General features: G+C 43.3%; 10 protein-coding genes and 6 long non-coding RNA genes across 34 annotated transcripts; 6 read left to right on the plus strand and 10 right to left on the minus strand.

The window, feature by feature from the left end:
• Positions 1 to 11,611: 11,611 nt before the first annotated feature.
• SKAP1 (src kinase associated phosphoprotein 1) lies at positions 11,612 to 326,344 on the minus strand. Of its 8 annotated transcripts, none has more exons than XM_081838162.1 (15): positions 326,202 to 326,344; positions 325,026 to 325,109; positions 322,561 to 322,625; positions 307,880 to 307,943; positions 300,916 to 301,021; positions 288,568 to 288,593; positions 92,348 to 92,425; positions 91,428 to 91,511; positions 89,596 to 89,720; positions 86,497 to 86,560; positions 82,610 to 82,801; positions 64,657 to 64,719; positions 56,772 to 56,881; positions 16,150 to 16,255; positions 11,612 to 11,980 (listed from the first exon to the last, which is right to left on the minus strand). In XM_081838162.1, the coding sequence occupies exons 4-14, from the start codon at positions 307,929 to 307,931 to the stop codon at positions 16,157 to 16,159; spliced, it is 999 nt and encodes a 332-aa protein (XP_081694288.1). In that variant the 5' UTR covers positions 307,932 to 307,943; positions 322,561 to 322,625; positions 325,026 to 325,109; positions 326,202 to 326,344; the 3' UTR covers positions 11,612 to 11,980; positions 16,150 to 16,156. The 8 variants fall into 8 exon arrangements, with proteins under 8 accessions (XP_081694288.1, XP_081694287.1, XP_081694289.1 ...); XM_081838161.1 differs by lacking the exon at positions 326,202 to 326,344 and adding an exon at positions 326,088 to 326,162; XM_081838163.1 differs by lacking the exons at positions 307,880 to 307,943; positions 326,202 to 326,344 and adding an exon at positions 326,088 to 326,162.
• On the plus strand, positions 38,119 to 42,857 carry LOC309328329. The gene is made up of 3 exons (XR_014150782.1): positions 38,119 to 39,690; positions 40,185 to 40,344; positions 41,568 to 42,857. It is a non-coding gene; the product is annotated as an uncharacterized lncRNA (long non-coding RNA).
• LOC309328318 lies at positions 74,989 to 77,974 on the plus strand. Its single transcript, XR_014150769.1, has 3 exons — positions 74,989 to 75,125; positions 75,339 to 75,472; positions 77,856 to 77,974. It is a non-coding gene; the product is annotated as an uncharacterized lncRNA (long non-coding RNA).
• Positions 119,941 to 137,208, plus strand: LOC309328339. Of its 2 annotated transcripts, none has more exons than XR_014150792.1 (4): positions 119,941 to 120,208; positions 126,941 to 127,478; positions 128,854 to 128,923; positions 136,808 to 137,208. It is a non-coding gene; the product is annotated as an uncharacterized lncRNA (long non-coding RNA). The 2 variants fall into 2 exon arrangements; XR_014150793.1 differs by lacking the exon at positions 119,941 to 120,208 and adding an exon at positions 123,036 to 123,232.
• A 44,932-nt stretch (positions 326,345 to 371,276) lies between the features above and the next one.
• On the minus strand, positions 371,277 to 376,067 carry HOXB1 (homeobox B1). Its single transcript, XM_081838160.1, has 2 exons — positions 375,267 to 376,067; positions 371,277 to 371,879 (listed from the first exon to the last, which is right to left on the minus strand). Exons 1-2 carry the CDS (start codon positions 375,943 to 375,945, stop codon positions 371,542 to 371,544), a joined length of 1,017 nt encoding a protein of 338 aa, XP_081694286.1. The 5' UTR covers positions 375,946 to 376,067; the 3' UTR covers positions 371,277 to 371,541.
• Positions 376,068 to 382,277: 6,210 nt separating this feature from the next.
• Positions 382,278 to 399,579, plus strand: LOC309328313. The gene is made up of 2 exons (XR_014150764.1): positions 382,278 to 382,496; positions 399,357 to 399,579. It is a non-coding gene; the product is annotated as an uncharacterized lncRNA (long non-coding RNA).
• On the minus strand, positions 398,181 to 401,694 carry HOXB2 (homeobox B2). Its single transcript, XM_081838157.1, has 2 exons — positions 401,095 to 401,694; positions 398,181 to 399,508 (listed from the first exon to the last, which is right to left on the minus strand). The coding sequence occupies exons 1-2, from the start codon at positions 401,480 to 401,482 to the stop codon at positions 398,847 to 398,849; spliced, it is 1,050 nt and encodes a 349-aa protein (XP_081694283.1). The 5' UTR covers positions 401,483 to 401,694; the 3' UTR covers positions 398,181 to 398,846.
• Positions 401,695 to 411,650: 9,956 nt separating this feature from the next.
• Positions 411,651 to 496,819, minus strand: HOXB3 (homeobox B3). 6 transcript variants are annotated; one of them, XM_081838082.1, is made up of 6 exons: positions 493,722 to 496,819; positions 450,744 to 451,017; positions 430,741 to 430,791; positions 425,249 to 425,311; positions 418,234 to 418,843; positions 411,651 to 412,459 (listed from the first exon to the last, which is right to left on the minus strand). In XM_081838082.1, exons 5-6 carry the CDS (start codon positions 418,715 to 418,717, stop codon positions 411,687 to 411,689), a joined length of 1,257 nt encoding a protein of 418 aa, XP_081694208.1. In that variant the 5' UTR covers positions 418,718 to 418,843; positions 425,249 to 425,311; positions 430,741 to 430,791; positions 450,744 to 451,017; positions 493,722 to 496,819; the 3' UTR covers positions 411,651 to 411,686. The 6 variants fall into 6 exon arrangements, with proteins under 6 accessions (XP_081694208.1, XP_081694205.1, XP_081694207.1 ...); XM_081838079.1 differs by lacking the exon at positions 425,249 to 425,311; XM_081838081.1 differs by lacking the exons at positions 425,249 to 425,311; positions 493,722 to 496,819 and adding an exon at positions 475,629 to 475,742.
• On the minus strand, positions 454,386 to 457,243 carry HOXB4 (homeobox B4). Its single transcript, XM_081838244.1, has 2 exons — positions 456,699 to 457,243; positions 454,386 to 454,898 (listed from the first exon to the last, which is right to left on the minus strand). Exons 1-2 carry the CDS (start codon positions 457,117 to 457,119, stop codon positions 454,555 to 454,557), a joined length of 765 nt encoding a protein of 254 aa, XP_081694370.1. The 5' UTR covers positions 457,120 to 457,243; the 3' UTR covers positions 454,386 to 454,554.
• LOC309328310 lies at positions 475,954 to 498,093 on the plus strand. Its single transcript, XR_014150762.1, has 4 exons — positions 475,954 to 476,125; positions 493,137 to 493,327; positions 496,813 to 497,008; positions 497,973 to 498,093. It is a non-coding gene; the product is annotated as an uncharacterized lncRNA (long non-coding RNA).
• On the minus strand, positions 476,950 to 480,485 carry HOXB5 (homeobox B5). Its single transcript, XM_081838196.1, has 2 exons — positions 479,599 to 480,485; positions 476,950 to 478,189 (listed from the first exon to the last, which is right to left on the minus strand). Exons 1-2 carry the CDS (start codon positions 480,230 to 480,232, stop codon positions 477,942 to 477,944), a joined length of 882 nt encoding a protein of 293 aa, XP_081694322.1. The 5' UTR covers positions 480,233 to 480,485; the 3' UTR covers positions 476,950 to 477,941.
• Positions 482,914 to 488,299, minus strand: HOXB6 (homeobox B6). Its single transcript, XM_081838261.1, has 2 exons — positions 486,021 to 488,299; positions 482,914 to 483,872 (listed from the first exon to the last, which is right to left on the minus strand). Exons 1-2 carry the CDS (start codon positions 486,439 to 486,441, stop codon positions 483,613 to 483,615), a joined length of 681 nt encoding a protein of 226 aa, XP_081694387.1. The 5' UTR covers positions 486,442 to 488,299; the 3' UTR covers positions 482,914 to 483,612.
• Positions 497,001 to 503,314, minus strand: HOXB7 (homeobox B7). The gene is made up of 2 exons (XM_081838281.1): positions 502,793 to 503,314; positions 497,001 to 498,203 (listed from the first exon to the last, which is right to left on the minus strand). Exons 1-2 carry the CDS (start codon positions 503,190 to 503,192, stop codon positions 497,950 to 497,952), a joined length of 654 nt encoding a protein of 217 aa, XP_081694407.1. The 5' UTR covers positions 503,193 to 503,314; the 3' UTR covers positions 497,001 to 497,949.
• A 2,035-nt stretch (positions 503,315 to 505,349) lies between these two features.
• HOXB8 (homeobox B8) lies at positions 505,350 to 508,915 on the minus strand. Of its 2 annotated transcripts, none has more exons than XM_081836485.1 (3): positions 507,866 to 508,915; positions 506,523 to 506,922; positions 505,350 to 505,397 (listed from the first exon to the last, which is right to left on the minus strand). In XM_081836485.1, the coding sequence occupies exons 1-2, from the start codon at positions 508,290 to 508,292 to the stop codon at positions 506,618 to 506,620; spliced, it is 732 nt and encodes a 243-aa protein (XP_081692611.1). In that variant the 5' UTR covers positions 508,293 to 508,915; the 3' UTR covers positions 505,350 to 505,397; positions 506,523 to 506,617. The 2 variants fall into 2 exon arrangements, with proteins under 2 accessions (XP_081692611.1, XP_081692610.1); XM_081836484.1 differs by having other exon boundaries at positions 506,523 to 506,925.
• Positions 508,916 to 517,983: 9,068 nt separating this feature from the next.
• Positions 517,984 to 555,617, minus strand: HOXB9 (homeobox B9). Of its 4 annotated transcripts, none has more exons than XM_081836184.1 (3): positions 554,138 to 555,617; positions 520,351 to 520,449; positions 517,984 to 518,467 (listed from the first exon to the last, which is right to left on the minus strand). In XM_081836184.1, exons 1-3 carry the CDS (start codon positions 554,706 to 554,708, stop codon positions 518,232 to 518,234), a joined length of 906 nt encoding a protein of 301 aa, XP_081692310.1. In that variant the 5' UTR covers positions 554,709 to 555,617; the 3' UTR covers positions 517,984 to 518,231. The 4 variants fall into 4 exon arrangements, with proteins under 4 accessions (XP_081692310.1, XP_081692311.1, XP_081692312.1 ...); XM_081836185.1 differs by lacking the exon at positions 554,138 to 555,617 and adding an exon at positions 522,081 to 523,022; XM_081836186.1 differs by lacking the exon at positions 520,351 to 520,449.
• Positions 549,428 to 554,421, plus strand: LOC309327108. Of its 2 annotated transcripts, XR_014150413.1 has the most exons (4): positions 549,428 to 550,818; positions 550,979 to 551,883; positions 552,790 to 553,022; positions 554,296 to 554,421. It is a non-coding gene; the product is annotated as an uncharacterized lncRNA (long non-coding RNA). The 2 variants fall into 2 exon arrangements; XR_014150412.1 differs by having other exon boundaries at positions 549,428 to 551,883.
• Positions 555,618 to 576,716: the final 21,099 nt, after the last annotated feature.

Below are 576,716 nucleotides of genomic sequence, written 5' to 3' on the forward strand. Positions count from 1 at the left end.
GGTGATCTCTTCTGCATCCTGCTTGAGAGTTTCCAAAGGCAGCTGGCTCGCCATTGTTTAGAGACAGCCAGCCAGGCTATGTAGATCTTGATTTGATCTAGCAATGTAACATTTATCTTGGCATTCGCTGGATTCTCATTCTCTGATACTTTCCCTCTCCAACTGTGAGCTGGCTAGAGAGTCCTAGGTATGCAGAACACCTTTTCCTTCCCCATGGTGAAATGGCAGCCAGTCCCTAACAAACCTTGGACAAGGTAAAAGTGAGCCCTGGTGCCTGTTGCTTCACAAACCAAGAATTTAAATGAGACCTTGAGGGGAGATTCAGCAGCGCTGAGCCTCTGGCATGTTTGCAACAGGAGGGCCAAAGCTAGGAATGTAACACTAAAACACTGAACAAGAAACCCTCTGAGCATACTGAGTGCCTTTTAAGTCTGCATAGTAGGTGTGGGGAACCTGTGGTACTCCAACCGTTTGACTACAACTCCCATCATCCCTGATCACTGGCCATGCTGGCTGGGGCTGATGAGAGTTGGGATGAATTCCATTTAATGTGTCTAGTCTCAATACAGCCGGGATTAAAAGGCAGGGATTGTAGATCTAGGCAGTAATAAGTGCAGCCGCCCTTTGCCTGTAGAAATGGTGTAGTACAAATGTGCAGGGTTGAATGTGTTAAAGGAAATGGTTCTCTGCAAGGAGTGCCACAGCAATATCAACATCTGCAGGCTTTATTTTTAGGTTAAAGCTGGTTTAGCCTCCCTGCTGTGCAGAGATCTATTTAGTTCCTGTAAGGGACTAACTTGGCCTGGAGGTTCCTTGCTTCTTAACGAGATCTTAGCTCAAGTGCTGGCTTTCCCTTCTCCTTCTCAAGGCTCCCTGGATAACTTCAGCACAGATTGTGTTTATCGCACTTTCAACGTGGGCTTATTCCAAGTCCAACCATGCTGCTTGGCTATTTAGGGAGGCAAAAAATATATCCTGCACATACTCAAAGCTATTCTCTCTCAGTTCAGTGGGGTTTGCACTGGAGAAGTTGCTGGTCAGACTGCTCTACCTTCCACCTTTAATGGGAGCCCCAAAATTTGCCCCCAGAGGAGAGTGCCTCCCTCTGTTTTGTTGCAGGGTTGTCTCTGGCTTTCTGGCTCCTCCAAACTCTTGCTATTTCCACCCTTGGAGCTGCAAGCTGTTAGCCAGGTCAAGGCTTGGAGTTGCAAACATCTCTCTTGGCTTGTTTCTTTTCTTTCTTTCCCTGCTGCTGGCAGGATTTCTGGCGGAGCATCATTAAGGCTCCCCAAGTCTCCCTGCCTTCTGCTCCATTCCGAGTTTCTCTTGGCAGGCGCCTGCCCCCCTTTTTTTTAAATGGAGAAAGTAATTTTTGCTGTGCCTGCCAGCAGCCTGGAATTTCAGGGTGGTGATTAGGGGGAAAGGAAAAAAAAAGGGGGGGAGAGAGGTTGAGTGCTGTGCCTACTGCAGGCTCATTAAGCTCAGGGTTGCGGGGCGGCAGCTGCGGATCGAGATGTGGGCAGCCATCTGAGACGCGGGAGAGATGCTTCTTTCTATCAAGGCCTGGACACGAATCCTGCACCCCTATTCTCCACGCGCCACCTCTTGCCAAAAGTAAAAACGGCAAGAAAAAACACCAGGCTCTATTTGAACTGGGCTGACTGCAGATCGTCCTTTCAGCACTGGATTTGCAGCCGCACAAGCATGTGAATTAGAATATGCAGGGGAACCCTGCTACTATTACCCCCTCCCCATCAAGTCACTGCAATTTGGGTCCAATATTCTAAAATAAAGGGGAAGTTCAAGATGACCTTGAAGTAGAGCTTTATTTGAGACAGTTTTGAATAGGAATCTTGACCCTGCAACATATGAGTCAGGGATAGCCAACACGCAGCCCTCCAGATGTTGAACTATAACTCCCATCGTTCCTGACCATTAGCCATGCTGGCTGGGGCAGATGGAAGTTGGAGTTTAGTATCAGCTGGATAGCACTACATTTGCCATCCATGATACAAATTAATAATGAAGATGAATGCCACTCTGGATATGCTTCAAGCGCCTTTTCTTCACAACCAAGAACCTACAATCTGCTCCTTCTAATCTTGGTATTAGAAGGGAAGGCTTCCAGGCCAATGAACATAGAAACGTGGAACTGTAGAGTTGGAAGGGATCCCAAGGGTTATCTACTACAACATTAATTTGAGCCTTAGCCCACCCTTTTTAAAACAACAACAACAACAAAAAAGAAGTGCTACCTTGGTTTTACTGCTTGGGATACTAGCTGTAGATAGATGGGGACCTCCTTGGGCCCAGGGCTTGGTTCCTAAAAGGGAGATGAAGGATTCAGACCTTACTGGGATTTATCTCCTGTGACCTGCTTCCAGAGGCTTATCTTACAAATGTGCAGGAGGGAGCTGGCTGCCTTTACTCATTTGAGCCACAGCGCCTTGCTAATTGCTACAATGCTGTGGAAACACCAAGAGACGCCTAGTTCCAAAATGAGAAATTCACATTTATGATTTCAAAGTTAATTAACTAGCTATGGGCAACCCTCTGCATTATCGGACTAACAGCAGTGACCAATCCTACTAGGGTGTTGCAAGGATCACGTGAGGTCCTTGAAACACTCTATAGATGTGAAGTTGTGTTACTGAGATGAGAAGAGAGCCACATTGGAGTCAGCTTGCCAGTTTGGCATAGCTAATCATTTTATATGGTGCCATAGGAGCCAACTCGGGGGCTGTAGGGGCTTCAGACCCCACAATAAAACATTTGAGGGGGCTGGGCCCCCATAAAGTTGATAGGCATTCCCACTCAATTGGTGTGTGTGTGTGTGTGTGTGTGTGTGTGTGCGCGCGCGCATGCACTGCATCATGTAATTATGTGGGGCGGGGCTTACCTGGGCCTGCACAATATTTTATTCAAGTTGGCACTCCTGCATGGTGCCATTCCACATGCAAAGTACTTTGTAAACTATACGGTATTGCTGTTCTTTTAGGATTTTTGTGAGCAAGGTCAACATGAGTCTTATATTACAGAGCAGGGATCTGGGCTTTGCCGAAGCTCACACCATAGCTTTGGTGCAGAGGATAAAATCTATGCATGAAGAACAGCAGACCCCACATTGCAAAGGGATAAGGCATGCAGAACTCCCCGGCTCAGCTCTTTGAGATGTCCATGTAATGGGGGCTGGCAGGGCAGAAGACAAGGGAGATCAGAGGCAGGCGGAGCCAAAGTGAGTGACAAGTGTATCTATTCTGTTTCTTAGTAAGAAGGCAGGCAGGTGGGGGCTGGCTAATGATAGACTGGAGATTAGTGGAGCAGTGCTCTGCTTGCCCTTATGGTCCAGCCTTCACTGTGCCCATATATGCCAAGCTTGTGCCCGAAGTGTGAAGTAGCCCAGGCACTAGGCACACAGCCTTCTCTAGAGTGGGGTGACTGGGTGCAGGACATGATCTGTTCCCATGAGATGATAGGAAAGTTTTAAGAAAAGATTCTTACAATTACTTTGGATGATGGGAGGCAGTACTGCTCAAGTCAGTGGATCTTCAGAGCAGGGGTGGCTAATCCCCAGTTTGGGGTGTGTGGTCTGGCTTCGTAAAAAAAAATAAAAATCATTTCACTCTCTAAGAACCAACCAAGTTTAGGAGCAGTGGCAAAAAGGGAAACAAAAATAAGCAGAAACAATGTTGTGCAGGGCACAGTGCCTACGTAATCATATCTGCCATTTCGTGAGGGAGAGGGGGTGATTACCCTTCTCAGCTGATCTGCGCTGGCCAAGTGTAAATGTGACCCATGCCAAAAAGGTTAGTTACCCTCACTATAAAGATTTCCTATGTAGTAGATTTTTAATTTCATTTTTATTTTTAACAAGGTGGAAAACTAACAGCTTCCATCCAAAAAGCTCCTGGCTTATTATCTGTCCTCCCCTATTCATATTATCACTAGGAGCTACTGTAGCAAAGTGCCTTAGAGACTTGAGTTGCAAATAGGAAGACCTTAGTTTAAATTTCACTGCAGCAATAAACTCTGTGGAAACACACTCTCAGCTCCCCACACCTGAACTATGGGGATTAATAGTACTAACCTACCTAACAAGGCTGATTCATGTGGACACAAAAGTGCCGTGTGCATGCTAAATATTGTTGAGAGCTAGTAAGCCTTGATGGGCAGAGGGAGGAGACGGATGCCAGTCATTTTGCCAATTCCCCGCCTTAGCCACTGCTGAGGCTGCAGACCTCAATGGGAACCACAGAGAATAAAGGCAGCCCTGTGTTCTGAGTCTTGGTCATGCTAGAATATGACAGCATGTTGGGAGTGTGAGATGGAATACTGGGAGCTGATTTACAAGAAGATCAGACTGGACACAATCCACACTGAAATGAAGCAAATGTGCTCCCATTTATTTCAATAGAGATTTTGCGGGAGAACTTCTCGGTGAATTGTGCCCTTTATTTTTCCTCTGCTGGGCAACACAGTTGTGGAGAAGAGCAAACCATTTGCGGTAGGCAGCGATCCCTGCCTCCTGTGAGTTGAGAGGTTCAAATATGTCTTCCCAATTAAAGCACAGCTGTTCAGAAAGAAATGGAGAGGGAGAGGGCTGCCGGTGGTGGAGCTGCTGTCTCTTTAAAGAGCCCTTCTAGTGACTGATGAGGGTTGGAGAGATAGAGCCAGGCAGGCCCTGATGAAACACTCATCGCACAGCTAGAAAATGACTGTAATTATGAACCAGTCCCTGCAGAAGGATGAACTCCAAGTTTGCTAATAACCCCGCCAGGTGCCTCTCTCATCTCTCTCCATGCCCAAGTGGTCTCTGTGCAGCAAAGTTGGACTTACAGAAGCTGTAGGCAAATATTTCCTAATGAGAGGTAAATTCCTTCCTTCCTGCAACTGGACCATCCTTGTCAGCAGGATTGTGTCTGTTTATGTCCTGCACCAAAGTAAGAACTGAATTGTTATCTTAAAATGTCCGACCACAAGGACCATCAAGCCTAGCACCGCCTTCAAATAACAGGCAGCCAGATGCCTTAGGGAAGCTCACACACTGAGTATGCTGAAGAAGACAGCCTCCCCCCTGACTTGCTTTTTGCCTCCGGATCTGATAATTAAAAGTACAAGTGGGACTTATGCCAAAGATTCCAGCCATGCCCTTGTCAAGGATACTTCATTCCATTCCTCCTCCAACAGTGGTCAGTCAACATCCTAAAGATGGTGTGTGCTTCTGCCATCCTTTGGGTTTCTCCAAGTGTGTAGATAAGAACATAGGAAGAGCTTGCTGGATCAGGCCAATGGCCCATCTGGTCTAGCCAACCAGATGCCTGTGGGAAATCCCACAAGCTGGATTTGAGCACAAGAGCACTCGTCCCTCCTGTGGTTTCCTGCAACTGGGATGCCAAAGCATTGCTGCCTTCAAATTCTGCTGTCCTGACTACATCAGTGTTTGCTGTCAGGTGTATGTAGAAGGGATAGGGGACCTCTCTATCTGGTTCTCAGGAACTGCCCCCAAGCCATAACCCCTGTCCCCAAGCTACACCCTGCTTCAGCCCTACGTCATACCCTCCTTGAGTGTCATTGCCTGGCTCGTATGTGTTCTTGAATTTTTATAATGCCTGTCAGTTATTTCACAAAACTCCAGTTTCCAGAATATGTTGAAGCTATAACAGTTACTCAAGTTTGAAATAATTTTTTTGTAAATGTGGAGTTGTGGACACAGCTTATTACCACAGTAAAGCTAAGGATAACAGCAAATCAGAACACATCTTGGCACAGTGCAATGTTTACTGGAGTATTATTTTTTAAAAAATAATATTTATTACTTTTAAACACTACAAAAAAGAAAGAAAAAAAAAGAAAAAAAGACAATACAATACAATATAAAAAAATTACACAACACTAACACAATAAACTAAACAAAACAAAACAAAAACAGTTTAGCACACATCATACAATTTCAGTATCTTATCTTTCATTCACTTGTTTCAACGACCTCCTCGCACCTCCCTTTTTGTATTCCACTTCTATTAATTCTTTCAGCAATTCCTTTCCATCTTCCTCTATTTTCTGTCCTATAATTATCTTAACATATTCTAACCTTATTTTTCCTTTAATACTCTAATCATCTATTTATACCTAATTCCTTATAACATTTCTACTAAAGCCATATAACTTCATTCCAACATTTTTCTAACATTCATTAATTTTACAATATTTCTATAAATAGTCTTTCAACTTTTTTCCAATCTTCTTCCACCGACTCTTCTCCCTGGTCTCGGATTCTGCCAGTCATTTCCGCCAATTCCATATAGTCCATCAACCTGGTGATCTTCTGTCCGATGCTCTTAGCTCTTTTCCAAGCCCCTTCTGCGAATCTTCTTCGTATTTATACAAAAACTTTACTTTGTCTTCTACTGATCTTATTTTTATTTTCCTTCCTTTAAAGCTGAAGAATAGACCTTGAGGAAACTCCCACCTAAAGATGATTTTATTCCTTCTCAGCAGGGCAACCAAATCTCTGTAGTTAGACCTAAGATCCAAAAGGTATTTTGGGACATCTTTAAAAATTTCCACTCTTGGCTGTTGTACTTCTAGGTTCTTCTGGTAGTGCCAACAGTCTCTTATTCTGTTCTTCTCTTTTCCCCCTCCTCTTCCAAATCTGAAGGCCCTCACAGTTTTAAACTCTTCTTGACCCAGATCTAAGTCCCAAAAATCAGCAAATTCCTGTGTGAAGAAGTCTATCAAACTTTCCTTCTCCAATTCAGGTAGGGCTCTGATCCTCAAATTCATCTGTTTTTCTTTAAATTGAATCATAGCAAGCATCAACTTATGGTCATCAAGTTGCCTCTGTAAGGCTGGGACTCTCTCTCTCACCAATTGTGTTACTTTACATTCAGCAGCAACGGCTTTCTCCCTAGCTTCCTCCGCAGTCTGCCGTATCAAAGTAGATTCCTGTATCAATTTCTTGATTGTTTCTGTGTTGATATTCACCTTTTGTCCCAGATTATTTATACTTTCTGTATTTAAGTCAATTTTAATAGTTGCAGCGTCCACTTTCGCATTTGTCACATCTATTTTCTTGTTAAGCTGTTCCAGTGAATCACTTATCTTACTTAATGCAACCGCTAAGGCCTCTTCTGTCGACATTCCTCTTGATTTTAAATATACTGTTACAAAAGCAATAGCGGAAGAAGCAGGGGGGCCTGATATTGAGGCTCTCCTAGATTGCTGCCAAGTCCTCCCAGACCTTAATGTTTTTTCAGGAATTGACTAGTCCGTTTTTTCCTTTCCATTTGCCATAACACTTAACCGATTCAAGGTCAGTCCCAGAGTCTCACAGCTTTTTATCTTGTAGCTGGAAATTCCCCAGCCCAGCTCTTGTAACAGTTTCAAAAGCTTCCTCTAGGGGGGAACAGTTTCTGTTTATATTAGTCAATAATGTCCTCTTTTAAACATAGCTCAAACAATGAAGTTAGTTTCAATTTTCAGTTACTTTTACTCCTTTTTAAAAGCAGATGGAGAAAGTAGAAACAATGTATTTCTCTTATTAGCTAGCTGTCAACGAACGTTCTAATCGCTGTCAGTGAGCCTTCCAAAGAACGTCAGTCCTGCTAGCAGCCCGTTTCCAGGGTCTGAGTGGCGGTATTTTAACTCTCTTCACTCTCTCCCGCAGGCATATTCAGTTCACAACTTCCCCCCCTCTTCTCCTGCCTCCAAGGGGGGGGGGGGTTATGTTCTTTACTGATGGAAATTTAGTCCTTTACAATAGGCTTTCCAAGGCTTCAGCTTGCAGCCTCAATGCTTCAGTCTATTTACAAAAGGGGAAGGCGGACTTCCTGTATTGAACCTCCCCGTTACGATACCAAATTAAACTTTTAGAAATCCAATTCTCCCGCTTCAGCTCTACTCACGGGTAATTACTTTAAAATCAAATTGTCCACAGGAAAAAGTCAGCGCTCTCCGGCAACAGCTATGCGGCTTCGCTCCGTGGAAGAAGCAGACGATTCGAGCACCGTGCCGCTCACCCCACGTCGCTCCGGACCCCCGAAACCGGGTTTCCCCGCGAGTAGGGGAGGCGCAAAAGGTGCCCGCCGAATCCCACGCTCCCAGGCTTCTCCCACCTGTGATTTTTTGCAGGTCTCCGCCTTCGCCGTGACGGCCAGACCCAATTTCCCCGGGGCAAATTCCTCCCGATCAGAGGAATTCCGCCATTACCGGAGGCACCAACCTGGAAGTCCGGAGTATTAAACATAAACACTAAACATCTGCTGCGACTCTAAAAATGAATTCAGTACATAACAAAATAGATGACATGGGAAACAAACTGACCTTTTATATTGAATCACTCATAACCCTTTATTGAAATACTGAAAAAAAGGAAATGTGTTAATGAATTTTTGTTCATTGTTACTTATTCTTTCTCTCTAATTGCTATCTGAAATAGTTGCATTCACATGTAGCTAGCCTGAGCTCAGAAGATGTAATGTTCAAATAGGTTGAACATTCTTCACATTCTGGTTTCTGAATGTTCCCATTCTTAATGCCCAATCTGTATCCATGTTATGGAAACCCTCTAAAAGCTTGACTACATTTCAATTTAAATCAATTGTTACGATTTCCCTCTCTCAAGGAACTCTGGGAAATGTAGTTCTGGGAGATCTTAAGGCTCTAAAAGAGAATTATCAGTATCTTTCCAAAGTGGTAAATTTCCCAGGCTACGTTGGCTAAGATCTTATAAGCCATTTAGTCCCCCTGCTTGATGCAAATAATCTAAAGCATTGCCAAGAGAGTGCTTGTGTTTATGTGAAATAAATGTACATTAAATTTCATATGTTGCAGTATACATGCCATCTTTGATGTGGATGTTATTGCACATCATATGAAGAGACTTTAAAGTCTGGGTAAGAACAGGAATCTATTTTCATGAATAGGATAGTGGGTTATTTTATGCATGTTTCAGCACCCTGGAGAGTTCCTGTTTCCTCCAGTTTCTCTACCAAACACTTGTCAAGAAGACCATGCTGTAATAACAACATGTAGCCCAGCCAAGGGCCCATGTAGCCTAGCATTCTGTCTGCAAAGTGGACAAGTAGATGTCTTGGGGAAATTAAATGGGACATGATGGCAAAATGCACCACTTGTTTGTCCAAAGCAAGTTGTAATCAATTGTATACTATCAGGAGAAAGGTGGGATATAAATGCAATCAATCAATCAATAAATAAGTGAACATATTTTACTTTATTTACTTTATTTTATTTACTTTTATTTACTTATTTTATTTTATTTATATCCCATCTTTCCTCCAAGGAGCTCAAGATGGTGTACAGCTTTCCTCCACCTCATTTTATCCTCACAACAACCCTGTGAGGTAGGCTAGGCTAGGACTGGCCCAAGGACATCCGGTGAGCTCCATGGCTGAGTGGGGATTTGAACCCAGACCTCCCAGGTCCTAGACCAACACACTAATCACTACACCACACTGACATGAAGGTAGTCTAGTTCACATTACTCAAAGAATTGCGTTCTGCATTTTCTAAAACTGAAATTTGGTAAAATGTCAGAATTTCTGAAAACTTGCAATTTTGCTTTCAAATATGACTTAGAAGGATTATTTTAAAATCTTCAACCTCACGTCCCATTGGTAGATTCTGGGAGGAATGTGAAGCTTGCCAGATTTATACCAAGGCAATCTGGTGAATGGTAGCTCTGTGTGTGCATCTCATATCCCTATCTCCCTTTCCCTTACGCTACTAGCAAGTTACCCAGGCAGAGTTGGAGGACTGAAAGGGAATGTGGGAGGTGTACTCAACACACTTATTTTGTGCCATGTCACTTCCGCACATGTCCACATGTACAGACAATGATACAGGTGAAAAGGCATCCAAGCTCCTTTTAGCCCTATGTGTGTTGGCCGTGATCAAATGGGACTAGATTGCTCTCCTTGTTTCTGCCTCAGCCCACGAAAGCCAAGTGAAATTCAGTAACAGCGAATGTTGAAACAAAATCATTTGCAAAGTCCTACATGCAAATTCAAGTTAGAGGAATTTGCTTAAGGCGTTCCCCAGTTAGTTTCAGTTGAGCCATTTTGAAACCAAATGTAAAGGCTGCAATTTTGCACACAGTTGACCTACTGAGAATCTTACTTATTTCAGTGGATTTTAAGTAAGCTGTGTGCAGGTCACAGCATAGGTTTTCATCCACGAAGCAAGTCCATTGGATTTGTCAACATGAAACACTATCTTTTCACATGTCATCCCTGGGGAGTGTGGGAGGGGAAGAACTCCAGGTTTGCTACCACTGGGAATTTAGATGTACCAGGTGAGCAGTTAACTACCGCCATCTTGTGGCTTCAATGACCTCTACACCTGAAATATGATGAGAAACAGCTTTCCACTGGCTGGCATCACGGTGTGGCAGATGGTTTGCAGTCTCATAGCTCAGCTATATCACACCCTGGAGGTGTAGTTTAATAAAACTCACACAACTAGATCCATTGTGTCAGAGAGTGAGGGCTCTGCCACCTTTATCCCAGAGATCCAGGTGTAGGCAGGCAACCTTCCATGCACTTGTCCTGGATGTGTTAGTTGCAACATTTATTCTGAGCCAGCAGCTCTCAAGGGTTTCAGATTGAGGTGTCTCCCAGCCCTATTGAGGGATGCCAGGAATTGACCCTGGAACCTTCAGCATGCAAAGCAGCACAAAGAATTTTTTCCCACTAAGATCTGCAAGACACTCTCCATAGGCAAAGGGTTCCCGTGCACATCAAGTTTGAAGTCCAACACTTATCACTCTAGAAAATAGGAATCGCCTGCAGTGGCATTTTACATTGCATTATTAAAGCTGAAGCAGATCAGTTTTGGGTTTCCATCAGGTTTTGGAGCAAAAAGCTAGATCTTGAACAAGATGGGGGCTAGGAGTTTGGTCTAAATACCTATCCATGAGTTGTAAGTCAGATGGATTTTTTTTCCTTTATATAGTATTGCTATATTTATAGCTAGCCTGTCCAACTTGTGGCCTATCCAGGTAGACAGCTAGCAGCCATGTATGACAGCCAAACAGGGGCTCAATAAACCTTTTGTCTTTGCTGCCTGCCTGGGACTTGAAGAAAGCAGGTCAGTCAAGCAGCTTGCTGACAAGGCTGTGAGGTGTGTTCACCTGGAATATACAGGCCTGTTCTATAGGACTGTGTGTGTGTGTGTGTGTGTGTGTCTGCGTGTCTGCCAGATTTCTTATTAAAACGCATTCCCACCTCTGATGCTGCAATAAATGAATAGCAACAAAAATGAAACATTTATTTCTTTTTTACCCAGTTGTCTTTCAATCTTTATGTTTCTCTTAATGTAAGTAGCGTATATTTATTATAAGCATACTTAATATTTTAAGCATGAATAAAATCCAAATTACTCTGTTCTAAATGGAATCTCTTCAGCCTCCCTCATAACTTTTATCTGGGATTTGGGAGTTTTATTCTAATTATACTGTATTCTGTACTGGATGTTTTGGCCTTTGGCTAAAGCAATAAAACTTGACTAGCTGATAAACACACACACACACACAGAGAGAGAGAGAGAGAGAGAGAGAGAGAGAGAGAGAGAGAAACTTCAGCACAATAAACACTTTCTAATCAGCAAATGACAGAAGTATTTATTCTGAAATATTGTCAACGTTGAGTGTTCTGCAAAAGCAAGTACTGCCCCCACCATCATGTATGTGGAATGTTTGGCCACCTTCTGCTGAACAAGAGCATGTGCCAAGTGGGGGAAAAGTACTACAGCAAAAGTCTCTAGAGTATGAAGAACTCTATCTTAGAATGGAAAAGGCTGAAGGAACAACAGGAGAGGAGACTGTCTTCTGCAGCAGATTTAATGTGGGTTGAGGACATCTCGTGTGCACATATTTTTCTTAGGAATAGCAAAGAGGGGTTCTAGGAAGTGTTTCGGTTGTGTCAACAATGCAAGGGACGGGAAGAGATGAGACCCAGGTTATCTAGGAGGGAACATAAAATAAATGTGAAGATGGTCATTTGGGAGGATAAACTATGAAAATAGAATGATCAATAAGGTGGCCAACCCACAGCCCACATTCAGCCCAGGTTTTTTGTTGCTCCGCAAGACCCTCCCACTCCATTTTTTTTTAAATTGACAATATTTCATCAGTCCTGATGTGGACCCCTCCGTTTGTGATGTCTGGCGACTGTTGTGCTCATTGTAAATCAATCAATCTCCACAAAAACGGTCCTGGACTTGCTGTTATGTATGTCTGAAACACAAACTTCAAAAATGGGTTTTCACTCTAGGTAACTAACCCACTACATCCAGCCTTAGGGTACTGCATGCCCCTCTGCTCTTGGTTCACAAAATAAGCCCTGCTTGGAAATTTCAAGTTATATGAAGAAAGCCTCCAATTTCCTTTTGGAAATGAAAAACCTACAGTGAATACAGGCAATCACTTGCCACAAGGCATCAGCACAAGGAATGCTGAGCAGTTTGCCCAGGGCTCATAAACGTTTAAAGGGCCTATGAATCCAGTCCCAGACCTGGCATAATTTCCAACTCACCACTCTTGGCTTTTGGGAAACCAGCAGGGAGGGTAAATTAATGAGTGTGCAAGTGACCTGAGTGGATCTGGCACAAAGCCTGCTCACCTGCTTGCTGTAATCTCAGGACTCTGGATATCAGAGGAAAGTGTTACAGGTTTGAAGGTGCTAGAGTTTAAGGCTTGCAGTATTAAAACCAGGAAACAGCCACACTCATACACATTTAGGACAGATCCATATGTGCATTTGAACTGTGTACTAGACACTTCCAATCCTTTAAATAGCATGTGTGAGAGACCAATTAAGTTAACTTCCTAAACTGTGTATTAGACACCTCGTGAATCGGTTGAAATTAACATGTGTTAGAAAGTAATTGAGTCAGGCAAATTTCCCTTTGAGGTGTTAGCCTAGGGTAATGAGTCATCCACACAACATGAGGATCAAAGGCAGTGGGACTTCTGCCTGTATTAAAAGAGACCAGTGTGAAGCTGGGTGTGACTTGAGGGAGCAAGGCAAGCTGCAGGGCAAGGATGCTGATGTGCCTATGGAGGAAGCAGGACCCACGTCTATATATGTTGTATATAAACCATGTATCATAAACCTTATACCATATACCATAAAAGCAAAACGCAGACTCAGGGTAAAGAGCACCAGGAGCTACCTGGAATCTCACACTGCTGTAGAGATTGGGGGTGGCATGTAAGCAGAGGCTTGACAACCATATGTCAGGAGTGCTCTGATGGTGTTTCCTGCTTGGCAGGGGGTTGGACTCGATGGCCCTTGTGGTCTCTTCCAACTCTATGATTCTATGATATTTATCATATCGCAGACTCATATGAATGTTCTTAAAATGTAACACTGGATCAAGGATCCAGCTTGTGACAGAGTAGTGGGCTTTTGCTTGAGCAAATCTGGTACCCAGGTCCAAGCAAACATGGAGCTAGTCTTGCAGTTAATTAAACAGTGGTGGCCAATTTATTGGACTAGGGCACCCAAGCAAAGTCCAAAGTATTTCTTAATTCCACTGCAGCATACACTGCACCCCACTCACATGCCTTGAGGTGGCCTTGCCTCTAAGTGTGGGGAGCAGGCAGGAAATCAGACCTAACTCCATGCTACAGTCAAGCCAATGAGACTCTACTGCCTGTGCCACTTGTGGCACCCAGGCTAAAGACTGGTCACTCATTCTGTAAAATTTAAAATTGTATTTTGACATACCGTATTTTTTGCACCATAACACTCACTTTTTTCCTCCTAGAAAGTAAGGGGAAATGTCTGTGCGTGTTATGGAGCGAATACCTGCGGGTGGCGGGGGGGATCTGCTGCAGTCATGAGCAGAGGATCCATGTTTCCCCTTCCTTTCCTCCTCCATGGTTACAAAGCATGGATCCACATGGATCCTCAGGATTTTTGCATTGGGCTACTCCAAACTCAGTGTCAGATCACATGTCTGTGGCCACAGCATGAACCACAAAAATCATATATCCACTATTTTGTTTAGAATATTTTTTTTCTTGTTTTCCTCCTCTAAAAACTGTGTGCGTGTTATGGTCTGGTGCGTGTTATAGAGCGAAAAATACGGTAGTTTGTTCTTCTACCTTGACTCCTACATCTTTTAGCACCTTTGTCTAACCAGCTATTCCTCCCCTAGCCTTGCCTTGTATAAATGTGCTCCCTGACAACACAGTATCACCTTACTGAATTCCACTTCACTCTTAACTCAAAATTCACCTAATGAATCTTAATGCTTTCTCCTAATGTGGAGACTTCCTGGCTTGCTCCGGCAGAAAGGAGAGGCCAGAAGATGGAGCCAGAGACAATATTCCTCCAGGTTTAATCCAGGCTTATGTAAAAAGACAATCAAGAAACATTGCGTGCAGTGCCTTTTTAACAAACGCTCTGTTAATGTTTCAGATACCCAGCCTGCTCTTGGGCTGGAGAATATCATCCACAATAATGAAAGGATATGAATCTCCCCACTCACTGTTCAATTTAAGCCACATCTCACCATAACACAGCCTCAGAATTTGTTTTTGCCAGGGTTCAGAGACCTGGAATATGTCACATATAATAGAGACAGGAGTGTCGCTGAGCATGGTTGAGATTTCTTTCCTTTGCTATCTGGTATCCGGGGCTGTGCTTCTAGATCAGTGGGCAGCACTGCCAGACAGGGATAACCCTCAACAACCAACAACTGTATGATCATCCTTGTAGTCCCATCCTAAAAACAACTGTTCCAAGACAAACCAGTGGTTCACAGAGCCACTTTCCCATTAGTCAACAGCAGATAAGACCTGAGTCATTACCAAGGTTCAACAAAGATAGAAAGCAGTTTATATATTATGACAATTATATTGGACCAGCTTATATGGCTGTGAGAATATGCTATCTTTTGGAGTTGCTCAATAGTTTTCATCAGGCAGAACAGAAAGGTGGCTGATTCTCAGTTAATTACCCAACAGTTCATCTCTGCCTAGACAAAACAATTATTTGCAAAGGGAAGTAAAATTGCTTTCTCTCTATAGTTGAGAATAAGCCATATAATACCTCTGCCTCTCATCAATGACTAGATCTTTAGGGATCTTCAGAACCAGATACGTTATAGAATACAAATGAGCAATTGCTGAGCTTCCCTCCATTTTCTCTTTGCCAACTGTCCACCATTTTGGAGCATCCCTTCTTTCACCTTTCCCCCCCAGCTGGTGCATTCCCTTCAACACAAGTAACAGCACCACCTCCTGGTGGTTGATTAAAATCACACTATGTGTTTCATTTATCTTAAGTGCAGTTCAGTTAACTCCAAGGCACTTCTGAGGGAAGACTTATCAGCCGATGAAAGAGTAATGGGTTTGGCAAGCAGCTGAGGAATGCAAAAGGAAAGTTCCTTCAAAGTTTTTGACTTGCCATGAGAAAAGGCAGCCACTTCAGGTGATGAATTTCAGGTGCCATTAAGAGCAACGGAGTGAGGGCCAAACTACATGCTAAGTGCATATTTGAATTTGTCAGTGTCTTTAAATAGCAGCTGCAGGTTTCCCTAATCACAGTACTATGGCAGGAGTGATAGGTATTGTGGGGTGGGGGTGGGGGGTGACAGCATTTTTCTTTTCGGAACAAATAGTAGTTTGTGAGGCGTGAAGAATTTTAATTGGAACTGCACTGCAGTGGAAAGGGTTAATCCACTCCTCAGCCTGTGCTGAGGCCCCGATTCAAATTGATCGAGGATGGGAGCTTAGCTGCTATTTAAAAACACATGCCACACATTTATTATAATGTGTAGCTTGGTTCTGAGAGACAGACATATCTGAGAACAGTTCTCTGGCAAGTTCTAGTGCAGGCATAGGCAAACATGGCCCTCCAGGTGTTTTGGGACTACAACTCCCATGATCCCTAGCTAACAGGACCAGTGGTCAGGGATGATGGGAACTGTAGTCCCAAAATATATGGAGGGCTAGGTTTGGCCATGCCTGTTCTAGTGCATCAGCCCCACTGAAGTGAGTAGCAACTATTCAAGAGCATCGTATGGAGACTGTAAAGGAGAACTGTCCCATGGCAGGCGATTAAACCTGAAGGAGATCCGCCACAATCGTTGCCCAATGATATGAACTCAGTCTTGTCTTACCTGCCATTCATCTTTCCACATCGTAGGCGGGCATAAGATATTCCTTTGGCACAATCCCCACCATGCTGTCCAGCTCTCCGACCCACCAGCCATACATGTTGTACTCCTGGAATTGAAGTAAGAACAGCATTAAGTGAAATAGCTGGATGAAGGGCCTTGATGTCATGGGCTTAGACTCCTGCCACTGTCACAGAAGATGAGTTTGGATTTGATATCCCGCTTTATCACTACCCTAAGGAGTCTCAAAGCGGCCAACAATCTCCTTTCCCTTCCTTCCCCACAACAAACACTCTGTGAGGTGAGTGGGGCTGAGAGACTTCAGAGAAGTGTGACTAGCCCAAGGTCACCCAGCAGCTGCATGTGGAGGAGCAGAGACGCGAACCTGGTTCCCCAGATTACGAGTCCACCGCTCTTAACCACTACACCACACTGTCACAGAACTTGTAAGAACATAAGGGCCTCCTGGATCAGCCCAATGGCCCATCTAATCCAACATGGGAGCCACACACACAAGCAGCCTGAAAGGTTACAGCAAGACTGCACTGATTGTCATTGTAAAACATACACGTGCCCATCATTCTGGGTAGTGGCGGGATAAATTGCAACATACTCAGCATTAGGTGCCACTTGGTGTTGATAGAAAAGTTAAAGTGTTTAATGGATTGTGTCCAATGAGCATAGGATCACAGAATTGTAGAGTTGGAAGAGGGTCATCTGGTTTCCTCTTTACCAGGTTAGACATAACGATTTCCCTCAACCCTTCCTCATAAGGCTTGGTTTCCAGACCCCTGATAATCTTGGCCGCCTTCCTCTGCACACACTGTAGCTTGTTAATATCTTTCTTAAATTGTGGTGACCACAACTGAGTGCAGTACTCCAGGTGTGGTCTGAAAAGAGCAGGACTATTCCTTCCCATGATTGGGACACTATACTTCTGTACATGCATTTAAAATAGCAATATGAATTATTATTTCTCATTTATTTATTTTTTGAACTTTTAATTTGATGTAATTTTGGGTTAGCTGCCTTGGACACTGTAGAAAGACAGGATATAATCAATTGCATTAAAACAATAAAAATACAACTGTCAAGGGCCTAACATATAAAATAAACCTGTTGGAATAAAGCAGCATTAAAGCAAGAGTCCCAAATGCTTTGTATTTCTCCCTTCACAAATGCTGCACCAAATAAAACTACTTTTAACTTACCATAACACTTAAGAATACAGTATTAATATTCGTAGATAAGATTCTCTGTACATATAAAGGTTTGGACTAGGCTTCTGCCTGATGCACCAGTTTTCTAATGGGAAAGGGTTGTGTTTGTTTTTGCATATTCTTCTAACTGTATTCTTCCGCCTGCAGCTTGAAGTGGAAGAGTTCATAAAAATATCTACCACTTAACCCTGTTGATTGTGCAAACTTGTCCATACAGAGCCTTTTGCTGCAGCACCCAGAAGAACTGAAAGTTCTGGCAGAAGTTCTGTTTTGGCTGTGGAGAACCCAGGACTGTCAGCTCTCTGGCCAGTGAGTGGGGCCATAGAGTCTTTGCCCTTCCCTTAGCGGTGGAAAACATGATTCTAGCAGCTGTTGGCCCACCGGACACTGGGTGAGGCAGAATGTCCTACATTTTGCTCCTTAAATAGCTCCAGGGATATGTGAAGTAATAGTAAAGTAGAGTTCCTCTGAGCACATTCAGAGTGCTTTCTTCTCTAGAATAACCTCTCTCATGGACATGTTAGGAGCAAGACGCTGCAAGCTGAAGGGTTTCCAGACAAGTGTCGCAGCATTCAGTATAAAGGCTATGGGTTGTTTCACACAAGTATGTTAATCACTTGTTGACTACGCAGCATCTAATGGCGACATGCATGGCGAATGAGCCATTATAGATTAATCACCACAAACATCTTTCATATCACCTGATGTCAGTTCACGCACAATGCTTTTCAGCCCAGAGTCAGTTCACACATTCTGCTAAAATAGCCAAGTACAGAGTAATGAAGTGATGTAGATGTGTGTGTGAACAAGCCCAAGGCACCAGGAAAAAAACAGAGAAAGGGATACTATGCCAGATGGATGTAAAAGGCGAAGACAGAGACCGGACCCACCTTCTTCCAAGCACTGCTTTGGCCTGAGCACTGTGAGGTATTTTAAAACAATTTCGGCTTTGATGGATTGCTGGGGAGCCAGCGATTGTTCATAATCAAAAAAGGAAGAATGGAATGCAAATGAGCACAAGCCGAGAACCATCGGCGCCGGGCGCTTTATTTCCCTGTGCTGTGCCAAAAAGAATTAAAACAACATTAAACTCCCAGCAATAATGTTTAAGCTCTCGTTTCCAAGTGCCAAATTGCACCGCTCTGGATCATACAGATGTTCGTTAATTATGCTAATTTTTATTAAACTATTAAAATGGAGGAAGTTGCACTGGCAGAGCCCCGGCCCGAGGTGAACCCTGCCTTGCGTCTGGAGGTGCTAATTTGCCAGCTTCCCTCCATAAGCTGCTGATGCCGGAGGTTTGGGCTTTGCTTAGCGAGGGGGAATTTTTTTGTATGGGGTGATGGAGAGGATGACTTCTTCAGCAGAAAATGTTGAAACAAATTCCAGTGAGTGCTAGATGCTAGACCATTTGGACCTGCACACATCCATTGATCCAGAGCAGGCTTGACCATGAGGACAGAGGAGGTAGCTGTCTGTGGTGGCTCAGTTCAAGAGAGGCTCCCCATGCCACACCAGCAATCCTGAGTCCAGGCTCTTAACCCTCCTTTTGTGGTAGCTGGCTCCCCATGGAGAGTGTGCTCCAGGACCTGTGCACTGTAGCTTAGAGTTAGCAGGGGACACCCCTGACTCATGCCAACAAGGGCAGCAAGAATGCCGAGTTTGTCCTACAGCAATCCAGCATTAACAAGGGCTTTATTATTATTATTTTGCAGGAATGTTTCAGCCCTGTTGTAACATGTCTAAGCACTGTAACTTTGAGGTCAGCATCCCAAGCAGATTTCAGTTTCAAAAATGATAGTGGATTTTGGGGAATATACAGAGTTAATTCCCAGCCCCTCTCCTGGGCCCAGGGTAAAAGGCCTCAACAAAAGGATATCCTTGGCTAAAAATTTACATCCTTCAGGTGTCCTGCACCCTCTGATTCATAGGAGTACTGGTATGAAAGACAGGTACACTGAAAGACTGTCTAAAATTGGTGTGCTGATTAGTGAAATCAACTGGAGGCATGTAGTATCAAAAATTAGGAAAATCTGTAATGTTCTTGGCTTGAAGTCCGAACTGTGGCCTAGGAAATGGGATCACAGGATTTCACCTTACCTGCGCTGACTGCATGAACTGAAAGAGGTGTGTGTGTTACCCAAGATGTGTAAAAGGATCTCAAGAACAGAACAGAAGCTTAGCGCAGGGGTGGCATCCCTGCCGATTAAAAAAGATGAAGCAAAAATATGCAAAGGAAGTAAAAATGAAATGCAAAATTTCTCTCCCCATCCCTTGGCTCCCAAATTTCTTGTCAGCAGCAAAGCTGAAACAGCTGCATGCGGATCAATCTTTCCTGGGCGTGGGGGTCCGTGGAGGGATTGCACATGCACAGACATAGAAGAATTTATGTTGCTGATGTACACCAACTAATAGGAAAACAATATCTAAACCTATGGGAAAGGACATATAAACCAAAATAGGATGCCGACAAGCGACAAGGGGGACATTTCTTGGCTACTCTCAGCCTTCTCATGCAGCTGTTTTACTGCTTTTCGACAGCGTCACGGGTGTCCTTTGCATGCCTCCTGTCTCGATGTCTGGACTCTCTCTACCGTGCCACAAGAAAATGCCTTAGCAAGCAGGTAGCAGCAGGGGGTAGGGGGAGTAAGACTGGGAGGAAACAGCAGGCAGCTCTCGTAAGCTGGAAAAGAGAATGAAGACCCCTGCTACAGAGCCGCTCGCTTTTAATTTCCATCTGCCCCCATCCCCACTGTTTCACTATTTGTAGAGCGTTCTGCATGACAGCTCAGCAACTACCCAAGATGACCACTGATACGTCTTTGAGGGGCAAGGCAGAAACAGCCTCAGGGCTGCAGCGCTCTTTCGCTTTCTGTATAAAATATGTGTGCATGTATATTACTGGGGTGCAAATCTAATGGGAAGTTATCACCCACTGAGTTCTTTCTCGGTAAGCCCAGATGCAGCGGCTGGTTGCAGTTACTCAGTGGTCATAGGAATATAATGAATGTGCTTTATACTAAATCAGACCTTTGGTCTATTAAACCCAGTGCAATGTACTCTGACTGGTGACGGCTCTCTAGCAAAGGTCCTTCCCAGTCCTACTCTGTGAGGTTTTGTAACTGGAGATGCCTATGCCTTGGAACAAACTTGTTACTTTCTGCATGCACATGACATGTTCACCTGCTGAGCTAAACCAAGGTAAGACCTGCTGCTTGTTAAAAGCTAGTTTTAGATGTTATATATACCCCACATGCAGACAAGGAGAAGCCCCTTTATGTGTCGCAAATGCTTTATGCAGGAAGAGTGATGTTTAAAAGATCCTTACCAAATGCGTATCCCTAACCACAAATAGCAGGAGCATGCTTCTGATTCTGGCAGCAGCTTTCACAACTGCTACTCATGATGGGTGAAGTGCATTTAGTGAGTATTTTTTAATATTACTGCTCAGGATCTCATGTGCATTACATGTGCAGCATCTCTGTAAGTAAGCATTTCCTGCAGGCTGCCTGTCAGCGAGGCAACACTGAAACAGGCTGTCATTTGCAAATAATTAAGAGCAAAAATGAATTTGACTCTGTGTGTGTGTGTGTGTGTGTGTGTGTGTTCAAGCAAGTTCTCCTTGCTACAATTTATTTCCAAAAATGTGAATCTATATTCTCCTAATTATGGTTGCACTGGGATTTAGAGCTAAGCTCTTGCAAAATTCATCCCACTTGCATGAGCTGCCAACAGCACTGACAGTGGAATAAGTGAGACAATTTGCAGAACTCTGAACTAAGCTGTTGACGGGAACAGCAAACTACAATATGGCCACAGATAAGATTGACAGGGAGGAGGAAGGCTGGGCTGAATTCCTGGTCAATCAAGAGGTTGGTTAATTTTTAGGAGCAAGAGGTGTCTGGAATAAACACTCAAAGGAATTCCTTCCTTCGGTCCCAGAAGTGTATGCATTGGATATCCTGTGGTAACTCAAAATATATAGTAACTACATGTTATGAGAGACATAGTGTTGCTATCCAAAACAGCAGTCTGGTTTTGAGCTCTCCCCTTCCTCCTCCATAACATGTAGTAAAACTAACAGCATGTTCTGATACCATCATCATGTTGCATTTTTCCTTGGCACTGACAACCAGTGATTTATCTCTATTGATTTATTGCAATTATTTATATCCTGCCTTCCAGGATGTGGCAAATCCTTCCATGATGTGAGGAATTTGATGTGAAGCAATGACGAGGAAACACGCAGCACGACATCAAGAAATTGGCTACGTTTTACTACATGTTACAGAGCAGGGAGAACTCAATACAGAACTTCTGCTTTTGCTGGTAGCCCCGTATTTCTCATCATGTACAGCTCTGCCCTCACTATGAATGGAAAGAATCACTGCACATGCTCAGAGGCACTCTTTTTCATCTACTTAGTTTTCTCCAGAGCAGAGCCCTGGCACCAGGGCCGGCCCACACATGAGGCAAGGTGAGGTGACGGCCCACTGGGGCAGCAGATCCCAATGTTGATCTCTCCCCCCCCCCCTTTGTTCCTGATGTAGATCTTCCCTTGTCCCTTCTTCCCTAGTGGGAAAGGGGTGCTATTTTGGGGTCTGCCTCAGGTGCCAAAATGTCATGGGCTGGCCCTGCTTGGCACAGAAAATAGATTCCGGGGCTAATACATCCTATCTCCCAATTAAGCCTCGGGGTTTGGAGGCAAACTCTTTTCTCTATAGTGAGACATTACCTGTTCTAAAACAAAAGGCTGGCTCCACACCCCACCTTGCCAACGCTGATCTAGCAATATTTACTCCTCAACCCCAACTTAGCTCTAGTTACAGTCCAAGCGCCTCATAAACAACCCCGATCCTACTTTGGCGATGTAGTTAATCAGCCCCAGTCGCTCACAGAAGATCAATGGCGGGATGATGGATGCCCGAGGAGAAAAGCCAAAATCAATCACAGGCTTATCGGTATATGATTGCTTGGCCCCATTATTAGTGCCGGAGCATCATACATTATTGTTAGTAAAATGGAGGCCTCTAATTCATAGGTGAGCTGTGTCACGCATTATTGGAGGGTCGCTTGACATGGGAGGGTTTTATATTGGGTTGCTGCAGACATCTGTTTACCTCAAAAACTGGCCCAGGGCTGAAAGCTGGCTCAGAACAAAATTTAGGGCTTAACACTGGAAAGGAAGAAACCTGAGCACAGTGGCTAGTTTTTGAGAATGAAAGAGAGGTGCTAGGGTCTGAATGCCCCCCAGGAAGCTGCAGTGACAGCTCAAGACGTTTCTCCTGTGCTCATGTGCAGCTCCCGTCCCCCCCCCCCCGTCATTTCAAAAGGGCTTGCATAGAGAAACTTCCCTGTAGGTAGTGCTCTATGAATGAGACCTCTCTCTCTTTCTGTCTCTTTATTGCCCCAAACCTATTTTCTGAGATGACAGCCTTACGTTGCCTCATGGTCAGGCAGAAAGTCATGACGTGGCCTCTGCCATGGAAGTCTAGCTTTCTTAATCCTAGATATCGGGGTCAGGAAGAGGCCCCATCTCTTCAAAGGAGCTTGTACTTTCCTTCCATTTCCTCTGGGATATCAGGAACTCCTGCAACTAGGGAAGGACTTGCTTTTGTCTTCTCCCAAGAGGAGAAGAGTGTGGAACCTCACAGTGTGGAGATGGGGAGCGGAAGGGAGAGAGAAGATCTGGGAAATTACAGAGTGGCCAGTCTGACTTTGATACCTTGGAACACACTAGAACAGAGGAAAAAGGAGTCAGTTTATAATCATCTGTGTAACAATGTAGTGATAAGTGATTTTAATTGGGTTATAAACTTAGTGGATTGTGGGAATGTAGTGGACATAATTTATCTTTATTTCAGCAAAGCATTTGATAAAGTTCCCCATTATATTTGGTTAGCAAACTGGTTAAATGCAGGATATACAATAATACCATCAGGTGGATCCAGAGCAGGAAAAATTGAGCATGTTCATCAGTGGTTTCTCATCAACCTGGGTCATGTTTTTGAGCATGGTACCACAAGGATCCGAGCACAAGCACACTATTCCTTCCTGTAGTTTCCAGCAACTGATATTCAGAAGCATTGCTGCCTCTGACTGTGAAGGCAGAGGCTAGTAATCACCTTTACAGAATAACTGGGCACAGTACTGCAGATAAGGTCTGACCAGTGCAGAATAAAATGATTTTTTTAAAAGACTTGGAAACTATGGTGCTACTAATGCAGCCTAGAATTGTATTATCTTTTTTTTTTGGCAGCATCATACTGCTGATCCATGTTCAGCTTGTGATTGATTATAATTCTGAGATCGAATCAAATCTTTATTATTATGGTCAATGACCAGATCCTGAGATCCTTTTTGTATGCCTGCGAAGCCAGATGTCCCCCATACTATCCTTGTGCATTTGATTTTTTAAAAAATCGTCTATATTGAATTTCATTTTGTTAGTTTCAGCCCAGTTTTCCATTGGCACCACACTTTTTAAAAGAATGCAGACAAATTGGAACAGGTTCAGAAGAGGGCAAAAGTTGTACAATGAAAGGTTGAGGGAACCGGGTGTGATTAGCCAGGTGAAGAGAAGACTGAAGGCAGATACGAGAGTAAACTTCAAATCTCTGAAGGGTTCTCTTATAGAACAGGGTACTTATTTTCCGCTGCCCCAGTGGGCAGGACTAGTTCTAATGGGCTTACATTACAGATGGTAGATTTCAGTTAAACATTAGGAGAAACCTCTCAACAATAAGCACAGATAAATGAAGACCGGGAATCCAAGGGACCTAATGAGACCCTCCAGACTTTTCTATCTGTTCCTTGGGACTTTTCCTAGGTCACACCTCTTAAAGGCTCTGCGTGTGTTTTCCCTTCAGACCAGTGTGCCTGATAGACTACAATATGGATATGCAGCAGCTCTGAGAGCTTTAATGGAGGTAGAGGGACATGATTGGTTTTCTGGCATTACCTGATTCCATGGACCAGGAATGTGTTATTTGCATCTTGTGTGGAATTGTCTGAAGTTCCTCCCTCTGAACAGCTGTATGGGTGATGCATTCCTGTTATAATTGGTGCTTGAACGAGTGCTTAATTTCTGACTATATGTGATTATTTCTCACAAACACCTGTATCTCAGAGTAAACTCAGTTGTTTTAACTTCTAAGTGCTGAAGACCGGTTGTGAAGTGCTGGCGGACAAAACACGTTCTATAAACTAACACTGGACATATCTGGAGAGTGCTTAGTTCAATATGGGCACTTCACATCAGAGTTGTGATTAGACAGTTGGCAGACACAAGTGTCACTGATCATACCTTTTCCTATGGATACAAAAACAATTCAATGGCATATTCCCCCAATGATTCATATCATTAATGTTATATCAAGTCATAACATTAATGTCATAACAGGAGTGTATGGAGTGTTAGGGGAGGGTATTGCTTCTGGTGGGGAACATGTTGTGCTCCTTCTGGGGTAATTTATCCACCTTTGGTCCCCACCCTGCACTCAGCTCCCACCTGTGGCTCCTAGAAGCTGTCAGCATGTGACAGAGCCAGGGAATGGCTTTGACTAGCCAGCTAAACCAGGGGAGGGTAGCTGAAGGGACTCAAACCCTCGGTGGTTAGGGACTTGCATGCGAAGCCAGGCTCTGGGGAATTGAGTGGATAAGACCAATAGTGGGTCTAAGAGTCAAGAAAGTGGCTTCCGCACATGCTGTAGAGGGAAGTGAGGGGCAGATGGACCTCGTCAATCTGGGAAGGTAGCCCATCTAGGAGAAGGAAAACTCTGATCCTAAAACTTTGTTGCCTTGCAGGACATCTTTGGGAGAAGAACAGGCTAAGGAGTAAACCCTACACAAATCCAGAGTGGAGTCCCTAAGACAGTTGGGTGGCACTTTGTATGACTCCTTCTGGCAACTCCTCCAGCCAACCTGGTGCCAAACATATTGCTATGCTTTCCTTTGGACCACATCAGCGAGGCTGAGAGGAGGGTCTTGTCATCTTGGCAGCTCAGGACCACCATACACACTGCCCAGGCTTGCACCCTGGGGAGCTCACTTCAGTACTGCTAACACAGCAATTTCACCCCTGGAGGCACACTCCATTGTCTCTTGGGACTGATGGATACCAACAGCCAAGTCACAAGCTGAACGGTAGACATACGTCACAATAGTATTACTACTACTACTACTACTACAATTTATATACCACCCTTTATCAAAAAATCCAAGGGCAGTGTACAACATTAAAAACACCTTGCCACTCTGGGAACCTCAGTAGCTGAAGGCATGGGATATAAATTTATTAAATAAATAAGCAACAAATTCATAAGAAAGCTCAGTGATCAGCAATACAAGATGCTTTAAAGAATGGCAGAAAGCTATTACTAGATTTATCTGGCAGGGGAAGAAACAAGAATAAAGTATAAATTATGGACAAATGCCAAGGAAAGAGGTGGATTCTCCTCACCAGATCTGAGATTATATTTCGAGGCGTCTTATCTTTGCTGGTTAAAGGAATGGATATCGCTGGAAAACTGTTCCATATTAGATCTTGAAAGTCATGATAACAGATATGGCTGGCATGCCTATTTGTGGCATGACATAAAGCTTTTCTGAATCCCGTTATAAGGAAACCAGTGTATGAAGTATGGGACAAATATAAAAAAAAACATTGGAACACAAAACACCATGGTGGCTCTCCCCACTTGAAACAATATTGGTGAAAAAAAGGAATATGAGAAATGATTGGGCAACATATTAAGAATTATTAATAGAAGTAGATCAAGATTTAAAATTAAGGAGGTTCAAAGATATGAGAATTAGTAACTGACTGGTTGCAATCAGTGGTGTAGCTAGCCACTCGCGTGCCTGGTGCGGTGGTGTGTGTGTCCTGCAGCCAGGGGCAGCACGATCTGCGCTGATGGGAGCAGTGTGACCCACGCTGATGGGGGTGGGGCCAGCCTCTCCGATGCTTGGAGCCTCTCTGCCGCCTTCCCCTCAGCTGTAGGGCAGCTGAGGGAGAGGCAGTAGGCAGACGCAAGTCCCACGTTGCCATTTCAGGCAGTGCAGAACCTGCAGGCGCCTAAGCCACCATGTCACTCCTAAAAAGTTTTGTGAGCCCATTTTTTTTTTTAAAAAAAACTCATTTTATCAAACCCCCCCCCTCAGTGATGACACCCAGGGAGGACTGCACCCCCTTCCTCCGCCACTGGTTGCAATATCACCAGCTTAATGAACTGTTTAAGTTGGACAAAAAGAAGGGTTTTCTAAAAATAAAAATAAAAAAATCACATGTGGTGGTCATGTAAGATGTAAAACACTTCTGGGAAATGATATGTAATGAATTGAAAAAAAATGTTGAAAATAACTTTTCCTAAGAAACCTGAAGCTTTTCTCTTAGGTATTATAGGTCCAGAGATTCCGAAGGACCAGATGAAACTATTCATGTACATGGCCACAGCTGCCTGGACTCTGTTAGCCCAGAAATGGAAAGATGGTACAACTCTGAGCAAGGAAGTGCCAGATAAAACTGATGAACTATGGCGAGATGGCAAAACTTACAGGAAGAATTAGAAACCAGGAAGAAGTGGACTTTAATAAAGGATGGGGAAAGTCTATAATCTACTTGAAAAACTATTGTAAACAATTACACACTTTGGTAGGATTGACAGAAAAGTTGTGGTAAAAATTTGAACTATGGAATGATAAAGGATTTATAAGAATGGATTTATGAAAGAGATGCAGAGGGAGAAATCATAATATTAAGATTGACAATGGGGCGGGGAGGGAAGTCAAAGGGGATTTCATGTTTATGTTCTTATTTTGCTTATATATGTAAAATAGAAAATGCAAAATTAAAATAAATAAATAAATAAATAAATAAATACAAAAGCTCAGGCGAGTAGCCTTCTCTCTCTTGGTAAAGGTGGCATACTGCCCACGCCTTTAAACACATTCCAGTTTGCTGCCTTTCTTTCTTTCCATGTGTTTACATTCACCACTCCGCCTCCTAGGCTGGTTCTTTACGTATTCAAACGTTTCTTCCCATAAATCACAATTAGTATGAATTATTAAATCTACACAACATGCACAACCATCCCATATTACTTCTTTGCTATTAATGTAATCAGAACACTGCAAAACTCCCACAAGGAACTTCATGGGATAGAGGCAAAAAAAAGTGTGCAGTTAATTTCCAGGAGGAGGCAGGACAATTTGGGGATGAACACTGGAAGCAGAGATGTCTTCTAATAAGGTAAGCCTTCCTCAGATGCCTGGTTTTGGCAGCTCCCATTCATTTCAATCAGGCATGTACAGGACAGCTTCCCAACGGGTTATGCCCTTGTTTATTATGAGTGCAAGGGCATGCCAGTTAGATTTTCCACATCAGGCATCAAAAGATAGTGGACTCATTCATGAGAAGGAAGACAAAGAGTACACAATAATGTCTGACTTTGATTGTTTTCTTAAGTTATCAAAAGCCCCTGACCGTTAGGTCCAGTCGCGGATGACTCTGGCGTTGCGGCGCTCATCTTGGATTTGGATTTGATATCCCACTTTATCACTACCCAAAGGAGTCTCAAAGCGGCTAACATTCTCCTTTCCCTTCCTCCCCCACAACAAACACTCTGTGAAGTGAGTGGGGCTGAGAGACTTCAAAGAAGTATGACTAGCCCAAGGTCACCCAGCAGCTGCATGTGGAAGAGAGGAGACGCGAACCCGGTTCCCCAGATTACGAGTCTACTGCTCTTAACCACTACACCACACTGGCTCCTTGCTTTACTGGCCGAGGGATCCGGGGTACAGCTTCCGGGTCATGTGGCCAGCATAACTAAGCCACTTCTGACGAACCAGAGCAGTGCACGGAAATGCCGTTTACGCCACCCACGTCCCTAGGTACCTAAATACGGTTACCCTAATGCCTCAATATGCTCTTGATAGGGGCTTGTGGCACTTAGTTGTAAACTCAAAGGTGAGAGAGGTGAGATACACCAATGCAAGAAGAATTGTGTTTTGCAGGGAATGCATCCTAATGTTGAGGGGGAAATTTAACATAATACAATTTAAGACTTAAATCTTGATGAACTTTAAGGTAAAAATGTTTGGTATCAACTTGTCAAGTCTACCACTTTTTTATCAACTTGTTCGGCTTTTCACAAAATTCCTTAAAGCCAACCGCATGAACAAATAAAATAAAAATTTAAAAAATCATTTGTTTTTGTAATGATGCTTGAATTAAGAGAATTCTGCTCCCCTACCAAAGTGTAAAAGTGCTAGTATATTTACCTTTGTTTCCTGCAGACAAGTGCATTATTTAAAAACAAGGAGGTTCCCCTGCTCTTTTTCCTTTTCCTTGAACTTCTATTTGGGGGAAGAACCTTGTGCAACTGAAAAAAACTTGTATGCTGGATTGGGATCAGTGGTTTGTCCTAGCACTTTGTATTATTTTACTTACCTTGGAAATTTTTAAAAAATAACAATGGGTGTCCAGCTTAGATGCCCCCCCTGTTTTTTATTATGTTGAAGACAGTGTGCACCCCCATATCTAAGCTGGCGGGGTTGGGGCACTCCTGATGTAAGATCTTGCCCCCCCCCTTTGGGAGAGTGACAGACTTGATGACCTTCTGGTCCTTCCCAGTTAAAAGAATTCCATGATTACATATTAGTTCTTCTTATGTTTGCAAAGTGCTTTACAATCCTAATACCATTTATCCTCCACCCACCCCATTAAAAAAAAGAAAAGCATCCAAGTTCAGAGACAATAGCTTGGTTACAGCATTTCTCACCCTCTTCCTCCCCCCTCCACAATCACCCCAAGCCAATGGGATCGCAAAAATCACGTGGTGCTGCCATATTAATATTTATTCCATAAAAGCGTGGCGGCTCCTTACCACTCCGCTGCGCCGCTCTGACCGCAGTGCCAACCCTCAGGCACCGCAACACAATTTGGAAACAATGTGACGGAAATGTTTAATCTGTGCAGCCCATCTGTGCTGCGTATTTCTCCACATCTCCCCGAGAGAGGCGCCTTTGAATCTCCACACTGCCTTTAATATTCTCCTAAATCATTCCCCCCACTGCACTTCAAGGGCCATTGCTACAATTTCACAGGTTCATCGAAAGTGCACCAGGGAGGGAGGGGGGATGTTCCAGGGGGTGTGTGTGTGTGGAGGGAGGGGGGGAAGCAGGGGTAACAGGGCATTTGTTACTTGAGATCTTTTTATTTCATTTTATACCAGTTTCCAGGGATTATTCTTGCTCGTGCCCTTTGCAAAGAGGCAGGGGGTGGGGGGAAACACACCCCAAATAAAGACATCAGGCAGCTGGCATGAGTAAGGTTGCTTTTAAAGAAAGCTGGTTGAAACAGAGGGAAACATTATTCCCTAAGAGTCCAGCTCTAATCAGCTTTCCAATTTCAGGCCATGGGGCAACTGTCTGTCCTATGAGCTTCAATGGGGATGCCTATGATGATCTGATTTGGCAGGTCCCATTAAGTATATGAAGAAAATCACTTTGTTTGTCATTCTGAGATTTGGAGATCCGTGGCCCCATAGCTGTCTAGGGCAGCCACTACTGGAGCAACTTGCTCATGTAAGCCACCAGACCAATACAAGCCTCATAGGCGCCCATGTGCCAAACCAGCACAGAGGTCTGCTACACTGGGTATGCATAGGCCGATTGTTTAGGACACAACAGCATTCGTCCAGCAGCACAGTACAGTGGTACCTTGGTTTACGAACTTAATCCGTTCCAGAAGTCTGTTCTTAAGCCGAAGTGTTCTTAAACCAAGGCGTGCTTTCCCATAGCAGCGGGGGACTCAACTTACAAATGGAACACACTCAACAGGAAATGAAACATGTTCTTATTCCAAGGCAAAGTTCACAAACCAAAACACCTACTTCTGGGTTTGCAGAGTTCTTAATCCAAGTTGTTCATAAACTAAGCTGTTCTTAAACCAAGGTACCACTGTAATGCATGTGAGGCTCAGAGCTTGCACACTGTCTACTTTTCAACCTCAGATCCAGTAGAACATCCACAGTCACCTGCTATTCCATACTTCCATGAACTGGGTTCAGGGGCGCCGACTTATAAAAAATATTGGGGGGGCGGGGGCCCATACCGACTTATAAAAAATATTGGGGGGGCCCAAGACCTCCAAACCGCTGCTGCTGGGGGAACGAAAGGGGCGAGCCCCGGGCTGCCCCAACCTTAAGTGAACCTGTGAGGGCCTGCTCTTTGCGGCAGCCGATTGGCTGCCGCCGTGGGCGGTGAATATTAATGAGCTAGGGGGAATCCCCGCTTGTTGATGGGTCGAGAGCCCGCAACCCCACCCCCTCTCTAGATCGGGAGTGGCTTTGTTTTAACTCATTACTGAATGTATTTTAAAAGGTAACTATCGTCAAACAAGGAAAATAAAAAATACCAACATAATTTTGTGATTTTACAAAGCATAATATAACTAATAATGTTCTTAAATTATTGGGGGGGCAGAGCCCCCCCAAACGAATTTTTGAGGGGGCTCGGGCCCCCTCAGGCCCCATGGAGTCGGCGCCTATGACTGGGTTACTAAAGTACAAAAGCAGCTGGTTGGTGTGTCACCTTAGATCTGCTGCGCATGCCACTTAGATGGTCCTGGTTGCTGCCACCTCTTTGGTTGCTCCCATGCCACATCAGGAGTATTTAGAGCTTCTCATCTGATTAGGATTTCTTTGTGTGTTTATACAACACACCAGATAGGAGTGCTCTCCAGAATAAAACACAGATCAGAATGCAGCTATCCTTCAGTTTCGGCACTTCTCCGAATTTTGTAAGGTAGTTTTTGGCTCAAAAAACCCCCTAACACAATGCATATAGAAAAATGCATGTTGCAGTTAAAAGTTTGTACAAAAACGCATGCGTTAGGGTAGAATACACACAATAATATACATTATGCAGTAAAACGCATACAAAAATGTGTTTAAAATAATGCAATTTTCATGCATTTAAAAAAACCCAGCTGATTGATGCAGAATACTTATGTATTGACATACTAAATTGATATGGACTGGAAATATACTGAACGGCATTTCCTACAACCCAGTAACAAACTTCAGTAAAAAGATGGATTTCCTCCACCTTTCAGAGACATGAGTATGGTCATGGAAAAAAGCAGAGAACATGTATGTACAATGTGGGCATCTCCTGTGTATCTCTTTGGCATATGCAGGAAAAAATCAAGATGACTTTCAGAAATCATGCTGAAATTCACAGAATAGACAGAACAATCTTTTAGGGTGCAGGCCAGTATATTTTTAGTCCATTGCGAGGATGTGAACTCTTGAGTGGGAATTTTTTATGGACCGATCTTGTAGAAGTTATCCAGTCTCCTAACAAGAGTGGAAAAGCAATCAGTTTTATTTGTCTTGTTTTCAGTGCATGTGTATTTATTTCTAGACCAAGGGAATGGTCAAATACAATAAAGACCCAACTCTCAAGCCACACGGATCTGGGCCTGGACAGTAACTAGGTGGAAGACCATGCGGGATTCCTTCCTACGCTACTCTGAACTCCTTGGAGGAAATGTGGACCCCAAGTGATAATAAAAATAATAAATTTCTATATATAACTGCCCTCACCTAACCTTTAGAAGCAGAGAATATTGCAACATATAAAGTGTAGACATAATAATATTATATTAAATTATAGCTTTGGAAGTAGTATTGTATAATATATCAATAAAAGCACACCTTTGGAATGTACTGCTAAAATAAACCTTACTATTTTTTTGCCCAACTTTCATTACTGTCAGACGTTTCACAGGCTTTGGTGAATTTGGTGTAGTATTTAGCTGAAAGTTTTACTGATGGGAATGAATGTATATATAGAGAGAGCGCTTGTCCAAATTTCAGCTTCCCAGATTATAAAATTTGGATTTGCATTTTTGCTTCTGTGGTGAGACGCTAAATAGTTTTGACATCCTGAAATCCAGATTTCATCCACGAGATGCTGTCTGCTGTCTTTATAAGTCTTGCTTGGTTGGAATCAATTTTTCTAAGCTCAAGTTCAAATTGGACAGTTTCTCATTGCTTGAAGTTGTCTGCACTTTCAGTTTCTACCAATATCTGTGTCAGAGCTGATCAAAAAGTATGTGCACAGCAACCCAGAATTAGACAATATATGAATCTATGAGCAGCCATGCACCTCAAAACTCCTGTGGTGTCCAGGATGCCCTTGATTTGAACATAAAATTTAGCTTGTCCTTTGCAATCTTCCTATTTTTACTAGGTGCTCACTTTCAGCTGGATTTTGCCCACACCTATATCTGATGGCTGCTGAGAAACAATGTATGGACTATTAAACACTGGAAGACGTGGCTACCCTCTTCTTTTAGGGAAGTGCACATTTGTTAGGAAGTACTCATTTCCCTGGAACATTCCTGCTGTATAGAGTGACCATCCTGAGGTTCTCAACGCCCCATAGAATAGACACTCCTACAAACTGCAAAGATCAGGACTCCCCAATCCTACACCAAGACCCACAACATCCCACAAAACAATTGCTAATTTATGTCACATTGTCTGTGCAATGCATTGTATTCCTTATTTAACGATCTGTACTTGACATGGAGGATCAGATGCACGATTTCCTAGTTGAATTTATGTGTTTCTCTCTCTCTCATTCATACACATACATTCATACACTTAACCATCCCTGCCTTGCCATTCATGGGCCATTCAGGTGGAGAATTGTGGGGGTACTATGAGCAGTATAGCTTTTATTAATGGCAGTGCTGCTCCCGGGTTTGTGTGGGCACAAGGCTTTCCTCACCTTGAGCTAAAGCTTTCTGCACCTATCCCTCCCTCCTGCAAGCTTTAATCCAGTCCCCACTGCCCTCCTGCACACCAGCAGGGCAGCAAGGATTCGGATTCGAAATTGTGCCCTGCCCGAGTCTCTTCTTGAAGATACGTTCAAATATCCATGAGAACCCCAGGCAGCTGTCTGATCTCTGTAGATACAGGCTAAGACAACTAGCTTTCCTGCTTTTGGGGTGGTGGTGAGGTCCCGGGGGCGGGGGGGGGGGAACATGCTGGGGTAAATGCACTTTGAGAGCTTTTGATCCCTCATTTTGAATCCAATGGGGTCAAAAAAGGTACACTGTATACCTTCAAAAGGAACAAATGAATCATGGTAAGAGCTGTGATTGTTTCAGCAAACCCTGTTCATGTCTGTCTGTGTGTGTGTGTGTGTTGAGGGAAGGAGGAGGGGAGCTGGACGCATTCTGGTTTGCCAAGATTTTCAGGCCGGTGCTGTTCGTTACATCATCTGTTCAACAGAGGTGTTGCTATAGCAGCTGCTTATAGCTTCATTTCCTGGATACCCCCCCAGGGGGGTGTCACAGCCGGATCCACCTGCTCTTTTACCCTACCCTCGGCGGGGTCATCTTAAGGTCGCCAAAATAAATGAACGCCGTTGCTAATGATCTGTTTGCTGGCTGTTTATGCTCCGTGAGTGTCAGGGGCGCTCACATTTAGTAAACTCATTATGGGTCCAATTAGACTTCACCATTGCTAGATATTTAACTCTTTTTTTCCTTTTAAATTAGCATTTTAATAACATTCTATCCAGCAAGGATTGGGGTGGGGGGTGGGGATGGAGAACAAAATGACCATTTTTCACGGACAAAAACTTCTTTAGCCGTAGGTGGAACTTTAATAGCAGATCTGTGAGGGCGGCAAAAGGGAGCAGGTCCACCTTCCATTCACCCCCAGCCCCATGCCAGAGAGGAAACGATAGAAGGGGAAAAGGGGGGGGGGAGGAGATAAAGGAAACATTTCTATTTGCTTTATCACACACTCAATTTCCTAAATTTGTTCAGCAGCCAATTATTTTCAGCGTTAACGTCTTGAGCCGCTCGCATCTGATGAAAATGAGCAGCCATCAGAGTTAAACTTTGGAAGTGACCTGTGAAGGGGTTTGGAATAATTACGTAAAGGAGTCAATTTATTTCAGATTCCCCTGGCTGGAAGAACAATCCAGAGGAAAGAGGAAAAGTAAGAAGGGGGGGGGGAGAGAGAGATTAAAAGAAACAAGTGCTGATTAGATGATTAGAATTATCAAAATATCTCTTGACTGGAACCCCCCTGGAGGGCCACTTCTCTTAAAAAGGTCACTCCAATTATTCTAGTGGTCCCCCCCCCATTCCCTTAGATGACTGTGCGGAGAAATTCTTCCGCCCTCCCCGCCCTCAGCAACCTGTAATGACCAATTCTGCAATAGAAAGGGTGATGGAAAGCGGAAAACGAGTCATCGCATGCACTAGTTTTTACCAAGGAGCAGTGGCTGGTTTAAAGAAATAAGAATGGCTTTACTTTGGTCCATTTGCAGCACAACCTTGCTTGTGTTCAATGGAGTTTACTCACATCCTAGGTAAGTATTCATAGGATTGCAGCCTTAGTCCAGCACCCTCTCTAAGAGTTGCATTAGAGGCCCCTGAAAAATCCCCAAGCAGGGCACAATGGAGAGAGCCGTTCTGTTTGGCCCTGGCATCTGGTAGACAGTGATATAGCATCTTTGAACAAGGAGGCTCTCTTTCAAGCTAGCACAGCTACTAGCCATTGTTAGATCTTCTCATAGGCATCTGGCTGGCCACTGTGGGAACAGCAAGCTGGACTTTGAGCTGATTCATCTTATCTGTTTACTAAGAATGTGTTCTGATTATTTTAAAAGGCCATTTACTTTCCATGAAATCAAGCGGTTCATGATTTTGTGAGCTTATGTCATGCCCTTCCTCCGCTGTTCTTTGCATGCTTAAAGGCCCCAATTATTTAAGCTTTTCTTCAGGAGTGGGTGGGCTGATACACCACTCTTCATCAACACAGATTCTCTTCCACACTTGCTCATATCCATATTAAGGTCAGGCATGCATCTTAAAAATGTCATCTGCACCAGCCTTACGAATATTAACTTTGAGACTGTGAATGAAGCCTGTTCTCAAGATCCAAATCCATCCTGGCACCTGCAGTAAATGCTGAATCCCAAGCTAGTTAGAAGTGCCGTGTGTGGAGCCTGCTTTGTGATGGCTAAGGTCACTTGCAGAGATCTGCACACACCAGGTTTTTGCACCCTGCATCAAACAGCGGAAGAAGCATGCCAAAAAGCTGATATGTATAATGAAAACAAAACAGTGGATTTCTATGGGTGCTTTCCCTAACTGTTTAAAGCACATTGGGTATGGGACATGATCTCAGTCCTGGTCTACACATGCAACAGAATGAGATGGTATATGCCATTTGCAAATGTGCTACTGTGCTCATGTCCTCCTGGTGGGCTTCTCATAGGCATCTATAGGAACAAAATGCCGGGTAAGATGGTCCTTTAGCCTGATCCAGCAGGACTCTTCATAAATTCTTACTGAATGTTTGCTCCCAAAGGAGAAAGATTCTCACCTAAGCCACCTGCTAGACTCTTTTCCTACGTGTAGTGTGTTGTGTGTATATATATGTATGTGCTTGTGTATGCATGTGTTTGGAGGGGAATATTAAAAAATGTGCCCCATTTCATTCTGATGCGATGTCTAGCAACTAGTCTCAGTTATCCTGACAACAGTCCCATCACCTAGGTCAGTATTATTTCCATATTATAGATAAGAGATTGTTGTCAATATGGTGTGAGAACTGCTAAGGAATAGCTTCCAGGTGGTCAAGCTTTATATCACACGAGAAGCCCCAAAAGTATGGATGGCCCAGATCCTGTGGTCATGTCTCATCCCTGCGCTGAACTATCCTCAGAGCCACTGACATTGGCATAGGAAGTCACCATGAGACCTGGCAGGTCCATGCAATTGGAGTTTCTGTACATTACTAATTTAGCATGAAATGTGACTAACCACTGGGAAGCATTTTCTTTGAGATGAACATGCTGCATCAACATCTAGCTGGGTAGCTATGCTTGTAGGTTATAGCAAAAATGAATACAGTGGCACAAGCCTCTTTGGAACAGTACTAAGTTCATTCAGTAACATATAAATACATATTGAAAAAGAATGTGCTGCTAAAGACCACTACGGCTTCCAGTTTGCAGCTCACACACTTAGCCACTACGCTTAGCAGCCCACCAGAGTTACAGACACATTGACAAGCTTCACATAATTGCTCCACCATGTAAGCTCTGTGTTTAGAAGCTTATGCTTTCAGCAGCTAGCATGACCCAAGTCCAGCACAAGTCCTGGGATGGTGAAAAATAATGTCAGAAGCCACAATGAAATTCAAAACCAGACTTCACCCAAGTATTTTACTGCTTTCTGTAATTCTACATTGGCTGGAATCTATAATTGCATTATCTTCTACATTTAGAAATGGTCTTCCTATGGAAGAAGAAGATAGATTTGTAGGGCAATGGAGTTTGGAAACATCCTCATTTTGTTCAGTACAAATATATCTCCAAGGTTGAGCTTGTGGGGCTGGGAGAGGTCTGCTTGCAGAAAAAGGCATGAATGAATGGTGTAAATTGGGTAAAGCCTGCAATGTTGCCAATACATCTTTTGTGAGGAAAATAAATATATATGTGCTTTATAAAAGTAAAGCAGTAAGCCCACCTGAAGTATGAGAGAAAGGTGAAAAATAGGTAGGTGACCCAAGGCTGTATTCAACTCAGTTTTACTCAGTGTAGAAACATTGCAATTAATGGACCCAACTTGTCCCACTGAGTTTAGTGGGTCTGTTCTGAGTAAAATATAGTTGAATGCCACCCCTAGTGTTTTATCTTGCTGGACAGTACATTCGTCATTGAAAGCTTGGCTCACACTGCTGGTGAATATTCCACTGTGTCTTCTCTCCAAAAACTAGTTGAACTAGGGGATAGTTGAATGCTATTGAGGGCAAGTAAATAGATCTACTCCATGAGCCACAATATATAAAGGAAAGCTGTCCTGTGCTGCTCTCTCACTGTTCCCATCCATTTCAATGAGGCTTGCGCTGGAGAACTTCCCCATGGATTGTGCTCCATGTCAATGTGTGCTGAGTATGGGTACCATTTGAGTTTTCCATGCAGGCATCCAACTGACTCTAGCCAATCCTGCCTGCATCCAGTCTCATATTAATAATCATCACCTCTGACAAATGCTGCTCAAAAGGCTCAAACTCTTGAAGGTGAAAACATTCAGAACAAATGCAAAGAACGCTTCTCTTCTGGAACTTCATAATGTTTTGCCAATACTCTTCCACACTTCCCTATTCCTACTGCTGTGTATATTGCAACCTGTAACAATCTGGAAAATAGCTGAGAAGAAGTTTCAGCTGTGACATGTGGGCGATGGATTCAGGCAATAGTCATCTAAAAGCTTGCTATGTGGGCCCGACTGAATTTACTCATTTAGTCTGTAAGCCTTGAGGGAAGGGCCTTTGTCTCATCTTTTTGGTAGATGTGAGCTGCTTTTGAAGAAGATCTGTTTGAAAAATGGTATAAAAATATACCAACAAATAAAAATAAATACACATACAGAAGCCCGAGGTGGTTAAGTCCCGGAATATAAAGATGTAGGAAATAGGAAGCTGCCTTGCACTAAGCCATCCTTTCCAGGGTTTTAGACAGAGGACTCTTTTAGCCCTACTCAGAGATGCTGGAGGTTGAAGCAGGGACCTTCTGAATGCAAAACACATGCTCTACCACTAAGTTGCAAGCCTTCTGCCTTTTTTCAAATGTTTCAGCACATTAAAAACAATGCCACAAGTAGAAAACTAGCATATCAGAGACATTGTTTGGAGGTATTTTGTAGTTTTTGTTTTACACAGGGGAGCATTCAGATTTCCCCCCATGAAGCCTGAAATGGTACAGTCCATTCTTTCAGTTCAGATCTCAACAATCTTCATTCTGTTGCATCTACAGCTCCAGCTATGGAGAAATCACCATGCACTGATATCACCATAATCCAGTCAGGGTGTGAGAATTCTGGAAAAGCGAGCTGGGATAATGCTGGGCTTTTAACAGCAAGGTTGGAGGTGAGTCTTCCTTCTCACAATGTGGTTAAAGTCACCACGGAGTAGGATTCTAAGTTATTTCTGTGTTTGTTCCTGAATATCTGAATGTCAACATGAATACCTGAATACCTGAATATCAACATGGCAAGATGCAATCTGCATCATCAATGAATGCAGATACCATACCGAACTCGTATGGAACTTAGCTTGTGGTAGCCACTATATAGAAAACAGTGTGAATTAATATTTACTCTGTAGTAAGTTGGCGGGGGGAACCTGGGCTCTCCCACCAAGACAAGTAGTAATAAAGGTATTAGAGCTGGTAGGGGGGAGGAGAAGGAAGAGCCATGGCCCCATATCCTTCAATATTTTCTATTTTATATGCTTGTATCAGCCCGATTTTCATACCAATGGTTATTGCCCATGTTCTCCTTTCCCTGCTTATTATTACACATTAATGCTCTTTTCTGCCATTGTTACACTGCATTCAATTACTCTGCAATAGTCTGCTGTCCACCATTTCAAAAGCCAGCATGATGCCTGTTGTTTAGGTTAAGAAGGCTAAGAAGCAAAAAGGTGCTTCCAGATTGGCAGCCTCTATCACTACCCAATCACTGCTTTTTCACTGTAGAATTGCAGTGGACTTTCCACACTTGTGGGGTGAGAGTAGCCCTTTTGTGCGCATCCGTCACACTATCTTCCATCCACACTAGCGGATAACAACTGGGGCAGAAAAGAAGCCATTCATCTGAGCAGGTAATTTCATTAATAATTTTCCCCCTATTGTTTTTAATTTGCTCTAAAGGACTTTGAAATAAAATTTAAAAATCAATAACTTGTTTAAAATACTTGAAAGTGTTTAGGTTAAATTGTAAGAATGGGGGAACAGAGACCACACTGGTAAAATAACAGCAACTGAAAAGACCAGGATAGATAGTGTGAGATTTTCCACAGCAAAATTTTAATTGTGCTAAACCCCCCTTTTTATTTAAGCGCTATTGTACAAATATTTCAGCGTTTGGTTATTTATTTATATGTAGGCAAAAAGGCATTTTATTGCAATTTAAGAGCTCAGTTAAAGAAACCAAACACATGCTGATAAAATGGTGCTGCCAGAAAAGATAATAGCTAAATTGTACGGAAATTGATGTGTGGCATTAGGCTCTCCCACTCAGCATGTCACTGCACACGTTAAAACAGCACCTCTTGAAAAGATGGAAGAGTAAGAGCTAAGGCGATCTACACCTGGAGACTGCGTTACTGTTGCATTCTTTTTCTTTTCAAGTCAATTTTTCTGCAAACTGCAGAAAGAAGCAGCATGGCGAAAACAGAAGAGAACAACTGGACGCTGACATTATACTGACACCCCAGACAAAGTGAGTGAACGGAGCATAGCTATTCCATAGCAAGTAGCTAGTGTGGAAGCACCCTGAAAAAACAGAATTGCCCTACGACAGGTTATCAGTAGCTCAAACCACACGGCAGCTGCTGCGGCAAGTGTCATATAGCAAGATGTGCACTGCACCGTGGCTTCACATTCACGCACGTGCACCAGAAGCAAAGATGTGTATGCTCCACCCCCATACCTTCAGAGATTTAATTCCAGAGAAATGGGTGAGAAGTTGAATTGTGAAGAAGGACAACTCTACCAACTCATAATAACACAATTCAACAAAGCATCCCCCAAGGACAAAAAAAGAAAGACAAAAATAGTGGCAATGATGTAACAGGGGACAGGAACCACATGTGATCTTACATTTGAGATTCCCCATTATGGAAATAGTTGCTCATCATGCCCCTGTTTTTAGCACAAGTTCTTGTACAGTAGGGGGGCATGTTTATATCTTAGTGAGCCCTTGACTTTTCCCAGGTGTTGTTGAGTATCCTGCAGAAGAACACAAGAGTGGTGAGGTCCACTGCCCTGATAGTTTGCAACCCCAGCCCAGGGCAAAGCCATCTATCCCATCTCCAACACCCTAGAGAAGGCATCAATGTCAAAATCTGAGTATCTCCCTCACTGAACCTTTCTGGTGAGCCTCATACAGATTTCTCCATATTGCTCTAGTGCAGTGTTTCCCAACCTTGGGTCTCCAGCTGTTTTTGGACTACAACTCCCATCATACTTAGCGAGCAAGACCAGTGGTCAGGGATGATGGGAAGTGTAGTCCAAAAACAGCTAGAGACCAAAGGTTGGGAAACACTGCTCTAGTGACTTCTACCACAAGTATTCCTCTACAGATGTTCTGTTGGAAATGACCTGAACCTTGCAGGCCAAAATGTAGGTGGGGTGGGTTTGGGGTTTTTTCTGGCAACAGGAAGTTTGAGCAGAGACACCTGCACTTGGGTACAGTAAGAAACAGCTCTAAGAAGCCTGCTTTTCTCTCATTCAGCTACAAATAGAGCCTTAGAGAAATCCAGATGGTCCTAATTTTGGGGAGCAGGTGCATCGACTCAGTGCTTTTGATCCCTGAGGCTCAGACATGTGGGATGCTTCCACTGGTGCTTGTCCCCACCAGTCCACACGTCTGATGGGGACCACGGGGACAGTGCCATTCACATGGCTGGTTCACCATGATGAGTGCAGGGGAAGGTGCGTCTCTGGGAGAACGTTATTTGCCTTTCTCTAGGGCACCCCCTGCCTGTTCAGCTGTGCATGAGATCCTGTCATTTGGAGGTACCCTGAGATGCTATTTTCTTACGCTTAGGCGTGTGACAAAATTTTCCACGGCAAGAAGGGGTAGTAGTATTACCCCATTTCCCAGGATTCTGTAGGTCAAATGAAGGAAAGAGAAATTCCCCACAGCTTCTCCCTTGTGAAAATCAAGATGCTTCTGCTGCACAAGGGAGAACTGAAGGAGAATTTGGGGAGTGGAGGGAGGAAACAGAGCAAGGGGAAAAGAAAAGAAAAGCATCACCTTTTCTTTTCTTTTTGACAGCTATGGTTTAAATGTTTACTTTCTGTATCAGCTCAGCTGCACCTTCGAAACTGCCGTTTCATAAATACAACCGGGACGGCATAAGCTATAATTTGGAGATAGCAACCGCAGGACATATCTAGATCCGTTTGCGCTACTTTAATTAAATACTGCATTATGGCTTGTGACAACTTCATCGCTAAAGCGTAAATGAATGTGGAATTAAAGTGTTACTTAGGCTTTCAATATCATCATCTTTTGGGGTCTTTTTTTGTTTTGTTTTGTCTGCTCATGTCTTTCTTTCTTTTTCTTTTTGCTCCTCACCCTCCATTTCTCAGTTTAACAAAGAAAAGAGCCATAAAATCAAGATGCTTGTTCATTTACAGATGGAGCAGGCGTGGAAAAAGAAAAAGAAAAAAGAAAAGGCAAAGAAAGGAAGAAAAGAAAAAGATGGGCCACCGTTACACAAGTCTATAGCACTCCCTCTTCTGAGGTTTCTCTGATAGCAGAAAGAATTCCTTTGATGGGAAATGCTTGAATATTAATTGTGTGTGTGACTCTTATCTTTCAAACCCGGCTCCTTATGAATGATAGTTCTCATGGCTGTGGGATTTTGCCTCTTTTGTGTAGCATTTAATAGCCTGCTTTTAATTTAATTTAATTTTTTTTTATAAAAAAACCAAAACTGTTGATTCGTTAGTACTCTGGTACAATAGCAGGCTCTGGAAGTTCATACCATTTCATTTTTGATCTCCACAAATGAAGCAAGAGCAGTTTCCCCAGTCTCTGCTGCCCCTTCCAGCCCCCCCCCCCCTTTGACCACATCGGTAAACTTGAAAGGAGTTATGGGGCTAAAGCAAACTTATTTTATTCCCAGAAATGTAAGCCCCGATCCCATCAATCTATCTGCTTCTCCTCTAATGAAAAGCCAGACTGTATGTGACATTTCGTGGCACCAACCACTTTAAATGTTACCAACATCAATCGGGTTTTTAAATGTTACTCACGTCTCGCACGGATTGGGAAATGGTTTTATAATTATCTCCTGCTCTCTAAACGAACTGAGAGATTTCCACTGTTGTTCTTTCTTTCTTTTTTTTAATTCTTTATCACAGCCAAATTAAATGACAATGCATATTTATATTCCAAAGCTCCAGGAGATAAAAAATAAAAATAAAAATTTTAAAGCCTAACAAGTTTTTTGCAAATGTGTAGTTGCCTTCTCACCAAGCTCTGGCACAGTAAAGGAAGTTCTAAAGAATTTGATGGGTTCTTTTTTTCTTTTCTTTTTTACGGACAATAATTGGATTTACAAAAATTCCTTTTCTCCAAATCACTGCGAAGTCGGAAGGAAGGAAGAAGTTGTGATGTTGTTTGAGCTAAATATTGTGCTGACAAAACCTTTTGCAGTTCCTATTTTTGAACTCTGCAACCTAAACAGAAATGTTTGCCTCCTTTCATCTTCCTAAGAAATAACCAGCATCCTTCAATAATTAGTAATGTTAAGAGGAAAAGCTTTCCTATGCCAATTTTAAATAGGGTGCCACATTGAAGCATCGCCCCCTTTCTCCCCATCACCAATGTGAGCAGATTAGCAAAGTGTTTAGAACTAAATCTTTGTCTAATAAAGGCAGAGTTGGTTTTCACCAAGAGCTGCTTGTTATAAACCTGCCTTTGGAAAATGGAAGGAACGTCGCATTTAAAGAAACAAATTTCCCCGATAATATATTCGAATGGAAACGCACCGAATCCACTACGACACGGGCATAACTAATAAATTTGCAATATTTCAGCCTCAACAGCCTACAACGGTTCGTTTTAAAGATTTATGTGGTAAAAAATTACTCGGCGATGAATGGAGTTTATTCTGTGCCGGATTGGAAGGTATAAGGAATTAAACTACTGTCTTTAGCAGTGTATTTATTATTACCTCTGTCAAAGAACGAAGACTTTAACAGCATCCATGATAAATTTCAGCACAGAATAAACGGGGTGAGGGAACGGCACACATGCAAACACAAGCACATATATATTATATAAAAATATTACACACAACACTCCGGAAAATCCTGCACATGTCTGCCTAGTTCTTTTTGCGTACTGGATCATTCGCGTTTCCAGACCAAAAGAAAAATAAAATTTGGAACTCGTATAAGGGCCGTTTATTATATCATATAAGGGACTGTAATATTCTGGAATACAGGATGTCTCTTTAAATCAAATTATGCTTCTAAAAATAACAAGCAGCTCAACGCCCAGAAAACATGCCTATGTGGAAATGTCCACGTGGAAGATAGAGAGGAATGCAAGCTAGCCTTAATGATACCTGTCAAGATAATGGGCACAGTCTTATCCAGGTGAGATCAGCTATTGAATGACAATTCTATTTTTCTACTCTGAAGACAAGAGCAAAACTTGAACAGGTTACTTTGCTGAATTCGAATCCTAAATTCCAGCTCAGCTTTTCCATTTAGGAAGATGAAAACAGGATTGGATCAAGATAGAAAATCCAAATGGCACTTCTTTCCCAACAATTAACCCGGTGAATAATCCACTAGGAAGATTCCCTATGCAAGCATCGCTGAAGTGAAGGACTGCATTTTAGCAGGGCTTGCGCAGCAGAACTTCCCAGTAGGTCAGATCTGTCCATCTCCAACTCCGCCACTCTTAATGGCAACCCAAACCTGCTACCTGGCTGCCTCATGATTCGGCCATATTCCAAGATAATTGAATGCAGATTAAATTTAGCAGCATTCAAGTCACAAACAGGGTCCTGAGGGTGGATTCCCTACCCTCCAGCCATTCAATGACTGCTTATGGGTATAGTGGGGATTCCAAACTGCATTAGTTGTTGAGTTACAGAACCAGGTGGTGGTAGTTCTTCCACACTGATTAACACAGAGTATAAAAGCGGACGTGTGTGTGTGTGTGTGTGTGTGTGTGTGTAACTGAACCTCCTTTGCTCACACTATGAATGCCTGTCAGTTGTATACTCCAAAGCAGTTGAGAATGAGAGATGTTAACATTACCTATGGATTAAAGAGCAGAAGCTCTGTGTGACTTGACACCTTTTAAACAACCTGACATATTCACAGTCAAGGGAGTAACAGTGATTTAAAAAAAGGATTTTCCACCCATCGCTTCCTTCAGTATACACTTATGGGTGACAGGGGAGATCACAGTTCAGATCAAAAAGAGTGTGTGGGCATGATGTAAGCAACCGAGACTGTTTTCGCAGACAGTGGGACAGCCTGAGAATGTGGAAAGGGGAAATGATGGGCAATTGCAAGTTCGGAAAGGAGTTCACGTATTTTAGAAGAGCACCCAACTCGCCATCACACAACCTGCCATAGGCAAGGTAGCATTTAGGATGGGAGGGAGAAGAGTGAAAAACACCTGGAGTTTATATGATTATAACCAGATTAATTTTAGAATGGCACAGCTACTGGGCAGCGATTGATTATTCGAGGGGTAGGATCACATGATTCCAGCTCCAGCTCCTACCCTACCCTGCCCTGTAACCTTTCTGTCTTTTTACAGAACGATGTATAGAAAATTACATGGGAGGAATAAATTGTCCTGGGGTTTGTTTCTGGATGGCTGCTTCTTGTCTGAGGGTGGAGATGGAGGGGGGTTGTGTTAGGGGAAGCTTTTCGAAGTGGGGATATGAGGTGGGGAAATAGCCTTAAGCCTGAATTTGACCGGTGCATGACCGTTGCCTTCTGGCTGACCTCAGATTCTATTCCCAGGCCTTTTCCGATTCTATAGTCTCCTGTCCCCGTGGGGGTTATTAATGGAAGCAAAAATACCCCCCTCCCAGCCAACGACTACGTCTTTCGTCATTGCAATGCAGCTTGTTAAGAATGGCAAGATGCTGGGGGGGGGGAATGATATGTGGGTTTAAGTGCTACTTGCAAAAAATGGTCTTAGTTGAAATCAAGGTTCATCACAGCGTCATCTGACTATTCTTACGTCCCCCCCCCCCTTCTGCCAGCTCTAACGCCATACTTCTCCCCTCTCTGCACTCCCTCAGAAAGACCACTAGATGTCACCAGCCTCCTCCTTTCACTCAAGGGCCTGCGGAAATAAAATGACGCTTAAAGCAACAGAGAGAATTAGAAATGCTGGAATTTATTTATTTATTTATTTGGTTGCTTGTCATTCACAATGAAAAGGAAATCCTGGTGTATTAAAATCATCATCCAGCTATAGAATGTATATAAGCTACGCTAAGTTGGTTGTGGGTGGGGTGGGGTGGGGTGGGGAAGAGATGCTCTATAGTGACTGAACAGTGGGTTTTTTTGTAATATTATTCTAGAAACAAATAGTTAAGGAAAGAAGCAAAAGCATAACAGTGCTCTGGCTGACTGATCTGAACCCAATGAATATTGCTGGACCTGCAGAGAATTGCGCACATATTGCTGCACTCACTGAGAATGAATGTCCAAGATAGAATTTTTGGGATTCAGAGAAATCCTGGAGGAGTTTGTAGTTCTGTGTAGCCTTGCAGTCTGTCTCCCATGAACAACATTTCGAGAAAATATAGATTGTGTTTGCTGAATCAGGATGCTTATGGAAGCTGCTGACTGCATTCTTAAAGTGTTAGGTGGGTCGAGGTAAAGATCCTAGGACTTAAAAAATGAGTGGCATTTGGAGCCATAGAGTCTCAATCAATGGCCATTCAGTGTGCTCTTAACTGAATCATAGGAAGCGAAGAGTGCTGAAGATCAAGGCCATCTGCTTGCCAAAAAGCAACATTTCCCATACTTTAGTCCCTATTCCTGCCACAAGTCACCCAGCAAAACCCAGGACACATTATTATTATTACCTGTAATAGTAGTAGTAGTAGCAGTAGTAGTATACAACTGTTCATCCATAGATCACAGGGTGGTTCACATCATGCCACAATTAAAGCAAATGAACAATTAGCCTGCCACACTAAAAAGCATCTGCAGATCAGAAAGCTCTGGATGACTCAAGCGAACAGGCCTAGTACACAACATAGACAGTTCAAAATACAGCCTCTAAAATCATCGGCTAATCTGAGCTGGGGATAAAAAATTCCTCCCTGATTGCTAATATGATAATCACACAATTCTGAGCATGGGCAAAACTCCTAACAGAAATCTATTCCACACATTACATGGCGCAAACCAAACTATGTGACTAAGTGTACACTTGGAAAGGAACTACAGACTATTCTGGTCTCTGAAGAGCACACTTTCATCTTGTATATGTTTCCAAACATTTGTCTGCTTCACACATAACATTTTTAGTTGTATTTTAAAAAGCCCAACAGGTGTGTATACATGCTTGGAACACGTCAGCCGGTGTCCCCTTCCCTTCCCCTGCCACATCTCTGGTCTAAAGTATCCTCTGTTTAAAAATGTTGGAGTTTGACTGTACTCATTTGCATGGAATATTTAGTTAGTCTCTTATTTGTGAGGCTCCTCAGATGGCTTCAGGCAAGCCATTGTTGTCTGGCTCACAACTTTCATATGGATAATGCTGGTGAAGGTTGGGTAGATGGGTTCTCCGTCTCATTCAGAATCCTTGTTATGAGGCTCTGATATTTAAATCACACCAAAGCACTTTTCGCACACATACACATGGTTCTATGGAAACGAACACATAAAAGTAACATATCTAGCAGTTCTTCCATAGGAGTGTGGGAGTTTTGTAGAATGCAAGCCCTCTGGGGGCAGAGACAACGTCACACTGGTGCTCTGTACAGCACCATTTAGCTGGTGCTAAATGTTAAGGGGAAGTTGTTTTTTAAAAAATGAGGGACATCTGGCAACACTAGTGCCAAGCCGGACCGCTAACACTAGTAAGGTTTGCTACAAGCCCCGAGTGTCGCTTAAAAGCACCTGAGGCTGCAAGTCGGCTAAGGTTGCTGAGCGTATCCACTGACTGCTCTGTTAATGGTGCTAGTGAGGAGCTCCAGAACAGCTTTATCAGTTGTGCCAGAGGTGCGTTTTTAGCTCAAATTCTCCAGCTTTGCTGTGTTCAAAAAGATTGCCTAGGTTTTAATGTCGGAGCCACAGCAGTAAAAAAGATGAACCACTTAAAAAAAAGGAGGGGGGCTTGAAGCTTACAAAGCACATGACATCCTGTCACAGACCTCATGGCGCCAGTCAAACACCTGCAGGCTACACCTATCCTGCGGCTGGCAATGTCAGCCAGGGATCCTGGAGGCTGTGCCAGGCAGTAGTGCCAGAAGTTGAAAGATCAAGGCTGGAATTTTTGAGACATGCTGGTTATGCACAAATGAGAAACCCACCTTTCATCTCACACAGACAAGAGGGGTGAGTTAGCAGATGTTAGAAGATTTAATAGACAATGTTTTTATCTAGTGTAGACAGGGAAAGCAAGCGCAATGGTAGGCTTACCTATGTCTGGCCAGGGGTATTGTTAGGAGGTAGCCCATGTGGACCCTGCGTCTTTCATGCCAAGCCCACCCCCACCCCCTTTTAAAAAACCTTAGTTTTTAAAACTTTGCTTAGCTGGAGTCTTATTATGGTCAGAGCCTTTGCTTACAGGGTGGGTGGGTATGATGCAAAATGCAGGGCAGGTGAGATCTCAGCTACATATCTATCTTCTTAATTTGCCCAGGGGCACTCTATGCATTTATGCTCTGAACCCTTTAATAACCTAGCAATGCCTGTGGGGGGGGGGACAGTATAAAACAGGTGTGAAATTTGGTCACGGGTGCTGAATTCAGCATCCTGGAAATTCCTGTTTTCATTTATTTATTTTTAATGATTCAGGTTTCTAGCAGAGACCCACTTGAAAATATGTAGAAATTCTGCCCCTTCCTTTAAATGTAAAAAAATAAAATAAAAAAACAAAAAAACTATGCTTACGGAGCAGCTTTCCCTCTGAAAGTCAGTCTATAATCTGCAACTGTAAATTAGTGCATGCAATTTTTATACAAATTTGTGCTGTGGGTCTGTGCCCTAAGTCTTTTAGTGATCCACCAATGTACCAGGGCAGAGGCTTTCCCCAGTCCAACAATGCCAGAAACTGAAGCTGGGCCTCTAGAGGTGCAAAATGTGTGCTCCAATACATGTTCATGGCCATTTGTCCTTGGAGTTCCCTCCCTACAGTCACTGGCGGAGGAAGAGGAATGCGGGGGGAGCGCACCTCCCCTGGCAGCACGATCCCGGCGGGGTGCCATCGCGGCTGCCCCCCCTGCCTGCGCTGGGCGCCACACCCATACGGGCGGCACACCACGCCCCCGGGATGCACGCCAGCCTCGCCCCTGCCTGCTCTCCGCCCCCCGGTGCCAGAGCATGAAGCTCCGCCACTGCCTACAGTATGTAATTTTGCCTTGTTCCACCTTTTTAAAGGCCAAAGCCTCCTAAAATCTAACTAAAGAACTGAAATATAACAAGCATTAAAACTGAGCTTAGTTGGTTAGAGCGTGGTGCTAATAACACCAAGGTTGTGGGTGTGATCCCAATACGGGACAGCTGCAGATTGCAGGGGGTTGGAATAGATGACTCTCAGGGTCCCTAGTCTCCCAACGCTACAGTTCTATGATTCTAGCCTGATGGGTCTCTAACAGCCAGCCCAAATGGAAAGGTCATATATGCATTTATTTATCTATACTGCTTTTGGGAATGTGCTCATTCCCTAGTGGAAGGAGTTTCAAAGTATCGTGAAAAGAATGATCATTTTTAGCAGGACATTATAAGGCTCCTTGGTTGTTGCCAGACCAAAAGTGAAAGAGAAATCAAACGGGTTTCTATCCAACCTGATGTTCTGATGATAGTTAGATTTTAGTACAGTGGTACCTCTGGTTGCGAATGCGATCTGTTCCGGGAGGCCTGTTTGCAACATGAAAAGAGCGCAACCCGCAGCGGCGCGTCTGCACACGTACAGGTTGCAATTTGCCACTTCTGCACATGCAAGTCATTTTGCACGTCTGTGCATGCGCGGGCAACGAAACCTGGAAGTAACCCTTTCCGGTACTTCCGGGTCGCCGCGGGATGTAACCTGAAAGAACGTAACATGAAGCGGACGTAACCAGAGGTGTCACTGTACAATCCAACTTAACACAGAAACAGGACATAGCAGTAGAAGACAGTCTCACATCTTAAGTTTGTCAGCCCCAAACTGTTTTAAGATGCCACTCTCTACTCCAGTTCATTACAACTAACCACTCTATAAGACGCATAAGACAATAAGATGCACCTAGTTTTTGGAAGAGGAAAACAAGAACAAAAATATTCTGAATCCCAGAAGCCAGGACAGCTAGCGGGATCGCTGCGCAGCGATCCCGCTGGCTGTCCTGGCTTCTGGCTTAGCTGTGCGTAGCCTCTCCTAGGCAGGGGGAGCCTTCATTCCCCTGCCTGGGAGAGGCTGCGTGCGGCTAAGGCTCCCCCAAGAGCCACACTCCCTTTAAAGAGCGTGCGGAGTATATATGTGGCTCTTGGGGGCTTTTCCCCGAGGAGGGAGAAGAGCAGCCCTTCTCCGTCCTCGGAGAAAAGCCCCCAAGAGCTGCACACACGCTCCACAAGGCTCTTTAAAGGGAGCGCTGAGCAAAGCCTCCCACCTGCATTCGCTCTATAAGACGCACACACATTTCCCCTTACTTTTTAGGAGGGGAAAAGTGCATCTTATAGAGCGAAAAATACGGTAATTGCTAGGATTTCCAGTGTTCTCTTTCTCTCCTTAATCCCTCATATTTATATTTGTTGCATAATTTAATGCAAGGGCTCAGGTATGTCACATTCATGTTTTTATGTGAACTCAGAAAACATCTTACATGTGCATCCAAAAATGCAAAGGATGCAGTTGCCCTGAGCAACCCCACCCAAACATCTGACTTCCATAAAGGCTTAAGCCTCAGCACTTGTAACTTCACAAAACAATGGATTGTCTCAGTGTGAAGACTATTCAGCTTTCAAGTACAGGTTCTTGTATTTCACTCTGCTGAACAGTTTAATACTGCCATGCTGGTAGAAGCTCTGGGGCAGTTTGAATGCTCCCCCCCCGCCCCCACTTTTCTCTTACATGACTCTGAGGGCTAGTTCACATAATTCTTTTCCCTAGGTTGAAATCAACATGAATGGATTTACAGTTGTTGAACTAGTCTTGTGAATAGCCCAATATGGATGTCTCTGAGCCATGAATCAACACATCCTGATTCATATCACTCTCTTGAGTTATCAAGATTTAAATGCTGGAACTGCAGAAGCTCACTTTTCATTCCCACAACTTGAATTCCAACACAATATTTAGAAACTATTTCTGGCTCTAGTGAAGACAAAAACTTGAGACGGAAAAACCACCAAAGTCTAGGGCACATTTACAAGTGATGCTTAAATCCCCATATTTGTAGATCAAAGGAAAAATTCAGGGACCAGAACATGCCCTGGAAATAATAAGTATTTTGCTTTCTTACTTTCCTTAATAATATTGGCAAAATGGCACATTCAAAACAGAGATGAAACAAAATAAGATTTGACAAACTTTCAGAATTTGAATATTTGAATCGAATCAAATGTTTTAAAAAACTGACTTTGAGGATATTAAAAAAAAACCCTCTAAATAATCTGCTGATTTATTATTCTGATGATCTATTTCAAATAAAAAATGTGAGGTAACTCCTTGCTAAATTCAATTTATACTATCTTTTACACCATTTTATTCTCACAAAAATCCTTCATTTGGCATACTGATTTTAGTCCAGTTAGCAGACTTTAATCACAATTTTATAGCCAAAATAAAAACTTGAGAATTCCCGTATCAAAAAAATAAAAAATAAAAATCAGACTTGCACTATAGACTTTTAATACTGCTTTGTATACACATTGTTTTTAGGTCACACCCAGAAGTGGCTTGTCATGCGGAGTAAAAACTATCTGGCAGGTTAACAGCTCTTGCTTACTGGGAGGGAGACAAAGAGGGCTGAGATAGAAGGGAGGTCGATGTGGTCAAACACACCAGTGAAGTAAATCTGGCACTCCTGTCAGTGAGTTTGCACCATGCTGACCTCCCCAGTACTTTACCCTCCCCCTCCTGGTAAGTAACACACCTGCACAGAAGCTAGTGTTGCAGTTCCATTCCACCCGGTCAGCTGCTTCTGGTCACACCTAAAGTGTTTGTAAACATTTTAAATGAAGACCAAACTACACATTACATGCAAAGTTAGGCCAGAGGCCCCTTTTCAATAGGAAAAGTCAATTGGGGTATGTTTTGGAATGGAGAAAAAGAGGCCAATTGCCCACTCCCCATGTGGCTTTCACGTGTTAGAAGTGGCCATTGGGCTACTAGTGTATGCTTTTGTGTATACTGTTTGGCTCCGAGACTCACTGTGACGTGTTCACTTGGTGGCAAATCTGGATTTTTGGTTGTGTTATGTGTGATGCAGCCCACTGGGTGTCACTGGTGAAAAGAGCTCATTATGCAAACAGAATAATAAAAAAATTCCTACAGATTCTGAGCCTTTACAGGATTTCAGGATGTTTACTGCTGTTTGCACTTGACAACACTGAACACAGTACTGCATTTCAGTGCTACTTGAGACCTCGGTTACATTCCTGAATGGAACTATCTAAAATGCTGAAGAGGAAAAAACCCAGCTTCCATTAAAATTAATTTTAGAGAAAATGTATGGGGTTCATGCTGTGGGTTCCTCTTGCCCCAGTTGCAAGATCAGATAGATTTTGCCTACTTACTGTTGAATCTCAGCCAACTAACCCCCCAGCCCCAAAATCACATCTCCCCACGGCTGATGCGCGAAAATGTCAGACAGGACCTTAGCAGCAGACGGCATGCATTCCAAACAACACCAGATGGATTTTTATATTAGCTACTATTTCATGTTCAAGGCACAGCGACCGCAATGCTTTAAAAGGAAAAAAAAAGAAAAAAGCCAGCCAGCCTCTGCACTGCTGCCACGCTTGCTTCGGCGAGATTAATTCTGCAAAATTAATTGGGACAAGATTGAAAAGGAAATTAAAATGCAGCTGAGTGAACAGGCTTTTCAAACACCTTTTCCCCCTCTCTCCCTCCCCCTCCCTTGCTCTCTAACTATCCCCACCCCCACACCATCAAGCTTTATTAAGCCTCGGTTTCTTGGATGGCCATAGGTGAGTTCTGTTGTCATGCAAAATAATTTATGAAAGGAAGACACTCAGGACCAATTGGTTACACGTGAAGAAGTTGTGCTGGAGCTCCAAACCGGAGCCACTGAAGGGAGTTAAAACCAGGTCATAGTCTCATGTCAAAGGGAGGGAGGGACGGAGGGAGGGAAATAAGTCAGACACTATTGAACTGCATGCATGTTCCTTCACATATAGATGTTTGATATATCTTAATTTTTGGCGGTATTAATGTGGAAGGCCTTTAACAAACAAATACTTTAGGATTCGGGAATGGTATATTCTAGAAAATGTAACATTCTGGCATACATATGGTTAATAAAAAATGGATATAGAATTGCCAAGAACTGCCGTGGTGACATTACTAAATTTTTTTGAAGGGGTAGTCCCAGGTAGACTCACAGAAGTGATTACAAATATTAATTACTGCACAAATAGGGATGGGCAGATTATTCTATTTACTGTTTGTGTCAATATCCCATGTGGTCATTCATAAGCCTCTTCTGTCCAATTTCTACATTAATCTGTGAATCTCTGAAATTAAAAAAAAACCTGTGCAGAGTTTGTATTTAAATATGTATTTTATCACAAAATGTGTATCTAAATATGCATTTGATTTATATTTTATCCTAAAATATGTATATTGGCATGTTTGTTGAGAAGTGTATTGCAAAATTTAGTGAGAAATCCAAAGAACAACCATGCTCCAAATCATGCCTTAGTCCAAGAGTTGTGAATTAGATTAGTCTGCTTAAAAATGTGGACCGAACAAAATTCTCCTCTACCTCTATTCAAGCTAAATACTGGCAATGGAATGAACATCTATGAACTGAATGGATGACTGAAAACTGGAAAACCGTTAAATGTTCATAATGTCTAGTTGGATAGAACCAAGAGGTAGCAATAGTCTTGAAAACGAAGAAACTGAATTATCATCATTATTTGACATATAATGTTCTAAGTATGTAAATGTATATAACATTAATGTTAGTAAAAACCCTCTTAATTAGGATGGCCATGTCTTCTACTGTCCAAAGGTCAGCCATGTACCGGTATTTGAAGGGCTGTCCAGTCTAAGTCTGATTCCTCATCCCTTTTCTATTTCAAACTTAACAAGTCAACTATCTTCTAGGTTGGCATGACATTAGCTGGGACATGGTATTGGTTGTGTTGGCTGGTTCTGTTCTGAAAATAATACATAGACCTATCATAATGTGTGTCCCCAAATACAATTTGCAACACAAATTTATTTGGTAGTGAAAATCGTTTAAAATTGCGTATGTGTATTAGGGATGGTTCGTAGATATAGGGAAACTAGCAATGGGGAACCTCTGGCCTGCGGGCTTAATTACATCCCAAGATAACATCAGATATGGAGCAGCTAAAGACACAACTGCAAAGGAACAACTGGATGCTTAAAATGCACGTCCAATGACTTCTTGGCAAGTGGAGTTTGATGATAGTGCCAATCAGCAAACTAGCACGGACAATAAGCCCCTCCAAAGTTGTCACCTGATGACCTACCCACCCACAAAGTGGCTGGTGGAGGAGGCCAGGATATGATTCACCAGTTGGATCCAATCCACCACCACTTATGTAAACATTTTATTTCTCACTGCTTGATGAAAATGAATGTCTGGACTGATTTGAATAGAAAAGCCTGTGTGAGAATATTTAATAATTTTGTTTATTTATTTTTCATACTTAAAGCCAACTCTTTGTCCCAAGATCTCAGGGTAGGTTATAACAAGATGCAAGGTGATGTGAATATTCTATCTGTGGTATGTTTTCTATGCTGGCCCATCAGACCCAGCATCTCCACTCAATACTCTCAGAAAACTGGGAGCTATGGAAAACAGTGATGGACTCTGGGGTCTCAAATTCTAGTGGCGCCTTGTGCGACACCAAAATTCAGCACCCTGCTGTCCGCTCTCCCTCACACTGCATTTCAAATCACAGTTGTGGCATCCCCAAGGCTCTGTGCCCTGTGCGACTGAACCAGTCACGCTCCAAAGTGCTTTGTAGTTCCAAAGTGCATGTCTTTTCTGTAATGCTAGAGTTCCCTGCTACATTATCATGCCAGCATCTCCCTTTAAAACATGTCAGAAAAGATTTGGTTGATTTGGTACAAAGAAACATGTCTGAAGTTGCCATAAAACTAAAATGTAATGTGTGCATTACTTCCAGGAAATTATCCTGCACAAACTTTATTGTAAGAAAAGGGAAATGTGCAAGAGCATTACCATGCTGTTGTCCATGTCCTGTTAATTGCAATGCACACAAGAGCTTCTCAAAAGAATAAGCCCTGTGGCCTAGAATCAAAGAATCATACAGTTGGAAGGGGCTCTTCAGAAGGCCAAGTTCTGGTGCCTTACCCTCCTGTACCACCAGTTCTTTGTATCTAATGTAAGACTGAGGATGTCATTTATCCTGTAGCACCAGCATGTCTGAGCATCTGATCAGCTAATCCCTACTGACCAATCTAATGCCACCAGAACCTACAAACCTAGCCACAGCCCTTAGTCCAAGCAACTCATCTGTAGTATGAAAAGACTGTTTAAGCTCCTGCTCCCTTTCCCTGATTGCTCCCTTAAATCCTGATTCTTGCCTGGTTTTGATTACACCCATGTCTCTGGATCACTTGGCCTAACACTGGACCACTGCTTATGCCAATTTATTCATCTGCACATTTATAAATCAGCCGATGTATCCACTTGCACATTTGTGGCAAAGAAAGTACTTCACATCCCCACACTCTCCCCGCCTTCCTTCCTTTGCTCCCCTCACCCCTACATCACACCTGACCAAGCAACTCAATTACCCTTGCAATTCTTGAGTGATTACACACATGCTCAAGCTATTTTCTAGACAAACTTTGCTGTGAGGCAAGTAAACATAAAAGGATGGAAGAATTTCCAAAAGCAGCTCTCTGGGCTAGGGAGGGAGATGGCGTTGGGAGGTCAGGGTGAAGAGAAAGAAGGCGGAATGATTACTTAGATCCGTGGTTTTCACATTTTTCCAGCTTCAGGGGACCTTTCCAGATTGACTTGTCTGTCAAGAAAACCCTTTGTGTCTGCAACAGAACCCGTGTAAGTTGTCGAGGGTTTGTGTTGGGTGGGGGGAATTTAGCACACTGAAAGAGGATGGTCATGCACATTAGCAAATTCACTACTTGTCTACGTGAACTGAGAATGCACCCTTGAAGACAAGCTTCTTCCTCAGCATCCCTACTACACCTACCAATCACACCATTAATGAATTTACTGATCTGTAATCCTCATGGCAGATAAAAGAATCTCACCACACACTCCCCAACACTATACAACTTCAGTTCAGTAATGTTTATTTAAAAAGGTAAAGGTAAACGACCCCTGACTGTTAAGTCCAGTCGATACGACTCTGGGGTTGCGGCGCTCATCTTGCTTTACTGACCGAGGGAGCCGACGTTTGTCCGCAGACAGTTTTGACGGGTCATGTGACCAGCATGACTAAGCCGCTTCTTGCGAAACCACAGCAGCATTTAGTGACTTTCAAATAAAAAGTTGTCATGAACCTGGAGTCCAACAGCAATCCATACACAGAGCTGGAGGCTGCAGGTGCATCACCTAAAAAGCCAGACCAGGTTCAGGGCTCTAAGCCTGCTGCTGAACAGAGGACCACTGGGCCAGGGGCTGACAGACCTAGAGAACAACCACCCATAGAGCCAGGCAGAGCTTGCAGGGCCAGAGGGACCCAATGCCTCCCACAGTACCCAACTGATCCAATGGTGCAGGAAGCACAACAGGCAGGAAGCTAGGAGCATATGAGGATGGCCACAGGATTGACCCTTTAGGGACCCTAGTTCTCCACAAGGGAGTGGAGCCTGGGAGAGGCAGGTTAGGGGAAGAAGTTCAGTTTGCTTTTAGTCTCTGTATGTGTGGGTTGCTTACTGAGCATCTTGTCAGCCAATCCCTACTGCAACTCTTCAGTTGCCTTGCCCCATTTGATCTGGGACCAGACCTGGTAAGACCAGCAAGGCTTCTTGCCACAGCAAAGATGTGTGCGTTCCTGTAGCCTTTCAGAGGCTGAGCCTTTCCCCCTCCTGCACTGGCGTGCACATCTACTCAGAAATTAAACTAGTAGCAGCACAGCATCTCTTACGCTGCAAGATAACTTCCGCCTTAGCAAATCTAATAAAGGGGGTGGTGGAATTATGTGCAAGCAGGGTATCACGCTACTGGTATCAAGAAAGTACTGAAGAAGTATCACAGAGACACTAAAATGAGGTTAAATCACAGTTTGACTGATCATGTGGAGAAAGCGAGTCTGAACCTCTCTCCCCACAGCTTTGAGATGTACCCTTTATGTTAGAGAAGTTGATTTCTTTTCCTTGGAGGGATAGAACTCATTGGCTGGAGGCTGTGGAGGTAAAGCTGTTTCTACACATACCTTGCTGAGGATGTATATCAAATCTCCTCGCTGGAATGACAGCTCATCTGGATGGCCACCAGCACAATCCCACAGACCTTGATAGTAATTCACATACTTTCTTCTGAGTCCTTGTACAGAGAGAGAGAAGAGTGTGTTAAGAACAGATTATAGTATTCAGATCAATAGCTGCAAGGCAGACTTGATTTCTCCTTTGGCAGTAATTTACGGGGAAGTTAGATTTTGGTAATTTATCCCAAAAATGCTACACCTGGGCCTTAAGTTCACTTATGTTCACCTCTAGTGGCAGTGGTGTTTTTTTTTTGGTTTTTTTTATAATAATTTTTATTGGGTTTTTACATTTTATAACAACAAACACACACACAAAGACAAAAACACACAAATACAATTACATACCCTAATTTTCTTTACCCACTTTCATTGACTTCCCCCCACCCCCTCCTCTTACATCCCAGTTCCAATAATTAATTCAGCAAATTCTTACCTAACCTCTTAAGCATATTCATATTGCTTTTAAAAATTTAATTCTTTTTGTTTATCTATATTCAACTTATCCAATTCTCTTATTATCATTAATTTCTTTTTTTTTTAAGGTCGATCTAACTTCCCTTCCACAAATTTTCCCTTTATTATATTAATTATAGGTCACATTGACCAAATAAAACAAATCATAACATTTTATAGTTCTATTCTCTCTCCCCCCCCTGCCCCGGTTTCTGTCCCTTCCCAAACAAATGTCCAAAAAACAAACAAAAAATAGTTCTTAGCCCGGATTCCTCACGTCCGAGGCGTCTGATTCTCTGTCAGTCCCTCTCTGCCAACTATATTGGTAGTCCTCTTTGTTGGTCCTAAGACCCCGAAGGAATTCAGTCAGAGTCACATCATATTTTCTTTCATCCAGAATGTTAAAAAGTGTTTGCTGCGAAGGGTCATCTACTTTTCCATACTCAAGAGGAAAGTCCCAATCATGTTGCTTTATTCTTTTTAGTTTTAATGTTCCAAGTACTCCAGGGACTTCCCTCTTCTTCTTTCTCATCTTTCGCAGGTTTGTAATCCAAAGGTCTTCTTGCTCATACTCTAACAATGTAGATTCCTGGTTGATATTTTCCACTTGTAGTGTCTGCACTCCTTCTTTCTTCTCTGTCAATTCCAAAGGCATCTCTTCCTGCTCAGCTGCAGAGTTTTTGTCATACATCTCCTTTGTGCATTCAGCAGAGTTGTTTGTTTCAGAATTCAAGGTCATAAATACTTTACTCAGAGCCATACTCTGCTCTTGCAGGATTCCCACGAGAAAGAACATTTTTTCTATCTCCGCCAGTAATTTTCCCTCTGCAGCCATTGTAATGTCACTAATTCCCCCTAGGGGGCTTTCAGTTATTTAGTAGTCCTTTTCCAATAATCTGTTACTTTGTTATTATCAGTACTTTGTTTCCAATCGCCTCAGTTCAAATGTATCACCTTTAATTCAGAGAGTTGTTAAATAACAAAATTCTTTACTTTGTCCGCCCGTTTGACAGCTTCTTTGACAGCTGTCAAACTCCTTTCACTTCTTCCTCCGGCACCCAAACAGGACACTCCCGGGTTTTGGGGAGGGTTACACACAAAGTTCCAAAGTTCCTCCCTTTCTCTCCAGCACAAAATCTTCTTCTATCAAATTTGTGAAAAACTTTTAAATCATCAAAACAGTATTCATTCCGCCTTAATTCTCCGTTCCTTGCTTTAAATCGTCTATAAGTAGAGGGGGTGCGGACTTCCCTTTAACACATCCCCCGGTCGTGCCGAATTCAAAGGATAAAAATTTTTTAATGTCCAAATTCCACTACTCACGGGTCCTTTGTTATCCAGTCCAAATTTTGGGAAGAAAGTCAGCGCTCTCCGGCCATGGCTTGCGGCTTCGCTCCACTGAAGTAGCGGTCTACTCTCAGCACCACGCCACTCTCCGTACCCTCTCCGTAGCCTTTAAAAAGGCTCTTCGTGGGTCGGGGAGGGCGCTTAAGGTGCCCACCGAGTCACCAAGTCCGCAGGCTTCCGCGCCTGCGGTTTCTGAGGGTCCCCGTGTCGCCGGCACGGCAAGACCCGTCTTCAGCAGAGCCGATTCCCTCCGGAGCTCGGAGGGAATCCGCCATTAGCCGTTCGCGCTAACCCGGAAGTCCCCTAGTGGCAGTGGTTGGAGGGTGCTTGTGAGTCTCTCCAAGTTGACTGTATATATCTGTTGCAGCCAAGCTTCCTACAGCAGCAAGGACGCTTATGGATGCGTGTTCCCATCGTAGGTTCCCTAAATAAGCAAAAGGGCATTTTGGGAAATTGGGGAGATGCCTTTGCATCATGCTGACTTACTGATTCTTTTCCTATTTGATAAGGGTGGTGTGGCATGGGGCAATGGGAAGGTTTGGCTAAGACAATGCTGCAACTCAACGCTCTTGGGCAGGCTGGCTGTCAGCATTCTCTCATACCGTAACCAAATTCTGTATCAAGATACGGTAACTGCAATTCTGCAACCAGAATAAACCTAGAGCAGTGATAAGGAACCCATGGCCCTCCAGATGTTGTGAACTCCCAACTCCCATCAGCCTCGCCAGAATGGCCAGTGGGCACAGTGATGGTTGGCACTGCAGCCCATCCACAGGTTTCGTACAGGTTTCCACGTACAGTATATGTGCATTCTGAACAATTGATTCCATTTCTGCTATGCTAAGAGAGGATGGACAAGTTTTCAGGGTTATCACTGAACCCATTAGCAGGAGGAACTTGGTTTCAAAAATCAGATGTCTCGGGAAAATTAAGAGTGCATCTGATACTCAAAGGGGAGGGGGGCTGGCTCTGTAGGCAAGAATTCATCCAGCCCTCTAAGTTCCCTCTTTCCCATCAGCTGTTCAGTGGGGAGCTACACTTTCTTTACCCCTGCACAGCTGTTTTTACTCAACAGCAGACAGGTGGGCAACAGTTCAACAGGGGCAATAGGGTGAAGGGACCAGAAAGGAGAGAGGCAGAGGAAGCAGAGCCTTCATTACCATTACAATGCAGGGGACAACTCCCTCTTTGTAGTTTGCTTTGTAAGGTGTGCAATTATAGCTCCTTCTTCTGCAAGGAGATCTGCCTTAGGAAGTAAGAAAAACTCCAGTTGCATGATGACTCCAGTCTCCAGTTTACAGACAGGCAAAAAAAAAATCATCCATGCATGTTGGAGATTACACACATGTAATCTTCAGGATGCAATGGCATTTTGCAGTTTGGGGCTTTGAATAGCTATAAGGCAGAGTTTGTAGTTAAGCTGTGCGTTCATGTCTACCTTCTTCTCCTTGGATTGCTGAGCTCTTTTTGCACAGTTGGGAGAGATGCTTTTGTTTTTAAAAATGTCTATGGAGAAAATGGAGGATGAAACTTCAGTTACTAAGAATTACAGGACCTTTTCAGCAGTGACTCCTACCCCACTTATCAAATTTGATTTCAAATCAGAGACACCTCATTCCTCGTTACTTTTAAACAGTGTCTTAGAAGCTTAATTTTTATCATGGCCATTGATGGCTAATTAAGATATGCAAATCATTTTTTGTCTTTTAAAGCTACCTGTGTTATTTTCCTTTTATTGTATGGTCTGTGCATTATGGATGGAAATGATAGCCGTGTGTGTGTGTGTGTGTGAGAGAGAGAGAGAGAGAGAGAGAGAGGGAGGGAGAGGGAGAGAGAGAGATTTTGTGTGTGTGTGTGTGCATTAAAAGTGTGTGATTGTCTGCAAGTCTGCTCCCACTCACTATTTGAATGCAGCCTTCAAGAGTTTTTCATTAGGGTGCTAATGAAAAGAAAAGGTGCCTGTCTCTGCCTAAAGGTAAAGGTAAAGGTACCCCTGCCCGTACGGGCCAGTCGTGTCCAACTCTGGGGTTGCGTGCCCATCTCGCTTAAGAGGCTGGGGGCCAGCGCTGTCCAAAGACACTTCCGGGTCACGTGGCCAGTGTGACAAGCTGCATCTGGCGAGCCAGCGCAGCACACGGAAATGCCGTTTACCTTCCCGCTAGTAAGCGGTCCCTATTTATCTACTTGCACCCGGGGGTGCTTTTTAACTGTTAGGTTGGCAGGCGCTGGGACCGAGCAACGGGAGTGCACCCCGCCGCGGGGATTCGAACCGCCGACCTGACGATTGGCAAGTCCTAGGCGCTGAGGTTTTACCCACAGCGCCACCCGCGTCCCGTCTCTGCCTAAATGCATGCATTAATAGTCTGATAGTTTTTCAAGGAGGTTTCACCTTCCATTTCAGTGACAGGATTTCCACAGCTAAACTCTTGTGCTTTTGTGGCTCAGGAGCTTATGCCAGCCCCCTTCCCCAGTTGCTTTCTCTTGCTCAAAATTTAGGGTGTACCATATTCCACCAATGGAGTCCTGGCTGTGATACAGAATAGTAGGCCCTACGAGGAGGAGGGCAGAAAAGCATTATTATTTGGATGTAAGGGACATCATGATAAGAAACCCTCTAAATTTGTGTGGTCAATTTTAGATTACCTAAATTTGTTGAAATGAGTAATGGCAGAGCAGGGAGAACACAAATCTCAGTACATGCAAAAAAGTAGGTCTACTTCTTTTGTGTGAGATATTGAAAAGGGAACAGGGGGTAAGGCACAAAACAGGGAAGAGAGTAAAGGAGATCATGTAGAAAATTAAAAAATTGCTCAGGGCTCAGAGCTTCTCATCTAAAGAGAGAAGCAAGCATGGGGCTTATCACTAGGCAACCATAGATGGGAAGATTCAATAGTCAAACTAGTTTTTCTCCCTCTTGTTTTGAATTTTAATCTTTCTCCCACCCCCACCACATTTGTGTATGTCTTAGTCAGCTTCATATTATTTCAGGCGAGGAAAGAGGCTGACGTTGATTCCTGGTGCCCACTTCTTTATATAACACAGAGCTATGTAAGCAGCCTGAATAAGGAGTCTGCACATCTCTGCACCCCAAAATGCATTTAGCACTACCCCGAATCATTTGCCCTAACGTCCTCTGCAGGATGCCCTAGCATTGTCTCCAGTCTAAAGCATCATCTCTGCCTAAATCATTCCCAAGTGTGACACATCCATGCCAACGACTGCCACACCATGAATATTCCTTAAGCCCATTAAGCAAAAGTCTCCTGCAACTTTAATTAACAGCTTCCTCCTCCTTTTTAAATTGTCTTCTGTTTAGTGTGGCCATGGAATTAACAATAAATTGCCTTTTATATTAGCTCCTGTTTCCGTAAGGAGGAGGCTTTAATTACTGGTTGCAATTGCACACACAACAGCTAGTGTGGAATTAATATGAAAGCAAACTCCCACCATCCCTAACTATACACCATATTGGCTGCGGTTGATAGTATGTGGAGTCTAACAGCATCTGGATAACCCTGCTTTAGGTAACATTCATTAGCAAGCTAGTTGAAAAGCACCGTCCACAGAAACTCCTTCACAAGTTAAAAAAAGAGAGCTGCTAAATAGCTAAGATCTGTATATTAAGAAAGCCATTGTTGGTACAAAAAGAAATAAAATGATTATAATAATTTACTTATATAGTGCTCCTCCCTTCACTTAATAGTGATTTACATGAATATAATAAAGTAACAATAAAAGCATATTAGTTAGAAATCATTAAAATCATTTTTAAAATGGATGGAGGGGAGTGTGTGAGAGTGTGTGTGTGTGTGTGTGTGTGTGTGTGTGTGTGTGTAACCAAGCATTTTTAGCTGAATTCAATAGTGCAGGTTTTATTTTAAGGAAGAGCTGAGCTCCAAGAACTGTTTTCAGTGCCAGCATTCAGCTATGAAAAATATAAAGCAATCATACAGAGCATCCACGACTGAGCATGTGAAGAGTGAATCTGCTCTTTTATGGAGGAAACCACAGCTAATCTTCATCACACATCTCAGCTAAAGGGTCAGAATTTCTTGCTCACATGCCATAGCTTCTAATAGCTTCTGGGGGATGTGAACCCCAGTATTTCCTTTGGAAATACGGTAAGTGATGCAATAATGCTTCTTCCAAGATGCTTCTAAAATGTTGGAAATGGGAATACCATCTTAGTGGCCTTGACAAAATACAGTTTACTAGAACACTGCTGTTTCCTGAGCTGCAGACAAAAAGACAACACCCAGAACTGCAGGAAGCTCAAAGCAGCTCTGCCTAAGTGCTTCTTTCCTGAACTGGGTCCATACATTCCAACAGAGAGAGAAGCAAGTGGGCTGGTGGGTAGGTGGGACAGGACTGATCCAGGAAACAGGTTTTCTGCTCAGATCCTGCATGGCTTCAATTCTCAAGGAAAAAGCAAGGGTGGGAATGAAGGTGCTTGAGTACTCTGGAAGAGCAGGCTGCCTGTGGTGGCTGGGTGTAATGATTGAGAAGGCAAACTTTCCAGTCTACAGAACTTCCCCGCTCTCCTTTCCTCTTGGCGCTGGTAACTGTGACTCTCCTTTCACCCTGCCTTTGTTTTCTTACTGGGTCTGTATCCATCTCCTCCTTTGTTTTTTTCCCCGTAAGCTTTTCCTCTTTTGCTTTCCTCACTCCTGACAATTCTCTTTCCCCTCCGCCCATCTGTTGCCTAAGTTTTACGAGCCTGGCTCCTTCTCAAAGACTTTTTGGTACCTGTTTCCTGAACAAGGAGGGGTGAGGGAAGTAGGAATATTCAAAGCATTTGCACTTGGGAGGGGGGGGGACAACAGCCAAGAACTAGATGCTAAATTAGGCAGCCTGATAGAAGTAAACATCCTTGATATGTCAATCTTAACCCACTATAGATTTAAGGTTGGAGGAGTGGTGCGCAGTATGCCTCTTTCATCTTTTGTATTTAAATTTTACACTATGAAGGGCCTATTTCCTATCTTGGGATTAAGAAATTCTACATCTGTTCAATTTGCTTAATTTGGACTGATGGCCAGGGAAAGGTGTGTTTCCCCCTCACCATCAGGTTATCTGCTTTGCTTTGAAGGGATGGTGAAGCATAAATTTTAGACTGCTTGATGATGATCAGTATAAAGAGTACAATTCCCACAACTGCATTCCCCTGGAAGGCGTGGAGGTGTCCCATTGGACTTGCCTTCTCTGAGATTCCTTTAGATTCTTTTCCTGCAAGGACTCCACTCCAGCAGAGCTACAAGACAGGAGTGTCAACTGATGCATGTGGTGTGACACACACATACACAATTAATGATCCAGGTTTTAATTGATTGATTAAATGTCAGCATGTCTATATGTTGTCCCCGAACATTGGTGCACTATTAAGGATGCTAGGGGAAGGGTGTATACTAAGTGTATACTAAGGATGTTAGGGGAAGAGAATTTACACTTTAGCTAACAAACTTGGTTGGTCTCTAAGGTGCTACTGGACATTTTTTTATTTATTTCAACTGCGTCAGACCAACACAGCTACCTACCTGAATCTAACAAAGGCTAGTAATTGTTAGAAAGAAATGGCACTCTAAATGTTTCTCTCTTTTTTTAGATTTGAGAGAAAGATATGGTGCCTAGCTGAGTAACACATTGTAGCCTCCCAAACCCCTAGAAAATTAACAAGCTCAAAGGCCACCAGTATTGAATATGATTCATGTTTGAAAGTTGTACTGTATCTATGGCAATTTCAGTCAAGCACTGTCAGCTTGGGTTGCCTGTCGTTCTTACTGCAAGGAAGAAAGTAAAAGAAGGCTGACTCAGGGCCGTTTTATATATAATGTGGCAGCAGACCCAGGTTTGTTATCAGGTATACAATTGACAAGGAGCTTCAGCCAAATTTTGTGTGTGGACCTGTATAATATATGTGTGTCCAAACATGGTTTTGTTTCTTTAGTGTACACCTTGCAATTATGGTGGTGATGATGACGATGATGTAATGCATGCTGATTTGAAAGCAGTTCCAAACTGATATTTTATCTTTTACCTGTCTTCTCCATGCTTCCAGCATCTTCTCTGCCATCTGAAGTGGACAAACCAAGTTCATCATCTACAATGAGATAAGAAGTGAAGTAAATCTAGCTGTTTCTGCCAGAAAACTAATTTTGCAAAATTATACTCTAATCTGGATTTTAGAGCCAAGAAAGCTTTAAAAATAACCACAAAACAAATATAAACATCTGTGACTGCCCATCACTATTTGCACTATTTGCATGTTTCTAAAAAAACAATGGAACAAAGCACTTGGTATCTGACTTATGTGCTCCAGAGCATTAGGGCATAATTTGTGCCATGACTCTGCCTTGGCATCTAGTTCTACAAAAAAAAGGGGCAAGATTAGGATAGCAAAATTCTACCTAGTGCTACATCTTTTCCTTTTCCTTTGCTATCAGAATGTCCATCACTGCTGCATTTTTTATCCTCAAGAACTTCTTAAGTATGTTGCCATCCATTTGCAGAGACTCTTTCCATTTTATCAATAAAATATAAAATAAAATAAAATATTTAAAACTCTGCTGCCATAGCAGTGATGGTACAAGGCAGCAACAGAATATAGGGTTGGCCCTACCATTAAGCAGTCAGGTCACATGATGCTTATGAGGTGTTGAAAGGCAGAATTGTGTGGGCCACATGACATGCCCCACATCCCCTAAACTAGCCTGCTTCCCTCAGGTACAGTAGAGGGTCTCTCCCACTGCCATTGTCAAGGTAAAATTCGATTGACAGAAAGTCTGTCAGCTTCTGTACACAGAATGGGAGTGGATACAACTCTGTTCTTTCCTCTGGGCAGCAAAATGTCTTTGAATGGGCCTGCAGAGGTATTTTATGTGGACAGCATCAGGGGACAAAACACAATCTGATTATGGCTTTAAAGCCACATGCTCCTTATGTGATGAGGTACAGAAATTCAGACCTGGAACCTGAAGAGACTAAGAGGATTCTGCTCAGATCATAACCAATCCCGTAAATACAACCTTAGTAAGCCTATGATGGTACACACAGAGGAGCCTAGAAACAGCGGGTAAAGTTTTCAACCATTCCCGCCCCTCCGCTCCCCCCCCCCATTCAAACAACACTTGTAAAGCTACCAGATTGAATGGTTTGCCTCAGTTCCAGGCATGTGGCTAAAATTATTTGCTGCTCTTTTTAGAAAGTGGTACCTGTCTCCCTCCCTCCATGCTCTACAGAGCTAACAGCAGTTTCAGTGTAAAGGAATTTGAATCAGGGAAATGGGATGGGAGGATGTGGTTAAACCAATCCTCCTGCAGTGCTAGTTCCCTCAACTTCAAAGCAACAGTGTGAGGCTGTTAATTAGTAACTCGCCCCCCCCTCCAGTCCACCACAGACCTCCTGCATCATGTCTAGTTTAGCCCTCACACAGATGACTATGTGACTCTCACTGGCTTCCCCACTTCTGAGAGATGTTTTATAATGCAAAATTCTTATATGGGAAGAATTCTCATGTAGGCATTACCACGCACCCTCTGTAGATGGCAACATCTAGCAAATACACATACAGTGGTACCTCAGGTTAAGTACTTAATTTGTTCCAGAGGTCCGTTCTTAACCTGAAACTGTTCTTAACCTGAAGCACCACTTTAGCTAATGGGGCCTCCTGCTGCTGCCGTGCTGCCGGAGCACGATTTCTGTTCTCATCCTGAAGCAAAGTTCTTAACCTGAAGCATTATTTCTGGGTTAGTGGAGTCTGTAACCTGAAGCGGATGTAACCCGAGGTACCACTGTAAATGTATTTTCCAACTGAAGAGACACTGTGGTCAGCAATACGCCCCATGTTTGTTCATTATCTACAAGCAGCAATAAACCCAAGTGTGAGATCACTATACAGAATACACCAGTTGCAGCCTTGTTTTCCTGTTTTAGGAGTTTTGCAACATTTGAAGTGGTCCTAAAGCCGGCATGGGACATGCATCCTTCCTGTTTACTACCACAGCCCACTGGCTGCTTATTTATGACTAGGGCTACATGCTAAAAAGTCATCTATGATGACTTCATAGAATTAAAGCAGGGCAATGGTTAATAGACTGACTTGTAAAAAGGATGAGTCCTTGGCTCAAATTGTTCTTCTGCTATGAGCTTAATAGAGACTATGACAGACAATAATCTCTAAGAAAGTTCACTTCTCATGGTGTGTGAACACATTTATTTTGCCCCACAGTTATCCCTGGTCAAACAGGTTATGTGTGGTTTTGAAATAATGCAAACCCCTGAAAAGCCTCTTCTGATCTCTTTTCAACTATCTCACTAAACTGTTTCTAACCTTGGCTGGCTTACAGCTATAACAGAAGTAACATCTTAGGTGTGGTGCTGGTAGTTTGAGCGTAGATTCACTGCATTGGAAATCACAAGTATCTTCTGCCCTAAAGCAAGTTTTGGAGAAAACAGCTCTCCTACCTCACTCCTACCAAAGCCACATATTAACATACATTATATTAATGCCAACACTACATACAAATATTAAGAGTGAAGCGATCCAATGGTCTAATTCAGGTGTCACTACTGCCAAAACTCACTTCTGCATACTCGAGTTCCCCATTTGACTGTGACATTGTCTGCATTTGTACTTGGCTTGGCGTGGTTAAGAACCCATTTAAGTGCCATACTTCCTGATCACATGACCACCTGGCTATTTATCAGGCAGTTTGGGCAAGCCACATGGGAAGCTGATTTCAGATGTTTCCACAGCCACGTGGAACCCTGACCATACAGAATAAAATTTCAGTGGCAGCATGTCAGTACAGCAACGTTAGAAACAGCTCTCATCCCTATGCTGTTCGGGAACAACAACCTACATGCGAAAGCTTAACATATAGAACAGGAAAATGGGTTATCACCTGCTAGCAGAGGGAGGTAGTATTTTAAAATATGCCCCATAAACCTATCAATTGTTATTTAAGGCAGTAATAGCAATCACTTGTTATAGCGTCATAAATTTACATGGCACTTTATAAGCATAACACAAGCGGGAAAGCTTCCTTAGCTTTGACAAGTATCTCCGGTCTCACTAAAGAGAAGACAATGAATGAAACACACTGTCAGGAGATGATGGAGGCCATGGGAAGAGGAAAAGGGAGGAGGGCTGAATGCGTGTGGATGCGGAAGGACGGACTTAGCACAAGGGGGGAATGCATTCCAGAAGGCAGTATTAGGCATTCTTAGACTAACAGGAAAACAGAGGCCAAACACAGATCATTTGCCATGATAATTTAACACAGGATGAATTTAACCACTTGGTAAGCTGGTTGTCTGTATCATCCCACCAAGGACAGTAAGCAGAATTATCATACTGCCTCTTTCCTAGATTGCTGATCAAGTGCAGATGTGTGGCAAAAAAATTTCCTCATCACATGGGAAGACAAGCTGGTATTTTATCACTTAGCAAATAGACATCTGTATTCACAAGATAAAAGCTGTGTTGGCATGAAAAAATGGTTCTTCCCCAGCAGTAACTGAAGGTGTGTATGTTACTGTGCACAAACATTATTCCGCTTTACTTGTGTGATGCCCAACATTAAGGTATCACTTTCATGAGCTACTTAAGACCAAGAGCAACTCCATTCAGTCCCATCAAAATGTTACCAGCCTGTGTTTGAAGTCTCAAGGCCTGGAAGCCTGCTTCTAAAAATGAAAACTGAAACACTTGGGATGCCAAATTCTGGTTCTCATTTATTTCTTTGTTTAACATAAGGAAATTTAAACCCAGAAGACAATTCTGGTTCTAGTATGAAATCCAGCGCCTCTGGGGCACAGAGCTCTAGTTTTCAGTAAACAAAACAAGATATCTGACAGAAGGTCAGATGCAAAGCTGGTCAGACTCAAACAGATCTTTTGCTAATATCATAGAATTAGTGCAAAGTGTGCTGGACAACCTGCCATGCTGCACTTTCTGGAAGCCAAAGCTTCTCCCCACCACCACTTTGTCTAGGGCACAGCTGTCTCTTACTCTCCATTCAAATCAATGCAAACCTGGTCAGTTCATCCCTCTGTGAATTTAGAATTGGATCTGAAGTTGGAGGGTCACAGAAACAGCTCTCCCTGCCCTGTTCCACCCCCACCGTTAGATGGGAAAGTGGCACCAAAGATCTTTTCTAAATAAATCAGGCTTGATTGTAAAACTCAGGCCAATGACGAGACACAACCTCATTAGCATTGATTTTAAAATAAATTATTGAGAGTGCCTTTCCCACCCACCCCACCCCACCCCTTGCCTGCTCTGTGGATCTGTGAAGGAGAACCGTAAATGTTAACTTATTACAATGACTTAAAAAAAATGCGCACACACAGAAAAGTAGATGAAAAAAACTAACAATAATTGAAGAATCAAAGCTTGATTAATATCCTTCCAGGCAATGCTATGATGTGATAAAGAGAGTAAATGGAAAATACAGGGTTGCTCATCCTTCGCTGAACAGTGGAAGGGTTAGGCCAGTTTTTTCAGGCTTCGTGCTGACCAAACTAAAAGAGTGCTGCTGCCAGCCCTCAACCATCTCTTGAACCTGGCAGACCTTTTCCTACTTGTGGCAGAGCCAGCAGGAATCACCTCTAAAATGGCACAGGCCATGCATATTACATTCAAGCTTGCTCTGGTAGATCTAAGCCAAGGGACATCATTTAGAGACTGTTTCGGACCTCACATGATTGTTCTTCAGGAGCACCCATATCTACAATCAGCACACAGAGCGACTACAATACAAAAAATACAGTGGTACCTCTGGATGTGAACGGGATCCGTTCTGGAGCCTCATTCGCATCCAGAAGCGAACGCAACCCATGTCCGCGCGGGTGGCAATTCGCCACTTCTGCGCATGACGTCATTTTGACCATCTGTGCATGTGCGAGAGGTGAAACCCGGAAGTAACGCGCTTCGTTACTTCCAGGTTGCCACAGCGCACAACCCGAAAATACTTACCCCGAAGCTACTTCAACCTGAGGTATGACTGTAGTTTGTTTTAAAAACAATACCACCAAACACCAACTGCTTCTCTGCAGTTTCTAAATATATCAAGAACTCCTTCCTCCAACTTTGAACTGTGTGCTATGTGCATGCCACAGTACCCCCTTGCAGCCATGAGGACACTATTTAGAGTGTAGCAGGTCTCTAGAAATAGCACATGTGTTTAGGGTGAAACCTGAAGGACAATATGTACAATAATGCAATGGTTCTAGGGGTTGCTCGTGCGTAAACCGGTGCAACACCTGGCTGGGTTGCCTGTGTGAACCTTTTCTGTCCGGACAGCCACTCGCCCGTGGCTGTCTCAATCGCTGGAAGAATCCGTCAGTGGGCGTTTCTTGGCCTTCTTCCAGCAAAGAAGCTCTTTGATGCCTAGTCTCCTCCTACTCTCCCTGCGCGGAAGCCTTCTGCGCAAGGAGGGTGTAGGCAGCGGAGGACCCTTACTCTCCCCGCTGGTCCCTGGCAAGGAGTTATGGGACCGCCTCACCAATTCCCCCATCTGCCCCCCTTCTCCACTGGTGCTACGCTGATTCTCTTCCCCAGAAGATGGGCTGCCTCTCCCCATCCCGGGACGCTCTCTGGGACCCCTCCGGAGCCCACTCCCTCCCTCCAGCCCTGATGGCAGTTCCCTGACAAATAAGTACACATTCAATGTGAGGGAGACTAGAAAGGGGCTACAATTTAGCAGAAAATTCAGCAAATCTCACACACATTTCAATGGAGCTTACGCAAGAGAACTTCCCGCTGCATTTTTCTTTTGAGTTTCTCAATATTGTTCATTTATTTGCTAGGTCTGCATCATGATCATCCTCTAAGGAGCCCTTGGCAGTACATAGAGGGGTTTCTGGGAGGCCTCCCATCTAGGCAACTGACCAAGTATAGATGAGAACTTCATCATAACTATTAAGCAATTCTTTTAACAGCTTTCCTCAACCTGGTGCCCTCTATATGTTTTGAACTTCAACTCCCATCAGCCCCAGCCAGAACCATGTCAAAATGAATCCACATATGACCAACCCTTGTGGCTTTACCATTTGATTTACAGACACTACAAAAATCCAAACATTGGTTGTGAAAACGACCAAAGCAATAAACAGCAAAACAGGGAGGAAGAGAGCAAACAATATGTTAGATGGATTCACATGGTTGGGAATTGAGCAGCAGCCTCTAAAAGCTTCTTGTGGGCAATAACTGGCTCTTGGTTTGAGGGGGTTCTCTGGTGCCCCCCCCCATTGGTGGATCCTCTGGCTCATCCCTACCTATCTGTTTCCATGTTTATTGGCTCTTCTCTGATGTACCCTGAAGTATGCCACTGTAATTGCCCACAATGCTCTGGAGTGATGTAGTGTCAGTTCAGAATGCTATGAGCAAATATAATGGCAGATGCAGTCTTTATTGAAAGATTGATGGGAAATGAGCCTAGGACAATGGCTGCATTGGAAGCGTGCCATTAGCAGCTCCCAAAGATGCCAGCTGTTGGTCCTAGGCCTGGTTGTGGGAAACCTGCAGGGCTAGGTTGGGTATCAGGAGCCAGAGTCACGAGCAGGTCAGCAATAAAAAATAACAGTGTCAGTGAAGTTAACTCTTTATTCAAAGAAACCAAAACAGCACATGCTTAATGGTCACAGCAACTCTTCTCAGTAGGTTTTGCCCCAATGAGGCAGTTCTGAGGACTAAAGGTCCCCGCCTTCCCACCACTCTCTAAGGCTCCTACCCCGGTTCCTTCTTTAGAAGCCTAAAGCTCTGCCATCTTGCCTCTCTTTGCTCTGCCCTCTTAATTTTTCTGTGTTCTGGGAGACCATGGTGAGAGGAGCTGGTCACAGCAGGAAGGGAAAAATCCCTGGATTCTTACACAGCCTGCCCCATCTTTGTCTCCTGGCCCCACCTCCTCTCTTGCCTCTGAGTCTGAACCACTCTCTGCTAGTTACCACCCTTCTGAGTAATACCCCTCCCCACCTTCTCACTATATAGAAGGGTCTGGTGACTTCTGTTTCAGTGTATCTGAAGAAGTGTGCATGCACACGAAAGCTCATACCTAGAACTAACTTAGTTGGTCTTTAAGGTGCTACTGGAAGGAATTTTTTCACTCTCTGCTACCGCCTCTTCCTGCTCACTAAACCCTGTTGCCTCTTCAGCTTCCAATGCCTCCTTCTCCCATTCTGCTCCTACTTCTCCCTCTGACCACTCATCATTGCCCCACCACCAGTCCCCTGGCTCTGAGCCTTCTTTCCTGGGGGGTTCTCCTGGGGATTTGCTAGCTGGTGCCTCTGACCATTCCTCTGCATCCAGCCAGTCAATGACTTCGGGGTCTTGAACAACCAGACACAAATTCAGTACTGGAATCCTCCCTTCCAGGGTCCCTGAGGACAGTTATCCAACACAGAAGAACAGCAGGCATTGTGTTCTATCAACCAAGCAAGGGCAAAAGGCTGTAGCCCTTAGACTAACTACCAATTGCTGGGCCCATGGTGAACATCCCTTATGTTTTCTTTGCCTGAAGAGGGTCCAAGATCTGAGCACACATAGACCTTCAAAGGTGGTGCTTACTTCATCTTTTATTTTTTACACTCTGGTCATTTTCACAAGAGAGTCTCAGGAAAAGGCACTTGAATTTCCCATGACTATAAAACGTAATGGAAAAACTTGGTGAATCTAGAGGCTTCATACAACCAGTAGCAGGGTCCAAGTTCCACAGATAGTATCAAAGAGATCACTAGGTTATGTCAGGTTATGAGGTTCCAGGTTTAAGTTTTAGAATCCTTAACATGCTAGAAAACACTGCCCATCAAATTCCTTGCCTCCTTGAACAAGGTTAGTGAGCATTTGGCCCTCCCTTGCCAACCGCTCAAATTGCTCAGCAAAGCTGTTTAGCTGAGTGAACCCCAGACATTCCCCCAAGGAGATTCTTCTGTCTCGCCTTCTCTCTGCTTTACTGGAAACTCCACTCTTCTTTTCATCTCAGGCTGCTTTGCAAACTGCATTAGCAGAGCTTTCTTAATGGGTTCAGGGCAGTTTGCTGGGTCTAAGTCCTTGGTCCCAAACAGAGCCAAATTTCACCAGAAACGTCTCCTTAGCTGCCTCCATGTATTCTCTGCATCGTTTTGAAATCAAAGAAGGTAAAGAAAAGGAAGTGTGACACCAAAAAGAACTTGGAAAATTATCCAAGAGTTTTCTAGTCCAACCTGTCTTCCCAGAAGAAGTATGCAGGACTTAATTTCAGCTGGACTTCCCCAAATCTAGCTCGAGAAACTCTTTTTCATGCAAAAGGGCTCAGCTGTTGGATGTGATGCATAGTAAGAAATGCCTAGCCTAGCACATGTACCAAGTACCTTTACCTTAGCATTGTGAACCACCACAAATGGCCAACAAACACCTGAGGTGAGAGCTAAAATTTCTGGACTAAAGACTGCAATTTTGAGAAAAGCCAGAGGCCAAGCTCCAGGCTAAGTGTTGAAGAACCCTGATTCAAATGAGCCCTAGTGATGCATAACTTGATAATAGTGATATTTATGAGCAATGGGCTGTTTCACAGATGAGAAGTCATCATTCAAAGACTGCAACACCGAAGCAACAGTTTGCATAGGTGAATGCACCAACAAATAATATACACTATAGCCAGAACCTCCATGTTGCCATAAATACAGTGCTTTTCAATCATTTCTATTGCTACAATCAGCTGCAAGGCATCAAGCGATGAGCAATCCAAACCACCAGACACCAAGCCATGGGTGTAGTCTATGTCTGAGCCATCCCTACTTAGGGTATGCATCCACCAATGTAGTCATTGTATGCTGTTCTGGGAAGAGACAATGCTCAATGGCAGGGTGCATGTTTTGCATGCAGAAGGTTCCCAGATTCACTTGCCAGCATCTGTAGAAGGCAGCTGCCCACTCTGGCAGAGAACAGCCCTCCAGGAGTTAAGACAGAGACTCTTTCATCTGCTACCTGATCTTTTCTACTTGGATATGCTTTTTATGCAAAGACTTCCAGGGATTTTACCTGGAACCTTCTGCATACAAAGTATGTGTGCTAGGATCCTCCCACAAGGAAGGATAAGGAGGTAAGATTCTTCTTCTTTGCTAAACTATACACTGAGCAGGTTGTCCTGTACAATGCAGGGGTGCAAGTTTTAAGTTGCCTCAGTCAGGGCTTTGGCTGCAGGCTGAAAGAGTGGGATCTAAGGCAGACAACTTGAAGGATTGCAGTTGAAACATTAATATCATAATTAAATGCCAGGCTTTCCCAGTTGCACAGTGCCCCTAAAAGCTTTTGATGGATGGAAGCTTTCAGGAAAGAAGCCATTCACGTTTTAACTCAGGAAGGTGCTGCCAGCAAACTGCTCACTGGTCCGGCTTCCACACTAAGGCTGAAAAACAGACTCAATATGCCCTCCAACCTGACTTCCTTCACTCTTGCCCACCCATAATATGTGTGTGTGCGTATCACAGAGGACTGTTCCTGTGTAAGGTACCAGTTTAAGACTGCAAAACAAGCATGCACTGCATTTAATTATAGTATTGGTGCTGCAATCATGCTACTTGTTTAACTTGTATTCCACAAGTTCAGCCTATTGCCCAAGCATCTGTTAAAAATCTGTTTAAAAAATCCACCTCTACATTGTACTGGGAAACCTGCTCAAAGAGGAATGGAGTCCAGATATAAACCCCTATTTGCTAAAGACAGATCCATACTTAGACTACAAGCAAACACCAGAAGACTGTATGGCATAGAAGTTTATTTGATAATAAATGTCCAAGTTCTTAAGGTCCACAGGGCTCTTTTTCGATATTCTCCTACAACAGTCCAAACCATGGGTTGGGAATCACTGGCCATGGAACAAATTATACTTCCCAGGTCTCCTAATTTGACATGAGATGTCATTTCCCACTGGCCACACACCCCTGTCAATCACCTGATGTCAGGGTCAGGTAAATACGCAGCCGCAAAGAAACAATGGGGAGCTTTCACTTGCAACTGATCCTTTCCAAATACAGCTTGCATTTGGTGCTGTTTAAATTTGGCATCAAATGTAAGCCATGCTGCTGAGGTTGGGTCTACTCAGGAGCTCCCAAGAGAATCCAATGCCTACTGAAAGTAGATTGCATCTTTGCAAGTGTGGCTGTTTGCATTTGGCACTGTTTGCAGCTATAGCTGGGCCGGGATCCCTACTGGGCATCCTGTGTTGTCAGGTGATTGAAAAGTGGGCAGCCACCAACAACATCCCTGTATATTCCGTGTACCAAAGCAGCCAATCAAGGCGCAGTGATGGCTAGAATGCCACAATGGCATCACAATGACATTCAGGAATAGGGAACCTATGGATCTCCAAATCCCAAGCAGCATGGCTAATGCTCAGGGGTGATGGAAATTATGGTCCAACAGCATTTAGAGGACCATAAGTTCCCCATTCCTGAATTACCAGGTGCAGAACACCAACACAAGGTCCTGGAAATTACCATCATGCCCTTCTTGTGAATTTCCTTTGGGTAACTAAAATACCACACCATCAGGGGATAGGAAATTGTGGAGAATAAACCACTGATCTGAACCAATGTGGCAATTCTGAAAATTCAGCAGAGGTTTTGTTTGTTTGTTTTTTTCTGTCTGTCTGTGTGAAGTATGGGCTGTTGTTGTTCTTTTTTATTATGGAAATAAAAATCTCAGTTGTGGTTGAGTGTTTCTTTCATTCTTTTTTTAAGAATGAAAGGAAGTGAGACTGGGATAGAGGAAGGAGAGAGACAGAGAGAGAGAAAGATAATTTCCTCAGCAAGTCATCGTCGCTAATGAAGTTTTACAAAAACAGATACAACCAAGGAAAAATAAAATTTCACAGGTGATAAATTTTTCCAATTTCCGAGGCAGAATTCGATAGGATTGTTAAATTAAGAGTGAAGGTGTCTGTTAGGAGGCAACGAACAATGATGGGTAATTTTATAGAGTGGAAAATTGAATCAAATTGCAACATTAAAACACAGCTCCTTGGAGGATCTGCCCCGTATGCAGGCCTGCTCCACTACATCGGTGGGAGACTTGGGGGAAGGGAAGGAAAAATGGCTTGAATGTCTAGCTGCAAGCTACACAGAGACTTGGCTTCAGAAGCTTTCAAAATCACTGAACTTGAAGATGGAGGTGGACAGGATGCTGGAGGGAAGAAACAGAGAATCTCCCCCTGCCAAGTCGCTGCGCTAGCTACTGGGGGTTTTCCAGACCTAGATCTGTACCACTTCTCAAAACTATGTGAGGCAACAAGGAAGTCACTGCCTTGAGGCAGGTTCAGAGTGCCTTGTCTTTCTCTCATTTTAGAAATTATATGGTGACACTCTTTTGCCCTAATCTAACAAATGCTGAGACTGTTTGATATAGTACAGGACACACCTTCCCCCACTTAAGCATGTTCTACTTACATGCAGTTCTGGGAAATAGACAGACAGACAGACTCATACCAAAAAGTGGCAGCAGAGAGCCTGAGTCCTTGTGGCTCATGGGGAGACCTTCCCTGGAGCCTGAAGAGGATGTCAGTGAGGGCAGAGGAAGCCCCATAGAGACCTGAGGGCACAGCAGGGCTTTGCTTAGGCTGCTCAGCCTCCTCACCTAGCAGCTGATGTTGGAGGTAGCACAGCAGCAGCAGCCACTTTCCTGTGCTTCCTCCAGCCTCCAGCAGAGCTTCAACTCTAGTTGAAGAGAGAGTTGTGCAGAGAGAGAGCAGGAAAGCAAGGAATTCTGATGTGATCTGGCCTGATCTGCATCCTCCTGGACTAATGTGCAAATCAGAACTAATTACTTTTCGCACTACTCCAAATTTTGCAGTACAAAATTCTCCAAATACATTTTCTCGCCTCAAAAACTGTGCTTAAAAACATGGATTTGGAAATAAAATAGATTTTTTTTTGAAGATATTTAAATATGTATATAAATGCAAATTCTTATGCAATTTTTTGTAATAATAGTTTAACGTAGAAAAAGGACAAAACTGACCGAATTAACATTTTATGATGGAACACTTAAAAATGGGCATTGAATACAAGTAGACTGATCTCTCCCTCTCTAACTTCAGCACATACCTAAGTGGACCATTTTGCATCAATATTAGCGCAAAGCTACTAAAACACATGCAGCCGCAAATTGCTCTGTATTTGGCAATCTTTCTCTACCCGTACCTTGTACGCTGTAATACCTTGTATTCCTGCAAAGGTGCAACTATCACCGCCTAGGGTCAGAATCAGAAAGGATAACCAGACCTCTTGCATCATGAAATCAACTCAAGAACTCCTTTGAGGAAGGCCAATCCACAGAACAAGTTGAAGACAGGGAAACATTTATGCCTACACTATTCCTTTTAGTACAGAACACCCCAAAGTCACCTCCACAACCTGAAGAATAGGGACCTCAAAGGAACCAGCTAGAAGCTGCCACCATAATGCAAAGAGCTCTCACTGCAGAACAGGGTATTATGACCCACAGACCTTGCATTACTCAATGAAGGACTCTGATGAGAATGACATTCAGACTGTGTGCTCAAGGGAGAACCATCCAAATGTAATTTGGGGCCCTCCCAGTTGGAAGACACAGCTCTGTTACCATTCTTTGACTCATGAGACCCCTGCAGTATCTCTGTCTCCTCTTTCTCACAAAAGGTAAAGACTACAAAATAAGGTGAGGGCACTTTAACCAGCTGGCTAGTCCCTCCAGCGAGGTGGAGCATTCCATACTTCGGGTCTTGTCAACCTACATAAGGTTTCAGTTAGTTCTAGCTCCCTGCACAGAAAACAATTTCTATAGCTGTCTCAGGAGCTGGCTGTGTTCACACTCCTATTTACTGTGCACTCCTTGTGTTTCCAGTGCTTGGTTTTTAATCTGTGTTCACACATTATCCAAATGCATAATATCCTTTTCTTTGTTCTAAGATACTACTGCTTGATATGTTGATTCTAAAACCAGCTTCAAAATGATTGAAGACCTTAAGCTGTTCCTAATTTTTCTCTAGTCAAGGTATGAACACCTTTGCATAAATTAAAATATTTCCGCCCTTTTTAATATTCCCTGGTGTGTACACAGCAGCAACCAGAGCTGTGAAGCACATCAAAAAAGCACAAGTTCAATGTTCTCTAAGGCGACAATGTGAACACAATCCATGCCAACCAGTAGGGCTCCCCCACCTGGAGCTGTTCAACATCCTGTTCTTGCCTTGGACCTGATACTGCCTGCTTATCCCATAGGCCTCATGCTCCCATGGAACTGCCTCATCCTAGTCCTGCTTCCTCATGAAGATATTTGCATGGAAGTACTTCCCATACCAACTAAGACTCCAGGAAGGTTGGGGCCGCAAGGACCAGGTATATGTGCCACGGTATCAGCCACAATTTTGCTGGTGTATCTATTTTATTGCCTATTCCTTTGTTCAAGCTCTAGTGATGTAGCTGATTCAGCAGTCTTGCCCATGAATCTTGTCCTCTGATGAGTCATGGCCTTGCCAGTGAACTACAGTGATGGGACTGTGTTTAGATAGGTGGGAACTAGGGCTGGGCAATATATCAACATATCGTCCAAAACTGGTTTAAAGTTCACATCGTGATAATGTTTCATAATATTTGAGCTGGCAATATATCACAAATCACAATGTGTGTAAGGGCTAAGCAATATCTGGTTTTCAACATCGCGATAAATCACCAGCTAAACACAGCAGTGTTATCAACAGCTAAACCTCACAATATCACCAGCTAAACATTGCAATCTACCACAATGTCTGAAATAAGGATGGAGCTATACAGAGGTGAACAGGACAATGTCCTTGCAACTGCTAGGGGTCTAAAACAGATAAATGACAATATTATAAATCATCACACACTCAGTTTCATCACCAGGCAAGCCAAAATGCATCCCAACAGGACTTTTGGTTTTGGGCTTGGCTACCAAATGGTGGTATTTAGGACAATCCAGACTACAGCGATGAGTCATAGTGGATAAAAATAATCTGGGACTGCCAGACCACCAGCAGGCCTGCTAGGAGGCAGAAGCAGAAGCAGCAGTGGCAGAAACAGCTTGCCATAACCACGGTACATGTCGGTAGTAGCGGTGACAACCTGCAAGGCCTAGCAGTGGCGGCACAATCATGGTGGCCTGCAAGTCCTTGTGAAGGCAGTGGGAGGGGGCAGCAGTAGCAACAGCAGCCTGCAAGGCCTCACGGTGGCGGAACAAGCAGTGGCAACTTGTGAGACCTCATGGTGGTGACGGGAGCTGGTGGCAGTAGCAGTGGCAGCCTGCAAGTAGTGGTAGCAGTTGCCAGGACATCGTCCTATTCGCCTCTGTGTAGTTCTTTCCTTATTTCAGATATCGTGATATATCAATATATCACAATGTTTAGCTGTGATATATCGCGATATTGAAAAACCAGTGATTGCTCAACCCTAGTGGGAACAGGATAAAAGATCAGATGATGAAGTTGCCTTCTCATCCAATTATCAGAGAGCAAATGCCACTATACAACCCCCACCCATCAGAACATAATGCTTTGCTGTGCACAACTATCTTTGGGTTGGATTTGTAGCCCATTCCATCCATGTCAATGTGAAAGCTTGCCACTCATTATCAATTCTCTTGACAGGATTTCCTCTGCAATCTGGGGAGGGATCAGTTTGCATGCAGAGGAAATGCCAGGACTCAAACTTATCTGCAACTCAAGCTTTCCAACCAGAAGGTCACTGTGTATGGAGGCTGACTGTAATGACCCCAGTAGCAAGGAAAAGACACGCTGCACCATCCAGAGACACTCTTGCCAGCAGAGAAACATTAATCTCTTTCTCCTGCATAACATTGGGGACTTCCTCCTATTCCAGGAGTGGTCTAGAACTAGGAACAGGATGCTGGGTGGAGTTGATCCCCCCACGCCCCACCTCAGTCTTTGTCAGGGATCTTGTTGGATGGGTTTTGCTCACACTCAGGATCTGAGTGATCAACATATTTAAGGTCAAGAAGAAATTTCCCTTCATGTCAGGCCCTTTTGTTTTTAATTTTGGCCTCTTATTTAAGTCATTTGCAGCAGTTTGCTCTGTGGGTACCTTTCTGTAATACAGCTGTGGGCAAACAAGGATTGTGCATTCTAGTGTATTTGTATAGAAAAAAATGTGGCTATTTCAACTGTTTGAACACTGTTCACTCTCTCTCTTTCGTTGTTGTTTAGTTGTTTAGTCGTGTCCGACAGAAAAACAAGGCTGCAACGAAAAGAAGCATCAAAATTTCATTCTGATCTGGCAGTCAGCTTCTGTGTGCTGTAGGAATGTTTCAAATGTAAAAAGCTGTTGAAAATATGCAACCTCCAATGGGATCCTGCTGTACACAAGCAAGTATAGTAGATCCACTGTTCTCAGTGTCCATCTGCAGAGACTCGTATGCTGATTTTGCATGAAGGTAGCAAAAGCCAGATTGGTAGAGCAGATCTGCTGCTCTGCTCTGTGTACATTACGCACAATGGAAAGGCAATGTGAAAAGCTAGGCTGTTTTCCCAGATTAGCCATCCACACCTGAACAGAAGGGTGAATGGGTATACTATTCACATCAAAATGGTGTTATGAGTTTTGCTGTCTTGATTAGCATGAATGGGCCCTATCACTATGGTTTCACCTGACAGACTAATGGGTAATCAGGGGCTTGACAAAAGATGGCTAATGTTTTTTAATGACCAGGGATGTTTTTCTTAATACCCTGGTAATCTCTCGCCCCTGCCTTTAGAATACAATGCCCATCCAGAGCTAGTAGGAGGGGTAAATAAGCAATTTGTAAGGTTTCAACCTAGAGAGAAACAAAGTGCTCTCTGTTTATTATTATTATTATTTATTAAATTTGTATACTACCCTATACCCACAGGTCTCTAGCTGGACTGGAATGAGCTGGGGAGTTGCAGATGCTTAGGATGTTGCTTTGTTTGCTAATGTGATGCAGGATTAGTAGTTTTGCTGCCTTTTGTGGATGTCTAATATTTCCAATGAATCCCGCTTGTAAATAAAATAAAAGTATTGCCCTTTTTGTAATGGTATGTCTCAGATTGAACTCAAAGGGATGTTTGACATCCAAAGCTGTTTATTTTTTGAGTCAACGGGTTTTCTGTGCAAGCATAGCATTTGGTATTGTGACACAAAATTCACCATCACATTAATCTCAGATTTCAAACAAACAAAACAATTCAATTCTACCATCCCACACTCCTGCTCTTAAACCTAATCTCCACAGCCAGGCCTCAAAAGTAACTGAATCTGCACGGTAAGGAACCTGCCTTCCCCTTATGAAATGACAAAAACAAAATGAGCAGAGTCCATGCCGGTTCCTCAACTACAGCTCTGATTCATTTCCTGCCCGCTACTTGTGTGCTGCAGATGACACAAAAGTAGGAGGGCCTGCAAAAGGTAGAGAGAGCAGAACATGTATCTCAGAAAACTGGAGAGCTGAGCAGATAGAATCCAAACCAGGTACTTGTTACCATTGTGCCCATGGTGGCTGATCCCTGCTCATGGTGGTTTGGGTGGCCTGTGAGAGCAGGAGTTGCAGTTTTCACAGCACTTAGAAAAGCACTGCATGGTGAGTGCAGAACATGTGAAATTTGCAGATTTTGCTATTCTTTCTTCCCAGGTGATCTAATATTTTCCGGTTAATTGTGGCAAATTGTTGAGTTTTCTATTCTAACCAGGGGCGCCAACTGTAGTGGTGGAAGGGGCTTCAGCCCCCTCAATATTTGTGGGGAGGGGGCCAAGCCCTCCCAATATTGAGGGGGCTGCCATGCCTGCCACCGCCTGGCAAGCACTTGTGTGCTTGGCAGATGTGCGGAGGGTGATTCGCATCCCCTGCCGCTGCTGGGCAAGCGCTCATGCTGGTGGGATATATCACATGACGATGGACCCCCTCAATGTGGGGTGCAAGTCGGCGCCCCTGATTCTACCTGTTCTACTGGCTTTCACTTGCAAACTGACATGGGAATTCATCTGCATAGTAATATATTCTAGGCAGATGTTATGTTCTAGACAAAAGAACTCTCGACAAATGGGCACTCTTGTACAGTACTCTGAAATACAAGGGTAGGAAGAGATTGTTACAGATAGCATGAGCACTATTGGCTCATCCACACTTCCCCTTGTCCTGTGTCTAGAAAGCACAGGTCCAAGCCTATTTTTTGGAAGTCTGTAAGAACGGGCAATACAGGGTATGTGTATGAATCCTTCCCTCCCTAGGCCCTCAGCCCAGCTTTTTAGGCTCATTCTCTAACCAATGCATCTCAGGGGTGCATGTTTTCTGGTGTTGTTCACACAACGCTGTCCTCATCCAAGTGGCAGCTGACACTCCACAGCCCCGCCCTGTCCCACCCTAATTTAATTCAATTTTTTCTGATCTGTGGATAATGCAGTAAGAAAAAAAAAATCACAATGTAAAATTGCCTGTTACCCAACTGTGGACATACTGAAGGGCAATGTGTGGGTTGTTGTCACTTTTAAAGCATGCAATGATACTGTCCTGGGTGCCATCTATCACCCATCTATTCTTTACTTTTATTAGCCCTGGTGCTACTAAGTGGGCTGCCAATGAGGCTGTGTGTAACACATGCTTTAAAAAAAAGCAAAACCCATTGTTTTGGGCAGGTCTGGTATATCAGAAATCTTGAGTCTATTTTTTATTTTTATGGTTGCACGCATAGGTAAACAAATACCTGCTCATATGCCTACAGTGGCCTTTAGGTTTCCGAAACTCGGGTGTGTGAAAAAGTACTAATTGGCAAGTAGTGGGGGACAACATTACATAGTGGGAATACATCACATCAAGCACCACCCACCACTGTGGATGGGGAACATTGAGAAAGAGTTCAGCTGAAGGAGCTCATGTGCGGCCCACATACACATTAACACTGTGGTGTGCACACAGCCTCAGATAGATGGACCAATGGTTTGAATTGCCATACAATGCAGCTTTATATGAATGAAAGCCTGCTAACCTGGAAGAACTTCATAAATGCAGTCATCGCTCTGTCTGTCATCCCCATCTTCCTCCAGGTCCAAAGAGGTATCCTGATGATGTGTCACACTGGGGGAATCAAAACTGTCTATGTCATCATAGGCCTCTTCTTTGATATTGTCGTCGTCGTCGTCCTCGACTTCCTCACAGGGGATAACTGAGGACTTAATATCTGGGAGAAGAAGATAAGAAGGAAAATACATGGCACACAAAGGAAGAGGAAAATAAAGAGAAAAAGGGAAATGGACAGCACAATTAGACGCTGATGTTCCTTAGGGTAAACAGTATTATTTTCAGCTGGCAAGATGTGGTCTGAGCGAATGTCGATGGAGGTTTGTTAAGAGTGATTATTAAATTCGTCACATGTCCCGAGTGACGGAAGAACCAACTTCTGCTCTTAATTTGAGCTAACAGGTGCCATAACAAGAAAACTCTGAATATGCCTGAGTTATCCTCTTCCATGAAGCTGTAGATCTGGACCTGGCAAGTACAGCTCTTGTCTCAGTGAAGCATGGTTTGACTGTATCCCTCCCCGCCCCACAATATCCTAGTGTCAGAAACTCAGGGAGGCTGACAAAACATTTAAAGAGTATTGAAACGGGCAAATTTAAAAACAAAACCAGAACAAAACCCCCTGAACATTAAAGCCCCAGTTTCTCCACTAGCTTAATCTCTGCCATAACAACAACAACAACCACCACCACCACAACAACTTGTGGCAGCCCAGAGGAAACAAGATTTGCAATACTTCTGAAGAATGCAAAACAATGCAGCAAGTTGTCAAGGAAAAAGAGTTGCGAAGCCATGGGGAAGTGACTGGAATGCTTCTTAGAGTGAGTCCATATCAACACCCTATGAGCAAAGTGAAGTATGTGTGTTTCCCAGCTCTTTCCCCCCCATAGCGATTCACATCAACATGGCTTTATTAGTATCAAGTTAGTTTCTGTTTGCGCACACACTAGGGAGTGTTGAGAGGGTGGGAACCTCTTTACCCTATTAGAGCAGTTGCGTGAACCTATCCATTGAAACTGGGAGTATCATCACTGCTTTTCTAGAATGAGAGGTGGTAGGTTTAAAGCTGTAAAAAGTAGCACACCCTATATAGCCTGAAAGTCCTAACACTGGTCAGCAGAGCTGTGGTGCTAGCTGGCTGAGGTTTATCAGAGGTGAATGAGAAGCATTGTACATATGACCATAGGCATTAGTTTTCTTTTGTGATTACTACTTTATATGCTCCAGGACGGGATCTTTGCTTAGTTCAGGGATGAGGAACTTCTGGCTTTCCAGATGTTGTTGGACTCCAGCTCCCATTATCTATGACAACTGACTATTTTGGTTGGGGCTGATGGGAGCTGGAATCCAACAATATCTGGAGAGCCAGAATTTCCCCATCCATTGTCTAGTGAACCATGGAACAAAATAAAACAAACATCTTTACCATTACCATACTTGCAACTGATCAGAGTTCAAGTCAATTGGAGAAAGATGTTTTTTGGGGGGAGAACCTTGTGCCCTCCTCTCCAACTATACCAAACTTTTCTGTGGTATTGGAGCTTCTCTCCTCAAACAACAATACTTCCTGGGTCATCCCCCCCCCCCCAGGAGATCTCTGCTTAGCAGGTTGCTTGCTGTGGTTTGCTCTTTCCCCCTCCCCTATTGTGGTATGAATTATTTTGGCTAATTGGAATGTGTGGGCAGATATGATTTGCAGATTATGTATCCTTGGAGTTGAGAAGGGACAGCTTTCTGGTGACTCCTAGCTTCATGAGTTTACGTAAGCTGACAAAACGTTAGTCATAGCATCTTTTTTTTAAAAAAACCAGTATCAATACTGCTTTCACACACTGACCAGAAGAGGGTGCTTTGAGAGCACACATCCTTTGCAACTCAGAAAGTGGCTTCAGCAAAGCAAGTGTGAGTTTAATTTTTAATTAACCCATCACACACACATACATGCACACACAGTTCATTATTAGGGGATTATTCTGGTACACAAAACAAGCAACAATAAATAAATAAGTATGGAATAGCAAATAGCACTAGCACCTTATAGACAACAACATCAAAAGGCAATGGGGAGAAGAAGGCATCCTTTGGATTTGAGTCTCAGGACACTTTCACTTTGTTTTATGTAACATCTATGAGATCACACACATGGATTTTTGAGTTAATTAACATGAAAGAACTAGCAGCCCCTAGATTTATATTCATATAAACACTGATGTGGATTAGGACTCACATTTCTCTCACAAACAAGGATAGAGGTGGAAAATGTTCGCTTGTTCAACATTCCCATTGTGAGCATGGCGTTGTGGTTAAAGGGTGTTAAGGGGTAACCAGCCAGTGATTTTCAGTAGGTGCCTTTAGAACAAGATTGCTTCTTCTCCCAGTCCTTTTCTCATAGCTTCTGGGGAAAGGACTTGGAGAATATTCCCCTTCTTTGTCAAACTTTCCTCAAGTCCCGTGTTACACACTACACACTTCCTCAGCAAAACCTGAAATGGCCCTAGCCCCATGTTGTTTGCACCTCTTCACCAAGTCACCTGGCCCTCCCCCATTTTTATCTAGATTGTAGGACCTCTAGGCAGGAACTATCATATCTGGGTTGTGCATCGTACATGACCTAGGATCCTGTCAGGGAGGTTAGTAAATTTCAAGTGTGGTTTAATGGAGGAAGTAGAAGAAAAGAATGTGTGAAGGGGTTGTGAGGCCCCAAGGGGCTAGCCCTGCTTCCTGGTGATGTGTGCAGTGCATACACACCTATTTTATCCATACATTTAGTGTCTAAAGGGGCTCTATAAGCATACAAAGAAGTGCATGTAGAGATTCTCCACACAAAGGGGGCAACTCTGACTGGGCCAGTTTCCCCACTTTTGTGGAAGAGCTTTATTTACATACATTGTTATACATGGCAAGCCCTCTATGTGCTGGCCTAAAATATGGACAGCAGGTGGCAGTATGGCCACCCCATGCATCAGCAGTAGGGATGGGGCAAGCCCATGTAGCTTGTGTCAAATGTTCTTTCAGTGTGTCAGTGTGTGTGCATGCCTCTGAACTCCCCAGGATTTATAAAGCATTGGACTTCAACCTAGAAGAGGTGCAAATTGTCACATGACCACGGAAGTGGTCAGGTAGATTTGGGCCAATCACTATGTCTCTTCCTAATCCAGCTGACATATTTGCTGCAAGGATAAAATCGGATAACCTTGATGGAAATTGCTTTTTGCCAGGAAAGGAGGACACAAATGTGAATATTAGCAATTAAATAAGTAGAAGAACTGTTGCCTTCTCGCTTCTCCCTTTCAAAACAATATTAAAGGTTTCAGAAACATCACTTTGGGATCTTCTTTAAATTAAATATTGCCTTTTGTTTTGCGAGCTTTTTAGACAATCTTACCACTATGCTTATGTGATTTTCTGCGTGAGGGTAAGAAATCAACAGAAAAGCACAGGCACAAAAGCTAAGATTCTTGTAAGTAATACAGAAGGAGGGTGATCGGAAGGCTGGAGTTTATACACTGTTTGGCCCTTTGTAGTCAATTCCTGTCTAATTAATAGACATAGTCTAAATAACAGTTAGGCTCATAAATATATGCTCATCAGTTGAAGAATATACAACTTTTGAAGACTGCATTGCTACACTGGAACATCACAGGAGCCAGGTCTTCCTCTGACGTCTTGCATGTGTGAATGGGCCAGCAACCACTACAGACAGAACTTCCTATCAGTTCATATTCCCTCAAAATACAGTGTTTGTCAGTGACAGCAGTACATGCCCTCAGCTGCAAGTCAACAAGTCTCAAGTTTTATAGGTGGGAATCACTCTCACCTATATCATATGGATTTGTTCCCTCTTAAGCTACTCACCCTTAAGCAGGAACTGGATCTGATCCACCCAGTCCATGGCTTCTGCAGAGCTAACAGCTGTAAACTGCAAAGGAAGAATTCAATACAGTCACTGCAAGATTTCTGCCATAAGGTCTGTAGCAACTACTAATTTACAGGTGATTGTACTCCATGTGCAAGCCACACTTAAAGAAGCATGCTACAGATTTCAGGGTTTGCCCCTGTCAAGTACTTCATTAAGCATGAATACAGAAAAGCATGCATCACAGACAGAGGTTCCATATTACCCACTAACATCATTTAAAACACATCACTTTTTAGATCTGGCAGTTTACGCATTCGGCTGCTGAATCACTAAGTGATGAAAAAAATCATAAGCATGCACCTGTAAATTAGCTATATATTGTAATGTTTTGGTCTTGTGATGCCCCTCATCTCTACTATTGTCCCATCTCTCTTCTACATAAAATAAAGCGGAGTTCTACTGACAAGTACATGGTTATTTTGGAATCCCACAAAGACACACGGAGAATTCTCCTGCCCCATTTGTTTTGCAAACCTCAGACAAAGCATTGCAGTAAGTTGGGGTGCACAACTTGTCACTGCTCATATTCAACGTGGTTATTACTGTATTTTAAAAGCAGAATCAAACAACAGGACACAGTCCTAAGATCCATTACAGACCCATTTTATCTATAAGCCACCTTGAATCCCTGTCAGGGAAAAAGGTGAATGAATGAATGGCAAAAATATATTGAAAGCATGTCATATGTTCTTATGACAACTGGACAAACCTCTCCTGATCAACTCGTGAACAACTACAGCAGGGGAGTCCTCATGTAGGCATGGCCAGGAATAGACACTGAAGCCCCAAACACATGCAATGCAAAAACATACATGTGCTCAGTACCAGTTCACGTAGGCATGTGCTCAGTACCAGTTAACCACTGGTCCTGTTAGCTAGGGATGATGGGAGTTGTAGTCCCAAAACATCTGGAGGGCCGAGTTTACCTATGCCTGAGTTAACGGTTAAGAGACCAAAGCAAAGCTGGCCATACCACGAGGGACCTGCAGGTGGCAACCTATGGCAGCGCTTTGAAGGGGGAGATACTTCACTCCTGCAGTGTATGTGTGTGGACTTATAGCTGAGTGAGCTAAGGATCAACGAAGGAAGGAGGGACCAGGATACTAAGGGATGACCAGGTGGCAAGCAGATAGTCTTTCTAGCAATGGGTAGCTGCTAGGTAGCAGGCTGTGCAGGAAGGGTGAGGAGATAAATAGCAACAAACTCGAAGTACCAAAGGGTAGCATCTGATTCACTTAAAACTGTTTTTTCCTGGGCTGAAGTCAACCTGAGCCATCTTTCCACATGTCAATCGGCTGTTAACATAAATTGATATACAAGTTAGCCCTAAAACCAGAACTCTTGGGTTCTCTTTCCAGTTTTGGAAAGGAATTGGGGAGCGGAGATGAATCGAGCTTGCTAGCTTAGAGTGGGAGGAGGAAAGTGTGAAGGTGTTTTCAAATGAAGTCCACAGTGGTTCTTGCTTTGATTGGATTTGTTATGCAAATGTCAAATGCACACTGGCCTGAGGAGAGAGGAAGGTCTCTCCTCTCCTTTCTCTTCCAGGTTTTAACAGTGATCAGAGTGAATGGTGTGGAAGAGGCTCAAAGGCAGTCTAAGTTTTATATATAAAAAGTACTCTCCAGGTCAGATTGATAAGATTTTGTAGCCAAGTAAGGAAGAGACAATGGCTTGGGTACTGCAGGAGGAGGCTCAAACCCAGTCCTGATACATCTCTACTGGGAGTTGCCCTGACTCCCACCCAACACATGCAGACAGAAGATCTTACTTGTAAGTAAGAAAGAGATATTTATTCAGGCAAGTTAACAGTACAGGCTTGGCAGCTGATACAATGCTCTGGAGTCATGATTTAGGAGTTCAGGAGCAGTGCAAGATGATCAGAACTAACAGGAAGGGATGAAAATGTCCCAACAAATTTCCCAGCCCTTCTCAATAAGCTTTTAAAGACAAGGCATGGCGCCAGAGCCATCTTTCCCATAGGGCTTAGTGGTGCGTTGTGCCAGGCCGCCGGCCTCTCAGGGGCGCCCCAGTGAGTGGGGGAGCCCCAGCGGCTTTGCCGGCGGCCTCCCCTTTCCCTGCACGCGCACCAGCTGCGCCCCGCCAACCATATGGCTGGCGGGCGTGCAGCATGCCTGCCAAGTCTTCTTGGGAGGAGGGCGATCCCTGCAGAGGCTTAGGATGGAAGCTGTGCCCTGCCAACTATATGGCTGGCGGGCACACAGCTTCCCTCCCAAGCCTCTGCGGGGATTGCTCTCCTCCCAAGGAGGCTTTGGAGGGAAGCTGCACTCTCCTCCCATGGAGGCTTGGGAGAGAAGCTGCGTACCTGCCAGCCATATGGTTGGAGGGGTGCAGCTTCCCTCCCAAGCCTCTGCAGGGATTGCTCTCCTGCAGCGGCATGTGAGAGAGTCGTCCCCCCCCCCCGATGGCTGGCAGTGTGCAGCTTCACAGCCCCCCCCATCTGTAGTAATTTGGGGGCGCTGGGTAGATATTTGCACCCCGGCACCGCATCTGCTAAAGATGGCCTGGCATGACATGTTCACTTGCTAGACTCTCTTGTCTTGTAGGAATGACGAGATTTCAAGTGCATGCTCCATCAGGGAAGTTGGGTCTGCTTTCATCTACAAAGCCAATGCCTGATTCTAGGCAACAAGACTATACCCTTCTGTTCAGTTGCTGACTCATCCCCTTGGCTGATCAAAACTCTCCCCAGCCTCCACTAAGTTCCTCAGGAATATTAGAAGGAAGAGCTGGCATCCCTCTTGCCCTTCCAAAGTGTCTGAAGTCAGGGTGGAAAGGGGAGTTCCCCCCTCCTCGAACCCAAGTTCCCATAACTCAGTCCCTGTACCCAGCTCTGTTTCTCCCTCCTCTTCTGTCAGAGCCTGCCAATCCCAATCCTGACAGCACTGTGGGGTTCATGACAGGAGTCTTCAGAGGCCAAGAGGTCAGGGTTCCATTGTCCCCACTCTCTCCTTTCAACTAGCACTAAGCAGAATTCCTTGGCTGGAAACTCTGGCCATTTGGGCGGACACACCTACCTCATAGGTACGTTTACCAGGAGAGGTCAGCTCGAAGCAGCAATCTCTTCGAGAATCCTTGCGCAAGTGGAAAGCCATCTGGGCATGGTAGTTCTTAATGGCAAACATGCCTTTTGGTTGCTTGCCTGCATAATACAGTAATGATGATTCAGCAAACTTCAAGTTGCTAGCTTGCTTACAGATATCACTTTCACAATACAAGACCCAACCTGTGTCTTCCAGATTCTCTCTAAAGTGGGTGGGAAGAAAGAGCCATGTGGGCAGAAAGGAGAGGGGCCCTGAACTGTTTCACTGTCTGTATTTTCCTTCCCAAAACTGCTTTTTAAAAAAGCCATTATTTTCTACAGTGGATATTACTTCTAGTCATTGAGCCTCATTGGAAGAAGGGAACATGTTCCCCTTGGTGCTGTGTTGGGGTTTAGCAGTAAACTCAATTCTGCACAGGGATCTGCCACCATTATGTCAAGTGTGGCAAGCCATTATATATTGACCTCAGTCCTTCCACTTGTAATATAGTGATATTATTGGCCTAACTTACACAGTTGTTGCAAGGATGTCTTTGATGACAGTACTGCTGTATGATGCTGATGTTGGTGACTGAAAATCCCCTTTACCACTGGCAAAATTTACAGACAAAATGGAACTCTGCCTAAGTCCCAGCGTGTATGCTACAACTTGCAACTGCCACGTCGAGGCTGCTTTAAATTGTATATGTATAGATAATACTGCAAAACATAATTGCTTGCTTAGCCCCAGTGTCCATTATCCCTTGAATTGTGCTGGGAAAAAATCCTGTTATTGAGTCCTCCTCCAGCTCTGAATACTCCTAATGCTGTCCCCTCTATCGTCTATTTCTTCTTGTATATTTTTTTTACCTGCTCTGCATTCAATCTCCCTGGATGGGAGGCACAGTATAATCGTAGCCCATCTATCTAGGCATGCCAAATTTGGTTGGAAGTATTAGCTTCCTGTTTATATGCATCTGATGGAGCATAACTGAAAAATATTTATACATGCTGACACATAGATTATATATGGTCACTTAGGGGAGGGTTAAAGCCCGCCTGACAACTAATGGGGGGAAAATGGGCAGTACTTTATTTACACAGGGCCTTGTGTCCGTATTTCTCCTTTCCCTCATTCTTTACTGACAAGGGTGTTGGAATACAACCAGACTCTGTTCTCCGTTCGTAAGGCTGCATCTAAATGGCAGATTCCCACACTGCCTGGTGGGCAATTTATCATCCAGTTGGAAGAGCCACTGTGATGTACTGCTTAGAAGGTTACATGTGGATGAGAGAGACCCAGGTTTAAATCCCTGATTGGTTGAAGCTCATTGGTAAGCAATTATCCTAGCCTAACCTACCTCACAATAAGAATGCAAGAAGAGCCAGTAGCCCATCTAGTCCACTATTCTGTAGCCAAGCAGATGCCAAGCAGGACCCATTGGCAGTGTTGCAACAATGCTGCTGCAATGATAAAATGAGCTTAGCCCTCTGTATGTGCCTCAGAGCTTTGTGGAGGAAGACTGAGGACAATATCTAAATTAAGTTTAGAAAGCAATACTGAGGAACAAAGGAGCTTCAGAGATGCACCAGAGTTCAGGCAACTTTCACCTGCTGTCCCTCCATTCTGCGGACCAATGAACATGAAATCAGGATTGAGGGAAAGCTTAACAGAACCAACCTTCCTTCCTTCCTTCCTTCCTTCCTTCCTTCCTTCCTTCCTTCCTTCCCTCCCTCCCTCTCTCCCTCCCTCCCAATGTATCTGGATAGTGAAGTGAAAATACTGAAGGGATATGGCTGTGTACATGTGTCAAGAGTACCACATACTTTTTTCATTTGCAAAGTAGTAGAAGGCCATATTGTCAAGGACACACCATCGCTTCTGCCACTCAGAGCCAAATATTTTAGAGTCTGTGAAGAAGAAAGAAGAAGGTGCTAGGTGACAGGAGAAGAATAGGAAAAGAAGGAGTGTCTCTTCATCCACAAAAGGTATCCCAAGATGTGCTTTCTACATCAATCAGAGGGCATTACTACTACTAATACTACTAGTACTTAGGGCTAGTAGCAAATATGAGCAAATTCACAATAAAAAACACAATAAAAAATTGGGATCAACTTCAAAATGCACATGTCAACTGTGAAGAGCACACTAGTATATATGCTACTTTTGTTTTCAAAATGTTTGTAGGTGACCTCCGAGGAAGAATAAGGCACACTCTCTACTTGTGAGAGATATTCTAGGGGCAGAGCAGCATGACTAATTCTGTCCCCTCTGCCTTTATCTGTTACAAAATCTCTTCTCACATGTCCCCTCCATTTAGCAGGAGAAGGCAACACCTTCTCCAGACTGATGGCTTTCTTCATTAAGACTATTCCAGAAAAATCTCAAACTATTTCCTAATCACTGGCATCCATTAAGAGGCATCTCATTGATCCTTCTGGGCCAATAGTAGTAATCTGCTTAACGAAAGTATAATCAGATATATGTTCCTAACAGTATTTCAGAGGCAAGTAAGAGGCAACTAATACATATATACATACAGTACATGTACCTTCCGTAGTTGATACAACACATCTGCATTTTTCACTTGGACACTTTTCCTAACATCTAAATCGGTGAATGAGAAGCTGCCCACAGTGTCTGCCCAGAGGGCTTTAAATTTTCAACAGATGGACAGCATAGGGATGGATTATGAATGGATAAATCAACAGCAGGTGCTGTGAAGATTAGTTTGGCAGATTTTTACCTCTGGATCTCTTTTCCAAGTAACCTTGTTTTAGAATGCCTCCTTGCTCTTGAGTGGCCTTCTGCAAGTTGCTCTCGGCTTAAAAAAACAAAAACAAAATCTCAATAAGCATGGAAAATTATGCTTGGGGAATCTTGCAAGACAACAAAATCAAGGAAATCAGTAGTATTTTAATCAAACTATACCCACAATTATCATCAATTTCCATTATATATGTGATGGAAAAGGCAGTCACTGCCAAACAGCTTTCATGTGGCTGGGCTCTGTATCATGTCAGTAAGGGAGGCATGGGCCAATCAAATTAATCATATTGGTTGGTACTATGCCAATGTTACATCTCTGGCTGTATACACACTCTTGTTTATTCTGCATCCAGCGCTGTCCCATGGCTGGTTTGGGAAGCAGTATGCACATATTAGCCCTAGTCTATATCTATCCTGTATATATCCTCTCATTCCTTTTGAAATATCGAACTTTTCTCCAAACTAGCTTCAATTAAATTGAAAAAAAGAATGTCCAAGCTGTGTTTTAAGCCGGTGATGTTCACACAATCCCCAGCTATGTGAGATACAAAATTTGGATTCCAGCATAGGGAGATGACCTACCACTTCCATTTGGTCTTGAACATTGTGTGTGTGTGTGTGTGTGTGTGTGTGTGCATGTTTGTGTATGTGGTAAAATCCCAGTCCAGGCTGAACTTGCTTAGAAAGCCTGTTTAGACAAGCTTATTCATTTACTGAAAAGCATTTGTATACCACTTAATACTTTAAACATACCTAAGCGGAGTTAAACAATATATCATCAAAACATTAAACCTAAAACCAGTAAACAGAAATATAAAAACACATGAAGGCATATAAAAGCAAACCAGAAATAAACAGAGGATTCAAACCCATAAAAGTTGCCACTGTGGGATAGCTGCACAATCCCATACATGTAGTCTCAGAAGTAAATCCCAGTGAATTTAGTGGAGCTCACTCTCAGGTATGCGGGTATAAGATTGCAGACATAAACAACCAAATGGAGACATTCATTGTGATGGGATAATATGTGTTGATATAACTTTGTCATTGCTTCAGTGTGCATCCAGTTCCAAATGCAATCCACGTCTGAGGGGCTCCACAAAACCTCTACCCTTGGGGGTGTCCAGCTGTAACTATGTATAAGTTGCTAGAGCTGCAACCTACATGGCAGTTGCACCCTTTGCTCTGGAGAATCTTTCTCATCCCATGTGTGTGCCTGCAGTTTTTCAGTGGTTTAGGAAAATGTGCTCTGTAAATCTTCAGAGATGTTCTCTTTGTTGTTATTATTTCACATTTTCCAAGATTTGGTAATAAAAATTGAATTTGAGTGAATCTTGGCTCTGGCAGCAGCCCCGTGTTGGGTTTTGGACGTATTATGAAGTGAAAACACTCTCACTTCACAATACAGCCCACTTCACACTGTGAATGCATTTAATACACATCTTGGCACATCAAGCCTGGACCTGTGAATCGATCCGCAGTCTGCCTCAGCCAGAGATTTACACCCTTTCTCAGACATTTACATAACCTTTTGCCTAGGCTGCTTATATTTCTTGTTAATTAGCTGAAAGCTGGAAATGTAGAGTCAATTAATTCTTCCAATTTCTCAGTGTCCAAACTAGGAAACCAGGGGGCCCAACCTAGAGAGCTGTGGTGACAGCAGCAAAGCTTATCCAAGGCATCTTGCTGCTGCAAGTGACTGCACTGCATGATCTAAGTGAGGCACCCCTGGAAGTATCCACCGCTGTAATGTAAATAATGCTGTCACCCAACTCTCAGATTGTGCACAGCAGCCACTTGGGATGCCAGTGCAGTTGGACCATGTCTCATCAACAGGAAGGTGTTGCAGAAATGCAGCACAAATAGATAAGCCATGCCTAGTACACGAGCTAGTGGTACACAAGATTCCGCAGTCTATGTACATATTGTCCAATCAACAGATGATCAACACCAACATACAGCAAGCTTTTATGCACCTAAGCACAGCAAATCTTCATGTGAAAACTATTGTAGCTTGTGCTTTTTAGAAGAGGGCAAAAGGCAATCTATGGGAGAAATGTGCAATTCAAAATTTATGTATCAATGTGCAAATCAAACACATACATACACCAGGATGTTCTGCTCTCTAGCACTCAAAAGGATGGCCATTCTGTTTCTGAAAATATCAGCTTTTATTTTTTAATGTATACAATAATGTACTATGAGATGTTGTAGTGAAGATGATTAAGCTTCTAGAGGTGTTTGGCTCAGCTACTTGCCTGGCCATTTATTGGCTTAGCTGCTCTCATCATCCAAATTTCTGAGTGATGCGTTTTGAAGCAAAAGTTGAGTTTGCATTCAGAACGTGACTTTAAAAACTCAAAATTGGAACGCTTTAAATTCTTGATTGTTTTAATCTTGGAAGGCTTCAGATATAAGAACTCAATGTGCCTATTGTCAACTTACTGCCTGTTATCTAACAAATGCCACTTATCAAATTCTACTATCTAATATTGAGTGCCAATTACAATATAAATATAGATGAAAATATTGAGAGATTATGTTTTAGGAATGTTCCTGCAATTAGAGAAAACCCAGCAAATATTTTCCATTAAAATTCAGAAAGAGTGCAACCACAAAATACATTTAAAGCACTTTTAGCCACTGTAACAGTCCACAGAATTTTACATGTATGAATGACAAAAATGATAGCTTGCACTTAAATGCAACATCTCTTCTTTTGAATATATAGTAAATGTATGCATGTGCATGTAATGCTATAGGAGTGGTCAATGCTGTTGGATTATAACTCCCACCATCCCTGCCCATTAAACATGCCGGTTGGGGCTCTTGAGTCCCAGAACATTCAACATTGATGGCATGAACCTTTTATGAGAAACTTGGCCACATGGGAGGGGCTCAGTGTGGCAAACTACTCTTTCAAATTCTGACCAATCTAGCAGACAGAGTATTCTTCAAAGACTAAGAAGTTAGTCTGGCGATAGATGTTCTGCAGTGGTAACTGGTGGTTTGTTTATGTTCTAGAGCAAGAAATAAAAGTGGAATCTAACTGCAGAGTAGGGGCTGAAACTTGTTTCTATCTAGGTGTGCATTTCTTCATGCTTTTGTGTTCTTTTTTAGATATAGAAAGGTGTGTCATATACACAAGGCCCTTTCAGGGGGGCAGGTGTCCAGGGCCCCACTCAGCAGCATGAGAAAGACAGCCTCCTGAACACAGCAGGGCTGTCTTATCACATTTTGAAGTAAGTAAACTAATACACATTACCATCTAAAGAGCAACCCCTCCATAAGACCATTAAGGCCAGAGTCTAAAATTACCTAACTGCACCACTGGGCGTTGTAAAAAAAGAAAAAGAAAAACACAAGTCCTTGCTTGCAGCTCACAATAAAAACAAGAGGGAGAGAAATAGAAAACATTTACATTACCTGGTATGGAGAGTGAAAGAAGGAATGAAGGAAGGAAGAGTATAATAATCAAGAAGTAGGAAAGAATAAGAAAAAAAATGGACATCAAGAGGGAAATGCAAGAGAACTTTTTTTTAAAAAAAGTTTTTAATAAAGTCTTCAAGTGAAACAAAAGAGGCCAGCTGAATATTGAGAGGGAGAGAGTTCCATCCGCAAGGAGCCAAGAGAGAAGGCATAGAGACAAGCACAAGGGAATGGAGGTTTAATCAGAGTATTAGTATTTGATGAACTGAAAGATCAAAGAAGAGAACAGAAAGAAAGAAAGCAATGCAGATGAATAAAGAAAGTACAAGAACATGAGGGGATTTAAAAGTTTAAAAGAATAAATTTAAAATGTTATACAAAACAATAAAGGAAACCAGTGCAGGGAAATCTAGAAGAAGAAGAAGAAGAAGAAGAAGAAGAAGAAGAAGAAGAAGAAGAAGAAGAAGAAGAAGAAGAGTAGTAGTAGTAGTAGTAGTAGTTTGGATTTGATATCCCGCTTTATCACTACCAGAAGGAGTCTCAAAGCGGCTCACAATCTCCTTTCCCTTCCTCCCCCACAACAAACACTCTGTGAGGTGAGTGAGGCTGAGAGACTTCAGAGAAGTGTGACTAGCCCAAGGTCACCCAGCAGTTGCATGTGGAGGAGCAGGGACGCGAACCCGGTTCACCAGATTACGAGACTACCGCTCTTAACCACTACACCACGCTGGCTCTATAGTGGTATAGCCATGATTACAGAATGAAAAAAGAAAAACCAAATGAACAAAAAATGAAAAAAGACCAAATGAAACAGAAAGACCGATAAATAAAACATGCAGAAGAGACACAAGATAGAGTGAGAGTTTCTCTGTGCCTCTTTGCTGCCCCATGCTCAATTTACTTATTCTTAAATATCACAAAAAGCTACACTACAAACATTACATGATGCAAAACACTACAAGCACCTGGTGTTTTGTCTTCACAAGGAAACAAGCCTTTGGGGTTGGTTTTAGAATTTCTCACTATGCAGGGAAGCGGGATGCCAAAATAACTTCATGTCTAGCTATCCCCACATTTCACATTTGGCCATGTCTCTGTAATAGGTTTGCTTCTGTTTATTTCATGACGAATGAACACATGGTGAGCAGGAAAAGAAACCCTGGACCTAGATGCGTTAATAAAGCAAACACATGATGCTTCCAAAATCTGTCTAACACACACCAGCTTGGCCACAAGGATCAGCATCTTCTTCCCAAACTCCTGGGAGGTCAAGAATTCCACCCTCTGGAGCATGCTGCCAATCTGCTAGTGAGCGCACCAGACTCCCGTGGAAGCTTGGCACTGTTCCATGCAGTAGTTAATTTATATTGAATCTCTCCCCCACCCGCCTATCTAAAAGTGCTACTGATCATCTCCCCAGGGGCCATGTTCAGCAGCTTTTTAAGTATGAATCCCTTACCAGAAGGGGGTTCCTTCTTGTTTTGCTAAGCGGCTCTCTCTTAACATGCCAATTCATCCATGTTGTCAAATTTCCCCTCCCCTACTCCTCTCTTCCTTCACAGAACTATTTTCATTTTGGAGTTTTATGACTCTGCAAAACTCTGGGGGTGGACATAAATCCTTTCAAATGTGTCTCGAGGTGAGGTGAGACACAACTGCAGCAGCCAAACATAAGAGTTCATTTGTGCAGAATTCCACCCCACCCTGTCCCGTTCTAAGCTTTTTTATTAGGGGAGAGAATAAGCTATTATTTTCTTCTTCCCTAAGTGAGAAATTCAGTGTTTAACCCTATCTTAAGGACCAAGGTTCCCCCCAGATGTGCAAGCAGCAGTCCACATTCAGGATTGGGTACCAAAGTACAAAGGAAAAGGCTGAAAAGTATCTCTTCTCCCAGAAAGCTAGGCATATTATAGTCAATGTGTTTGGAAGATTCTCTTACAAGGGGATGGAATGGCTAGTGACCACTGCTATCTGCTTAGGGTTGTTATTGTGGATTTCTCTGCAGTGTTCAGTGTGGTTTACCTGCTCCTTATTGAACAGGCTAAAAAAGTCATATTGCCCATAAACATGCTCACTAGCATTCTCACCTTTTGGGATGTCAGCAAATAGAATGCTGACAACTAATGCATGTTTTCTAAAGAAAAGAAAATATCAGCTTGGTTAAGAAAAAGATCACATGAGGATATGGCATAGCAAAGATTATGTTCTCTTGGCAGGAAGGTAGGGAAAGAGGTAGGAGTGATGAGCAGGCACAGAAGCTGAATCCTAGGAAAGTCACTGGAAAAGCACCCAGATTAGTAGCAGTGGGTTAAAAACCAAGGATTTTAGCCAGATGAAGATGGCAGAGGCCTAAGCGGTGAGGCCTAAGCCCCACCACTGCTATTACTGCTTTTGATTCCAATGAAGCAAATGCCCCAAACCAATGGGATTGAGTGAAAAAAGTAAGTGCTTGGGTCTGGGAAATCCAGATTCAAATTCTATCTTTGTCATTGGAATCCAAAAAATTGCAACAGCAACATTAGACAATGTGAATGCTGATGCATACAATGGATAAACACAGCCTCCGCTAGGGCTACCTTATGTAGATATCCCTGTAGCTTACAACAGCACCAATACATTATTAGGTGTGCTCAGTCCCCCATCCCCCAAGTAAGCTGTAGAGGATATGAACATGAAAGCTTGCATTGCACTTGGTGGAGTGGGGCTGACTATCTAGTCTTGTGTATTTCAATATTTTTAAGCTTAAATTTCCCATCAGTACAGTTCTTAACCTGAAACTGTTCTTAACCTGAAGCACCACTTTAGCTAATGGGGCCTCCTGCTGCTGCCACGCAGCCAGAGCACGATTTCTGTTCTCATCCTGAAGCAAAGTTCTTAACCCAAGGTACTATTTCTGGGTTAGCGGAGTCTGTAACCTGAAGCGTCTGTAATCTGAAGCATATGTAACACGAGGTACCACTGTAAAACTAGAACTGGGGCCTATAAGATCATTAAGAGGGCCATAGAGATTGTACTGAAATGTGTACTCAGTTTTCCTACTATCACCTGAGTCTAACTGCCACCCTCTTCTGGCGGAAGTGTGGGAAACAGAAATAGAACTGGGCTAAAAGGGGACTCTTCCTCTTCCTGGCAACCAAGTACTTGCAGAAAATTTCACAGTTGCCTCCAGTAATCAGCAGTCAGAGTGGTGCCTGAACTGGTCACAACAGTCCCCTGCACAAGACCTGCCACTCTCAAGGTGAAGGAGACACCCTACCACCACCACTCCATTTCAAATTTAAGGCAGAGCAGATTTTGATAGCTGTGTACAGTTCATCCCTTTTCAGAGTATGCCTCTATCTCCTGCCTAAGGCAGCGTCTTTGGCCTGCCTCACGGTAAGGCCAGCTTTGCATAAATGACAAATACTAAAGTGTGCCTCTTTATTGAAACCCATCCCCCTCTCCCCTTGTGTTAAAGCCCGCAAATCTAAATGTCATCTTGCAGCGCACATTTATAATTACCAACACAGGCCTGGTACACGGGGAGAAATCTGCCAGTATGAATATTAACATTAATGTGCCCAACGCCAGCTCGCCGATCCCGCTGGCAGGAGCATAAAAAATGCTTGAGTGAAACTTTTATTTAGACGTTAAAAGATTCCAAACCTCAGCGGGGGTGACAGAGGCAGCCCGTGTGAGTTCCCATCACCGCTCGCGCTTGAATTGAATTACACCGGGGGGAAGGCGGGGAGACGACAGTGAGCTGCCGCGCTTATTTAATCTCATTTGCTATCAGTACATTGCCAGCATGGGGCTTCCCCTCAACCCCATTCCTCAAGAAATAAGGCTGCAGGAAAACTCACTTGCTCCTTTTGCAGAAGCCAGCAACAGGATCTAGTCCAACCAGAATCATGATAGCAACTGATCATGTAACGTAATCCAAGGTTGTAGAAAAAGAAGAAAAATATATGGGCTAATTCTTGTCCTGGTTCCATAGAATGGTTTCAGGTAAAGGTACATGTTCCTTTGTTTCTGAGGAATGCATAGCTCACTAAAGTTACTGCAGGTCTGACAGACAAGTGCACTTGGATGTGCATTTCACCTCCACTTCATACCCCTACTGCTGCCAGCCCAGATTGCACAAGACTTTGCACATGAAAATTCAGTCGGGCAGAATGTAACATAAGGAAAACTAACAAGGAGTCACATCTTATGGATTTATTACGGTGCAAGCTTTTGTGAACTGGAGTCTACTTCATCAAACCGATGCCTCTTTTATAAAGCCCTTCTGTATGGAGCTGCTGGAATCAATATATGGCTGCCCCCTGTGGTGGCATCACTGAAATTCAGGTTGCAGTATTTTCCGTGAATAACCCAGAGCTTTCTCTGCGAAAACCCACTCTTTAAAGCTGAAGTGCAACAAATGGCAATTCAGGCTAGTAATAATAATAATAATTTTATTATTTATACCCCGCCCATCCGGCTGGGTTTCCCTAGCCATTCTGGGTGGCTTACAGCATATATAAAACATAGTAAAATATCAAACATTAAAAACTTCCAGATACAGGGCTGCCTTCAGATGTCTTCTAAAAGTTATGTAGTTCTTTATCTCCTTAACATTTGAAGGGAGGGCATTCCATAGTAAGGCCGCCACTCAGGGCCGGATTTAGATGAAGAGAGGCCCTAGGCTACTCCCCACACCCCCACACCCTCACAAATAGAAGAAAATGGAAGAGTGTTATAAACAAAATTGAGTGAAGCCAAGGATGATGACGGGTATTTAAAATTCTGCAATTCACAATTTCTCCTCTAAAGGACATAAGATATTATTGTTAAATACCATGGTGATTTTTAAAAATGCATAAAATTAACACTAATGTTGTAATGTTATTCTTAAAAATAACGGGTGAAGGCATCTGACCCTCACCTGAATCTCACAACTCTCCTGACAGGTGATTTGGTCTGCAGCCACAGTGTGGAAATAAAGGATGAGATGGCCCACCAGATACCAGGCACTCTACTATTCAAATTAGGCCCCAGTATTTTTGTTACAATCCCCTTCTCAATGAAGCAATCAATTTTAATCTAGAATTTAAATTCTCAAAACTTTCTTATTTGTTAATTCGAGCCAGTAAACTACTGCTCTCACTTCATTACAAACAGTATTTCTACCTGGAACACACTTGAGCAAACCTGCTCCTCTTCCTTTCACATATATTTTGTTGCCATTTGCAACTATAGCTGCCTCTGATTAGTTATCATTTATCTCTTTGGGGAAATAATTAGCATCACACATCATGTGCATGGAAGTTGCTGAACCAATTAACCAGCTAGAAGGATTACTGTTAATAGCACCAGTTTTCCTTTAACTTGATATTGCTGGATAGTTTTGAAGGACTGCAAAAGGATTTTTAGTTTGCTTTCTGTTGCCACCCTGGAACTTTTCTTTATTAATGTCACTTTGTTTTGTATGATTCCTTGCAAATGAAGGAAAACAACTTTTCTGCTTGTATATGTTGATAATATAATTTTGGTTACTAAGAACAAACAAGATTGTACAAAAACAGTCTTGACTGTGACAAAGGTGACCTGTGTGCTTGCTTGCTTGCTTAACAGCTGTTGGGAACTTCAAGGTCCCTGCTCTCCCTTCTTATGGTCTTTGTACTGGACCTGGAGACTCCAATAGAGAGTGTTCCATGTCAAGAAGGAGGGCAAGTGGGCACCCTATCAAATGACATGGAAGGAGCTACACGGAGCAGGGCCTTTTGACTGGTTGTGCCCATTGTATGGCTCGCTTCTCCCAGACTTGCTCTCTTTTGGCCTATATTTTGGAGCTTTATAATTTAGGAAGACTTTGGAAGAACTGGTTGGCAAATCTTTTCAGTTGCTGACGTATGAACAGATTTTATTTGCTGCTATTCTGTGCTTCTGGTGCATCAGGGTTTACACCAGCGTAATACGGTTGGCCAGGATGCCAGAAGGGATACAATTTACGAGCTTTCTCCATTATCTGCACAGCAGGGTTGTTCAGTCAACAGTGCAAAGGCTGAGCTGAAGTGTTCCCTGCTAGTTACCTGCTTTCAGCAATAGGGGTCGCTGTTTGGTAGTACCCAATTGGTTAGCTGTCAGATTCTACAGCTCCCTATTGGTGTCTCTTAGGTAATTCACAAAATACAGAGTCCATTCATAAAACACAATGTTCATTCATAAAGCAGTAACATAAATCTCCATTGCTACATATTGGGTATATATTTCAGCGGTTGAACGTACAGGTTTATGGCCATGCTGTAGTGCAGTGCTTATGCAACTGTGAATAAAAGGTGGCTGGGCTCATTGTCTTGGGGTTTGGGGGGGGGAGAGGTGACAAAACTGATTTCCAATAAGTGCCCCCCCTTATTTGCATAACAAGTCCTTGAGTCTGTACTCTGAACAGTGACACCAGGGACGTAGAAGGTGCAGGGCTTGTCAGTCCCACCCCTGCACAGTCTCATCAGGGCTGACCTTAAGGCAACTGGAGCAATTGGGCCAAATTGGGGCCCCCGCACCAGGGCAATCTAGATGGATTTTATTTATATCTCTAAGATTTTGCAGACATTGGCTGTGAACTGGGGCCCTACAAAAAAAAAATTTCAAGTTACGCCCCACTGCTTCAAATTGGCCTCCATTGGCTAGCCCTGAGTCTCATAGTTGCTGGGCCTGAGTTGCCCTGCCCTTGCATGAAGTCTTGGGTTTGCAATTTTGGGAGGGGGAGGTCGCCTGCTGGGGAGCGGGCAGGCTGGCAAGGCCCCCTAGATTTAGAGGCCCTAGGCTTCAGCCTACTTAGCCTATACATAAATCCGGCACTGGCGCCACTACCAAGGATATCTGCCTTTTTCCCTGTAACTTCACTTCTCGCAGTGAGGGAACCAGCAAAAGACCCTTGGAGGACCTCAGTGTTCAGGCTGAGCTATGGTGCTGGACAAGCTCATTCAGGTATTCTGAGCCAAGGCTGTTTAGAGCTTCAAAAGGTCAGCACCAACACTTTGCATTATGCTTGGAAATGAACTGGGAGACACTGAAGATCCTTTAGGACCAGTGTTATATGGTCCTGGCAGCCACTCCCAGTCACCAATCTAGCTGCCGCATTCTGGATTAATCAATGGTATCTAATGCCGCTGAGAGATCCAGTAGAACTAGGAAGTAGCTTTCATCTTTGTCCCTAGCCTGCCAGACTTTCTAGCATATAACTAGTTCTATTCAGTGTTAGTTTCACAGGTTTTCAGTCATAAATCTATTCCCCATTTTTTTGTGAGGGCATAAAATTTACATTTATATTTTACACATTTTGGTATGCACTCTCTCTTAAAATACATATTTTGTACACATTTTCCTTTTAAAATGTACATATTTGTACACTTTTCTATGGATTTTCTTATAAAATAACATTTAATGAATTTTTGAAACAAAACTGCATCACAAAATTCAAAGAAGTGTGCAGTCTGTTGTTAGCTGCATACTGATCCAACCATAAGTCAGAAACAGCAAATTAGATACAGCAAAAAGAGAAGCAAGATTACTTACACAAAGGACAGGTGTGAGATACCTCTGTCATCTCCTACCCATTCTCTCAGCTCTCACAGAACAATTAAGATGAAATCTAGAGAGGAGTGCAGCATGTTTTCAAACCAGCTCTTTGTTTTTAAGGCCTCTCTGTGCCACCTCAAAGGAGAGATGAACCATTAAGCAGCAAATACACACCAGAATATCCTATTGCTGTCTGGTTGCCCTAAAGTCTAATGTTTAGGTCTGGAATTCAGACAAATGGAAGCAGGTTTACCTCCCTCAGCACCTTTGGGAAGTGAAGAAAGCAGCCCTTGCCCAGCCATGGCACAATAGTTCTGGAATGTCATGCTCTCTCCCTTCAATTGCGCAAATCGCTATAAGCCCCTATAAACAGAAGGTGCTTTAAAAGTACAGGCTGTTTATGACCTTGCAGATTAAAACCAGCACTTTAAACTGGCCCCACAAACCAACTAACAGAGATTTATAAAATTGGAAACCAGATGAGGTTTCTGAACGCCATTCAAAGACGGCTCCACATAGAATATTTGCACTAACTTAATCTCGATGTCAGCAGAGCATAAATATTTGTAGCACCATCCTTTTTTAGGAAAGGGCACAGTAGGAGTACTTCCTAAAGCTGGTAAGAATCACTATTGATCAACACAGCTACCTGGATAAAAAGGTAAAGGTAAAGGGACCCCTGACCATTAGGTCCAGTAGTGACTGACTCTGGGGTTGCAGTGCTCATCTCGCTTTATTGGCCGAGGGAGCCAGCATACAGCTTCCAGGTCATGTGGCCAGCATGACTGAGCAGTGCACAGAAACACCATTTACCTTCCCGCCGGAGCGGTACCTATTTATCTACTTGCACTTTGACATGCTTTCGAACTGCTAGGTTGGCAGGAGCAGGGACCAAGCAAGCTCACCCCGTTGCGGGGATTCGAACCGCTGACCTTCTGATTGGCAAGTCCTAGGCTCTGTAGTTTAACTCTGGATCCAAGAACTCACCACCTAAAGCTCCCAAATATCTCATACGTCTTGTATCAAGTCAGCTTGGAAAAATAATTTTGGAGTTCTTCAGAGTATGACAATGATACAACATCTCAACATCTCATCTCTGTACAAAGCAGAACATTGTGTATGTGTTTTTTTTTTAAAGTACAGCATGTTGGGGGTTACTTCCAGTCCCAAAGCCATGGAAGAAAACCAGTTTAACAAGTAACCTAGTGTTACCATTAAATTGACTATTCACTCTTGTCCTGACTCCAGATATCCTTTGAATAAGTCATTCCCAATAAAGATTCCTGAAGGATTCCACTGTTAGCTTTCTTTCACTATGAAAGCTGTCCATTCATTATTATTCTTGTTTGAATCAGTTACTGATAAATAAGAGCCCCCATTCTCTTGTCCCATGATCCTTAAGTCAAAAGCTTAACAATTTCTTATCTATCTTATCTGTTACTTTGTCAATCTGTTAAAAAAAGAGTCCTGCTTGTCACCTGTATTTAACATTATTATTGTGGTATGCCTTGTGGGAGGGAAGTTTCAGGGGTTCTTACTGCTCCTTACTACTGTAACTTTCAACACCTAGAGATTATGGACAAGATAAGGGAATATTTCAAAGAAAAAAACAGTGGAAGGCAGGAGAGAAATGTAATACAATTGTCAGCAAATGGATCACCTCAAATTGATCCTGTATAAAGTTAATTTTATTGCATTGCTCACTGGAGTAAATAAGAAAAGTGTATGAGAAGAAATCAGTCAGAAATATTTTATGTGGACATTTTTGTAAGAAGCTAGTAAGCAGAAATTCAGAAAGTGTGGGCATCAACAGGAAGATAACAACCCAGAGTCAATGCTGTGGGGTGGCAATCAATGGCAGCAAATCATATGGGAAACAGTTATTCAAGTGATGGATTTATTGCCAGAATTTGGTCTTTTGCATTTTTGGGGGCCTGTTCAAATGGAGCTTTTACTCTTTTGTTTTAAATGTATATACCACTGTCAAAGCCGGACAGAGTCTCTCACACCATTTCCCAATCAACTTAAAAAATATAAAGTTATTTTCCTTTTTTAAAAAAATGATATTTATTAGAAGTTTCAAAAATTACAGAGAAAGAAAAAAGAAGAACGCAACAACAACAAAAGAAAATTTTCAAAGCATATATAACAATACTTAAAAGAGGGGAAAAAGAGAAAAAAAACATAAAAATCAATACAACAATAACAATAAAAACACAATATTCCATATCTTTATCTTTCATTAACTTGTTTCATCGACCTCCTCACACCTCCCTTTTTGTATTCTAGTTTAGTTATTTATTTCAGCAAATTCTTTCCATCCTTCTCAATTTTTTTTAAATAGTTTGTCTTAACAGTCTAACCTATTAATTAACTCAGCAAATCCTTTCCATCTTTCACTATATTCTGTCATTCAGTTTACCTTAGTTTATTTTAACCTTATCTTCCCAAAAATACCTTAAGACTTAAAACTTAATATTTATTTATACATAATTCCTTATAACATTTCTGCTAAAGCCAAATATTTTCATTCCAACATTTTTCCTAATACTCATTAATTTTACACTAATTCCCAAAATAAATTTTTAAAAGTTTTCTTCCAATCTTCCTCCAGCGTCTCTTCTTCCTGGTCTCGGGTTACGTCAGTCCTTACTGTCCATTCCATCTAGCCCATCAACCTGGTAATCTTATATCCGAGGCTCTTAAGTCTTTTCCATGTCCCTTCTGCAGGTCTTCTTCTTGTTTGTACTTGCACTTTACCTTGTCTTTTGTAGATCTCTTTCTTAATTTCTTTCCTTTCTCATTGAGGAGTAGGTCTCGGGGATGTTCCAACTCAAAAATATCTCCATCTGTCCTCAGCAGATCGGCCCATTCCCCACAGTCCCATTCCCCACAGTCAACAGTGTAGTCCAGAAAATATTTGAAAGCATGTTTCAAAGTCCCTCCAAACTTAAGGGGCCCCACAACTCCAGACCCCCCCGGCCCACTTCAAATTCAGCCTTCAACAACAATAGCTTATGCTCCTGTAGGGCCTCAGGCCTCTCCATTTGTGTTGCTTGAGGTTCAACAGCAGCCTCCTACATTATCTTCTGCGTTTGCACTTGCTCTATCAAAACAGATTCCTGAGTTGGCTCCTGGATGGTTTCTGTATACATATTCACTGTTTGTCCAAAGTTTCTGACTACAACAGCCATCAAATCCATCTTCTCATGCATCTGCTCCAACAAAGCGCTTGTCTTGCAAAAAGCAAGCACCAAAACTTCTTCCAAACACATTTTTGTTCAAGGTCACAGTCTGATCCCACGATCCTAATCTCCACAGCTGTAAAATCCCCAGAACGACTCCAGCAACAATTTAACAAGCTCCCTCTAGAGGAGGCAATTTCTATTTGTATCCATCTTTTAAAAGCAGATCCAACAAAGAAAAATTTCTTTCATTTTTTGGATTTTTTGTTTCTTTTAAATGCAAAAGGCAACATTGGAATCAATTTGTTTCTCTTCTTCAACTAACTGTCAAAAGATGTTCCATTCACAGTCAATGAACTTCACCAAAAATCTCCGTCTCTGACACCCCGTTCCCAGGTTTGAGACAGTGGAAATTTATCATTCTTTACTCTCTCTCCTGCAGGCTTAAACAGTCAAATTTCCCCTCTTTACTCCTGCTTCCAAGAGGGGTTTAGATGATCAAAACAGGAGGAATTTAAAACCTTTATGTACAACTTTCCAGACTTTGGCTTGCACGATTTTTGCTTCAGACTATTTACAAAAGCGGAAGGCGGACTTTCTGTTTAGGACCTTCCCGCTGAGTGCCAAATTAAAGTGTTTCTTAGCCCAATTTTCCGTTCTACTCACGGGTACTTGTTTAGAGTCCAATTGTCCCCAGGAAAAAGTCAGCACTCTCCGGCAACAGCTGTGCGGCTTCACTCCGTAAAAATAGCAGTCGACTCAAAACACTGCGCCGCTCACCCCACGTCGCTTCAGGTCCCCAAAAAAGGGGTTTCCTTGCGTGTAGGGGGCGCTCCTGGTGTCAGCCAAATCCCACGTTCCCAGGCTTCCTCTGCCTGGGATTTTTAAAGGGTCTCCGCCTTCGCCGTGGCGGCAAGACCCAATTTTCGTGGAGCGGGTTCCTCTGGATCAGAGGAATTCCGTCACTGCCGATGGCGCTAACCCGGAAGTCCCAATATAAAGTTATTTTCCAGGGCTTTGCTGTGCTGATTCAATGAATCTGAGCTTAATCAGTTGCATATCAGCCTGCACCAGTTATCTGGTGACCCATATGGCAGGGTCAGGCAGATTCAGTCCACAATATTCTGCACCATAGACTCAAACTGGTTTATTCATTCCCTCTCTCTAAGGAACTCTGGAACCTGTAGTTCTTTGGAGAAGACTACAGATCTGTGGTGAGTCTTTAGGATGGGCAGGCAATCAATGTAAATAAGCAAACCATAACAATATATACTCCTAGGATATCACTTCCTGCACTTCTGGTTTTGCAGCTGCATACATAACTGACAACTCAAGAAGTGACAGTACAGTGGTACCTCGGGTTACATACGCTTCAGGTTACAGACTCCGCTAACCCAGAAATATTACCTCAGATTAAGAACTTTGCTTCAGGATGAGAACAGAAATCATGCTCTGGCGGTGCAGCGGCAGCAGGAGGCCCCATTAGCTAAAGTGGTGCTTCAGGTTAAGAACAGTTTCAGGTTAAGAACAGACCTCCGGAACGAATTAAGTACTTAACCCGAGGTACCACTGTATGCACAAATGTCCCAAAAAGGGAGAGCTAAACTGGAATAGTGGCTAACAAACTAAGGTCCCCTCCAGTTGTTCTTTCTATTGTGCAGTCATAGTGATTTGTGTTCAGGTCACATGCAATCCCATTTTCAATACTGTTTTCATTCCCAATTGGTGCATATTCCATAGCTTTTTGCTGAAATCCCACAACTTTTTATACTACCAACCTTCTGGGGTTTTTTGTTCCAGTTTAGCTGTGCTACAGCCCCTCCAGACAGCTATAATGTGGTTACATTGCAGTAATTGGAGAAGCACCGAAGAATATACTAAAGCAGAATAAATGTACCAACAATGCATTCTTCTTGCATCTATAAAGGGCAGTATATAAATTCAATAAATTAATAATAATAATAATGATGATGATGATGTTGCAGAATTTACTTGCAATAAAACTACCAGTTTGGAGGGACCCACAGGCTTCATTTGTTGCTGCCAAACAGCAGCAAAATGGGAGAGGTGGAATGATTTCCAGTAGGTGGGATGAAGTGCTGATCTCTTATTGTGCTTACCACTTTCTCCCTGCGGCTGCAGTCCCCTCCCATGTTCCATCCCCTTCCAGCTAGGCCCAGTACTGCAGTATTATCAAAGCCTGGCTATATTGGTTGCACCAGGGCAGGATTCAGCACCAGTGGCTGATGTCCAGGGTCCCACAAAGCTGAATGGGAAGTAAGCCCCCACAAAACAGCCTATTTTGAAGGAAGTGAAGCTCCTTTGTGAGAATACTGACTGAAATATAAAATTGCCTAACAGCATCAATGCAGAGAAAGGCAGCAGGGGAAAAACTTTGTAGGTAGCAGTGGGTTCAACACATACCTCTACCTGCCCTTCTCTTCTCTGCTGGAAAGGGTAATGGAAATGTGATCAGCTGTCAAAGAAAAAGGTCTGCTGTCATCATGTGAAATAATGATTTGCCCAATTTTTTTCAGTGGAGCAGACACTTGAATATGGGTTTTTGTTATCCATATCCAACTCTCTCTCTCTCTCTCTCTCTCTCTCTCTCTCACACACACACACACACACAGAGAGAGAGAGAGAGAGAGAGAAAGAGAGAGAGAGAGAGAGAGAGAGATCTGTCCCATCAGATTTCTGCCTGGCAGCAACAAACAGCTCACTGAAGCAGATTAGGAGTTGTTCAGATCTATCCAATGTCTTATTCAAGAAGGCTCGTGAGTGATTAGAGGAAGAATGATACTAGTTTCTTCTGCATTGTTAGTATTTTATGGAGCTGGCTTGATGTTTTATTACTTTCTCATTGCTAATTTTTATTGTGGTTTTATTGTAGTGTTTATGTTTTTATAAGTGGTAAGAAACTTTGAGAGTCCATTTGAGCTGGTGGTGCAGTGTATAATTTTTGCAGTTAAGTAAATAAAGTTATTTCCCCCATAGTTGGGGAAATTATTCGGCACTGTGACAAATTATGATCGACGTGGGGGAGAGCTGTGTTCCCTATCACAATTCATGTCACAGGGAAAACATAACATGAGCCTCTAGTTTTGTTCAATTACATCCCACATGACAATAGTAGCAATGACAGCTTTATCAGAGTATAAAACCCCAAAATACCGCACTTCAACTGCCAAGGTATCTCTACAACAGAAGTGCTATTCCTGAGGGAAAACTTCTAGATTCCATGCAAAAATTTCAAAGTGCAGAGTTATAACCTTAAGCAACACATACACTGCCCAGACTTACGAAGACATGAGGTCAGATAGAACAGGGCTGCAAATAATAAAGTTATCATTGTCACTCAGTCTGATGAAGAAGTAAACTAGTAGTAGCAACAGGTGCCCATCCAAAATTGATGATATACACAATAATTTCATACACCAAAACTGTATTAGACATGCTTCTTTCAGGATCTCTCTACCAAATTTTGCCCACACAGGCAAAAATCTACTAGTTTATGGAACAATTTTCTGATATAATTTTAGCATATAGAATGAATGCAATTTAGGAAGTTAAACATGCAGAAGGTATTAATTCACAAGGAAAAGAATAGATAACAATCCACCACAAAACAAGATGCAGCCTCCCTGAAATGAATGCAGGACCATTACTGAGTTCTGGAACAGGTCCCATGAGAATGTCTTGGTAGGGTGTGTCCAATGAGGGGCACAATGTGAATTTATTTATAATTCAATTGTTTTAAAAAAGAATTTTGACTTTGAAAGCAAGGGGTGAGAAATCAAGAATTCATCAGCAACAACTATAGCAGACTGCCATGTCACTTCTCTGCATTTCTTACCATACCATGACTCTAGCAACCAGGTCTGACAGGCCACAATCTTGTTTACACAAAGTCCATGTCAACTAGTTTAAGAACCATGGAAAAAGTGAAGGATTTGTTGGCTGGCTTTACCAGTGGCCTGTGCAAGGAAAACACAGTGGGGGACAGCTTCCAATCCATGACCATTCAGGCCAGGCTCAATGAAGGCTAGTGCTCATCAGCGATTCCCTGGCCAACTGAGTGACCTGTCTCCAACTAGACCATTCACAACTACACACAACTTTGGGCACAAGTGACATTGGGCCCTCTAACCTGAGTAACCTCAGATACGCAAAAGCCTTGGGAGCTTTCCATCTTGAGTTTTCCTACTCACATGGTGTCAGCAGAACACAAACACCTTTTACTGATATATAACTAGATGTGCTTTATTTTTAAAATTGTACTATTTTCTGTTTGTGCTTGAGAAAATTTGGTGCATGCTTGAAAGTAAAATAACTGTGACACAAAATAAGGGTAAGGGGTGGAGGTGAGAGGAAGGCACAGAGGGTACAGAGCATTCGATGAGAAGGTGGCTGGTTGCCCCTGGTTCTGAAAATTTCCTCCAAGCTGCTAAGATGGTAATTGCAAAACTAAAAAACTGTAAATCTCAATATCTATTTGCACAGCTCATTAGCTAAAGGCCGCAGACTCTACCAAAGAAGAAGGCGGGAAAAATAGAAGAAAGAGGAGCTTTAGCACCAAGAACAGTTCGGAAGTTGCTATGGAAACCAGGCCTTCACAAGAGGCTCAGCAACTCCAGCTTAAAGTCCTGCTCTAAACTGTTTGCCCTGTTGGCATGTCTGCTTATACTGCCAAAAAGGTTAAGACTACATTTGGGGAGGTGGGATCAAAATATTTTTAGATGATCTATATACCTCATTCTCTTGTTTCTTCTCTTCTCCCCCTAAACATAACATTATGTCAGCCGCTCAACCCACTATGCTATCAGGACAGCATGATTTACTATGTTAAAAGGCAAGCCCTATATCACCCCGTAATGAAAACATTAAAGTTAATGCGTCATAAGTGAGGAATTTATTACCATTAACTCCAATAAACAGTTATAAAACACCCGTCCTTTCCTGTCCAGAAGACGCAGGACTTCATTAAGCTCAACTTACTTTGCTCAATCTTCACTAGACCGGTCATGTGTGCTTTCGAACTGGTCACCATTTATTGTTAAAGCAGACTAGCTCATTTTCCAGGGGAGTGAGGAAGGCTCAAAGCGCCTCCCCCCTGCCTCCTGTATTCTCCATTCATTTTGTTCCACAGGCAGCTCTGAGCAGACGGATGGGAGAGAAAAGTTCACGCGACGCGCGTCTCGATGGGCTTATTTAAACACTGCTGAAATATATGCTCGACGAAAGCTGGCTTTGCCTCAACCTGCAGGCCATTACTCAGAAAGGGTTGATGTATAAGTAATAACATATGGGCAAGCTGTGTGGTGACACAGTCAGCGCACTGGCTCACTTCAGGGTGTCTTGTGGTCTAATATTTGCTGCCAGCACCTGCAAGCCCAAGACACAGGAGTCCTTGGGGTCCAGGGATATAGCTCTCAGTCACTGTAGGAGGTCCGTGAATAAGAAGACCCATTCTCACACTTCCATCAAGGACTTCTCAGCTCTTGTTTGGTCCACACCATGTTCTATTATCATCCCACAGTTTGGGAGCCATATAAAAAGACCTAGACGCACACTTCAGCTTCTGTCATAAACGATCTGCTGGTTACTTACAACCAAAGTCCATTTTACACCATATCCTTGTTTTCCAATTCAAGTCCAGACAATATGAAATTATTTTTTTTTAAAAAAATTAATTTTTATTAAAGTTTCCACAAAATTTTTATCAACACAAACAAAACATGAATACATAACAACAAAAAACATAAAACACATATAATTTCGAGTCTTAAATTCTTATACCTTACTTTCCCGACCTCCTCATACCTCCCCTTCCTGCATTCTCATGTCTATAATTATTTAACAAATCCCTCCCTTATTTCCAACTTAATTTTAATAACACTCATTTTCTTTTAACTTATCCATTACCGCTGTTAACCCCTAATTTTCTCATCCAGCATCAACCTAACATTCACTAATTTTTGCATATTTCCTTAGATAGTCCTTAATTTTTTTCCAATCCTCCTCCGCCGTCTGATCAATTATGATCAATTGGGAGCTCCATACAGGTGGACACATATCCTTAAAAACTCAGATTAAGAACTATACCAAGAAGTACTTGCTAAAACATAATGTGTGAAAAGCAAGAAAGTGTTGTGTAGCACCTTAAAGACTAACACATTTGGACGAGAGTCCACTTCATCAGATGCATGAAGTGCAATCGTCAGCTAAATGAGGCATATATAGAAGATGTATAAGTTGGAGTTAAATGGCAATTAAATGCAAATAGTACAGTCTGGACAGTCAGATTTGCACAAAACTGGAAAACTGCAAAAGTGTGTGCTGATAATTTCCAATTGTCCGACTGTATTTGTTGTAACACTTCCAGGGCAGAAAATTTAACAACAACAACAACATGTGCATGTGCAACGTATTATGCACTGTCACTTAAGGATGGGGAAAGGGAAGATAAGAGTGTGATTTGGGAAGATAAAATCAGAAATACCAAAGACTGTGGCCAACAAGTGTTTCATGCATGATTTGTTGCAGGTAACTTCCAGACTCCTGCTTCCCTGCAACAAATCACACCCTCTCCCTGCTGCTATGCAACTGTTCAGCATCTCATCAATGAAGAGAACTCCCAAAACTTAGAATCAGTTTCATTCTCTGTGTTGTTCCCTATTAAGGTTATGCTAGCATGAAACACTTGTTGGTCACAGACTTTGGTATTTCTGATTTTATCTTCCTTTCCCCCATCCTTAAGTTACAAAATATAAATAATTCCAGATGATTTTGGTGGAAGTCCAAGGTAATTTAGGGTGAGGGGGTGGGGCAGGGTTAAAGTCAAAAGCTACCACAACCAATGTGCCATTTTTCAAGTGGAAACAATAGTAACATGGAGATATATAGGTGTCATCTGGCCCATAGGAGGTGGGGGCTCTGCTCCTTTAACCTCCAGTCATGTCACTCAGGTGACTTCTGCCATCTGAGATATTTTGACTCTACCTTGCCCAAGGGATAAGGCAGACTACTGAAGAGAGGATGAAGGATGCCTGCATCTGACCTCACCTCTGCATTGTCTCATGACCAGAGACATAAATCAGACATTTACCCCTCCCTCCACAGACCTGAGTGTCAATATTCGTGAGAAGGTGGAAAATATTAAAAGATTTTGCCAACAGATTTCCCTCCTCTCCTTCCTCTTTTTTAGTACTTTTCTCTCTCCTTTAACTGTAGACCTACATTTTACATAAAAGATAGTTCTTCCCCAACACCTCCATTTGTGCATAAAATGTACAAGACAAGAAGTCCAACAACCTGCTTCCACTTTGGAGAATTTTAGAGCCATTGAGCTGGAAAAACTGCTTCCTTTCTGAAATATGAGCAGTGCTGGGGTGCAAGTCTGATGGGAATTCACACCCTCTGACCTGGAAGACATTTCCTCTAATGACACATCTGTTTGGGGCTAGCTGATGTTACTCACTAAAGAAGGAAAGGAACTTCATATAATCCAGAGCTGAGTGCTGTCACTGAAAACAGGTGCCGGGACTCAGCCGGTGAGCGAGCCCGGGCTCAGATTAAGTGTTAGCTAACTGCTGAACTCCTTGTAAGTGCTCAAATCCTTTGCAAGTTTGAGAGGGTGAACAGGCACAAATCCATTGTGGGACTTCCTTTTCCTGTGGTGGCTGGTAGCCCCTGGACCGGGTAAGGCAGTGTGGCCAAGGAGGTGGCTGAGCTATTACATCCCAGCTAGTATGGCCAATAAGCAGGAATTATCGGAGCTGTAGTTCAACTCTGTTGAACTCTGTAGTTCAACCTCTGTTTTGAAGTCTGATTGGTTTCAGTAGAATTAGGTGCACAGCAATCTTTATAATCATAATCATAATCATTTATTATTTATAGCCCACCCATCTGGCTGGGTTTCCCCAGCCACTCTGGGCGGCTCCCAACCGAATATTAAAAACACAATACAGCATTAAACATTAAAAACTTCCCTAAACAGAGCTGCCTTCAAACATCTTTAAAAAGTAAGATAGTTGCAGATAAAACTTCCTGTATTGCTACCCTGAATTCCTTCTGGGAAGGGCAACATATGAATCTGATAAGCTATGTTTTTGAGGGTCTATTATGGGAATAGGAACTGGGCTCTAATCTTTGTACAGCCATGAGGCTGATGAGCCAGGCATTATTTGGTCCGGCATTTTATCTCCTTCTAGCCTACTTCAAATGGTTGGTGTTATTGTTATTGTTGTTGTTGTTGTTGTTGCTGCTGCTGCTGCTGCTGCTGCTGCTGCTGTTGTGAGGAACTGTCTAAAGCTCCTTGTAACTAAGGTGGAATTTAATGCAAGAATAGAGCCACCAAGTATGTGTAAAAGGCAACATTTTCATTACTGTGGACTAAACTTAGTAAATCCTGTGCAAGGAATCCTTACACAATGCTTTGAAAAAAATTAACATATTTATATTCTTCCTGGAAGAGGTAGACAATACTCTTTAAATAAACATCGGAGTGTGTGCAAAAGAAAACAGGAAGGAGATGAGGAAGGGATAAAAGAATGTTAGGCTAAACATAGGTTCCACATCTTAAAAAACTTGGTCCTGATTTTTCTTAACCCTCACCCAGCAGTTCTTTACAGTTAAGGCTGCAATCCTAATGTAACTAACCTAGGAGCATTCAATTGAATTCAGTAGCACCTACCCTATGTTTGACATTGCAATCTATGGTACTTTAAACTGTTTTTAATGCAGTATTTTAAATTGTTAAATTTAACGCTACGGGAAAAAACCTCTTCTCTTCTAAAAGCCTGGAGATAGAGGTACATCTTCATCCTCACTTCCCTCCTAAAAATGTGTATCACTGAAGAAAGACAGATCTCACTGATGAGACTGTTCCAGAGTTTTGGAACTGACAGTGAATAAACCCTACTTTGGCCCCCGTCATGTTAATATTGTCTCTCATTGGGACTACCAGGACGGCCTCATAGGTTGATCTTAAAACATAGGTTGATCTTAAAGCTAAATATTGTGGACCCCCTACTTTTGAAAATTTTGATATCTCTCTTTTTAGTTTTTGTTATGTCAGTGGTGACATGGACCCCCCAGTGGGTTACGTGGACCCCCTGGGGTCTGCGGATCACCAGTTGGGAACCACTGCCTTAATGTGTCTCTCTAAAGTTGTTGTTTTCAAGTCCATTAACATGCTAATGATTTAGCTCATTAGAGCTGAAGATGGTGAAAGTTTCTGGCTGATGTGATCATATAAAGAGATCTGGAGTTGAGCTATGCTTCAGGAAAAGGGAAAGTGCATTTTAAATACACATTTCCTAGGAGAAGGGTCATAGCTCAGTGGCAGAGAATCTGCTTTGAATAAAGTAGGTCCAGGTTCAATCCCTGGCATCTTCAGGTAGGACTGGGAATGCCACCAGTCTGGAACCCTGGAAACCCATGGCCAGTCAGAGTAGAAAACACTGAGCTAAATGGACCAATAGTCTGACCTAGGATAAGGCAGCTTCCTATGTTCATTTGGTACTTCCAGCCTCATCCTCTTACCATGACAGCTTGGTCATGTGACTAAGTCATCTACTGGTTTTGCACTTGGCTTCACCCTTGACCCCATGTTAACCATTATATTATTTCTCAACCTACTTTCAAAAACCTTGTGATGGCACAGTGAAGAAACGTAACAATAGTGAGCATGTATATAGAGCTTACAATGATCAAACTTCTGTATATATAATATGTTGTAGTGATCTTTATAATAAACACCTAAGGTAGATTGATATTATCCTCATATTATAGATGGAAGGCTGAGGTTAAGAGCCAAGCCTCATGGCTATAATAGATGTGATCTGGTGCACAATTGTTTTAAAAAACAAGATTAGTCAGTAGGGGAGTAAAATGGATCGGGGCCAAGGTGTGAAGTGGTGAGGGGTGTTACTCCTTTGTCCCAACCATGGTCATGACTGGAATAGCACTCCTCCATGCCTGCTATTCACAATGGGAGGAAGACTCCCATTGGAGTCATGCCTAGTGCTTGTGTGAATAGCATCTTATTGTAGTTGAAACTCTCATTTGCCCACCACAGTGGTGGGTCTTTCTAAGAGCATGAGATCCACCAGCTGGGATGACAGGAAGCTTGAAGGGTGTTGTGTGTGTGTTTTTTAAAGCAATATTTCACTATACTTTCCTTTCTACACCTGCTTCTTTCTTGGGCTTTGTAGAGTCTGGCATAAAGCCACACCACAGCTGTGAAGTTAGGAAGCCTTCTTGTGAATCATATCTCACTCTAGCAAAGGAAGAAGGAGCAGTAATCTTTGTGTGGGAGAGAAGGGGAGGAGGTTACTAAAAGCCCCTGGTGTTGGGCGATATGTGGCTATTAGATAAAAGTGCTTTCCATTAGCAGAGAGTGAGAGTTTTGCTAAGTGCAGTTTATCTGTTAAGGACAGAATCATAACAAACCCTTTGCAGATAAATGAAGTAACTATTTCTGCTCACTTCCCTGCTGCTCCATGATCCATGGCATCCTATTGGAATTATGGAACAAAGAAGAGGAATGGGGGGAGCAGCATCTTGAATCGCAAAATAGAAAATTCTAAGAGGATCTATTGAATAATAGAAATTCTATTGATAAGACATCCAATAGTCTTCTAGAACTATTTATAAAAACATTTATTTATAATAACGAAGATGACTATGATAAGAACCAGTCATGCAATCACATTAATTCAATTCTTGCTGTGTCAGAATCTTGGAGCCCTTTATGAATGACAAGCTCAGTTCTAACTGTTGATGGGGAGCTGTTTCAGAACAAGTCTTAATCACAAAATTCTACTCAACTAATAATTGCCATCTGTCCATCTCAGGAGACCATGGAGGAGTGAGCCTTTGGGAGTGAAGTCAAACTGTTGAAAGGTGACAGTACCTGCTGTGGCTGTAGAGACTGATACAGGAGAGACATGTTTTGTTGTAGCTGTGACAGATGAAGGTGTCTTGTGCTGCTGCAGAGGCATCATGACATTTCTGGTCAACTAAGTAGAGGTCATCCATAAAACTCAAATGACTTGATTTTGTGAAGCAGTTTTCTAACTCTAAAGGTTTTTTAAAGATCAAAGTAAGATTAAGGGTACAATCCTATGGTGTCTGGCATGTCATCCTATGGCCACGAAGAATATTGTGGAACACCTTCTCAACAGGAGGAGTAGGAGATCCATCTTTGGAAGTTCCCACCCCAGGCAGAGTGGAGAAAAGGTACCATTACTGGTGCTTCCCTGTCATTGAAGCTCTGGAAATTGAGAGGGCAGAAAGGGAGCACGCAGTGGAGGTTTTGTATCCACTAGATCCAAAGCCCTTCTGTTCCCAGAAGCATGTCCTCAGAATGAGGGTAGGAGAGCACATCAGCCCTGGGACTGGAATACTGACAAGAAAAAAATCCTCTCTTCATCTTCCACTCAGCTGGTGAGAGCCTGGTAGGGCTTAGGATTTGATGCTTCACCTTCCTCACCAACTCTCTCTCTCAACATGGCAATACGTTGTGTGTGCTCGTATGTGTATTTGGTGGGCATGATTTAGCAAAAAATTAGGGGGTCTGTGGGGCTTGCAAATTTCATTAAGGACCCTTCTGGCCACTTCTCCCATCTTGTGAGCACTGCTAGCATCCAGTTGACAGACCTGGACCTGAATTAGTCATTTATAAGTACATGAAATCAGCCCTGAGGGCTCACTGGAAAGACAGATCCTGAAGCTAAGACTCCAATACTTTGGCCACCTCATGAGAAGAGAAGACTCCCTGGAAAAAAACCCTGATGTGGGAAAGATTGAGGGCGCAAGGAGAAGGGGACAACAGAGGACGAGGTGGTTGGACAGTGTTCTCAAAGCTACTAAGATGAGTTTGACCAAATTGCGGAAGGCAGTGGAAGACAGGAGTGCCTGGTGTGCTCTGGTCCATGGGGTCATGAAGAGTCGGACACAACTAAACGACTAAACAAGTACATGAGAATTCAGGATTGTTGCAGAGCAAGAGCTAAATTCGATGGCTGCTGCTGGATTTGTCTTTGGTATTATAAACGTACAAATTTATCAACAATTCTAGAAGTATACTGTACCATCTTCATTTCATCCCTGTTTTGAAGGTTGATATCATTCCCAGCCTTGATTTCTCAGATCATGACCCAGACTGCTCAATGACTGAAGAGTTGGAGGAGTTCACAAGCCCTGAAATTTCAGGAGGAACCCTGTATGGAGTGCTTCCAGAGTATTCTCTTGAGTGGCCCTTGGGTGGGTTCCAGTCCAATTTCCAGCCTGGTTTTGAGGATTTGTGTATTGTCCTTGAATCCAGGTATTTGATTTGAGCCAGAAGTCATATTTCCCACACCTCAACATCAATGTTTAGCCAAACTAAATGAGAGCTGAAGTCATCCTCAAGAGCAGTGTACTTCCTTGTGAATACCCTATTCATGAAATATGCATACCTGGAAGGGGAAAAGATGCATAACTTCTAGGCTTCTGCCCCTGCATAACTCAAACCTGAGAAATCAAGTACTGCCTGAAAACGGCTTTAGAATTATAGCCAAGCACTGACAAGTAGCTGTACTTTGTGTATTTCTATGATACTATCAAAAAATAAAACTGGGAGGCTCAAACCTTACATATACCTTTTGTTTGTACATTGTCTCTGTTATCCTTCAAATGTTACAGCAAAGGCACAACCCAGACCCTGAGATTTTTCTTTCAAAGAACCAGTGTGGGTTGTGGGAGAGCTGGATCAGGACAGTGATGCTGGGGGAAGGGGACTTTAACTTCCCCCCTCACAAAGTTCTATTCCAAATGGGGGGGAGACAGGCATGTCATGTGCATGAGATGAAATGCTCTCATTGGGGACCCCAATTCTGACCACAGCAGGACACAGAAGGTTAAAGCACCACATACCATGGTTCCTAACTGGCTGAACCTGCATATCTCAATGCCGGCTCTTTTGAGAGAAAAAAGACATGCACTTAAGGAGGGCAAACCATGAGATTCATGTCATGTGTTGTTTGGTCCTCACCTATGGATCTACTTGTTAGTTCTTGCTATAATGCTGAGAAGCAGTCTTCCGTGGGCACTGAACATGAATCTATCATTCTAAGACCTGGATAATGCTGACTCTCACAGCTAAGAAATGCCCAGTGCCCAGAGTAGGGAGCAAGTTCCCAGTTGGCCCATGAATAGCAGAAGACACAGGCAACCTGATTCAAATTCTTCTGAAACTTGTCATTGACAGCCAGAGTAGTATTCTAGCTAAGAGAGTGAGCTTTGAAACATGAGGTCTCTGCATCCTAGCTCTGCCAAGGCCCCACTAAATGGCACAATGCAACTACAATTTCACAGCCTCTAAACCAGCTGCAAAATGGAGAAAATACTATCTGTTGTAAGGATTACGGATGTAATGTACGTCAAGCACTTTGACTACTCAAAAAGTGTTGTATTAATTGCTTATTTTCATCCTCCTCAGATGGCTGCAAGCAACCCCCTTTTCTCATCTTTTTGCTGACAAGGACATCATTCATCACGGTATTTCTAAAGGATTATCAAGAGACTCACAGCCTGCTTACATGACTCTGGAGAAAAAGTGTACCTCTTATCTTCCAGTAACAAAAAAAAAAAAGGGCAGCAGGGCTTGAGGAAAGGGCAGCCAACACCTGCAGGAGGTGTGTCTCTTGCCAGCTCTCATTTCTATCCCCCAACACCTCTGTCTGAACCATTTCTGCCTCTTCTGGGTGAGTAGATCGGGGAGGGGAGAGAGAGAGAGACAAAAAGTCACACATGATGGATTTGACCACCTTAATTAATGTAAACAAGGCAAAGTGGAACATCAAATAATGTCTTCAGCTGCTTGAAAGACAAGAGGAGTGGTGAAGGCAACACTGAATGAAAAGAGGAGGGCTTTTGATGTGTGGGCCAGCAGGTCCCCAGTTTGTAAATAAAGATGGCCTCATATCGCAGCTTATCCAAATATTTTCATTTACCATTACAAGCTGAGAGAAAAGGTTGATGGGCTTGGACTCTTCAACTTTCAGCCTTCACCATGCAGCCCTCAAGGGAGGAGAGAAGGGAAATAGAGGAGAGAGACAGAGATGCACACAGGTTGCTTCGGTTCCCCATTTGCACATTGTAATTGCTTCATATATAACCATTTCAACATGGCTGCCCAAGAGCATAAATTGCCCAGAGTATTTCCCAGTTTAGCATAGGTTCTGGCCCTTCAGCAGCCAAGTCTATTGTCATTCTTCTTCCTCTTATTTGGCGATCACTTGTAGCAGAGTAAGATTGTCTTCCATAAACATGGTTTTAGCAATGAGTCCGTAAGTGACTGTGGAGGCCAATTCTGGATCCACACGTCCTTCTACAGTGGGGACATCGGGAGTTGATCATGGTGTGGATTTGCCAAGCGTGCCTTCTTCTTAGCACATTTCTCCCTTGCGTTTCTCTCTTGTCATAGCATCCCCTAAGCCTGGTATGGCAAAGACTGAAAGAGTTCAAGCCTGTCACCCCTTCTGACTGCTGTTAAAGAGAACTGCTATAAATAAGGCATGTTGTCCAAATCTGCTCACCTAAAAGCTAACGGGAGCTGTGGGGGGTGGTGAGACATCTTAAATAGGCTGCTAACTAAGGAAGATTGCTGCCACACAATTTGGCCATGAGCCAAGCCAGTTACAAAACTGCAAGAACCATCATGCTCATGCACGCTCCACATTCTCCCTGCTGATCAGAATTAAGAATACCAGCCAAAGGGCAAGGCATTATACAACAGTCTATGATAAACTTTGACAATACTTCTCCTGAGGTAGTTAATAAATTATGTTACCTTGGATTCATGGTGACTGACAATTTATCACTTAATTTGTCACTTGCATCAGGAAAGAAACTATCACTTTAGGCAGATTTACAAAGTGGGCCTGAAATAATACTAAACTAACCATCAGAACAAAGATACTGACCTAACAGTCCTGTATCTGTGGCACCTTGCTTATATATGGCAGCATGCCCCAGACCACCATTGGTTGCCAAGAGAAGGAAACATCTTCCATCTTGGATGTTTATGTCATATCCTTGGCATTTCCTGCCAAGATAAGATCACCAGTGCAGACAGCCTCACCAACGTTAACCTGCCAAACACTCGTTTTCTCTTCTGAAGCTGGCTGTGTTTGGTCTGGGAACTTGCATCACTTGCAACAAGAAAAGGAGGTTGCCCCATTGTCTTGATAGAAATAATATTGCAAATGTGATCTCAGAGGCCTTGAGACAAATATCAAATTGTAGAAACGTCTTACAAATAACAGGAACACTGTGTGTCACAGGCTCTGGTTGGCACACAAAAGCTGTGACATGAAATGACTCCTACCACATGAGAACAAGGGCAGATATATGAAGAAGAGTGGCAGTCATGATTTACTCGCTGAGGGTTAACTGTGACAGGTCTTCCTAATCTAGATTGGCCTCTTTGCTTCAGCTACCAAAAGAAATGTATTCTGATGTAATCCAAGTCATTCAGAAGAATATTTCAAATATTGTCTTCCCAAGGTAGACAGGTGCCAACAACATGCCACAGAACTCTTAGTAATTTCTAATATAGGCAAGTAATGTCTTGGCAAGGAGTAAAATGTGTCTCCTCTATAACACCTACCATGCTCTTGGCACTAAATAAATCAATACAGAGTTGGTAGCTTCTTTACTAATGTTGAATGCTCATGCTTTGATTGAATCTCTTGCAGGAGAATTGGGATGGGGTGTGTGTGTGTGTGTGTGTGTGTGTGTGTGTGTGTGTTTCATTCTCTCTCTCTCTTTATGCTTTTCCAGTTTTCTGATTACACATCAACTTTTCCTATCATACAATATTTCTGTGCAGACTTCCCAACCCAACACTCTGACGCATTCTAGATAAACTTTGTTCTTGCTGTATATCAATTACTTTGTCCACTCTATTTTTCCTCTTGCATTCATTCATTGCAATTAGCTGTTGCTCATAAAGTTACCCCTACTTGAAAACTGATTTTTAGTATCATATATTTTTAAATACTCCCCAAAGCATTCCCACTCGTCCCTCGTTTGTCTGTCATTCTGGTTCCATATTTTGGCTGTCACATTTGTTAATTCTGCAAAAAGTTCATGCAGCCATTGTTCTTTTGTAGGAATCAGGTTGATTTTTAATGGCTCCAGCAAGGCTGGCACTGGGTGGATTTCCTCTGGGTTTTAATTATGTTGTGATCTTATTGCCATGCTAATTTTGCATTTATTTTTGCTACTGCCAAGATTCTTAAAGAGTAGAATTCAGTTTGACTATAGAGGTCCTTTCACCTCAAATATTATTCTGAATATGGCTAGCCTTAACGAAATCCATGCGCTTTAGAAAAATGCTTGGGTTTGACTAATTCTTCAGGGAAGGGAGTTCCAGAAACGTTAATCCTGAAGGTAGGTAGGAGTAAATGCTACATTTCTTTTCTCTTTTTTGCCCAGAAGATGTACTCGAATTCAATTAGAGCCAAAGGGGGAGAGCTGTTGTATCATAAATATCCTGCGCCTTCCCAACCTGACACCAGGGCTGCGTTTCAGGTCTTTAAAAACACATCTGTAGGAAATCAAGTACTTCCATTGGCTCCTTTGGCATATTTACGGTTGTTGGGAAGGGGCTCCCGGGCAAAAACCTGACTGACTTATAAGGAGACTAGCACAAGGTCAGTACATGGATGGACAAAGCTACAATCTCTCTCTCTCATTTCCCTTGCTCTGGTCTAGTTCTTGTTGAATGGACGGGACCATTTCAGGCTGTAACTTGGGGATCACATGCCAAAATGTTTCCGGGGGGGCGGGGGCAGCGGTGCTTTCCTACCCATAGAAAACTTGCTTGCTAGGAAGAAGGGGAAGTAAGAAACCCTCTTTCTAGCATCCTAGTTTTTTCTAATGGAATAGACTTCAATTATGTGAACCTCCATCTGCAGTCTGAAGTGGTACACCTAAGAGACAGGTTTACCACACTGGCAAGAAACACTGGTGTATCCAATCAGCTCATGGTGCTGTTGGAAGTTAAGGGCACTGCCTCACTGAGGCCTCGCTAGTCTGCTCAAAGCAGCCTTCTTTGCCAGGAGCCTCTCAATGGATTGAAAATGAGGCAATTCCAGAGCTGAAGGATGCAGTTCCAAAGTGTTGCCACAGGGAAGCACTATAAGATTAGGATAGTTCCCTTCCCTCTGCTCACTATTAACTCCTGGAAGGTACCAAAATATCTAAGGCAATATCTTGTGTCAGATCAGTTTCTGTTGGTGTAAGAAAAGTTCCACAGAAATCTCTTATAAAATCAATGGCAGTGAAAGATCTCTAAAATGAGAAGTACTAAGGCTGAGTCTTGACAGATGTCATGCATTTTGTAATGGGAGATCCCTTACCACTAACTAATCACAGCCAGTCTCCATGTGCCTCAGACTGGAGCCTTCATTTCGGATGTGTCTGAAAAAATCTCAGTAATATGGAGTATGGGTCTCATCCAGACTACAGTTTTATTGTGGATGTATGAAGCAACATGTTGTTGGTTTATTAATACATTAATAGTGTATCGGAAATAAATTTATACTGGACCGTTGACACACCATCCCACAGTATCAGTTGCTCTACAGGGCTTCCCCAGTGCTCCTGCATTATTTCATCCACACTTTAACTCCACCTTTGAACTCCACCTATTCCACTGCCTGTATTCCTGCCACTCCCAGCTTCTCCCCCATCCCCCTCAAGAACAAGGCACTAGTAAGTTGTGCTCTGCTGCCATATTGTTACACACCACTCCAAGCTCCAAGTGGTGCAAGATTCTAGGGATTCCATGCACTTACCCAGGATTCATGTTTCTTTTTGGAAATAAGGCACAATGGAGACTCTGGTGTCTTTATGATATATGGCTTATTTGCACATGTATACAACCCGAGCCTATGATGGAGGGGTTCACAGCATTAACACCTCAAAAGGGTCATGTTTCTCCCATAGCTGCAGTCTTAGATTTAGACAGAAATCAAATATCATGTTCTGACTCTTTCTGCAGCTTGTTGCTTTTCTTCTGGTTCACATCTCACTCCTCTTTCAACTCTAAACTACGGCTTTGTCCTTCTAGCTATCTAAGAGTTGAATGAGCGGCTCCGTTCATTTGCCAGCTGGTTCAGAGCCTCCTTTCATTTCTTCTCTTAGTGGCCCACCTCCCAGGCAATCACCTCAAGAGGAAGCAAGTCTGCCTTATATATTGCCAGGGACTGGGCAGATGAGGAGGAGTGGTGGAGACCACCACCCCAAGAGCCTTCCAGAGAGAAGGAAGGGGGAGAGAGTATGGACCTGGAATCATGGTGGTTTGAGATGGAACATACCCCAGAAGAAGAAAGGAGCTGGGAAATAATGGGTGATGAAGAACAGGAGCAAGATAGCAGGTGCACCAGCCCTGAACAGAGACAGGAGTCAGATGTGTTAGAAACAGTTCTGAACCAAGTGATATGCTGTCTCTGGAGAGTATGTTAGAGCCACCTCCTTCCACTAGGACCAGACGTGGCCTTCGTGACTCAGAGCAGAAAGCCAAACAGAGACAGAGGGATTCCCTTAGCAGCTGCTGTAGGCAGCAAGAGGGGTCTGAGGGCTAAGAAGTAACTGCAAGGGGGTTGGAGCAGCACTCTGAGCAACTTTGGCTCAAGCTTGAGGGTGTACATTTCATGTTTTCCTGTGTTTCTGTGGATTAAAATAAAAGAACTGAAAGAAGCTCTCTGCATCTCTGATTTCACTAGGCAGTTAGCCAGCAAGCTGTTGACAGCACCCCTGACATATATTAACACTTGCTGGATCCAGGGGTTCAGTAAACTAGCCTGGTTTGATTAGCTCTTAACAGTTGCTGGATCTAGGGACCAGAAGGTTGATTAGATTTTAACACTTCCTGAATCCAGGGATTAAAAGAGTCTGGCTTCCACAAGCTCATAACACTGTTTTCATTAGTACAATTGTTACTTTTTATATTTAGGCTGCAATTGCTTGGCGAAACCATGCTTATACAGGAATGCCAGTATATGACATCAACAAGAAGTATGTGCAAAGGCAAAACAGTAGAGGCTACTCCTCTGTGTGTAAGCTATTTGCACTATGGCATTTTGCCACCATATTTTCATTTTTACACTTCTAAGGATTTTTATGTTCAGACTGTGATTGCTGCATTAAACCTTTGCTCACTTCCACACAAAAACCCACAAGGATGGTGATACCATCAACAGGAAGTATGAGGGACTGGCTACATCATAAAGAAGTGAATTTAATTTGGCACATTTCCAAGGCACCTTAACACTATAATGCAACAGAGGAGGACCCCCCCTCCCCAATCAGAACATTAGTAGTGCAAAAAGCTGCAGGGTTTCAGCAGGAAACTACAGCCCATTCACCGACTATTCATGAAGCATTACAACCACCCGGATAATTTTGTGGGTGCAAATAGTATTGAACATGGGGTCACGTATAACTACCCCAATACCATCAAGAGCACAGATTATAATGAATTAACAATAAAAAGGACATCTGAAGGGGCTCATGGCTGTGTATACAGAGATCACTCTTAACATTTTAAATTAATGTAGCCCACACAATACAAACATTGAGTACTAGTCAACCCAACAGAACAGGCTTACAGCAAGTAGGTGGTACTACTCTATTGATCAGTCAAAACCAGAAATCCTGACTCCTAGTATTTATTCCAGTTTTGGTAAATTCAGCTGTAGGAACTGATTTGCATAACTCCATTCCTTCCTATGTATAAAGAAGGCTCTGTGGTGTGAGTATTCAGACAAATAGAACTCACTGAGTGAGATTCTTGTCTGATAATAGGGGTGCTAGCAGTATTCATTCTTTGCAAATTCCATTATAAAGTGGCTTGATCCAAAACTCTCAGACGAATTATCCTTCCTCCCTTCCTATGTTGCACTTCTCCCAAGTTTCTGATGTAGTTCTTTTCTCAAAACAATATCAAAATGCATATTTTTGGATAGAATCAGGTTTATAAATGTGTATTTTGACAGAAAATATGTTTAAAATTATGTATTTGAATATCCAAAAGCATATTTTGGTGCTGATTTAAAAACAAAAAAACATGAACAGGATAGAATAAAAATATTCAAAACAGACATGGAGCAGAAATAGAATGATCCATTCATTTGAGGTTCTTAGTGGAAATCTCAAGTCCCTGGGAAGACACTTGTGTCCCTTTCCTCAAGGAAATTGTTGTAGCACTTTTCAAACCAAATTCTACACACTAATGCCAGAATCATTTGTTAAATCAGGGAGTTTCCAGCAGAATGAAATGCTACGGAGTTCTTAATAACCTATAAAATATAAAAACCCTTTCAGGACTTAATCCCAAAACTTATTTTCAATTCCAGGACTTGGCCATTGAACACATGGAGTTCTAATAAAGATGACAGCCCCGTGGAGCATGTGAGGAGTACCTTTACTCACCTCTAAGTAGCTAGCCAAGCATTTGGAATCAGGAAGTAATATTTCCTAGGCAATTCACATTTAAGAAGTACTAGAGATTATGTTCCCACTCTAGGAGAGCTGCTCAATTTCCTTAAATTAGCAGAATATTCTCTAGCTGTGAAATTTCAGGTCTCAACTCACTGAAATTGATTTTTACCCTGATGAAGGGTTTAGTATGTTTTATCCAAGAAGGGTGAGCTAGAGAGAGATCCTGCCTCTCTTTTTCTAACAATAACTTTTCTCTGTTGACAACACTTTTTTGCCTTTTTGTAGACTTTCTGAAAACTGCTGAATTCAGCTACCTTTTCAATACCTACTTTTCCAAACCTTTGGGATGCGGGAGAGATATGAATAAGAACTCTGATTAAAGACAAAACATTATCAGCAAAAAGCAATAAAAAAATTGATCTTGTTTCCTGAATCCTACCTCTCAAAATATAAGTAAGTGACAAGGCTGCATAAAGAATACTGGATTCAAAAGCAGGAAGCCCTTCCTATTACCTGTTCAAAACCTGATAACACAATAAATCCAGGATGATGTTATAGATCAGTGCTTTATTATAAGCCATTAGTATGTGGCTATCTCTCTGAAAAGATCATCAGTGTTCACAAATCAGCTTTTTATCCAAGATTTCAGACCTTAAAATATGACATTCAGGAGAAATGACTAAGCCTTAAAAAGGACTCTCTAAAGTCAGGTTTCATACAGTGTGAATTGAAATGGTAACTCACAAATAACCCAACTGAAGGTTTCACTCAGAGACCCCCAACTCCCCCCCTCTCTGTGTGTGTACACAGGATACCGCTAACCTGGTATGTGAAAGAACTGTTGATAGATGGGAACAGGTACCTAATATACTGATGATGGATACTTACAAATGACCTATTGACTAGTATTTCAGTTGCAGAAACAGGTTTCTTTCTGGAAAAGAATCTGCTGTATACAGCAGCCTATTGTGGGTGAGCAGCTAGGCCACAGAACCTCAAGAAGGCTGTATTCAGTGATGTTGAGTGGGAACTTTTTTAGAAAAAGGCCCTCTTGGCTGTAAATGCTGTGAATTCTCTCTCAATAAACTAAGGTGTACATATGTGTGAATAAACCATATTTCTAAGACACTGCAGTCTCCACTATGCCTTGATTTTTCAACGGAACCACAACCCTGGATGAGCACCTGGAACCTCCCTGGAATTTTGCTACTGCTTGGCAGAGACTGTGGGTGGTGTGTAACAATAGGAAGATTCTTTTCTGTGGTCCCTTCCCATGTACCTGTTTATTGAGCAACCTGAATTTGTTGGCACGTGACTGAATCCCAGCCCCAAATAGTGAAAATTGGAAAGATTAACCCCATTAGTTCCTGATTGCTGGAGCAGAGAGAAACCTAGAGCCGTGTGTTTGTGTGTGTGTGTGTGTGTGTGTGTGTGTGCGCATGCGTGTGTGTGTGTGTGTGTGTGTGTATACCTTTTAAGTTGAATGAGGAAAGCATGATGCTCACTGATTTATCTCGAGAGATACGGGCCATTCAGTGTTTCAATCACAGGTATATATAAGCACACCAAAAACATATTGGAGCAAAACATACAAATGATATTCACTAGATTTTGCAGGCAGCCATCTAAGGTTAGTTAACTGTAAATCTCCCTACTTCAATGAGGTGAATCCAGGCAATACTGCACTGTTCTTTCTGTCTGCAACCAAAAGGGCTACGTACAATGCTGATTGGCTGGCCCTTATGATACACCTTTCTGTCAATCACAAAAGTACCTTCCTGGAGTAACTGATTTCCTCTTCTTCTTCACCCCTCCCTGCATAATTCAGATTTCCACCCCCACTATAGAAGTGTTAGGAGCAAGCCACCATTCCTCTGCATCCAACTGCATCCATGACAGTATGTTCACTGATTAAATATTTCTTCAGCATGTAAAAAACAAAAAAAGCAAACTTGACCACCCCACAAGAGAATAAAATGCCAGCTTGTTCCCAGAATCATGGACTAGAATCTTTTCCCTTGCTTCTAAAGTCAATGAAGGGGCCATCCCTGTCAGGAAAATGTGGGATTGTGGGAGGAACAAATATTTTAAATTCTGGTTTGCTCCCCCCCCCCCACTAGAACCAATCTTGTGGGATTTCATCACAATCCTTTCACTATTTGTATGGTAAAAACAGCAAGAAATAAAGTCTAGCGTAGGAAATGGAAGTGCCAGTGAGACAGGCCCAGGGTCTCAACTAACATGGACATCTCAAAGAGAACAAGGCTGCATAAGCACCACACATTTAAACCACTTTTAAAGCATGTGATTCCCCCCCCCCTCAAAAAAAAAAAATCCTGGGAACTGTCATTTACTCTCTCACAGAGTTACAATTCCCACCCATAACAAACTGCAGTCTAATTTCACAACCATCAAAAAGTCTAATTTCACAACAATCCTGTATTGTTAAAAAGCACTAACATAGGATAATGCTGGAGCTGGCTCTTAGATACTATCTTCAACCATGTTTGTTACATAGAAAAAGAGGGAAAGTTAAGAGATGCTGAGATTCTTGAAATGCACCTCATAAATGAAGAACTTCAGGCTGAACAGTCCCAGTGAACTCTGAAAGTCATAAAATGTATGGATTATCAGTTATGATTTGACAACAGAGGGAATCTGGTAGGCACTGAGTGATTGAAAAAGTTCTGAAAATAAAGCAAAAATTGCTCAAAACATCAAAGGTGGTGTATTCATAAACAACTACTTTTGGTCTCATTTCAAAGTATATAAACCAAGTGAATTCTGGACTCTTTGAACAGAGAAAATGTGGCAACAGCCTGGTGCTCATCTGAGACCTCTTGAAGAAAGCAATTCCAAGTTTTATTTACCTAGAAGGAAGGAATGGATGTTCATGCCCAAAGTCAGCAAATTAATTGCTGCACACCTGTATTTTATACACTGGGTGTGCGCAAGAGTTGAGGCAGATGGTGCTTCCAGATGGGGGCTTTATATCACAAATGGGTTACTTAGATCTAATTTTCATGGGTGTGTGATTGACACATTAGCTTGCACATATTCTGTTTTTCAGTCTTGGATAGTTATTCATATTCCACTGCTTGCTATCCACAGCAGTGGGCATAACTTAACCAAATGTATCTGGGCTGTATTTTTTTAAATTTTTTTTTTTTTTTGGTCCCTCTCCTCAATCACCCCTACCCTGCCCACCTGTACTATTTTTAGTTCTGGGCCAGCCCTTGGTCATCATATTTTACAACAGGCAAAATTGGAGGCTTCCTTTTTTGGAGTGGGGAGCAATATCCAGTTGCAGTTGTTTGGTGTGTGTTTTTTTAAAAAACAAACAAGCATGGAAGACTTGCAGAAGAGTGATATTTAGCTATATCAATCTGCTGTATGGTTTGATGCAGTATGTTGGAAAACATACTGATGAGTTTACACAGCACCGGGAACTACAGATGTGTAATGGGTTACATTTGCTTACTGTGATAAAGGGAAACTGACATTTTGATGGTGGTGTCATGTGGACGCTGTGAAACTCTTGTGTGTATGAGCAGTACCAATTCCATAATAACTCTAGTTTGCCCCCCAAATTTAGCCTTGATGAGGTTCACTGTGCATTTTTTGGTTGACATTTTCCGGATACACACATATTCAGCTAATATGTACTGCTTCATATGATATTCACTGTCATTTGCTATTTGTGAACATCTCCCCCTTTGCTATTGACCTATTTTTTCTGCAATGCAGTTCTCCAACAGAACAGTGTGCAGAAATGCCGATATTGGGGGTGGGGTGCATAAAAAGAGGCAATCAGCATTGAATTCAGAGACTACTCTGTATATACTTTGTAGAATGAAGGCAGAGGAAGTACAGCTGACCCTACAACAGGAAACTTCCGCTTGCCCCACACTTTCTCTTGCCCTGCTGCTTTCCCCACCCCCTGGGTTGAAACCACTCTTTAGACTCAGTTGGGACAAACAGCATTTTGGGTTTCCCCCAGACTGCCATTTGTTCCAATCCATTACTAACGAACAGGGTTTCCCTTGGAAAGGAGTGGAGCAAGCAGAAACCTGTTTGGACGCGTGCCTAGAAAGAGTGTGTCAAGTCAAAAACCACTCGGACCCATGCTTTTAGGCACGGCAGAAGTGGAAATGTGGATGAGCCACACTTGTTTGCTCCACAAATGGGAGCAACCACAGCCTCAATCCTCACAACCTAAATTTCTAAGTGGAGGGAAGGTACACCTTGACTCTAGGACAACCTTCTTCAAGATGAATTCATCCATGTATTTGGGATGCAGAATAGGTTCTTTACTGAGGTCACACATAGGCTCTGAACTTCCTACCTTGGGGGCTCTACCTTGCCAGCTTTCTGGTGGCCTCTTTGAAGACTGGCATTTGGCCTTCCTAGCTCTTAATTCTAGCTCACCTGGCATACGAATCCTTGAATTTAAACTATTCTTATTGCTGTGTCTTCTTTATAAGCTGCTATTGCTTACTGCTACTGTGTCTTTTGTTGTACTTTAATGCTGATTTGTGAGCTATTTTAAACATTTTATTGGAAAGCCAGGATATAGTTATTTTAAATAAATAAGAAATAAATTTTGGATTAGAGGCAAGGGCACAGCTGCAGTATTTAGGTAGGCTTCAGTCCCCTGCTTCCTTGATTTTTATAAACAATTCACCACTAAAACTCAAGAGAATGAGTAATTTTCTGGCCGAGGTCAGTGCTATATTTTTAGAAGAAAGTGGTTTTAGCTCCAGCATGAAGGACTTTTCATTCTTTTTGAAGTTTCTCTGCTCAAGGAGGAGAGCTGCAAGTGCCAGTCAAGCTCTCTAACCTCCGTAAGCACCTCCTGGTACATTGCAAAAGATGGGGACAGCCACCAGTGCTTCTGCTGCTGCTGCTGCTGACGCCACACAAAGAATTTGTAACTCTGCATGTCGAGATGACATTTATAGGGCTCTCAAATTGGAAACTGTACATTTTATTACACTCCCTGTCAAAAAAATGCAGTTCCATCAGAGGTTAGAACGACAAGGGAAACCAACCAATCAATATTGGGGCCTCTAATATCTAGGCTGAACAAAAAATCATTAACCTGTTACTTTTATGATGGCGTTCTGCTTGAAATAAGGTACTTTAAAGTACTTTCCCATTCTCCAGATGATTTTTAAAGGAGAATCTTTCCTTTCTCCCTTCTTTTTCAGGCACCCATTGGGCTTAAAAGGCTCGTTGGGTGGGGAAGAAGCAGCATATTTTATTTATCCATTTTGGATTTTTCTATCACCAGCCCTATGGCTGTTAATGCATAACCAAACATCCCAGTGGCAAGGGAGTAGCAGTGGTGATATTTTTTTACTTCATCACTCAATTTGTGTGACGTAGATCAGGGAGAGTAGTTATACCTCTGGAACCAGACTAGTAATACAACCACTGGTGGTGTATACCTCTGGTAATGACAGGCAGAATTAGCAATGTTGTTTGGGATGAACTTGCACAATTGATGCATGCAAGACTTGCCACATTATCTTCTTGAACATGGTTTTCCCTTTTCTTACTTACAAGATTCTGCCTCACGAAACCTTAGAAAGTAAAGGTTCCTATTATGCAGTTATTATATTTCCCCCATCCCTTGAGGCCTCAAGATGTGAAAATCTCTCCAACTCCACACCATTCCTGGAGCATTCCTTCTTTTCAGAATTTATTTCCACCCCAGTGTATACCAGGGGTGGGGAACCTGTGGCCTTGCTATGCTGTTGGGATTCCAACTCCCATCAGTCCTTACCAGTAAGGCCAATGGCCAGGAATGATGAGAATTGTATTCCACTATAGTCCAGCAATATTTCCAGGGTACAGGTTTCCCTACCCCTCCTTGAGTACATCTAAGTCTTTAAAAAAAGGGGGGAGCACACCTAAATATTTAAAGTGTGGATGTGGCAAATAGGCGTTTGAAAACCTCAGACTTTCTTTGATATGTAACCCAGTTATTTACGAAATATTACTTGTGTATCTGCATAAACTATTTCATTGTACTTTTGGCTGCATACACACCAACCCATTTGTAGCACAAAAATGTAGTTTTTCTCAATCTAGAATTCTTCATGCTCATCCTCAACATGCTGCTTTCAATCTAGATTGATTCTATATCTTGCTGTCCACAAACTGCTTTTCAGGGGCAAACAAATATTCAATAGATCTAGATTGTGTGTAGACTGTGTAAAAAACAACAACATCCTAGTACTAAGTCTCCATTGATTCTATAAGAAAATGTTTGTATTCATATTTTGTGTTTTGTTCTGTTTTTGTCTTGTGCACCACATTTACTTAAATAAGTAAACAAACAGAGGTACAGTTGTCACTGAGCCAGGATGGTCAACATGTTAAACTGGATGGCACAGTGGCAGGCATGTTTCTTCCCACATAGCCATCTCATTCACATGCAAAGTAGTGGTGGGGTCTTAATTTAAGAGTACAAGGTTTCCAAGGGAGAGGGGGTGCTGTCAGAACACCCACCCACACCCGTGCATTCATTCTTCTCAGGTGCTTCAGATAGTTTCCCCTTGCGATGTGATGTTGCTGAAATTCATGATTACTTATTTCAGTATACAAATTTGTCCAGCTTGTAATGTTACGCTGCATTACAAATTGAGCATCATTTCCCTGAGATGTCTTTCTCCAAGTCTACACATGGGTTGTCAGAGTTCAGCAGACCAGGTGCCCAGAGCCAGCTGCTCTGCAGAAGAGTCATGTACACAAGTCCTTTAATACCATTTACTCTTGAACTACAAAAAACAGCCATGCCATAGCTAGAGTTACAGGGAGTGGTTTTAGGACAGATGAGACCAAAGTAGCACACAGCACCAACAGCATGTGCCGCATTAGGAGCGGAGTGAGATCTCCAGGAAAACAGGTGAGCTTCACCCTCCCAATGCTCACTGAGAAAACTTTTAGATAACACTTCCAAAGAAAGTCACCGGGAATCTGACTGTAACTACTCTTTCACTTATGGCATTAAGAGCTGGGAAGGGGAGAAGTTGTTGAAGAAACTGACAGTGGGGAGGTGAAGCATGGGACAGAACAGGCTGAGCACTTCTCCAGGGGTGGCCCATCCTGTTTTGCTGCCTGAGGTGAAACAGGAAGGTGCCCCCCACCTCTGCCTTGCTTACCAGGGTTGTGTAGCAGCAGTGGTTTCTGTAGAGATCTTGTGGCACTCTCACAACATCTTGCCAGAAGCTGCAGCCATGTGATTCCTGCAGTGGCAGGTGGGGTGCCTGCAGGGGCACTGCCTCATGGGCTTCTGCCACCTGAGGCAACTGCTTCAGTCCACCTCATGAGCAGGCCAGCCCTGCACTTCCCCCTCCAATATGCACTTTTTAATGTTAAAGTAAAACACTTGAACCCCACTGCTATATATATGAACAGGCTAGACACGTGAATTATGACCCTGTCACACCTTAACTTTGTTCTATGGCTTCCTGTTTAATGTACACACATTAGCAAATCCAGGTTTCTTGAACTGGATGGAATGGCCCCATGGCTCCCTTTCCTACCTGTCAAAGAATATGTCTTATTTGTGTAAATGGTAGTCAGAGAAAGAAGGCCCCTGCTGACTCTGAACCTTAACCGTGTTGACTATCTAGCTCATGTCATTTACAGATTCTATAAGACTCCTAAGCCCCATAAGACTGGCTTCTTCCAAAACTTCTGGAAAACATGATGGAGAGGGAAACTAAGAATTTGTTGCACTCCTGCAACTCTAGTGATCTCTCTTGTGTTTCCCCCACCCCCAATCCCTGCACACATTAGCCTCTCATTGCAGCAACATTCAGTGCTGTGAGAAATACTACCAACTTAATAGTAACAGCAGAAAAAATAAGGGAAACCTTACTAAGTTGGGGAAAATTCATGGTTAAGGCCACAAATGCTTAAGTGTGCTTAAGGTTGCCACATCAACATTTTAAAAATAAGGTATGTGGTGATGAAGAAAGACTCTCCCAAGAATACATAAAAAAATTTAAAAAATTGTCCAGTAGCACCTTAGAGACCAACTAAGTTTGTTCTTGGTATAAGCTTTCGTGTGCATGCACACTTCTTCAGATTTCATACATGCACATGAAAGCTTATACCAATAACAAACTTAGTTGGTCTCTAAGGTGCTACTGGACATTTTTTTTATTTTTATATATATTTCGACTGCATCAGACCAACACAGCTACCTACCTGAATCTCTCCCAAGAATGTCAGAGACAAAGCAAAATCAGATCCACCTGATTCCAACTGCAGATGCATAAGCCCTGATTTTTTTATGCCAACACCCTCTCCATTGACACTAGAAAAGAGAGCGCCGGACTTCAGTTTCTTCTTCATTTTATTCATTACGCCGGAGCTGCTCTACAGGCTCAAGTCTAAAATCTTCCAAGACCTCATATGAGACCAATCTAAATGCTTCAAAGTAACAAAGTTTCTTAACAGGAAACTTTTGCTTCCTGTCAGCAAGGTAAATAGATTACCATCATAAGATCACTATCACAAAACTTAGGTATACACACTAACCCATTTTAAACACAAAAATGTAGAATCATTCATGCTCCCCCTCAACATGTTGCTTTCAATCTAGATTGATTCTAGATCCTGCAGTCCACAAGGGTGGGGGCAACTCTGTGATTTTGTTTGATAACTGTCCCCTTGGTTAGGTTATCCATGCCTTTTCCTCCCCTCACATGCCCCAAGTGAATGATGAGCAAAGTGGTGGTCGCTATCTTGGTACAGGTCTAACTGCAACGCCATTGGTCAGATATGAATACAACTCCCATTGCCGAGACCGCCTACACCTGTTTTTATTTGTTTCAAACGGACACATTTATTTTCTGAATGAAACCAGTTTCTCAAGAAGCACTTTTCAGGGACAGAAAATATGGAATAGGTTTAGATTGTCTGTGGACTATACGGGGTTGGGTGGGGGACAGACAAGTACTCCATCTCCACTGAACCTAGAGTAAGATGTGTGTACGCAACCATATCCCAGCTTTTAAGAAAATATAGCTTTTAAAAAGCCTTTATAAAAAATGTGAGAGATGGGAGCTGTATCTAGAAGGCTCCATGATACTGAAAGCAGGCCCTCTGAGCTAGATCTTAAGGTACTGGCCGGATTATATGCAAACATTCATTTATATAACCTAGTCCCAAGCTGTTCAGGTTTTAAAAGTTAACAACCAGCACTTTGAGTTGTGCCCAGGATTGTATTGGTAAACAGTATTGGTTACAAAATCAGGATAGCATATTATGATTACCTGGCCAGCCCTCACCACAGCTTAGAGGCAGGATTCTGTACCAGCTGGAAGCTTCATAACAATTAAGCTCATAGACCAGGCATAGGAAACCTAAGGCCCGTGGGCCGGATGCGGCCCAATCGCCTTCTCAATCCAGCCTGAGGACAGCCCGGGAAACAGCGTGTTTTTACATGAGTAGAATGTGTGTTTTTATTTCAAATGCATCCCTGATTTATTTGTGGGGCATAGGAATTCATTCATTATTATTTTTTTCAAAATATAGTCTGGCCCACCACATGGTCTGAGGGTAAGTGGACCAGCCCACGGCTGAAAAAGGTTGCTGACCCCTGTCATAGACTGTCACTTCTCTTTCAGCCTAACCTACCTTACACGGTTGTTGTGAGATAAAACGTGATAAACTCTTCTATGCTGCCCTAAACATCTTGGAAGAAGAGTAGGATACAAACGTGAGAAATCAACATAAATCTGTTTTGGATTTTCACCCTGTAGGCTTGGATGCAGAACGTGCTAACGTTTAGAACCATTTGCATTTTGAAAGGGCAGCAAAAGGGATGAGGCACAGCAAAGTCACTGAGAAGGAAAAAAGAGAGAAGAGGAAAGGCAGATCAATTGGCACAATCCATCAAACCACAAGAAGTCTAAATAATCCAGGATATCAACCAGGCTGATATATAGCTGATTTCAACGAGAGGAACCCTTAACAAGGCAGCTGTTCCGATGGTTGCTGAATCACAAACTGTCTCAGCATACGCTGGATTGAGGCACGAGGGCTCAACTCCATTCATCACAGACCTGCCCTAATGACCGAGCTTATTAGTAAACATTCCATGGGCCTGACAATCCACAGCTGTGCATGGAGCAGGCTTCAGAGAGGCAGCTTCTGAATGTAAAAATAAAAAATAAAAAAATCTGAGTGTTGCCTTCCTGGCATTTATTTCAGTACTACTGAATATTGCCATAGCATCACTTTTGAAATACAATACAAGTGCTCCCTCCTTATGAAATAATTGCTGTGATCCAGAATGCAATCTGCATGCTGAAACAGGTTTCTTCAGGCTGGTAGACTATAACATGCATCAGTCCAAATAAAAAATTCATATAAATAAAGAGCCAGTTCCCATCAAACTCCAGCATCACACCAACAAATGGAACTCAAGGTAGAGTAAGGAGTGCAGCTATGTATATGTTGGTTCAAGTCTCTGTGGTTTCCCATAGCTCCACTGGGCAAAGAAAATGGGATGCAATCTAGGATATGGCTGAGGTGTGGCAAAAAGATACCTTCATCTCAGGGGCAGATACAGCTTCCACCCTACGGTCCCTACCTGCATCTCTGTACTTTCTTACATGATTCCCTCTAACAGCAAATTCAAGCAGCTGTTTTTAGGAGAAAGAGTTAAAACAGGGCCATTGAGAAAGAAGAGGGTAGTGCCAGCATGCTCAGCAGAATCCTTGGGTTTGCAGAACTACAAATAGTCTTTAAAAATCAAATGGGTAGCCTTAAACAAACAAATGAAATGCTGAGGAAAGATGCTATTCAGTTGCCATGGAAAGTTGAGAGTCAGTTGGTAAAGAAAAATGAAAATTTGGGGTGGGGAGTAGGGATGGTTTTAGTTTCTTTCAGTTTCTAAATCCAGTTCCCCACATTTCCACATCTGTTTGCATTTTTTTTTTCTTAAAAAGTCCTCATGAAAATTCATCAGCATTTTTGTGTGAATTTACCCTAATATATACATGTTTGTATGCCATTTTCACTCATGTATATTTTTCTACACATTTTTTGGAGAACTGTTTTTCAAAATTCAGAACGATGTGAAGTTGGAAGTGTGTGTGTTGTGGTTCTTGTATTGTTTTGGAAAGTGCAAATTAGATAGGTTCACTTTTAAATGTGAAATGAATCAAATTTCTTCCCCATCCCATGGGGAAAAGTGGAAAACACTGCTTGGAGGAAATGGTTGAGTGGAACTCTGCACAGAAATACTCCTGTAAAGTGAAAGGATACACTTAAACATTTGATTGGAGGCCTTACATGTATAAGTGAACAGGCTACCATTCATTTATAGGAGGAAAAATAAAGTACTGCACTAGGAGACAAAGTTGTGTTGGGAGCAAAACCTACTTGCCATTCTGAAAGAGGGCCCAAGAGGAAAGATACAATCTTTCCCTGTGCAATAGGGCACACAGAAACAAATGGCACCGTCCTACGCAGGCATCTATGTAACATACAGGCCCTCTCTCGACACACAATTATCACCTGTCATAAAGATAAGTACTTCAATAGGAAAGAATAAAAAAACCACAAGCCCTTCATTCCCTGTCCTGCTGAGGATGCCAACACCTCAAACATGTAGACAATGGTCAGGCATCCTTTGCAAAACACTTCAGAGCAGCTACAATGCAACATACAGTCCCTCACTTAGCAAAAGTTCCCTATCCCCCCACCTGGCCCCCTGCCCTCAGCCATGCACCTGCAGGTCTATAACCCATCGGATTAGCTGAAGGCTGCCTGATTGCTGCAGTTTCAATGGCTTGTTGAGACCATCGATTGCCGGTCATGTCACCAGGAGAAAAGGATTAATAACGGATTGCTCAGGTTGGCTCAATACTGCTGATAGCGCCTGACAAAACACCGTTAGTAGCACTCCCGCCGGGACACTCTCTATGTAGGGGAGCCACAAGGAACATCATTCATGGTTTTGCAGAACAATGATTAACTCCAGATCTTCGCGCCAGGGGTGGGGGGATGAGGGGAGTCTCAACAAATAGTTACTATTATTTCCAAATAAATTCTGCTCCTTGTGTTCAGTTCATTGCTGTTTCAGGCAGAGGCCTTTAGAGAAAGAGAGAGAAAGATACCTGCTAGGGAGAAGATGCATTTTCTTTCAGGCCCCTTGATACTGTATAATCTGTCCCACAGGAAACATAGCTCTCAGACCCTTCTGAAATCTTGTTTAAAGAAAGCCATCAATTTGGTAAATTGGTTCAAGTTGGGTGTGTAGGAGGAGGAACCCAGAATCTGGGGAAAGCAGCACAGAGATGGCAATCAGAAGGCTGGTGCTGACTTTATGACAGGCCTGGGTTTCCAAGCCTATGGCTGACCCTTTCCTCTGAGCATAATTTTTATAAACTTTCCATGCCATCATAATTCAGCAAAAGACTAAGGTAGGCCTTGGAGTTGATAGCTAGATCTTAAAATGGTGTTCTCTGTATGCAGTTCATTGCCACTCACCATTGGGCAAAGCTAATGTGCAACCCCTGACATGAACTAATATGTTTTTACATATCATCCTCTTTTTCTGCTTGTGCTAATTGTGACTCACCATCACTAGTAAATCTGTGGCTGTGTGGAAAAGTGAGCTATGTTGCCCCATTACTTCTTAAAGGGGTTTTAGACAGCAGGGATAGGAAAGCCCTCTGCTTGAGAGACCACCACTGCCAGCCACAGCACAAATCCTATAACAGAACTCCTTGGGCTGATGTAGACTAAGTTACTTATAATTAGTTCCCACTGAAATAAAAGAGACACATGAGTTGATTCAACTTCCCATGATTCTCTGTTGTCAGCTAATGTTTCATGATGGGAAAAAATAAGAAATTTCAATCAACAAAAATTTGATGCACCTTTTGGCTGGTAGTATCTGTTCTGAGAATTTGAAGGGGTGTGGTGGTCAGCCACTGCTTGCAGTACATACACTTAGGCTTTGCCACCACTAAGCAGGTTTTCTAATCTTTAAAAATATGTATTTTGGAAATTCTTCAAAACTTGTTTGGCTAGGCAACGAAAGGCATGTGTACCCATACCACAAGAAAAAATGCCTCTCTTAAACCATTCTCAACTCAACCATTGTCTTGTCTCCAGCCTTAGGAGAGGCAAATCCATCCCCACCCCTTCCTATCTGTCCGTTAGCTCCTAAATTTCTGCACAACAAGCGCCTTTCTGCCCTACAGTAATCGCAGCCTTTCGAGCGCGAAAGGTGAACGTTCCGCATCCCCATACTCTGGACACAATTACATTTACACATAACACCCCCCCTTTTCCTGTCATGATCTTTCTGCCTGACATCTCATCTGTCAGCGGCCCATCGCCGGCCATGGATCCAGTGACCTCCCCCTGAATAAAAAGAGGAAGGGACAGGGCAGTAAATCCCATCCCCAGAGCGCATCAGCGCGGCAGTAAATTGGAATCCTCTCCGTGCCCCCTTTATTATCACACTCACAGCATGAAGTTATGAGCCTCCACACAGCTCCTGCTATAAAAATGTGATGGATGGGAGGGAAACCTCGGGGAGTTAATCTATTCTCCCATTAAATTTTACTTTAATTGGTCTTTGAGTCAATCAGAAGCTCACTAGACAGTGAATTAAGGAAAGGGGGGAAAGAAGAATGAAATGGGTAGGACGACGAAAAAAGGGGTGTCTTTTAGCAAGTCAGATGATAAGGATATCAGTAGCTGTAGCTGAACCCAATACTTCCCACCTTGAGTAGCAGCAGTATCTTTAGAGACTCATGCAGCTGCCTTTCCCAAGCCTGATACTCAAGATTCATTTAATAAGCAGAGATGTGAGGGGTGGAATTGGAGGCCTGAGACTAATGAGCTATGCTCATCACTAGCAAGGAGAACCACAAAATCACATTTCTGAATAAGTGAAGCTGCCATATACTAAGTCATACCATTTCCCCACCTAGCACACCCTATACAAACAGGCAGCAGGTTTCAGACAGGAATATGTCCCAACCCTACCTGGAGATGTCAGGGATTGCATCTGCAAAGCACATGCTGCATCACTGAGCTACAACCCTTGCTCACATATAGAAACATAGGACCCTGCCTTAAACAAGAGTCAAATCACTGATTTATCTAACTCAGGATTGTCTACACTGCTGGCAGTGGCTCTCCAGGTTCTAAGACAGGGCTCATCCCCAGCCCCTACCTGAAGATGCCAAGGATTGAAGTTGGGACCCTCTGCATGGAATGAATGTGCTCTTCCAGTGAGCTGTGGCCCATCCCCATGAGTCACGCAAGGGCTATTGTAGCCATTGTAACATTAAGACAGGGAAGGATAACCAAAGTACTCTACAGTTTTGGTTCTCAAAGCATGACATGGACCTCTGCAAAGGAAGTATGAGGAATTTCTGCTATGGGAGACTTAACCACCCATAGTGCTTGCTACAAAAAGGAAGAGCACAAGAGCTGAAACCACAGTGGAAGACCCCCTGTCCCCCCTCCACTATAGGATGTGTGTGTAAGTGTGTGTGGCAGAGAGAGAAAGAGGGAGGAAGGGGCTGGTTGTAATGCAATAATGCACTTAACACATGCTCAGGGGCAGTCTCTTATGATGTCAAACAAACTAAGAGTGAACACTGGCATCTAAAACTGACTCTTTGAGAGAGCTGTAACAAAACTCTGGGCTCCAAACAAGCCCTCTTCTCTACCCGGCTTCCTACCTTTGTATGTGCATCCCCCCCCCCACTAAGCAAAGCTTTCCATTGCTCCTCCCCAAGTGCATGGCTGCTGCTTTGGGATGGTTCTGTGCAGTCCAGACCACATTGTGCCACACACACTGAAAGGATGGAGCCCCCATATAACTTAACAGCTTGCATACTTCTGCGTTAACTAAATTACACCACATGTGAACAATTTACTGCCATCCGCACTGAAGGGTTACAAAAGTTTATAACGGTTATAAAAGTTTTAGAAATAAACAAACTATCTAACAACGTCTGCAAAATCCCCTGGAAGGGAAACTCTTATGTTAAAAAGTTTCAGCAGAAGCAACATGGGTATGCATGGTATGTAAAAATCAAGAAAGCAAAGGTGCCCAAAGTGCCCCCCAAAATGTACTGTTTGTTAATGCCCAACGTTTTTTGTAGAGAGGGGGGTCTTTCTTCTGGGGCAATCTAAAACACATACAATTATACATTAAAATAATTTGGAATATGCCCTCCCCCGCAAATTTGATGCATCCTAACCAATGAATTCACTTTAGAACACCTCTTTAAACATTACTCTTTTAACTCAAACTCACACCTACAAAATAAAAAAACTGTTGCTAATATAAGCTACACTTAGTAACATAAAGAAAATACTTAAAATATTTGTTGAAAGGCTTTAGCTCAGTGGTAGAGCATCTCCTTTACACACAGACGATCCCGTCTGAAACCCTGGAGAGACACTGCCTGTTAGGGCTCATCCACATTTATCTTTCACCCCATACTTTCTAGGCACAGGTCTGTGCTTTAAAACTTGGTGTCTGAGCACTTTTTCTTGGGTCCCACCACTTTCCCCAGGAAAACCCGCTCTTTACTGCTGAATTGGAACAAATGGCAATTTCGGTTTTCCATGGATTGCCATTTGCTCCTATTCAGTGGTAAAGAGCAAGTTTATGGGGTGCAGGAGGTGCAGTTTCAATTTTTAAAAAATGTTTTGGGGGATAAAGCTGTATTTTATACCACCTGCACCCCCAGCTAGTCTCTTTACTTACAGGTTTTGATTCATTTGTGGACCCAGGAACAGCTCTTATTGGAATACCTACAGAGAGTGAGGCCTGGTCTACAACTGCAGTAGAATGAGGTGGTACAGTGAACCATACTGCTTCAGATTGCCTGACAGCAGTGCCATTTGTGAAAGCTCCTACATTAAAAAAATTAGATTAAAAAACCTCCTAGCTGTAAAAAAACTAGCCATCAGGGCTAAGGTTCTAGTTTTGTTTATTCCCTCCTATGCTGGCTTTCTACCTGCAGAAAGTACTATATTTTTTGCTCTGTAAGACTCACTTTTTCCCTCCTAAAAAGTAAGGGGAAATGTGTGTGTGCGTCTTATGGAGTGAATGCAGGCTGCACAGCTATCACAGAAGCCAGAACAGCAAGAGGGATTGCTGCTTTCACTGCGCAGCGATCCCTCTTGCTGTTCTGGCTTCTGAGATTCAGAATATTTTTTTTCTTGTTTTCCTCCTCCAAAAACTAGTTGCGTCCTGTGGTCTGGTGCATCTTATAGAGTGAAAAATGTGGTACTTTTTGTTTTGTTTTACCCTGCAGTTTTACCTTCCACTGTACCATTTCAGGTGTTCTACCACTTCAGTCTTTTGAATATATAGACCAAGCCTGAAGCACCAATGGCCACCAGCACAGGGGAATCCTGGTCACTGAGAAGAATGACATCTCTGCTCTAGTTTAAAATTATATTATTTATGTGCTTGCCTGAGTACTGAAAAGGGTGAGCAGGCATGCTTTGAAGAAAAAGAAAATGGCAGAATAACAATTAAGAACTGGGTGAGAGGGACTTGCAATCGGCAGTACTATTATTGATACTATCCAATAGACACTTATACAGACAAAACCACGAGTCCTTTGAAAATTGCATGCAATAGTTGCACTACCTAGGACAAAAAACCTCTCTGTTTCCCAACAACTGCACTTAGTGGTTCAAGTGCTGGGAAACTGTAATTTACCAGTAAGTGGTAATGTTCTCAGGAATTACATTTTTTAATTACAGATAGGTAGCCGTGTTGGTCTGCCATAGTCAAAACAAAACAAATTCCTTCCAGTAGCACCTTAAAGACCAACTAAGTCAGTTCTTGGTATGAGCTTTCGTGTGCATGCACACTTCTTCAGATACCTGAATGTACAGTGGATTACTGTACATTCTGCCTGGGTAAAGCAAAAATAATTGTCAAAGTTTGGAAGATGGTAGAGATAACTAAACTGAGTACATTTACCTTAGAGATGGCAAGCAGAAAGCAGGAAATTTTCCATTGAATTGGGCCCCCTTTCATCAATTTTATGGATAGATGCAGGCTGCACTTTGACAGATTCTAGAGTTTTATATTATTTAAATAGATTCTGTGTTGTTCAGTGACAATGGACTGGTTTGCAACTTAAATGCATTACATGGCATCCTTGTAAATGAAGTCACAGAAGTTTATTAGCCTGCAAAATGAACACTGGCTTGCTTTTTTGAGGAGAATGGCAGAGGAGGGACAGCCCACTTATGGTAGCAGCCCACTTACGGTAGTTTCTGCTTGCTCATAAGAACTTAAGAAGTGTCTGCTGGATCAGGCTAATTGCCCATGTAGTCCAGAAGCCCTGTTCTCACAGTGGCCAACCAAATGCCCATGGAAAGTCTGCAAACAGGACCTGAGCGCAATAGTACTCTCCCCTTCCATGGTTTGCAAGAACTGGTATTCAGAAACATTACTGCTGCCAACCATGGAATTCTTCCTTTTGGAACCAGATGCATGCTTCAATACATGGTTCTGCCTCGTTCTGTAAATATTTCTAATAGTAGTATATTTTGCATTTTTAATTACCATGATTAATTTGCATTCAGAAACAGGACAGTAAGTGGGAAATACAGATAGCTACTTCGGTCATGACTTACTTCTGATATGGATAGCACTTATGCCACTTGTAATATATTGTGTGTGAACTGTGGGTGTCACATAAGAAATTATATTTCTTTCACTATCTGTACATGCACTGGGAAGAAATACTATGAAGTAGACATAGATGTAGTTCTTACATGATGTACACATCATCTGCACATGAAATACAGAAGTGCTGCCAGTGCAGCAGGAAGTTTATCATCATTGGAGCCACTCTAATAACATTCTTGAAAGTACTCTGTAGGCAACAGCCCACAAAAAAATTCCCAAATAGCTTTCCACATTTGGTGTATACCTACATTCACATTAGTGCAATCATGGAGGAAACATGGGGAAATGGCCATTCAGCAAGTACCAGGCTACAAATACCAGGAATATTTCCAGGCTGCAAACTTCTATATCACTTTAACTTTCATGCCTTTCCATAAAGAATCTTGGAAGGGCAGTTGGTGAGGGTGCTGAGAATTCTTACAGTGTATGGATTTTGCTGCCACAAGATGTGGCAATGACCTCCAACTTTGATGGCTTTAAAATGGATTTAGACAGATTCATGGAGGATAAGAGAGCTAATGCTTAACTATCTGTCACGGTGGTTGCATACCATCTCCAGGATCAGAGGTAGCATGCTTTTAAATACCTGTTATTGGGGAAGCATAGCAAGAGGTGGTTATTATGCTCATGCCTTGCTTGTGGGCTTCCGAAAGACATCAGGTTGGCTACTATGGAAAACAGGGTGCTACACTAGATACGTATTTGGTCTGATCCAGGAGGTCTCTTCTTATGTTCTCTATTAAATATGCCTTTGCCTCTCAGAGAACTATAGTTCCCAGGATTCCCTGGGAGAGGAAGTGTTGGCCAAAATTGTTTAGGTTTGTGGTAAGATAAAGATAAAGGTACCCCTGCCCGTTCGGGCCAGTCTTGCCGGACTCTAGGGTTGTGCGCTCATCTCATTCTATAGGCCGGGAGCCAGCGCTGTCCGCAGACAATTCTGGGTCACGTGGCCAGCGTGACAAGCTGCATCTGGCGAGCCAGCGCAGCACACGGAACACTGTTTACCTTCCCGCTGGTAAGCAGTCCCTATTTATCTACTTGCACCCAGAGGTGCTTTCGAACTGCTAGGTTGGCAGGCGCTGGGACCCAACAACGGGAGCGTACCCCGCCGCGGGCATTCGAACCGCCGACCATGCGATCGGCAAGTCCTAGGCGCTGAGGTTTTACCCACAGCGCCACCCGCGTCCCTTTTTAGGTTTGTGGTACAGATCTGCAAAAGCCAACAAAAACACAAGTGATACTACAAGTCCCACTTCAGTGGTTTACACATTTTAGCTTTGCTTAGTAGCTTAGCCAACCATTATTTGTGGTCCCTGCTGAGACCTCCCCTCACTAAAGCATGTGTAAGGAACTCAGGGAAGGTAGAACATGTAAGGAACTCGGGGAAGGTAGAAACAGCATGAAGGAGTCGCATTACTTTTTTTCCTTCTCCAAAGCCCAGCGCAAAGTGTGACAAGGCCACTCTGCTCTCCCCAAGTCCTCTGTGTGCACTAAACAAATGGGAGGGAATGGAGGCTTATCCATTCTCACTTTACACTGGACTTGTAGCTGGTGGAAGCAATGCAACTTTTTCTTCCTGCTTCTGACTTCTCCTAAGGCCAGTGTAAAGTGAGAGTGTTTTGCTTCCAGCAGAAAGATCGCATCCTCTGTAAGAGTTCTCAGCAATTCATGAAAAACTCAATGTGCTAGGAATTTTCTAGGTCAAGGATCGTTGCCAGAAAGGATGGCTAATTCACCAATGGCCATCCAGTGACTGAATTTATCGACTCTTGGTTCATTTCTGCACAGTATTACCACATGCCTATATTGAGTGTGATAACCCAGATAAACCTCCAAACTCCCATTTAAACCTGGAAAGTGAATTTAAGCAGCTGGGGGCAACTGTTATTATACAAAGCCAGGTAGTTTCTTGAAATCTGCACATATGTACATTGCATAAAGAGATCTGATACACTTCAAATTTTGAAGCTAAAGCATTAAGATCTAGACAGTAGAGTAATAATCATTGCACACCTTGAATGAAGAGTATGTGCAGATATAACAAATGAGTTAATCTCTGCATTTATTTGGATGCACACCCACAGCGTGTTAAGTAAGAGGCAAATCTGGTGCAAAGCTGGAAAGCGTTTCAACCTCAGCGTAAGCCATTTAAGAATTAAAGCTGACTATATTCCTGCATAGAATTTGTAGAGCTTGTAATGCCTCGCATTTTTGAATTTTATGGGCTCTGATGTTAGTTGTCATGTCAGTTGTCAGGGCCCATTTACAGACTCCCAGAAAAAACTTCCTTTCTTCTTGGTGGCTTAAAGGAGCGAGTGGGATATAAAAACCAAACATCGTAGCAAAATAGATATATCTATATACCCCACAGTAGAAAGAAAGTGAAAGCAGAGCATAATGGGAGGTGAATAAGAACAGCCAGTGCCTCCATTCCAGGGTTGACAGCTAGAGTTTATGCCCCAGAATATATGATAATAAGGTTTTATGGGAGTGAGCCCCAGGGATCGACGGTGTCTTCGTAAACATCAGACTTCGGGGAAAAGGCAGACTTTGAGCAATGGACTCAGTTCATAGCTCTTGATAAAAAAAGATATAAAAATGTAGGCCTGGAGAGACAAAAACCTCTATCTGCTATAAGGGGCATTTAGCCCTAATCTAGTCCTGGCAGTTGTGTAACCATGCAAATGTAATGAAGGAAAGGGAGACCCTTACTTCTGCAGGGGACAGCTTTACTCTTTCAAACAGAATATTTCTAAATTTCAAAGATGCTTGCACTCATGCTGGGGTAGGACTGACACTGTGTTCTGTAAAAAGTAATGCTGCAGGGCCCATTTTCACCTGGCCTAGGGGGCAGGGCCCAGACTCACCTTGAACAGCTGGGAGGCCAGGGGGACATTGCTGGAAGGACCCTTAGGTTGGGGCAACTGGCTAACACGCTTTAAAATGTTTTAAAAGGTTCTAATTTTGGTCCCTCTGTTTTGTTTTGTCGGGTTGGTGTTAGTTAAATATTTAGTTGGGGTTGGCGGTTATTTTAATTTGGGTATAACTGGAAACTGTTTATTACTGTTGTTATTGTTTGTTTGTTGCTTGTATAGGATATTTTGGGTTTTTTAAATGTTTGATGTTGTGTTGTGTTTTTATATATGTTGTAAGCCACCCAAAGTGGGATATAAATTATTGGGTGGGATATAAATTATTATTATTATTATTATTATTATTATTATTATTATTAATTTCTTTAGAAACAAAAACATTATTTTGGAATAGTGGGGCATTACTGGGGGTGGGATAAGAAGCCTATTACAACCTGTTTGTTTTTTTGAAAGGATAACCATTTCCTACTCTATTAAACTTTTTAAAAGTTGGATAACTATCCTGAGAGCAAAATTATTGGCAGCTGGGTTGGGGGAGGAGAATGCATTACTGAAGGAAGAAAAGCAGCTTTGTGAGGCAGGAATTTGCAGGGTTTGCGGGAAGAGAAAAGGTTTCTCCAAATTTATTCCCCTAGCTATTCCACCCATGAAGTTTAAAACATTCAAACTGCATTTGAAAACCTATAGGGTCTGCCTCGATAGCTCAGTTGGTTAGTGCATGGTGCTGATAATACCAAGGTTGCAAGTTTGACTCCCATATGGGACAGCTGCATATTATTGCATTGCAGGGGGCTGGACTTGATGATCCTCAGGGTCTCTTCCAACTCTATGATTCTAAAAACTACCCAGTGGTGCTTCTTGGAGCTGGGAGGCAGCAGGCAGTTGCTTCTTAGTTCTAAAATTCTTCCCCTCTGAACCCTTTTTTACAGAAAGGTGTTACAGAACTGTTACACACATTAATAGGTAATGCATTAGTTCCATGCATGTCACAACCATTAACTGATAAGTACTTTGCAACTGCCATATGTGCATTCCTTCTGTGAGGAGAAATCAATTTGAAAATAACTTGTGTTATAAGAATTTTAAGGTCTTATATATATAAAATAGATGTTCATAAATATACCAAGCAAACACAATACAAATATGTAAGCCACAGGTCTGAAACCCACAGAAAAGTCCTGAAACCATTTTCTCTCTCCCAAAATGACCTCAAATATTTCTCTGAAAGGTTGAAGGAAATGGGAAATCTCCCCATTGTCTCTTTCACAAATCCTGTCTTAAGGGCACATTTAAGATATGAATAGGGTGTGAGTCTGTGACCTGGATTCAGGAATTGAGTAGTTATCATAACAAAAGAGTGGCCAGGATGCCCAGGTAATCCAATCAGGTAATTTGGCAGACAGGAAGAAACAACACATCCAGATTTCCACCCCTTCTTTGATGTATTTGGCCACACCTCTTCTGTAATGTATGTATGATGTTTCTGGGGGTGGTCTTGGACTCCAGGGCGGGCAATTTAACATGTCTATATAAGGGCTTGTGCGCATGGCTCGGGGTCCTCCTCCTCTCTCCCGCGTGTGGGGGGAGCACCCTGTTGCAACAGCTTTAATAAAGATCAGGCTTATTAGCTGCTTTGCTTCTCAATATTCTCTGGTTGGTCTCTGTTATTTTCTCCTACTGATAGAGAACCTACAAAAGGACTCTATATGGGCTCTTGGGTACCCCATAAGGGAAAAAGAGCAGTTTTTTCTCATAACACTTGCAAAGTCACTTTACAGAGCTCTCTCCAAGACACACTCTCTCTCTCTCTCTCTCTCTCTCTCTCTCTCTCTCTCTCTATATATATATATATATATATATATATATATATAAAATGGCCGCTTACTTGCCAGCTGTGGGGAGGTGGCAGGAGCAGGGCAGGCAGCAGGGTGTCCATCCAGCTTTGGCTGGGGGAGGACGTCGCTTCCTTCTCTGCTGGCCACACTGACTGCTGGGGCTCATCCACAGTTTCAGCCAATAATGGGGAAAGTTTGGGGTGCAAGTTAGGGAGTGAACCACACTTCTTCCTTCTGGTCTGCTCCCTGGCTATAAAAGCCAACTGCACCCAATATCTGGCCTCAGTTGCGGCTTGGATTCTCCCCCCGCTCACCTGGCACTCTAGGTGTAGGACTGCCTGAAGGTAAGCAGGCAGGCCCTGCATAAGACCTTGCTATGGAAGTCTTTGGTTCCTTCCCTCTGCCTCCGTACCTGAGGGTCAAGTCTCCCCAGGGATTTGGCCAGAACAAGATAAATGTCCGGGAATGGCTCCCTCACTGCAAAGACAAAGGAGGAATTAGCAGGCGCCAAACACCAAACATTTAATGGCTTCTCACTCCACTTTCACAGCCATGCTAGCACCAGTCTGGTGCATGATGGTGGGGGACATGGGAAGGAAGCATTCCTATCATATAGGGCACTCAAATGGTATTTCCTCCTACCTGCTCTTAGAGGTTTTCCCCACTTTGCCTCCATACGGAGGCTGGCCTATCTCTGAAGCAGCAGCCAAAGTCTCCTCTTTCTCAGAAATAAGCTGAGCTGCTGTCTTAATGAGAAGAAACTTTGTTTGGCTGCTGCTTCTGCACCAAACAGGGCCAGGAAGAAGCCATTCCCCCACAGAGAAGGGGCAGTGGGGAAGAGGCGCGGAGAATGGCAACTAGGAACCGCAGGGATGTCCTCTGGTTCCTCATCCCGGGAGCTGGAGCTGGAGCCTGATCCCTGGAGGCCTGGCCTGTGGAGGAAGCAGGATATAGTACAGGCTCTCATGTGAATGGGTTCTCACTGTCAGCGGATTCCCCAATTATTGCGTTGTCACACCATGCAAATTCGCAGGGCATAAAATCACTGACGACTCCTGAGTTTTGTAATCCTCACAGTTGTACTCTGCGTCCATCTGGGAACTGTAGCGCCGCACCCAATGTGAGACCGGGAATAGCCAGTGGTGGTGGAGGCCCTGTGTTGTCACAGAGGTTACAGAACCTTCCTGCATGAGAACAGAAAGGAGATGCTCTCGTCTTGAAGTGGATTAGCCAAGCTTTTTTTGGAAGCAATGCCAGGGCAGGGGCATTGGGCATCCATTGCCCACAACTGCCAGGAGCATGCCAAGTCCTTCTTCCTTCACAGGGCCATGCTTCAAAAGAATGGTCTCTGTTGCCACTTCCCATGCTGATGGACAAGAGCCAAATTCCGTCATCCGTGGCATTCCAGTCCAGCCCTTGTGGATTGTACTATCCTACCAAGTCGTTGTAGGAATCCATGCTGCTCAGTGCCTTGTATGTCTTCTGGGAAGTCCCTGTTGCTGTCTGAATGTGCCCTTCCCTGAAAGAGAACAGCATGACTGGCACGTGTTAAAACTAAATAAAGAAATTAGAGCAACTGGTTGCTTTCAGTATGCCAACGATCAAATAATATTTCGTAATAAACATTGTTAAAAAGAAAAAAAAAAAGAACGAGCTGCTTTCTTTCCTTCTCTGCCTGCTACTGGGAGCTCTGCTTAAGAAGGCTGGAGCCAGCTGGTTCTCATCAGAGTCCTTGAAGCTGCAAGTGAAGTCACTCACCTTTCTCCCTTCAGGCTGCTGTTCAGCAGGTGAAGCGGATTCCTGCCCCATGACACTATCCCCCTCTCCCCTAGGTACCCCTGCACCTGCTGGGTGGGTGCCTGCTTTCGGGGAGCACAATGGTGGAAGTGTTGTACCAACCGGGGGGGGGGGAGGGGGAGCATGGAAATGTGAGGCATCTTCCCAGGAGGATTGTCCATGAAGTCCATGTCCATGAAATTGGCCGTAGACCCCAAATCTATCATCTTCTTCTTTGGTGATCACTCGTAGCTGAGTAAGATTGTCTTCCATGAACACAGTCTTAACAGTGAGCCCATAAGTGACTGTGGAGGCCAATTCAGGATTCACATGTCCTTCTACAGTGGGGATATAGGTTTCCGGGCAGGAGTTGATCATGGTGAGGGTTTGCCAAACATGCTTCCTCTTAGCTTGTTTCTCCCTTTTGTCCTGAGTTCGAGTGTCTTCAAAAGTCCATGACACTGTTCATAAAGGCTGTTCTCCAATTGGAGCGCTCGCAGGCCAGCGTTTCCCAATTGTGTATACTAGGTTTCTTTTAGATTTGCCTTGAGAGAGTCTTTAAACCTCTTTTGTTGACCACCAGCATTACATTTTTAAGTTGCTTGGGAAGACGATAATCAGGCATAGCCCAGATCTGTAGAGCTGCTTTCCAGGTACAGTGGTGCCCCGCAAGACGAATGCCTCGCAAGACGGAAAACGCGCTAGACGAAAGAGTTTTCTGTTTTGGAGGTGCTTCGCAAAACAAATTTTCGTATGGGCTTGCTTCGCAAGATGAAAATGTCTTGCGAGTTCCTGCGGGGTTTTTTTCCTCACCCCCCCTTTTTCTAAGCCGCTTATCCGCTTATCCGCTTATCCGCTAAGCCGCTAATAGCGCTAATCCGCTAAGCCGTCAATGGGCTTGCTTCGCAAGACGAAAAAACCGCTAGACGAAGAGACTCTCGGAACGGATTCTTTTCGTCTTGCAAGGCACCACTGTAATTGGAGAGGGTCATGCGAGGCATCTGAGCATTAGCAATGCTAGCCAAGCCCTGGCTCCATGGCGCTCCTAAATAGGGGAAATTCTGTTCCTTGGCACCTGGCAGAGCCCCTCTTCACTGGGCATGGGACTGCCACATTCCCCAGCCTCCACAGGAGACTCACAGTCCCTCTCTGCGTCTCTGTTCCTTTTTAGCCACTGTCAAACAAGGGCTATGGCAACTGTCATACTGATCCTAAGCTGAATACCTGCCCAGTGCAGCTTCAGGTCCCCCACCAAGTGCCCTTCTAGAACCCACCACTCTCAACACTCTCAACTGCCTCCCCCACAACATTCAAATTTGCTTTCCAAGTCTCCTCCAATCTCCACTCTCTGCCAGAATTCTGGAATCCAACTTGGGAAGGCTGGCTGTCCTGCTGTGGAGGAAAAGTCCCTCTTGCAAGGACTCTGCTGTACTCTTTCTTAAAGCTACAACAGTCTCCGCCATGTCTCAGTTTTCCAAAGGTGAGAGCCTGGAACCCCATGGGCTCTTGCCACCACTTGGCAGAGAGAGGGAGGCACCCAACTTTTGGAGCAATATTTTATACATCCTGCTCTGTCAAGTCATCCTATTAGAAGCACATAAGCTTCCCGTTCCTGCTTCCTAGGAAACTGGGGAAAGTGAGCTGTAGGTTCTTCTCCCTGTTCTAAAAAGCAGGCGTCTTCCCCCAAACGATTCTGGGAATTGTAGTTTCTTAGGGGTTCTGGGAATTGTAGGCCTGTGAGAGGAAAGCTACAATGCCCAGGATCATTTGGGTGACATCATGTGCTCATTGGATGCACTTTACAGCATAGGATTCAGCTGCCTGACAACCCAGCAGCCTGGCCCCTGTTTGCCAGCTGATGTCACAAAGTGCCGCTTTGCAAGCAAGCCTTATAAGTGCCCTGCAGGAGGGATGCCTGTCAAAGGATGGTGAGATACTTGCCATGATAATGAGAAGGAACTCTGAAGGTAGGAGGAGCTCCAAGGCCCAGAGATGAGTGGCATGCAATTTATTTATTTTTTAAAAAATATTATTATTATTATTATTATTATTATTATTATTATTATTATCATCATCATCATCATCATCATCATCATTATTATTAGCGTCACCCATCACTGGTGCATGTGGCTTGGCTCCCTGGCTTGACTTGTCCACAGATGTTGACAGCTTGGCAGGTCCTCACCTGTGGTCCCCAGATTATATTTTTTGTTTTGAATATCTGGTTGAGCACAAGGTTGAATCATATGGCCTTTCCATGCCTCTATTCTCTTAACTCTAAGGCTGTGTGCACATCACACCTTGAAATCACAGGCTTATTCCATTAAAAGGGCAACCTACAGACTCATTGTTCCTAAACATGTTGTAGATCATTTTAAGGAAAATTTCCCAAAGTTTCAGGATCTTGTCATTGTGTGGGATGGGTTTTAACAGGAGGGAGAGTATATATTAATTGAAATATATCCCTTCAGATACCCACAAATGTGAGATGAACAGAGTTTTAAAATCCCCTCTTTGATAGCAAAACTTAAAGCTTAGGAGCAGCTGCCGGGAACATATAACACTGGTCCAAAAGGATCTACGATGGCTCCCAGTATGTTTGCGAGCACCATTCAAAGTGTGGGTCTTGTATACCTGAAGTAGGGTTGCCACTTGGTTCTTAAAAAACAGAGTTTTAAAATCCCATCTTTGACAGAGTCCGCAAACTGAGACATGGCGGAGACTGTTGTAGCTTTAAGAAAGAGTACAGCAGAGTCCTTGCAAGAGGGACTTTTCCTCCACAGCAGGACAGCCAGCCTTCTCAAGTTGGATTCCAGAATTCTGGCAGAGAGTGGAGATTGGAGGAGACTTGGAAAGTGAATTTGAATGTTGTGGGGGAGGCAGTTGAGAGTGTCAAAGATGTCAAACTTTAAAATCCCATCTTTGACTCCATCCCACCTAGGAGTCTTGGTTGACCACAAACTTGACATGAGCCAACAGTGTGACGCGGCAGCTAAAAAAGCCAATGCAATTCTGGGCTGCATCAATAGGAGTATAGCATCTAGATCAAGGGAAGTAATAGTGCCACTGTATTCTGCTCTGGTCAGACCTCACCTGGAGTACTGTGTCCAGTTCTGGGCACCAAAGTTCAAGAAGGACACTGACAAACTGGAACGTGTCCAGAGGAGGGCAACCAAAATGGTCAAAGGCCTGGAAACGATGCCTTATGAGGAACGGCTAAGGGAGCTGGGCATGTTTAGCCTGGAGAAGAGGAGGTTAAGGGGTGATATGATAGCCATGTTCAAATATATAAAAGGATGTCACATAGAGGAGGGAGAAAGGTTGTTTTCTGCTGCTCCAGAGAAGCGGACACGGAGCAATGGATCCAAACTACAAGAAAGAAGATTCCACCTAAACACTAGGAAGAACTTCCTGACAGTAAGAGCTGTTCGACAGTGGAATTTGCTGCCAAGGAGTGTGGTGGAGTCTCCTTCTTTGGAGGTCTTTAAGCAGAGGCTTGACAACCATATGTCAGGAGTGCTCTGATGGTGTTTCCTGCTTGGCAGGGAGTTGGACTCGATGGCCCTTGTGGTCTCTTCCAACTCTATGATTCTATGATTGACAGAAAACCTAAAAGGATAGGAATTAGGCTGCAGAACCTTGTTTGGAGCAAGTCCAACTATGAAGTCAGCTGCCCACTTCAGAAAGAATCAGGCCGCAAGCTGAGAAGATTAAAAATAAGCCTTCCTTACTTTATTCTCATGCATTGGTTCATAGCAACAGTAGCAATAAAAACTATGCAGGTAAAATACTGTTATGCATTTGCAAGGGACACCCCTAAACCCTAGAGATTAATAAATGGTAGGATTTTGATGATTTGGAGTATTGAACGGAAGATTGGAAGTCAGGGGGAAAGTACAGGCTCAGATTTCCTTCCAAGTCAGGGCCACCCCTGGAATAGAGACAGGAACGTGCCAGAAGGGGTTGATGGCCCATTGGAGAGCCTGGGAGAGATGCCTGGGACTCCAGGGCTGCTCTGATGTGGGGGACAAGCCCCTCTTGACAGGACCATGCTGTCAGATGCGGACTCCATCCACGCAGACAGAAAGAGCCAATAGGGGAACAAAGCTTATTTCTTAGAGCTGCAGCAGTCTCTGCCATGTCTCTGTTCTCCCAAGGAATACGGACCCTGCCTGGACCCCCCCTGGCACCTTGCAGAGTGTGGGGGTGGCACCCAGCTTTTGTAACAAAACTGACATTTACATAACCAACACCAGGCACATGCGGAAGAGGCATGTCTGAATCCAATACGGGTCCAAGGAAGAGAGAGGGTAACACCAAATACAATATGCTCCTTTCGCTCCAGCAGAGCAGGGAAAAGGACATCACACAGAGCCATCTCTGCCAATTGTCTTTCTAAGGTCCAAGCCCCTGCCTGTCAGCAATGAAGCTCTGCGGACTTAGCCCCTTTTCATGCTGCAGGAGCCTCAAATGGATCATGTGTACACAGCTTTGGTTTTAAGGAAAAGGCGTCTAGCAGGCTTCAGCTTGCATGGGGCAGGAGCATAGTGAGATTTATTTTGTGGGGGGGTTTTTTGCACCATCACTGTGTGTGACCCTTGAAAAAGAGGTTCCTGCCCCAATGGGCTTACAACCTTTAATTTGACACAGGGAGGGAACAGGGAAGGTGTTTCCCTTCTCAGCTTCTAATTTTATGTCTCTATTATGATTCCCCTTTATCATTTTTTTCTTAAACTAAAATGCCTAACCTCATAAGCCCTTCCTTCAATGGAAAAAAACCACCACCTTAAATATTTGTATCTGTTTTTTTCTTCTGAGTAAGCTAAACTGTTCCTCCTGCTTTTCACCTGCCTTGGCATAGGATTTACAATTATAAAGGTAGAAACCTATGGAAAGAAACCATATTGGGTAGATTTGGCAAGCTAATACTTTTTGGCAAAAAAAGACCCTCAGTGATGGACATCAAAATCAAAAACTGAATTTTAAAATAAAAAAACGTCATATCTGCAATGATTTTTTACCAAAATTTGAATGTGTGTGATATTCACCTCAGCTCTAAGCAGGGCCTTGATTCTGTACACATAGGAGCAGGTCGACAAATATACAGCGTTACCAACTCAGTACCTAGAAACCATTTTTGGTAGGTGGTACAACAGACAAGCAAAACTCTGTGTGGGGAAAATAAACTGCATACTACAGCAATGCAGTAGCACATACGTACCCCATTGTGACCCCCTTGCACTATCAGTACACTTAAATGGATACTAGACCCTGTTTATCCAAGACTATATTACCATGTGGGTACAGCTTGCTACTACTATTGATCACCTCTCTGGATCAGAGCCAAGGTTCCTGAAATTCTTTGTGCACCTGTGCAACATTTGTTCCTGCTCCTTGCTCTCATTTCTCACATTGTGTAGAATAATCTTCCTGATTCTCCTTCAATAATTGCTGGAGGGCCAAGAAACATTTGGTTCTCAAAATAATGGGAGACCAGGACCTACAGCAGAACAAAACTGCAGTTAACTGGAAGATTTGGGAAAGGGACACCCTTCAGAGCCTTTGAGGTGACCTGTTTATTGAGCATTTATCCTGATTTGTTTGCACAAAGCTTACGTGGAGGTTATATTACATTCAATCTTTATTGAGCCTTCATTCTGATTAGTTTTTTGTGAGGTTGTTATATGACAATGAGCATTCCTCCTGAATTCATTCTGATTTGCTTGTGGGGTATTTATATGGCTTCCCGTCAGTCATTCATTCGTACCACATTTTTCAATGCATTTTCACATCATTTTCTAAACCATAAAAGGTTTGGTTATTTTTTAAAAAATGGATTTACTGTGCTAGGTTGAGAGAGCACTTTAATTCATTTCAAGCGCACAAACCTAAAGTATGTGCTTGAATTCCCCCTGCAAAACAGAAACAATTTGGAAACACCCTTTAAGGATTTTCTTATTTCAGGAACCAATATGTTGTAAGATGTATGACATTGTACCTCCACCAGTAGATGGTGCTATAGGCTTTTCTTACTACCCAGCAATAAGAACATAAGAACAACCTTTATGGGTCAATTCCAAGCAGTCAATATATTTTTTCTTAAAATGGCTAAACTTCCAGATGCTGTAAAGGCAATGTATAGGAACCTCAAAGTGGGAGTTTTATCTCTTTAACTTATATGGTACATTTTTTTATTTATTTACTACATTTGTATCTTGCCTTCCCTTCAAGAAGCTCAAGATAGAGATGATTCTCCATCTTCCACTTTGCCCACACAACAACCCTGTGAGGTAGGTTAGCCTGAGAGATAATGAACCAGCCCAAGGTCACCTACTGGGTTTCATGACCAAGTGGTGATTTGAAGGGTTCACAGTATAATCACTGTGCCACACTGGCTGCCAAGTTAAGGTGCAGAGAGACTGACATACCCAAGGGCATCCCCTGAGCTTCATTGCTGAGCAAGTTTTGAAGTACAGTGGTAGCTCGGCTTACATATGCTTCAGGTTACAGACTCCGCTAACCCAGAAATAGTACCTCGGGTTAAGAACTTTGCTTCAGGATGAGAACAGAAATTGTGCTCCGGCAACGCGGCGGCAGCAGGAGGCCCCATTAGCTAAAGTGGTGCTTCAGGTTAAGAACAGTTTCAAGTTAAGAACAGACCTCCGGAACGAATTAAGTACTTAACCTGAGGTACCACTGTAGAGAGTTATACACATCACCCAAACACAGCATTCCAGTACACCAGACTGGGTCTCTGGCAAGAAGGCAACATCCTCTTCTTTGAACAAGATAGGTATATAACAGAGTTCCTTTCAGAGTTCCTTTATTTCTTTATTTTAAAATACATAGTTAAGCATTTTGATTACTTGGAAACTAGGGGAGGGAGGAGATGTCATCTGGAGTTTCTGCTTCAGGCACCAAAAAGTGTTGGTCCAGTCATGTATACATGTGTACACAGGGGATGTTCGTGTAGCAACATCCCCGACCCTGCATTTTCAAACACAGGTGTGCAAGCAGTTATCGTAGTGGCCACACCCACCTGAACTTGGGTGACGACACCATACAGCATTGAAAAAAGCTGCCTCAACCAACAGTTCCTTTCCATCATCAACAATAGGCATCCGCCTCAGCTCAGTGAGCACACCATGCTTTCTAAACAGGAAGTAGCATCTAATTGTGACCCCGAGATGAACTTCAGCTGTTTCTTCAGGCAAAGGGAGTGATGGGTCCCAGGAGAGCAAGACCTTCTGTACATACACATGGGTGGCTAGGTGGGGGGGGGGGGGAGATGAGAAAGAGAGAGGAGGAGTGCAATTATGAAAATTAGCTCTCTTAAACACCAGGCCCTAGGCTCATGAGCTGGCAGCTTGGGGAGGTTGTCCAAAGCAAAGACTAAATGGGCTACAAAATAGCTTGTTGTGCTGCAGAAGTTGCATACATTTGGGACACAGCTGACAAAAGGGATGTCTAGAGAGGAGGGAGCAGCGGCTTCTGTGACATTCTACAGAGCAGAAGCTATTGGCCGCTTCACACCTTCATGCATGCAGAGCAAATTGCGCTAATTATGTGTGATGAATTCAAAGGCGCCCATTTCCCTGCTTATACAGGCTGGGAAGCCATAAGCAGCCCTGGCTCCCCAACACATGGACAAGTAAAAGAGGCAGCACACTTTTATGAGTCATATGGGATTCCATGGCGTGTGCGCAATTGTGACGTTTGTGTAAAGAAGCATTATTTTACGTGAAGCAGCCCTGACAGGTAGGCTATCAGAAGCAACCTAGATGGTGTCAGCTTCTTTCTAATACCTTCTTTCTTAAAACAACAACAACAACAACAACAACAACAACAACAACAACAACAACAACAACATTCCCTTAACCAAACATTTTAGGATATGGCCTATTGATTAATGGAAGTAACTGAAATGATGAAAGGGTATTCCCACTGAGAATAGATGACTTACAACTTCCGAGCAGAGATCTGGTAAGCAGTGGGTTTGCTTCAAGCTGGAATGAATGCTGGGAGATGGGTTTACAGGGAAAGGTGTGGGTGGGTAAAGTTTCCCTATAGCAGTGGTGGTGGGTGCTCTAGTTAAGGGGGAGGGAACGGCAATCTCTTCTTAAGAAGGGAATCTGTTGTGTGGGGGCTACATATTGCACAATAAGCACAACAAGGCTACCACTTGTTCCGGAATATTAAAAGTTCTTATTTTCATTTTTCTTCTCAGAACGTTCTTCTCACAAGTGCCAATCCCACAGTATTTTTATACTACACATAATACACACAGTCCAGAGAATACCACTGTGTGCTAGCGGCTCTCATAGAATGTAGAGTTGGAAGTGACCCCAAGGGTCATCTAGTCCAACCCCCTGCAATGCATGAAAATGTCATGAAAAACTGTGCCTGGTGCACAAGCTTGCAGTACATAAAGGGTCCCACTGGTATGGTATACAATGCATTCCCACACAATGTTGCTACCACTAATTCTCTAGGTCAGGGTTCCTATGTTTTAAAATTACTGAACAGGGTTACTTTTAAACCCCCCTTTTTTTTTACTTGTTTGCTGCACAGCTACTTCTTAACTCAACAATCTTAACAAGGAGATACTTCTCAACTTAATACTCAAAACTCTCAAACCTGTATTTATTTTTTTATTCCACCAATTTAAGTGGCTCCAATATCAAAATTAAGATGGATTAGCCCTGGCTAGGAAAAATATTACTAAATAAAGACGCAAATGCATTGCAACTGGGAAAACCAATACAGCATCAAAGCAGATAATATATTCTGCTTTAATTATCCCCTTTCCTTCAAGGTTATTTTGGGTTCAGTCAAAAAACCCTGTGATTAGAGCCAAAACTCTATTTAGTACAAATAAAGAATACTATGGAACATGTGCAAAGAGCCTTTCCCTCACTACTTTGTAAACAAGCCTAGCCTACAAATTCCAAGGATTATAGCAAAAAAAACTTCAATTTTCTCATTTTAGAATTTAAGCAGTACCAGAAGTTCTCTTATAAATTGTAATAATAAAAAACACTACTTGTTAAGCATTGATTTGAGGCAATAGTACTTAGTTTTCTTCCTGCAGCTTTGAATGCATGATTTTGCTTCCTGGTTATTCTTTCTGATATCCTCATGTTCCTTTATTTTTGAAAGAAATAAGTCCCACGTTTATGTTTTTTGAAAAGATGGCAGGGCTTGAACAGTGTGCTGGAGTTAAGTATGTGCACCTGACATGTGGGAAAGAACTCCCCCTCCCCTTGGTCTGTTTAGCTCCTTTAAACTGAATTAACTGTATTAAATACCTTTGGAAAAAAATATCACCTGATCCATGGATATTGTTGATCGGTGATGGGAGAAGAAACGTTCTGAGGGGTGTAATTCTACTGGAGGAGAATGGACTTCCTTGGAACATGGGCCTAAAACTGCAGCTTAGCAGGACTTTAAATCTTGAATCGTAGGATTTACAGCCTCCATTCTCCTCCTTTACTGCAAATACAATCCGGCAGTAACGGTCTAACACGGGAACACCATCACCGCCTGGCTGATAGCTCACATAAAGGCAATGTCAGCCGAAAACTATGAGTTTATAAAAGGGGAACAAACCTTCGACAGTGACAAGAACATGAAACCCATTAACAATTTAAACACTCACCATTTTTTATATCTCCCCCTTCTCCCACCTTGAAGCTATTACAGGTCTGATCGAAGGCTCGGCCTGCTGAGTTTACCACTCCACAAGAAAGCCTGTGTGCATGATTTCCCTTTTCCTGAGACTATTAGTGGAGAAGCGATGCCACTGAGAGCCAACTGAAGCCACCCATCTGAGCCACATGCTCAACCACACCAACTGCCCGCTGCACTGAGGGCATGAAGACACAGGAGGGGGTGAGGACAGGTGCTGGGGTCTATCCAATCAAAAAGTCACTCTTTTTCACCTGGAATCCCTTTTCTCTATTCCCAGATGTTTAGACTCTTAAATCATTCCATTTCTGGAGGTCAGAGGTAAGTACTGTGAACCTATGTAGCCAAAACAGTATCATCCATGCACAAGAGAAAGGATCAGCAAACTTGGGGAAACCCAAGGTTTGCAGAAGTACAACAAATCTTGCAGGGGGTAGCCCAGTAAGGATGGAGTGTGATCAATGGCCTGAGCATGCCGATTGACTTGAGTGGGGAGCTGAAAACCAGAGAGAATGAAATAGGGTATCATGTGCATGCTTGGCTGGCTGAAACAGTGAACAGGAGCACTCTGCACACTAACATTTAGTTGCAAGACCCACCTGCATTATAAAATGATGACTGTTGTCAATAATATTCAGTAGAAATGTATGGGCACTCTGCACATGTTCAGAGCAGCCTCTCTCATTATTATATATAAATTTGAGACCAGCCAATTGCAGGGCTAAAGCTAAATAAGTAAGAGAAAGGAAGCCAGGATCCAGGGCAAATGAAGGTTCTGTTAGCAAGCATGGGTTGAAACAAAAACTCAGATTCAGATCAAACATTTGAAAACATCAATACTTGGCAGCATTGACTCTGATTTGAAAGGTTGTTTTTTTTAAACTCACCTTTCATGAAACTTACAGTGTCTCCATTTCTTTCATTAGCACTCGATTTAGAGGCAACACTAAAAACAAGGTCTTCTGGTTTGTATGCTTCCTCCTTTCTTGGTGCACTCTAATCCTCACCATACATACATACATACATACATACATACATACATACATGTTCTTCAGCAAAGCAGTTTTCTTTTCCTCTGGTCCTGTAAATTTCCCTTGCTCTCTCCCTAAAAAGTGGCAGCTGAAGAAAGCCTGCTCCTTCAGCTTCTCTTTTAGGGTCTTTACTGTTAGCTGGTATTCCTGGTTTGTTATAATGTTCCACGAATACCCCAAATTTAGCAATGAATTCTGGGGTAAAGAATTCAGGTGTGTTTGTCTTTCTGGAATCTACTTCAGATCCAAGGATCCCATCCCTGTACCGGACCTCACCAGGTTGTATTGGAGCCTGGTATGCAAATATAAATGAATGAATCCTTGATCAATGTTAATGTATCAGGGCTGAAGCAGGAAGATCCATGTCTGGAAATAGTTCAGAATCTGGATTGACAAATATTGGGGGGGGGGATAATCTAGGAAATCTAATTATTTTATGGAGCACTGAGATGTACCCATCCCTAGGAATGAGGAAGCAATTCATTTGGTTTGCCTTTTACAGTGGACCAATCTGATCTTATGCTCCCAAACTTGCTTGAAGATTGGAATGCAACTCCCAGCCAGATTACACACTTCTCCAGGTTATCTGAGGCTGTTTTGGTGTGCAAAAGGTATTGCCAAAAATAATACTTTATGTAAAGGATGTGTACAGGATGCATATTTTTCATGTAATCACATTGGAAAGTGTATACTTTATGCAAAAATGTGTATAATTTACACATTTAATTTAAATATGTGGTTTCCCCCCGCAAATGGGATGGAGTAGGCATATGGCTGAAAATCAGTGAGATTAAAATGGTACAGAATCAGTCCATTCCTACCCATCCTTAAATATTTTTATGTGAATGAGAGTATCTGGATCGCAACCTTTTTCGCCCAGAAATTTGGCTATCACAAGCTGGCTATGTTATTGTACGTCCTCTCTTCACCCAATATCTATCCCACAGAACAGATTATCACCATGGTAACGGGGTGGGGAATGACAGGTGCGATAAGATGTTCCTTCCTGGGATTTTTCAACACTGTTGTTTTCCTGGGCTCTTTGGCACCTAGTAATATTAACGGTGTAAATATTTGTGGAAGCCACTGCTGAGTTCAATGTTGGGACAAGCCAGGATATTTGCAGGAAGAGAAAAAAAGTAATGTTAAACTAACTGTGAACTCCTGTTCTTAAGGCAGGCAGGAGGTACTTACTAGTGATGGGGGAGAAATGCATACAAGAGCAGCAGCACCATGATTATGAAAAAGGCAAAATTCCCAGCTATCAGTATGCCCTCTCCTCTTTTATCTTTTACTCTACCTACAACTCTGGAGATGAGTCCAAGTGGTGGAAGAGCTCCTTTGGCCATTCCTGTACTAAAGCATCTGTCCAACTGCAGCCTGGTCATACACAGGGATAACTGCACATTTTCTGGTCTTGCAAACAAATCTAACAGAGGTGATCCAAGTCATCTGGTTATTTGTTGGAAGACTTTCTTGTTAAGAGTCCATTCAGGTTCCACATTTGTAACTGCTGCAAGATGTCTTGCTTTGATGATAAGAGTTCCGTTAACTTAAATATTTTTTGGTTTCCTGGTGAAGGGAAAGGAATGCATACCTCCTGGCTTGTTTATACACATGTTCAACAAGATTTTGTCTGTGTTCAGGAAGATATGCTGATAGAATACTAGAAGGGCCAGCGTCACTGCTCTCAATTCTCATCAGTTTATCTTTGGCTGACTCCTAGTTCCTTTAGATTGATTTGTCAATTCCTAGCTTCTTTTGAGTATTATGAGACCTTCAAGACATCTGAATTTGCCTGGCATCATTTCATTGTATTTAGTACAGTGGTGCCCCGCAAGACGAACGCCTCGCAAGACGGAAAACCCACTAGACGAAAGGGTTTTCCGTTTTGGAGGCGCTTCGCAAAACGAATTTCCCTATGGGCTTGCTTCGCAAGACGAAATGTCTTGCGAGTTCCTGTGGGTTTTTCCCCCTTCCCCCCCCTTTTCCTAAGCCGCTAAGCTGCTTATCAGCTGATCCGCTGATAAGCCGCTTATCAGCTGATCCGCTAAAAGCCGCTAAACCGCTAATAGCGCTAATCCGCTAAGCTGTCAATGGGCTTGCTTCGCAAGACGAAAAAACCGCTATACGAAGAGCCTCACGGAACGGATTAATTTCCTCTTGCGAGGCACCACTGTATACAAATTCTTTAAATAATAAATTAAATTAAATATGGATTTATGTGCAACTACCCATTTATGGGCAACTACCCACCCCAAAACCCTTCCAAATAATGAGCATCCTACATTAAAGGAATCACAGTGTTGAAGAGCCCACCATGCTATATATCCTGCTACTTTACCTCTCTCTGTGGTCTGCTTCTTAGAGCAGGCACAAAAGCTCCTGCCTAAAAAGATCCCCCCCCCCTGCATCTGACAAGTTCCCCCAACCACAGAGTAGGGAAAGGGAAAAAGAAGGGTACAAGTGATCCACGCCCCAGCAGTTCAAGGAAAAAGGTAACAGTAGCTCAACCAAGAATGCTACTGGGGGAAAATGGGGGGGGGGGAGAGAGAGGGAGGGAGGAAGAAACCATGACAAGTAACAGTGCCTCTAAGGACTCCTAAAGGATTCAGTAGGGCTAGGATTGCAGCCTAAATCATTATTTTGTCAGGAAGAAAAATGCCAGTAAAATAAAGGAGTCGCACGACAGGCCCCCTATATTCTATTTCAGAAACAATATACAACCTTTTATTTCATTGTCCAAGAAGAATGGAATTGGGTTTCTATTTTCAGACTGACTTGGGCCCAGAAACACCTTACTCGGAGCATGCCCCCATTGTGATCTCTTCCTTGCCCTAGGCTCCAGTTTCAGCCCTACCCCCCTCCATCAACCTGCAAAAATGAGGTTATTCAAAACCCAGCTTGCCTCCTGTAAAGCACTGGATGAAGGAAAGAAAGATAATTCTCCAAGTGCACAGTTTTATGGTATAATCTTTTCCTGCTATTAAAGAGCTTAATGCATGGGGCTGACCCTGATTCAACCAAATTTACGGAGCCCATTAAGAGTATTCCTCTGAGGAGGAGGGGGATGGCTCAAGCTCTTTTCAGATGCAAGGAGGAAACAATTCCCATTCAACCTGCAATTCTCCACTACACAGTGGTGTCGTTAATAAAAGAGAGAGAAGAGGGGAAAAAGAAAAGTAGTAGTCAACAAGGAGACAGGAAGAAAACAGTTTAGAAGTCAGTAGCCCTCTTCTGCTGCTACTCCCCTATTCAAAGGAATAAAGCCACTGAAGCTGGAGGTTCCACACCTCCAGCATGAGATAGCTGCTTATTGAAATTATATCTAAACCTTCTTAAAGCCACCTCTAAGCTATTGGTGTTACGTCAAGAAATCCCCCCAAATTATACTTTCATTTTTCTGCTCTAACCACTTTGAGGTCAACATGGTTTGTTCGTTCAAGAGGTGAACTTACCAATGGTGGGTTCTTTTCTCCTTTTTTTAAGTCACTGCCTGAGAAAGCACCTGTTAAGTAGCGGGATTTCTTCCCTCAGCTTGCCAGAAAGCTCCCACATTTAAAATTAAAGCTGCAGTGACTGGAGCAAGACCTCTGGCCATGTCTCCTCATTCCCAGTGTGACTCTATTGACAAAAATAGCCTTCAAAGTATTTCACATTGCCTGATGAAAGGGTGTTGTGGTTTGTGTGAGAAGCTGAGCAGGTTGGTTGAGGTTTCAGGGACTCCTGTAGGTCCTTAACAAGTAGAAGCAGAATACACTATGCAAAATACGCAACTTTATGCAAACTGTGGGATAACCAGCCTCTAAGCTCTTACAAGCCATACTCATGTTCTTACAACAATATTTTAGGAACTTTCACCACTGTAACTGAGCCAAGATTTACTGCCTGTGTTTTCAATATGGTGTATGGGAAAGTACAGAAACCTGACCTGTGGAGAGTTTATAACTAAACCATTTTCAATTTACCAAACATGTGGTCTTTCCTATGCTAAGGGAAGAGGGAAGTTTTGGAACTCACAAGGGCGTATTTTAAAAGGTCTAACAGCCTATATTTCTGTGCTTAACTTTGCTGCATATTTAGTGATTTTAAATCTCTGCTGGGGTTGTATATTTCTCCAAAGAGTACTTGCCCCAAACCTGCATCTTGGCATCCAGAGAATTCTCCTTTTTTATAAAAAAAAAACCCCCAAAATATTTTTCCTTGCCATCAACACAATCTTCATTTACTTACTTGCAGGTTCAAAATGTTACATTTTTAAAATGTGAAGAACACACAGATCTCAACGTACATGTGGGGGGCAGGTGGACCTATGGACAAACTTGGTACAACAAAAAGTGGAAAGCAAGGCCATCTTTTGTCATAATGAAGCAAAATCAATTTTGCAAGCTCTTGTAGTGGAATGGTAGTAGTGGGGAAGCAAATAAGGGTTGATTTCAACAGGCACAACACATTACTCGAACCTTCAGTTGCTATGTGAAGAGAGAGTTCTGGACCTAACTCCACAATGGAGTTTGCATCTTTCAGCATAAATAGATAAATTAATAAAATTTTAGGACCCCTGCCCAGTATGTTTCACTAACAAGAAACAAGAAGCAGAACCCGGTTTTTCTAGGCCTTCAACTGAAGTGCAAAACCAGTTGTCTCAATGGTGTCCATATTCTCAACCCATGCCTGGTAAACCATACAACTGCCTTCTTCTTTGCCTGCTGCCCCAAACAAAGGGACAGCTCATCATAGTCTGTGTGAGAACATCTTGAAACGAGCTGATTAGCCCCCAAATGGAAGGAAGTTGCAATGGAAGCTGCTGTCATAAAACCAGGTGCCATCGTATTGAAAATGCCAGCAGATGGGGCCATAAACACTTCCTCCCCACCCCATTCCCAACGACCAGGCAGCTTTGGATTCATCTCTATCTTTATCTTTCTGTCAGGTCATAAATACCTCTCTCCCTCAATCTCTCACATCTGGGCCAGCTTATTTCCTGTTGTTAATTTTTAAGCCAAGTCAACAGAGGCGAAAAAGAGCATAGGTGACAGTGGTGGAATTAAAATGTGATCTTTGAGCAATAGGCCTTAAAAAAAAAAGCTCTGTGCGATGCAATTCCTGTAACCAAGATACTAATGGGAATAATACTTCCTGGATAAACAACCTGAAAAAGGGGGGGGGGGCTATTTAACAATCTTTGAAATATCGAAATCGCAATGGATGTCCCCACTTGTGATTGAGATTCTGTTGACTTGAAGCTGCAAGATGATAGTCAAGCATATTTTCACGTGTCTGTATTCAGTTATTACATTAATATCATACCTCTTCCCAAAATCTGAAAGCAGTGCACTTGACCTGCCCTCTCCCCATTTTATCTTCACAACCCTGTAGAGCAGGTTAGGCTGAGAGGTACTTACTGGTCTGAGATCATCCTAGTAATTTATGGCTGAATAGGAATTTTAATCCAAGTCTTCCTCGTCTCAGACCAATACTCAAATCATTACATCATTCTGCAGGTGGACCATTTGAAGATGGAAAGTAACTGTGTATTGGGTGTCTAGCATTGGGTGTTTTCTGGCATCTATGCTTCAGCATGTGGTTTCTTCAACCCCCCTTCCTTGCCAACCATCACTGCCTTAGCATGAGTTTTATGAATATTTTGATAAGAATCTACAGCAGTGCACAAAATAATAGATACATGAATGTTTCTAACATCCCCACACATTCATTTTGATGGGTTTGGATCCAGTATCTGTTTCCATGCCAGACAACAGTCTGAGCATCAGGGGAAAGCACGCACTCCGTGCAGAGGGAAACTTAAAAAAATAAATAAAAAAATTACTTCAGTAGTCCAAAGTTAGGTCCTGGTTGAAATCAATCCTATGGTAAAGGTAAAGGTAAAGGGACCCCTGACCAGTCGTGACCGACTCTGGGGTTGCGGCGCTCATCTCACTTTATTGGCCGAGGGAGCCAGTGTACAGCTTCCAGGTCATGTAGCCAGCATGACTAAGCTGCTTCTGGTGAACCAGAGCAGCGCACGGAAACACCGTTTACCTTCCCGCTGGAGTGGTACCTATTTATCTACTTGCACTTTGACATGTTTTCGAACTGCTAGGTTGGCAGGAGCAGAGACCGAGCAACGGGAGCTCACCCCGTCACGGGGATTCGAACCGCCGACCTTCTGATCGACAAGTCCTAGGCTCTGTGGTTTAACCCACAGTGCCACCCGCGTCCTAATCCTATGGTACATTGCATGTATTTTGGTATCTGAAGTGGAAAATCCAAATGGCAAACTCCAGTCTGCACACAATGTGATGTGATACAGACCACTTGAAAATTCTCTTGTGCACCACCTGTTGAAATGAATGGCAGCCAGGAAAGAAAATATACTGGTGTATTGTGCTCTGTGGGTTGCGGGACACTCTGCTGCCCTTAAGCATACCCCAGAATTGCCACCTAAGGCACTTTGCCTCTTTATATGGCTGCCTCTAGCTGAGCCTTGTTAGAAACCTCAGAAAAAAATAGACTAGTAAAAACTCTCCAATAATAGCAACAGTGAGAATAAAAAGACACTTGTTTCAAAAGCAGATTACCAAAGGCAACTTCCTGTAGATAACATAATGGTCACCACTGTGCTGGAGCTACTTTCTTAAACAGAATTTTGACCTTTTGTTTTATACAGATATATTGAGTTGTGTGGCCATCCTAGCCAAAAAGGCAGCGGTTTGAGATGCTGAGGGGAAAATCTATAATAAGTGATCCAATAAATTTCAGCATTCCAACTTGACTGGGAGAGGAAGTTGGTTACTAGAGGGTGCCCCTCTCCTTCTCCATGGCTAAGATCCTGAAAAATCTTTCCAGTGGTGCCTGAGCAGTGCTTGAACATGCTGACAATCATTTACAAAATTGAACCATTGGGCAGTTGTGTTTTTTGCTAGAAATGCAGTGCAGACAACCCCTGATTTGGGTGAGGGTTGAATTCCGGGTCATTGTGCGCTTGTGTGAAATCATGTGCAATTGAAACACCCTGTTACTTTCCCGCCCCATCCATGCTCCGCCCCCGTTCTAGCCTCTTAGTGACATCTTTTATGCCGCTTCCAGGTTCAGGGCTGTGTGTCTGTGTATGTACAATTGCACATATATTGGTCACACCTAAAATGGGGGTTGCCTGTACTAAAAAAAATTCAGAACTCAGGCAAAATTTCAACAAACACCAAAAACATAGTACTTTAGACTATCTTTGTCTCCTCTCTAACCAAGTACTGGGGCGTTCAAGACTGCTTTTGTACAGTCAGATTCTCTTCCTGATGAGAATTCTAGGAACAGGGGTGCTGTACAAATGATCACTTTTTAGGAATAATGCACCCCCATGATCATAAAGCCCTGTTTCTGCAATAGCACTATGTTGTTAAATAAAAAGGAGAAAGCAAACATATCATTGCTGAACAGTAGAGAGAATCTTGCTCTTGGGAGAAAGTCTGTCTCCCTTTCCCCACCCCTTTTTCTTTTTTATGGTAGCGCTTAAGCAATAATCATACATCCTGCAAAAAAAGTTTAAGGTTCTGTGGAGATGGGGCATTGATGTCAAGGAAGGAAGTAGGCTTCCTTGTCCCCATTTTAAAAAGGCTTAATAAATACTGAAACAATGCCTTAGGGAAGAGATTAACCCAAAAAGAACTTTAAAGAATGAAATGCAAAGGGCCTTTACAAAATTGTGAAATAGCACAGGGTATGAAAATTCCTGCACTACTTCCTGCATTTCCGCAGCCCTGTTCAGACATTCTACTTTTATCATGATTTAAAATATTAGGGAGGAGCAAGGATGAGCATGCTACCTCCACTCCCATCATTATCATCTTCACCCAACCATAAGTTGGAGGGTGAACTGCTTCCTGTTCTAGTCTAGTCTCCCTACTTGAAATACTCACACTCCCTTATGGAGAGGCTTGGTGAGGACAGTGGCTGGGTTGCAAGCTTAATGTGCTCATCCTTGTTGCCCCCTCAATGCTACTCATATGAGGAATTATAATGCCTGAAGAGAGCTAAGAATCATTACAGTGGTACCTCAGGTTACATACGCTTCAGGTTACAGACTCCGCTAACCCAGAAATAGTGCTTCAGGTTAAGAACTTTGCTTCAGGATGAGAACAGAAATTGGGCTCTGGCGGCGCGGCGGCAGTGGGAGGCCCCATTAGCTAAAGTGGTGCTTCAGGTTAAGAACAGTTTCAGGTTAAGAACGGATCTCTGGAACGAATTAAGTACTTAATCTGAGGTACCACTGTATCTTAAAAATAAAATAAAAAATCATGGCAAAAGTGGAAGAAAAAGTACACCTGAAACAAATTCACATATGTTTTGATTTATGGATTTTAATTCAACTCTGAATTTCGAACATCATCAAATATTGCTTTTGAAATTTGACTTTGAGGACTCTTACAAAATTAAATCACTGTGGAATTTTTAGGCAATAAATTTAAGGTACATTTGTATAGCTGTTTTTTTCTAAATTCCCTGAAATAGATAGCAGCCATATTTGGAAATGTTGAAAAAAACACACAAATGAAAACCAAATATAGAAAAATATAGTTTTGAACATCTCTAAGCAAATTCAGTTGTGGAGAGTTTGCATGATAATTCCAGCAACTTCTGGAAAGCCAAGTTCCCCACCTCTGCCTTAAAGACTAACAAATTTATTATGGCATAAACTTCCTATGGGCTGGAGTCCACTTCATCAGATGTACTTGTGCTTGAAGGCTGAGGAAGTGGACTCCAGTCCATGTAAGCTTATAATAAATTTACCACTCTTTAAGGTGCCACACAAGGCTCTGTTTTTTTAGTGGGCGATTTTAAATATGTGCAAACTAACGTTAATTCACTGTGCTATTATGAAAATCAGGTGTCCCCGTTTCAAAAGGCAGCCACCCTATAAAGAGGCAATTCCCTAATACATGGGTTTTCAGTTGCTAGTCTTTATAGCTTTTCATTATAGCACTCCACCAAGCGTGCACGCTCTCCCCCCCCCCCTCTCTTCGTGCAGGAGAGGCTTCAGCGGAAGAAATAAAAAACCTGTGAAGATTTCCCATTCTCACTTTTGTTTCTCATAAAGACAGTCAGGCTCTGACATAAACAACAATTTACACCCAGCATTTATTTTGGAAATTACAGTGGCGTGTGGCTAACGCACACAGATAAATAATGTTTTATGGGATTCTGCAGAGTCCTTTCAGGGGAGCGGATGTTTAGTAGAAATAAGATGATTTACAAAATGGAGCACTCTGGATTTGGCTGTTAATCCTGGGAAAAATACAGACATACAAGGAGCTTCCACAATTAAAACGAATTAAAAGAGAGAGGGGATGGAGAAAGAAATGGAATCGGCTTTTTGGGGAGTGGGGTGCACTAGATGGACATTCCCATTTTGCTCCCCACCAAAGGCACAGTGATCATATCCAAAGCAACATGTTTTTGCATAACATCAATGAAAGCGAAATCCAGAGATCTCATATCAACAGTCTCTTTGCAGGATAGACATTTCTCATAAAGAGGGTAAACTAGCAGCTACCAGGTGATCCACAGCACTCAAACTGCAAGAATCTCCTTCTAATATCTGAATTTTTGACATTAATATGTCAAACTCCGGATACACACATTAAAGCTTTTAAATACAATCTGATGTCCAATAACCTGTGGGGTGCAGAATATGGTAAGCAGGACTCTTGAACATAGTATCCTACTGAACACTGCTGACTCCGATAACCTGTCATCAGAAAATGACGTTCTTGGGAGTTTGTCCACCAGAAATACAGGTCTCAGGATTTTTATAGATTCTAAGCATAGCTAGCAGGTGAGTTACAGAACTCAAGATCCCAGCCACACACTAAGCACCTATGTTTTTGACAAACAGGACCCTAGAACCTTCATAAAGGATGCAGAATTTGGCTATTTTATAGAAGTCAAGCACTTCCCCATTTTTTCCCTTGTCTTGCAGAAGGAAGAACCCATGGACAGCAAGAGAGGCAGGAGGCTTAGTCAGCAGACTGGAATTCTGGGGAGAACTGAGATTGATGAAGAAGACAGTCCAGTCCAACGATTAGAATACTGGAGGGCAAGAATAGCAGACAGCTACACACACAGGGAGAGACAGGATGCAGATGCAGGTCAGGGGTCTGAAGAATGCTAGGACACAAGGCTTGCAGAACCATGGACAGATCACTGGAGCCAAGCAAAGATCATCCAGCAATGCAGGAATCTTTTACCCAATGTGGGGTTCGAACCCATGACCCTGGGATTAAGAGTCTCATGATCTACCAACTGAGTTATCTGACTACCTCTCCCAAATACCCCACCCTCACTCACTAAAGAGGGGAGATCCTTAACGAGGCAGTCTGCAATTGAGCACTCAATTGCCTTTCCATTGCTTATATTCTAGTGTGCTCCATACACCTGTCTCACAGCCTCTGGGAACTGAGAAGCGAGTGGAGGGGTACACCTCAATCCCACAGGAGTTTTGGACTCAAGAAGAGTTGTCTTTAGTACGGGTGGGGGTGGGATAGAGTAGGTCAATTTCAGGAATGAAAGTTCCGGGGGCTCATGGTTGCTAGGCTTTTCAGGTGGCACTGATGACCTGGATCCAACTAGCTCTTTGTCCGAGTCCTAGCTGCTGTTCAAGGCCAGGGCCATGACAATCCAGCCCAATACCCTGAAAATCCAGCCTCATGCTCACAAAAGCACACCCCTTCACCAAGAACACAGGACACAAAAAGTCCAGGCTGAAACCTCAGAGAAAACGAACACATTTGTATGTATAGATTTTTTTTTTCTGAACACAATTGTGAGGTTGACTAGGCTGACAGAGTGACTTGTCCAAGGTCACCATATACCTTCACAGGTGGCTGGAGAGTTAGACCTGGTTCTGCCTAGTCCAGGTTTAACACACACAAGTCCTACACTTCACTGGCTCTTAATGACAGAATGTTTGGCTGGCAGCCATTGCCCTTTAAGAAGCTACATTGGCTCAGAAGTAAGAACAAGGTCATGAAGGATTTCCCTGGCTTACAGTACATCAGTCACCTGATAGGGTCAACAACATGGTTAATGGATAATGCAGCAGCACTTTTATCAAGCTTTCTTGGCTCTTTGATCTGACTACTTCTGGCATTTGTTCTTGTTTGTTAAAATGAAAATCAATTTTGGAGCAGTGACTCTGAGTGGACAGGCAGGTGCTTAATCCCTCCCTCGCTGCTTATTTACAAATACTGGAAACTGCTAAAAACTTGAATGCTGCTTGACGCTCTGGAAAAAACTTACCAACCCTTCAGGAAAAATGTTGTCCTTCCTTTAATAACAGTTTAAGATTCAATTATTTTACAAGCAAACTATCTCTAATTGGTTTTTGTTTTGTTTTGTTTTACGGCCTTCTATTCCTCCTGTTTTTAATTTAATATTATTCTATTTTTGGTACTTTTTTTCTCAGTTGGGGTGGGGAACCTTTGATCCTCCAGATGTTACTGGACTACAACTCCTATCACCCTTGACCAGTAGCCCTGCTGGCTGCGACTAATAGGAAATGTACCCCAACAACATCAGGAGGTCCACAGGTTTCCCATCCTTGGTGATGTCCAATCTCCATATGTGTCTTGATATTAACTAGTTTTCAGATACTCAATAGTAAGAGAAATAATTTACTGACAAATGTGGAAAAGGAAAGACCTAGAAGTAAGTAGAAGCATATTGTGAATAACATGCTTGATTTGACAAGGTCAGCAAAGAAATAGAACTGAAAACGTGGTAAAGGAGTGTTTATTTTAGAATTAGGAAATGCTGGCAAATCTGTACCAATCTTTTCAAGCAAGTCAGTTGTATCAACTAAGGAAAAGGTGTCTATGTAGTTAGTTACAACTGTCAGCTGTATGTCAAAGTTGGCATCTTCTAGCCTTAGAAGATTATTCTTCCATCTAAGAAAAAGGGCTTCCAGCTAAGCATGGATTAATCTGCTAGATCAGTCAACTTCAGACCTGGGGATCAAATGTGGTCCTCCATGCCATGAAGGCTGGTCCATTAGGGTGAATGGGGCACTGCCCCACCAAGCTCAGCCTGCCCTCAGTCTGCCTTGCCCTGCCTGCCTTCTTACAGTCAGTCTAATGGATGACACCACCTCCTTCTCCTTAGACTCAGCCTCCTTCTCCTTAGACTCAGTGTTGTCCTTATAGAACTCAGAAGGGAAGAGAAAGGCCATGCCTATCATTGGCTCTGGCTTCACCTACTGCTTGACCTCCCTACCTTATTGCCCTATGAACCCCAACAGACACCTGCTAGCAATGTCTCCATGCTTCTCTGACTGGCCCTTCAGACTCTCCTTCGGACGGAGCAATAATCAACCCTGTTCTGCACCTTCCTTTAATGCAGATTAATATGGGGAGAGGCAGTCCTTTAGATACAGGAGTCCAAAGCAATGTAAGGCACAATGTAATCAGCACTTTGAATTGGGCTTGGAAACAAATTTGCAGCCAGTGCAGTCAGGCCAGAACCAGTTCATGCATTCTTGCCTTACTTAACAATCAAGCTGTCATATTCTATAAGGTCTTCAAAGGCAGCCTTCTATACCACACATTACAGTAGTCTAACCTGGAGGTTACCAGAACAAGTGGACAAGCACCTTGTCCACATTTTTAAGCCTTATCAACTGTGCCCTGCTGATTTATATAGGAGGACTACCAAGTTTGCTAGTAGAGGGGTATAACAACAAGTCATTTTTTTGTTAATTTTAGTAGCAGGTCTAACTTCACCAAGTATACTTGATTTGAACACGATGTTTTAAAGAAGCCAGAGAAGAACACGTTACATGACCCACAAACTTTTGAAGTTGGGTTGCTTTTTTATATTGTCTTGGGGGTGGGGGCATGAGAAAGATCTAGAGGTGAACAAATCAATTACAGCTAACAGGTGAACAAATCAATTGCACAGCATACCCTTCAGCTATATGTATTTAATAGATTACTTATTTTCTGTTTTGGTGTTAAGGTTGGTAGCATATGCCAAATGTGTATCTAATCTACAGCCCACCTGCCAAATGTACTGTTTGATGGGCAGACTCTCTTAAATTTTGAAAATGGTAATATTTGTGGAATGAGAGACTCTGACAATAAAATTGGAGAAGCTTATGAATTTTTCCTCAGTGCAAATAAAATAAAAGATAAACAAGCAAATGTTAAAATGTACATTCTTGGTTGAAATATTTAGGCAATTCTTTGGTGAGATGAGTCACCAGACATCATGGGAACAGCTAGTGTTTCTCTGCTGTATTATACTACCTTCCATGAGAGTAGAAAGGAAGCAGCAGCAGCCCACTATGCGCAGTTTGCATAACACTTTGTGGAAAAAATTGTTCATATTTGTTCTGATAGGGACTACAAGCTAATCACCGAGTCTGGCAATGCTTTTTAAGTATCTACTTGTTCCGCTATTACAAAGACTTTTCCAGTTATTATGAATACTTTTCAACTTGTACAACCTGAGGAAGCCGACAACAGCCTTTGAAGTTTGAAGCCAGACATTAGTCTTCTCAACCATTGCCCACCTTGGTAGATTAAGACTGCCAGAAGGGGAACAGCAAATGGGTGTTGGAGGTAGAAAATGCTTCCTTATAGAACAGCAAGATTCAAGTGACCTTGAGGAAACAGTAGTGAGCTAGCCTGCAAATGGGGAAAAACTAGCTACTATCCCTTCAGCCTGGACAATTATAGACCAGTTTCTAATCTTCTTTTTTGCAAGGTGCCCCCCACCCCCCTCCTTTGTGGACAGTTCAATATTGGGTAGTCTTGGATCATAGGAATTATCTAGACCCAGTACAATCTAGTTTCCCATCTGAGACTGACCTTGCTCATCCTGGTAGATACTGTAAGTCTCTTGCTGAACTGGGCCCAAGTGGCCCGTTTTGTGTGTTACTTCCAGTCCTACATGGGAAGGTGCATTCCAGAAGGTGGTGCTAGGGAATAACTGTTCATACCCTTGTACCAGAGGGCTTCATCTTGTTCCCTCTGCTATTTCACATTTGTATGAAACAACTAGGAGACGTTATCTGGGGACTGCAGTGTTGTGTCATTAACATGTGGATGAAACAACTCTCTCCTTTCCATCAGAAAGCAGGGACAGCTGAAATCCTTAAGTGGTGTGTGAAGGCTGGGTGTGAGCCAGCGAACAGATATAATCTTGACAAGATGGAGGTACCATGGTTAGAGGTTTACAGTCTGATACTGATTCCTGAAGTTGTTCCTGGAAGGTTAGATTGTGGTTATATCCAGGCATGTTTGTGCACAGCTTTGGCTGGTCTGTGATCTGTGGCCCTGCCTATAGAAAACTGATCTGCACACTCTTACCTGTGCTTTGGTTGCAACCAGGTTGGGCTGTATGCACTCTGTGGGGCTGTTTGGGGCCCATTACTTGGAGTTTTCAATGCTACTGGCCTTTCATATGTTTCCAGGTCTAATTCAAAGTGCTGTTTGTCAACTTTAAAGCCCTCTACAGTTTGGGCCTGGGATATCTAAAGGACTGCCTGCTTCCACATGGTTTAGTTCACATGTTTATTATGTTCACATTTTAGTATTTTGTTAATTTGTTTTTTACATTTGGATTTTTACTGTTTTTATTATTCGTGTGAGCAGCACTGGGGCAAAAAAGGGGCATATATTTATATAAATAAATTAAATTGGGTATGTGTTTTTTTCTCTCAAACCCCTCTGTTTATACAGAAAGTTCCATCCTGCTCTTCTACTGTCTATGTAAGGTGCTTCACAACCCACTAATATCACAATATAGCATAAAAAGATCTTTAATAAAAATGCAAAAAAATAAAAATTATAACAGAGGCAGGGAACTCTGTTTATTTTAAAATAAAACATTAAGTTGTGGTTCAGCAATGGCTGGAAGGCCAAGGGTTCCCCATCCTATTCTACCGCCAGTGCAGTGTCCATTAGATTACCTGGCGTTCTCATCTTGGCTTACTTGCCTTGAGCTCCTGGCACATCATTTGGTAAGAACAGGTTCATATGCTTGGGAAGCCCAGTTTGGGGTCTTGTTCCTGGAACCAGCTTTGGCCCAGGACTATGGGTTGAGTCTCTCCAATATGCCCTGTTAAAATTAAACTTTGCACCATCGTGTAGAAATGTTCTCATTCATTCTCAGCACCATGGATCAACATAAAAGATTAAGAACCATGATGTCAGTGGTGCACTGTGATTAGACTGGAAAGTAAGAAGGGAGATGCAAGGGGGGAAAGCCTCTCTCTGGTGCAACAGGACACGCTTAAATTTTGGGTTGAGGGAGAGAGTTTGAGGAGCTGACACCTCCTTAGTGATAGCTGGTGCCTCACATTTTCAATCCAGCAAACGTCTTGAAAACTGCCTGATCTATTCATTACAGCCAGCGGACAAAAATTCCGCTGTCAATTCACACACACAGGCCTCCCATTAAAATTTAATGGGACTGCGCATGCGCAAGGGCAGCCCTTTCCACAATAGCTTTATTACCACTAAGTGGCAATTAATAACAGCCTTTATATATATAATAGCCTGTTAATATTTCCAGCCCTTGCTATCGCACAGTTGTTATGACGGCAATTGTGAATTAAGACCGAAAGGGGGAAGCCCTCCTTCTTTTTCCCTGCTTCCCTCAGAAGAAGTTTCCTTTCTGTTACCAAAAGTTTGCCTAGCCTTATTTTTATAGCTGGGTGAGAAAGGATTTACAGGGAGTTGAAATCACTGGAGCTAATTAGTTGAATGGCCCTATTATTTATCCAGGGACACGTACTACAATAATTGCTATTGCAGGTTTCAACCATCTCCAGGATATTAATTCCAGAGCTCTCATGTCATCTCAGTACAGTAAAACTTCCAAATGGCACCCTGAAGGTGCATAATCTCATTTTAAAACTCCTTTTTCTTCCTCTTTTTTCTAAGGGAACTGGCAGAATCTCCTTCCATAAAAGCTGAAAAGAAAGGAAAGAACTCATAATATTTCCCTCATAAGAAAACACTTATATTTTTCTTATTATATTTCTCCCCCCACCAATCCTCTGACCTTTTCTTTCCTGTTCTCATGCTTTCGATGATGGAAGTGCTACAGCGTGCCATTTATTTGAAAACCGGATCTCTATACTTCCCACCCAATGATTGAATGAGATTCTACATGGTTTCCCCAAAAGGTTTTAGATGTCACACAGATAACACTGATTACCTGCCCCTCAGATGTGGGGAAATACTCAGTTACGTGCAAGTGGGACAAACAATGCTACTTTGAACTTACCCAGAGAAATCAAATCTGAATTCTGCAAAACAAAGGCAATAGAACAAATATTCTCTAGAATTTTTAAAGCGCGCACTGGAATTCAGCGGATCTTTTACTGTGCACATATATTTTGCATATTTGGACTCACTGAATCATGGGATTTGTACTATTCATGGTGCGCTGCCAATAACAACAAAGAATAAGAAACAGAATCAAGTGTTGTTTATATGAGAGCTGATGGAATCATATAAAATTTTACTTCAAAATAAAGTTAATTCAGAGAAAATTTATAGCCTTCGGCAGACTGTACTCACTTAAACTGGCATGCAAAATTCTAATTGATATTCTCCTACATTCCAGTTTTTCTAATGACCCCATTTACGAATGCTGGTGGATCTACACGTTTTAGAAGAAATAAGGTATAAAATAACTGAATTTAAGGTTGATGCTAAAATTATTTCAGTGTCCTAAAATTCAAATTCATCAATAAGATTTAAGACTAAAGGTTTTAAAAAATCTCTCAGAGTTGAATTTTAAAAGCACTTACTTATTTTGCCAAACCTTTATTAGGCGTTACAAACATAGGCCCATCATAAAACGTCCATATATAAAAATTTAAAATATATACAAATAAACTGCCATGTAAAATATGTAATGATGAGGATATTCATTGGAGTTTCTTCCTGCTAAATTCACCACTCAAAGAGATGCTATTGACAAAAACTCAGCCACCCTTGTGGTTACTTCCGGGTTAATGCCAGGCAGATAGAACCTGATATTTCCCTTGTGCCATGATGTTAGACTACCCAAAAAGGGGATAGTATGCCTTTGTGTAGCTGTTTGTATAATGGACAGTAGAAAAGAACATGTTCTACAATGTCCAGCATATTCAATGAACATCTGCAATGCCTATCATTTCTGGGGATGTTTAAATATCTGCCCTTGACAAAAGCGAGGGGGGAACGTTCCGTCAGGCTGGAATTATTAATTTTGAGATATAAGTGCCCCTGTTATCTGTTGTATTTAAATACAATAAATTTTGTATGGGAGCAAATTTTATTTACAGCTGACTCAATATTTTGTTTTAAAAGTATGATTTGAAAATGTTTAAATGTTCTTCATTCTCTAAAGTTTTACTGACTAGATCATATTTTGTATACACTTTCCGTCACCTAAAACAGCTTCTGAATGCTTGATTATACTTAAAATCTGACAATTGGATAGCACATAAATTTATATTTTTACTGTGTGTCATATGAATCTATTTCCCAAAGAAAACAATTCACTTAGAATATGCTTCCAATACGATTAGGAATCAATCAAAAATATGTGTTGGACACATGTCGGTTAAGGATGGGCAACCAGTCAATTTGTGGTCTCTATGCATTTTCACAAGTGTTCATCTGTTTGATCCTTTTTCTGCATTTATGTGCAATTGGTTAAAACCATGAAAATTTCCACACATTTCTAAATGTATTTCCCCTTAGAATACACATTTCTGAACACATTTTGATATTTCTTTTGAGCCAAGGACTCCATCAGAATAGTTGAGAAGTGTAAATGTCTGTGGACAACAAAGTTCTAATCTGAACATTAATCTGGGAGGTGCAGATCTGGTCAGCTCATAACAAAATTCAGAAAGATCAAATTTCTGAAGCTTAATGCTTAGCACAAATTAAGTAAACGGAATCAATTAGCAGTGCCCAGAATCCACCAGCAGTGTACTTTAGACTCACTTCCAAATTGCACTGAACATTAGCCAGTGGTTGCTTTTATCTACCATGCATTGTAATTAGTGCAGTGAACTCAATGACTGGATTAGCCTTGCTTTGGCCACACACACACACACACACACCCACACACCCTGCTGTGCTCCTACAGTTAGTTCATGAGTGCAGGCCTTGCATATGGCTGGCATCTTGGGAGAACTGGCTGGAAAAAGCCATCACTATCATTCTTCAAAACCACATTTAGAGGTTAATTACCAATGCAAGGAACAAACAAAGTAGAATATCATGTTTTGCTTGTGAATTCCTGGCTTGCCAATGAGAGAGAATGCCAGATGAACCTTTGGACATGCTGTAATGCCTAACAGATTTTCTCCACAATGGCCAACCCCTTACGACAGGCATAGGCAAACTCAGCCCTCTAGATGTTTGGGGACTACAACTCCCATCATCCCTAGCTAACAGGACCAGTAGTCAGGGATGATGGGAACTGTAGTCCCAAAACATCTGGAGGGCCGAGTTTGCCTATGCCTGCCTTACGACAAGGCCTCTGTTGCCTCCTCCCACTCAGCGGCATATGCAATGTGATTCTAAGAAAAGCACCTAGACCTCCTAGCTGGTTAGACCTCCTCATGCTCTAAGCTTTCTCCCTGCCCATCACTTTCAGGGTTATACATTGCCAAAATAGATTAGCCCATTTACAGCTAGTATATGCGCCTATCCTTATAAATACAAATGTACAGCTAAATAAACCCAGCAGAAATATGGACTAAGGTGTACATAAGGGGGGGCATACATAAACGCATAGCCATTCCTCTAAGAAATTTATCACACATCCCCCCCCCCCATGCTAGAATGGCGGCACATTCCATCTACGGCCTTGCACTTTATTGCCCTCTACGGTAATATTAATAACGGTAAAAATAATAGCATGATCAGATAGCATAAGCTTTAAAGAAATGCCCCATTGTTATTCTAATGTTCCAAAAATCCCTCCTCCCCATACACACACATTTCTCCACATTCCAGTGTTTGCTTAGCTAAGTGATTTGCAATTATTCCCCTCCTCCCAGCCAAACATTTTCATTCTCTATTCCACTGATGTGCAAGGAAGAAAGAAAGCCATTTACTGTATGTTGCAGAAAGAGGAAGAGGGAAGCTATAACATTTGTTTAGGAAATTTATTTTAGCCAATATTTCTCAATAAAATAAAGTGTATAAATGAAATCAGACTGACACTGCTATATTTTCCACCTAGCCTGCGAATTAGAGTGGCACTCGGCAGTTGTCATCCATTTTCTCTCACATCTTTCTTCATCTTTTATATTTTTAAGGAGGAAAAAACAGTATTGCAAGCCGAACACAGCAGTGGTAAAAATTTGGAAGGGTGTGTGCATTTAGGTGTGTAAGAATGAACTTTTTTGTTTATATTGTGCATTTTAGGATTGTTCTGAAAGCACCACCACTGCCCTCAAATGATATGTATGTACTTTTGTACATGTATGTACTTTTGTTCCTCAGAGCTTGCTGAGGAACAAAGGCCTTTTTTTCCTTTTCTTCTGAGTGGTTCAGTTTGGACCAGATAAAACCTAGCTGTGGGGGCATCTCTTGGCTATCACTCAGGACATGGCCAATGTTCTTCTTCTCCCAGTCCTTGAAACAGTTTTACAACTGTTTTCATAATGATTGCGATTTTTTTCATTCATTCATTTTGTAAGGTAAAAGATAAACACATTTCTGCAAAAACTCATTCATGCCTCTTTTAAAAAGTTATTCATAAAAAGAGGACAGCCCTTATGAAAATGAGGGGGGAGACAAGACTGAGAGGGGATCCCACATTTTACTTAGCAATATGTATGGGAGGTGTATGTGGTTGCAAAGCCAAGTTCACACTATGGGAGAAGAACCTCCTGCAATTACTTTTAAGAATGCACATCAGCCTAGCTTTTATTTTGCCATGTTGTTAGGCATGTAGCATGGCTCATTTGCTTGAATTATCTACCACACTTTCATTCTCAGACTCCTTTTCAGCAATGTTCCTGCCTGCTGTACATGGGATAGTATTTGGGACGGGAGTGTATGGATTATCATATTTTTATCCTTTCCAATGGTATAATTTCACCATCTCAGTCCAGAGAACTACCAAAGCCATATAATGTTTGCACATACATTGCTGCAACTGTGGAGAGAGTGTATATGAGGATCTCTACAAAGTAGAGATCACCACTGCTTAATGAGGTCACCACTGCTTGATGAGGTCATTTTTCCTTCACGTACAGGAGGCTCCCCACCCCCATGTTATGCTCCCAGTACAACTGACCATTGTGAAACATCCATGGTATTGTGTAAAACACAACTGGCCTTCAGCTTTTTAACAAGATTTCTATTTACTTCATCCAGCTTGCCTGGACATAAGGATTCAAATATGGCATATAGTTCATTGATCTTTGGGATATGCAAAAACAAAGTAAACGGACTTAGAAGGAAAAGGAAAGGCCTCCTCTCCCGCACCCCATATTTGCTCCACTTGGATGGAGAGATTTAATCTCACAGCTGGAACCAGAGGGTCTCTCACATTTGCCAATTCTACCAATAAATTTTTACTGCTGGGAAGATAATAATGGTAATAACAGTGTAATTTTTTTTAAAGCATTCTATAAAGGGCTATAACTGTAACTTATTACAACCCCTCTTTAAGTAACTACGACTCAGGTATCATCTCCGTCGCTCGCTTAGCACTAGTGGGAGTTGTGACAAATCCAGGTTCAGTGGCTGTCCTTGCATCTCTTGAAAAAGCACTATTAGAAGCTGGATTAAATATAAAAGTGAGTCTTTGCATCACTTTCTTTCTGGATTTAAAAATACAATGCAGTATTGTAGGCAATACTGTTTACTAGGCCAAGCAACAACAGAATATAAACTTTCAAGGTTCAAAATAGAAACAAAATATAGGCATAAGCCCTGCTATTAAGCCAAACTCAGTATGTGTATTCTTTCAAGTCCTCAAATCAGACATTGGCCTGGTTCAAAAACACAATAAGCCATCCTGTAGGTTAATAAGACAGTATGACTGTGTGGGTTTCTGCAGTCACTTTGGTCCTCCCCGGTCCATTTTACTGCTGCACAGCACACTGAGCCAGTGCATCATCCACACTGGAACTTGTGATGAAACTCTCTCCTCAATGACTACAAATTGTAATCAAGAACAAGCCTTGGATACAGCTCATGGCTGGTGATCAGAGACCCCCAATTCAGACAAAGTGCTAAACAAAGCCTTAGCTTATGTAAAAAAGGACCAGCTGAGAGCTTCTCTCTAGAAAGCCACACATTTGTACAGTCTCAGTAAGCCACAGTTTGGCTTTCTGTGTCATGCAAACCAGCTATTTCTCTATACCCACGAACATGGCAAACAGGCACGAAGCTTTAACATTATCTTGGATTCTTCCCTCTCCTTTGCAGTGTACATCCCATTAGTCACAACTCTTGTTACTTCTCTGTTGAAAATATTGTGAAAACCCAGCCCTTCCTCTCTGCTCCCTCATACTCAGGCCATCTCCTGCCTAGAGTACCGCAATTTTTTTCCTCTCTAGCCTTTTACCATCAAACTTTATTCTTCACATTTCTATCAAGAGCTCTGCTTCCCAAACCATTTACCTGTCTCATTGCTCAGACTCTGTGACTTCAAATCCTATCACTGGGTTCGTCATCCCCTTCTGGGACCACCTCCTTATCCTTACCTTTAAACTTCAAGGCTTCCCCACCCACTCATTTTATCTCTTCACTTTTGCATCCATATATCTCCAGATATGTGTGGCCTTGGTTTCTCCAACTCTACCCACCAACAGCCACTGTCTTCAATGAATCCATTCATTATTTCTTGCTGCACCTAACATACTTTTTAGAATGCCTACATGGTGCCACCTTTCCCTCTTCCTTCAAATCACAATTCAACATTTTCTTCTTCCATTAAGCTTTTTGCTTAATCTCCAATTCTAATGAAGCCTAAATACACGTGACTGCATTTGTTAACTTGAATTATTTAGATACACTGAAACAGAAGTCAGTGTATCTGAAGAAGTGTGCATGCACACGAAAGCTCATACCTCGAACTAACTTAGTTGGTCTTTAAGGTGCTACTGGAAGGAATTTTTTTATTTTGTTTTGACTATGGCAGACCAACACGGCTACCCATCTGTAACTTGAATTATTTGTTACCCTTGGCATGTCTTCCATGCCTCTCTCCCTCAATGCTCTCTAAATTTAGACTTTAAAGTCCTTGGGGCAAATATCTTTCTTTTGCTTATTTTAGGGCCCAGCTATGTGTCACAAGCAAATGTGTTTGGTTAGCTCAAGTAAGTCAAGCTGACCTCCTTTATCCAGACCTCAGAACATATGCTATATGCTTTAACATGCCATAGGTTAGGATCTTGATAAAGTTCTTGTACTATTCATGGTGTAGTCTTGTCATACAAGGGCACTTTCACAAGACTATTTTACCACATGGCTAATGGCAATGACTCTGCCACCTTAGAAATGATGGTCTGACTTGGCTCCAGACTATCACTTTCCTGGGCAGGATGAAGGAACTGGGAAATCAAATACATTTTGGTTTCTTTGAAGAACACAGAAGCTCAACAGCAAAACAGTTCATAATCATTCAAATCAATTAACTAAAATCAATTACTCTTGTGCTAAGTTTATGTGGTAGTAACTCCAACAGAAATCAACAGAAAATGTGCATAAGATTACTGCCAATGAATTCGTCAATTAGCTACACTGATTAATCAATTAATGCACCCATCTCTAATAATATAGATGGTTGGGGGAAAACAACCACCTTTTTTTTTTTGTTACTGATGTGCATAGTAACCATAATTAGCATGTATGCTTTGCTCGGAAAAAGCCACCCACCCACCCCGCGGCTATCATTACCGGTGACTTTTATAACCTGCTTTATAAGAGGTTATTAAGGAATATGCCACGGGATGGTAATTGCTACCTAATATGAATAAGGCATTTTATGAAATGGCTCTTTTATTTAGACTGTTAACTGGAAAGTGGTAGCCATTATAAATAAGAAGGTGTCTGTGGGGGGGGGGGGGAGAGCGCAAGTGCAAAAGAGCACAGTAGCTAGCTTACAGAATGTGCAGTGAGATCAAGGCTTTAGAAGTAACACAACACTTGCACAGTGAGTGTGTGTGTCTGTGTAACATATGCCATGAAGCACTGGGAATGCTAAAAGTGTGTGGCTTGTATACTGTTGTGAATGAAGACCCTGACAACACAGTGCTTATTTTTAAAAACAAAAACAAAAACAAAAAACAGAGGTATTATGGTTCAGGCCATGCTTCCCAGAAGGAAAAAAAAACACAGATTTTTCAAGCGGTTCCAGCTTGAAAAGTTGGATGACAAGAGCACCTCAAGGCCAACACTTCTGTCATCACCAACATATCCCCCCTCCCAAATCTGAGAGTAGTTTTTGCAACAGTTTTTATGACGGGGGAGGGGTTGGTACACAAGAACAGCTATGCCAGATCAGGTCAAAGTCTTATCTGGTACAAATTCTTGTATGCAACCAGATCTTGGGGCTACCCAGATGCCTGCTAGAAGCCCATAAGCAGGACCTGAATGCAACTTCACTCCCTCCACTTGTGATTCCCAGGAGCTAGTCCTCAGCTCAGCCAGTCCCAATACCTTGTTTTCCCTCTACCATTGCCTTACTTTTCTGGACTACATTATGGAAAAAGATATCTCCACCTTTGTGGAGAGAAATTAAGTGTTGTACATGGAACTATAGCTCAGTGCTATCACATACATACTTCACACACGAAGAAACCAAAATTGACAGATTCTTCCATTCCTACTGTTGGTAGTAGTGTATGGGGAGGCAGAGGCTGAAATGCCATAGAACTGAAGCAGTACAATATGTAGGGGGTCCTCAGGCTAATCCAGCCTGCCTGGCCTCTCAAGCCCAAGCCCCAGAATTATCTTCAGGCAGTGCCCTCTCCCCTCTAGACCAACCTGCCCTCCACCTCCTCACCCTCCCTAACTGGGAGAGGAATTACTTTCATCTCCATCATGACATACTGATGTTGTTGGACTCCCACCATTCTTGACCATTAGCAATGCTGGTTGGGGCAGATGGGAGTTGTTGAGTCTGTTTGCAGCGGCACAGAAAGAAGTGCATTCTTGGCGATGGGACCCGTTTAACCCTTTGACTCTCCCTCCACCTCCACTTTAGCTAGCTATGCCAGTTGGCTAGGCACCTCTTCATCTACCCTGGGAACTTTCTTTTCAGGAGGCAGAGTAAGAACTGGCCCAAATAATTTCTCCTCCCTTACAGAGGTGTGCAGCAACAGCGGCACAGGACCCTCTTTTCCATCACTACCTGAACTTTGCCCACCCCCAGCCTTATCTGGCAGAGCCTCCCATTCTCACCCCATCCTGGCTGATGCCATGGAACCCATGACACATCCTTAGTAACAGGTGATCAGAAAGAGAGCTGCTGCTGCCAGTCAGAGTAGTTAATACTAGATCAGTTCTTTGGTGAGTTGGTAAAAATATTTTTTGACACTGGGCACATGGTGAATTAGAATTCAAATTGTGAATTCTTGATATAGTTGGTATTTGATTAGTCCTTTAAAATCACAAAGTAGTGATTAGAGAAGCAGGGGTACCCTTCCTTCTCTTGCTTATCCCTTTTTCCAGAGAAATAACAACTGCAGAGCACAACTGCCTCCAAACCTGAGACGCAGAAGGTCCTGTTGCTACCATGAGTGCTGCTGCATACTATCCAGATCTTATTTCACATTGATATCTGCACCCCGACTGACATCCCATCTGTCTATACAGAGAAGTCATGTTAAAAATCTCCCCTTTCAGAAACTCATAGTGTCACCCACAGGTAACACAGTCAAACTTTGCAGTCTGGAACAACAGTATCGTAACAGGCAAGAAGAGCTTTATGAAAAGAATTCTTTGTGGAGTGTTTTAAAGGAACAAAAAACAGGCAACCCCCCACCTCACCACATCTAACAATGTGGCAACACATATCCCTTACCCCATAATTAACCCCACTTGGCAGCCTGGGCATAAGTTTGAGCACGAAACACTGATTATCCACAGGCACCTTGGCATTCACAAATTCTACTACTCTTACAGGTTTTTAATTTTGAGGTAAGAGACTTTCTGCCTCTTTGGGAAAAGCAACAATGTGGATTTTAAAAAGTAGACATAGTTGTCAACCTCCAAGCAACAAGTAGATGGCACTGTAGCCATTGCAGGATGAATTTTCTAATGTGCAAAATGGGAAGGGGTGGCAGCAGGGGGAGGGGGGAATGGGAAATAGTCTTCCAGCAGTGACAAACATGGAAAACAAATAGGTCTTCCAAATGTTAACTCTTCTGCCTGTATCAGATTATTGCAAAAAAGGAAATAAATGAAGGACATCACAGAAAGAAGAAAAATTGATCTATTTTCTAAGCTGTTCGAATAAGCCTGCAGGTCCAAACATTTCATCAGCTGTTTTCCCGGTGAAATTTCAGAGTTGGCTCATGGGGTGTTGAGAGGAATGAGGGGGGGCATGCTCAGATCATGCAAGAGCTGCACTGTAACTCATTAGTAATATTTTTTTCCGTAGGGTCCCCATTAAGCAAAGCCACCAGAGTTAAAATGATTCATGGGTGAAAATCCATATAGAAAAGCATTACCGTCAGGGCTCTCTTAATACACCATAATTAATATCAATTGAATTAAGGAGAATGAGTTAAGCAAAATGTTATTATACACAATGCGAACACAGCAGCAGGCCCCCTCCCTCCCTTCTAAACCAAAAGTGATGCTTTCCCATATTTCGGCTGCCATGCACAGACCAATAAATCCTCCTAAATTTGCCTCCCAAGGTCAAAGAGGGTAGGAGATACATGTATATGATTTTCTACTCTGCTCTGGAAAAAAAGAAAAGATGATCAGGGGTCAGTGCCACCCACAGTACTACTTCCCACTTCAGACTAACTGAGACGATTACAGGGCTGATTCTCATGTTATTTATACTGGAGGATCCTATAACACGTTATGTCATGCTGTGGTGAAAATGAGCAGGTTGTTACCGCCATTTATGGAGAACTAGAATAAGGTGTAGTGATGGTATGGATGTACTACAATAAGCTTTAAAGGTTTCAAAACATTTTTGAATAGTGTTGCCAGAATGTTGCCAGAAGAGGCAGAGACAGTATTTGGGTGGTCTTTTTTGAGTGCATGTGTGTTTTTAAAGAGCAGTGCTATGGTTCGGACTTACTTGGGAACCTTGCCACTTGCTTTGAAGCCGTACTCTTTAATTCTACAGGCCAAACTAGACATGGCATGGAAGTAGGAATTGGGGGAGAAATGGTATTCAGTTTGCACTTAGATGCGAACCAACCTAATTCACAATTTCAGGGGCAAAATACAAGGATTTGTAACACACCCATCTTTCAAAATTTACACTTTGCCATATTTTGCAAAGTCAAGTAATGTGAACAAAAATGTGGTGATGGCTGTTGGTCAGTGTGACTGGTAGGGCACAAGATAGGGACACCAGCAGTAGGTGGCGCCAGAGTAACTGACAGGCAGAGCCACCCCCAACTGATGGAAAGGAAGAAGGCAGGTAGGTGGTGGTGGAAGAGGGCAGATTGAGGTTGCTGGGGCAGTTCCCCGTTCACTCTAGTGGATCAGCTTCCACTGGAAAACTGTATGTACTAGGACAAAGTGTGCCTAAAAACACATATATTCATGAAAATAACACACAGAAATACATGGTATTAGGGGAAATTGGTTTGCAAAAAATGTGCATATTGTGCAAAATTGCACAGAACAATGAGTATGAGAAATTTACACACAACTGATGAATTCTTATGTGGTAATTTATTATTATTATTATTATTATTATTATTATTATTATTATTTATACCCCGCCCATCTGGCTGGGTTTCCCCAGCCACTCTGGGCGGCTTCCAACAAAACACTAAAATACAATAACCTATTAAACATTAAAAGCTTCCCTAAACAGGGCTGCCTTCAGATGTCTTCTAAAAGTTTGGTAGTTATTTTTCTCTTTGACATCTGGTGGGAGGGCGTTCCACAGGGCGGGTGCCACTACCGAGAAGGCCCTCTGCCTGGTTCCCTGTAACTTGGCTTCTCGCAGCAAGGGAACCGCCAGAAGGCCCTCGGCGCTGGACCTCAGTGTCCGGGCAGAACAATTGAGGTGGAGACGCTCCTCCAGGTATACTGGACCGAGGCCGTTTAGGGCTTTAAAGGTCAGCACCAACGCTTTGAATTGGGCTCGGAAACATACTGGGAGCCAGTGTATGTCTTTCAAGACCGGTGTTATATGGTCTCGGTGGCCGCTCCCAGTCACCAGTCTAACTGCCGCATTCTGGATTAGTTGTAGTTTCAAAGGTAGCCCCACATAGAACGCATTGCAGTATTCCAAGCGAGAGATAACTAGAGCAAGCACCACTCTGGTGAGACAGTCTGCAGGCAGGTAGGGTCTAAGCCTGCGTTCCAGATGGAGCTGATAAACAGCTGCCGTGGACACAGAATTGACCTGCACCTCCATGGACAGCTGTGAGTCCAGAATGACTCCCAGGCTGCACACCTGGTCCTTCAGGGGCACAGTTACCCCATTCAGGACCAGGCAGTCCTCCACACCAGTCCATCTCCTGTCCCCCAAAAACAATACTTCTGTCTTGTCAGGATTCAGCCTCAATCTGTTAGCTGCCATCCATCCTCCAAACGCCTCCAGACACTGGTTGTTTTTAAAAGCACAAAATGACATAGAAATGTGGTGAACTGAATTTAAGATTTGAAAAACAAGAAACAGAGAAACCTCAATAGAGAGTTGCCCACCCCTACACAGAAGACAGAACAACCTGAGTTTTTAAAGCGTTCATAGTAGCAGTGGAGAGGGAGGCTGATTCAGATTGGGACCACAGATACAGAGAGGATCCATTTCCCTACATACACACCATTTCCCCCAATTATAATCCATCCAAAGCTATGGTTCCATGGGGGCAAAACATTCAAGTACCATATGAGGCAAATAAAATCCACCTCAGCTATTAATCAAGAAAATGGCACTACACTCCCAATCTGAATTGGTGGCCTCCATGGCTGCTATTATTCTTTAAAATAAACAAAATAACAGCAATGTGGGAGATTCTGTTCACATATATCCTGCATGACATCTAGGTTAGCACAGTGAATGGAGACAGAATACCCTTCCCCAGTGGGGAAGAGAAAAGGATTCTGTATGTGCTTAGAGGTACATTATTTGTTCATAACTCTTTCTTTAAATAAAGGGCATTGCCAAAGAAGGGAGCAGTGATACAAATTGGGTGTGGTTAAAGGGGAAGCTACACCTCAGCACTACCTGAAAGAGAATAGCCACATGTTTTTCTACTGCTTGTGCAAAAGTAGCTGGGGGGGTGAATTTTGATTGGAAGAACTGGTGGAAGCGAAAGGGTTAAGCATCTCCCCACCATCATCAGCATTCTTCCATTCAGATTTGCTGCTTCTTGTGGCCGCTTTTGATTAAAATGTTAAAAGTCAAGACTGCCACACAAATCCAACATGTAACAACAACACATCACAAATGTTGTGGTATGTCAGGAGCCTATTCAAAGGACAACAACATTAGTTAACGTTATATATGGCCTAGAAAATAAGCCCTCAGGCAAGAAGTTCCAACATTCAGTTCCAGTGTACTGTGTGTCAGAGTGGGGTCAGAGGGTAGTTGTGATTACTCAGAGGCAAGGAAAGAGGTATAACAGTGGGTATCTGTTATTATTACTGTTTTGCATATTTTCACTGAATCACTATTTCCCCCCAGCTCTAGCCAGGAGTCAAATGAACACATGAAGCTGCCTGTAATATATGCATTATCAACTAAGTACCTGGCACGTGGAAGCTTTTAAAATAATCAACAATGACCCAGGAGGCCAGCCCCTGCTGACTCAGAGGTGTGGTCTGAACAGGTTGGTTACTGCTCTATGCAGAGTCCCAAATAACGCATCATCCGAAATAACGTTTGCTTAGCCACTAATGTAGCTTGTAGTGAGTTTCTGCACGAACAGCTGAAGACCACATACTGCCTATTATGATTATTATCGTCATCAATACCACGATTAGAATACTATCTTTCATTACTTTCAAGTTCAAGAAGTAATTCCCAAGGTATATATTTGGTCCCTGTAGCACAGTACTGATTACTCCGATTGGAAGCAACCCTCTGGCAGAGATCTTTCCATTACCTGCTGCTTGGTATTTTCAACTGGAAAAGCCAAATGTTGACCTTCAGACCTTCGGCAACGGAAAGCATGTGCTCTACCACCAAGTCATGGCCCTCAGTTGGTCAGGGTTTGAAAGGTTCTCAGAGGAACAGGAAAAATATGAATTGGTAACCATTTATTTTACACACACACACACACACACACACACACACACACACACTGGTGCCCTAGGTAGAACTTCAAGGTAAAGACAAAGAATGTGGAGTCGGACAAAACCTGGAGGGTCACGGATGAAGCCAAGGATGAAGTCAGCAGCAGCAGACAGGCATGAAGTGGTATCAGGGAGAAAATCAGACAGTTACAGAAGCAATCTGGCAGAATCCATTAGGGGCTTAGAGCTTTCCCCACGAAAACCCGCTCTTAAGCTCTCGATCAGAGCAATGGTAAATCCATGGAAAACCCCAATTGTTGTTTGCTCCAATTCAACTTTAAAGAGTGTGTTTCCACGGGGAAAGCTGGGGGTGGGGGAGGCACTCAGACATGGAGAGTTAAAATGTGGACCTCTGTCTGGAAAGAGTGTGGCAAAAGGTTAAGTGTAGATAAGCCCATAGCCAGTAAAATATTGGTTGGCCCAGAGCTCCAAAAGGTGCAGCTTCCAGTCCTGCATGTACAGGCACCTTATAATGCCAAATGTGCAGTGCACTTAACCCTCGAGGTAACAATAGTTAATGTTCAAATGTGGAGTTGTACAACTCTATTTTTCAATACTCCACAGGTGTCTGGGTTGTAGAGATTCACAAAAAGTAGCTTTGTGTTTTTCTGTCAATAGGGCCAGGGCCATGACTTTTCTGTGGTATCAGGACACACAGCTTAGTCTCCTATGAAAGTTAAATGGCCCAGAACAATTTGAGGACTGGAGGATACTTTCCACACCATGGAGGCTCCTGATCATTTCATATCATCTGCCAGTGCATGCATGAACATAACAAGCCATCTGTCAAATGCTAGGCTGGACCATAGGCTTCATGAGAAGTACTGTGTGAAAAATCCATGTGGCAAGTGCTATGCATGCATTTAAATTGGCCCCAGTAGCTGCTCATTTGTGTTGTTTGGACCCTAAGCCTGTATTTTCCAAATGCTTCCAAGGATTCTGTAATTAAGAATCTCAGGGAAATTTTGTATGCCCATTTAGGCATGTGGTTCTGCTTGAAATTGCTGTGCATGTGAACTGTTTGGGACAGGCAAGCCTTCATATAAGGAATGTGGCTTTTTTGCATGCTACTACAAACCACAGTGAATTACTGAATCTGTGTATCAAAGGCAGGCTTAGGCCATTCAAATCCAAACCTAGTCTTGGAGTGTACAACCCCTAGTCAAGGATCCCCAAGTTCAGTTGCTGGAAGACTTGAGTTGCAGCAAAGGCTTTGCACCAGAAACACAGCAGGAAAAATGTGTTACTCTGTCGGCCAAGCAAGGGCAAAAAGTCAAGGTCCTTTAAATTATTCCAAGCCTAGTCAACGCAAAGGTTTCATATTGTCTGCCAACAACAGCAATTAATGCTGCACATGGTAATGGCAAACACTCTTTTAGATTATATAGGTACTGTCACGTGAAGCAAATATGCATTTCGTGCATTATTTGCATAACCTATGAATTTTGTTAGTGCGGAGATAATGCAAATGAGAATCCAACAGGACATTCTTGCCACTAGAGGTTTTTACAGAGCAAAGAAGGTCTGAGTACAAAAAGCAAGTTAGCCTCCATATGTACACTCCCAGTGTTCTGGCATTGAGAAAAATCACTAGCTGGCTGTTTAGTGATGGTTACCCAGCAAATACAGTTTCTAAGGAAGAAACACGATCCCAGGGGTTTGAGAGATGGGGAGGGATGTTAGGATAAAGGGGAAAGGATGCTGAAATTGCAAGAGATAGTGAACTGCAAGCTCTGAGCCAACCGCCTCAGGACTAGGTTGAAATTAGTTGCTTTTGACCGCTGGGTGACCTCATGGACTGCCTGTCCTGATGGACAATCTACTCCCTCAGTCCTTTAAATGCACATTCTTCTTCTGAAATTACAGACAGTATTCGGCTTGCTTACCCTCTGCCTAGACTAACTATGACCCTGCCCTGCTGGGATATGGGCTGAAGGCGAAGGCGCGGAGTGGGGGAGGGATCCATCTGGGGGAGTGAGGAATATGATGACTTGCCTCTCACATGAAGATCCTGCAAAATTATGACATTCCAAAGTCTGAGAAGAAAACAACATTAATTTTTGTTTTTACATCAAAGGGGAAGATGTACAGAAATGACCATCTGAAGCATCTTGGCCTTCTCACAGGAGAAAGGAAAAGAAGGAAATACTTGCTTTCCAATGCAAACCTTTATTTAGCTGAAATAGATGTAGAATAATTTTCCCCCACCCAATAATTTTAAGTGCTTTTGGTTTGTTTAACATGCCACTGTTATCAAGATATCTATGTAAAACATATTTTACATAGGAATTTATTTTCTGAATGTAAGAAGTGCCCTGTTTGGTCAGACCAGTCATCTACCCAACACATAATTCCAGCTCCTCTGGGGGTCAGCCAAATGTCCCAGGAGGTTCACAAGCAAAGTGTGGTGGTGATGATAGAATCCTAAGAGTTGGAAGGGAACATGAGGGTCATCTAGTCCAACCCTCTGCCAATACAGGACTCTTTTGCCCAACGTGGGACTCGAACCCATGACCCTGAGATTAAGAGCCCCATGATCTACCGACTGAACTGTCCCAGCTGTGATAACCACTCTTAATTGTTAGTTCCTGTTAAGCAAAGGACTCTGATCTCTGAATGGTTGCCTTTTTTTGCTACAAAGACCAGTCTGTGCTTAGAGGCCTCAAAACAGTGGAACTTTTGTATTCTTTCGGGGGTCCTATTTATTCCATGATGATGGAAAGTATATGCAAGTTTCAGGGTGTGAAGGCATGTAGGCCACTATCTGGCTGAAGCTAAACAGATCTGAGTCTGGTAAGGGATGAGCAACCACTGGGGAACCACGTATTTGCCACCTTGGGTTCCATGATGGAAGAAAAGTGAGATAAATGTACAAGCATTTCCCCAAATATCCTAAAACTTTGTAGGGTGCCAGGCTCTACAATAAACTTGGTGCCACCTAGTTACTTGTTTCCTTGTCATGGGGGTTGCATAATTCCATACCCTCCAACGTTTCTCCAATGAAAATAGGGATGTCCTAAGGAAAAGCGGGACATCCCAGGATCAAATCAGAAACTGGGGCGGCTTCTGTAAATCCAGGACTGTTCCTGGAAAATATGGACACTTGAGAGCTTGCTGGGAAAGCTAAAGCCAGATCCAGATCCAGCTTTCCACAGCCCTCAGTGTGAGCCCTGCCCCTAAATTGAGTGTTAAGTCCACTTAAGTCAGAGGACAGGTGGGTGAGCGGAACTTCCCTGCAAACAAAAGCAGGAAGAAATAGGAAGCAGAGGTGTGGAAAAGGAAGCAACAGTGTAGGCAGGGGAGCAGCGAGAGTGCAGTGATGGTACTAGGCTTTTGCCTGCTGCCTGAAGGTACTACCTGGCTATGTTAACCTGTCTGTATGCTAAATAAAATTACACCGTGGGTAGGATCTGACCCATGAGTCATTAAGTGACTATTCCTGCTTTAATTCATGCACTATGAGACTATTTCCTGCCACAGGTCTGCAGCTTTTATTTATTTTGAACAGATGAACAAAATTTCTTTGTTCACTCTTGCCACACTAGTAATGATTTCATAAACTCTTATCACAGTGGACTTCATTTTCCCCCTTAGGATGCCCCAGCTATTCAAGCTTCTCCTAAAAAATAAGATTCATCCACACCATTACTTCAGAAGCCTTTTCCATGCAATGTTCTCTTGTCTCCTATACAGCATTTTTCCGGAAGAAGAAGAAGAAGAGGAGTTTGGATTTGATATCCCGCTTTATCACTACGCGAAGGAGTCTCTAAGCGGCTAACATTCTCCTTTCCCTTCCTCCCCCACACAAACACTCTGTGAGGTGAGTGGGGCTGAGAGACTTCAGGGAAGTGTGACTAACCCAAGGTCACCCAGCAGCTGCTGCTCTTAACCACTACACCACACTGGCTTTTAACCACTACACCACACTGGGAAAGTACAGTGGTGCCCCGCAAGACAAACGCCTTGGAAGACGGAAAACTCGCTAGACGAGGGAGTTTTTCGTTTTCTTAGCCGCTTCGCAAGACGCATCTCCCTATGGGCTTGCTTCGCAAAACGAAGCTTGCCCCGCAAGCTCTGGGGATAGCGGGGAAGCGCAGCGCGCCTTCCCCTCTGTCCCCGGACCCCTTTTGAACCAAGGGGCGGCAACGGGGAGAAGCGATCTTCTCCCCTCCACCCCTTGCTTCAAAAGAGGGGACAGAGGGGAAGGCGCGCGCCTTCCCCTCTGTCCCCGGACGGTCTCCATAGGAACGCATTGATTGATTTTCAATGCATTCCTATGGGAAACCGTGCTTCGCAAGACGAAAAACTCGCAAGAAGAAAAAACTTGCGGAACGAATTAATTTCGTCTTGCGAGGCACCACTGTATACAATACTCTAAATACAGAGCTGTTTTCTTCAGTTAAAGATCCTAGCTATTTTCACATATGCAAAACCTATTTGTAATCATCTTGCAAAATTTATTTGTAATCAAATAACACATTGTATGCATTTTGTAGTTTGACTCTGTAAAAAGAGTCAGCCAAGTGCATGCAAAAGGGTTAAAACTGCAAGAATAAAGATATCTTGGCACTGAAGAGAGTCAAACTGGCATTAAAATGATAAAATATTGAGACAATTCAGATATCTAAAAAATGCAATTCATGTAAGCATGCTTGTGAGCAGCCTAATTAATCCGCAGTACAAGAAATATTGTGTACATGATATATAAGGAAACTGACCGGAGTAGAGGGCTAGACCCAGATTGCGAAGCAAAACGTCTCTACCAAGTCTTCTCAGTGTTTCTTAAAAAAAGAAAAGATGCTGCAGTCCTGTCAGGAAATCAAATTCTTTAACAAGTACTCTTTTTAGCCACCCTTAGGGTTGGGGCAAATCTGTCAATTTTGGTTTTTCTGTTTCTCTTTTTCCACAGTCTCAGATTTGGTTCTCCACATTTCCACAGCAGTTTTCTTTTCTTTTTTAAAAGTCCTCATGAAAATTCATCAGCATGTTAAAGCGAATTGATCCTAATAGACATGTTTCAATGAATTTTTTGCTCAACAGATGCATTTCTACAAGAAACTTTCCACTAATATAAATGCATTGTGCATGTCATTTTCACCAATATGTGCACTTTAATGCATATTTCACCAGAATAATACCCTTTTGTACAGTATTTGGCTGGAGAGCTGGATTGCAAAATTCAGAGAAATGTGAATGGCTGTCTTTTGGTTGACATATTGTTTCAAGAAGTGTGAGTAAGTAAGTTCACCTTTAAATGTGAACTGAACCCAATTTCTCCCCATCCTTAACCACCCTTGGTTAATGTGTGCAGATTAGGGTGGGGAGTAGCTGTAGTACTCCGTAGTAATCAATTTTTTCATATCCAAAGACACAAGATTTCTTCATTTCTACTCCATGTGCCCCAGCACTGACCCTCACATTAAAAATATGGGACTTAACCCCAGAACCTCAAATTTCCACAAAAAATAATAATGCTATTGCTAGACAAAGGAAGACCTTCCCACTCACTGCTTTGCCCCTCATCTTGTCTATCATAAATGAACTGTGTGCTGAGAGACAGGAAGAGAAAGTAATGCATGTTAATTACAATCAACACAAGCCCAAATAAAACATCACTGCCAGATAAAATTCGAGAAAGCCATGCAAGGCTTTTAAATGCACAGCAGTTTCACACATGGCCTGTCATTTGGTCTGCTGCTGTTTGTTTTTGCTGTACAGTACTGTGCTGCCTGACCTTTGTGGCTCCAACTTGGGGGTCCATCTAATGTTCCCAGACAGTAACCTTTTCACCTGATTTCACTTCGATGACCTCAGAGACCCTTTCTGCCTAAAGACTCATGTCAACGGTATGTAGAAAATGCAGCCACCTAGCCTCTGGAATGCCTGCTCAAAAATATTTCAAGCTGTGGATCTGCAAGCTTTAGCTAAAATAGTAAAGGATGAAAGAAATGTGCAACAGGGATGGAATAATATATTATTACTTTTTAAAAGTAAAAGGAGGAAAGGGTACCCAACTGAAGAGGCTATTGCTCTGCAATTCTTGAGTGAAAACAGATTTTCACACAGAACTCTGCTATATGAATACTAAGGGGGTGCCGAGGGGGGCAGCTTTCAGTAACAGGTAACCTCACAAGGATTCTGAAGCACCCCAAGCTTTGTGTAACTTTCTGCTTGTTCTGTAGCCCTCCGAATCAGTGACTAAGCACACATTTAAATAAGAGGTTGGATGTGTACAAAGTACTTTCCTGTGCAGAGTTCCATACAGCCCAGTATCACATTTAAAGGGTTTAAAATCTATGCTCTGATGTGTGGAAATGCAGAGTTTGTGGGGAATTGCAGTTTCCGTCCAGGTCACAGACATCTAGTATGTGAATTTTGTATGGAAAAGGTTGAGTACATAGGTTAAGAATATGTGAACACTGTCTATAATTCTATCCTTGGACTTGCCAATTACAAGGCCAACAGTTCAAATCTATGCAATGGGGTGAGCTCCCATTGCTCTGTCCCAGCTCCTGCCAACATAGCAGTTGAAAAGCATAACATAGCAGTGGGAAGGTAAACAGTGTTTCCGTGCACTCTTGCACTTGTCACGGTGCTCCTTACACCAGAAGCTGTTTAGTCATGCTGGCCACATTAGTTGGAAAAGCTGTCTGTGGACAAACACCGGCTTCCTCGGCCTGAAAGCGGAGATGAGCGCTGCACCCCATAGTCAAATTCAACTGGACTTAACTGCCCACAGGTCCTTTACCTTTACCTAATTCTATCCTAATCCCAGGTGTGCTGGAGATTGTATGATTGAAACTATTATACAGTTAAGAAAGGTGGGGAGGAGTGATAGCTCCACAGTGCAGGTCATGCCTTGCACACAGAAGGCCACAGTTTCAATCCCTGTAATCTGCATTTAAAAGCACCAGGTAGCAGGTGATAGGAAAGAGACAGAGAAGCTCTTTGCACAGATCCTCTGTTAGAAATGGAAGGGATAGCAGGGCTCCAATCTGGGGATCCAATTAAATGTAGGCATGTTTAAGAGGGCATGTTTTAATGTAGAAGAGGCCAAGTCAGTACAAACAGGAACTGAGCAGGAACACTAAACATTTTCTTAGGAAGTGTGGATTTTTGAGATCTTTCACAAGCACCAGAGGAGGAACTAGCTGGCACCAAATTGGCAACCTCTATGGGCTAATTTTTCAGTGAAGACATCTCCATTCTTGACTCTGTTCAGAAACAACCAATCAATAATTTGGGAGAAGTAGGGCAGGGGATCTTCAGGCAGCACTGAAAACTGCAGAGTCTGACAAGGATGTCGTCTTTGACCAGATTTCTCCTCTCCCGCTCTCAGATATTAGACTTCCAGGCTGTGTAGAACCTTAATTAAGGGAAATTATTTTCATGTCCCCAACATCTCAATTAAATAAGGTTTAAGTGACCAGATATTGACAGTTTTCTGACCAAGGCAGTGAGTGCCCAGGAGAACCATCCCCTGCATTCGCTGAATAATAGAACAGGGAGGCAAACGAGGGTGACTTTGTGCCTGAAAACCAGGCCTGGGCTGCTTTTTCCTTTGCAACTTATTAACTTCCACAAAGTTAATAAGAAAGGGAAAACAGCAACCAAGAACCAATTGAAATGGTAGCTAGGGATTTAGCCCAAAGATCAATTTTAATTAAAATAACCCTGCATGCATGTAACTGCTAGTGACAGGACTGGCCTAAAACATTTTGGTGCATATGGCTGAAATTCCAAATGGGGTCCTTCCTCCCACTAATTATTGAAAGGCAGAATCCACCAGGAAGTTCTTTCTAAATAAATGAATGGTAGCTTTGCAACAGAAATAAAGCTCATGCAAGAGAATTTCCCAGTAGATGGAATTCCCAATGACAGATTAGTTTGTTCTCATTCTCCTGCTTTAAACAGTGATCAGAATCTGCCAGTGGAAGTGTCTGGACTCAGATTGCCTCGTGAGAGGGCTGAGCCTAAGTAGCAGTCAATGTGGTAGTTTTTACCATCGCTGTTGGAAACGAAAAGGTTTCGGTGGCCACATATGGCAAATCCTACAACCTTTATTTCATCAGGAGTTTCTCCCAAAATCTGTTTCAATTTACCACAACTAAAGGGCATAACGGGCCACAACTAAAGGGCATAATTATTATTTTTTGGGGGGGGAGAGAGAAAAAGAGAATTATCTGGAAGGAGAACTAAGGTGACAATTTGCATCAGCCATCTGAAATGCTAAAAAAGTTTACCTTCAAAAGAAGCACAATTGTACGATGGATGAACAAGAAGCAAGTCCCGTCCAGCTGAATGGGACTTCTTTCTCATAAGTATGACTAGAAAAGAAGCCCAAAACATATCAAGATACCCTCTGCCCTAGCTTAAAAGTTTTATTTTCTTTCTTTCTCGCTCTCTCTCTCTCTCTCTCTCTCTCTCTCTCTCTCTCACACACACACACACACACACACAGCAGAAAATTAAAGCCATGTTCAGTTAACTTGAAATAATTGAGAACAACACACAAACCCAAGATGAAGATGGTAGGTGTATATCCAGCTGCCCTCCCAAAAGCATGCTTTTCATTTTGGAGCCTTGGAGTGTGGTGGTATGTATGCTTCGAGAGAGAATTACATCCTCATTTAGGTGCCCCATAGCTGACCCAAAGTCTCTCGGTCGTGTGTAGCAGACACTCATCGTCAAATCAATAAGCATTAAATCAACCTCATTTTCTACTATTTAAATTAACTATAACCACTTTAATTGCGAATTCATCGCCAGCAAACGGCTTATTGCCTTTTACATTAGAGCCCCGATTTACTTGCATGTCACAGACCATTGAGAATGGTTCTGCACATTCTGGAAAATCCCTCCCCCTCCCCCGTTTTTGTGTGTGTATATCTCATACAGTAAGAGCCTGTTGGGCAGACAGCATTTTTAAAAGATGGCCTTTTAGCCTCTCTTGCAATACATAGAAACATAGGAAGCTGCCTTATACCAAAATAGATCATTGGCCTATGTAGTTCAGTATCATCTACACCGACTGGTACTGTGGCTTTTCCAGAGTTGCTGCCAGGAGTCTCTCACAGCTCTTTACTGGAGATGCCAAGGACTGAACTATGGTAAGCTAATAATAGATACCTGAAGCCAATGTTTTGGCTGATAAATAGTGAACAGCCCATGTGCCCTCCCCAGATGTTCCCTTTCTCTCACACATCTGCCTTTTCTGCTATCCCTCCCAACACCTTCTTGCCCATATCTGCACCTGTTTATATTTAAACAGGAGTGGTAGTCCTCAGGTAGCTGTGGGCAGGATGGACGGCTCTACCCTCCATCACACACTCAGTGAACACAAGTGTCATCATGCCACTTGATTCCATAGAGATCTAAGAACAAGGCAAGCTTCAGGACTACCCTCAGGCTACAAACTATTTAAACAAGGAAATTACTATCACCCATCCATTACAGGCATAAAATAAACATCTAGAAAACTGTTATTCCACACCAGCCCCTTGACAGGATACAGCTTCAGCTCTTTAACTTCTTCCACTGTACTACAGATTTCAGATTCTGGGCTTAGAACTGAGATTAATAGCTCAATACTTGGCTAATAAAACTGGGTATCATCAGAATATTGATGAGATGACAGTCCCAAATCTGCAGATGATCTCTCCCATGGGCTAGATATTTATTTAACTGCCCTGGCAACAATACCAAGCCCTATGCAACAACAGCAGCCAGTTAGCATGATGCAATGCTAGCTTCATCAAGGATTATACTTGGGGCTATAGCTCTGTGTTCAAGCAATTACTCCGCATACAGAAGACCCCAATTCCATCTCTACTATCTCAAGCTAAAGGAATCAGATAGGAGCGGAAAGGAAAGAGCTCTGCTGGAGACCACTGCTGGATTAAATAGTACTGGACCTGTTGAATCCAAATGGTTTACTTGGTATAAGGCAGCTTCATGTTCATTATGTCCCAACTGTCTCGGTGAGGGGCCTCCTGACTTTTCGTATCTTTGGTTAACCTTAAATTCTCTAGACATTGTTGCACTCCTGTTCCTGTCCATCCCAGCCAGCATGGCCAATGGGCAGGGATGATGGGAGCTGTAGTCCAACAACATTTGGAGGGACACATGTTTCCCAACCCAGAGTTAAATGATGCATTACAGTAATGCATTTCTAGTGCCTCATCACATTGAGCAGCTATGCAAAGAACTGAGAGTTTATCAGTCTAAGGGTTTGTCCACACTTCTGCTTGTGTTGTGCCTAGACAGCATGGGTCCAAGCAGTTTCCCACTTGACCCACACTTTCTAGGCATGAGTCCGAGCAGTTTTCCCCTTGTCCCGCTCTTTTCCAAGGGAAAATCTGGTCTTAGCAATAGATTGGAACAAATGGCAATCTGGGAAACACCTGAATTGTTAGTTGCTCCAATTGTGTGCTGAAGAGAGGCTTTCCCCAAGGGAAAGCAGCCAGACAAGAGGAATTGTAGATAAGCCCTCTCTGTGGTGGCCCAGATAACATCCAAGGTTGAATCCCTGGCATATAGGATGTACAAAGGAAGGGAAAACAGGGGGAACAAAGGTGGCAGAGAAAGAAAGAGGGTGCCCAAGCCCCATACAGTTTGACTCTGGCTGCACCTACCAGTGGCTCTCGTCCCAGCCACTGCTGCCATGTGGCCACCAACAGATTACGCAAGACCTTTGGCAGAAAAAAGCTTATCCATCTGTTACATTCTTAACCAAGAGGAGAAGTGTGTGTGTGTGTGTGTGTGTGTGTGTGTGTGTGTGTGTAAGGAACATAAAAAAGGAAAGTAAAAGGTACTGAATCATTTCTATATTGAAAGATCACAACACTCTGATCAAATAAGCACATTTCATATAAGCACAATTCAGCAGAAAGTTCTCCTATGTAAACCCAACTGAAATGAAGGGGTGCTGTCTAAGAGTATAGCAGAGCTACTGCACAGTTCCTCTTTGTTTCAACAGGGCATGTGCAAGAGTATCTCCCACCAGGTAGTGTGCTGTTTCTTTCATTAAAAGCTGGTGGCCTTTTACCTAATTTTTAAAAATAATAGTGACCACATAACAGCCACAGGCACAAGGATACAACTTTGTACTCCTTGTTCCAGTGGAACACGTCTCTCAACATCTGCCGTGACTTCCAGATTAACAACTTTTGACATTTACTCTGGTGTGGCTCACTGGCTTGCTTCTGAAAGGAGCATCTTATAGATAACCGATAATTCCTTTGTTGCATTTAAAAAAAAACCACTTTTTATTGGAGTGCCAAAATTCTTTATATAAGAGACAAAAAAGAGGCTAAGGGTTTATCTATACTTATCTTTCCTCCACTCTTTCCAGGCACAGGTCTGCACTTATCCGCTCCCTGTCGGTGCATGTTTTTTTACCCTATAACTTTCCCCACAAAAACCCACCCTTTAGCCACCAGTTAGAGGAAACATCAATTCAGGTTTTTAATGGATTGTTGTTTGCTCCAATTGAGCTTTAAAGAGCAGGTTTTTGCAGGGAAAGCTCCGGAGCAAAAGAAAAGGGGGGGGGATTGAACATGGAGCTTTATAGAGCAGACCATGCCTGAAAAGAGCAGGGGAAAGGTAAGTGTAGATAAGCTCTAAGCTGTTCGTCAGCACCAATAACACCAAACAGTGCTCAAACGGATGCAGAGAAAACACTCAAGTGTAGACAGGTGTTGCCTGATTTACACAGCAAGTCCTCTCCTTGCAGGCTGCCAACTGTCAATTCAGAACTCTGTCTTCAGAGACTCCTATTAGCCATATTCAAGATGGTGCTTTTTCTTGCAAATTGCTCTTGGTGGGAAAGTGTTTGGGTTTTAACATGAGCAAAATATATCTAATAACAATTAAAAATACACTAAAAAGTTCCCCACAGAAATCAGTTACAAAACTGAAGACTCTTTCCCCACCCAGCACAGGATATATACACCCAACTGATAGTAGGAGGCCACAAAACCACAACAATATAAAATGTTCAAATGTCTGGGGTTACAAGAACGCCTTCCCCTGGTGCCCAAAAGTGGACAATGTTGGTGCCACACAAACCTCTCTAGGGAGGATGTTCCATAGATGCAGGTTACTGCTGAAAAAAGTAAAAAAATGTTCCACACTATTTGTAGCTAGTTTAATAGTGGGATGGGTTGCCTAATATGTGCAACAATTCAAGAGAAGGTGGAAAACAGCAGTTGGGAGGGGAAAACTGCCAGAAAATTAGTTTGAGAAATTTTGGATCTGCCTGACTTTGAATGATAAGGTTTTCATAGAATCATAGAATCATAGAGTTGGAAGAGACCACAAGGGCCATCGAGTCCAACCCCCTGCCAAGCAGGAAACACCATCAGAGCACTCCTGACATATGGTTGTCAAGCCTCTGCTTAAAGACCTCCAAAGAAGGAGACTCCACCACACGCCTTGGCAGCAAATTCCACTGTCGAACGGCTCTTACTGTCAGGAAGCTCTTCCTAATGTTTAGGTGGAATCTTCTTTCTTGTAGTTTGGAACCATTGCTCCGTGTCTGCTTCTCTGGAGCAGCAGAAAACCACCTTTCTCCCTCCTCTATGTGACATCCTTTTATATATTTGAACATGGTTATCATATCACCCCTTAACCTCCTCTTCTACAGGCTAAACATGCCCAGCTCCCTTAGCCGTTCCTCATAAGGCATCGTTTCCAGGCCTTTGACCATTTTGGTTGCCCTCCTCTGGACACGTTCCAGTTTGTCAGTGTCCTTCTTGAACTGTGGTGCCCAGAACTGGACACAGTACTCCAGGTGAGGTCTGACCAGAGCAGAATACAGTGGCACTATTACTTCCCTTGATCTAGATGCTATACTCCTATTGATGCAGCCCAGAATTGCATTGGCTTTTTTAGCTGCCGCGTCACACTGTTGGCTCATGTCAAGTTTGTGGTCAACCAAGACTCCTAGATCCTTTTCACATGTACTGCTCTCAAGCCAGGTGTCACCCATCTTGTATTTATGCCTCTCATTTTTTTTGCCCAAGTGCAATACTTTACATTTCTCCCTGTTAAAATTCATCTTGTTTCTTTTGGCCCAGTTCTCTAATCTGTCAAGGTCGTTTTGAAGTGTGATTCTGTCCTCTGAGGTGTTAGCCACCCCTCCCAGTTTGGTGTCATCTACAAATTTGGATGCCCTTGAGTCCATCATCCAAGTCGTTGATAAAGATGTTGAATAAGACCAGGCCCAAGACAGAACCCTGTGGCACCCCACTAGTCACTCTTCTCCAGGATGAAGAGGAACCATTGATGAGCACCCTTTGGGTTCGGTCAGTCAGCCAGTTACAAATCCACTGAGTGGTAGCATAGTCAAGTCCGCATTTTACCAGCTTCTTTACAAGAATATCATGGGGCACCTTGTCAAATGCCTTGCTGAAATCAAGGTGGGCTACATCCACTGCATTCCCTTCATCTACCAGGCTTGTAATTCTGTCAAAAAACGAGATCAGGTTAGTCTGACATGACTTATTTTTCAGAAATCCATGCTGACTCACAATATTCTTTCTAGGTGCTCACAGACACTTTGCTTAATGATCTGCTCCAGAATCTTCCCTGGTATTGATGTCAGACTGACTGGGCGGTAATTATTTGGGTCCTCTCCTTTCCCCTTTTTGAAAATAGGGACAACATTTGCCCTCCTCCAGTCTGCCGGGACTTCGCCTGTTCTCCAGGAATTCTCAAAGATGACTGTTTTATTTTTGCCTATCCCAGCTACCGTATTTTTCGCTTTATGAGACGCACCAGACCACAAGACGCACCTAGTTTTTGGAGGAGGAAAACAAGAAAAAAAATATTCTGAATCTCAAAGCTAGAACAGCAAGAGGGATTGCTGCGCAGTGAAAGCAGCGATCCCTCTTGCTGTTCTGGCTTCTGGGATAGCTGCGCAGCCTGCATTCGCTCCATAAGACGCACACACATTTCCCCTTACTTTTTAGGAAGGAAAAGGTGAGTCTTATAGAGCAAAAAAATATGGTAATTGCCAGCAATATATCTATTTGGATTAGTTTGTCTAATCCTTTTAAAGCTACCTTTGGTAATGCCCATGGAAGCGCAGAAGAGGAAATATAAGTTTGCCTTGTTTTGGAGTGTAACCCTCATGCACAGGGGGCCACATCACTTCACTGCAGTATCCAGGATAGGTAGAAGAAAATAGGTGTCCTAACAATGTCACATTTCCTTTTCAGCAATTTCTCCCCCCACCAAAAAATAAAATAAAAATAGTATCTTCAGCATGACCAACTCAACTTCATGGTAAGGAGACCTGCTGAAAGGAAATGACATGACAAATCCTGATGAAAACAAACCATTGAATCACAAGGATTTATGTAATTTTACACACACACACACACACACACACACACACACACACTATCCCAATATTTGATCAATCCAATCTATCCACTGTCTTCCTGAGCAGTTACAATACCAGCTGCACTTTAACTATGCGCTGAAGGGAAAATGGGAACTCAAATGTTAATTTCAATAAAATTAACTTAGCTTGTTGGTTTCATTGCAATGTAATTTTAGCCTAGTGCCCTGAGGGGGGAACCTGAGTTGTGTGTCATAAAAAGGCTCTGCTGTCTCAGATTGGTTGCTTCGTTCAGCTCGGCTTCTTGGTTCTGTCGCCTGGAGGTGAGCGGCTCTCGAGAAACCCCATCCCATAAATTGGAATTGCCGCAGACCAGCGTACAGACACGTTTATACAATCTAGCTATTTTCTCTTCTGTAATATTTTATATAAGCTGTTAAAAAAATAACTGCTGCCATGAGGCATCTTGCTTCATTGTTTGCTTCTTAACTTTCTGCTCTCATTAAAATGTGTGGTCAAGGGGTTAGATAAGGATCAGAGAGACCACCTAGGCTAAGGACTTATTGAGTATGAAAGCAGGGAAGTCGTGCTTATTAATTTCTCTCTCCACACACACACACACACACACACACACACACACACATCTTGTCTTAGTTCCCTATCTGTAAAATGGGAACAGCCTCAAAAGGTTGTTTGAGAATGACACCATAAATATAAGAAAACACTTTGCCAATTAAAAGTGTTACAATGGTAGCTGTAGTTGTAAGAAATGAATCTGAAGATATTTCATTTGTTTGTCACGACAGTGATCAGTTCAAAATGGAAGTATGTTCAGTGATGTGAGCCATACTGAAGATACATTCGTATTGAAAAAGGAAATCTGGGCAACTATTATTTTGAAAAAAGCAGAAACCCGGGGAAAACATCTCCATTAGGCAGCTGCCTTATATAAGGTAAGACTCTCTGTCCATCTAATTCTGCAATATCTACTCTATACTTGAACCACCAGTTGCTCTCCATGACCTTGAGCAGAGTATTTACTGAGATTACCTTCTACCTGAGCCTTTTAAGTAGAGATGCTGGGCACAGGACCCGAAACATCTGCATGCATACCATGTGCTCTGCCACTGAGATGTGGCCTCACTGGGACGAAAACAAAACACCTATCAAGTGGTACCAACTGACAAGAGAAGGATGTAAGGGTAGTTGAGGTGTGCAAACTGGCTGATTACTTTCTCCATGCATCCTTTCCTGAAAGCAGCTTCATTTGGGGAATATAACCTTTATGTGACTGTGGTCAACGCTGTTGTTGAAAACAACTTAGCAGCTTTAGCCTCTTAAATACTGGGCTGCTCTGAGGTTGAGGGACACTTTCTGACTCCAGTCAGACAACCATGGTGGGCAGGTGCAGGTGCAGGTGCATGGATTTCCTAAATGACATACTGCTTAGTTTTTGTCTTCTGCTGGCCTCTATAACTATAAAGAAATTTCACAGATGAAATCCAGCAATATTTATTTACATTTTGAGAAGTTTCACTTTTCGCTTTTGAAATTTGACTCTGAAGAATACATCTTGGTGCCAAATCCAGCATTTTCATACCTTAAGAATATAAGAAGAATCTGCTGGATCAGGCCAATGGCCCATCTACTCCAGCATCCTGTTCTTACAGTGGCCTACAAGAGCCTGTGGTTAAGCATGCAAGCAGGACATGAGTGCAGCAGCATTCTGTCCACCTGCAATTCCCAGCAACTGGTATATTCCCTCTGACAATGGTGGTAGCACATAGCCACTGGTACTAGTAGCCACTGAAAGCTATGCCCTCCATGAAGTCATCTAATCCTCTTTTGAAGACATCTAAGCTTGTGGACATCACTGCTTCCTGTGCGAGCAAATTCCATTTTTAAACTACAGTGGTACCTCGGGTTAAGTACTTAATTTGTTCCGGAGGTCTGTACTTAACCTGAAACTGTTCTTAACCTGAAGCACCACTTTAGCTAATGGGGCCTCCTGCTGCCACCACGCCGCCAGAGCACGATTTCTGTTCTCATCCTGAAGCAAAGTTCTTAACCTGAAGCACTATTTCTGGGTTAGCGGAGTCTGTAACCTGAAGCGTATGTAACCCGAGGTACCACTGTACACACTACTTTATTCAATCTGTCCTGAATCTTCCAATATTCAGCTTCATTGGATGCCCAGGAATTCTAGTGTTATAGGAGAGGGACATAAACTTCTCTACCCACTATCAAACCCCATCACCCCAGTAGGACTTCCTCTATATTCATTCAAGGTGTGCAGTGGCAATAAAGCCCATACACTCAGTCTGTGGGTGGCTGGATTCACAAATTTAGAAATTTAAAGATGGAAAATGGAGGAGAGATGATGACAGGACACCATCTTCTGACTACCTAGCAATTTGTTTTTAAATGTATCTTTACAATGTGTATTTGTGGTTCGAGGACCCGATCCCCGCAAAGTGGAATGAATACACAAGGACACGTGATATAAGGTTAATGGGCAAGAAAAGGCCACAACTTTATTAATTACAGCAAGTGAAAAGGTATTGGCTTAGGCACTGGATTACGTCAGCTGACTCCACCCCCTCAGAGAGGGGTGAGTCTAAAACAAGGGGGGTTTATTCACCAGTAGGTGGAGCCTGTTGATGCTAATCCAACTATAGGCTCTCCCCTGATGTCACCGAGGGTCGTGCCATGGCCTCCCGCCAAGCAGGCATCCGACAGAATACACGACCGCCAGATTCCTTTAACGGAATACCCAAAAATTGAAGGCATAGGCGATGGCCACACCTAGCCCTTCGACACACCACAACACATTATTCCAATGCCTAACCACCATCCGAAGTTTAAAGATGGAAAATGGAGGAGAGATGATGACAGGACACCATCTTCTGACTACCTAGCAATTTGTTTTTATTTTTTTAAAATAATATTTATTGAACATTTTCAAATATAACAGAAAAAGAAAAAAAGAAAAAAAGAAAACATCCATTTTATAACCTTATTTTCATTAGCATCTTGCCAGGACTTCCCCACCCCACCCCCTCTTGTATTCCAATTCCTTCAAATAGATTCAGCAAGTTCTTACCCCAAATTTTAAACTTATTATAGTTGACCCAATGTTAAGAATGTTTTTCCATCCCCTAAAATCGACCCCGCTCCCTTCCATGAGTTTCCCTCTTTAATGTGCAGAACAGATTAAAATAAAAGAAAATGGAACAAAGAAGAAAATATAATTTAACACCCTTTGGATTCCAAATTTCCCTCCCCCCTTTCCCGGTTGCGTTCCCCAATGTCCATCAATGCCTGTTGTCATCCTGGAGATCCCACATCTAGGCCGAAATCCTTCACAAGTCCACTTTGCCGTCTTTTTAATAGTCTTTGCCGTCTTTTTGATCATCTTTAGTTTCAAGCGTCCAATCTTGGAAAAGCTCTATCTCAAAAAGGTCCATTTTTTCCATCCAGATCTCTGTATTTAAGAGTAAAAACTCCAATTTTGTTTCTTTAGACCTTTCAAATCTGGATGTCCCAAATGTTCCCACTTCCAGCTTTGTCCAATTCTTGTTGTTCATGTTGTTCTTATTATTCTCTCTCCTCACTTTCCTCTAGTTTCTTTTCCTGCTCTCCTGCAAAAATGTTCCAATTCCAATAGCTTCTAAATCCCCTACAGAGGCTTTGTTATTCAGGAACAAAACTTTACGTAAAGTCCCTTCCGTTCTTCAATAGATAAATCTATTGTCTCCTTTCGTGTAGAGACCTCTGTAGACAAAATAGTGTTCCATTTCTGCAGTTTCCCAGGAGATAAAAACTCCAATTCAAATTCCATGCCAGCAATACTTGTAGTGTCCCACAGCCCCTCTAGAGGGATTATAGTAACTCAATTTCCTTCCAGATCACACCCAACAGTCAAAGTAACTTGTTATTCCTTGTTTTAAACAATTTATATCTAATTTGTAACAAATGTAACCGGCAAAGTCCTCATAACAAAGTTCTCTTTTTATTCTTCAGCTTTGACAGCTCCTTTGACAGCTGTCAAAGCCTCTGTTTCTCCTCTCCCGGCGCTCTCGCGGATCGCTCCCGGTTCCCGGGGGGGGGGTTGCATTTTAGCTCACGTTCTACTTTTCTCCTCCAGCCCAGTCTTATAATTTTCCATCGTGAAATTAGTGACTTTATCAAAATAAGGTAGCACTCGATCTTAGTTGTTAAATCCTTTGCTTTAAATCCTTTACGACAGGGGGGAGACTGACTTCCTTTTTGCACCTCCCCAGCTCGCTCTGAATTTAATTTTTTTCCCCCTTTTTAAGTCCAGTTTCCAATTACTCACGGGTTGTTCTTTTTAATCCGAATTTTCAATGGAAGAAGTCAGCGCTCTCCGCCAAATGGCATGCGGCTTCGCTCGGTAGGGGAAGCGGAGGACTCATAGCACCACACCACACCCCCCGGCACCCGCTCCGTAGCCTTTAAAAAGGCTCCTTCGCGGGTCGGGGGGGCACAAACGGTGCCCGCCGAGTCACCATGCCCATGGGTTTCAGCGCCCATGGTTTTTGAGGGTCCCTGCGACGCCGACGCGGTAGAACCCAGCCCCTGCCGAGCAGGCTCCCTCCGGAGCTCGGAGGGAGTCCGCCATTCGGCGATGGCGCCAACCCGGAAGTCCGCAATTTGTTTTTAAATGTATCTTTACAATATGTATTTCTGGGCAAATTTCTAAGGATTTTACCTTTAAAATCCACCTGGAAAATAGGAATGGACAGAGTTAAACCTGTTTTCTCTTACAACTGGGATAGACCAGACTTCAGTGGGCCTGTGATTGGCAGTAAATTCTGAACAGCTGAAAGAAAGTACTTCTTCACATAAGTAATGCTTAATGTATGGAATTCACAACTACAAGGTATTGCAAGGACCTCTAGAATAGATTGATTATTTTTTAAATGATTTGACAAATTCATGGAAGATAGTGACTATTAGACATGATTGCTGAGTAGAGCTTCCATGTATAGTATATATCTGAATACCAGATTCTAGAGAAAAATAGGGGTATCCTATCACCTTCATGCTAGGGCTATGAGTGTCCAAACATCTAGCTCAAAATGTTTTCTTCTGCTTGAGGCAAAAGAAAAAAGAAGAAAGATCATGTCCCTCTTTTCATTCCACATACAGAATCTGACCAGATTATCAAATTTGCTTCATATACACATTTTTGTGAAGTTTTTCCAAATACAATGCACATTTGTATGCTATTTTCACTAATATACACATTTTTATCCACACTTAGCCTTAGTATATGTATTTTATATGCCTTTCTTGGTTGGGAAAGAGCATGACAAAATTTGGTGAAGTGTAAATTTAGAAGGATGGCTGTGTTTTGGTTCACATATTGTTCTGGAAAGCATGAATTAGTAAGGCTCATCTTTAAATGAATCAAATTTCTCATCCACCCTTAGTGTACACCACAGGCAACAATCCTCTATTACATCGCCTTCAGCTATCTTTAACACTATTGCCTGTGTTCAGCTATATACAACCAAAGACGCTTTCAGAATGAAATATCCATTATTATTATTTTTTAAAAAGCAGATGTATATGGTTAAATGAGAGAAAGAAGAATAACTAGTTCAACTGTATTGGGGATCTTCTACCCTTTTATACTAGCAAAGGCTTCGTATCCCTTAGCAACGTAGATAGAGAATTGGCAACCAACTGACCTTATCAGAGTTTCAATTAGAATCATGAGAGCACACCGTAAAAACACGCAGTAGCACAACACAACCACTTTCAGAACCTTAATTGAGAGAGAATGCGCTAGACTGCTAAGCCAAGAAGGGGGGGGGTTGGGTGTAAAATCCCTTAGCTCTCTTCTAAACTTGGAAATTGTCCATTCTCCTTAAAGGCTACATATCCTAAAAGACCCAGCAATAAAAGTCTTGTTTGCACAGACAGATCTTAAAGAGTCCCTTCAGGAATTTAAATAATAGTTAGCTCTAAATGGCTAGCAGGGCAGCATTTTTATTAAGGGATCCCAGAGCAATAAATAGACACTGTGAGGCTCGGTGTACCTTCTGTGTGACCAGCAGTTTGGTGCATATGTGTCAAAGCTTGTGCAACATTTGGCTTCCCAAGAACACTCTCAATCATGTTTCTAGCCCTCATTATGGAAGAGGGGGAAGAAGAGATCCTGGAACACTGTCTTCCAACTACACAGATGGTGTCTGTTTTCTGCACAATTAAACCCTTGAGGTCAAAAAGAGGCAACTGAGATTTCTTGGGGTTCTGCTTTTTTGGTGGGCTAAGAACAGGGTGCTAGGAATAGGTCAAATCACTCCACCAAGCATGCCCAATAGCCTCATTCAGATGCAACACTGAACTATGGTTTAGCATCAGGTGCAGCAAATAGAACAAGTTTGGAAGCTTTCTCCTCTGTTTCAGAATATTGTCCAAATCCAGAGAAACTGGTTAAGCCAGCTTCAAATCATAGTTTATCTAACCATCTCTTCAGGAGCAGTTTAGGGTTTAGATGACATGGCAGTCTGTGGTTATTCTAAAATGGAAATAGTCACTCCTGATGTTCTCCTTCAGACTGTAAGAGGAACAGGAAATGTGCAAGGCCAAAGCTTGCTCTTGTGACGCTAAACCACGGTTTAGTGTTACATCTGAATGCAGACATTGGCTCCGCTTCCCTTTGCAACTTAATAAATTACAGAGAGCTTAAATCTAGGGATTGCCTCAGAAGTTTGCCATTTCAATCCATATATGCATATGTATATGCTCACACTGATTCACTCCACTCATCTATTCAGTGCCACTCTTAAGCAACTAGTTCTGTGCCTTCTGGCTAGGGTTGCTGCAGAATCAAAGGACTTACACTGAACAAATATAGCCTGAGTTGGATACTGAAGTGCTGCAGACAGAGGGTACTACCGTGTTGACTACAGAAGAGCAGCCAGACTCCTAGTATTTACAGCACATCTGTCCAGTGACTTCTCTTATGGCCTGCCTATAGCACAGCCCAAACTAGTTTGCACAAGCCCTACCCCCAACATGTTCAGTAGTCAGGGATGATGGGAGCTGTAGTCAACACATCTGGAGGAGATAAAGTTGAGGAAGACTGCCATATGTTTTCACTTGCAATGCATGCAAGTTATGTTTGAATCTGGGGCCAGCAGACACTGGAATTAACATTGTCTATACAGGCTTGAGTTCTCAAATTATTCCCTCTCAACTTGTACTTTTGTACACAGAGTCAAAACACATCTTTTTCCAGACAACTGAAATCTGCCTCTACTCTCCCCCTTATCTGTAAGGAAAGTGGTACTGAGAGCTGAAATTAATCTGCAGAGAAATCATCGATAATTTTTTCCAATGAATTGGCTTGCAAAAATCCAGATTTTCATTCTACTAATTCAAACAAATCCAAACATTCCTAATTATGCACATGTCACATGTAGAAGCTTAAAAGCCTAGTAGAAGCTTTTGACAGCATTGCTCTAAAACTCAGCAAGACTTTATGTATCTAAAGTATCTTCTGAATATTTGAAAATATTCCAAATTAAAAAGATTCACATTCAGATTCAAATTGCTTGACCTTGTACCTATGCAAACTTAATTTGGAGCACAATCCTACATGACTATAGAGAAATAAATCTCACTGAGCTCAATGGGACTTGAGCTGAACCTACTTACCTGGCAGTAAGTAGGTTCAGCGCTGGAGTCTTTAAAACTGCTATTACAGGGAGACTACTGCTGAAGTTGCCTCTAGGGCTAAGAAAGAATAAACCCAATTTTGTATTAGTCACAAACCACATTTCTATTATTATTACAATGGAACACAAGTCTCTTCTTAAAAACATATAAACATATAAAATTACAGATTCAAAAAGAGAAAGAAACAGATGACAAAACCAAACACATCTAAAGGACTTATTTCCCTTCATTGAAGAATACAGTAAAGGTGCTAGTGACAAAAGAAATAAATAGAGTGTACAATGAACACCTGAAAGGCCTACTGACTGGCTTCCCAATTTAGGTGTTCAGCGGCTGTTTACCCCAAGTACCATCTGGCTGTATAGATATAATAACAATTATTCCATCGAGGTAGACCATCCTCTAAATCATATTAATATACACAGATTCCCCTCATCTTATGGAGCTTGATGTTTCCGCACGCTCCCATTTAACCTGGGTAATGTGCTAAAACAAGTCGGCTTCATCGTTAAGAATTGATTTTTAATTTATGGGAACGTCAAGTGCATTCCCATAACATCCTTTTGTAATCCAGGAGAGCAAAGAGTACTATGCTGGCGCTTAATCTGCTTTTATGGGCCTATTCCCACTCCCCTTTTCCTATTTTTTTAAAGAGAGAGATAAAATAAAATTCACAACATCTTGCTACATATTTATGTCGAGATTTGTAGGCTTGGGGCTGCCGCTTGCTCACACTCTTTCTGAGATCTAATTCGTGCTGCGAGAGAGCAAAGCGCCTTGTATTCTTCATTAGCTTCACTATGCTAGATAAGGTGGGGAGGGGGAGCTTATTTCTTTAAATTATTTAACCTTGGCAGAGCCCATTGGGACCACATAAATTACAAAACATATTAATGAAAAACATTACTTAGCTTATTCTTAAAGCAAAAAAGGAAAGCAAAACAGAAAGAATGCTCAATAAAATTTTATAAGTCCATTTAAAATAAAGAGAAAATGGGACATTATGTTATGATACGATCCTCCAGTCCCAAAATCCTTTCAGCCTAACTAGATCTGTCAATAAGTGTTTCGTTTATTTGACTGGCTTATGATCAAGCCAATTAGATTAAGTGACAGTTTCTCAAAATAAGGGCTATTTTGATAGAATTTCTTAAAGATAACAGCTTTCTTGTGGCTAAACAATACAGACAATCAATTACATCCATTGCACCATCATATTCAAATAAAAGGCAAGCATAAAAAATGAGCACAGATTGCTAGTAACGAAGCCCATTCCTAAGCAGGCCTCTCAGAATGAGATAACTAAAGAAGAAATTGATCAGTCATACCAATTAGCAAACCTAACCTTTTTGGCCTTAACTGTAATGTACAGACAACTCATTGCTGAATAGATCTTTCCCTCTCTTCCATATTCTCGCCAGAACAGTTTTTCTCCATCATCACACTCCCACCCCGCTTTTGAAGCCCTTTCATTTTATAAGTTTAAATTCAAAGAGCTTTTAAAAACAAAATACAGGCTACTCCTTTTCATTGTCCCATAATTCTCTCAGGTTAAAATACCAGCTGTTGGTGGAACTGGCTAGATGGGTGAAGGTCCTGAAGTCTGGGGATTATTACCTTTGCCTTATGTCTGTGGCTATATTTTTTGTGCTGTTTTAATAGTTGTAAGATTGCACAAGTTAACTGTGCTTTATTATATTCTTGTTAACAGCCATGGGATCCACTTGAATAAAGGTATTTTAGAAATTTAATCAGCATAAATATAAAGTAAATAATTTATTCCCTTTTCAAACCAGATGTTATTATTCCCAATTTACACTGGGGAAACCGAGGGATTTCTCCTACATCTAAAGTTATCATGTGCCCGTTATTGAGAGTCTGTTCCATTGCAGAATTGGGCATGGAATGGAGCTGGCTAGGCCTGCAGCTGAGGTTATTCCCTCCTGCCCCTGCAGCCAGGTGGGCTTGACTTAACAGACTACAGTATAGTATAAACATTTTTGTTTGTTTTGCTTGTTTGTTTCCATGTGAAAGTTATGTGTGACTCACTTTATTGTGATATTCGATTTATTGCGGTGGTATGAAACCAAACCCGCAATATCTTTGAGGTATTAGTTTTAGTGTGCCATGGAACATGGAATTGTTTTCTGCAGATGTTCAGACCTCATTCACAATTGTGATTTTTGCCACATTTCCAGACAAAACTCATCTAAAGCAGCTCACAACAATAAAAAGCACAGATAAAAATCATTATTACTAAAATCAAGACCAAAAAAAGAGTTACAGAAACATAAACAGGTTCGGCATTCTAACAACATAAATATATTCCAGCCTCCATTCAGTGAATGGGACAAAAAATAATCAGGGAATGGTCAACTGAAACAAATGAGTCTTTAAGGCCTTTTAAAAAGCCTGACACGCCACCAACTACCACAGTTGTATTGGGTGGCAGATCCACAAAGATCTGGAGCCACTACAGAAAAGGTCCTCTTTCTCTCATGACTGCCCTCCTCTCAGACCAAAGAAGTACACATCAAGAGAGCCTCCAATTTAAAGATTAAGATCAGCACTTTAATTTGGTCTCAGAAACACAGGAATATCCAGTCTAAGATGGTACCAATCAAGACTCTGGCAACTGCATTCTGAAGCTTCTGGACTGTCCTTACAGACAGTCCCACATAGCAGAGCACATTACAATGTCCCTGAAAAAGCATACAATCTCACAAAATCTTTCAGTATCAGCTTTTTGCTCAAGGATGGTAATACTTTGGTATTTAAAAACCCTTGATGCAGTGTAACAGCGAACTTCACACTAAATCAGCAGGACACTAGAAAACACATGTGTTGAAGCGCAGAGGTGTGCATATGTATTGCCAGAGCCTTGAGTGGATGAAGCATTAAGAAAAGTAAGTACAACTGGAACCACCTGAAGTTTGAACTTACCAATGGATTTTCCACAGAAACCTGCTACTTTTCCATTTGATGTTAGAATGTATTTTTTTGTAACAAGACCAATGGCTGACTGGTCAGCTAAACAATACTGAAATTTCATTTCTACTGTTTTTCAAATGCTGATTTGAAAGTTTGGCAACTATGCATTAGAAACTCTTTAGTGAACGGTTATTTTATTAAATACATTTTTATTAAGTTAATAAAGCTGGACGGTTTTCTGTTTTTTTGAAAAAAATGCAATCCTCATTGCACACATAAATGCCTAACATTCCCATTTCCTTTATGGATGAAAACAAGAGGATTGCTGGCTGAGAAAAGAAAAGAAAAAAGATAGTTTAAGATACAGATTATATATTTTTTTCACCTTGCTGAAGAGGGTATCCCACTATAGCTTCCAGTGAACAGTTTTTGGATAGTTTGTACCATTTCAATAACCTGCAAAATTGGTGAACAAAAAATGAGTGTGCACACCAATGGTAATGTTCCTTCTATCATAGCACTTTTCAAACAGCCATCTGTCTCCAGTTTGTGATTAATGGCTGGCAAAATCTAAGCTAGAAACAGAATAAAAGTCTGTAAAGAAGTGAAGTGGTGATAAAGGAGTGTGTGTGTGTGTGTGTGTGTGTGTACGGACATACATGCATGTGTGTGTGCAGAATGTCAAATTAAGTACATTTGCTTTGGGCTGTTATTCAACCATTAAGCAATAAACATTGCATGTTTAATTTAGGCTCTCCCCCACTAAGTACCACATGAAGAACTGCAATAATAACTCTTCCCCCAACCATATCAGCACAAAGCTAAACAGTCACAAAAACAGAAGATGCCCACCTCCCTTATGCATCTTTCTTTTTCTCCTCTATTTTATTTCCCTTCAAAGCCAAGTATAAATAAATACAGCTAGCTTTAAAAGTGGTTGAAAATGCTGGTTTTTGACACAGGTCTATGTTAAGTGGAATGGGGTGAGATCAATATTTTTCTTTTAGAGTTTTACCGACTCGGGGCTCCTTGAATGCCAGTTCCTATGCTGTGTGCTTGTACACGCAGGCCATGATTTTGTACAAATTTGTAACAAGTCAGTTGGCACCATCAGTGTATATTCTAGCCTGGAATTCATTAGCAGGAAGCTGTTGTGTTTAGAGACAACTCACACTCCCCAACACACACCGCGCCATTCCCCATGTTACAGAACCACAGGTCGTTGTTCATGAGAGTATTTGCCATGGAAAGTGTCTTGGTTGAAACTGGCCTGCTTCAGACTTACATCTTTTTATGGGTGCATATTAAATATTTTATGTGTACTCATAAAACTGTTAAGCTTTCAGATAAAAGCATCTAAAAACTCAAACTCTATCAAACAGCTATGCATTGCCAGAGAGTTAGAATTAGCCACAGAACAGCAAAGGGTAATAGAATCACAAATTAGTATTTGCCACCATTATCATGTGAAGTAGTGCTCAGCCTTGAGAAATTAAATTCTGTATTTGTGCCCATGCCACCTCTATCAGCTTGATCTATGCCAGTTTCACAAGCAATTCACTTCCAGGAAGGCTTTTTGGAAGAAAGGGCTTGTCGATATCTGAGCATCATTCAGCTGTTAATCCAACGCGCCCCCCCCCCATTTGAATTTGACTGTAGTAGTCCACACCCACATGTATCTACTTTGAGCAGGATTACCACTAGGCGCTGTGGGTTAAACCACAGAGCCTAGGGCTTGCCGATCAGAAGGTCGGTGGTTTGAACCCCCATGACGGGGTGAGCTCCCGTTGCTTGGTCCCTGCTCCTGCTGACCTAGCAGTTCAAAAGCACATCAAAGTGCAAGTAGATAAATAGTTACCCCTCCGACGGGAAGGTAAACGGTGTTTCCGTGTGCTGCTCTGGTTCGCCAGAAGCGGCTTAGTCATGCTGGCCACATGACCTGGAAGCTGTATGCTGGCTCCCTTGGCCAATAAAGCGAGATGAGTGCTGCAACCCCAGAGTCGTCCGCGACTGGACCTAATGGTCAGGGGTCCCTTTACCTTTACCACTAGAAACAACTTCTAGATTCTAGACATCGGTGTCTCACTCCAATGTTCTCTTTGTCTAATTGACTTGATTTGAGGAGAGACTCTTCCACCTGCCTTGCTCCAACCTCCAGCCCTAGGAGCCTCTATAAGAGGGCTAACTGGCACTGTTTCCAGAGGAAGAACTGTGCAGAGAGAGAGAGACTCTGTTTGCCATCAGGGGGTGGATGGTTTCACCTGTGCTGCCCCACCTCCATCCCAAGGAACCTTCAGAAGGTAGTTGCTGCCACAAACACTATGTGCATGTTTATTTTAATGAGCTGACCGGAATCAAAGATTATGAGTCAGGGAGGGGGGAGAATGTTTGTATGAACTTAACAGTACTTAAGTATAATTTTTGGTTGCTATTTTGTTAATGTTAATATTGTTTCATAGAATATATATTCTGTATTGATTTGTTAATCACATAATAGGACTTTTGCTTTAATTGTGATGTTTAGCTTATTTTTTATTTATTGCATTGTTAACTGTGTTTTATAGATTTCAATTGCTTCACTGATGATTTGTTAATTATTGTATATGATATATGCTGTATTTGTAAGGTTCTATTATGTTCTATCATGTTATGGTTATTTACTGCTTGTAAGTTGCTTTGGGATTCATTTGAATGAAAAGTGGCATAGAAATATAATAAATCAAATCAAATATTTCCCAAATGTCAATCACTCCTATGGCTTCATTCATTGGCTGAAACACTGAAAGGGAGGAGCAGGCCAGTTTCTCAGAAAACCAATGAAAAAAGTAGCGGCACATATTGCTTCATACTTCAGGTTCTACAAACACTAGAAACTTCCTGCTTTAGAAAAAAAATGAAAGCTAGGAATCTGGGGTTGTGGATTATTTGGTGGGGGAGGGAGGACTCTTCCCTTTATTCCTCTGCAAAGAACAATGCCCACAATCTCTGATGGAATTCCTCTGCCTCGTTCAGGACTGCAGCCAATGCATAGATTACAAAGGGAATGCTCAGCTAAAACAGAATTAAACTCCTGCAGAGCTGTCAAATGGCCAGTTTTAAAACTGGACTGATGTGGAATGCTGGGTTTTTCTAAAGTACTGCCTATGCACTAAACTCATGTTATTGCTGCTTCTATGGGTAATATCAGATCTAGTTGTGGTTGTTTTTAATTGTCTGTTGATAGCATAGTGCTTTTAACTCACAAAATGATGTACAATCGTGTTCATTGTTTGGCCTCGCAATGTTGAGGAAACATTGCTAGTTCTAGTTTCTATCTGACTAATGTGGAACTGAGGCTGGGAAAAGGTAACTTGCAGAAATTCCAGCCAAACCTTAAATCCATCATCTTTATAACAGGACCACACTGCTTCTGGATTCCAATTCCCATCAGCTCAATGGTCAGGAATGATATGTGTTGTAGTCCATCAACATCTGGAGGACTACTATGAAATCACTATGAAAATGCATAAATCAATATATCAAGTGGCTCCAGCAGTAAAAGGCAAGCTTGGTTCACAGACGGCTTAACCAACAGCAAATGTCAGCAACAGTCCTAGTCATCAGATCCACAGAACGTAAGTAATGACTAGTCATTCTCAAGGGAAGATAGTGTAGAGGGAAGAGGGAGAGAACAAGAAGCAGTGCTTAACAGAGAGCTTGGGGTTCAAGTCTGCTTAGAAGTCAACACTCACAGACCTAGAAACGCATACTCTTTAAGTCCAGACATGCAAAGGCTGATTGGCTACCAGCACTTTGCAAATGGATCAGGATCCCCTCTATTTGAATTCTTTCCATGCAACAGGACTCAGTGCTTGCTCAAATTACACCCTGCCAAGAAGGAAGGAGGTGGCGGCAATCCTGGATCAGCATGAAAGGAAAATGGTCCTTGTCCAAAGAGCTTGGATACTCATTTCATCTTGCAATGTTACACATGAAAATAAACTCTGACAATCAAAATGCAACATAACAAAAGGGGCTGGAGGGGAGGGGAGTGTTAGTGTAGTCCACTGAACCGTAAATGGACACTGTTAAATCTCACCTCAGCCACAAATTTTCTAGTAATTTTAAGGGAAGTCACTGAATACCATCCAGAGACAGAAAGGCACGCTGGACTACAATGCTTACCTCTCTTTTGATTGTGCTTTTCAAACTTGGGACACACAAAAGCATGCTACATTAGGGATATGTTTTTGCAAAAACGTTGATGTTAGGCAAAATTGCACTCTACATGTTGTTCCCATAATCCAAATGCTCGTTATAGGAAATTCGCTTATGCAAACACGAGGAATTAGTAACCAAACCTTACTATACACACTGCAGATTCAGCTATCCCAGCTGCCAGACCTGTGTGTAGTACTGTAAACAAATAAACAGCTTTTAACAAGCCTTACTTATTTGTGCTTCACTGGCCTGTTGCAAGTGTTTCACCAGAAACCATGGTGGGAGGGGGGATCAGACAAATAAGTGAGATTTTTTCCTTCCTTGTTTGCCTTTTACAAGGTTTCAGAGGGTTTTCCTGGGATTTTCTGTCATTGGGTGGTCAAGATTCTATGGTCGGGAACGCATTATAAATGTCTCCATAGGAATAAATGGAAATCATCAACTCATTATGCAAACATTCACTTAACAAACTATTTTCTGAGAATGCATTGCAGTTGGACAGCAAGACCTGCTGTATGTCACATGCACATTAGGAGAAATGTGAACTTTAATGATGATGAATTCTATGAAGACTTAAAAAGAGAAAGAAAATGCAAACTGATTTGTATTTGTGGGGACCTGAACTTAAGACTCAAAAAAATGAGAAACGGAGAGAAACCAAAACTGACAGATCTGACCATTCCTAGCTCTACTGCACCTAAGTTGTATATGCAATAGAAGCAGTAGCAGACATTCCTGGACAGGTGAGATATTTGTACTTATCAAACCCAAGCGGACAGTGCACAGTATATTGCTCATCAAAATGCACTGCCCTCCAGACAACCTATCCTAGTTTCCCATCTAAACTGCAGCTGGTGAATACCAACAATGATGCTGATTGGGAAGAAACTGAGGGTGATTTGAATGTGCCCCTGGAGATGTGTTAACAAGAAAAAAATGGGGATGCATTTACAGAGTCTAGAGCTACCTCTTCATGCCACGGTTTTCAGATACGTGCTGTTCATTGTGTGGTATCTTCATCCTCACCCCATTTATCATTACTGCCTCTGGGTAGGATCTGAGGATATTCTGACAAGATTTTCCACAATGCACCAAGGAACTGGCAAACTTTTAAGCTCCTACACACCCCTATTGGCTTTTGAACTGTTTCAGACAAATGCTTTTTTAAATAATGAACAAGGAAAGTAAAGAGGGGGAGAACCTAAAGAGCGGGAAAATAAGGAAAGCTTGAACTTGATAAAAAGAAACCAGTCCAACGTGTAGAAGGGTGGTGTCAACTATAAACACCCAAGAGCTACTAGAATATGGTGAAAATATAGGAAGGATCACCAGAAACAAGGAAGGGACAAGCCTCAAGTCAGTATTTTTATGTTCTCACCTTAATGGTAGGTATGAACAATGGCACCACACATGTCTTTGTAACACACTCAGAATATGCACTTTCAATATTTAGCTGTCAATAACACTTAAACCACATCAACATATGCAGGGAGTTATCTCTGCATACATATCCCTAGTACACATTTGTTTGTAAAAGGCATAATATTTAGACAGTCACTTGTGAGACTAGTGGCTTAATTTATTCACTTGTACATATGCTTTGTTAGCCCATATACACAGAGAAGATTGTGTTTTGAACAAGTTCATTCTGCAGCATGGAACGTTACATTGCTATTTGTTGTATTATAACACCTGTTTATAAATGTAAATGATCTTCTTTAAGCAGTAAAGCTATTAATAGGAAATAAAGCTGTATTAAACATAATTGAAGCACAAACCAATGCATATTTTGGAATCACACTGCAGCATAGAATCTCAATATTAGACTACATAAAGTGGTTTGGCAAATGCATTATTTTAAAGATAACCGTTATGAGAATACATGCATAATAAGAATATATTATAAGCACTACAGTTGCATGAAAGTATACTGAAATATGTGTGAACGTGCATCACTGATCGCGTGAAAAAACTGAAGAGTTCAATAAGGAATTTTCAGAATAATATTTGGGGTTGTCAGAAGCTCTATACCTTCTGCAGATGCGTGTCTGCCCCAATCTCAATACTTATAGGGCCCATCTCCAAGATCTAATACAGTGGGTTGCTTTGGAACTATGAGAGTACAGTAAGTTTAGCTGAGTCTACCAAGAGCAGGAAAACCAGCTGAAAGCTTTTTCTTTAATCAGGAAGCAGAACGAACTTTGTCCGTTTTTGCACCACAATCTTTTCATATGACTTTAAAACCATCATGATTTAAAGATAGCAAATGAGCTTCCTGATTTTCTGTTGATTTTAAATCAGAATCTTGTACAAGCCAAACTTGTTTCCCCTGACCCTTCCACCAAGACTCTTTAATTACTGCCCTGTGATATGTACAGGGTTTGCTTTGTTACAATCTGGAACATTTTTTTAAAAAACACAATAATAATATGGTGCATATTTTGACAGACACCAACAAAGGTGTACTTTCAACACTGTAAAAATGGTGGTTTGTGGTAAAAATTAGCACACAACTTATAATAAAGAGAAAATAGGGAGGGGTGAAAAAACCTATTAGTGAGCATCACCCAAAGAAACTTCTATAGACATGATCGAGTCATGGCATATCCAGCAAGAACAGAGGAATGTATATTAAAATTTATGCACACTTGGTAATCCATGAAAATAATGCAATTAGTTTATATCTGATCTGCAAAGGAAAGAACACATAACAATAGAAAAGCTTGCAGCCATGACATTGAATACTGCTCCAAGTTTGCTTTCTCTTTAACATAAAAAAAAATCCAAAACAGCTCCATCCATTCCACACACAGCAGCACGCCAAGTTTGAAGCGTGGGCGCAGAAGCAAAAAGGAAGGGGGAGCTGGCAGGGGTGGCAGAGAGGACACGTATAAGGAGGGGAGGGAAAACCCTGCCAATCAATCATTTATAATTAACAAAAAAATCCAATTGGTGGCTTTAAATAGAGATCAATGTGGTTGCAGGCCGGACGGGCGGATAGCAGAGAAGCATTTCACCTTCGCGTCCGTTTCCCTCGCAAGCTGTCTCACCTACAGATTCGCCATTTGTTTTGTTAACAAAGCTTCAGGGGGTGCCGGGCTCTCATTGAAATTTCATTAATCTAATGGAGTAAAGTCCTATAGAAAAAAAATCAAATTCTCGTTGAGCGAGATGCTACCTGGGAAAGATAACCTCTGGTTGAACTCCCAGACTTCTATTGCTCAGCTATTAGTCTGAGAAATCAGACAGCAACAAGGCTGATTACAGCTAGAGGCCACAACATTTTCCCCCTCACTCTCCCCTCCTCCTCTTTCATCCCCCCCCCCAGCATACTCTTCCTAACTAGCAATTTTTGAGTGCAAGCAGTGGTGCTGGATTCTTCATCGAGAATGGCATGGGGCTCCATGGGGGGGGGGAGATAGCACAAGCATTCTCAAAGATGGCACTCAGGGGCTCACAAATAGCAAATTGACCCACAAGGATTATAATAAAGGGTGTGGGAGCATGTCCGGGGGGGACAGGAGGGGCGAGGAAGAAACCCATTACTGCAGGGTTCAGTGTTAACTTTCACAGAATGGATGGAAAGGAGCCCATTCCCAATTGGCTATGTTGAAGAGTGGAGCTTTTAAACAGGTGGGAGAGGATCTCTCCGAAAGTCTTCGCCAGAATAAAGGCTTTTTAAAACAGCTGCAATGAGGTAAGCTGCAATTCCTTTGATCCTAACTCTATAAGGAGAATCCGACCGTACTCCAGATCCGAAACCTGCACCAGTGATATTTGGGAGCCAAGTGCTCAGGGTTCAGAAAATGTTTCCATTTTTTAAAAGTTAGATTCAAACCTTCCACAACCTAGCACCTTCTGGGATTTTTTCAGGCTTACACACATCAGTGTTTTAAAATTTTAAATGCAGGGTTGTGAGGAGGGACAGGCAGAAAGCCACATGTGAGAGAAACCTAGACCCACCTATTGCCTCAATTGTTTATCAATTCAAGGAATGCAATTTGTTCTTGAAGATGGGTGTGGGTCAGAAATCAAATCCACACCCCCCCCCAATGCCACCAGGAATGGAGAGCCTGTGGCCCACCAGATGTTGTTGGCCTACAACGCCCATTATTCCTCACTACTGGCCATGCTGGTTAGGGTTAGGTACAAGTCACAGCTTGCCTATCCCTTGCCCTACAGGAAACTTTCACACAGTTTTCCTTTCTGGTTATCGCAAACGAAACTGAGATGGCTGACAGTCTGTTACCCCCACAACTGGCAACACAACTGACTGCGTACGGGAAGCAGAAGGCAGAAACATCTGAAGCAAACCACGCAAACAGTTCATTGTACGGGCAGGCGGCGCCAGAGTGAAGAAGGAAAATCTACCCTGCTATGGTCACAAATGGATTGGAATTCAGCTTCCCTCTCTCCCCTTGCTGAAGAGAACATAATAGGAAAGGGGGAAGCAGGATACTTTAAGACCTTCAGTTTGTCCACTTAGGTATAGGTATGGGAGCCAGAGGCGGATTTAGGGAAGCATAACTGGTTCGGTCACACTGGGCGCAGAGCCTCGGGGGCGCTGCTGGGGATGCTGCAACTATGCTTTAGAATGGAGCGGGGGGGGGGTAAATTTTAGCGCTGCATAGGCACCACTGAAATTTGAGGCCCCAAGGTCTGCCACTGTGGGAGTGCACAAAAGACAGCCACAAAATTGTGAGCAGAAGGTCATACTAGAGTTCCCATTATTAGAGAATCCCATTATTATTCCATATTAGAGTGAAACTAGAGTTTAACTCGCACCATATGCTTACCTTCTGCACCAGACACACCAATGTGCAACACTTGATTTAAAATACCAAATATTTTAATTTCCCTGCTTAGTGCCGTTTGCCTTTGGTGTACAAATGAAATTGACAGTCAAACAGCATCAATCACCTGGAAGGGGAAGACAGAGCAGGAAGGCAATCCAGCAATGGGGAGACAAGGAAATTCTAGAGAATAGGTGAGCAGAGCATAGAACATTAAGACATTCAGGTCCTTTCTGGCTCTTTGGTTCTAAAAACAGATGGAGAAGCATCATAGGAAACTTGAAAGCTTATAAAGTCTGCTACAGCAGCAACAAAAGAATAAGCAAAACTCAAGGGAATAAGGCAATGGTATCATCTTAACTCTGCATTCAGCAGCTAGGGCTGCAATCTTGTAATACTTACTTGGGACTAGGAATGGACGCATCTGTCCATTTTTGGTTTATCTCCATTTCTCCTTTCCTAAGTATAAATTAAGTTCTCCACATTTCGGCAGCAGTTTGCAATTTTAAAAAAACATACAAACTCTCATGTACATCAGTGTTTTAGTGCAAATTTCTCCTTACACTTTTTTGTATAGTTTTGACTAAGATACAAATTTTTGCAGTTTCCACTTCCATAATGCACTTTTGCACAGTATTTTCACTAATGTATGCATTTTTTTGCTTACTTTCCCCTAATATAAGCATTTTTGTACACATTGGTTGGTTGGAGAACTGCATCAAAAAATTCGGAGAAGTCTCAAAATTTGTACAAGTACAAAATCTGGTGAACATTTAAGTACTGGTGTGTACATAAGCCTGAGAGGTGCAGATCAAGCAATTTGTACTGGATTTTGCACAGACTGAATTCTTCAAGAACCCTAATGAAGCATTAGCTTACCTTCATATACACTGGTGCAACAAGGTGAGCAAAGAAGAGTAGCTGAAGATCCTTTCTATGCTTTCTAAATTGTTCTATGCTAGATCAATTTACAGTGCAAATCTATGAATGTCTACATGGAAGTGTTACTTAGTCCCAAGTACAGATAGGGGATAAATTCTATTTTGTTTGCGTTTTAATGATAACATACAATAATTTCCACTTCTCAAACTATCATTTAAGTATGATTAGAAATGCAGATAGCAGAATGCACTTCATTCTACAGGCTATTCACTCATTATGAGAATTGGCTTCTAGGACACAACATTCAAGGTACTAGCTCATATCTATAAAACCCTGGCCTTTTAGGCCCCATATACTTTATGGAACATATCTATCCTTATGAGTTTCCTCCATTCCCAACCATCTTCTACAACAGGCTGGTGCCCTCCAGTTGTTCTGGACTGCAATTCCCATCCACTCTAGCTATATCCAGCTAGCATGACTTACAACCATGGGACTGTAGTCCAAAACATTTGGACATCACCAGGTTGGGTAAAGCTGCTTTATAATGACCTTGTTAGAGAAGCCCTGCTAAAGGGTGCCACCTGTTATATAACTATAGTTGTCAAGAGGATGTAGTATAGCCACCTCAGTCATGGCCTTTAAACTGTGATCTTTTCCTGGAATGTTTGTCTGAGCTGAAGCTGGCAAATTTATAAAAGGTTTCTTTTAAAGCAGATTTTCATAGTTTTTTTACATCTATATGACCTGGTTTTAAGGTCACTTTTACTATGTTTGTTTCAAACATGTGTATTTTTGCCCCAAATGAAAATCTAAACAGGCTTCTGGTGATACAGGGTATGTGTTTGTAAACAGACAAATTCATGCTCCCACTATCCAGCAAGCTTTGTTGAAGCACTCATTTTCCCCATTACAGTGGTACCTCGGGTTAAGTACCGTATTTTTCGCTCTATAAGATGTACCAGACCACAAGACGCACCTAGTTTTTGGAGGAGGAAACAAGAAAAAAAATATTCTGAATCTCAGAAGCCAGAACAACAAGAGGGATCACTGTGCAGTGAAAGCAGCAATCCCTCTTGCTGTTCTGGCTTCTGGGATAGCTGCGCAGCCTGCATTCGCTCCATAAGACGCACACACATTTCCCCTTACTTTTTAGGAGGGAAAAAGTGAGTCTTTTAGAGCAAAAAATATGGTACTTAATTCGTTCCAGAGGTCCGTTCTTAACCTGTTCTGGCTTCTGGGATAGCTGCGCAGCCTGCATTCGCTCCATAAGACGCACACACATTTCCCCTTACTTTTTAGGAGGGAAAAAGTGAGTCTTTTAGAGCAAAAAATATGGTACTTAATTCGTTCCAGAGGTCCGTTCTTAACCTGAAACTGTTCTTAACCTGAAACACCACTTTAGCTAATGGGGCCTCCTGCTGCTGCCATGCCACCGGAGCACAATTTCTGTTCTCATCCTGAAGCAAAGTTCTTAACCTGAGGTACTATTTCTGGGTTAGCGGAGTCTGTAACCTGAAACGTATGTAACCTGAAGCGTATGTAACCTGCAGTACCACTGTATACTACAAGAACCAGTTCCAATTACATTTTGGGGCTCCAAGTTTCATTAAAATGTGCTTTGGGCACTCTCAGGCTCAGGATATCAAGTCTTCTGCCCCATGCCCCTCAGCAAGATAGTGTGGTTTCCCCTAAGCCACATGCACTTCAGTTTAGGTGGCAGATTTTCCAGGCTAGAAAATGTTGTCCTGGCATGCCCAGGAAATTAAATTCTGAGCGCCTGTTTCTTCATACAAAAAATGGTGATTGCTTAAGGTCTGGACCTCTCTTGTGCTGCACTAAGAAAGGAAGAAAAAATAAGGATTAGGAATACCCAAATACAAGGAAAAGTGCAGAGTTCATTAGGAAGGAGGATCCACCCCTCCTTAGCACAGAACCTGGGAGGCAACACCAAACAGAGAAATGAATGAGACTGTTTGTGAGTAAGACTGTTTTTTTCATTCTCTTTTTCTTTCTCTCTCCCCCTCCTCTCTCTCTCTCTCTCTCTCTCACACACACACACAGGCGCGTACACATACATATGAGTCTTTAGGGATTTGCATGAACTTTTGAACCAGAGACTCAAAGACAGGGCCCAGCCTGTTCCCACTTTAATAAACAATTTTTTTTCTTCAATTAATTAAGGTTTGGAAAGAAAAAAATAGCAGAAGCAAAGTAATTTAGCATGCAGCGCATACGTTACAGATGGATCCCACCTTTGGATGCTTATTAAATCTATGCATGATTGCACTGGGAGAAAATTAATTGCATTGTTTTTCACAATTCAAGATGGCTTTGCAAAACAGCAAAGAAAATGATGCAAAACTCTAGACTTTTTTTGTTTCTTTTTTTTAAAAAAACCTTTACAAACACCAACAGACTTTTCAGAGATATTTTGTTTCAATTAGTTCCCAGATGCCATAGGAAGAGGACAGACAGCTTCTAAATATGAGTAAAGGTTTTATAAGACTCCAGTTGGAGTAAAATTGAGACTCTGATATAATACCATCCTACAAAATCGCATCTTTGCTTCCTCTTCAAAACGACCCCCCTCCCCACACACAAAAGTCTCGCTCAGCAATTTCAGAACCATTCAATACTAGAAAGAGTTTTATTTGCCATGATTGAAAAGTTACAGGATCGGAGAAGAGCCCTGGAACACAGGAAGCTGTTTACAACGACTAGCAACTAGCGATGGTTCTCTAAGCTTTCAGGCAAGAATCTTTCTTAGTCCTACCTGGAGAAACCAGAGATTGCTCCTGAGACCTTTTGTATGCAAATCATGTGCTCTACTAATGAGCTATGGTCCTTCCCCATAAGCGGCTTTATCATGAGGCAAGGTGAGGTGACGGCCCCCAGGTAGTGCTGTTTGGGTGCCGCCAAGGGCAGCAGAATGGGAGACTAACGAAAGGGTAACAACCTAGCAGGTGTTCTCCTGCACAAGCTCTAATGAAATGAAAGAGATTAATAGATTAATAGGCTAATGTTTATTTCTACTCCTTTTCATAAAATGAAAGTGAGATAATCTGATTGTTACATCAGTGCCTAGACATGGTAATGAACTGGATGAGAGCCAGTAAGTGTGAAACGCAGTCAAGATAAAACTGAAATACTATTAGTAGTTGGTTCATCTGCTCAGGTGGTGTTCAACCTGTTCTACAGGGGGACCCCCTCTAAAGCAGGGTTGGCAAGTTTTACCTCGCCTGGGCCGGTTCACTCCAGTGGAGATCCCTCTGTGGGCCAGATCGCGCCTGCGCCAGCCCGCAATTTACGGCGTCTGCACAGACACGATTTCTGGTGCCTGTACAGACATGATTTTTGGCATCTGTGCATGCGCAGACACGATTTCCAGCACCGTGGAAGCGAGTCTCCGCGCCGCGCCACTTGTGGCCCATGGGTCTTAGGTTGCCGACTTCTGCTCTAAAGCATCAAGTTCACAGTCTAGTCTCGAGTGCTCAGTGATCCACCTTTGCTACTAGAGGCACAAAAGGAAGGAAGCATCCTTTGCCAGTTTAGATTAGCAATGCATTGTACACAGGTCTGCCTTTGAAAATGGTTCAGAAGCTTCAGTAAGTTCAAAATATGACTGTGAGACTACTCCCTGGGTCTAGGTGACATGAGTAGATCACAACAGTGCTCTGTCATCTTCATTGCCCTCCTCCACTGCCAAGCCCAATTCAAGGTGCTGGGTTTTGACTTTTAAGACCGTTCAATAACTTTGGCTCAGCAAACCTCTTTCCACATGTACCTACCCAGCTCTTCTTCAGGGGCTCTTCTTCAAGTGTCCCTACTAAGTGAGACGCAACAGATGGCTAGAGGAATAAAAGGCCTTTCCAATGGTAGCTCCTTGGCTATTAGTGTGCCCTCCCTAAAGAAGTTCACTTGGCACCTTTTATGCTGTATTAGGCTTCTAATACATTTTAATTCTTATTTCTTGACCTGAGAGCCACCTGAGAACTCTGTTATAGGGCAGACTAGAAATACTATAAATTAGAGTAGGGAACTCCAGGTGTTGTTGGACTCTAACTCCCATGAACCCCAGCTAGCATATGCAAATACTCAAGCATGATGGGACTGTAGCAACATCTAGGGATCTGCAGGTTCCCCATACTTGCTTGCAAATAAATAAGTATTAAGGTAAAGGTACCCCTGCCTGTACGGGCCAGTCGTGTCCAACTCTAGGGTTGCATGCTCATCTCGCTCAAGAGGCCGGGAGCCAGCGCTGTCCGGAGACACTTCCGGGTCACGTGGTCAGCGTGACTAAGCGGCATCTGGTGAGCCAGCACCAGCGCGGCACACAGAAATGCCGTTTACCTTCCCGCTATAAAGCGGTACCTAGTTATCTACTTGCACTTAGGGGTGCTTTCGAACTGGTAGGCTGGCAGGAGCTGGGACTGAACGACGGGAGCTCACCCCGCCGCGGGGATTCGAACCGCCGACCTTGCGATCAGCAAGTCCTAGGCACTGAGGTTTTACCCACAGCGCCACCCGCGTCCCATTAGCCCAATCAATTAAAAAACAAGCTTTTGAGTTATACAGAATTCATTTTACCACCTCTCACCCCCAACTTACTTGATGATCTGTGACAAGCTACAATCTTCCAGCCTCAGCAGTTCAGTTCATCAACAATATGGATTTAATAACTCTCACCTACCTTATGGGGTTATTGTAAGGAATGCCAAGATAACATACAGGCAATCTTTTGAATGCTTTGAAAGTAATATTAATTGGATATTATTATCATCAATTTGTTGTTGTTGTTGTTGTTGCTTAGGCTGCAGTATTTAGGAGAAACATAAAAACTGATGTTGCATTCTATAACTGGTGTTTACGAAGCCTTGTCTATTGCTTTTGGGAATAAATAACTGGACACATTACCGTGTTTTACAGAAGTCTCCTGTTAAATATTCTTTGGGAATGAGCAAGAAACAAAACCCATGGAAAAGTGTGTGCCATGTTACAAACAAAAGATGTATAAACTCAAGAAGTCTACTTTCCCCCTCATTATCTCTCCCCACGTTCCTCCCCACCCCCATGCCCCTGGTCTTAGGAGTTTGTAGATTAATTGTAAACTCACCCAGACTGCCCCCCAAATGACCTCATGCCGAACTTGAAAGGCCCACACGTTTTTCTAAACGGGGCAAAAAGAGCCATTTGTTTTCCCGAACACACTTCCAGGTTCTTTCAAAAACAGATCCTTTCCATGAACATATCCCGCCTTTACACAAGCCAGCTTTAAACCATGAGAACCTCTTGCTCTCAAGCTGAACAGAGACGACCCCAGGATATCTTCAACCTAAACCCTGAAAACAGACTTGAACCTGCACCTCAGTGAGACCAGAGTAACAAAACCTTGATTTTTTGGCACTCAAGAAAGATGTAAAGGATATGGAGACCAGAGGCCTCTCGAATATAAATTGCCTTCTACAGTGCCTTCATAAATGACAATAATAGTGTTCCCACCACCACTGCTGCCAGGAACCACGTCAAAGACTGTGTTTCTTATCATGCACCTGCATCCTACTTGATAAATAGGGGACATATAGCATTTAGGAACATGGTTTTTTTTAAAAAAACACCAAAAAAACAAACAAACAAAAACAGCTTACATTTGAAGCAGTGAACTCCTGTCTGGCACAACAGCTCCATGCAATGTTTCACTTTTGGGGGAGACTTGTGTCTTTGGTGAGTATTGTGAAAAGCAAACCAGCAGCTACTAACACCACACACTTTTATGCAAAGATAACAGATACTCTTAATGAGAACACTACATCCTAAGGGACATTTGTATGATTTAAGTTCATGCACTTTTCCTGTTTTTGCAAACAGACCTAGAGTTAGTTGCACTTACTGTATGTTTCATAAAAATCAATAGGGCCTAAGTACTAACTAAGGGTCAAACTAGACACGTGCTTAGATATGCAGCAAGCATCTACTTAACTTGTTTTTCCTTAACCTATTGAAGGGAAGGGGGAGCATCATGCTCAGTGTGAAAGAAGAGTGTGGGAGGCTTTTAACTCTTCCACCAATATTGGAATGGAGATCCTTTACACACAGACACACAGGCAGACCTCAACAGCCTCTACGCCATCTAGAAAATGGCAGGTATGTTATTTCTAAGAGCACAAAAATATTCATTTAAGCATGGGTTGAAACGACATACCAGAAACTGGTTCAAGGGTATTTAATGAGATCAATCTTCTTAAATGAAGACTCCGGGAAATACATGTTTCCAGTTGTTGTTCTTAAAGAAAGAACAAAATTCTAGACCTCAAAAGGGGGAGGACCCCCTAACTTAGAGAACTTACTGAGACCTGTATGACCTTTATGAATCTGCTATATATTAGAATCTCAGAAATGTTCTGCATAGGAAATCAATGCCTTGTTCCCAGAACAATTCCCACATGCCCCAAATATAGGCACTGGGTCCTCTCTTTCTGTGAAAGCAGAAATAAGCAAGCAGCCTTTTGTAGCTCTTGTGGCTCTCTGAAAGAAATTAAAATTACGATGGCAGCACCTCCTAAAGACTCACAAGTGGGTGCCAATGAGTACCTGTTGGATTTGGATGTGAGAGAGGCATAGGTCTAAACCTCTGCTAAGACATGAAGATCACTGTAAAAGTTGAAGCCTTGTAAAAGTTGATGTCTCCTAGTCTATTTCATAAGGTTTTTGTGACGACAGGATAGATAAGAATGATAAAACTCTCTATATGCTGGAACGTGCTACAGACATGAATAATTACCCAAAGAAGTTTCCCATTCCAGGCTGTATGAATTCCACAAGTGTGTTGCACTTATTGTACACTGCCCTGAGAACCCTTGGATGAAGGGCAGTCTAGACCAGTGTTTCCCAACCTTGGGTCTCCAGCTGCTTTTGGACTACAACTCCCATCATCCCTAGCTAGCAATACCAGTGGTCAGGGATGGTGGAGAATGTAGTCCGAAAACAGCTAGAGACCAAAGGTTGGGAAACACTGGTCTAGACAATCAAATAATAAACAAACATACAAAATATGACACTGAGCAGATATCTGTATCCTGTAAATCTTACCTATTTTTTTAAAGAAAAAGGCAAGTTTCTAGTCCTTATGTTTGCAAAGACTGAGAGTGTGAGAAATCTGAGAAAACAAAAGAGAGGCTTGACAGACTTTCCACTAGGCAAGGGCTGGTGTGGAAGAGAAACAGTGTGCTTCGTAGTTGTTTTCCCTTTCCCATGAATAGTAGAAGCATATGTTGTGTTCCAAGCAAAGGGATTTCCTACAAATTTGCTTGATCTATTTAATTGATACAATGCACAGAAATCAGTGTTTCATTATTTTTTAGTGTTGAATCATATCTTGCTCACTTGAGGCACTCTTTAAGCTTAAAAGGGTACATAAGTGAATTCACACATGCACCCTATAATTGAATGACTGAAGTATTAAGTGCTGATTGGCATACATGACACAAACATCAGAGGTCAAACACCAGAGAGCTTTCACACAACCACAACCACTACCCACTGTAAGAGGAAAGTCAAACATTCAGCTGAGCATCACCCAACAAAGTTTATGCATTTGTGAACAAGCCCTCAAAGGTTATATGATAATTTCCACTTTTTAAAAGAACTGCATCCAGTTTAAACTGCTTTAATCCACTGCTCTTAGATGGGAGAGAAATTTGACACACTTCGTTTTTTTGCACTTCCTGAAACAACCCACAACCTGAAATGCAGCTATCCTTCAAAATCTGCACGTCTCTGAATTTTGTGAACTAATTCACCCACAAAAAAGTGTTAGCATAGATCGTCCATTAAAATGCATATACTAGTAAAAACAACACAAAGAAAGACACTAAATGACCCTACACTAAATCATCTGATGCCCTCTTCTAGGTGCCCCCTCTGAGAAAGTTCAGAGGGTTGAGATGAAGGATCCTTTTCAGTTGTGACTCCGGCATGGAATGTTCTTGTCAGTGACGCTCATCCCCACTTCTACTTGCCCTGCCACTTTCCCCCAGAAAAAGCAGCTGTTTATCATTGAATCAGAGCAAATCTCAATTGGGTTATATCCAAATTGATGTTTGCTTCAATTTAGCACTAAAGAGCAGGTTTTCCAAGGGAAAGTGGCAGGGCAAAGGCAAAACTGCTTAGATCTATGCCTAGATAGCATGCAAGAAGCAGAAAACTGCTCAGACCAATACTTTCTAAAAACAGGACAAGTGGAAGTGCGGATAAGTCCCAAGTGCTTACATTAACATCTTTACAACACCAGGTTAAACCTACCCCTTCTAGCAGGCATTTGACAAAATATGATGTGTTAGTTATCTCAGTCCAGATACTGTGATGCTCTTTTTTATGTTATATATTAGTCCTGTGGGGACTGTTTATTATTATTATTAATTGTTGATGGTTATACTGATTTTAAAATTTTGAACACCCTACTTTTCTGTGAGTCACTTTAGAGGCAATTTGTATGAGACTAATAATAACAATAGCAATAATAATGAAAACGACAACAGCAATTATATAAGAGCAATTCTTCTTACTTGCAAGAATGTTTATATTAGGGGAAATTAAATTGAAATGCGTTTATTAGGAGAAATACATACTAAGATGCTGATGAATTTTCATGAAAATATTTTTTTAAAAATCACAAATTGTGGTGGTGAACTGAACGTAAAATTGGAAAATGAGAAACTGAAAGAAACCACAATTGACAGATTCACCCATTCCTAGTAGTTCTAAGCTTGTGTTCTCCTACGCCAAGGGTTGCCAGTGTGGCACCCATAGGTGTCAGTGTGCCCACCAGTCCTTCCCATAGCATCCACGAAAAGTCTCAGTAAATATCTCCTCAAATATCCACAGTACATGCTTCCTCTTCCTGCTCAGTTCCTGCTTGCACCGCCTCAGTCTTTCCAACATTAAACACACCCAATTAACATGCACACATTTCATTGGATGCCTAGATTGGACATGCACCCTCTCCTCTGTTCTGAACAAAGGAGAGGCGCAGACAGCTTCTCTCTGTGAGCTTGTGTGGCAGAGCCTGGTGTAGGAGTCTTTTTCCCTACTGATGGGGCAGCTAAACATGCCCACTCTGGTTCTGTCTCTTTTTCTGCTCTTATAGATGTGGCAGCTATTATGGCACGCCCCCCACAGCAGCCACTTTGTCTTATGCAATTCCCTCAGGACAGCCATTTTGTGCTATGCTACACGCTGCATGGCAGATATTTTGTAATATGCCACGCCTCTAGGGGAGCTATTTTGTGACTTGCACCCATGGCACTTCCTCAAAATTCCAAATGTGTCCACTGACCCAAAAAGGTTGATGACTGCTGCCCTGCACTAAGAGGCTATCTTCATATTGTGAGTGAAAGTGAGTATCTGCTTTGGGAACAGGAAACTTAAGAAGTAGCCATGAGAAAGGTGTTTAACCCATTTTATGCCAGCCATTTCCACATTTCAAATCTTATGCCCCAGTGACCTTTCCTGTTATATGGCCCCCAAAGCAGGTTTGGGAAAATGTGTTTGGAGCGGCAAAACCGCAGGCCATGTAAAGTTTCAGCACCCTCCTGACTCTTTCTCTGCATTAAATTTCCTCCTCGTAAAGTGACTTTTCATTTAAAAAATGGAGTTCACACATAGCACATAGTTAATCCACTACGACAAGTCAGTCCACTGAAAAATGACATCTTAACAGCACTAAGAATAATAAAAACCTTAAATGTACATGACATTTTGAGTGTTCAAAGCACGTCATATATATTAGCTTACAAAAACCTTGTAATGTAGATCTGTATTATTATCACCCTATTGCAAATTGAGAGAATATTATAGCAAGTTCATGGCTGAAGTGAGTTGTCAACCAAGTGGTTTCAAGGTTAACACCCTAACCTGAACCACTACACCACTCCCTGCCCATCATTTTTAGTATGGCATGGTGATTCTACTGAAGGAAGGAAGAACCTGCTTGTGCTCACCTTCGGGAGAGGGAGGGGATTGGGTTTTTGCACATGCCCAAATGAACGCTAATTTAAAGTATTTGCAAATCCCAGTTTTGAGTTCTGGCATTCGGAAAAGGTTCCATGACCTAGACTCTAATAAATTCTGGCTTGAAACTCATCCCTCTTTAAAACTGCAGGTCTCAGTTCAGGCATCCTCCTCTCCTATAGCTGTTCAAAGTTATGCGCATGCTGGAAGCATTATGTAGAAATTACGGTATGTAGAAACAGTGCCACAGAGAGTAACAGAAATGTCTCTTATTCCTGAATAATAGAGCTGTGGCAAAAGTGACCATCTTAGCTGAGCTAAACATAAGCTCCCCTGCTTTGTCTCATGGAATTCCAAAGTGGTCTAAAGAAGGTCTGAGAATATATTTGGTGTTCGGATTTTGAGGAGCGGAAAGGAGGATGAGGGAAGGCAGAGGGAAAGATGGGGGTATGCTGCTTTCGGTTGCCATGGCTGCCCAGCGTGCCTTCTAGACTTGGCTTGTACCAGCAGAGTTCAGACGGGTCAGCGTGTGACCGGCTCAAAACCCCTGAGGTTAAAAGTTCAAGCAGCGATGGAAAAACCAATATGTCTGCAGGGAGGGGTATGCTGTACAATATATTTCAATTTACATCAAACCATGCATATAAAATTTAGATAAATTCTATTCAGATCTCATGCGGTTTGACACACAAGTCTATGCAACCAGATGTCCGGGAATGGGGGAGGGGGAAAGCCCAGGATGTTCCTATTAGGCTTTAGAACGGGGGGGGGGGGCATAAGGGTGCATTTAAATACATGAACTCATGTATGATTGTTATTTAAAAACAAAACAGAAATACCAATTATGTATCTAGGATTCTTCTTTAACTGATTACAAGGAGCAAATGCAACCGCAACTTGTTAAAAACATCTAAAACATTGTTGCATCATTCCAATCCCCCCTTGTCTCCCCCCTCGATCTTTTGTAATTTCCCGAGGCCTTGCAATTCACATTCTGTCACATTAAGATAATGAGTATTTACAACTGGAGCTCCATCTCTTTTGTCGTTCCAGCTCCTATTTATACTCCATGCCATTTTCTCTCAGTTTATAGTGACTGATCATTTTGATTTATATTTGGATTCACCCCCACCCGCCACGCACACTCTCCACCCCAACCAACCTTTGTGCACCCCCTGTCCTCTATTGCTGTTTTCTCTCCTTGATATCCAACCTTCATAATCTCCCACAAAAAAACCTTCAATAGGACTAAATTGCTGGATGCAAAAACAGCCACAAGATGGCTCCCTGTACCCCTTTCCTCTAGCTTCAAACTGCAAATATGCCATGGCTAAGTTCTCTGGGACAATAACAATGGGAGGGTCCAACTGTGATCCATAAACGCCGTGTATTTTCATTGAGGACTAAATGGACCACAACGTATCCATCGGTGCAGTAAGCCAGAATGCAATACTGAACCAAAAAGAACACAGATCAACCGCAGCATTCCTGTCACTAACTTTCCCCATAAGCACATTTTTTCTAGATAGCAGTATATATTCTTTTATTTGCTGCTTTTAAGTAATTAGGGGGGAAATGAAATGGTCTAGAATCATGGAACTGAAAAGAACCAAAGGGTCATCTATTCCAGCTCGACTTCCCCCTCCTCTTCACCCACCCCACAGTAACACAATATCAGCCCCCACAACTGAGTCCACTTCTCCATTTCATCCTCACAACAAGGCTGTGAGGTAGGTAAGGCTAAGAGATGGTAAGTAGTCCAAGGTCACCCAGTGAGCTTCATAACTGAGTGGGGATTCGAACCCCGGTCTCCCAGGTCCTAGTCCAATGCTCTAACCATTACACCACACTGGCCTTCCCTAACCTGGTGCCTCTCAGAAGCTGTTGGACTCCAACTACCATTGGCCCCAGTCACCATGGCCAGTGGTCAGGAATGATGGGAGGTATAGCACGACAACATCTGGAGTGCCACAGGCTACCTATCCTTGCTACATCTGGACTTTGTCCCTTCATTCTGCAGATGGGGATTCACATGGCTGGATACTCCTCCATACAAAAGAAAAAGTCCCTGCATACCTGGGCAAAAGCTAGACTAGAATTCTTCCCCAACATCTGATTTTCCACATAAAGTGATTTCTTAAATTGGAAAGTATAGAAGAGCATTTAGTCATGTGAGCCCAGGCCTACAGCCCAGACACAGGTAAATCACAGTTGGCTCTCCCCTTAGTCTAATCTGGTGCCCTCCAGATGTCTTGAGTTCCATAAGCCAGCATGGCCAATGATCAGGGATCATCAGCATGCAGAAGATATAGAAAACCAAAGAACCTGCAGCAAAGATTGGGAAAAGCAAAGACGAAACTATGCTCCTTATAGGTAACATAGGACTCTTTCGGCATTGGCTTCAATATTATGGATTATTTTACAAAGGAAGGCTCAGCTATACCCTAGACCAGTGGTGGCCAAACTTGGCCCTCCAGCTGTTTTTGGACTACAACTCCCATCATCCCTAGCTAACAGGACCAGTAGTCAGGGATGATGGGAACTGTAGTCCCAAAACAACTGGAGGGCCAAGTTTGGTCACCACTGCCCTAGGCCATGGGTGAGGAATCTCACCCACCCACTCAGAAAAGCAGCACTTTTAGGACAGCTCCCGGTCCTGTTTCAGCTGAAACACAGGACCAGGAGCTGGCTTAAAACACTTCTCAAAAGCACTCTTTGAAGCAGCTCATGCACTTCTCCTACAAGTGGGTGGGAGGCAGCAGGAGAGAGGATGGGGGAGACTCTTCTCACTCACCCTGCTGCTGCCACTGCTGCTCATATAAGAATACATGAGTACTGATCGTAAAGGTGGCAAGGGTTGCCAAGGCCATTACAAGCCTCCCCTCCTTTAAGTCCCCAAAGATTGAGGACTTAAATGGGAATTGGGAAGAATTGCAAAAACTTTTCCAAGTCTCCTCCCCTCCCCTTTTAAGTTCCCAATCTCTCTCTGATCTTGAAGGAGGTGGGGGGGCTCACAAAGATTTGCAAGTCTCCTATCCCCAACTTTAAGATCAGAGCGAAAAAGATTTTGACAGGTGAGTGGCCCTGCCAACCTATAAAATTTGGTTTGCAAGGCAGATGCTGATAAGGACATGGCCCATGAAGCCAAAATGGATCCCCACCCTTGTCCTAAACCAAGGATGGAAAACTGACCATGCTGACTAGCGCTGCTGGGTGCTAAAGACCCAAGTAAATCTGGAGAGTCACAGGCTCACCAATCATGACCTGAAAGTTTTGTTAATAGATAGTTGTCCAATCTTCTTCTGAAGATCTCCAATTCTTCACCCTGTTTGAATATGGCTCTCCAGGATGATGATGATGATGATGATGATTTCATAAAATTTATACACTACTTGATTGTATAAAACCTCAAAGCAGTTTACAAAGAGATAAAACAAGAAAACCAAGAAAAATTCACAACCGTACATCAAAACATACAAAAGATAAAATACTAAAACAGATCAAAATTACCTCAAGAGGGTAGCTGTATGTATGAAATAGCTGGTTAGGGCTATTTATTCTTGTTTTGGGGATTGCACTTGCAACTTCAGAAAAATAATTTTAACTTCCATTCAGTTTTTAGCCTTACTGCAGCGAAGACTGAATAATTTTACACCTACGTCTGGTGAAGGGAGGGTTCTGCATAGACTTCTTACCCCCACTGATGCTAAGTAGGCATTTGTCTGTGGACAGAAGTAGAGGCGTTCCAACATCACCATGCAACTCAACCCTGAACTTTCCATGTTGACCAGGGAAGACCTGCAGTGGGCTTTTCCATGCATTTGCTTGAATGCAATCAGGGACCCTGCTTTATCAGGGTGCCCAATTACCCAGAGAGTTCTATTCGCAATCAAGCATGCCCAAGTAAAAGCCCCCTGTAGACCTTGCTTGCTAACACAAAAAGTTTGAAGACTGCATGGATAGGACAGGTATGCACAGAGATGTTGGAAGCAAGGCATGCATGCACACCTGCTCCTATCCACAGTTTGAATGTTGTATCTTCAGAAAATGCCTGAACGTGCCTAGAATAAGTAAAACTTGCACATTTGTAGAATGTTGCACAATTCAGTTTTCTATAACTGAGTGTTCTTGCATGGGAGTTTTTAAAGGAATAGAATGCACATGTTGACATCTTATCTAAGGCTGCACCAAATATTCTTCATTTTCAATATGAAAAGAGCTTTCAGAGGGCCTGAAACATATCTTCCTCCCCAAATAACTCCCCCAAACTTAATTCTTCATTGGCTACAGCTGTCCACAGCCCAGGTCAGCTGTTGCTTTAGTGCCATTTTATTTTTTTTTAATTAGCCTTCTTTTCCTAATTACAGTGATGTCGTGTCAGCAATCATATTTGACAACATAATGATATAATTAAGGTACATTCAGATCACCCTTCATCCTGTAGGGTCCAAGGGTGATGAATGAATGACAAAAGTTGAAGAACATTAAACTAAAACAAGTTTAAAACATAGCATCTAACCATTAAAACAGTTCAGCAGCAACTTAACCTCCCCAAAATGTCTGTTTGAAAAGATGTGTTTTACACTGAAACCCAAAATTCGTGAGAGAGAGAAAAAGAAAGAGGTACTTTCAGAGCCACCATACAATAGGCCATATCCACTGATAAGATCACAAAAAGAGCTTCTCCTACAGATCACAAAGCCTAGGTTGGCAGATATGGAGAGAGGCGCTCCTGAATCTTTTAGGGTAATATGTGCTAAAGTCAACACCTTGAATTTGGCCTTGTAATGAATAGGTGGTCAGTGAAACTCCTCTTTACTCAAAATTCTTGCAGTTACATTCTCTACCAGCTGCAGCTACTGCATACTGTTCAGGGATAGCCCCAAGAGGAGCACATTACTGTAGTCAAACCAGGAGATTACCAGGGCACGGATCACTGTGGCCTGGCTTTCTCTGTGCAGCTGACAAACTAACAGGAGTTGGAAAAAAGCACTTCTAGCCATGGAAGTCACCTAGGCCTTGAGTGACAAAGCTGGATCCAGGAATACACCGATGTAGGGGTGAGGGAGAAATTAAATTCAGTTCACATTTAAAAGCCAATCTACCTGATTCATACTTTCCAAAACAGTATGTACACCAAAACACTGCAATCCTTCAAAATCCACACTTCTCAGAATTTTGCAATGTAATTCTCCAGTCAAGTAATGTATATACAAATGCATATATTCATGAAAACAATATTCAAAAATGCATTGTACTGGAGAAGATATAAATATTATGGGAAATGTGTTTTGCAAAAATGACTATATTAGGCAAAGTGCATATACTTCCTCCCCTGCCTCCCTATACCAGTCATCAGCCAGGGTGACCAAGACTGTTTCAGTACTGAACTCAAGCCTGAAAACAGATTGAAATGGGTCTAGATAATCCACCTTCTCCAAGCACACCTGAAGTCTACCACCATCTTGACAACCTGGCAATTTACTGCCAAGTGGCTAAACGTCTCAGGATCAAGGGAGGATCTCTTGAGGAAGAGGCTTATATTTCCTTTTTCAAGGCAAGTAGCAGTACCATCTCCCACAAGCAGGCATTTACCACCCCTTGGACTCACCCAGTCTGGTTAGATCTTATTAGACAAACAGAATAGAAAAATATATGGCAGATAAGGCTATGACTACTAGTCAGGACGGCTACAAGGGACATCCAGGTGTCAAAGGCTGCATGTCCCTCATACTAACTACCAGGGAACAATAGTGGGGCTATTGCTTTCATGTCCTGTTTCAGGGCTTCTAGGAAAGAGTGGAATACCTGTTGTCAGGGGCTCAGGAGCAGAGGCACAGGAGAGGGAGGAAATGGAGAGCGAGGGGGAGGAATCCGAGGGAAGCACAGGAGATGAAAGTGGTCCGAGGGATTCCATGAACCTCTCCAGCGAATCGGAAGATTCACAGAAGGGAGCGCCGATGGCCAGGGCAAGGGGGGTGCCGAGGGGGAAACCCCAGAAGGAAGGGGCCAGCGGGGACTCCCAGAGCAGCAGTTGGAAATCAGGACCAGCTTCCCCACCAGAGCGCAGTGGGGGGGAGGAGTCCCAGGCATCGGGACCAGTGTTCTCACCACCAGCGAGAGGAGATGAGTCAGGATTGACTACGCCTCCATCGGAGAGCGGGGAAACGGTCAAGAGGAAAGTTACCGGCTGGGCGCGCGCGCCAAGTTCAAATGTACAGGCGAGCGGCACAGCAGGCAGCCCGGATAGGGAGCCAGGTCCTAAAGCCCGCCGGAAGGAGGGGCAAGACTCAGGGGGGTCAGCGTCAGAAGAGTCCAGAAGGGAGGAAACCCCAGGGGGCAGAAGGACCCAGAGGAGGAAAGAACAACGGAAGAGGTGGAGTAAAGCTAGAGTCTTAAACTGGTGTCTAGGAGGCGGAGACTCAGATGGAGCTTCGCCGGTCTAGCTTCTAAGACGTAGAGTTGCACGCTGCGGTTTGGAAATGGAAACTAACCTTCAATAAAGACTTTTATATGTTATTACTGGCTAGCGTTGGTCCTCTGTGAGCTGGGACCTAGAGGCAGCTCTGACACCTGTACTTACCTCACCTGGTGTCATGTGCATTATTTCATTACTGAAGTGGGCTTCCTCTGCCCCTTCAGGAAATGAACTTTTTGCATTTCCTCCAGCAGATCTACTTGTGGGAGTTTTATTCTTCTTGCAAACAATTTTGGAGCTTCTATATCATTTTATCTTAAAATTGCTATCTCAAATGACCCAATGCAGTTGTGCATAAACATTTTCTTCAATTAAATGCCATAAACATATGGAAACAGATTTACATGTGCAAACTATTATGTGGGGTGCATGATGTCTGGGGACAGCAGAAGGCATTCAGAAAGGAGAGAAAGCTGGTGGAATCACATGCCTTTTCCCCAGTAGTAGTTTAACTTCAGGGACCTCTTCATATATTGACTTGTCTGCCAAAGAATGTCTGGATGTTACAAAGGATCCTGGATGTTCCACTACCCCATGTCAACTAACATACCCTAAAGCAGCCTGTGAGTCACATTCCCTTCCAGTGGCCACATGCCTATGGTGAACAGCGCAAAGACAACAGTGGGAAGAGCAAAATAATAAGTGCATATTTTACCTTTATATAGTAGGCTAGTTTCTACCACATTCACCTCTCTGTCCTCCATCCAGGCAAGCAAAAGGCATTATTCAGAGTTCAAGGACACATTCCAGCCATGCAAATACACTCAATGAGAGCGTAAAACAGGGCTGGAGAGGGGTGTGGGGTTAGAAGAATTCTGAGGACCAGATAGAGAAGCTTAGAGGACCACATTTGGCACCCAGGCCTAAGGCTCCCCACCCTTGCCCTAAAGCATACTCACTATTTCCTTTTGGCTACAATTTCTAGAGAAAGATCAGTAATGATGGGTAAACTCTTTCAGGGGACTTTGCCATTATTGATCCTTGTGGAACCCCGATAAGCTTTGGGAAAACACTCAGGCTCCCCAGAACATGGTCTGAGGCAGTATACACAATTATCCAGATAAAGGCATGGAAGTGTATGTTCTTGTTACAAATGCAGCTTTCCGTCTGTTAAGGTGTACTCATAATTCTGCAGCTCGGAATAAAACCATTGTAGCAGTATGGTAATGTCCTTACCGCAAAATAATACTATTATTTGTACCCCGCCCATCTGACTAGGTTGCCTTAGCCACTCTTGGAGGCTTCCAGCATAAATAAAAACATAGTAAAACATTAAACCTTAAAAAGCTTCCCTATAAGAAGGTCTCAAAGCTACAAACATGAGTCTGACCAAACTGCGGGAGGCAGTGGAAGACAGGAGTGCCTGGCGTGCTCTGGTCCAGGCGGTCACGAAGAGTCGGACACGACTAAACGACTAAACAACAACAACAACATAAGAAGGTTGGCGGTTCGAATCCCCGCAACGGGGTGACCCAGAAGCTGTCTGCGGACAAACGCCGGCTCCCTCGGCCAATAAAGGGAGATGAGCGCCGCAACCCCAGAGTCGGTCACGACTAGACCTAATGGTCAGGGGTCCCTTTACCTTTTTATACAGGGCTGCCTTCAGATGTCTCCTAAAAGATATATAATTATTCATCTCCTTGACATCTGATGGGAGGGTATTCCAAAGGGTGGGCACCACTACCAAGAAGACCCTCTGCCTGGTTCCCTGTAGCTTTACTTCTCGTGGTGTGGGAACTGCCAGAAGGCCCTCAGTGCCGGACCTCTGGGATGAACAATGAGAGTGGAGACACTTCTTCAGGTATACAGGGCCGAGTCCATTTAGAGCTTTAAAGGTTAGCACCAACACTTTGAATTGTGCTCAGAGATGTACTGGGAGCCGATGTAGTTCTTTCAGGACTGGTGTTATATAGTCTCAGTAGCTGCTCCCAATCACCAGTCTAGCTACTGCATTCTGGATTAGTTGTAGTTTCCAAGTCACCTACAAAGGTAGCCCCATGTAGAGCGCATTGCAGTAGTCCAAGCGGGAGATAACCAGTGCATGTACCACTCTGGCGAGACAGTGTGCAGCCAGGTAGGGTCTCAGCCAGCATACCAGATGGAGCTGGTAGACAGCCGCCCTGGACACAGTATTAATGCATACACACAAACAGCATAACTTTGTAGGGTACCATTATGCCGCATTGTATTACTAACACATGTAGCAAAAGAAGAGAAAAAGTGATATGCATATGCAGGTCCTGTTCTCTTTCAAGAGTTCATATGAGTTTCCTATTAAGCAATAATCATCCGTAAGTTGAGATAAGACATTTTGATGAAGAATTATTTGAGATAGTTTAATCGCATGAAGCAGTTTCCACAAAAGAGAAGATTAAAACTTCACAGAAGAAAGGTTTCCCCCAGTTTTTTTTAATTACTCCACAAATTTTGTGCAGTAAATTAACCTGAAAGTAAAAGTGCAATCTTTCCATTCACCCTGTTATACGGGCTACCAAAAGGCAAGAAGCAAGATTACCAAAGAAAACAGTTTTCATATGATTTGAAATAAATGTTTCTTTTATTCTGGTTCCAGACTTTGACTACAAAAATATCCTTGAATAGCAGGTGTGTGTTGGTGGCAGAAAGAATTACAACAATTTATCCAAAATACAGTTTAGGGGGTCAGTCCCCAAAGGCTTCCTGGGCTAGGGGACTAGAAAGGGAAAAAGTCATTTTGCTTTATGGCAAGCTAGAAAATAATGTAAAATAGGAAATGCTGCAGAAAAGGCTGCCAATTTGCTGCACACAGTAAGGGTGTGTGGGTGTGTGTGTGTGTGTGTGTGTGTGTGTGTGTGTGTGTGTAAGTGAATGAGTGAGGAATGCCTGCCAGAGTTCTAGAATCACCCATGTCTCAAATCCGCTTGCAGCCCTTCATCAGCGTGAAAAATGACAACCCCAGCCAGATTTCTCTCTGTCGCTGGCATAAATGTGCGATTACATTACAGCTGTTCATATTTTCACTCTAATGAAGGGTTGTGCGTTTAAATGGCGAGATTTATGGCACAAGTCTCTAACGTCTGTGTACAGGCAAAACTGTTAATTGATGTCTAAAACGTTTCTTGTTTATTTTGACATCAATTATCATTTTTCTCTATTTTAACCATTTTTTTAAAAAAAGAAAAATAAGGGAAAGGAAGTGGCAGAGGAGTGTGCATGTCTATGCGCGTGCGTGTGTGTGTCTGTGTAACCAACCATTTCCATGCTGCTACCGACTTGGAACAGACGGGGTTTCTCATTTCTTCCAGAGGGAAGAAATTAATATATATGAATAATGAGGAAAAGAGATAGGCTCAAAATGCAGCAGTTTGGGAGAAGGTTAAAAAGAAGTCAGCACCTCATTCCCCACATACTCTTATACTCCCAGAGTTGATGAAAATGAAGGAATCAATTGTACTAGGCTGTTTAATTTTGCAAAGAAAAAAAAACCCATGGGTAAGAGGCTGGGTTCAGAAACAGGTGAAAATCAGAGCTTATTACAGCAAACATCAGACGGTGAAACTAAATAACTGTGTTGCCGTCTTGGTCCCATGGAAAAGACGGATGGTAAACTTGACCTGACGCTGGTACTATCCGATAGCCATTTTTTATCTGCTCTACCCCCCCCCCCCCCGCAAGGCTGAGGCGTGTTGTGTAAAATGCATAGACACGGTCGGGTCAGGCCTCGGGATCGGGTGAAACTAGGTTCACATTTGCATACAGGCGGGGTTTCACAATGAAGGCCCATCTGTTCCCGTCAGAGAGTACAAATCGAGTGTCACCCAAGTCGGTGCAAAACGACAGCGGCATGGCTATTAGGTGGAGAAACATTCGGCTCGGGTTACGGATATGGAACTGCTGATTTGGGTTTAAATACCTGATAACTGAAGACTTTTTATGGCGTGCAAACAAAGCATGAACCTTGTCTGATCCACCGCCCCCTCCTTCCCTACACTGACACTGCTATTCTACCCCCTACACACACACACATTTCCCCCCACCCAATCTATTACACTAAAGATAAAGCTGATGTTATTTTTGGATACTGTGAAATATAGTTGTCCTTAAAAAAGAAAATTAAACAAGATAGAACAGATGTTATTATAAACTCTGAAAGAAGAGTATAGAAGGGGCAAGAGTAAGGGGAGCTTGTACTGAGGGTGAGAGGGGAAATAATTATACAAAAAAGGCATAAAATAAAAGGTGAACTTTGAACTTTACATGCCCTCTGCAGTCATCATTATTGCAGTAAGGTCGGGCTGTGAACTTATAGTACATATTGCCAAGCATATATTTTACTGAATATGAGACCCACTCTTTGCCTGTTCCAAATTCTTAATTCTGTCCCTAATCCATGACTGCCTCTATAGTAAATTTCCAGCTCTACTGCAATTTACAATAATCAAGTCAAATTCCATGTAGATTTAGATTATTTTCAATATTGTGGGATGCTGGAGATTAGGAAAAGAAGTGATTTTGCAAATGAATAAGTAAATTGCTGTCACTGAAGTGTTATGTTTGGGTTGATGTCAGGTGACAATGGAAACTTGGCTTGTGAGTATTTGATTTCTGGTGGCTTATTTGCGCATTCAAGCTACCATTTGTTGTTGTAGCTATCAAGTGATACATATACAGGCCTGAATTCACCTGTAGTCCAACAACCTTTAGATCAAAGAAAAGAGGACTGACTGCCAACAGAGCTTCTGAGCCTAGTGTAGTATTTATCATAAAGTTGGGAACAGCTGTCTTGCAAAATATGCATTAGGAGTCAATGTGCATACAGTTGTGTGCATGTTTTAAATGACCCATCATGGTTTCTCAAATACTAATGGGGAAAGCATATGTCCTGCATGGAAGCCCAGAGCTAATTCCCTCAATGATTTGACAGAGAAAGGGAAAGCCCTAGTCTACTCTTGTAGGTAGAAAAACTCTTATCCATTAATTTGCCTGTATGGAACTGACAGGCAAAATGAGACAAGGGCAACCTCTGGCTCTTCACTATAACACCCTCTTGCAGGACTGGGTACACAACCTAAACACAAATTATGCTCAAAATAGAACACTCATGACTCATTTGTTCATTGAAAATATATACCGGTAGGTCCTGTGTTCTTTCAGTCACAGTTTTTGGATTTGGAGTTTGGATTTGGATTTGATATCCCGCTTTATCACTGCCCTAAGGAGTCTCAAAGCGGCTAACAATCTCCTTTTCCCTTCCTCCCCCACAACAAACACTCTGTGAGGTGAGTGGGGCTGAGAGACTTCAAAGAAGGGTGACTAGCCCAAGGTCACCCAGCAGCTGCATGTGGAGGAGCGGAGACGCGAACCTGGTTCCCCAGATTACGAGTCCACCACTCTTAACCACTACACCACACTGGCTCTGTTTTGCCAACAACAAGGGAAAAAACTACCAAAACTGGCACCAGGGTCAATGTATGGTAAATAGATAAAGAATTTCCCGCCCTCAGCATGCCTTTTCAGAAATACAAGAAATAAAGAACCACTTGAAAAAATGTGGAACCTCATGCAGAAATCCCCTGGTTTCATCCAGGTGGAGCTTCCTGTTCAGGATCCAATATTCCAAGTAATAAGGCACATCTAAGAACAATGGCATTGACTTACTCATCAGACAAATTTTTTGAAAAGGGATGTTGACCCCGAGACGGAGATGTCCCTTAGATATCATCCCTTTAAACCTGCATGGCCAGATCTGGATTAAGGTAGAATCAACATGGTTACTCTCATACATGGGGGCTTTAGAGAGGACAACTTGAATACTCCCACCGGCCCAGCTCTTCTTTTTGCAATTATAATCACTGCAGCAGGAGGAAGATTTTTACACACTACAAGTAAAAATTTCCAATATAGAAGCAATTCTCTTGCTCAAACCAGAGAGAACATTTACCTATACAGGAGACCATCTAGAGAGCAACCTGAATGTTCTTGTTTCAAATATTGCACCTGGCAGGGATATATTTTGTGTTGAGGCAGATGTGAGGGGGATACACCAACATCTTTTGGTAGTCTGGCCTCCAGTCCATTTAGGCAACTTCCCCTATCCACTATCTGAATCTGCTTTCACCAAGTTCCAAGAACAACATACCTAATGGTAACCAATCAGATAAGCAAAGAAACCTCTTGAACAGCAAAATAAGGCAAAGCAGGCCTATGGAGAATACTAGGAACATTCCATCTACTCAGACCAGAGAATGGCATCTTGAACTGGAAGCTTCTTTGGAGGGGCGGAAACCTTCAATCTTTATCACTTCACCTTCTGTACCCTTATTTTATCTCTGCCTTGCCCCACAACACCTAGCTCCCAGGACCTTGCCCACCAATTTGGCAGTAGTAAGACCCAATGATATCTCACAGAAACCCAACATTATGTTGTACAACATCTGTAGCTGGCATCATCCATCTTCTAGCATCTGGAACATACAATACAACTATATTTGTCCCATTGGGAGATCCACTTAAAACATACTGTATATGCATATGCGGTATATTTTAAATGCCAATGGCAAGAGGAAAGTAGCAGCAGTAATGACAAAATAATGCCCAAGGGGCTTCAGAGAAATGGCAGTAGCACTGTGGCTGGGATGAAGTGGAAACATAATAAAAAACATTTCTTCTATTGGGTGATCAGATCTAGATCTTTTCCACCCTCCTTAAGACACAAATACACAAATGAAAAACGAAAAGTAGTTTCACAACCCCACCAATCTGCTTGTTAAAAAAGCCATTTTTTTTTTATTTTTTTTGCAAAGCCACAAGCAAATTGTTCCTGTGTATAACAAGCTACATTAGTGGCATATCTTGCAGAGAGATGTGGTTTATTTGCACACTGACGACTGGGTGTGCTTGGAATGGGAGGAATGAACCAATGAGAAACTAGAGAGATTCATTGTACCTTTTTTCCCTATTCTGTCCTTCCCAGTGGGGGTAGGGGGTGGAGAAACCTAATTAGAGACCCTTGTCTCTGTTTTAATTGCCTTGCGTCACTGATATGATCTCTCGCTTTCTCTCTCCAATTCCAAATAAAACAACACGCTTGATAGAAATATTAGCCTCCTGATTTTTTTTTCTTTCAATATGAGAAGTGAACAGGAACTGAACCTTGAACTTAATTTCCCCTTTGAACTTGTTACCTTTTTTAAAAAACAAGTTACCTCCCAAGCAACCCCCCCCCCCCGTGCTTCCCTCTCCACAGACAAATTTCATCACAATTACTGCCCCTTCCACTTGGCCTTAAGATATATAATCATTGATTTGACCTAATTACCTGGCGCGGGCCTCTTTCTACAAGGTGAAAGGCGGATTGGTGCGAACAGAAGCTGACCCCAGCATTCCTAATGCCCCAATTTTATTCTAATTATCACAAAGCAGGTTCTCCATCTTATTAGCTACCCCCATCCTTCCCTTTGTCCAGATCTGCTATTTTGTTCCCATCCTCCTCGGAGATGCCCCTTGGGTTAACAAAGCTGTTTGGGGACTTGGATTTCAACCCATCTCACGTTCAAAGCATAAGCATTTTGTGAAGGGTTTCGTTTTTTGTTCATGTATTCAAAAAAAGAAGCATCTTTGTTTTCTTTATATTTTGCAAGGTAAATGAGAGTAAAGTGTGCACTAAGTCCATAAACATTACAAAAACTCTCAGGGGGAGGTTTTGTTTTATTTCTCTTGCCAGGGGAGAGGAGGCAGGGGTAGGAAGCAAATGGCTGTTTTATTATTTAAGAAGAAGAAAATAAATACACCCAATTTTACTGTACCAATAATAGCCCCAGTTATTTTGCATGTAAAAATACTAGTATTTTTGCATATTTAAGGTAGTTTCCCCATTCAAAATGTTAAGCTGGGTTCCTGCAGCCATCCCTGCCTGGAATAGCCAGATTATTAAATTTGTAAGAGTGAATAGTAGTAATAAAAATAGTCAATTCCCTGTCCACCAGGTCTTAGTCTCGGGACCTGGATCATCAGGACTCTGGATCTATACCACTTCAGGAGAAAAACATCTAGCAGCCAAAGAAAGCAGCTGGAGCTAGTCCCCACATATCTGGGATGAGAGAGAAGAGTTTTCAGGTAGAAGTGAGCCTTGGTGCTCTACTTTAAAAAGTAACCACTTAGGGGTGTCCTGTCTGACGAAACAGGAATGTTTTGAAAGCAGGCATACTTCCAGCCATTGGGCACTCCTTAGCAAAGCTAAGATAGGATAATAAATTGAATATATATTTAAAAGCCATACTATCACATCAATCTGAATTGTTTACTTTGTACTTTAATACTGTAAGGCATCTCAACAAGAAAGAAAGAAAGAAAGAAAGAAAGAAAGAAAGAAAGGTGGGAGAAAAATATAGAAAGGGCTACAGACAAAGCCGGAAAAAGAGGAAAGTATCACGAAAGTCAGCTAATAAGAGGAGACAGCTGAAAAATTAAGATAAAATAAGTGATACCCCTAGCAATCACAATGGTCAACTCAAGTGGCATGCTTTGGTCTTCCACCAGCACAAATTCTTTCAGGCAGCTCAATATTTCTGTTCCATCCTCTGCAGAAGTTCCCCAGAGTCTCTCCTACCAGCTTAACATGAGTATCCAAGGCAGCATGAGTATCCAAAGACAGGGATGGTAGATGGCAAAGGCTAATTCAATATTGACAAAGTATTCTCAATGACCTGTCAAGCCTGCTTATATGGAGTCATACAGATTCCCTTTTAAAAAAGAGAATCTAAAACAGTGCATTGGAAGCGGCTTCTAGAATTCTGGTTCTTTTGAGGGCAGTGACAACCCTGAACTCATAATACCCTCTTTCCCCCCAACATGGGTTCCCTCATCTCCCACAACAACCCCATAGGCAAGCTACTCAGAGAGGTTTCAAAAGGATAACTAGGTAGTAATTACAGCCTTGTCGATAGGGCTATTGACAAGAGAACAGATGAGGAAAATTGTTAGGAACTGGCCACTTCTAAATCAGCAAGCCAGGGTAATTTGCATCTGTGTGTCTTAAGGGAATGGTGCTAATGAAGTTACTAAAACCACCAGCAATTACTTTTTAAAAGTTAAGAAAAGAGGGGATAAACTAAGCAAGCCACCCTCAGAAGGTAATTGTGAAGGTGAATGAAATGAGGGCTGTAAATCCACATGTTAAAAAGCAGGAGTGAAGGGACATTTCATGTGCTATGGAAAATACTGTAACAGGCACAAACCCATTCTTATGTACCGGTACATGTTGTATGGAATCAGGGCAACCTGTACAGAAGACCCATAGCTTTCCACAATGTAAGTAATATTTTTTTAAAAAATTGTGTGTAGGAGATGTTTCACACATAGTGGGAAACTCCAGGGATATTCACAGTTACCTGTGAAACATTTATTATTATTTATTATGATTATATTATATTCTGCCTTTCCTTCAAGTAACTCAGTTCAGAAGTTTATTGTTATAGCCAACGGCCCCAACAAACTCTTAACAGCAAATTTTTGTTTGCACAAATGTCAGTTTGCATTTTCCTGGTTCAATGTTTTGCCCAATATTCCTAATTAACCTAGTTAAAGATGATACTGAACAGAAGGGGAACAAAGTGTATAAACAGACACAAACACATCACAAAAATAGTTCACATTGTTGCCTTATAATAATTCATCAATAATATTTAAGTACCTTAAAAATTAAATGCTGCTTCTTTAAAAAGTTGCAATAGTCAAATTTTAATTCTGCAACGTTTCTAGAGGAAATTGGGGATCACAGGTGTAACCTGTTTGTTGTGCCTTTTAGGTTTGAAACTAACTGGGATTCCAATATGAAATCATCGTGAAGAGCTCCTGGAGAGTTGGTGGTATCATTTCCAGAGGGGCAGCCATATTAGTCTACTTCATCAGATATACAAAGTATCCTGAGTTACAAGTGTATATATTGTAGCATGCCACTCCAATCTCCAAGCAGTGTGAGATTCCAGGGGTTCCATGCGCTTATCTAGTGCACATGCTTCCTTTTGGAAAGGAGGCACAGCACAGACTGTGGTATCTTTATGATATATGGTTTATTTACAAATATATACAACCTGATCCTACAATGGAGGGGTGCCCAACGTTAACACTCCAAGAGAGTCTTGCTTCCTCCATAGGCTCAACCCTGTATCCAGACAGCCATTACTCTGCCCCCTGCTTTCTGCTAAACACTTATTCCACCCTTTCATTGCTTCAGTAACCTCTAGCTTTATCAGTAGAGTGAAAGGGGCCCCATCCTTTGCAATCTCACACAGAGTCCCTTTGATCCTCTGTTGTGTTCTTAATGGCCATCATTAAGGGCCATTAGGAGAGATATTCCATAACACACCCCTCAATTTCACAAGACCCAAATCAGGTGGAAAAGTGGTGGGAGGCCATTTTGACTCAGTTGTTTTGCAGCATACACAGTGGCCTTGAAGAATGAAGTTCACTCTGCAAGACTGTATCAAAACTATGGCCCTGATGGCAAAAAAAGCCTGGATTCTGGGACCCTTTAATCCCCCACCTGAGCATCCTGGACTCTGTTCCAGCAATAGCTGCTTGATATAATGGCAGTGAATACTGTGAATAAAAGGCAAATTCCCACCAGCTACTTGTGCACAAGCAAAAGAAGGAAGTAAAACTGACTATGCCAGCCTTCCCCAACCTGATGCCCTCCAGACATTTTAGACTACAGCACCTATTATCCCATATCATTAGCTATGGGGAAAAAGATAGTATAGAAATAGTTTCTCGAAGCCAGACATTTTGAAAAACGCTAGGGTACATGATCCACTAAGATACTTCTGTGTTGCAGTGCAATGTAATTAATTCGTCTATTCCTGCGGAACAGAGATGCTTTTTTCCTGACCTAGGACTCTATATGGTCGAACCAATATAAGCACACATTTAAATCTTCTCTGATCACAATTTCCCAACAAGCATGATTAGTGCAGAAAGATTCTTCCCTAAATGCACCCTCAGTTCTCTGTCTCTCTCTTTCCACATCATGCATCAGCAATTTATCTAAAACAGCAGAGCACCTTCCAGGATTTGGAACAAGTTCAGAGGAAACGAAGCTTATCTGTGGTTTTCATGGCCCCTTCTTTAGCCTGGCTCCCATCCCACCCTTTTGATGGTATCATCTGCTCTCTTAGAAGTTCCTCTTCTCCAGCAGTCTCAGTCAGGGTGGTCACATCTTCTAACACTTCCTATGCTAAATGCCTGTACATCGGCCCCAAACTTGTCTCCTCTCTTTCAATCTCTTTGTCGTCTTTCTTAAAAGGCTGTGTCTGTAGTTAGCATTACTGCAAGAACAATTACATCTGATTCTCTTGGGGGAAAATGCAAAGGGGGGGGGACCTGTAGCATGAAATTATTTCATTCCGGAAAAACATTACCACAAGATTTTGCTGACTGTATAAACTGGCCCCTAGCATGGGCGTAGCCAGGAATTTTGTTGGGGAGGGCAGGCCTTTTTATGGATTTAGGGGGGCAGCTGCCCCTCCCTGCTCCTCCCTTGGCTACGCCCATGGCCCCTAGTAATGCTAGTATTGGATGAGTAGACAAAACTCAGGACCTGTACAGAGCCATATGAAGCACATTAATATTATTTTTAAAATATTGGAAAATAACTATCAATAGGTCAGTCACTGGTTGGTATTCGTCTGTCTCGGGAGACAATGGGGGAGTGAGTCTTTGAGGGTTAAGTCAAACTGTTGGAAGGTTGCAGAGCCTGCTGTGGCTGTAGAGACCAATATGGGAGAGACATGTTTTGTTGCAGCTGGGGCAGGTGAAGGCATCCGGTTGTGCCCCCCGGATACCAGGGTATTTCTTCTCTCTGTGCTCCTCCCAGCAGTCATTCCTCATCTGGTCACTGCTACAGATGCACAACCTGACTGTCTGTCTCCACATGGTTGATGTTGCCAGCCTTCATATCACATTTGCAGACATCTTTGGAGCAGAGTTGGTCTGCCAGTCAGCCTGGTGCCTGAAGCCAGTGCTCCATAGAGCATGTCCTTGGGAATCCTATCATCTTCCACTCTGTGGACATGACCAAGCTAGCAGAGACACCACTGAGACAGGAAAGGGAGACAGTAGCTGTGTCCCCTTCTTTCTCATACCACATAAAACGAAGCCCTCGGGGCTATTTGAGTTGTGCAGTCCTGTTTTTCATTTTCATTCATACTGCAGTCAAAATGGTTCAGCATCTTGTGGCAAATCTCTACACATATCCAAGGCCTCAGAAGCTTCACATGTTTTATAGTTCTTTATTTTATATTGGAATCACATGCATATTTTCCCTAATGTTTCTTTGAGCTTGTGATGGAGGTAAAAGCTAAACAATAAAATTGTGCCACCTCTGCGTTTTCCTGAAATCCTGTCAGGCACTCAAGCTGGAGTGTTGACCAAGTAAAGCACTAGGGACAACTTGCAGACAGGCAGCCAGCCTGGAAATGCAGAAGGGGAGTCTAGGGGCTTCCTTCAGTGACAGCCTGTCAAGACAACTGAGAAAGTGCAGGAGACCTTGGAGTTATAAAGAAGGCACTTGCATGGGACAGGCTCTATGGGATCACTAGTTCCCAAGAAGCAGAAAAGTTATGCAAATCCCCACTCCAAACCACAACCTCAGTGGTGAAGGGATTCAATGTGTGACCCACAAGCATTTGGCTCTGAGCCCCAAAGAGATCAACTTTGGGTTGTGGTTTTTGTTTTGTTTTTAGTTTTTATTCATTTTCTGTACATAGTACAAACAAAATAATACCCATCCCACTCTCCAAATATAACAGCACCAAAACCCCAGCAGACACAGAAGGATGCAATTCCAAAGTCCAAAATACAAATTATACACCTGTGATGTGAAATTGTCATAATCCAATAGAATACTGAAAAGTATAGAAACTAAATGAGGACAAAATACAGAAAAAGAAAGTTTCACATCAACCAAATGTTTTCAAAGGTTTTGGATATAGGCTTCTCATCAGCAGAAACATTAATAAATGTTATGATTGGACTCCAGTCTGCAGAAAAAGTATTTATATTTTTATTCAGACCTTTGGTTATAACTTTTCAAGTCTTTCCAAAACTAAGCTATAAGGACTTGTGTGACAGCAAGAATCCTATCAGCTTTTTGTACAGTAGGTAAGAAGTGGCTCCTCAAAAATATTTAGCAGAACTACCTCTGGGGTTTGCTCAACTCACTTGCCAATTCTTTTTTATTTTTCCTGTAAGGTAAGATTTCAAAACTTTGAAACGTGAGTGCAGTCCCACCACATGTGAGTGAATGAACCCAAGTGCCCACAGACTCCAGCAAGCAGTGCCATTAGTCCCATACATATATGAGATTTTAAAGGGAATGAGGTACCACTTTTGTAATATTTTTAGAGTTGTTTCCCCCTACTATGGTGAGACTGATTTCTGTGGGAATTTATCAAACCAAGAGTTCCATTGTTCATCAACAGTCTTAAAATTCTCATCCAATTCCCTCACTATTTTGTGATGCATGTCCTCCCCGATCAGTGCAGAGTATAATCTGGAGACTAGATCTTTTTTCTGATCCTCCCCCTCTATTAAGTGTTATTTGAACCATGTCATTTCTCTAGTACCTAGTGCTTTGATTTCTTGTCTCTGTATAAATGTGCTTATCTGGTACCACATTAACCACATTAGCCCAGAATGCTGAAACTGAAGTAACCAGATGTTTCTTTCTTCCTCAGACCTAAGGCACTATGTGCATGCTCCAAATCTTGATCAGTTGGGTAGTCAGGTGCCAAAGATATTCATCAGATTGCAAGAAACCCTTTCATGTCTTCTGCCTTGGCTCCCTTCTCCAGATTATAGACACATGGGATACATCTGAGATTCCAGTTCTTCAGGTCTTCAAGTTCCAAGCTGGTTTTCTTTCTTATAACTTTTATAATCCATCATGTATAGAAACCCATTCCATAAATCCTGTAGTAGCAGATTCCATCAATTCTATTCTTGCTTTCAAAATGTTTCCAGCAAGGTGGCCCATAATTTCTTGATGAAAATCCTTGAATCGGTGTGCCATCTCCTCCTTCAAAGTTGTCGTTAAAGTTGCCAAGTTCATTATTAGCAAGTCCTCTTGCTCTTCTTGCTGCTGCTGTGGGTGGGCATTCCTGGGACACGTTCATGCCATTTTGGGTACCGTAGTACTGGTATTAGGCCCAGTTTCACCGCTTGTCTTGCACCACCAAATAGCTACAAATGTTGTAGTCTCTGGGTCTGGGCACTCTTGAGAATATGCCCCATCCTGAAAACTAGCTTTAGTTTGCAGAGCTTGCTAGGGAGCTCTCAGCCTACACAGGCATCTTGTCGGATAGCTCAATCAGTAGAGCATAAGACAGAATCTAAGGGTTGTGGGTTCAAGCCCCACAAGCCCCTCGTGGTCCCACTCAACTCTACAATTCTATGATTCTATTAATATCATAACTTGGTTCAGGAAGAAAGGCTCAAATTCCCCCCCCCCACCTTGCAGCTGCTATTAGGTTCACTGGGAACAAAAGGCAGGCACCTGTATTGTTTCTGGTTCCTCCCATGTCCCAGCAAGGCTATTAACAGCTTGTGGGGGCAACCATGATTGAAAAAATAAGGTGGTGGGAATGGTTGAACATCCCTCTCCTGAGTCAATTCTCTCTCTCTCTCTCTCTCTCTCTCTCTCTCACATACACACACACACACACACACCCGCCACAATATAGCTGTTTTTATGGGGTTAAAACACACACACACACACACACACACACACACACACACATCCTGAGCTCTCATGCACATTGCACAGCATGTAGTTTGGTCCCTTGGCTCACCCATCACTCTCTTAGGAAAATTCTGGATGTACCTCTATGTCAGGATAAGGCTATGGAAATAACATACCCCTTTATTTACTCACTTATTTCCTGGCCCTGTCTACAATGCTGCCCAGTATCTAAAGGAAACAAGCCAGCTGGAACGTCAATATTAAATTGCAAGTGGCGTGCTCTGCAGTTCCAGAACACCGCCTGCACAGAGTATAAAGAACGTCAACAGCAAATTTGTAACTATCCAGTCAAAACAAAAAAGGGCATCTGGACGTCGGGGAGACAAACCGGTAATTGCTTCTGCGGTCATCCAGTCCCTACCATTGACCCCAAAAAATGTGAACCTTAGGAGCGTTAATTGTTTTACACTTCACCTGTAGCTTTTTCTGGCCCAATACCCCCAGGTGCTGAACCACCCACAAGTCTTCAGACAAAGGCAAATAACGGAGCACCAGCCATGCAGAACGGATGAGAGAAGGAAAATAGAACCATTATGCTACAGAACATATTTGTCCCCTATTTTGTATGCATCTAAAATGTATGGAATTACTGAGTGGGAAGGGAACCTATGGCTAACCATCAGCAGGCAGAAGTCTTTCTTCTGCATTTTAATCTGCAGCTTTAGGATCCTGCCAAATGGATATTAGGGCTTTTGCTGAGAGTTCATCAGTGTGAGACTTGTTCTTTTAAGATTGCTCTCTTTATTTTCCACACTTGGGGAAAAAACACCCTGCATTCAATTAATCTTACTTTCGTTCTTTTTCTGTTGTTGTGTCTTTTTGTTCACGTAGTGTTAGACATTCTGGGTATTCTCCCAACCAAAATAACAAAAAAATAAAAAATATGGTTATTGCCAACTGCTTTATAAAGTCTTTCAATCAACAACTTGCATAATCCTAAGTAAAATTACCAGCATCTGAACCAGCTACCACAGTCCCCATACAGGATATCTTATGCATGAAGTATTCCCAGTACTATTTTTCTTGAAAAAAAGGTGCTCACCATGAAGACCTCCCATGTTCTCTTATAATGTCAACCAATGGTGCCCACCTGAATGGTGCTGGAACTGAGTTCCGGCGAGTTCCATCTGTAAAAAAAGGCCTGAGTATTCCATTTTTGTTTGAAAATGTCCAAGGAAAGCCAACAACTGAATTTCTTAAGACAGTGCTTGACTCTTTGGAGGAAGAATGTCTTTTCATCTAGATCTCTCAGTAGATTTATCTCTGCTATTCCTCCAAGAAGAAAGGAACAACTGTTCCTCTATCTTCCTTCCAAATTATTTCATGCACACAATAAGATCCAAATGCATGTGCATATTCCGCCTGGGCCTTTCCAAATAATGTGCTTTTTGCTCATGGATTTCCCAGCAATTATTAATTTGCTAAGTGTGATCCAGATGACTTCCCCGTCCCCATGGAATACGTACTGCCAAGGTGAGTAAACTGCAGATTCTACCACTTCAAATCACTTAATCAACTTGCTAGAAACAAGTGGTTCTTTCTTCCCTTGAAAGCATCACCACCATTACAGTGGCAAGAGTTGTACAAAGAAGTTCATAGCACTTACTCTTCCTGCTCACAACAGTTCCATGGTAGAGTAGATTATTTGCATCTACAGGGTCACAGGTTAAATCTCTGGTACCTTAACTTGAAAGGGTCTCTCACAAAGCTAAATTAATAAGGGGATTTAATCCAAGTGTTTTGCACAGCAAACATGTAGACACACAAACCTTTAAGCAAGCATGTATTTATTCACTGTATTTATATACAGCACTAATGAACACAGTTCTCTGTATAGCTCACAACACAAAAATAATAAAATATAATTAACAACAAGTTATTATGAAATAACAGTTTTCTGCATAAAAAATTAACAGAGAGAATAGAAGCAGAAAACAGTAATTTAAAAAAATAGACTGACTGGGGAACCTGTGAAACTTAACTGGCATGTTAAGTTTGGATGGGCCACCCCAGTTAAGTCTTGCCAACAGTTTGTGGCCAAGAGCAGTTTCCACACTATTTTCAAAGGCAGTTCCATGTACAACACATTGCAATAATCGAAACTGCAAGTTACCATTGGCCAGGATATCTACATCCAGATATGGCTGCAGCTGGTGTATCAGCCATAGCAGATAAAAATTAAGTACATCAAAACTGTGAACTTGATTCTTTAGAGGAAGTGTCATTTGCTCCAAAAGAGGCTGAACGTCATTTATCTGTATGCACACAGGCACCTGCCTGTGTCAGAGTTTTCAGACATGCATGCATGGGTGTTCAAAGACAATAGTATTTTTTTTTTCACACTACAGTCATTTGCTGTGAGAAACACTGCTGTACATGAAGTAACTGGATTTGCTGTGTAAATATGAAACCACACTAAAAGTTCCTGCCTTAAGTGTTTTGGCCAAAGAGTCAAAGGTGAAAAATAGTTGGCAAGCAACTAGCAGGTATTTTAATTTTACTAAAATTAATTGTAGCAAAATACATTAAGAAAATAGCATTAATCATATTCAGGTATGTGCAGTCTTGCAATGACTTATGGAAATTCCTGCAGTGTAACTCTTAAGCCAGAACCACAAAGTTTCTGACCAAAAACCTGGAAAAGTGTTGTGAAAGACTGAAACCTGCCTAAAAATTTGGACAGTTTTTTGCTTATCAGAGCAGACAGTACTGGATTAAGGCAGTTCTTGCTTTGCATAAAGCCCTAGTTTATGCATATCTTCCTCTGCTCACAAACTTGGGCAGGGGGGTAGGGAATGCTAAATGTATTTATCCCATTTCTCCACAAGAGGGGGCTGCAGAATTCTTCTCTCTTCCTGCAGCCTATAAATCCCTTTCCCCTTCCCCCTCCTTTAACTGCTGCTTTATAGGCAATTACAACACAAGGCGTTAAGCCATTAATGTAACATATATCCGCCCACATATTGTCATCGCGTGGTCTCGGGCCTATTTCCAAGGGCCTACTCCAAGCATAACATTGCGTTCTGAAAGAAAAGCCAAATAGTTCAAAACATAAGACAACTTTAGTTCTAACAGAAAGAGAACCATCCTCAATATTGCATAGCCACTGACGAACAACAAGGGCATGATCCAATGAGCCCCTTATAGATACAAACACAAAGCCCAGAACATTCACACCAGGGCTTTTCTCAGAGTTTTTAAACAACCCACACTAGTTCAGCAGAGTGTCTCACATTTTTATTGAAATTGAAACTTGTCTGCCACTCTCCTATGAGTTTGGGAAACAGTTTTGTGTGTCAGGTCTCAAAAGGAAGGGTCTTCAAAGCTGAGCTACACAAAGAAAGCTTGCCACACAATTAGGGTCCAGACAACAGGAGAGATTAGAAACAGACAAGAATTAGCTATAAACAAGGAATAAATTTTTGATGTATTAAGGTGAATTTTGCAGTCTTGGAAAGAAACAGGAGTAGCTGACTTAAAATCCCCACCTCCTAACTATTGCAGTCCATAAAGGCCTCCCTGCCCTAGAGAACCTGGCAAAAAGCAAACCATGCTAATTATCATTTGTATGTACAAACATGTGGGTTTTAAAATCTCAAAGTTGCATTCATAATAGTTTTTAAATGCAAACTACTCTGCTTTCTGGGATATACAAGACAGAACAACTCACAAAGACTACCATTGGATTTCTGGCCCAATGGCTCCAGGTCCCTAGCAGCTGCAGGGATTCTCTGGCCTGATCCTGTTAAAAATGCAGACTGAGTCACATGACTATCTCTTGCTGATGGATTGTCCAGAACTAGACATGGTGTGAACTGATTTACTGTGAACCTCAATTAAGATTTTTCCAACAAACCTCCATCTTTATTCTATCACTGTTGATCAACTGTCAGAACTCTTCTCCAATCACTCCAAAATGTGGACACTTTTTCGTTTTTGTTTTAAACAAAAACAGCAACAAAAACAGGTTCTGGGCAATCTCATGATTTTATAGCTGGTGGGAACTGAAGGTGGGAGATACTGATGTTATTAATTGTATGGTTTTTTCAAGATTTTGGGACAGGTCTCTACCATTAATATCCAGGCATGCAATTAGCCATTTTTCTGTTTGTCAACCATTAAATTTGCCTCACAGTACTTGGGAACTGAGCTGCATCACGTGCCATTTTTCTGCCATTTGTTCACAAGCACCTGCAGCATGAGGACTACAACCATGATTCTTCCTTCCATCTTTTAAAAAGTCACTTCTGCTAGGACAACAATTACAGCCATTGCACAGTCCCCCAAGTACTGCCCGCTGTAAGCACACAAACACAGTGGGACACTCAAGTCTTCCCCTTCCTTCTTCCAAAATTGTAACTTACAGCTCATTTCAGCAGATGGCGACTGGCTTAAGGTTGCCCAGTCAGTTTCATAGCCAGGCAAGGATTAGAATCCAGGTCAACCCATCCAAATCAATTATCTATCCACTAAAAAATACTGTCTCTTTTCACTTTTGTTGTTATCTATCTTAAGAATTCGAAACATAAACCAGTAACCTTGCTTCCTGCATTCAGAGAAAAAATAGTGAAAATCTATCATTTAATAAAAGTTACAATTTTAAACTCTTTTTGCTTCTTTTGTTCAACCTGGTTGCTGTTTGTTCTGATTCAGTAGTAAACAACAAGTTTTCCCAGGGAAAGCAATGGTACAAAAGAAAACCGCTCAGATCTGGACCTGGACAGCACAGACTTGGGCCTGGACAGCTCAGTGCAAAAGGAAGTCTGGATGGGCCCTTAATGTAGACATATACACACACAGTTTGAATTTTGTAAAAATTCACCAAACACTTATGCTTCAAATGTCTTTTTAAAAAAAAATAAATAAAACCAAACAAAACTATTGATGCAAAACAAGTATGAGGAGGAATTTACAATTTCCAAACTGAAAAAGATACACCCAGATGGTGGTGGTTGTTTAATTATTATTTATCTTATTACTATTGTAAATGAACTACGACTGGAAGATGGGTAGACCTCTGGATACCTCCACCTCCACCACCACCATATACAAACAGCTGTTTATCTATGAGAATTACCTTAATGTTACCAAATAAAGTATCTCATCTCAAATGCTGTATAACCCACAGCCCTAAAAGTCTGAGGCTTTTGTCACAATAACAGAAGTTAGCACTTAGGAGAGCTCCTGGACCACCCAGCGCCATACAAACATTAGCTCCTTAATCGCTCATTAGGGGCCATCATCTAGAACATGGTTGTGGCTCATTGAATAAAGCCGTCCCTCTCGAACTTTGTGGAATTGCCTCTCTTTATCATGATCTCCCTCTGCCAGAAAGGGGGAGAGGGGGAGAGAGAGAAGCCATGTGTTGGAGGAGTGAAGAAGCTGTAAAGAAATCTCACCCGCTGATTCTGCTCCGCAAATTCACGGCAGTGAGAGTCAAGAAGTCACAATTGGCCCAAGATATTTCAGTAAAAAGCCGAATAGCATCCCTCTCCTGCTAATTAATGCAGGACACACTTGTATGGGAAGCTCTCCTTCACAAGCCTCATTGAAATAAATTGGCTGTGATGCTTCATCATAAAGCTGCATGTTGTTCAATTTTTATTTGGATATATTACGTATTTTATTTTGTTTTATTTGTTTTAAAACCTGAATTGGGGCTGGTAAGAAGGCAACCGTCAAATAGCCATAAGCAGCAAGTGTCCAGTCCTGACACTCTCTGCCTGTCCTGAAAGACTAAAACTGGTCAACCAAATTACAACCCAAAATGTTATTCTAAATCCCATGCTGTCTAACAAATACTTTTTGCTGTTTAATTTAACAATAGCTGCTTATGAACCTTGGTGTTTAAATACTGAATCTCTCAAGTCCCTCTTGGGAGGGCTGCTTTAGCTACTGAGCCTAAAGTGGCTCAGCCCCTCCCCTCTTCAACGTTAAAAAAGCTAAGCCAGAGCAGCCATGATGACACACAATCTCTGCAGAAATAAGCCACTTGCTGCCAGATGGCATGCAGACAGGCTAGTTAATAAATATTTCCCAAATTTGCTACCAAAGCAATGCTGGCAGACCTCATGGAAATAGCTTGCCCTCTAATGTTCTATAGAAGCCACTTGTTCTTCCCTTGATGCAAAACAAACCCTCCTATTTTCAGACAGGGTGGGGCAACCTTTTAAGACCACCAAGGGTTGCCAGTCACCAAATCTGGAAATAATTGCTCCTGGACATCTTCATTTATGGGGGGATAGCAACGTGTATGCATAGTACTTTCCCAGAGTCTTTAAGCAGCCCTTTTCCTCCCTGTGGGAATCTGAGCCTATGCCAAAGCAATTTTAAAGTAGCATCTATCTCTTCGTGTTGGAAAAAAGAAAAAGGGTTTACAGAATGCAGGCTACCAGAGGGATTTGCTTGCATAATATCTATTCCTGGTATGGCCTTGGCATCTTTCCAGTTTGACTGGCTCCTTGAAAGACCATCAAGGAAATTCCCCAAGAGGCAGCATGGTTTCAAAGCAGGATCCATGATACCAGAGGCATAATTGTCTTTACTTTTACTATTCTGACTACTGAAAGGGAGCTGTGCAGGGGGTTGCCCTTAATGATTGCTTGGAAGTATAAACTGACACTGATTCCAGCCTACTCACACAGTTATCAATTCATGAAATGATGTAGTAATTATGCCCATTCTGGGGGACCCTGAACCTGGAAAACACACTAGTCTCAACTTCATACAGGAAACAGCTTTTTCATCTTCACACACACATTGCACACAGACTTTCTGGCATCAACCATCTGCAGCCTTTGCAACTCACATTGCAAGTGATGAAAAGAATGGATTAACCCAATTGCCGGTCCTAGGCCTGCAAGCTTAGCAATGGCAAAGGATGGTGGGAGATGTAGCCCAGCAATGCCTGGATGACTACACATTCCCCTCCCATCTTGGGTGTTTCAAATCTCAAAACTCACCCAAGAATAAAACACAAATGTATTTAATCTTTTACCTCCTGGCATGAAAGGAGAAAAGTGCTCAATTCAATCAGCCATAGGGAATAATGTGAAAACATCAACAGAGCACCTCAGTTGTCCAAATCCCAGAAACTGAAAATTAAGTCCAGCCCCAGTGGTCAGGAACTCTCCTTGTAGCTAGGCTACCCTTGTACACCAAACACAAACAAATAGCCCTCCTGCCTCTGAACTGTATTACTGATGGCAAACCAGATTTAACAGAGTTAAACAAAGAACAATAAAGGGTAGCCTTTTAAAAAAAAAAAAGCCCACAAAAGTTACTAGCCTGTAAATAAATAATATTAGCCCACTTCTGCATACATGTCAGCCAGTATGCTAGCCTGTTTTCTGGAGATTGCTTTTTCCAGCACATGTGACCAGGAAGATGGTTATTACAAGTGTGTAATTAAAGAAGAAGTCTGTTAGGCTAACTCCTCCTGTGAGAGGAGTTGCTGCCGACTGAGCCAGGATGTAAGTGCTGGAAAATTCCATTCTACCTTTGGTTGCAGACATGGAACTGTTGCATGTCACATGTCTGTTTACATACCAGCATAGCTTGCTGGAAACCTCTGTTGTGTGTATAGCTTCTGTTTTTTCTCTGTCTCTCTGAGGAGAAGAAAGGGAGATGACATGTTTTATTTGTCCTGATTTATGCTTAGTAAATCTTTAGCTGTTAGTATGTTTCCACAAGCCTCACGCCTGTTCTGTTTGCGCAATATACTCTGCTAATATAGTGTGCTCAGGCTTTTGAAGTCTGAGTCACTGATTTATGTTGCACCAGAGATCGGGGGATCGTCACGGCTGGAAGGGCATGATCCAGCTGGGGGCTAGCAAGCTGGAATCTCGACCCCCGAACAAGGTTATGGGCCCAGAACCAAGGCTGATGGTTGCTGCAGTGTTCAGGGGCTGAGAGAGGTATGTGGAGCGTACGTCAGCCATGTTGGCAGGAAGACTTTGAAGTCCATGCCAGGCAATTAGGCCAAGTGAAGCAGGCAATCTGATTTACAAGCTGCCAGATAAAGAGGACTGTAATTGATTGTTTTCCTGACTGAAGCAAAGAGGTCCCAAGTTGCAAGGTGGTTAGATTGGTCTCAACTAGGGCCGGGGCCTTTTCAGTACTGGCCCCGACTTGGTGGAACGCTCTGTCACAACAGACTAGGGCCCTGCGGGATTTGACATCTTTCCGCAGGGCCTGCAAGACAGAGCTGTTCCGCCTGGCCTTTGGTTTGGACTCAGTCTGACCCTTATGTTTCCCTCCCCTTATGGTTTTGATCTATGGGCTACTATTAAATTGAGGCTGCATTTTAAATTGTATTTTAACCCGTATTTTAAATTTGTTTTTTTCTTTTCTCCCCCCCCCCATTCTGTTTTTATTGTAATTTTACTGGTGTTAGCCACCCTGAGCTCTGCTCTGGCCAGGGAGGGCAGGGTATAAATAAAAAATTATTATTATTATTATTATTATTATTATTATTATTATTATTATTGGTCCTTAAGTGGTCTTTGTTGTTGTGCAAACAGGGGGGAAATGCATGCCACCATCCCCCAGTAAATAAGACTGATTTTCTGGGTACAGTAGTCCTATAAACTTCAGGATGATATCGGTCAAGAAAGATAAGGAAGTCGGATTACATAGCTAGATCACCCCATTTAATCAATGTAAATTGCTTCCACCCTCCTGAGTATGGCACCATTAGCATTTGCTAGGTTCCTGCCCCATCCCTGTCCATCTAACTTGCCACCTGACTATGGCCAATGCCATAATGGTCAAGGTCTGTCTGTGGAAGGTCAGTTTCCAACAGTCCAGAGATAAGAGAATGGCAGGGGATGGATATGATGACAAAGTGGTAGGATTTCCCATTCAGTGAGAACAAAAGTCAAATATTCTTGGGCAGGTGTCGCTGCTATGCTGTGCTGAAGAGGAGGAGGGACTGTTAACAGCCTTGGTTGATGAAGAAAGACGATGTTAATCACCATGGGTAGAAGAATGGGGGAGGAACTAATGTGCAAATACTGTACTTGAATCCATTAAAAGAAACCACGAATATATATACAGATGCTGGGCAGCTGATAAAGGGGGCAAAGACAGCTGCTGAGCTCACTCAACACAAAAGGAATGAAAGCAGGGAGGGGGAAATTTGTCAATTTTCAACATGGAACTTAGAACCATTACCTGCGTACTCCATCCGCACTTGAACAAACAAAGCAAGCAGGTACTATTATCTGGAAACTTCTGCCACAAAAAGGGGGTGAAAAGTCCCTCTTGGAAGGCTGTATTAAGCAACCTGTTAAAAGATCCAATGGGCAAACAGGGAACTCCCAGAAAGCCATGTCCGGTTACTAGTGGAAGCAGAAATAATGTTTCTCTGTAGCCATCTCACACATGAATAAACACATGTATACATGTCATGTTTGGATGCCTGGATTAGAGCGGTGCACAGGGTATCTCTAAACTGCCATAACTGTTGCAACAGACAGAAACAAGTTATGTATATTCTTTTCTCTCCCCTACACATTCAACTTTTGACTGTGTACACCTGTAGCACAAAAATGGTGTGTTTTTTTCAATCCACAATTGATCATGCTCATCCTCAACATGCTGCTTTCAATCGAGATTGATTCTAGGCCCTGTTATCTACAAGGGTGGGTGTTACTACCTGATATGCATTTGGCAACCCACCACTCCCTGCACATGCTCAAGGTGAATAAAGAAGGAAGTGGCAATTGTGATCTTGGTATAGACCCTCCAACAACACTAATGAACAGTTGTGGAGACACCTGTTGTTTCCATCTATTTTCAAATGGAAACACTGTGCAGAATGCAGAATCGATCTGCAATGAGCTTTTATTTTTGGAGAGAAATCAGTTTCCCAGTAAGTGTTTGTCAGGGGCAAAAATGTAGACTAAGGGAGGGGAGTACTGTCTCCACTGATTCTAGAATGAGATGTATGTACACAGCCTTTGTCTGAATGGCCAAAAGTACTGATGTAAAAGGGTTACACACCACCACCACCACCACCACCACCAATGCCAACCAGCTCTGGGATGTGTGGTATAACCCAAAGATTCCCTCTAAGAATTATGCCTATTTACTGAAATTATTTGGATGGGTATTAGAGAAAGCATGTGTGTATGAGTCCATGCCTCAGGAGAGCTAAAAGACCTAGTCCCTGGGTGAACTCTGTCAGGCATAGCCAACATGGTGTCCTCCAGATGTTGCTGGATTACAACTCTCACCTTTCTTGACTTTTCGCTAGGCTGGCTGAGGCCAACGTGAGGTAACAGTTCAACAACTGGAGGGCCTACCCCAGACCAAGCCTATAGATGAACTAGATTACAGGGTTTCCCAAATTTGGGCCTCCAGTTGTTTTTGGACTACAGCTCTCATCATCCCTAACTAGCAGGACCAGTGGTCAGGGATGATGGGAACTGTAGTCCAAAGACAGCTGGAGACCCACGTTTGGGAAACCCAGAACTAGATGAATAGAGGACTGGAGAGTAATGCCCCAAGATTACTCTAAAGTAATGGTTGATCCAGAACTGTACGTAGTATTTCAAGGCTGTTCTCACCAACAATTAATTTCCTGCTACCGCCGAAAGGGTCCATTAATCTATGACCACCACCACCACCCCACACCTGCCAAACCTGATCTGCTGGATGATGGGATTCTAAAGGAGGAGAGTTCTTAACAATCTTAAGAAAGTAGGGAGACCATAAAAGTATGCAGGGTTTGAGGACATAAAAGTCAGTAACAAAAGAATTTGCATCAAAGCTTTAAGGAGAACACTGTATGCTGCTATTTCTTGTGCAGGATGTAATCCCTTCCAAATTGAAATGGAAGAGAAAATTTAGAAATGAACTTTTTGTTTTTGTTTCTCCATTATTCAATTTGTTTTCCCATAAAAGTTTATGGAGCAGCAACAATTAGATGAGTCCAAGTTAAAAAGAACAACCAATACAAGGGAACAACTTTATAAGATTCCAAGGAACTATTGTCTCAGAGTTGTGGGGGGATGTGGAGTGGGAGCCTCATTAGTGTTTAATGAAAATGCAGGGAATTAAACATCTAATAGCACAGAAGCACCCGTAATTAGCTTGTACCCTAAATCCCCAAAACTATCACTCTTTGGTGCAGGTTCAAAAATAAGACAGTCCCAGGGAAAAAGCAAGTAAGGCAAAACAGGCCAAAACATCTCACAGGAGGTCTAGCACCACAACACTTAATTCCACAGAAGCATATTAAGCCTTCCTGTACCTTGTCGCCGATTTTTACAGCGTGGAGTTGGCATGCTTTTTATAAGGCCACTGTGCCCCTGCTGTGCTACAACAACAGGCCCAAAGGTGCAATGCGTAATTAATGAAGAGAGAGTGCTTGATACATATTGATTCAAAGTGAGCTGTATCAGCCTGGGATTCCATCTCTGGTGACACAGAACCTAGAAGGCAGAAGCAGAAACTCCATGCCAGAACAGATTTAACAATTCTACTATGTAAGTGCGGGACCCATTCAAAACTGGGGCAGGTGAGCTAATATTGCATACCACAATGACAGGACTCAGTCATGAGACATATGAAGTCATACAAAAGTGTATCTGAGCACGTAAGAAGTTCCATCCCTGCCTCATTACTGTCTGACCACAATGAGGCCTTATATTCATAGGACTGAAGGGGGAGGCGAGACACCTGCAGCCCTCCATACATTGGGTATAGGGTGCTATATAATTTCAATCAATCAGTCAGCTCCCATCAGCCCCAACCAACATGGTCAGTGGTCAGAAACAATGGGAACTGGAGTCCAACAACATCTGAAGGGCCAGAGCTTCCCCATCCCTGTTCACCAGGAAGACCCAGAGAGTTGATTCACATTGCATCTATCTATATTTGTGCTGAAATACATGTATGTTTTTAAACTGCCCAATCAGTGCATGGGCTTAATGCAAGGGTGGATATTTGCAGATAAATAAATAAACCATTTTAGAGTTGATTAGGGCCCACCTGAGAATATTGCTTTCTAGACACAGCTCAGTAAACATATTATTACGCTATGCGCAATGTGGAGTAGGGCCCTGTAGTATCCTTGAAACTAGGCCTATTTAGAGCCCCGGCTACGGAAAATTCCAGATAATTGTGCCCAGTGCTTTTTTCTATATATAGAAAAAAAAGTTTATAAAAAAGTTTATAAAACATTTTCCTACATGTTTTCCTACTCATATTGAAAAACAGCCCCTAAATGAGGCCAAACTTAGATTCACAAAATGTTTAGGGGGTATGCATACCCCCACGTACCCCCAGAAAAAAAGCACTGATTGCGCCCCTCAATATAGAAAATGATCCATTCTTGCTCCCTCACCTGAGCTTCTTTAAAGTCCTTATATAACATAACAATGAAATCTGCACCATTTCCTCAAATGTAAGCAATTTTTTTAAAAAAGGTTAGCCATGACAGCAGAAAGGGGAGAGGGGAACTGTAGAAGAAAATAATTGAAAACTAACAGGAAAACAATATTGAGACACTACATATTTCATGCACAAACAAAAGCAAGGAATTTGGTATTGGATACAGAATTTAAGCTTTCGTTTGTAAAAAATCCAAGGGTGTTATTATGATCATTCTACCAGCACAAGTATTTCTACTTGCAACAGGGAATGATCGCCCTTCCCACTGCACACTATTCTGGGGGTCCTCCCAATCCCCACAACCAATCTGGGAGGCAGGGGCACATAGGGGGAGGAGAAGGGGAAGCCCCATTGTGCAAGCAGGCAGGACTCACTACACTGTCTCTCACTACGGTAATTATTTAGATGAATCTGGCTCCACATTCCCAGCACTCATGAACACAGAGATAGACTTGAATGTATGCATGCTCATCATTTGAACACTACAACATCAAGTGAAGATGGCCCGAAAGTGCTGACCAGCCATCACATCAGAGCAAGGGTTAACAGTGCAGTGCCTGTGAGGTCTTTGTGTGGCAGCCACAATGTCTCTGAGCCTCCCCATTAACTCACAGCCTCCTTGTACTGAGGGTGGTTACCACTTTCAGCTTTGAAAGCCACACAGAGATGAAGGAGAAAGTTGGAACAGTGAGACTCTCAAAGCTCAAATTAATTCTACTCAGATTCCATAGAAAAGTGACACGTGTGTGCTCTTTCTCTCCTTCTTTATGTCTCTTTGTTTTGGGAGCTGATCAGGAGAGCAGAGAGAAAAGTGACCAGAGAGGGCAGTGCCCATAGCACTCATTCAAAAACCCAAATATGTCCCCAAGCTTAATAAGGTTGGTGACCCCTGAGACCCTACATATACATCACCTCAAGCACAAGTCTGCTTTAAGAACATGGCTCACATTATCAGGTGAGACACTAAGTGAAGAGATTTCTCCAGGGTGCACAAATTAAGTTCCCTGGGTGCAAACTCTGAGTTTTTAATAGTGCAAGATAAAAACAAAATCCAGGATATAAAGTAGGCAACTGCAAAAATATCCCTGGGCACATGGATTCATTTCTGCATGTCCACCTTTGTGAGAGAATGCCAGCCAGCAGATGGCACTACGTGGCTTTAAACTTTGGGGAGCCCAGATGACAGCTGGGTGCACAGTCACCATCTGGCCTGGAAGCAACTCACTCCCATTTCCACAAAGGGGTTTTAAGTAACTTCCACACCACCAGTCCCCGCCCCAAAAAAATGTGGATTTCAAGGATGTACTGCAGTTCACAATCCCAGATACCTAAGACATGTGTTAGGCAGGTTCACATTGGAAACTGCCTTGTACCAAGTCAGACCACTGGTCCATCAAGACCAATTCTGTCTACACTGACTGGTAACAGCCTCCAGGGTTTCACAAAGGTGTATTTTCCAGCCCAGTCTGGAGTTGCCAGGGATTGAGCATGGGACAAAGCATGTTCTCTGCCACTTAACTAAGGCCATTGTGCATGTAACACATAGTTACGTACTTCTAATTGCTGCAGCTTATTCTTGGGCAAATATCCAGAGGTGTGTGGAGAAATGCAAGTGTGAAACAAGCAGTACACACCTATTTCCCAAAGCCAGCAACAATTTCCACTATAGCAGCAAGACATTTCCTGACTACAGAATCACTGGAATCGCCATCAGTTGCACCTGTGCACATTTCTGTTCACACTTCCATTTTTCCCTGTGAGACATGCGGGGTAGCTGGGGGGGGGGGAGATGACCCCTTAAATAAAGTAAATCAATAAAAATACTTAACTGAGGTTCTGCTCCCCACTGACATAAATCCTGGCTACACCCATGCTTTGAAGGGTGGGGAACCCATAGCCCTTGAAATGTTATTGGATGCCCTTGTAAAAAAAATTTTAAAAAAATTAAAAGGGGGCGGAAATGGGGTAGGTGTCTGGGGAAAAATACTTTGGCGATCCCACCTACCATTGAACCCAATGTGTTTTGACTACACACAGTTTGGGCTTTAGGCTCGATTCTCAGAATGTAACCCCTGTGTGGGCTTGCTGTACATATTTTTATTCCCCCCGCTTTATAGATGGTTCAACTTGATGGTTCTGGAATTTCAAAAATTTATTATCTACTTTTGCTGTTAATATATTTTATTAATTAATGTTATTCTCTACTGCCTAACATTTACGCTAGTTTTATATTTTTTTATTGTTTTGGAGTATATTTTAACATTTTTTGATGTAAGCCACCCAGAGAACCAGTATGGTCGATTATGGGATGATGGGTCCAACAACATCTGGAGGATGTCATACTGGCTACACCTCAAGGTATGTAAAAGCAAGAGAGAACCTCTGCGAACACTGCTATCTTCAAAGAACAAACTTTTTTTATTTTAAAAAATGTCCCAGGGCACAAGCCACTGGCAAGTTCTTCTCCACAAGCCTGACTAAAATAGACAGGAACTGCAGAAGAACAACACCCTGGCTCTTGCACAGTTCTCATTCATTCCAGTGAGGCGCATGCCCCTAATCTTCATGTGTGGCATAAAGAAAACTCTTTCCATTGATTTTTTGAATACCTGAAAGGACTCTATACTGAGAAATGCATTCTTGTCTAGAGGAAGATGGTTGAGGGAAAGGCAATTAAGAGATTCCCCACCCCCACCCTTGCATTTCCCTTCAGTGAACATCTTTATCTGGGTACCTGGAGCTTCATTAAGAGCCTTTTTAGGTTAGAAAAAAATCAATATTAACCGGGTTGAGTTTATGCTTTTATGATGGACTAGTTCCTGTCAGGAAGGAAGCAAAAGTCCCTTACTCTGCCTGAATATTTGAAAGCCTGTAGGAAGAAACCAAAAATCCCGCTTCTAACTAATGAACCCTCAAGTATCTCATTGGAAATAAAAGCTGATGATCCAGACTCCATCTGCCTTCATGCTCCATGGTGTCAGTATCTCCAGATTTTCAGAGACTAATTTAACAATAATGCACATTCCCAAAACAGATTTGCAGAAGTGTTATTGATACTGCAGCTTAACACTCCTTACTGCAGCCGTTCCCCTGAATTATTGGCTATCGAGAAGAAATGCAGCTGCACTTGTAAACCTTTTTCACACATAAAAATGATATCACGGCCTCCCATTTTGCAGGGCTGTAGTTAAAGGCTCTGTCAACATTGCCATTATAAATTACATCCCTTTTTGAACACATTTATGAACTAGAAAAACGCACACCGTTTCTCAGTGAGAATGGCTTGTAGGCCTCATCGGTTCCTAAATACCCATTTGAATGTGTGCTGTTAGGTAGCTTTCAGCACCAATAAGTGCAAATCTTGGAGCCAATTTGAATGTTATGGGGCAGCTCCAGCCAGGGCTTAGCCAGCACTTCCTAGGCCAAGAACCTGCTCTTCAATGAAATGACTTATCCCTAGAAACAAATGAAGTAGTAACAGTAAGAGTGCCTCTGAGCAAATGCAAAGTGCACTGGTGTACCCCTCCCCACAAAGGTAACCACCAGCAGCTTACTGTATAAGCATCTGGAATGAGAGTGAAAGGCTTCAATAACAGAAAGCTCAGCTTCTAAGACAGGATTGAGGACATAGCTTCCCCCCCTGCCGCCCGCCCCCCCAAACTTCACAGTTCAGAGCTAATATTAGCATGTAAAAAAATGCTCAAATCTGCAAATATCTAATAAAAATGTTACTAATTACCTTCACAAAGCTACAGTGAACTTTTAAATAACAGGACCATTTAACTCACAACACCATCTGGATGCAGGATTACAGCAGAGGTTTGGAACCTAAAGTATGCAACCCTCCAGATCAAGTACCTTTGGATAGGCCACCTCACAACACACATAATTTTTCCTGCTCCCAACTTTTAGTCCAGTCCTTAGATCCAATTCTTTGGGCTACACAAACCAAGAAAGTGGGATCCTCAAATGCACTTGTAGGGCCTGACTCAAAAGATTTTTCCTGAAGCGATGGTCAAGCTGATGTGTCTACAAAAACTACAGAGCTTGCTAGTGGAGTATCGGGGTTACTGGTCAGGGCACACCCCCACCAGGACCACTGCCGCTAGATTCAACAGTTTGGAAGGGCTTTACCAACGATGCCTGGAATAAACCTTAGGATGGCTTAGTCAAAATTAAAAAACACAAATTTCAAAACAAACCAACACAGGCTACCACTAAATTCCAGCACAACATAGATTGTGGTTTTGTCTGCAGAAAGCAACATAGGGCAGGATAGCTGACAACAAACATCAACTCAGACTGGGTTATCCAAAGGTCCCTTTTGGCCTTAGATTGAGTGATACAGATAAAAATGGCGTCTCAGAGCTAATTTTGTTCATTAAGGTACTCCAGTTTGCTAATCAAACAAAGTGAAAAGCAAATTAACGGACTACTAAAATGCCACAGGGTTTAATAGCATTGTCGCTGTGATAATCCCTATGAAAGAGGTGTGTGTGTATGCAAAGCAGATGAAGCGATGACTTTTTATTGGAAGACAGTTTCTCTCTAAAGAGGTCTCCAACAAAGGAGCACTATCATGTCGACTTGTTCTGCTGCACTGCATGTTTTAAAAAACTGTGGAAAAGAAACAGTTGTTGCCAGGCAAGTACTAGAAGAGAAGGGTCTGATACACTATTCCAGAAGTGCACACAGTGCCTGTAGCCACTGATTTTGAGACTTTTGTCCCAATAGCACTCCCCAGCTCCCCCTCTATTCAAAGCTCTTGGCAGGACTGGGGTGAAAGCTGTTTAAAAGGGGCACCAACAAAACAAGTAAATGGTCACATGCTTATTGATAGCAATATTTCCATCGACAGCCATAGCAACAGCTTCTAAAATATAGCTTAAACTGTGAGGAACATGATACAAAAGGAGGGCGTATGAGCATGCGTAGCATATCCTGAGTATGAGTCTGGCAAGCTGGAGGGAGAAATTGCTCAGTTCTCAGCCTTTCAGCCGGTGCTCTAGAAGAGCAAACTAGAGGAACCAAGAAAGAGCTATCATACCTATTATCACCACACCTTCACAAGTGTCTTCTTTCTTTTCCCCCTTTGCAGAACCTCAAAGAAGAGTAGTCAATCTGAAACCCCTCTGCCAATGGAAGACCCAGACAGCTCACAGTGTTCACTTACACCCTCTCATGCTAGATTTGATGGATGAGTGAATTGAACTGAAGCCAGTGGGGCCTAGTAAGAGAGCAGGGATAATGGGGTATGTGGCTCCTGCTAAAAGAAGCATCTCCCCAGTCCACAGATCCTTCCACACAGCTGTGCACAAAGCTCTCAAGGCCTGGATGTCACCACCGAGAAGGCCCTACTTTTAATGATACATGGTAGGAAACCTAAAATTAGATTACATGCTGCCTGCAGATTTCAGGATTTCAGGATTATTATTATTATTATTTATTGAATTTCTATACCGCCCTATACCCAGAGGTCTCAGGGCAGTTCACAGAAAAGATCACAATATATAAAATCAAAACAATAACAATAACACTCCCCCAAAAGAGCCACATTTTAAAAGGGTATAGGAGGTCAGTCAGGTCAACCAGACTCCCAGCCTGATATCCCTGCTGTGCTCCATGCCCCTTCCATTTATTTGCACTCCTGTGTAGTTCATGGTTAACTCAGAAGAGAGTTAATGTATCACAATGCTCAATTCACTGTCTTACTTCTGTAAAAAGAATTCTAACAGTGTGTGTTTTAACCAGCATAATGCTGTTTTACTATTAAAAACACACACAACTCATTTACCCAGTGTTAATATCCAGGTGACTTACATTCCTGCAAATTTTGCTTTTCTAATGGTAAGATTATGTTGTTTTAATTCTCTAATTTTCAGGGCTGAGGGGCCTCTGCAAGACCTTAGGATGGCCTGGTTGCCATGCTATTTTCTAGAATGCTGATCACGGTGCCTGGGAAGGAGAGGGGCAGCCCTGGTAAATATTCATGAGACAAAAGGGATCTCTACTGCTATTGGCAGGCAAACTGTCAAGTGGGGGACCCAACAATTCAGTTCTCTCTTGCTGAATACTGGTTTCCTTCCAAGTTGCAGTAGTCTAGTATAGCCAGCAGGGAGGGCTGCAGTGTGCAACATTTTTTTTCTTGCCTGAAAAAGCAAGGCAAATCTTCTATCTTCTCAACAATAGGAGAATATTTAAAAAGAAGAGAATGAACATAAACAAGCACAAATCAATTTTTTAACCCTATTGCTGTCCCCTGACAAGCTTCCTGACTTTCATAGAGGAGGCAGATGGCAGTAACCAAAACGACATAGGCAAGCAAACAGTGGCCAAGCATATTTCAAAAAGCAAACCTAGCCTTGGAAAGAGGAAATTCCAGCCCAAAGGAAGGAGAGAAGGGGGGTGGGATCTACTATTGTTAAAGAACAGCAAGCATAGACTTTAAGGAAACCAGGGAAAGGGCAACTAAAGTGCTTGTAAATAATGTTTGTTGGGGGGGGGTGCAACTGAAGGGAAATGGATAAAATGGATTAAAAGTCTGCATAAAAATTCTGCCCTCTTTCTGTTTGGTGGTCAAAATATAGACTGGATTGCTTTAAAAAAATAAATCTAAACTTAAAAGGCTACAATGAAGGAAATCAAGCCCTAGCCTAGACTGACTGTATCATGTGTCGAGAAGGCTATTATATGGGAATTTACATAGCATAAACAACAATACTTAAAAAGCACACACTGTCTTAACTCTGCAGGGATTAATCTATGACACCCCTTTGTACAGGCACCTAACTGTGGGTGAACCCTCCCTCTGGCTTATGTAACTTAGCATTCTCACCAGCAACAAGATTCTTCTCACAGCACTTTGTGTGCACCTGTGTACTATTACAATGCTATTTAATATGCACTGGACACTCATTTTAAATCCAGGACACATTTGCAAAGTAGGTTTGCATTTTCCATTCTTGCCTTCTGTCACTTGTCAGTGGACGTGCTCCTTCCACAAGGTGTGTTTTCCCTACATCAGCCCTTGTTGCTGAAATGCTGCCTTACTTTTGCCCCTGACAAATTAAGACTCTGGTTTGTGGAAACTCATGCTACAACTTGTTAGTCTTTTAAGCAGCGAGGGGTAACCCGTGGCCCTCCAGATGCCACCTGATTACACTTCCAAAATCCCTAACCATGTTGGGTAGGTCTGATGGGTGTTGAAGTCCAACATCTGGAGGGCCACTGGTTCCCCATCCCAAATTTAAAAGGTACCACAGGGATGTGTTGTTTTTGTTGTAACAGACCAGCATAGCTGGTGGGGAGCAGCCTTTCCAAAATAGCTGCAGGTGTGTTTTGGGCAATCTTTGAAATGAAGCAGGTGTAGTGTCACTTTATTCATAGGGGGCCATAATCATCAAGCAAATCCTGTGAAGTGATGAACTGGTAATGTTATTTGGGGCAATTTATGAAAAGGTATGAACATTTAAGCAGTGCAGGTTACAGAGTCTTGGAGGGAGGGGCAAGAGCAAGATGCTCGTAGTGCGGCCCATGCCAAGAACATCCATCTCCTCCTCCTTGCCACTGTCCATTCGTTTACCTCTGGGTCTAATTCGCATCATGTTCCAGAGAGAGAAAGTATGCAAAGACTATTACTGCCCTTTCTCTCTTCTTTTCCTACTCATCCACTCAAAGAAGATGATGAACAGCAACAGAAAGTAACGGTGGCAGCAGGACCAGAAGGCGCCACAGACTGGCAACAGGGCCCCTACTGGGGCACAGGCCCCAAAAGGTGCCCGATGCTCACACACACACACACACACACACACACACACACCAGCCTTGCATTGAATATTCATTATTTTTTGAAGCTACAAATAGGGCAAGTTGGTTGAAATTTCTTTTTTTTTTTAAAGCAAATTCTGTATTACTGCGAGAAAATGGTGGTCAGGCAAGAGGTAAACTCAACTGATCAGAACTAAGACAAGAGTCACCACTTATTTACTACTGCTCCAAATTATTTCACAATTTGGATGTTATGATTTTATTACACTGGTGTGGCTCTAATGGACAGGAAAGTCTCTCTCAGCCAGGTCCTACATGTTCTGAGGAAGGTGGCACTTTCTGCAATCCTTGTTGGAAGTCCAGCAGAGCAAAACCGTAACAGCAAAATCATGGGGGTGTAACCCACATCAAGGAAGATGCCTGTTTATGTATTCCTGGCTCCCTGTGTGCTAAACTGTAGCTCTCAAATGAAGGCGCTTTTATTAGAAACTATAACCACAGTTCTTCCTCACTTATCAACATTCAGATTATTTCCTCCTGTCAGGAAGCAAGCTGCATTTTACCAGAAGTACATGAAAGTTTCTAGCCCTCATGGTGAAAAAGGAAACTTTTAATAGAATTTGAGCAGTGTCTGCTTAAAGCTCAGCACCAGCCTGATGGCTTTAGAAATCCCTAGACACTCTCATTGTGCTAATCCATGGCTCAGGTGACATTACATGGAGACAATATATCATGTACACAATTCCCAGAGGTGCCATTTCTTTACCTCTCTGTGGTTCATCATGAGCATAAAATAACGGTGGGGGCATGTGCTCATTTAAGTATCCCTGGAGATTTCTTCAAACAGAAAGCAGTTGTACCACCCCCATTCTTTGCTGCAGATGCTTGGCTCCCAGAGATTCACAGAGAGGATGTGCCTCAGTTCAGAAGGCTCTCACAGCCCAAAGGTTCCTTAAAGCTCAGTCCTACAATTCTAGCATTTCATTAAATGACCAGAGCCATAAAACTCAAAAGAAAGCCTTATTTTTTTTTACTTCTTCTCTAACTCCCCATTCTACTGCACATTTAGCATCTTTACTCTGATCCCAGGTAATTAATTCCATGTTCTTTGTGAAGCTGACCAATATCCTCAACCTCCTCTTGAGAAAGTGGTGGGGGGGGGGAACCCAAGGAATCAGGAGAGGCAAACTAGCTAAAAGCTGAAAATGCATTTTAAACAATTGAAACTGAGGGTTTTATTAACACTCAGACATAGAACCTGTATTAAATTAATATCATGGTTCAACTTTGAACGATTTAAGAACAAGCCTCAGTTACAACTCACGATTAGCAAGAAGAAATCTTAAATTGAGGCCTGGTTCTGAGAAGCAAAATGGCAATAAGCTCCTCTCCAGGATCAGATACACTCTCACTAAGTAAAAAAAATAGTTTGTTGTATATAACAGGCCAATGGCAACCAGGAACAGTCATTCATGTATTTGTGTATTTAGGTTGCTTTTACTCATTCTTTAATTCAATATACTTTTATTAACTGATGCTCAACTAAAAGCACTGAAGAAATTAATCAATAAAAAGTAGCAAAAATAAATCATCAGCCTCTCCTTCTATCCATGTTACCTCAATCTAGTAGAGATTATAATCTCTTTGGGCAGACACCACCAAACTTTAGTGAAATATGCCCAGTAGCTTGCAGACAAACAGAGGCAGGTCATCACCTTCATGCCTTATGAGCACCGGTCAAAAACATTCAGCTGACTGCAAAATAGGAACAGAATGCATGATGGAAATTGCATGATTCAGCAGGAAATATATTGTGGTCTTAATGAAGGTCAGTAGTAAATAAAAAACAACCAAGGTTTAAATAAGAGTTAGAACTCATCTAGAGCAGTGTTTCTCAACTAGGGGCCATATGGCCCCCTACAGGCTCCCAGGATATTCCAAGGGGATCCACAGGTGAAAATAATGTAAATGGGGGGCCACGGCACGAGACTAGGGGTCCACAGAGGGAAGTGAGAAATGAAGGAAACAGAGAAGTGACTAAGAAAAAAGAAAATAGAGAAGTAGAGTGAACAGAGAAGTAACACTGCGTTCCAGTGGATGGATGGCCACACATCACTTCCACTTCCTTCTCCCTCCTACTTCTACACTCCACTGCTGTGCGCACCAAGCTGTCCACGTCCCATTTGTCACAGGCAACGTACGCGGCTGCAGCAGTGTTAGTGTATGGGGTGTTGTTCTATTTACAAATAAAACATTTAAATAGCTACCTTTCTACTGGTGGGGGGGCACAGGAAGGAAACAAGGTTGGAATAGGGCCACAGTCAGAAAAAGGTTGAGAAACTCTAGTCTAGACTATGGTGTTAAATTCAGGGTACAGCCCTTTAAGAGCCTGCTCTATTTCCTTCTCACAGAAGTTATTAAACTGCACATTTTTAAACTCATCTGTTAACAGGCTAGCACTGTGTATTTGCATGTTGGCCATACTTCATAGCTAGTGTAGCCTCTTTGCAGGTAAGAAACGTTCCTCCCTTTGCAGCTTACATAGAAAGCAAGTGAGCTGGTGGAAGACAACTAGGGCAATCTGACCCTCCTTACTCACCTGCATGGAATTTGTAGGTTACAAATTGTTCAACACAGAGATGATGTTGGATTTAAGAAGAGCCTGCTGGTCCAGGCCAATGGCCAGCATACTGTTCTCACAATGGCCAACCAGATGTCTATGAGAAGCTGCACCAGAATGAAACAGCACTTTCCCCTCCTAAGGTTTCCAGCAACTGGTAAAACACTGCCAAGGAAATTCCTTGTTTCCCTGAACAAGGTTAGTAAATATTTGGTCCTCCCTTATCCAGCAGCATAATTTGCTCAACAAAGGTGTTTAGCAGAATGAATCCCAGACATTCCCCAAGGACTTCTCTGTCTCACTTTCTCTCTGCCTTACTGGAAACTCTGCTCCTCTTCTCATCTCAGGCTACTATGCTAACCACATCAGCAGAGCTTTCTTAATGGCGTCAGGGTAGATTGCTGTGTCTAAGCACTTGGCCCCAAAGAAGAAGCTTTTCCAGCTCTATAATATTGTTTATGAAGTGTGGTGACCATAACTGTACACAGTATTCCAGACGCAGTCAGGAAAGGGGAACAAAGGGGAAATACAAGCCCTAGGACAGGGGGAAAGTTGAAGGAACTCAGTAGATTTAGTCTGAAGCATAGAAGAGTGAGTAGGGACACCTTAAGGTAAAGGGACCCCTGACCATTAGGTCCAGTCGTGACCGACTCTGGGGTTGCAGCGCTCATCTCGCTTTATTGGCCGAGGGAGCCAGCATACAGCTTCCGGGTCATGTGGCCAGCATGACTAAGCCGCTTCTGGCGAACCAGGGCAGCGAACAGAAACGCCGTTTACCTTCCCGCCAGAGCGGTACCTATTTATCTACTTGCACTTTGACGTGCTTTCGAAGTGCTAGGTTGGCAGGAGCAGGGACCAAGCAATGGGAGCTCACCTCGTCGCAGGGATTCAAACCGCCGACCTTCTGATCGGCAAGTCCTAGGCTCTGTGGTTTAACCCACAGCGCTACTCATGTCCCCACGGACATCTTAGCACCCTTAAAAAACCCAAGGGGTTGTCACATAGATAAGGGCAAAGACTTCTTTTCTGGTCCTTCAGAGGGTAGGGCTAGATATAATAGGATTAATATACTGGAAGGCAGATTTCAGTTTGAGCATTAGGCAAAAATCATTGACACTAAAAGCAATTCAGCACTGGAACCAGTTACCTAGCATGGGTTCCCCTCAAGCAGTGTCTGGAAAACCATCTGTAGGGGATGCTTTAGCTCTGGTTTTACTTCATCGAGCAGGGAGTTGGAGTAGATGGCCTACAAGACTCCTTTGAACCCTATGACTGAGTTGCTGGGATTCAAACTTTTGTTTCCTAAAATCACATTCTAGTTCCAGGAAGCCCTGCTCACTAAACCCAGGTATAGAAGGCAAGCTGCAGTTATTTCCTGGGAGAAAAAGCACTTTGCACTTGCTCAGAAGCATGCATCTTCATCCTTTCTATTCTAAAAGCAAATCTGAGTCTGAATCCTGGCTGGAATTAAGCCCCTCTATAACATCACCATTAATTCTAAAGAGAAAGAGAGAGATCCAAGTTCTGTTACCTGCACTTCAACAGCAAGAGGAACCCCAAGCACTCAGCAGAATATATATTTTAACAACGAGGCATAAATATTGACAATCTGGTGCTTTACCCCTGGCAGCTTAAATCACATCATAAATCCAAGGCAGGCCAGAGTTTCTGATTTTTGCTTACAACTTATGCAAGAACCCCTCAGCACATCAAGAGAGCAAGGACATTTGAGTAAACAGAACTTAGCCAAAAAATCTAGGCACACTCCATTAATTCAAGAACACTCCTCTTTGGCTTCAAAGAGGACTAATTCACTTCTAACAGCAAAATCTTGCATTCTCGGTTGCTGCTTTAACGATTTGCCACTTATCCTTGTCATAACTACATGGACAAGAATACCAAGAGCAAAACAGTTATAGCAGAAGTAAAGTATTTGGGTGTGTATATATAGAAAAGCCAGCAGATACAGCACCTTCACCTCTATAGCAATTCAATTCAGTAGGTGTAGGGCTTGATTAAAAAAAAGATTCCTAGCTTTAAAATCCAGCACAGGAAACCTTATCCTTCTGCCCCACATCCAAATCTCTTCAAGTTCTGTATAAAGCAGGGGCAAACAGACTTCGGAGTTATGGGATCTACAAACTGAGTAGGTCAGGTACAAAAGAATGGTGGGGAACACAGGGGACAGATATGCACAAAAATTAATAGGAGGCTGCCTCAGCCCAGTAATTTATGTTCAGCACCAAAACTGAGCTCCTAGTTATTCTACAAGAAAATTCACTTCACACCTCCCACCCAATTAAATAAGATGCAAGGGGGATAGAATCTCTAGTTGTTGCTCCTGTTAGACATTTAAGACTCGAAAACCCTTGTTGATCTACTGCAAAGCATCCAGAGATCCAATGCCCAAAGTGGGAGGGAAAATGAAGAGGGGATTGTTAGGCCAATAATATCCACCTGAAAAGTGGGGTGGCACTTTGAGCACTAAGTAGATCCCAATCTACCTTCTGTCACTAGTTGCACTAAAGCACAAGCGTAAGTTACCACTGTGTGGCTGCAGCATGACTTAAAAGGGCAGCTCCACACTTAGTGCAGTACATTTCCCTGCTTTCTGGTCCGGAAACCAATTCTCTCTCTTTCTCCTTATACACACACTTGTACATAGTCAAGGAATGGAAATATCAGTCAAAATTTAAGAACAAGTTGGATGTTGCTCTGTATGATTGAGCTGCTAGGGGAAGCAATTCTCCCCCTCCCCCAAGTAAGACTGTTGTATTAAGTGTGGATCAGACATTATGGACTCCTGTCAGATGACAACCAACATCCCTACTAGGAATGTCAAACACCCTTATTCTTCCTCCCTGCACCATTGTAACAGAGTGACCAGGAGTGTGAACTGAGAAGTCCCTACTACAAGCCTCACTTATGCCACAAACACATCTTACCTAGGCATCTTTACAGTGCAATCCTATACATATCTCCTCAGAAGAAAGCCTCATTGAGTTCAACAGCACTTACTCCTCAGAAAGTTTGTACTGTACTATAGGATTGTAGCCTAAAAGAAAGCTATCTTTCTCCCAGCCTCAGCTCTCTATTTTAATATGTATATAATCATGACAATGACCATTGAGATAACATATGTGAAGCACTCTGAATACATGAAGTATGCTATATAAGAACAGCCAGAAGTGTTATTTTATACTGTATGCCCTATTTCTTAATTGACCCCCCCTTCTTCTTTTTTCTTCTTGATAATAATAATAAATTTTTATTTATATCCCGCTCTCCCCAGCCGAAGCAGGGCTCAGAGCGGCTAACAACAGTAAAAGTAACACAGTTTACATAAAATCACAATCAATTAATTGAAATACATTCTAAAATCAATTCAGAATCAAATTAATGGCAACCATTGGGCTAGAGTTCTATGAGGATTACCAAAGGACAGGGTCAGACTGTGCCTTGGCCAAAGGCCTGGTGGAACACATGTCTTGCAGACCCTTCTTCTTCTTCTTCTTCTTCTTCTTCTTCTTCTTCTTCTTCTTCTTGGAAAGCTAGTACAGTGGTGCCTCGCAAGACGAAATTAATCCGTTCCGCGAGTCTCTTCATCTTGCGGTTTTTTCGTCTAGCGAAGCACGGCTATTAGCGGCTTAGCAGCTATTAGCGGCTTAGCGGCTATTAACGGCTTAGTGGCTTAAAGAAAAAGGAAACAAACTCGCAAGAACTCGCAAGACGTTTCGTCTTGCGAAGCAAGCCCATAGGGAAATTCGTCTTGCGAAGCACTTCAAAAAACGGAAAACTCTTTCGTCTAGCGAGTTTTTCGTCTTGCGAGGCATTCGTCTTGCGGGGCACCACTGTAGGGAAAATGATTCTGAACAACTGCTAACCACAGATTTCCAGAAGCACAAGTTAAAGCTCGAAGGAAGTACTGTTGAGATGGAGACTATCAACAAGAAAGGAAATGTGGAAAGCAGAAGCCTATGGGGCACAATATTCTTGGAATATACATTACACACAGCTATCTCTATCTATACACAGAATTCTTTCTTTCTCCATTTGGATCCAGGCTAAGTTGTCCAACCTTAGGTCTCATTGAAGCTGATGGAATCAAGTTAGTTGTGACTAACTTTTCATATATATTTCAATAGGGCCTAAGCACACTTAACATTATCGAAAACCATCCTATTACATACATAAACACACACCTTAGCCTTGAAAATAGAAAGCAAGCTTAGAAGCCATTCTAACGGCTGTGGTTTGCATTCCCTATTAGATCAGACCTGTCAAAGCAGGCAGCTCAACAATAAATTCAGCATATTAAAATAGATATGTCAAATACAATCCAAATGCATTACACACAAAAACGAGCTGATCTGAAGAGCCCTAATACAGACCTATGACTGCTTAACAAATGAACACAAATAGTGAAAGTTTATTTTTTAAAAAAATATAGATGTAAACATTTCTTGGAGGAAGAAAAATCTAATTTTTATGCCTTTTATGTCTTCCAATCAGGGTTTTTTTTTAATTCCGAACACAGCTGTCTGCTTTACCGTCTCTCCAATGACGCCAGATGCCCGGTTCATCAAGGAAATGCAGGAAAACAATGATTTGAAAGCAATTAGAAGCACCGAGACTCATATTAAAATGTGATAACACCATCCTAGTGGGAATTCTAGGCACCACTGCATTTCTGACATTTCTGTGTTGCCAGCAACGAGCATGTGTTGGAAGTAGAGCTCTGCCCCCCTCCACTCCATGACAGTAAATGCAGGGGGGTGAGTGGCTATCATGCTGGAATTTTATTTCTTAAGACAATGAAAGGAATTAAGCTAATATGGATTATTTTGCTGACTGTTCTATCTTCTCTATACACCCCTTCTCTACCTTAGTGGGGGTTTTTAAAGCACTGCTGTTCAGATAATTACTATCAACATGTGCAAATGTGTACAAAAATCCATTCTGCGTGGTCAGGGGGACCACCACCACATCCATCATGACCCAACCCATGTCACAGTACATACCCTGAATCTGGTCTTTGCAAGAGAGTTAGGCAGGGATCTGTTGGTATTAGGGTTTGTGGTGAACCCACTGTCATAGATGGATCATTTTTTGGCAAGATTTGGATTTGTGGCATCAGGGGTGCAGAACCCATTAAGGTGTTTAGAGACTTTATAAAATCAAAGAAATTCTTCAAGGCTCTGACATGATCAGAGCTCCTGTTGAGACCCTGGTCTCACTATGGAACGGAGAGAGACAGAAAGGGAAGGGACCTCCATACAAATATTCCCAGGTGCCCTCTTCAAAGTTGTGGAGCCTTGAAATTTCCTTATTATTCCAGGGAGCTACAGGTGATAAAACAAGAAGGATGATGGCTGAATCACAAGTGGTGTACCATCCTGAGACATATCTCACCGAACACAGGTACAAGCACATTGTTGGGCCTACCATGTGGCCATGATGGTGGTGAAGAGGACCTATTTCTCTGCCACCAGTACATCCTCTAGTACCTATCCAGCAGAGCTTTTCCATTTGGCAAAGGGTTTCTACCCAGATGGAGATGATGATGGTACCATCAGAGGCCTGCTGTGGCAGATTAGTGAAGCACTTTGAGGATAAAATCACTTGGATCCGTCCAAAATTAGCACTAGTCCTATGTAAGTGTCCAGCACAGCATCTGCTCATTTTTTACTGGATCAGTTTCAATTAGTATGACCTGAACATGTGAGAAAGCTATTGGAAGGAATTCAGTCTACCACATGCCTTCTCGACCCTTGCCCTTATCTGCTAATAAAAGCTTCCAAAGGGGATTGAGTGGGTGGGTCCAGGGAGTGATAAATGCCTCACTGCAGGAGGATTAATGCTGCTACAATAAATGCTGGTGACCACTGGTATCAGCAGTGGTATACCACTTTCTTAAGAGGACCAGCCTGGACCAGAAAGTGTTAGACAACCTTTGCCCAATCGCCAATATCCCCTTTTTTGCAAGGAAATCAAGAAGGCAGTGATGATGCAACTTCAGGCATACTTGGAGGAAGGAGATTGTCTAGACCCATTCCAATCCAACTAAGACTGGGTTTTGGCAGGAAAAACTGCCTTAGTTGTCTTGATTTGATCTTCGTCAGAAGTGGGATATTGGAGTGCTGATGCTTTGACTTCTAAGTGGCTTTTGATGCCACTGACCATGGCATCCTCCTGGAATGCCTATACGGATTGCGGGCTGCAAACAGACATCTTAAAGTATTTTTGTTCCTATGTATGGGGTGATTTCAGAGAGGAGCAATAGAAGACCTCTCCATGGGAATTCACCTGAAGGGTTCCACAGGGTTTATCCTGTCTCCCATTCTATTTAACATCTATTTGAAGCTGTTGGGAGCTGCCATCAGTGGATTTGGAGCAAAGTGTTATTAATATGTTGGTCACACCCAATATCTCTCTGTACCATCTGAATCAGGAGAGGCAGCACAGATACTGACCCAGTCTGAAGGTGGTGATCGGCTGGATGTGGGCCAATAAATTGAAACTACCGGTAATTCCAGACAAGATGGAGGCGCTATGGGCAGGGACAGTTTCCATGTCTGGAATTTCATGGGGTGTCCTGTTCTAGGCAGAGTTGCAGTCCCACTGAAAGAACAGTTTTGTTGCTTGGGCTCCAGAAGCCATATTGCCACTTGAAATCAGGTGGCTTCAGTGCTAAGAGTACCTATTCCCAGCTCTAACTGGTTCACTAGCTACAGTCTTTTTTACATCTCAGAGCTTAAGACAGCTGTCTTCCTTCTTGGTCTTTTGGTCAGATCAGAGAAGCCCTGATCATTAGGGGAGGAATAAAATCAACCCAATACCCTTACACTCATCCTTTGTCTTACTCAAGACTCCTAAACAAACAAACAAACAAACAAACAAACAAACAAACAAACCTCAAGCATTACTCCTCATATATTTCCCATGTGGAAGTGTGGACTTCTGTAAAAGGGTGTATGCATCTTTGTACCATCTCTATATTTCTATTTGTCATGGCAAAACTGTTGCTCTTTGGGCTACAGACATCTACGTTGCACAAAAATAGCCCTCCTCATGAAAAACTGAAAACATCATTGGCCCATGTTAGCATCAAAGCACTCTGTCCAGGCTCTAGTCTACATAATGTGGTTAGCACCCTCTCTTTGGATGCTAGTGAATAATCCAGTAGCAGTTACCCAGATCACCTCACACAGCTGGTGGACCCTGTTACTATGTGACCGCAATATCCTTTCCTTCTACAGATTCCTCAAGCAAAGAATTATGCTGAAGCACTCATGACCATCTGAAACTATGCAGGCGGGGCCTGCATCAATCTAAATCCATTTGGTTTCCTCAAATACAGAAGGGTGGGAAATGTGAAAGTTTTGTGTACATGGATACAAAGGACTTATGTGCAACCTCTAAAGTGTTGCAAGAACGCCAGGCTTCTTCTTCTTCTTTAAGCTACTACTCTCATGGCTGAACACTGAAAAAATGATGCTAAAAATGATTAATGAAAAAAAGCAAGTAAAACAAAAAGCCCTTAATCAATTGGTTTTCCTACAGAAATTCAGCAAAATGTTTTCCAGTAATGAACCTGTTTTTCTACAATGGACAATAATTCTGTTTTAAGGACTTTAAGGAATGTAAAGCAACCTGTCCACAGCAATATGAATATACATACAAACGGTACCATGAGAATGTCAACTTTCAATGAAAGAAAAAGAAAGCGTCCAGATTCATGAAGGCCAGTGGGTGGAAGGAGTCACCTTTGAAGAATGTGTAGTTGTACACTACTCAAGTGACCCTCCACAATATGATGTGCTATGCATTAAACTTAAACATTAAACTTGGGGGAAGGTTGGAGCAAACATTCCTTATGTAAATTTCCTCAAATTAACATTTCTTAAATTCACAATTACAGAATATTTCAGCGTGAAAGGCTCTAGGAAGGAAAAAAAAGTTATTTTAAAAGTACTGAATTTGTCGATTTGATACCAGCAATTATTATGTCATGATTATGATTTTGAAGTACCCCCACAAAGTCAAAAGCAACATTTGGACATTTCTGAAATTAAAAACAAACTGAATCTTGACTTTTTAAAATCAAAGTTGCATAAAGTTTTGGTTTAGCTTTAGCATGTGCCATTACTGTAGTCTTGGCATATGGTTCACTAGTCTATACTATTGGTACAATCCTCTTTTCTGATCAAAAATTTAAAGCTACACTTACCACCAGGCAGGAATCCCAAATGATACCTGAAAGAGTAACAGACAAAGACATCAGTATTAATTTCCTCTTCTCCATCTGTGAACTGGTCTTTGAAAGGTTATAGATGGCTAGGGACACCACAGAAGCAGCAGGGGACATCAAAACTCATCAATTAAGCAATATCTCTTCTTTCTTGGGCTGCCCTGTTATTTTAGCAGTGTTCAAAAATTAAATGCTTTTTAAATACTATTTTGCATGCATTTACAGAGAACCTCATCTTACTTTCTCTTTCTGCTATTTTATTGTAACAAATCCATGGCTAATATGTAGGGTGGACCCAGGAGCACCCACTTCAGAGAAGTCAAAATCCCCAGAGTTCCATCTTTTTTAAAAAAAAACAATAGGGTAGACTCATGGCTACCCCCACCTTAATAAGTCATATATAACCTCCAGATTTCCAGCCTTCATAAAAAGCAAGATGTGCAGCCACTAGTCTAAATTGTTTTGCAAGAAACTAGGCTGTTCCTACTTTTAGTAATTTTAGCTAATGAATGAAGTCCTAGCAATGACTGGCCTTCAGGAAAGAAGATAGACAATTAGAGAAACAGAAGACTAATATGAAAGACTCATTGTCTTGAACCTTTTTTAGTTCATAACCATTTTAAAAATTACTCTGTTAATGCCAATGCATATCATCATTATTAAACCCATATTGCAGGAGTTGGAGCTGTGACTGTGAGTGTGGCTTATGTAACTTATGCCAGCCATTCAAAGCAGCCCAGTACAGTATTATTATACCCATTATGCTGATGGGAGTTAGACCTCTGTATGACAATCCTGATGCTATCCTCTGCTGTTATACTGGTTTGTGTTGTCCTAGTATGTTGGTGTTTTTAATGCAAATTTTGTTTTTAGGGAACTGCAATGAGTGAGGGCTGTGAAGTTGACTGCAGCAGTAATGCAATTAAGATCTGAAAGAGGTGAAGGGAGTCAGGGAAAGAATTGAAGAATTTTACTGGTGTGTTAAAAGACACTGCTTGGATGTTAGGCCCACCCGTAGATGGAGAGCAGATCTATCCACTGAGAAACAATGGAGTAGTCCTGGAATACAAGTTTCTCATGCTAGGCTTACCTAGGACTCACCATTGTTCAGTCACTGGAATGGCTAGAAATGGTAGCCGTGTTCTCTGATGCTGGTTATTTGAAGAATTTACTTTGGCCCATTCATACCCCAGAAAAATTCCTGCAGATACCCTTGGGGGGACCAAAAGCTCCTCAGCCAAACTTAGAAACATGTTTTTTCCTGTATAGGTTTTCAAACATAATTTATTTCCAGATTCTGGCATCTCTCTGTGCATGTGTTCTTACAAAGTGAAAATTTTCCTGGTGACTGTAAGAACTATTATTATTTGTAATTATAGCCCACACTTTACCAATTTGTTCCAGGGTGGGTAACAAAAATGCCACAATTAAAACAAGTACAATTTACAATAAAACCATGAAATAAAACCACAAAACAATCAATGACAAAAATAGCATCCCAGAACAGCAGTGCACATAAGGCAGCAACAGGAAAAATATCCTCTTAACCAAATAACTGGGTAAAAAGGTGCATCTGACCAATTGTTGAAAAGTGTACTGTGGTGGTACAAGATGCACCAATCAGAGAAGAGAGATTATTTATTGTTGTTATTATATACTAAATTTCAATACCACCGTTCAGTAACGTATGCAAAAATGCATATACTAGGGTAAAGTGTGCACACAAGTGCATATATTAGTGAAAATAATACACAAATTTCCATTATATTAGAGGGAAACAGGGTTTAAAAAATGTGTGCATGTGCAATAGGCAAAACTGCATACAAATGTGTGTATTAGTGGGGGATTTTTAAAATGTGCATGTGAAAATATGAAGAACTGAAAGTAAGATTGGAAAAAATGAGAAACTGAAAGAAACCGAAACTGACAGATTCAGCCATTCCTTTTTAATATTAACTGCTTAATAAACCTTGTAAAACAGCAAGGCTTGAGCCTGGTGTGGCCTGACATAACAGTGAACATCCCATCACCACCAGCTCTATCATTTCAAAGCAGACATTCCTTCCTTCCAATCTCTAACAAACCTCTTGCTGACTCGCCAAGTAGGTCAATTCTAATTTTTCCATTTGCTCAGATGGCTTCTCTTTTTTCCCAGAGAGCAGATTCTTTCATCTCCTGTACAATGAGCAATTCCGAGTCACAAATACTTCTTGTTTAGTGAATTCATGTCCTCTTTCCTTGAGAGGGGCACCTAATCTCTCCTGAACATGTCTTCTTCATAACATTTATTGCACTAGGTGCCAAAAATGATTTTATGTCACTTTCAATTTCAGTTTGACCAAAAAGATAGGCGTTTCTGTCCCTAACCTCTGTCATTTTTAATACAGTACAGTGGAGGGTTTTTCCGAAGTAAATCAGAGTTCTGGGACACATTTTAGAGTCATAAGACATCCCCTACATAGGGTACACTAACTGCCCAACTTAGCAAGTTACAACAGAAATCAAGCAATTTTCTCCACATTACTTACACATTAAAAAATAAAATAAAAGTCTGTATGGCAATTACCCAAGGTTTCCCACCCACTTTAAAATTAATTTCCTGATTTTGCTCTTCCCTTGTATTTCATTTCCATCAACATTGCTTAAGTAACATTACAGACACATATTTCCAAGAACTATGGGACAAACTAGACATGAAGTTATTTGGCCTTGGCAGGGGGGTGCAAGGAAGTAGGTTGGAAGAGATATGGACCATGGTGTGGGAGGCCTTCACCCTTTGCCCCTGTGACACTTTCAATTATAAATCCCCCATCCCCTGCTATTCACAATGGGAGGAAAGCTTACTAAATCAAAACAAAGTACTTTGCAGAACAAGCCAGAAATTTTGCAAGCTAGATCAAACAAACCTTGCAAAACCTGAACAGTTTGCTCAAAGTAGAGCTCATTTGGAGGTTTTGTGTTTCTTAACAAACTAAAGTACTGGATAACCTGGGATAATACTCACCACAGATCTAAGATTTTACTTCTAGCAAGGTGAGCAACAGGTGCCTACTTTTACATTTACAGAGTAGAATAATAATGACTTTAAATGTTTACAGTCAAGCCTTCAAAGCCTGACAATATGAATTAAGTTATAAAACACATTAACTGCTTTTTTTATTTGAAACATCAAAAGTTGTGAAGCATCTTAAAATGCTTTTGCTGTCAACACCCATTTAAAATTATGTTCTTAATTCAAGTATTATGATATCTAACTTGGTTTTCATGGCTTAACTTTCTTCATATGTTTTGACATGGTTGGTGCTACCTGTTATGCTAGTCAGATGGTGGTCTCAGGGTTTTTGCCCCCAACCATTAATATAAGAACTGCATTCATTCAGGTACATATTACTTTGCAGGGGCAGAGGCAAATTGTACCCTGTAACCCCCCCAAGTGTCCCAAGGCCACTTATTTTAAAAGAAATAGGCATGTGTGTAACTCACACAGTACTGATCAGCTGTTCAGGACAGAGATTTGGGGTGGGGTGTACAGGGCTGCCCAAAACATTTGGGGGAATGGGGTATAAAACCGAATGGCACCTCCACACTAAACCATTAGTCACAGTTCTTCAGGAAATTCTCCTGAACACACCATGAATGCAAGCTACATTTCATTCATTTCAATGACAGTGGATTTTGCCCCACCACAGATAAGATCTGTCTGACTAATCTTACCTTCCATAGCATTCAAGGTTTGCCCCTGTGAAGTAGCAAATTACCATAGTGTCATGGTAAGACTGTGCTGTGCACTTTGTTTCAAAAAACAAAAAAAACTTCCACTTTACATCAAGCAAGCAGTGCATCACTGCTGTGAACAACTAAGCGACAGAGGGAGACACCATAATCTCCCATTCAAGGTGGGGGTCAAAGAAAGCTGGCAGGTAGACCGTTTAGCAAAGGCTGCCACCCTCTAAAACGGTTTAGAATAAACGAGCCGTGAGACAAATCTATAAAGTCAGGGTATAATTATACTCCCTTGCACTTCTAGCCAATTGAGAACACTAAAACCACCACAGCGGATATTTAAGTTAGAGCTTGACAAATCTGGGTTTAACTTGTTGGCTATTTTAATGTCCACCCAAGGAAAAATAACTGATGCTGAACAGGACTTCAAGCAGGCAAGAGGGAAGAAGAGGCAGGCGAACAGAAACCTCAGAACACCCTTTAACGTAAATCCATTCCAGGTCCAAAGTCGGAGGAAGAAAATTAAGGACTGGTTTTGACTATACCACCTTCAGCATTTTTAGTTGGGTACATACCATAAATTTAAATTACATATAAAGCACATTACTCCTCCCCCCCCCACAGAATTCTGGGAACTGTAGTTTGTTAACGGTGCTGGAAATTGCAGTTCTGTGCAGGTAAACTACAGCTCCCAGGATTCTTTGCAGAAGTCATGTGCTTTAAATGTATGGTGTGAAAGCAGCCACAGCGATATTGCTTGAAATTAAATAACTAATCTGCAGGGAAACTGAGGGAAAAATAACATTGAAGATAGAAAGGACTCAGTGGAAATATTTTTTAAATCATGGGAACTATACAGATCATGACCTATAAGGTATCAAAGTATACTCCAAGAAGAATATGAACTACCATAGATGTTTAAATTCTCCCCACATCAATGCAAAAACAAAAGCTAAACAACAGTGAATTCTTTTTCAGCCTCTTAGAAAGTACCAGACAGCAGGAGTCCATATCCACATTAATGGAAATGCTCTGCCATATTTAGACCTAAAAATCGGTATTAACATTGACAGCTTATGAGAAGAAAAGGAAATTCTTACAAAATACACTCCTGGGCCCACAATACCTGTGCAAAAAAGAAAAGATTAAGGCATAGGAGGAAATATATATATTGACATGTTTCAACTGCTTAAAAATATTTGAAGGAGGATGTACAGTTGTTTATAGACCACACAGAATGTACCATAGGGTTACCAACTAGTGAGTAATTCCTGTGCTAAGCATTAAAACTCCACTATATCACAGAACATTATACTATTTACTTTGTTATGAGAATCAGAGGATGTACACAAATGCACAAAAAAATTGGAATTGGTGCGTTTTTTCCATCTCACTCAAACAGTATGCCAGCCTTCCACCAATGTTTGCACAATGAAAGACAGATAAACTTACCTCAGACTCAAACACTGACTTAGTCTCTAGTTTTGCCCTTTCCCCCCATGTTTTAGGTCCGCTGACTTGTATATAACTTTAAACGTTGCCTGCACGTGTCGGTGTTCTAAAGCTCCTTGAGGTTCGTTTAAGAAACGAACTGAAGAAAGCTCTGGAGACACATCTGTTTTCCTCAGCTTCTCTTGAGAGGTGCTTGTTGGACTGATGGTCTGAGCCATATCTTGTTGTTGGATTTTAACATTTTTAAAAGGACAGTTGTTTCACAGTTTATCAGCGGTTTTACTTAACTATGTACTCTTATTTTGCTTTGTAAGCTGCTTGAGGTGGGGCTTTTGCTCTCAAAGGTGGTCTAAAAACATTTTAATATGTATTTTTTAAAAATAGAGTCTAATAATGAACCAGTTATCCACCACCATTACTGCCATTATTATTATTATTATTATTATTATTATTACAGTGGTACCTCGGGTTACAGACGCTTCAGGTTACAGACTCTGCTAACCCAGAAATAGTACCTCAGGTTAAGAACTTTACCTCAGGATTAGAACAGAAATCGCACGTGGCGGCAGCGGGAGGCCTTATTAGCTAAAGTGGTACCTCAGGTTAAGAACAGCTTCAGGTTAAGAACGGACCTCCAGAACGAATTAAGTTCTTAACCGGAGGTACCACTGTATTAAAATGTGTATACCACCCTATTCCCAAAGATTTCAGGGCACTTCACAATATAAAATTACAATGCGTAGTTTTACATCCACTAGTATGTAACAACTGGTCTCCCAAGTCTGTCTGCTGCTACAGAGCTCTAGTCTACATGGCTCCTGTAGGCCTCAGTTTCCTCTCACTCCCCGGCTGCAGAGCTGCTGTTTGATGAATGCTGTGTGAGGGCAGAAAGCTGCAGCTCCCTCCTCCACTGCCTCCTCTGAAGGGTGCTTTTTAGTCACTCTTCCTGTGTGAACTCTTTCCTATCTCAAATCTTCCACTTTCCCTCAGAATCACCTCATAAGAAGAAACTCCTCCCTGTGGTAGCTCTTCAGGGCCCAAAAGAATTGTTCTCTCAGCAGCCTGCAGGGGGGCCACACTTTACAGCCGTGGTTCTCAAACTTTGTACTTTCAGAATAAAAAAAACGCTTTCGTCACAGCAATTTTTTAAATGATAAGAAATACATCGTAAAGCAAAAAGAAACAACTCCTAGCAGTGCTTGATTTCTAACACAAAACACAACTACATTATAATACGATCATGGGACATATGGAAAGTACAGGATAAAACAATGCAGCTTTTCCCGTCATTTGGGGGTCAAAATTCTGTGGTTTTTCACTCATTTGTGGGTCGAGAATTCAAGGCCGGGACTGCAGTAGAAATTTCCCCATAGGAATCAATGGAAATTGTCCACTCACTATGCTAACACTTGCCTAATGGACAATTTCCTTAGAATGCATTGTGTTCAGATAGCGAGACCTCCATCTTCACATTATTGGTATCCTGGATTACAAGGCATCAAAGTTCTTTGGTACAAATTAGATATGAGCACGTGTAATAAGAAGTCTTCTTCAGACTTCTTTTTCTACAATTCAACTCTGTATGGAGAGGACGCAGAAGTGACCACACTAGTTCTGCCCCCTCTGTCAATATCCCAGTCATCCTCCACAAGTTGAGATGGTGGCCATCTGCTGCCAGAAGCCTACTTTCCTCATGTAGACTCCCCACAAAATTTCAAACTCCAATTTCATGAGGCTTTATATTGGTCCTACAAAATCTACTTTCAAACACTGCAAGTATCCCAGAAAAACCAGGACATCCCATTTTTTATCACAAGAGAATGGTGGCCATTCTGGTTGTCCTGATTTCGTGGTACAATATCCGCTGAAAAAGCACTTTTTCGGAGTCATAGTCTTGCACATTGCCCCCAAACGTGCATTTTTGGACACTATGTCTGAAAAAACACTTTTGTAGGGGGAACAGTGCCACAAAATTGCGCAAGATCATGGCAACCAAAATGGCCACAGTGTTATCATGATAAGAAACGGGAAAATTGTGTCCAGAAAGATGCCATCCCGGATTTTAGCTTCAATGTGTTTGGGCGTATGTGTTTTGTGCTCCTTCACAGCTCAAGTCCAAACTTTATGGCAGCCATAGTTGCCCTGTTTGTGTTTTAAGTTCAAGCTGTAAAAAAGAAGAAGATGTGTGCAGGTGAAGAGAGCTGAACTTCACCCCTCGCCTCACCTCTCAATGCTCCATCACTGCAGGCACTTTTCTCAGAGCCTAGCTCAGGTATAAAAAGTAATCCAGTGCGAGATGAACGGTAGTTCAAGCGACAAAATACATCTAAGAACAACAGGGGAGGGGGAGGGGGAGCTTCCCTCACCTGCGCACACAGTATTATTGAATTTAGTTCTTTATTTATTAGGAATATTTTAGCCCACCCTTCACCTCATTCATCTCAGTGGATCCCAGGCCAAGGTACAAGATGCAGATTCCATAAAATTACATAAATGAAGTCATAAATCATAAAAACCAAATAAACACTAAGAACAGCAAAAAAATAATAATCGAAGAGGCTACCTACTATAGGTAATTACTGCACAGATACACTGAAAAATACCTCACTTGATACTGAAATGAAAAAGGGTTGTATCCAGTTAAATTCTGCTCAGAGCAAGCCCACTGAAATCAATTAACCTAAGGCAATCTTGTCCATTAATTTCAATGGGTCTACTCGGAACATGACTAACACTGGATACAAACCAAACATGTTGGCATTTTCAAGGGAAGAGCTTTCCACAAACGGAGCCTATTTCAAATATAAATGAAGCAGCGACATGAAGAGAGAAATGGCTTCCCCATCAAACCTATTTTGCCCCCCAGGGAAGGATAAGCCAACAGAGCCAAGACCCAAGAATCATGTTCAACAGAATTCATCCAATCCAATTGCCAAGTGGAGGAAATGTCAGCTCTCAGACATACTAGAATATGAAAACCAGTGCTCCAGCGAATTAAAAGTAAAATCCAACTGGGCTAAGCAAAATGGGGTATTAAAACCAGAGAGCTCAGCTACCTGCCTGACCAAGAGGTCACATTCTTAAATACCACTTTTATCTTGATATCACAAGCCATCTGACTTAATGAGCTTCTTATTGCTAGGGAATTACTATTGCTGTAGTTAAGCTAATGAGCTAAAGATTACTCTGAAATTTCTCTTTCCTATTTGCTCCCATCTCTGATTATTCAAACACAGTTTAGAAATTAAAATTACCATATACTTAGTTAATGTAAACAGAAGCTGCTTGGGATTCCCCATCCCTACTTTTTTTTTTTTTTAAGGTGGGGAAGGTAACCTCTAGCTCCAATTAAGCTTTTAAAAAGAAAGAAGGAGGACTGTATGTAGATCTTAACTGAAACCAGGGCTCAGAAATGCTTCTGGTCAGAAAACATTGTTTCAAGACATCTAGGAGCCCCAGCAAGGAGAAGCAAATAGGGAGGGTGGCAGAAAAAGAAGAAAGGAGAAGGGGGTGCCTCCATACATTTGGCTCTGGCACCACCCCATGCCAGCATGCAGATTACCCTCTAAACAGTAAAACAGTTCCTCATCCATGGTTTAAAGGAAAGTAGTTATGTCAGAAGGAGCACGGCAGGGCATTAACCCCCTCAGGGCAGTATTATAAAGTGTCATAAACCAAAGTGGGGAATAAATAAGATAAATTTTCAGGAGTGCGTTTCAAGAGCCCTGGATAATTATTTGCACCTGCCAAGGTCTAGCAACATTTCCTGAAAGTAATTTCAAGGGGCACAATGTGAAGACAAGGACTCCTCCCCTGTGCCACCCTAGTGCACTTAGGAGCCCAGGGAGACAGAACGGAGAAGGAACAGGGAGAACCACACGTCTTCTGAAAGCTCAAGGGAGATAAAGTGACAAAGGACACAGGAAGGGCACAGGGCGTGAAACAAGGAGAAATCCCTGACAGAGCTACCCTTCATGCACTTCTTCCCCCCCTACATTCAGATTCAGAACTACAGAGAATCCAGTTCTACATTCTGATCAAACTTCACTCTATTTCAGTATCCAGTATCCAGAAGGTTCCCTCCATCTCCTGAAGATAGTGCCTAACTTTCAATTATTCACGGCAACCCGGGCTGTTAATTACACAGTCCCAAGTTGCTAAGTAAGAAAACTGGTGCTTAATTAGCCAGCAGGAAAGATTGATTTGGATACAGCGGGGCATCGCACAATGTTCTTCTGCAGGGGATACCCGGCTGTGACCTTACGAAGGATAAAAACACTCTGCCCACTTGAGTGAACTGAAAGGTGCGGCTTTAAAATCAGACTAGACTAGTTTAGACCAGTCTACAATGGCGTAAATGCACCAGTGATTGCATGACCAAAAAGTCAGAGCAGGAGTATGCAGTTTAAGGTCTCTTTATAATGGGACAATGTGAATTTGAGAAACCCAGTTTGCATTCTCTGCACAATAATTCCACAATACAATCTATACGGGTTTTACATCAAACCCCTCTATAAATCCAATGAAGAGAAGCTGCAGGAACAGCAGAAATCAGGCTGCCCTGTTAGTAGCCCTGGGCACAAGCATGAGGTATATCCTAATCAGGCCCACCAGGCTGTTTGGGGCAAACTATTCCTTTTCCTTGGCCTGACATATATAATATCGGGCACAGGAAACTTCAAGCTGCAGCTAGAAGAAGAATCAGAAGCAAGCTCAACCTGCACTTCTGAAATGTCCATCACTCCCCTGGCTTGCCTTTAAGCCAGGAAAGCAAAACAGAGGGGGGCGGGTTTCAAACTGCACCTGCAAAAGAAGTTTGGTTTTTTTGTCCTTCACAGCCCAGCTTCAACTCAAGCCATGGATACAAAGGAATAACTGGGAGTGCAATTGAGTGCTTGACAGGTGGCTTGGGTCACCCACCTGTCAAAGTGGCCTGCAGAAGTGAAGAAATTCATTATCCAGCAATTCCTTTCCCTGTCTTAAAAGTGACACACCATGGCAAGGTAGGTATCAAACGGAAACTGGGTGACCCTGAGGAAGTTGGACTCTCAGCCTGAGTTCCCAGTCTGTAATACGGAAATAAATGGGTTGGATCTAGAGAAGGTTCCTCCATCTCATTATCATTGTCAGAGTTTTAGTGTCTGTGGGGTAATAGTGCAATTCTGGTATTTATACCCACATAAGTTTAATTCTTAGTATATTAGACTCTATGTCTTCCCTTGACATACAGAGCCACACTACCTCCAGTGCCCACCTCCCTGTTCTGTCCATAGAGTTTACACCCAACCACTGCTCTACCAGGTTTCTCTTATTTCCTTCATGTCCTTTCAGTACAGTGCATTCCAGTTTCCTCATTTCCCTTTGGCATTAACATTTGAACACCTGCTCACCAAATTCTTTCCCATGTGTCCTTTTGTGCCCAGTTTTCCTATAACTCTTTGGCTTCTTTAAAACGTGTTCTTGTTTCCTTTTGCACACTCACTGCCAGATTCTATCATATCTAGAACTGAGCCAAATATTTCCCAGCATATATTTTTCTAAGAAAATCTTGAAATCGTAAGTTTCCAATCTTTACAGCTGTGAAAATATGCCCCAGAGAACGTAGGCCTGGTGAAATCTCAGAAAGGTCGGCTTGGGCACAAAACAGGACTTCTTTTAACAGTCAGCGAAAGAAAGCTCAGCACCCTGAATAGCCTTTGTCCTTCCTCATAACAAAAACAAACTCAAACAAACAACACCAATCACCATAATTCTTTGTTAGTAAGAGACAATACATTAAAATCACTAAGATTTGGGACATATTTCAAATATAAAGCTGGATCTAATCACAATGTATAAAGTTGATAATGGGGCACATTGCACACAGCAAGAAACTCGTCAAACAAGGACAGAGAGATTGCATAAAGCAGTTGATTAGAAGCAACATTTCTAAAATGAAAAAGTCTATAGTTCTACCTTGTATGAAATATAACAAATACAGCCCAATATAAGAAGAAAAAATTATGCAAAACATAAGCAAACTTGTTTAATTTAGTTTATTCAGACTGGACAATTTTGTCTTTTATTGGTGCATAATTTCGATTTGGTGTTGTAATGCAGAGTATACATGGTGCATGACAATTCTTGGCTGTCCTTGACTTTCTAAGATGCCCCTAACTTGAACCTTTAAAAAAAAAATGCGGACCCTCCTTACCCTTGCAATGCCCTGCAATTCCCACCAGGTGCTCCATTCTTCTAATCCCCCACCACATATCCTTCAAAATCTGCCTGCAATGGCATCTAATAGCTTGTGGAGGCGATGGAGGTGCCAATTAAAGTAACAGCAAAACGTCTTAAGATTCCCCAAGTGACCCTGCCCTTCAGAGGAAATGCCACTTATTCCAGAACATTCTGGCTTCCATGTAAGACTCTGTCCCATATGCCAGTGTTGCTCCACATGTGGGCTTTGGAGCTGTATCCCATTCTTACCATGGAGAAGTATTTTGGTTGGACAAGTAGTAGAAGGACCCCCTCATATAAGCAGTGCATGTATGAAGTGGTTATAAAGCAAGGTGGGAGTGAGGCTGTAGTATGCAACATTGGAGGGAAGGGGGGGGAAGAGATAGAATTGACAGCTGAGTGGGAATGTACAGGGTAAGAAGAGAAGGAACAAAAAGATGGGAGGCAAAAGGGGCAGTAAGAGAGAAAAGGCCCTAGTGTGACCTTTATTTATTTAAAATTTAAATGTAGGGTAAATACTATAAAATGCCTATACCACACATATTCATTTTATATTATTTTCTGTCATAAAAAGCTTATTTAAAAAATAAGAACAAGGCATTTTATCTTGCTATTTAAATGGCTTCTTAAAGCTTGTGGGCTGAGCTTGGCAAAGTGATCCACAGCTTGAGCTCAACGGGAACATAACAAAAACAATGTGTTTATTTCTCCATGAAGAAGATTCCTAACAGTGCAATCCTAACCATCTCTGCTCAGAAGTAAGTCCGTTGAATTCAGTAGAACAGGCTCCACCCTCTTCTGCACTTTCAGCTGAAGCATTCTGTATTTGGCCACTGTCAGACACAGAAAACTGAGTTTGATAGATTTGCTTAAAAGAAAAGTCAGAAAACTGCTACAGAAATTGTCCCCATCAGAACTGTTAGATATACAAACCTCTCTTTAAGTTGCTTTATATCAATCAAGATTGCATCCCTCTGCCTCTTCTCTGTAGCATTCAGGTTCTCATCCTGCAGCCCCTCCACCAGGTAATCCTCAACATCTGTTTAGAGAGATGTGGGGAGTAGTTACAAAATTGGGAGAAGGAAAAATTAAGCTATTAACAGAAACATCAGACAAACTACCAGTTCAGCAAAGCAACAATAATTTCATAACCTTAAAAGGTGACCCTCAGGGTCCCTTCCAACTGTACCGTTCTATGATTCTATGAACTGTGTTGTAAAATTCAAAGAAATGCTATAACATTGAAGGACAACTGTTTTTCAATTTGCATAATGTTCTGGAAGGTGTGAAACGTGTAGCGTCATATTAAAATGCACACTGTCCCATCCCTAAAAGCAGCCCTAACGTCAAAGCTTCTACAGACCAGTGACAGGGTGCATTGTAATAAAAACACCAGTCACTTCTGCAAATTTCCACAAGCTACAGCCTTTCCCTCCCAGTCCCAGTCCCATTTCCAGAGCCATCTGCAATGTCCAAAGCACCAGGAAATGAAATAGAAAAACCAGGCCATAAAGTTTCAGAGTGGATCAGGAAAAGAAGCATGTAAACTGATCAAATTTAAACTGTTTGACATTAAGTTGCGTTAGTTTTACTGCTCATCTGTGATGTTATAAAATTTCAAGAAAGAACACAGACAAGCTAGCAAGTTTGGCTGCAGATATTTTGCAAACAGGAAAAGAAACAAAAATATATAAGGCTAGAGAAAAACCAATATTAATGCCGAAACAGTCGGGTAGTTACCACCTTGCCTAAACCCAGTGTTTAATTTGAGATAGAGTGCTTAATTTGCAAAGAGGGGTTGTTCAGGGGAGGGGGAGTTTTGTTTTGTTTTGTTATGGTTCTTGTTTTTATTATGTATTTTGTGTTTTCATCTTGTATTTTTATTCTGTGAACCTCCTTGAGATCTACAGATAAAGAGTGGTATACACATTTCATAAAGAAAGAAATAAGTGCCACTATCTGAATATAAAGAGCATTGTGGAACATTAAAGACTAACAAATTCATTATAGCATTCATAGACTCAAGCCCAGTTGCACATATCATACATATTATGTTGACCAAGGGAACTGGGTATGGGATAGGCCTCAATCGTTTCGGCATGAGCAGTTATCACAAGAGCTAATGCCTTGAACCTTTTTTCTCATACCAGGGCTCTGCCATGGACTACTGGAAGTAACAGCACAAAGAGTGCCTTTCAAGAGTCCAGAGATTTTCCTCACCACTGAGTATACAAAATTCATCCCCATACACCTACTGGGTTGAAGTGGGAGGCTTCCATGCAGCTTCGAGGCCCAGCAACTCTCATTTTATAAATTAATCCACTTTAATACTCTGATCATGTTACAAACTAACTCTCAGTACAAAATAAAAAATAAAAAATGTGAATCCACACATGCAGAAGATCAATTCAATCTAGCTCCCTTATTTCTGATCTGTGTTTTCTAAATGATATGATCGCTTCTGACGACACATTAGGCCGACGTGGCAGTTGACTCAAGAGCCTGTCTTTCTAGCTTGCATAGATGGAACGTACCTTCCCTATCGGAAGGCCTAGAGACTCTGCAGATTGTTAAAAGACGCAGCAAGTTTGATATAGGAGAGCGTGACACGCAATTAATCTCCATTCATAGCCTGCTCTGCTTGTCAGGAAAGGAAGGCTCCTGCTTTAGAAGGGGATCCAAAGACTTCAATTAAAAACAGTCAGCTAACAAGAAAATAATCTAAGCTAAAGGAAAGGTGGCAGGTGCCGAAAATGAGTTGTTTACGAGAAATGTCAGCTCAGAACAATAAAGCACCAAGCATTTTTTTAAAAAAGTGAAGCGAGCCGACTGCATCACAGCCTCGAATCTAAAACAGGAGAGGAAACCCACATATTCAGCAGGGGAAGACAACCGATTCAAATAACAAGGTTTCATTACTCTGAGCCAAAATTATTGAGTCTTTACTTTGGCTTAGCTTTTAAAGGCTTAGCTTTTTAAAGCTGTTTTTAGTGCCTTAGCCCCAGAACTTGTGGAATGATATGAGTTCCTTTGAGCATGCGCAGAGTCCTTTCTCCTCACAATAGAAATTAAAACGCAGGTGCCTGGCCACAAAAAGCAAATTGCAAGCAACAACTCTCAAAACTAATTTCCTATCAAGTGTTTGGAACACCAGGACATGCCTATAGAAAGTTTTTGTTTGCATTGCCGGGAAGAAGCAAGCCAAGGGATATAGATATTTAACAGATGAAACTTTTCCAGGCACAGGGAGTAAGTGGTAGGAAGAATTACATCTGCTAATGACTATTTATCCAACTGTAGTTAAAGACACAAGATGGGAGTAGAGCCAGGAAAAGAATAAGATGGCAATTTTAAATAGCTGTGGAAATGAGATGAATGGAGAGAGTGGAACACAATGCTCAGAGCTACTTTTCTGACTACACATGTTGTACAGCTGAATTCTAAAAACAGATTCCAAAGTAGAGCTCTATTAAGTAACCCAAGACTCAAAATTATTGCCTGGGAGTAGTAAAGGCTTTGCTGAAGAAATAGTTGGGGAGAGTGGGCTTACCAGTCTTTTCCTGTCAAGCACTGAGGCCACCAACTTCCTTTTCCCCCTTTGTGAGACCATAGATTTAGACTAAGGGCAGCAGGATACAGCGGCGAAGCAAGCCAATCGGGCACCTGGGGCGGCATGTGTCCAGGGGCAGGGACAGCCACCTGCAGGGCAGAGCCAGATGGGGTAGGAGGCTCTGCAGGGCCTCCAAGGAGTCTGCCTGCCTTCTCCCGCTCAGCCGCCCTACAGCTGCGGGGAGGCAGTGGGCGGAACGTTTGGGGCAGCGTGGAGCCTGCGTGCCCCCAAGCCACTGTGCCACTCCAAGGAGAGATGCATGGCTCGAACGCAGTGAGTGCTGCCCTGCATTTTGTCACCCCCCCCCCCCTCAGTGGTGACACCCGGGGCGGCCCACCCCTACTGCAACCCCCTTCCTCTGCCCCTGGCAAGATAGTGACTTTTGTCCACTGCTTCCCATGCCCCGAACCTTGCATGCAAGCCACCTTGACATGAGGTTCCCACACATACTTAGTTCAGTATGACCAAGCAGCAGAAGTGCTGAACTTACTATTTTGAAAAACAATTCTAAAATGCCTCTTAGTGTAACCATGTGTTTGTGCATGCAAGGCACACACAGGCATACATATATGGCAAAAAGCCAGCCTATTTCATGTACACAGAGATATCATAGCTCACTTCTTATTGTCAGGGGTGCGCTGATTTTTTTCTCCAGGGAAATATTTACACAGACACATGCCAAAACCACCACCTGTACAATGCTTTGTTTTTCCTCATGCGATTTAATAGTAAACTCACAACACAGTGAGCACAGAGGGTTAAAGTACATTCTGACACGCAAAAGGCCGGAGGTTCAGTCCTCAGCATTTCTAGGTGGGACTGGGATGGACCCCTTGTCTGAAACCCTGGAGAGCTGCTGCCACAGTGTAGACAATACCAAGATAGGTTGACCAGTTATCTCATTTGGTATAAGACAGCTTCCTGTGTGCCTTTCCTGCAATGACAATGGTGGTGCTCCATCTGCAACACACTGTGTCCAAGAAGGTCTGCCACTGGCCTACCTACCCATAGCTGTCAACGTTTTCCTTTTTTTAAGGGAAATTCCCTTATTCCAAATAGGATTCCTCGCAAGAAAAGGGAAAAGTTGATAGCTATGTACCTACCTTCTTAAGTTTAAGGAGTAAAATGTTCCTGTTTGTCCAGACATTTAACTTCTAATACCGGTTGAGTCAATTGCAATGGTTGCTCTCTCCCTGAAATTTATGTGAACAATTTATATATGCAACACTTGACACCCTATAGCTTCTAAATAGTGTCTGTAGTTTCCAAGTCGTGGTAGTACACATTTAGGTTTTTGTATGAATTTTATAGCAACTTTACTGGTGAACGGTAAACTGCAACTGCCTGAGTGGCTTTAACATAGAAATCCTCCAGTCTGGTGCTGTTTCATTTTTTGTTTTTTACAGGTGTATTCTACAACATGCCATTCATTGATACAATAATAGTGCATTTATAATGGTGGATTTATACTGGGTCGTCCACACATCATTCTGCTTTATTAATTGTTTTACGATGCTTCCTCAATGTTACTGCATTACTGCTGCTGAGAGAAGCACTCGTGAACTATAACACAACAAAAACAGGAGGGAAACTTTAAATATTTGTGGTTAAAAAAAAATGTTGCAGGATATCAGCAGGAAGATATGGGACATGCATAGACAGGAAACAAGACAGCATGTTTGCCCCAAAATTTTTGCAAAGAGCAGTAAAAGCAGAATTGCATATAACCATCGTGATGCCATAAGGAACCCAAATCTTGTTATTGTTGTTGTTGTTGGCGGCATCTGTCTGTCTTGAGAGACAATGGAGGTTGTCTCCAAGGTAAAGTCAAATTGCTGGAGAATCACAGCACCTGCTGTGGCTGCAAAAACCAGTGACTTGTAACTGCTGCCTCCAGCGTTGTTTTCCCCGAGTTAGCAGCACTGAAGTGACCTCTCCAGGGCACAAGCCTGGGTAGTGTATATGGAAGCCAAGGGGTGCTCAGACGATTAGACCTCCCTCTCAGCCTCACTGATGTGGTCCAAAGGAAAGCAGAGCAAGACATTTGGCATCAGCTTGGCTGCAGGAGTTGCCGGAAGGAGGTGTACAAGACGCCATCCAACTGTCTTAGGGACTCCATCATGAATGCACAATAAAATAACATAAGGATGCCTTTAGAATGCAAGCTTTAATCACTAGACTCTAATGCTGTTTAGTCAGCAAAGGCACATAGTAAGAGGTAGAACTTACTTATTGGGGTTATTTTTGTTGTAATACAATACTATAGAAGTAAATGAGAGAAATATTCAAAACTTGTGTTGCCTGCTAAAAACAAAATGTAGCTTTTGTAGATCCTCATGCTTCCTTTGACATCGCAAGAGGTTATACAAAGTGATTTTGCAATATGCACTCTTAAATTGGCAAATTATGATTTGCTTAAAAATGAATCACTAAAGCAATAAAGTGGGCGCAGGACATTGGGCATAACATTATGTTTGAGGATTGGGAAAGGTTGTGGACCACTGGGCTGAACTTTACCGCATGTAATGCTCTGAAGGAAAATGTAATGAAAATGATATATAGATGGTACATGACCCCAGTTAAACTTGCCAAAATATACCATTCGTCTGATAATAAATGTTGGAAATGTAAAGAAAATGAAGGAACATTCTTTCACCTCTGGTGGACATGCCCTAAGGTGAAGGCCTTCTGGGAAATGATATATAATGAGCTGAAAAAGGTATTTAAGTATACCTTCACTAAGAAACCAGAGGCCTTCCTTCTGGGTATTGTCGGCCAGAAGGTGCTAAAGAAGGACCGAACATTCTTTATGTATGCAACAACGGCAGCAAGGATACTCATCGCAAAAAACTGGAAAACTCAAGATCTACCCACACTGGAAGAGTGGCAGATGCAGCTGATGGACTATATGCAACTGGCCGAGATGACTGGCAGAATCCGAGACCTGGGAGAAGAGAAGATGGAGGAAGACTGGAAGAAATTTAAGATGTATCTACAAAAACATTGTAATTTGGTTGAATGTTAAGAAGGATGCTAGATTATAAAAAATTGGCCACCACTAAATTAGATTTAAATTTGATGATAAGTGAGATTAAAGAAAATTGGAAGAATTGCTAGATTATATTTGAATGAGTGGACACGAGATTGTAAACAAGTTGATAATTTGTTTGGAAAAATCTTTTAACGATGTAAATGGGAGCGGGAGATGCGAGGGAGTCCAAAGAAGTGATGAAACTATGTTTGTGACAGAAGTAAGATTGTTTATTATTTGTGCATTTATATTCAAAAAATTTAATAAATATTTATAAAAAATGAATCACTAAAGCGTTCTAATTTTAGCAGATGTTCACACTTCCTTTAACAGCTTCGAAAGGAACCTGTGCTGAGATTACATATTATATTATAAATAAATATATAAATTAAGGTAGCTTCCAGGCAACCTGTTTATCAAGCATTCATCATGATTTGTTTGTGGGAGGAGGTTATATGACATCAGCATTCATTCCAATTTGTTTGCAGGAAGGTTATTATCATCATACACTTTCCAGTGTATTTTTCTGTTACATTTCCTCAGGGAAGAAATGTGTTTGCTGTGCAAGAACACAATATCCACTTTAACTGAGTAACCTGGATTTACTAGGATACTACTGAATCCAACCCACAAAACAGCAGCAGTCTGGAAGCACCTTAAAGGTAGCAGAGTCCTGGAATAAGGGGAGGTACCATGAATCTTAAATCACTGGAGAATTTTGTTTGTAAAGATCCCTGCTTTACTGCAGATCCCTTTGAGCTGTGGGGGTGGAAGAATTCATTTTGAGGGGGCAATGGGATTTCAACCTTTTTGGTAGTGTGGAGTAGCTATATTAGGCCCTCCTTTAATATCACTCCCAGCCCTATATCCAATTACATCTGTCCCTCAAATATGAGTAGACTGCGTCTTTAATTCCTGCATAAAACTACACCACTTCGGTAGAATTCCTGCAGCTAGCAAGGTGTTGGCCTTCACCCATGAACTCTACCATTTCACAACACCCGAAAGAACACTGAAAAATGCTGAAAATCAAGACTGCTTCAAATGTAATAAAGCCCTATAATAATAGGGGACAAATATACGTAATTGGGAGCACTGTTAGGGAGGAAAGGGAAAGGAAAGGTGATGAAAGAGAAGCCCACGTTCAGGATTCTTGAAGTAGAAGAACCTGCTGTGGCTACCATCTTTTCTTTTTCCTGAAAGCATCTAAACTGTAGGGGGATGGGCCTAATAATTCAAACAACTTCATTAGTTACCTTCAAAGAGCCTCTGGACATCCTCTGGGAGGGTACCTCCTGCAGCTTGCATTGGTTACAAGTCCTGAGGTTAAAATACCAAACAAAAACTTGCTGTAGTTATTTGCTTCTGCTACTATTAACAGTCTCTGAAGAAGAAAGGAAGAAACCGAAGGTAGAGCAGAGGCGAGAGGGGGTGGAAGGGAGGGAGGGACTATCTATAGGACGGCCTCATCCTTTGCAGCTGTAAGTCCCAGCGTCTCTAACACCACAGTGAAGCCTAAACAGGCACCTGTGAGAGAAGGCAGCAACTGCAGCTGTCAACTTTCTAGACAAGCATTTACTCCTTAATCTCTGGTAAAAGTGGCATATCCAAAGAAATGACTAAAATCTTAGTGGGGAGAAGAAGGTATTCTGGTGCTCTAGGATTTAGGTTGCAATGCTATGTATGCTTACATGAGAACAGGTGCTATGGAACATAATGAGACTGAGTAAACAAGCATAGGAATCAGCTGTAAGATATTCACATTATAGACAGCACTGACCTTGACTGTTTGGAGTGTGCTACGCTACTGTAAGCATGTTTACCCAAAATTTATTCCTGATGAGTTAAATAGGCTTAAGTGCTTACATTTCAGAAGCTAGAGCCAGTAGCTGAAAATGAACCAAGGCTAACCCAGTTTCTGAACTTTTTTTTCTTTAACAGAAGAAGAGGAAAAGGATGTGGTGTGTTTGAATCAGATAGAGTGTAAGATTAATTGCCGGGTGGGTCTGTGGTGGAAAATGCTGTATCCCTTCAGCGAAAATGCTGTGCCTGGACAATTTAGCCCAAGTATCAATCCTGGAACCTGCAAGTTCACTCCTGAGTTCATTATTAATGCCCTGGATCAGGCAAGCAAAAGAGAAAACCACAGTTGTGGGATACATTTTCTTATTGCCAGGGGCAGCCTGTCCCACACGACACAACACAAAAAAGGTAAGGTGCTGTCCACCACTACCCAAACCTTGTTTACCAGGGTCATGTGGTGGTGCTCTCACAAGAGGTCCACAAGATCTTGCAAGAGCTTGGCAAGCTTTCACAAGGCTCTTGTGAGTTCTCACTGGAACCCAGAAGCCACAGTGGTATCTCCTCACTTCTCCGGTAGCAAAGGGGCACCAGCAGAGCAACCATGGGGGATCCACCCCTTGGATTCCGCTGCCCATGTGGAGGCTGCATCCGTCCACCTCATCGGCAGGCCATTAGTATGCAGGGCTTCTGATCAAACTCGGAGCTCCATTACCACTTTGTTTAGAAATTAGTAACTCTGAACTTGCTTTGTCATCTGTTGCCTTCCTTTGAACACCTTTATCTTTGTGCTATTGTCGTCATGCATGAAATTTGGCGCTCTGTGACCTTTTGTGTTCATTGAATTCAACCAACCACCCCAGTCCCTAGTACAGTGGTACCTTGGTTTACGAACATAATCCATTCCGGAAGTCCATTCTTAAACCAAAGCATTCTTAAACCAAGGCATGCTTTCCCATAGCAGCTGGGGACTCAATTTACACTCAACATGTTCTGCTTCCAAGACAAAGTTCACAAACCAAAACACCTACTTCTGGGTTTGCAGCATTCTTAATCCAAGTTGTTAATAAACTAAGCTGTTCTTAAACCAAGGTATCACTGTAGAGCTATCTCTGCACTGCTTTGCACCAGCTGAAGTTTCCAGATCAATTCTAAGGGAAACCACACAGAATTATCAGGCACAGAAACTGGGCCCAAGAGAAGATTGACGCCTAAAGTATCCTGCTTGTTGCTTGCTTACTTCAAATCACAGAATTTTATTGGAAGGTACCATGGGGGTCATCTAGTCCAACCCCCTGCAATGCAAGGATATTTTGCCCAACCTGGGGCTGAAACCCATAACCCTGAAATTAAGATGCCCTTGCTCTACCCACTGAGCTATCCACAGGGTTCTTCCCATTCTTCATGCTTTTTCAGGCTTTCTTACAAGTCAATTTAAAGACTAGGACCCCATCTGCAGTATCATACCCCTTAAACAGCCATATTCTCCCAAAGAATCTTAGGAAATGCAGCCTGTTATGGGTGCTGAGAATTTTTAGGAGACTTGCCACACAGAGCTGCAATTTCCTGAGTACCCTGGGAAGAGAGATTGATTATCAACCCACTCTGAGGGGAAATAGCTCTGTAAGGGGAATAGGTGTCCCCTAACAACTCTCAGCCCCCTTAACAAACTACAGTATCCAGAAAACTTTGTCGGGAAGCCATGACTGTTTAAAGTGGCATGATACTGCTTTAAATGTACAGTGCAGATGGAACCTTAGACTTAAGGCAAATAATTAAAAGTATCCGAATGACAACTGTTAAAATGTGATCCATGCCAACACTCTGAATGGAATTCCCTTTGCTTTGAAAATCCAAATAGGAAAGTGCGTCGATTGCATAGGATTTAGAAATCCGCATAGGATTTGCATCTGGATTTAGAGAGAACAAAATGTGGGACAGCAGTAGTTGCAGAAGAATGCCACATGGATGAGAGGGAATTAAAAGAGGGACAAGGAGTTTACAATCCACATTAAGCCAATGGGTCACTGGATTCTGGTATACTTGGCTTCATCCAACTGAAGGGAGTGGATGGAGGGAAATCAGTTTCTTTGTAGAGCCAGTATAGTCTAGTACTTAGAATGGGAGACCAAGGTTCAAACCTCACTTGGCCATGACGCTCACTGCGTGATCTTGGGTCAGCCACTGCATCTCAGTTGTGTGGAGTTAATGCGTGGTGAGAACCATGTATGCTACTTTGAGCTCCTTGGAGAAAAAGGTGGGATATAAATGCAATAAATAAACCATGGGAGTGGCTGGGTCCCCTTGAGTGAAATAGCTCCCCTCTCTGACTCTGTCAAAAGGACTGTACATGCATCTATACTGTAGGTAAAGATTTGTTTCTGAATAAAAATATTTATTTATTTATTTATACATACATACATACATACATACATACCCCACCCATCTGGCTGGGTTGCCCCAGCCACTCTGGGCAGCTTCCAACAAAATATTAAAATACAATAATTAATAAAATATTAAAAGCCTTCAGACGTCTTCTAAAAGTCAGGTAGTTGACATAGAGAAATTAACCTGCACATGACATGTCTGTTCAAGGACATACAGAGGCCACAATTGGGATGCTACCATGGTATGGATAGAAGCCAATTTGAAATCAGAGCAGACCTACATATTCTGAGCAGAGATACATATTATAAAATAGCACAGTGGTGCTGACTGTAACAGAAGCAACAGTAACTGATAACAGAACACTGAATCCATGTGATTAAAAGCCAAACCCCCAAATCCCAGACACATCAATCTATAGTACCTAAACACACAAACACACACACATGTAGAATCGTAATATTGGCAGTAAATAGCAGTGGGGGGAAAGACAGGTAGGCAGGCCTGTTTCCACCCACACCTTTTTCCCATTTTAATCCACAAATTGTCCCATTGGAGTTTGTAGTTACTATATCATGTAGCCATATCAGGCTTGGAACTATTTTATTTAGTTATATGCTTCAATCAGAATCTTTCTCGGTGCCAGGGCTCTTAGCCCAAGATGTAAGAGCATCTGTGCATGTGCAAAGTGCATTCCCCTTGTCCTTGTAGCCACCGCCAGAAGCCCACACATCCTGGGGCAGTCCTCTGGGTTAGAATGCATTGCTTCCATGCAGGTTGGAGGCCTGGCACTTGTCATTTTAGAAATTAATCACTGTCAGAGACCAATTTGGAGCAGGCGAGACAAAAAGAAAAGGCTGCTGGTTGTGTGACTGGCAAATTCTACTGCATCGCTGCCATATCTCATCAACATTTCCTGCGCCCGAGATGCCAAGCTGCCTCCCCTAACACAGCCTGATAAGAGCTCCACCTTATTCGTCTCGGGCTCCTCTGAGTTCAGCAGGCAGCCTCTCTCTTTAGCGATAGCCTATTAAATGGACACATTCCTTTGAAGCCTCCTCTTGATTTTGAAATCCAATTTTCCCCCAACAAAGTCAGGAGATCTGATTGGGAGTAACTATGGAAACTGAGCTTAGGAGGGGGGGGGAGAGACTTGAAGGGAGTTGAAAGAGCGGCAAGGTTAAAAGGGGAAAAAAACACCCTGTAATCGAAAGTCAGACAGTGCTTTGGCACTGGAATATCAGAGGATCTAGGGAGAGAGGGTTGGCAGGGAAGACGTGCTGCTGTGAGGGGTGTTCTGTGTGGCTGTGGACTGAGCACCTGTCAGGGGAGGTGAGCAGTCCAGCTTTTCCTGTCACAGCAACCTGGGAGAGCATCTGAATACTCAAATGCATTTAGGTCACCATCTATTCTCACTCGCTCTCCTGGTTTACATCAAAATCTGGGCCTGCCCACTCGCTTCCTGCCTCTTCTAAAATGCTAACAAGTGTGACAAGGTTAAACTACATCACCTGGGCTCAATGGCATCCTCTCCACACCTGCTTCAAAAGGCAGCCCTGAAGTTAAACTGAATTTCTTGTTAATTAAAAGGAGATAAAGAAAGGCTAGCAGGCAGTAACAAAGGCAGGGGTAGACAACGTAAAGCCCTCCATTATGTTGATAGACTCCAACTCCCATCAGGCTCCCCATCAGGATGGTCAAGGGACAGGGCTGATGGGAATTTGAGTCCAACAACCTCAGCTTAGGTTCCCCACCTCAGCAGCAAAGGTTTATTTTGTATACCAGCACAAAGACAGAGAAAGTCCTGCCACTGGGCAGGGTGGGGAGGCAGCCCACCTCAAACAGTGGATTGGAGTGGTACCATTAAAAGGCAGGAAATAGTTTGGTCTATAATTATATTTTAACCAACATGGTGAGTGTTACTTGGATTTTATGCCTCAAGCACAAAAATGCCTTGTGCCATCTTGTGTAAGGATGGTGAAGAATTGTATTCAGAAATGTCTGATTGACTTACTCTTTTTTTAATGAAAGGCAAGGGTCTGGGGCCCCTATTGGCCTCGGGCCCTGCAAAATATGATCTCTTCTACCCATCTGTCAGTGGCCCTGAAAGCTGGTTTCCATTTCCAACATTTCATCAACACTGTAACATGACTATGAAACACAGCAAGGTTAAAAAAAAAGGTAAAAGGTAAAGGACCCCTGGATGGTTATGTCCAGTCAAAGGCACCTATGGCGTTGCAGCACTCATCTTGTTTTCAAGCTGAAGGAACCGGTGTTTGTCAGCTGTGCTGGTAGGGGCTGGCTTGATTCTCAAATGTTCTCACTTAGTTGTACACAGATTTTACTCTAGACCACACAGCTGAGATAGGCAAAACCTGTTTTCCACTCCAGACACTGGAATAACTGTCCCAATGGTGACCAATGGTGACCCAATGGCATTCAGATTTACTTTCTCCTATATAAGTGAAGGGCTGCCATTCATTTCTATGGGAGAAAGCACAAGTCTGCACCTGGGGACAATATTGTAATGGGAACAGAACATGCCCACTGCCCCTGATGATTGGTGACAGAGACCTCATTGGGGCTGCAAAGATACATATTGTGCTCCAGAGGTTCCCTGCAGCATACAAATCCTCTCTCTATAACCACCCTGCTAATTATAATGGCAGGCATTCTACGGATATTTATGTTAATATTCATTTTTATATTGCACTATAGACCAGTGGTTCTCAAACCTTTCCCCACACCGACCACACATGAAAATTGCTGAGGGTCTTGGCAGACCGCTTAATGGTTTTTCTGCCTGTTGTAGCATCTGTAATGCACAGTGCGAGATCCTGTCATTATTTTTAACTGTTTTTTTATTGCTTGTTTTATTTATTATACATTGTATTTTATTGTATTACAATGTGAATTTCATAGAAATCAAATTGTAATACAATAAAACACAATATGAGAAACCCAAGCAACAATAGCATACAATAAAAAATCAATATGAATGTTTAATGCGCTGGATGTGCCGTCTCTCGTCTTCAACCACAAATCGACAGAGAACACTCCCAACCACCTGAATGAATCTTGTGGACCACTGGTGGTCTGAAGACCATAGTTTCGGAACCCTTAGTATAGACAACTAAATTTCTCCCTCAGAGCCCCTTTATAAGTATCTTTACAGGCATGTTAGCTATTATATTGCTCCTACTGTACGTTGGTTCAGATATAGGTTAAGACTTCTGCATACACATTAGGCTTCCTTACATATTTAAAAACCATGCAAGGGAGGCCTAGACCCTTTGGAAGTCTGCCACTTTTGTTTCATGAAAACATACCAGGAAGCTTCACCACACAGGTAGAAATCTTTTAAACTGAAATGAAAGAACCATGGAGAGAGTGGCAACTAAATTGTTAAAAGAGTGTGTACATAGGAGAGCCAGTGTGGTGTGGTGGTTAGAGTGTCGGACTATGACCTGGGAGATCAGAGTTCAAATCCCATGAAGCTCACTGGGTGACCTTGGACCAGTCATTGCCTAACCTACCTCACAACATTGATGTGGAGATTAAATAGGGAGGAAGAGAACCATGTACACCACCTTGAGCTCCTTGGAGCTTTAAAATCCTGACTAGAAACACAGCACTAAAGGAAGTCTGGATGAGCCCAATTTAGTTGCACTTAGATCCCATTGAAATGATGAGTTAAGTCCTATTAATTTCAGTACTAATTACTATATAGATGTGTGTATTTGTATATAATCATGCATATATTAGAACCGTGGAACATGTGTACTCTGTATCAATGGGGCCTCTTTTAAAGGACTCACCCTGTATATGTACATGTGTATGTATATATGTATGCATTTGAGTTCACTGCCCTCAGATCTCTATTCTAGTCTTATGAAGGATGAGCAGCACCAGAGGAACAAAGAGAACCCGAAAGAATCTGCCCTAAACAGATTAACCCACAGAATCTGTTCATTGGTATTACAGATTTTCAGTTCTGAGAATTTTTTTTTTTAAAAAGTTGGTTTTTGGCATTGGAGAGCTATTGGTAAGACGAACAGGCAGAATTTCAGTGTGAGGGTGTAATAGTTTTTAAAGGTCTGGTGACAAGTCTGATCCACACACCATGAAAGACCAGAGAACACAGATTTAAGCTTGTGACTATAAGCAAACAAAGGGGGGCAAACAGCACATGAATATGTGAGGAGCAAAAAGGGTAAGAAGGAATCGGGGGAGATGGGAACAGAGATACCAGCTATGGCTTTTGAGGGACAAAAGAAGCTGACATTGATCAGGTGTTGAAGGAAAAGAAGGTTAGGAAGAATGCCACAGACAGTAGGTAGAGATGAGACACAAGATAAGTTCTCCCACCGCCTTTTTATTCCCTCCCACTGACGGATGGCCCTCAGTTTAAAGCTGAGGAATTTATTGATTCTTTGCCTTTGCAGTCAGAATATGAGATGGAGCTGCACCTCCCTGTTCCCTTGGATGTCTTCAGCATCACGGCTCCTTTCTCCCAACATCTCCTCTAATGACTTTTTTATTGACAAGACTGAGTCTTAATGAGGAGGTCTGCTGTGTGTCGTAAAGGGCTGCAGGAAGGGATGCCTTTCTCACACCTGATACTAAGGGACACAGCCAGCCAGTGGCTGGCTCACAAGAGCATTTACTGGATGATGTGAGCACAGGTAGTAGGGAAGGAAAGGATCTGGAGAAGATCAGGTCAATAGGCCAATTCACCCAACTGCATTAGTGTAAGAGCTGCCCTTGGAGACAGTTTGGAAACTTCCTAGGCTCCATTTTAGGTGCTGCTATTGATGTGTAAACCTCTAAACCAGACTTCCCAACCTGGTGCCCTCCAGATGTTTGGGACTTCCACTCCCAGTATCTCTGACCACTGGCCATGTTGGCTACAGTTTATGGTAGCTGTAGTGCAAAGCATCTGGAGGATACCAGCAGGTTAGAGAAGACTATCCTAAATATCCTAAATAGTCTGGAATTTGGTTACAAAAGGGACAACTTTCAACCATATGAACCATATGAATCTGGATTTTAGGGTTGCTTCCAGACAGGCACATTATCTTGCGAATTCAGATCTGATTTTAGTGTGTGTGTGATTGCCACACGAGTGTCCAACACACTCCAGATTATTTTCAGTCATGACATTCATCCCTATTCCATCACTTGCCATCCATATGAGCTTGGTGTAATTTATCATGCTGTGTTTCTTCCCTTGCCCCTTAGTCACCACTCCCTGGCTCTCCACAATCCTTTTCTTGTTCTGGGTATGAACATAGGCATCTCAGTACCCATGTGCATTCACCTTTAAAACAGAATTCTCTAGAACTGCAAAAGCAAAAGTTTCCAGACTTAAGTTATGTTTCCAATGGGCAGAATGGAGTGCTGTAGTTGGAGGGGTCAGCAAGATTTTTAAAATGCAGAAATGCAGAAAAGTAATGCTGATGTCTTGAGCAAGAGTGATAAAGGGGTCTTGTGCTAGTCCTCTCTTTTAAAAAAAAACCAAACTTTTTTTAAATGAAAAGCATGATGTAGATACTGCATTGTGACATACACACTGTGTGGAGATCTCAAGAAAGCATCACCTACTGGTAACTGGGTTTTTGAAATTTAAATGTGCCTTCTGTAGGTAGGAAGCAATTGGTAGAAACAGGTCTGCTCATATTGTTTGGGTCTTCAGAAACAACTAGGTTGTGCTCAAGTGGGGAACAAACAGAACAAACAGATGGGTGAGGCAACAGGGGCCACCAACCGAATATAACCACAGATGCTTGATGGACCAATGGTATGATGTGGTATGAGGCAGCTTCTTATGTTGTCCCTAACCTATGCACTGAGGTCTATATGCAGCTCCTGGCCATTTTTACACAAGTAGCAAGGAAAGGGGGAAAGGAAGCAGGAGAGAGAGGAAGAAGAAGAGGAAGAGGAAGAGGAAGAGGAGTGACAGTCAGAAAGGGAGGTGTCCCACCTCCCTTTGGCCCTGGTCTCACCCATTATTGGCTCTGACTCCAACCTCACCCACCACCAGTATGTGTCCACTGATAACTTGCTCCCAAAGGAATGTGACCCTTGGCATTAAAAAGTTATCTGTCCTACTCTGCAGGATCAGACCCAAGCTGGTGTATGAAGATAGTTCACTTCTAACAAGCCATGTTATTAGAGAAAAGCGCCAAGTGTGGCAGCGGAAAGAAGTTACAGCCCAGAGCCAGGCAGGCACCCAGCACAAATCCTGACAAAGGACAGGAGTTACTGAGCAGTCAGTATTAACAACCAGGTTGTCAATCTAAGAAGAATTAGGAGCAGTAGCCAAGAAATGAAAGCAGCACATGGCTGGAGGTAACACTGGAGTGAACTGAGGGCATGTTGCAGATATTCAGCAAGATGCCCTCAGTGGGCTCTTCCCTCTATGAGACTGCCACTTCTGCCCTTTCATTTGTTCTCTTCCCCTCTGGATCCAATCTACACAACTGCCCACACAGAGAGTGCAAGACAACTGGAGGATGATGTTCCATCCCCTCACTCTTGTCCCGACTTTGAGAGGACAGGTGAACAGAGAGAAACAGGAAAGAAGAGAATGAATGGGGTAACGAGGCCCTGGGAGCCAGCAGTGACGTCCCAGATGGGTGTGGACTTTAGTAGCTGTCCCAAAATACCATGTCTTGATGCTGGCCCTGGCTCAGACAAAGGTCTGTAGCTTAACCTAGAACAAGCCTGGTGAACCCTTTTTTCAGCCTGAGAGTTGCATTTCCTTCTGAGGATACATTCCAGCCAGGAAAAAACACTCAGAGGGTGTGACATGGGGTGGCTGGCCTGAGAATAGAGGGCGTTGCCCTCAAGGGCCAGATAGAGAGGCTTGGAGGATCACAGTCTCTGTGATGATTTTCAAGACCAGTTTGGCCACTGTGGGCTGCTAGTCCTAATTCTGGTATATCAACACTTTTCCCTTGGCAAAATGGTTAGGTGAAGCTTCTGTTATGTGGCCAGATCCAGATTTGGCATGGGAGCAACCTGGAGAAAATGCTCGCAGTGGATTCCCCTCCTATCACTGTCAACACTGCCCATTCAGTTACCTTCTCCCTCTATGCCTCACTCACACCACTACTGATGATAATGATGATGATGGTTTTGATAGATGACAAAGCAAGGCAGGTGGAGGCTCCAGTTCCTTCTCTTTGCTCTTGTCACTGCTCACGTATGTGGAGAAAGCTGGTGCACAGGCAGCAATGGCAAGAAAGAAGAACAGAGCCAGAAAACCCTGGTGCTCCAAGGTGACCCCATTGTTGGTGTGTGGACCTTGGCAGGTGCTGGACACTGCTGACCATTGACACCAGTCCTGGACAGAACAAAAATGTCTAAATAGTGTACTGTTGGCCAACTGCCACCAAAGCCCATATTAATATGCAATGAGCTCTGGGTTGCACAAAGAAAAACTGAAATGAAATTTCCCAAGCATTTTCAAAACTTAAAACCTGAGGGACACTTTAAAAACAAAATTTAAGGTTGGAGATGGGGGGGGTGGTTACAGAGAGGGTATCCATCTCACTTTTGCCTCTGCTAAAGCAGATTGTGCAGGGTTTGGTTTTGTTTCAGAGCCAAACTACACATTGCACTGCAGCTGTCTGTAATGAGAACCCTATGGCCCCTTCAGCAAGGCAATGCCTTCTGGGAAGGAACACTCTTCAGTGTAGAAGAGGAAAAAAGGAATGGCAGGCTTCATCCTTCCCCTGCCAGGTAGTTTCCCACTGAAGCCTCCTTCTCCCTAGTTGCTTCCCTCTGCCTGATTTTTGCAAGATCAGTTGGAAACACTAGTCGGGGTAACAGGCTGTCAGTGTCTGGGCTAAATACCCCTTCTTCCTCCTCCCTATGTTGCTGCTAGAGAACATCCTCTCCAGGGAAGGGACTTTTGGGCTAATATTATACTTGGCTGTAATGTGGGGTTTGACTCTTAACCTGCAAATGCTGCTTGACCAGAGATGAGAAAAAAACAAAACAAGTGTGCACATGTGTACACAAGGGAGGGGGAACCTATGTCCTTCCAGATGTTACTAGGATCCATCTCCCCTCATCCCTGGAGATTCTGAGGCTAGTGGGAGTTAAGAGTCCAAGAACATCCAGAATGCCACCCCTGGTATACACTATGGGAAACCAAGCCTTTCTCAAATTTTCTTCAGTTCTCTTAAAAAAAACATGGTCTATATTATTCTCACTAAGCACATTCTTTCCCTCAAGGAATTCTGGGCACTGTAGTTTTACCGCTCATAGAATTTTAATTTCCAGCAACCCTTAAATACAGTGCCCAGAATTCTCTGAGGGGAAAAATGTGTTTTAAATGCATAGTGTGTATGTAGCCACACTTATCTGGGAGTAAGAGTCACTGAAATCAGTGGGACTTACTTCTAAGTAGACCTGTATAGGATTGTTTTGTTAAAGTTTAATACAAAACTGCTTTCCAACTTCATGCAGCACTTACATGTTCACTGTCCAACTTCAGCACAATAAAAAAACATTACTACGCCTACTTTGTGTTTAAATAAATTAAGTGCCCTATGTCAACAAATCATTCAGCACACTATTCATTTTAACAATCTGTAAAAATGCACCACTCTTCTGTTCTGTTTCCTTTATGGAGTCCTTCCATTCCAAGACACTTTTATGGCATATTGCTTGATTTAATTAAAAGCACTGGAAGCATTTAAACCAGTTTATTTCCCTCACAACCACCTCGGCCTGTAACCTAATGCTACATGGCAACTTCTTTTAAAAAAAAAATACCTTAATTGGCTCCAGGTTTCTGTCTCAGTTGTATTTTATAGCAAGTGGCCCCATGTTAGTCCTGTGATGGAAATATTTGAGACACCAAGTTTGAAGGTTTAAGCAGGCCTGTCTTTACTTTGTGGTTCTAAACAATGGATAGAAATCATTATTGCTATAAACAAGTCAATGGCCATATATAACCCTTTTCTTTAAAAGAAGGGCATTTGATGTGTTAGATTATACTGCCAGAGTTATGAGATATAAAAAGTAACTACAACAAAATCCTCCTATAATACACTGCTTTTAACAATTCAGGCTGCAATCCTATGTGCATTTTCCTGGCAGTAAGCCCCATGGAACACTGGGGAACCTACTGTACTGTATATAGGATTGTGCTCTTAGTCCTCAATAAATCAAAAACTGACATTTAAACTTGTGCTTTTCCCTGAAATATCTCCAACACATTCAAAATCTGATATGAAATCTCTCCCCAGGGCTTTCCAGCTAATTACCTTTAGTATCCATGAAGATCCAAAGATCTTTCCAGGAATTTAAAATCCTTCCAAGTTGTGGAACTCCCTCCCCACAGAGGTGAGTCTGGCACCTTCACTACTCAGTTTTTGTCACATGCTGAAGACACATCTCTTTCTTTACCTTGGCGTATGACACTGTTTGTAGGACCCACCCTACAAACTGTTTGTAGGACCCACCCTGGGATTGTAATTTGTTTTAAACTGTTTTTAACACTGTGTTTTTAAGGGCTGTGACCTGCCCTTGGACCTTAGGGTGAAGGGCAGGTAATAAATCAAAACAACAACAACAACTCTCAATACTTTTGCCATTCAGTACTAAATTAAGAGAACCTTAGGCCCTTGATGAGGCTGGCTCATGGTGCCTTCCCTACCTTCTCAAAAATGCCCTTAAGTCCTTAGGTTTCTGCCATCTCTTCCCCGTCCGCATCATTAGCTGGTGCCTCAATTATAAATAAGATCGTATGGATAAACATTTTCTTTGCAATACTCAGTGGATAAGTTTTACACGATGCCTTTCCCTCTTGTGTCTGTGACATACCACCTGAGTTGTCTGATACAAACCTGTTCTACAGACACCTTGGTGCAATGAGTCTTGTGTGCTCTTTATACAGTGGTACCTCGGGTTAAGTACTTAATTCGTTCAGGAGGTCCGTTCTTAACCTGAAACTGTTCTTAACCTGAAGCACCACTTTAGCTAATGGGGCCTCCTGCTGCTGCCACGCCGCCGAAGCACGATTTCTGTTCTCATCCTGAAGCAAAGTTCTTAACCCGAGGTAATATTTCTGGGTTAACGGAGTCTGTAACCTGAAGCGTATGTAACCTGAGGTACCACTGTACTGGCTTCCAACAGACTATGGTTAGGGTGATGAGGATGAATGTGTGGAAGCGAGTATGCAAGAGAAACTCATTGAGATAGAGGAGCAGATATTTGGAAGGCTTGTTGATCATTTCATTCCTTTTTAGTATACTGAGTCTTAACAAAAGGACCCATATCCAACTGAATACTGAATGAATACCCACCCACACCCCAGTGAACAAAATCAATGGGTAACACCTGTGCGTTAGTCATTATTGCAGAAACCGACATAAAAGGCCATAGAGATAGCAACAGGGATTACCTAAAACAAAATAAGGAGATGGATTTGTTTGCAAGTACAGAACAGAATTCAGCCTGTTCTTGCTGCAGCCTCAATGCAAGCACTGTGATGTGTGTGTATATATAAACACAGGGCACTCCAGGTGTGCAATAATAGAAACCACTGTGTATGTATGAGAGGATGAAATCAGTTTGAAAAACACCAGCTTTTCTTTGGGTTATGCATCAACATCCCAGCGGATAATTTATAGAATGCCAGAGTTCTGAGATTACCTCTAATTTATCTCTTAACTAAGTTTCTGTTGGCATCCCAAGAGCGTCGCACAGACAGCAAAGTTAAAGCACTACAATTTATATAAGCCCATATATAATTGAGTAATAAGAAATGGAAAACCACATCCATATGAGTGAGATAAAATAAACGTAAGGAATGCATTTGGTAAATTTATAACAGTGATATGAAGATCTGATAAATACAAAAAGCAAAGGATTATTCAGTCAAAGCCAAGGCTGCAATCTGAGTCATGCTTATTTGGCAGTACGTCCCATAAAATCAATGAGCTATGCAACTGATTCCAGCTTTTGTTCTTAATCACTGTTGATATGGTTTAATCGAAGTTGCTGAGTTTATGTAATTGGTTTTATTTCTTTTTATAAGCTGCTTTCTGTTTTTTGAATGAGAAAGAAAAAAGGCACATCCACACTACAGATTTATTTTGATTCAATAGTCATTGCTTCCTCCCAAGGAACTCTGGAATTATAGTTTATGGATGGATGGGAGCACTGCAATGATTTTTAAAAGAATTTTCAGCATGTCACCGGGCTTTCATTCCCAACTTTTTCTAGAAAAGACATAACAATTGAAGTAGGACTGGCTCCACCATTAGGCAGAATGGGACAAAAAACAGGAGAAAAAGCAGCCCCACCACACAGTGGTTTCTCCTGAGCCCCCAGCCATACACTGGCGTACCCTACCCCATTCCCAATATTGAAGTAAGATTCAATAACCAGGCCAGTCAGCTTCTGTACACAGAACAAGGATGGGAGGCATCTTATCATTTGTCTCTGGCAGCAAAATCTTCAGCCAGACCTGAGTTAAAGTTATATAATACAACCTATCCAAGTTGGTAGTATAGGTAGGGTCAGAAAAGGTGGGATAGTGGCATCGGCTATTGTTCTCCTTACACAGGAATAAAAATGTGTTTATAAGGAGAAAATTGCACTAAATTGCTAAAGAATTTTCATGAGAATTTTAATTGATTGATTGGCAAATTGCTGCAGAAATGTGGAGAATTTAAGATTGGATAAATGAGAAACTGAGAAAACTGAAACTGACAAATTCTTCCATCCTTACCTTGTGTCCTCCAGATGTTGGACTCATCAGCTCCAGCCAGCATGGCCAATGTAGTCCAGCAACTTCTGGAAGACCACAGATTCATTAACACCAGCCTAGAGACTATATTTTACTATCATGAATAAAAGTTCCTGACTAGTGGCCATAACTGCATCTTTTGAAAGTGAATTCCACAATTCTTCATTGTTATAAGCTGTTAATTATGTATGCGGACAACATCTCCTCCCGTTCCAAATTGAACAAGTAAGTCAATGACAGAAACACTATAGGTCCTTCCTATACCAGTTGAATTTCCCTTGATTGCATTCTCTCTTTGCTGTTATCAGAAACAGACTATCCTGGGGAAAAAATGGAAGGCAAGCAGTTGGCTGTCAAGTGATCTCTGTGAGTAGCTGACATGGCATTCAACAGCCCAGCTAACCAAGTCTGTGGTGTGTATATCCATCTCCTCAAGCCTGCCTCCCGTTGACATTTGTCAACATTTGTAATGGGTGCTGCTTGGAATTTAAATACAGTGGTACCTCGGGTTACATACACTTCAGGTTACATATGCTTCAGGTTACAGACTCCACTAACCCAGAAATAGTGCTTCAGGTTAAGAACTTTGCTTCAGGATGAGAACAGAAATCGTGGTCCGGCGGTGTGGCGGCAGCAGGAGGCCCCATTAGCTAAAGTGGTGCTTCAGGTTAAGAACAGACCTCTGGAAAGAATTAAGTACTTAACCCGAGGTACTACTGTACACCACCAACAAGACCAGACCAAGACATTGTAGTGCCAATTGGCTGCAATCCTATATCCACTCACCGGGAAGTAAGCTCCAATGAAATCAATGAGATTTAGGATTTTGTTGCAAATGCCTGACTGTACCTCAAATTTACATTATGTTTATGCTAGCATTGCAATCATGTGTTCCCCTAAAGAATCCTGGGAACTATAGTTTGTAGGAGATTCTAAGAGTGATGTGACACGATATTCCTAGTCACTTCCTTTGGTCTAATTGAACTACCAGCTCCAAGATTCCGGGTCTTAATGGGAGATGGAGTTCAACGAGTTCCCCAGCTCTAAGGTTGCCATATTTTAGGATGACCCCAAAATTATTGAGCTTCTTTTAAACAAACCCCAAAGGATGTCACTTCCACCTTTGAAATCACTGTAATGTCTGGGAAATCATCATGTAGCTATTCACAGAACAGTGGATTCACACATCCTTAGGTCTGGCCCCAGCAGTCAGCCAAGTCAGGCTCTGGCCAAGGGCCCCAGGGACTTGGAAGGGCCATTAACCAGCCTAACACAGTTGTGCTGCCATTCATCACTCTCCCCACTGGGCCCATGGATGCTTTTCAGTGGCAGGAGTTGCTGAAGCTTTTGAATGGGTGCCGCAGCACATCTCTCATCTATGGCAACTAGCATGGCCAGTGGTCAGGAAGAGATGGTCCCTCTGACAGCAGCAGGGATGGGGAACCTGGACTGCAACTCCCATGTCTCTGAGTATGTTTTATTATTCATTTCAACCATTTATAAATCACTTAAGACAGTAGCCTAAGCTGCACAGAGGTCCACAGGCTACCTGCACCCTGCTCTACAAAAATTAAAAAGAGGAAGAAGTAGGTTGCATTAGTATACGTGACTATGGGTTAAACTTCCTCTGTAATCTGGAAAGATTCCGAAGTCCCTTTATTACGACCAACTTAAATGTCAGAAAACTAAACAAGCTTGTAGTTCCACCCAAACTCTTCATTGGGCTGGATGTCAGGCAAAGTGCCAGAGGGGTGAGGGGGAACAGCTAGCCTGGTACTGAAACCTAAATGTCAAAATTGGTATTTAAAAAATCATTTTTGCTGTATAATGTTAGAAAATGTGTGGCTATGAGGGCATAGCTATGGGAATTGTGATGATGAGGGCCTACACTTCAGAATTTGCCACCACACCAATGCCTAGTCTGATGTTGGGATTCTTTCCCAGCCAGTCTGGGGCTACAGTCACACCATACATTTTGAGCACCATGATGGCATTTTAAACAGTCTCAGCTTCCCCCAAAGTATTTTTGGAATTGTGGTTTATTAAGGGTGCTGAAAGTTGTTAAGAGATCCCTATTCCCCTCATTGAGCTACAATTTCCAGAGTGCTCTGTGAAAAGGGATTGATTTTTAAACTACTCTGATCACTGTAGCTCTGTGAGGAGAACAGTATTCTCCTAACAACTCTCAATACCCCCAATAAACTACAACTCCCAGCATTCTTCAGGAAAAACTATGACAACTATTTCAAGTAGTATCATAGGGCTTGAAATGTTTGGTGTTAATGTGTCTTGAATTAAGGAAAGGACAAAGAAGCCCAAAGTTGCCTGAGCGTATGTGGAACTTCCCAAAGAGACACAGCTCTGAAGGAAATTAGCTCTGAAGCAGTTAATTTCCCTGGCTCCCAAACTGATAAGCAGCGGGAACGTCAGCGTGAAAATGAACTTGCCTTGTTCGCTGGGGTTCGAAGACAGCGGAACTCAATCAACAACGGGCCACACGGTTCAAAGCCGCAATTCATCCCTCTGCGCCTCTGAAAAATGGGAGGTGACAGTTCATTTTGCCAGTGACAGTCTGTCGGTCTCGCTCAGTGCTTCTCCCCCGTCGACTGAACGGCGGAGGTAAAGTGCCGGCTCTCTGGCACCCTCACTTTGTATTCCACTCAGATGAACAGGACAGTGTGAGATCAAAGGTGGAAAAAATCTCCCCACGGCCATCCACCTGGTATTTTGCCTCCCACCCAATCTTTTCCCCACCAATTCCTTTGTACAAAGGACCCCTGAGCCTCATGCTCTCTCGGGGGAGCCGTTCTGCTGCTCCCTGTTTTCTGTACACCCTGATCAGAGGTGCGAAAGGAGGTGCAGCCACACAAATAAGAAGAGCCTTAGCAGTGGGGGAGAGCAATGGGGAATTCTCTTTCTCAGCAGATCCGCTCCGAGGCCTGGGGAGGCCCAAGAGACTTCTGGGTTTGGGGGGCCCTAGGCATAATAAAGGCAGCCACAGAAAAGTGATGACACTCAAAAACAATATGAGGCACCAAAAAGAAGAGTGAAACAGCATTTGGTTTTTTATTTTGATTTAACAAATGCTTTTCTAGCCTTTTTCTATGCAAATACACTGGCTACTGAGGGGGGAAATCTTGCCTTCATGCTGCATCACAGCTGATATCAGTTAACAAAAAAGTATTTTACCAAATCGTGTGCCTTAGTTGCTTACATTTGCAGCTCTCGAGTTGAGAGAGTGCGTCACCATTTGATCCGATGAACATAAAAAAGATGAGGCAAAACTCATCAAATGCCAAAGAATTAACAAGTGTCTAAATCTGAGGCTCCTTCAAGCTTCAGGCCTTCCTGCCCCGCAGCCCTACTGAACCCGGGCCCTGCTTCTAAGCAATTTCCATCTCTCCCTCCGCCCCCATGTATCCTTTTATTGCTGTCTTTTTTTTCAAATAGCAGACTCCATTATAAATCAGGGAACACAGAATCATGTTGTACATGAATGCTGCAGATACCTTAATAAGACAATTTTCGGCATGGAGGCCACATTCCCTCATGTGGAACTTTCCAGAGACAGCAGCGGGTGTAGCCTGAGGCAAAAGTGGGGAGAGCAATGGTGTGACTTTTACCTTTGTGCAGCAGGCTATGTATTTCAGCATCACAAGCGCCAGACATTTTTACACACACACGCAAACCACCATCAGGGAAGCAGGGGCCATTGGCAAGAGTACAAGGAATCTCTTTCAAGTCAAGCAAAATCATTTGCGGAGAGTGCAGAGCAAGGCCAATGAGAGATGCGGCCAGAGCAGAAGGCATGGCCCACAAGACCACCCCCACAAGACCTGTGGTTCTCCAACCCCTGCCTTCAGGTAAAAGGACTAAATTAACCACTTTACGACCTACGGGTTTGAACTCCAATTTCCAGTATTTATTCCATTGAGATTGTAATAGTTACCGTATTTTTCGCTCTATAACACGCACCCGACCATAACATGCACGTAGTTTTTAGAGGAGGAAAATCCGTAGGCATGCCACCCGTAGGCATTCCCTCCATAACACGCACAAACATTTCCCCTTACTTTCTAGGAGGAAAAAAGTGAGTGTTATGGTGCAAAAAATACGGTATTTCAACAGTGCAAGCTTAACCTGTCTACCCAAGGATAAGTCCCACTGCGATCAGTGGGTTTTTCTTCCAGCCAAGTGTGTGTGTAAAAGCCTAAAGCTTAACTGCAATCCCACATGTCTTCTCTGAAGTAATCTCAGTTGAGTTTAATGGAGGCCTACTCTCAGTTCAGTGCGTACACAAATGCACTGCACAGGAGAATGTTCTATTGAACTCAATGGGAATGACTTGTGAGTAAATGGGCAGGATCAGGCTGCTAAAAGTACTTTGCTTTTGGCTAGGTTGTATGTTAAGAGATTACCTTCATGTCAGCGCATTTGGAAATTTTTTGAAATGCATTACATTCTAGAAACATAAATATATTAATCTTGGTATTTGCAATTCTGAGATAAAGAAGGGAAAATGCACCCTGTAATGACATAATTATCAGTTACTCTGCCCCATTAGGAAATAAAAGACCATTTTACAAGAAAGAAGCCCTACAGCCAATACTGCCCGTGGGACAATAGCATACTCTTGAGATGGTGAATAGCAGGCTTCCGCCAAAAAAATATAAAATAAAAAAGCTCTAAGCCCTAGAACAGGGATGGTGGACCTGTGGCCCTCCATATGTTGCTAGATTACAGCTCCCATCATCCCTAGCCTGCAAAGCTAGTCGTCAGGGATTGTGGGAACTGTAGTACAACAAACATTTGGAGGTCCATAGGTTCCTCATCCCTACCTAAGAGTAGGGTGATGTTCTTTCCTTCACCTGTCTGACCGTTCTGAATGGGGGCATGTATAGAAGAAGCAATAACCACAAAAGTGTGCTTGCAAAACTTTTGATTTTTACCACTGGATGGTCAGATTCTACAAAGTTTATTTTAATTAGCTATCAAAAGAAATGAGCCCCCTTTGCCCAATGCTCTCTTTGAACTGAAGTGCTTCTCTTAAATGCCAACTCGGGAGCCCAGTGAAAAAAACTGAACAGAAAAGCAAGAAGGGGGAAATTGATAGATTGCATATATTTCAAAACAAATCAGAAGGAAGTTGGCGTTTAAACCAGTAGACCTCTGCACATAATCAAGGTTAAGATCAGAGACTTCTTTGGACGCCACTTGAACATGTGGGCTCTTGGTTCCTCCGATCACTATTTTTAAATCACTATTTCACAGGTGGAGAACCTGTGGCCTTCTAGATCAGTGTTTCCCAACCTTGGGCCTCCAGCTGTTTTTGAACTACAACTCCCATCATCCCTGACTAGCAAGACCAGTGGCAAGGGATGATGGGAATTGTAGTCCAAAAACAGCTGGAGGCCCAAGGTTGGGAAACACTGTTCTAGATGTTGTTGGACCTCACCTCCCATTAGCCCCAGCTAGCATGACCAATGGTCAGGGATGGTGAGAACTGGAATCCCACAACATCTGGAGGCATTGGTGGCCGATGCTCATTGGGACTAGTAAGGCATGGAGTCCAAAATTGCCGTATTTTTTGCTGTATAAGACTCACTTTATGTGTGCGTCTTATGGAGCGAATGCAGGCTGCGCAGCTATCCCAGAAGCCAGAACAGCAAGAGGGATTGCTGCTTTCACTGCACAGCGATCCCTCTTGCTGTTGTGGCTTCTGAGATTCAGAATATTTTTTTTCTTGTTTTCCTCCTCCGAAAACTAGGTGCGTCTTGTGGTCTGGTGCGTCTTATAGAGCAAAAAATACGGTAAGTGGAATCAGACCCAATGATAGACAAATCCAACAAATTATTGTTTTGTCCTCATCCTCCTATTCATAGGCGCCGACTCCATGGGGCCTGAGGGGGCCCGAGCCCCCTCAAAAATTCGTTTGGGGGGGCTCCGCCCCCCCAATAATTTAAGAAAATTATTAGTTATATTATGCTTTGTAAAATCACAAAATTATGTTGGTATTTTTTATTTTCCTTGTTTGACGATAGTTACCTTTTAAAATACATTCAGTAATGAGTTAAAACAAAGCCACTCCCGATCTAGAGAGGGGGTGGGGTTGCGGGCTCTCGACCCATCAACAATCTCGCGGGGCTGGCGTCAGCCCCGCGAGAAGCGGGGATTCCCCCTAGCTCATTAATATTCACCGCCCACGGCGGCAGCCAATCGGCTGCCGCAAAGGGCGGGCCCTCACAGGTTCACTTAAGGTCGGGGCAGCCCGGGGCTCGCCCCTTTCGTTCCCCCAGCAGCAGCGGTTTGGAGGTCTTGGGCCCCCCCAATATTTTTTATAAGTCGGTATGGGCCCCCGCCCCCCCAATATTTTTTATAAGTCGGCGCCCCTGCTCCTATTTGCTGACTTTCACAATACTGAGACTTAAGTAAACTGAGGGCAGACAAGGATTGGTGAGGCAATGCCCCATATGCCCTAATGGACCAGCCTCCACTGTCTGGAGGCTCATGGGTTCCGCATCCTTTCTTTACTGTCCTCCAAGTGTTTTTCTGTGGGTATGTAGTGTGGTATCTGGTGTTGAATTCTTTTGAAATTTGGCACAGTAAGATAATTTAAAATAAAACAAACCTCATAGGTCAAGTTGCATTGATGAATCCTAAGTTAATAATGAATTGAATTGCCAGATTCAATCCATTTATGCCTTATTCCCCCACCCCCCAGCTCCAACAACGTATGTAAGTAGGAATACAGAAAACAATGAATTAGGTTGGATAATATATATTCAGTTTCACATGAGCAAATTCATATTGGAAGAATGTAGTTGCTGAGATCCACTCCACCCCAAATTTATTTTGTCTCTAGTGTAGTTCGCTGAAAGCGGAAGACTTGGCAGGTTTTATTATTGCCACGCCATGCATATACAAAAAGCTTTATGAACAAGCATATGCAAAAATAATAGGTCTCTGCCCCAAGGAACTTACAATATTGTAAGAGTGGCAGGAAACAATGGAAGGAGAGAAGGGATGAGAGAAGTACGGATAACATACCAGGGAAGGAGGAGAGGGTGGATCAGGCAAGGTGCAAGTGCCGGGCAGTAGCTTCCTTTAGTTTACGAGGGAAACACTTTCCCTTGTAAACTGAGCAGGTCAATCCCATAAAGGATTGAAGGGAGGGGGAGCAGCCAGGTCCTCCAGATCTGATTTTATAAAATTGGCATTGTGAGGAGGCAGCTGTAAACCCAGACAGATGGAGTATAGCTGGAATGGTTATTATATTTTCAAGCTCTTGCATGCTGACAAGTGGGCCCAATGGGGGTCCGTGGTGGAATTAGTGTATGAAAAGGCAGCAGAGAAGACAGCTCTAAAAGATGGACTGGCAGCTCTGCTCTGAGCTGAGCCATCTTGAAGATAACAGGTTGTCAGTCACCAAGAGCTGCTTATACATACATGCCGCATTACTGAACTCCCACTACCAAGAGAATTAAACCTGTCTACACACACACAAGCAGCTCCAGTGCTCTGATTACATTTACAGAGGTTGCGACCTGCACTTCTGTCTCTATGGAAACCCCTTGCACTGCCAACATGGAGTCAGAGTTGTTTCACCATGGGTGGCTGATATTTAAAGGTAAAGAGACTCTGCCAACTTGGCTGAGCAGCTGAAAGAAACCACATACTGCTCTTTTTCATACTTTCAGGCCTTCTTAGCTAATGATTAAGAGAATGGGATAAAGATAGGTAAAGCGAGCAATCACAGAATCAAAGAGTTGTAAGAGAAACAAAAGTAGTCTTTGGGATTATCTGCAAACCTGCAGTGTGGAGTAGTGTCTAGAGTTTCAGATCAGGGCTGCGTACATACCATGTATTTAAAGCCTGCTACTTCCTCCAAATAATCCAGGGAGTTGCCAATTGTAGCTCTATGAGGGGTAAACTACAGTTCCCAGAATTCTTTGGGGGAGTGTATGATGTCTATGTAGTCTAGGATTGAGGAGCCCAGGGCCAAATACAGTGGTGCCCCGCAAGACGAATGCCTTGCAAGACAAAAAACCCGCTAGACGAAAGGGTTTTCCGTTTTTCGAGGCGCTTCGCAAGACGAATTTCCCTATGGGCTTGCTTCGCAAGACGAAAACGTCTTGCGAGTCTTGTGAGTTTTTTCCCTTTTTTCCCCTTTTTCTAAGCCGCTAGGCCGCTAATAGCCGCTAAGCCGCTAATAGCCACTAAGCCGCTAATAGCGCTAATCCGCTAAGCCACTAATAGGGATGCTTCGCAAGATGAAAAAATCGCTAGAGGAAGAGACTCGCAGAACGGATTATTTTCGTCTTGCGAGGCACCACTGTACACAGAAAGCCATGTGACTTTTAGCTAGTCAAGGTTTGTAAGCCTAGTCTACAAATATATGAGAACCCTGGAGGAAATTTGGGGTGTAAATGCAATAAATATATATAGTGTGATCTTGGCATAAAAAATCAGCAGCATCTCTATCAGCCCTATTCAGATTACCTTGAGAAGCACAGATAGCAGGTGATGGGGGAAATTCTGGAGATGCACAGCCAGTCAGAGTGAACAAAACTGGACTAGATAGATCAATGGTCTGACCTGATATAAGCATACCAGTTTTACAACTGGTCAACCCATGCGTACTAGGTCTGGGCGATCTATCGAGGAAGCCTGGGCTAGGCAATATCTGATTTTCAACATCTTGATAACTCACCAGCTAAACACTGCAATGTTATCAGCAGCTAAACCTCACAATATCACCAGCTAAACATTGCAATATTATCACTAGCTAAAAATTGCAATCTACCACAATGTCTGAAATAAGGATGGAACTAAACAGAGGTGAACAGGACAATGTCATCACACACTCAGTTTCATCAACAGGCAAGTCAAAATGCATCCCAACAGAACTTTTGGTTTCGGGCTTGGCTACCAAATGGTGGCATTCAAGACAATCCAATACTGTATATGGCAATGAGTCATAGTGAATACAAATAATCTGGGACTGCCAGACCACCAGCCGGTCTGTTAGGAGGCAGAGGCAGCAGTGGCAGAAACAGCTTGCCATGACCGCGGTACATGTCGGCAGTAGCGGCGACAACCTGCAAGGCCTTGCGGTGGCAGATCAATCAGTGGTGGTCAGCAAGTCCTTGTGGAGGCAACGGGAGGGGGCAGCAGTAGCAGCAGCAGCCAGCAGGGCCTTGCGACAGCAGCACAAACAGTGGCAGCCTGCAAGGCCTTGCGGCGGTGATAGAGAGTGACGGTAGCAGCAGCAGCCTGTGAGGACTCACAGCAGCGGTGGGAGGTGGCAACAGTAGTGGCCTGTGAGGCCTCGTGGTGACAACAGAAAGTGGTGGCAGCAATGGCAGTGGCCTGCAAGGCCTTGCAGCAGCGGCACAAAGTGGCAGCAGTAAAGGCATTGACCTGAGAGGCCTTGCAGTGGCGATAGGATTTGGCAGCAGAAGCGGCGGTGGCCTGCAAGTCCTTGCGGCAGAGGCCTGCGGGGACTCACAGCAGTGACAGGAGGTGATGGCAGTAGCCACATGCTGCAAGGCCTTCTGGCGGAGGTCAAAATGTTCTCCACCCATCCATTATAGCTCCTGAGGGCTCTTCCACTTTTTATCCAGGTTACCTGCTCTTCCTACCTTCCCTTCCTACCAATAGCACATATTTCCTCCCATTACAGTAATTCCTGTGTAAAGCCTTCCTTCTCCACAAAGCTGACCTGCTGCCCTAATAGTGTTTTTGATCAGCATCCTTATGCCTTTATCAGTTAGACTGATACCATAAGAACCGTGCCAATGGCAGGAGACCCACGGGTGACAGTAAAAGACAGTTCCAGGACACTTATAAAGGTTGCCGTAGAGCAAGTTATTTATTCCCTAGCTACAACAGGTAAAAGCAAGCAAACCAAAAGTCAAATGTTATGTGTGCATTTGGCAGTGCTGGAGTTAATGCATAAGAATGTAGATGATCCAGAGATTGAACATGATCCATTGTATTCTCTGTGTCTACTAACATTGGCTGTTTATGCAATATATCTCTAAAGCACTGTTCCATGCCACCCCAGTCTCTGAGCAGTGCAAGATTCCAGCAGTTCTAGGCACCTACCCAGTGTTCGGTTTCCTTGGAATGAGAGACAGCGGAGACTGTCATGTCTTTATGATATATGGTTTATTTACACATATATGCAGCCTGAGCCTACAATGGAGGGACTCACCACATTAACACCCCTAGGGGTTCTTGCTTCTCCCATAGCCACAGCCTTGGAATCCAGCAGAAATCAGGCATGGTTCTATCTCTCTGCTGCCCAGCCTGCAGCCTTGCTTCTAGCTTCTAGCTCACATAGCCCAACTTCCAACTTTGTCCTTTGTCTTTCTAACTCCCAATGAGTTGAGGGAGGGGGCTCTACCCATTTGTTATCTGGCACAGAACCACTTCCTTTGTTACCTTAATAGCCCATACTTAGAAGGCCATTACCTCACCAGGAAGTTATCCTGGCTATTCCAGGAATTGAATCTGCTGGGTCCAGGAATTAGAAGAGGGGCTCAAGCATAGAACCTACCCTCTGCAACTAATAACACTTTCAAAACGCACATTTTTCCTCATAGAATTCTGCACACCGTTACAATTCCCAGGAATCCTGAACAAACTACCATATGCTTATTTACTTGGAAGTAAATCCCAACATTGAGCTCAATTGCTCTATTTCCAAGCAAATCAGCATAGAATTCAGCTGTACATTGCCAGCCAAATCTAATCATGTAGCCAGTGGGCACAGTTGTGTGACACACAAGATCTGTGAGGTCACCCATCTGGGCAGGGGATGTCACAAAAAGGCACATCATTTGTTTCTGCAAATTTTGGCCACGCTGTATTGGGAATGGTAAGGAAGATCTGGCATTAGGGCTGTGGTGAAGGTTGGGGAGCAATATGATTGATGCATGAAGCAAGGAGCCATTTTCTAAAACAACAACAACACTATCTAGTGTGCAAATAATGCTTTATAAATGCATTTCTAATAAGAGATACAGACAGGGCCCTGGAAAAGGAGTTTGAGGAAGATTGAATTAAGCTGTTAACCCTCTAGGCTCTCCTGTCGTTTATCGTTAGGGAATTAATAGGGACGCGGGAATGCAGATGGCCTGCCTGTCAGCTCTGCGAGGTGATTTTTCTGATCTTCATGGACGTTTCCAGCATCTTTCATTAAACACTCATGTACCAATTTGTCATTTTAACTGGGCAGGAAAAGAAACTCCCGTTGAACTCCCCTGCCTCAGGTGCTGGGAGTGAAACCCAGGAGCAGGGAGTTTTTATGACTGTCCTGCATTTGTTAGGCAGCCTCAGGGGCTGCTGCATTGTTGCGTGAGCAGTCAGTTTCCAGGTGGAAGTTTGCAAGCTTCAAAAATTCAAAATATTTAATAGAAGAAGAAAAACGATCCAGCAAAGGTAAAGAAAAGATATGTCAAACACCTTTTATGCTAACTACTGCTGTGTTTTCACCAGGAGAGGAATTAAAGAGCCTGCTTTAAACATCACAGACCCTAGTGCAAAAATAGCCAAAACACTACTTCACGATGGTACACAGTGGATACAATATTTGAAAACTTTCTACATTTATTTATTTATAGCACGTCTAAAGCAACTCTTCAGCCAAAGAGGCTTCTACAGCAGATTACTATCTACGATCATGTTGTTGATATTCATCTGTCTCGGGAGACAATGAAGGAGTGCACCTTTGGGGGGTGAAGACAACCTCAAACTGTTGGATTGTTGCAGTGCTTGCTGTGGCTGTAGCATGTGATTGGAAATACCTTGTGCCTGAACCACCTAGCAGAGCAACTGCCTGTGAATACTAGGCTAGATAGACAAAAAACCTGACCTTGTATAAGGCATCTCTCGAAAGTTTCCAGCACTCCCTCACTATGAGCAGCCCGTTGCTGACAAAGACTGCCATGTTGTCTTGCTGTGCCTTCAGAGTGTGTCCTTACCTGCTACCTGTCAGCCTGCCTGTTTCCCCCTCTGCTTCTGATATTTTGAGCTTCAGCCATTGGGGGGTTGGATTTTCCCAGCACTCTGATCTTGGCATATGACACTAACGGAGGAAATCCAAATAGTCTCTCCCACTCAATAAAACAGGGCGCAATCCATTGAGAAGTCCTACATAACTCCTCGAAACATTATTGTGTACTTTCAGTTGGGCTTCTGCAAGACCATTTCCTAAAGGACTGTAGCCAGTGAATCAGATCCACCTATGTTCCATTCTGCCACCTCTTTAATGACGCCCAAAACCTCCTGCCTGAGGCAGTGCCAGATTTATGTATATGCTAAGTAGGCTGAAGCCTAGGGCCTCTAAATCTAGGGGGCCTCATCAGCCCTCCCACTCCCCAGCAGGCAGTCTCCCCTCTCCCAAAATTGCAAACCCAAGACTTCATGTGAGGGCAGGGCAACTTGAGCCTCTAAGTCTAGGGGGCCTCACCAGCCTGCCCTCTCCCCAATGCCACAGTCTCCCCTCTCCCAAAATTGAAAACCCAAGACTTCATGCAAGGGCAGGGCAACTCAGGCCCAGCAACTATTAGACTCAGGGCTAGCCAGTGGGGCCCAATTTGAAGCAGTGGGACGCAACTAGTTGTTTTTTTTTAAGTTTTTTTTTGGTAGGGCCCCAGTTCACAGCCAAAGTCTGCAGAATCTTATAGATATAAATAAAATCCAGCTAGATTGCCCTGGTGCAGGGGCCTCCTTAGGAGCGGCCCGCGGGGCCCAATTTGGCCCAGTTGCTCCAATTGCTTTAAGGTCAGCCCTGATGAGACTGTGCAGGGGTTGGACTGACAAGCCATGCATCTTCTAGGTCTCTGGTGTCACCATTCAGAGTACAGACTCAAGGACTTGTTATGGAAATAAAGGGGGGCACTTATTGGAAATCAGTTTTGTCACCTCTTCCCCCCAAACCCCGAGACAATGAGCCCAGCCACCTTTTATTCACAGTTGCATAAGCACTACATTACAGCATGGCCATAAACTTGCGTGCTCAACTGCTGAAATATACACCCAATATGTAGCAATGGAGATTTATGTTACTGCTTTATGAATGAACACTGTGTTTTATGAATGGACTATGCATTTTGTGAATAACCTAAGAACCACCAATAGGGAGCTCTAGAATCTGACAGCTAACCAATTGGGTACTACCAAACAGCGACCCCTATTGCTGAAAGCAGGTAACCAGCAGGGAACGCTTCAGCTCAGCCTTTGCAATGTTGACTGAACACCCCTGCTGTGCAGATAATGGAGAAAGCTCGTAAATTGTATCCCTTCTGGCATCGTGGACAACTCTATTACGCTGGTGTAAACCCTGGTGCACCCGAAGCACAGAATAGCAGCAAATAAAATCTGCTCATACGTCAGCAACTGATAAGACTTGTCAACCAGTTCTTCCAAAGTCTTCCTAAATTATAAAGCTCCAAAATACAGGCCAAAAGAGAGCAGGTCTGGGAAGAGCGAGCCATACAATGGGCACCACCAGTGAAAAGGCCCTGCTCTGTGTAACTCCTGCCCTGTCATTTTATAGAGTGCCCACTTGCCCTCCTTCTTGACATGTAATGCTCTCTATTGGAGTCTCCAGGTCCAGTACAAAGACCATAAGAAGGGAGAGCGGGGACCTTGAAGTTCCCAACAGCTGTTAAGCAAGCAAGCAAGCACACAGGTCACCTTTGTCACAGTCAGGATACCTATGTCCTGGCCAGGCCTGCACCCAATCTTGTTTTTGTACAATCTTGTTTGTCCTCAGTAACCAAAATTATATTCTCAACATATACAAGCAGAAAAGTTGTTTTCCTTCATTTGCACAAAGTGGCACTAATAAAGAAAAGTTCCAGGGTAGAAACAGAAAGCCAACTAAATATGCTTTTGCAGTTCATCAAAACTATCCATCAGTATCAAGTTATAGGAAAACTGATGCTATTAACAGTAATCCTTCTAGTTGGTTAATTGGTTTGGCAATTTCCATGCACATGAAGTGTGATGCTAATTATTCCCCCCCAAGAGTTAAATGATAACTAATCAGAGGCAGCTACAGGAGAGATGAGGGTCAGGTGCCTTGTCAATCCCAGTAGGTATATAAGAGGACAACCCGGAACACAAAAGGTTTACATGGTTCAGTTATTGCAAAAGTTTTTCAGTGTTAATTTTATGCATTTTTTTAAAAAATCACCATGGTATTTAACAATATCTTTAGAGGAAAAATTGTGAATTGTAGAATTTTAAATACCCATCCTCCTCCTTGGCTTCACTCTATTTTGTTTATAACACTCTTCCATTTTCTTCTAGTTGTGAGGGTGGGGGTGGGGAGGGGCCTCACAAGTGGAGTATCCTAGGGCCTCTCTTCATCTAAATCCGGCCCTGGCCTGAGGTGGTTCTTCACTTGGCCTCCAGGTGAGGATGCCTCTGGAGCTCTGTACATTATAGCACTTGTCAGATGAACAGACATACTGGATTAATGTTACAATGTATGGGCTGTGTGGGATTCCCCATTAACATTTATTGGAGATTGTCATCACATTGGGCTCAATGAAGTCCAGATGTGGGAACCTTACAAGCAAAACTCTAAAAGGCGAAGGTTAGACATGTAATTTCTCCATCCACACACACCCATTCTCCACCACATTCACTCTACCCGGCAATTCTGCAATTTGGCTGATTTATTGTTATTAAGCCCAACAAGATTTGGTAGAGGAGAAAATCAAAGAGAGCAACACATTGCTGAAGTTGCATGGTGCTGAGCTGCCGAAAAGATCACCGTTTTCTTTCAGGGTGGAGACTTTTTTTAAAAAGCACTGCTGAAAAAACTGCTGCTGAAAGTTTTGCTGACAGATTCAGTGTCTCATTATATCAGCTGACAGATAAAGGAGGGGTAATAAGTTATTACAAAACAGTAGTCTTTGCTTTAAACAGCGATAAAATATTTCAGGAAGAAAGTGATTTTCTTTGACATCCCTTTTTCCCATTCCAGTTTCTGATTGTTGCATATCATCATGACTGTATGTATGAGAGTCTATGTAGGACAGCGGTGGAGAACCTGTGGCCCTCCAGATAGTGTTGAACTACACCTCCCATCACCCCAAGCTTGCTGGGGCTGATGGGGGTTGTAGTTCAGCAATATCTGCAGGGCCGTAAGTTTCCAGAATCATAGAATTATATAATTGTAGAGTTGGAAGGGATCACAAGGGTCATCTAGTCCAACCCCCTGCAATGCAGGAATCTTTTGCTTAAATGCACAACCCTGAGATTAAGAGTCCCGTGCTCTACCAACTGAGCTCTCTCCCAACACTTAGCATCCCTGATGTACGAGATACTATGTAGGAGGGTGTATGAGAAGTTGAGATTGAGGTTGCAGCTGTATACATACCTAACTGGGACTAAATATCAATGAACTCAATGGGATTTACGTTTGAGTAGGAATGGGGGAGCAATTCCAATTTGTTGGCATTTTTTCGAGAAACTAAAATTGAAACACAGCTATCCTTCAAAAGTCACACTTTTGGAAATTTTACAGTACAATTCTCCAACCAACATCCCATCAGATGTCAAAGAGTAGACCTTTTGACCACAAGGAAGAGTAGCAGCAAGGCCAGGATACTCTGGCGGTTGACAACAGGGCTTCTACAGGTGCCCACTGTTGCTTACTTCAGATGCTGGCCATTCCATGTTTTTATGGGGTCCTAGAGAAGCATCATGACTGGAGTCCTCACACCTCATCCTCATCTACTGCTGAAGTATGAATGAATGAATGAATGAATGAATGAATGCTGTAGTTGGTTCCCACCCCCAAACTCTTTTTACTTGGTCATTGTGGCAGAGTTGCCCACAGGATAATCATAATATGGACAGAGATAGAAGATGGGAGGACAGTGTGTATTCTCAGTTTGCTCAGAGCTTAGGCACATCCAAGGAGGCACCTCCTGCATTTTGGGCCTCAGCAACCTTGCCACCTGCTGGCTCCAGCCAGGTGAGTGGGGTTGCAGTTGAACAACAAAGTAAGATCTTCTCCAAAGGCTAGCTCCTAGTCATAGATTTACAGCACAGTCTTATGCATATCTACTCAGGAGTAAATCCCACTGAGTTCAATGAGACTTACTCCCACTATATGTATATAGCAAATTGTAGCCTTGTTTACTTTAAAAACACCCATCCTGCTCTTTGACCATCAGAGTACTCTGAAGAGCTTATAGTAAAGCAGGAATAAAAGTTAACATAGTAAAATATGTTAAAGGATGCAAGTAGTACCATAATATTCATAAACAATAGAAAAAAAGAACCAATAGTACAGTGGTACCTCAGGTTCCATATGCTTCAGGTTACAGACTCCGCTAACCCAGAAATAGTGCTTCAGGTTAAGAACTTTGCTTCAGGATGAGAACAGAAATCGGGCTCCGGCGGTGCGGCGGCAGCAGGAGGCCCCATTAGCTAAAGTGGTGCTTCAGGTTAAGAACAGTTTCAAGTTAAGTATCGACCTCTGGAACGAATTAAGTACTTAACCTGAGGTACCACTGTATTAAGAAACAGCAGACTCAGGGCCAGCCTACCCATCAGGCTTGATGAGGAAATTGCCTCAGATGGCAGACTTGGGGCAGCTGGGCAGGTGGCAGATTGAGGCCTGCAAGGAGTGTGCTGCTTGCCTCCTCCCTGTGCTTGTTGCCCACCTTCTCTGTTGCTGCAGCCACCCTGCCACCTCCTCCTCCACTGCCACCCTCCCACCACCTCCTTTTCAGCTTGGCTTTTTCTCAGGCGACAGTGGAGGACGGGGAGGTGATGGAGTCATTTGGGGATGTATTTTCTATCTTGCCTCTGTCTTGTCAAAACATCCTGCGCCAGCCCTGAGCAGAAAGCCATGTTTCAATAGCATATTTTTTAAAAACATGAATCTAGTTGGCTTACCTTGAGAGAGTGCTCCACAGTTGTGGTGCCACCACTGTGAAGGCACTCCCCTCATGGCCATCAATCTGACCTCCATCAGAGATGGAACATGGCGCAAGCCCTCATTAAATGGAAAGGCTCACATGGGAGTTGACCCCCTGATCCTACTCTGTGAGGCCTAGAATGGAAAAAAAAAACCCGTAGAAAGTGCTGTAGTGAAGAGGGCAGTTTATGATCTCAATAGATTCCCATCAGGTTTCAGCATTGGCTTTCATAACACTACACTCCATTAAAAGGCAAGCAAGATATTGTACTATGTGAAAAAGAAAATAATCAATTAATAAAGAATATTTCTGCAGCTATCTTAATGGGTTTATGTTTTTCAGCATAACAACTGTAACACTAAAAAAGATGAGAAGGCCCTCTACCAGATTAGAACAAGGGTCTGTCTGGTTGAGCATCCTGCTCCCCACAGCAATCAGCCAGATGCCTATGGGAAGCCCACAAATAGAGCACAAATAGCCCTTGCCCACTGTTTCTGTTCAGCAACGCTGCTTCTGAACATGGAGGCTGCAAGAAGCTAACCTGGCAAATGGTCATTGATAAGACCAAGAATGCATCCATTCCCCATTAAAAGCCATTCAAGCCAGTTTTCATCCCCACATTTTATGGCAGTGAATTCCGTAAGGTAGTTATAGACTGTGTGAAGGTGTATTTACTTTTGCTTGTTGTGAACCTACCATCAATCATTTGCATTTGATAATCCAAGTTCCAGTGTTGTGAGAATCTTCCTCCTCCTCCTCCTCCTCCTCCTCCTCCTCCTTCTCCTCCTCCTCCTCCTTCTTCTTCTGTAATTTTAAGAATTGTTGTACTGATGCAATCCTCTGCTGGTGGTTTTATGCTATTTCTGGCTTTATGCTATTTTTTTATTTTTTTCATTTTGTATGAAGCTCTTCCTGTTTAGCATATAGAAGAACCACTGTGTCTGGAGCAGCTGTAGACTGTATGGCGCACAATGCAGTGCAATTTAGAGCAGAGCCACACCATACAGTTAAAACACATGATGCCCCACAGAGAATCCTGGGAACTGTAGTTTGCTAAGGGTGTTCAGAATTGTGGCTCTGTGGAGCTGAAACTACAATCCCCATAATTCTTTAGGGAGAGTTGGACAATTTAAGTGCTGAAATATACTCAGAGTCGCAAAGTGATTTCATGCTCTTTATTCAGCTCATAGTGGTGAGGAGGAATGAATGAATGTCCCCTCAAAGTATCTGCTTTATATACATTATTTACACAATGGGCTGCACATGATTGGCTAATTCCAGGATTCTACTGTAGGCCAATCAGGTTGTGGATTCACTTCTATCTGGAGCATGATTGGGTGGTTCCTGCTAACCAATCATACTGCTGCATTGTTCTAGGACCAATCAGACTGCTGCATTCTGAATCCTATTGTTCTAGGACCAATCAGACTGCTGCCTTTTGGAGCCTATTGTTCTAGGACCAATCAGACTGCTGCAGTTTGGATCCTATTCAACTCAGTACATAACACCCCTCCCCTCTAAGTTCCAGTCCTGCCCGGAAGGTCGCATTCATAGTCCTCAAGGTACGCCGGTGGCCTACGTGTGCGTTGCGGCCTGGGGTGTTCCCTGGTCCGGGGTTCAGGTTCTGGCTCGTGTTCCAAGGATGGGGCTGTTTGGTCTGGCGCAACCGGCTCGCTCAGTCGTGGTTCTGGTTCCGGTGTCCTTTCGGCCTCGCGGGTCCTCTCTGTATTTACTGATTCTGCCTCTCCTGCTTGCCCCTGCTGCTCTATGGGCCTCACTGCCCCACTGTTCCCTTGGGACTCCTCTGACCTGTCCTCCTCCTCCTGGTTTTCTCCCGGGAATCGTCGCCGTATCTGGTCGCAGTGGCGGCGCCAGCATTGCCCCCCATCTGTTAGCACCTCGTACGACACGGGGCCCGTGACCCTGGTGACTGTGGCAGGTACCCATGCAGGGCCTGCCCCAAAATTCTTTGCGTACACTGGGTCCTGGGCCTCGAAGGTCCGGGGGTTCCTGCCTTCCCCCACCACTACCTCATCCTGAGCTCTATCGGGGTGAAGGCGGTCCAATCTGATTGCAAGGCGCCGACCCATTAGTAGTTCAGCGGGGCTCCGGCCAGTCGTTGAGCTGGGGGTGCTGTGCTGTGCTAGAAGGAATGTGGCAAGGCGGTACTCCCAATCCCCTTGCGTCATGCGGCGAAGGGTGTCCTTGGTGGTCCGCACCATGCGTTCTGCTTGGCCATTGGTGGCAGGGTGGAATGGCGCCGAACGGATGTGGCGGATGGCGTTCTGCACTGTGAAGGTTTGAAATTCTCCTGATGTAAATGCAGTCCCGTTGTCTGAGACGAGAGTGTCAGGGAGCCCGTGGGTTGCAAACAGCCTGCGTAGTACCCGGATGGCTGCGGACGTAGAAGTGGACGGTACCAGTGCGACTTCCAGCCATTTGGTGTAGGAGTCCACCACTATGAAGAATGTTTTCCCCTGAAAGGGGCCAGCGAAGTCCACATGCAGGCGTGACCATGGTGCTCGGGCGGACTCCCAGGACTGGACTGGGGCCCTTGGGGGATCTGGGCGGGATTCCTGGCAGGCCTGGCAGTGTTTGACCCAGGCCTCTATCTCTCCGTCGATCCCCGGCCACCACACATAACTCCTGGCAAGGGCCTTCATTCTTACTACCCCTGGGTGTGTCTCGTGTAGGGCTGTGAGGACCCTTTTGCGGAGGGGCTGGGGAACAACGACCCTGCTTCCCCATAACAGGCACCCCTTGTGGGCTGACAGTTCATGTTTGCGGGTTGTGTAGCCGGCGAATTCTGGCCCGGGGCTGCGGCTGGGCCATCCCCTCCACACCCAGTCCAGGACCCGGGAGATGACCCTATCTTTCTTGGAATGGTGTGCAACTTCTTGTGCCTGAATGGGGCGGTCAGGAAGCAGCTCCAGGCTCATAACCTCTTGTGCAGGTGCTGGGTCGGGGCCTGTTTCCGGTAGTGGTAGCCTGCTGAGGGCGTCTGCATGGCCCATCGCCTTTCCAGGGCGGTGAATCAGTGCATACTGGTAGCTGGCAAGGAAAATTGACCACCTGAGGACGCGAGGAGACAGCACTTGGGGGGTCTGCTTTTCGGGGGCAAACAAGCCAAGCAACGGCTTGTGGTCAGTCACCACGGTGAAGGGCCGCCCGTACAAGAAATCATGGAATTTTTTTACTCCCTTCACGATTGCCAGACCCTCCTTGTCGATTTGCGAGTAGTTCCGCTCGGTTTCGTTGAGTGTCTGGGAAAAGTATGCTACCGGTACCTCTCTTCCATCCGGGAGTTGGTGTCCCAGGACAGCGCCGATGCCATAGGGCGAGGCGTCGCATGCTAGCACCACCGGCAGCCTCTCGTCGAAGTGTGCCAAGACCGAGTTTGAGACAAGCAAGTCCTTGACTGCCTGGAATGCGGCCTCCTGGCGCTGGCCCCACACCCAAGGGGCCCGCTTGTCCAGGAGTCTGTGTAGGGGCTCCGCTACCGCCGCCTTGTGGGGAAGGAAGGAATGGTAAAAGTTCAATAATCCCAAGAAGGCCTGAAGTTCAGTCTTGTTCTTGGGCGCTGGGGCATCACAAATGGCCCGTACCTTGTCCCCAGTCGGGTGAACCCCTTCTGCATCCACCATAAATCCCAGAAAGTCCACTTGAGGCACTCCTAGTAGACATTTTTCCCGCTTCACCTTGAGACCCGCCATCTGGAAACGGTGCAGAACAGTGCGGAGGCGGTCCTCAAACTCCTCTGGTGTGGGCCCGGCAATCAACACATCATCAAAGAAGGGGGTGACACCAGGAATCCCTTTAAGGAGAGAGTCCATTAGATTCTGGAATATGCCTGGTGCCACGCTGACCCCGAATTGCAGCCGCTTTACCCTGAACGCTCCTCTGTGCGTCACAATCGTCTGTGCCTCTGCTGTGGCCTCATCTACTGGCAGCTGTTGATATGCTTGGGCCAAGTCCAGCTTGCCAAAAATTTTCGACCCAGCCAGGGTGGCAAGGACATGGCTGACCACTGGCACTGGGTATGCATGGGCCATGAGGGCCTTGTTTATGGTACATTTGTAGTCTGCGCAGATGCGGACCGAACCATTAGGCTTGACGGGTGTGACGATTGGGGTTTCCCAGGGGGCATTAGGCACCGGCTCCAGCACTCCTTGCTCCACGAGTCGGTCCAATTCCTCGTCTATACGGGGTTTCAGGGCAAATGGGACCCGGCGGGCCTTGAGCCTGACTGGTCGTACTGCGGGGTCAAGCTGTAGAGCAATGGGGGGGCCCGTATACTGTCCCAATTTCCCATCGAAAACCCCCGGAAACTCCTTGCATATGGCGTCCACGTCCACTTGTAAGCTCATGTGGTTCACCCCGGTGATGGCTAGTCCCAGTGGTCCAAACCATGCCAACCCCAGTAAGCTAATGTAGGGGCCCTTGACCACAAGCAAGTCCAGTTGCCGCGTCCGCCCTTGGTATTGCACCCTGAAGGTCCCCACCCCCATTGTGGGGACCTTACGTTTCTGGAAGTCCCGGAGGGTGAATGGGGCCGGCCTGAGTTTGGGACCCCCAGTAGGACACAGTTTCCTTAAGGTCCTTGCCGAGATTATGGATAGAGTTGAACCCGTGTCAAGCTCCATGCGGCATGGGGCCCCCTCTATCTGTACCTCTACATAAATTTTCTCTACGTTGGGGTGGGGCAACTGGTATACCTGGAAGTCTGTGAGCTCCGTCGAGTTGCCTTGGTGCGTTGGGCCCCGGGACCTGGGGCTCTTGGATTGGTCATCTGATGCCTGGCTTCGGGTGGGCCGAGCCCGACACACCCGGGCGATGTGTCCCAATTTTCTGCACTGCCTGCACTCTGCGTTGCGGAAACGGCAGGTCCTCCTCTCGTGACTTTCTCCACAGCTTGCGCAGTTCCCTCCTTCTCGTCGAGGCAGCTGTGGTATGTGGGCTGCTTGAGTGCGCTGCTGTACTCGGTGCACCTCCTCCCTGTCGGATCCCGAGTCGTTGGTGAGGTCTTCGTGGTGGACCCTCGGTTGGGACGGCTGGCTCAGCCGTGCCTCTTGCATCGACCTCTCAGCAGCTTCCGTTGCCAGGGCCTCCTCCAGAGCGACCTGGAACGTTAGGTTCTTCTTAGCGTAGAGGCGTCGTTGCAGCTTCTCATCCTTCAGGCCACCGACGAGGCGGTCACGAAGCATGTTCTCCAGCTCTGAGAAGTTGCAGAACCGGGCAGCTTGGCGGAGAGAGGTCACAAACCCAGTTATGGTTTCCCCAGGGGCTTGCCGCTTTGCATAGAAGGCATTTCGACGAGCCACCACTGAGGGCTGTGGCGAAAAGTGCCCCTTCAGCTGTTCCATTATTGTTTTGTATGGAACAGTAGCGACGTCTTCAGGCGCAAGGAGAGCCCGGGCGATTTCAAATGTCTCCTCTCCGCAGACGCTGAAGAATATTGCCCTCTTCTTGGCGTCTTCTTCATCGGTGACCCCTTTGGCTTCTAGGAGGAAGGTGAAACGGGAGGCGTACGCTTCCCAGTCTCCAGATGCTGGGTTGAATGGCGAGAAGCTGCTGTCAGTTGCCATTCTGAGTTCCTTGTGTCCCGGAGCTGAAGCCTGGATACACGGTGCGAGGCAGCGGTGCGGCAGGTGGCGGTGCTGCGGTGCTGTGTGTGGCAGTCAGCTCAGCGGGATCCCACCTTCGTCGCCAGTGAAATATACTCAGAGTCGCAAAGTGATTTCATGCTCTTTATTCAGCTCATAGTGGTGAGGAGGAATGAATGAATGTCCCCTCAAAGTATCTGCTTTATATACATTATTTACACAATGGGCTGCACATGATTGGCTAATTCCAGGATTCTACTGTAGGCCAATCAGGTTGTGGATTCACTTCTATCTGGAGCATGATTGGGTGGTTCCTGCTAACCAATCATACTGCTGCATTGTTCTAGGACCAATCAGACTGCTGCATTCTGAATCCTATTGTTCTAGGACCAATCAGACTGCTGCCTTTTGGAGCCTATTGTTCTAGGACCAATCAGACTGCTGCAGTTTGGATCCTATTCAACTCAGTACATAACAAGTGCACATCAAATGTGCTTCAAATGTATGGTGTAGATGTGGTCTAAAACCACATTGATAAAAAGAACAGGTACTGTGGCCCAGAGGGGAAGGAACCAATTTGCCATGGAAAATCTGCTATCAGCATGAACAGAATTTGTGATGGGATCCTAGTGAAAGGTAGGGTTCTGCACATCCTTGTTATATTCATCCAGATATTTAGGGGGCAAGGAAAAGGTGACAAAGGTTTGATGTGTTGTTTTTATTGCTTCCCCTTAGCTGTGCCTTCCTATAATATAGTCATACTGAACCATTTGCCATTGGAAGAGCTTTCACGTGTCTTGATGGCAAATTATATGTTTTTCTCCCGTATAAAAGATCAGAGCCTTTCTGTGCATCCCCCTCTATTTTCCCTCTTTTGTTCTTTTGCTGCCTAATCCCCGCTCCCAACCCTTCACTTAATATTTATTCATGAGTATTTTTGGTGCTTTCAGTGCCTCTAGGAGCAGCTGTTTATGATCTGATGGAATTCACTCAGAAGCAAAAAAAAAAAAAAAGGTCTTTTTGTCTGTTCATCCCAGCCAGCTCTGTGGCTGACAAGCATCTGGTTCTTTGGATTGGGCTCCAAAACTGGAGGCATGCATTTTTATCATGTCCAACTGAACACAGGGGCTCTCTGTGATGTAACTTATATGGCTTTCTCTTTTATTAAAACAGAAACCCATTTTCATCCCAAAGTAATTTAACGAGAAAGGGGAAAGCAAAGCAATACTAAAAGTGCAGGGAATGAAAAAATAAAGGAAGGTGTAGGTGAGTGGTGGTGGGGATGACTGAAAATAAACGATACATATATACACATCTACAAGGAAAACAATGTCTGCGTTTGGACAGCGTGGTGCAGCACAGTATCTGTTGTGGGACCCGGATGGAAGGCAACTTGAGAACCGCAAGTTCCCTAAAGGGAGTGTGATACACGTGAATGAACAAACAGGACAGACAAATGTGCAAACATAGGCACACGGAGGCAGTGCAGGTTAGGAATATCAGAAGGGACATAGCTCAGTGGTAGAGCACTTGCTCTACATTTGAAAGGTCCTAATTCAGTCCTTAGTATCTCCAGTTAGACTTGAGCAATGGAGGAGAGGGGTTTCAATTACTGTTAGCCATGATGACTACATTCTGCCTTCATAATACTTCTGCATATCAGTTACTGGAAACCACAGGGAAGCTCTTGTGCTTGGGTCCTGCTCACTGGTTTCCCACAGGCATCTGGTTGCCCACTGTGAGAACGAGATACCAACTAGATGAAGCATCAGCCTGATCCAGTAGGCTCTTCTAATGTTCTTATGCGCACTAGGAGCATGCTGCCAGTCAGTGTAGACCAGGGATGGGGAACCTGTGGCCCACCAGGTGATGTGGACTCCACTCCCATCAAACTCAGGGATGAAAGGAGTTCCAACACCTCACTGCTGCTCATCTTCCCCCATTTGCCATCTGCTGCTTCACTTTGCCTAATGATGGGGCTGGCCCTAAGCATCACTGCCTATTGTAAATATTTTCATTGTTCATATATATATTTACTTTGCAAAATATGCCTGGTTGGGGGCATACAGCACCAGACTTTCCCCCACATTGCATGCATGTTTTCCCCTTACCGTTTACCTTTTCAGATGCCTTTGTAGCTAAGCATAAGTTTCTGTTTCACATCACAGGTTGCCTTAAGAATGCACTTTGACACACACAATACAGTCTGTCATTAATTGCAACTGTGTGAGAAGATGCTTGCCCTGTCAAAGGCAGCAAAGACCTGGCATAACTTAGAAGAGGGGAGGGTGAGATCCACACCACTCATGTTTGAAGCTTCCAAAGAATGTACAAATCAGATAACTTCTTTGTAGCTGATAAAAAGTGAGAAAAACCAGAGGGAATGGGCCAAAAAGAGTTCCCCATACATCAGATCTGAATTCCTGTTTATTTCAGAAGATAGTACCAGTTTCTGGAATCCACAGGAGGGGAGAGTACTTTCATGCTTGGGTTTCTCATGCTTGGAGTTCTTTCATGCTTGGGTTTGTAGGTTTCTCACAGGCATTTGGTTGGCCACTGTGAAAACAGATTGCTGGACTAGATGCGCCATTAGCCTGATTCAGCAGCCTCTTATTATGTTCTTATATTGTCATTACTTAAGGGTGCCGACTGATTACATCAAGGAGCTGTGGTTAGAAACAGGGGGCTGCAGCTCACATCTCACATTCTTGACTGCCATAGACCATAGTAGAGTGACTATTTATTTATCACCACAAAAGAGGACACAGGTTCACATGAAATTTGCATGTGCTAATTATATGTGTACATGCAAATGTATAAATAATTACCAGTGCTTTTTTTCAGGGGGTACTCAAGGGTACACAGTACTGGCACCTCTTTTGTTGTTGTTGTTAAAAAGTATGGCACTTAACTGTAACAACTTCATGGTGAGTACCGGCATCTATTTTTCTAGGAAAAAAAGCACTGATAATTACTATAATTTTAAAAGAAATACAGTACATCTCCAATACACAAAGCCCTCCTGCTAAACCATATATCTCACCCACCAGCCTCACCTGCTATCAAAGAAGAGTTAAAATGAAATATTACATACATTTGAAATTCAGCTTTCAACATTTAACATTCGTTCCCCCAAATTCCTTTTAATGATGAGATACGAGGTTGGAATGCCTAACACATCAACACAGCAAAAATCATGGACAGCTCTTTCTTACAAGGAAGGCTTCGAACATAATGTTAAGTCTACCTCTGGGAAAGTATCCAGAGGAGGTTGGCAAAACTGCTGAAGGACCCAGAGGCCAAGTCCTATGAGGAAAGTTTGAAAGAGTTGGGTATGTTCAGCCCGGAGAAGAGACAACTAAAAGTTGATATGACAAGCCATCTAAAAATATTCAAAGGTGATGGACACATAGGTGATGGAGCAAATTTGTTTTGGGAACATAAGAGCCTGCTGGATCAGAAAAGTGGACTGTCTAGTCCATCATCCTGTTCTTACAGTGGCTAATCAGATGCCACAAGCAGGACCTGAGTGCAGCAATACTCTCCTTTCCAGCTGCCTCCAGTAACTGGTATTCAGAAGCATACTGCTTCCAACAGTGGAGGTAGAACATAACCATCAGGGTTAGCAGCCAGTAGTGGCCTTTTCCTCTGTGAATTTGTCCAGTCTTCTTCTAAAGCCATTCAAGTTGGTGGCCATCACTGCCTCATGTGCCTCTTTTTACCTGGCAGTGTGAGGATGTTAATGATGGTGCTTGGCAGAGCTCACTGGGGAAGAGCATTCCACAAGCAAGAAGCCGCAGCTGAAAAGGTCGTCTCCCTTCTTGCTGCCCTCTGCTCTTTTCTCAGAAAGGACAGCTATAGGAGGGGCCAAGGTGACGTCTTAAGGGTCCTGGGAAGTTCATACTGGTAGAGGCACTCTGAAATATAATGTGAGTGAGAGTTTTGCCACCGAATTCATTTATATAATCCTAATGAGATCAAAGGGCCATCTGGTCCAAACTTCTGTCAATTTATCCACCAGCTGCCCTACAAACACGCAACCTACACAGAGCAACCCACACAGTATGCCAACAGACAGCAGGATTGCCACAGAAAGGTGGCAATACCTCCAGGCATCTGGCATGGACCCATCCATACAGCCCATTTACTGAAAAATCATAATTTCTTTGCCCAAAGCTTACGCAGAAGTTAGATTATGTCCAGTCTTTGGTTAGCCTTCATTCTGATTTGAATATTCATCCTGATTTGCTTGCAGGTGTTTACATATCTTCCCATTAGTCACTCATTTAGCCTCCACTTTTCAATGCTTCCCCCACCATCTTCCAAACAGCAAAAAGTTGGGGTTTTTTAAAGTGTATTTATTGCAACAGGACAGCAGAGCACTTTATTCCATTTTAAATGTACAAACCTAAAGTTCTGGTATGTGCTTGAATCTCTCTCACAAAATAGTGAGAGAGGCTCCCCAAGTCATGTCCTGTAGAATAGAGGCAGGAGCCCTATGCAATTTATCCTGCCACACCTGCCATGCATCAAAGGAGAAGGCTCTTTTCTGCAATCTTACAAAACTCAGGGATCAGAATTCTGTGCTGGCTAGCATCTGGAATTCCACGTCCATTCACCCCTCAAAATATGAGCAAGCTTCAGCCAGAGTTTCTTCCCAATGTGTTAACTTGTGCCAGCATCCTAGAGTTCCTCAGAAATTTAGTATATGGTTCTGCTCAGTGTTGCCTCTCCATACAGCTAGAAGCTGGATGTTTCAACCGAGTTGTCTTTTTAAATTGCTTGTTATTGGGACTTGGGGTTGTGTTTCTACTGTAACTATAATTAGTGCAGGGAGGGAAAGGGGGGTGATCTTTGTTTATTTAGGCAGAAGGCTTTAAGATAAATGACAGCTCTGAAGATGCTTTTCAGCACTTCATAAATCAACTACCAGCTGCCCAGTTTCAATGGAGAAATGTCTTGCATCCTCTTCTTCTTCTTCTCCTCCTTCTCGTTTTTTTCAAATAATTAAAAAAAAAAAAAGAACTTTGGAGAGACTGCAAAGAAAGAAAGAAAACATGTAGATAGGGTGGAGGGAAAGAGAGGAAATGACTTCATTCTTTTGAAAGCCTGGCTGCATTTGAAATGAAAACTGATTGCTTCATTTCAGTTTTGTGAATTAAAAGCTGTTAGAGGCAACCACGGAACACAGAGGAGACGCAGACGCCCGGCAGACAGGCTGACGGCTTGGCTCGCCCTCCTGTGTGGTGACAGGGGGATATTTTCGGCCTTCAGTTTAATGCTTCTTTCCACTGTCTCACTCAACATGTCTGGAGATTTATGGGAAAACTTTATTTTTAAGCAGCATATTTATAGTCCACCGCCACTCCCCACCTCTCTTGTTGGTTCCTTGGCCAAAGTCATGGTCTGTCATCCCTGGGAAGGTTAGTGGGTGGCTAACAGGCCTCAGCAAAATGGCCACCATGGCTCATCCAGGCCTCCACAAAATCTGACTGGATATTGCAGTCCATTTCTTTACCAAGAAAGCCAGGTAAAACTCCCATGTGGGAGTGCAAAAAATGGAGGGGGTATTATATTGCAGGCCACAATGGAGCTTGTAGTCTGTGTTCCAACTTGGTGGATCACAGGTTGTGAAGGCCTATGCTACAGGGCACAGGAGGTGTAAGCAATCGTGGTTGGTGCCCATTGGGACTGGTAGGGTAGAAGGCAGGGAAGCCAACCATATGCATAGCCAGAGTCACTGATAGGCAGATACATTGTCGGGAGGAGCCAATTAGCTCTAGGCTTTTCTCTATCCTCCTGTTTGCTGAGTTCTACAAGGGCAAAACAGAAACTAAGGATGAGGAAGCTGACAGCCATGGCTGCCAGGTGGTTGTAAAAAAAAGCAGGTAGGTGGGGACTGGCTAAGGACAGACTGGGGTACCCTATTTGCCATAATGGACCAGCCTCCACTGGATGTTTGATAAATCTGTGACTATCTTGAAAGCTAGTGTGATGTAGTTAGAGTGCATCCCAGGGGAAAAGGGGGTATACTGTGTTTTCATGCAAAAGCGCGGCTGCCATTTTGGGTGCGGTGATCTCACACGCTGTCTCGCTACGCCCCCAAAATTTTTTTTCAGGGTCGTGATCTCTCATGGTGCCCCAAAATGTGTGGTTTTGGACACCAGGCAAGTTCTCACCTGAAAAAAGCAAATCTGGAGGGCCAAAGGTTCCTCACACCTGCTGTAGTTGCATCTGCACTACAGATCCTACCCTGAACAAGCGGTTAGACTAGATGACTTCCAAGTTCCCCCAGCTGAATGCAGAAGAAGATGCCCCCAATGAAGATTTTGGGTCAAGTCTGACATGCGATAACAACTTTGCTGATGTTAAGTAGGTGTGGTTCTGTTCACCGTCTGAATGGGAGAGCACCTGTGAACCTTATATGGTATATGCTGCCTATGAGTTTCATGGAATAACGGCTTGAAATAAAGTGGAATAAATAATATGCTTGAACTGACAAGCTAGAATACAGGACACAGCAGATTGCAGAGCTGTTCAGTTATCCAAGCCTGTAACTTGCATTTAACTTTATGATTTTCAAATATTTTGTGACATGTTTAATTTTATTTATGCCTATTGCATGCCACCTTGATACCTGTGAGGATGAAAGAGCGTATAAATATTTTAATGAATAAAATAGCAACAAATATTTTCAAATTCCCATCAATGTGAAGTTGACAAAGATGTTCTTATTATAATAATATGAACTTTTATTTCTGCAAAGAAATCCAAATAAGAATTTGAGAATGATTCCATACATATACTTCACATTGCTTAGGCAAGGGTCATAGCTGGAGTATAAAAGGAGTCTATTTCATTAGGCCAGAAACTCTCATGAGTTTAAAGCAGATGACAAAAACCTCTACCACAATTGCAATTAATCATAGCATTTAATCGGGTAAAAACTTGCTGTTCTTGTGAGCTTTGAGAACGGAAAAGGGGACCAGAGGGAGCCAAGCAAAACGCAAGTGGTGACAGTTTATCTGGTGACAACGTGGTGTTCATTATGAGGGCTTGTTGTTTTTTATCTGTGCCTTGTCCGCAGGACAAGGTGTTCCAAAAGCCAATTGTCATCTTGAAGAAGCTGCATCTGGCTGCACAGGAGCATTTAGCGCTTCCTTCCTTTTAGCAGCTGCCTGCCAAGTCAAACCTCTGTCCCAAGCAATTTCCAGCTTCCTTAGGATTTAGGCTGTGTACCCACGGTATCTTTAAAGCACATTTGAAGCACACCCTTTCCCTCAAAGAAATCTGGGCATTGTAGTTTACAATTTCCAGCAACCCTTAACAAACCACAGTGCCCAGGATTCATTGAGGGAAAGGATGTGCTTTGTTTGTGCTTTAAAAGTATCGTGTGTCTGCAGCCTTAGAGTGGAATATACAAAAAAGCCACCTAAACCAGCCCCCTTGTCCAGAATATACAGGAACAAACATCCAAGTTAGCTCATGCAACTCAGTCCACAGTACATACAAACAGAACAGGGTTGTCCTCCAGCTCCATCTGGTACGCCAGCTGAGACCCTACCTGCCTTCAAACTGTCTTGCCAGAGTGGTACATGCATAGGTGCCAATTCTCTGGGGCCCAGGGTGCCCGTGCACCCACAAAATTCCCCATGAAAGGACCAGGCACCCACAAATTTCTGTGCCACAGCCCAGGCACACACAGTCACGGAGCCAAGTTGGCACTCCTGTGTATATGTACTGGTTAAATAGCCCTAAGTGACCTTGGCCCTATATACCTGAAGGGAGTGCTTCCACCCCCCATTGTTCAGCCTAGACCCTGAGATCCAGCAACGAGGACCTTATAGCGGTTCCCACACGGCAAGAAGTGAAGCTACAGGAACTGGGCAGAAGGCCTTCTCATTAGTTGCACCCGGCACTCACGCTGTCGAATGCCCTCCTATCAGATGTCAAGGAGATGAATAATTTTATATCCTTTAGGAGACATCTGAAGGCAGCCCTGTATAAGAAAGCTTTTTAAGGTTTAATGTTTTACTCTGTTTTTATATATGCTAGAAGCCGCCCAGAGAGGCTAGGGTAACCCAGTCAGATGGGCGGGGTACAAATAATAAATTACTATTATTAACAGGTGCACCTCCGGTAAGTCACAACCTGTGGAGCAGATTGCACCAGATGATTCTAGCAAGAGAGCCTATTCACATGCTACGGAGAAAGATGCACACAAAAAAGTTATTATACTCAACTCCTTCTGTCCTCATCCATGGGCCAGTAGCCAAAATGGCTGGCGAGAGAGAGAGAGTTCCTCAGTGATCCACAATACAATGATTACTCAGTCTCTTTGAGTGTGAACAAAATCTATCATTCAAGTTATCCAAGAGGAAATTGTATTGGATGCAATTTCATGCCACTCAACATCCTGTTTCCATTGATAAGAGAGAGGCCAGTGGCAGAGTATCTGTGTTGGGGGAGGAGATATTCTAAGAACTAAAGTCACTTATTGACTGTAGCTGCTTGCGACTGAGCCCCCACAACACAGCAGGATATGCGTCATAAAAGTATCTAAGAATGGCGCCACCAGGATAGGACATTTGAACGTAAGTCCAGGGCCCTGCTCACCAGAAGCAGCAGGAGGACCTCCAAATGCATCAGGGCTGGCTTACCACATTTTGAAATAACACACATTACCATCTAAAGAGTGGTGATGGGAACTTAAAACCCTTAAGTCCTGAGTCTAAAATTACCTAACTGCACCACTGGTATCAGATTCTGTTTCTCTCCTTACTTTTTTTTTTTTTTTTTCTTTGCACTTATGTACCTATGGGAATATTCCAAAATATTACTGCTTCAAAAGCCTCCCTTCCCAAACTTGCTCACTATTTCTACACAGAACAGTAGAAATTCTGCACCCCCAAAACAGAATCTCCTTGTGAGAGGAGCAGGCCAGGATAAATGGCGCAGCAGCTTCACCCCTTGTGCAATGTGACTGCAGACATAAACCAGGTGGTGGAGCAAGGATCTTTCATCTTCTGTAAACACTCTCCCACTTTAAACTGAAAGAGCTTCAGGCTGAGGTGTGGGATTAGGAAAATGATACTTTCTTGTCCAGGCTGCCTGGAGAGCTAAAGGGCAGCCGTGATAACACACTGATGGCAAAAGAATAAGACGCTTCAGGGGATTTAGCCATTACTCAACAACAGTAGTTCACCTGACCTAGTGAAAGAACATCTGATATCTAAGCAGTTCCACTTCTCCAAGAGATCTTGAAAATGTCAGTTGCAAAATATTTGGTGCTTTGCTGGACAATACATGATTGGTACTCTAAACACTGTTCTGTTTGTTGTTCTACTTGTGTGGGGTACAGCACCCATTTGACACAATGTGGATCACATATGTGGAAATGGCTCATAATTTGAAGGCTTTTGGCCTGCAAAATGTGTGTAATTTCTAGGGTGGGAGGTGTCAGTGCTCAGACCTATCTGGGGGACCATTATACAACCTGTTACCCTGGACTCAGTTCAATAGTCTCAGAGCATAACGGTGGCATTGCTATATTAGACCAAAGTCCCATCTTCTGACAGTGGCCAGCTGGGAAAGTCACAAATAGAAATAGCAAATCTCTGCAATTTCCCCCCAGAGTTTGATAAAGATGTCTATGATCATGACAGTTCCATTTATAGCAAACTTTTCTGATGGCTTTTGATAGTATATCTGCCCTATAGTATCTAGCTTATTTAGAGAGCTGTCAATGCTAGTGGCCATCCACAATATTCTCTGGCAATTATTTCCACACAACAATTATGCCCTTTATGGGCTATTTTGTTAGCCCCCAAACCTACCAGTAATCAATGCCAATGAATGACTCTGAATTTTAGGGTTTTGTGTAGAGGTCGTTTTTTCCGTCTCCATTCACTCTTTCTACACCATTCAATATTTTACAGGTCTTGTCATGTCCTCTCACACTTGTTATTTTGTTAAACGTTCCCCTTTCTTAAGCCTTTATTCATTAGGAAGACGTTCCATCTCAGACCACACAAAATATTAGCTGCCCTTTTCTGTACCTTTTCCAGTTCTGCTGGCTTTCTCAGAACCAAACACAGTATTCCAAATGTAGATGTAGCATGAATTGAGAGAATGGCATTAGGCTTGTTTCCTGTGCCACTTCTTGACTCACAGGAGGCCTTACAAAACAAATGTTCTAGGCCAGCTTATTTTTACAATTTTAAGCCTACATCTGGGTCAACAGATGTAAAAACTTGTGTATTATCAGAGCAAGAAAATTTGGTAAAAAAGGGTCACACACACCCTTTTTATGTAACAGACTGTACTCCAGCCTGTTAACTTACATAGCCTTGGTTGTCACTTTAATAGCCCTTGCTCTGAAGCAGGGTTTGGTGTTATCAGTTTGACGATTGCAATCACACCTTTTACTTGTGAAAATTCAGATGAAAGAGGTACAGAAGCCGAAAGGGACAGGGCCTATAAATATGTTTTAAATGTTTTCTGGTCTTTCTCAAACATTTCACCCCAGCAGAGGCATTTACACTTTGATAACCTCTTGGACTCCAAAGACTACATTCCTTTTTTCTTTGAAAGCAAATAACTTAGAGACAGTCTTTCCCTGTTACATGGTTTTATTGGGGAAGGGTGTAGAGTCCTTTCCCTGGTGCCTTACGTTTCTCTCAATGAGCCTGGTTAGAATATTTTTGTTTGTTTCTTTGTTTCTTTACAATGGTTCTTAAAAGTTTGTTCCTTACCCAATAAAGTAGAATATTTTACAATAAGAGCTGTTTGACAGTGGAACAAACTCCCAGAAGAAGTTGGTGGACTCTTTTTCCCTGAAGATTTTAAAGCAGAGGTTGGATGGTCATGTCATGTATGATCTACAGTTGAGATTCCTGCCTTGGCGGGGGGTTGGACTAGATGACTCTTGGTGTCTCTTACAACTCTACAGTTCTATGATTCTAATAGTCATTTCCTTACATCTTTACAATTTCTTACGTGTGTTTTTGGTTCTCTTTCCTTTACCATCTTTATGTCCTTCATACATTGCTGAAGAATGATAAATTCTGCCTTTGCACCATCCTTAACCACACATTATAGTGCTTTCTCTTTCTCCCTCCCCCTCTCTCCTGCCCTTCACTGCTCAAATTTGCCCCCCCAATTTCATTCTCTTCTTTCTCCTTGTATTTCTACCGCTCATATGCTCACATACATGAACCCAAATCTTTGCCTAAATAGGTCCAGGAAAATTGGATTCCACCCAGCATTCCTGGAAAAGAATGGCATTGAACCAATATGAATGTAAAAGACCAGTTTATATTCATTATTTGTTGCTATTTGCAATTTTATTAAAACATTTACATGCTGACCTTCACTCTATCAGAATTTCACAGCAGGGATCAGATAAAAATCCTTAAAAGCAGACTAGGGTCTGCTGGAGTGTAAATACCTGGGTAAGTTAAAACTTATGTGCTGTAAGCAGCCCAGATGGGCTGGGGAAACCCAGTCAGATGGGCAGATTGCCTACCCCTGGTGTAGATGTTAAACAAGCCTGTTTAGAGAGGGCATTCTACAATCAGGTGCCACCACAAAAAGACTCTCTGTGATTAAATGGCAAACCCTTGATAAAGAAGGCCCTTGGAGAAGAGTCACAGCAGATCTTAAAGAACAAGCAGACTTGTATTGGGAATATATATCTACATCTAAAAATATAAAGAGGCACAGATATGTAGCATGCTGTTCAGTTTTAATTTTGGAACAACGGATGCACACAAAGTCACATAGCTGTCAACGTTTCCCTATTTTTAAGTGAAATTCCCTTATTCTGAATAGGATTCCTCGCAAGAAAAGGGAAAAGTTGACAGCTATGAAGTCATATATGAAGTTGGATTTAAAATAAAACTACAGAGTGCACCCTATTGAAAGCCAAAGACAGAAGGAAGTTTGTGCCTTATTCAGCCAAGCAGCTCTGCTTTCTTGAACTGTGTGAATCAGCAATATACCATTTATAATTTTTTTTATTAAAAAAACCCCTCTTCTCCTTGGAGGGCATTTTATCTTTTAAGGCAACCCTAGTCCATAATCAAGTCTTACAACATAGCCAGCTACTTCATAAAATCCCAGTAAATCATAAAGGGGGCACATTAAAATAATTTGTATCAGTTGGGGACTGATTTAAAGCACTGCTCCTCATTCATCAAGGGAAGCCTTGCGTTTGCTGGCATAATCTGACGAAATGCTGACAAGGTTTGCCAAATCCATTAATAAATCTGTAGGGGAGAAAGAGGAAGGAAAAATGGGAGATGAGTATTTCTACAATGGTAATGGACAAGGGGAAATAAGAGGGGTTCTGCACCACCACACAATAAACTGTGATTTCCCAGATAATAACAATAACAATAACATAATAATAATTTATTATTTATACCCCGCCCATCTGGCTGGGTTTCCCCAGCCACTCTGGGTGGCTTCCAACAAAACATTAAAATACAATAGTGCATCAAACGTTAAAAGCTTCCCTAAACAGGGCTGCCTTCAGATGTCTTCTAAAAGTCTGGTACACAAGTTGTTTTTCTCTTTGACATCTGGTGGGAGGGCGTTCCACAGGGTGGGTGCCACTACTGAGAAGGCCCTCTGCCTGGTTCCCTGTAATTTGGCTTCTTGCAGCGAGAGAACTGCCAGAAGGCCCTCGGCGCTGGACCTCAGTTTCCGGGTAGAATGATGGTGGTGGAGACGTTCCTTCAGGTATACTTTACCGGGGCTGTTTAGGGCTCTAAAGGTCAGTACCAACACTTTGAATTGTGCCCCCCCCCAAAAAAAAACCTTAGGTGGCCTTGCAGGAAGTAAAGTGAGGCAATAATCTCAGGCAATAGATTTGGTTATATTTAATGACAGCATAGAGGGAGAAAGACAGGAGCCAACTCTTGAAAGCCATCCACCAGAAGGTTCTCTCTACCAAGCCTTACAGAAATGAACAGGAGCTATGCAGGATGATGCCCCACAATAATTTTAGGGAAAGGGGAGGTTCAATTTAGATGTTCTGCCATAGGCGCCAATATTTCTTGGACTAGCCCTGATAGCAATCTAGAAAGTCAAATTGAACATTGACAAAATGGTCATCTAATCACTTGAAACAGAAACATTGGCCCATGTGGTCCCAGAAGGGTTTTTGATCCAGCTGAGGCTGACATCTGCTAATAAAGGAATGGCTAACCTTTGACCCTTCAGTTGTTGCTGGACTACTACCCTCATCACTCCTGACCATTGGCCATGGTGGCTGGGGCTGATGGGAGTTGGAGTCCAACAGCATTTGGGGGTGACATGTTTCACAGAAGAGGAGGAGAGAACATTTCCACTTCCCTTGCAGCCCCTCCATGTCACCTACCAACAGGTAGGACTTCGGTGTCTATCACACCTAGCCCAGCCTTGGTGGTCATAAATCCACACCTCAGAAGATGACCCAGGCTTCCTATCAACCAAAAATTTAAACAGGCAGGGTCCTTTGTCACTGAGGATCCTGGGAGTCTGGAGGAAGCTCCTAAGGACTGCCTGCAGAGGATCCTCTTGAGGGGACCTTGGGTGGGTTCCAATCTGAGTGCTAGTGAACGATCTCCCAGAAGAGTCAGGCAGAGAGATTGAGCCACCACCCAGTCCACGTGCATCCAAAGATCCAAGCCCAGACCACAAGCCAAGTGCATGCCTGAAAGCTCAAAAGTCATTGTGTGGCTCAGGATTGATGCCATCTTTATGTGTAAGGGTACTCCTTGAAAGGAAGAGTTTACATAACACTATTAAACATCAGCAGTTGGGACTTGGAGCTGCATGGGAGTCCAGGCTGTATCAGCCATTGCTTTGAGCCTTCTAGTTAGTTGCTGAAACAGTGCAGGTCTCTCCCTGACTTACCTTGCATAGGCTGGATCTCTTCTGTGGCTGACTCCCTCTGGTGCTCTCCAGATCCTGTTTTGGACTCTGGTGATCACTTGTGCCTGACCCCTGGAGTGTCTTTGACTTTGCATGGTTGACTTCTCATACCATTGTTTGGCAGTCTTGTGTGTGATACCTTAGTCTCATTGGACTTCATAGGCTTGGAGTTTATCTGAAGACTACACTTTCTAGAGCAGGACAGTGTCCTACAGTGTCTCCCTTAACCCCTCTCTGTGAGTAGATAAAGCAGGGTAAATTATGTGGAATATATATCCATATACATGGATGCAGATATGTTTAATTTGTCTCTGTTCATACGGGTTACAGGATCCAGTTTTTCTTGGTCCAGAATTGCACAGAATTTTGATGATTATAACAGAGTACTTTTTGCGTACTGTAGGGGCCCAGTCAGTGAATGGTTTGATGTTTTCTTAACGTTCCATAAAGCAACTCCAGTACTGATGTGCTGTAGCTAAGCTATACGTAATACAGTTCTCATATGCTGTTCGTAGAATTTGGAGGGGAGAAGGGGGAGAGTGGTGTGGATTTTGCCTTTGAAACTGGATGCTCCATTTTATTACTTGCACACAGATTCCCCCTGCTGTTTCCAAACTATTCCTCTCTACACCATCCCTCCATCAGCATATAAATATGAAATATGTCAGCTCTTCCAGCAGAGGGGTAAATGTGAGCCGCAAATCATACAACGTTGTTACCTTCTAGAATTCCACAGTAAAAGAATAAGGGTTTTGTCCTATGGAGGGTCAGCATAGGGTATAAAGGTGGATCAGAAGCGGTGGGTAGCGGTGGAGTGGGAGGGATGCCTCCATGGATTTAAAGCTGGAAGAACAACAGGAGCTCAAAAGGGAATTTCGATGGAATGAAAGAGTAATAGGAGCAACACTTAAAAGTGACCTAATATGTCTCTGTTGAGTAGTGCCTGATTTAAAAAGTGAGAAGTTAGGGAGTTCAAACTTGCCTGGAATCCTCCATCTCTGACCTGGATATTTCTCCACTTGTGTTGCAGATTGGGGAGCAAGATTGTGGTGATGAAATGATGAAGGAAATGCACTCTGCACAGCCTCAGAGGCACCCTGTGATATTACTTCCCCTGTTCCCAGGATGAAGGCTGGCATTCCAAATAACTTCAAAGGTTGAGACCAAGTTCAAATCATTCACTGGTGTTCATCAGCTGCTTGGCTGTGTATCTCAGTAGACCTCTTCTATTTCTATCTTTTGATGCTACAAGAATCTCAAGTAACACCAGATCTCAGAAATTGCAAATGTGAATTAATAGTAGCAATAGTGTGCTTTGAGCATGTGCAGAGTGCATTTTCACTGCTACTGAGTGAGTACAAGCAGATTATTTCATGTATGTATGGGCTTAGGCAGAAGACCAGAATAGAAGACATAACTCAGGGTTGAGCCCTAGCACCTCACGTATACCCCTATCAAAAAGAAAGAAAAAGAATTTGTAGGCTAGATTACAAATATCAGTAAAATAGCATTCATAAAAATACAACAGTATTAAAGCTACATAATAAAAATAACCAGAAAAATAGTTTGTCACCTTGAAGACTAACAAATTTATTATGGCATAACACATCCCAATACTGGAGTGTGTTAGTATGAGCTTCAAATTATCAATGGCTACTAATCATGATGCCGATATATAATCTTCAGTATTAGAGGCAGTATGCCTTTGAGAGTCATTTGCTGAGGATCAGGAAGAGGAGAGTGTTGTTGCATCTGGTTGGTCACTGTAGGAACAGAATGCTAGAGTAGATAATCCTTTGGATTCATCCATTAGGGCTCTTCTTATCTTCTGGGTAGAGTAGAGAATACAGCTAGTATAGTATTATTAGTATTAGTACAGTGGTACCTCAGGTTACATACACTTCAGATTACAGACGCTTCAGGTTACAAACTCCACTAATCCAGAAATAGTACCTCGGGTTAAGAACTTTGCTTCAGGATGAGAACAGAAATCGTGCTCCGGCGGCGTGGCAGCAGCAGGAGGCCCCATTAGCTAAAATGGTGCTTCAGGTTAAGAACAGTTTCAGGTTAAGAACGGACCTCCGGAACGAATTAAGTACTTAACCCGAGTACCACTGTATTAGTATAGTGCAAATATGCATATGCTGACACTTACATATACAAAAACATCTCTCATTACAACTCTCAATTTGTGCACAGTTATACTTTTCCGGAATCTTATGAACCTCAGGGCATTCATGAACTTTTCTCACCTCCCCTGAAGGCTTGACCTCTGATCCGTTTGTTGAAAGCCTACCCCCGAATATGCTTGGCGCTCTCTTGTTACCAGCTTGTGGTTTGTTCCCTCACCCCACCCCTGCAACCCAAAATAATTTTTCAAAGCAGACCTCTTGCCTGGAGTGCTGATGGAGTGGTGAGCCATGGAAAGCGCCGGTTGTGTGGGAAGACCTACGTGTGACCCCATCTTTGGTCCTCTGGACAGCCCGAGCCTGTCCTTCGGTGAATTCATTTACGGTTGAACTTTCGGTGAACCAAAGCTGGAGGGGAAGAGGAGCTAGCAGGGCAAGGCAGACAGAGTGAAGCTCTAGGCAAACCTATCAGCCTGAGTAAATATTGAACAAGCCCATGTGAGAGGTAGGGTTTGGAATGGAGCTGTCAGGCCAGCTGTCAAGCCAATATGTAAACTGAGGAAGGGATAGGTGAGGGTTGTTGTTTTTAGGAGCAAAGGGGTCACCTATACATTCCAAAAAGGGTGGGGCAGGAGAGGTTGTGCTCAGTCTGAAAATACACATGGAAGCAAGAAAAGAGAGCTACTGAGCATGAACAGACTGGGGTTTTATTTGGAGGGGGGTTGCTGCTTAATTTTTATAGACAGGTGCCATGACATACGCCTGCCTTGAAGCCACATCTTTATTTACATATTAATATGACATTTATTAATTTTAATAACTTATATACCACTCAATACTGTCGTTTCTAAGTGCTAAGTGATAGATACCAACATAAAGTCAGTTCAAATTAACCATATAATAAATTTGAAAAATACTAAGAATGCCTTCTAAATAAAAAATAAATAAAAGTCTTCAGCCACTGGAACTTTAGTAGGTAGGGGGCCTGTCTGATCTGGGGGTTCTATAGAATTAGACCCACAATACAGTATCAACAGCTGCTGGTGGATACAAGCTGTGCATCCAAGCCATGAGGAATCACTAACACTAACCTAAGTGATTGGGCAGGAGTATAAGGCTTCAAATGATCATTAAGGTATCCTGGAACCAAGTTGTTAAGGGCCTTGTAAATTAATACAAGAACCTTGACCCAGTAACATATAGGCAGCCAGTGCAAGCTTTTAAGCACCAGAGTCAATTGCTCCATCTTATGACCCAAAAGTTCTTTCCTCTAATCCCCAATGGGATATGCACATGATCACCTTTTAATTCCTGTGTTGCAGAGATGAGAACATCTAGCAATGGAAACTAGAGCACAGGCCCATGCACAAATCAAGACCTGTATCATTCACTTGTCACCAGGGTTTTCCATATGATCAGAAAACGATGAGGGGAATATACCCACCAGTCTTAGTTAGCAATGATATATTGTCCTCATGCAAAAGAAGGGGGCAAATATTTTTGCTGTTGGTGGGATTGCTTTGTGTTAGATAGATAATGTTAACTTTTTTAAAAAACCAATCAACCTGAATTTAGTAGTATTTGACTGATCCCCACCCAAAAGCAGTAAACAGTCTAGAAGTACTGTACAGTTTTTTTAAGAAACACAAAGGCCTACACAACTTTAGTGGAACAGTGAGGGAACACTCAATTTATAAATTACTTTCCCACCTCAAAAAAATAAAAATAAAAATCCAGGTGTCTGGAGCATTCACACAACCACATTCTACATTGCTCTCAGTTTCACAAGTGTGGAAGGTGAGAGGGGGACTTATATCTTACCAATGGCACAGTGTTGAATGGAGCTCAGACTTTCATCTAAACCCTGAGAGGTTCCACTAAAATAATAAATGTTGTTGTTGTTGTTGTTGTTGTTGTTGTTGTTGTTGTTGTTGTTGTTATACTGCCCTTCATCCAAAGATCTCAGAGCAGTTCACTAAAACAGTAACAACCCTTAAAGGTAAAAATAATTTCCCATTATAAACTGGGCCTCCCATTATAAGCTGTCACAGAGGCCATAAAAATCTACACAGCTGAAGGATTGTCCAGTTCAGAGGGAAAGTTACAAGGATCCCAAAAGTAGGAAGTTCTCCCTTTCTTCCTTTTAAACGGAAAGTGATTTTCTGAGATCAAAAGGCCTCACATTGTGAGAACAAATGCTTTAAGGAGAGAAGGAGGGGGTGAAATCACACCAAGGGGTGGGAACAGATGGCAAGGACAAACTTGCCAAGGAGCCAAAGGGGCTCCTGGACTTCTCTTCCTGCTCTTTTGTCCGGGCAGAAGGCAGGAGTCTGCTTAGCCCACCTTCTGAAGATGTTCCCCTTCAAAGAGGAGCAGATCCAGCTGAGTCACTGCTATAAATTATTTTGAAACCCTTAAAAAAAAAACACTTGGGAATTTCTCTTCCTTTTGTGATAGAGAAGGAATTCCAGCTGCTTTGAGAGAGACTGTGGTTTCTGTATATGAGGCCTTGAAAAACTGTGGCTTTGATAATTTGCCTCAAGATCCATGCCAGGAACGCATGGCTTATTTTTTAATAATAAATAAATACATGCAGCAGTCCTCCACAACAAAGAGAGGGAGAAATGAATGGCTCAGAGAGACAGCTATCACCACAGGCATGTCTTTTCATTTCCCTCCTTCTTTAAGGGTGGAAGGAAAGAAGGAAATAACAGGTTGGTCACTGAATGGAGAGGAAAGAGGAAAATAAGGAGGGAAGATGGATGGGTGGAAAAGGAAAGACAACAGAGAGAAGAAAAGGGGAGAGAGTGAGAAGATTGATGGAAGTAGAATGAGAGATGATGGGGCGGTGGATAGAATTTTGGAAGGGGCTTTGGAGGTCCTCTAGTCAAGCCTTTTGCTCAGTGCAGGTTATATATTTATGTCACCTTGGTCATCTAGCTTCTAGCTTAAACACCTTCAGCAAAGGAGAGCCCTCAACCTCCTGATGCAGGTAGTTCCACAGGCCAATAGCTTTTGCAGTCAGGATGCTTCTTGCAATGCTTAGCTGGATCTGCTTCCCTGAATCTTCCAGCTCTTGGTTCTAGACCTATCCTCCAAAATGACAGAGATCAAAAGACAGATGGAAAGGAAAGGGTGTTGGTAGCAGTAGGGGCAGGATGATAATGACAAATAAAAGAAGGGAAGACAAAAAAAGAAAGTAAGAAAAGAAATCAGACCAGCAGAGTCTGAGAAAAGATAACTGGATGGAAGATTTTTTTAAAAGCAAATGATGGAGAGATGAGTGGAGCAGTAGGGAAGCCAGCCCACTGCAAATTGGGGGAGGATCACTTTTGTGAAGTCCTTTGCCTGTTCATTTGAATCTAATTCAAGTTATGAGAATAGCCCCAGACATTTAGGTTCACAATCCTATGCATGCCTACTCAGAATATGTTTTACTAATTGTCCTTTCTACCTCTGAATGGATCTCTGAAAATTGTCAGTTAGCTCAGTTGGTAGAGCATCAAACTCTTAATCTCAGGGTCATGGGTTTGAGCCCCACGTTGGACAAAAGATTCCTGCATTGCAGAGGATTGGACTAGATGGCCCCTGAGGTCCCTTCCAACTACGATTCTATGAAATAAAAACAGAGCGTTCTTCTAGTTGTAAAAGAAACAAATAAATATTCAGAAACCTATTTGGACTGCTTATCCTAATGTATACCTTTAAAACATGTTTGATAGAACATTCTTATGGTCAATGTCATCCGGCAATGGATTGTTGTTGTTTGTATTATTATTATGAACAATTATTATCATTTTTCTTTGTTTCTCTGTTACAATTGCAAATCAAATACAAAACTGAAGTACAAGAAAAAAATACTCAGAAGAAAGGACCATTGTGTGTTGTTGTTTTGTTTTGTTTCACTGCATCATCTAGACAAGCAGCAGCAATGTGGTGCATCCCTGCTTCTCTTTCATGCAAACTGCATGCATTATAGAAAGCACAAAATCTAAGGCAAGGGGAGAAGGGCTGACATGGGAGCTGGGCACACCCCTGGAGAGCACTGAAAGGTGACTCTGAGACCAATAGGAAAGATACAAAGGGAACAAGAAAGGAGCAACACAGATCATTCTGTCTAAGGGACAGGGAACTTTACACATGCAGAAAGGCCAGGAAGCATCTTCCAGCCAATCCCTTTGAATTTCAGATGGAGCCCAGAGGGGCTTTTTGTTATCCGGACAAGCTGACACCAACATGACCTTTTTAATGAATGCTTGGCTCTTTTGGTGTGTGTAAGGGAGCACTTTTCCAACCAATGCCATCTCCACCAAATGGGATTCTCTAAGATAGTCCTTCTCTGGAAACCCCCTTCTTAACGTTCTGGTAGAAGTAGGTGGAAACAGAAGCCACTTAGAAAGGAGAAAGACAGAGGAGAACAGCCTGTTTGTGCAATCTGGACTCACCTATTGGAGCATTTTCTGGACTGTACCACTTCAGGATTCAGATGTGTGTCCCTGGGGGTGGGTGGGTAATGAAGTTTCTGCAAGTAGAGAACTAATGTGTTGGGGAGGGGTCTGTCCCTGACTTAGTACTTTCTTCTTATGTGCAGAGATTCTCCCATCTACTAGAGACCTTCCCAAAAATACAGTACCCATCTGCAACCCAAAGTGGTACAGTCCAGGAAATGCTTTACCACTTGATATAAAGTGGACCAGAGAGACTGTTTTAGAGGGTAATGCTTTGAATCAAGGGGGCCATGGCACCTTCCAGCTACCTCACTATCCTCTTAGGTAAACCTGTGTTTAAGCGGCACCACTTCAGACAGCTGGTGGAGGTTCACATGATTCAATGCTTCTCTCTGTAAACAGCAAATCCCCACACCTAGAAAGTTGCATATCAGGAACAAAGCTCCCTGTAAGCTCTGTCACCAATAATTATTATTATTATTATTGTATGGAGGAGTAGTCCTCCATCAGAACCTACTCAAGGGTTTGTCACCCCAGTGAGAAGTAGGCCAACCCTGTTGTGCTGATGTGGATGTTCCAACGTCACTTAGAGAACCTTTTGTTGTCTACTTTGCCACTGAGGGGATGCAGTATTCTGGACCATTCTGAATGAAGAGAAGTAGCCTGGAACCATAGCTCTGTGACAGAGCAGAGGTTCCTGGCTTCCCCAGCACCTCTAGGTAGCTTGTCAAAATAGACAATGCTGAGTGAGATGGGTCTGATTCAGTCTAAGGTTGCTTCATATAAGAAGCTGCATGAAAACTTTCTTGGTTCCTCATTAGCCTTTGATCCTGCCCTTTCTAGAGATGCTAAGGACAGAAGAAGAGCCTGACTGGATGAGGCCAAAGGCCCATCTAGTCCAGCATCCTGTTCTCACAGAAGCCAACCGGGTGCCTAAGGAAAGTCCACAAGCAGGACCTGAGTATAATAACAGCATTTGTGCTTCCCAGCAACTGGTATTCAGATATTTGCTGCCTCCAACAGTTGAAGTAGAACAGACCCAGCATCATGGTTAGCAGCCACATCCTCCACGAATTGATCTAATCCTCTTTTAAAGCCATCCAAGTTGGTGGCATCAATGTCTCTTGCGGAAGCGAAATTAACTGTGCACTATGCGAAGTAGTCCTTTTGTCTGACCTGAATCATCCAGCTTTCAGTTTTACTGGATGCCCCTGATTTCTAGTACAGTCATACCTAGGAAGTCGAACAGAATCCGTTCCAGAAGTCCTTTTGACTTCCAAAACTTTGGAAACCAAGGCATGGCTCCTGATTGGCTGCAGGAAGCTCCTGCAGCCAATCAGAAGCCACAGAAGCCCCATCAGACGCAGTGGCGAAGCTGCATGCTCCTCTACCAGGGGCGGAGAGCAGGTGGGGGCATGGCTGGCGCCCCTGGAGGCGTGGCGTGCATTCTGGGGGCTTGGCACACCACCTGTGGGGGTGTGGTGCCTGGCGCACAAGGGGGTGCGTGGCGTGTGTCTGGGGGGGCTTCTGCGATGGCACCCTACCAGAATAGTGGTGCTGGGTGCGGCCTGCTCCCTCCGCACCCCTGTTCCTCTGCCAGTGATTGGATGTTTGGCTTCCAAAAATAGTTTGCAAACTGGAACAGTCACTTCCAGGTTTGTGGCATTCAGGAGCTAAAACGTTTGAGAACTAGGCTGTTCAAAACCCCAAGGTATGACTGTATTATGAGAGAGGGAGAACAACTTTTTTCTATTCCTTTCATTCATACCATGCATAATTCTGTACACCTCTGTTGTGTTCCCCCTTACTCACCTTATCTCTGAATTATATAGCCTCAAATCTTTCCTCTTCAGGTAGTTCTTCCAATGCCTTGACCATTTTGCTGGCTCTTTTCTGAACCTTCTCCAGTTCTACGGTATCCCTTTTGAGGTGAGGCAACCATACTGGACACACTACACAGTGGAAGTATAATCGCCCCGCAAATGTTTGTGTTATATCAAAGGGCAGGGGGCAAGAGAGGAAAAGACGGCCAAACCAAGTGTTCAAGAAACTTGAGAAAATTTATACTTTATTTAGGTTGAGGTAGTTTCGGTTCAAGATATAAAGCACAAGGAGGAGACACTGTCTCCAGATCAAGCTTAAAACACTAGATTCCATTAAAAATCTAAATAATAATAATTAACAACAACAACAACAACAACAACAACAAAGTTTCTGCTTTTTAAAAGTTTTGCTCTAGGGCTAATGTTAGTGAAACTGGAAAAGCTTGCACTGTCTGTCCCAGGTCGCCCTACATTCATAGGGAGGGGGTTTGGGGTTCATTCTATGGGAAGGAATAATAAATATAGGATAAATTGTTAGTAAAGTTTAGCAATTAGATATCGATCAAAATTCAGTTCCATGCAAACAAGTCCTTAAATGTGTCAAACCAAGACATTCTCTCTCTTTCTCTTTTTAAAAATAATTTTGGAACTGTTTTAGAAGTACGGTAACTACCGTAGTTGAAGTGTCTTCCTCTGAGTTAGCAGCCAAGCCCTAGAGGAGAATCTCTAAGAGCAAAGAGGCCAGGAGGTTCCTGCCTGCCTGCCTGGTAGGGATGGGGCAGACATTAAAAGTCAACCTATCAAAGCCATACTTTCTAAAACAATGCACAAACTGAAACAAAGCCATCTTTCAACATTCACATTTCTCTGATTTTTTTGCTATGCCAAATAATGCGTACCCCAAAAATGCATATACTAAAGTGTGCATTTAAATAATACATATATGGGGGGAACATGCAAAATGCATTATATTAGGGCATTATATTACTTGCAAACCTGCAAATGTGTTTTTTTCTATTAGGAGAAATTAACACTAAAATACTGATGGATTATCATGAGGAGAAATACACACACACACACACACACTGATGTGGAAAATTTAGGATTGGTGAAAAACAGGAACTGAGAGAAACGGAAACGGAAAGAAAAGTTGCCCATCCCTATTGCCAGGATGACCATTTCCTTTGACTTGAAATATTAGCCTGCCTATTCCCAGCTTTGTGCATCCAAGTAAAGCATTCCCTGAGTCTACAGATGTTCTCCAAGGTCCTTGTGTACTACTACCCCATAAGTCATAGCCCAGGGAGAGATAAAGGGAGGGAGAGAAATAATAAGGCTGCATTCCTGAAGTCACTTACTAGAGGGTAAATGCCATTAAATTCAGTGGGACTTGTTTCATGGTAAATATGAAAAGAGTTGGGCTGTTTGTAGGAGGGAGGGAGGAGAAGACTCAGTTCCTTCCCAAATTCTCAAACTTTTGATGTTTCTTGTAGGACTCCTCATATCTAATGGTCAAATCAGAACCTCTTTGCATTTTGAAGTCAAAGAAAGAGGGCCTGCTGCTCTTGCCAAGCTCCCATTCATTGCAACAGGCAAATGCACAGGAACTTGTCCACCCCCACCTCCAAATTTAGTCAGATATGCTTAATCCTGGGTGCATTGACTGAAGGGTAAGACTTGTCCACCAAAAGAATTTACTTTCCTAATAAGCACATTTAAAGTTCAGGGTGTTTCCTGGTTTCCAAGGGATTTAGGTAAAGGTAAAGGTAAAGGTAAAGGTAAAGGTACCCCTGCCCGTACGGGCCGGTCGTGTCCAACTCTGGGGTTGCGTGCTCATCTTGCTTAAGAGGCCGGGAGCCAGCGCTGTCCGAAGACACTTCCGGGTCACGTGGCCAGCGTGACTAAGCGGCATCTGGCGAGCCAGCACCAGCGCAGCACACGGAAACGCCGTTTACCTTCCCGCTATAAAGCGGTACCTATTTATCTACTTGCACTTAGGGGTGCTTTCAAACTGCTAGGTGGGCAGGAGCTGGGACCGAACGACGGGAGCTCACCCCGCCGCGGGGATTTGAACCGCCAACCAGGTCGGCAAGTCCTAGGCACTGAGGTTTTACCCACAGTGCCACCCGCGTCCCTACTCCAAGGGATTTAAGCACACAGCAAATCCCCAGATGTTGAGCACATCCTCTTTTGACACTTATGTACTGCTTCATGCTGCTGAAGGTTGGCTGTATCTAAGCTACTTGGCTACCTGGCTCTCCTGTCAGCTGGAAGAGATGATAGCCAAGTTCGATAAATCCTCTAGCCAAGTTCTAAAAATCCTCTATGAAAATTACAAAGTGTAAGTCTATGGATTTTGGGGTTTTGCTCTCCCGCTGCCTAAACCCTATGGCTCACAGAAGTAAGGACGGCTTCTCTGCCTGATGCAGAATTCTAGGAGGTTCCTAGAATGGCATATTTCTGGTACCAACCTTAGTTGGTTCAGTACCCCCTTTCTGCCTGTTTTGTTATATCCTAAAACACAATGAAAAATAAAAAATAAATCTTAGCGAAAAGATGAGTCATTCATCAGGCTAGTGAATTAATACAATGCTGAGGCACATTCCCACGAACATATTAAACATCATCATCACTATGGTCATTAAAACTTTGGTGCTGACATCAAAGACAAATAAAAACAGAGCTGTTAATAAGTAGCTATCTGCTGTCTTGCTTCCCTTTTAGCAAATGCTGCATTCACACGGTCAGAAAGCCTCTTCGCGAAACTAAGGTTGACGCGTGAAAGGAATTCCCTGTACCCAAACTATTTCGGGCTATCAGCAGGCAGAGGCCCTGTTCTCTTCTAGTGCAACATTGGAGGTGAATGGGAGAATTGCTTCTCCAAGGCCTCTGGCGTTGTAACTGGGCTGCGAGAGAGCGTGTGTTTTATTCCGTTCTATATAAAATGTCAACACTTTTTTTTATTAAAAAAATCGTTAGCGCGTAAGGAACAGTCAGAAACAAGCGAGCAGACGAACGCGCAAATATGACCCTGGTTTTATCCATTGGAAAAGTAAGATCCACACCCTGCGTCCCCAAGTCAACCTTAAACAAAAACGGAAACACTCAAATCTTGCTGAAAGTGCGGTTCCTAATTTTGGGAAAGGAAGGTGGGAAAACGGCTGTCCCTGAGATATAGTAGTCTTAATGAACTGGGCATTCAAAGAGACAGGCACACTTTGGGCAGCTCCTGGTTTTGGGCGAGGTCCTATCACATAACGGGGGGCGAAGAGTAAGGGCTACCCTTAGGGATCACTCCTCTCCACTCTCCAGTTCTTAGTATCTCTGCTAGGGGGTGCGGGGAGAAAGGAAAAACCTCCGCATTGCCAAGGAAGGAAGAGTGTGAGAGTTGCGGTCCTGCTCCGTGGATGTTTCAGGCAGCAAAGGAACACGCGTGTACCTGTCGTGCAGGGTTTGTCAGAGCAGGCTGGCGCGGGGAAGGCTGCAAATCTGCCTCAGTCAATAACTCTTGATGGTACGAGTCCCTAAACGATTCTGCGTAGATCGCACCGCTCCCGAGGGCGCCAACTTGAATGAACTATGGAGGGGCGGGGGCAGGTAAGCCCCGCCCCGCATAATCGATCACATGACGTAGTGCACGCACACTGTTTGAATGGCAATGCCCATCAACTTGGGGGGAGGCTCAAATATTTTATTGAGGGGGGTCCCAAGACCCCCGCCCGCCAGGAGTTGGCTCCTATGACTCCTCCCCACCAGGAAAAAAAATACCCAAGGAGATAAAGTATATGCGTGCGTCATTTGGAAGCTGATCTGTAGGTGTTTCTGAACACGCGGTTCTTGTTCGTGTGCACCTACAATCGAGGCGTCCGTGTGCACAGATGTCCGCGTTTAGGAATACACGTGCCTGCGCGGTGGCTTCCTCGATGGACGTGTGATGTGCTTGCGCGTGACGATGGAGGCTTAAGGCAGCCTGCTCATCGGCCTGGCGTTTCTGTTCAAGGAGGAGCTATTTCCTTAAAGGGGGGCCTGTGGGTGGGGAGGATATTCCAGTGGGGGTGGGGGTGGGAGGACCTCGCGTGTCTCCCCCTTCAAGAGGACACGGAACTAGGCGAAGCGTCGGGCGTGGAGGACCTGCTGGATCTGTCCGAGGCTGGCTCACTGGCTTCCTTGGCCGAGCCGCTGAGGGCGGCGGGGGCTCCGGCCAGACCCTCCTTCTCCCTCTTCTTCTGCTTCATCCTTCTGTTTTGGAACCAGATCTTCACCTGGGTCTCGTTGAGCTCCAGCGTGGCCGCGATCTCCACCCGCCTGGCTCGGGTCAGGTACTTGCTGAAGTGGAATTCCTTCTCCAGCTCCGTCAGCTGCTTGGTGGTGAAGTTGGTCCGGATGGTGCTGGCGTGGACGGCCAAGCCGTAGTCGGACACAGTCGCTGTTCAGAGACGAGCCACAAGGCCAAAGCAAGAGGGGGGGGGGAGAGAGAGGAAGCAAGGAAGCCACGCGTTAGAATTGCAGCCCCCTCGGGTCTAAAATCAGAAGCACATACACGCCCACCCACGGAGGAGCTTTGGATTATTCCCCCATTTCCACACCACCTGCAGGAACAGGTCTGTGGCTATCAAGCAGTCAGGGATAGGTGCACTCTGCAGATGTTCAAAAGCAGGCTTTTCCTCAGGAACATTCTACGAGTACGGCCACTGAGGGTCCTTTTTACTCCTGGTGTGAGGGCTCCTACTCTTTCACCCCAATCTAGGATCGTAGAAGATTGTCTTGTGACAATTGGGGCCCATGATGACACTTTTGCATTATTCGCCATTGCCCTTTAAAACAACTTTACCGGCTCCCCCCACCTTTAACCGTTTCTGTTTATTTACTTCTTTTTTGTACACCGCCTTTCATCCACAACTGCTCCCAAGGCGGCTTACAAGAGAAACACATCAAATCAGTTCGCCGCTGTTTGTATATTTTTAATGGAATATTCGTTCTCCTTTACTGCCCTTCTCCTGCAAGAGCCTATGGCGGCTAACAATATTATTGCTTATTATCATTTGTAGTTTTAAGGCATCTTAGTTTTAATAGTTTTATCTTGATACTAATACCATGCCATCCGTTCTCCTGGCAAAATTGCAATTCCAAGGCTCGAGAAAGAAGGCGGAAAGAAGTGCAGGCTACTCGCACAAGTACCAAAAGCGCACACTAACCTTTTGCGCAAACCCTACACACACACACACACACACACACACACACACACACACCATTCTCATAATGGTTCAAAGGCACCGAATGTTGAGTAGAAAAAAACCTGACAACTGGAGTGGAGAGGCTGGAACAGGACAGGAGGACAGAGAAACGCAGAGAGAGATAAAGGGCAGAAAGAACCATCTCATTGTCTAGATAGGTCACTTCCTGGTTCACACAGAGAAGCTATTTTTCATTGTCTCCTGGAAGCTGGGGAACTCTGCCCGTAGGCATTAGTGGAGAAAATAATTTAATTTTTTACATCCCCCCCCCAAAAAACCCTAAACGGAGAGAAAAACCTCAAAAACAGCCAAATGAGGACTAGGTATGTTCAGTGGGTACGGGGATACTGGCTTTGGGAGATAAGGAAGGACAACGAAGGAAAGAGAGCGGAATAGAATGACTGGAACTCTGAACAAGAAGCACTTAATGGTGCAACATTTTGTTGCAGGGACCCACTTGCAAGTTTTAGGTTACAAGTGTGTGCGTTGCCTTGGGAACCGCGTGGCAAACAGGTGATTCGCCCACTGGATTTATTTCGGATAAACTTATCAACCGAACTACTGCTTCACGTGATCCATAAAGTTAAACATGATCCGGGGCTAAACTCTGGTGAACTCAGCTGTTAGCTCTGACCCAGCCTGATAAGAAAACTATCCCAATAAACATTCCGGCCAATGCTTAATTGCTAGGAAAAGACACGCTGGGAAATTGTGACACCATCTTCTACATCCCGGGTGTGAGAAGACTCTCTGTGGTTAGTGACGAGGAGAGTATACTCTGCACCTGCTCAGGGGCACTCTCTACGCTTCTAACTGCACTGCTCCAGGGCTGAGGCTAAGCGTCAGAAACAGATGCTCGGGCTGATTCTGAAGTCCTGTACCGGGTATCTTTATCCGTCCCTCTGTCCATTCATCGCCTCTACACCGGTCTTGCTTCCCAGTCCCCCAAACGGACTGGTCTTTTCCTTAATTTCATTTTTTCCCCCCTACTGCTGCTTGCAAATTCCTCTGATTTCCCCCAGTCAGATCTACTGGGGTCGTTCTTACATGGCTAAGATTTGTTATTTTCTTTTTAAACCAGCTGAATAAACTGAAAGATAACAAAATTTTAAAAATCCTTCCAGTAGCACCTTAGAGACCAACTAAGTTTGTTATTGGTATGAGCTTTCGTGTGCATGCACACTTCTTCAGATACTTCTTCATATACTTTTCGCGTGCATGCACACGAAAGCTCATACCAATAACAAACTTAGTTGGTCTCTAAGGTGCTACTGGAAGGATTTTTTTTTATTTTGCTTCGACTGCGGCAGACCAACACGGCTTCCTACCTGTAACTTGACAGATAACAAACAGCGAGGAACTTTGGGGGCAATTCAGGCGACATTCTCCTGCGTGAGCGCCATTCGTTTGGAATGGTTGATGCTCACAGACGTCCAGGAGTACTCCTCCAAGAGAAGGCGCCTCGCCTCCCTACCCTCCAAGGAATTAAAGACTCGGCCACCCCAACGTCACAGGATGCTGCCCTGCAGAAAAACCCAGCGCTGAGCTGAGCCTCTATAGGAAAGGCCAGGACTGCTCTGGCTATTACTATGCCTGACACGCACCTAATGGACACTTCCCGGTTCCTACATTTAGCAGGGATGGATTTCGCGGGCTTTGCGCGTGCCCTGACTGACTACAGCAGTAGGAAAGTTGTCTTCAGGATGCCATGCCCCCCACTAGACTCCTCTACCCTTGTGGGTGAATGGTGTGAGGCAGTCCTGATTTTCACTGGCAGAGGCTTGGTGGAGCAGCGTTTAGCGGTAACCCTGTGGCTGATGCTGCAGCGGCCAATTGCAGGTGTGAAGAAGCAGCCACAAGACCACCATTCTCGACTCGGCTCAGACATGCCTTTATAACACGCGCGTGGGGGAGGGGGAAACACTGATTCTCTTCTCGTGGGCATGGACCGAAGAGTGAAAGTGCCGCGGAATGTTAGAAGAGCTCGTTGCGCGCGTGCGCATGTGTGCCTCTATATGCTGGGTTAAACCCCAACCAAATGAACTGGTGACACGTTTTCTGAGTGCTGTGAGCAGCCCTGAGAGGCAGAAACATATCACATAATGAATGAAACAAGCCTGCCTGCCCCATAACCAGATGGGGAGGTGATCCCTGGGAAGGAAAGATCCCGTCCTTTCCTCCACTAGACCCCATTCTGCAGCTTGAACCCCCGTCTACCTCTCAGGACCTAAAGCTAACGCTGGCCTTCTCTCTCCCCTCGGGCAACTTTGGAAACAGAGGCAGATTGTACCATCCGTTTCCTTTCCACCCACGCCCTCTGTTCTACACACTCACTTAACCCATTATGGTTTCTGCGTTGTGGCCAGAGATGGGAAAGTTGGTGATGGCAGGGCCTAAGAGTATTGTTTTTCTGGACCAGATCCTGCCTCCATGTGACTCCACAAGTCACGTGCTCTTGGGATGCTCTGGAGTAAGGCACGATGGAGACAACCACCACCTTCCAGTGGAGGGGGGAAACATGGAAAGCAGCCTCTGCTAGCCTCCCCTCGTCTTGAAAAAGAGAACCGAGGGGACTTTACCTGTTTTAGGAGGGTTCCTTTTCACTTTCATCCATTCAAAGGTCTGGGTGGTGGCCGTGGCGGTGGTGGCAGCCATGGGGCATGGCTGGGCCGAGCAAGCCCGCGGGTCTTTGTTCTCCTGTAAGGGCGGGGAAAGGTTGCCAAAAGCCCCTTGCAAATAGCCACCCTGCTCAGGCCCATAGAGGTGGGGCTGGAACTGGCCCGGGGTGGCGCAGAAACCGTCAGGTAAGCTTCCGAGGCTGGAAGAAGAGGAAGACGAGGAAGAAGGAGCCACGCTGGCAGGGTAGGCCGAGGGCTGGAAGTAGCCTCCATCCGTCTCCTGGGGTCCGAGGAAGAACTGCTGGTTGGCGAAGCTTGGGCTGCAGTTGGGGGCTGCCGAATATCCTGTACCCGATGGCTGGGATGACCCCCCGAAGGAGATGCCAAGGCCAGTAGGGTTGGGAGGAAGAGGAGGAGGGTAGCTGGAGTTCTGCTGCTGGTGGTGGTGGTGGGCGTTGAGCCCAGCAGCGCCCACCCCCGTCGTCCCGAAGCGTCCCTCTTGATGATAGCTGTCACAGGAAGGAGAGGTACCTGAGCAAGATGGGAAGGAAGTTGTCCCTTGGTCGAGATGCTGGTAGTCCTTGGGCGCGTAGGCGCTCGTCCCACGGTTACAAATTGCATAGTCTAAGAAGAAGTTCATTCTAGGTATTGTTCCTTTGCCAATGATGGAAGAGGGTCAGCCTGTTTTACGGGGATCCCTTCTGCCCTACAACCTTTAGATAGTATGTCAAAAGTTAACTAGGAAAAAGAGAGGGGGAGAGAGAGAGAAGCCTTCCCATCTACGGATCTCCAGCCCTGGAGCCCCCCATACTTCCACCCCTCCTTCCCAAAGCCTTCAGGGTGGGGGTGGGGTGGGGTGGGATGGAAAGGTGGGGGTGGGGTGAGGGGTGGAAGAGGGGGTCTGGACCACGTGGTCGCCATCAAGCCCAATGAACAAATGCCTCCTGAAGTTTGTCAGATATCTACCATCATCCATCAAGTCCATGACATTTGCATGACAAAGGAACTTCAATCAAACTTTTCCCCATCGATCTGATTAACAACACGGATACGTCAAAAGGTCCCCCCCCCCTCCTCAAAGACTTCGGAAGAGAAGGGAGGGGGGGCAAGGAAGTGACAGAAAGGGGTTGGGGATAGGAAGGGGGGAAAGTTAGGACTATTCAAGTTCTGTTCTATGAGTTAAAAAGACACACACACCTTCCAGTTCATAAGACGGTAAAAATAATTAGAACTTTTCTTCCTAGCTGGGGGGGAGAGAGAGCGCGCTTTACCCCCCATATCAGCTACAATAGGCTCTCGTATCCCGTAAAACAGAGGGAGGGGGGAATGGGGAGAGGTAGGGAAGGCTTCTTTATGAAGGAAAATGTTCTTTTTCCTCATTTTAAAAAAATTAATCACCCAAAAGATACTTAAACGTTTATGGAGTTTGCTTAAAGTGCTTTTTGCTTTCCCTTAAAAAACAACAACACAAACTAAATCCAAATAGCTCTGCGTTGCACATCGCCTTTGTGTCTGGAAGCAGTGTGCTAAAGAGCAATTTAATTCAATCAACATTCTAATGAGTTGTGAAATAAAGTTAGAAACACAATTGTGTTTTGTTGGAGGGGGGGAAACGCAAATGAAATTGAAATTCGATCTACCCTATCCATCTACCCGTTATTTATGTTATCTGGCTATCCATCCATTTATTCCCATCCTTGGGCCCTTCCCACCCTCCACCCCTCTGCTTTCTACATTTCATAAAAAGCAACTATATTACCAGTTGGGCTTGCTGTCACTGGAGTTTGATTTAGCTACTGTTGCGGGGGTGGGATGTTTTTAATCGCTGCTGCGGATCATTCTTAAAATCGAAACATACAAGCAAACGACTCCCAATAAGACCACTTCAGCCACACTTTTACTAAGACTGGCAAATTCTAGAACAGAAGAACTGGCAATGTTGAAAGGAGGCGGTTTCTCATGTGATTTAGAGTGCAAACAGCTTAAATAGGCGTTGGGTTCTTGAATGCTTCTTCAGATGGGTTGCTTTCGTTTCGTTTGGAGTAGGGGCTCAGAGTCTCTCTCTTCCTCTCCTCTTTTTCCCCTCCCGAGCAAATGTTGCTGAGAGCCACCAAACTTCGCTGCTCTCCTCCAAAGCCAGCCCTGTAGGTGAACTCTTGGCCTGCTCTAAACCTCTGGTGCTCTCCTCGTGGGCTGAACTACCAGTAAATATCCTGACAAGTAACAAATGACCGTGGGCGTCAGATTGGAGGTTACTCTTGTCTTCCATGTGCTAACAAGTAAATAAATGTTGCTTGCCTGGGCTTCCCATTCTATTAGGCGTGGAGTGGTTTGCAGTCTCTTCCTCTTTTGTCAATTTACACATGGCCTAGGGAAAGAGGCAATCCCATGGAAGGGAAAGTTCGTAATCATCCATTTATGGACTCTCGAAAGTAGCCGAATGCTCCTTTAATGACGCATCAAACAGAACCCCGAAGAAGGGGAGCGGGCGACTGAAAGGAGAAGTGCCCACAAAGGCTTTAGGAATTGATAGCAATATCTCGTGCTGAAAGGGTGGGGTGGGGTGAATTATAGAGTCCCCACCCCACCCCCACATTTATGGAGTTGCTCTCGTCAGATCGGAGGAGCTTCATACGCTGTCTTTATGGGGTATATATTTAATGGGTTCCATACTACAGAAAAGGGAAAGGAGGGGTGGGGAAGTACAGAATTGCTGGAGTTACATTCGAGAGATTTTGGGAAGATAGAAAAGGAAGGGTGAGTCAAAGAGGAACAAAGACAACTAAGGGCGGATCTACTATGGAACTAATGAAGCTTAAGCTTCGGGACTCCAGAAGCTAATTTAGTCTACATTGCTTAAAATAATTGGGTCCAGTAGACCCAATTTGTATATAACATTTCCTTAATTTTCATCCTCCTTCCCATAACTCAAAAACTATAAGGCACAGGATTTTTTTTATTCACACCAGTGACTTTGACATGTGATGTAACTCAGTACAGCAATTTCATTCAAAATCTGACATGTAGTAGTTAATTTTTGTAAAAACGTTGTGGTGATCTGTCATGGAACAACTCCACTGAAGAAGATAACAGTGGTTACCCAGACCTTGCTGCTGGTTGTGAAGGGGCCCCCATAACTGTTCAAGCTTCAAGACCCCAAGGGTGGAGGTCTGTCACTGAAGCCAAGAAATAAAAAGCAAAGAGGGAAAAATAAAAAATAAATAAACGACTTAAAAGAAGGAAGGGAAAGTTATGTTGTTTGCAAATACACACACACAAGTACTTAACACTTACATTAAATTATTAAGGCTATAATCCCAATCCCACTTGGAATAAACCCCATTGAATTCAATTGTTGTTGATACTTTCTGAGTAGACATGACTAGTTTTGCAACACTTAGCCGGCTGTAACCCTATAATTGCCATCCTGGTCACCTGACTGGAAGCCAGAGCCCATTTTGGCATCTTGAGGACTAGGACTGTTTGACACGTGTTTCCCGCATCCACGTTTTATTGTTTTTAGATGGACGCCTTTACAAAACCTTGAAACCATGATGACCCTTCGAGTCAGTGATATACGCCACGCTCATCAAACTTTGGAGGCCTGCGATCCTAACCTGTGAATCCCGGCAGGTGCTGGACTCTCTCCCTAGGTTAGGTCTGCGGGGTCATCAGAATGCGATTACTTGGGTGTTCTTACATGACATTCTACGGGCTGAACTTTCTCCCGAAGAAATTACTATGGTGACCCAGGTGTGTTTTTTTGTGTGTGTGTGTAACTACCGGTAATAGAGTTTTTTAAAAACTTTTTTTAAAAAAACCCAAAAGCCATTCCTCCCTTGGAAAGTATGGCTAACTTCAGGTCTCAGCTTGTCATTTTCTTACTTCCTGTGTTCGGCTTGTTAAATGCGGGATTAATTTCTGGTTAAGAGACATCAAATTGTGGTCACGGAAAGACTACTAAATAACTCTTCCGGCTTAAAGCGCAAATAAAACCCCGGGGCCATTTATCAAGTCCTATCAGTGCTTCTGAATTTGAGGGTATGGCGGAGAAAGGGAGAGCCAAAAGTGTTATAGGTATCCTGTCTTCGGAAATATTCGCGTATTGGGTTTTTGTTTTGTTCTAGCAACTGTGGGAGAGACAGGACCAGGACTATGGTGACGCGCACGATGACGATTACTAATACAGTGGTACCTCGGGTTACATACGCTTCAGGTTACAGACTCCGCTAACCCAGAAATAGTACCTCGGGTTAAGAACTTTGCTTCAGGATGAGAACAGAAATCGCGAGGTGGCAGCAGGAGGCCCCATTAACTAAAGTGGTGCTTCAGGTTAAGAACAGCTTCAGGTTAAGAATGGACCTCCGGAACGAATTAAGTACTTAACCCGAGGTACCACTGTAATACTAATAATGTTTTTTTTTAAGCTACCAGGAGTAGGGGGCTGAATAATTCTTCCAAAAAAAGCAAGGAATAAGAAACTAGAGGGGAAACAAATAGGACACAAATAGGCATCACGTGGTCTAAATAAGCATTAGGGGCATCTATAACAATAATGTCTTTTTTTAAAAAAAAAGATTAAAACAACCAAGTTTCCCCCCCTGAAAACCTAACCAAAAAACGAGTAGGATACACATGGAAAGAGAAACTGGAGAACTGGAATGAAAGCAAACAGGACGCAAATATGCATCGTATGATTTAAATAAGCATTCGGAGCGTGGTTCGCTTAATGAAACATCCAAGGAACTTCTCATATGGCATAGCAGCAGCGCGCTATGAAAACCTCAAATCCTCTTATCTGCATGACCGCGAGCTTCCCTCAACGAGCCCTTCCTCTCTGCTTTAAAATCACAGCTAGCTGGCTTGTTTAAGTTTGCTGTGTCTCCAGCCGCTTATGACTTCCCACCACCGTTTCGTTCCACTTTATTGCTATGGCGAAGGGCTAGCTGTCTGCCTACGGAAAACTCAATAGACCGGCTTGTTGCAAGCCAGTTTAAAAGTGGCTAGATTTAAAACTGCAACAACTAGTTGTTGGGCTTTCCCAGTGTAGATGATACTGCCTGGGGGAAAAGGTGTGTCGAGAAAGGTCTTTCCTTAAGTGCGCTTGGGGGTCCCAACAGGAGAAATGAGCTGCTTGAGGGTCTTCTTCTGCTTCTTTACATTTCCCTTTGGAACTCCACGGCCGCTGGCCATCTGCTCCCGACTGGGAGTGACTTACAGGAGGACGTCTTTCATTCCTATCACACACACACACACACACACACACACACACACACACACACACACACAGAGCCCTCCCCGTCCCCATCCTCTGGAGCCTTGCGGCAGATCTGCGCCACAGCAGAGCGAAGGGGAGATGTCTTCTAGCTGCTCCGGGGAAGATATAAAAACAAGGAAGGCGCTCTCTTCCAAAGGCATACATATATCTAATGGGAGCCACGGTGAAGTTAACATGCCCATTGCGCGCGCGCACCCGTAACTGGCAAGGACATTCCAGCAAGAAGAATAAAATGGCTAAAATGCCTATTCTATAGAACCAGGTTCTCAATGTAAAAGAGGGAGGGGAATCTAAAATTCAAGCCTTTGAGTTTTCAGATCTCACTTCTGAAATCCAACGGTGGGAGGGGGGGCATTGTACTCTTCAAACAATAAATCAGAAGTTAACTCATTTTAAGACATTCATGCTATCATAGAATTGTAGAGTTGGAAGGGACCCTGAGGATCATCTAGTCCAACCTCCTGCGATGCAGGAAATATGTCGCTCTACTATATCAATCTGCCACATTTGCACTTTGCTACTCCTGTCTTAAGAAAACCACTAAAAGAAGAGAGTAAGAACCTCCACCACCTAGAACAGTGGAAATAAATAAATAAATAAATAAATACATACATACATACTTACTTACTTACTTACTATATCTTTGAACACTGGCAAGAAGACCTTTGTTAGAAAAATCTGATAACCTCCCCCCCCCCATCTAAATTTGTTTCAGTTCTAAAAAGGCAAAGAACTCGGTGGTTTGTTAGGGCCAATAGAACAAGCTGCCAGGGAATCTTGGTTTTTTTCATATCTGTTTTTTCCATCACATATTTACGACACACACACACAGACGCAGCATTTGTACTTGCAGGGAACTCTGGGCAACTTTTCCTGACCATTAAAGAGAGAGGAGGAGGAGGGAGAGCAAGACATGTATTTTCTCATCCCAAAGACAGCCCATGGCAGAGACAGTGTGAACAATGCATTCCTGTTTCACTACAGCTGCGCTGCTTCTAAAACGAGATGTGTTCCTGGAGCTGAAGTTTGCTTGAGAGCCACACCCTGCTGGTGATGATAGTAGTAGTAGTTTTTGCCTTTGGAAGCTCACAACATATTACATTTGTTTGCCTAAAGGTGTCATTTGGTTTTGGTTTTCGGTTTTGTTTTGTTTTATAATCTGGCAACCTTGCATCCCAGATGGTAGCCAGCCTGTAATTTCTTGGCAGTTAGTATTTTGCACATCTTCAGAAGCATTTTCTTCTTTGGGTGTGGCCGTAGCTCAGCTGTGGAGCTACAGGGTGCTTGCTTTGCATACACAAGGTACCAGGTTCAGCATCTCTAGGTGAGAGTGTGGAAAGCTCCATAAGAATGTAAGAAGAGCCTGCTGAATCAGGCCAATGACCAGTGCTATTTTTCTAGAAAAAGAGGTGTCAGAATTCACAATGAACGCCTCCTTCATTCCCTTATAATGGCAATGATGTCCACCTGAATGGTAGCGGAAATGAGTTCCAGTGAGTTCTGGCTGGGGGGGGGAATCCCCTGCCAAAGATCCATCTAGTGCTAGCCCAACATCCTGTTCTCACAATGGCTAACGAGCCTGTGGGATGTGGAACACAAGAGCAGTCAAGCACAACATTCCTAGAGTGAACATGTTTACACATGGAGAGGAATGTTTGTCCAGCCAGCAGGTAAACTTCCGGTTTCCTTCTGGGCTGGGACAGACTTCCTCTGCATGTGACTAGAGGTGGGCGTGGCCTCACCTGTGCAGGTAACAAAAGCATAGGACTGGCCGCCATCTTTCTCTCTGTGACTACTTTCGTCAAAGAAGCAACATCTGCTTAGCCAAAGATGCTCTTCTTATGAGATAGTTTCCAGGTGTATGTTATTTTCTAAGCTAAGTCTGCCTTCTGGGATCTGATTGTGAACAGAATGTGAGTGAGTAAACTCTTTTTATACTTTTATAGAAAACTGTGTTGTGTCTTATCTTTTATGAAGGAATATGGGGAAAATACCAGAACAGTTATTATAGAGGCTTTAGTGAGCCTGGGCATATGCATCCAATGTGAGTTTAAAAAGGGGGATGTTACTCTGCTAAATTGTGAACTTGTTTACACAAGTTGGAAAGGCTATAATCAAACAGTATATCCTCTTCTGCATCCCTGAACTTTCCCACAAAGCCTATGGGAAGCCTGCAAGCAGGACATGAGCTCAAGAACACACTGTCCAATTGCATTTCCAGCAACTGGCATTCAGAGGCCTATTGCCTCCAACAGCAGAAGTAAAACACAGCCATCATAGCTAGTAGTCATTGGCAGTCTTGTCCTCCAGTCTGAGAAATGATAGAGAGCTGCTGCCAGTCCCTGCAGAAATTGTAGACAATGCTTAATTATCTGTTTTGGTCTAAGACATGGGTAGGCAAACTAAGGCCCGGGGGCCGGATCCAGCTCAATCACTTTCTAAATCCAGCCCGCGGACTGTCCGGGATTCAGCATGTTTTTACATGAGTGGAATGTGTGTTTTTATTTAAAATGCATCTCTGAGTTATTTGTGGGGCATAGGAATTCATTCGTAACAATCCCCCCCCAAAAAAATAGTCCAGCCCCCCACAAGGTCTGAGGGACAGTGGACCAGCCACCTGCTGAAAAAGTTTGCTGACCCCTGGTCTAAGGCAGCTTTTGGTGTGCCTAAGTGCTTCCTGTGTTCCTGGTGTGAATCCTGGCATTCCACTGAAGGAGAGGCTGGCTCTGGCATTTCCCTTTGCACTTGTCTACGACTGTTAACTTTTGGGTGCTTGGGGCCATGGTGCTACTTGCCTCCTCAAGATGGAAGCAGTGTTTTCCGAGTTGCTTTCTCCACTGAACTCACTGCAGAGAAAAGCACGTGGAAGAGCCACACAAAATTAACCATTCACGAACGTCTTTATTAGGGACAACCAAATAGTCACAAAAAAATGTGGCAAGCTTTTGAGTTCTCCAGAACTCTTCGTCAGGCAATATGTTAAACAAAATATCAGGTGATGGTATGGGGAAAACAAAAAGAAAGAATGAGAAATTGGGTGAGTGTGTAGACTCAGTTCTAGGATGGAGATTGTAAACTGTGTAAAAATCCCACCCCTACTCCAGGTGCTACTAATACCAGGTTACTCACCTAGGATTCTGGGATAAAGAAGCAATAGCTACTTTCCCTGTGGCTGGTGAGAATAAAGCCTGGCTTATAGGCTGGATCTGTCCCATGTCTTAAATGAAATGCACAGGTCCTGGGCAGGCAAAGAGGAGATAAAATATTGTCTGAAGAGTTATGGAGAACCTGAAAGCTTGCCAGATTTCTGTGACTTTTTTGATGGTCCCCCCAAAAGGTATCACAGAACTTTGAGTGTTGAGGGTTTCCTTCCCCTTATGGACCAGCACAGATACAGGGTGTTTTTTTTGTGCCAGATAAAATGGTAACTGACATAGCCCAGTCCAGACAGTATGAAATGCTCACGATTAGGTCTATACTTCCTCACAGGGCTAGTGGTCATTTTCTGACTCAATTAATGTTGCCCCTAGTTTTCAAAACCTCTGTGTGCCTGTGGGCAAGCAAGCTATCAAGTTCTTTCTCCAACATGCTGGATAGTCCGTAGGGCTGCAGTTTAGTCAGTAGTTAATCAACTTGAGGTCATTACCATATTTCAGTCAGGGAGAGTAAATTGTATTTGGTTAGGCTGAGAGTCAAATGCACATGTTTAAAGACTCCTGGTTATGTTTTGTAACTGTAATAAAGGATAAGAAAGACATTATTAAGCATGGCCTTTCCATTTAAGAAGGAGTGGGAAATTTTATTCACCACTGCTCTCCTCTAAGTATCCTTGCAGTTCATTTGTGGCAATTTTTTAGTCCCTTGATATGTCCTGGATTTCAGGTTGCATTTGCCTTCCTCAGCACCCTTGTTGTTGTTGTTTAGTTGTTTAGTCGTGTCCGACTCTTCGTGACCCCATGGACCAGAGCACACCAGGCACTCCTGTCTTCCACTGCCTCCCACAGCTTGGTCAAACTCATGTTTGTAGCTTCGAGAACACTTTCCAACCATCTCGTCCTCTGTAGTCCCCTTCTCCTTGTGCCCTCCATCTTTCCCAACATCAGGGTCTTTTCCAGGGAGTCTTCTCTTCTCATGAGGTCGCCAAAGTACTGGAGCCTCAGCGTCAGGATCTGTCCTTCGAGTGAGCACTCAGGGCTGATCTCCTTAAGAATGGATAGGTTTGATCTTCTTGCAGTCCATGGGACTCTCAAGAGTCTCCTCCAGCACCATAATTCAAAAGCATCAATTCTTTGGTGATCAACCTTCTTTATGGTCCAGCTCTCACTTCCATACATCACTACTGGGAAAACCATAGCTTTAACTATACGGACCATTGTTGGCAAGGTGCTGTCTCTGCTTTTTAAGATGCTGTCTAGGTTTGTCATTGCTTTTCTTCCAAGAAGCAGGCATCTTTTAATTTTGTGACTGCTGTCACCATCTGCAGTAATCATGGAGCCCAAGAAGGTAAAATCTATCACTGCCTCCATTTCTTTCCCTTCTATTTGCCAGGAGGTGATGGGACCAGTAGCCATCGTCTTAGTTTTTTTGATGTTGAGCTTAAGACCATATTTTGCACTCACCTCTTTCACCCTCATTAAAAGGTTCTTTAATTCCTCCTCACTTTCTGCCATCAAGGTTGTGTCATCTGCATATCTGAGGTTGTTGATATTTCTTCCGGCAATCTTAATTCAGCACTTAGCACTTACTTAAAGACAATGTGATATGGGTGTTGGTCTAGGACTTCAGAATCAATGGGAACCATGCTTTGGCCTCTGCTACCACCCAGGACACCAAGGGCCACTACTGGGAGGCTGCACCCCCTGCCTGCCAAAAAGATCATCATGGCAAAAGGGAAGATGAGCCTGGTCCCATCCATCAATCAGAGAAATAGCAGTTGCAGGGAATTTGCCTGAAAGAACACACTGCTGCTACTGCTAGCTTCCCAGGTCTGCAGCCTCATCCATCTGTCAAGGATGGAGAAGCAATTTCAATGCTTCCTTCCTTCTTTCCTGCTCATTCCTTTTCCCTTTTGTATCATGCCTATTAAACTGCAAGCCTGTAGAACAGTCTTTACCACAGGTGTCATGGGCTTTGAAGACACTCAAACTCAGGATGCAAGGGAGAAACGTGCTAAGAGGAATACATGCTTGGCAAATCCACAATGTGATCAGCTCCCACCCAGAAACCAATGCCCCCACTGTGGAAGGACGTGTGGATCCAGAATTGGCCCCCACAGTCATTGTTAAAACCGTGTTTATGGAAGACAGTGTTACTCGGCTACGAGTGATCGCCAAAGAAGAATTTTAATATATGTAGAGTGCTTAGCATGTTTTAGTTGCTTTATGTTCATTATTATTACAGTACAGAATGATCAATAATAGTATTTGTTATCACTATTGTTTGGAATGCTGTTATTAAGCAAAGCGCCCATCTGTTTGACGGTCTGCATCATGGAAGGTGCGATATTGGATTTTGTTTGTTTGTTGCACTTCTGTTCTACCATTTTCCTCCAAGGAGCTCAAGGTGGCATATGTGGTTCTTCACCTCTTCATTTAATCCCCACAACAACCCTGTGAGGTAGGTTGGGCTGAGAGGCAGTGACTGGCTTGGTGTCTCCCAGTTCATGCAGTGATACAGTCTCCTTTGCCACAGGGCCAACATGGACAGAGCAGGGTGTTTCTGTCCCCTTGCTCACTCTCTACAAGCATCAAAGCCTGAAGCAAGGCGAAGGAAATGCATCCCTGTGGAGCATGTGGAGGCGCATAACCCCCCACTGCCTCTTGGTCATGCCTTGCCCTTCCAAAGCATGCTCAGTGCTCAGAAAGGGCTTTGAAGCCAAGGAAATGGGTTCAGAAACTAGGTTTGATATTTATTTAGACATATAATTCTCATGTCCCTTTTCGTGTCTGCTTTGCCACCCCAGAGCACCACTGCGCATTTCAGTACAGCTCTTTAGCAAAAAGACACAGGGTAGCTGCGACACAGTTGGTGTCTCCCTTGTTTTATATTTCCTTCAGTCTTCCAAATTAGCAATTTTCTTTTTGGCTAGTGTACGCGAGAAAATCTTGAAGGTCCCAAACAACAAAATAATAATGGGATCCCATCAGGGTACTGCAATTAAAAGAGATGGTGTATTCCATCAAGTATCAGGGTGTTGTTCTTTTTTTTCTTGCTTCCTAAAAATATTTAATTAGACATTAGCCTTTAATTATATTTACTGCTTCATTTTCACTTGTGTATTTAGAGAGGCGATAGTGTCACTAATTATTCTTATCCCCTAAAGCACAACCAATAAAAGCCTCCCTCTTAATACTCACTTTGACTTGATGAGGCTCCTTTCCTCCCTCCCCAATTTTATTGCAAAGAAAAGCAATCAGAGGGGATTTTAAAATATATATTAGTGGTGTAGAAGTCTGGAACAGTCTCCCTAGAAAAGTTAGGGGAGCAAAGAATCTCACTGGGTTCAATACATTTAGGAAGATTATCATGTAATACCTCAACTAGAGCTTCAGTAGTGGGGCCCTGAGAGCTGGGAATTTTCCCACATATAATCTTGAGCAGCAGCTCCTCCTTCTCCTCCTCCCCCTCCTCCCACCCCTCTGAGCATCAAAGATTGCTATCACTAAAGACGGGGTGGTGCATGGCATGACTTTGCACCCCATGAAGAATTCCCTTGGCAAACCTCAATTCATGGGTAGTCTTCATTGACACAGTATTTCAAGGATGGCATACTGATGACTTATGGGCAGTGCCCCCTACCCTTTCCAGAACCTACTTGTGGTTTGGCACTCTACTGTGTTCACTGGTTGACCCCTGCAACAGGACATCCTTTACCGGACATCTGATGAAGCTGTCTGTGGTCCACGAAGGGTTCTGCCTTAATAAATTTGTTTATTATAAAACTTATATCCTGCCCTTCCTCCCAGATGAATGTGTTAGGGCTGTCGCCAGCTAAGCCATACTACAAATAAATCCATCAAAATCAATGAAGTCAGTCATGTCAATTGATTCCAATAGGTGTACTCTGAGTTATATATGGCCCTTAGGCTGCAGTGCTACCCCTCCCCCTCCCCCGATCCACACACCCCACATACTAGCAACTTGCAATAAGACTCTTGGTTGATTTTGCCCTTACAGACTAATATAGCTACCCATCTGGGAAAGCCACGCCCTCCTCTTGCTGCAACAACACTATCCATGCCATAGGTCCTTAAATGCATAGTTGATCCATTGAAATATTCCTGCTTTGTGGCATGCATGAATGAACTAGCCTCTGAACAGTTATTAAATCATATGACTTAAGAAGAATCCAGACATCCCTGGTGTAACTAACCAATGGGAATTTTGGAAAGCAATATTGCAGGGGGGTTACGCCTCATGCATCTGCTCTTATGAGGAAAGGTTACAGCATTTGAAACTTTTTTGTTTAGAGGAAAGACAACTTAGAGGAGATGTGATAGAAGTTTGTAAAATTATGCATGACATGGAGAAAGTTGATAGAATAGAGGTTTTTTCTCACACGCTCCTAGCACTAGAATTTAATGGACATTCAATGAATCTGAATGCTGAAAAATTCAAGACAGATAAAAAGAAAGTACTTCTTGACACAGCTCATAGTTAAACTTTGGAACTTACCGTATTTTTCGCTCTATAAGACGCACCAGACCACAAGACACACCTAGTTTTTGGAGGAGGAAAACTAGAAAAAAAATATTCTGAATCTCAGAAGCCAGAACAGCAAGAGGGATCGCTGCGCAGTGAAAGCAGCAATCCCTCTTGCTGTTCTGGCTTCTGGGATAGCTGCGCAGCCTGCATTCGCTCCATAAGACGCACACACATTTCCCCTTACTTTTTAGGAGGGGAAAAGTGAGTCTTATAGAGCAAAAAATACGGTACTCTCACCAGAGGCAGAGGTGGCCGCCAAATTGGATAGCTTTAAAAAAAGGATGGATAAATTCACAGAAGATATGGCTATCCATGCTTACTATCTACAATGACTATGTTCCATGATCAGAGGCAGTGGTACTTCTGAATACCAGTTTCTGGAAACCAGAGGAGGGGAGAGTGCTCTTGTGCTTGGTTTCTGCTTGAGGGTTTCCTAAAGCTTTCTGGTTTGCCACTGTGAGAACAGGGTTTTGGGCTAGATGGGCCTCTTCCACTAGGCTCGTCTTATGTTCTTACATTCTTTGAGTCTACTCATGCCTGACTTCATCAATTCATATGTTCTAGAAGTCTCTTCCTGTACCACAAATGTACATGTCATCTATTCACTGACTTTCCTGTTGTGTGTGTAACTGCTCCCTGCTCCCCCAGGTTTGTTTTGTCTATGTGTCTGTATCATTGTATGTTTCAGGGTGGAGAACCTCAGACCTCACCTTGGAGCTTAATGTGGCCCTCCAAGCCTCTCTACCTGGCCCCTAGGACTCCTTACAGACCACACACCCTCGCTAGAAACACATCTTGTTGACCTTTTGCACTTTCCTTGAGTGGTTTCTTTCCTGGCTGGAATTTGTTGTACAGTGGTACCTCAGGTTAAGTACTTAATTCGTTCCGGAGGTCTGTTCTTAACCTGAAACTGTTCTTAACCTGAAGCACCTCTTTCGCTAACGGGGCCTCTAGCTGCTGCCGTGCCACCAGAGCACAATTTCTGTTCTCATACTGAAGTAAAGTTCTTAACCTGAGGTAATATTTCTGGGTTAGCGGAGTCTGTAACCTGAAGCATATGTAACCTGAGGTACCACTGTATAGTGCCTATTGCTTCCCTGGATGGAGGATTCAAAGGGTTGTGGGTGTGTAGATATTTACACTCAATGGTCCACCCACTTTTGCCTCTGGCCCCACCCAGCAGCACTATTTGAACCTCAGAAGATTGCCTGGGAGGGAATGCGTCCCTCAGGGTTGAACAGGTTTCCCATTCTGGGGTGTGTGTGTGTGTGTGTGTGTGTGATATCATTAGGGCATTCAAGTAGCACCATGGCTAGCATATCCATAGTCTAGATCAGGACAAGGTAAATATTGTTTTGGTGTCTTTATACTACATTAACTTGCCTTGTTTGTATATTTGCAGTTAATAAGCTCTCATCTCATGGAGAGGGCAACCATCAGATGCTTAATTTATGCTCTGCAGTTGCTGAGAGCATCAGGCCAGGGCTTTCGAAACGTGTTTCCTCTGGCATTTGACATTTTGAAGGAAGTAAAAAATGGGCTAAACAAATGGTGAAATCTTTCAGTCATTCAATAATTTAGATTTTATTGAATGTGTTCCCTTCTCTCCTCTGACACTTTGGTCTTGCTAATTAGGACAAATAAGAAGGGTTTGCTGTGAGCAAGGATAATAACCGGCGAGGCCCCCCATTTATTAAGTCACTTTCTGTGGGTGGAGAATTGATTGGTGGCTGTGAGTGGCATGCTGCCTAGACCTGCAGCGACTTGGAGGAGTCATTATGATCCGCAGAAGGGCCCTAGCTAGAGATTTGTATTGATAAGGTGTCAGTTGTTTTGCATTGGTCCTCCTAGAGAATTAACCCCTCTCACTTTCTCTCTCCACCCAGTGCTGAATTATCACCTCCTCAATATGCTCAGAGTTCAGGCATAGTGTGAACCAACAACAGGAGATCCAGGAACTTCCAAAGAAGGGATTGCAGTCTTAGTGCAGTCTGAATGGCACTCTCAGAATCAAAGCGAACCTGGTCATTTTGAGTGGCAACCTACGCCAGGCAGAAAAGACTTTCATTATAGAGATGGTGGTGGAACAAGTCCTCTATCTGCAGCCATCAGTTTTTGGCCTTGCTATGCCAAGGATGGTTTTCAGTTAAGTGCAGAAAACTAGGGAAAGGCACCTCTTGCCACCAATTCTTCCTGCACATCTAAGAAGATTAGTGAGTCAATGAGAACCAAAGCTACAAAACTTAGTATTTCAGGGGATGTACAACTCCATTCAGAACAGGTTGTAAACTCCAAACCTGTGTAAGCCAATCTGTCTACCAGCAGTACAATACTACCTCTGTTTTTTCTGCATTAAGTTTCAGTTTGTTCACCGCACAGTCCTTCATAGCTACCAAACAGCAGCTTAGCCTTTTAACTGCCTCCCTAGGATCAGATGAAAATGAGAAATAGAGTTTCAGTTAACCTGGGGACAGAGGCTGGGAATGCTACACGCCATGGTTATAATATCTTCTTCCAATGGCAAGAACACATTCTAACAGTTAAAATGCAATATATTGTTGTTTCCATGAAGTCTAGAAACTTTATAGATCTAGAAGCTAAATATCTAGGAGAGCGAGAGCGAGAGAGAGAGAGAGAACCTTTAAGACTCTGTCTTGTTAGTCGCTGTAACAAATACATGATTTTCGTTATTAACAGCATCCTTCCAGTATCTAGAGCAAACTTGTCCAAATTGCTGTTTGGTGCTTTAAGAATCTCTCCACTTTTATTTATATATACTCAGTCCAATGAAACAAACACCACAGTCCCTCAAAGTTATGAATAGGATGGGAGGTGGTATGAATGAGAATCCAGGTACCGAGGATGGAGAAGCAGCAGTGGGGCAATATGCCTCTCTGTGTTGCCTCCTCTTGAAAAGGGAAGCAAAGGTGAAGGGTGAGCTGAGCATCTTGTAACTCTGTCTGGACCAAATAAAGGGCTTGAAATGCAGGCTCTTTGATTTAGTAACACTGGATTCTTTTATTATAAAATGGGACACAGTCCTCATGTTCTGAGCTTCCAAGACATTTGGATTACTCAGAACACTTTGATTGCTAGGTGCTTTTACATATTTATTTTTATTTTTATGTATTTATTATTTTCTTGCATGCATATCTCATCTTTCTTCCACCGTGGAACCCAAGGGGGTTCCCAGGCAATCACCCATCCAGGCGCTGACCATGCTCAGTTCTCCTTAGCTTCAGCAAGATGGCAACCTCTTGAGACATCAGACCATCCTGAGGAACCATATGCCTCAGGTCTTTATTCATTCAATTCCATTTTGCCAGGGCTGAGCGGCCCCAGTATCTTTATTGTTGAATCAAATACAATAAATTCCCTTGCACATCTGAGACTGAAGGAAGATGTTCCAGGTCATGTCAACCAGGAGAACTTGAGCCCTGTCTCACAAGAAATCACCACTGACTCTTCTCTACAATATAGGCCAGCCTCCCCCAACATGGTACCCTCCATATGTAGTTGCATGGATGCCACCTTCCAGCATCTCTTACCATTGGCCATGTTGGCTGGAGCCAGCGGGACCTGTTCTTCAAAGCAGCTGGAGAACACCAAGTTGGCAAAGCCTGATTTAGGCAAACTGCACACAAATGGTGTAAAAAGTCCTGCTCTTTTAAAGAAAAGCACCATTTGGATGCTGCGGTTTTGATCAGAGAAGTGTTTTGGAAAGGGAGTGCTTATTTCTTTCCCTGCTGGCCATTTTCCCATTCAAAACCACCCCCCTGCAGCTGCCAACAGATGGGTGTTTACCCTTGCATCTTAACCATGTTATTTAGCTTAACAATGAATCTGGCATGGACTTAATAAAAATGATCTTCCTTGGCATCCTGCCTACTTTTTAAATTTTTTTGCATTTCTTGCACTGCAATAAATGTGTTTCTCTTTTGAGTACCACTCATCTCTTCCCCAGGAAATTCCCTCCTGGGGTTGGCCACGTCCAAAGCACCAAGGAAAGCTATTCATTATCCACGATTTTATTTAATATTACTGGCTTCTGGAATATGCTCAAGTATGGCATGAGAAATGCCAGACACTGTCCATAAATGAGTCATTTATTCCTGTGTGTCTGTGGCCTTGCAAATGGAAAGAGAAGGCTGTATACCTTTTTTAGCCCCTTAGCCTCCATTTACAGTTTTGCAGAACTCTGGAATTCGTAGCCCACCTATCCTTAGCCCCAGATATACTATGGGAAATTCACCCAAGCCTGGCACAGTGACAAATATTCTAGCTTTACCACTGGCTAGAACTTAAGCCAATTTGACCATGGGTTCAAGGTTCTAGACTGCTTAGTATTGAAAAATAGTGATTCTGACTCTTAAGGATGCCTCTGGATTCTTGTAAATACAGGCTGGCAAATACACTCTTCATATATTCAGAGACATGTCCCAGGTGTTCAAAGGACTCAACCTACTCAATGAAAAGAGCCTCCAAGGTTTTGACTTGCTGAACCATGTCCCCCCTTGCATTCAGATTTACTTCTTTTGGTTGCCTTTGCTGAGCTGTTGGGGAGAAGCAATTTGTAGTTAGACAGTGGCCTTGCATCTCAATCAAATTTCCAGTGGATGGATGAATTTTGCTTTATGTTTGAGGCCTAATCTGCCTCCCTTCCCAATCAAATTAGTTGATGAGATGATTCTGTGGGGTGGGAAATGGTGATCTCCACTGTGTGCTGCACCTGATCTTAAGACCCAAGAGGGTCTGTAGGAAAGTGGGTGGTCTTCTAGATACAGTACTGTAATTGGGGCTTAAGTCATTTAAGGCTTTAAACACCAATGTGAGCATTACAATTACCATTCTTGGCGGTGCACTCAGGGAAGCATGTTGAGGCAGAGGTCCACTTGGGAGAATGAGTAAGAAGACCCCCAGATGTGGCAGGGGCGGCTTACCATATACCACATTTTGAAATAAGGAGATACACATTATCATCTAAAGAGAGGGTAGACAATGTGGTGTTCCCCCCCATCTGTTTTCGTACTACAACTCCCATAATCCTTGATCATTGGTCATGCTGTCTGTGGTTGATGGGAGTTGTAGCCCAGCAACATTTGGAAGGCTACAGTTCCCCATGCCTAATGTACATGGTTCCACCCTCCAGATTTCTCTTCAACACATTTTTCATGAGGGTTTGGCTTAATCCCTTAATCTGCATCCACAGACGTAACCACCCATATTTAAGAACACAGAATTTAAAAAGCATCTGTTCATATTCATCCATTGCTACTGTTTTCTCTCTCCCCCACTTCCTGTTTAAATGGTAAGTACCCCCCTGGGAACAGTCAGCTGTTGTTGTTTTCCTTACAAAATGCTATAAATCTCCATTATGTTATTCATGCACATTATTATATGTGTTTGAGTTGGAAACTGAAATGTGTTCTGCACATCAGTGGCGTAGCGTGGGTTGTCAGCACCCGGGGCAAGGCAAGTAATTTGCGCCCCCTAACCCGTGGATTTGCGCCCCCTAACCCGTGGATTTGCCCTAACCCCAGATGTTGCGCCCGGTGCGGCCGGCCCCCCCTGCACCCCCCACGCTACGCCACTGCTGCACATGCTCAGAGGCATAGGTTACTTTATTGCTTTAACAGTTCTGAGGCTAAACTCTCTCGCACTGGAAGTAAATCTCACATGAAGCCCTTGATATAGTTGCCTTCCTAACCACTGCAGATTGGTATAGACAGATAAAAGTCCTTAAAGGTTGCCAGGGATCAGGTTGAGCCAAAGTGGTCAGAATGTACCACCGGGAACTGTTTGCGATGCCAGCGCTGAGGCCCCTGCATAAGCACTTTTGAAGCATAGCTCTCCCACAAAGAATTATTGAAACCGTAGGTTGTTAGAGGTGCTGGGAATTGTAGCCCTTTAGGGGGTAAAACTATGGTTCCCATGATTCTTTGAAGGAATGTTCTTTAAATGTGCCTTGAATGTAAGGTGGATGCAGAGCAAAATTCTATTCCTGCTTACTCAGAAGTCCCAGTGGAGTCACATCTACACCATACATTTAAAGTACAGTATGTTTAAAGCAGGATGCGGGTGGCACTGTGGGTTAAACAACAGAGCCTAGGATTTGTTGATCAGAAGGGTTGGCGGTTCGAATCCCCGCAACGAGGTCAGCTCCCGTTGCTCAGTCCCTGCTCCTGCCCACCTAGCAGTTCGAAAGCACGTCAAAGTGCAAGTAGATAAATAGGTACTGCTCCGGTGGGAAGGTAAATGGTGTTTCCGTGTGCTGCTCTGGTTCGCCAGAAGCGGCTTAGTCATGCTGGCCACATGACCCATAAGCTGTACGCTGGCTCCCTCAGCCAATAAAGCAAGATGAGCGGTCACGACTGGACCTAATGGTCAGGGGTCCCTTTACCTTTACCTATGTTTAAAGCACATGATTATTTGAGGGAAGCCATGTGCTTTTAATGTATGGTGGGTGTGACCTAAGTTACATGGGGCTTCCCCCCTAGTATTTTCTTCCAAAATAAATCACCCTGGACATTTTATTGAAATGGTGGTGTTAAAATGTATTAGATATACATGTGCATACAAGGGGCCGTAGCTAATGTGTTGCATGCCAAAGATTCCAGGTTCAATCCCTGTTATCTCCAGGTAGGACGGAGGGAGACTCTTGTCTGAAACCTTGGACAGAGCCATAGCTGCGGAGGTGGGGGGGGGGTTGAATAGCTGGGTCCCCCACATGAAGCCTCCAGAGGGGTGTCACTGAGGCTCCCAGCCAATGTGTGTGTATACACAAATGCATATGGAGGGATGCCAAACTGGGTTTTGGACCAGGGTGAAATAAAGCCTAGTTTTGCCCCTGTCTTGGAGATCAGCTCCCAATCAGAACAGACAATATCAAACTAGATGGACCAATGGTCTGAGCTGCTTCCTATGTTTATCTAAATTCCTAGGCTCCGAATGTGCTGACACCCTATTTTTCCTTCGAACCATATGTCTGTTGCATCTGGCTCTGGTTGAGAGATCTTGAAGTTCTAGTAAATAAATAAGTAAAGTAGATCTGACAGGCCCGAAGTCTGCCCATCCTTAAGTCTAGGAGAAAAGTGAGGATGCAAGCATTGTGAAACCTTATGGAGAAAATCTTGGTGATGCAGCAGTGCAGCGCTGAGGGACTGGCCACTCTAGGACTTTCATGAAGCTGCTGCTTTATGGTAAAAACTTCAGAGGTATCTTAAAGGGCCATTTGTTGTCATTAGGCATAAGCAAAAGCAGAGAGAAAATTCTGCATGTGTGCTACTGACTGAGTAACAACTGAAGGTAACTGAAATTGACATTTTATCATGAGATAGATACTCAGGCACTGTTAACTCCTGTAGTCACTCTCAGCCTATTATTTTATTGGTTTGTTTTCTTACATTAACCTCCAACTTTCCCTCCAGCAGATCTCAGAAGAGCATAGTTTGCACAACACCATTTTGTCCTCACACCAACCCTCTGCAGTAGGTTAGGCTTCTTCTGCCGCCTAAGGCGACTGCTTTACTCTGCCTAATGGCAGGGCCAGCCCTGCTGCAACCTCAACTATTAAGCGAGAGGGTTTATTGAGGCAGTTTCTTAACCACAGCGGGAGAAACCTTAAAACAAATAAATGCATTCTCATTTATGAGAATATTTGAATATTTGTGCGAGGCTTTTTGCCCTGCTTTGCCAAGAAATTTTTATTGAATAACATGCTGTTACACTGCACAGAGTGGAAATTTGCCTCAAAAGAAAGTCCCACTTCAGTGGGATTTACTCTCGTGTAGATGTGTACATAGAAATGCAGCGCAAATTGTAAAGCAGATGCCTGCTTGACTACCTAGATACTTACAGAATAGATTTCAACTGGTTTGGGTAGAGGACGTGACGAAGGAGCAGGAATGTGTGTTTGTTTATGTGGTTTTGATTCCGTAGTGTGGTTTCCAAAGTAAAATTCCTTGATCGTATGTGTCTGCGGGTGGGGTGGGGGGAGTGGGAGCGCGCTTGAAATAAAAAACAACAACACTGCCTACGTTTTATTTATTTTCTTACCGACGTGCAAGACGCCTTCCTTGCAGCAGTTTCTCCTTCCACAAACATGGGTCTTCGTCTTCTTCTTCTTATCCTATCCTTCGCTATACATTTTTATGGGGATGGAATTGGGGTGGGGAGAAATGAAACAGGGTTTATCTGCAGCGAAGGGGAAAACGTGTATCAGACCATCTTAGAACGTCGTTAATAAAAAAATAGTCCTTGGATGCAGAAGCCCATCGTGATAATTGTCCAATCTTGCTGAATGAAATCTTACGAATGGAGGATTCGGAATCTCAAAAGTTCCCTGTCTTGTTCAGAATCACAACCAACATTCCATCCGCCCACCCTTCCACCCCCCTCCCCCGCGTCACAACCTACCCCCGGAATAATAGAACAGTTTCTTCCCTCTATAATGGCTGCCTGGTCGTCCTCACCGCACCCTCCCCCTGCCTCGACTTGTGTAGTCTTCGATTCCTGCGCCATTTTGAGCTCCTACTCCCCTCCCCCCTCACTCCGATCTCCTAGAGTCCAACAACGCTCCCCCCCCCCCCCCGCCCTTCCTCTCCCGGATCTCAGTGTGTTACTTTGGCCCACAAATGCGACTTGAATGCCTCCCAAAACCCTGCCATGTTAGGGGAAATACCGGTGACTTAGCAGAGACGTAATATGATTTATTTGTGTATGTGTGTGTTAACATTGTGCGTGTCACAGTCACGGCCGGCGATCCCTCTTCTCTGACCGCTTGCCATTCGCAACCCAGTGAAGCTCGCCGCCTCCGCCGCCAACCCCGCCCCAAGCCACCCACTTTTAAGATGGGGTTTGGTTTAAAAAAAATAAAATAAAATTAGGGCTAAGAAATAAAGGTACTTAGGAGCCATAGGCACAACCAATCGTTAATTCCGAAAAGCAGACAGAAGGAAAGAGATTTAATCTCGTTCAAAACCTCTGTTTGCTCTCGTGTCTTTTATTTCGTCTATGTACGTGGGGAGCTTGAATTAGTCGATTGAATAGCCTTCTCTGCATAGGAAATTTCTTGTTTCCACGTCTTAATTTTTTTCTCCGTTCCTCTCTGCGTGTCCCTAAATTTGGAACATCCCTTTCATTGCTAAAAATCTGGAGAACAGAAGCCTGTTTCTCCTCTCGAGGTGACGTGTAAAAACCATTGCAGAGAGATTCTAAAATCTCTGCGCCCACCTATTGAATTATTTCTTCTCTCTCTTTTTCTCCTTCCCCTTATTCCGAGACATTGCGGATAAGGGGCTTTTTCTGTTCTTTTTTTTTTTTACAACGGAGGGGTGACCTAATTTAGCAAAAAAGGGGGGCAACTTAGAATCTTTGGGCATTACTGATATTTTGTAATAATAATAATTGCAACAACAATAATAATCTTTTTGTTTGAAAATTGTGCCCCTTACTTTCCATTCCCTTTCTGGTTTATGCTGGGTCAGTTAACTAGATGCTTTTTAAATAAAAAATAGTCCTGCTCAGGGTGGTTCCCCCCCCCCCGCACCTCCCAAGAACAAATCATATATTAACACGCATCAACTGAAATATTTCCAAAGTGAGGTGTGTGTTGGTTGTTTTTTAGCATTATAAATATTCTAAAGCATCTCTGCTGCGCATACTACATATTTTAAAATGTTAATAAAAAGAGAAAAGAAAGTAATCTTTTAAAAGTTTAGTACAGCTTTTAAAGCCTTTGAAAATATTTATACTCCTCAGCGGCTATCGCCACTAATTCTTGTTATGTAAACGAAGGCTAAATAGAAATAAAACCCCAAAGAATTTAAAGGGAGGAAAACGAAATACAGTCTCCTGCTTTTTTTTAAAGGTGAATGTAAAACAGGAATGCAGCGTTTAATACTATAAAGCCATTTATTTAATCTATGAAAATAATGTACAATAAATAATTTGCATTTTACTATTAAAGCATTTGAATAAATAATCTACCTCTAAAACATAAAAAGAAGGGACAAAACCTCCATCGCTCTTGTTCTTTTTTAATTTTTTCCTTCTTCCTATTTTGTTCTTTAAATTAATAAATCTAAACGTCTTGCTTTGTTTCCTGAGAAGTTCACTTTTTTAAGAAAAATGGACAGACATTTTCTGAGTCGAGGATTTCTAATGCAAGCTTTCTGGGAAAGGGTGGAGGGAGCTTCTAAAGATATTTAAAAGGCCAGACTTCATTTTTCTCCTTTGATAAATATCTCCTTAAGCGTGGCACCCCTTTATTCTTGTCCGAATAAAAATATATATACGAGATAGAAATACCTGAATTCAGTCAGAACATAGATTCCTTTAAAAGAAAGTGGCAGAAATATTTCTTAGGTTCGGGTCCACTAGAGACTCACAAACCTCTTTCGAAATAAATGCTTTTTCAATGGGGGGGGGCTGTGATCAGGCGTGGGGTGGGGGAGCGTACTTTCGGTTTCCGTGGCATAGGGAGCTGTTGGTGGTGTGCATGCCTGTGTATATTTATAGGGGCATATAACCCAAGGCAGATAAGGAATGTCGGAGGGTGTTTACTGGAAATTCAAATGTGGCAGAGTACAAAGTGTGCTTGTAAAAAAGTCCAGATCTTCGACGGAGAAGCTGACAGGGCTGTCTAAGAACCCCTGGAAGCTGGGAGAAAGCCCTTCTGAGGTCTGTGGGCAGGAATCCACAGAGAAAATATTCAGGTCTGGTGGCAACAAAGGAGACTTCTGGCTTTCCAGGAAGGCATTGTCCAGGGAGGAAGAGGAAGAGGAGGAAGAGCGGGCGCCAGCTGTCCCATTTGGCTCTGCGTTGGGGGCACTCTCCTCGGCGGGTGTCAGGTAGCCAGACGGCTCTCTGCTGCTGCGGCCAGGGTAAGGACAAGGGATCTCCAGGACGTCTCCAAATGGAGAGCTGCCCTCCTCCTCTTCCTCCTCCTCCACCTCTTCGCTGCCTTGATCCAAGCTGGCGTCCCCCTCGGGGATTTCCTTATGCTGCGTTTGTCGCTTATGCTTCATCCGTCGGTTTTGGAACCAGACCTTCACTTGTCTTTCAGTCAGGTCCAGCAAAGCCGCGATCTCCACCCGGCGGGGTCTGCAGAGGTATTTGTTGAAATGGAACTCCTTCTCCAGCTCCAGCAGCTGCGTGTTGGTGTAAGCCGTCCTCAGCCGTCGAGAGCCGCTGCCGCTGTTGTCTAACAAACCCTGGACGTCTTGGACGCAGAGAGAAGAAGAAAACAGTTTTAAAAATGAAATCAAGACGAAATAAAGCCATTAAAAATAACAGCTGGGTGAAGAAACGTTCCTCCTAAATGGGGTCTGCCCACGTGCCCTTTTTTTATTGAGACAAGGGCGTGCGTGGGAACTACTTGGAAATTATAGGGAAATTTTACAAAGTTGTGTGCATCTCAGTCAAAAGTCTTACACACCCCTTACACATAAGTAACAGTGGAAACCAGCGCTGGGAAACTCCTTAAGGTCCTGCAAATAATAGAGTGCGGGGGCTGGGCAGGGGGAGGGGGGGAGGGATGGGGCATTTTTGGAGGGAGACTCAATGGGAAGAATTCCCCGCACGCTCACTCTGGGATGGAGAAATCAGTATTCAAGACACGCTTGTGGAAGACCAAGTCTCCCTAAGACATCTTCAAGCCTCTCCTCCATCGACTGCAAGAGACGACGTCAGTTTCCTGCCTTCCGTCTTTCCAATCTACCTTCTTGCCTAGGAAGGGGACCTTTCATAATGGGATGGCAAAGCCTTCTTAGCGGGGAAAATAGGAAAAGGGAACACAAAAGGGGACGAGAGAGAGCGAAAGAACCGATGGGATCTTTCTTTATCCACACAGCCCGGAAAACAGGGGATCCAAGGAGCTAATACCGTGTCCCCCTCCCAACAACCTCTCCTAATGGAGTCCCAAGGATGTCCATCCCAACCACAAATCCAGGATGTATGCAGGTGGGGCGTGGGAGGGTGAGGGCTCTGAAGGAAAGGAATGAGCTCCTTTCCTCCTAAGCTTGCTGGCTAGCTAGGGTGACCCCACCGCGATGCTGTCAGGGCAGGGCTTGTAAAGCAGAGGTCCAGGCCCCCCGCTCAGCAGAAGGAGGCTCATCACATTTTGAAGTGAAGGAGTACCAGCCACCCCAACTATTAGACCATGTAGTCCAGAATTTACAATTTACGCAATTGCACCTCTTGAGATCCTACGGGACTTAACCGAGTTGGTGGGACAGAAATGTTGAAATGGAAGACTCTCGCATCTGCAGGGTAAATTGACAGGGTGCCCTGCAAATTACCAATCTATGGAATAGGGGTGGTTTAAAAAGGACTATATTCCCCGCTCCTTTCCTCTGATGTCTTCTTTCCAACCATATTTCTTCTAATCTTGACATAAAAACAGCTTATATAAAATATACCCCCTCCCCCCCAAAAAAGCGAATTATATTCTGTATTGTCCACCGTTTCCCACTGGAAGCCAGAGCATAAACAAGGCGCCCAGAGGGCCAGAAATTGATACCAGTTCGGAGAGGCTGTGTGGATTTTTATTTTTATTTGTTCTAGAGATTAGCTAGAAGAGGATAAGAAAGAAATAGAGAGAAAGAGAAAGAGAGAGAGAATGATTCTCCCTGCTATTTCAATCATTTCTTCTGCTTGGAGTTGGTTTAGGATTAAGGGAGACGAGAAGAGCATTGCCTCTGTTTCCCAGCAGCGAGCACATTTTAGATAGTAGGATTTTTGTCCTGTTCAGTCAACTCCGTCAGTCCCCCCCGACACCCCAATTTCCCCCCTTCGTCGTATACAGACCTGCAGGAGAACCCGCGGCAGATCCGGGCAAAGAGGAGGAGGAGGAGGAAGGAGAAGCAGCAGCAGCAGCAGGGACCTGGCTAGCTTTCTTGAAGGATTTCTTCTCCTTCATCCAGGGGAATTCTCCTGCCAGGGAAGGAGGCTGGAGCGCAGGTCTCTGGGCCTGCCCATGTCTTGGTCTCTTTTGGCTCCTTGGCGTAGGCTGGTTGCTGGATGAAGGATCCAAGCCGAGGAGGGCTTGTTCTAAAGGAGGAGGAATTAACGTCGGTGGTTCCTTGATTGATGAAGTTTGAAATGTCTCCAGGACAGCGGGAAGGGACGTCAGACACTCCGCTAGCGATGGCTGGCTGTTTATGAAGCCTATCTCCCTCTCAAATTCAAAATTCATGGCTTTTTCCAGGGGCCCAGTGCAAAAAAAGGGAGGGGGAAAGGGGGGGGAACGCGGGTGGATGGGAGGGGAAGGAACGGTTGATCTTAAAGGCCCTTCCAATATTTTATATCGCTTTAGTATTAGTATTATTTGCAGTCTCCTCCCCCTCCCTCCCCCGTTTTTTTAATTTTAAAAAATCTTATATTGCTGATAATACAGGCGTATGGGGACCTTGCTCTATTAAACTGACGAGCAGGGATAAATTGCAGCCAATCCTGGTCATGTGACCTGGCTCGCCCAATAGCAGGGCCAGCCCGGTTGAAAACAGAAAGTATTTTTATTTAATAGCTAATAACAACAACAACAATAAAAATAAAAATAATGAGAATAAAAATAATGGCAGCTTACCTATCCTTGGGAGAATGCCACTGATTTCCCCCTTTTTGCTAACAAATGCTAAGTGAGTGTTAAGGAAGATATTGCGAAAGGGCTGAGGAGGCAACTGTGGGGTTGGTGGTGGTGGTTACAGTTTGCCTTATTGCCTCGTCTCTGTCTGGTTGATTGAATCGTTGATTTTAGCTCAGTCCAGGAGGGAGGAATTAGAAAAGAAGAGACAGACACCAGGGATGAAGTAAAAATCACCCAAGTAGAAGCCGAAAACTTATAATTTACAACCAGCCCAACACTGAAACCCAAGGAAAGAAAAACGAGTGGATTAGCAAACTCGAATCTGTTTGGATTTGCGCATATATATATATATATATATATATATATATATATATATATATATATATATATATATATATATATATATATATATATATATATATAAAACACATTATAAACACTGCTGGAGAATATCAGGTTAGAGTGAAAGGATGTTGGAAAGAGTTATTTCTAGAAGCTGTCCTCTTCTAAAACCTAAGATAGCAGTTGGGATTGAATAGGCGATAGTGGAAACAGTTGTTAATGAGTTTATTAGTCCAAAGTTTTCTTTAAAAGTAGGGGGGAACCTAATGTATCTCCCCACCCCGGCTCAGTTATATGCACCCAGAGACCATAAACTCAAGGAGTTAATTTTTTTAAAGAAGTTTATAATATATCATCAGTCCTTTAAAAAAAAAAAAAAAGTTCCACGCAAACTGTGAGAGTAAAAGAGCAGAGAGTGAGGGGGAGAGAAAGAAACGATCAATCTTTCTCCACCAAAGACTTCTGACAGCCCGGGCTTAGCTAACGTCCTAAAGAATTTAGACGTTCATCAGAATTCCTAAGTGAAGATTTATTCATAGATTTGGGCCTGCTTGGTAAAGGTACAAAATCAGAAAGTTTGGAGTCTGGAAGGGGGAAAGTTGAAAGAGTGAGAAAGAGATAAAAACGAATCAAAAGGGAATTCTGAAAACCTTAGAATGCTTCTTTGAGGTTGTTTATTCAAGCTACATTTCTCTCCTTCCACAGACTTTCTAGAAAGTAAGGCTAGGAAACTACACTGAGGAGTGAATAAAAGCTTGGCAACTTTTGTCAGCTCAAACATCTGTGTGGGTGGCATTGTACAAAAACCCTAAATCTGGAGGAAATTGAGGTTTAGGAAATGTGAGAACACCCCCAAAATCTATGCATGAAGTGCTCTGAAATTTACTGTTAGTACTACTATGAGTCCTAGTTCTATCTGTTTTTGTTACAAAAATTTGAGAACTGTGTTATCTGCTGCAATCAAGAAAGTAACATTGAGAAGGTGCTGGAAAATATATTATTTTTTTAAAAAGATGTTTTGATGTGATTTGGTGGTCTTGCTGCTAGTAGTGGGAATATGGATGAAGTGCATTTTTTTGTTTCTGCTTTTCTCCCCATGCCCATTCCTTGCAAGATTTTGTGTAAAATGTGTGCAGTCAGGTTCATCCTATCACAGACTCAGCTGCTAGTGAAATAGTATGTTCCTATCTGAAGCATGCACAACCTTTCAGAGTAGTTTTATAACTTTTTTAATGCATAGTTCTCCCTAACACTCAAAGGAAGAGAATAATAGTGTTCTAATACGTTTTACCAACATCTGTAAAACTTTTGAAAGATTCTATTCCTACCATAAGATTTTGTTGCATAATCTTAAAAAAGTGTAGAGTGCAGATGATTTAAAATGGAGTGGACCACTTTTATTAGCTTACAAGGAGATTGGGGTGTGGTGAGAGAATATGGGGGAAACGGAGACAAGTTGTTTGAAATGCAATTACTCTCAAATGCTTGAGTTAAGCATACACAACCCACCACTGGAATTCTACTTTCTGTTCCATTTCCCAGGCCAAGAGCATCAGATTTCCACAGGAAATCCATCTGACTAATAAGATTTCACTTGGCTGCATTTGCACTGCCAATCCTTCAGTGCTGTCAATTGCTGACATCAGTTAAATGCCCTGAATGCTTCGGTCCATATGGGCTTCACCCACAGCATCACAGCGTAATGGGTTTTGTAGTCTTGCAGCTTTCTAAATGGACTGCAGACTACATGCACAAATGTTTCAGACACAGACATAAAGATGGATTGGTACCATGTGGTTAAAATACCACAAGCACTTGCCCTTTGCACGTGTCAGTTTTGTGAATGAGAACGAACATGGTTTGGATTGAAGGGTTTATTGGGAGGGTTTGTTTTTTAGGGAATGCACAAATATTGCAAGTGTAGTGGTGACTTGGCTGCAAAAATTCATATACAGATGGGTACAGCGGATTCACTCAAAGCATTGCTTTTGGGATGGCAATTCTAGCGTGTGTCCCCCCTCACACACATATTACTGACTCTGTTTTAATAGTCAAGTTTTGAGGTGAATCCTGGCGTATTCTTTTTCAGTGGAACCCAGAATTCATCTGAAGAACATATCAGGAAAAAAAATGTACAAGAGTGCATGTGTGGGAGGGGATACAGTATTTCAAACTGCAGATGTACTGCTGTGACATGACCTTACCTATGCATTCCCAAAAGCAGAGGCCTATTAGAACCTGGTGATAAATTAAACCTCAATTAAACTGGACATATTGGAACTTCATGTTGCAATCCTATACCACACTGACCTGGGTATAAGCCACATTTAACTCATGGCACTTACTTCTGAGTAGAAATGTATAGGACTGCACTGCTAAAGAGCTATTTCCAATGTGCGTATGTTTTTAAGAGGCTTCCTGATTTGATACATTCCCATGTCAAGCCTGCCTTAAGAACATGTGTCTCTCCCAAGCAAAAGACTTTTGAGAAACGAAAACAAACCTCATACTTACAGTGTATTAAAGCCAAATCAATTTGATTTTAGTGGAATTCCCTTTCTTTGGTGGTAGTAGCAGCACTACTACAAAACAAAAATGAGTGCTATTACTTCTTTAAATTTATTTATGGAGATAGTGTGCAAGGAACTGAGCCCTTTGGCTGGCATTACACAAACTTATTTTAAAACTATTTGAGGAAACCTTTTCACACAGGACTGAATAACAAAGATGCCAATATTTTGGCTCAGTTATATCACCCATAAAATCACATTCAGAGGAATGGGAGGAGGAGGCGGCATTACATTCTTGACTATTGTTGTTTGATCAGGTCCCAATCAAAGTTTCCACGCTCTTATGCTTTTAAATTATAGCATCAGATAATATTAAATTACTTATTGCATGGATGAACATAATCCAGCTACAGTCATGGACACAGGGGAAAGAGTGTTTCAGATTTTTTTTCTAACTAAACTGTTATTTATTATTGGTTCAAGGCTAAAATTATCAGTTAAAACTTAATATACGAAACCAAACATAAAACAAAATTAAAATAATCTTTCTTACAAAGCCCTCTGGCCTGAAGTTCTTGCCTGTCCGTGGATTCAATCTACCCATTAACTAAATGTAGGGCTACAGACCAACAATAGTTGTATGGAAGGAGAATATTTATTACACATGTGTTGCAATCCACACCCTCCCTTTCTCTAAGGTGGTCCTATTAAAGTTGATGGAACTGCTTGGGGTTTTGTTAGTTGGTATTTGTAAACACAATGAAACTCACCTATGGCATACTACCGCAGCACCTTACACCAGATAACCATGGACATAGAACAATATCCAATCATGTAGAAACAATTATTTCTCAACCCAGAAGCAATTACTCTAATGTAATCCTATAGACCTCAGTGAATAGTTGAGACATTGCATCCAGAAATCTCCATGTCTGTGACCTGATTAATGTACTCTGGGTCTAGTCTTAAACAGCATCTGTAACATGCACAATAAAGAGCAAACATGACAGCAGCCACTGGTGAAGTGCTTTCCCCTATAAAGGATCCATGCATACCCCATCACATATAACTATGCTTACCATGTGAGTTACTCTGCTGAGATGTAAAGCGAATGTTCCAGCAATTGGTGCTAATTCTACACATAAACTGGCCAACTAACATGGCAGGTGCATTTATATGTGATGGAACACATGGCCAAGGATAGTCATGTGGGGAAGGGCCATAGCACAGCGGCAGAGCATCTGCCTTGCATGCAGAACCTCCCTGGTTCAATCCCCAGCATATCCAGGTGGGGACATCTGGCTGAAGCCCTGGAGAGCCACTGCCACTCAATATAGACAATACTGAGCTAGATGGAACAATGGGTTGACTCAGAATAAGGCAGGTTCCTTTGTACTAATGACCACCGTAGCATCTATTTTGACCCTAGGTAAAGCTGAACTATGTAAACAATTTGGTTCCTTCCCACAATGTCCCTTCCCACAAGCAGCTTGCAGAAGTGGCTAGAAGTGCTGAAAAGGAGCCATGGTGATAATCCAGTCCATATGATTCCAAATTACAGAAATGACCTCTGTATCTTAAAGTTAGGATACATGGAAAACATCTCACCACTGCAATAGCAACATATGGATCAGGGCTATGACCATGACTGATGGGACCATGGCTTAGTGGTAGGGGCTGCATATTCCTTCCATAATCACTGACATTGTGAACTAACAGTATTTCAGATGGCAGAACTGGAAAAAGGCCTCTCACGAGGTTTGGAGAGGTGCTACCAGTCAGGAAGTCTGTACTGGGCTGGATAGTCTGTGTATTATATATATATATATATATATATATATATATATATATATATCCTGCACAAACCTGGTACCACTTTGATAAAACAGGATATGAAAAATCCACAATATCCAATTTATGTCAATATGCAATTATATCCTAGGGCAGGGATAAGGTACCTGTGGCCTTCCAAATGTTGTGGACTGATAGGAGTTAGCATGTGTGATGGTCAGGGTTGATGGGAACTGTAGTCCAACAGTATTAGGAGGACCACAAGTTCCCCATTATACCAGAGTAGCAAATGTATATCACAGAAGCACCAAAATGGTCAGTATCATCTATTAGACCAGCAACCTCCTGTGCCTAAAGAATTTATCTGCACTTGGGTTTCTGGTATAAGTGTAATGCTGTATAGATAGGTCAACCCAAATCCTCAGTAACTGGAGGTCATAGGCCTTGAACAAGTCCCCCTAATTTCTGAAATCCCCCACATTGTCCGTATTGCATTTCAGTTCCAAGTCTCCACATCACAAACCCAACTCCAGGGGTTCCAGAAATGAGCGTGCTTCCTCACTCCCCAACTGGGCAGAGTAGAGTCAGGAATCGATCCTCCTTCCTCTTATACAAAGGAAGCCTCCCTTAAGCAAATGGCAAAGGCTCATTCAAGGTGGAGAGGCAGAAAGAACGTGAGGGCACCAAGGGAATGAGTGACTTTCCTTCTGTACAGCACCGAGCACAGTGTTTTGCCTGGAATAAAAGAGGAGTCGTGGTGGTGGGAGCTGCCGGAGAAGGAGCAGCAACAGGGCTGGTGGTCGTAGCAGTAGGAGTAGATAGCAGACCTTCTTCTCAGTCAGAGAATGGCGGAATCTCTTCCCAGCCCTGTCCCGAGCTCTCTCTTCCACAAAGCTCCCATTTCGACCTGAATCGCTCTTACAGGCACATAAACGTGACGTTCTAATTTGACAGGCCGTTTACATTCGGTTTCCAACATCATAAAAGTTTTATGGAAACGCGCTGCTTGTAAAAATAAGTTTTCTTAAGGGTTGAGAGCATAAAATACAAATTAGCAGAGCCTTTATCTTATCTCTGTCGCTGTGGCACGTTCCCCTCCCCCCTTCTCTTTCCACGGCTGCTGCAGCATCTGCCTTCAACTCCTTTCTTGTTTTATTTAGCGATTTAATTTCACGATAGGTTCCCCCCCCCCCCGCGCGCACACACCCACCCACACCCACACCCGCTCTTAATTTCAGCCAGATAGCCCCGTGTGTGCCTTTTGTTATGATTAATCATTTTCCTTTGTTTTCATTTGAGGCCCAATGGCTGTTTAGTCTGGACGGCACGTGATCGGACCTCTTTGTATCCACAAAAGATGAGGGGTAATTTTAATTGGCGTGAGACTATTTAGAACAAGATTTTCAAAGTGGAAGGGAAAACAGGGCGGGGGGGGGGGAGGAGAGAGAGAGACAAGGCGGAGATCGGGGGAGCTGGAGAAGAAATGAACCCCCTAGCGATTAACTTTTTAAGTAAACACAATCATCTAGGAGAAAGTGCTCGGATTTTATAAGCTGTAAAAATAAAGCAGCGACAGTCATAACCTAAGGGAGAAGCGGGAGAGAAGGAAATAGATAAATGTCTTTCTCGTTAATGTCTGAAAAAATTAGAAATGAAACGTGTTGTTCTCTTTTCCACCCCCCCTCCCCTATCTGACAGCTCCAAAGCATTTTTTTCTTCTTCTGCCTGTTTTCAAACCCGACCAATGGAACAACAGCCAATTAAGAACAGAAAGTTTATTCAAGAATTGTTCAACAGACAACCCTTAAGGAAATAAATAAAGTTATCTACTGTAAAGAACAAAGAAAGATGTTTCAAAAAAGAGGAGGAGGGCGTGGTGGTGGAGGAGGAAGAGGAGAAAGGAAGGAAGGGTTTAGCTAGTTCTTCTAACTGAGGACTATACAATTACAGCCTGGCTCGGATTTCATGCCTCCAGTAGAACTAAACACATTATTTTAAGTACGCAGGTAACTACTGGCTTTCCCCTAAATTACAATAACTAAAAAAAGAAAGAGAAAAGGAAAAAACTGGTTGTACAATGACAAGGAAAAAACACCATATTCCTTTATAACAAGTAAATACTAAAAAAAAAAAGTACATATTTTTCTTATAAATACATAAATGTTGGGGATAAATAATACAAAACCAACAAAAGGGGAAAAAATAGTTTAAAACTGGCTATAACCAATAAATATATAATATATATATATTTATATATATGAATGTTCACCGGAACACGCGCACACACCCCATTGAAAGACGTCTCCAATGGGTGTCCTTCAAAAAGTTGGTATATATACCCATTAAAATGTAAACTCTAAGTGCAAGAAGGATGCCAGGCCAAAGAGGAAGCGCCAGGAAACACGCCCCCTCCCCACAGGGCCATTTCCTTCCGCTTCCGTTTGGAGGACATAACAGTTTCTGCTCAAATATACCCTGTTTTCACGTTCAAGAAAAGAGACGCAAAGGAACGCAAGACGCCTTAGAGGTGAGGCTCCCCCGACCCATAGCGAACCCCAAAGAAACGGGGGGAGGCCACCACTTCGCAAGGAAGTAAGGGAGGAAGTAAGGAAGGTCTCTCTATTTTTTTTTCTTCATCATGTCGCCCCCTTGTACATTTTGCACAAAAAAACCCTGTTTTCTTTTTTAAGCCCAGTTTTGCTGTATAAATTAGTTTGCAAAAGGGCACCTCGCTTTTCTCTCTCTCCCCCTCCCCCAGCCCTGGACGGAGGTAGTGGGGATCCAAGGAGAGGCGCATAGGTAGCCCTAAAGAATTGGCAAGGGTGGTGTTTTTAGATAATGGGGCTGTAGGGTGGGCGGAGGAAAGGGGTCAAGAGAGCCAGCTTAGGAGGGAAAATTCAACAGTTTGTATGTGGTGGAGATGAGTAGGGACTGGAAGACTTCAGGAAGGCGGTTTCCCACTTAACGTCTTAGACTTTTTTCTTTTCAAAGAAACCCTTTTGCGGTTAGCTGTGGGGTGGGGGGCGGAAGCGACTTCTTTTAAGAAGAATTGGTGTATTCACGATCTACTACGACCACAATTTGTTGTGCATGTTGTATGCTTGCTTTTTTTTAAACCCTTAAAATAAAGGAAAGAAATTAAACTATCTGTTTCGTTTGATTCTTCCATTCCTCCCCGCCCCCGCAAAATAAATAAATAAAAATCAGCTCCATTTTTTCTACATTCAAAATATTTGTGTCGAAACCCCAGGACCAAAATTAGTTGAAAATGCAAATTGAGAATGGATGTATTGACTTGGATTTGAAAAGTGTATTGTAAGTGGGGGTTAAATTCACTGGTGAGCGCCCCCCCCCAAGTTCATTGCTCCATATCAACTGGCCTTGCTGTCTGATATCTATGTATCTAAATCTGTACCTTATTGTCTCTACAACATCTACTTAGTAGTCTAAGATTGTAGATAAATGCATTTCTCTCCCCTGAATGGGTTTTTATTACAATTTGTGGTGCAATCCTACATGCGCCTACCCAGAATTCCCAGTGAATTCAATGAGATTTACTTCCAGGTAAGCATATACTGTATAAGAGAGCAGCCTGAATGGTTACTCTGGGAAGAGTATTCTTATGGACACAATGCCAAAAAGGAGCAGAAAGTCTGTGAGTTCCATTTCCATGATCTGCAGCAGCATTCCGCCTCCATTGTGTCCATCAACTCCAACGCTTTCAATAAGTGTTATTGCCAAAGCAAGCACTTTGAGGACTGACATCTGTAGGATAATCTTGAGCAACCTATTTTAATCAGTTTCATCTGTATTAAAGGAAAGGAGCTACATCAATTTATACCAATAAATTATTCTGCCGGCTTTTTTATGGTCTGCCTAGGGCATATACACAAGGCCACACATTTTTCATTGGGAGTAACTGGCAGTGACAACATTTGGTATGTCACTCCACCCACCCATGATCCTGAAAGGGGGAGGGGGAGGCGAGTTCTTTGCCACCCGGGGAGTTACACACCAAAGGGTGGTTTCAAGAGGTGGGCTTGGAGTCCTGGTTTTGTGGCATGCAGGACTCAGTCTTGGGGTTGCTCTGCGGGGGGTGGGGTGGTGTGAAAGTTTGCTACTGTTGCTTGGCTACAAGCCTTATAAACACACACACAACCATAAATGCTCTAGCTTGGAAGTCTTGCTGGTCTCAGTGGAACGTCTTTCCAACTGAGGATGCTTAAAATGTAGATTTACTTGGGAGCAGTAAGAGTAATTCTACAGTAAAAGAACTAGGTGGGTGAACTACACCACTTCAAACTGCATATGGGGAATTGCATTTTAAAATGCTCCCTCATTTAAGATAGATACACTCCCTGTATGTAGAAATCTAGCATGTCAGGAATATGTGCTAGTTCACTGCAGGCAGGGTTTAATTTTAAACTTTTTTGGGGGGGCAGGAGCATTTAATAAAAATGATCCACACACACCCCTGCAGTTTGAAAAGCTACTGTCCAGAACCCTGCCACCTCAGTCTACTCACTGAAGAAAGAAGATTCCTCCCTGAGAAACCTCGCTGAGTTCACAACATTCGATTTAAGTGATGGCCATCAGCTGGACTTAATTGAAACTAGGGTCCTTTAAGGCCCAGTCAAGGGATCTGCTTCCTCCCCCACTCCCCCCCCCTTTTAACACGAGGGCTCACATTCGGAAGTTGCCAAGGACTTTGTGCTGTATGTGCAGAGTGCATTTTGCCCCACCCTCAGGAAACACAAGCCCCTCCTCCACGCACCCCAGTTCTAAGGATGGGATTGGCCGAAAGGTTCCCAAATCAAATGACGTGACCGGCAGGCGAGCTGCTTAGCTCCTTGCCCCTAGAAAGCCAATACTCCGCCCCCCATCTACATCGACTCTCGCCTGCTCCTCTTGCGGGGTGTGGGGGGCAATAGTAGGCTGGGGCAGAAGGAAGGAAGAGGCAGGAGGTAACCCTTCTGATTTGCAGGGCGCATCTAAAGGGTTTCCTAAAGGGTTTCAACACAAATACTTTTTGTTTGTTTGTTCCTTTAAGAGAGAGAGAGAGAGCTCACCAACACAACCAACAAACCGATCCACCCCACCCAGCCACCCCCGCCACGTCCGAGTTGTCTGTTAACTCCCACCCCCCCCCCACCCGATCTGGCCCCTCCTCGTCACAGATGGGTCAGTTTGGGCGCCTCTTGGATTCTACCCTGAGTCGAAGCGTGGTGGGTGGAAAGGTCTGTGTAAGTCGGGTGGGACTCGCAAGGTCCATGGTGCTGGTTGGAGCCCATTTGGGGGGGCCCCCCGTTGTACTCCATGCTGGCTGGCTGGTGATGCTGGAGGGGGTTCAGCCCGTAAAGCGACGGGGCGGAGTTGGGCATGGAGTCCACGTAGTTCCCGCCCACGTACACGGGGCTGCCTTGCATATTGGGGGGCCCGTATCCGCCTCCCCCGTTACCCTGTAAGACGTGCGGGTCGTACTCCGGCGGCGCCGTGTTGGCGTACTTCTGTTGGGTGGGGCAGCTTTTGATGGGGTTTTGGTAGGCAGTGGGCATGGCGTAGGCATTCTGGTGGGGTTTGCTGAAGGAGGGCGGAGACGGGGCGTCGTAGTTCGAGGTCATGGGGTGCAGGGCGCCCAGGAAGCCCGCCGAGGACTGCATGGCTTGCGGGGGGCTCCCCGTCGGGGATGGGCCCCCGGAAGAGGAGCCCAAGCCTTTCGACTTCTGATCCTTCTTGTACTTCATTCTCCGGTTCTGGAACCAGATCTTGATCTGCCTCTCGCTGAGGTTCAACAGGTTGGCCATCTCCACCCGTCGGGGCCGGCACAGGTATCGGTTGAAATGGAATTCCTTCTCCAGCTCGACGAGCTGGGCGCTGGTGTAGGCCGTGCGGGCTCTCTTGGAAGCCGAGTTGCCCGGAGGGCTTTTCTCGCCGCTGCAGCTTTCTGGAGAGGAGGTCGGGAAATGAAATCAGAGATAATTACTTACATGCAGAAAATTGAATGCACAGGCCTCTTAATAAATCCTCCAACAGGCGAGAAGACTTGCAGCCTCCCCTCCTCCTTCCATTTCCCCCACTCCATAATCATGTCGTTTATTAAGAGTTCTGTTCTCCAAAGCTGCCCCCTCGCTTTATGAAAATTTGATCATGTCATGCAGAAAAGGAATCCGAGGCTATTTATTTGGGAGTCGATTATTTTGAAGCAGACCCTTTCAAAGGAAATTACGCCTGGCAAGTGGGCAGTGTTTGGAAAGCAAAATTAATCAGGCGCTCCTGTACACAGGCCTGCAGTGTCAGTGTCCTTGTTATTCTACGTGATTTAAACAAGCCCACAAAAGCACATGCACCCTTCTACATACGTGTGTAAGGCGCAGATGTCAGTATATGCTTGCCAAAGGGCTTCTCTGTCTCTCTTACACACACACACACACACACACACACACACACACACACTATGCTCAATCTAGTGGGCAGGACTCTTGTGCAAGCTTTCTTTCACTGCAATGGAGGTCTATGAACTGCCTGCTGGGTTGTGCTCCATGTGTTCCTACAACCAAAACTGAAATTTGGAACCTCTTTCCTACGCCAAACATTCAATAAATAACAGAGTGCCTCTGAGCATGTGCAGAGGGCCTTTTTCTATCACTAACTAAAACCAACATCAGAGATGAGGGGGAGCTTTCAGGGGCAGGATTCATCCTTTTCATACAGACCAGAATCCCAATACATCTCCTTTTTAAAAGAGAAAGCATTCCTGGGAGGGGGGAGTTTTGCATCTGAGTCCAGTGCTGTGGATTGCAGCCTGGCTGCAGGAAGTAAAATCGAGTGTAAATCAGTGGAGCACAGGCCTAGTTCAATGTAGTGGTAGAATCTTGATGTAATGCAACTACATCAGGTTTTGCAACTGCATACTGCAGTTTGGAGTGCCATTTATTGTTAATTGCCTTCAAGGAAACTCACTACAGTGGTACCTCGGGTTAAGAACTTAATTCGTTCTGGAGGTCCATTCTTAACCTGAAACTGTTCTTAACCTGAGGTACCACTTTAGCTAATGGGGCCTCCCACTGCCGCTGCACAATTTCTGTTCTCATCCTGATGCAAAGTTCTTAACCCAAGGTACTATTTCTGGGTTAGTGGAATCTATAACCTGAAGCGTCTGTAACCTGAAGCGTCTGTAACCCGAGGTACCACTGTACAGGGGGAAAAATGTGTTGAAGGTTCTAGCCCATTCTGCCTATTACTATGCTAGTTCTTGGCATGCATGAAGATTATGTAAGCAAGCAGTTGCAAAAAAATGTACAAAAATCGCACATTTTCTGAAGTAGGGCAGTCCATTTTATTACCTCAGAAGTACCACCTCATTCTACTGCATGTGTACTTTTCAACTTTTTTTTGAGAGAACTGCATATAAGATAAATATACCCAAAGATGTCTGTATCTGTTATTTATATGTGTGTGTGTGCCTGTACCTCTAATATATATCTACATGCATGTATTGTGGTTCATTGCTCACTTAGCAACTTAGGTCTATATTGACTACATGATGTTTGTGACATTCACAGGACTATAAATGTGGGGTGCATTATTACTAGAGCAGTCAAGTACAACATTTCCCTGTTGCCTAGAATGGACACACAGGGGAATGTGGCTCCAGACAGGAACCACTTCCTGTCATACCTGCTCTGGAGCTTCCTACCCCTGTGTGTGACCAGGTAGATGGGCGTGACCCTAGCTGACCAGATAAAAGGACTGGTCACACAACCATCTCTCTCTTGGACTCTTACTTTCTTACTCTTGGACTCTCACTCTCCTGGCTCTTAGCCAGTGCATGACTCAAACGTCACATAGGATGTAGCCCACAAGCAGTAAGTCTGAGATGTAGCTCAGACTTCTTTTTACTGTAACCACAAGATAAAGCCTGGCTTCAGATTACTGCTGTGAACTGGATGTGAGTAAAACTTTATTCTTACTTTTAAAGAAGACTGTGTTGTGTTGTTATTATTTTAAGAGGGAAATAAAGGGGACACATACCACAAACAAGCCAGACTTGACAAGCCAGACTGGATTACTTAATTAAAGGATTCTAACAAATCATCAACTGGCTTCTAATAAGTTGCACAGGGAATGTGCTCTGCTGTTTACTCACTAGCGTGAGTGAGGAGGGATAATATCAAAACAATATATCCTCTCCTACCTTCCTTAACATTCACACAGTAAAGAATGCCAACCATTTTTTGAACATTGAGAAGAAATGTGGAAATGTAATATTTTAAGGGATATGTTTTATAAATGGCAGAAAGATTCTTCTATCATTTACAGTGGTACCTCGGGTTACAGACGCTTCAGGTTACAGGCTCCGCTAACCCAGAAATAGTACCTCGGGTTAAGAACTTTGCTTCAGGATGAGAACAGAAATCGTGCGGCGGCAGCAGGAGACCCCATTAGCTAAAGTGGTACCTCAGGTTAAGAACAGTTTCAGGTTAAGAACGGACCTCCAGAACGAATTAAGTTCTTAACCCAAGGTACCACTGTACTCGGAAGGGAAACAGTAGAAGCTGGGAGAAATTCGTGTGTTCATCATCCAGTGATTGCAACATGGTGTATGAAACAATCTTTGTAGATCAGAAGCTGGGATTTCATATAATCTCATCAAAGGTATTTCCTTAAGAAATGCGTTTTCACATTCAGGAGTAAGGCATGCAGTGATGTGTTATCAACTGGTGTGCATGCATGTGGGAATCAGTGAAACTTCGAATGCACTGTGATTTTAAAGAAAGTGGGCTGGATCCACACAAAGTTAGTTGCACATAAAATGCAGTCCTAACCTTGTCCACTCAGAAGAAAATCCTATTGAATTAAATGGGGCTTACTCCCAGGTAAGTGGGGTTAGTATTGCAGTCTTAGTTCTCATTGAAATCAATGGGAGAAGGTACTCACAACTTACCAAGCTCTTACTGATTTCCATGAGAAATGGGGCATTTACTTAGAATTCCTGAGCGCTTGTCTGTTTCCAGGTAAGTGCATTTCACAGTCAGAAACATCACTTATTTGCTTTGGATTGTTCTGTTTATCATTGGCATCTTGTCTAAGGCAGATCAGCTTCAGAATGCTTGATATCTGCTTGTCTCCTTAAATGCTTTTTCCTTCCGCACAGATGATATAGGCAAATTTCGTCAGCCCCAGAGCCATAGTATAAGATTTACTCATGAATAAAAAGAGGTTGTGAGTTTGCAAACTATGTAACAACCAAAATAATATCGCTTCTTTGTAGGCCCAAATTATACTTCAAATTGGCTGCAGCCTTAATTCAGGCAGTAATCCAGTTCTGTGCACTTTGTGCAATGGCAATACTTTGTTTTATACAAATTGTGCACACAAATTGCATGGTATACACTGCACCCATTTCACTACTAGAGCATGTTATGCACAGGAACTTTGCATGGAAAACTGGTTAAGATAGTCCAATAAAACAAATCCTTTTCACTCAGGAAGAGTGGACTGTGTGGTCCAGCATTCTCTTCTCACAGTTGTGGGATATCTAAAATAAGGCAGTCAAAACCAACAACTTCTGATTGCTAGAAAGGCACACAGACAGAGGAAGTTGGATCTCAGAGTCTACAGGAAATTCTCCCTGTGAGAGCCACTCCCACTGTCCAGCCAGGTAAAGGGGCACAACCTTCTCTCTCTCTCTCTCTCTCTCTCTCTCTGATCTCTGCTATCTGATCTCTTCCCTTTGATGCTTCATCAGTGACTAGGGATGCAAGACGTGCTGAGTCTGAATCACAGCTCAGATTCCAAATCTAATCTAAACTATAATATATGTCTGTAGCTACATTTTAAGCCTGCCTCAAGACTGCTACTGTGAAACTAAGTGAGTAAATCTATCTTTACTTACTGTTTTGCATGTTTATTGTTTTAAGAAGAAGAAAGGGGGGAAATAACAGGAAATCCAGTCTGCAGTAAAGCATCCTGAATTACTTAAATTAAAAGGCTAAAGCTAGCTTCCTTATTTTTTGCTGACAAAGGGATGTACTCTGCCAAACTCACAAAGGGATGTACTCTGCCAAACTCTAAGAAATATATCCTCTTTTATTTTCCATACTCATCCCTACAACAGTGGCCAGTCAGATTCCTGTAGGGAACTCACAAGCAGGACAAATAAATCAATTCCCAAATAAGAGCCATATCCTAAGTTTGCTTAGAAGTAGGTTCCACTGAAGTCACTCACACTTCTTTCCAAGTTAATATCCTTAGAATTCTGACATATATATCCTAAGGATGGTATCCAGAGTGATGCAGCTGTTTTGTCCTATATAAAACCTGCTGTCTTTAATACGTCTTTCATCAAAATATCAAGAGAGACAGGGGGAAAAGCCATTTTGCCTGAGTATGGTATAACAGTAGCCTTTAGCACTGCAACAAATCAGTTACTCTCTGGCTGGTATTAGTGAGCATCCATGCTAAGCCAATGAGATATAAAATGGAGAACATCACACTTCTTGGGCTTTGATGAAAACACATTTTGTCAGGGATAAAAACCAGGCTTTGAGCCAATGACAGCCAGACTTTGCAAGGGACCGAGAGTAGGAATGAGATGGCAGAGTCCTGAGGTGATGGAACAGACTGCAACACTTCAGCATGCAAGCCAGGGATCAGACTTTAGGTCAACAACAACAACTCATTGCAAGGAAGAAAGGAAGGCTAAAACCTTTCTCCTCCACCTGCTTTTAATTTCTGCGCAGTTTTAAAAAAACAAGCGCAGAAAACCTTCCAAAATGTTCCTCCCACCTGTAGCCCAAAGTGGCACAACTCTATCTCACCACATCTCTCTGCTGCATATGTAGACTAGCCCTGAGTTCAGCAACTGGCATCCATGCGAGCCAATTTCACCTGGCATAGAAGCAGAGTGCTTTCGACCACAGCCTGGTTATCACTGTCACTTGGGTCAGACACTGTGTGTGGTGGCGGCGGCGGAACTAGCCCAGACTGGCTTTAATATCCAGATGACCCTCAAAGCCATGACCTTCTTTGAGAGACTGGAGACCCCATGCAACTTTCTGAGCTATGGACGCATGTAGGCAAAGTAAGTCTCCCTATCCCCTTTCTTTGCTCTTTTGACTTCCTTGCACACTCCAGAAGCCCATTTCTCATACCACCAACACTCCTCCTATTGCCTGCCACCCTCACCCCATCCCAGTCTAAGCCTTGAGGCCACTCCCCACTTCTACATCAACTTCCTCCTTCCGGTTCAGGGTCTTTAGCAGGCCTAGCACCGCTTTTTGGAGCCACCAATGTCTTGCTCCTCCTCTAGGTCTTAACCTACCCCTGGCTCTTTATATGCCAAGCAGGGACCTTTGCATAATCCCTGCCTTGGCAGTGACTCACAGTAACCCATTTGGAACCTGCCATCATCATCATCATCATCATTATTATTATTATTATTATTATTATTATTATTATTATTATTATTATTATTTTGTGGCTCTTTGTACAGCTGCAATTAGTTGATGTGGACTCCGAGCCCCTCTCCTTCCAATGGGCCTTGCCCTTTGGATCGCATGCATCAACGTATACTTTCAGCACCCCCACCTTCCTCCAGATAGGAAGTTTTGGACACCGGCCTCCTTCCCTGTCCAGCCTGGCCCCGCTGCGCCCCTGCACCTGTGTGTGCGTGTGTGTCTTTTGCACATTGGTGGTGGATATTCCAAAAGCAGATACCTGCGCTGGGGGAGCTGTTTTTCTGCTTGGAGTTTTGCCTCGACTCTTTCATCCAGGGGAAAATCTGTTTGGCGAGAGCGGCGTTACTAGAGCCCAGGCTGGCTTTGCTGGGGGCGCTTTTGACCCCCCCAGGCTGGCTGTGGTTATTGCTGCTGCTGCCGCCCCCGTTGTTGCTGCTGCTGCTGCTGCTGCTGTTGGTGGCGGTGATAGGATTGGGGGGTGGCGAGACGGGCGGGGGCGGGTGGTGCTCCTGAGGCAGGCTGGGGCGCATGCAGCTCCCGTTCAGGTCTTTCGTTTTGGCCAGAGGGGAGGCGTTGCCGAGGGACTGGAGGGTGCAGGCCGGCCTCTGGTAGTCGTGGCTCTCCACGTGAGCCGCAGGCTGGAAGGGCTGCGGCGCAGGGCCCTCGTAGCCGAACCCATTGGCTCCCTGGTAGGAGTAGCCCCCGAAGAGCGTGGAGGTGTCGTAGTAGGTTGTTTTCTGCATCGCTGGGGCTCCCCGAGGTTCTCGCGCGCTGCTACCAGGCTCTGGCTGACCCCCTCATGGAAGGACATTGGCACCCCCAAGGTCACGTGGTGAGGAGGCCTTCCCCGGTGTCTTTTGCAAGCTGACCTGAAAGGTTAGAAAGGCACACACAATAAGACGGCACGGCCTATGAATCCATCTTGGTCATTGAAAAGCCTCGTGACATGAATAGCTCGGGCTGCTGCGCGCGAGGGGAGCGGAGAGCAGATGCTCCCCGGGCGCTCCTGGGCGCGCCTCTCGGCGAGCCCCTTCTCCCCTGGAGCAGCCTCGCCAACTATTCCAGGACAAAACACAGAGAAGGGGAAAGGGGCTCCTCAGGCCCGCTTGGATCACTAAAACCGACCCCTGAGCAGTATTGTCCTTTTGTTCTTTCCAATTGGGTTGGTATTGTTCAAGAACCATTGCTGAGATAGGGATAGAAATCTTCCAACGGGGGGAGAGATGATTTCTTATAGGCCATTCAGTCTAACTCTCTAAGGTGTGCACATAGGTGCCTGCCTGCATACATAACATTGTCAATATCCACACACACATTCATACAGGAAGAAGTCGACATAGTTCGCCGCGCGCACCCCCACTCGTAAGAAAACAATAGAGACTTGGCTTTCTCCACGCGAATCTCAAGCCCGTCAATTTCTGTGGGTGAAAGCTCCAAAAGAGAAGCCCGAGCAGAAATAAAACCCGGCTGGGAAGTAAAAGTCCCATCGGGGCTGACTCCCAGATAAGCAAAGTGCAAGTTTGAGATGTGAAGTCACTTGGTAGATCCATACTGGAAAGGTTTCTTCTGTACCGGTGGTATCATTTTTATATCTATCCACACACACAAACACATTGTATGCATGCAATTATCAAGTTCTTCTAAGCTGAATTCGTATTATCATTGAATATTCTCCTGCTATGATTCCCACCCCAACAAGGAACCTCAGAAAAATAATATAAAGTGTACAAGTATAGATTGGGTAATAGGATTTTTAAAAAATCACTGTTACCTTAAAATTGATCAGGATCCATGTTTTTAAATCAACATTTTAATGTTAAACATAAAACTGAACTCAGCTTCTGACATTCCGCCAAATGGTCCGTCCACTTGCAGCATAAGGCTAGGCATGATTACTCAGAAGTAAGTCTCAGTGTGCTCAAGGGGGCTTACTCCCAGGAAAGTGTAAATATAGAAGTGCCGCGTTAGTGCGCTGAATTTAGAGAGCTGGGAACATTGTCAGATTTAGAGACCTGTGCTGAATTCTTTGATGTTGGCGCTTTTGATACTGTTTTCCACGTTGTTTTTGCAACTCTTGTTACAGTTTGGAAACAGGCTCTAGAATCCACTCTACCCTGCAAGCCCTTGACAAATCTGGTTTAGTTGCGACTCCCAAGGTGCTAGTCCGGTGTGTGTTTGTGTGTGTGTGTGTGTGTGTGTGTGTGTGTGTGTATCAGCTTCCTTCTATGGCTTCTCATCCTTTCTTTAAACAAAATAAAACACAACCCAGTTTTGCCACCAGGCCATTTGGTTCTCTTGATTTTCTTTCCCTTTAACTTTTATGTTTGGTTTGTCCTCCCTTTATTTAGGGGTGGGAGGGGAAAATTCCTTCCTCAAAAAAAAAAAAAAAGGATGTATTCTTCTAAGGAAACATTAATTTTCTCCATGTTGGAAGGGCGCAAAAAGGCTAGAATTATTTAATGGGTCAAATAATAAATCAGTAGAGAAAGCACACACACACACGGAAGGATGAATAAGAGAGAATCCTGTTTCACTGTATTCTGTATTTCATTTCAAATGCCCTTTTTCCCAGTGAGCTACAATCTATTATACTCGCCAACAGAATGAAAAATAATACTGTAACCCAATATTGGTCAATTCTGACCATAGGAACGCACACACAACAGGAGCAACCTCCCCCCCTGACTTCCCTACATCTATGGACTTCAAAACCTAAATATAATTCAGACCTCATACCCAACCACATGCCCCACCTCCTCCTCCACGAACCTCCTCCTCCTCCTCCTCCTCCTCCTCAGTTTATGCCTGTATAAATTCTGCAGTTTGCAGAACAGCAACTCTAAAAGTCTATGTTGTGATCCTTTCGTATGTTCCATGGATTAGACACAACCGTTGCCTTCTAGAAGCAGGCTGTTAAAATATTTGCTATGTATTAACTGGAAAGAATGATAGAGTTGCTGTCTTATTTCAGCTGTTCCTTAGCAGACATAAACACTGGAGTGCTCTCATGGCAATAGATTGATTAAAAATAAAGAAGAAACGCAATAATCATTAATTCGATATTAAAAGACTGGGTTCGCTGAAACTGACTAAGCGGTTCAGCCATAACGATAATTTTACTAGGCCTCGCTGGTTTGTTTTTGGATTTCTTGGGACCTCTGGAAGGCCTATGAGAAGGTGGAGGCAAATGTCTTCTTCTTTTAAAGGAAGAATTAAACAGTGCATTAAAAATTAATTCCCATTCTACTCTTCTCGAAAAGGAATCCAAAGTGGTCTGAGCGTTCAGTAGCAAAGATTTTTTTCGCCCCTTTTGTATCTCATCTTTCAACACGTCCCAAATGTCGGTCATTTATCTTAGTCGGAGACGGGTGGAATCGTAAATGATTTACTCCAAGGAATTGTTGCTGTAGTTGTTGGGATGTGCGTGTGTTTTAAAAAGCACCCCGAAATCTCCAGCGGAATAATAAATAGGAATAGCGCATTGGAAATTAGTCCTCGAAACGGTAACCGCAGAAGTTCCTTCTCTCGCTCTCTCGCTCTCTCTCGGAAGTTTCGTTTTTATTCCAGAAGAGGAACCTGGATTCTAAATAAAAGCCTCTCTTCTCTGGAACTTTTGCAAGAAAGAGAGATATTTATTTTTTGCAAATTGATTTATTTATTTATTTTAAAAAAGAGTGAATCCAAGAAACTAGAAGCCCGTTACAGGGTTTGTGACAAGAGCGAAGGGAAGGCCGTGGAGCATGGGAAAATATAGTATTAAAAGCTCCCTTTAACCTCCATGTTGGAAAAAGAATTCTAAAATTCGCAGCCCTACTCTGGTTATGCGAGAGAACCGGAGAGCCTTTCTCCTTAGGGTGCATTTCTCCATAGTAGGGCAAAGGCAATAAATAATAATAATAATAATAATAATAATAATAATAATAATAATAATAATAATCTGGGGTTCCGGACAACTCTCCAGTTCACAGCAAATTGTTCACTACATTTAGAGTTTTCCCCCTTGAAAAATTAAAGGGGGGGAAATCCTCCACCACGTCAAAGAGAGAGAAAGAAAGCGTTCTAGATGAAAAGGCGAAGGAGAAAGGGGGAGGAAAATAGAAGGGGGAGAATAGCAAAAAGAGGGGGGAAAGGGGGGTAGAAAGAAGGGGAGGGAAGGAGGGGGGAAGAAGAAGAAGAAGAGAGAGGGTGAGAGTGAGAGAGAGAGGAGAGAGAGAGAGAGACGCTGCGTGGAAGGAAGCTTAAAGCTTGTGAACTCTTCATGAACCGCGATGCGAGTCATACAGCTATAAATCATGGAGACACGGTCTCCGCCATTCACAAACTGATAGCCTATTTCGGTCCACCTTACCTTAGCCTCTGACGAGAGCAGCGCGGCGAGCAGACATAATATATTTTCGCAGCCAGCAAGCAACGCAATCAATAAGCGAGGAGAGCTCCCCCCATTTCTCTCCCGTGCTGGTTTTTTTTTTTTTTTTTAAATGTTCAAGGAATATCTAGAGAGAGAAATCCGGTCATAACGCCAAAAGGAGGGGGGACATCTCTATAGGAGCTTACGGTGAGGGATGCTCGGGTCCTCTCTCTCTCTCTCTCTCTCGCCTCTCTCTCTCTTTCTCAATCCGTTTGGGGAGGAGTGCGGGGGGGGGGGGGAAGGTGAGAAGAGGTAGGAACCACAAGATGCTAGACAGCCTTCCAAAGATGTATAGGGAATCCTTTGATTGTGGCTGCCCTATAGTCTTGGTACGCCCTGTTCACGGTTAACAATGGCCTCTGGCTTAACAGCAGAAGGCAAGAGAGAGGGAGAGAGAGAGAGAGAGAGAGAGAGGGAGAGAGAGAGAGAGAGAGAGAGAGAGAGGGTACAGAGGAGGGGGAAACAGAAAGAATAGCTGAAATGAAATCCTCGACAAGGAATGCTTAGGCTGAGATTTAAATGACATAATAATAACATCCAGTTATTATTTTTGTTAAACCGGGCAATTTAAAACAAGAAAGCGCGGGAGGGGGAGGGGTTGAGGAGGGATTCAGGAGAGAGAGATGTAGAGATTTCGTTTCTGGGGGCGGGGGGAACGGAGGGGTGGTTTTTTCCCCCCTTCTCCCTCCTGCTTTGGGAGGGCTTGGGCAAACGCCAAGGTTGCTTCCTGACGGCGTCAGGAGTGGAAAGGAAATATGCAAATAGAGAGGTGGCGGACAGAGGCCTAGCAGGATAGCAAAAGCTGTATTGATTCACGTGCTTCGCAATTAGGTGTCAAGTTATGCTAATAAATCTTTGGAACAGAGGCAGATTTTCTTTCTTTCTTTCTTTCTTTCTTTCTTTCTTTCTTTCTTTCTTTCTTTCTTTCTTTCTTTCTTTCTTTCTTTCTTTCTTTCTCTGTCTCCCCCCCCCCATTTCCTTCAGCAGAGTAAGCGGGGGATAACTCTTTCAGACCTCCATTATACCCCTCCCTGGACAAAATGGATTGCACAACCCTCCGATATGACTTAATTATTATGACAAGCATATGCGGGGAGGGGGAGGGAGACGCGGCGAAAGAAAGCAGCATTTTAAAAACAACAAAACAAACAACAGCTCTTGAGAACATCTCCCTGAAAAGTTTTACAAACCTTCTGGGCGACATGAAAGGGAAAGTTTTAGAAAGTTTATATACTTAACCTGGTTGAGTGCTATTGGTTCCCTGAATGCTCACGTTGTGTATGCATTATGGGTTACATTCGAGCACGTCAGACTCGGAGCAGACCTGCTGAAATCTTCAATTAGTAAAAGTCCATTGATGTCAATAGGTCTACTCTGAGTATGGCTTAGTCAGATGCCACCCATAATGCAAACGTTCACACATAGGAAGGAAGAAGAAAGACTGACTGATCTACATTTCCGGCACCTCTCATCGTGTTATGCTCAACATTTGGGATGCAAAGTTTCATTCGGTTTATTGGGATTTACTTGCAAGCGACTGTGATTGGGGCAGGAATGTTATAAGTTCACTTGACACAGGGAAGTTATTTAACATTAGATAGATGATAGATAGATGGATAGATAGATAGATGACGTCTCTTTAAGTCACTCAAGATTTATGACCCCCTTCCCTGCTCATAACACAAGGAGCTTTGCTTGCCAAGACAAAAACGTATTCGCTCTGCTTTTGCTGCTGACCTGAAAGGGAGCTGCCGCTACAAACTGAGTGTGGGAGGAAGAAGTTGAGGTGTCTGCACATTTTTGGGTGCGTGCGTGCGAGGCAGAGGAAGAAGGGAAAAGGAGAGCTATTGTTATTCTCTCCCCCTCCTTCTTTTTGCACCTCTACCTTGAAGGGGGTAATTGCTGAATCAAGGGGAAACTGGCATTCAGAAAGGGAGTGGACTCTGGAATTGGCTCATTCCTTTCTTGGGATGTTCTTAGTGCTCCCCATCTTTGAGAATGGTCCTGTTTGGGAAAAACTTTTTCACTTAACTTTTCAGACCTAATTTTGTCTCTCATGCCTAAAATTGCAAGTGACTTTATCCACCCGGACAATGTTACCTTATTCCTGTCCACTTTGGCTTTTTTTATGAGTTATGAAAAGAAATCCTAGATCTGCATGCGATGGTGGGCTATTTTCTGCTTTGGAAGACCATCCTGAGATTGGACGCTCAGCTGAACCATGATATTCAAGAGGAACTTCACTGGCAAAACACTTCCTGTGGAATTCTCCAGGTGAAACTTAGAAGTCTGCTGCTGGACAATAAGTAGTGCCTCCACGGATGGTAAACATAACTTTCAGAAGGGGCAAGCACTTTTATTGGCATAAACACTCCCTTTCTTTTCTTTTTATTTTTTTAAAAAACGAATTAGTAGCATTGTGTGAGTATTTAATACTTTCTTTTTGAATTTCCAGGTCTACTGTCCTTTTAGTCCTTCCAAGACTTAAGGCTGCAATCCCATGCGTATATACCTGGGAGTAAAATCCGTTGAATTCAGTGTGGGTTACATCCGAGAAGTATTGCTCTATATAAGGCTGAAATTAAACGCTAGGGAGTAAGTCCCATTGAACATACCAGGTCGTGTCCTTCTGACTTACATGCTGAGGACTACGATGCATGGAATAGAGGCTCAAAACAAGACCAGGGTAGAAAGCAAATCGATTAACTGCAGAATGTAAAGTATCAAACTTTCTGTTTAAAAGAGAGAGAGAGAGGCCTTGAATAAATCCTTAAGGTCTTTCTGAAACTGGTATGAGATAGGGGCTGCTGCTGGTGCACTTTAGGCGGGACCCACAATAGGTCAGTGGTGTTTTCTTAAAACTCACCCGTTCCTAGGCTGCTGGTCCTGAAGGTATAATGGAGAAGTACAGTTTGAAAAAGAAGGGGACCTGTTTAAAAGAGAGAACAAGAGAAGGAGAGGGAGAGAGACACATACAGAGAGAGGGGAAAGGGTGGGGGGCGTGTTGGACTGTTTAGTAAAAGTCTAGAACGTAAAAACAGATAAGTTTGGGACAGGAGGCAAATAAATCACTTTGGGTAAAAAATAGCCTTCTCCGTTCCATAACACCACTGTCCAAACACTCCTACCGAAGATTCGCCAACAAGACCCAGGTCTTTACCACCGTCGTTCGCTCACTTTAAAAGTTGCCAGCTAACGCTTACACGTGTGTGCTGGGAGTCAACCGAAGTTAAAGATGATGCATGGACACAGGAGAGCCATACTATAGGCGCGCAAGCACGCATTTAGGAGGCATTTCGTTCCGAATATTTCCTTGCAGGCTGGACTGAGAGAGGGTTCTCTTGCACGATTGGGAAGAGGGTGTTGTTAGCAAGAGGCTTTTGATGTTCTCTAACGTTGTTAGGGTACGGTTTCCCGCGGTTGGGGGGGGGAGTTAACGGGTTTATTTTTTCCTGTTGGTGAACTTAATGTCTTTCGATTAAAATAACAGGAATAACCTAACAAAGGAGGAATATTCAGATCCATTTATTTTATTTCTTATATGCTTAGTACGTCGTGGTTTTTAAACTTTGGCAGTATATTCGCGAGGGGCCGGGTCCGAGAGAAGGGAGAAGCAACCCCAGTTCATTTACCTGCAAGTAAGCCTCGCTTATTTTCAAACGAGTACGTGTGTACACAACACACACACACAGGTCCTTCTGAGTCTTTGAGTCTTTGCAATAGGGCATACACGAACCCAACGCATATAAACAGGGGCTATTGCTCTCAAGTTAAAGCCTGCCGCAGATCCCAACTTTAATCCCACCGAGGTCTAGTAAGATTCAGAAGGGTAGTCAGATGGTGTCTGGCATTCTCATGTGTAGGCGAACAAAATGGGCCTAAGGAGAAAGCGAATTCGCCAAACAATTAACCGAGGATTTGTGGAAGGCGAACTGCTTTGAGATTTATCACTGAAGCTTGGGTAAGGTTTTGGTTTGGGGGAGAAAACGAGAGGGAGGGAGAGGGAGAGATCATTTAAAAATATTTTCGTTTGGGGAAACATTCCTTGGCTCTAATAACCCGGTTTTCCGTTCTGAATGCTAATATTATTAATCTGCAATAAAAACGTCCGCTAACCACACACCAACACTCCCCGAACGGTATCCCTGCATGTCGCAGAACCTCTGGAATATAAATCACGCCCGGGAGGCCCCAGCTGCCCCCATCTCAATTCTGCGGCCTTTGGCAATAATTCCAGCTTCATTCCGCCTGCTTCTTGTTGTTCCTAGAGGCGCCCGCCCCTATGAACGGCCACCGAGCTGGCACCGGGCCACTTATACCACTTGCAATCATCGGTGTGCTATTTCTGGCTCTGAGTTTAAATTATTCGTTCTTTGCATCATAAATAAAGTTGTTGCTTTTTTGTTTGTTTTGTTTCATTGTGAAGTGTTTCTATGTGTGAGAAGTCTAGCAGCTAATAATAATAGTAATAGTAATAATAATAATAATAATAATAATAATAATAATAATATTCTCACGCTTCTAGAACTCAGTGAATAAACCTAGTGGCAGCAAAATGAGGCCAAAGCAAATGAAGGCAGCTTACTAAAACGATTTCTGCTAACCTGCTACTGCTGCCGCAGTTCATTAACTACAGTTTGCACGTTCAGCTGCGAGTCATCCAGTTTTGCCTTAGTATGATGATAAGACAGTGAGTGGCATAAAATGCACGTGTGAAGTGGTCCTGAGCACCTTCAGGGAGCTGTCATTCCCATCTTTTTAAATCTCGGCTGCTGGCTTTTGGAGGGCAGGGGTAGCGTGCCAGGGAGGTGGGTCGCCAAGACAGCCCCATAAGTGGTGTTAGCCGTTGGATAGGGGGCCGAAGTGCAGCAATCCAAGTCTAAAAGACATAAAATCCTACAGGAAAGGGGAAAGTGCCTTCAGGAAGGATAAAACTTCCTCCCCACACACCAAAATCCGTCTATTTTAATGGGGTAAAGTTTCTGCCCAGTACCCACCAAAAAGATAGAAAAGCAGCAAAAAGACAGAAACTCTCTCATTCTAGTGTTTGGTAGTGTTTTCTGGTCGTCTTTATGTATTTTCTTAAACATAAGGTTTTCTATGTGGCCTGATGGCGTTACTTAATACTGTTGTTATTTATTGCAGAAATACTGTTTTGTCTGTCCATCTGTCTATCCATCCATCCAACCAACCAACCAACCATCCATCCATTACGTTTTTATCTTCCCTTTCTGCTGTGGAAATCAAGGCTACCAGTAGTGATCGCACATTATGGAATAGGGGCAGGTAACCTCAGACCTTAGGTGGCTCTCTAGATATCTTTACCTGGCCCTTGGGGCTCTCCCCAGGCCACAGCCATCTCTACAGCCCTGCCTGCCACCCTCCTCGTATTCTTGCCTGGCTGGAATGTATTATGGAACTCTGATAATGGCTCTTGCTTGCCTTGATGGAGGATGAATAAGGGTGAGTGAATGTGTGTAGAAATCAGACATCAACACAAAGGTAACATTTGCATTCATTGCTGCACCCACATTTGTCTCTGGCCCCTCCCAGTACTGGCATGTGGTCTCTGGTTGCCCAGAAGCCAGCGAAAGATGTGGACTGAAAAAGCTTCCCCAAAGCTGTTGTAGGACGAGAAATCTTTATATGGGTCCTTTTGTATAGAAATTCTCTACAAACCTTGTTTATTTTATTTAACACCAGTGATGCTTCACTGTAGCTATAGTTGTTTTTAATCTATCTATCCATGTAGTCATCTATGGAATGCATATTTGTGCTTATGGCTCTAAAACTTTGTATAAGTTATATAGACATAGAGCTTCCTGATGGAGGGTTGGGTAAAACCTGTTGTTTATGGCCCAACTATTAGGGAAAGCGAGGTAGCTGCCCCAGACAGTTGATTTTGGGTGTCACAAAAGGGCATCACATTGTTAGTCATGTTATATATTGTTATTGGGTTCTTTTTGTTAGTACTTTCACTGTCTGGGAGTTTTTGTTCTTCCTCTTCTTCTTTTTTACTTCAGCTGCCAAAACACCCTGACCAATCTTGGGTACCTGATGGGGGGAGGTGATTGCGGGAAGTAGTGCTATTTGCTGTTATACCTCAGGCGGCAAAATATATTGAGCAAACCCTATTGTTCTGTCATACGTGCACAGGGAAATGTTCCCCGGAAGCCAGCAGTACTTACTACAATATTTATCTGTTTTTGTTTTGTTTGTTTTAGGGATTTGTATCCTAAGATGTCTTCCCTTGTTGCATGGGAGCAGGTTTAAGAGAACTTCAGTTCTAAAGAACTTGGTTTGGGTGCAAGTGCATCTGACTTAACGAAATGCACATCCAAATAAGTGTGTGGTTAACATTCTCCCTCCTCCTCCTCAATCCTCTCATAGCCACACGTGCACGCAAACTCTACCCATGCGGCTACTCAGGATAAACCAGCATCTCTCTATCCGATTGTTTCCCTTGATGGATTGTAACTCTTTCTCCCCCACGACCTTTGGTTTAGAAGCCTAATAACTCACCGGATTAATGGTCAATCAACGGAAGTAGCTTTAAATTGCCTCCAAAGTACAAAACATAAACAACAACACCAGCCAAAAGGGGGAAGGAAAGAGAGAACCCCCCCCCCACAATCCCAGTCTGTTTTGTGCCCCACCCTGGGGGGGGGCACTTTGTCATGTGTAAGTGGTCCCTGGGTCTTGTTCTGCAGTTGGGGCGGCTGGAGAGGGGAGGCGTGGGCGCGCTTGACTAGTACGGAACAGTCCAGCACATATTTAAAAAGGAGGAAGATCAGAGAATCTGAGTAACTCTCCCCAAGCAGAAACGTGCATCTGGATTTCCGTGGAAACTACATTTTCAAGTGGATTTGCTACCAGGGAACGTGTTTCGTATCAAATGCGAGGGCTTTCTTGTCTAAGCACAGGGACAACCTGACCACAAGCTGATTCTGAATGCTATTTACTGCTAAGGCTGCAATCCTATGCGGTTACCTGAAAGTAAGAGCCACTGGACACCGTAGGACCTACTTCACATGAAGTGTTCGTGTGGGCGGGACCTTGAGATACTAGGCAGCTGACCTCTTGCATTGTCGTTCTTTCGAATTATGAAATAAAGGACTGAACCATACTTTCACGACGTGACCATTTTCAGATTTCTCTTTCTGTGTTTTCTTAAAATACTTACACCTCGCACCTTACTGTTCCCACCTGATTAACTTCACGCTGGCAAACTTATTAGGTTCTTGCTACCGAGTTTTATTACTTGGATCTATGTGTTCCGGGGGGAAAGGAGAAAAAAATCGGGAAGGAGGAAAGGGGAGAATGGATGGCATTCAAGGAAGCTTTACTTAGAGTAGTCCCATTAAAAGTAATGGGCCTAACTTAGTCATACCCCTTAATTTCCATGGACGTACTCTGAGTAAAACTTAGTTGAGTAGCAACCAATCTTTTCTGCAGCTTCCATACGCGACACCCTGCGGTCCCTCCTTCACCCTCCTCCCCCCCCCCCATTCAAATTTTCAGCGTTGTTATCTCTTCCTGGCCGGAGATAACCGTGGGAGCAGGCAGAAGCACTTCCTGGTTTACTAGAAAGCTGCTCTGAGCTGGCGTGGAGGAGGCCCCGTTCGACACCCACGCTCGACCTCTTAATAGCAGCGTCACTTGGGAGAAAATAGCGCTTCCCTGGGAGCCCGTGTAGCGTTTTTGAAAACCTTACTTCCGCATAATTTCTGCAGAACGTCATTCAGGGCAGATAAAACTTGATTAGCTCCTCAGCAACGCTACAATTTTAGTCGTGCTTACAAGGAAAGGCCAATTGAATTCAGTAGGACTTACTTCCACGTAAACATATTTAAGGCCTTGGCTATTTTTCCTAGCTGGGAAGTGGATTGTGTGGTGGATGGGGACTAAAGTGAAGACTCCACCCCTCTTCATTGATTTACCGCGCAAGCCTATGCAGGTTTACTCCCGAGCAAATTTCCACTGATTTCAATGGTCCAAAGGAAGAGGGTATATCAGATTGCAGCTTCAAGCAGGTGATAAATGTAATGAAGACAGTTTGCTTGCTGGTGGAGCGGGTGGCGTCGTCAATAAGTTTCAGATAATCTCTCTTTTGGCATGAAAATACACTCTTCAGAGTCATGCATGCAAAAAGGGAGAGGAAACGGGTGAGAAAACAGATTCCTATTCATGCGCATCACTTCTATCCTTCAGGCTTTGAGGCTTTTTTGGAGGTCAGTGGCCTGGAGAGCAGACCCTGATCTCAGCAGCAGAAAGAGGATTTCACCCCGGTAAAGAAAAGCGGGGGAGCCAAGCTATAATTCTCTCAGTTCACAACTTTTAAATTTAGAATCCACTTACTTCTGTCTGGGAAGGAAGATGACGATTGGATACCACAGAGCGAAACTGCGCCTACAAGAAAAGAGAAAGGGAAATATTTTCAGGCAAGGCGAAGGCTTCCCTTCTGAGGTTGCAGCTCGCTATTCTTATATTGGAAACTTGCCAAATGGCAAAAAAAGGCAGGCGCAGGCAAATACCCGAGTTCTAGTCAAACTTTATGGAGCTGGAGTGTCCCCCCTCCCCTCCCCTTTCCTTCACTTCGAGTTCCGTCATAACATCATAAAGTTCGAGAAGGGGGTGGGAGTTAAATATATAACCACAACAAGCGGAGTCATCTACCATCACTAACCTTGGGCGGGGGAGCGCGAGGGCCGAAAAGAGGGACACAGTCCTCCTTGGCATTTTGGTTCTGCTTCATACACAAGGAGGTACAGAGTGGCTTACTGTATGGTAGCAGATATTGCTAAGAATCTGCTGTCAGAGACTGCGCAATTTGGGTGTTCTGTGAAGCGCTCAGCACACTATTGGAGCTTGTAATTGCCCAGCAGCCGCGGTACTGGAAGGTGCCATGAATGGTAATAAACAGGTTTACATAATTAATAGGCAGGAAAAGACTGAAAGGGTAGGATGGAATGAGAGAGACAGGCAGAGAGAACAGATAAGCACTCCTCTCCTATGCAGTGGTACCTTGGGTTACATACGCTTCAGGTTACACACTCCGCTAACCCAGAAATAGTGCTTCAGGTTAAGAACTTTGCTTCAGGATGAGAACAGAAATCGTGCTCCAGCGGCGCGGCGGCAGCAGGAGGCCCCATTAGCTAAAGTGGTGCTTCAGGTTAAGAACAGTTTCAGGTTAAGAACGGACCTCCAGAACGAATTAAGTACTTAACCTGAGGTACCACTTACAGATAGGTAGCCGTGTTGGTCTGCCATAGTCAAAACAAAATAAAAAAATTCCTTCCAGTAGCACCTTAAAGACCAACTAAGTTAGTTCTTGGTATGAGCTTTCGTGTGCATGCACACTTCTTCAGATACCACTGAGGTACCACTGTACAGGGATAACCTATTGGTCTCTAGCCATTTACTCTAAAAGCATCTCTTTGCATTGAAAGACACCATCTCAAACCCGTTTGAAGGTGGCTATCTGCTCTTTTTATCCCAAAGTAGTTTCTTCCTGCTTGCACCCCCGTCTCTATTGGGAGATGGCAGCCATCTCCATGGAGCTAAGTTGCAGTACAATTAGTGGGACTTGATTCCACGTAGAGGCGTGTAGGATTGGGAATGCCATTCTGTTGCGTTTTCTTCATCCACCCTTAGATATATTAGGTTTCACATATTAACCAGCCGTTTCCTTGTCCCGTTTCCTGCTTTACTGAAACCCTCCAAGGCTCTTTGATCTATGGCATTCATCAGCATACCTAAAGGCTAATTGGGACTTAGGCATCCATAACAGACGGGCATAGAGCTGAAGCCTAGAGTTAATTTTTAATTGCAAGATGAAGAATTGTGAAAGCGGCCAATGTTTAACAGGCCCTCAAAAGCAGTATTGTGGGGCATGACTTAGAGCTTTGGTTTTAAGTCATTGCTTGGGATGAGGATGTGCTTGCAGATCTACTTGTAAACGCAAGGACTTGACACATTCAAAAATGCGTTTTGGAAATTCGCAATCATTATATTATAAACTATGGGGCCAAATAGCCTTCTCTCTCTCGTTGGCTCTCCAGTTCCCAAACAGGTAGGTAGCATGATGAATAGCTGATAGGGAACCACCATCCCTGCTCTTTCTGAAGACAGACGTTTCCGATCTGGTGGGTTATCGGAGCCAAGTGGTTTGGTATTTGGTGCTGCATTCATTAAAATCTGACCACAGTCTAGATAGATCCTCAATGCTGTAATGGAACCTTGCTGAAGTCCAAGAGGCTCCTTGTGGTTCTTTGGCACGTCGCTACCTAAACTGTCCTAATTAAGATAATTAAAATAACAACAGCAACCCAACATGATTCCCATAGAAGTTGCCCAGAGAATGCCAACTGAGTTTGTTTTCGAACTGGTGGAAAACAACATCTGAATTAAAGAAGCAGCCACTCCATTAATATCAATTTCCTTCAATGAAAACTTTGGTTCTTCATCAAGTTGATGATTTATGATAAAATCGATTAAATTAGGGTCACTTAAGGGCCTTGTGGTTTCCTCTTGGATTTCATCTGTCAACGCATCAAGCAGGTTTTTTTTAATCAAGTTTAGCTGGAGGCTAGTAAGGAAGATGATTCTGGAGCTGAGGAAATTTAATGCAAAGCAATTTTCAGGGAAGGGAGGCGCTCAGAGAGCAGAGTTCTTGCTCTCTTCCTATATGGCATTACTTTGCCGGAGGAAATATTAGACATTGGGGTGGTGTTTTGTTTGTTTTTAATAAAAAAAAGTGTACGTTTATAGCTGGGGTATGGTCCCAGGAACTGAGTTATTAACATCGCCATCCTGAACTCAGAACATATTTGTACTGTCAGCAATAGTGGCTTTATCTATTTCACCCTCCCCCCTTTTATTTTTATTTTTTTGGTGTGTAAGTTTGACTGTAACCTCTGCTTCCCAAGACTCAGCAGAATGAAAAAAAGCCCTGGCTTCCTAACATAAGAAGAATTCTTATGTCAGATGCAATTGTAAGGAACAAGGAAAGAAGAAAGGAAGGACCAGTTTGATGGAAGAGTCCCTTCCCTCCTTTGGTCTAAGAGCATTAAAAACATTTTTTAAAAAACAAAAAGAAGTACAGCCATTCAAGTGTAAGAGAAATTTGCCCTTTATTTCTATAGAATGCGGACTGCATTCTTTACCATGAAACTCTGGAAAGAATAAAATAGTCCAAACAGTCCATGTTTACCTGGAAGAAACTGCCTTGAGTTCGGTTGGACTCACTCCTCTCTGCAATAGATTGAAATCAGGTAGCCCGATTCTATGCATTGTTCCTCTGAGATAAACCCCACAGTGCAATCTTATACATGTCTACTCAGAAGCAAGTCCCACTGAGTTCAATGGAGGTTACTCCCTGTTTAGGGGGTATAGGACTGCAGCCTCATTGTGTTCGGTGGGGTTTCAGTCCAGGTTAAGGGTGCACCCCCAGATTTTGCAAAGGCCAAACAATGTGTGCATTGCAAAATATGACGGCGAGGACAAACAAGCTGGTAAGATGTCTCTGAAAGACTAAGGCGGTCCCCTACAAGGTAAAACCGCAAGCTTTGTTTTATATTGCTGGTTCTGTGGAGACTTAACACTGCTTGCTTCACACTCCGGTAAGATATTTGTTAACTACAACTCACAAACATAAAAGAAACGGGGGGGAGGAGAGAGGGAGAAAAGGGAAGGGATACAGATTTGGTCTTCTAGGAAAAGGCTGGTCGTGACAGGAGCCACCTCAAATAAACACAACTTTCTCAACACCATAAATCACATCTCTCTGTTTAACACCAGGCTTCCCCTCCCTTAAAGAAGCGTTTGTAGTTTTCCCTTTCAAACAACCCAGAGGCGTTAAACCTTTAACAAATGTGGCCTGGGAGGGGCGGCAAGCGCGGAGGGGGGACCTATTTGGTCCAAACATCAGGTTTGGAAGAAGCAACCTGCCTCCCCTTTATTTTATTTGCATTGGACTCCCAGTATCCAACCATTATCAGGAGATCATTAATATTATTTGTTTACTATATCCCAGCCTTTTCTGGTCAAGCTACAGGACTAGTTTCTGAGAGTGGTGATGTTGGGGGGGGGGGCTGTGCTTCAAGCTAGAACTCCAGCGGACCAATGGACGCCTTCCCAAGCTTTGTCAGAGCTATTAATTAAATCTCAACGGCCCCCGGAATTTCCTATGCTAGGATCAGACGAAGTTGTATAGTGGTTTGGGATTTGTTTTGATCTGTCTTGTAGTTTCTTTATTATTATTATTATTATTATTATTATTATTATTATTCCCTCTTACCTGCAGCGATTCTCAACCAAACGACTTCAGCAGGAAGATCGAAGGCGGCTCACGAGGTTCAGAGGAACTCGAAGGAAGCCAGTTTGGGAGAAGGAGACAGAGAGACAGGGAAGAACTACTTGACTGTAGCTCTGTAGATTTTGCTGCTAAGGTTTGTCTTGAGGCTTTTTTGGGGGGGTCGGTTTTCCACCGCAAGGAAGCTTTGATTTTTTTTTTAAATTATTTTTTTGAGGAACGGGGGCGGGGGGCCTCTCTTGGATTCCAACTTGACAGAAGGAAAAATACAATGGTTTCCGAGACACGGAGGGAGAGCAAAAATAATAATGAAATAAAGATATTCTGCAGCAAGACGAAGACACGGAATACTTTTTCATGGGACAACAATGCTCTCTTCCTCTGCCACCCCCCTCCACCTCCGAAAAGGAGGAGGAAAGCCTCTCTCGTTTCTAAGCGAGGCTGTTTCTCTTTATAAAGACTTAAAAATGTTGCAAGAGGGGGGATCCTACTGACTGACAAGAGGTGCCAGATAGAGAGGGACCAAATGGATTCTGGTTTTAAAAGACCAACAGGAATTGGCTGGTTCTCAACGTCAGGATACGAAATTGATTCCATATGTCCTACCCCCCTTCTCTTCCTCAGCAGTCTCTCACGCGGGGAATAAAAAAGGATCGAAAAAGAGCAAAGGCTAACTGAGATATCTCTCTTTGTTAAAATAAAATAAAAATAAAATAAAAACCAAGAGGGTTCAAATAAAATGTTGCTACTGTTGGCTGTTTTAAATAGCAAATCGCTACGGGTTTTATGCTTAAACACGGAAAGGTAAGGAGCTGAGAAAAGGTCATTGCGAATGGGAACGGCCTTGCATGACATTTTAACGTGGTCTTTAGCAAAATCTCCGTCTATCCACCCATGCATCTTTCCCCCTGTCCTTAGATCTTTGCCAAACGTGGCGTGCCTTCCTCCAGCTTTAATCCCATCCATTAATCCATTAATCTATTATATTTTTCGTATCCCCCCCCCCGTTCCTTTTCTACAAGTAACCCAACTCAACCCTTACTGGTGTCTTCACTTTTCACCCTTTCCATCATCCCTTGTTTTATCGTCTATATCCTAGATGTCTTCCCGTCCCGCTATTATTTGTGAACCTCCCTCCCTTTCTACCTGGCACCACGATCTGGCAAAGATTGGCCTGGAATTGCTGGCTTTTGCGCTGAAAGTCGTTTGAGATCGGTAGCCTTTGGGTGGTAGCAGAGCCAGGAACAAAGGAATAAATTCACGTGGAATCTGGAGGCGGCCTCCCCCTCCTCATCCCACGCTATCTACAGTTGCCTGCAGCTGGCGCTGGATCCTGTCTGGAAACCAAGCGCTCAGGGACACTGGCCTTTTAACAAAGAACGAGCCCTTTTTGGTAAAGCTAGGTCGCTTTAGCCTTCGGTTTTTCCTGTGCTAGGGATTCCCACATCGCGTCCATTTTTGGAACCCATCCGGTGTGAACATGGTCCCTTTTTCATTCATGCCTGGCTGATCTGCCCTTTCAACATGTCTCCCGGAGTTTTCAGACCCCCTGGGAATAGCTAATAGCCGAAGTTTTTGTTGTTGTTGTTGTTTTTAAATGTAAAAAGAAATGCATCTCCACAATATGACATGAAATAACACTCTCCTTTTATAAAGGGCCGGTTCTACGCTTCAGAACGCCTGCGCGGGTACGCGCTGGGGTTGTGCGCGCACATGTCTATCCAGTTTATGGTCCTGGAAATGTTTATTCGGAAGGGAGTCCTATGTTGTTCAATGGGACTGGCTTCGTTCTACGGCATGGGTTAGTATTGCAGCGTTTTAGCAAGCGTTTGATAATTCTCAGCCAGACACCAACATTTTCTTACTATTTGCCTTTCTTCAACAAGGAAGCAGAGGGAGGTGAACGAAACACTGATCCCAAGCGCTTGTGGTCCCTCTGAAAAAGTCTAGCAGTGGACGTATTTCCTCTCTTTCCTTCTCCACCCCGCCTCGTTTTGTTTTCAGTAATCCCTGCTGAAAGTGGACACGTTGCAGAAGCTGTATTTTTTTTTAACGTCTGTGACATTTTTATCTCCAGAGTAAATAATGCAATCTCCAGAGTAAATAATGCAAACGCCTGCATTATTTTAACCAACTGTTCTTTTTTCTTTTAAATAGCAAATTCCTCGAGAAGACCCACATAACATTACCCGAAAGTAAATTCCATTGATTTCAATTTCCAGCAATCCATTCCCCAAATGATTTCAGTGTGCACCCCCAATTCTAATGTCTAGTGGAGGGAAATACAGGGGGAAGTTCTCTTGCCAAATCTCATTGAAATGAATGGGAACCTTCATCTCAAGGAGAGGTGCTCAGGAGACCTTCCCAGTGGATTGTACACAGCATATTTTAGCAATGCAGCCACTGCTGGAACTTGCTACCCCATTCACTGTTTTCTAACACCACAGCACCCCTAAATGCATATGCTTAATGTAATCCAAAGTACACAAAACCTGTTCTGCTTATAACATGATAAATGTAATGACTCAATTATATTTATATTTATCACGAGAGCATTATATGAGGCAAAGTAATCTGCCCTCCCCTCCAGTACCTGAATCTGACATTACTTAAAAATGTCTCACTGAAACGATTAGAATTCATTTATTTTCATTTCAGTGGAATTTGCGCAGGAGAACTTCCTGTTGGCTCACGCCCAATGAATTTATGAATGGTACATAGCTGTATACTGTTATATTCTGCATTACACCGAAGTCATTATATTCATTGCGCGGCAGTCTGCTCCACTTAAATGAATGGGGTTCGCTTACATGGAGGGCTGTGTATATTCCAGATGTCAGATCTACTAGTTGGCCTAACTTTAGTCATGAAATTTATGTAGCCCTACTTGGATGTAAGGTCCTTTATGGATAGTAAATCAACACACACTCCACACCATTGCGCTGAAAGTAAAGTCGCCACTGCGCTCCAAGTTAATCAATCTAGTGGCCCAATCCTAAACAGATTTACTTAGAAGTAAGTCCGGTGTTACATCCAAAATATACCCATATAGTTAACTAGCGGGATATAAATGCATTTAAAATCGGGCTGCCCGGGTTGTTTCATTTAGTTTGGATTTGCTTGCTTAGCCGTCAGGGATACTGATTTGCAGAACGGGAACTTTATCCGTATGCTTTCGCGAACTAGCGTGACTCTTCCCTTTTCTAGCTCGCGTTAGCAACATCCCCTCGTGGATACAAATAGCGTGAGAGTTTCCGGGGAGCTTTCAGCGTCATGCGTGAACTCCACCCTCCTCTCTTTGTTCCCGCTCACGCCTTTGGCATTGGAGAACCTGGTCTCTCCGCTATGCTGTAGGGCTTCCTCGTTCTGTTCTGTGTGAGTCGGTTTACTAGGGAGGTAAGAATGGGGTTGTAACACAATGAGCCTCAGGGTTGGCAAATATGGCCTTAAGGGACCCACCGTTCCAATATCCCTTTGACTTGACTTGATTAAAACCTCCAAGAATTAAATTTACGAGAACAGAGCCTTTCGCCTTAAAATTTTATAACCCTTTGTAAAAATGATCACTCGGGATAAACCGATTAGTGGTGCACGGAGACAGAATCTTTGGCAGTTCACAGCAAAGGAACCTTTTGCGTACAGTTTATTGGAGTGCACATTGCATTGGCAATGTATCGGTAATACAACATTCCCTCCACTAGCAGTATAATCCTAGGCATGTCTACTCAGGAGTAAGTCCAGTGGGACTTATTCCCAGGTAAGGGTCTACAGGGTTGAAGCCTTATGCTATTCCAGAGGGACAGACATGTTAATTGGAACAAAGAGTACCATAGTTATTCTAAGTTAGCATATGTATCACAGCATTTTCGTGGACTGTACTCCACGGAAACTTTTGATATAACCAATGTGCTAGCTCAGGAGTAGGGAACGTCCAGATGTTGCTGGACTACAGTTCCCATCACCTCTGACTATTGGCCACGCTGTCTGGGGCTGATGGGAGTTGGAGTCCCAACAACATCTGGAGGGCCACAGGTTCTCCAGCTCTCTGTTTAGCCTTTAAGGTGCCACAGGATTTTTTGAATGTTGTTTTCCCCCTTGAGGCTGTGAACGCTGGAAGTTCTCTCCTTGTTCCCCCCAGGTTGTCTGCCAGTTAGACTAGGCGTCATCGGATTACTGATAGCAACCCGATTCTTCTAGAGTTCACTAAACCAGGATGAAGTTACCCACAGGAGTCAATGGCTTAAAAAATAAAGCGGAAGTGGAGTAGCCCTAACTAGCGAATATCTGTCTGTCTGTCTGTCTGTCTGGCTGGCTGGCTGGCTCTTCCTGAGAGCTCCTCCCTGTGGCCTCCAAGGTTCTCCCCGCTCATCCACACAACAACCCTATGAGGTAGGGAAGCTGAGAGGGAGACCGCTCAGTAGGCTTAAGTGGAGATTTGAACCTGGATCTGCGCTATTCTCATTCCGCTACTCTAACCACTACACCACACCAGCTGTTAGGGTGAAAACTGGTACTGGCGGGCGGGGGGCGGGGTTGGTTAGTTGAGATTTCGATTTCAATTGACTGTTGTTGTTTCATTTATAATATATATCCGTAGTGTTGTTCCATGGTTTGGAAGATTGTGGGAGGGAAGGAGTGTTGCTGCAACTTACTTTGAGCTTAGGAGAACAGATGCACGCAGAATATAAAGAAAATGAAGGCTCATTCATCAGTTGATTTTAAAAATAGTGGGAACTGCGCATAAGGCTGTGATCCCAAGTACGGTTACTGCACAAAAATGTAATCGGTACCAGTGAGAACTGTTTCTAGATAAAACAGACATAGAATTTAGGAAACTGAGTTCTGGATTGGCAAAATCCAAGAGTGAGTTCGCCTTCATGGGTCCAACTGGAATTTAAAGGCGATGTGGAGCCAGAAATCATATAAAGCAAACTATACTTTTTCTATTTAAAAAACAAAAGCTTTCCCCTCTATTAGCACTATTCACTTGGTTGATCAAGAAGGAAGTTCTCCTGTGGACTCAAGACCCATTCAAGAGGTCCCATTAGTTTTAATGGTGGCATTCAAGAGGTCTCCATTCGTTTCAATGGTGCTCGCTGAGCTTCACGCTGGATTTCACCGCCACAGATTTCTCTGTGGATAAAGCACTTGTGAGGGGAAATATAAGAAAGGAAACTCCCGTTTCGTGAATAGATTTGAATTCTGACGTGACGATGACAGGAAAAGAAACTTGCAACTAAGTAGCAGAAGCAATTTAGAAGTGTGTGTGGGAGGAATAATCAATATATTAGAGAGGGTTTGAAATATTATTTATCTCATTCCTACGTTTATCATCCCCAGCAATATTGCTAATCTTCTGAGATATTGGAGATCAACCGTGTTAATAAAGAAATATGCACAGAACACAAAACGAAAAGTGCAACGATTTTTTTTTTTGCACATTCTGATACAGCTTGTAGAAAAGTACTCCGGCAGCAAAGTTATTATATTACCTCGATCGATGAATAGACCGATAATGAACACAAATGGGGAAATGTGTTATGATTTAATGAAGCTGGGTCTTCAGCAAATACAAAGATCTAGGCTAGGGGGAAACTGATGTGGCCTTCTTTGAGGAAGGGAAGCAACGGAGAGAGTGTAAGGTCGATGTGTAGGGGAGCATCGGAAGGAAACGACGATACAATGGAAAGAAGGAAAGGAACAGAGAGGGAGAAGGATAGAGAAATAAGTATACGACTGGTTTGAAGAATCACAACGAAAGAATAGAAAGGTAAAAGGAATGTCCGGACCAGGACTAGTAGTGTTGCTGCGGCTGCTGTCGTCGTCCTTATATTATCTCACATTGTGTCAGGCGCTGGACGTTTTCAGCACCTCTCGCACATTCACTTATGACAAACACAGCTGTATCGAGTTTCTAGTTGGCACAGTCCAACGAGAAGCTCTCCAACCCCATTGAAACAAACAAGAGCTACGCCAGAGCCCCCATAGGACTCCTTCAGTGGATCGGGACCCTCTTCATTTGAAAGTAAAGTCCACCGAAATTTAGAAGGCATTCCTTAAAAAGCCAAAGAGTTGTATTCAGTGTTCATCCTACTCAGAGTAGAGACACTGCAATTAACAGCCAACGTCCGTCTGCTGATTTCAATAGGTCTGCTCTCAGTAGAACTTAGTTGCATATAACTCTATGTGCTTAGGGGTACCCTACTGCTGAAATCATTCCTATTTCCCTGGCGTGCGGAAGCCTTTTTGACACCACCACCGTTTATGTTCCTGCGAGGTCCGGACCCAGAGTCCCCCCCCCCCCCCGCAAGGACTTGGGAAGTTTGTGTCCAGAAAGGGTGAAAGGATGGGAGCGATCCTGTTTACCGCGCATTGCTTCCCCATCACACCCACCAACATTCAAGAGCCCCTTTCAGAAGCAAAGAGGAGGGCTTGGTCGCTGGGGGTTCCCCCTGCAGAACCCATATCACGATGGAATCTGGGCCAGGATGATTTAACAGGGGAGAAGGTATTAATAATGCCACGCAGTGGCGTAGCGTGGGGGGGTGCAGGGGGGCCGCCCGCACCGGGCGCAACATCTGGGGGTTAGGGTTAGGGGGTGCAAATCCACGGGTTAGGGGGCGCAAATTACTTGTCTTGCTCCGGGTGCTGACAACCCAGGCTACGCCACTGATGCCACGTCCATATGTTTAGGGTACAGTATTATGTGATTTTCTAAAAACAACCAGGATATATTCCCCCCTTTCTTTTCTCCTTCGTGTATCCCTCCCCAACTCACTCCCCCCCTAAATCTTTCTAGTTTCCTTCCTTCCTTTTTTCCTTCCACCCATCCTTCCATCCTTCCATCTTTCCTTCTATATGAGTTTGGATGGATGAAAACCATCCAGCCAAACCCATATATGCAAAGGAAAGGGAAGTGTCTCTTGATTAAAATCTCAAGGAAGGAAGGAAAGAATGAAAGAAGGAAAGAAGGAAAGAAGGAAAGAAGGAAAGAAGGAAAGAAGGAAAGAAGGAAAGAAAGAAAGAAAGAAATGGACTCTTGGCTTTTCCCCTGGGCTCTTCGAAGTCCCCTCCTTGTCGCCATTCATATTTAATGAAAATCACCGTGTTGGTCTAATTGCACTACATAAAGGTTTACACTAGCAGACAGGGTAAAATAGCAGCACTCGGGGCGGCGTAAGAAACTCCGCTGGTTAGCAAAGGAGACAACGGGTAGGGGGATCTTCAGCTGAGTATCGTGAGAGGTTTCCATCTTCCCTTGGACTTGCCTGTCAGCTCTGTGCGCTCCCTGCCTATTGCAAGTTGTGCTATTGTTTCTAACTGAGGAATCGCCCAGCCTGACTTTCACCTTCCAGCTCTTGGAAGCGCCTCACTTTCTCGATCCAGCTAGGACTGGGGGACTGCCGATTCCTAGCCTGAGCTGGACATTCCCGCCCCCAACTTCTGAGACCTTTTGTATTTCACAAAGGGCAACCCTTGGCGCCCTTCGCCCCGAAGCTCTCCTTGCCTTACACGGCATCTTTAACCTCCAGCGCCTTCCCTTCCTCAACCAGCTGCCAAAGACTACCACGACCGGTTATTTCAAGAGCTGCACCATCCGCTAGTGGCGAATTTTGCAGCCCCTGAATTTCTTGAGGACCTGCGGCTCTGCGCCCCCACCTCCCTCCACCCCGCCTCTTACAGCCGAGTGTCACATTGCCTCCAAGCACAAAATAACACACACAAACACACAAACCTCAATAGGTTAAGTGTAGCACAAAAGAATCAGGACGAAAAGAAATACATTGCAGCGGACTTTAGAGTTATCACAGCCATTGACTTTGCTTACATGCTAAATAAGACCGTGGCAACTTCAGTGAAATGCCGTTTGATATACAAAATTACCAAGCGTTCCCCCCAGGAAATCTGTCTGTCTACTCATCCAGCCAGCCACCTTCTACTTTCCTGTGAGCTTACTAAGCCGGTTTATAAAGTGCCTCTGCTACCCATAAAGCCCGCTTTATGATGGGAACCCTGTCCTTATTATGGAATCCACAAAACGTGCTATTTGCTACCCACAATATCACCCATCTCTAACGCGCAAGAAAGCGAAACAAAATTCAGAAGCAAGCGAAAATTCTTAAATAATAATAGCATTCCTGTTTCAGATAAGTACATAAGTAGACTTGCGGTGGGGGTAGAGGGGAGGCCCCCCAAACCAGAGTTCCTGCTGGGTGTCCTATTGTTCTGTCATCATTGGGTATCTACCACAGGTTTGAGAAGTGACGCCTATTGTTCTACTGTAGCCTCAAATGAGAAACTTAAACAAAACAAAACACACAGAGAGCTCCTTTCACTCAACTCGAACCAATCGTCTCAACTGAGTGCGTTTCTTGGTACACTTCAGATACAGGCAAATTTAACATCTCAGTCTGTCTTCCAATGTCCTTCGCTGAAGAGGTGACTACTTTATTCATTCGTTTATTTTTAATCAACATGAACAACACAATACGCCTATCGCCTGGATTTCCCACACGTGAAATATGGCTTTAGGCAATATCCACAGGGAAGTTCTTCGTCGTGTGCTCCGTTAAGGGGAGCTGCGGAAGAGCACGGGCAAGAAAATCTCCCGGTGGATTGTGCCCTTCATCCTGGAACAAACACCTCACGAGCCAGTCACCTATACAAGAACTCTCCACATTTCCTACTGCTGCTTGGTTTTGTTTTGTTTTTTTGTTTTGTTTTTTGTTTGCTTTTTAAGATTCTGGAAGAGAATCTCCCGGTCTCAAAAAACAAAAACAAAAACTTGCTAGCCGCGACTCTGACGTTTTTCTGGTTCCAGGATTGCCCAAAATTTATACAAATCTCTCCTTAATTGGTAATCACAGATGCTTTAATTTAAGACCCCCAGCTATACAGTTTTCACATTAGGTTTTGATCAATTACAGTAAATCGTCTGAAATAATCAACTCTAGGGAGAGAGGGAGAGAGGGAGAGAGAGAGAGAGGGAGAGAGAGAGAGAGTTCTGAAAGATCACACATCATTTTCGTTTGAGAAATGATTTATCTCGGACGGTGCCATAAACAACACAACTCTCTCTCCCAAAGACGCACACACATACAATGGGAGAAGGTCTGTTGCTGCTGCTGGGGCTGACATGTTTATTGTAATAAATCAAGGGGGGGGGGAGAAGGAGAGAGAGAGAGAGAGAGAGAGAGAGAGAGAGAGAGAGAGAGAGAGAAACGGTTTGAGGAGAGAAAAAGAGAAAAGTGTGTGTGTGTGAATATATATATATATATATATATGGAATGCCTGGATGGGTATAAATATACACACCACCACGGGGTGAAGAGAAATGGGAGAAAATGAAGATGGCTATTTGTCACATTTTACGACAATAACATTAATAACAAACAATAAATTTACATGGACATACAGACTGGGAGGCAAGACGGGATCTCCCGCTACTTACAATAAGTCCAGCCCTCGGCGTGGATTCTTGCTTCCTGAGAAATGTTTTATTGCAGCCCTGTCTCTCTCTCTCTCTCTCTCTCTCTCTCTCTCTCTCTCCCTCCCTCTCTCTCTCTCTCTCTCTCTCAGATGCTCTTGCACACACACTCTCTTCCCCTCTTTCTCTCTCTCCCCCCCATAGGCTTATGAGAGAGAGAGAGAGTGTGTGTGTATGTGTGTCTGGGCATGAGAGAGAGAGAGAGAGCGCGCTTTTTTTTTTTTAAGGACAGTTGAATTTCACGTCAGACACAAGGAGACCATGTCTGCGATTTTCCTGACGAATACATATCTATTCTGCAACCTCTGCATTAATTATTTAATGAATCACGTGACTTGGGGAGCGTGGGGTAGGGGGTTATCTTTCTCTTTCTCTGTGTTTCCTATGCACAATGAGGGCCGTTGTGACCTTCCGCTGGAACATCAGGACCGTGTGTGCTCATATATATATATATATATATATATACACATATACATATATACACACATATATATATGTGTATACATATATATATATATACACACACAGAGAGAGAGAGAGAGAGCACATATGTCGCATCACACAAGCTCTCGTGTTTTACACACACTCAATCTTGTGCATGCATGTGTACATATTCAGTATATACACACACAAACACACTTAAATGTGTGTGGGGAGCATAACATTATGAAACCACGTGTTACAAACAAATATATATATCCATATGTTTAAGCAGTAGGAGCGATGCATGTACAGATATTATATCGGAGTGGGCAACTTTCTTCCATTCAGATTATTTAGAGAGATTACAGTCATTCTGTAAAATATTGGGTATCCAGGTGGATCCTTCCTTGCTTCCTTGTTCATTTCCCACCCCCCACCCCCGTTCTTCTGGCCCACCCATTCCATCCCTTCTCTTTAGCCTTTTCAGTCTATTAAATTCTCTTCCTCCACCTTTCTTTATACATATATGGGACTATAGTAAACATGCTCAGTAGCTTTGGGGTTATTGGCTCTGTTTAGTGCAAAGGGCTCGAGGACCACCACCACAATGATAAGAATCATTCTAATAGAAACTGCGAGACGGATTTAGAGTTTAAGATGAGCTGCCGGGATGTTGGTGTTGGTGATGGAAGCGAAGAGCTATAGAGCCTCCTTTAATCTGAAGACGCTGGGTAAGGAACGCTCTGACTTGCACCAGACAATAAGAATGCAAAGCGTAGCAGCACACGCTTGTGCGAACGTATCCAAACCATCATATTTTTTTTAACATGTAGAAGTGGGAAGTAAAAGGTGTGTGCAGCTATGGCATTTGCAGAAAAGAGTGCTCACGCGCACTTAGTTTTTCAGGTAATAAAGAAACATAGGCATCCCTCCACTAAACAATGGAACAGATAAGGGCCTGTGAGGCAGCGTCTTAAACAGACGGTAACATCAAATCAAACAATGGCAGTGGTGGGATGGATGGAGGTGGTCGGGCTGGGCTAGGAGCTGAATGCTTGCCTTTCTCTCAGAGAAAGAGAAAGGGGGAGAGAGAGAGAGAGAGAGAGAGAGAGAGAGAGAGAGAGAGAGAGAGAGAGATGCACATATTGATGGCACTTCGACAACTGGGATCTCTTTCCTATTCTGAACGCTTTCGACAAGTATAAACCTCACATCAATTATGCGCAGGGGGAAAACATTTTAGGTAGGAATAAATGAGAGATCGACAACATGTATTTCCAGGTCTTTCTGACCATGGGGTTTGTAGAACAAAAGGATTGTAGTGGGTAGGTTTGTTCAGACCCTAGTAACAGATGTAGCGTTAACTGCATGAAACCGGTGATACGGATTCAAAGCTTTTATTTATTTATTTATTTTTTAAAAAGGAGGAAAAAAAGAAGCCAGGTGTATTTTGTGTGAGTGTGTGAAAAAATAATAATCAAATCCAAAAATGCAGAATTCAATCTCAATCGCAGTATTCTGGGGTGGAAGCGTAACGGCAGAAAACAAACGCGGTTCGATCCCAAACGCCTTTGCTTACAAGTAAAAGCTGCGATCTTCCAGGATAAATCAGTCGGGACCCTTTTGCCAAGTGAATCAATGGGTTTGTTCGATGGGAACATTGCAAGTCATTCTGACTTTCGTTCGATCATGCTTCCAAGAAAGGGCTCGTTGGTTTTGCTCTAACATAACTCCCCGGCAAATCCCGCTGATTTTTCAGTTACATCCCATTCTAAATACTGGGAGGAAATCACGCTGCCATCAGTGGGGCCTGCTATCGTAGAAGAAATGTCTTTGGGACCAATCTTAAAATGGTTCGAAAAAAGCGAGGCGATACAAGGGAAAGAAGAGGGTTTGACTGCAAGTGCTCACTGCCGTAAAGAGACCTTACTGAATAATAATAAAAAGTTGGGCTTTTTTGGCCCACTTAAACAACTGATTTTTTAAAAAATACAGAGGAGCGAAAAATGGAGAGAGAGCCAGAATAAGATTTCGATTTTTTTAAACCTCGCGGATTTCTCGGAGACATTAAAAGAGAGGCAAAGAGATATTTATAAAAATATATATTTCTTAAGAAGAAGAAAAGTGAGCAGAAAAGAAAACATGTCTATAATCCTTGGGTTGCAAAGGAAACAAAAATCCGTCTGCTTCCCCCCTTCCCTCCCTCCTTTTTTTGTTAAAAAAGAACAACTTTGATTTTAAAAGATGTTTCTGTCTTCTATAGTTCAAAGGAAAGGAAGCGCCTCTCCTCGCCCTGGTAGGTGCGAGAAACCGAGCGGGGTTTTTCTTTCTCTCTCTCAAGATAAAATGAACGTTTATATAGTGGGAAAGGCAGATTGATTTACGAATTTAAACACGCCGGTTTTATTGGGGATCATAAATCTGCCAGGGTGCTACCGATCAAACTGAGAAAGCTCCCAAACTCCGCTCCCCTGGCCAGCTAAGATCCACGCCTCTTTCTCTGTCATTGAAAGGGACGTTTCCAAAGGGAAAGGTAGAAGGGTTGTAACACAGATCCGGTTTGTGGGTGGGTGCTTGCGCCCGCGCCCCCGCGCGCCCGCGTGCGTTCAACTTGTGTGTAGACAAAGGAACGCACGGAGAGAAGAAAAGGGAGATAAAGAGATAAAGACAGGGTTTATATGTACATGCACTGATAATAGTGGAAATAATACGAAGAAATAATCATATGAAGAATAAAGAAGGGGGGAAGAGAGAGAGTTTCAGAACATGTGCAGACTGCCTTGGCCTCGCCACTAAATAAATAAATCACAATCTCAGCCTATCTGCGACTAGGGAAGGCCTCTTTTTAAAGAAGGATACAGGGCAGTCAGTAGGCACGGTTGCTTTCAGACCACACAACTGCAGGTGGCGTTTTCACACGTGCACTGCTGTGCCCGTTTGTTGTTAAATACAAATCTATGTTGCGCCAGTACAAAGAAGATGAGCCACGAGAAAGAAGCAGATACCTACATACAAACAAATGCCATGTTCTATATCTCACAGTAGACCTTCTGCGCCCCTAAGCTCTCCTTATGCAGTTGTCTAACACCAATAGTTCTTCCTTTTACCATCCACCAGAATAATATATTAAAAAATTATATAACTAGTCTGGGATGGGGAGCTCAGGAAATAGCTGCCCACCTTGCACTATTAGGATGGAGACTTCATGGCAATGTTTAGCACCTAAACCGCTTTGCATATGGAAACCTGGGACCTCTGGGGTGGGATCTTGCTACAAAAGCCACCACCCAGCACCCTTGGTGGCTGATATTTAAATAACAGTCCAACTGCACAACCAAAAGTAAACATTTTGCAAAGGGTGACAGAGATCTCCTTCTGGTGAGCCTGCACAGACGGGTCCACAAACCACTTAGGGTAGATTGAGGCCCAGTTTGTGCCACTGGCTTCACTTTAAACCGATCTAAATGCCAGTACTCAGGTTTTAAGCGAGCTGGAGATGAAGATGAAATGTCCACATTTGGGGGGAAATATTCAGTCTCTGGACCACTTTGTGGTTCGTGTCCTCACTCAGCCTTATAGAAGGCTGCAGGTGGGATGGTATAAATGGGTCTACTGAGATATTTACAACAGGAAAAGTCGCTCCTGAGCACAAAATTTCATTTCCATGTAAAGTCAGGGTCCTCTCCAAGTCACTGTAAATTAAACGTCATCATAACACTGCATTTTCCTTTTGAAGAAGTCTAGTGGGCCTGAATACTCCACAATGTATGGTGATCTAAGATCTCCAGAAAATCATTACAAGACATGCTTGCTATAAGACTTGAAATTTATCATGGGGAAGGGGGGGGGGTGGAGAGAGAAGCCTAATACCTAAAGGAAGACAAAAGAAGGTCAAGGCAGCCATTTTAACAGAATAACATTGCGAGTTTATGCATGTCTTCTCAGAAGCAAGCCCCATTGAACTAAATGGGATTTACTCCGAGGTAAGTGGCATGTAGAATTACAGCCTTAAGGTGCTTTCCTCCAGCCCAATAAATAAACTTGTTTATCAAGGAACCCATCAATGACACCTTTTGTAAAGGGCTCCTTGCTTTTTCTTAGAGCCTTTGAACCCATCTACCAGTGAGCGTTGCTAACTGCTGTTATGACATTAGCTTGCCTTGAATAAAAGGTAGAAAGAATGTGAGGAAGGGGGTGAAGATGAGAAACAAGATGAAAGGAGGGGTGTCGAATTCATGGCCTGGTCACCCCACCTTTCCATTGCATACATGCCACACATTTAAAGCACATTTAAATCACATGACTTCCCCCAAAGAATCATGGGAACTGTAGTTTTCCACTCACAAAGTTGCAGTTCCCAGAACCCTTAACAAACGCATAATTATTTGTGTGTGCATGCTTTTCACAAACTTAGCTCTATGGTGTGCATGCAGGTTCCCTTTTTCAAAGTCACCCTAGAGTCAGCCAGCAAATCTAGGCACCAGGGACCCAGAAATTAATCTGAACACCAGGTATATCAGCATACTGCTCATTGTTCTTCCAGGGAAGAAGAAGGTGTAAAAGCAGAAAAAGGTGGCTAGGCTCCTACTACCACAACAGCCACTGCTGATGAAGACTGTGACAAAAATAATAATAGCCACTGTACTTTGCGACACAGGGATTGCACCTATTTAAAACGAAAACCCAATAGACCAAAAGTATGGAGGACTGCACGATGACAATGCAATCCTATGCATGCCTACTCAGAAGCAAGTCAAAGGGGACCAACTCTCAGGTTAGGCGTGTATGGGATTGCAGCCTCAAAGCCAATCCATCAAACCGGTCAAAATTTAGGCCATCTCCCATTCATTTCAAGGAGGATTGCGCAGGAGAACTACCTGCTGGACTGTACGCCCTAAAGAAAGCTAGGGAATGAGCAACAACAAAAAGCCATAGCCTCCGACAAGATAACCGGACTGGAGGAGGAGAAAAAAGCCAGGCGCCCCCCCACACAAAAGGAAAACCGATAGAGTGACTAAGGAAGCCAGAGGTTGGTTGGTTCTCTGTGTTGCCCTCGTTTTCACGTTTGCCTCCGGAGTTTGCTTTAGCCCGCCCCTGTTTCCGTGAGAGCAATGCCACCGAGCACAATGTCCAGTCTTGAAAAGGTCAAGGGGTTTTGAGGGGTCATTCTGTAGCTGCAATACCAGGCTAATCGCTTAGAAAACGTGTCCCTTGGATGAACTCCATCCTCACTCCGCAGCTCGCCAGGGTCAGATCTTAACTCCATTTCTTCTAATATAAACCTTCTCCCCCCCCCACCTTGAAATGCAGATGGATAGATCATGGACGGACGCACAGACAACCTCTTCACTCACACCTCTGCTGGCGAACCTTCAAAAACCCGCGCATGAATACCAAAGGCAATATTTTAAAACCAGAAATTAAGTAGCCACGCCTCCTCTGTATTATTTGCAGTTATGGAATATGTAACATTGCATTATCCTTACAACATCCCCTGGCATAAAGAGTTCTAGGACAACAGCGTAAGGGTTCCCAGCTACTCCAAAACCATGGAGAAATAAAGGCAGGGCGCCCTTTTAGAACAGGCACCTATTTTATTCTAGTACCCAGTCTCCTGCCCCACCTCACCACAATGTCATTAGAAAATAAACAAGCATTCTTCACAAAAGCCCAGCTGTTAAAAACACATTTAAAAAGCAAACCATTCAAATTCCTTTAAAACATCTCTTATTAGCAGTCTTCTCTCTCTCTCTCTCTCTCTCTCTCTCTCTCTCTCTCTCTCTTTCTTTCTTTCTTTCTTTCTTTCTTTCCCCGCCTTTATAACTCGGGTTGTTGTTTTTTTAAAACAACAACGACAACCACCAGGAAGGGCTTCCTCTTAAGGCTGCAAACTCATCTAAGGCTGTAGCCCTATGGACACTTACTTGGGAGTAAGACCATTCAATTCAGTGGGATTTACTTCGAGTAAACGTGCTGCATAGAATCGGGCTTCCCAGGGCACGTTTTTAAGAGCAGAAGGCATTTGATGTTATCCCCGCCCCCTCCATCCTTAAAAGAGAAGCAATATATAATTTCAAAAGAACAAGCCGAGCCTTTAAAAAAAACACACACAATGTTTGGGGTTGTTGGTTTTTTTACCTTTTTAGCTTCCCACATCTTTTCTCCAGGCGGTTAAAGGTGGTGTTCAAGTCTGAAGTAGAGTCTTCCATTTTAAAAAAGTAAAAAGTAAAAAAAAAAAAAAAGTTCAACTTTGTGTGTGTGTTTGAATATGTATATATGTATATAGAGGTGTGTATATATCTATATCTATATATATTAATATATAGATATATATTTTCTCTTGAAGATATCTTGAAAGAGTCAAGGCTCCTGGGTATTCTTTTTTTCCCAACAGAAGGTCTGCGGAGGTTTGCTGTTGAATAACAATAGGAAAAGGATAAGTATTTGAATAAAAGAAATGATTAATGATTTTTTCGGTATAATTCTCGCATTTTTCTCAGCTTCTGTCTGCTTACAATGCTTGTGAACTTTTAGGGCCTATAGAAATCCCCACCCCAAATCCTATTCACCCTCTCCAGCTTTGATTTGGCTCTATAGAAGCTACATTCTTACCAGCATATGCTTTTAAAAGTTTTGTTTGGGGTATGTGAGAGAGGGAATGCCTTGAAGTAACCCTGAAAAGCGCAAGAGACATGCCCCCCCCCAGCACCACTGAAATCAATGGAAACGTAGCCATTGGGAAAGGGATACTGTCTCCAGTTACCTAAAAATCAAACTTATTTCCGCGTAAAAATAAATAAAAATCCTGGCATCGATTAGGGAAATACACGTGCAACAACACCCTTCTTTTTTTACTCGCAAGTGTCCCTCAAGTCCTCATTGCCAGGGGGTAGCTTTCGTGCATCATAAGAAACAACAGCAAAATGCCTAAGGGCTTAATTCACATGGTGTCCTCAACTATCGACCCACTAAGGTCTGCTGTAAGATGAATATGGACCAGAAACCATCCGAAGCTACTAAAAAAATTATTGGCACCAAGTTCTTAGGTGCTGTGTTGAAAGGCCGCTGTTGTCCCAGGACATCCTGCAAGCATCGCAGTACTGTACTCGAAAGCTAACCCCGTTCATTTCAATTTATAGTACTTTCAAGTAAAGAAGCTCAGATCACACCAGTGTTGGCTACCTTGGATTCATTCTGCAGCAGCGCTATCGTAAAAAAAAAACCTGGATTAGGTGAGGAGTGGATTGTGGCCAGTGGTTGCTTGTCCACAACAAGCCATTTGCCCTACAATCACTCTCATGGCTTTAAAGAATTGTTCCACAATAAAAGGGGTTGTGAATAGGCGTCGGTGTGAGAATCAATAAGGTTGTTTTTGTCTGTTTATTTTTTGCACTGACTCCCATAGAAAGAGTCTGCCATCTTATGTGGAAGAGGAGGTTATGCACACGCATTAAAATTAAGTTCACAGTGAGCATGGCGGATTGGGCCATCGGTATCAACCCCATCGAGATATATGTTCTGATAGTACAATAAAGCAGTAACGTAACACACGATTTGAGTAATGGATAGCAAGTGGCCTAAGGGAAGGTTCCTGGAGTATTTTAACCTTCATGTGGAAATTACTTCCTGCGCACTGCTCAAAGCAAGACCCAGCAGGAGCTTCTCCTGCACACGCTCCACTGAAATGAATACGACCTCCATTGCAATGGAGCGTTTGCAGGAGAACATCCCGCTGGATTCTGCCCCAAGGTACAAACCGTGTTAAGACCGTATTAGGGACAGGAGTAGGGATTTTAAAAGAGAAAATTACTGTTTTCTTTGCATGGTCTCTAATCCGTCTCCAAACACACACACACACACACACACACGCAAAATTTGTAACTTAGAACTGGAATGCTATTTCGTCCTAAACAGTATTTTCGATACTTTGTATGAGAAAGAAAATGAAAATTAATACAAGAGCTATGGAGCACAAAAGAAGTCATTTGTCTTCTTGATTATCTATTTGCTTGTCAGAGTTTGAGCTATTGCAGCGGCTGGCTCCTTTGTAATATAAAAATACACAGAAAACCTGCAAACACCGAGAAACATCTGTGCAAAAATTATGGTCATTAAATGTATTAAATACCTTGAAGAAGGTAGCTTTTCTCGGGACGGGGGGAGAAAATAAAAAGACAGAGAAGAAACATCTCTTGGAAAACACACTGCTGCTTTATAGTCTCAATATCCAGGTAGAAATTTAACGATCAGACTACTATTTTAGTTTGAACCAGTTTGGAAAGCAAAATGTAACCACATTAATGCATGCTTTGAGGAAATAAATCACCTCATATAAGGCTTAGCTGTAGTTAAGGAGGATAAACCCTATGGTCAAACATCTTTTGTTTCCATTAGAGGAGTGCAGGCTTGGAAACTGACAACAATAAAAACCTGGTCGAATCGAAAAGGGGTCTGCAAAAGTATCAGAACAAAGGAATAATGTCGCGACTATTTCAGATACCCTGAAAGACACGGACAACCGTATTCACCATAAATGCTTTATTTCGGGGTTGTTGTTGTTTTTCCACCGTGGCTGCTGCTATATACATGTTCTTATGGGTATCACACAAAACAACAAGAGGTAATTATACAGAACGAAAGGAGGGGAGTGTTATATTCCTCCCCCTCCCTCAAGTTCTCTGGAATCACACCATTTCGGAATGTCATATACAGTATAGGAGAGAGAAGGGTGAGAGAAGAGAATGAGGGGGGACAAGAGAGAGAGAGAGATGGAAAGGGGGGAGAGAGAGAGAAAGCGAGAGCAGAGAATACCCATATTCCTTTCCTCACGCCTTACTTCTCTAGGGAATTTCCTGAAAATTCATCTTTATCTTCACATTCATTTCAAAAACTGAAGCGAAGGCAGCGAAGGCGCATCCTTATTTACAAAGCAGCCCCCCACCCCACCCCACCCCACCCGTTCCATTTTCATGGCTGCTGGAACCCAGATGGCCTTATGCTATAATCAACTTTATAGACTGAAATGCACTGCCCTTCTCCGCTTTCCAGGTCTTCCAGGTTAGATAATTAACCTGAAGTACTTCCCTGCCGCCTTTAAATTACATTGCTTCTTCCTCTTTTTTTATTTTGTGTCCTTCCCCGATTCTCACCCCCTCCCCGCCGCCGCTTGATGCCCTTCCTTACTTGGAATATTACAATATTTATCATCCAGTAAAGTCCTTAGAGGGCTGTGAGAATTCTTTCCCCCCCTTTCCAATACCTCTCCTATCTAGAGCTGTGTTAAGCAGATGCCAACAACACTTTTCTGTCGCCTTGTGGGTAAATGGCTGGGTTTAAACTGGGGTTTCTGGCTAGTGGGGTGGATAGGGTGGAAGAAGCGGGTGTTCGAAAGGAGAGAGAGAGAGAGAGAGAGAGAGAGAGAGAGAGAGAGAGAGAGAGAGAGTCCAGTTCTCCTTAGGTGAAACCGGGCCTCATTTATTAAAGACGACTCTAGCTGTCGCGCTAATGGTTGGCATAAGGTCCTTCGTTTGTACGCGAGAGTAAACATGACAAATGGGCCCGAGTTTGGCTTGATTAAGGATGAAAAAGGGATCCATCTTAGCCAAATCTGAAAACCCCATCTCCTATAGAACAGAGGAGCTACACCCCCAAACACGGCAACCCTGCTTTCCGGCCAAAGAACTAACCCCCCCTCCCCCGCAACCCCCCCGCAACCCTCTCATCCTTCTTTGTTTCTTCTCCCCTCGTATAAATAGTGGTCCCAGTTCACCCACCCACTAGTCCCCTCCCCCCATACGCCCCCATGTTTCTCCCTCAGGAACAGGAAAACTACTAGGCCTCCCTCCCTTTCACACATCAGTTCTTAAGCACACAGATCTGCGCACACACACACACACGTACGCACGCACGCACACACACACACTCGCGGGCCGCCACGCTCAAAGGCCAGTTATAGGGTGGTGGTGGTGGTCGGGGTGGCGCTGGGGTTTGGGGTTGGTCCATTGGTTCGGTCCTGGGCACCTCCTCCCGCGCCTTGCGCCGAGAGGCTGGCTGCAGAATTGGAACGGATCTTAGTATTGGGCAACTTGTGGTCTTTTTTCCATTTCATCCTCCTGTTTTGAAACCATATCTTGATCTGGCGCTCGGACAGGCAAAGCGAGTGGGCGATTTCCACCCTCCGCCTCCGGGTGAGGTAGCGGTTGTAGTGGAATTCCTTCTCCAGCTCCAAGACTTGCTGCCTGGTATATGCTGTTCTGGAACGCTTCGGCTCCCCTCCCGCGTAGTTGGGGTTGACTGAATGTAGAAACACAAAAGGAGGAGTGGGGCAGGGGAGAGAGAAAGAGAGCAGGAACAGGGAGGGGAGCAGGGTTGGGGGGGGGAGAGGAGATGGTGGGGAGCGTTACTCTTCTTCTGCCCCTTTAAAACGAAACAGAAACCACGACCTTCTCTTGGAAAAAAAAGGCTCCTGGAAGACGCCGCAACCCTTTACAAAACAAGTCCCCCAAACCACACCCCTCCCCCAGCGACGCTCTAAGAGCCTGGATCTTTACCTCCTACTCGGAAAGGAGACCCGTGGGAAAGAAGTCCCACGGAGCTTAACCGTGTTTGCTCCCATCTAAACGATCATAGGAATGAGTCCCATCAAACTCAGTGGGACTGTAAGTCTCTAATATCTATCCACACAGGAGGGGAGCTCAGCGGGGCTTACCTCTGGGTAAAGAGGCATAGGATTGGACTGCCCGAATGCCAGCCATTCCTGTGGGTGTATCCAGAGTTTTCTTTTAGAACTTTGAGGGTTACACAAGGTTGATTCTGATCGCTTGAACGAGTGTCTCCCTGTCTGACCTTTCCTCTCACCCAGTGTCTCCCAATGCACCCCATTCACTGCCTAAATCTTCGCGTCTACCTTCCTGCTTCGCTGCATCTGTGTTAAGCTTTACACAGCTCTTTTAAAAAAACACAACAACCACTAATCTATTAAAAGCCAGGCTGTTCTCCTGGTCCAGAGGTCGCCTAAGTCATCCAAGCTTTCAAACAGCTGCGCTTAAACGGCAGTGTAGAGTAATCCCATTGGAATCATTGTAGTTACTCCAGAGGATAGATCACAGTGTTAGGTGAAAAAGGACGAGAGTGATAGCGAGACGAGGAGGGGGTTGCATTCAGCTATGAACCCTAACATCACGTAACAGCCCTGCACTCCGTTTTACAGCCTCTGAGTGTTACTAGCCTTTGGGTAACTAAATGTGAAGAGAGGGAAGGAAGGCCGAATGCATATATGCGTATCAGAACCCTAATAATGCATCAGTTGAGTGCTAAATAGACCTACAACTTGCTCTGCAGTTCAGTTCAGCCTTAATGCTTGGGTTGAATCGCTGTCGCTAAATAGGCATAAATTCAAATACACCGACTTAAGCGTCTTGAGGATCGAGCTAGCGAGCTGCCTAAGGCTCCTGCACGTGTACGAAGGAGTTGCCTGTGCATCTCAAAGTTCTATAAAGTTTGCCCCACATGTAAGACAAACAAACCCCTCGATCGTAAGACAAGTAACCTTCTTTTCCCCCTCTGGGATGTCATTCCTATTGAAACCCACGAGACATCCTTCTCTGAAACGTTGCTCTGAAGGGACCATCTTAAAACAAACACACACCCCCCAACCCTCAGCCTTGGAGAAAGGCAAAGTAGAAGTTTGCTGAAACTCTCTACTTCAATACAATTTAAGCCGACAATAAAAATAAAAGACCCCGTACCTCCTTCAAACTTTTCCTGGGGAACGTTCTCCAGTGGAAGGAAAGGAAGAAAAGAATAAAGGACGGGGTGGGGGGGAGGAAGGAAGGGAAAGAAGGAAAGAAAGAAACTGGAGGAGGATGTTAACAGGGACTTCAAAGGCAGTTGGCCAAGAAGAGCAATAAAAATTTATGGAGGATGTAATTATAGCGCTCTGCAAACAGGGAGACCATAAATCTCCAAGGGGAATGGTTCTTTTACAACGGGGGCAATAAGCTTTTCTCTCTCTCTCTCTCTCTCTTCTTCTTCCCAACAAGACTTTGAGGTGCAGGTTAGTATAAAGCGAACGGCACTTTAAGGTTCACTTACCCGTGCTAACATGAACCTTCTTCATCCAAGGATAAACTACCGGTTCTTTGCAAGAGGACGGGCTTTGGTTGAGAGAGTTTTGGCTACAGGAAGGCGGTGGGCTTGGCGTGATGGATTCGCAAGTGTGGTTTGATTCGGAGAGATGGTTTGGAAGTCCAGCTGGAGCATGGACACGCTGGCTCCTGGGAGACAGGACCGATGCCGGGTGCCCAGAGCCCTGACATGGAGGATAGGATGGTTGGTTACAGGCGGACCGCGCTGGGTACAACGCCTCGGGTTGAAAAGAGTTCTCCTCTCGCCTCTGGCCGCCGAAATATTCCGGAGAATGACTGGGAAGGTAATCGTGCTGGGAATATTCTTCGCATGGTGGGAATTTGGGGTCCACATAGTTGGAGTTGATCAAGAACGAACTCATGGCCATTAATTTTGGAATTGCAAAAGGGCGCGCGCGCGCCGGCACGCACACTGCCGCTCACTCTCACACACGCACACCCCAAAAAATATACTAAAATTTATTCCTATTTCTTTCGGGGCCCCCTCCCCTTCCCCCTTCTCCCTTCCTTCCCCTCCCCTTCTCACTCGTTTTCCTGTTTCGAAGAGCCCTCCTACTTTTGCCGTCAACTGAACAAAGTTAGATGTCCATGTGACCCCAGGAACCAATGGAGAGGTTTGCCTGGGATTCCCGGATAAGGAAATAATCAAGAAGGGGGGAAGGGGGGGGAGGACGCTTTTAGCCTTTCCGTTGCCAGCACATAGTCAACTTGGAAGCAGGTTGTTTTAAAGTAAATTGGACTTAACTTTACATATAAATGCACTCAGGAACCTAGGTGGGATTCCGCATTGCGGAACAGTTATCATTATTTACTTTTTAAATATCAGGATTTACATAATTTCATATCCCGAAGAAATCTATCATCCCATAGCCAAGAAGGCACCACAAAATCCAAGTGCCCCCACCCGGTGCATTGACTGAATTAAAATCACTGTCGATACTGGCGAGCGTGCATGTGAGAGTGTACACACACGGTTCCCCATGGCAGAGTTTGCCTCGAAGTAAAAAAAGCAAAATAACAACACATGTAGTCTGAACAAATAGGAGACTGGGAGGAAAGGAAATATTCTCCTCGGTTTATGATGCATTAATCTTCTAGCTCCTGCCTAAATTTTGGTGATAGAGCCCGGCCGGTGGCAAAGATAGATAGAGCTCGTTTGAGATCGATAGAAACGCCATTAACTAATTCGGGTTACCCATCCCTTTAAAAGACAGGTTCTGGTTTAGACTGGTTCTCCCCCCACCCCGGCCAGGAGGAGAAAATATATTTTAAAAAGCATGGAGACAGAGGAGCAGGAAGAGTTAGGGCTAGTCTACAATACGATGGATTAAAAAAAATCCAGCTGCATAAATAGCTTTTTGAAGTAGTATTGCAGTAAGGGAACATACCCTGCATTTTCCTATCTATCTCCTAAATGTCCGTTTTCATTAAGACGCAATGTATCCACCCCTTTTGGAAGCCCTCGGGGCAGGGACCTGTCTCTTCTGAGTGCTGAGTGGCGCCTGCGCACAGATGGCACCAAACAGGTAATCTTTAGAGACCTGTTTTCTCTCAGCCCTATTTACAGAAAGGCATGGTTCTAGAACAATTTCTGCAAGCATATTGAGCACAGAAGGGAAGAACTGTTCTGTTCTCTCCCTGCGAATTTCCTGTTCCGCAGAAGATACCCGATAATTTGAATCAACCTGTCTGGATGCTTAAAAGATGGGGGCGGGGCGGGGGACCCACTGTCATTAAAACAACACACCACCAACACGGAATAGTCCTTGAAGGAAAAGTCTTTTAACGATTTGCTTCGTCCTTTTTTCCTCCCTTTCTTTTCCTCCTTCTTCGTCTTGAGGGATGCGTTCCGTAGCGTTTGTGTCAACTACATATTCCCCTAGATGCGAATTTGTGACGCAGCTTCTTTTACACAAATTCGGATCTACAGGGTACATACAGAAGACAGAGAGAGATATTCTCCTTTGAGTTTGGCTAGAAGTCTTCCGCTTTGGCTTACAGCGAAGAGGAAAAGTGGGCGAAATAAAATAAAATTAAATTAAAAAAACCCCAAATAATCCGATTTTCTTGAGGAAGGTATGTCTGGAAATATTTGCTTGCAACACACGTCGCAAAATCGCGTGGTTGTTAGCCCAACTCTGTAGCGTAATCTACTGTTGCTTCTTCCTCCGCAGAAGGAATACTGTTGCAGAAAGGTAGTCCAGAAAAGTTGGGAGGGAAGGAAGGAAAGAAGGAAAGTCTGTTGGAGGATCTAAGCAGAAACAAAGTCACTCCCAATAAACTTCAGTGAGATTTATCGTTTAATTAGAACTAAAACGACCCTGTTTGCGCGATTTCGTTGTAATAAGGAATAACATTAGGCTTATTCCGATAATTTGGTTGTCTAACACACATTTACCCAGGGGTAAGTCCCACTGAACGCAATGGGGCTTAACTCTGAGTAGGCACGTATGTTATTTTACTGGAGGGAGGGAGATCTTAAAACAAATACAAATATAAACAGGAAAACAGGGTGTGGCTCGCCCACAACACACATAGGGCAATTCCATCCCTTTTCACCCTAGGGTAGAGGAATGGGGGAGGATCAAAGGAATTTCATTTCCGAAAAACGGGGGATATAAAGCAATAAAATATGCAGTTTGTGTAAGTAATGAACCTTTTGCGGCAGGAAGTCGGGAGCAGCGCGGTTTTATGTAGATAGCTGTTAAGGCTGCTGGTCTGGAAAAATGAGACGCGTTGGAATTCGTGTTGCGGTTTTTAAAAAATTAAAAGAAAGGAAGCGGTCCCAATATTATCTTAGTGTAGGAATAGGGAATCCTTCGGGTTACACATAATTCTTCGTCAGGTAGAACAGTTTGTTCATTATTTACTCAGCAGTTGGCACTGGACTACCTATGAGGTGTCTTCACGCTGGATGAAACTGTATCAGAGCAGAGCAATAGATTATGGTCCTATTAGTGAGGACAGTTCGTTTCTCCTACGTATTGAATATACTACCATAGGCAAGAGGTTCATGGTATTACTGTTTTAAACCTTTTAGCCGGGGAGCGAAGGAGGAAGAAACGCACGTGCTTCGAGACCAGCCTCCCACATGAGTCAAAAAATAGTTTGGAAAAAGTCAAAGCAGCCACTCAGACATTCTTGTTGTTGTCCTCCTTCCTCCCCCAAACAACCAAACCCGTGGCACGAAGGCTGCGTTAATTCATGTCTCTACACCCGCTTCCTACAACAACAGATGCTGGTTAGATAACAGACAAGGCGTTTGTGTTTTAATTCATAATGCCGTATTAAGCCTATACCCCCGAGAGTCCATGCCACTGGAATCCAAATCTCCAACTTCCAAGTAATGGACCGTGCGAGCACACCCTCCAGCACCGAAGGCATCAGTTTTCCAACACGGGCATCCCGAACCTGAACGTATTTGCATGGAAGTAAGAGCTGCTGATTTCAATAGGGCTTGCTTTCAAGTCAGTAACGAGGTTCCCGGGATTCAACCACCCCCACCTTCCATGCATTTCACCAGCTGCACCGTCTAATTCAACTAATATGTCGCAACTTATTTGTAAAGTGCGCCACCCGGGTCGGGCGAGGGGAACCCATAACTGCCCCGGTTGTTTCAGTGGGGCTAATATATTGTCGGGCGACAACACAGGAAATTCGGGATCGCAGCTTCAGATTTGTCTACTAAGAACAGAGGCAAATCCGACTTGAAAGCACACCATACTCGGAATAATTTGTTTCAGTGGGAATCATTACCAGATTTAGAACCAAGGGCACTTTTGCAGAGTTGCAGGCCAACTCCAGTGCGCGGAGAGAAAGGGAAAGAACTTTCCTTCCACGAAGCCTACCAGACACAAAGGTATACCAGTTATACACCTTTGAGACATCCGCTCTCCTCTTTCTCCTGACCTTGATCGCTTCCATTTTTCATTTCCCCCGCCCTCTCCTGTTTCATCTGTATTCCATCCAGTCTTGTCTCAAGACATGGGTTTTTCGGGAAAACGAATAGCTAGGCCTACTCTTTTATTTATTTATATATATATAATTTTTTTTATTTAAAGCGCCACCGCCACTTTTTTAGAATGCCTTGCGCAAATAGACAAAGGGGGGTTTTCATCCTAGTATCACCAGCACCCCTAGCGTCTAGCAGAAATGTTCGATCCTTTCCACCCACTCCAAAACTCCCCCCCCCCCCGCGCACCACGCACACACAGAGGCATGGACAACAGCCTGCTGTCCCCAAATCAAAAGATACACCTCCCCCCCCGACCCTCCCAACCATCCGTGTTTTGTTTTGGTCACTCTCGATTGCTCTAATAAAAACGTCTCAACTTTTCGGAAGTTTGCAAAGACAGATTTAGCTCAGGCGTTCTCTGCATTTCAAAGAGGCAAGTTAATAAAGCCCTAAAACGACAGAGTTTCCAAGCAGATGGGACCCACAATACATTGTTTGCATACTACAATTAAGTTCAAACAGATAGGAAAGGACGACTGGGCAATGGTTTGCCACAGAGAGTGCACACCTTTCGGACGCTACTCGGGCGTCCCAGTAATGTGTGTGTCCCGTCCCCCCCCCCATCCCCGCACAACATCAAACTCAAAGCACCTGCCAATATATGCCAATATTATTTTACTACTAAGAACTGTTATCTTCTGGCTACCTTGGGTATGATCACCGCGTGAATCCCGTTCCTCGCAATGGAGGGGGGGAGCTTGCGCAGGAGAACTTCCCTCTCCCCTCTATATTACTTTCAGGACCCCCATCTAGGTAACTGCTGAGCCTGCCTCAGTGTTCAAGGTTGCTTTTCTGCACGTCGAACTAGCAGATCAGCTCCAGTTTACTACGGATAGACTTACTTCCGAGGAAATGCGTTAGGGATCGAGCCTCTTTTTTTTTTTTTTTTTGCAATCACAGCACCCTTCTCTGTATTGAGAGCAAAAAAAAGCCTGGAGGTCTTCTCCTTCAACTCCTATACCCCCCTCCCCACACACTTTCCCCAAGGTACAAAATCCCCCTCCCCTTGTTCGCGCAGTTAAAAATAATCATCCCATGCAAGACAGGATACAAAACACAGCAGCCTTTCCCAAGCGGTCCAGCCACAACCACAATAAAAAGAACCCGAAACACCAACCGGAAAACTGGATCCTTCCGTCGTATCTCTCCTTCCTCCATGTCAAAGATTATTTTTTTTCCACGATAGGAAATCTCTTCCTTTTCATTTCCTCCCCCTCCCACTGCGATTGCCTTTTAAAGCCTAAGGAATAGCTGGCTACCAGCTTGCAGGGAGCCGTAGGCCTAACTGAGCGTTTTCGGTTCGGATACCCGCAAGTTTTCGTATTAATCTCCATACTTTGTCAGTCTTTGTTAAACAGCTAGGCGTGTCCCCAGCGCCTCCAACATTTTAATATTTGTTAGACGCGCTGACCTGAGTTTCACCCCACTCCGGGGCTCTCCCTCTTGCATTTTCTATAATACGCTTGCATAGTTCTCTCGGTCATATTGAATTTTACCCAGGTCATTACTTTGGAGGGGTGGGGGAAATGCCACGGCAAGGAATTTTAATGCAGGCTTTCCTCTCTGTAGCGCCTGCGACTTTTTTTCAGTCTCTTTGTAAGTTGCTCTTTGGCCAGTAGATGCTTATGCAAAAGAGAAATGTGCGAGGACATATGCGCGCGCGTGCAGATAGATAGACAGATGAATTTACGAATATGTGAACGTCACTCGAGCCTGTTTATGCGTGCATCTAGATATGCATTAAATAAACACATGCATAAATTATTATTCAGCTGATGTGCCCCCCCTTTTTTTGGCTTCGGGACCAAAACTTTTTTCATTCCAAATTAAAACTTAAACACACTTTCCTCACGCATTAATAGGATCTATTCCCTCCACCCGAAAAAAAAGGAAAAGAAACAACGACCACTGAATAAAACACAATCCAGAGAAATGATACGGGGATTCCAAGGGGGGAGGAGGAGGGAGGGAAAGAAGTACATGTTCCGAAATCTCTGTGCCTTTTCCCATCACGAGTAAAGCTGCGGTTGAAAGTCACCTACGCTTATGTCATATATTCGCCCTCCCGGTTAAAGTAATTCCGGAAGGAAATTTGTTGGAAAGAAACTCTCTACCTTTGAAGCCACCAGAGGTGTTACCCTAACTCATCAAAGGTCTAGCTTCAAGAATGTAATGGACTGTGAAGGCTTGAGCTTTCCAGGCCCGTAGCTGCCTATTGTTCGATGTATGTATTGTTCACCATCTATTCTACAGGTACACACACGCGCGCGCGCGCACGCACGGTGTGCTGTAGAGCAGGTTACCTGCTGCACTTGACAGAGGCATGCCATGAGAAGTCTATCGAAAAGTCAATTGGCATTAAATTATTTCTATTAATAACTCATTACATGGATTGTCTTGTGGGGGGGGGGCGGACTTGTAGAAATAACCTCTCGTTTTCGCCACGAACGGGTTTTAAAGCTCGTCCAATAGCAGCTTATCCCCTTGTTCGCTCGGGTTCTTTATCCCTGACGGCTCTTCCTATAGAGGGCTGGGCTATGGTGGCAAATTGACTCTTAAACGGTAGGATACACGGGGGTCTGTACTGGGAGCAAAGGAAGCGTGTGCTTGTGTGAGCCTTGAAAATTCATACCGAGATGATTTTAACCTTCTGAAAACAAACGGAGTTGTTACCCACTCACATTCCCCCTCCCTTATTATTGCACAAACCTGGAGCGGTGATGACTGCGCTTCAGAGATAACTGTAGTAATTAGAGAAGCCTAGAGATGGATCGCCCAAGTTACGCTTAAAATGTAGCCCGTTTATAGTGATCTTTCATAAATACCAAGCAAAAAAGCCTCAAGAGTTCGTTACAATTAACCTGTGTTGCTTTATGGGAGAGTACGCACGCAAATACACACCTTGAAATGCTAATATTATTATTTTTTGCTTTTGCATTTCAACCAATTTGGGATTAGATATCCGAATGGAGATATGTGGAAACCAACCATTTCTATGTGACGCACCTCTCAAGAAATGCATTTTGGATGTAGAAATCCCCTCTTGCTTAGGATCGGGTGTGCCTTTAAACACGCGGACCACAACCCCCCTTAAACCTCTTACTCCAAATTAGGGACAACCCAATTTACAACTCAGTAACTCTGCTTAGACCTCCATCCTAACCACTTGGGTTTGGACTCAGTCCGAAACTTACGCCCAAGCAACTAGGGTAAGACAGCAACTTGTCACCCCTGGTTCTAAATATTTACACTTAAAACAATAGGGTCTTCTTGATCTTTAACAGGACTTTATATCCCGGATCCTACAACAGGCTTTATTGTAAACGAATTTCACTCTTTTCAGTGGGGCTTGCTTTTGATAGTCAACGTGTTTAGGATCTGCGCACAAATAAATTAGCTGGTAGCCAACTACGTGGTTCTGATTCATGGAGGTTCTGCAGTGAATCGCTCCTTTCCACCTACATCGTGCAACAAGGCGGGGGGGGGGACTGTTCTTCATATAGAATCGACTGACGCTAAATTCCATTTAATCCGCTAAATGTTGAACAGGAGAGTTATAAGAAAGGAAGAACAGGAGCTCAGGTGCTTCTGCGGTCTGCGTGTGTGTACTTAGAATGGTTTCATAAATTTTCCTTCCAACTGTACCATTATCCTAACCGCTGAGATCAACCCCTTCATTTGAAATTAAAATGATTTATTTATTTATTTTACTGTCGACTTTAATCCGGCCTGGTTCGTTCTTTATTGTTGCCGAATATATTCTGCACCAGTAATTCGGATGAGGAATGATCCCCAAACACACACGCATAAATCCAGGAGGTGCATGCCCTAACACTCTTGCAACAGAGTTTTAGAAATTAAATCTGTCAGCCAATCGAATATTCGATTCCTCTCAGCCATTTGACCGAGCAATGTATTAATGAGCAGAAAACGGTTAATTACCACTGCATTGCTAAGCCTCTCTGAAGACACCGTTAAGACTCTTAACTTCAGTTATCTTCTTAATTTAAGAGGATCCTGAAGTAAGTGGACAATCCCACCTAAATGTGAGATGATTTGCAATCGACTAAACAAAAGGCGCTTTTTATCGGAAGGAAAAGTAAACGTGTTAAATGTTATTAATCAAATTCGGGAATATGGAATAATCTCTCTTCGAATACTCTGACGTTGAAGGACAGTATATAATTATCTAAAGAAAATGAATATAATAAAGTGAAACAAACCCCAGATTCCAAATGCCTTGAAAATAAGCCAGCTCAGAACCCATCAGTATTGTGGAAGATCCAAGGTTAAGATATTGTCCGACAATTTATTTTAAGACAGTGTTGGTACTGCTTTCCAGTTTTAGGAGGCAAAGTCTCTACAGCAATTAATTCCCTAAAAGACAAAGTCATAGTTATTAACCCATTAACCCCTGATAGTTAATCTGTAAAACTTTACAGAACACCCCAACAGGAAGTTGCATAGGAGAACTTCCGGGATGCTTCACATTTCCTATATTACTAGAGGATTAAGGCTGAAATTTATCCTGCGCAAGACCGAAATGAATGGGCGCTGAGCAAAACCGAGATAGTTAAAAAATAATAATCAACAGGGTTTGTTTGCATATGGGAAATGGATGCTGGACTCTGCCCTAAATCCCCTACAGCTTGGAGTTTATGATAAAATATTTTAGAAGTATTTTTTGACACATCCTATACTGTTTCCAATTCCTTTGTTTATTATTCGTTTTAATGACGTGATACGTATTTTTATAGTTATTTGATTTCAAAAAAGCATACATCTTTACCCTGGGAACACCCCTCTAACTTTGGTTCAGTGATTATTTTCCCCATGGGGATGTGTGGAAGATTACAAAGATTATTTTAATTAAAATATTACGTTATAAATGTTCGCTGTGTAGCAAGGATTTATAATGCTTTAATAATAATAATAATAATAATAATAATAATAATAATATAATAATAATAATCCACGTTATTGAATTAATATATTATAGCTCTTTAATTTATAGTATACATAGATGATCACAGCAGTTAAAGAGCTTGTACAGAAAAAGAAACTGTTCAAAAGAATAAACGTGTGTGTTCTAAATCTGCGGCGACTAGAAGGTTGTGATCCAGCAGGAAGCTCTTATGCCCAAACGCCATTGTGGTGAATGAATGAAAGCACTGCCCCGATCCTGCGTAGTGTCCATTCACTCTAATGGCCCTTACCCAGGAAGAACTGCCTGCGGCACAGAGCCCAAACTGTTCAGTACAGTAGTTAGTTAGAAAGAGAGAGATGGACCCAAGGCACCCCCAACATCAAGCTCAAAATACTACCACCTCATCATCCCAGCTAACCTGCCTGCCCCCAGCCTCCCAGCTCCACCTTGTCTCCCTTTCATAGACAGCAGCTCTGTAACATTTTGAGTCGCCTCTCTCTACACTTCCTAACTCTTACCTCGCGATCGTATTCTCTCATCTCTAGCCAGTAAACAAGCAAGGTCTCTTCCCCTCCCCCCCCGCTACACCATCACCCTTCTCCCTCCCCCTCCCCTCCCCCTCCCTCTCCTCTTTAGCACTGACATCCAGTCTATCAGCCTCAAACACAAGACCCGGTCTCGCACCGCCTAAACTTTTGACCCTCGCCTTTTTGACCCCTCGGAGCTATAATGGCGTTCTATCCAATCTACCAACGACCATATTCACCTCTCCTAGTCTTCAGAACCTGCGCAGACTTTCTTTCTTTCTTTCTTTCTTTCTTTCTTTCTTTCTTTCTTTCTTTCTTTCTTTCTTTCTTTCTTTCTTTCTTTCTTTCTTTCGTTTTCCCCTCATTTCACTCAGCGTTTGCAACCCACCTCCAATCCCTATATCCACCCCCTCCTCCCAAACCACACTTTAAAAGGGTGCTGCGTGCTGGGGGGTGGGGAGGGAACTGGAAGAAAAGGACAGCTGGGCTCGACGCCTTGAGAACCAGTTTTTCTTTTATTTACCAATTTGAGAGTTACCCTGCTGCAATAGCAGAGCGCCCTGTTTTCGCCGTTTTAGTGCTGGGGAGCTGCACGGTTGCAGAAGGTGGCTCGCGGCTCCCCCCACCCCGCAGTGGGGAGGGCGGGGTTCGCCGTGCATTTGGGCGAAGCTTCCAGGGGGATAAATGAAGACTTCTTCAAAGAGCTCGCCAGAAAGGCTCAGGAAGTGACCCTGGATAGCTGCGGTGGATTGGTCTGAAGCGGGCTCTGCTGGTTATACTGAGTTGTTACAAGCTTTTGAGATTTCCGCCCCCCCCCCCCATTCCAATCTCGCCACCCCACCCCCCTCTTTCGCACACCGATATAATACTTCGCAGAGTTTATTTTAAGGGAAGTTTGCCTTTTTTGTGCCTCCATCTGCGAAACAGCAGCAGGACCTTCATTAAACCGTGTTTCAATAAATCCCAAAAGATCAGGTAGTGTTAGTTTGCACCCAAGCCAGGAACAACAACAACCCGAAATAAAAACTTGCGGAGTTGGGGCCCTTTAGAGTCCAGAACTGAACTGGCTTAAGTTGCAATCCTACGCACTCTTAGTTGCGAGGCATTCCCATTGGGTTTCACTTGGGCTTAGGTTCTGGGAACGACCACGGAACATGCAAGAACCCCCTTCATGAGATACAATATTTTGAGGTGTATTGAGCCACACTCAGGAAAAACACTTAAATTACTCAAGTCCACTGATTTTAGTGGGTCTACTCTTAGTATGACAACCGTGGGGAAGCACCCAAGAGTTGCGCCCTTTTAGCAAAGCAGAATGAACATTTCATTCTAATTGCACTGCTGTTGTTTTAAATAAAGCAGCCCAAGAGAGGAAGAACAGAATCATGGAAGGAAGATCTTCTAAATTCCTTTAAGGCACCCAGCCCTCACACACATATATGGATAAATTTGGGGCAGTGAGACAGAGTGATATACTTGGGAAAGAGCATTAAAACTGTTCAGGAGCTGTTGATTTCTTATGAGACACAAATCAAAACTGTCATCTTCAAAGTTAACGTTTATTTCATGTGTGGAAGGAACAGAGGGCTGTGACCTTTGGATGAAGAATATGCACGTGCTGATCAATTACCCTGTTAACAGATGTTGGTACTATCATGTCATCTGATCAAACCTTCATCCCCCAGAAACCAAGTCGGCAACGTGTTTCTATAGGTCAAATGATTTATTAGGGAGTAATAAATATATAATCTCATATAAACGATACCTCAGTCTTACTTCTTTCTTTTGTCCGTCCATCCAAGCACCAACCAAGCAACACATTTACGTAGCAACGCCAATGCAGTCAAAGCGGTTTACAATGGTAAGGAAAAATAGAGGAGGAGGGAAGAAGAAAACAAGCAAACTCAAGCACTAGTTGGTATCATCTCTATCACCTCCATTTGCTTGGGAATAGCTCCCATGAATATTTTGAAGCGTGTTTGAAGCAATCAGGAGAGTGGTGATATTCGTTTCCTCTTCTAACAAGGCGTGTGCGGGTAAACACCTACGAAAACTTGCTTCTCCATATCATCTAGCCGGCTATATCTTCTCCCCTTAACACTCCCCCCCCCCCAGCAAAGTATTTTTCACTTCTCACCTTTTCAACAACATCCCAGGCTATCATCGTTGTTCTCCTTTCTACAGACTGGAGGGAGACTAACGCTGAGTGACAGCGGCTTGCCAGGGGCTGCCCAGAAAACAATGTTTGAGATTAGCTCCTGTCCAGGCCATGCCACCCATCCTCTCGACTATGTTCTTGTCTGCATATACTTGGTCAAACCAGAATGGGTGCTCATTCGTTTGTTCTTAATTTCAGCTGTGGCGTGTTTTTGTGTTTTTGCTTGGTTTTAATTTCAACAAACCGAATAAGGTTCCGAATTGTGGAAATTTGGAAGGAGAGCTTACAGAAGGCGTGGGTGGTTGTGAAAGACCACTAAAACATGAGCCTTAAAATGAGACTCTCCCCCCAAGTACTTGAGGAAGAGTCACCCATTGCATTTTGATTTGGGGCGGGCAGGCGGGGGCGGGGTGGGGGAGAAGAAGAGGGGTTCTCCTATATAGATGCTGCTCTTTACCTCTCTGTCTGCTGACCTGGGAATGATCCCGAGTTCCTATGAATTATTGATGAGCTATAAGGACCGTTCCCCCCCTTCTTTCAGTATGCAAACCCCATTACACTGTTAAAATGGCGATTTAATCGTTTAGAATAGCTTTGCTTTGCTTCCTGCTCGCGCCCTCTCCCCCCTCCCCTCAAGACAACTCATTTGTGCCCCCTTTTCATTTAATTTTCTTAATTAAAATCCTTTCACAGATTTTAATCCCTCTCCTTTTCTCTTCTGGTAAAGGAGAGAGAGAGAGAGAGAGAGAGAGAGAGAGAGAGAGAGAAGGACCTTATAGTTAAAAGAGCGAAACTGCTTTTAAAAACCAGTTGTTTTAAACAATCGTAAACCCGCCAGCTTATTTTTAAATCAAGAAGAATAGGGGCGGTATTTTTTCTTTGGTGTTTTAATCCGGATTACAGTGCTTTTTAAAGGGGGGATGGAACAAACTCGAGATAATTCAGCAACCACTCTTGCACCATGAAATGATGCCTAGTTGGGCAAAGAGAGATATAATAATGAACATTATGTGGGTGGGAGGGAGTGTGGAAATAGCGAGACAGACAGACACCTATGGCATCCTACAGCCAAAGTTAAGATCATTATGCAGTGCAATCTCATACATGACTCGCACTGTGTTCAGTGGGGCTTACTCACAGGTTGGTATTGATAGGATTACAGTTTAAGTCCCGTTGGTTTTATTGATGGAATGAAGCAGGTGCCTGAATCTCTCCCGTTGAACTAAATGGCATTTTAAAGTGCTCAGGTTGGTGGAATCGAGGTCCTGTTTTATTTTTGCTTCTAGTGCCTGTGGCCGGGTACTTAAAAAAAAAATAATACAAAAAAAGTCCCCTCCTATATCCGAATTAAAACAGTTTTTAGCAACATAATATGGGCTCAAACTCCTCATTTCCGCCATTAGTACCTCTGGAAGATCCATTCTGTTATTTGACTTGGGTACAGATAGAAGGCAGAAATCGGGAGCAAACATAAATTCTTATGCGATTATCTGCATCCTTTTCTCTGCCTCTTGCTTTTGGAAGTGTGCAGTCCTAGACACACATCCCTGAGAGTCCCATTGAACTCAACGGGAACTACTTCTGAATATGTATGGCTAGGGTTGCACTGTAAGAGAAGAGAGACTGTCTCCACCATTGCTATACTGTTTACTAAAAGAAAGGAAAATAACACACACCCGCTATCAAAGTCCTTCTACACACTTTGCTACACATGCCATCATCTTGTAAGATGTGAGTTCAGGGCCCAATTTTGGATAGGAGGTGTATTCCCAGCAGCTGACAGGGGGGAAATAAACCACTTCACTTTGTTCTTAAATATCCATTTGTCTACGGCCCTGATAAACAATAACCTTAGAGCTGGGTATCACCACAGGCATGTGGAAAAGCTTGCAAGTTAAATGTATATATTTAACCAAACATCTGTGCAAAAGCTTGGAATGCCAAAAATTCTGCATGGCATAAGTGCTTGAATCTGCTTTCCTACAACACATTACATGACAATTGCTTCAAAGTAGGGTTGAGGTGCCTGCAAGCCACAAAGCAAATATTTTGGAGACACTTCTCCACTCTATCCAGACGTAAAAGCTTTGTGGCCAGTTTAGTAAATCTCTTTAGCTATCTATATAAATATCTGTGCAGGTTATGCTCATGCATAGTGAGTAGATGGCTATAAGGTCGTGTTTGAGTGTGTGTGTGTGTGTGTGTGTGTGTGTGTGTGAGAGAGAGAGAGAGAGAGAGAGAGAGAGAGAGAGAGAGAGAGAAAGGGGGTATTCATACAATGGTTTATACACACACATGCGCCTGCAATGAATAGGGTGGACTGGTTATCATGAGGCCAACAGAGTTCAAGGGGAGTTTATCCATTGACTTCAAAGAACATTGGATCTGACCTTTTGTGGTCAAGAAGTCAACTATTGTCGCCTGACAAACGTACTACTTAGAGAGGTGTATATTGGCTGGTCTGGAGCAGATTGTCTCCTCCTCCCCAACACCCCCCCTTCACAATTTGTGAGGATAGGCTGGAAAGATTAATTGGGAAAGATTCGAACAGGATGCATAAAAGGCCCACTTCTGTTTTGGGAAGGTCTGGGATCTTTGGGGGAGGGGCAGGGAGGATGTGTATGTGTGTGCAGTTTATTATGTACAACTGCTAATTACAGTAGCAGACTACTACTACTACTCTTGAAATTCACCATCACTGTTACAATAACTTTACTAGTAGAGGTGTACAAAAAAGAAAGAAAAGAAAAGCCACAGTCCTAAATACCCCCGGACACTGTACCTAACCAATATTATTGAAACCAATGTGTCTTAATTTTCACTTCCCTGTTTGGAATGGACGATTTTCGACTCCTACTACTACCCACCCCTGAATCTTGTTCAGTAGTAGCAACTTCTCCACTGCGTGATATCATGAAAAGAGAAAAAAATTGCAGGGAGAAACTTCAAAAGACCAAATATAATTCGGATTTGCAGAATTCGTGAAGAGAAAATATTATTATTATTATTATTAATGCAAACTCCATTGTATAGAATTGTATTGAATATGATATTATCTAGATATGCTGTATATACGACTAGTGTTTCTTGTTTACATTGTATATAATGAAATTTCACTACTACTACTACTACTACTACTAATAATAATAATAAACGATAGGCAATTGGAGGTGAGTAGTATTTTCTGGTGAAACCCTCCTGTATCTAGGAAGAATTGCCTTCCTGTTTACTCTCCCATGAAGACTTTCTCAAGCCGTTGCAGGGAAAAGCAAACAAACTAAGAACAAGGAACAAGAATAGGAAGAAAAAGATAAGAGAGGAATTTCTACTTTTCCTTACTATAAACTCCCACTGGCCATAATAAACACTGGGGTTTGTGGAGAAAGAAAAGCAACTTTGGAAAACACACCAGGAGAAGAAAAGTGAGTTATAGAAGGGAATCTTTGACTTAACTCTGAATGCAGATGAACAGAATATGCACAGAAAACCTAAAGAATTTTGCCTCCTCTGTTGGGACAGTTCTAGCTTGCGGAAAGGATGTAACAGGGGGGCGGGGAAGGGAGGTCAGGTTTAGGACTGCGGATCAGTGGCCAGGCTTAACAGATTCTGAGATGTTTCTACTTTCCCTTCTTTAGATGTTTTGGGCAGGACAGAAGCAAGGGAAACACCCACCGGTCACCTTTATGAAGGGGTGGCCTCCCTTGTGCCGTCTTTCTTTCGACGCACGGAATGCCCTTCCCATTAAAATGGAACCGGATGGAATCAGCCCAACAAACACAACGGCCAGGATCAAACGAGGGGCTAGGGATGGGACGCTGGACCTGGTTCTCTTGAGACACCGCAGGTATCATCCTGATAGGATGCCCTTCTTGCCTTGGCTATGTGGGATAGCAGTCCTGCAGCGTAATCCTAGGCATGTTTCCTCGGAAGTATGGCACACTGAGTTGCAAAGAGCATACTCCCCCAACTTACCTAACCCCACTTACGTATTGAATTTGAGTGCAATAGGGCTTTACTCAGGCGTGGTTAAGGCTGCAGTGTCAGCCTGCATAGGATCGCAAGCCTTCCTGCCACATATGCCGCAATACGCAAGTGAGAAATGTAGGTATGTAGGTGCATAGGCGTGGGGATTAATCGTACAGGCAGATAAATCACAAACATGCAAAGAGAGAAGTGTGGACTGGATAGGAAGAAAGGGAGGTTCATGGAATGGAGAAACTCACGGATGGGTGGTGGAAATTTCCTTAGCAATAAGGTCCTCTGTTTTCCGACCCTGGAAACCAGAGATCTCCATTCTTCCCATCCATAGGTATTACTCCTTCACTCTGTGCCCATAGTCTGGATTATTGCCCAGTATCCCAGTGCCAATAAAGTGGCCGGAATGGAAAGCAATGTCGTTCATATATGTGTATGAGCGCCCATACCAAACGTCGGCGTCCTTCCTGAGACCAGATACAGATTCGATGAGACCGCAGTATTTCATAGAGCAGATAAGAGTGCATGACTGGCGCACAGCCTGCGAACCTAAACGGGTAGCATTCCTTTCTCCCTCATTCTGTGGAGATGTATCTATCTATTTTACAGGTGTGCATGAGTGTGTAAGCTGGCTTGTGGCAGCCCCTAAAGTTTGACTCATTTATTTCGTGTTCAAGAGCACGATCCAGTCAAGGTTAAAGTTCCATTTAATTCAATGGAATATATTTACGCAACTGCCTAACTCTTCAGCTGAATTATATGGGAGTAGGATGTGCTTAAGGATAGGTGGGTCATAACTCCAAAGGGTTTTTCCAGAAGAACAAAGGTGTACTGTATTATGTACTGAGAGACATTCGGAGTAAGGTTTTAGAGAATATGGTCTTTCCCCATTCAAGCCAGCAAGCCACCATCACCAGGCACACTGCACAACTGCAGTCAAGGGTGTTCTCAGATCCTGGTCTCAGAGAAGGGCACAGAGTCAATAGGGGACAGTCTTCAGAAACAGGAGGAAGGATGGTCTAAATGTTGTAGGAAGGGAGAAGCAGCAAAAGTGGTCCCTTTTATCCTGCACCGAAAGACATGTGTCTACCAAATGTTACACAGCCCTAAAGATCCTAGCTTCAAGCAATGGAGGGGGGAGGGAGGAAAGGGGGAATATAACACTTGGAAAATATTCTTTAACCCACAAAACCACCAGAGTTCATCCAGCAGGGTTACTTACTTAAAGTCTATTTCAATGAATAGTGTTCTTGCCTAGGCCCCATGCATTTAAATGGAACTTGTGAGAGATAATTCAGGTTGGAAAATGGTACCTTCGCACCAGCTCATTTTTGAAAGCGGGTGCGGAAATATGCAAAAAAAACCGCACAACACCCCAAAACCCACAATGCCTACAAATCAGTTAGAAACTGCTCTGCTTATGGAAAAGCAAGGCCTCTTTGAATCTCTGATTTACTAGTAATTTCCATTAAAATGAAGAGGAGCGAGGTAGCATAAAGGAGAAGGGCTGGTAGCGAGGTTACAGCAGAGTCAACATCTCATTTCATCGGTCCGAATGAGTTTGTGGTTTGTTTGTTTTTAAACGCCAACACACAATTTACATTTCAGTTCTGTGCTACTTTATTCAGAGGTAAGCTCACAAAGCACAGTGGGATATACCCCAGATATAAGTGTGCATAGGTTTGCATAGGAGAAGACTGCATATACCGTTGAAGCCTATGGAATGCAGCTGTCATTGTGAAGCCCTGAGGCTCCCTCTTATCTAAGTCCAGGACTGAAGATCCTATACAGCCCCTTATTCCTGAACGTAAGAAGCAAGCAAGCTTCAAAACTCAAACAAGGTTTGTCCCACTCCCTCCCTGTGTTTTAAAATATTTCATTTGGCTGATCCAACAACAACAGTAAATAGAAGTTTCTAAAGCTCTTTGGTATAATCGCGTTAAAGTCCAGAGTCAAACAGCTTTAGGTCAAGTGCTGGATGTTTATGCTTAAAGCATCCTCAAGACAAGAGGATTTTTTACATTCATTGATCAGCATCTGGATTAGGCCCCACCTGGAAAGCCTCTGCTACCTTTATGATGAACCTTTTCTATTTGGACGGAAGAAACGGGAAGTTTCAAACATTTATGGGGCATGGAGCAGTATCTCTCCCCTCCTCCAAAAAAAACTCATTTCCCTTTTCCAAAGGCGCCTTGCTTCGGACAGAGAAGATTCCATAAGTGGGCGAGATGGAAACCTGCCCCATTTAACAAACCGCAGTCTCTTCCACCTTTATATCAGCCAAGCAACTAGCCTGGGCACATTGACTTGGAAGTAAGCCCAACTTGATTCACGGTGCTTACTTCCGGGGGGGGGGGAAATATGCATAGTAGGGAGTTGCACAAGACACGGGGACGCACCATATAGGACACTATCCATGGGAAAGTACATGCTCTTTGATCTTCATTTCCACCAGGCTTGCGCAGGAGAACTTCCCAGGCCCATGGTTAGCAGCAACATGTGGAAAATTGCTAATATACCGAGGAAGCGAAGGAAGATACCTTGTAAAATGGGGTGTGGGGGTTGGGAGGCCAAAGGAAACGTCCCGAACGACAGAAATACTGAAGAATGGGGAGGGGGATTTAAATTGTGAACGTCCAATGTTCTGACGGTAAGTTATTCAGGAATACACACACACACGCGCGGTTAAAAAGCAAGAGTGTCTCTCAAAGTCTACATTTTGCTTTCCCAGCGTGCGCACACACAGGACACACAGACACACGCAGACAGAACAGCCTCTGTTGAAAGCAAGCCGTCGAAATCAATCCTACTGATTCTGATAGGAATCACTTCTAAGTAAGTGTGCTTAAGACCTAGACATCAATACACGCCCAATACCTGAATACACCTGCAAAGTGCTTTACAAGAGCTACCAAGGACCTCAGCGAAGTTGTCATACCTAATCCCCTCTCTCCCTCGAGCAAAATCCTTGGAGCACTCCGCAGTGACATCGCCATTCATCGAGATGGAACGCTTCATCTTATTTCCTCTTCTTCTGCTAACCATATGCCTATATACACACACACACACACACACACACACACATACATACATACATACATACATACATAACGTGGGCCACTCCAAGGGAGTACTGGGGCCTTAACATTCATTTAGTTAAGACTGTACAGAAGCAAGCTGGAAAGAGAGACGAGAATCCCTTCCCCCCGCCCAATCTCTAGCAATCTAGCCTTTTAAAAGTCATTTAACCAGATAGTATTTCAAGAGAAACTTACTTTAAGCTTAGCAGTTTCTAAGTCCTCTGGAGTAAACACTGAACCATCAATGCTTCCTGTTCCAGCAATGGAGAAGCCTTTATCTAGCCTGGAAAAGTGATCTCCCATTCCTGCCCCTCTCCAAGCCAAAGCAGGCAGTTAAAATGTCACTTAACATTCTGGAGAATGTGAAATATATTGTACATTGTCAACTCCCCAAAACCATAAAACTAACTTTATGGACCTCACGTGACTTTTGAGAGCCAGTGAGGGGTATCTGGCTGAGGTCTGGGCGATTTTTACGATCTAACTTCTAGATAAAACCCTATCCATTTGACATCTTAATGTCACAGCCACTTTTGGTATACTTACTTACTTTGCTATGGGTAAAATATATGTGTGTGTGAGAGAGAGACTCTGTGTATTCAAGGGAAGGCGAGAAAATGGGTTGTTTTGGAAATGACAACTCACATCCCAGTCCTCTCAAAACCACTTAAGAAGTAACCAAAGAGTTTGGGGTAAGTTCACAAGACCGATTTTAATTCGTACAAGAGAGTCAGCGAGAGAGAGAGCGCTGTAAATTATAATTCTGTTTTCAATAATTCTGTTTTCAACAAACAGAATTTACTGGTAGCGCTTTGGTTTAAGGGAAGGACGAATCCCAGGCTAGTAATAAGGAAAGGTCGGCGCAAAGATGTTGTGTAAATTATGCGTAATGAAAACAATTCTAAAGTTAAGGCAACTGTGCATTTCTGTGTTGAGTTTAAGACTCCCTGCGAGAGAGTGTTTGTACTTGTATGTGAAGGAATATAGTAGTAATATTAATAAGAATATAAAACAGCTAATAGCATATTAGCTCTGCAGCTCAGAGGGCATTTGTTTCATGTTATGACCACTTCACTTCCTCTCCCAAATGTTTGGTTTATGGACTTGATGGCTGCTGTTCTCAGCACGGTTACTTGGAAGTAAAGGCCACTGGAATAAATGGGGGGTCTTATTGCCAAGTAAACGTGGTCAGGGTCGGAGCGTATAAGGCAGGAAGCAAAGTTTGAGAACATAACAACTGGCTTGTTTTCTTTCTTTCTTTCTTTTTTTCCTTTGGGTTGTGTGTTTCCTGTTCAGCAACAGCACCGACTGAAACGAGGCGATTTTGTACCCTTCCCTCGTAAGGTTGGGGAAGTGTCCTGGTGAAGAACCTGGCAGATGGGCCATACGGGTTGTGAAGACACTTTCTGTGGTGGAGGTGGTTGGTTTTTTTTTTAAGTTTGTATTTCGCTTAGGAGTAACTTTAGGGCCGAGGTTTCCCATCGCCGTGGTATAAAGAAACACAAAACATGGTGGGTGTGTTTTTTTCTGGTCAGGAGAAACGTTTATTTGACTTCAAGTTAAGGCTACAAACGGATACGAAAAGCTTCTTGGCGAAGATGGGAACAGGCAGCTAACATGACAAATGCCATTTCAGACACACAGAACACTGAATTCACCCTGCCCACTAAAACTTCCTATTAGTCACTGCAGAAGTATTTCTAGTATTTACAAACATTTTCAACATACTATGGTTGGTCCAATCGTATACCCTTTTTAAGTGAACTTCACTCACATTTATTTAAAAAAAAAAAAGAAGAAGTTTCAGAACTGGCCTAGGATCAAAACAAGGCCAGGAAATATGAACCAAATCACAGACTTGACAATTCCAAAGACAGAAAGATACATGAGCTTATATATATAGATATATTGTATTTTTTTTCTTTTTTTAAAAAAAGTTTGTTGTGGTTGATGTTTTTAATTTTTTTCCTCTGACATTGAAGTACAGGATAGCCCGACTGGAGAAGAAGGAAAGCTCTCCCCCCAAAGCTTAAACTTTTTAAAGGAGCTATCTTTCCTTCTCCGCAGTGGTTTATAAATAAGTTATAACATTTAAAGAGCACGTTAAAAAACAAAAAACAAAAAACAACATGCTAGCTTTTTCCAGAAAGCGTCATTTATAGCACAGACACAAACATTTAGAACACCTAAAGCATTAAAGAAGCCTCTGGAAATAACTTTATTTTATTTACTTTAATTTAGAGGGGGGAAATCGTAGCAAAGGACACAGTCCTGGAATAATAGTACCACCGAAGTTGTTTAATAACAATAATTATAATAAATCAACCAACAGCATGCTGAATGGAAAGTGCTTCACTTTACAGTACTCCAAACTTAAAAAAAAAAAAAGACTGGCTGTTGCTTTTTTTTTTAGTTTTAGTTTTAAACTTTCTCACTTTCTTTCTTTCTTTACTTCTCCCCCCCCCCGCCCCACACTTCTATTTCTTACTATTCCCCCCTTGATATAATTTAAGGCTGGAATGCGCTGCCACCAGACGCTAAACTCATACTTTTGAGTTTGTTATCTTTCTTCCACTTCATTCGCCTGTTTTGGAACCAGATTTTTATCTGTCTTTCGGAGAGACACAAAGCGTGGGCTATTTCTATTCGCCTTCTGCGGGTGAGGTAGCGATTAAAGTGAAACTCCTTCTCCAGTTCCAGGGTCTGGTAGCGAGTGTACGCCGTCCGCGCTCGTTTACCATCCGGTCCAGTCATATCTGGGTAATAATACATGGACAACATTTTGGGTTCTGTTCGGCTTTGTCTTTATTACAACTATGCCAGAGAGATTATTCGACAAGTTTCCTGCTTAGTTGGAAAAGCTCACCCCGGCTTACTTGCAAAAATCACGCCCCAACCACCTTAGCACCTTTCCTTTATTCCCTTCTCCGTGACTTCATTTTGATTCTATAGCTCCGAACCTGAATTCCACCCATATTTTTTTAAAAAATATATGTGCCAGTATCACGATGTCCCCACCCCAACCCCTCCCGCGGGGCATCCTTTTCCTTGACCCTATAACAAGTTTAGACATTTCCACAACTCCAGCGTCTGCAGGTTTACTCCGGAGTAAACCCCACTGGCTTCAGTAATACCTACTTCTAGGGAAGGGGTGGACAGGATGGCAGCCTGACGCTGACGCTCTAAGCCTTAATAGTATCTCCCTGTCTCTTTCTGCTTATACTGTATACCAATATAATCAAAATGGGGAAACATACACAGGCGAGCAGAGAGGAAGGGAGGCGAGGGACTACCAGTTTGGTCGTACGTTCCCGTGCCTCCCCTTCGCCCTGGAACTGACTTGCCCACCCCCTTGACACTAGCTAGCTACACTTCGCGGGAAGCAACTTCCACACTGAAATCCTTGGGGCTTCCTTTCTCCACCCAAAATGCATTTAGCATCGGCGTGTTAAGCGAGTCGATATTCCCTCACCCTTCGAACTCTGCCGCTCAGATCCTCCTTGGCAACGTCCATCCGTTTTTACCGTGGGGGAGGGGGAAAGAGTTTGCCATTATCCCACATTGTCACAACAGACACTATAATGTGGGGTGGTGGCGGCGGCAAGAGGAGATGTTTGACAGACCCATCTGTGCCCACAAACAGCATTGTTTTTCTTCTTCCCCACAAACCAGTCTACCCGTTCCTTTCCTCCTACCTCTTCAACTCCTGGTATTTTAAAAGCCCATTATGACTGCTGCTGCCACGACTACTCTTATTCTCACGTCTCTGAATATTATAATGTGGTTACTTCTAGCACTAGGTCCTGTCACCCAGATACCATGCTACGTCTGCGTTATTTTATTTTATTTTTCAAGAGGGAAACATTTTCAGAAAACCTCTCCTAAATCAGACTTTCTTCCCTTTTTAATTAAATTAATTAAAAAATAATAACTAGAGGCACTTTCTGATGGGAAGCAGAAAGGGAAGCCATAAAAAGACACACCGAGGCCGTCTTCCCAGGCGATTGTGCTCCATTTCCACCTCCCATCCCCCATGCCCTGTCTGCCCTGCCAATAACATATTTCATATATATTCCTATATATATAAAGAGAGAGAGAGAGAGAGAGAGAGAGAGAGAGAAGTAGATATAGATAGAAGATGCAAATTTTAAAAAGGAGCATGTACCATGGCTAATATGAAGTTTTCGCATCCAGGGGAATATCTGTGGGCTCTGTCCTTCTGTGGCTGGCGTGGACGTGGCGATGGGCTCTGCCTGAGCTCTGACGCCGTTGCTGTTGACTTGGGAGCCGCTCTCTTCGGTTCCCGAGGACGCGCTGGTTTCGTCTATCTCTGTGAAACTGGTGGCGTTGGCCGTGCCGACCGAGGCTGCCTGGTCGGCGGGCGAAGACGCGGCTGCTTTGCCTCCATGGCTCTCGCCGTTGCTGCTGCCGCTGCCGCCGCCGCCTCCTCCGCCGCCGCCGTTGTGGTTGTTGTTGTTGCTGGTGCTGGTGCAAGGGAGGGACTCGGGAGAGGACAAGGAGCAGCTCGACGCCTGTCTGAACCTGCTCTCCGGCGCGGCTTGGGCAGGGATGGCGCGGGAGCTCTCCGCAACCGTTGCAAAGTGGCTGGAGGAGGAGGTTGAACGGCTGATGCTCAGATCCATCCCATTGTAGTTGTATCCACCATAAGAGCCGGCGTGCATGTTGCCTGGATCTCTATAAGATCCGTTCATGGAACTGCCGGTCCCATAATTTAACAGCTGATAGTCTGGGGCATTAGGATAGCGTCCTGAGAACGAGTTTACAAAGTAAGAACTCATTTGGGTTGTATTTTGGAGGGCTTGATTTGTGGGGCTCGTGGTCGTTATAACCCCTGTGCTTGAGGATTTATGATGTATTAATGAATTATAGCGATGCACTGTACTTCGTTTTTGCTATGTATGCGGCCAAATATGGGGGTGGGGTGGGGGGTGCGTTTGGGAATCACGTGCTTTTGTTGACCAGTCGTAAATTCTCACTGATGACCTCAAGAGGCAATTCATGCTCTATGGTTACAAATAATGACGATCCGAGAATCGTTAGGCCCATGTCAATGCGCGGCTTCCAAAAGGGGGAGGAAAGAAGGGGGGAGGAATCAGAAAGCAGAGGTGGCTCCTTGTTGGCGGACTGCGCCACCTACTGGGCAAAGGAAGAGTTAGCCGGCAAGGAGGATAAGCTCACCCAGGTTTTTTAAAAAAAAATAAAGAAAAGAAAGAGTAACGCGCTCTGATTCCGTGCCCACCTTTTACAGAAATAAAATACTTCCATGGCTGCACTCCCCAAAAGTGTCCTTTCGGAATCTTTATTTCTCTTTTTAAATCTTGTTATTTCTGAAGGTAACATTTCCCCCTAATACAGCCCCGTTTGCCTCCTTCCACGCTGGTGCGCTTTTGTGTATTAAAACATTGCTATTATTATGACTACTGGTGGTAATTGATGCTGTGATAATAAATTATAACCCTAATGCCTTTATTGTGTTGGTGTCAGAAAAGGTCCGCACCAGAGAGTCCATCCTAATTTAAACTCAAACGCCTGCTCCTCTTTTTCCGTTCCGCCTTTCCCTCCCTGCTTTCTTCCCGTTATATGCATGTTTACTCAGAAGTAAGCCCCTCTGGGTTCAGTGGAGCTTGCCTCCAGGTAAGTGTGCATAGCACTGCAGTCTAATCCTACCTGAAGGATACGTGCCTCTCAAAGCCAGCACCTACCTGTGCTAATAACTGAGCGCTTTTCACTTATTTGCACTGCACTTGGTTCACATAATTAGGAGTACTGCTGTTGCTATTGTTGTTGCTATTATTATTACATCTCAGTACCTTTGCTGCCTAGATATTAGAAAGGAAAGACTATCCCCTTTAAAAATTAGGGATCACTGGTGATATCCTGAGTGACATATATCGCCCAGAACATGAACAGTTACAATAGAATGCTGTCCCCACTTAAAAGGGCAATCCTATGCATACCTACACAGAAAGAAGTCCTATTGTATTCAGTAGGGCTTACTCTCAGGTAAGTGGGTGTTGGATTACAGCCTAAAAATTGGAAACCAACGTTAGATTTGAAGTGAACCCTGCAAAAGTAAATAAATAAATAAATGGGCCAGATTTATAAAAGCCTTTGCTTTCTCCAGCGTTTCCGAAATGTTTTCCCCCCACTCTTTGTTTTTTTTCTCGAAGAACGCTCAGGAATTTCGAGAAGTCAGCCTGGAACCCATTGGAAATTATGAGCCCTATTCAAAGTGACATATAATTATAATAATTACGGCCAATGAAAAGAGTAGCAATAAGGATAAGTGTCCTGCAGCTGCGAGGCTTCTGCTGGGATTGATTTTTTTAAATGTCTGCCATGATTTGGAGGGGGGGAGGTTTGAGGTGTTGAGGTACCTGTGAATTTGGGGTGGCCAAAGTTGTAAGATAATAATCCACGATCCCTTATTTTTTTGGGGGGGGGGAGGAGTTTAAACAAAATAAGGGAACTTGGTTGCAGAATAACAGCAAGTCAGAAAGAGTTGCAGATCGCTTGCTTTCACAGAACGAGAGAGACAATGACAATTAGCGAAAAGCTGCGTTTCAAAGCTTCCCTAAGTAATCCTGGAGCTCTCTGGAAACTGTTCTTTGTCTAACCATGGCAAGCATGTCGCCATGCAATAAAAGAATATAAAGAAATGTTGGAAGGAGGCATTTGGGGGGGGGGCAGAGAGAGGTGTACGGTTCTCTCTCTCTCTCTCTCTCTCTCTCTCTCTCTCTCTCTCTCTAATGTTGCTTGAAAGAGATTAGCGGTATTCCAATCATTCGTTAAGTTTCCTGCTGGTATATCCCTTTCAGCTTCGTGCACACAAAAAAGTGCGAACTGCTTGTGGTTCCACCTTTTTAATATAATTTTTGAGTTATATGTAGCTGGTAGTTGTGGGGTGTTTGAGCAGGCGGTGGCGGGAGAACGAGCTGAAAGGAAGTGGGCCAAATATTTGAAGGCGGGTGTACAAATGTTAGATATCTTCTAGCAGATGTATGATTGGGGAGGGGGCACAGTTATGCCTGCTCCCTTGATTTATTATATATGCGGTGAGCTCTCCCCCCCCCTCTTCATAACTCTTTTGTGCTGTTAACAATAAAATATATCCATATTAAAGTTAAATGTCAACTCCAAGATATTCTTGGTGAAAAGGTCTTTCATTTAAGATTAGGCTGAGGAGTATTGGAAGTGGGAGGTGTGAGGAGCCGAATCTATCTTTCAGCGCTAACTTCTGCAAAGCTTAAAAAATTGCATGGCTGTTCAGGTTAGGGGAGAGAACTTCTATCAAACAGCAGGGTTTTTTATTGTTCCCTTTCCCCCCTAACAAGCCCACAGCTTCTGTAGGTAGACCAATTCCTCAGGAAAGAAGTATCTCTGTGTGTGTTTGTGTGTGTGTGTATATGTGAGTGTGGAGAGGGGAGGAGGACGCACACCCTAAAAATAGGAACGTGCCAAGTGTTTTTCTCAACATGTTTGTTTGCTGTTTATTAGAGAACTTCCATCTCCATAACTAACACAAACTACAAACACAACACTGTACAAAAAAATGTAATAAAATAAAACAAACAAAAACACCCCTCCTATTTTTTTTATTTCACCATATTTTTTAGGTAGCAATTGTTCCTTTTCAATAGATCTTTTCTTAAAAAAAAAAGCAACAGCAACCCTTAAATGTCAAAGAACCTATTTAACTCTTCTTTTCTTTTTTTAAAAAAGCAACATATACGTAAGTAAAATCGTGCATGAGACTTTTGTTTTACAAAATGAAGACAATCAACAACCCCCAAAATCTGACACATATATTGCAGCACCTCCATTTAAATACAAGAGTTAGCAAGAATCCTAAGAAGGACACCCTAAAAAAAAAATCCGTTTGTGGTGCGGGGGCGGGGAAGAGGAAGGGCCAATAGAAAGAATAGGGAAATAAACTGGACTAGAAGCTTGATTATGACACGACAGATTACTGTACTGGATGCGAGAGAGGGTGCATGAGGAAGATGGGCCAACACCTCCATACAGTCTCGGGTATTTTACAAAAAAAAAAGTGTGTCTCCGCTGTGCCTTTTATTTTTGCCCTTTTGGGAGCCCCTCACAACCGTTGGCATTTTCGCTGTCTTCCTTCTCTCTCCCTCCTTCCTCTGCAACCTCTCTCTCATTCCGTTGTTTTTTCCTCTTCTTCCTCGGCACTCAGCTGAGTGGAGTTGAGTAGCTTGTTTTCCTTTTTCCACTTCATCCTTCGGTTCTGGAACCAGATCTTGATCTGGCGTTCCGTCAGGCAGAGCGCGTGGGCGATTTCGATCCGGCGGCGCCTGGTCAGGTAACGGTTAAAGTGGAATTCTTTCTCCAGCTCCAGGGTCTGGTAACGGGTGTAGGTCTGTCTCCCTCGCCTGCCACTCGGCCCGAAAGAGGAACCTATGACGGGAGGAAAACAAGGGTTGGTTGAAAAGGACGTTGGACATTTATTCGGAGCTTCAAATATGCATGACAATGGCTACTAGGCTAACCAGTTTGTGTGTGTGTGTTGTGTGTGTGAGAGAGAAGGTGTTCTCTTCACTTCCCCTCTCCTTGTGCCCCCCCCACCGCATCCCAGTCCTCCAATCTCTCCGATCGAAAGGCCCTCTTGTACACATAAACTTCCAGAAGGATAGGAAATTAAAGGAATGAAGATGCATACAAGAAAACAGAAAGTTTGGGTTGCCTTCACTTGATGCTTTCGAAAGGTCTTCCAAAATAACCCTGCACTCCATTTGGGTTGTAGTTTTGTGGGGACATTGCCCCCATGCATAAGCATGATCTCTGGAGAGGCCCAACCCTGCTCCCAAAAGGCTGAGCTTCAAAACTTGCAGCCTGGCCAATCAACATATGCAATCCTTTCAAAAGAAAATAATGATAATAAACACCTCGAAGAAGAGATCTGTGTAACTCGAAAGCTTGCCGTCCCTGTTCTATGGAGCTTAGCTCCTCCAGTAGAAAAGGTCCACCCACCCTTCCCCCACCCACCCACCCACCCTTGCGTTTCCCTGCCTTGTGGACTCTAGTGCCCCCACTGAGCGGAGTTCATGGAGGGCTAAGGCTGCGGTCCTATGCATACTGCCTTGGGAGTAAACCCCCGTGGGCTCCGCGATATTTTACTTTTGGAATAATGCTGTTTGGGAGCGGAAGGCGTTACTCTCAGGGCTTGTGGTCCCCCAAAGCCAACTTAAAAGCTTGGAAGGAAAACCCCACCGAAGAGAAGCAGTAAGACTTTCTGGAAAGTAAATGAGCTCAGGATCGAGGTGCCACTGGGAAGTAATGGCGCATAGAAATCAATGAGACTTAGCTTCCCAGCTAATGTGTTTTTAGGGTCGCAGTGGAAAGGCTTGCAGGATTTTGTCCTGAGAGAGTTGCTAAGGCGTTTGCCTCCCCTTTTCGCACTTATTTCCGGACAGAATTCATGGGAGGTTATGAATTCCCTTTCTATCCTTACTTCAGTTTCCTTCTGGGGCAGCTCCTTTCTGTTATGTAAAACTTGCAAGGTACTGGGTCCCCCCTCCTCTCTCCCCTTCTCTTCTGTTTTCCCTCCCCACCCCCACCCCCACCCCGCGTATTTTATCGGTAACTGGAATAGATTCCAGAGTTTCAGCAATAAGGTAAGTTTATTGATTCCTTCCCCCTCCCCCACGCCCAACATCAGCCCACTCCGGAATTTTTGAGATCGACAACGTATAATACGTGTAAACACAGAGAAGGGAGGAGGGAAGGCTGCTGTTTCCACCTCATTTTCAAGAATGTGTTTTCATGGAAAATCTAGCACCTGGAGGGCCATGGTCGATCACAGAAGAAGGGGTGGGGAAGAGAGAGAGAGTATGGGAATGAGTGAGTGAAAGAGAAACTATCTGCAACTCCTCTCCAGACAGGCATTTCATTATGTGCGAGTTTCATTAAAAATGTAGCTCTCTCCTTTCAAATATTTAAGCCCTTCCGACATTATTCAACTGGCTGGGTTATAGAAATACACTCTCTGGGATATGAATTGGCCAAGGTGTGTGTGAGAGCGGTGGGGGGGGGGAGATATGAGAAGGGGGCTAAAACCAAGTCCATTAAATTCAATTGGGGGGGGGACTTCAGTGTGATATGGATTGCATCGTGCGTGTGTGCTTGTGTGTGTGTGTGTGTGTGTGTAAGTACACCAGACACGTCTCTAAATCACTCCTCCTGAGTGACAGCTAACATTGCCTTCCACAAGACAGAGCCGGTCAATCAATAATCTCCGTACCTCCCCAGATAACAGAAAGTTGGCTAAAGAAACGAACTCACTGGAGGGAACCTCGTGCAAAGAATATATATGTATACACAGGCGCGCACACGCACATACACTCAAACCTTCGTTATGGAAGTTATGATCTAAGTAGGATAAAAGTTTGAGGAAAGTTTCTGCTTCCCGCTGTCTGGAAGCTGAGAAGAGAAGGGCAGCGTTTCCTGTTCAGAAAGAGATGAGGTGAAAGGGAACCCTCCCTCCCTATCTATCCGTCTGTCTGTCTGGCCATCCTTACAGAGAACAGAGAGAAAAGTGGAACTTACTGTTGCAGGAGTTCATCCTCTGCATCCAGGGGTACACCGGCGTGGAGCACTTCTGGTCTTCGCTCTCCCCGAAAGCGTGTTTGTTCTGGGAGCAATCTGACTTCCGGACTTGCTCCTGGCCGAACGGAACAGGGTCCTCTAAACTCGAAAGAGAACAGGCTGTCTCTTTCTCTCTGTAAAAACCAGATGTCCCGTAATCGCAGGCTGGGCTCCGGTTGTAAGCTCCGTTGGCTTGCTGGTAGTAAGGCGCGCCCGGGTAACCTTTATCCGGGACCCCCCCACCCCCAGTTCCATAAGTGGCAGGGTAGTGCCTTAAAGGGTCCGCATACCCCGTGGAATATAAGGGGAGCTGTCCCAGAAACGGTTCTTGACCCCCGGCTAAGCTCACCGGAAAAGTAGAGTTGACAAAATAAGAACTCATTGGAAATAATAATAATAATAATAATAATAATAATAATAATAAAGCAGAGGAACAGCGTCTGTTCTTTCCCTTGGTCTTTATGATTTGTTGCGTTTTATAGTCCAAGCGGTTTAGCTATTAGCAGTATATGGGAGATTGGGTTTTAGCTGAAGGGGGATGGCCGCGTGCCAACCAGGGACATAAGGAAAGAGAACCATCTGATCACGCGCTGACCAATAGCAGAAGTCGAAGACTGCGAAATCGCACCCTAGAGGGGTTAGCTTTGCACAGGGGACCCCCCTAGAACAAACCAGCGAAAGCATCTCTGCCACCAACACCATCACTTTTGAACAACAGATACGCGCGCCCCCTCCACCCCCACATAACACAGATAGACACCCTCCCTCTTAACCACATACTAATGATTTGGGGGGGGGGAGGAAGAGATGAATCGATTTAAAAAATTGGACTTTCCTTTGGCTGTTGTTTTCTTTTTCTTTTAAAGAAGAAAATAAATAAATAAATGCAGGAGGAGGAGGAGGAAGAGGGTGGAAAGACAAGAAGAATAAAACAAATAAGAACTGATTCTATCATTGCTGCTGTCGTGGACACGAGGGAAAAGGAAATAAAAAAAGGAATTCGTTTCATCTGGAAAAGTTTGGTAATTTCCAGCGTGTTTTGGTTGGGGGAAGAGGTTATTATCCCCCACCCCCCCACCCTTTGGGTTTTTACAGGAATATGGCGGGGAGGGGGAGGGGAGCTATAAATTCATATAGAAGCATATATAGGAAGAAGAGGAACGCTAGATGAAAAAGTTCGACCGATCTGGGTATACTTTTGGAGAGGGTTATAGGGCTGTTCATTATGGAGCGTCTTAAAAAATAAGAACTTTAAGCCACCTCCTGGGGACGGATGGAGAAAAAATGTTTCGTGTCTCCCTCCATAAAGGATCCTAATGAAATGAAGGGCATGTGTGTGTGTGTGTGTGTGTGTGTGTGTGTGTGTGTGAGAGAGAGAGAGAGAGAGAGAGAGAGAGAGAGAGTGTCTGTGTGTTTACACACTCACACTCGTATTTTGTCACGAGGGTCCTAATCAAACCCTCTACTTTTAAGTTCCTGCGGTACCTTTATATAAAGTCCGGAAGATGAATGGGTGGGAATGGAGCTGAGCTAGAACGATATTCCCGCATATCTCTCAAGAACGGTGCCCTCTTGCGTTTTTGTGGTTAAGGCCGGGTCTTTGGACAGTTTAGAGTTAAGGGCAGCGGTTGGTCTGACGGCCAACAACAATCCTTATTGATCACCAGGCATCGGGGAGAAAAATATTTAAGGCAGCTGGGAATGGTCATCTGCTAGATGGTGCCCGTGTTGTCGATAGAGGTGAGCCGGCAGAAAATATTGTCTGTGTCTACTTTGTGCGTTGGAGTTTTGTTTTTTTCTTTTCAATTCGGCACAGGTTTAACTCAGGGATAAATGAAACTCGCTCAGAATTCGGTGCCCTTCTGATATTGTGTTTTTAAGCTAATGAATGAATGGACGAGTGGGCTGGAAGAGTTGCCCAAATGGCTGAAGTTTGAGCATTTCTCTCCATGGCTTCTTCCCACGCTAACCTTTCTGCATGGCGAACCACTAGTTCGTCCTACCTTCAGATGGGTACAGTAATGGCATATAATTTAATCCTAACTCCCAAGACCACCACTTTGTTTTGTATTATTTTGAATGTGAACAACTGTGTATTTCAAGAAATATTTTTAAATACTTCAACTTCGTGTTTCATAAGGGAACTGTAATTTGCCAGTTTCTCTCATAGTCTCTGCCAATTACTGTCATCTCATAACTCCGTCTCCGAGCTGTCCAGCTTCTGGTAACTGCCAGGCACCCCCCCCCCAAAAAAAACCACACACCACACACAACAACCAGACGTGCCCCCCCCCACCTTGCACATCCATGCAAACGCAAATAAAACAAACCTCTCCAGTTTATCCCAACTTCTGATTATCCGAATGTAGAGGTCAGCGCTACAATTTGGTCAAATGAAAGTTGTAATCCAATCCACCTATCTATCACTCCTCTATTACAGACGCTGTAATCTGCTCGCAGGAATTATCCGCCACACATATACTCAATTGCTCTCAGATCAGATTTACATGGCAACGTGATCCCTTCAGAATGGCCAGTGTGAATTTGCTCGGTCGAGGGTTTAGCATTAGTGAAATGGTACCGGATTACGATTTAATTTGTTGGGAGCCTAGGCTTTAATGACAAGGAAGCCCGTGCGGTTTTAACACTCCCTGAGAATGTAAGGAAATAACAGGCAAAGGAAATGGGTGGTGGGGTTTTTGTTTTGTTTTTTGTTTTTAAAGCTCTCTCTTACAAACAGATTTCCCCCTGTAGGTTCTCTTCCCTCTATTTGTGTACAGAGAGCATCCGAACCGTAAATAGAACCGCTTTATTGGCGTGGAAAAGCAGAGGGGAACGGAGCAGGAAAAGTGGACCTCAGCAACCGCCCCCCTCCCCTCTTATTTGAAAAAAAAGAGCACGACCTTTAAAACTCTTGTTTAGAAACATGCATATATCACATGTTAATAAGAATGTATGGATTAAGATGTGAAGTTTGGCTACTTGATGGTTAAATAAGTGAGTAAATATGCTACTTGTATTTAACTTTTCATAATATTACTTTGGAAAGTGTTATGATCCGCTGGGTTTGGAGACGAGTACACGGAATCCCATTTATAATATGATGCAAATCTATTTTTTACGCCTCTTTGTGACTCAATAGACTTTCCTCTTACATATCCGTGCAATTCGGATCATCTCTAATGTTCATTTTGCAAAAACTTTATTTTCTCTTTTTTATATAAAAGGTCATTAATTGAAACTCGTCTCCTAATAATGATTTACTCATCGTTCAAATGCTTCCCTCCTCCCTTGCAAGGAAGGACTGCTCTTCAATTTAACTGATGAACATTAATTTAAGAGCTTTTAATGATTCATTTGTAAAGAATGAATCACTCTCTAAAAATGACTTTTAAAGGGGAAGCTTGGAACTTATAGTATAACAGGTCTTAAGCGTGTGGAATCAAAAGGAAGTTTGGGGATTTTATGACCGAGAATATTGTTTACAAGTCAACAACTTCGGTCTTCTGTAGTGAAGTGTCTGGATTCTTGAAAGTATTTGGGGTCACAATGGGTAATGGGATAATGTTTTATTTAACTTTAGCTTGGGTATTTCTAAAAAAAAATTAAAAATAGTTGGGTAATAAATCTTTGTTCTTGCGTGTGAACCATTCTGCCTGTAAGCAGCAACCCTTACAAAGAGAATGTGCTGTTGTTTACTGTTGCTATTATTGTTGTTGTTGTTGTTGTTTGGGCTATGGCACTATTAGAGTTTTAATCGTGGGTATGTAGGAAGATTTCTACACTGGGCCTCCAGTTTTCAATGTTACGCTGGGAAAACCATCCGCCAGCCTTCTATAACCCAAATAAACTCTCCTCTGTAGCCTGTTGTTGCTGTAGAGACCTAACATGCTTTCTCTTAGCTTGGAAAATCCATCTTGACCAAAGTGTGGCATAACTCAAATGGCAGAGAATAAATAAAGATTAAAGGGGCTTATTTACAACGTGTGTAGCTGGTGCTCTGTAGCTGGGGGGGGGGGGTCCTCCAGGTTCCTGCTTCCCACCCCACCATTTCCTCTCCGCTCATTCCTGCCTCTTCTGCATAGTACCAGCCAACTTTACAAAGCAGAAGGGGGGGGAAGTGTGTGTGGGGGGAGACAGATAAATGAGGGGATTAAAACAACACCCAAATATTTCTCTGGGCAGACACCAGGCCTCGGAATGCCTTGTTGGGAGGCAGAAGTTTAAGCGAAGTTAAAGCAGCCCAGAAATATGCAACCTAGGCAAAGCGAGAAAGTCTTCTTAACCAGAAAAGAAAAGGAGGAGTATTTGGCTGTTCTATTTAACGTGGAGGTTGTAACTCAGCAGCATAGAGAAGTGCGAAGCCAGCAGGACTTTTGGGCAGGAGACCTAAATTGGTACCATAAACGGAAGACTGGCCTTTAAACACTAGCACAGATACACACAGGACTGAATAGCCTCCTGCTTTTATTCAGGATCATAAAACTATTCACAGGAGAGAGAGCCTTCCTTTTGTCACATATATAGCCTTACTGCAATTCCATCTAAGTGATGTTTTCCTGCATTGTTGCCATGTATAAGACAATGAACTCTGAAGGCATATATATCTATATATATATATATACTCTCCCGCCTCTCGCTCTTTCCAAGCACGCAGCCATTTGAAACTTAATTTCCAGTCATTTACGTTTAATTTACCTAACTTCCCCTGCAGTGTATAATAATTTTGTTAATGGGATCACATAGGACTGAAAAGAGGGAGGGGGCACCCGTCATTGTTTTATCAAAAGAGTTTAGCTAATAATTAACAAAAATGGGAAATGAGTCTTTGGGGTAAAGTTTTTAATGTGTTATTTAAAAAAACAACAACAAACAAACCCACAACCAACCGCACACAAAACGGCCGCCATATTGCTTGATTTGCTTGCCTTCCAAAAGTAAGGGTAGTAAGGAATAATGAGAAATAACGTTTAAACAGATTTTTAAACAACAAAGCCAGATAGGAATGTGGAGGTCAGCTGGCTGTATTTGGGGTGGGGTGGGGCGTCAGGATTAAAGGAATATGGGCACAATCTTCCAGAAAGTTCTCTGGCGCAGAAGCCCAATTTATGCCAACGACGTTTCCGTAGCAGATCCTCTGGGAGGATTGCGTTCTGTGTTAGTAGAAGCAAAGGTAGTTCTAGAATACGACCCCCCAGTTTCTGATAGTGTTAAGTGTGAAGAGGATAATTGTTCTTTCTAAACGCACTGTAGCATGCGAAAACCCTTCATTTTCAGTTTGCAAAAATACATATATATATATGTATTCAGTTCAGTGGTGAACTGAAGCTGGTGTATATATATATATATATATATATACACCAGCTTCAGTTCACCACTCGATATTTGATCATGCGAGCAGAAGTAAAGACAAACATAAATAACTTCAAGCAGAGAAATAATCAGAAGCAACTTTGATAGGAATGATCACTTATTTTAAGACGCCGAGAAAAGTATCCGATTTTATCAACTTACCAAAACTCAAGAACTAGCTCCTCGTGTTAAAGAAGGTTCAGTGGGTTTTCTGCACACAGAGACACACAACCCGCCCCCATCTCGCAATGTTAATGCTAAAATCCGAAAGCTGTGAAAGTATTTCACACGACTTAAAACACTACAAGAAGCCTAGTCTACTATGATGAGCGAGCTATATACCCGGAGAGATGGATGGGAATTATCTCCAGCTCCGTTTCCAGAATGTGTAAGGCATGTCCAATCCATTACATGACAAAAACATATTAACTGTAGAAAATGAAAATCTTGGTCTACTTAAACTAGTTTTCATGGGAAATTAATCATTGTAAAACATGGAAACAAAAACCGAATCGTTCCTCTGTTGGACGGTAGATGGCAGCAAACAGCATAGAATGAGCAAGCTGAGACGCTGCAAAGCCAACTCCTAAGACAAAATAAAGAGAAATAGCTGCTTTGATATTTTTTTTTTGGGGGGGGGGTTAAAGGAAGGGGAGGGAGGGAGATAAACAACTTGGTAGTGTTTAACCGATAGGAATTCATTAATTAGTGGCTTTATATAAATGGGCACAATCCACCGGGAAGCTCCCCTTAACAACCCCCCCCCCTTGAGAGAGATGAGCAAGAGCTCTAAAGGTAGGAAGCAGAGGTTGAGTTACAAAGGGCAGCTCATCTAATAAGACTAATAAGACCTACTGGGTAAAAATAAAATTAAAAAATTCGAGCCTCAAATATTTAAAGTGTGTAGAAAGGAGGGGCGCGGGAAAGGAGCAAGAGCATGCAAAATGACGACTGGGCATAGTTACGTATGAAAAATGCAGAACGAATTTTATCCACAACTTTTCAACTTTCTCTATGATTTTCACCTTAGCTATGATATGCTTTCAACGAAATTATACTCAGAAACAAACAAACAAAAAAGGTTAACATGCTAGAAAATGTGCACAGTTTTTTAAAAAATAATAATTCACAAGCGTTACCTAACTGCACAATACGAAATTTACCAGGAGACCGACCGGTTGTGCATGCAGCACTCGTATTTCAAATAATAATAACCAGGTTTCTTCTTTCTTTCTTTCTTTTAAGCACAAACATGAACACAGTACTGGTAACCACAGTAAAAAGGGTATGAAATATTTCAAAATATCCTGTCTCTCTGCCCCCACCCCAATTTCCAAAACAGGTGTAGCAATTTGTAGTGTATACGATTCTCTCCTTTTATACAACACATTCTCAATTACCTAAACACAGGAAAAACCAGTGTTTAAAACGCCGAAGGAACACACACACAATATATATTAAACACATGTAAACTATTATTTTTAATACTCACATATACCGATTATTAATTTTTTTTAGAAAGACCATATAACAGTGTATCGCAGTCTCCTCTCCTCGTAATCTTTTATTTTATGGGTTTTCGAATCTAACCCCTCTTTATTATAAAATAAAGGCACTGCGTATTAATATTACTATTTTCCGTTATTAATTTTTAAAATTATTATATTTGTCTTTCCTCTGCCCCCTCCCCGCTCTCCCACCCACCCGCCCGCTTCCATTGTACAGAAAGAGCTCCTTCGAAGAGAAATCGCCTATGTCGACTCCACCATACACCCTGGAGGGAAGCATCTCGTCGAACTGGCCTCTGTGCAAAAACTTCCTAAATTGAGTGGATGTACTCGATGACAAGCAAGTCTGGTTAGATCGTTCTTCGTGGGGAGAGGAATAGATTTAAAGGAGTAGGGAAATAATTAAGGGTGGGTGGGTTGTTATTTTTCTATTTTTAAGTCTTGACTATGCAGCTACCTTCAGCTATTCTCCTTAGACCTCCAGTCCAGGTGACATAAATATTTCAAATCTTATTTAGCAGCAACTGCACTCCCTCCCCCTCTCCTTCCTTCCTTCCTTCCTTCCTTCCTTCCTTCCTTCCTTCCTTCCTTCCTTCCTTCCTTCTATACCTTACAGAAATGTACATTTATTAATATCTATTTCCCTACTGTGAATTCGTTCTTTCCCTGCGTCCCCATAGCCTTATTTAAGATAGAAAGGGAAAGGCAAAACCGTATGTGCAACCTTTCTCTTTTTTAAAAGGAAGGAATAAAAAAATAATAATAAGATAAACTCGAATAAAATATAAATACATTCACTTACCTTTTGGCGCCCGTCGTTCTGTGGATTAAGGGAGGAGGAGGAAGAAGAAGAGGTGGAGAGGAGGAGGGAGGGGGACAGGATTGCGTTTGCTTTTAATGTGTAAGCTGACAAATATTGTCCCAACCTGATAGCCGTCCATTGCGACTTCGGAGAGCTTTTCCTTTGCCGAGTCTTTTTGCACAGAAAATGAAGTAACTTCCCTCTTTGAAAAATGGCACAAGCCTCCATCCGGTACTGATTCTCCCTCTCCCTCTCCATCACTAGGCATAGAACAGCAACACCACAAAAAATATATTTAAAAAATCACTACGGAAATTTAACACAGAGGATTAGGAAAGGAAGAGGGAGGATCGATAATATTAGCAATCTGAACTCCTTCTAGATGTGTGTGCGCGCGTGCGTGTGTAATGTGTGTGCGTGCGCTTCCCCTTCTCCTCTATTTTTAGCCCTATCGAGCTTATACATGAAAGTAAAAAAAAAAAAATGTAAAAAGAGGCGAGAGTCCTACAGAGGACAGTGATCCGACCCAAGGTACAGCGGCCAAAAGAATGGTAGAATAACCACATGGGAAATCATAAAAAGTTCATGTTCACGGTTAGCAGTCCACATGACCAGCTCTGGCCAATCGCAGAACCCAGCCACTCATAAAGTTCTATCACAAAGTTGTAAATTTTCATAAAACAACAAGGAATTTATTGCATTTCTTCATGACTGCTTTAACAGCAGTCTTTTTCTCAGCCGCCATCTTTTCTTTTTTAAAAAAAAAACCCCAAAGAGAAGAATATGCAAAGATTCTGCGCCCCCCCTCCACATTCCCGGCAGGGGGTCTTGCACAACCCTTTATATACGAAAGGTTAAAGGAACCTACTTTTGTAAGACTAAAGAATTGCAAGTGCATTTCAGACCTCGGGCAACATCCTTGAGCTTCAGGTTTCTGCAATTGTGTTATTTACCTGTAGTCTTTAATTACGAAGGGGATGGTCCACCTCCGGTTTATTTTTAATGTTTGTTTTTTTTGTGTGGAGTGGGGGAGGTCGAAATATGTCGCTCTATAGTTCAATCTGGTTGTTGTTTATATTGTTGCTTTCCTCTTAACGCTGTTCGATTTCCCTTGCGGGAATTGCCCAAGAAATTAAAATGTTGACTCTCTTCCCCTCCACACCCCCAATCGAAGTTTAAAATAATTGAAGGTCCCAGGTAGTATCCGAGAGAGATGTATGGACACTTACATATATACCAGCTTGTATCTATGTGGGTATGCATGCATATATATATATATATATATGTATATGCATATACGTATATATGTGTGTAGGGCGTTTCTGTATAGGTGTGTGCGGAAGTATGCATGCTTACGCGCATCTATAGGAAAGGAAGCGAGGAAAAAACAGGCAGGCGTATGTGCACAGGCGCACTAGTACGCTCGGAAACGTCCACTACCGCAGTGGTACATGCCACGAAAACAATAGTACTGGTCCAATGCAGCAAAATCTGGCGAGGTGGGCGGTTCGGCTGTTCTAGAACACGCTTCTGCCGCCGCAAAAGGTGTCTTTTGCAGTAATCTGCATTGCTAGAGAAGCAAATATACATTTCCGCATTTGTGGGGATACCGACCTTTTTTATTTTAAGGACGGGGGGTGCTGCAAATATGACCTGTTTTAAAGGAGACACCCAAACACACACACACACACACACACACACACTCACAAACACATACGTTCATGTGATTGTGCATATATCCCTATATAAACCACCCAGCCATGGCGTAAACCTATGCTAATTCTATCTACGCGTGTATTGTGTTTGTCCATATAGTAAATATTGCACGCATATACCTCTATAAATACATATATCATTTATTTATTTATTTGTGTGTATGTTTATCTCTCTGTGTGCCTTTGTTCTATGGATGGGTAGCTAGATATAGGCAGAGAGAGATGATATAATTATATTTCTGCTTCTTCAAACTCTCAGAACGCCGTTTGGAGCGACATTGGGAAGTATTTTCCCTGAAATATCTTTCTGAAAAAATACGGTTAGCATAGCAGAAACTTTCCTGTTTATTTGAAAAATATTTTTATTTCTGAGGGGAAAATACACTCTTGTGGAAGGATTTTTTTTATCAAAATAAAACTAAAACACACAAACGTGTGCGCGCGTTTGTAAATTGTTTGCAGTTCAATTTTATTGTGTGGGGAAAGGAAGAACGAACGAAGGAAAGAAAACAATTAAAAAAAATGTATTTTTTGTCCATTTTATTTTAAATTCTTTGTCGCAACGGGCAGGTGTCTCTTTATATATTATTAACCTATCTATATATTATTATATATATTTCTCATTGTTGGCTGTATTGTTAGCCGTCTTGAGTGTCCTAGGTTGAAAGGCGGGGTATTTTTTTTTTTTTTAAAAGGGTGAATACACCCATGTACAACACATCCCTGAGCACTGAAAAATCCCAACTGCTAGATTCTGTGAAAGTGTAACGTGTAAAACAGAAGGACGTGTTGAAAGGGCCCGAAATTGGTTAATATGGTTTTTGCCTTGTTTATTTTCCTGCGTTTAACTGCTTCCATTTAATTTTATATTTGTTTTGATGTTGAGCGTTACTTGACTCTAATGATGGAAGCGACGTTTTCCCATAATAAAAAAGGACGAATAAGGCGATAAAAACGCAAAACAAGGAAGCACACCCAATGCTACTGAGACGGTGGCTTCGCTTTTTCAAATCGAGGGAGTCTTATGTTGTTGTTGATGCTGTTATTTCTTCTTTTCCTGCTTATTTGGAGTCTGGAAAGATCAAAGCGGGAAGGATGGTCCACCGATGTAATCATCAAATAGACGCAACTCGTCTTACATTCTTAGTCACGGTTCTTTCTCCTAGAACAGTGGTTAACGTTGTATGGCCAACACAGAGTTGTACGTTATTACGGTAGAATTAAGATATGTGTGCGCATATGTGCGTGTATGCACGCACACACATATCTGAATATATATACACACATATCGCGCACCTTGAAGGAAATAAAAAAGACGGCATGAAGATAGTTTTCATGTAGAAAGATCTCCCCCCCCCTTTCTTTTACGTTTTAAGATCCGCTCACTCAGGCCACAATCCAGTAGGAAGGTCTCCTGCGCAAGGAAGGGGCTGCGCATGACAAAGGACTTCTACAAGAACCACCGCCCCCCTCCCATGGATTCTGCTCACAGGGAGCAACTGACCTCATCCACCCAGCCCCCCCCCCCCAATGAAGAAAACCCCATTAATGGACACGACTTCAGTCTATTCAGTAAGGTTATTTTCTTTTTTAATGATTCTTTTCCCTCTCTCTACGCATAGTAATCACAGAATACGAATAAAAAGGCTTGGCCAACTATTAAATTATTTGCTACCTATCATATACATCAGTTTTACTCAGCACAATATTAATTTTCAGATCCTCTAGTAACGGCAATAAGGAAGTGGTCCATTGTCCAACATGTAAAAATATACACCAACCAAAAAATAAAAATAAAAAATAAACAAGCAAAATGAAAATATAAGGAAAAATAAAAATACAGCACCAGTAACCAGACGTAGAGGCACAAATCTACGAAGAGGAGAGGGGAGAATAGAAAGGGGGAAATCTCTTAGAATTATGTACAACAGTCGTCTTAATGTTAAGCGTTGTGTTCCCTTCATACGTTTTTCTAAGAAAAAGTGCTAACCACGTCCACATTTTCACTTCATATACCATTTTCTTTAAAAAAAAAAAAGTTACATTAGGGAAGGGGGAAAAAGACCCTCCCTTTTCTTTAAACAGGAAGATTTACAAATACTTGGGACTATATGAATACCCACACAGGGGAACAAAACATTATCTATATTTGCTTCTAAAGAGACATTTAATAGGTAGATTTATTATTCATTTTTGTTGTACAAAAAACAAAGCAGAGAAATGTTAATATAGGTAGTTTTCCAAGTGTCGAGAAACAGAATAAACTATTCATAATTTTTTGTTTTCGTTTTCAGTTTTGCTTAGATGTTTTCGTTTCTTGTTTAATGTACAGTCTTTATTGGTTCACTTTTTTTAAATTCCGTTTCTTCCTTTTATTTTTTTCTGGACAGTACAGTTTAGTTTTTGCTGAAGCTTCTTCTCACCAACATCTCTCTCTCTCTCACTCACTCTCTCTCTTTTTCTTTCTCTCTTTCACTCTCACTCTCTCCCCTCTCCCCCGCCTTCTTCCCCCTTCACTCTTCTTCATCTTCTTCAGGATCTGGTTTTTCTGGGACGTTTGATCCGGGGCCTGCGGGTTTGTTTTCCTTTTTCCACTTCATGCGCCGGTTCTGGAACCAGATTTTGATCTGTCTTTCTGTAAGACATAAAGCGTGGGCTATCTCGATGCGTCGCCTTCTGGTCAAGTAACGGTTGTAGTGGAATTCCTTCTCCAGCTCCAGCGTCTGATACCTGGTGTAGGTCTGGCGTCCCCTCTTCCGGTCAGTCCCTGTGAAACAATAAATGAGAATCTCGTCAGTTCCCTTTCGCTCGCTGCTTCTTTTGTGATTCTCTCTTCTTAATTTGTATTATCCCTACCGGATTCACTGCCCACTTGTACTGGTCAAGTCAACTCGAATTAAATTAAGTCTGCCTTGTTATAACAAGAAGCGTTTGTTTGTTTGTTTGTTTTAAAATAAAGGTTGGATTTAGAGTTTAACTCAGGAAGGAATGTACTGTATCATAATCCACAAAAGATTGTCCGCGTTAAATTTGTTCCTATCTCCAGTCACCTTGAAGCAAGCCCCTTTAAATTCAACAGGACAAGGTTAGGCTTGCAACCTTGTTTCTGTAGGCTGCGATCTCCTATACAGGCTTACCTGGGAGTAAGTCGCCCTGAACTCAATGAGGTTTAACTCTGAGTAGACATGCATAGGATTGCGCACGGGATGGCGCCTCAAGAATAAGTTATTTTTCGCCTTTGCGGACTAGCAGGCGATTCCGCTCGAAATAAAAGGAAGAGTAACGTTATGTACTATGGATACTACCAGAATGCCTCCTCCCAAAGGCTTTATTGTAGCCTTTTAGATTTGCAGTTCTACATTCTCAAGATATATCAGCTGCGAAGACTGAGCTTGTCCCCTGTTTACTCGGAAGAAAGTCTCATTGAGTGTAATGGGACCTCTCCTCGGGTGATGCCTAGGACTTCAAGCATAATGGATTTAGGACGTTTGTTATTGCTTCACATTTTGCCCAAGCAAAACCCGATGTTTTAAAATGTCCAGATATATCTCACACACACCTCAAACCCACCCCCCGTACTTGAGATTTATGCGTGTGGGGAAAGTATTCTTATCAAAAGGTGCATTATTTCCCTTCTCTAAAAGTGTGAGATAAAAGGCTACAATTCTTAATCACGCAGCAAATATTGGAATGGGTTTAAATTCCTTGGAAACATCTCCACATCTGGTAAGCTTCTGGAAGCCAGCAATGCTAAAGCGCGGGTAATGTTACTTCCTTCCTAATTCAGCTTGTGTTTTATTTCTCTCCGAGTGTCTAGAAAAATTGGCCTCCCCTCCATTAGGGAATTCGGAAGCTGGACAAAGTATGTGGACATGGGAACTCCTCAAAGGAAGAGGCCTGCATGTCACCGACCACAACTATTTTACACGGCCCTCCAAAGAATCTGGATTCAAACCAGGAATCAATTTTCCTGTCATTTCCTAGAGTCCGCTTGTGGGTACGATCCCGTAACCGAATCGATACTCCTGCTTTTGAGCAGATAGATTTTTCTGTCCAGCCAAAGGAGGCTACATCATTCATCTGAAACTTTCTGGAGGTTTGAGAAGTGTTTGCTGTTTTACAAAAAAAGGGGGGGAGGGGGCGGCGGGGCGGCGGCGATAGTCTTCTGTTCAAGAAAAGAGTCGCAGAAAAGTCCGCCTGGCTGAAAAGGCGAGGGGGGATAAGATGTCTGTGGAATGTGGGTTGTAAAATCTGTTGAAGGGAGCACCATAAACTTCTCTTGAATAGGGCAACCAAGACACATTCTCTTTTCGCCAACGGAATCGCCCAGATCCAACCCAACAGCAGACAAGAAAGACGGAAGGCTGGGGGTGGGGGTGGAGAAGAGAGGGAGGCGGGCGGGGGAAGAACCTTCTCTAGCTGGATCTAAGGCCGATGTAAGTTCTGGGAACTGGCAAGGAAGCCACCCTTAGCAACCATACCGCGTCGTCTTCTACAGACGGCAATCAGAGCTTCGGAGTCCTTTTCAGCACCTAACCAACCCACACGACACTCTGCCCCCTCCTCCCTGCCCACCCCCCCAACCCGTCACCACTGTGTTTCAAATGAAGTGGGGAGAAAGGAGAGGGTTATTCTAAACCGTGTCTCCCACCATTCCACTCCAGACCCGCGCGCGCACACACAAAAATTGCGCTTTGATATATCATCTGTAAACCACAGTTTATGGATCAGGTAATAAGGGAGCAGAAACCAACCTATTAGGCTAGGAACTTTGCTTTGATGTGCCTCTTTCCTTCCCACTCTTCCCCCCCTCCCTCCACGTCTGCTTTGCTGCAATCTGCATATAGTCCCGGCCTGGAATGTTTGCTCTCGCCCTCCTAAGAGTACTAAAAAGCTGCGTCGCAGACGATGTGTCTTTAAAGATAACTCCTTTATCACACTATCAGGGGACTTGCCTGGCAAATCGCAGGGGATGTGGACGGGGTGGGCGAGAGGAAGGGTTGGTAGAGTTCCTTCAGTAATTTCCACTACCCAGGGCTCCTAACCTAACTGCCCTACATTTTGCAGCAGATATATTTCTACCTGTTCATCTTCTACCTATCTCTGTGTGTTGCCGTGCAATTAAATAATAATAAAGGATTTAGCAACTGGCCACTGGCAAAATACTCTTCATTGCCCTGCGTCCTCCCTCACATTGCCCTTTTTGCCTATACTATTAGTCCTACCACAACACCTTTGCTCTCAGCGTGTCCAGAGGACGGGGAAGTGTTGCGAAGGTTTTCCAGAAGTCTCTCCCCACGTTTCCCAGCTACCTATAAGCGCTTGGAGAAAGAGCAAACACGGAACTGGCTAGCAAGAACGCCAGTGGGCACGGGCACCCTGTTAATACCAACGCTGGTAACAAAATGAAAACATTACAATTTGCTCAGTTGCTAGAAGGCCAGCAGAAGTCTTTCCTACACCTGCAATCCCTTTCACATCAGATGGGGTGGGTAGCTCAACACCCTCATCTTCCGATGTTTTACCCCCGTCTACCCCAATCCTGTTTTTCTTGGGTAACTTAAGACCCAAGAGTTACAGGCTTAAGTGAGACTTAACACTGCATTTCTCCATTTCTGATTAATTTCCCCTGGAACATCAAGCCTGAAGAAGCGTTCTGTGCAACTCGAAGACCTTCATCCAGCAAAGCTGATTGTGGTCCTATTAAAATGTTCATTTCTACTGGTCCCGTTGCAGGATTTGGTGTCAATTACAGCTGGTTGTGGAGGTAGGCATCACCTAATCCTTAGCAACCAAGAAAACATGGGGTGTTTATCTGGCCCCTCTGTCGCTCTCGTAATAAGATGGGGATTGGCATCATTCAATAGGCTTATGGGCATCTAATATGAGTAAGCAGGTTTGTGCATCAAACACCATTTTGCGGTGGGTTCACTCCCTCCCCTCTCTGTTTCGTAAGGTGCCTTGGCAAATTTAGAGGGGAAACAAATGTCCCACGTTGGCTTTAAGAATAATGCCAAGAGCAGACAGAGAGAAAGACAGACAGATTGATTACAGGGTTGGTTCTTGTCAATGATTCACACACAATTGGGGTTGGTGGGAGGGGGGGAAGCTAGATGTAACAAGCCCGAGGTATTTGCGCTCCTGCTACAGAAACCTTTGGCGCCCCACCAGAGTCACAAATGTAAACCAGCCACTTGCAGTGCAGCCCAGTACACCTCTACCCAGAAGTAAGTCTCCGTGAGTTCAGTAAGACTTACTACCAAGTCAGTTGGGTATATAGGACTGCAGCTTTTTTTCCACGCTTCTGCTCCTAAGTGCCACAAGCAAATTTGAGTAGGGCACATATACTGTACGCCCCCGCCCCTCCGCTTTCTCCTTTGATCACTCCATTCCCTTCCGATTTCCTCTTCCAGAAGAAGTCATTTAATTCCCCGGGGGCCCCCGCAGGTTCTGATGAAGAGCGAGGGGAAGAGACGGGTGACATGTTTGCTGGCAACTCCAGTTCCGAAGGAATGTCGACTTAGAAGCGGTGCTGGAGCAAATTAAGCGAAACTCTTAATATCGCGGAACGACGACAACAACGGCACACTCCTCTGTCTTGCCCGGCCCCTACTCGATTCCTGCCTCCCTCCTTGCGTCTTTCTTCCTCTTCTTCTTCCTGGGGTCGTGTCCAACGTCCGTCCTATTCAGGAGAGACCCCCTGAAATGAATGGACGTGACGGACACAGACAGGCCCGTTCATTCCAATGGGTCTACTGAAAGTAAGGGCTAAAGTTGTATACAGCCCCCACCACCAGCAAAACCAAACGACACCCACCACAACGCCCTGAGCCGTATTCCATGGAAACTTATTCCCAAGTTTCCTTTCTTTGGAACCTCTGAGGAATAAATAAACATATGCATATACGGCGCGGGGAGGGGGGGGGAGAGACTTGAAGGGTGGGTTTCCTTTCCTCTCCCCACACTTTTTAATTATTATCGTACGGCTCTGTAATCCCAACACACTACCTTCCTTTGCGTAGAGGAAGCCCGCAGCAGGAGCAGCCGAGCTAATAAATATTTAAGCTGCTTGTTTGTTTGTTTGTTTGTTTGTGTATGTATGTATGTATGTATGTATGTATGAAAGGGTTGCTTCCTTGAGGGGGGTCTCAGAGAGAACGAGAGAGGAGAAGAGAGAGATTCATTCCTTTGGAGGCAAACGTCATAAAAGGAGAGCTCAGCACCATCCTCTTCCCTCCCCCCCCCCGTCCGCACATCCCCAAACACAACTTCCCCTCCCACCAAAATCATTTATAGCATCTCCCCCCCCAGGTTTCCTCGCCCCCTCCCCACCCACCCACCTCAGAGGACTCTCACCTGTGCTTCTCATCCAAGGATATATCCGCAAGTTGTTTTCGTGCCGCAAGTCCGCGTCTCTCTGGTCGCTTTTGTTGCAGTTGGACTTGGACGCGTCTCCCGGACACATCATGGAGAGGTTTTGCTCGAAAGGGGAACAGTGCATGTTGAAAGAGGCGGCTTCCAGCCCGTAGCTGCTGGAATACATGCCGGGGGCTTGGGGGTGCATGCCTCCCCCGTTGGGGTACAGACCAGGCATGGAAGCAGCGAAAGAGGCCGTGGAACTCGAGCCATACCCGTTGCGCTGGGCATTGGAAGCGAATGCGCAAGAAGTTTGCTCAGGAAACACTCCGGAGGGGAAAACCGAATTTGCGGCCTGATATTTAGAAAATAAAGCATTCGCATAATACAATGAACTCATAATCTGGCCGGGTGATTTGTAGGCCGGGACGTTTTAGTGTCGGTTTTACGAGGTACCGTGATATATTACGGAATTAGACTCCAGATTTACACCAAAAAGGACCCCCTTTTTCCTCCCTTGGCCATGTGACTCGGGTCCACGTGATTCGGGCAGAGCCAATCCGAGCCTAGCTTCCTCCCTCCCCTCCAACGCTCCCTCCCCCCCCCATCCTTCACCTCTCAAGCCGTGTCCCCCCCACCCTTGTAATATGGAAAAGGAAGAGAGAAAAAACACAGTATGGAGCACTGGTTGGGATTTATAAAATACGATGCATTATTGATGATAGGATACAAAACCTCCCAAGATAGAAGGGGAAGGAGACGAAATGTGCACACGAGTCAATAAGCCACCGGTTATATCAGTTGCTCAAGTAAGACTAGCAGGAAAAGCGGGCGCAGTGGTTGTGGAGGGGGAGGGGGGCGGTAGGGTAAGAGAGAACAGAAAAGAAGAATATATGAAGAGACCTGCAAGGTGGGCGGGGGAGGGGGGAAGAGATGGGAAGAGGAGAAGGAGGCAGAAAAATACAGTGAAAAAAAGGAGGGAGAGGGTGGAGAGAACCCATTCTGTCGGTAAAAACAGCTAGCGGGAAGTTCTCCCGGGCAAGCTTCAGCGCAATGAATGGGAGTCTACGTGGGCTGCCTTCATTCCAATGAGGCTAGCATAGGAGACCCCTCTTGCGAGATCGTATACCTTCTTCCTTCTATAAAGAAGCAGGTAAAAGTAGGAGACTGTCCTTTTTGACCACGAGTAGACTACTTTCCTCCTCCCCTTCCCCAGTCCCTCCCTGCCCCTCTCTCCCACACACACAAACACACTCTCCCACACATACTTTCACTCTCTCTCGTACAGACACACTCTCTCTGTTTGTCTCTCACGCGCGCGCGTCCGCACATACACGATAAAAAGGCAGACTAGGTATATAGCCCTCCCTATCCCACGACCTCGGGGCGGGTTTCTCTAGATATACTATACAGTTCCATTGACTCTCTCTCTCTCTTTCACACACACACACACACACACAGACACACACACACACACACACACACACACACACACACAGACAAAAGGACTCACCATCTGACTGCCGCCAACAAATCGGCCCCCCACCGCAGTGATACTTAATATTTCTCTTTTGACCGCCCGCCCCCCAAGCTTGCCTATTTCCCCTTCTAAACGCCGTTCAGTTATGCATGTAATTTATTCCACTGCCACAGGCGCTGGGTCTCGGAGCTGGCTTTGCTTTTTCTGGTGGCGGAGGAAGAGGAGGAGGAGGGGGGAAAGAAGGGGAGGGAGGAGGAAAGATTACAACAGATCTCTATTTAAGCGTGTCAGCTCTTCTGCTGGACTCAATTACAGTGAGAAGGAAAATGTGACCAGCTGGTTACTCTGCTTTCTGCTGGGGAAGCAAGGAAAGCTTCCAAAAGAAAAGGGGGAGGGAGAGGGGGAGGGGGAGGGAGAAATGGAAAGGCACACTTTCCAGTGAAACTTATCAAAGCCTTCTATGACAAATAAGAGTAAAGATGGCCTTGCAGTTAAGAGATTGGCAGAGGTCCTTCTTTTCAAGGTTAAGTTGCAAAAAAAGAGGGGGGGGCGAATAGGAAGGTTGTATACATCATGGTTACGCTCATCATGGGAGGGGGCCGAGGGCAGCCAAACTGACAACGTGCCACAGACTCCGAGGGACCCAAAGAGGGGAAGGGGGCGAATCGCCACCATAGGAACAAGGGAGCTGGAATCCAGCGGTGACAGAATACAATCACACACACACAAACACACACTTAGAAGTTTCCTGGCACAGTGAGCCTTCATCAAACCTCTCCATCATCACAGGGCATGAAATACATGCTTGCAGTACTTTTCAAAAGGTTAACCAAGTCTCCCCCTTCGCTTTCCCCCTGGTTCGCAAGCCCTTGCTGCGCTTCAGGTGCAATGTTCTCCAGAAGCCACGAGTTCCTTCGGTGTCTCTCCAAAGGCTTCCTTGGGTGACAGTAGGAATGGCTTGGCTGCATTTGGGTCGGTTTGGGGGGTTTTTACTGGTTTTTTTTTTACTTTCTCTCCAAGACGTCCCAGAGGAAATTTTAAAGCAGGGTGAAGAAAAGAACAATGTCACGGGGGAAATTGTGGCTTGTAAACTTTATTGTAACTCCTTTCTTCCGCCGCTTCCAGCTTCGACAATAGAACAAAGTGAAGAGAGAACAACAAAATATAGCATTAGTTTCCCCGCCCTCCCCATAAAGTAATTCACGGATACAGTATACATTCTCTTTTTTTTTTTCCACAGTAAACCTAAGGGGGAAGAAAGAAACCCAAAAAAAACACCCCAGGGAAAGGGGAAATACTTTTTTTTTTTACAACTTCTTCCACTGTGTGCATGCTAACTAAAAGGAAAAGGGGAGGGGGGACCTCTCTAATTTTTATTTAATTTTTTCTCCTTTTTTTTAAAGATACACTTAAAAAGACAAACGCAGAAACAAAGCCAAAAACGGGACCCAAAAATAGGAAGGGGGGAAATGAACCACAGGAAAAAAAAGAGACGACTACAGCATAAATAGGCAGTTTCATGTTGTCGGGTGTGTGTTTTCAGAGCTACCTCCTGAAGAGTTTAACCACAACAAGAGAGGGAGGGAGGGAGGAGGGAGGAGGGAGGAGGGAGGAGGGAGAAGGAGGGAGGCAGGGAGAAGAGATGAGAGATGTTGATTTAAAAGTGCACTATGTATCATTTTCACATAATTTCTATATATATTTATATTTATATATATATAATATGAGTGGGCAGGACGGAGCGAAAGAGAGGGGAAAGTTAAAAAAAAGAAAGAAAGGCAGAGAAGAAAGTAAGTCTTCCCAAAGTGCAGTATATCATTTGTACATCGTTTCCACAGCACTGAGAAGTGTGTGTGTCCTAATGAGGGAGCGAAGGAAGGATGGGGAGGCGGGCAGAGAGAGAGAGAGAGGGAGAGAGAGAGACGGGGGTGAAGGGAAGGAAATCCTTTTCACAGTCATGGTTAACAGAAGCTATTGCATAACACTATTACTAATTCTTAACTGGCAAGAAAACGCAAAAAAGAGCAACAAGGCTAAAAAGACTCCAAGAATCTGTCTTCTTTTTCTTTTTTCTTTTTTTAAATATAGATATAGTTCATTGTGGGTATCAAAGGACAACCAGGAGAAGAGGACGCTCACAGCTATATTGTTTTACAGCAATAAAAGGGGAGTTTCCCCCCCTCCTCCCCTAAGCAGTGTTGAGATTCCCCCCACCCCAGCCCACCCCAGCCCTCCCCAGCCACCTCTCACATTAACTGGCATTAATGGAAGGACGAAAGGTTGGGGCTTTTTCTTTATTTCTTTCTCTTTTTTTCCTGGGGCTTGCCTGTCCACTCTTCCAGCTCCTACTTCTTGTCCCCCGTCTGTGCTTCTCCGGCCTCCTCCGCGTCCTGCGCCCGTTCCATTTTCTGTTTCTCCAGCTCCTCCTGTTCGCATTTGCTGCTGGGGAACTTATCCTTGTTGTTCTCCTTTTTCCACTTCATCCTCCTGTTCTGAAACCAGATCTTCACCTGCCTCTCGGTTAGTCCCAGAGCGTGCGACACCTCGATCCTCCGCTTGCGGGTCAGGTAAGGATTAAAAAGGAATTCCTTCTCCAGTTCCAGGGTCTGGTAGCGGCTGTACGTCTGCCTGCCTCTCCTCCGTCCGGCGGCTGCTGGGGTGTTGCGAGAGGGAGGTGGGAGGGGGAGAGAGACACAGAGAGAGAAGGAGAGAGGGAGAGAAAAAAGGGAGGTTGAGAGAAGACACATAAAACTGCTTTAGGGGCAGAGAGCGCAGGAGAGAGGAGCGATGCATACACACACACACTCACACACAAAGGCAGGGAGGAACTGCCCTTCTCTAACGTTGCAAGGGGGAGGGTGATTATCCGGGGAAGGGTGGAGGGAGACATCGAGGACCACAAATGCGCTCTGGCCGCCCCCCCCCCCGCAATACCAGCCTGCTTTCTTGAAAGGAAATATTGCTCCCAACACTCCCCCCTCTCCCCCCCTAACCGGGTCATTTTCTGGCGAACCCCCACCCCCACCCGCGCGCCCCTGAGCAGCATCTTAGTTTACTTGCAAGAACCCTCTTTTGCCAGTTCCTTTATACTGTGTGTGTGTGTGTGTGTGTGTGTGTGTGTGTGTGTGTAAATGCCACCACCGTCTCCTACACCCCACCAGCTCTCCAGAGGGTTAAAAGATAACAACTAAGGGCCCGGGAGGGAGGGAGGAAAGGAAGGAGGGAGGAGGTGAATGAGAGACACAAAAAGGGGGTCTCGGAGGTTGTAAAAGTACCATAAACTTTAGGGAAGGCTTCTCACACACTGAAATAAAGAGGGGGGGGGGAGAGAAGTCCAGTTCTCCCCATTCAGGAGAAAAGGCTCCCCTTTCAGGGTAATTAAGCGATAAAGCAATTGAGAGGTGCAAAAGTTTACGCTCATAAAACAGTAAAAAGTAACCGAGGGTTGGGGGCGAGGGGAGGGGAGTTGGAGAGAGAGGAAGATCGTGGAAGAGGTGGGCAAAAAAGGAGGGCTAACTAGTTTTATGGGTTCAGAAAATGCCTCGGCCGTGGCTGGGCGGCGGCGGCGGGCCCTTTCTAGGATGCCTCCTCACCTTGCGGTCTCATCCACGGGAAGAGCTGCGTGGGAGACGGGCTCTGCTCCGAGTTGTCCGCCTCTTCTCCCAGGCCGGCGGAGGCGAGCTTGCAGTCGGGATACTGCACCAGGTCGGACTCCTGGGCGCTGAAGATGCTTTGTCTCTGCAACGGGTCATAGCCGTAGAAGTTGCTGGGGTCCCCGTGGCACGCTACGGCGCAGGGATTCTGTTGGTAAGGGGAGCTGGAGAGAGACGACGCTCCGTGGTAGAACTCCTGGATCTGGGTGGGGTGCTGGAAGGTGCCCCCGGTGCTCGGCCCGTACACCACCGTCGGTCTCCCTCCGAGCTCCTGGGCGAAGCCACAGTCGTAGAAGTTGGGGCGCAAGGAGTCCCCGGTTTTGTACTTGGAGAAGAGGGAGTTGACGAAATAGGAGCTCATTGTCATATAAATAGCTTGTTTTAAATAGGTAAAGAGGCAGGTAACAAGGTGAGGGTCTATCAAAAAGCCACAGGATATTTAGCCACGGAATCAGATGGAAGCGATGAGATGCTAACCCACGAGTCTTTGTGGTTTCCAGGGATACATACAGATATACATAGATTAAAAGAAAGGAAGAAGGGGGGAAAAATCCCGAGGATTGAATCAAAACTCTTTGCCACAGTACATGGTATCGGATTCTCCTTTTTTATTGTTGTTGCTGTTGTTGTTGTTGCTGTTGTTGTTGTGATTGTTATTATTATTATTATTATTCCTTTCTCTCTTTCTCTCTCTCGCTCTGTCTTTCTCTCTCGCTCTTCTCCTTTTTCTTCTTTCCCCCCTCCTTTTTCTTCAGCCCCCCCTAAAAAAAAAAATCGGCACTTAAAAAGAGTTCTCGCTTTACATTTCCAAGGAGAGGTGCCAGTTCATAAACAGTTTTCCGTGATTTACTTCGGAGCAAATGAGTTTGTTCATATTTCCCAGTGTCTTTTCTGGATCATTTGCATCTATTACGGAACCGTCATCCTATTGGTTTCCACGTACTCCACACGGACTCTGAACAGCCTGCGAGCAGAAAGGAGAGTGAGACAGAGGAGGAAAGAGAGAGAGAGAGCGAGCGAGGGGGAGAGAGAGAGAGAGAGAGAGAGAGGGCGCGCGCAAGAGAGAGCGAGGGAGCGAGGGGGGTGGGGTGGGGTAAATATAGAGATTAAATATGCTAAACTATCTACGTTAATGAGATATCTCTCGCCTCACGACAAATCATCTACCTAAGCCCACCCAAAAGATTGATATTTGGGGAGGGTTGGAAAATTAAAGAGAGGCTTCGCTCCCATCGTTAATTTCCATTTTTTAAATTTTTATTTTATTTTATTTTAACGAGGCAGTTTTAGCCTTTGGAAAATGTCAGGGTTGCTTTGGAAAACTGTAAAAAGAGGCCGGATTTAATTGCTACCCGTTTTTTTCTAAAAGCCTCCTATAAATGTAATTGGTATTTTAATACCAAGTTATCAAATCGTACGGCGTCCTGTAGCCTCAACATATTTTAAAACAAACGAGGTAGTCAGATTTAACATTTTAATGATCAATTTCCTTATTATTGATAAAGGTTTAACTATCAGCACGAAAAGAAAGAAATGGCCCATTTGTTAAAAAAAAACCCAAAAAACTCCCCCCAGAAAAGAGGGGGCCGTAAACTGTTTAACAAACTATAAAGCGCAATAAAATAAAATAAAAAACAAAAACAAAACAACAACTAAATAAATAAATAAAAACGCGCACACCCGGAGATGTTCTTGCTGGTTATATCGCACTACATAAAAAGCTGTTAAAGGGTTTTTACGAGTTCTTTCCCCTACTGCTATAAAAACCCAGGCTTCGATTGGCGCCTAAACTCCATTATCGCAAGATGTTGGGGTGTCAATACTGAATTAAAATGATTATAGTTTTTCATATATAACATTGACTTTTCGGCTCTCTCTACTATTCCCCCCCCCTCTACCCTCCTGTTCTCCCTCCTCCTCCTCCTCCTCCCTCCCTCCCTTTCCTTCCACATAGGAGAAGATGCGATGTTGCGTCTCTTATCACCTCCAAAACGCCACATTTATGGGCATTCATAATAGCCCACTCTCAGCACCGCCACCCCACTTCCCACCCCCAGAAAACTTAGAACACCAGGTGCTTTTAACACTGGGAAGAGGGTGTGCGTTGAGAGGTGTGTGGGGTGAGGTTGAACAGGGGGTGGAATATGGGGGGGGGGAGTGTATTTCTGTTTTATACTGACGTTTGTTAAAGTTGCTTTCAGCTTTTAACATGCTAACTCGACAATTTCTCTCGATATAAGCACACAGGGGGTAAATTCTAGGAACCCTTTAACGTAGTCAGCAACTATTATGAAGACGTTTCATCAAATCATAAGACATCGGAGCTTCCTCTCGGACCCCCACCTCCGAAAAACCTCTGTCCTAGCCATCACCGCCTCTCCAAATAGAAGCATCCCCATAAGCTTCCTCCTCTCCCCCTCCCGCCACCCCACATGAAGTTCATTTCTACAACACATTTAAGCTGAGATACCCCAATTCTTGGGGTATTCGAACCTCTCTTCTTTTGCCCTGGGTCTATCTAAATTCTTCCTCCCGCCCACTACCCACGCCATCATCCCAGCAGCCCTATATTGTTTACACCTCAAAGGCGAAAACAGGCACATCTCAGCCCCCCAGAACACCCCCAATAAAGATTCCCGAAATCTAATAGAATCCCTTTAAACTTTAAAAGGTTTGATGTTGAAAACAATATTTAAAGCTGTACCATTCGAAAGAGGTAACTCCGACTATGGTCCTGTATCTAAATTGAGGAAGAAAGAAAGAAAGAAAGAAAGAAAGAAAGAAAGAAAGGGCATTTAAAGCTTATCCAGGCTTATTTGTTTTAAAGTAAAATCTATTTTGCTTTATTTCGTAAAAGAGGAATTTGATCCAAACCTACAATCCCACGCAATTGGAGCGTTAACTGCTTGAGATGCCTTAAATGCAGGCTTTTCTTTATCTCTCTTTTTTAAAGGGTTTTTTTATATTCTCTTTTACTACCCACTAAGCATAACAAATGAGTTTTTGAAGAAGGTTTGATTATAACAACCCATAAATTCACGAAGTAATAGAACAAAATATGAGCGGGATCTTCCTTCCCTTCCACTATTGTGAACGATTTAATGTTTGAGTTTCCTAGGCAAGCCTCCTCAGAAGTCAGCACTACTGAATGCAATGGGGTTTACTCTCAGGTAAGCGCATACGGGATCCCAGCTTTATAGCACAATCCTGTGCATGTTTGCTCAGGAGTAAACCCCACTGTGTCCAGAGGGGATATTCCCTAGTGATTGGAGATTGCTTGCCAAAAGTTTCAAACTAAGAAGATTTCGGAAAGAGCGGGGTGATTTCTCCCATCACCATTGCCTGAAGATGAGTGTGTCTGTATAAATTTGCAAACAGTAGGATTTGCTGACATCTTAACAAAAAACTAGCCTCCTTCGTGATAGACAAGTGTGGCATCCTCGTGTATGACTAGTAACCTGTAAATGCATAACTACCAACATGTGAAAAGTCTATTAGCGCTCTCTCTCTCTCTCTCTCTCTCTCTGTGTGTGTACACACACACATAGATACGCATACACGTATCAAGACGAGAGAGGGATTGGCGAGTGGAGTGCTAAATTGTCTTGGAAGTTAACGCTTTTACCAAGCGCAGTAGAGTTTAATGCATGATGTCCAACAAAGCGCCGCCAATGGATCTTGAAGCAGTCGCTTGCATTATATCACCGGCATACTGTACGAGGGACCTCTGATGAAAGGAAAATGTTTTTATTATGGTGGGGGAGAAAACCACAAGAGAAAGTAGGAACATAATTTACAAATACCCAGCGGAGGGAAGATTTATTAGCAAACCTTCCCCCAAAATACATCACTTCGTAAACTGTAACTTCTCATTACTTTATAGCTCCATGAGTTGTTGTTGTTGTTGTTTGTTTGTTTTTAAAAGAGGCTTCCTATTAATTTGCACAAAACTACTTATGGCTAAAGGATTGCAGCTTTTATACAGCGAGGATTTGCTGGAATTCGCCTTTGGGGTGGAATGGGTGATTTGCAAAGGAGGGGTGGCATTTCATTTTCTTGTTCTCTCCCCCCCACCACCACCTTTTGGATTTGTACTGTTGTAAAATTAGGCTCTGAGCCCTTTAACAAAACTGTGTATCGAATGTCGCCAATCTGCTGCATTCTTCTTCAAAATACGTCTACAAAAGCTGTAAACTTCCGTTAGAAAGCCTTTATTAAAATGGTTCCGTTCCTAATACTCCCGTTTTCTGGTCATGTTATTTCTGTCTAACAAATGAAGTGTTTTATATCCAATAATGCCCCCTTGCATTTTCATCTGAGGCTTTTGGGGAGTGGGGGCAGCGAAACAGATCTGAAAGTATTTTGGGGTTTTTTAAGCGAATAATTTTATGGTGTTCGTGCTCTTAGACCAAGAAAATATTTATAAAGGGTCACGTGAAAGGGTAAATTCATCTATGTTTTCGGTTCATTTTAAGCACACACCTCTTCTTATTTATATATTTACAAACACACACATACATAGGAATATGTGTGGTCAGGGTTCACAAAATGTCTGGGTGAGCGCATTAAGAAAACAAGTTGATTGAATAATCCTATAAGGTTTTGGGGGATACTTGCGATTGTCTGAATTGTCTTCGTCATATAATGTACTACAGAGGTTCCCATCAAAGTATAATGGGGTCCTTGTGGAATGAATGGACCTTTCCTGCCCTCTCCCCAAATTTGCGACCCATCTGCTTTCTTTCTTGCAAAACACATTTTTTGTTTTGTTTTGGAAACTGTAATATAATCACCATAACCTTTTAACGGCCCTAAAACAGTGGAGGAGCAAAACAACACCCTCTAAGGTTATATTTCTGTGCTCTTAAACGTTTGCTTGCTTCCTTGACCACACACTCACATAGCCTCTTCAGGCCAGGATCCGGTCACCCAGCGCACACATACGGCGTGTAATGGACATGAATGGGAACTGTGCTGGAGCTGTTCCGTAGATCACCAGTCCCTCTACGTTGCAAAGGGGCTTGCGCAGGAGATCTTCCTGCTGCATTCGCTTTTAAAATCTTTGTGGATGTCTCTCTTCCAATGGACTGAACATATAAGAACCTTCTCGAGAAGAAACCTCAAAATCGCCATAATTAACCCTATATTTTATGCTGGAGGATTTATTCACAAAGGTTTTGAGCAGCAATTCCGTTTATTGTTCCTAATGAAATCAAGGTGTTGCGGACTCGAGAGGGAAAGAAATCCAATAAGCTGCTGGCTGGGTGATTTCTAAAAGTGGAGTAACAGCGCCATCTAACGACCATTCCAAGTAAGGCGCTTTTAGAAACGTACAAGCCAATAATAAGGGAAGGTGGGAGATGAAGATTTGGTGTGTGTGTGTGTGCGCGCGTGCGCTTTTATGGATCTCTTTTTTCTTTTTCTGTCTCTCCCCCTTTGTGTGCGTTTTAAAGTCTTGTTGCACACGATAAATCATTTCTAAAATCATAAGATCCCGTGTATATTTGTGATTGCGAAGAATAACTCCACGCCACCCAGCCCTACCTCAAGCTTTGCTGTATAGCAGTAGCTACTTCCCAGCCGGTCGTTTTCAGAGCAATAAAAGACAGGGGCTGGGATTCCGCTTTTGGGAAGGAAAAAAAAAATCCACCATTGTTTCAAAACCCGAGACTAAACAATTGAAGTATTCTGCTCTGGATGGGGGAAAGCTCGGGTTGTAAATAGATTAAAAAGAGTGGAGAAAGGCTTTCTAAACCCAGACGTCTCGCCAGAACTTTGGGGTGTGTGTGTATATATATGATGGTGTGTGTTTGTGTGTGTTTGTTGTGAGTTTATGATCCAGGATGCTGGCAGCTTGGAAGTGATAAGAAGCGCCACACAAAGGGCGAAGCGATCCAGAACGCTGGATTTTCACAGAATTCACAAGAGGGGGATAAATTATGTAGACTTTTCTCTTTCTTTCTTTCTTTCTTTCTTTCTTTCTTTCTTTCTTTCTTTCTTTCTTTCTTTCTTTCTTTCTTTCTTTCTTTCTTTTTCTTTCTTTCCCTCTCTCTCTTCCTAAAAACATTATTTTTATTATTATTTAAAAAGTGCCCCCAATTTCTGAGTAAACAAAGCACAAATGTCTGTCTACTTCTTCCATCCCCTCACCTCCTCTCTCTCTCAAGACATTCTAGTAATTTAGGAGCTTCTGAAAGTTTTCTACTCTTGTTTGCTTTACAGTTGCTTAGTTCCTTAACCTTCAGAAATTTATACCCTATAAAGTTTTATGGCGGTCATATTCTTTTATTGCAGCCCTACCGCGCAGACTTTTCTTCTCTCGCTCTCTCTTTTATGACAAGCCCCGCTCCCACTTCTATTCCACTTAGATCCAGCGATCATTTCCCCCTTCTCTTTCCAGAGCTTGAATTTAAAATATATATATATATTTCCAAAAATAAAATAAGAAATCATCACCATGATCAAAACAGAGCGTTTATTTTTATTTTTGACATCAGCCAACTTTACATTTCAAGGTTCGTGTTATAAGAAAATCGTGGTTGGTTTGTTTCTGGCCTCATTATTTTGATTTTTTTTTTGGTCGTGGGTAATTGAAAAACACTATTAAAAACAGCACATGGATATCCCTTTCCCAGTTGGTAATGGTTCTAATTGAAATATGTAGGACAAGTCACTTTGGGGAAGGATCATTACATGAAAGCTTATTGGCCTTGCGAATGAGTTGTAAGGCAAGATATGTTTATCAGAGCTGCATTATATTTATTTTTTTCTTTTCTATTTCTTTTCAACTCCAAAGTAAGTTGGGGGATCCTGGATCTACTTCTTCCCAGCCCTGAAAAAGAACCTTCGCCTCACCATCATTGGATTGCATGTAGAAGCCTCTCAAATTGTAATGTGTAAACATAATATTAACTCACTCACATACTTCCCCCCCTTTCCCTCATTCACCCAGCCATCCATCCATTCATTCATCCGTCCGTCCATTCTTTTTCTTGGCTTTAAAAAAGTAATAATAACGACTCTTTTCGCCACAAATGGAAAGACGGAGAACCGCTTTATTTCTGTTTTGCTGAATGGGTTTATAGATGCAACCGATTTCACACGGGAAGAAAACAAAAACGCGCCGAAATTGAATCATTATCAGCTTTTCTTAGTGACGTAAAAAAAAAAAGGGGGAGCCACTGACCAAACGAAAACAAAACAATACAAAACTATCTTTATAACACACCCTTAATAGCCAGTAAAGAAAACAAACGAACGAACACAGTTGCAAATATTCTGAAGTTCTAGAAGAAGCAGTATAACACAATGAGATATAGGTAGGGGGGTCTCCCTTCCCTAAAATCGGTTTTTATTTTGAGGCATTTAACAGCTGTGGAAAATAAATTTTGAACCGATGGAACTGAAGAAACAACAGAAGGTTTTTCCAAACATTTTCTCTCACTCTTAAGAACAGAGTTTCCTCTAACGAAATCAGCTAGTTTTATTTATTTATTTTTAAATTTTAATTCTGTTTATTAATCCATGCTTTAGCAAAAATGCGGTTTTAAAAAACTTCTCTTGTCTTCACTAATAAGGTCTAGGAATGAGCCTATGGCTAAAATGAGTGAATATGCTAATACATTTATAGAGAAGGCTTTCTTTACAAAATGTGAATGTTAGCGCTGAAAGGGGGTTCAGGGCGATTTTGAAAGATGCTCTCCGCGTCCTGTCGGGTTTCAGATTCACTTAGTGCACCAGCGAGTTAAAAAACTGAAACAGACAAAACCGCAGAATTCTACCCAACCCCAGCTGGCTCAAAATACACTCCAGTGATGAGAATACTATCTAAAACAAAACAAAACACCTCCGATTTTATACTTAGTAGGAGGGGGTTGGAATTAGGACGCTTCCTTGGAAATTCCATTAGGGAACTGGTTTTATAAGACAAGGTGAAGTTTGACTAATTTAAGCCACTGGGACCCTCTAAAGTTTAACCTTTATAAAAAGGAATTCGCTTATAGTTCGCTTATAGCCTCGTCGAATATCACTCCTGCAAGCTCCCCACCCTCCAATAACTTATACAGGACGGGAGGATTCTAAGAGAAAGTGATAGGAACCCCCCCCCCCCCAAAAAAAAAACCCTCTTATTTTAAAAATGCAGATTTTATTTTCTTTGACGCTGAACTAAAAACCCTAAAAGGATTCTTTCCTTCCCGCCTCAGGAAAAGCCTGCAAACCAGGCCACGCCGTGTCGAAAGATTAAAATATGCCTATCAAATCTCTAAAGCACAACTGCTTATCAGCAGGCAAAAATGGTATAAAAGTCCTATATAATATTCTATGAAATTAGATTTCTCTGCTGGGACTGTTTTGTCTCGAAACATTCCGAAAGACAGACATTAATTTCTTCTCTCTCTCCCCACCTAATTTCCCATCCCCATTGTTTTTCTAGAAAAACCTTTCCACCACATAAAGGTGTCCTTTCTAGAAGTGGTAAATCAGAAGGGGTGGGGGGTCATACGAAGGCTTGAAGCGGGTGGGGGGCGTGTTTCTATATGTATATTTTTCGCCAGCTCTGGAACTAACAGGTACAGACCCCATTTTTTATATTCCTAAAAGCCACAGAAAACAAGCGGAACGTTCACAAAAGCACAACCACGAACACATTCCCCCCCCTCTATGAAAACAAACAAAAGAACGAAAATCCGTACGCGCCGTAAAACCACCTTGTACTAAAGTTACTCACCTACCTACTTCCCCTTCCCAAGTCCTACCAAAGATGGACAGGAGTCGGGTGGGGATAAAACTATTTTAAACACATGGGGAAACAGAACCCCATGTGGGGCGATTTCAAAGGGTGTGGGGTAGGACCCCAGCAGAGATTTCAGATATGGTCACCCCCTTTTTCCGAGTATGAAATGGGAGTTCTTTCTTTGTCCCCTTTTTGTAAACAGTGAGGATGTCTATCTGTGGGGCAGTTCCCACCCCAAATGCCATAGCGACCTTTTTATGCCACTCAAGAGTTCTTTTTCATGTGAACATGAAAGATGGATTTATATATGTCTTCCAGGAGCAATGGGGTATAAGGGAAAACATCCCTTGAAACATTCAAGTATCAAAACTTCTCAGCAGAAGTCTGGATGAAGGAGAAAGAGAGGGTGGATGGGCGAGTGGGGCGAAAGGAAGACCCAGGGACCCCCATCCCACACTTGGCCCTTGAACGGTTTCACGGAAATTCATTTTCACTGCAAATGATAAAGAATTGAGCACAGGTGGGAACAACCTTCTCTTCACTTTTGCAAAGCCAGCGTGCGCCCCTTCCCCAAAACTCAACACGGCTCGTCTCTTTAAAAGTTAAAACCAAACTTCGTGGGAAAGGAGAAGCACAACGCGGTGGTGGCTGTGGGGAAGTTCTCCTGCGCAAGGAAGGGGAGGCCTCGCAAAAGCCCTGCGCCCTGTTTGGCCTCGGGATGGTTCCCTTGCACCCTTGATTAGGCGGGGGGCTTCATTTGTGAAAAGGGCACCCCTGTCTCAGTAATAAACCTCTCTCCTGCCCCATTTGAATATATGTGAAGGAAGGGGGGTGCGGGTTCCCTGCGCAATGGGACTTCTTCTGATCCTCAAGAAATGGAGGCGAAGTCCTCGAAAAGTTGGTGAGTTTAACTGGTTCCCTTCATTTGATATTCCTTATCGGATTCGCTTTTTGTTCCGTGGAGAGCGATGTGGCCATCTCCTCTCCATAGGAAAAGGAATATAAGATGGGGGGAGGTACTGAGAGGCACAATTCCCCCGGTCCCAGGACTCTCCACTGTTGCCGTGGAACTCCTCCGTTCATTTCTAAGCAGTTTGCCCAGAGGAACCCCAGGTTGGAAGGTACCTTGTGTTCGGGACAGAGCACTTGTCAGATGTAGATGCTTATTTTCATTGGAGGGACCAGCTGAGGGGCTCTATAAGGACTATCCGAAAGAACGACTTATGTGCATAGATGGGACCCTCTCAGTTATCTCGGTAGAAGGAACACATGCACCCAAAGGGGAAACAAACAAACAAACAAACAAACAAACATGTGCCCCAAATTGGCGTTACCTCGTCAATAATCTTTAACAGTGAGAAAGACTCAACGGGATGAAAACAGGTGCATTCCTATTATGGGCACCCTTTGCATGCAAACCACGGTGGTCTGTTCGGGTTTGGCGTGGTTTCGTTGCTATCTGAAGCACCGCTGGGAAGTCAGTGCCCATAAATATACAGCATGTAAGTTTCGAGACGGGGCCAAAATTGGGGGTGAGAAGAGGGAGGGGTGTGGAAAGGGAGAAGGGAAGCATCATTCTTTCCCTTGCTCCTTGTTCATTTTCTTCATCTTCATCCTTCGGTTTTGAAACCAGATTTTGACTTGTCTCTCGCTCAGGTTGAGGAGCCTGGCCACTTCGTGTCTACGGTCCCTGGTGAGGTACATATTGAACAGAAACTCCTTCTCCAGTTCCAAGGTCTGGTACTTGGTGTAGGGGCATCGTTTCTTCCGGGAAGAGCGAGCGTGCAACCAGTTGGCTGCAGGGTTACCTGGAAGAGAAAGACAGCGAGGAGGCCCCGTCAGACAAGCGCCACTGGAATCCACAGAGACACACAACCCCCCCCCCCCACACCGCTTCCTCAGAAGAAGGGACTCTTGGTCAACTTTTGAACTGGGAGAAGATGAGCACCCACGTAAGAGGGGCACCCCTCAAGTACATTACAGGTTATAAATGAAAGCCACCTTTGAAAAGCAACAAGCGAACAGTTGTAGAAAGAATGCCTCATAATATTTGAACATTTATGTGCAAGGTTGGATATATGTCTGGGGCAGAAACTGATGCTAAAAAGGGAAAGTTAACGGAGCCTTTTTCTGACACTGGAAGGTGGTTAGAGACTATAGCAAATGATGCAGCTATTGGTTGAATGGAAAGGAAGGAAGGATGAAATATATTTACACACACACAGAGTGTCCATCTGTTTCTCTATATATAGATAGATGGGAGATTACGGATGGAAGTCAGGAAGGAAGGAAGGGTCTATTGTCAGATGAACACTATGGGAAGATGTCATAGTATTCTACAGTACTCTTTATTTCCTGCGCATCTTTGGAGGATCGTGGCGCGCAGATTGCCTTCCTAGCGAAGTGTCATATATACAAATTGATTCATATAAAACCATGCATAATTTAGCAGTCCCCCCTCCTCTTCTGCTTTCTTATAATTTACTTTTTAAAAAAGAAGACCTGTGACACCCTAGCTACCCTGCCAGCGGGTAAACCAATCGCTTGTTGTTGCCTGGATGTGTTGTCCGGAAAGAGGTGTTTACATCACGGTCCTCCTAAGCACCGCAAAAGACTCTGGAGAAACACAGGGTGACAATGAAGACAGGCCACAATTCACCAGGAAGCTATCCTGCGCAAGACACATACTAGGACCTGCCCAGCGGACTGTGCATGGCTCCCAGTGTTTGGGGGGGGGGTTATTTATTTATTTAGCCCGAACAGTAATTCAGGAAAGAACTTCATGAGAGTTAGGATCCCTCTTTCTGCGTAAAGGAGATAGGAACGCACACCCACCCAGAGAGAGAGAGAATATATTTATACAGTATTGTAATAGGTCTATTCAAGATTAAAGAAGCCTCGTTGTGACGGAATATTTGACAAAAGAAACCTAGAACACATTTGAGCTGCGCCGGCTGGTCAGTACTGAAACTCTTGTTGATAATCAAACGGGGAGTTTTATAGTCCAAAGCCAAACTTCTGTCTTACTTAGGGATCGTTTTAAGTGGTGCAGGAGGTGCACCGATGCCATTTCCTTGCAAGTTAGAAAATGAAATGCATTCGGAGTTGTTTTTTAAACCAGGTTTAGCTCCCCCCGTCTTACAAATCCGAGCAGCCGATTCCACAACAGAAGTGCCTGGCTCTAATAGGCAGAATTAAATATTAAAGAGGCATGCTGTTAATAATTAATACAGCTACCTATCTTTTAATGGCATTTGGATGAAATCTCCACCAATGGCCCTCCTTTTAGTGGTGTGTGTGTGTGTGTGTGTATGCATGTGCGTGATTTCTTGGCATTTCAAGGAAACATGACGTCTGCCACAGGAAAACAAGTTTATCTTTCATTTCACACTATTCCCCAAACAGGAAACAAACAAACAAAAAAGAAAAGAAAAGAGAAATGTTCGCTTGGCACGCTACTCTCCCACCATCCCACACACAACCCAAAATGGCACACATTTATATATACACAAATTAGACCTTCTCGAAGAGTGTGGATTCTCAAAAGCGCAATGCTTTCCGAATGGGAAAGAAGGGCATGGCAAGTGTCAGACATTAACTTCTGCTTCTGCCACGGACTTTTCCTCCTTCTTCCTTCCCTCCATCTTCTTCTTCTTTTTATAGCATTCTCTCCATATCAGACCAAACATACCTTCTAAGCTAGATTGCACAGGACGCCCTTGGGCAGCCTGGGCCTCTGGAATCGAGCAGGGTTCTTGGGTAAGATTTTTATCTATCTTCAGTCCCGGGGCTGGGGAGAAAGATGGGGGTGGGGAGGAGGGTAAAGGGGGGCACATAAGCTTTTTTTTTTAAGCACCCTTCTACTTCTTCTCTACCGTTCTCTTCAGCCGCTGATCCAGATATCCTGCCAGCGTCCCAACAAACACAGTACACAAAAAACTCCCTTATTCGCCCCCCTCCCACTGTGCAAGGCTGAGTGAAATGCGACGAAGACGTACAGAACTGCCCCAATAGCCAAATGCCCCTTCAAAATTCTCGCTGTTTCACCCACCAACTCCGCCGGACTGGGAACTTACATTTTTAAAATAATAATAATAATAATAAAGCATTAAAAAAATAAAAATAAAAATCAGTTGAGAAAAGATAGTGACAAATCGATAAATTGCATTCCACCCCCCGGCCCCCGCAAGAATCCCAGAGAGCCATCGCCTCGGATGAATGACTTGCGCTGAGATTTTAAACCATCTAAGTCATACTTTCCCCACCAACCAAAATACTGAATCGAGCTCTTCGGCTGTTTGAAACGTCTCACACAGGGGGAAAGGCGGTGGAGACAGCCTTCAGAGCATCCTCTTTCTTTACCTTGAAGAATACGTAAGAGGCAAAGATGATTCCTATTATATTTTATTGTACCTCCATCCCTCGCCAAACTCTTTTCGCTATATATATATATATATTTCCGCGTAGGGGTGGGGTGGTGGAGCAGGAAAGGGAGATAATAGCCACCACCCACCACCAGGTTGCAAAATGAAGCACACGATTAAGTTTAAGAGTTTGCCAGTCTGTTCCCCTTTAGGAAATAAAAGACCCAATTAAGCTCGTTCCCCATTTTACTGTTTTGTTGGGGGGGGGGGGAGAGGGCGGCGGCTTTGGGCTCTGAAATATTCATACGCATGTCGGGTGCATTTCATAAACAAACAACAATCAACAATCAGGAAGAGAGAGAGAGAGTGACAGAAGAAAGCGCGGCGGAGGGAACCGGGGGTCTTTCAAGGTAAACAAGGGCACAGAGTAACAAAGCCCCCTCCTCACTCCTCCACGTGAACTTCTTTCGGCCCCCTTTAAAAACAAAACAAATATATTTTCCCAGGTCTCACCCCCTCCCCCATCCAAAGATCCACGATAGTCCTACTCAGAGTAGACCCATTGAAAATAATAGACATGAATGACGGGCGTCCATTCATTTTCATGGCCCTGTTTTGAGTATAACTTAGATGGATAAAAACCGCAGAGACAGACACACACACACACGCCGATCTTTCCCGGTTCACTTTCCCCCCCTGCTCATTTTCCTATATAGTCAAGACAAACATTGTGACTTGCCCTTCTTCAAACCACTGGGAAAGGAAGATCGAATCTCATTTCCCCCTTTTGCCTGATATTCCATTGACTTAAAAATAAATACATATCGCAATAAGCAGCAGATAAATCTTTGCCACCCCCAACGCCCTCCAATGCTAGAACAGCGCTAGTGGGATTTTTTTGGGGGGGGGGCGGCGTAGTAGGGCTGGGGGAAGGGAGAGATTTCTCTTTTAAGACCTGGTTATATATTTTTTTAAGCTTCCCTCGCCCATTGTGCCGTTTTATGACACCCCCTCTTAGGTTTTTATGCTGTTCACTTCCTCACTTTTTATAACTTACTTTGATCTGGCCTGCTTTTGTCCTCGCTTCCTTCGCAAACTTTATTGTCCTCGAAGCTGGGCCTTTGATTGGAAGCGATCCCTTCCCTTCCAGCAGAAGTTTCTAAATGGTACTCCTGTGTCCCCTGTTTACGGATCTCCCCGGGGTGTCCCAGCAGCGGCTCTGTTTTAACTGGTCCCTGCCCGGCTGCTATGCTCTCTGCTCGGGGCACGGGGTCCAGCCAGCTCCGTAGATACCTGCTCTCGGAGGTAGGGACGTTTTGATGCTGGATGTAAGGATGGTAGACCGAAGGAAGGGTAGCAGCCGTGTGTGGCGTCAGTGGCGTCCAGGAAGCGCTGAAAACGGAGGATTTGGGCTGGAAACTACAAGAGGGGAACTCGAGGTGTTCACTGTGGCTAGTTTGTCTGGAGTTTGAATACTGCCCGGAAGAGAATTTGGCGGCGGGAGAGTCTTCGCTGTCATGACTTATAATGGAGTCGACATAATAATTGCTAAGAGTTCCAGAAATGGACATTCTTGGACATCATACGAGCCCCACGGTTCAGTGAAGGGGAAAAAGCAAGCAAGCAATAATAAAAAAAAGAGAGAGAGAGGAGTAGATCTGTAGTTAAGCAGGCTCTATAGGTATTAGGGTATATAGAGGGGAAGCATTTAAAAAAATTAAAAAAGAAGGAGGGAAAAATAAAAAAGAAAGAAACCACAGGCGACACTCTGCCTTTAACCCCCTTTTCTCCTTCAGCATCAACTTCCTAGCCAAGAAAAAGTACAGTCGGGACTGCCGGGTTGGGAGCTTCCAGCAAAATGATTGGTCAAACTTTTTTCGTCAGGCTGATAAAGCGTCAGGGCAGGCGTAAATCAATCCTAGCGGAGGGGGTTGCGCTGGGCTGTCAAACCGCCCTCTGCATTCCATATCAAGGATGGATTGTGTTATGTTGATGCAATGTTGCAAAACGTCGGGAGTTCAGAAAGCGCGAAACGTACAGTGCAAACGCGGGTGGGGAGGGGAGGAGGTGGCGTGGGGGTGGGGGTTAATAGATTCCCCCCTCCTCTCTCTCTCTCTCTCTATCTCTCTCTCTCTCTCTCTCTCTCTCTTTTAAATCCCTTTCTGAAACATGAAAGAAAAATGCTGTGTTTTGCCCTCTCTTTGCCTTCACTAACACTCTTCTGGGGGAAATTCTCTCTTTCCGTGCACCGCCCCCCCCCGCGTCCTCCACCCCCCTCCACATCTATAAACTGTGTAATTCTAGACTCCGCTCACTCTCCTTCGAGGTACCCGTGTTGTTCAGCTGAGGGAGGGCAATATAAATTGCGCTGGCTTTCCTCTAAAGTTTTCTAAAAGAGGGAGGTGATACCTTTCGCGAGGGTTACAATGGAGGGCTTTGAAATGTATGTACGGGAGATGGCGATGATCGTTATGGGTGGATTGTGGATTGGAAGTAAAATATTAGTAGACTCTTTTTTTTTTTTTTGTATCGGATGACTTCCTGATCTTGTTGCCTTCCTTTCCCTGGTTAAACGTAACTGTCAAGGGTGTGTATAGAGTAATGTCTGTGTGCATTATATATTAAACACTGCCGTGTGTGTATTATGTATGCCTCAATGTGTGTGTGTGTGTATGTGTGTATACACGGGTGTGCATCTGCATCTGCAATATGCATGCCTGAGTGAAATCTGTCTCCTGTAAGTGAAGCCCAAAGCATATGATAAGCTTATAATTAAAAAAAAAAAAAAAAAGTCTCGCCACATATGCATATGTGTATAGGCAGATCTCTCGCTCTCTTCCTCTCTCTCTCTCTCCATATATGTGGTATGCATGTATATAGACACACATAAAGAAAGAGAAGTTATAGGTTTAAATGTTTTGTTCGTCTATATGAGTGCATTTCAAGATTCAGATAAACAGATCGATGATCTATAGGGTCTCTACTGCAATAGCCCGGTTTGTTTTGAAAGCAACGGAGGGTGGGGGGAGAGGCTGAGTTGCATCGCTGAAATCAACACACTCCTCTCTCTCTCTCTCTCTCCCTCCCCTCCCCGCCATATACACGCACTTTAATTTTACTACCCTTGTAAAATGTCCAATCCGGTACTGATCCTCTTTGTTTCCTTACAGAAGGCGTTAGACTTGAGACGGTTAAATAGTTGAATAAAACTTACATTAGCTTTCTCTGATTTTTATAGCCTTGAATTTACTGCCTGTGGAAAAGGAGGGTGTTTAGGGGGGGAGCCCAAGGGGTGTCTTGAACATATCAGCGCACGTCTCCCTCCATCCCCTCTTCCTTCTCAACCTTTTTGATGCTCCAGATCCAATCCAGTTAAGCAGAAGCCTTGTATGTTTCAATCAATGATCCCACTACAACATCTCACAGCGTATTTGCTCCGGAGCAGTTAAGTCCAAGCCAACCGCTGTGGCGTGTAGGCTGACAACCCAGACCCTAAGTATATTCATGTGAGAGTTTATGTCCACTTATCTCAGTGGGATTTACTTCCAAGTAAGTAGATTTAGAGCCGTAGGGCGCGCCCAATAGGCCTAAAATGACTAAAATATCCCAACGAGCTTCGGCTTAACAGTCTTGCAGATCGAGCTGTCTGTCTCTGTCAAGGATCTCACACAATGCCCTATCGTAAATTCGTCTTTTGCAACGCGGTGGGTTCAGTTTTCCTTCTACCAGAGCAGGAAGTGTTCGACAGAGGTTTTAACTGGACACAGCCCCACAACCTTTCCGGCACTAGAGAGAGACAGAGAGGGTGAAAAAGACCCCGAGTTCTCACACCAAGGGTTGTCCAACACCCTTGGTCCAAAATGCAGCACGGAATAATTGCTCAGTACTGGTGCAGGCGAAAGGTACATTCTGCGAGAACAGAAGGGCTTCGATTAAGCGGTTGCTCTCCTTGAGAGAACCACTCATTCTTACAGAGAATAATGCTGTGCCATGAAGAAAATTAGCCCAAGATCAGCAACAACGTCACGTCCAAAAGAAGGCTGTCATTTTCCTCAAGTAATCTTCTCAAAAGGATGGAGATGATGTGTGTCTCTGTGTTGCACACCGTGGTGCTGTGTTGGTAGGTAGCAAATCAGATCTGAGATGGAGGAAGGATCGTATCGAGAGAGAAAAATGAATAGGAAGAGATTGAAGGAAAGACAAGACAGAAAGACTGGTACAGGTTTTAAAAAATATTAAAAGAAGCCAGAGAACGAGAAAGAGAAAGAGAATGAAATATAAAGAATACTTATTTGGAAGTAAGTTCCTTTGGGACCAATGAAACCTACTTCAGAGTAAAATACTATGTTTAGTGTTGTGATAGAGGCAGGGAGTCAAAAAGGAAACAGAAAAGATAGTTGACTTGGTGGACAGCACATGCATTCAGGGGCATAGATAGAGGATTAGACAGACTAAAGTTCTTTTGCGCTTGAAGGTTTCAAAAAACACCTGAAACCAATATCTAGATCACTGCCTGCATCCCATCTACCTCGAGATTCTCTTTCCTCTGGGAGGAAAGAAAGAAAGAAATGTTACAGCCGGATGCTATGCCTGTTTATTCAGCAGTAAGTAGTAGCAAGTTCCATGGGATTTACCTCCAAGAGAGTCTGCAGCCTTAAGCACCCCAAGTCAAACTTAAAACGTTTTTTGGCCTATTGGTTTCAGTCGGAGAGTTAAACTTAAGTGCCTCACACTCCCATTGAAACTGGTGGAGCCTTCAAATGTGTTTAACGTTGTCTGGATCACGCTCTCACGATTTGGCAGCCATAGTATGTAAAATGAATCGTGGTGGCATTTGGGGTAAGTTGTGTGGTCAGTTGCAGAATTATTATGGCCTTCAATGAGATCCGAATTCAGTTTGCTTTTACCTAGAACTATAGGCTTTTCCTGTAACACTGCATCACTGCTTGGTGTCATTACTTTGAATCTCTAGAGCAATATTGGGGGGGGGGGAGAATCACAACACAAAAATAATTCCTTAAATCAACCTCTTGTTTAATTTTCCTAATTTCATATATATGTATTCAAGACTTAGAGACGCCCACCCCTTTCGAGATGAAAAAGGCCCCCAGTGTAATTACAACTGGAAGTCAAGCATGCGTTCTGTTTTATGGTATTCCAGAAATTACTGGGGTTTTTTTTTAATCATTCTGTTTTGGGGCCGCTCTCTAGATTTTAGAGCGAAAGAAAAATGTAAGAGAAATGATTTAAAGGCATTGTGGAAAGGGAAAGGCCGGCTTGTTGACTGACAGGGCGGTTTAGACAAGCAATGGATAAACAGACATTTTTTAGCTGTTCTTGGGGAAGGGGTTAAAAAATTAAATAGCGATGAAATTTACTGAACATTAATTGAAAGGAAACACCTGTTCGGTGTTTTGCAAGATAAATTGTCCATGTTTTACCTGTAATAAATATATTATTGGAAAATCCTCAGGCACCTCCTATAAATAATTATGAGGCATGTCAGCAGCCGAGTATATAATTTTCTTGAGTATATAAATTCATACCAAAATGACTTCAGGAGAGTTACCCTGAAGTAGAACCCAGGGCTTTGAGGGATTCCCCAGCGAAGTAAACCACACAAGAAGACCTGCAAAAGTCATTTGCCTTCTCATCCACTGGAGTTTTATCCAGGGATGCATTAATTTTCATTTCTTCTCCTTTTTAAAAAATATGCACTGCCATGCAGGTCAACTCCTCGCGTTCTCTTGCGGGAGGCTAAATGCCAGGTCCATTTGGATGATTCTATATCGGAGGGAGGCAATTATTTTGCCTGGTTTGGGGATATTATTTCCTTAAATATTATTATTTTTGTTGAAAATTAAATACCAAACGGAGATGCATGCATGCTCGGAAAACAGTTAAGCAAAAGGGAAAGAGTTTTCTCCAACCCTCAATATTCCTAAAGGGCAATTTACTAAGAACACAACAGGGACTTCAACAAGATTACAGCTATGAGATAGCCGTCACCAGATAGACCTCCAAACTTCCCAGTCATCAACCCATTTAAACTGGAGTACCTGGAGTTATATCAATGGGACTGTATAGCTCCAAATGCTTGGGTTTGGGGTCGTAGTACGGATATGTTCTGGTTTGTGGACTGGATGGAGTACGTTAGACAAATACCGTTAGCTCAGGTAGTAGATTTCAAAGATAAAATGAGATTCTGTTCCATTAATTGCTTAAATGGCTTTAAAGACCTGTGATATATCTACAAAATAAATGGAACGTCTATAGCCAACCAGCTAAACGGGCTTCTTCCATTATTATTTTTATTATTAAACTAGACTGCAGTGGACTGCTCAAAAACATCTTCATTGTTTTCGACTGGTGGGGGGGGGGGGAGTCCAAAGAACATTTCTTATGGAAATTTATTGCCAAATCGCACGTTCACACGCTAACCTTCGGTTTGATGTTTTGCATGCTGAAAACAATTCCTTTTGGAGAGAGAGAAAAATCCAGTAAATTTATTTAATGTGCAGCAGACGTAACTCCTTTAAAACGAAGTGTTTCCCTCTCCAATTTTATCTTCTGGCTGAATGATAAAATCTCTGGGGTCCAAATTTTGTGTGAGTCCTATTTCACCGGGAAAAGTGTTTCAGGGGGTAGGCTTGGATTCCTATAGCTTTCGGGGGAAAGTGAGAGGAATGACAAATAGCAAGTAGCCTTTTCTTTTTAAAAAAGATTGCAAGCTTCCACAGGCAGCACCAGAGGGAGAGCTAGGGCGGTAAGACACCCTACCCAGATAAGCAGGGCCCGCTCACCTGTCTCCTCTATCTCTCTATCTCTCTATCTCTAGTTTAAGGACCTAATATGTGGGGCAAAGCTAGTCCCCCTGCACAGGCACTTTGCCAGTAGGTCAACAGTCTTGGAACAGAATAGACTCATTGACTGCTATCCAGCTTTGGAAAACTTTTGGTTCGAGAGGTCCACCTTCAGGCTTCTAGAGTGGGTCCCACAAATAGTTTCATCAACTTTAAGGCTATTTCAGTACCACAGACGCTGAGCAAGATGACTTCTAAGCCTTAGAAGGGCAGCTCTTTTGAAATCGGATACAGGATTAAGCCCAAATGACTTTAATTGAAACGAACACTTTGGCCAACAGCATTTGATATCAAGTTAAGTCCCTCTGATTACAATGGATGTGGCTTTCAAGTGAGTGAGTTTAGGCTGTAATCCTAAAGCCAACACCCAAATCCTACTGAGTAGTCTGATTGGTTAGCCAAGGGCTACTTTGGATGGGCTGGGAGCTGAATCGTGAGCCCTAGTGGATTTCCAGTGGAAAAGGTTTTGAACAGAGGCGATAGTTTCGTTCAAGGCGAGGGTGTCCTTGAAGACTCAATGAAATCTTACTTTCAAGAAAACGTGTAGACAGGGGTCTGTTTAACACTGACCTCCTAAGAGCATTTATTTAGTAGAAAGTTTCATTCATTTCTCTTTCTTTATTCAGAAGCAGAGGTGCTTAAGTTAGAGAGGCGTGGGTCAAGCCAGAGAATTCCACGTTGTGGATCGAACTGTTTTAAAGGGCGAATGGTGGTATATTTTATAAGTCTACCTCGTGGTAGCCTCAAATACGCCTCTCAGGATTCCTCCAACTCCTAACATTTGCTGTTGTTAATTTACAACTCAAGAACATCGCACACACTTTTATTTCTATATAAAAAAAACCATCAGAACCCCCAAGACCAGGGCACAGAAAACAAACTTGGACAGCCTGTTACAGGTTATGAAAGAAACTTTAGTTCTGAGGGGGGGGGGGCGAGATGGCCGGGGAGAGTCCTGCATTTGAAAACTTTATTTTGTTTTAAATCAAATATGTTTTTGTAACCTTTATGGGGCAAAAAAGAAAAAAGAAAAGAAACAAGAAGAAATCTACCTTTCTCCATTTCCTGTGCTAACCCAGGGTTATGAATGCTACCGTTTGGAGTTTTTTTAAAGAGTTTTTCTCTCTCCCCCCACCCACTTTTAAGTAAGTGGAGGAAAGGAGGGAGGGGAGGGGAGAGTGAGAAAATTCCTTCTCTGGAGGGAAGCAAAACAATTTACACATGTAGCTAATACTCCCGGACCAGAAACTAGATCTAACTTTAAAAACACAATTCCAAGTGGCATTTTATAATCTTAGCAGTTAGTAAACCAGTTAGAGATCCCTTGTAAAGTTAGAAGCCTGTGTGAGTTACAAAAAGGAACCCCAATAAAGGAAAACCAGAGAATTGAGAATCAGACATTTAATAATATTAGCTGTCTGGGAACCAAGATGTTCACGCTTTAGGGTTAAGATTCCCAGAGAGTATAGTCGAAATTAGAGGAGAGAGAAAACCTAGATCCGAAACTGGGGGTGGTATTCAACTAGGTTTTGCTCAGAGTAGACGCACTGAAATAAATGGACCTAACTTAGTCATGCTCATTCGTTTCAGTGGGTCTTGTGTGGGCAAACACTTAGTTGAATACCACCCTGAGATAAGAGTCGAAATAATCCCATCACCGAACAACTTCCGTATATTATTGCTGGAAGTAGGGTTGCTACATTGGCTAGCTTAGATGCAAGACAATGGGTCTGAAGGTTGTGGGGGATTCATCTCATTTGCTTAAGAGTAAATTCAGTGGAAATGGGTGGCATTTAACTGTCAAGAAAATCCACGGGAGCTTGGGGAGAGTGATAGTGTGGAATATGTAGGGAATAAACTTTTGAGTGACTAACGAACTAAATTTAAGGAACAAAGGAAGTCATATATATTGTGGATGTTCTCTGCAGTATCACTCTAATTTTGTGTCTAAGACAGGTTAATCAGTTCCATTAGGCAATAGTTATCTTGCACACAAACTCGCGCGCACACAAACTTTAAAGCTATCTACTCGCAAATAAATGTTATTGATTCCAATGGAACTTCTAAGTTCACACTCCTGCGCATACCCCATTGTATCTGTCCATAAAGTTAGCAGCCCTTTTACTGAAATCAGCGATGAGAGACTTTCCCCCCAAATAAATGAGCTTAGGATAAGGATGCCCATGGTCTAATGCAATATCGCTCTTATTGGTTGTCATCGACGGCTGGTATTCAACAACCACAACAACCAGCTGCTCTGGTTCAGTTCGGTTGTGTGCGGAACAACTCATCCCTTTAACAGCAATGGGAATTGTCGGAGGGCCGCGATCCTACATAAACGAAAGTTCAAAGTAAAGTGATACTTTACTTCCGATTGTCATCTGCCAATAACATTTTTTTTTTAAAGTTGGGTGTATGTATCTGGATGATTTGGACAACAGTGCTTAGGAAGGCATCAGAGTAAACTTTCTAGTATCGCCTTAGATGTGTATGTGTGACCGAGCGCCCAGACATTATTTAAAACTTTATTATGCAAAGAGTCGGATTAACAAACCGTGAGATGTGGTGGTTGGCGTGTGACCCCAGAAAGGACACACACACACACACACACACACACGTAATGCACTTAAATTTCTCAAGTATTGCTTCCATATAATCTGTAGCAGGAAGCCTTGCTTTTTAAAGGGGGCGGGGAAGAGACAGAGACACAGACACAGACAGACTGCTCTTTTCACGCTGTATTACATTTGTAGAAATATGTTAACATCCCTCAATACGAAGGAACCTGGTCCCCAAAGAAAGAGAACAAGGAAGATTGGGGTTGGGTAGGTGTGAGGAGGGGAACCGTGAATTCCAGAGACTGAATCTGCCCAAAGTTGCTATTCGTTGTCTTTCATATATGTGTGTGTGGAAGGGGGGGGCACGGGGGCCATAACCCTCAGTTGGCCCAGCATGGGTGTGCGTGGTGTTTTTGTTTTCATTTTGCAAAGACATGCGTTTATGCATTTATGTTGCGCTTCGCAAAGACGCGGGACTCGGCTCCAGGTAAGACCGATCTTAACTTTTTCTTTCTTTCTTTGGCATGGTCCGGAAAAAAAGCAAGCATCCATAAACAGAAAGCAACAGACTGGAGAGAGGAAAAAAGTAAACTTGGAGTAGATCACAGCAGCAACTTTTCAAACACCCCCCCCCCAGCAATCATGTAGAATTTTGGTTTATCTCCAATTCTCTGCTACGCTTACTTTGGAATTACCTTTAAAAGTTAAAGTTTTGGCAGCCGGCAAACCTAAGAGTGTAAGAGTTTTCCCCAATTTGCATAAATATCACAAACCTAGTTTCAGCCGAAGTGCTTATTACCCAAGTCAGTTTAAGGGTGCCGTTCTCCAGAAGTCACTTGCGAGCAAGTCCCACTGAAACTACTGGTGTACATGTGGTTATGTTCTAGGAGTTCATCCCAATTGCCGAAATCCAGCTTCTCGGACTGAACTGGGTTGTGGGCCGTGCGCTATATGTCAACCATGGATATGTTTATTTATTAGAATTAATCTGTGCGAACGCGTTACTGTTGTTATTCAAATACCAGCGCCGCAATCCACAATCTATTTAAAGTCCTGCTCTAGCTAATTGGACTGTTCCGGAGTGAATTGTTAATTGCGGCCAATATCCATTCATAGATTTACAACCCCAATATTAAGCATGTAGGTTTGGAAATAAATCCCATTGATTTCAGTGTCATTCGCTTCCGGGTAAGCCTGCTGGTAGGCCCGGCGATCCTAAGTAAGTTTTGACGGCATTAAAAGAAAAACAAAAAATATTTTACAGTCAATATCACCAAATGTAAGCTCCACGGATTTCAGTATCACTCGTTTCTAAAACCTGGGGTCACATTCCTGATTTTAAAGGCTTGGCATGATTATTTGGGAGCAAGTCTTATGACAGAAACGAAAGTTTACTCTAAGCAGACCTACTGAAATTAATGGACCCCGCTTAGTCATGTTCATTCAATTCAATGGGTCTACTCTGAGTAAAATTTAGTTGCATACCATCCAGAACATCATTCTATAGGTAATACGCTCAGGACCCAGCTGTAATAAACGAAACAACACACAATTTGCCCAACACAAAATGTGGAAGGGTAAACGTGGTTTTCTTGCAGCGTTTCTCCCCTTCCAAACTTCCTGACCTCTTCCTCTCAATCGGGAACTGCTGCCAAATGCCAAGGCATAAACTTTCTGGCACAGTTCGTTGCCTTTTTGCTGAGTATAAATATCTGTTACAGGGCCTTAGAAAAGCAGAACGGGCAGGTGGGGGGGGGGGTGGAATCAAGTCAGGTTATGGGGGCCCGATAAAGCAGCAGAAACTTTCCCCTTTCTCTCGATTCACACGACAGAATCAGAACTCCAAACTCCTACCATGTCAGCATGCAAGCGAGGCTCTGTCCTGTTTTGGAAGAACACCCAAGGGGCATACATAGATCCAGATTCGGAACAGACTTCGGAGGAAAGAAGCCGCACAGTTTTAAAATGGAACTTAGTTCCATGAAAGCGGCAAAGGAGAGACTAGGCTCACTAGAAAAGGAAGTTCCACTCAACACAATGAGGGTACACTCCCAGGTAAGTGGAGAGAGGACCGCCGCCTTTCCGATCCTCTAATGGTTTTGCTTCGGAGCACATGTGCTGAGAATCCAAGGAAGGGTGGATCAGAGCAAAGGTCCATCTGGGCCAGCTCTCCAGAGTGCCATTTAGAGAGGCCGGGGAGCATTTGCCTTCCCCAGGCCCTAATTTCAGGCTACGTGTGATAATTTCTCAGGAGCACTGTATATCTCCGAAGACAGATAAGTAGACTCTCTCTCTCTCTCTCTCTCTCTCTCTCTCTCTCTCTCTCTCTCTCTCTCTCTCTCTATCTCAACAAATACTCTTCAAATGCAGTCTTGGGTTGTTGTTGTGTTGTCTTGTTTTTTTGCAGTTTAATCTTGAGCATATAGGAAAGCAGGTCTTTGAACTTTGCTATGCTTCCTGTCCCGCATCTGAAATGTGCCTCCACTAACCTAAAATGGTGCCCTTCCCTGCTCCCTGTTTCCAACAGTGGTCAGCTAGATGCCCCTCTCAGGTAGTGATATAGTGGATCGCCAGACTCATTCCTCCTCTGAGCCATTCTTACGCGATCTCAGCAACCATGTTAGCAATAAAGTCCCAACCCAACAGGTAAAGTCCTGCCAAAATTATCCTGGAAGGCCCAGGAGAAGTGTTTAACACAGAGGTCACGAATCCGGCTGGAAAATTATCTGGTTGAACTGGTTCGGATATCTGGTTGAACTGTTCGGGAAACTGTGCAAGAGCACGATTCAGATGCTACTTGCACCAGAGGTCTACTTCCTATATGACCTGTGTTTTCACACGAGACATTAAAAGTGCCTTTGAGTTCTCCGTAGCCTATGTGGGTGTTGTTTAGCGCAGAAGAAGAAAAACGAATGTACGTAGCTAGAGTTTACAATCTCATTCTAGACTAATTCTAGAGTAACTCGACTGAACCTCAAAAGACACCGTTCCAGAAGACCTTAGTGCCACGCGTGGCGAAACCCTTCAGCTACTGTTACTATAACCTGTTTAAGCTTCTGCTTGCATCGTTTAGACACCGTGTAAAAAACCGCACAGCTTCGACCTTCTGCTGAGTCACCGCCAATAGCCCCAATGGATCTTACTTCTCATGTAAGTGTGAGAACGACATTGTGTCATTCGTTTCCCTGCACTTTCGTTTAGGTCTGTAGACATACCCAATATCTATAGACCACAGGTAATCCGAAACTCCCGAAATTAAAGCATTCTGGTCTCATCAGGGTTTAAATTGTCTTAAAACTAAGTACTTCTGCCTAACTACATTGAGAACTTTTTTTTTACCGGGTGGAAAACTTCTGCCTACAATTTTCACCCCCACTCGGATATATTCTACTGTTGCGCAGATTGCCGGCCAATCGTAAACAGATTTGTTGGAAATAAACGCTATTTATATCAATGGAAATTAATCCAATTTCCTAACGCATCTCCCTGAATGGTTACATACTGGGCACAATCCGCTAGGAAATCCTATTCTACAAGCCACATTGAAGCTGAAGCACACATTTAGGTTGCAATCCTAAGCACACACTTACCCCAGACTAAGCCCACCTGAATACAGTTGTTGTTGTTGTTGCTGCTGTTGCTGTTACTACTACTACTACTACCCCGCCTTTCTCCCAAAACCGAGACTCAAAGCGGCTAGGAGCTTACATTGTCAATAGAGCTGGCGCAGGAAAATTTCCTTTATTAAGAAGTACACCCAATGGGTTTAACTTAATTCCATGTTTACGTAACAAGTGGGGTGGTGCCGGGGCGCAAATGTGTCTCTTGGATACTTGCTCTGAACGGGAAGTCCTGTCCTAAAATCGTAGTTTTGTGAGGAATACCATTGTTTACACGCAGAGAAGGGAAAAGCAGCCTGCACATGTTCAGAGTTCCTCTGTCTCTCGTGGTTAGGGTGAGTGAATGGAGTGCCAGTTAATGCTTATGTAGCTAAATAAGTGTTTGTTAGAAGAATAGATTATAGGGCTAAACTCTCCCTGATCCAGATTAAATCCTGGTTTAGGGTGGGATGGTTTATGATAGCAAAAGGAAGTGATAGCCTGAGGTAAGGGGCAAAACTTCTGTTTGTATGAACAGTACTGCTAATTAATACCGGAGGATCGTACAGAGAAGGAAAATAATTAAGTATGAAACACCTGCATAAAGAGGAATGAACATTTCTGGCAGCCCAAAACTGTTTGTATGAGAGGCTGGCTGATTTTATGTGATATTGGGTGGGTGAGGACTGCAGATATTTTTCCATGCGGAGGAGTCGGGGTTTCTTATTCAACTGGTGCCTTCAGTCTGCAACTTTGGGTGTTTATTATTCTTATTCTTTTAAATATTTTAAGACTTAAGGTTGCAGCAGATTACTACAGATGTAAAAGCGTTAAAGGTTTATATCATATCATTGCCGTAAAATTAAAGAACAAGACTTCACGTTTGATGGTTGTTCTCTTTAAAAGTTCATCAAAGTCGACTTTCAAAACCATATATATATATATATATATATATATATATATATATATATATACACACACACAATGGCCTAGGTACGAAAACGTTCGTTTTGGTTGCACGCTAACACTAAAATCGAAATCCACTCGGGAAATTCTCCTACACAAGCTTGACTGCGATGAACGAAACATGTACAAATGTGCCCTTCTCTTTACTTTTTTTGTGGAAGTAGCGGCGGTCTTACGCAGGAGACCTTCCTATTCCCTAAAAACGAAACAACCCCACCCCCGTGCTTCCATACAAATGGTTCGAAATTCAATTTTCTCCTTTTAAGAAGCAAAGTGTGGCAAAGTCCAGATAAATTGTATCATTTGTAAAATAGTAGGAATATTAAGTAGTGATGTTGGGCTGCCCCAAAGTTCTGCGTACGGTGGGAGAAGGAAGAAGAAGTCAGGGCTGACATCTGAAGCATCATATATACTTACTCAGAAGTAAGTTCCACCGAAACGGGGTCCAGAGTAGGGGGGGTAATTTACTGAGGAGCAGCAAAGGGGAAACGTGAAGTAGCCTTGTACATTGCTCATTTAGTGTAGATGGGAGCTTTTCTAGGTCAGCCCTTCCTGGCCGACAAAAGGTAAAAAAGCAGACAAGCAGAAGGATCTATCTATGTATCCCGCCGGGAAATCGTCCTTTATCAAACTTCACTGAAATGAAGGCAGCCGGGCAAAAGAGTGCTGTAGTGCCATGCTTGCGCAGGAGATCTTCCCGACAGATTTTACCCACGGGGTGGGGGGGTGGGGGGGAGGTCCCTTGATAAAACTGAGCTAACAAAAGACTCCCATAAAGTTAAGGGGAATGACTGGAATACTTGAAAGGAGCACTTCCGGCGTACGAGGAAATGGACTGTATTGCCTGCCAAAGATCCTGCCACAATAAAGGAGCAAGCCCTTCAAGCGCTCTTCCTGTCTTTATGGTGGGGATCTCTGTGAACGAGACAGATACACAGATTGCAGATCTTTGCCAATTGGGTGTTTCCAATGTACGGTTATCTTAGTTACTGAGAAAGAGGGCGGCGGGGGGGGGGAGAGAGATCTGAGTTGTGTGGCGGCGAGTGGAGGGAAACGAGGAACTTGGAAATGTTCTCCGGGGTGGGAAAGAAGGAAGCAAGAGGGAGGCGGGGTGGGGGAAGAGAGATTGCTTTGGCTTGAAACATAATCCCAGATGTGCAGGTGATTCTTATTTTTTTCATGCCCCAGATTATGAAAACCAAAAGAAGGGAGCCTAAAAAGTTTGGAATCACCTATGCCCTCAATCCGGTTTCAACCCGAGAGCTCTTGTTTAAAAGCATGGCCTCCTCCTCCTACCTGGAGCAAGAGGGGCGTTCTCCTGCGCAAACCCCGCCTTGGAGAAATGATGAGCCCCCATTCACTTTAACGAGGCTTGCGCAGGAGCAGGGGTGCCAATTTGAGTAGAATATTGGGGGGGGGGAGGCAGGTAAACCCGCATAATCGATCGCATGACATGGTGCACACTATTTTACTGGCAATGCCCATCAACCTTTTTTTGGGGGGGGGGCTCAAATATTTTATTGGGGGTCCCCTCGGCTGGTAGGAGTTGGCTGCTATGCGCAGGAGAACTTCCCGCTAGATTGATTCGCCTTCCTCTCTCAGCGCATCGACGCACAAGTTTCTAGGTCCTCCGCGCTTCTGCTTGACTGCTGCTGAGCTGGAAATTGCCAGAGACTTCCTTTTTAGCCTCTCTCTCTCTCTCTCCCGCGAATTCACTGCCGTGCGAGAGACATTTTTAATTAACAGGCCCTGGTGCGCACTCACAAACCACAGTAAAATGCTTTGCAACTTCATCTGGCGTAAATCTAGAGCGAGGCCGGGGGTGGAGCTTCGCAGCGGCCTCGTTTGCTTCCAAGATTTGCCGCGCGGCCTTCCGCTGCGCCGTAAATCCGGCGCTAGGCCTCTCTCGCGGCCTCCCCGCCCCCCCCCCGACAATTGGCGCGGCGCTTTGTAGGCCTAGAACAGCTGTCACCGGAAACCGTCAGAATTATCTCTCCCCCCCCCCCCAACACACAGAGCAAGCAAGCGAAATAATAATAATAAAAAAATAAGTCGAGGCGAATAAACTGGAGTAAATCAGGTAGTTTTATGTTCTTGTGTGTTAAAAACGAATTCCCAACAACGTGAAACTACCTAATTCACCAAGCAGTTCTAGTTCATTCCTGTGTGTGTGTGTGTGTGTCAAAGGCTAACGAGGCTTCCAGGAAAAGCCCTCAGAGCGGCCATTTTGTTGGGCCTCACATAGGCGCGGGCGCTGACTTACTCGCTCTCTCCCGCCTTAATAGGAAAGCGTTGCTAGGGAACAAACGCCACAAAAGGACTCTATTCAAAAGCCAAATTAAAAAAAGCACCAAAACACAAAACACAACACCCCACCATTTCCCGAAAACTACTATTCAAATTCTTTCCTGTGCGTGGTGTGTTAAAACGGATCTGTCCTGCAGGACTTTACAAAGCGGAGGGCAAACGCACCAGGGGGAGACACTAAAAATGCCGTTGACTTTGAAAAACAGCACGCTATTTTCGGACCCTAAAGTTAAAAGGGGAGGGAGAGGGAAAAGTGTTTTTATATAGAGTTCAGGCAGAGTGTGGATTTGGCAGTTTAAGAAACGGGGGTGGAGAGGGAATAGGGTTCCTTTCTAGAGCGTGCATGTAATACAGTTCGAACCACAACGAACTACACAATCGGAACACAACTCAGAGGAAAGTTCACCTGCACAAGCCCCCATGAAACGAAGGGGATCCGAGTAAGAACCGTGGGCGTAGAAAGGGGAGGGGCAGCTCCCCCATCATTAAAAAAATCAATAAAATACATAGCTAACTGAGGTTCTTCCCACCCCAACAAAAGTCATGCCCCCCCTAACAAAAATTCTGGCTGCGCCCATGGCAAGAACATCTTGGATTCTGCCTTTTCTCTATTTTTTTAGGCTGCTATCCTAACCTCACTTACCTGGGAGTAAACCCCATTTAATTCAATAGGGCTTAAGTCTCTGAAAACCTAAACACTGTACTCATCTGTAGCCTTTTCTTCCTAGGAACAATTCCTTGACAAGTATTTTTAAAAGGTTAACAGTGTTAAAATGTTGATTGCATTTGAAATACCAACTAAAAAACAACTCCATCCTGCCCTCTTTCCTTAAAGGGACTTGCTCAGGAAAAAGCCCACTGAATTCACAAAATGCTCACCCTTTGAATTTCTTTGGGAGGGAAAGCACGGAAGGAGAGAGGCAGGCAGTTGCTGGCATTTAAACTTGCCCTATCAGAATGTTGTTCTACTGTGGTATAGGAGGCCCTGCTCTTTAATCATGAGGTTGGGAGAGGAGATGGTGGTCACTTGCTGGGGGAGAAAGCACTCTGCACCTGCTCAGAGGCATTTTCCTTTTATTGTTAATTCATACTCTCCCCCCCCCTTTTGAAATGAAAGCAATCATCAGGGCTGAGCCCCGACTACCTCTTGGTTAAATAAGGATTCTCTCATACATACCCTATCTCATACATACCCTATCAGAGTCTCTCTCATACATACCCTATCAGAGGGATGAGGATTCATGCTTAGGTGTCCCAACAAAGGCAAATTATATTGTGATTATGCATTAAATCCCTGCCGTTGCCACCTATTATATGAATTTCTGTTGTCTGAGGATATCATACTCTCTCCCATTTACTCCTAATCTATTTAGAACATTAAATCTCCCCTTTCTGCCATTATGGAACCCAAAGCAGGAAAGTAGAACACTACCTATCCAAGTCCTGTCTAGACCCAGATCTTTTTAGCTCCAGCACTTAGGTCCAGGGTAAAAGAAGTGGGGTGTTTTTTATTATTAAATAATGCAGCAGGTTACTGAGTATGAAAACCCAAGCCACAGTAAATTACCCCAGTGGGTCAGATTTTTTTCTTGCTCACATTCCCATGGAAATTCCTTCAAAAGCATTTACAACTCCCATTCTTCTCAATGGTCCCAGCTTTACACATAATAACTTCTCATTGAATATCATCTGGATTATTTATGATGCCAACTGGACTATGTGCCTTTTTACTGCCTCAGGCTAAAAAAATTTCTTGTGGGATGTGGGTGTGCATGTGTGTGCTTCTATGATACCTTTCATTTCAGCCTGAGGAAGAGTCCTGTGAAACTGAAAAGCTTGCATAAATCTATATTAGCCTAAAATGATAGATGTAATTCTTTCTGTATCGAACCTTTTGAGTTATGTTGACAAATTCAATAACACTATTCTAAGAGTGGCAGCCAGAGACATATTTATACCTGTAGAAAACATCACACATACAATTTTGCTACAGGATCAAGTTTAGCAGCATGATTATAGCCCTGTTATTTTGGAAGGCGTGAATGCTGAGTTGGACTGGCTTCCCTGGGGTTTTAGACTGGGATATTACTTGGTACAGAAAGCTAATTCACATTCATGCTTATCAGAAGCATTACAGATTTCCGGTCACCTCAGGTTATCATCTAAACAGAGCTTCTCAGTGGAATTAGTTCTTACTTGCATGGTTGCAACAGTTCTCATCAAGGGTTGAGATATCCACACATCCACATGCATGTGTGAACTCCCCCCCTTCCTAAACACATTTGTTTTAAATGACACATTTAACAGGAAGATAGGGAAATAACTTAGTATACTTACTGGGAGTGAGTTCCTTTAAAATTAATTGGAATTGCAGCCCCATTGAATGCTTAGGATAGAGGAGCCACATTAAGACTGGCTTCCAAATACTGCTGAGGAAATATTGGTTGAATTTTTTTTTATGCATAGCTGCATAGTCATTAAATTAATAATTTAAATTAATAATTTCTCCTCACAACATTTGATTTTTGCCCCCAAGGCAAAATATTGCTTTTAAAGAAAGCATAGGGTTAGTTAACCTGTGTCCCACCAGATGTTGCTGGACTGTAGCTCCCATCAGCCCCAGCCAGCATGGCTAATAGCTAGGGATGATGAAATTTGTAGTCCAGTAACATCTGGAGGTCCACACCTGGCATAAAGCAATGTCTATAACAAGCCTGCACTGTTTTTCAAAATTGGCTGTTCTAAATACACTTAGCAGAAAGCAAGTTCCATTGAACTAAGCAGAACTTACATCTGAGTAGATGGGTTTGGGATTGTCCTGTAGGCCTCTGAACAACTACTAGTAACAGTCCAATAGATGCCTCTGTGTTCACAGAGAGAAGATTTAAAAAATATATTTCATTAATTCAAATTCTAGTGGGAGATTAAAGAAACCTTTTCACCTAAAAGAGAGCTCTGTCAAAGACCCAAGCTTGTTAATTGATCACAACAAGTCAGTTATTCAAAATATTAGCATTTTCATTACAAGCTAACTAGAGGCTTGTGTTAAAGATGTCTATGCTGATACAGACTATATATTTATTGTTGTAATTTATTGCATCTCAGTCCTTGTGAGTCTTCTGTTGAGAAGCTTTCAACCCTGTATCATGGTGCTCTCTTTTAAACATTATTCCATTGCATAACAGATCCCTGGAGCCAAAATAGTAAACAAAGGAAATGATGCAGTTCCCCCTTTGAAGAATTTAAAGTCAGTTCTCCACTGAATGTCCATGTTGAAATGTCAAGATAAACATCACAATCATGGGGAGGGGGCTAGGGTATAGAAAACAGAAGAGATATAAGGCCTAGGCAAATATAACACTTTTAAGTAATGGGCTTTTGTTGTCTGCACAAGTGCTAGCTGGCCAACCTTAATTTTTTTGCAGCAAGACTGTCACTACTTTCAGGTGGGATTCAATTACATCCCAGCAAATTCAGGTTGTACAGTTACAGTTGACTGGGAGGGCTTGCACAACAAACCCACTTCACAAAAAAATCAGAATTTTTCCTATAAGGAAAGTGAACACACTGAAATGTGTGGGATAAACGTTTGGTTTTTGCAACATCATCTCATCTCTCTGTGAGCAAATAAAAATGAACGCTCATTAAATAGCCAGTGTCATTGAATATCTCTGCAAACAAATCAGGCTCAATAAACAGGTAATCTGGAAATGCCCATAGGCCCATTGACCTTACTATATATCTCCCTGTAGGACTGATTGGTGAAGGAATAAAAAGCAACAGTATAGTAAATTTGGGGGGGGGGGAGTCAGTGGAGCAAGGCCAGTCTGATCATGGACTAGAGACAGTGAATTCTGAATGCAATTTTGGGCAGCAAAGATTGCAGAGTGGTGGATTCTGAATCCAAAAATAAAAATAAAAATAAAAATCTGTGCTTATCATGATCATATAATTCTGAAATACACATGGCTGTGTGGGTATACCAGAGCTGAGAAACCTTGCCTGATTTCAGAAGCTCTTTATAAGCTATCATTTCAGACTGGGAGCGGCCACCGAGACCATATAACACCGGTCTTGAAAGACCTACATTGGCTCCTAGGACGTTTCCGAGCACAATTCAAAGTGTTGGTGCTGACCTTTAAAGCCCTAAACGGCCTCAGCCCAGTATACCTGAAGGAGCATCTCCACCCCCATTGTTCTACCCGGACACTGAGGTCCAGCACCGAAGGCCTTCTGGTGGTTCCCTCACTGTGAGAAGTCAAGTTACAGGGAACCAGGCAGAGGGCCTTCTCGGTAGTGGCGCCCTCCCTGTGGAACGCCCTCCCACCAGATGTCGAAGAGAACCACAACTACCAGGTTTTAGAAGACATCTGAAGGCAGCCCTGTTTAGGGAAGCTTTCAATGTTCGATGTATTACAGTATTTTAAATTTTTTTGGAAGCCGCCCAGAGTGGTTGGGGAAGCCCAGCCAGATGGGCGGGGTATAAATAAATTATTATTATTATTATTATTATTATTATTATTATTATTATTATTACTACTACTACTACTTCTGGGAAGAAGGGTACGCCCTCCCACTCCACAGCCCACAGCAGGGCGGAAGAGACAAGGGGTAGTAGCAAGTGGAATGGATAAAGGGATGACCTTGTCCACTTTTGGCTCTGACCCCCCCCCCCATTGCCAACATGCAGCCCTACCCACCAACATATTACCCCTGAGAGAATGCAGCCCACATAAGAAATAAGGTTGCCCACCAACAGGACTGGTGCACCCATGAGGCAAGCTAAGGTGACCACCCGAGGTGGCAGGATCCACAGGGGTGGTAGGTCTTTATCCTCCCCCCCCCCGGGTTCCTGTTGTAGATCTTCACCCATCCCTTCTTCCCTGACGGAGGGGGACAGCATTTTGTGGTCAGCCACAGGTGCCAAAATGTCTGCTGTATGCACTCATTAAGTGTATTTGAGAAAGGACTGTAGCTCAGTGGTAGAGCATCTGCTTTGCATGCAGAAGACCCAGCTAGGGCTGAAAAAGATCCCTTGTCTGAAATCCTGAAGAGCTGCTGCCAGTCATTGTAGACAGTACTGAGTTAGATGAACCAAGGGTCTGACTATGAATAAGGCAGCTTCCTGTGTTCCTTTGTAAATAAAAAGGTAAAGGGACCCCTGACCATTAGGTCCAGTTGTGGCCAACTTTGGGGTTGCGGCGCTCATCTCGCTTTACTGGCCGAGGGAGCCAGCGTACAGCTTCCGGGTCATGTGGCCAGCATGACTAAGCCGTTCTGGCGAACCAGAGCAGCGCACGGAAATGCTGTTTACCTTCACGCCGGAGCGGTACCTATTTATCTACTTTCTCTTGATGTGCTTTTGAACTGCTAGGTTGGCAGGAGCAGGGACTGAGCAACGGGAGCTCACCCCGTTGCGGGGATTCGAACTGCCCACCTTCTGATCGGCAAGTCCTAGGCTCTGTGGTTTAACCCACAGCACCGCCCGCATCCCTCCTATGTAAATACATGATGGCTATTACAACTACTAGAAATTGCCTAAAATTTGAGTCAATCTATCAAGCAATACCAAGCATGGCTATATACAGTACACTCAACTACCTCCATATGAGAACGCATGTCACATTATGCAAACCAGTGGACAAATGCAACCTTCCAGTGGGGCCCCTGGACTCTTCCTAGGCCACACCACCTCTCCAGGTCACACTCCCCTGTGACCCTGCTCTGCATCCTTCTTGAGTGCTTTTGTCAGGCTGGAATGTGTCCTTGAACTGAAATAATGTTTCTTTGCTTGCTTGCTTGGGTGGAGAGAAGCGTAAACCTCTGACTTTTACAATGGTTGCAATGAAGCCTAATGTACAAAGGTTCCCATTGCTCCAACCCACTTTGGATCTGGCCCTACTCACCACTGGTATGTGGCCTCTGGAAGGCTCCTTAGGAGCAAATGCAGCCCTCAGGCTGAAAAAGTCCTCCACCCATGCTTTAATGAATGTCACTACCTGCCACCATAATTTGCCCAGTTATAGCTCATATTCTAGCTCATCACATGTGACAACTCTTGCTCTCTTTGAATCTTGACATTCTTTATGGATTGTCCTATTATGGGAATGGAGAACTTCCAGCACCTGCCCCTTCGTATGCTATTTCCTTGAGTGCTTGCTTATGTTAAGAACTAGGCTCCGTGACCTGAGTTTTTTTAAAGGAGCTATTAACATTCCAATTGTTACGGTATGCAAGTAATCATGATATGTTGTGCTTTGAGAATGCCAAACTTCATTTTTCTGTTTGTTCTGTGCGTATCTTAATCTTTTTGATATTTCCCTGAGTAGATGGAAGGAAACCCCCCCCCCCAAGAATTGTCTCATGTACCTTACCTGAAGGCTCACATAATTTTTAGAGGCCCTGCTTCATGTCCTACTCTTTCAAGAACACCATACAGTGGTACCTCAGGTTACATACGCTTCAGGTTACAGACTCCGCTAACCCAGAAATAGTGCTTCAGGTTAAGAACTTTGCTTCAGGATGAGAACAGAAATCGGGCTCCAGCGGGCTGGCGGCAGCAGGAGGCCCCATTAGCTAAAGTGGTCTTCAGGTTAAGAACAGTTTCAGGTTAAGTACGGACCTCCGGAACGAATTAAGTACTTAACCTGAGGTACCACTGTACTACTATAAAAGCGGTAGTCAGGGGTATATCTGTGCCTGTCAAAAACACACACATCTTTGGTCACAAATTTAATTTGAACCACCAGATTCTAATTTTGTTATTCTGAAATAAGTAAGTGTGCAGTGGAGCCTCTAATGTAGGTTTTTAAGACGCACCTGGCTCCATCGATTCCAGCAAATTTCACTATTTCAGTTGTCTTTAGGAAGACAGGGCAAGTGAGTACCATGTAGCAGATGGCATTCTGCTGATGCTTTTTGTTGCTTTGTTTTTCAAGCTAGCTGCTCATATTCCAATTCCTTTTCATATGCTCATTGTTGTTTTATATTGTTTTCATTTGAACTTGTTAGCTAGCTTGGCTGCTACTTGTCACAGAAAGGGAGGGTAATATGATTTTTTAATAAATAGATATATATAAAATATGTAGAAAGCATGGTTTCTCAAAAACACAACTGAAGCCAGGACATTTCCCATCCATGATCTCACTCATTCCCTATAGAAAAGAGTGTCACATAAACAGCCTCTGAACTCCAGAACTCCAGAAAGGAGAGGCGGTCTAGTTTTGCACCTGCAGCAACCCGGGGCGATCACAGAATCAAAAGACAATGATGCGCAATTACAATTGAGATATTCGGCTGTGTATGTAGGAGCAGTCAAGGATTAGTACTATAAAGTATCAGGTGCAGCCAAACACATACATTAACTAATTTACTCTTGTTACACCTGGAAATGTAGATAAAGTCAAGAGCATTTTTTTGAGGTATGGGGACGTCTGCCTATATCCTACAGGGAAATGGTATCAGCATGCATTTTGCTGCTAGTGAGTTTTATACCACCTCTTATAGAATTCCCCTCTATTTCTGATGTTCAGACATGAGTGTCAGGAGGCTTGAGGTTTTGCAGATGCAGAAAATAATTGCTAGGGGGAAAGAATCCTAAAAGGGAATGGTCAAATCAGACCGATGAAGACTGTGCATGCTCAGTAGCCCCAGAATGGTGACCAACCATTGGGCAGAACAAAACAGAAAACCGGAGAGGTGCAATGAACTATCGTGGAAAAAGGTATGGCTGGCTGGAAATGTAAACAGGAGCAGACAACAACATTTTGTTGCAGATCTTACTTGTGAATTCATGTAAGGAAACAGTGCTTCCTATTATAGTGGCAAACTGAGCAAATGGTATTGGCAGCATGAACACAGGTGCCTTTTTGTTGTTGTTAGTGTTTTTGTACACTGTTTCAGAGGAATGTTTTAGAAATGCTATAGTAGTAGTAGTAGTAGTAGTATTAATAATAATAATAATAATAATAATAATAATAATAATAATTTATTTATACCCTGCCCATCTGGCTGGGCTTTGCCAGCCACTCTGGGCGGCTTCCAAAAAAATATTAAAATACTGTAGTACATCAAACATTAAAAGCTTCCCTAAACAGGGCTGCCTTCAGATGTCTTCTAAAACCTGGTAGTTGTGGTTCTCTTCGACATCTGGTGGGAGGGCGTTCCACAGGGAGGGCGCCACTACCGAGAAGGCCCTCTGCCTGGTTCCCTGTAACTTGGCTTCTCTCAGTGAAGGAACCGCCAGAAGGCCCTCGGTGCTGGACCTCAGTGTCTGGGTAGAACAATGGGGGTGGAGACGCTCCTTCAGATATACTGGACCAAGGCCGTTTAGGGCTTTAAAGGTCAGCACCACCACTTAATGGATAAAAAAAGGGTGATTACTATTTATTTCTTTTACATGGTGCCTTTCCTCTGAAGAGTTCAGTGCTGCCTACAAACCTTTCCTGCCTCCCATTTTATCCTCATAGCAACCCTGTGAGGTAGATTAGTTTGAGACATAGTGACTGGCCCAAACCGTCTACTAGGGATCTGAAGCTGGGTTCCTGAAGCTGGCTTAGCCAGCAGTTTCGCCACCAAACTGTAGTAATCGTTTCTCTCTATCATCACCCTGGTTCAAATGCTGCAGGTGCTGTCTGGCCTAAGTCTTAGTCCGACTTTCTTACCACTGCCTCACACTGGTTTTCAGAATAGGAAACTGCTACTGCAATAATCAGTAATTATGCCCCTGGCAGGCTCTCAATCCTACCCACTTCTGGGAGTCAACACTATGACAATTGCAGAATGTTTGTGTTTAAATTCCTATTATACCCTCCCACTACTGGAGGTATAAGCCTCCCATGAACCAGAGTTGTTAAAGCTATTGCTAATAACTGTTGTTGTTTGCATGCAAGGAAGCCCAACTCAGCAACACTAGTGCAACACTGCCAGCATTCTAAGTTTTGTTGAAAAAAATTCTCCTGTGCATGAGGATTTGACCCCTAGAGCCACAACAGCTGAACTTGACCTCCCTCTTAATTCCACCTAGAAATTATTTTGTGAGAATTCTGATTTGGTGTTAGTCACTGAATATTTAATATGCAATGTCAGCATTTGACATCCAACAATATATCATACTTCGATTTCATTAATTCATACTTCACAGTATGGGACTGTGTTTATTACGATTCCTGTTACTATTATTTTATTTATTTATACCTCACCTTTCCCCCTAACGAGACTCAATCTTTAAAATACAATTAAGCATTGATATAATTATTTGAATAGTTTCCATGCAATGGTGTTTAGCATTTGACAGCTATTGTTTGTACGAAGAGTGGACTGCATATCAACTTACTAAAAAGGGAGCAATGAAACCAGTCCATAAAATGACATTAGAAACAAAGCTGACACTATAGCAGGATAACAACATAATATGGAACTTTGATTTCACACATTAAATAGAACCATTTTTACTTCCTTGTCTAAACTCTAAAGAACTTTGATACTCTAAGAGGGTTTGGGCTGGAGAGCTTTCTTAAGTCTAATACGAGTGACTTCAGAGGTATCCTATTAATAATAATAATAATAATAATAATACCCCACCCATCTGGCTGGGTTTCCCCAGCCACTTTGGCTTGCTTACAATATATCTAAAAACATAATAAAAACATGCATCTTTAGAAACTTCCCTAAACAGGACTGCCTGCACATACTTTAGGCAGTCTTGGAGGGAGCCAGAGCTAAGTTATAGACATGGGTTATTCTGGGATTTTTCAAGAAGTATTAAGAGAGAAAGGGATCACACCTTGCCATCTTATAACAATGACCTACATATCTGTAATTAAGTAGAAGGGTTTCAGGGTCAAGGAGCATGATCTGCAGGCCCTCAAACCTAGCACTATTCTTCCTAAAATGTAACCACAGCTTTTGAATAGATGGGGATGAGTGGTACTTTGACACACAGGAATGATCTCATACTATAGCTAAGCCCCAAGATGTCAAGGTTTCCACAAGCCCCAGCTCATTCAGTGACATCTACTCATGAGAAAATGAACTTACTTAAAGCATAACTTCTCAGGTATATCCTATGGAAATCTGCAGAACTACATATTACAAGCTGAAAATGAATATTTACATATGTACTTGGGAGGATTTTCCCCCTGTGTGCTTTAAAAAATATTGATTAATTGATTACACCTGACCTTTTGTTGAAAGGTAATACTTTTATAAGCAGTTGCTTGCTTCCTGACCATATTATGAAGGCTGTGATCCTGGCTTTGTTAACCTGTGTGTAAGCTCTGTTGAACTGAACAGGACTTTAGGCTTGCACCGATAAAGCAGTGTGTTTAGGCGGCACTATACAGCAAGAAAAAAGATGCTGGTTTTGTGTATGTGATGTGGGTCCTTTAAGATTGCCTCCGCTCCATAGCTGGAAGGGTGGGATATGCTGCAAATAGGTGGTATTTATAGGTTTTAAAGTTAAATAAAATTACTGTACGACTTCCATTTCAGAGAAGATTTCAGCGGGTAATTGTAGCAGAGTTAATGCACTATACTTTGTTTTTTAAAAATACACCCCACTGCAGAACATTAAAAAAAAAAAAGGTGGGCGTATTGCTTAACAAGGAAATAAAGCATAATTTTGGAGGAGGAGGTGGAGAGTACAATTGTAACACCCATAGCAACGAGATGCATAAAAATGAATGAGTGTTTCCTTAGTATAATCGCCACCTCCAGCTCAATTTCCTTTTTCTCTGGCTATATTCGAGGCTTGCAAACTGAAGCCATTTAACAAACGAGTAAGTCTCCGGGAAGCCAACGAGTTTATAATCGCTGCCCACTTATCATTTGATGTCATACTGACATACGTGTCCTAATGATAACTGAGATGTTAATTCAGGAGGCTGACCTCTAGCCTTCGACCAGTTGTTTCTTCCGATTGTCTGTAAAGCCAGAGTCCTGATTAACCCTTCAGGTGGCCTCTAGGCGGAGCTGTTTCGTCAAATACATATCTGGGTTTTTTAAGAATTAAAAAGAATATATATATTTTATTTTACAGAGACGTGGTTCAGTTATACGTTGCTCTATCATTTCATCCCCGTCAGTCGCATGAACTGGATATAAGAATTTGAACTGTTTTAAGGGGGAGGAAAAGGAAAGGGAATGTTCTTTACGCATGAAAAAGTAGTACTGTACTGTACTGGTAGTAAAACAGGGATTGCCCCATCTTTTTATTACTGTATAAGGTATTTGAAACGGTGATACGAAGATTGTTTTAAAAACCAGAGGAGGGTGAGTGGATGGATCAAACCACTGACGTGTGTGGGGATGTGTGGGGATGCTGGGTTTTATTTCACGTGCCTAGGATCGGGTTGTGAAAGCGCAATCTTATACCTGTCGACTCAGAAATAAGACTCACGGAGGTAAAAAAGAATAATACAGTATTAAGTATGTATGAGATTGCAACCTAGTCATTTTTATCTAAGCTCCCTGTTTTTATACTTAGAGCTTTTTCTTGTGCTTCTTTCGAGCTGAATTGGGAGAGGGTCTGTTGTTTTCACTTACAAAATTACTGTTAACCCCCTCTAGATCGTGCAGGAGAACAAAACGCGATTCAAAATTAAACCCGAGTGAGAAAGAGGCGGGGAAGAGGAACATATTTTGGGAGCGTGACCTGGGACAATAGAAATCTCTTTCAAAATTGTTCATCAGAATCAACTGCAAGGCTAAATCAGCTCCCTAATAAAAAACGAAGAGGAAAAATACTGAATTGCTCTTTTCAAAAGCAGCCTCTGAGAAGTCAGCGTATTCCAAGTACAATAACTGTTTTTCTGGTTCAGATCTAATTTGGCACACTGTCGCCAGCAGCGACCAGCCACAAGATATGGCAACGCAGACATTAAATTTAAACTAAGCAAGTTTGTAGTTCGGTTCCATTTATTAACGGGAATGTATTTTCTTCCTTCGCCCCATTGTTACTCCAGAGCCGCCATCCCCGCTCCACCGACGAAACCGAGCTGACTTCTGCGCATAGGAATGCACTGGCAGGCTCAAATTCTATGCCCGATTACATGGACCCATTCCAAGGGAGTAAAAATGCGCAGGTCTGTGAGGCTGCAATTCTATGTAAGCCCCCCTGAACACACACCTCACTTGGAATGAAGTATTTCAGCTGACATCCATTTTAAAGTAGTAAATGCATTTTTTTTAGTTTGGGGTCAGGGTGCCCAAATAGAAATAAAGCAGGATTAGGATTTTGGCTAAATCGGTAATCTGAACCCTACTTACAAGTAAGCCCTGTTGAGTTCAGTGAGGCTGGCTCCCAGGTGAGTGCACGTGCATAGGATTGCACTGTGAAAATAGATAGCATTGCTTAGGAAGACGTGATGGAGACAAGGGAGTTATCATAATGTTTTATCGATGATTGATAATGCGCCACGGTTGTTCCTGGAGTTGTACTTCACTAAGGGCAACGCTAAGTTTTACCTCCCGAAAAGTCTGACGAGTGTAGCATTTTAGAGAAGACTGCAAGGGCAGGAAGCTGTGGTTGTGCATTGCTAGGAAACTCAGCCCGCCACACGGATGCCCATGTGAGCATCATGAGCATCCAAGCTCTTTGAAAAACCATTCCGATCTCAAATAAAGAAATTGAACTCTTCCACTAAGGACCAAGGATGTCAGAAGTGCTTCGTTTTGCCTGGATCACGCCTGAAAGTTGCAGTCCCATCCATAATATGTTCGTTCAGGTAAATCCAACTGAACTCTTACTATTGGGAAAATATTCATAGGATTAGATTTTCATAGTACAACCGGTCTTCAGTTGGCGGGTCGCGACTGCTGCGTCCCAGCTTGACCTACTAAACTGGGTTTGAACAACACCATTACCACAAAAGAAACACGCGGTTAACATAATTAAAAATAAATAAAGAAAGAAGGCGGCCTCCAAATACCTGCTTGGGCCAAATGTGGATATCAGTTCTGAAAAGATTAAGAACTCTAATCCAAAGGTCATTTAAAGTTAAGGTATTTTAAACATGCAATTATTTATTTATTTATTTTAAAGAGCACGATTGAGTTAGATTACAACTATGCAAACGTTGAAGCCTGTTATTACTCCTGCTTATAGGAGTCATTAGACACTAGATCATAAACTATACTCCTCTTCGAACGGGAATAATGCTTTCCCGTCAGCTGCTATAAATGCTCAAAACAGAACTTTTAGCCGATCGATCCACGAAAACATTTCGTTCAACACGTGTCAAGGTTTTGCAAAGACCAGCCCTTTAAAGCAGAGGAAATTATACTTCAACCAAAGTTCACGGCGGTGCTGCGTCTCTTGGGGTTTTGTTTTGTTTTTTAAAACTACCCTCTTAAATTGGTTTCCGCATATGCTTCGGAGTTAGTGATTCGAGCAATTAAGCCTTTCTTTAATTAGCACGAGTGGGGCTGTTTGGATTTTTTCTTGAGCAAAATGGTTAAGGGCAAAACCTTATCTTTAAAAAAGAAACGTCATTTAACAGCAGGTAGAGAATAAGCAAGATCGCTTCTTTGAATGTCCCACCCCCCTCCATTTGCCATAAATTGGCAAAACGTTTTCTAGAGACTCGTTGGACGAAGCCAATGAGCTCTCCATATGTACGGGCGCATTTTAAACTTTTCTAAATTGGTTTTTTTTTTTTTAAGGAAAAGAAAGGATGGCTGAGTCACAAATAGCTTCGAGGAGCCTTAACGGAAGAACTTATTTCCAGTCTGTTTAGGTCTCAAGAGAACTTATTTTCCGAGGGTTTTTTTGTTTTGTTTTTCGCCAACGGAGCAGAACCGCAGCGCATTCTAAGGTTATTTCAGGTTTGTTAATGTTCGCAATAATACCGGTGAGTAAAGATCTTCGTTTGGAGAGCCTAATGCCCACAAGGGAAGACAGATTATAAGAAACGAACAAGTTTAATTCCTGCAGATTCGAGGTCGGGGAACACATTACGATTCCTCTTAGCTGACACACAAAGCTGGGTGATGTACATTAGTAATGAACAGCAAACTTACACGCTTCTCCTCATGGGGAGTAAGTTGAGGGGGGGATATTCTTGGATTCAGTCAAGATCAAAGGTTGTTGGCGTCATTAACGACAGCCTCTAGCGCAGGAGGTTTTGTAAAACGCGGGTCATTTCGGTCATTTCAGTCACTTGAAAGGCTTTTCATTTGAAGCTTTCCTTTTAAACAATGCAAGAGCACGATCCGGCCAAAAAGTTAAGCATTAAAAAGAGAGAGAGAGAGAGAGATTTCCAGAGGAGAATTAAGCCTGGAGCTTAAATCGCCCTCGAGGTAATTCCCTGAACTCACAGGAGTCTAACTTCGGCAGGCGAGTCCTCTAGGTTTTCAGCTTCTGAAATACCCCTTTATATTCTCAGATGTGGTAGTTGCTGCTTTTTAATCGCTCACAACCTATCTTGCTCTTTCCCCATCACTTCTCTTTATTTCTTTGGTCATGTTTACGGGAGAAAGAGAGCGTGGGGAAAGCAGACCCCGCTGGAAGAAAGGGCCTAAGCGAAGGAGCGGAAAGAGAAATCTAAACCAAAGCAAACGGACCGTAGGTATGATGCAATTTTGTTTCTCCCCCTCGCCCTAGAATAACCCTCCGTCTTCTATCCTGCCTGCTCCTATCTCACGTTCTTTCTCTTTGCCTGCAGTCTCTGGCTTTATGGAGCCAAGAAGAGTAAGGTTTCGTGCAGACCGATTCAAGTCATGTTTATTCTGGTTAAAAACATACAGACAAATCGCCCCCTAAATCCAATGATGCTTACGTATTTCCAAGTTGAGTGTGAATAGGATTGCAGCTCAACTCTTTCCTAGAGAGCGTGTGCCTCGCCTCTTTTTCTCCGAAGCTAAAGGGATCTTATTCATTTGCTTTAATTCACCATTTCTCCCTTCTCAATCCCCTATTTCTTCTGCCTGTGGAACTTCCGACTGGAGAAGCAAGCTGGACCTAAATTAGACTGCGTCCTATACACGCTTACCTGGGAGTTACTGCCATTGAACTCAGTAAGACTTATTTTAGAGATCATGGGCATAGGGCCTTGCTGTAAAAAAGTAAAAAAATAGATCCTGTCCAATACACTAAGAATCGGGGTGTCGGGGTTCCCAGGCAAAAATAAGCAATGGACTGGCCTGTTCCGTTGCAATATCCCTGTGGATTTAAGGCTAAGAGACGCATTTGCATGTCAACGGATAGGGCAGAAGATAATAGGAAGAAATTAGGCACGTAAATCTTTAGCAACCAATTCTTTATATGGAAAGCCCTTAGTAAACTGGGTCTGTAAGGTTTATATAGATAAAAGGAAGGAAAGATGTTTTTTTAAAAGAAGAAATGCTTTGCATTCCCACTACTTCAAAACAGCCCCTCTCAATATATAAACACGCACACCCCTTGCAAGGAAAGAGATAGTACGTCCCAAATGCAATTCCAAGTTAACGCTTTCTTATTGGCTCTACTTGTGCAGGAAAATTCCATTTAATGGCGCCCAGGAGCGGGAGAAATGTCTCCCTCTCAATCGCGCGTGCACCAATTAGGAATTCTCTTTGATGTTGAACGACTCCATTCCGACGTCGGCGTACACTTGGGCCTTGGGCGATCGCTGCGCCCCTCCACGGGAAGGTCGCCCTTCACTTGAGCTTGGGTAGGATCAATGCCTTTCCCTTGGTCGCTTGGTTTTCCATTTGACCTCAGCCACGGGTAGGAAAGCAACTTATTAAGTGACAGCTTATTCGCCCCCCCTTCTTTAATATTTCAGAATCATTCCGGTTTTTGTCATTATAATAGTTCTGCTACTTTAAGAATATGAGGTGTGCTGGGTTGACGTGCCGTACCTTTCCTTTATTAATTTCGAAACGTATTTTAGTGTCTGTTCATGCCTTTCTTCTCCCCGAGAGACTGTTCCCTTATAGCGAGGGGAGAGAAAGAAATATCAGCTCCACAATTTTCCTTTAAAGTTAGGAGCAATGTGGCGATTTAAAAAGAACAACTTGAGTGGAAAGGGACTGTTTGGGGAGGCACAGACGCGTAAAGACGCACAGGTGCTCCGTACCCCCCAACAAGTGCAAAACTACCATGCTCCTAACCGGATTGCTCCAAGGCATTAGCGCTGAGCTTGCGCAGGAGAACTCCCCACCCCACCCCGCCTTCCGCGCTAGGGCCTTTGTGATTCGCTCATTAGCAATACAGATATGTTGTTGTCGTTTTTAAAAGCATATCCTGCAACCCGGCGTTAGGTTTTTAAATCAAACTTGGGATGCCACCATGAACTCGGTTGCTGTTCTTTTCTGTCGCAGCTGACTGTGGTGACCCTTCTCTCCACCCCCGCTCCCCAGTTCTTTAAAGTTCTCGCAATTAATTCTTAATCTCATCTCACTCCTATCATCAGCGTAATCACGCCCCAACTTTTTGGGATTCAGTTGACCTATGTGTGAATTTTTAACTCCCTAACGTTGAGGTCTAGGTGCACAACGCCACCTTCCCCCTCCAACCACTTGTTACAATCCGATGGGATTTAACTCGAACCTGGAAAACATTCCCCCCAGCGCATTCGTTTCCTTTCATTTTCCCTCCCGCCCGATACATCCTTCTCTTTCTTTTAAATTTAATGATTCTGATTCTAATAGGATCGAGGCATGGAATATTTTTAAGTACTGCATTTATTATTATTATTATTATTATTATTATTATTATTATTATTATTATTATTATTATTTGCTTAGGACAACACTTTCCAAGATTTTGTCATGCTTCCCTCTCCCAAATAATAGCCCTCTACTTTCTCCTCCGCACCAACCTCAGAGCAGTTGACCCACCTGGTGAAGTTTTGTCTCTTTTAGATAGATCTAAAGACGAAGCTTTCTGCAATAAAATTTTCTCCTCCGCTTCCTCCCCTGCTTCTCCTTTGCTCTCCCCTGGTCCATAGTTAGGTTTCAATAGGATCGACACCTCGTACTCTCTTTTGTCCACGAAGGCAGGAGGAGAAGGTGAAGGACTCCCGCGGTGTAGAGTCCCGTTGGCGGCGGCGGCGGCGGCGGAAGTTAATTCTTCGCAAGGTGACGGCGGAGGAAAGATGCCCAAAGACGGCTGTGGAAGGGAATTGGCCGCGAAGGCTGGCTGCGGAGGACCGCCTTGGCGGACGGAGAAAGCCGGTTCTTTCATCCCCAGCCCGGGGAGAGGAGGAACTTCTGGCTGCAGAGGGGTCGGAGGAAATTTCTCGGCCTCAAATTCCAAGCAAGAGGATTCCTGGTCTTTTCTCCTCGAAGCGTACAAGCAAGACGAGCTGATCTTCGGAGGGAGGAACTCATGGTGGGGATGGTGACCTCTCCAACCTGGATGGTGGGAAGGAGGTGGAAGGAACCGCAGTCCGGACTGGTGGCTGTTCATGCCTCTTCCCCCATAGAACCACTGTCCACTGCCCCCTCCTCGCCTCAAGCCAACCCAAATTGCAGTGTGAGGCTTTGGCAAGGAGAGTGTATATATAGGGTTCTGAAACCCACCTATTATCCTATAGGGTGTGCGGGTTTACAGGAAAGTTGCGAAGATAACACCCTCCAGGCAGGAGCTTGGCGGAAAAAAAATGATGGAATATACCGAGCCACTGTGTGTGCGTGTGCGAGAGAGAATGAATGTTTAAGGGAAAAGGTCTCGAGCAATGGACTTATCTGTTAGAAAATGCGTCCGCCGAACTACTTCCGGCGGGCTAGCCAATCCCAGATGGACATGGCTTCTACGGACATCCCCTGGTGTCAATTTTAATGGCAAACTTTACTGGTTTGCGGAGGGACTCATCTTTTTTTTTAAAGGAACGAAAGAAAATCTTCGGCGCAGACATCTGTAGCTACAAATCCATTCACTTCACGCCACTCCCTCCTCCCCCCACCCACTCTTCCGAAATAAAATCCGTCTGCGACAAAGGGGAGATGAGAATTGGAAAGCCCTTTGAACCCTGAAAAAGCAAACGATAATAATAATGCTAATGATTTGTGCGCATCTGCAGATTTACAGTCTTCTTGCTTGGGCTTCTTTGCAGTGTCTTACTCACTGCTGCGCCTCGCTACTGAGAAAAGGCCGGATTTATTTTTATTTTTTTACAATATTTGGGAGGAGAGCCTAGCTGGAATCGCTGGGCCCGCTCTGCCTGCATACTTGAAAAACTTAGGGCACGTCAAGCTCGTGCACAAATACACCAAATTTCTGCTTTTAACTAAAGATAAACCGGCACCCCCGGCTAAAATACTGGCTTCCAATAAACTGTGCTCCCTGGAAATTGAAGAAGGCAGATGAGCCACTTTCTTATAAACAAGAGAATATATACGAACGCAGTAGGTCATCAGGCGTGAAACACTATGGATGTGAGTGTGCATGTTTGCAGCCAGTTAGATCTAAATTCCTCCCATGCACATTGTAAAGACTACATATTGTTGTATGGTTTTGTGCTTTTTAAAATAAAGGCAGTCTCCCAGTTCTGTCACTCAAATCTCCCACAATCTTGAGAAGCAGAGCTGTTCTTTCAGAGAAGAGGAGACCCACATCCTTGGACCAGGACTTGATACTTTCAATGATGACGTTACACCTTGTCCTAAGGTGGTGTATGTACATGGTTCTCCTCCCCCCCCCCCCATTTCATCCTCACAACAACGCTGTGAGGTAGGTTAGGCTGAGAGATGGTGACTGGAGGAAGGTCACCCAGTGAACTTCACGGTTGCGTGGGGGAGTCGAACTCTGGACTCCCAGGTCATAGTCCAACACTCTAACCATCACACCACAGGTGACTTCAGCTGATTTCTGGCTAATGCTCTATTTAAATTAGCCCGCCTCTTACTCCTAATGGGTGTATCGGGGAGGATTCAAGTTGCCCTCTAGAGACAAAGCCGTGAAATAGATATGTGTGCGTGTATTTGTGGATATATATATTTATATCTCACTGTTTTGTCTCTAGAGGGCTTTTATAATTATCCTCCCAGCACGGCTTAGCTATGTACCGTTTAATTAAGGCGGTGCCTGCTCCAGCCTCCCGTTTCTCCTGAGCAAAAGTCTCAGCGACATCACCCTATCTCCCCCACCACTAATCTTTTATTTCATTTTAGGACCTAACAGAAGAGTTTTGTGCAGCAGGAAAGTTTTGAAGTTTCTCCCACGCACCAGCCATGGTAAAACATCCAAACAACGTTTTAAACACAGACATAGACGGATTTGTACATATGTGGGTGATTGCTATATATATATAATAGATGCGCGCAAGGGTCTCGTTCATGTTTAATGGGGTTGAGAGAGGAGGCCCTCCTGATGGGTTCGGGAGAGATCTACACTTTCTAAGCGCATGTTTCAGCATGATTTGGAGTGCAGGAGGTTTGAGACCTTTATAAAGCCTTTATTACAAAATATGCCCCAAATATGCACAACGCAATTAGGAACGCCAGGAATAAGAAAGCCTTTGGAAAGTTTTGGCCTAAGTCGGGCAACAGCAATTAAGGAGCTCTGACTGGTTTCCCCTCCTTATTGTCTGCGGCTTGAGAAAACGACTGTTCCATCTTGTAGATGTTACTGTTGGAAGAGGGCCCGAACTTCCCTACAGAACTTTCTATCGTCCGCATCCGGAACAATAACAACTGAATCCTAAGTAAACTTTCTGCTGAAGCAAGTTCCACGGAGGTCAGAGAGACTTATATTTACCAAAACGGGTAGATTATAGCCAAAGGGTATTATTAGGTCCGAGGACCACTGAAATGAATTGAATTGCGCTTGAAATGCTTAGAAGCTGTCAATATTATCCCAGCGGACTAAGACTAAAAAGGATGGACTTCCACAGCAACAAGTCCCCCCAAAAAGAACCCCAAAGAAGTGGGTGGGAGTGAGGGAGACACGCATTGATTTCTAGTGCCCGGCCCTACCATTAGATAAGAGTGAGATGTATAAGATTTAACTTATTGTAACAGTTCTTTTCTGCAGCGGTAGCGTCTGAATTTTCAGGCACCAAAATACTACGGGCCAGCCCTATAATTCTGAATACGTTCTTCTCGACATTTTTTTACATTTTCTCTTGAGGTTTGTTGTTGATTTGACCTCGACTCAAGTCTGATGTTGGATAGGAAACCGTGGGCAAGACTTGCCGCTGTCTGTGCACAGGCCTGTGGGAAATTCTCCTGCGAAACTGCAATGGAAAAGAATGAGCGGACTGTACTTTTGCGCAGGAGATTGTGTTCTTCGGATTGTGCTCATTGACTTGACCTGGACTGAGAATGGCCGCTGAGTGTTTCTGGCCATCGCTTTTGAAGGCCAAAGTGCTAAATTCACCAACACTGCAATCCTATACACACCAACTCAGAAATAAGTCTCATTGAGTTCAATGGGACATTCTCAGAAAAGTCTGTAGAGAGGATTGCAACTTGACAAGGAAAAAAATTCCACAGAGCTCAGATAGATTCTCAGCGTATCATTCCACTGCACAACCCATTAAAAGGTGATCGTGGCACATATTTGAGAGTGGTCATGTTGAAATCACAAGAGATCTTACGAATGGCGAGAAAAGTATCCTGCTAGAGGTCACAGTCATAGCTACTACCAACACAATGGAAACTTCGAATACTAATTCAGAATAGGCTTTATGATCTCACCTACTTTTTTAACCCCTACACAATTTTTAGGAACAAAGAGCCTTTTAAGTTTCACTTCTCCTGGAGGGAAATTAACTTTATAAATTCTACCTTCCCACATAAATTTTATCATATGGAAGCGGTGTGTGTAACTCACTTCTCCGCGAATTTAGTAGCCAAATTCCCATCGATCTGAATGGAAAATGGGTTTGCAACAGTCTATCTCAATCCTAGTTTACAATGGGGTCTATTATACTGCCAAGGCACATGGACTTGGGATATAATCTTTACTTTCAAATATAAATTAAGCTTGATGACCTTGGGGTGGGTGGGACCCTGGGCTGCGACCCTTTCTCTACACAGCTACCACAACTCAATGGGGCTTGCCTCTGAGTAGACAGGTTTGTGCGGTAAGCGTCTCAGACAAAGACCCTTTAGTTCCTTCCAGCTGCGGACTAAAGCGAATGCACTCGAAGAGCACTCTTCCGCAGAAGCTGGAGCAGAGAAAGGGCAACTAACTACACACAACCCACTGGCAGTTCTCCTGCGCAACCCTTGCTGAAATGAAAGGGGTGCTGCGCAAGAGCTCTGCCGCGCTCGTTTTGCTCGAAAGGATTTGCGGAGGGGATCTTCTCTGCGGATGGTGTCCAAAGGGCGAAATTACAGAAGTGTGACCCATCCAATGTCCGCAGCACCCCTAGATTCTACGGCAGCCCAACGGAACAAGCATAGTTACCCGCGATCCTAACCATGTTAGCTTACCCTAGGTGCTAAGAGGGGGTGAAGCCTTTCGGTCCAGCCCTTGCTAAGAAGCCTCGGAAATACGCACACCCAGTTAATCAGGAGGACTTAACTCCTAGTAAACATAGTGAGGAAGGGGTTCCCGGTTCCCGAAGACTGCGGCCCTAAATTGGAAGACTATCCCATGGATTTCGTGGCAAGCAAACAGGTTTCCGACTGAGATGCAGTCTGCAATCCTAAACACAATTACAAGGGAGAGACCTACCGAACGCAGCGGGGCCTGCTTCCGAGTCAACATGCGCAGGATTTTGCTGCCTGTATACTTTGAGCTCAGAAATACACCCTCCACATATAAGTTTAAATCTCTTTCTTTTTCCTTATTCTTCATCCCATCAGTTTGTGCCTTTGTCTACTTCCCCTACGCTCACTTGGGCATTATTTACTTCGCATGGCCCGTCTTACAATCACTTCTCAAACTAAGACCTTGGGGATGAAAAAGTACCGGATTGAGCACTGATCTGTTTACATTAAGCCCCGATCCACACCGGATGAAGGCTTATCTTGCTCCCCTCACAACCCTCAATGCATGCGTCCTTTAAAGATATTCTGGAGCCGACTATTCTTTCTCTCTTGGTACCTTATGGATGCTACCCTACACTGCACACACTTACCTGCGAGTAAGTCCCACTGAACTCAGTTGGGCTGACTTCTGAGTAGACATGTCAGGCTGCCCTTCTTGCATACAGCTGCCCACGGACCTCATTGAGATTGAAATCCGCGTAAATACGCAAAGGGATCTGGATGTGGCCAATTTTCTCTGCCCGCAAAACGCAGGCAATGCGCGCAACAGATTAAAAGGCAAACGCATGTTGATGTTCTCATCCCCTTTTCCCAGCAGCAAGTCGTAACGGTATAGGGCGGCTAAGCATAATAACGCCGTGCAGTTTCAAGAGGATATAATAAACTTACCACAGTATTTGTGTGAGGGCGCCAACAACTACAGACTTTCCATTCGAGGCCTTTCCCCACTTGTGGCAAACCTGTGTCGCAGCAACTTCAACTTGGGCCTGTTTTCTGCCCGGGAAGGGTTCAAAACATGGAAAAGGCGGCTACCTAGGGGTCGGAAACCGAGAGAAAGGGACGACCCAGCGAGGAAGCATCTTGAAGGCCACCAACGCGACCTTCAGGGGAATAAGGGAATGGTGAGGAGACGCCGCGACCCATTTCCCTTGAGGTCATGTGTTTCTGAAGGTCGTAAACACGCAGCGCAATCCTGTAAATGTTTAGTCAAAAGAAAGCCCCGTGTGAGTTTTTGTGGGTCCTCAGGGTCCCTCCCTTCCAACTCTACAATCCTGTGATTCTGCTCTCAGCTGGATGTAGGATCGCAGCGCAACCTTATTGTCCTGTGAGTCCATAGCAAATGTGGCCGCAGGATTTGTTCCCAATCTCTCTCTGGTCCCCCACCTGTGGAGGCTCTTAAACTGAAGCGAGGTCGAGTTGTTTTATATTTAAGATCTGTAAGAATCAACTGACATAATCAGATGCGTACAAGTCTGCAAAGCATATTTATTTATTTTTATTTTTTGAAAACCACAGGGAGCGAAAGGAGGGTTCTGGGGTACTCTGTTACAAAGCCTCAATAAGTCTCTGAATTCTTGCGTCTACAAACTTACATTTCTAGAGCAAGACATAAATAGCCATTTAATCTGTCCGATTTGTGCTGGGGTATGAGAACACGTAACTAGTCCACTCTTTTCTATGGCTCTTATTAGGAAAGCGTCAAATGGAAGAGGCAGGGGAGGAAATTTTATTTGCTCTGTTTATTTTGATATAGAACATGCTTTTCCTTTCTGTGCACGTGTGGGTACTCGACCCCCACCCCACCCGCAGGTCTTGGAACTACCGATTTTTAAAATATATTTACTTAAAATTAACAACTACATTGTTAAACAATGAGCGTTACTATATCTAGGTCCACAGACTTACCTTTAATAGAGTTCCCCACCCAATTTCTACCAGATCTTTTCAGTGTCCCCTGCTGCTGTTGAACCGAATTAGACTCTCTGAAACTAGTGATCCAGAGTTGTTGTATTAAAGAAGGAAAAGCGAAAAAATGCAACATTGTGCTGGCGGAGGAGGGAGGCAATTCACACGTGGAGGCAACGTTACGTTTTACAGTCGGAATTTCAGGTATTTCCCAATTTCAGGTGCAAATGTTCTTTTTCTCCCTCAGAAAGGCCCACGTGTGAAGGCAAAGGATTGTGTTGATACCTTAAGTGATGTGGCTGCTATTCTTTACAAATTAACGTGCGAATTTGAGCTATGAATTTCAGCGCCCTAACCTTGTAAGGAATTCGTCCAAGCTCTCAAGGATTTCAACAACTGGACATCCCGGGGTACCAATTTTGGGACGGCGGTGTGAAAGTTCCAAAAGTCAGCTTCGTCTCTGAGAAAAAATAAAATAGGGCTGGTTGATGGAATTGCTTCATTTCATGTAGCGAAGGATAGGGAATAAAGGGCAATGCGACCCCCTTCCCCACAGTAGGAGAACATTCACAGATGAAGTTCCATTAAAATGTTGCACTCAACAAACAAGCAAGCAAACAAAAAGTTTGAATGTTTGGTTTGATGCAGGGGAAGAGGAGGAAGAAAAGAAAACTGGGTTGGAGAGCAATCTCCGGAAACTCATTCAGAAAAGGAAGAAAGAGTAGCACCCCCAACACACACACACACACACACACACACACACACACACACACACACACGGATAAAGGAGACTTTAAAGCCAAGAGATCTGAAGTTCTCTCTCTCCTTGGTCTCCAGACTTTCCCCTCAAATGGTTTTATGGTGTTTTCCTGGGCAGTGTCAAAGTCTCCCACATCTCTGTTGAAAATGGCCTCCCTCTCTCTCTCTCCCCTCCCCTCCCAATTCACTATTGTACTACACAAGAACAGCTAAACTTGGCCATTTCTGTTTCCCTCCTTCATCTTTCCCTCCCTTTCTCTTGCACCGCCACCAAGTTGTTGCGATGTAGACTGATGTCCTTTCTCCAAAACAATCGGATAAGACAAAGTGTGGGGGGAATTGTGCAGTGTAAAGCTTATGCATGTTCACTCGGAAGTAATTTGTTTAATGGGGTTTATTCCTTAGTGTGTTTAGGGTTTCAGCCTTAATTAGTGCATCACATTTGCCCCTAGACAAATATCTGTAGGAACTTTGTTGGACCTATCTGATTTCCTATTAGGCAAAGGAGTCCACTCACACCTTTGTGCTAGCTTGTGTATCTGATGCCCCCCCCCCCCATTCATCCCTAAGTCCAATTTTCATCATATATTATTTTTATGATTTTCTTAGCTTTGGGGTAAAGTGGCGAGTGGCCATCCTGATAAGGAGACAGCGGACAACATCCCTTGTTGGTTAGGAAAACATTGTTCTCTGGATTAAAGTTGTTTGACCTTAAAGGTCAAATGTCATTGCCTTGAATATGCAATGTGGGAATAGGGGAGTGGGCTGTTTTGCTGGAATGCAGTGGAAATCAGGAAATGAAGATAACACAGTACACAAAAGAGATTGTTTCTTGGCTGTTTCTAGAAGGATTTGTCAATGGCTTCAGTGGGCTGGCCCAAGGTATTTTGGTGCCTATAGAGAAAATTGCAAGTGGTGCCTACTCCCATTACATGATGTCAGAATCCTCTTTCCCATAAATTATACTGCATAAGATTCATTGAAGAGGATAGGAGCTTCATTCATTACATGGACCCAGTCGGGCTCCTGAGGACTCCCCAGTACATGATGTCCCCATGGGGTGTATATTGTTTGTGTCACCCACTCAGCTGTGCTTAATGTCAGTCCCCCAAACCCACTGCCAGAAGCAAATGCCTCATCTTACTTCATTGCAAAGTCACACTTGATGGGCATATGAAGCGGAATATGACCAGCTGTCTGCAGAAAGAGAGATCTCCATTAAAGAAGCTGAGTTGGCAGAGGAGAAGGTTCAGGTCAGGGATCATAAAGCCATAGAGTTAAAAGGGACCCCAGGTTAATCCTGTGTCCAGGGCGGCTGTCTACCAGCTCCATCTGGTACGCAGGCTGAGACCCTACCTGCCTGCGGACTGTCTTGCCAGAGTGGTGCTTGCTCGTTACCTCCCGCTTGGACCACTGCAATGCGCTCTACGTGGGGCTACCTTTGAAGGTGACCCGGAAACCACAGCTAATCCAGAAAGCGGCAGCTAGACTGGTGACTGGGACTGACCGCCAGGACTACATAACACAGGTCCTGAGAGATCTGCATTGGCTCCCAGTACGTTTCTGAGCACAATTCAAAGTGTTGGTGCTGACCTTTAAAGCCCTAAACGGCCTCGGTCCTGTATACCTGAAGGAGCGTCTCCACCCCCCATCGTTCAGCCCAGACACTGAGGTCCAGCACCGAGGGCCTTCTGGTGGTTCCCTCATTGCGAGAAATGAGGTTGCAGGGAACCAGACAGAGGGCCTTCTCGGTAGTGGTGCCCGCCCTGTGGAACGCCCTCCCTTCAGATGTGAAGGAAATAAGCAGCTATCTTCTCTTTAAAAGACATCTGAAGGCAGCCCTGTTCAGGGAAGCTTTTAATATTCAATGCTGTACTGTTTTCAACATTTGATTGGGAGCCGCCCAGAGTGGCTGGGGAGGCTCAGCCAGATGGGCGGGGTATAAATAATAAAATTATTATTATTATTATTATTATTATTATTATTAATAATAATAATATCATCTAGTCCAACCTTCTGCCGATACCAGAAATCTAGCCCATAGCAAAGAGGGCATTATTGGGACCCTTTACATCATGGTGTGACAAACTGTCTAAAGCTGGTAGTTACCTGCCCAGTTAATTTTCCTTTGAGCAAGCCTTCAATTTATGCCTGGGATGATGACATCATATTTATTGCATGTCCATGATTATTTTTTTGTTCATGATGCTATTGTGTTGGTCACACGTGATTTCATTTCCCATACAGTTTGTGCCTGAAAAAGTTTTGGGGTGGCCACACTGCTTCATTTCCAGTCAATGCATATCCCATAACTTCCTGCTGAAGTCCCTTAATTTTTAATACCACAAACGTTTGGGTTTATTTTTTACCTCGCTTTTGTTGTGCCATAGCCCCTCCAGACACAATAATTTGGTAGTGTTGGGGAAACATTGCACAACATACCAAAGCAGAATAAATGCACTATTTTTGCATCATGAACCTGTTGCCGTTGCACCCCCACAATAAGACAACAGTCTGGAGGAGCCCAAAGTTCCTTTCTTTTTTCGCTGCTGACCTGCAGAAGCAAATTGATGTTAATATTTGTGCATTTCACAAAAGGCCAACGCTAGAGGGAGCCCTAAGATCAGTTTTATTCCCTAACTCTGGCAGGATTCCTTCTGGCTCAGAAGCAAACTCAGAAAAAAAGAACTTACATAGGTGACAGGAAATGGGGAAACAAGGAGGAGCAAGCTTCCCATCCATGTAAATAAATAACTCCCACATACAGTGGTACCTCGGGTTCCATACGTTTCAGGTTACAGACTCCGCTAACCCAGAAATAGTGCTTCGGGTTAAGAACTTTGCTTCAGGATGAGAACAGAAATCGTGCTCCGGCGGCGCGGCAGCAGCAGGAGGCCCCACTAGCTAAAGTGGTGCTTAAGGTTAAGAACAGTTGCAGGTTAAGAACGGACCTCCGGAACGAATTAAGTACTTAACCCGAGGTACCACTGTATGTGGAACAAAGTAAGGTATATGCCAGCCTAGAAAAGCTCTTTGCCCCTTCTCTGTCTCCTAATGCTTCCCCTCCCCTGGTGCTGCCAACAAACACTTTCTCAGTTCAGTTTAGTTTCTGGACTCCTTTCAGCTGTGCGAAGTGAATCAAATATTTACTTGTGCCTTCTGACAAAGTTCTTAACTTAAATAGAGAGGCATATGTTTTCTAATAATAATAACAACAACAATTTTTTTTTATTTGTACCCCGCCCTCAGAGCAGCTGGAGCCGGGTTAAGAGCAGCTAACATCATATAAATAATACAATATGCATAAAAACACGCAATCAATCAATTAAAATGCATCCCAGAATTAATTCAAATAAATTAAAATTAAAACTGGACAAATGACAATCCTCAGGTTAAAATTGAAAGCGGTTAATACTCGCCAGGACCAACTGTTTCCACTGATATTATAAGGACCTGTGAGAGGGCTGGTAAACCTCCTTCATGCTTGTTCCTCTACAAAGAGAAAATGAGTCAGACTGAAGCCTGTTCGAAAGTCTAAAGGCCACCGCACTCATCACTTTGTTCACTCAAGTAGTGTCAAATGCTGGACCAGCCAAACACATTTTGCCGCCTGAAGTGAAGGGAAAGATGGCACCCTCCTATGACACAGGCTATGTATGAACTGACCTGGATCCTGCAATCATCACCTGAGACCCTTCTTTGTGTGCCTCTTCTGCAAGAGGTCCAGAGGGTGGCAACACAAGAATTGGCCATTTCTGTGGTGGCTCCCTGTTTGTGGAATGCTCTCCCCAAGGAGGCTCACTTGCTCCTTCGTTATATATCTTCAGGAGACAGGTAAGAACATTCCTGTTCTCCCAGGCCTTTGGCTAATTAAGCAATCTCTGGCCTTTTAATCTGTGTGGTGGGGTTGTTGTTTTTGTTTGTTACAACTGTTAATGGAGAAATCCGAGGGCTCCCTTGGACAAAAAAGCAAGGACACCAACCAGGAAAACTGGAGCAAAACAGCAGCCAGTAGGCTTGGTCTTTATTGAAACTGTTGCGACAGGACTCCAATTCACTGCAAGACGAAGCAAGTTGGAAGCCTCGAACAAAAGAGCCCCCAAACTTTTATTAGCTGCTAATCCCCATGTTAAAGTAAAGGGACCCCTGACCATTAGGTCCAGTCACGGACGACTCTGGGGTTGCAGCGCTCATCTCACTTTGCTGGCCGAGGGAGCCGGCGTACAGCTTCTGGGTCATGTGGCCAGCATGACTAAGCCGCTTCTGGCGAACCAGAACAACGCACGGAAACGCCGTTTTCCTTCCCGCTGGAGCGGTACCTATTTATCTACTTGCACTTTGTGCTTTCGAACTGCTAGGTTGGCAGGAGCAGGGACCGAGCAACGAGAGCTCACCCTGTCGCGGTGATTCGAACCGCTGACCTTCTGATCGGCAAGCCCTAGGTTCTGTGGTTTAACCCACAGCGCCACCCACGTCCCAATCCCCATGTTACACCCCTCAAACTACATCACTAATACATCATGGTTACATCATGAAAGGGGAGGTCTGGTGGCAGTAATCTGAGCATCCTGGACCCTGCCCCATGGTTCTCCTTGCCCTCCATCAAACACCCATCAAGTGTAACAAAAGAGATCTTTACATTTCCCTGCTTCCCAGCCAAGTTAATCACACCCTTTTGTCTTCATCTGGGCTTGTTATTTCTGGAATGGCTACCTGTCTGGCACTCAGGTATCAGGATGCCAGGGATTATCACTCAGGCAGAGGGGCTGCTGAGTAGCTGAGCTCACATGTCTATATGAATTTCTGAAGTTTTCCCTGTGAGCCAGTACATAGATACATTTATCAGTGAATTGTTACATTTGGTATCGTGCAGCAAAGGTCCTTTGAATAGATAGGAAGAAACGGTGATGAAGTGTTTTGTGGGGACAAATCACAAAAGTCAGAAAAGTGATTGTGCTGATTTTGGTAGTGGGCTGCATGTGCATGATATCTGCTGGAGGGGCAACCCCCCAACCTGTATATAAATTCCTGCAGCACTATGCTATGCATTTTTGTGTTTTTATATTGTAAACTGCCTTGTGATCTTGGATGAAGGGTAGTATAGAATATATGAAGTGTAAGCACCTGTGTGTAAGCACTACAACCATAGTAATGTGCGTGAAACCCCAGATAGGCCCAAGACATTTAAGCACCTGAGGTGGACCCCAAAATGGCAACCCTCCTCCCTATCAAGGAAAAAGGGGTGAAGGAAGATTGACATGCTCCTGGGCATCCTGCCACCTGAGGCAGTCGCCTTACCTGGCCTTGTGCGTGGGCCGGCCCTGGTGAAACCTGTGCCATGCATGGGGCATGTGATTACCCACAGGTACAGCAACATCCTTGCAGCCTTCTGCGGTGCCTGTGGTTCCCTGGATGAAGGCCAGCACTTCCCCACCCTTTTAATAAAAAGAACCTGCACTTAAATTAATGGAAATGGCTTGGCAATCACTGCACTGACTCCAATAACCCAGGAGTAAATAACATTCTTGTTAATTTAAAACCCAAGCCTGGCCATGTTTATGACTTTACAACACTCAAATTATTTGGGAACTTTATATTCCGTCAAGGGTGCAGACAGATGAGGCTGGAAAAGTTTCCCAGGAGCCATTTTAAAGGGGCTTCTAATCTTCCCCTTTAGTGGTGTTAATTCAGCTCAGTGGAGTTTTTTGAAGCACCATTTGGCAGCCTGAGAGAAGTCTGGAGAGAAATAAACTCCTTCTCTTGATGGTGCCTTTATAGCAGTAACTCTGTGTGTTTGTGTTTGTGTTTGTGTTTGTGTGTGTGTGTGTAGAGATAAGTACATGACCTCATCCATATCAGTCTAATGCTCAATAGCAGAATATGTCACTTACTGGAATCTTGGGCTCCGTTATAGCTACTTGCCTTGGTTCAAACAATACATTCTGCTTTGAAAACAACAACAACATCTTTTCTTGAAAAAAATGAGTGGTGCCAGATTTGGGGGGGGGGGGGAGAGAGAGAGAGAGAGAGAGCAGAAACTCCTGTGGGGGGAATCTGGTTTTAACCCAGCAAGACAGACATACCGTATTTTTTGCTCTGTAAGATGCACCAGACCACAAGACGCACCTAATTTTTGGAGGAGGAAAACAAGAAAAAATTCTGAATCTCAGAAGCCAGAACAGCAAGAGGGATCGCTGCACAGTGAAAGCAGCAATCCCTTTTGCTGTTCTGGCTTCTGGGATAGCTGCGCAGCCTGCATTCGCTCCATAAGATGCACACACATTTCCCCTTACTTTTTAGGAGGGAAAAAGTGAGTCTTATAGAGCAAAAAATACGGTAGCTCCTAAGTCATCCCATACACATTAGATTGTCAAATCATAGAGTGAAATAAGGACTGAGATCCAGTAGGAAAAAGGATGGCGTTCTGGCTAAGCCTTCACTGACCCATCAATTCCCCCGGTTTGAATACAAACAGAAGCAAATCTGACACCAGTGAACAACTAAGAGCTGTGTAATGCACCACTGGGGGCAAAAAAACTTCGCTGCACTCTAATGATGGTGAAAACATCCTAACCCAAGTGTCTGAAAATTTACTCGGGCTGCATGCACACATTAAAAGCACACAATGTCTCTCAAATAATGCTGGGAACCGCAGTTCACCGCCCACAGAGCTATAATTCCCAACACCCGCAACAAACTATAGCTCCCAGGAGTCTTTGGTGCGGGTGTATGCATAAAAACACATGGTGTGTATATGCAGTGCTGTCTTTAGCATATGTGCCGCTGGGGTGCAAAGATCCGCCCAGCGCCTTCCCCCCCAAAAAATTTAGTTTAGCCCCCAAATTAATTTTTATTATGCTTATGTCAGACACCACACTTACGTCTTATCTCTCTTTTACGAAAGAAGGGAGGAAAAGAAACAAACTTTTTTATTTGCTCATTTCATTACAATACAGTGGTACCTCGGGTTACATACGCTTCAGGTTACAGACGCTTCAGATTACAGACTCCACTAACCCAGAAATAGTACCTCGGGTTAAGAACTTTGCTTCAGGAGGAGAACAGAAATCGCATGGTGGTGGCGCGCCAGCAGCAGGAGGCCCCATTAACTAAAGTGGTGCTTCAGCTTAAGAACAGTTTCAGGTTAAAAACGGACCTCCGGAACAAATTAAGTACTTAACCCGAGGTACCACTGTACTTAAGTATACAACACCACCACACTTAACTTATAAGTATTGTTTAGGCACCTATTTAGGAGAAACAACAGTCGTGTCAAAGGTGCCGCTGACCCCGCTGCCGCACAGCAGCTCAATATAATATGTCACATAATATTTTGATGTAAGAGTTAATTTTGCGTGCATGGTGCCGTTGTTGAGTTTGACAAGCGCCACTGTTGTGAATGACAAGCGCTGCCACTAGCGTGACGCGTCTTTGGTAAATGAGTGCACAAAGTTGAAAGCTCTTTAGTGAAACAGTAGGTTTACATTTCGGTAATACCTAGGTATATATGTATTTTGTTTTTCTAGCTTGAGCAAAATTATTTATTATTTCATAACAGGTAGATAGTTAAGAGCTTAGCCCATGGGTAGGCAAACTAAGGTCCGGGGGCCAGATCTGGCCCAATCGCCTTCTAAATCTGGCCAGTTGAAGGTCTGGGAATCAGTGTGTTTTTACATGAGTAGAATGTGTCATTTTATTTAAAATGCATCTCTGGGTTATTTGTGGGGCCTGCTTGGTGTTTTTACATGAGTAGAATGTGTGCTTTTATTTAAAATGCATATCTGAGTTATTTGTGGGGCATAGGAATTCATTCTTTCCCCCCAAAAAATATAGTCCGGCCCCCCACAAAGTCTGAGGGACAGTGTACCAGCCCCCTGCTGAAAAAGTTTGCTGACCCCTGGTTAGCCTTAGGCGGCTTCAGTGACGGGCACCTGGTGCCCCCCATAATTCATCACCCGGGTGCCCCACACCCCTTGCACCCCTGGTAAAGACGGCCCTGTGTATATGCAGCCAAGCTTTCAAGGGCTCTCAAGAGAACACATAGGTAGTGGGGAAAGATTGCTGCACTAGCAAATGTCAGTTCCCCACAGGAGTATAAATGCAGCATCAGTTATACCCTTTGTAAGCCTAGTTTGATTAAGGCCTCAGTTAATGACTCAGTTCCGATAATCGTTTACTGGAAATGCTGGAGGATATGAATGCCTCCATCTGGAAGCCACCTCATCTTATAGCTGTTGCGAGAAATGCCTTGTAGAGGTGAGGAGACAGTGGGGGAAAATTTATGCTGTGTGATGGGGGATAGTTTCTTAGTTTTGATCAAGGTCTTCATTCAGGGCCACAGCTGGATACCATCCGGCACCACAGAGGTTGAGCTAGGAGCCCTGTAGATCAGAAACAGGGATCCCTTTCACGATTTGAGACAATGGTCACAGGAGGGACTTATTGACAGTTGCTGCTAGGAAATGGGTGGGAGCTTGTGGCCTTCAAGATGTCGCTGGACTCCAGCTTCCATCATTCCTGACCATTGGCTGTGCCAGCTGGGACTGATAGGAGCTGGAATCCAACACCTTCTTCAGAGACACAGGTGCCTACTGTTTAGCTACAGCATTCACACCATGGCCCATAATGGGGGAAATCCAGGGACACTAAAGGACCATTTTGAGACCACTGGCTGATATAAAGCTCTCTGTGTTGCTACCTTTCTTCCATATGGACAATCTGTTACTGAGAGAAGCCACCAGGTCTGTACTACTTCTGGCCTTCTACCTGTCTCCTACACAAGGTACTTGGCTGCCCTTGAACCTGAGCACCTGCAAGGCTCTGTAATTAGCATCTTTGGCTGTGATTACTGCATTGCAGGAGGTTGGAGCACATGACCCTTTGGGTCCCTTCCAACTTTACAATTCTATGATTGCCTCCATTCCCAGGCAATTAAATTCTAAAATTTGTTGACATTCTTAAAGCAAACAGATGCTGCATAGCTCAAAATGTGCTGACCAGATGGCTTTCACCGGCAGAGGCCAAGGCACGTAAGAGACTTAACATGGAGGCCTACTGGCCAAAATATTGGGAATTAATTGAAAAAGATGGTGACAATTGGAAGCTGCAGAGTTTTGAAAATGTAAAAAGCAAGGTGCGAGATTGGTTGCATTATGCTCAAATTCGGGAAGTTTTTAAAACAGATAAAAAGGTTGGGTTTCAGGTGGAAAAATCGAAATTAGAGACAGAATTGTTAGAACCTAAAGACAAATTACTATCAAGAATGTATAACTTGCTGCTTAAATGGAATACACAGGATGAGACAGTCAAATCCGCCATGATAAAGTGGGCACAGGATATTGGACATAACATTATGTTTGAGGACTGGGAAAGGTTATGGACCACCGGATTGAAATTCTCGGCATGTAGTGCCCTGAAAGAAAATATTATGAAAATGATATACCGGTGGTACATGACCCCAGTCAAGCTGGCTAAGATATATCACCTGTCTGATAATAAATGCTGGAAGTGTAAAGAGGCGGAAGGGACGTTCTTTCATCTCTGGTGGACATGTCCGAAAGTGAAGGCCTTTTGGGAAATGATCTATAATGAGTTAAAAAAGGTATTTAGATATACCTTGCCTAAGAAACCGGAGGCCTTCCTTCTGGGCATTGTAGACCAGAATGTGTTAAAGAAGGATAGAACTTTTTTTATGTATGCTACAACAGCAGCAAGAATTCTCATCGCAAAGTGTTGGAAGACACAAGATTTACCCACACTGGAGGAATGGCAGACGCAGTTGATGGACTATATGGAATTGGCGGAAATGACTGGCAGAATCCGAGACTTGGGAGAAGAAGCGGTGGAAGAGGACTGGAAAAAATTTAAGGACTATTTACAAAAATATTATAAGCTGTATGAATGTTAAGAAAATGCACTTTTTAGGATATATTAGCCCCAGCAATGGTAATTAGGTGAAATGAAAATTAAGGCACAAGAAAAGAGAGGTGAAATTAAGAAAAAATTTTATTGCATTATGTTTTAATTATAATATATAAGACCATGGTTACAATAACTTTGACTTTGGTAACATGAAATTGAAAGATACAATAAGTAATGAATTGAAAGATACAATAATGAACTGAAAGATACAATAAGTAATGAAATAAGATAATAAATAGCTGAAGACTTTGTATTATGAATATTGGGTTACAAATATATTGAAATGGGTAATATGACAAAATGAAAGATACAATAAGCGACGAAATAAGATAACAAAATGCTGAAGTTAGTATTATAAATAATGCAGATTCGGGAAGATGTGGGGAAGTCCAAAAGATTCTGTAAAAGAAATATGATTTATGAAATTTTTGTATTTTATTCTTTGTTCTTTATTATTCTGTAAAACTAATAAAAATATTAAAAAAAAAAAAAATCAAAATGTGCTGACCAGAAATGGGCCAATATGTGGGGCAGACTCTAGTTCCAACCCCCAGTCTATTTTTAATAATAATAATAATAATAATAATAATAATAATAATAATAATATCCTGCCCATCTGACTGGGTTGCCCCAGCCACTCTGGGCAGCTTCCAACATATATAAAAACATAATAAAACATGATACATTAAAAAGCTTCCCTATATAGGGCTGCCTTCAGATGTCTTCTAACGGTTATATAGTTACTCATCTCCTTGACATCCGATGGGAGGGTGTTCCACAGGTTGGGTGCCACTACCGAGAAGGCCCTCTGCCAGGTTCCCTGCAGCTTCACTTATCGCAGTGAGAGAACTGCCAGAAGGCTTTCAGATCTGGATTTCAGTGTCTGGGCTGAACGATGTGGGGTTTTACACACAGCTTTCTGGGTGTAAAAACCTACAGAAAGCACAACTTGCCTGGTAGCTAGTCAGTGATTTTACTATAAAGTAACAAAACAAAACATAACATTGCAGTTTAACACATAATGTTACACCCAATAATGACTCCCTCTAATAGGGAATTCAGGTGGTGAGTGCCAACAAGATTGTACCCAAAACAGGGATGAGAAGAATCATGCCTGGGAAGCCTAAGGTTTGCAGAGGTATAAAAGAATCTTTAAGAAAACTTAAAGGGGCAAAACCAAACCAACAAGGAAATAAGCAGCAGATTAATGAGAACTGAGTATGTTGAGCAGGCACAGAATGTAGATTGTTCAGGTGGGGAAAAGATGGATCAAGGCCAGGTGGGATAAGATGGAGAAGCCCTGTTGGGAAAGAATGACTGACTAGAACCCTGAGCAGGAGCTGAGCACTCCTGTTTAGAGAGGGGGGACACACAGCTACAAGCTGGCTGCAGGTCCAGCCCACTTGTGACAGACTATGGTCAAGTTCACACAAAGAGAAAAGGACACACGTTTCTGTCTTAGCCCTTCATCAGCAAAATGAGGATGATTCTGACCAGCCTTACAAGGTTGATGTGTGGGATACAGAGATTCTGCATTGTACTGATGTTGGGTGCAAATCTTTATGGGGAAGTAGTTGTTTAGTCCCATTTAAAAAAATATTATTTTTGCTTTCACTTTTGCATATGATACATTTGTTTTGTAATTCGCCTTGAGTCGTTTTTTTGAAAAGGCGCCTGAGAAATATTATTATTAATAATACCGCATTCGAAACGCTTTGAAGCTCCAAAAGAGCTGTTTACTTCCGACCTCTCCTTCTGCCCGTTCTGTACGCGGAGACTACATCTCCCAGCAGGCAATGCTCCAAACATAGGGGACTAAAAAGAACACAATAGGTAAGATCCCCACACTCAGAGAAACACGTTGACTTCCGGGCATGCTTCCTTCCTGAAATTCTTGTGCCCCCACGACACTGTTCCTTCCTGTGCTGCCTTCTGCATTCCAAGTCTCCGAGCGCACTTTTATTCTTACGGGATCAGCAGAAATGAAACTTGAGGGCATTTAAATCCTGAGTCACTATTAAAGGACGATCTCTTGCCAAATGGTTGTAAAAGAATTAACGCATTAAGAGACCCAAAGGGGAGCTAACGTCCGGGTGTGTAGCAGAATCTAGGAGGGAAAACACTATGCGTGGATTGAAAAAACGTGGGTTGTTATGACCTCTCAATTCCAGCAGGGGGCACTCTCTAATTGCGTTTGAATTTTACCGCATCTGTAGGTGGAAAGCGTTTGGCAGAAAGTGTGCACTCTGTTTCTTTTCTCATCCGCTGCTCAAGTTACTGTGGTAGAGGACACGGACATAAAAAAAGGGGCAAGAGTGGGGAGGAGGTGAACGCACACAGAGAGATTGCTTTTTACTTAATTTTCCTGTATATAAACATACTGCTACATCACACGCCAATCTTACTATGATAAATATCATGCAATATATTCAATGCAATATCCTCTTCTGAATCATGTCTTTTTAAATAAAAAAGCACAAAATGTGTATGTTTATTCTGAGTGCGTTAGAGCTAGAGCAGAGATAGCCGTATGTTGGTGCATTATGCAATTTCCAGGACATCAGTAGTGGCCAATCAGAAAGGTGGAAATAGTGGCGAAAAAACTTTATTGCCTGGCTCTGAGGTTAGTTGTTTTGGCTTGTGTTGAGCTTCAGACTCACACATGACTGTCAACCCCAGACCCTGATGTTATTATTACTGTATTTGTTACCTTTACAGTGGTACCTCGGGTTAAGTACTTAATTCGTTCCGGAGGTCCGTTCTTAACCTGAAACTGTTCTTAACCTGAAGCACCACTTTAGCTAATGGGGCCTCCTGCTGCTGCTGCTGCGCCGCCGGAGCACAATTTCTGTTCTCATCCTGAAGTAAAGTTCTTAACCTGAAGCACTATTTCTGGGTTAGCGGAGTCTGTAACCTGAAGTGTATGTAACCTGAGGTACCACTGTATACCCCATCTTTCATCCAAGAAACTCAAAGGTGATGTACACACATCTTCCCATTTTATCCTCTCAACAACCCTGTGAGGTAGGCTAGGCTGAGTGGGAACTTGAAACCATGTTTCCTAGGTTCTTGTACCAACAGTCTAACCACTACATATCAAGGGTGAGTCACTGTTGTTATTATGATGCCACCAAGCCAGTAATTAAGATGTGGGCCCAGAATTCTGCTCAGCAGTGCATTGCTGTCAACCCACTCTAGCACCAGCCGGCCGGCTGCCAGTGGCTGGCTGCTGCATACCCATGGCAGGCAACAACAAGATTTGTAGCAGTGGAAACAACAGAGGCTAATGTATATGGGCATGTGGGGCACTGCTCCATCAAGTTCAGCCTGTGGTCAACCAGTCCTTCTTATTTACAACCAGTCCAGTGTACTGGTGGTCAGCCTCCTCTTCCTTAGTCTCAGTGTAGCCCTTATAGAAGAAGAAGAAGAGTTTGGATTTGATATCCCGCCTTTCACTCCCTTTAAGGAGTCTCAAAGCGGCTAACATTCTCCTTTCCCTTCCTCCCCCACAACAAACACTCTGTGAGGTGAGTGGGGCTGAGAGACTTCAGAGAAGTGTGACTGGCCCAAGGTCACCCAGCAGCTGCATGTGGAGGAGCAGAGACGCGAACCCGGTTCCCCAGATTATGAGACTACCGCTCTTAACCACTGCACCACACTGGCTCTCTAGAATGGCTCTATAGAATGCAAGAGAGAAGAGAACAGGGACAAAACAGGAAGTAGTTGGCTCCCCCTATCTTAGGCTCTAGCTCCACCAGCCATTGGCTCTGGCTCCCCCTACTGTTGGCCTCCCTACCTTCCATCCTACCAGCTTCAATGGCCGAGAGAGTGGCTGTGTGTTCCAAGTTTGCCACCTGCTGATGTTGGGCCTGCTTTTATGTTGGCATATATACAGTTGTGCTCCAGGTTGCTCTGTGTTGTGTCATTTTCATTAGGTTGCATTTTGGCATTGGTCCTTAGTGGGAAACAACGGACACTAACTGGAATTGCTTAGTCTCCTGAGTTTCAGACCCAGGGACAGAGTCACAGCAAGAAGCTCAGGGGTGGGGCCTGGCAGGGCAAGGAGTACAAGTCTCAGTAGGCTTGGCACTTAGTGAATCGGGGCAAGAGTCTGTTATGTGCAGTGGGTCAGAAGGCAGGGATGAAAGCAAACAGCAAAGGGAACATGCTGTTGCATGCCCTTTATAATTCAGATGCCCATTACAAAACCCTCTCTAGAATGGTGAAGAAACATCTGTTTGGGCACTGAAGGCCCAAAAGCTATTGTGCTCACACAATATTTTACTCATTTGCCTGGTGATCCAGCACGCAGAATAAGCATACACATCCTGCAATCTGGAAGTTTAGATCAAATTTCAGGACCTGGTCACTCTTAGCATCAATGGGCAATTGCTTGCAGAATGAAAAGGCTTGCTTCAAGCATTTTGATTTCTGTCTATGTTCCTAAGAACTCTCAGAAATGTATCAATGGTCTCTCTCTCTCTCTCTCTCTCTCTCTCTCTCTCTCTCTCTGTGTGTGTGTGTGTGTGTGTGTATATCAGGACTGGTGTATGGGTTACTGATTGGCACCCCTTCTGCAAGGGGTGCTAGGGCTTGGACTTCATTGTTGCCTTGTATGTGGAGATAGCAGCCCTAGCACCCTGAGTGAATTAACAGCACCCTTCAAATCTTCTGGAAAGAACAGGGCCCCTATGAGGCAGTCTTTCCCAAGCAATCTGAGACTACAATGGCACATCTGTCTTTGCTTCTCCTGCTTCATACCTCTCCTAGTCCTGGGAGACCAGTGGGACTTGTCACAGCAGAAGGGGGAGACACCCTGGCTTCTTCACCAGCATGACTCCCCTGTGCCTCTTGGCCTCCCTCCTCTCCTGCTTCTGCTTCTGAACTTCTTCCTGCCACAGACTCTCCCTGCTCACTAAACCCTGTTACCTCTTTCAACTTCCGACACCTCCCTCCCCCGTCATCCCACCACCAATCCCTGGGTTCTGAGCCTTAGTGGTTCCCAGCTGGTGCCTCCCACCATTCCTCTGTGTCCAGCCAGTCCATGACATCAGCTATGGGGGGAAAGGCTGTGAAATGCACTGGAGGAGAGGGGTAAGTAACTTCACTGTCCTCTCAGGTAGTCATATGAGCACACCTTTGATATGGTGGGGACGGGGGAGAGGTGACCTCAAGAAATAACATCTGGAATTATCTCAAGTACATGGATGGCTAACCTTTTTCCATCCCAAGGGCCTCATTCCCCTCTGGGAAACTTTCTGGGGGCCACACATGCCAGTGATCCAAAGGGAAAAGCAAGCAGAGGCTTTGTACAATTGGCTAGTTTCTACACACATTTACATACCCCTTTCTTCTTCTACCCATGCAAGAAAGAGGCATCAGGGTTCAAGGA

Source organism: Podarcis erhardii (genome assembly GCF_964252035.2).
Source record: "Podarcis erhardii genome assembly, chromosome: 13".
In the NCBI taxonomy this organism is placed as follows: Eukaryota; Metazoa; Chordata; class Lepidosauria; order Squamata; family Lacertidae; genus Podarcis; species Podarcis erhardii.

What these genes read in the sequence shown, in the direction of transcription:
- HOXB2 (XM_081838157.1), bottom strand. Translation starts at nt 401,482, where the DNA reads ATGAATTTTGAATTTGAGAGGGAGATAGGCTTCATAAACAGCCAGCCA. An exon ending in TGCCGCGGGTTCTCCTGCAG is followed by an intron (nt 399,509 to 401,094) that starts GTCTGTATACGA and finishes TCTGCGTCCAAG; the next exon opens with ACGTCCAGGGTTTGTTAGAC.
- HOXB1 (XM_081838160.1), bottom strand. Translation starts at nt 375,945, where the DNA reads ATGAACTTCTTCTTAGACTATGCAATTTGTAACCGTGGGACGAGCGCC. An exon ending in AAGGAACCCTCCTAAAACAG is followed by an intron (nt 371,880 to 375,266) that starts GTAAAGTCCCCT and finishes GTCTCTGAACAG; the next exon opens with CGACTGTGTCCGACTACGGC.
- HOXB9 (XM_081836184.1), bottom strand. Translation starts at nt 554,708, where the DNA reads ATGAACAGCCACCAGTCCGGACTGCGGTTCCTTCCACCTCCTTCCCAC. An exon ending in AAGAGACAAAACTTCACCAG is followed by an intron (nt 520,450 to 554,137) that starts GTGGGTCAACTG and finishes CTTTCTCCCCAG; the next exon opens with CCCCGGGACTGAAGATAGAT. An exon ending in TGTGCAATCTAGCTTAGAAG is followed by an intron (nt 518,468 to 520,350) that starts GTATGTTTGGTC and finishes TTTCTCTTCCAG; the next exon opens with GTAACCCTGCAGCCAACTGG.
- HOXB7 (XM_081838281.1), bottom strand. Translation starts at nt 503,192, where the DNA reads ATGAGTTCATTGTATTATGCGAATGCTTTATTTTCTAAATATCAGGCC. An exon ending in TCCTTGGATGAGAAGCACAG is followed by an intron (nt 498,204 to 502,792) that starts GTGAGAGTCCTC and finishes ATTGTTTCACAG; the next exon opens with GGACTGACCGGAAGAGGGGA.
- SKAP1 (XM_081838162.1), bottom strand. Translation starts at nt 307,931, where the DNA reads ATGCAAGCTGCAGGAGGTACCCTCCCAGAGGATGTCCAGAGGCTCTTT. An exon ending in TGTCCAGAGGCTCTTTGAAG is followed by an intron (nt 301,022 to 307,879) that starts GTAACTAATGAA and finishes CTCTCTAAACAG; the next exon opens with ATGTTGAGGATTACCTGGTG. An exon ending in TTTGGGATTCCTGCCTGGTG is followed by an intron (nt 92,426 to 288,567) that starts GTAAGTGTAGCT and finishes TGTTTTTTTAAG; the next exon opens with CCGAGAGCAACTTGCAGAAG.
- HOXB6 (XM_081838261.1), bottom strand. Translation starts at nt 486,441, where the DNA reads ATGAGTTCTTATTTTGTCAACTCTACTTTTCCGGTGAGCTTAGCCGGG. An exon ending in GAGGATGAACTCCTGCAACA is followed by an intron (nt 483,873 to 486,020) that starts GTAAGTTCCACT and finishes CTCCCGTCATAG; the next exon opens with GTTCCTCTTTCGGGCCGAGT.
- HOXB5 (XM_081838196.1), bottom strand. Translation starts at nt 480,232, where the DNA reads ATGAGTTCTTACTTTGTAAACTCGTTCTCAGGACGCTATCCTAATGCC. An exon ending in AAAACTTCATATTAGCCATG is followed by an intron (nt 478,190 to 479,598) that starts GTACATGCTCCT and finishes ATTATTACCCAG; the next exon opens with ATATGACTGGACCGGATGGT.
- HOXB3 (XM_081838079.1), bottom strand. Translation starts at nt 418,717, where the DNA reads ATGCAGAAAACAACCTACTACGACACCTCCACGCTCTTCGGGGGCTAC. An exon ending in AAACAGCTCCCCCAGCGCAG is followed by an intron (nt 412,460 to 418,233) that starts GTATCTGCTTTT and finishes CCTCCTCTCCAG; the next exon opens with AAAGCTGCAGCGGCGAGAAA.
- HOXB8 (XM_081836484.1), bottom strand. Translation starts at nt 508,292, where the DNA reads ATGACAATGAGCTCCTATTTCGTCAACTCCCTCTTCTCCAAGTACAAA. An exon ending in CCCGTGGATGAGACCGCAAG is followed by an intron (nt 506,926 to 507,865) that starts GTGAGGAGGCAT and finishes GCAACACCCCAG; the next exon opens with CAGCCGCCGGACGGAGGAGA.
- HOXB4 (XM_081838244.1), bottom strand. Translation starts at nt 457,119, where the DNA reads ATGGCCATGAGTTCGTTCTTGATCAACTCCAACTATGTGGACCCCAAA. An exon ending in GAAGGTTCATGTTAGCACGG is followed by an intron (nt 454,899 to 456,698) that starts GTAAGTGAACCT and finishes TTCTACATTCAG; the next exon opens with TCAACCCCAACTACGCGGGA.